The following is a 570,936-nucleotide window of genomic DNA, read 5'->3' on the forward strand; positions in this document are numbered from 1 at the left end:
AGAGTGAATGCAGCTTCCTTTCAATCCACTGTCAAGAAGCAGCTCGTCATTCTGTGAGAAGTAGTGACAGTCAGATGTGAATTCAGGTGACGGCCTTTCTGTCTGACTCGAGCGAATAAGATAACAGAAATGGAAATGATGGTATTTTTCCTTTTGAGTGTGCCTTAAAAAGCAGCCCTTCTCATGCATAGAATGTTGAAATTATGGAGATAAAGCACAAATCATCAACATCAATTTTCACCAGACAAAAAAGACTTCGAGCGTCTGGGGTCTAAAACAATTTATCCTTTGAGGACAAGACGGAGAAGCAACTCAGAGGTGTCTAAAATCTCTAATGAGCTGTGGTAATCAGCAGAGGTCCCGAGTTGTTTATCTGCAGCATCCAGTGCGTATCTTGTATCACTCATAAAAGAACTTCTGAAGTCTGTTGAGCTCTTGAATAAACAAAATTTGCATATTCGAACTTCATCCCAAATGTCTCATTAAAATACCAAAGAAAAGTGAAAATGTTTATGTATTTAGGTTCTTAATACCTTTTCATGCTAGAAATCATAATAATTTACATTCTTTAATAATCTTTTTTTTCTGTTATTAATCTTTCAGTTCACTACATGTATTAGAGATGATAAAACAGTATAATTGTTAAGCTTAACTGCAAGTCTTAAAATAGTGGAGCCATGTGACAATGAACAAATGAAGTAAATTTTCAAGTATAAAAGTACAATGAAAAGATGTTTCAGAGCTCCATAAGCAAAACTGGACATTACGTTAGAGGAGCATGTGTTTGGAATATTTATATGACAAGATTTCACACACAAATTCTCCCCAGATCATGACACTCCCATGACCATGTTTGCCAACAGAGATGGTATTCATTAAAGGATTGTTGATAACTTACTAATGCGATCTTCTATTTGCCCGAGCCTGGATAAATGCAAAGGGTTGCATCAGGAAGGGCATCCAGTGTAAAACGATAAAATTTAATTGCGAGTGAAGAACATGATCTCCATACTGGATCAGTCGAGGCCTGGGTTAACAATGACCGCCATTGATGCTGGTGACCGACAGGCTACCAGTGGAAATGGGTTACTGTTGGTCAGCAAAGAAAAAGAGGAAGAAGAGGAGAAAGATGTGTGTCTGTAGGCGGAGAGAGAAAAGGAAAGGCAGAGTCCCTACTCTCAGTCTGAACTGTGAGTAGGGACTTTGAATGTTGGGATTGTGACAGAAAAAGCAGAGTTGGCTGACATTACAGGTCCTTCTCAAAATATTAGCATATTGTGATAAAGTTCATTATTTTCCATAATGTCATGATGAAAATTTAACATTCATATATTTTAGATTCATTGCACACTAACTGAAATATTTCAGGTCTTGTATTGTCTTAATACGGATGATTTTGGCATACAGCTCATGAAAACCCAAAATTCCTATCTCACAAAATTAGCATATTTCATCCGACCAATAAAAGAAAAGTGTTTTTAATACAAAAAACGTCAACCTTCAAATAATCATGTACAGTTATGCACTCAATACTTGGTCGGGAATCCTTTTGCAGAAATGACTGCTTCAATGTGGTGTGGCATGGAGGCAATCAGCCTGTGGCACTGCTGAGGTCTTATGGAGGCCCAGGATGCTTCGATAGCGGCCTTTAGCTCATCCAGAGTGTTGGGTCTTGAGTCTCTCAACGTTCTCTTCGCAATATTACACAGATTCTCTATGGGGTTCAGGTCAGGAGAGTTGGCAGGCCAATGGAGCACAGTGATACCATGGTCAGTAAACCATTTACCAGTGGTTTTGGCACTGTGGGCAGGTGCCAGGTCGTGCTGAAAAATGAAATCTTCATCTCCATAAAGCTTTTCAGCAGATGGAAGCATAAAGTGCTCCAAAATCTCCTGATAGCTAGCTGCATTGACCCTGCCCTTGATAAAACACAGTGGACCAACACCAGCAGCTGACACGGCACCCCAGACCATCACTGACTGTGGGTACTTGACACTGGACTTCTGGCATTTTGGCATTTCCTTCTCCCCAGTCTTCCTCCAGACTCTGGCACCTTGATTTCCGAATGACATGCAGAATTTGCTTTCATCCGAAAAAAGTACTTTGGACCACTGAGCAACAGTCCAGTGCTGCTTCTCTGTAGCCCAGGTCAGGCGCTTCTGCCGCTGTTTCTGGTTCAAAAGTGGCTTGACCTGGGGAATGCGGCACCTGTACCCCATTTCCTGCACACGCCTGTGCACGGTGGCTCTGGATGTTTCTACTCCAGACTCAGTCCACTGCTTCCGCAGGTCCCCCAAGGTCTGGAATCGGCCCTTCTCCACAATCTTCCTCAGGGTCCGGTCACGTCTTCTCGTTGTGTAGGGTTTTCTGCCACACTTTTTCCTTCCCACAGACTTCCCACTGAGGTGCCTTGATACAGCACTCTGGGAACAGCCTATTCGTTCAGAAATTTCTTTCTGTGTCTTACCCTCTTGCTTGAGGGTGTCAATAGTGGCCTTCTGGACAGCAGTCAGGTCGGCAGTCTTACCCATGATTGGGGTTTTGAGTGATGAACCAGGCTGGGAGTCTTAAAGGCCTCAGGAATCTTTTGCAGGTGTTTAGAGTTAACTCGTTGATTCAGATGATTAGGTTCATAGCTCGTTTAGAGACCCTTTTAATGATATGCTAATTTTGTGAGATAGGAATTTTGGGTTTTCATGAGCTGTATGCCAAAATCATCCGTATTAAGACAATAAAAGACCTGAAATATTTCAGTTAGTGTGCAATGAATCTAAAATATATGAATGTTAAATTTTCATCATGACATTATGGGAAATAATGAACTTTATCACAATATGCTAATATTTTGAGAAGGACCTGTATACACAGGAGGAAGGTGTACATGTGTGTTCAGCAGACCAGGTGGAATGTAGTAAGGCTAGAAGCTTAGGAGCAGGGTTCAAGCTGTTCTACCATGATATGGATGGGAAGATAAATAGTGTATGAGGTATCTTGAAGGAGGAGTTTCTGAGGAATGTTCTGGATGTGAAAAGTGTGTCAAATAAGGTGATGGGTCTGAAACTAGAAATTGCTCAATGTTGTTAGTGGTTATGCCCCACAGCTGGAATGTCCGTTAGAGGAGAAGAATAATCTGTGGAGGAAGTTAGATAAAGTGATCCAGAATATCCCCAGAGGTGAGAGAATGGTGATTGGTGCAGATCTCAATGGACATGTTGGAGCAGGGAACAGAGGTGATGAGGAGGTGATGTGCAGCTTTGGTATCCAGAACAACAATGCAGAAGGACAGATGGTGGTAGACTTGGCAAATAGGATAGAAATGGCTGTAGTAAATACTTGTAAATACTTACACAATGTGACTTACAAGAGCAGAGGTAGGAGCACACAGATGAATTACATATTTTTAGCTGAAGGAATTCACTGACTGCAAGGTACTGGTAGATGAGAGTGTAGCCAGACAGCAATGGATGGTGGTGTGTAGAATGACTCTGAAAATGAGGAAGATAAAGAGGAAAAGGCAGAGCAGAAGGCAAAGTAGTGGAAGCTAAAAAAGGAAGAAAGTTGTGTAGCTTTTAGGGAGTAGATGAGACAGGCTCTGGGTGGCCAGTGGGTGCTACCAGATGACTGGACAATTACAGCTAATGGAGACAGGTAGGAGAGTACTTGGTATGTCATTTGAAATGAACGTTGATACGGAGACTTTGTGCTGGAATGAGGAAGTATAGGAGAAAGACATCTGCTAAGAAGACGTTGGACAATGTGAGAACTGAAGAGTCGCCTGGAGAACAGGCAGATTCAGCATAAAGTGAAGGTTAAGGTAGCTAAGGCCAAACAAGGGGCATGTAGCGACTTGAATGATAGGTTAAACAGTAAGGAGAGAAAGAAGAATTTATACAAGTTGGCAAGGCAGAGAGACCGATATGGGATAGAAGTTCAGCAGGTTAGGGTGATTAAGAAGCAAGATGGAAATGTACTGGCAGGTGCGACAAGTGTGATAGGAAGATGGAAGGAGTACATCAAAGAACTGATGAATGAGGAAAATGAAAGGGAATAAAGAGTAGAAGAAGCAACCATTGTGGATCAGGACAGTGCAAAGATCAGTAAGGATGAAGTAGGGAAGGCATTGAAAAGGATAGAGTGGAAAGGCAGTTAGTCCTGATGATATACCTGTGGAGTTACGGAAGTGTCTAGGGGAGCAGCAGTAAAGTTTTTGACTTGAGTGTTCAGTGAGATCTTAGAGAGTGAGAAAATGCCTAAGGAATTAATGAGAAGTTTGTTGGTACCAATTCAAGAAAAGAGAGATGTGCAGAGTTATGGCAACTACAGAAGAATTAAGTTAATGAGTCATACAATCAAGTCATGGAAAAGAGTAGTGGAAGCTAGACTGAGGTCAGAAGTGAGCATCTGTGAGTAGCAGTATGGTTTTATGCCAAGGAAAAGTACTACAGATGGCATATTTGCTTTGAAGCTGTTGATAGAGAAGCACGGGGAAGGTCAGAGGGAGCTACATTGTATTGCTGTAGATCTAGATCATGTATGAGAGCTGCAAGACAGTGCTGAGGTGTATTGTAGGTGTGACAGAAGAGTTCAAGGTGGAAGTGGGACTGCATCAAGGATAATCTCTGAGCCCCTTTTTGGCTGCTGTAGTGATGAACAGGCTGACAGATGAGGTTAAACAGGAATCTCCATGGACTATGATGTTTGCAGATGACATTTTGATATGTGGAGAGAGCAGGGAACAGGTGGAGGAAAATCTATATAGATTGAGGTTTGCCCTAGAAAGGAGAGGAATGAAGGTTAGCTGAAGCAAGACAGAATAGATAGGTGTGAATGAGAGGGACCCAAGTCAAGACGTGAGGTTACATGGAACAGAGATAAAGAAGGTGGAGAACTTTAGGTACTTAGGGTCAACAGTCCAGAGCAGCAGCGAGTGTGGAAAAGAGGTGAAGAAATGTGTCCAAGCAGATTGAAATATGTGGAGAAAAGTGTTATGTGTGTTGTGTATAAAAGGTATCAGCAAGAATGAAAGGAAAAGTGTTTAAGGCTGTGGTGAGACAGGTGTTGCATGGTTTGGAGACACTGGCACTAAGGGAGAGACAGGAGACAGAGCTGGAGGTAGCAGAGATGAAGATGTTTAGGTTCTCTTTTGGAGTTATGAGGATGGATAGGATCAGGAATGAGTACATCAGAGGGACAGCTCATGTTAGATGTGTTTAAGAGGCCAGAATGAAGTGGTTTGGACAAGTAAAGAGGAGGGATAGTGAGTACATCAGTATACTTAGTGCTAGAACTGCCAGGCACGAGGCCTAGAAGAAAACCAAAGATGAGATTTATGGATTGAGGCAGAGAGAACATGAAGGTAGTGGATGTGAGAGAAGAAGGGGCAGAAGACAGAATTAGATGGAGACAGATGACTTGCTGTGGTGACCCCTGAAAGGAAAAAGCTTAAAGAAACTGAAGAAGATTATTGGTATTTGATTACCTTCTCACATGCCTACTGGAATTGTGACTAAATAGTTTACTCAAATGTGTCAGATCAAAAGGTTGTCTTCATATCCTTAAGATGTAGGTGTTTTTCTTCCAATAATCAGCAGCTGAGCTGGTATTCTAGCTTGACCACTTGAGATGATTCACTTTGAAGTGACATTTGGGGTAAGACCAAGTCACTTTCATGATGCCTGGTTGGAGCATATTCAGCATGTGCACACTCTGGCTTATACTGCAACACCAAAATAAGATAAGGGTAAAAATTGTCTTTAGCCAACAAAGGAGATCATTTCAATGATTCTGCCCCCTTTTTTTTTTTTTTTGGATAATGTATTACTGTTTTTGATGTTGTTTAAAAATACATGTTTAGTTTTCTTCGGATAAACTTTATTGAAATTTACAAAGTTACAAGAAGACGGTTTAAGGGAGTCAAGTCAAAGATTTCAAATCAAAGAAGGCTGTGCCAGCTCTTAAGCATGGTGATGTTAACATCGTGCTAAGGGACTGTGTTTTGTCAAGGCTGTATGAGAGTAGCACAAATTGTGTGGAATAAAGAAGATAAAGGGAAGATCTCCGAATTCTTCAATGTTAGCCTAAATCAACATCTTAATGGCTGAAACGTAGGTGTTCCAACAGGACAATGATGCCAAACACTCATTAAACCGGAGTTTGAGTGAATAAAGCAGCTTAGATAAAGTTTCTACAGTGGTCCCAACTACAGCCCATTGAAAATGTGTGACTCATTTTAAAAGCCATGTCTGGGCCAGGGGGGCAACAAATTTAAATGAGCTCTACCATTGACAATTTGACAAGAAAAGGCAAGGTAAGTTTATTTGTAAAGCACATTTCAGCAACAAGACAATTCAATGTGCTTTACATGATGAAAACAATAGAAAAAAGGGTTCAAATATACAGACAGAAATGTTAGAAGCTTTCTGATGGATATAAATGCGAGTGTATAATGTTTAGCCAATGTGAATTAAATTCACAGTTCTTTATCATTCCACCCAGAAAAAATAATTTTTCAAGTAAATACTTGAAAGACCTAAATAATGACATATACCGATACCGATAATAAATGTATTTAAGCTTCTGATCAGTCTACATAAATAAGAATAGCCTACCATCATGTCGCATAATGTGCACAACAGCGCCTCCAGGTGTATTTGCTTCTCATGTCAGCTCAAATCTTAAAGGAAAATAGATTCTGAGTCAAATATCGCGTCTGTGCAATGATCGTTTTACTACTAAATTGTTCTCCTCATTCTAAAATTAGTTGAGATCGTGAGAACTTGTCATGTTGGTGCTGCTGTCAGTTTTCCTGGGTAGGAACTTTTGTTCTACCACGTGTTTCCGGTCGGCTTCACTTCACTTCCTCTCCACGCGACCTGCTTCATACATGTGAGTAGCTGTGCCATTCTGTATCGAGATATCCACGTTTTTGCAGAGCTGGGGACACATTTTTCATCTTATGGTTCTCTATAGGCCGACTATGGAGTCCGCAGAAGAGGAGTCGTTGCACGACCAGAGTTCAGAGGAAGAAGCCGGTGAACTGTCGGATGGAGAGGTACGTTTTATGTTAGCATCGAAGGGAAAAAGGAGCTGACTAGCTGAACAGCACCACAAACACGGCCATACATCCTGCTCTGAAACAAGCAAATATTCTTACTTTATGTGTCCGACCCCGCATGCAGTTTTGCAGACGAAAGAAACGCAGACTGATGTTTTTGTGGGTTTTTTTTTAAACGCTTTCCGTTGTGGGTTCCTAAGCATGGATCTAACATTTAACTGTGTCCAGGTCTGGGTAAGAATTATACAGAGAAAACTGAGTACAAACATTTACATTTGAAGGTTTTCTTCGTCACTCGTATTATTAATAAGAAAATTGAATTGAAAGTAAATGACGTTTACTTGATATCACCATTGAGTTCATTCAGAAAATCTGGGTTTTATCCATTAGAATCTTTGGTTTTGTTTCGCAAAATCTTCATACTTCTTGAACCGTTTTTTACAGCCACTAACTTAGTTATTGGATAGGCCAACACAGAATATCACATACTTGTGAAGTGGGAGGAAAAATGATACATGGTTTTATTTGTTTTTAAAATAAAAAAATCTAAATGTCTATGTATTCAACCTTTTTAATCTGAAACCCGTAATAACATCCAGTGTAAGCAGTTACCTTTTTTAAAGGTTTTTGGCTCAGAGGTTGGTTGGAGAACATTACAGAACAAACATCAACATGAAGACAAGGAACAGAGTCCCAGGGATAAAGTTATGGAGAAGCTTAACATCAAGTTTAGGTTTTATGACAATATACCAAGTTTTAATTTTATGATTATTTGGAGAAAATACTGATGCGAATATTGCTACTTTATTTTTTTCCCATGATCGACACGTGTTCTTAAGGTTTCTCAATTCAATTCAAAATTTATTTATGAATCCCAAAGGGAAATTAAATGTAATAGTAACTACAAGTTTCTCCAAGGAGTCAATTTCAGCATGGAATGTAAGTCTGAAGTTGGTGAACCAATATTACACCCTGTTCCACCTCCGATGGTGGTAACAATCTCGTGACCTCCGTGACCTAAAAGGGATTCTACAGGGTTGCGGAATGAGTGTGGCGCAGTGATACGATACAAATAAAAAAAAAAAAAAAGCATCAGACACAGAAGGAATTGTTGGTGCAGAGAGAGTGGAGCGCCTCATGATCCTCCAGTATCCGTCTGATCAGATGTTGATCAGCTGGTGCAAACTGAAGCAGATATTTTTGGGGATGGTGAACAACAACCTTGCTTTCATTTAAAGTATTGATGATTGCATTTGCACTGCCACACAGAGCACATCTCCACAGGGGCTTGGGTATCCCTCCACTTGTGTATATTGCTCAGGGTGATGCTGTTTTGTATGCCACACCCCTTGATTCTGCAACCACACCGCCCAACAAGTAAGTCACTGTTAAAAGAAGATCATAAGAACTCCACTTTGCCATAGGCCATGCCAGAGACACAAACATGTGGAAGATGATCTATTCAGACCAGAATTGTAATTTCTGGTCTTTATGCAAAACGCATCAAAATATATAAATGAGTTATAATGGTGAAGTCAAAGTACAGGCCTAAATATACCTCAAAATCTGTGGCAAGATCTAACCTGGTGTTCACAGACCCCCAATCCAATCTGACTCTGTATGCAGGTAAAACAGTACACCCTTCAAAGTCTGCAGCTGTAATGCAGTAAAAGTTGGCTTTCTGAATAGAGATGCATGCTATATTTTGTTGTTTTGTATTTATAAAAAAAAAATAATAGTGTGATTAATGTGAAAAAGGTTTGGGAATATTGATAAGTCTGCAAAGCTGTAAATATCTACAGTGATGTAGACACAGACAGAGTTTTATTTCCACAGTATTGAGGTTTTCATGGTCTTTGGAACAATGTAAAACATATACTACAGACACCTTTTACACATTTACTGTTCAGTTAAATCAACTCTTTGTGTTCATTTCCAAGCTTCAAGAAGCCTTCAGCAAAGGATTGTTGAAACCTGGGATGAACGTTCTGGCGGAGAAGAACAAGAAGTTTGTCAACAATGTGGTGAGTAGTTTATATCACAGCTATGTAAACGCTTCATTGTATTCTTTAGTTCAGATCTGCTGAAATCAGGCTAAAAAGGCTAACTTTCTAATGGACGTTTTAACAGCATATAATAATACTTGCATATGTCATATAACTTTGTGCAAGTTTTGTTATAACTCTTGAATCTGTGTTCTACATATTTGTTATGCAGGGGGGGTTGAAACAGTGCCTTGCTGACTTCCGCAAAGATCTACCTTGGGTAGAGAGGTTAGACATGACCAATCTGCCAGCTGAAGGCGTCCTCTCCAAACCTGAAGAGAAGGTCCCTGCTGGGATCAACAGTGAACTCGATGCTGATGACGATTTCCAAAGAGAAATGTTCTTGTAAGTGGCTCCCGGTTAAAACGCGGTGCGATAAATATGCTGAATTTAATTCCAACCGTAAATTAGGTTAACAAATCGAAACCAGTAATCTCCTCCTTTGCATCCATTTGTATTTATTTAACACAGACTCATTCCTTTTCCTCCCAGTGACGTATAACGGTTTATCCGATTCAGATTTCTCTTTTGGAACTAGGATATAAGATACAAGAACAGCTTTTAGAATGTATTTTCTTGTCTTCCCGTTGTAATCCGTCACAGAAGTGAAGTCAACCTCATGGTTTTAGAGTGAGTTTTAACTTTTAATTTAAAACAAAGAAACAGTGAGTTCACATTTTAAATTGTCTTTAGTTTGTTATATTTGCAAAACAGAACAATCCTCGTACGGATTTTAACAGCTCAAAAGGATAGAAACAGGCCTCTTCGCTGTACGCTGTTTAGCGTGGCTGAATTTTGCAGCTGTGCTTGCTGCCTGAATGACCTGCATAAAACTGTGTAAAAAATAGTTTCCTTTTTAAGTAGCTTCATTCAACTTCATTGTAAAACACCTTCCTGATACTGGAAAAAGCTAGCTTCACACAGTAACTGTGTCCAGACCGAAGAGTGTTGTCAGTGGGTAAGGCTTACTATGGTTTGTTGGGATTGGATGTTTGAGCTTCCCCCTGTGTTGATGATGAAAATCATTCGATTCTGGTCACCAGCTTATTTCTAGGTGTATATGTAATAGTGATTTATGTAAAAAATAAAAATAAAATCAGTTTGCGCCTCAGGACTGCTAACTGTTTTCGTTGTCCGATGAGCTAAACCACTCCATCCTACTTCCTAATACTTAGAGGATTGCTCAGACCAGCTCTCCATCTAACGGGTCTGGATCTTCCTAACCTGACGAGTATTACACTGAACAGGTTTACTGAAGAATCTATTTAAGCTGGTGTTGGGAAATGACACACCTATCAGCTTACTTCCAGAGGTCACATCCTTTTTCAACATATGGATTTTCTGGACTTAAGTAGCCCGTGTAGTCAGCCAATCAAAACCATTAACAGCTGCTCATTTCCCTAATTCAATTCAATTCAAAAATACTTTATTAATCCCAAAGTGAAATTAAATGTTGTTATAGCTCATATTATGAAGGTGTCCTCAAAGAGCCGTTGTAGATGCTGATGGCTGTGGGCAGGAAGGATCTCCTGTAGCGCTCCGTCTTACAGCAGATCTGAAGAAGCCTCTGACTGAAGGCACTCTGTTGTTGTAGGACAGTCTCATGAAGAGGATGATCAGGGTTCTCCATAATGTTCTTCATTTTATGAAGAATCCGTCTTTCCACAATGATCTCCAGAGGAGTCCCCAGAACAGAGCCAGCCTTCTTTATCAGCTTGTTAACCGGGCTACGTTAGTTTTAGTGACTCAGAATTGGGTTCCAATGATGTCGTTTTTACAAGTTTGGGCTTAAGACAACCCTTTAAAAACCTCCTATAACTATTTTTGAACTGTGCACTAAGATGTTTTTACTATCATTGAAGAAAAGTTATGAGGTGACAGAAATAATTGACTCTCCACAACTCCTCTAAAATTCCATATGCGTTAATTAGCATCACCGAATAATCAAATAATAACAATGAATCAACTTAACCTTTACTTTCTCTGATGCTGAGACTGAGGAGCCTCTACTAAAGTAGAGGCTTTGAGAGACGGAGGATCTTCCATCTTAAACAGCAACTTTTAATCTTACATCAGTGCTCCTCAAACTTCAGTTACAGTTAAAAACCATCATTTCAGCTTTACCCTTTTGATCTTACATATATAGTTAATTAACAAAGTCCAAAAGCGCTTACTACGAATATCAAACCTTATTGCATTTCCATTCATCAATCATCAGTGTAAAAATCATAATTCCGTCAACAATCATTGACACGTTTAACATTGTTTTCAAAGAAGTCATCTTTCATTCTCTTTTTCATGACCTTTTATCCATGTAGTGTGATTATTATTCATGTGATACTTTAAATATTAATCTCTCATTTCATCAGGTGTAGTTTTTTGTATTCTCAATCATAGTGATACACTTCTGCAAAGAGAATCAGTGACATGACTCCTAATGGGTCTCCCAAACGTTACAGCTTCAGAATGTGAATATTTACTGATTTATGTTTCATTGATTTTATTGTGAGGATTTAATTAATTTCTGCATGGATACATGGAAAGATCTCACCTCATTTTGATGTAGTTTATTGTATAGTTGCAGCTGTTAAGAACACAGTCTGAAACTGCTCCTTAAATATTTGGTGTTGGGTCTAGAAGAAAACATAATATACTGCTTGAGTTAATAAAAAAAATCTTGCTTGGATTTCTTGCCACAGACTTTATAGAGAACTAAATGGCCCTCCCTTTCTGGGTTAAATTACAGCTACCGGCAGGGTCAGGCTACAGTCCTGGAGGCCCTGCCTCTCCTGAAAGTGCACAACATAGCCACTAAGAGGCCTGATGATTACTTTGCAGAGATGGCCAAGTCAGATCAGCAAATGCAGAAGGTAAGCTGTTGATTCTTTGTAAGTATCTGTTCCCTTGCAAAACTGCATTATTTATACTAGTCATTTCTGTGCTCAATTACTTTTGTGGCTGTTTTATGTGAATATTGTTGGAGCGTTATTCTAGTTTACTCTCTTGTACCCAAAATACAAATATTTATGACAACGTGCAAAAGTTACTTTTTATCTTTCTTTTTTTTCTTTTTTTTTTACCGTGTCCAGTCTGGCAGAATATCGCTCAGAATTGTTGTCTGAGTGCCAAGAAATTGCCCAACAGATTTACTTTCACAAGCAGAGCATCACAGCTAAAGCTTTAAAGCTCTGCTTGATATTTAGAGAAGAAACGTTATTAGAAACTTCTTTGGGAATATTTCAATTGTTACGGACACGTAACAATTTCAAGGGAACACGACTTTCCTGTAGTCTTTTGAAGTGGTCTTAGGCCGCAGTCTCATTACCGGGCCGGTCCAGGAATTGGTAAAAGTGAGAAAATCCACACCTTCAGTTGGCGCGGTTTACTTTCACACAGATTTTTCAGACCAGACCAGACAAAGTCATGCAATTGCAACGTCTTTTTTTCAGGAGCAGTGTCCATGCCAGGGCACTGTTCTCTGGTCTGTTGGACCTGGACCCGAAACCAGACTCTGGCTTGGTAAAAAGCGTTCCACAGGTTTGGTGTGAAAGCACTGTTAGGACATTTTGAAGGTTTTTCTATTTGTTTGTTTGTTTTTTTTTTTGGTTAGTTTTAGGCGTTGGCACCAGTTTCTGTCGTCTACATGACTGTTGCTATAGGAATGTTTTCTCGACACCTTCAGGCAGATTTTAAACTCAAGGCATGACCCAGAGTTGTGTGACACAAAGGCTCAATTTCTTTTGCTCAATCTGTTAAAAAAACTGAGGGTAGCATTCTTTAGCTTGGAGAATATAGTATATTATCACCAAAATTATTTTTATTTTTCTCACTTTATTGTATTTATTTTTCCTAAATTCATGACTTTTAAATATCCTACCATTCATACTATAGTTTTTTGGTTCTAAAATGTATTTCTTTCTCTCTGTTTGGCATCAAACGATCATGACAAAAAATAATCATGAAAACAATTTTTCAGAACATATTCTGCTTTGCAAGTAATCTTATTTTAGCGAATGTTTCCCGGCCGATGCATTCTTCTGCCTGAGGGCTGAACCCACGTGCATCATGATGTCTTTTCCTGAAAATTCAGCAAGTAAAGATGGCAGAAAAAATAGAGAAGGAGCCACAAAACATGCTCCTGCTGGGTATGGATTCATGCATGGTCTGTTCAAAATCCCACACAAGACTGCAACATTTTGAACCCGGAAAAAGTTGGCCGTAAAATACCTCAAACTGCAAAAGTATGAAATGGAGAACGGTCAAAATGACCAGCAAACATGGCGAAAGCAGCAGTGTTGAGTAAATAAGATATGATGAGTCATTTGATTTGTGCAGTAACAGTTTGGATTCTAAGGTGCAAAACCACAACTACCAATCAAAGCACATTGTGTGTAGCTGCAATAAAATCAAAAATGTCCAGTAAAATAACTTTTCCTTTTGTTAAAGCTTTATTAGAAATATTTAAATGCACATGTATTTTTGTCTATAGATAAGGCAAAAGTTAATCACGAAGCAGATGATCCTGGAAAGGTCTGAAAAGGCCAAAAAGCTGCGTGAGCAGAGGAAGTTTGGGAAAAAGGTTGGTTTGTTACGTTTTTCCTTCACACAGTTTTAAAGGCAACTTTTTCAGTTTAACAAGACCAACTATCTGGAATCTGTTTGGATGCCAGGTCCAAATAGAGGTGATTCAGAAGAGACAGAAGGAGAAGAAGGCTATGATGTCTGCTGTAAAGAAGTACCAGAAAGGTGGGATTTTTTTATGGTGGTGTTCTTACCATGATAGTGACACATACTGTATGTCTAATGTATCAGTTTTTTTTTTTTTATGGGTTTCCTATTTCATCTTGTTCTCGCTTGTAGGAATGACTGACAAACTGGATTTCTTGGACGGAGACCAGAAAGCAGCAAAAAATTCTTCTGATGCGTCGAAGAAAGCTGTTGCCAAAAAGGGGTGATTGTTTTGTTCACCTTTGCCTATTTTTCAATAGCTGTGTATTCCATGTTATGTTTTTTTTTCCTTGTTCTATTAAAGCTTCAATGTGTTTTGTGTTTTGTGACAGCCCTAATGCAAAGCGAAAATACAAGGACCAAAGGTTTGGCTTTGGAGGTAAAAAGAGTGGAAAGAAGTGGAACACCAAGGAGAGCTTCAACGATGTTTCCGGTTTCCGCGCCAAAATGGCTCATGACAAGGGAGCGAGGAAAGGCAAAGGAGGGAACAAAAATGTGAGTCACATGCATATAAAAACACTGACTGACTGATTTAGTAGGGCAAACATTTTCTAAAAAGACACCTAAAATTTTCCATCTGGGTTTTCAGAAACGTCCGGGCAAGTCTGTGCGCAGGAAAATGAAGGGTCGCTCATAAAACTGACTGGACTCGGACCTCATTTCCTGGGCAGGATTAGGCATGACTCTCTGCAATCCGGACTGTGGTTACCTGTATATGTTTCATACAGTATTGTCAAATGTGGATTTGTGCATGGATGTAGAGCAACATAAATCCCTTTAAACACACAGTGAGGTGGATCCTATCGAGACAAAAGTGAACTGCATAGAGAGGTCTAAAATCCAAAGTTTTGCTTTTCTAGTTTGTCATCATAAGATGGTTTTAAAGCCATTTTTTGTAACCGTACTTCAGTATCTTCTCCATACCATGTATTCTGAGTTTGGGAATACTGTTTTAATGTTTTCCCTCATTCAGTTCTTTGACTTAATTGATTCCCCCGATCTGGCATGACATTTTCTGTTACCAAGCTGGTGTTCATTTTGCCCTTTCCTATTCATTAGTATGATACGTTTGTAATGTGCTTTATATTGACTTGTGGTTTATTTTGCAAAGACGCAGATGGAAAAGAAAAGGTTTTAATGATGAACACAATAAATCACTTCTCTTGGTTTATTTTAAGCCTCGTTGGAAAAAAACTGCATTTTTTGTGATATCTGTCTTGAATCGGCGGAAGTTAAATCTTGGGTCTTGATGGTTCTCTTGGATCTAGTGGGGAAAAGATGATGGCAGAATTAAGTTTTAGAATAAGATTTGGAGATTTGTTTTCTTTCAAGGTTAATTAAAAAATACATTAATATGATTAAATCAGCAGACAGTTTTTTTTTTTTATAAAAACATGAAGCATATCATTCAAAGTAAATTTAACTCCGTAGTTAAGTTCAGAATGTTATATACAAACAGAATATTACATAGAGTGAGATATGTCAATCATTGGTAATTTTGAAGTTTATGGCTCAACTAAGGAAAACCCAAAATTCATTTCTCAATATTACATAATTACTGACAGGATTTCAATACAAACATGTTATGTTTTGGCCACAACATAATGAAAAGTTGAGCGAAACAGAAACTTTAGGAAAATGGTATAAAAGCAACAGTGATGGTTGCAGCATTGAAGGGATTGTAGGATTCACGTGGTTGTCGACGTCTTCTGGAATCAGCGCTACAAGAGCCGCCACACACCGACAGCCGTATCCTGGAAATATTCCGCTTTGTGTCAAGCCACTTCTGAACCCCGAGACGTCAGAAGTCTCATACTCTTATACTCTGCTGAGTCTTCTACTGAGTGGTCCACAGTCCACTTTTCAGCTAAGCACATTTTGTATTTCTTTGGAAATCAATGTCCAGTGTGAAGTTTCCAATGTCGATGATTTGGGGAGTCATGTCATGGCCCACTGTGTTTAATCAAGTCCAAACTCAGCGCAGCAGCAATTCCCTCTGCTGACAAACTTTATGGAGATGCTGATTTCATTTTTCAGCAGGACTTGGCACCTGCCCATGCTGCCGAAAGTACCGTTATCTGGTTCAGTGACCGTGGTGGTACTTTGTTTGATTGTCCAGCGAACTGACCTGACCAGAACCCCATACAGAATCTACAGAGTATTGTTAAAAGGAAGTCGTCTTCATCTCTCGCTGCTTTGAAGCAGTAATTCAAGCAAAGAGAGTCCCGGCCAACATTTTTGAGTGTGGATACTGTGCAGCACATGGTTGGACATACTTTTCATTTGGCTGACATACGCGTTTAAAAAACATAATCTTCTTTTTCAGAGAAATAGAATTTTGGGTTTGTGGTCACTCAGCTATAATAATCAAAATTAAAAATGAACACTTGAAATATAAAACTGTAATGAATCATTGAATTGAATTGTTTAATGGCTTAAAAAAATCTAATGATATTTTAATTTATTGAGAAGAACAGGTATTTTTTTGCTCATGTATAGCACCTTTAACAGCTAACAGTTGCGAGTGACAGATGGATGTAAAACCTTATGACTGTGATGGATTTATGCTATCAGATGTGTCTCATTTGACTAAACCTTGCATAGTTCCAGGGCTATGCCATACAAAACTAAAACGGTATTGGGTTACTTCTAAAATGCCAATACTTTCATTATGTGGTGGTAATGTAGTGTTATTCCTCACCAGTGGACCGGCAATCCATCCAATCTCTTGACTTTCAGTGATGGGTGCCGGATATTTCTTTGCTGGTTCCATGTGGACCCTTCGGTAAGCCTCAATAAAGGTTGCTGCAAAAAAACATAATTTACATTCAGAGTTTTGAAATTTAGACGAAAATAATTTCTCTAGTATAAATAAACTTACTGTCCTCTAATAGTGCTTCTGGTGGTTTCCTGGACATGGGTTTGTCTGGGAGGACATGTACTACAATATACAAGCAACAAACCCATGAGAAAACGGGTATTGAATCAAATATTTAAACAGATTTAAATACAAATGCATTCAGTATACTAAAACAAAACAAAAAAACGAGTGCAAAAGTACCAGTGAGATCTGCTTGGCTTTCTTTGTTGTGAACTTTTTATTTTAGCAAATGATTTTCATTGTGTCAAACATTTTGGTCACAACAGGACAATTCCACATTATGTCATGCATTCAGGCTTATTTAAAACCTGGTATTTAACAGTATAATAATCTGCCTACTTAATACTTTTAATAGTCTTAATAATTATTTTATGGTCACACGTCTGAGTTGACATTTAACTACACTCCACAGGGCACATAAAATTTCTTAAGTAATAAAAATTGATATAGAACTAAGCAAGATCTTGTTCCTCCATCTTACCGTCTACATAGAATTTTATCAGCAAAGTGAGGAATTCTTTCCTGTTCAGTGCTTCTGAAAATTTGATTTTGATATTTGTTGACTCAAAATTCAAATTAATAGTAGTTCTTTACGTTCACAGTACAACAAACATAATCTTGGAAGTGTAAGGCTCGAAGATTTATCTCTTTACCAAGGGTCAAGCAGGTTTGGAGACTTATTTTATTTTGTTGGTAACTAAAAAGAAGAAAAACATAGGTGTAGCTTACATTTCCTGAAAGGGTTGATGCTGAACTCTGTGTGCAGTTTTTGATATCTTTGCTCCTTCTTTACGGTATCAGCGTGAATTAAGTTTTTACGAACATAATCCACTTCCTCCTTACCGGCGGCCATATTCGAAAACAGCGAATTCCTTGTTTTTTAGTTGTTGAGCTGTGTGTTGCCTGGCAACGGTACACTCTTATGTTAAGTTGCAGTTGCGAGGCTCGACCACACGATGGTGCCACGTGGCCAGATTTTGGGGAGCAGTGCGGGAGTTATTCATACATTCTACCGGTTAAAGAGATGTTTTCTACTGAAATTAATAAAAAATGGTGCCTAAGAGTATTGGGGGAAGCCTATTGTAAAGTTATGTCGGCACAAAAACTGGGAAATGTCACTGAAAAAAATTTCTCAAATTGTTAATGACTGTTTTATTTAGTGACGCCGCTGCATTGTAGGTCTCTTGTTTTTGCTTCATATTTGTTGTTTTTGCATGTTGTTACATTTTTGTTACAAGTTGTTTCAGATATGAATACCTCAGCTTTTTCTACTTGTATAGGGCTAGACTGACATCTATCAAGAAACTATTTCTTAGTATTCTGTGAACCACACACACTTTTAGTTTTTATCCTTCCACTCCGTCTTTATATGACACTATATTTACTTAGTTTTCAGCACATTATATATGTACAGTACAGACCAAAAGTTTGGACACACCTTCTCATTCAAAGACTTGTCCTTATTTTCATGACTATGAATATTGTAGCTTCACACTGAAGGCATCAAAACTATGAATTAACACATGTGGAATTATATACTGAACAAAAAAGTGTGAAACAACTGAAAATATGTCTTATATTCTAGGTTCTTCAAAGTAGCCACCTTTTGCTTTGATTACTACTACGCACACTCTTGGCATTCTGTTGATGAGCTTCAAGAGGTAGTCACCTGAAATGGTTTTCACTTCACAGGTGTGAAGTCAAATAGCCCTTACACAGCCTGGAGGTGTGTTTGGGGTCATTGTCCTGTTGAAAAATAAATGATGGTCCAACTAAACGCAAACCGGATGGAATAGCATGCCGCTGCAAGATTCTGTGGTAGCCATGCTGGTTCAGTATGCCTTCAATTTTGAATAAATCCCCAACAGTGTCACCAACAAAGCATCCCCACACCATCAAATCTCCTCCATGCTTCACGGTGGGAACCAGGCATGTAGAGTCCATCCGTTCACCTCTTCTGTGCCGCACAAAAACACGGTGGTTGGAACCAAAGATCTCACACTTGGACTCATCAGACCAAAGCACAGATTTCCACTGGTCTAATGTCCATTCCTTGTGTTCTTTAGCCCAAACAAGTCTCTTCTGCTTGTTGCCTGTCCTCAGCAGTGGTTTCCTAGCAGCTATTTTACCATGAAGGCCTGATTCACACAGTCTCCTCTTAACAGTTGATCTAGAGATGTATCTGCTGCTCGAACTCTGTGTGGCATTGACCTGTTCTCTAATCTGAGCTGCTGTTAACCTGCGATTTCTGAGGCTGGTGACTCTGATGAACTTATCGTCCGCAGCAGAGGTGACTATTGGTCTTCCTTTCATGTGAGCCAGTTTCTTTGTAGCGCTTGATGGTTTTTGCGTCTGCACTTGGGGACACTTTCGAAGTTTTCCCAATTGTTCGGACTGACTGACCATCATTTCTTAAAGTAATGATGGCCACTCGTTTTTCTTTACTTAGCTGCTTTTTTCTTGCCATAATACAAATTCTAACAGTCTATTCAGTAGGACTATCAGCTGTGTACTGTATCCACCTCCTGCACAACACAACTGATGGTCCCAACCCCATTTATAAGGCTTGAAATCCCACTTATTAAACCTGACAGGGCACACCTGTGAAGTGAAAACCATTTCAGGTGACTACCTCTTGAAGCTCATCAACAGAATGCCAAGAGTGTGTGGAGCAGTAATCAAAGCAAAAGGTGGCTACTTTGAAGAACCTAGAGTATATGACATATTTTCAGTTGTTTCACACTTTTTTATTCAGTATATAATTCCACATGTGTTAATTCATAGTTTTGATGCCTTCAGTGTGAAGCTACAATATTCATAGTCATGAAAATAAAGACAACTCTTTGAATGAGAAGGTGTGTCCAAACTTTTGGTCTGGACTGTATATGTGGCATAAGTGCATATTAATTTGTTTAACAGTCTAATCTTTATACATTTGTTTTAATGAGTTATTTTCACATATTTGCAAAAATTAGCAAATCTTGCAGATTACATCATTTCAATCTTATTGCATCAATTTCTTTTAAATTCTTTCCATTTTGACTATCAATTTTTAATTCAGTTTAACCTTTGTTTTTCGTGCAGTGTTTTTAAGGTCTCCTGTTTCTTTCTGTTAATCTTGGGAATTGTATGCTTATGTGTATACTTGTGCCTGCTACAGCTCACAGCAGCACACAGCTTAATAATGGCTGAGATGCACAGCTCCTGGTTTCTGTCTCATAACCTGATTCGAGCCTTATTGGCCCCATGTGAAAAATAGATTTGAAACAAGCAATAACTCAAACACTGGGAGGCCTTGGCAGAGAATTTCATTGTGGGTTTGGTGACATGTCCCATGTGGGGTTTGTGTATGTGTGTGAGAAGGACTGCGTAATACATGTAACGGGTGGATGGGAGAGCATGCGGAGTCGAGTGCGATCCCTGGCTGCTGTCACAGTGTCCGACCATGTTAACATCAAGGGAGCTTTTGAGCTTGGAGGCAGAGTGCAGTCAGAGGCCAGTTTGTGAGTTTGTTCGAACTCTACTTGCCAGAAGAGGCACTACAGATGGTGTTTGGTATGATCAAATATGACAAGGTTTCAGTAAACTGACCTCCCCCCTGACATGTAAAGGTTAAAAGGGATTTTTTTTCCCAGCCATTTAAAAGTATTTTAACAAATTAAAATCTAATCTCTTTTGTCCTTTGATTATTAGCATGTGAAAATATAATATTGTTTTGTTTTAATATGACTCAGATGACATAATATAATGAAGAAAAGATAAATGAAAGCACAATCTGTAAAAAAAAAAAAAAATTCCACTGCGTGATTAAATGGCTTGCCATTTTCAGTATTACGCCAATTTATCAAGATGTGTAATTAACAGGAGGAAAATCTAAAATATATTACTTCTCCATAACAATGCTTTTTGCACATTAGCTAAACAATTTTTTTTGTCTGCTGGAGTTTTTTTTAAAGTTTTATGTCAAATTAGAACACTTAAAATTAAAATAAGAAAGAGAAGTGTGTAATTCCAGACACAGGCAGAAAAAGTATCTTAAAAACAGGAAAAAAATATTCCTCAAAAACTGTGCGGGTAATTTACGAATTACTGGTATGAGTACAAGAGTGTCCTCCTCTGGTTATGATTGATTTTGTTTTTTGGGTTCAAATTTCGACACATTTAATTAGACTATACTAGTTTAATCTAACTCTCTTAACCGTGTAACCTCTGATTCAAATGCCTTTTGTACTGGCTGCAAAACAGTGGAACTAGTCTGATGTTCCGAAGGGAATCAACCTTTAGTTGTGGGAGGTGATGTGTAGTTACGTGGCCTAACGTGGCTGGAGAGGCTTTTAGACTGCTCCGTTCTGGCTGGGGGTTGCTATCTGCCTTGGGGATTCTAGATCTTGGTGTCTTGTTGATGAGTAATGGTTGGATGGAGCGGGAGATGGATGTGCTCATGGGGTAGACCCAGAACTTGCTGGACACATATTGCATCCGTTCTGGTTTGGAAACATTTTATTGTCCTTCAGAATAAGCTTTGATGTGTTGCTGGGGGATTAATGTCTGGGTTTCCCACCTGGACCTGTTACTCCTGTCGACTGATCTCTGATAAGCAGGGGATGGACGGACAGATGGATGATCTCAATATAAATCTGGTTCCTCTGTGATGGTCTTAGAGCTTGGCTGACATTAGTGAACAAACAGCACCATGAAGAACAATAATACAGCGGAGAGTTTTCTAGAGATTTACAGCAGGGTCAGGTTATTAAACAATATTCCAAGCTTTAAACCTATCATGGAGCACTTTTCAATCAATAATCTGATATATGGCACAGAATATCTGTTGATGGGACTACTGTAAGCTGTGAACTCCACAAATCAGATCTTCATGGAAAACTTGTCAGAAGAAAGCTTGTTTTTTTATTAATATTTTAAATATGGCAATTATAAGTCCAGTTTAAATGCTGCCACTAGTCATGTTGGGGACACAGCAAATATGTGGAGGAAGAGGCTTCAGTCTGACAATCCCAAATAAAAATTTTTGGCCTGCAGTCAAAATGCTATGGAGGACATCTAACACTGTACATGAATTAGAGTGGATACTAAAATTCTGGTTTTCTCATCTATGAATTCTCTCCTAAACCTTGTGGAAGATGTTAAGAATTGGATGACATACCTTAAAAAACGTGCAGCTGTAATTGCAGTGAAAGGTGGTTCTACAAAGTCTTGACTGTGAGGTGCTAAATAAATGCAGGGCACACTTGTAGGGCTTTTATAAGTAAAGCATCTTGAAAACTATCAATTTTCTTTCCACTTCACAGTGATAAGCTTCTTTGTGTTCTGTAAGATAATAAAAATAAAAAAAAATCTGTGAAGTCTGGTTGGATCGAGACAAAATGTGAAAATATTCAAGGGGGATGAATACTTTTACAAGGCATTATAAGCCTGATGGTTTCATTAGATTTTTAAAACATTTTTGTTCTCATTAAAGTATTCTGTGGTTGCTGTTGGAACTACAACAACAGCATTAAGCTAAAACTATTTTTTCAGAGAGCATAGCTCATCGTTACTCAGACTCCTAATACAAGATGAAATACTCACAGAATTAAACCTGCACTGATCTAAAGTGAGCTCAACCTCTCTCAGGATCCAGAGCTTACTCTGCAAATCACATCCTTTTACGCTGGCTTCATATCTAGGTACCAGCCTCTGACCTTTTCCAACATGACTCAGTTTTAATTATCAAGTGCCCTTTATAGCCTCTAATTAACACACCATGTCATGTATTATCCAACGTTTTTTCTCCACCATTGCTTTGACATGAAACAAATTAGAGGCGCACACTTTGTCTTGTCAAGCACTACCTGATTGTCTACATAATGGCCAATAAAGTTGTTCCGTTGATATTTTTGGAAGAAGAGGAAATATTGTTTGAGCTCCATAACCTTAATGAAATCCCCATTCAAGCTTGTCCATGCTAATGTTTGCTGACCTTTCTATGAAGTGTCAATTGCTAAGGCTCAGAGAAAGCTGTAACAATTTCTATCGAGCACCATTCAATAAATATGTTAATTCTCTGTTGCACAGAGTAGACTACAATGGGATTTCAAAGGGTGGATTTTATGATAAACATGCCAGTTTAACCAATTATAACTTAATGATCAGAGTATTTGTGTTACGCTGTGAATTTAGAGAGTTATAAAATGAAATGCTGATTTGTGCTTACTAATAAAAAGAGTTAAAGACCGCTTTAATCAGCTTAATAATTTCTGGTAGTTTGTCTGGGCAGACTAAGAGCTCAACCCTGATCTGTAGTGAACATCGTGAGAAAGTGGTTTCGTGCTTTGACTTTGGACCCCCGTGTCTGTTCTGTCTGTGGCTGCCAGTCAACCAGAACTCTTATCTAACAGCAGATAAAGCCCCATCCATCTCACCCTTTGTCTGCTCACGTACAATGATAATAATTTATCTCTGCTTTTTATCAGATTTTTTTTCCTCTCTTTTTGACTCTCAAACTGGGACTGTGGTCGTTTACTCATGTGATTATGTATTTCTACTTGAAACAAGTTAGCTTTAGAAAAGCATGACACTCTTGAACAGGATCAACTCTGCTGGTCACTGCTATCCAAACACCTTACCCTGAAAATGACAGGTGATTGCAGATATCATGTTCCATTACATGTACAAACACACACTTGTACCCTCTGCTGGGTTGTTTTGATAGTCATGTAGGTGTCTGGGGCTGACTGGAGACATGATGATCGTGGGAACCTGCCTTTCCATCAGAGGACAGCGCCATGTCACCATTGGTCTTGTCTGTAATCTCCTGTTTAGTCTCAAAAGAAACTTTCTCAGGTAAAAAACAGCGTGCAGAAGAAATTGCAGAACAGGATAATAAAAAAAAACAAGTAATCATTATCTCAAGTGGAAGAGCAGATAAAGAGGAAATTGATACACAGTCCTGATATTCATTAACTCTAGGGTTAGAAGTCTGCATATTTTTACTTTGCATCTAAATAATCTATACATTGAAAAACGCAGGTCTTCGAAATTAGGGTATATTTTAAATGTTGTAGTTTTTTGTATTTGTTGAACAACCGTACTCATACTCGTCGTCTTCCGCTTTATCCGGGACCGGGTCGCGGGGGCAGCAGACTCAGCAGACTCAGCGGAGATGCCCAGACGTCCCTCTCCCCAGACAACTCCTCCAGCTCCTCCGGGGGGAGCCCAAGGCGTTCCCAGGCCAGCCGAGAGACATAGTCCCTCCAGCGTGTCCTGGGCCGTCCCCTGGGCCTCCTCCCGTTGGGACGTGCCTGGAACACCTCCTGAGGAAGGCGTCCAGGAGTCATCCGGTATAGATGCCCGAGCCACCTCAACTGGCTCCTCTCGATGTGGAGGAGCAGCGGCTCTACTCCGAGCCCCTCCCAGATGGCCGAGCTCCTCACCCTATCTCTAAGGGAGTACCCGGCCACCCTACGGAGGAAGCTCATTTCAGCCGCTTGTATCCGGGATCTCGTTCTTTCGGTCATTACCCAAAGTTTATGGCCATAGGTGAGGGTAGGAACGTAGACCGACCGGTAAATAGAGAGCTTCGCTTTTCGGCTCAGCTCTCTCTTCACCACAACGAACCGGCACAGCGCCCCCATTACTGTGGCAGGCGCACCGATCCGTCTATCGATCTCCCGCTCTATTCTTCCCTCACTCGTGAACAAGACCCCGAGATACTTAAACTCCTCCACTTGAGGCAGGAACTCCCCTCCAACCTGAAGAGGACGAGCCACCCTTTTCCGGTCGAGAACCATGGCCTCGGACTTGGAGGAGCTGATCTTCATTCCAGCCGCTTCACACTCGGCTGCGAACCACCCCAGTGCATGATGTAGGTCTTGGCTAGAGGGGGCCAGCAGGACCACGTCATCTGCAAAAAGAAGAGACAAAATCCTCTGGTCCCCAAACCAGACCCTCTCTGGCCCTTGGCTGCGCCTAGAAATCCTGTCCATAAAAGTTATGAACAGGACCGGTGACAAAGGGCAGCCCTGCCGGAGTCCAACATGCACCGGGAACAGGTCCGACTTAGTGCGGGCAATGCGAACCAAACTCCTGCTCCACTTGTACAGAGACCGGATGGCCCCTAGTAAAGGGCCCCCGATTCCATACTCCTGGAGCACCCCCCACAGGGCATCACGAGGGACACAGTCGAATGCTTTCTCCAGGTCCACAAAACACATGTGGACCGGTTGGGCAAACTCCCATGAACCCTCGAGTACCCTGTAGAGGGTATAGAGCTGGTTCAGTGTTCCATGGCCGGGACGAAAACCACACTGCTCCTCCTGAAGCCGAGGTTCGACTATCGGCTGGACTCTCCTCTCCAATACCCTGGCGTAGGCCTTACCAGGGAGGCTGAGGAGTGTGATCCCCCTGTAGTTGGAACACACCCTCTGGTCACCCTTCTTATGTAGGGGGACCACCACCCCAGTCTGCCAATCCAAAGGCACTGTCCCCGACCGCCACGCAATGTTGAAGAGGCGTGTCAACCATGACAGCCCCACAACACCAATGACTTGAGGTACTCAGGGTGGATCTCATCAAACCCCGAAGCCCTGCCACCGCGGAGGTTTTTAACCACCTCGGTGACTTCAGCCCGGGTGATGAAAGAGTCCAACCCTGAGTCCCCAGCCTCTGTTTCCACCAGGGAATGCGTGATGGCAGGATTGAGGAGATCCTTGAAGTACTCCTTCCACCGCCCGATAATGTCCCAGTCGAGGTCAGCAGCTCCCCACCCTCACTGTAAACAGTCTTGGCGAAGCACTGCTTCCAACTCCTGAGGCGCCGGACGGTTTGCCAGAATCGCTTCGGGGCCAACCGGTAGTCCTTCTCCATGGCCTCACCGAACTCCTCCCAGGTCCGAGTTTTTGCCTCTGCCACCGCCCGAGCCGCGGCACGCTTGGACCCACGGTACCTGTCAGCCGCCTCAGGAGTCCCACAAGCCAACCACAGCCGATAGGACTTCAGCTTCAGCGTCCACCACCGGGTTCGGGGATTGCCGCCGCGACAGGCACCGCAGACCTTACGGCCGCAGCTACGGCAGGCAGCATCGACAATAGATGCGGAGAACATGGTCCACTCGGACTCTATATCTCCAACATCCCTCGGAATCTGGTCAAAGCTCTCCCGGAGGTGAGAGTTGAATAGATCCCTGCCCAAGGGGTCCGCCAGACGTTCCCAGCAGACCCTCACTATGCGCTTGGGCCTGCCAAGTCTGTCCGGCTTTCTCCTCACCCAGCGGATCCAACTCACCAGCAGGTGGTGATCAGTGGACAGCTAAGCCCCTCTCTTCACCCGAGGGTCCAAAACATGCAGCCGAAGGTCTGATGATACGACAACAAAGTCAATCATTGACCTCCTGCCTAGGGTATCCTGGTACCAAGTGCACTGATGGACACCCTTATGTTTGAACATGGTGTTCATTATGGACAATCTGTGACTAGCACAGAAGTCCAGTAACAAAACACCGCTTGGATTCAGATTGGGGAGGCCATTCCTCCCGATCACGCCTCTCCAGGTGTCACTGTCATTCCCCACGTGGGCGTTGAAGTCCCCCAGCAGAATAATGGAGTCCCCAGGAGGGGCACTATACAGCACCCCCGACAGGGACGCCAAGAAAGCCGGGTACTCCGCACTACCACTCGGCCCGTAGGCTGAAATGATAGTCAGAGACCTCTCCCCAACCCGAAGGCGCAGGGGTGTGACCCTCTCATCCACTGGGGTAAACCCCAACACGAGATGGCTGAGCTGGCGGGCGACAAGCAAGCCCACCCCATCCCGCCGCCTCTCCCCGTGGGCCACTCCAGAGTATAACAGAGTCCAGCCCATCTCGAGGAGATGGGTTCCAGAGCCCACGCTGTGCGTGGAGGCGAGCCCGACTATTTCTAGTCGATATCTCTCGACCTCCCGCTCAAGCTCAGGCTCCTTCCCCCCCAGCGAGGTGACATTCCACGTCCCTAGACAGCCTAAGCATCCGGGGATTGGGCCGCCGAGGTCTCCACCTTCGTCTGCCGCCCAATCCTCTTTGCACCGGTCGGTCCCTCACGGTTCCCCCTGCAGGTGGTGGGCTCTCGTTCTGGCTTGGCCCAGCCGGATCCCGCGAGGAGCAACCCAGCCACCAGGCGCTATCCGACGAGTCCCGACCCCAGGCCTGGCTCCAGGGTGGGACCCCAGCTCCGTCGTACCGGGCGACGTCACGTGCCTTGATTTTGTAGTCGTCATGAGGGGTTCTTGTACCGCTCTTTGTCTGACCCGTCACCTAGAGTCTGTTTGCCATGGGAGACCCTACCAGGGGCATTTAAGCCCCAGACAACATAGCCTCTAGGATCATTCGAGCACTCAAACCCCTCCACCACGTTAAGGTGGCGGTTCAAGGAGGAGTGTTGAACAACCGTCCATATAAAAATAAGTTAATAAATTCAGTCAAATGATACAACACAGAATGGATCAATGCTTTCATGTTGTAAAGCCTAATTCAGAGCCTTCTGAATGAATGCTGTAATTACAAATCCTTGGGCCATGCAATTGTTTCCAATACTATCCGATTTTGGTGAGCCATTTGAACTGTTTCCTCTCTGACCCTAGTGTTGTCTTCTGCTGCTGTAACCCAGGTATTTGCTTCATGGGTCAAGTGTTGTATGTTCAGAGATGTCATTCTCTGAGTAATTCTCTGGTAATGAGTTGTCATTTAAATTACTACTGCCTTTCTATCACTGGTCTTCCCATTCCCCCTGGAGCTTTGCCATCAGCATGGCATTTTTGTCCACAAAACTGATGCTCACAGGACATTTACTCTTTTGCAGACATTCCTTTGTAAACCTTAGAAAAGGTTGTGTGAATCTCCTAGTATATCAGAAATGTCTGAAACTCAGACAAGCCCATCTAGCACCAACAACTATGACACACTCCATGACACACTCCATGTCGCCTAAATCTTCTTTCCCATTCTGATTGTTGGTTTGAACTTCAGTAAATCATCTTATGTCGGCCACCTAAATGCAAAGAGTTGCTGCCATGTGCATGGTCGAGTTCCTTTGTGATAACAAGCAACTTTTAGGGTGTATCTAAAATAATAAATGTATGTTTTTGAACAGTAAAGAAAGCCACAGTTACCCAGAGAGAATCAATGCAAATGCAAATACCAATGCCAAACAAAAAAATCTTTCAAAATATTTGAAAGCTTCCTTTGGCATACTAAATATTCATAAACCTAGGCATTACACCGAGCCCAGCCTTGCTTGTCTCCTGCTACAGTTAAAGAATGCACAAGGGATGATAACCCTGTCTTGGTGTTCTGAAGTGAGTATAAGTTTACCCATTACCAGAACAATATGACTTGTCAGTTCTTCCCCTTCCTAGTTTTTAAAAGTCTGATATGACCAACTGGGGTTGAGAAAATGTCCATATTTTCTTACAGAATAATTATTACTATTTTTCTAGGCTCACTCTACTACTTCTGATTTTTCAGGTGTGGTTCCTTAGATGTTATTACAACTTGAGGTCCTTTTCTGACTTTACCTCTGCCTCAACTTGAGGCAGAATGGTAAAGGGACAGGAAACATGCCTATACTATCTGTATCTGGGTGCTCAGCTATTTTGATTTGAGTTTGAGGGAAGCTGGATCGGTCAGATAGTGTATTTTATCACAATTATAAATCAGTTACACATTTCTCCCATTAAAAAGAAGAAAAATACACATTGCACTTCAATAAATTTACTAAAAGGTATGAGGCAATAAACAAAACCTTAATTTCATGGCATCCTATGAAATGAAAGTCAAAGAGATGGTAGCAGTAATAGTAAAGATAAAAAGTAAACAGATCGATTATCTACGTCACACACAAATCTACCTATCGTTTCAATGGCGCAGGAAGGTAAGCTGCCTTAAGTAATTAATACTATGGTATCACCTTACTATACATTTAATACTGTAGCATACACAGTTTGATCAAAAGACACACATGTCCCATTGCTACAAAATTAGTGCAGCTATGACTCAAATATTGCATCAATGACCCAATCATAAAGTCACTTGATCTTTTGATGTGAGATGCAGTCTGCAGGACTTGATGTTCCACTAAATCCTCTTTATTTCATCATGCTTAGACACGTGTAACACAGGTTTTTGACTACTGCAGCACACGAGATCCCAGATACAAGCAGCTGAAATGAGCGGGTGAGGAGCTCAGCCATCCGGGAGGAGTTTGGGGTTGAGCCACTGCTCCTCCACATGGAGAGGAGTCAGCTGAGGCTACTCGGGCATCTGTTTTGGATGCTCCCTGGATGCCTCCCCCAGGGGGTGTTCCAGGCATGTCCCACCAGGTGAAGGCCCAGGGGATGGCCCAGGACATACTGGAGGAACTATATCTCTCGGCTGGCCTAGGAACACCGCAGGCTTCCCCCAGAGGAGCTGGCGGAGGTGTCTGGGGAGAGGGAAGTCTGGGCGTCTTTGCTGAGACCGCTGCCCCTGCAAAACGGTCCTGGATAAGCAGAAGAGGATGAGTACTAGACAAGTATGAGCATACATAGCAAAATACGAAACAGTGTGACAGCAGCTTTAGAAATGTTTTATTACTTACTGAATCATTGAATACCTCGGCGCATTGCACTCTGAAAGTTAAACCTATAAAATGGCAATGCAGACCTGTTGATAGAAATTTTATTAACTTTAGAATCACGCTATAAACATCTATTGATAAATCCATTCTGCCTCTGCTCTTATTGTATTTTGACTGTCTTCCATATTTTACCTAACAAGTCTCTGAATCATTTGACATTCAGTTGGTTGAGGTGTCTGTGTTTTCATTCTCTGCTGCAGTGCTGCTCTTATCTCTCTTCTTTCTGTGTGGTTATTTGGTCTTTTGGTGAGGACAGTCCCACCTAGAGTCGATGACACGTATACAGGGGTTGGACAATGAAACTGAAACACCTGTCATTTTAGTGTGGGAGGTTTCATGGCTAAATTGGACCAGCCTGGTAGCCAGTCTTCATTGATTGCACATTGGACCAGTAAGAGCAGAGTGTAAAGGTTCAATTAGCAGGGTAAGAGCACAGTTTTGCTCAAAATATTGAAATGCACACAACATTATGGGTAACATACCAGAGTTCAAAAGAGGAGAAATTGTTGGTGCACGTCTTGCTGGCGCATCTGTGACCAAGACAGCAAGTCTTTGTGATGTATCAAGAGCCACGGTATCCAGGGTAATGTCAGCATACCACCAAGAAGGACGAACCACATCCAACAAGATTAACTGTGGACGCAAGAGGAAGCTGAAAGGGATGTTCGGGTGCTAACCCGGATTGTATCCAAAAAACATAGAACCACGGCTGCCCAAATCACGGCAGAATTAAATGTGCACCTCAACTCTCCTGTTTCCACCAGAACTGTCCGTCGGGAGCTCCACAGGGTCAATATACACGGCCGGGCTGCTATAGCCAAACCTTTGGTCACTCATGCCAATGCCAAACGTCGGTTTCAATGGTGCAAGGAGCGCAAATCTTGGGCTGTGGACAATGTGAAACATGTATTGTTCTCTGATGAGTCCACCTTTACTGTTTTCCCCACATCCGGGAGAGTTACGGTGTGGAGAAGCCCCAAAGAAGCGTACCACCCAGACTGTTGCATGCCCAGAGTGAAGCATGGGGGTGGATCAGTGATGGTTTGGGCTGCCATATCATGGCATTCCCTTGGCCTAATACTTGTGCTAGATGGGCGACTTTGACTTGGCCATTCCAACACCTGGATACGTCTACACTGCCAAGGACTACCGAACCATTCTTGAAGACCATGTGCATCTAATGGTTCAAACATTGTATCCTGAAGGCGGTGCCTTGTATCAGGATGACAATGCACCAATACACACAGCAAGACTGGTGAAAGATTGGTTTGATGAACATGAAAGTGAAGTTGAACATCTCCCATGGCCTGCACAGTCACCAGATCTAAATATTATTGAGCCACTTTGGGGTGTTTTGGAGGAGCGAGTCAGGAAACATTTTCCTCCACCAGTATCACATAGTGACCTGGCCACTATCCTGCAAGCAGAATGGCTTAAAATCCCTCTGATCACTGTGCAGGACTTGTATATGTCGTTCCCAAGACGAATTGACGCTGTATTGGCCACAAAAGGAGGCCCTACACCATACTAATATATTATTGTGGTCTATAACCAGGTGTTTCAGTTTCATTGTCCAACCCCCGTAGTTACACTATTAGATACATACTAAGTCCACAACTGTCCGTTGGAAATCTCACAGCAGTTTATCTGTTTTATCGTACCTGACCTTTCCCAACAAGACTCCATTTTATCAGTTTTTACTGATAGTAGAAATGCTAAATCATATTAGGCAAATTGTTAGTCAATGACTAAGGAAAATGAATAAATGTACAGTATAAAACTGGTGTAATTATGGTAAATGCTAAATGGTCTATACATGTATAGCACTTTATCAAGTCCCTGAACACCCCAAAGGGCTTTACGCTACAATCAGTCATCCAGACATTCATACACTGACAGTGGTAAGCTACATTGTAGCCACAGCTGCCCTGGGGCAGACTGACAGAAGTGAGGAAATTATTAGTGAAGATTTAAGAAAATCAAATAAATTTTGGCTCAATGCGCTACAATGTTGGGACCATCTCTTTTAACTGTGCTCTGGGTCAGTGAAGGCAAATGTCTCTTTGATGTGTCTTCTTCTGATTGGTCCTTTAAATACCATGTGGCTTTTCAGTTTCTAGTCTGCAACTTACTGACAGCAGTCAGAAATGCCAGGGTTGGAGGGGTTTGATCACCTGATCCTGTAGGGCTGGTTTTGGAAAATTAATTTGTCAGTGTGTTTGTTTTCTGTGCAAAGCTACTAAAAAACTGTTGTTTTCCATTCAACTGTAAAGAAGTTTACTCTTTTTGTTGTGGTTATGCTGATAATTAGTCTCAGTATAACCCAAATGACCTGAACAGCCTGCCTGCCTATGCCAAAAGTTTAGCACCTACCTATTTTGGGTTTGACCCAAGACTGATTCAAAGAACTGTGTAGCTATTTCCCCATCCGCCCAGCAAAAACCATGAAGTGGAATTCAGAAAACTCCAATCTGGAGAGATGCTTAGTTCCGTAAGAGGCACATCTTTTGATTCAGGCCTGAAGGTGGAGCCCCCTTTTGGTTCAATTCAATTCAGTTTATTTATATAGCACCAATTCACAACACATGTCATCTCAAGGCACTTCACAAAGTCAGGTACATACATTCCAATTAATCCTAACCATTGAACAGTGCAGTCAGATTTAGGTATTTATTCAAATTGGGTAAAAAGTTTTTCTATCTAAGGAAACCCAGCAGATTGCATCGAGTCAGAGACTTGTAGCAGTCACACCTCCTGGATGAGCATGAAGCGACAGTCGAGAGTCACTGGTGTTGACTTTGCAGCAATCCCTCATACTGAGCATGCATGTAGCGACAGTGGAGAGGAAAAACTCATTTTTAACAGGAAGAAACCTCCAGCAGAACCAGGCTCAGTGTGAGCGGCCATCTGCCACGACCGACTGGGGGTTTGAGAGAACAGAGCAGAGACACACAAAGAGAACAAAGAAACACTGATCCAGGAGTACTTTCTATGGGACGGAAAAGTAAATCTTAGTGGATGTAGCTCCTTTACTCGTTTCATCTAGAAAGAAAGAACAAATAAACTTTGAGCCAGTTTTCAAGGATAGAGTCTGAAAGAGAGCACATATAATTATTTACAGTAAAAGATCAGTCAATTGCTATATCTAGGGGAGAGAAAGGGTTAAACACTGAAAGACAGGTCCATGTGGATCATCTGTAGAAGGTGAGCATTAAGTTGTTGCCAGCAGAAGCTTGGACAATGCCCCTCTCCAGAAAGGTGTCACAGGTAGACACAGAGTCAGGCCAGGTGTAGTTTCCAGGAAGAGAAAAGAGAGAGAACATAAAGTTAAAAACTGAAATAACAGCAAGTAATGCAAAATTGGACAGTAGTGTGAGAATGTAGCGAAGAGGGTGAAAGTGGTCATTATGTCCTCCAGCAGCCTAAGTCTATAGCACCATCACTACAGAGATAGCTCAGGATAACCTAAGCCACTCTACCTATAAGCTTTATCAAAAAGAAAAGTTTTAAGCCTAGCCTTAAAAGTACACAGTTTGTCCAACTAGAGCCCACTCATGGCAATTGTTATACTAAAAAACACAAAGATTGGGATACCTCTCTCTGTCAGATTGACCATAACCATTGGAAAAGAGAGGGGGTCATATAGGTAGTAAGGGGGAGTCAGGTTTAGCTTAAACCGGCTCAGTTATGGTTGAGGTGCAAACACACCTTCCATTTCTGCTACCTATATGACCCCTTCTCTTTTCCAATGGTTATAATCAGTCTGACAGAGAGAGGTATCCCAATCCTTGTGGTTTTTAGTATAACAATGACCATCAGTGGGACCCTTTGTGGGGTGCCTTGAGACGACATTGTTGTAAATAAGCGCCGTTTAACTAAATAATCTGAACTGAAACTATCTGTGTAGTTATGCTGCTATAGGCTTAGGCTGCTGGAGGAAATAATGACCACTTTCACCCTCTTCGCTACATTCTCACACTACTCTCCAATTTAGCATTATTTGCTGTTATTTCAGCTTTTAACCTTGTTCTCTTTATTCTCTTCCTAGAAGCTACACCTGGCCTGGCTCTGTGTCTACCTGTGACACCTTTCTGGAGAGGAGAATCGTCCAAGCTTCTGCTGGCAACAACTTAATGCTCACCCTCTACCGATGAGCCACATAGCCCTGTCTTTTAGTTTTTAACCCTTTCTCTCTCCTAGACATGGCGATTGACTGAGCTTTTACTGTGACTAACTCTATGTGCTCTCTTTCAGACTCTTACCTTGAAAACTGGAGTTTATCTGTTCTTTCTTTCTAGGTGAAACGACTAAAGGAGCTACATCCATTAACATTTACTTTTCCTTCCCATAGAAAGTACTTCTGGATCAGTGCTTCTGTGTTCTTTTTGTGTCTCTGCTCTGTTCTCTCAAACCCCCAGTCGGTCGTGGCAGATGGACGCTCACACTGAGCCTGGTTCTGCTGGAAGTTTCTTCCTGTTAAAAGGGAGTATGAGGGATTGCTGCAAAGTCAACGCCAGTGACTATCCACTGTCGCTACATGCTCATCCAGGAGGAGGGAATGCTGCAAGTTACTGACTGGATGCAATCTACTGGGTTTCCTTAAATAGAAAAACTTTTTTATCCAAGTTGAATATAAAGGTAACTCCGACTGCACTGTTCAATGGTTAGGATTAATTGGAATGTATGTACCTGACTGTTGTGAAGTGCCTTGAGACAACATGTGTTGTGAGTTGGCGCTATATAAATAAAACTGAATTGAAATGAATTTAATTAAAAAATAAGGAAGATAGGTCAGGATAACTTAAGCCACTCTTAACTATAAGCTTTATCAAAAAGGAAAGTTTTAAGCCTAGCCTTAAAGGTAGACAGGGTGTCTGCCTCACAGACAAAACCAGGAGCTGGTTCCACAGGAGAGGAGCCTGATAACTAAAAGATCTGCCTCCCTTCTACTTCTAGAGACTCTAGGAACCACCAGTAAACCTGCAGTCTGAGAACAAAGTGCTCTGTTAGGAACGTATGGAACAATCAGATCTTTCATGTATGATGGAGCTAAATCATTAAGGGGAGATATGTGAGGAGGAGAATTTTAAATTCTATTCTGGATTTAACAGGGAGCCAATGAAGGGAAGCTAAAATAAGAGAAATATGATCTCTCTTTTCAATTTTCATCAGAACTCTTGCTGCAGCATTTTGAATCCGCTGAAGGCTTTTAACTGCATTTTGTGGACATCCTGATAGTAAAGAATTACAATAGTCCAGCCTTGAAGTAACAAATGCATGGACTAGTTTTTCAGCATCACTTCTGGACAGGGTATTTCTAATTTTGGCAATGTTCCGGAGGTGAAAGAAGGAAATCCTAGAAACCTGATTAATATGGGATTTAAATGACATGTCCTGGTCAAAAATAACACCAAGGTTTTTTACTTTATTATCGGAGGTCAATTTAATGCCATCCAGGTTAAGTGATTGACTAAGCAGTTTCTTTTTTAAACACTCCGGTCCAAAAACGACAACTTCTGTGTTGTCTGAATATTGAAGCAGAAAATTTAAAGTCATCCAAGTTTTTATGTCTTCAAGACATGCTTGTACTCTATCTAACTGGTTGGGCTCATCAGGATTTATGGATAAGTAAAGCTGAGTATCATCAGCATAACAGTGAAAATGTATCTATGCTGCCTGATAATTTGACCTATTGGAAGCATATATATAGTAAAGAGAATTTCTTAAAAGCTTGTGGTACATATCCATTTACTAGGGATAAATTAATCATATCTAAAATGGGGCTGATAATCAGAGGGAACACTTCCTTAAATAATTTGGTTGGGATTGGGTCTAACATACAAGTTGAAGGTTTAGATGAAGCTAATATTTCTGATAACTCAGGAAGCTCCACAGGATCAAAAGTCCAAACACAGATCAGGTTCTACAGTTACTTCCAATGTAGTCTCACTTGCTGAGGATGAAGTAATCATCTTCGGGAGTATGTCAAAGATTTTATTTTTAATAGTATCAATTTTATTTAATAAGAATCCCATAAAGTCATGACTGCTAAGAGCTAAGGGAATGGATGGCTCAACAGAGCTATGACTCTGTGTAAGTTTAGCAAATGTACTAAAGAGAAACCTAGGATTATTCTTGATCTCTTCTATTAATGATGAGAAATAAGCTGTTCTGGCTTGGTGAAGTGTCTTTTTATACTGGTCCTTCTCAAAATATTAGCATATTGTGATAAAGTTCATTATTTTCCATAATGTCATGATGAAAATTTAACATTCATATATTTTAGATGCATTGCACACTAACTGAAATATTTCAGGTCTTTTATTGTCTTAATACGGATGATTTTGGCATACAGCTCATGAAAACCCAAAATTCCTATCTCACAAAATTAGCATATCATTAAAAGGGTCTCTAAACGAGCTATGAACCTAATCATCTGAATCAACGAGTTAACTCTAAACACCTGCAAAAGATTCCTGGGGCCTTTAAAACTCCCAGCCTGGTTCATCACTCAAAATCCTAATCATGGGTAAGACTGCCGACCTGACTGCTGTCTAGAAGGCCACTATTGACACCCTCAAGCAAGAGGGTAAGACACAGAAAGAAATTTCTGAACGAATAGGCTGTTCCCAGAGTGCTGTATCAAGGCACCTCAGTGGGAACTCTGTGGGAAGGAAAAAGTGTGGCAGAAAACGCTGCACAACGAGAAGAGGTGACCGGACCCTGAGGAAGATTGTGGAGAAGGGCCAATTCCAGACCTTGGGGGACCTGCGGAAGCAGTGGACTGAGTCTGGAGTAGAAACATCCAGAGCCACCGTGCACAGGTGTGTGCAGGAAATGGGCTACAGGTGCTGCATTCCCCAGACCTGGGCTACAGAGAAGCAGCACTGGACTGTTGCTCAGTGGTCCAAAGTACGTATTTCGGATGAAAACAAATTCTGCATGTCAATCAAGGTGCCAGAGTCTGGAGGAAGACTGGGGAGAAGGAAATGCCAAAATGCCAGAAGTCCAGTGTCAAGTACCCACAGTCAGTGATGGTCCTGGGTGCCGTGTCAGCTGCTGGTGTTGGTGCACTGTGTTTTATCAAGGGCAGGGTCAATGCAGCTAGCTATCAGGAGATTTTGGAGCACTTCATGCTGAAAAGCTTTATGGAGATGAAGATTTCATTTTTCAGCACGACCTGGCACCTGCTCACAGTGCCAAAACCACTGGTAAATGGTTTACTGACCATGGTATCACTGTGCTCAATTGGCCTGTCAACTCTCCTGACCTGAACCCCATAGAGAATCTGTGGGATATTGTGAAGAGAACGTTGAGAGACTCAAGACCCAACACTCTGGATGAGCTAAAGGCCGCTATCGAAGCATCCTGGGCCTCCATAAGACCTCAGCAGTGCCACAGGCTGATTGCCTCCATGCCACGCCGCATTGAAGCAGTCATTTCTGCAAAATGATTCCCGACCAAGTATTGAGTGCATAACTGTACATGATTATTTGAAGGTTGACGTTTTTTGTATTAAAAACACTTTTCTTTTATTGGTCGGATGAAATATGCTAATTTTGTGAGATAGGAATTTTGGGTTTTCATGAGCTGTATGCCAAAATTATCCATATTAAGACAATAAAAGACCTGAAATATTTCAGTTAGTGTGCAATGAATCTAAAATATATGAATGTTAAATTTTCATCATGACATTATGGAAAATAATGAACTTTATCACAATATGCTAATATTTTGAGAAGGACCTGTACAACAGTAGGCTATTTTTCCAGATAAAGTAGGAATCATCTAGGTGTGTTCATCTAGGTGTGTAGAGCGCCATTTTCTCTCCAATTTTCTAACATTGTGCTTTAAAGTACGCAGCTCTGAATTGAACCAGGGAGCCAGTCTCCTATGAATAATTACCTTCTTTTTCAAGGGGGCTGCATTGTCTAATGCACCACGCAATGAAGTAACACTATGAACAAGAGAATCAATTTGTGAAGGGTAAGAAACAAAATTATTGCCCTCCACTGTGTTTTTCCTGTGATAACGAGGAAATTAAAAGTGGAACAGATTCTTTAAAGGTTGTTACAATATTGTCTGATAATGATCTACTATAATGAAATTTTCTTTCAGGTGTGGAGTACTCGATTAAATTAAACTCAAAGGTTATTAAAAATGGTCAGACAGAACAGGGTTATGAGAAAATATTGTTATTTATTTACACTCAATGCCATATGTCAGCACAAGGTCCAGAGAATGAAGACAAAGGTGGGTAGGTTTGTTAATGTTTTGAGCAAAGCCAATTGAGTCTAAGATAGCATTAAAGGCTATATTTAGGCTATCACTTTCAGCATCAACATGAATGTTAAAATCCCCAACTATAATATCCTTATCTGTATTTAACACTAGATCCAATAAAAGGTCTGAAAACTGATTTAAAAATTGAGAGTAAGGACCTGGTGGAGGGTACAAAACAACAAACAGAAGTGGTTTAATACTTTGCAATGTGGATGAGGAAAACTAAGGATTAAATATTCAAAAGAGTTGTAGCTATTAAGTGGTCTGGGACTAATCAATAATTCATACTGGATTTGCTACTCCTCCTCGGCCAGTATTTCGAGGAATGTGAAAATTTAAATACCGTAAATTCCAGACTACAGAGTGCACCTGATTAAAAGCTGCATGTTCTAATTTTAGAAAGAAAATCAACTTTGTACTTGTACAGGCCGCATTGGATGTTAAGCTGCGGGTGTCCCACGTTGTAATATGATTTACACAGAAAGGTATTACAAGTGAGGAATTTTTACCTTTTAACTTAATCCATATGGTAATATGAACAAATGCATGTTGCAAATGCTTTTTTTCCAACAGTGGCTAACACGGCTACCTTTAAATACACATACATTATCAGTAACACACAAATTTCGTTGCTAATGCTTTTTTACTGAACAGTACACGAACAACATTCCAATATCTCCTAACTGATATACACTGCAGCCTACCAGGTCAAAAGTCATTGATCGCCTTCTTCATCTTCTTCCTGCGCACTGAAACCATCAAAGTTCTGTTCTTCAGTGTCCGAATTGAACAGCCTCAGGATCTCTTCACTCACTTCAGCCTCTTTGTTGACGCTCTCACTTGAGTGCACCGGTCCCCTTAATCACGCAGCAGTCCTGCCTTTCGAAACCCGTTGGTGAAGTTCATTGGACCTCTTTGAACTACTCATCAATATGATTGGTCTATTGTTACCAGGCAAAATGTTTTTGGCATCATGAAAAAAAACATGCATCAGACCATATGACCTTCTTCCATTGCTCCAGAATCCAATCTTTATGCTCCCTAGAAAACTGAAGCCTTTTTTCCAGTTAGCCTGACTGATTAGTGCTTTTCTTAAGACTACACAGCTGTTCAGTCCCAATCCCTTGAGTTCCCTTCGCATTGTGGGTGTGGAAATGCTCTTACTTTCACTATTAAACATAACCCCGAGTTCTACTGTTGTTTTTCTTCTATTTGATTTCACCAAACGCTTAAGTGATCACTGATCACGATCATTCAGGATTTTTTTCCGGCCACATTTCTTCCTCGAAGACGATGGGACCCCACTATCCTTCCCATTTTTAATAATGCGTTGGACAGTTCTTAACCCAATTTTTGTTGTTTCTGCAATCTCCTTAGATGTTTTCTCTGCTTGATGCATGCCAATGATTTGACCCTTCTGAAACAGACTGACATCTTTTCCTTGACCATGTGATGTGTCTTTCGACATGGTTGTTTAAGAAATGAGAAGCAACTCTTTGCACCAGTTGGGGTTAAATAACCTATTGCCAGCTGAAACATAGTTGCCCATGTAGTACTTACAGTGCCTTGCGAAAGTATTCGGCCCCCTTGAACTTTTCAACATTTTGTCACAGTTCAGACTTCAAGCATAAAATATAAAATTCAAATTTTTTAGTGAAAAATCAACAACAAGTGGGACACAATCGTGAAGTGGAATGAAATTTATTGGATGTGTCAAACCTTTTTAACAAATAAAAAATTGAAAAGTGGGGCGTGCAATATTATTTGGCTTCCTTGCATTAATACTTTGTAGCGCCACCCTTTGCTGCAATTACAGCTGCAAGCCGCTTGGGGTATGTCTCTATCAGTTTTGCACATCGAGAGACTGAAATTCTTGCCCATTCTTCCTTGCAAAACAGCTGGAGCTCAGTGAGGTTGGATGGAGAGCGTTCGTGAACAGCAGTCTTCAGCTCTTTCCACAGATTCTCGATTGGATTCAGGTCTGGACTTTGACTTGGCCATTCCAACACCCGGATATGTTTATTTGTGAACTATTCCATTGTATATTTGGCTTTATGTTTTGGATCATTGTCTTGTTGGAAGATAAATCTCCGTCCCAGTCTCAGGTCTCTTGCAGACTCCAACAGATTTTCTTCCACAAAGGTCCTGTATTTGGCCCCATCCATCTTCCCATCAATTTTGACCATCTTCTCTGTCCCTGCTGATGAAAAGCAGGCCCAAACCATGATACTGCCACCACCATGTTTGACAGTGGGGATGGTGTGTTCAGGGTGATGAGCTGTGTTGCTTTTACACCAAACATATCGTTTTGCATTGTGGCCATACAGTATAAGATCGATTATAGTATATACAGTATATCAGCAGATGTAATGTACAGTGACCCATATCACTTTGACGCCACACACACACCTCCATGTTTTCAGGATGTTGATGTTTCAGCCCCTGCTGACCTGGCACAGGTAGATGTACTGTAACAGCAGACATTCGCCTCGTTAATGTTGTTGTAGAAAGCCTCTGAAATCATAGCACTCATCATAGTTACTTGCTGTCAACATGTAGCGCTGATGTAAAAATTGGGCTGAGTAAATTATTTCACTGTAGAGGGTAAAGGCAATTTCTTAGTAAAAGGATAGGAGGCAATCCTGAAAAAAACAAAGTGCTTTTACCATTCTGTTGTTGGAAAATGAGATGGTCACATACACAGTCTTTAGCAACATTACACATAAAAGTAGGAGACCCAACACTTGAGCATTATTGCCACATGCTGTCATAAAATGCCACAATATGCCTAGAAACAAGAAGTAGTTTAGTGCCTCACGAAAGTATTACTAAGTTTTGAACATTTTCAAATGTTGTCACATTAAACTCAAGAACGTTTACGTATTTCTTGAGAATGCAAAAAGGAAAGAATCTGATACATGCTTTTCAAATTGGTTACAAATAAAAATCTGGAAAGTATGATATGCATACGCATATGCTCCGTTTAATCTGATAACCCAAAATCAAATTCAGTATAACAATTGCCTTCAAAAGGCACCTAATTTTAACCCCCCAGGTGTGATTTAATCTTAGTTAAAATACAACGGTTCTGTGGAGGATTCAGAGGTTTGCTAGAGAACACACAGCACCTGCACTGATTCATATAACCCTAACCTTTTGTCTCTTTTTTGTTTTTATTAAGCTCAATTACTGCATCATTGTACGTCTATGTACTTTTTTGTTTTGACTTATATAGAAAACAAGAGAAAGTCTGATTTTGACACCGATTCTGCTGTCTGGTCGATTGATTTGGTGCATTTCTAAAATATTTTATCACTGGCATTTTTTCATGCAACACTGAATACTCTGCTGACTCTGTCGTTTGTTTGCAACTTGAGAAAGATTTTAACCTTAACAGTCTCACCCCATGGCTGGTTGTGCTGTCCCAAAAGCATTTCAAATGTGTGTGGCAACAATATCATCATTAGCATGAAAAATAAATATGATGTGCTCCACTATTTCTCAATCATGTTACAGTGCAGAGAAGTCTCACCGATCCCTATGTCCTCATGAAAACCTTTTCTATGCTTAGCGATGATCCCAAAAAGACTGAACATTTTAAATATTCTGGTTACAGTGGATGTTTTAAGGATTGCCTAAGAGCTTATCAAGCACAGCAGCTAGCAAGCCAGTTGTTGGCAATATATGACAGGAGGTGTTAAGTTGAATATTACCCAATGGAAGTGTGTTTGACGTGTATTGTAGTTTCTGCTTGGCATAAAAAAGTAGTACACCGTCGTGAAATTCAAATGTTTTATTTAGACAAACACTTAACTGTCATAGAAATGATTTTAACCAGCTAAAATGAAAATAAATGAATCCTCCTGTTACAGTGGACAGAGGAGGAATATTAAATGTTTATAACAAAACTATTTTTAACCAATACGACTTGAATGGAAGAACAGATAAATATAAGTTGATTTCTGTTAATTTTATGGCTCATTAATAATAAAAGTCTAAACAAATGTCATTTCTAATGAGTATTAAATAAGGATAGTTCAGCAGCAATTTAGATTATTAATCAGCTGCTTTTGCAGGAAATAATAATAAATAGTTCAATTAAAGAAAAAATGTATGAAATAATGTGTGAAATCTAAAAAACAAATTAATAATGCAAACAAATGTACTTTTGTTACTCTTTAATGTTATGTAGCACTAAGAAGAAAATTTAGATAACTACTCCTTATCAAGTAATTTTATCATATAAATGCGAGAAAAGCTCCATCATGTCATATACCAGTGTTGGTGCATGTTATGCAACAATAGGTTTGGTTTGGCTATGAATAACTATCAATGCCAAGTGCCAAGAGCAATTAATAATAAAGTTGGTCATTTTATTCAAAATTAACCATCAGCACTGGCGCCCAAAGGGGTTGTGTTCTTTTCCCACTCTGCACCTAAGTGGAGATATCTGTGAAACTCCTGAAGTTTGCAAATGGCACCACTGTCATTGGTCTGATCCAGGACAGTCTGCATACAAACAGAAGGTGGATCAGCTGGTCCACTTGTATGGTCCGAACCACCAGGAGCTTAAACCACTCAGGACAGTAGACATAATGGTGGACTTCCAGAGAACAACCCCACACTGCCTCCCCTCACCATCCTCAACAACCCTTTGTCTGCTGTGGATCGCTTCAGGTTCCTTGGGACTACCTATTCTCAGGACCTAAGATGGTCCTTACACAGAGAGACTGTTTGGAAGAAGGCCCCGAACAGCATACAAATCAGATTGGCATACCTCACATTAATGCGCATGCACGCGCATGTGCATTAGCGCATGATTCCCCTCGTTACTTCGAGCCGTCAAGTCAGCATACAGACGAGAAAAAACGGTAAGCACATGATGTTTATGATTATTGTTTAATATAATTGTGGGTTTCGTTGTTTGAATTTTACATACTAGGGTCATGCTAAGATACATGCCTTGTGAACGTCGTCGGCCCCCTTAAACTGGTTAACCTCTTACCACATTTCAGGCCACATTTTAGGCTTCAAACATAAAGATTTAAAAATTCTAATTTTTGTGAAGAATCAACAACAAGTGGGACACAAGCGTGAAGGGGAATGAAATTTATTGGATGTGTAAACTGTTTTAAACAAATAAAAAACTGAAGATGAGGTGTGCAATATTATTCTGCCCCCTTTACTTTCAGTGCAGCAAACTCACTCCAGAAGTTCAGTGAGGATCTCTGAAGATCAATGTTGTCCCCAATGACTGATGATGATAAATAGAATCCACCTGTGTGTAATCAAGTCTCCGTATAAATGCGTAGAGAGCATCATGAAGACCAAGGAACACACCAGGCAGGTCCTGAGATACTGTTGTGGAGAAGTTTAAAGCCGGATTTGGATACAAAAAGATTTCCCAAGCTTTAAACATCCCAAGGAGCACTGTGCAAGCAATCATATTGAAATGGAAGGAGTATCAGACCACTGCAAATCTACCAAGACCCGGCCATCCCTCTAAACTTTCATCTTGAACAAGAAGAAGACTAATCAGAGATGCTGCCAAGAGGCCCATGATCACTCTGGATGAACTGCAGAGATCTACAGCTGATGTGGGAGAGTCTGTCCATAGAACAACAATCAGTCGTACACTGCACAAATCTGGCCTTTATGGAAGAGTGGCAAGAAGAAAACCATTTCTCAAAGATATCCATAAAAGGTCTCGTTTAAAGTTTGCCACAAGCCACCTGGGAGACACACCAAACATGTGGAAGAAAGTGCTCTGGTCAGATGAAACCAAAATCCAACTGTTTGGCCACAATGCAAAACGATATGTTTGGCGTAAAAGCAACACAGCTCATCACCCTGAACACACCATCCCCACTGTCAAACATGGTGGTGGCAGCATCATGGTTTGGGCCTGCTTTTCGTCAGCAGGGACAGGGAAGATGGTCAAAATTGATGGGAAGATGGATGGGGCCAAATACAGGACCATTCTGGAAGAAAACCTGTTGGAGTCTGCAAGAAACCTGAGACTGGGACAGAGATTTATCTTCCAACAAGACAATGATCCAAAACATAAAGCCAAATCTACAATGGAATGGTTCACAAATAAACATATCCAGGTGTTGGAATGGCCAAGTCAAAGTCCAGACCAGAATCCAATTGAGAATCTGTGGAAAGAGCTGAAGACTGCTGTTCACGAACGCTCTCCATCCAACCTCACTGAGCTCGAGCTGTTTTGCAAGGAAGAATGGGCAAGAATTTCAGTCTCTCGATGTGCAAAACTGATAGAGACATACCCCAAGCGACTTGCAGCTGTAATTGCAGCAAAGGGTGGAGCTACAAAGTATTAACGCAAGGGGGCCGAATAATATTGCACGCCCCACTTTTCAGTTTTTGTTAAAAAAGTTTGACACATCCAATAAATTTCATTCCAATTAACGATTGTGTCGCACTTGTTGTTGATTCTTCACAAAAAATTTGAATTTTATATCTTTATTTTCGAAGCCTGAAATGCAGCAAAAGGTTGAAAAGTTCAAGGGGGCCGATTACTTTCTCAAGGCACTGTATCCAATGGGAGGCTCATACCTATTTGCTTAGTTAAATTCAGCTGAGAACTTCTTTTTTTTTTTTTTTTGGCCAGGCCGTGTATATATGTCTCTGCCTACACACACGTTCAAACACACATATACATATCTACATATTTACACGTATACACACAATTGTACATGTAAATGTAATTGCACAATCTACATTTACAAGTTTGATTGGATAATGAACGTCGGCGCAATGTAACTTACCAATGTTACACATTAACACTGTTGAAATTTGGATCACAATTGATTTGGATTCAAATATTTTGAAGTTACACTAAATATATGTAGTACTGCATTCTAAGCCACTGCTTCACTGGCTTCACACTGTAGACAGTCATTGTTTATGTTGTCTGTCAGTTGTACAAAAGCAATCACTCTGGCAAACTGTGCCTGTTTTCTGCTTCTGATCAAGCTAAGTTTTACCAACTCCTTTTGCTTTGCTCACCCCTTTTCCTTTCTGACTCACACCATGTATTCAATGTCAGTTTGTACGTTTAAGTCCAGTCAACTGTTTTCTACTTCAACACACGTTCTCTGTCTGTCACACTCCCACTGGGGAGTTAACCTCTCAGTGTCGACGTTTTTCTCAGTTTTTCTTCTCAAGAAAACTGTTGAGACATTTTATTCCCCTGGTAGAGATCCAAGCAAGCATACATGACAGAAAAGGGCAAAAAAAAATCTTTATCTACAGAGTTTGGCTAGAAAGTAAGACATTATTGTAGACTACATAGTTGCTTCTGTGAAACTGACATTTGTATTTGTGTAACTTTTTACCACACAGCTTGAAGATAGAATAAATGTATTCAGGCACGTCTATTCAGGCAAACTGTAAAGAGTTTCAGAAGAATGAACTTCCTTAAGGTTTTACCTGTCTGTTTTGATTTAAGCTCTGATGTGTTTGAGGTCACAAGCTGAAAAGAATGAAATGACAGAAGATGAGGTTGCAGTCAGCCTAATATTTTGGCCAATCGACATTTTATTTCAGTGAGTTGAAATGCGGTTGAATTGTAGAGAAACACAAACTTTTAATTTGCTTGGAAAAGTCTTCCTTGAGAAATTTATGTCAAGATTCGCCTTAGGAAGATGATAAATAATTTCAATATTTGAGTGTTTTTGTTGGTTGCCTGTTGAAGCTAACTAACACCATAGGGCCAAATTAATACATTTTTTTCTTTTTATTGCTTCACATATTGTTTTTAATGTGCAGATTTGCATAACCTGTGTGAAATGTTAAGGTAGATCCTGAGTTAATGAGAGAATTCCCCAACATATTGTATTTCTAAGCATCTAATAATACTCTTAATTTGAATTCCATCACTATATTAGCAAGAGAAAAGGAAATGATTTATACATTGCTTTACATGCATTTGCTCAGGCATTATCACAGTCATATCTTGTTTTTTGCCTAGAGATCTGGCTATCCAGGTTTTTTTTTAACATCTTTATAGCCAAGATACATTATACAAAATATTTTTTAGGAAATTTCAGATTGCAGCATTGTCAAAAGAAAGAAGTGAGATTAGATGAGATGAGATAATGTTTTTTTTTGTTGCAATCTAAAAACAGATGGCAATAAAATCAGCCTGTAAGGAGACAATATTACTGCATACTAAATTTAATGTGACAAAAGTTTAACCCCCAAAAATATGTAGTGGGTTTATTTATTGACCAGAGAAAGGCGACTGATAAAATTAAACATCAAATCTTGCTGTCACGGTGGGGTTTGAGGGTGGACTGAAGCGTAGACAAGAACTTGGCAGCAGCATTTTTGAAAATGGTCTTCAGCTTTATTCAAAGGTTAAGACGAAGCGAACATAGTGAATCACTCAGCAGGTACAAGCTTGAGACAGTCCAAACTTACTTGAGTTGTACTGCAGGAACGTAGCAAACACTGAACTTAATCAGGCAATGTGATCGGAGTAACCAGCAAAGGACAATGAAACAAAACCAACTAATATACACAGCGAGAACAAAGGCCGGTAATCAAGGAACTAAGAACAGGTGTAACAAGAAGGCAGGAAGGCAGAGGGAGCAGGTGAAACTAATACACAGATTAAAACATGGCGAACGGACCAATAAACAATACCGAAACGAAGCTATAAACAAATAACCAAACGAAGCATGAGAGTTAAGAATACTCATGAACAGAGAAACTAGAGGGAACATAAGAAACACCATAACCTAAGAACAAACAAGGAACCCATAAAGCAAACCAGATTACAAAGTAAACAAACCTAAAACCACACTGACTGAACTGACTGGAAAAAGGCAGAAAACATGGGGACTAGAATAATTATGAACAAAATGTAAACACTACTAAACTAACCTCTCAGGAGGGACTGGAGAAACAAGATAAACTAGAGAACCAGACTTGGAGGACTAGGAAACAAAGACCGAATACAAAATAACTGAAGAGGAGTAACAGAAAAAGAAACTAATAAGCAGAAGAGTGCAAGGGGGAGAACAGATACCTAACCATAAATAAAATACACAGATACTAGATGGGAAACTAAACTAAAGAACCCAAGGAAAACAGACCACAATAATAATAATCATAATAAATATAGCAACAATGACAACAAAGAGAAAACCATACTAAATCATAAGAAAAACAACATTAACTAAAGGATCTATGAACGAGGAGGGAGAAACACAACCTAACACCGAAAATAACTGAGGAAAAAACAAAACACAAAACCAACACAGAGTCCAAAAAGTGACACACCCTGACAGTTGCTAAGAAAAATGAAAAGATTTGGTGTGAAAGGGGTAGCTTTAATTTGGTGAAAAATATATCTTAATATAAGAGAGCGATTGGTAAACACTGGCCAGTCAAAATCAGAATGTTTAAATCTTAACCGTGGTGTCACACAGTGGTCAGAATTGGGCCCCAAACTGATTATTGCGAATATCAGTGACATCTGTAGAGTGACAAATACGTTGAAATTTATTGTTTTTGAAAATGAAAAAATTATATTTGTTCTCAGGAGGATTAAAAACTGCTATTCAAAGCCAGATTTATGTTGTTTGGAAATAAAATATGAAATTTCAATGAAATATACAGCTATGAAGACTGGAAATTGATAATGTAGCAATTAAAATAATGTTTGAAAAAAACATTTCTGGGTGTTGTATTGGAGCACAAGCTCTGTTGGAAACCATTTATTAAACACACCTTTTCAAAGCTTAAGTACAAAGGATATTCTAGGTAGATAGCATATTCTGAACCATAAAACACATCGCAGTCTGTATTGTACACTGTTGCTGCCATAGGTAAACAACAATGGTGTTCAAAGCTAAATCAAATTGGGGAAAATGTCAGGCAACGGGCGCAAAATTATGTACTTTCAATGTCATGAATTTCATGAATTTTGTTGAATTTGAAAAAACATGGAGATGTCTAAAGTTAGAAAATATATACCCCGAAGCAATACTCAACACTTTCTCTCAAACCCCCAGTCGGTCGTGGCAGATGGCCGCTCACACTGAGCCTGGTTCTGCTGGAGGTTTCTTCCTGTTAAAAGGGAGTTTTTCCTCTCCACTGTCGCTACATGCATGCTCAGTCTGAGGGATTGCTGCAAAGTCAATGCCAGTGACTATCCACTGTCTCTACATGCTCATCCTGGAGGAGTGAATGCTGCAAGTCACTGACTGGATGCAATCTGCTGGGTTTCCTTAGACAGAAAATCTTTTTATCCAATTTGAATAAATAACTAACTCTGACTGCACTGTTCAATGGTTAGGATTAATTGGAATGTATGAACCTGACTGTTGTGAAGTGCCTTGAAAATCATAACTTTGACAGAGAAAAAACAAAACTGATCCATCAGGTTGAATATCAGGGAATATTATATTTTTCTTTAAATTTGGTAACTAAAGACAGATAATTTCTGATTACCAGGTGACATTCTCAACTTAAATCAGCTGCCAGAGTTGACCGGAGGCCATCTACATATGTTGGAATGACATTTCTGGAACCTTTTTCCTTTTATTATGAAAGAAGGAACACATAAATCCCTGGTATCAGGACATAACAAGCATTGTTTGATTTAACAAGGTAACTGACTTATAATGTCAAGATAAAATGAAGGTATAGTTCAGTATTTTTTGAAGTGAGGTTCTGTTAAAGGTTAAAAGCAGTTAATATCATACTTGCAGGATAAACCTGTCTTAGTGTCTTCATTTAGTAGAAATCAGTATTAATTGGTCCAGGTGGCAGAAACAATCATGATTACAGTAGTCCTACTGTTTTAAACATATCCAAGCTCAAAATGTAATGGTAGTTTATGCAAACTATTTTTATTTTTAAAAAATTTAAACCTGGATCATTTTCCTTTGATTTCACCATTATGCTCTATTTTGTGTTGGTCTACCAGCTAAAGTCTCAACAAAATACATTGAAGTTTATGGTCATAACATATCAAAATGTTAATGTTAAGGAAATAATGGGGTATTAATACTTCTGCAAGGCACTAAAGGAAGACATTAGGTAGGTAAGATGATAACTGCTTGTAACCTTTCAACCAACCAGGTTCATTAATGACACTAAACTACTTAGCAAGAGCAAATGAGAAAATGACGGTATAGTATGCTAGCAATTAAAAAAATACAAATAGCCCCAATATGTCATTTTGCTTGTGTTCCTGAATTGTTTTCAACACTGAGATAAGCACCTCTCTACCTCCATGATGTTTACAGCATCATTGGTTTGCATCATTAACCCTGTGTGGCTGAGGGGCTAATAACACAAACCCAATAGTTCACAGCTCAAATATCCTGAATAGGGAGGTTGTTTGGTGAGAGGAGTGGGGTTATCAGTCATGTCAAATTCCTGGCAAAAGTGGTCACTTTGTTTGGGAAAAAGATCTGGCTTTGACACGGCTTGGCAGTCATTTACCCTCCGCTTGAGTGAAAGGAGCTCAAGGTGTTGGAAGAAAATCTCAGGAGATAACATCTTTTCACAGTGCAAATCGTACAAGTCCTGGGAAACACATACTTCTTAAAAATGTAATATTACATAATTGATTCACTTGATTGATTCACTTAATCAGGTCTTTAAACACTTTTATAACATGAATAATCTACCACATGACATCTCCATCAGTTATTAGTTAATCAATTTCTTACAAGTCCTCTAACTCATCTGTGCCTATCAAGTACTGGGCTGAAAGACAACATGATGGACAAAGTAGCTATGCTAGCTAGCTGCAGGGAAAATAAATATTTTAAATTATCAATCAAGAAATCTAAAGCTTAGACAACTAACAAAAAACTTCATAAAAAGCCATAGGTATATATTGGTCACCTTGAAGAAGTACATAGTGATCACTTAGGGCATTTCAGTGTGTATATAACGTGTCGGTGTGAAGATGGCAATGGAAAAGCAATATTCAAAAACAACGGTCCCCATAAGTGATCATGGGAATCTAACTTGTTAGAAATAAGAGATGCCATTGATAGATCCTACAATACAAAACGTCTAATGTAAATTTGCAGCAAGTTAATGCTTTAGTGTTTAGAGGGGGTGGTGGCCTATTGGTTAGAACAGGAGGTTTGCGTTCCGGAGGGGACACAAGGGGCCAGGTTCCAATCCCACAGACCCTCTGGGTCCCCGAGCAAGACCCTTAGCCCCAGAATGCTTTCCAGGCACCGCACAATGGCAGCCCACTGCTCCCTATAAGGGATGGGTTAAATGAAGAGGACAAATTTTGTTGTAATGTACATGTGCAATGACCAATAAAGATGATTATTATTTTTATATTTCTCCTAAAAGGAAAGAAATCTTAATACCATATCATAAATCAAGTCACCAGGTTTAGTAGTTTTCTTTTTTTTTTTTTTTTTTTTTTTTTTTTGGAATTACTGCGGTTTTCTTCCATTTTCTTCTGCTATTTAGGTAAAGTGTCAAATCTGTCAACAACTACCACTTTACCCCAAGCAACAAAAGGGGGCTCAGGTTCCTGCCGTCGTTCAGTGTTTGCTTACATCCTGGTGAAGCTTAACACCTAAGAAGTTGGTTTCTAAATTTGAAGATACTTCACTCAAGTAGCAACATTTGCCATCAATCTTAACACACTCTTGTTTTAGTATTTAAACCCAAGTTAAACCAAATTTATTTCAAATTATCACGGTTCTGGCTAGATGGACAATAAAACAAAGAGAAACAAATCTAACTTGAATTAAGAACACCTTTCCAATTTGCTTTTAACCTTAACAAAGTTTTATTTTTTGTTCTACAGTCATGTGAAAACACATAGGGCACCATACAACAGCCTGTGTGTTTTGCAAACATACTTAGATAAGTGGATATTTTATATTAATTTGAACAATAATTAAAAAGGTAAGTAGTTTAAATAAACAATAAAAAATAAGAAAAGACGGTTTAAATTATTCAGTAAAATGAAATAAAAATGCAATTTCTGGTAAGAAGAAAATTAGAAAACCTCACCTTTATATCCTCTTAAAATGGTTATAACTAAACACAGGTTTATTACATCAGCTGCACATGATTACACCATGATGAGTCAGCTATTTTATAAGATATTTGTCCTGTTATAACCCCAGAAAGTTATTTTGACTGTTGTAATGAGAGTGAAAACCATGGTTAGATTATCCAAACCTTCAGAAAGAAGCTACTGGTAAGAGTCTGGTAATAAATTTAAAGCGCTCTGCAACTGGAGAACATTTAAAACAACTGCCAACAATCCCAGGTCTAGTTGACCGAGCAAGTTTAACCTGAAAGTAAACCGCAAAATGCTATAGAAAGCCTTTAAAAACCACACCATCATTGGATCTACAGCAGCCTCTTCCAACTGTTAATGTTAAAATCCACCCTTGTAAAATCAGAAAGAGAGACTGCATTAGTTTAACCTTCATAGGAGGTGTGCACTGAGGAAACCTTTGCTCTCTAAGAAAAACATGAAAGCTAGACTAAAGTTTTCCAAACAGATTCTAGACAAAGACCAGGACTTCTGAAAAATGTTCTTTAAACAAATGAGTCTAAAACTGAATTATTTGAACACCAAAACAGAAGAAATGTTTGGCAGCACCCAAACCCAACATTCCAGGAAAATAACCTCATACTAATAGTGAAGCATTCAGTTGTGTCATGGATTTTGGACGTTTTGTTGCAGCAGGATTTGGTCTATGTATCAGTAACTGAGGGAAATGTGGAAAATGTAGCACATATTTAATAATGTGTAATATTTTTCATATGGCTATAGAATGCAAGTATGTTGAATACATTTACCCTATAAGACAATTTTAGCAAATGAATTTTAAGGAATGTTTGTGGGTGTTAAGAGGGATAACACATTAATTGACAAAATAAACACTTGGTTCAGTCCATGCCTGAACAGCACATTTCAAGGAGCTACTTTGTGAAACTTTTTCAGCCAAACATTTATCTCTTGCTACATTTATTGGCAGCCCTGGTAATGATGTCTGAAGTGTTTCAAAATGAATTCGTATTTTTTTTCAGTAGCATAATGCCTTGCTGACATTTTTTCTTCAGTAAAATACTCCCTTTACTTTAAGCACATCTATCCTGTGGGGGAAAATTCCAACCTTCAGAAATGTTTGAAGAAGCTTGATATTGTTTCCGCTGATTTGGCCATATGTTGTAGATCATTATCTTGCTAAAAGATCCAGGGACAGCCCATTTCATAACAGAGGGCTTGAAATGCTTTTCCACATATTCATCTTTTTTTTATTGTCAGACCCTCCGGTTTGATGCTGAAAAACTCATCTGACCAGAGACCACAGATTTTTTATTAAATCCGAGCTGTTTAGATTTCACACGATGAGTCAGAAAAGGGACTGGCAACCTGTCCAGGGTGTACCCCGCCTCCCGCCCATAGACTGCTGGAGATGGGCACCAGCTTCCCAACGACCCACTAAGGAAGAAGCTGTAGAAAATGACTGACTGACTGACCGAGTCAGAAAAGTGTTTTTGATTCTAATGTATGCCCCAAACAATCAGCTGGGATAAATATTCTGTCTAATAAATGTTATTGAGACTTGGAGACCCAGAAAGGCTTCTCTTTGCTTCTAATGGCAAACTTCATTCACTTTGCCTTGTTGTGTGACGTAGGAAGATAGACTGGGGTCCTTGTCCAGCCTATTGGCCAGTGACTAAGAGAAATAGACCTTGGTGTCATATTATAATTATAGTACTTGGAAACTACGAGTCAAGATAAAATGAAGGTATAGTTCAAGACATTTTGCCCACTTGAATAAATATACTGAACTTAAAGGTTGGATTTAATGTGAGATTTTGTTACTGCAAGAAAAAATAAATTTTATTTTAAGACCAATGAATGTGAAGACATTGTAATAGGCTGAAAAGATGTTTGTGAAGCCAAATCAGAAAAGCTTGGAAAAAGATTTGATGGAGAAGACCATTTTAAAGGTTACTGTTGAAATACTGAAATACAGAATCTGTCTGACCCTGTTTGAATCATCGTTATATAGTGTTGAATAATACCTGAACAGATTTTTATTGAGTGACCAAGTGTTGTGCTTTCACCTCAGTCATTAGTCAGCCAGTGAAGACTATCGATTCCTCTGCTCGTTCTTTCTGATTATAACTCTTTATATTACCACTTTACCTTCCTATTTGATGGTCTGCCAGTCACACATTATCTTCTTCAAAAAGTTTCAGTCACAAAATCTTAAGATCAAAATAGAAAAAACAGTGAGAGAGAAATAAACAGTTTCATTCGTACTTTTGACTATTTATCAACAGAAGTGCCCAACTGTACAGTAAAAGATGTATTCATTCTTTCATCTGGTTGTGCTAGTAGGATAACAAATAGAGATTGATGAGCTTATTAAATTCAGTTTGAGCCAATGAAAGGCAATATTACAAGGTTTATGCCCGTTCACAGTAAAGGTCAGCTGTGCAGCTGCCTTTAAAAATCTATGTTGTCCTCTATTTATTTATTTATTTATCTGGGACCATAAACAGAAAACACTGAGCTCAAATATGTACAGCACCAGATTATAGCTTTTTCACCTTATTACCATCTGCTGTCCAGATCATCAAGGATGCTAATTAAAGAATTAAAGAAGACTTTAATGGAAGGATTTATCAAAAGTTTGAATATTATCATTTATTATTTAAGATAGAAATCTAAGAGTTCTCGCAAAACATTGCAAACAAATCAATGTTTACAAATCAGTGGACATTTTTTACATGGCCCCAGGTATTCGGGCTGGCCTAGTAATGATCTTCCTTATAGAGATGGAGCTTCCACTGGTGATAGATATTTCTGGACGTGAAAATGACACCCGGGATATACAAGCTTACTCCGTTTTGTTTTGGTTTTTTTTCAAAATTAGAAAACCATAGAAAGATATAAATTGTTTTTAAAAAAGGTAGTGTAATGGTGTTTTTCAGTCCTGGATTTGTTAGCTGTTATGAGGTTAGCAGCTGGAAAGATGAGCTCAGATCACAGACTTAAGGCTGGTTCACCCTGTGCATTCATTGGCTGTCTTAACCAAAATCTTTTGTCAAAAGACAATTATGAGAGAATGTTGTGAAGTTTCTCAGATTAACCTATGATGGTACAATGTTAATGTCCTTAGCAATGAAGGTCAGCTGTGATAGGTGATTTGTGATTGTTTAGTGTGACAAATTAAGCATTCAGTGTGACTGCTAATTAAAGATTCTCATTACCAAAGACAACCAATGATAAATATCCAGCACTGCCAGAACATTTTGGGGAAAATCGTGCAGTGTCACTGGTCCTGCAACAGACATCTCATCTATGTCCTGTGTCCTGAGCTGAAGGTACAGTTAAGCTCATGGGCGTTCTGGTCCAGGGAGAAATCTCTGGAAAGATGCATTAAACTGGAAAGTCTTTAAGACTCATGTTTTTTTAAATCAAGCTGCAAAAAAGACTAAAACACAGGAGATCCTCTAAAAACTATTGATCATATTGACACGTTTGGCATCATATGAACAGATTTATGACAAATAATCCATATAGAGAGAATAGATTTTTTTTTACATGAGCATCTTTGGCAAGTAAAACCTACTGTACTGCTGTTTTGTTTTAGTCATTTACTCTGTCTCACTGAACTGAGCTCCCCTTCCCAAAGCTTGTCGTTATATGGTTTTGAGTTGACTTTAAAATTCACTACTTTTCACTTGGGGTGAGTTATAACTGAATTGTGTGCTTTTGTGACATTTGTTTGAATTATGTGGTGTGTTTAGGTGTAATTGTGCTGTGATTATCGTTATGGAAAAGTCAGTTGGCTTGTGCTGTCAGTGTACCACAGATGTGTTACAAACTAAGTGGATGACTTAGCAAAGTTAGGTGTGCTGTTTTAATTAGAGCTTGGGGAGATTGGGTAAAAGCTAGAGGAGGTCTAACTGTGACATAGACAGCTCGCTGCTGTTTGCCACTTTTGTTCAATTCTTGTCTTGAAGGCTGGACGGTGTTAGCACCTCAGGGCCATGAGAGTGCAGAGATTTATGCTTGTATAAATTAGCTAATCTTTAGTCTCATAGGATGATCATTGCATTAATCTTTTATTTTCACACTACCGTTCACATTGATGCAGAACACCTTTTCAAAGATGAGCCCTGGCAGTCAAAAAACATTGACTTAATTGGAAGGCAATCCCAAAGTGTATCTTCCAGATCTGAATCCCACCATCCCAACACAAAAATAGTTAAACACACATGTTGAGCCTGTATAATTAAAAACATTGTTTAGAATGAGTGACATTCTTTTTAAGTGGAATAAGAGGAGGAGCAGTATGTTGGTCAAATGCTCCTTCTCAGCTTTCCCACAGCAGCTGAATTGCTGACTGGCATTTTTCACAGCAGAAATGGAGAACAGGTACAATGTATAGCTTCTTACATACGCCCAGGCAGTTTCGCTACACACACACACACACACACACACACACACCTGGAGAGCTTACAAGGCTTTGCATGAAGAGCTGGTACTTAGCCAGCAGCGGTTACCAAGAACCCATCATCACACTTTTTAGCTGGCAGTCACTCGACAGTCCATCCTTTTGCAGATCTCCTATTAAAATGTGTTTGTGTGTATGTGCATGGAGGTGTTAATGTGTGTTTCTCTAGAGCGGTAATGTGTCAGTGATGGCAAGTTCAGCTGCATGCACTGAAAGACAGAACAACAGTGAATGCTGTTAATATGCAGAGTGCTACTCTCCTGCCACATTATGTCTTCTAACAGGTCCCAATTTTAACTGATTACATTCAATCACACACCAGCAGCTGCTTGTACTGCATTGCTGCACTGTATGGGCTCATATCATGGAGAGGTTCAGAAAGTGATCAAATCAGTCAACTTTGGTTCACACAATTGTCAGATACCTACAAACATTATAAGAGTTCTCAGTCCTTTTCATCTTATCGTTTAGATGCTGTTTCAGTCCCATGCAACTTTGCATATTTTAGAGAGGAAAACCAAAGATCAAAATCAAATTTACCTTTAAAAAACCAGCATGTGGTGTTGTCAGTGATGGAAACTTTATTGCATAAGATAACGGAAATTAAAGTTAAAATTCCAAGAAACAAAATTTTGAAGACATTTTATTAGCAACTCAAGAAATATTTGCTGTAGTCATTAAGTAAAAAACAAGCCAAAATATACAGTAATCACGCATAACATTATGACCAACTGTTTAAAAGTGCGTTGGCCCCTTCTGCTGCCAAAACAGTCCTGATTCATTGAGGTATGGACTCTGTTAGGCCCCATTTGTGAGGTATCTTGCACCAAGATTTTAACATTAGATCCTCTAAGTCCTTAAGTCACAAAGTAGGGTCTAAAATGTTTAAACTTGATTGACTCACAGATAAGCAACTGCATTGAGAAGTGGGGAAGTTAAGTCAATGCCTCAAACTCATGCTCCAAACTATTACTGAACCATTTTTGCTTTTGGGGCAGCGCTCATTATTCTGCTGAAGGAGGCCACACCACAGGCATTATGCAGTTTTCATCAATCTAAGTAGGTTTGTGGTACATGTCAAAGTAATATGCACACTGACGTTTCAACTCCTCATGTCAGAGGTAGTGTTTGGGCAGAGTGTTTAGCTTTGAATGAAATAATCTAAACAATGTTCATTTTATGTCGTTTGGTTGTGTTGTGTTGAGAACTCAGCTATCTTAGTGCTAGCAGATTAGCTGCTCAGCACATATGCTCAGTTTATGTGTTCTGTGTTTGTGTTTTTAAAGTTAAGACAAACTTTTTTTAAGGGTGATTTTAAACACAGAAGGTCGGCCATAACGCGCTGTCCACGCTTTTGCATTTAACCCCTTTTATTAGTGGTATTTTAAAGGTATTTCTTTGATTCTGATGATAAGCTACAAGTTTCTTTTGTTAGCCCCTACCGCTAACAGCTAAGAACACATGCTTGCCCAGCTGAAGATCATTTGCCCAAAAAGGTTTAGTTTTAACCTAGGAAATAATATTTCCCTAAATGTTATTTTACTAAACTTGATAACTAATTAAACACCATTAAGATCCATTTATCCAGAAAGATTTGGTTCTTATTCGAAACAATATTTCCTTAAATATTATTTTACTATTTCCTTAATAATATTTCTTTAAAAATTATTTTAATAAATAAAGGCAGCTAATTAAACACCGTTGAGAATTGGTCATCCAGAAGGTTGTTTTTATTCAGCAGATCATTCTTTAAAACATTATTTTATTAAAATAATGTTTTATCAGATCTTGCATTGTGAAGGGTTGTTTAAGGTATACCAATTTTGCCTAAGTTGGTTCCAAGACTAATTTAACTTCATTTCCAGATTCTTCAAGATAATCCTTGGTTCTCTAACATGGTAATATTGCATCACTCTTTTGGTCATGGTTTTCAATCATCTTTGATCAACTTGTTTGTATTATTTTACATAGCCCATTAGTTTTCCTCATTCTTTCATTCTGCTTGGTAGTTTAGTTGGGTTGTTTTAGCATAGTAAAGAGTTTGTTGATTAAAATATGTTTGACTTTGAGTTGACTAATTTTTGTTAATAAATTCTTGTATTTTAAGAAATTATGTGAATTCATTCAATGTGTGTTCAGAGGTTTGCTGTTCAATAATGCCAGAGATTGGCTCATCCCTTTCAGTTTTGTCCTAATACCACCACCTTGTTGGGCTGGTATTCACAGGACAACTGACCAAAATATTATTTAATAAAATATTAAAGTATTAACATTAAACAATATATTCATATTCATAATCACAACACTACATACAGGAAGGAAGTGTCCAGATATGTTAAAACAATGTATTCCTACTTTGTCTACATAATAAATAGCTTCAATCAAAACAACATTTATGCTTCTTACACATTTTCATGTTAAAATTCAGGACTTTTCTAGACTCAAGTTTTCAGAGTTTTCAGTCTATAATGGTCATTTTAAAATATTAGATATTAATCTTAATCTCTATCTATGAGAAACATTTCTACATTGGGCAGGCTTTAAATACCGAAACTAGGAAAAAATTGAAACTCACAGAAAATAAATGCAATGACCAACATTCTGACTGCCAATTTCAAAACAAAGAGCAGGAAGATAACAGCTTATGTTATTCCAGCATTAATTGAACTTCCTATTAATACAGATAATATTTAGAAGAGAGTAAAAGATAAAACAGAGTACAAAACAACTATGCATGAAGCCAAAATTTGTCGGAGACTAATAAGAATAAATATAGAACACTGAACTAGCGCATTTAGCATAGCACATTGACTACTCAAGACGAAGTGGAGATTAAAACGTGACAGGAGATTGGCTTGAAAAAGATGTTAATGAAGTACCCCTCAACAGCTGAATGGTTGCTCTATAGTTGTGTTAAATGATAACTGATTTTGGATATATTGTTCAATGTTTATTTTTAATATCAATTTCTTTTCTTTTTACTAAAATAATAATTGCATTGAAAAGATCTGTGACAAGCACTCAGCGCTTGTTATCCTCTCTCTCCTCCCATCTTTCTTTCATGGGATGACTGGACATCTGGGTGTCTGTCACTCCTCAGCAGCCAAACACTAAGATCTAGTTACATCAGTGGTGATGACCTCCACTTGCTGCAATGCATTCAGCTGCAGAGGCCTTCTTTGTTCAGGCATGTCAGAATTTGGCCTAGAAGACTGCAAGGACAAACAGATCAAGACAACAGAGGACTTCAGAGCCAAAGAAACTGGTGTGAATCACTAAAAATATGTTTTTATTATCTAAAGAGAATAAATCATAGCTGTTCCAGACAGTTATTTGAATGATGAAATTCAATTGCTGACAGCTGTGAAAGAAGTCCAAACTTCCACAACAAAAGGGCCTAAGAATGATTGATTGACATGCTTCACAGATTAAATGCTGAGGAAAATATATTATTTCTTCTAAACAAATCTAAGCACCTACAGTTACAATGTATTTTACTATTATTTACACTCCTTTAACTTTTTCATTTGTGTCAGTTACTATTGCAGCTAAAATGTTGTTGGGATTTTATGTAACTGACCAGAGTATGATGTTATTGTGAAATAGAAAAAACAAAACTAGAATTGTTTGTACAAATGAAACCCCAAAGGTGTGGTTTGCATTTATGTTCAGCCCCTTTTAATCTGATACCCCTAAATAAAATTGAGTGCAATAAATTTACCTCACAAGTCACCCAATTTGTGAGTAAAATTCACCTGTGCATAATTTAATCCCAGTATAACTATCAGCTGTTTTATGAAGACCTCAGAGGTTTGTTTGGAAACATAAGTGCAAAAAAACAACATCTTGAAGACCAAGAAACACACCAAAGATTTCTGAAGATTTTATGTTGTTACAGAAAATCCCAATTTTTCATATCAACGGTATGACACAACTGCAAGCCTGCCTAGACCAAAGCTGTCCACCTAAACTGACAGGCTGGTCAAGAAAGGAGAAATAATGAGTAAAGCAGCCACGAGACCCATGGTAACTCAGGAGGAGCTGCAGAGATCCACAGCTCAGATGTGAAACTCTATTGACAAAACAACTATTAGTTGTGCACTGCACAAATCTTACCTGTATGGAAGAGTGGCACCCCCAGGGGTGTGTTCTATCCCCACTCCTCTTCTCTCTGTACACAAATGACTGCACCTCATCGGACTCGTCCATGAAACTCCTTAAGTTTGCAGACGACACCACTGTCATTGGACTGATCCAGGACAGTGATGAGTCTGCATACAGACAGCAGGTGGATCAGCTGGTACACTGGTGTTGTCAGAACTACCTTGAACTGAACCCACTCAAGACTGTGGAAATGGTGGTGGACTTTCGGAGAACACCACCCCCATACACCCCCCTCACCATCCTCAACAACACTGTATCGGCCGTGGACCACTTCAGGTTCTTAGGAACCACCATCTCTGAGGACCTGAGATGGTCTTCACACATAGACACTGTTCGAAAGAAGGCCCAGGAGAGACTACTTCCTGAGGCAACTCAAGAAGTTCAACCTTCCACATGAGCTGCTGGTCATCTTCTACACTGCCATCATTCAGTCTGTCCTGTCTTCATCCATCTCAGTGTGGTTTGGCTCATCCACAAAACTGGACAGGTCCAGACTGCAACGAATAATCAGGACTGCAGAGAGAATAATCAGGGCTGACCTTCCCTCCATCCAGGACTTGTACAGGTCTAGGGTCAAGAAAAGAGCTGCTAAAATCTCTGAAGACCCCACACACCCTGCACATAAACTGTTTAGAGTTTTACCTTCAGGCCGCCGCTACAGAGCATTGTTTACTAAAACCAGCCGCCACAGAGACAGTTTCTTCCCTCAGGCTGTTTCTCTGTTGAACATTCAATAAAGTACAAAACAACAGCATACAGATGTTGCAAATGCACCTTTTTTATTAGATATGTGTATATTGTACATTGTAAATTGTAAATTTGTATATTCTGTAATGCAAAAACAGAACAAAAGAGCAAAGTGTACCGGAGGCAAATTCCTTGTTTGTATGTACAAACTTGGCAATAAAGCTGATTCTGATTCTGATTCTGAAAGAAAGTCCTAAGAAATTCCTTTGCCATGTAGAAAACATTGCAAACGTGTGAGTGTTTTGGACTGATGAGACAAAACTTAACTAAGTATACATTTGTACCTAGCCATAGTATTCATAAAGTTTAACTTTTCCACTTTTTGTCACATAACAGCCTCAAAGTTTTAACCCAAAACTAGTACTGCACATCACCCTCAGATACCATCAGCAAGGTAAAACATGGTGACAGCATCACGCTGTGTAAATGCAAATAAATGCAATTTACTACAGTTGGAACACAGATGCTGATCAACGCTGATGGGGAGATGAAAAGAGCTAGTAAAGGTATTGATAATACAAGCGCACTGCATATTTTTTTTTTATCTATAAAATAATATTTAAAACCATGTGTCATTTTTCTGCTAATTTACAATTATGTCTTTTATGTTGGTCCTGACAAAATACTTTAAAACTTGTAGTTGTAATGTGATTAAATGTGAAGCATTGCTTGCAAAATAATTTATACTGATTTAAAAATTAAAAGCTGTTGAAACTTACAGATTATCACTAACATTACACAAATCCCGGTTTCCACAGTAACAGTCAAATCGTTCAGGTCTCATGAGGTATCCTGAAAATACTCTATTGTCCGACATGCTTTGTTATCCGAAGGTCATTTCTGTCGCTTTAGCTTGAATATTACAGAATCGGTCATTACTATTGTTTTTCAGTGGTAGATAGCCTGAGAAGATTTTTTACTCATGCCACATTCTGGTTTAAAAAAATTATTTCTTTTTCTAAGAGGTAAAACATTTTATTTAGTATTGTTATCTGCTTAAGATAGCAGGCGACTGTGGCTCAGTAGGAAGAATAGTTGTCTTGCGATCAGAAGGTTGTGGGCGTTAGTGAGTGAGCGTTGTGTGAGCGTTAGCGAGTGCGATTGGGTGAATGTGGCTCTAGTGTAAAGCGCTTTGAGTGGTCTGTATGACTGGAATAGCGCTATATAAGTTCACTCCATTTACCATTTAAGAAATGCTTGAAGCCAATAATATAGTCAGTTTGCTGGATGCTCAGTGAATCTATCTGTTTGAATCTTGTAGGAAAGAAAAAGACACATTCTTCACATATCTCCAGGTTCAGTCTGTGTGCGTGTGTGTGTATGTGTGTGTGTGTGTGTGTATGTGTGTGTGTGTACTTGCAGAGACAGAAAATGGAATCTATCAAGACTTCTGTCTTCGGGTTTAAAGAGTACATTTTATCAAAACAACAAGGCAGCCATTCATATTTAAACTAACAAGACATTGAATTTATGGTCTTTTTTTTATTTCAACTGTTAAACAAACTCATAAGGGAAATAAAATCACATTTCCCTTCAACTACAAAAAAACAATAATTTTATTGGTCCTTATGTGTCAACGCAAATAGCAACACGTCATCTGCTTAGAAAGATACTAATGTATTAAAACAAAACAAAAAATGTTTGATTAGGTTTCACAATTACAAACAAAACAGAACCAAAGAAAAACTCTTCAGCTTGAAACATAAATCACTGCAAAATAATTTACCCACAAAGACAGCTTGGCTCATAATCCAGAATTAGTGTCAAAGGTGACGTGTATAGCATTACATTTTCTTATTTACATAATGTGGAACTATTTGTGGCCCTGTTTATTTTAGTTTTCAGTAATGTGCCCTAAGAAAATTTCTTGCAAAGGGAAGGTGAAGATATATTTTCATAATTAAGTTCCAAAAAAAGAGAGAAAAATATAATATATATTTTTATTAGCACATTGCACTGACCCATTTCGACAAAATACTCCAAACAAGAAACAGTTTTCTTTATCCTCTTTTTCCTCTTGTTTCAGTAACCTGATTTCTTCACATGGATTTTTATTCCCTGCTGGCTGCTGTGATACACCTGAAAATCACAGATGTCAAGAACCTTGCGTCCTCCAATTTCACAAACATATTCAATATTACTGAAAGATTATCCGGTACCTCACAAAAGTATTGACTAGCCTTCGACTTTTTCAATTGTTTTATAGTATACTTGGAGTGGATTGGGTAGTGGGTGGGTGGGGGGTTTCTCCTCCCAAAAAATCACACCGTAGTGCAAAATTGTGACAAGGAAAAAAAATTATTTATGGTTTTAAAAATAAATTACAAATCAAATTCTGCCCTATTCACTGTGAAATAACAAACCAATTGCCTCCAGAAACACCTTAATTAACTGATTGATTGTCGGTAATTTAATCTCAGTATGAATGCAGCTGCTCTGTGAAGGCCTCACAGTTTTGTTAGAGTACATAAGTGAACATGCAGAATCATGAAAATCATCTAGCACAGCAGACAGGTCAGAGACAACGTTCTGGAGAGGTTTAAAGCAGGATTGGGTTATAAAAAACATCCCGAGCTTTAAACATCTCTCGGAGTGCTGTTTAATCCACTTTTTTAAAATAGGAAGACTATAGTACAACAGCAAACCTACCACATCATGAGCCTGGGCAACAAGCGCAATCTTCAGACAGGCAACAAATAGATATTTGGCTACATTGAACCGCACCTTATAAAGAAGATACTCTGGCTACCCTAAACACACCATCCTAACACAAAACATGGTGGTGGCAGCATTATGTACTGGGGTTGCTTTTTTGCAGTAGAAACAGGGAAGTTTGTCAAAGTTGATAGGGAGATAATTAAAGCTAAATTGCGATAATCCTGGAAGATAACCTTCTAGAACATGCAAAATAGTTGAGATTGGGACAGACATTTACCTTCAAGCAGGACAACAACCCTAAACATACAGCCAGAGCTTTAATGCAGTGGTTTTGATCAAATCATATTCATGAATTAGAATGCCCCAGTCAAAGTATTTATTTGATAATTTGTGGGATGACAACAAATTCTCTCCATCCTTTCCATCCAACCGACCTTGAGCTGTCTCTAAATGAGGAAAGCTGGTAGAGGTGTACCTCAAAAGAGGGGTTGGCGTGCAAAAACTCATAACAGTCTTCAGATATTTGCTCCTACAAAATTTGAAACCTAAATTTAATTTTCACAATCTTCACAATTATGTACGACTTTGACCTCTTCTGTCTCATAAAACATCAATCAAACACAATGCAGATTGAATTTGAAATGTTACAAAAAGTGAAAAACCTCAAGGAGTATTAATGCTTTTGCATACATACTTACATAAATGTAAAATACACATTACTGTTGGTGATTTCCCAAATGAAGTGATTAAGTTTATGGACTGTGTTTAGATTAAGTAGGAAATTGTGACAAAACCTGCCGCACTGCCGCAGAGGAGAATCATTAATTACAGTCATTACACCGGCCGTCCCAAAGGCAAGCATTTACACACAGATTTACACACAGGTGCGGTGTAACTGCTGCCACAAAGTCAAATACCAACACATGATTAAATAAATGCATACCTGTTGACACAGCTGGACAGACAGTGAGTGTGTGTTTGTGGTTGTGTGTGGAACACTAACTTCACTTTAAGAGATACAATGGTAAATTTGTTTTTGTGCATGAAAGTAAGAGGTTTAGTGTGCGGTGAATTCACGGCACATTTGCTCTGCAGATTCCTGCACAGGACATGTGACAAACAAACTCACCTTCATACATCGCTGCCGGGTAATAGCTGGTGGCTTCTCCTGCTTTTCCTCTGACAGACGTCTTTCTTTATTTTCCTCAAAAATGGTCCTCGCCTGCTACATCCAGGCCCTGATGCTTGCCGAGGAACAAAAACATGTTTCAAGTTGTAAGGTGAATCACATTTTCAGGTTTATTTTGAAGATTTCATCACTTTTTTTGTCCTCATCTTCATTACCATCAGTCCGAAGAGAGATATTATGCAAGCCGGAGCCACAAATCAAGATCGCATCAATTTCTTGTAAACCATGCTGTCTCCAGGCAACAAAACACACTTTTTGTTAAAATCTAGATATTTCAGATTATGTAATCTTGTTTATATTCTTTTTCTTTTGCACCAGACCAAAATTGGAAACAATCTTCTTTCAGAAACATATATTTTGGAGCTTTTGCTGTCTTCAAAATCCTAATTAGGTCACTCATTTCTAGACTCCAGTTTATCAGGTAATTCCAGATATCATTCTGAAAAACTAAATTTCAAAATTATAAATTATAAAATAGATTTTGTATTCACTTCTGACTGCTAAATTCTTATTGTAAAAATGTTGTCCTCATGCAAAAATGAGAATTGTGTTATCTGAAAAAAAAGAAGTGTGTTGCATGTCTACGATTAGGGAGTGATATGTGGGTTGTGGGATAATGGGAAGAAAAATAAGCGTCAGGTCCGACACTCAGTCTGACAATCAGCAGCCCTGCTGTCTACATTGTCTTTGTTTCCTTTTTCCATTATGTTGCTTTTTGTTTTAAAGGTGCCTGCTTTTAATATTACAAACAGGTCCTTTATTTTGAGTTAACCGATTGATTTTTAGGTGAAACATATTACTGTTTAAATTTGTAAATTTGCTAAATTTGCAAAACAATGTTGCCTTGCTGATGTGCGAACCTTCTGAAAGTTAAGCAGAGCAAGAAAACATCAAGGTGTTTTTGCACTAGTCTTCCACCCTCGAGTATATTGCTCTCTACTTTCCAAACAGGAAATTGACACATTTTTCAGCAATTTGACACTTTGCTATTTTCTCATTTGTCTGTCGGTTTTTCAGCTGAGTGAGTTTGTTCCTACCATTTACACACCATTTACGATCACCTTTATTTGGGTGTCAGCAAGTCGCCATAGGGTGGTAATTTAGTGCTTGGAAACATACCTTTTCTAAGTGGAAAATTTAAAGATGGAAGGAAGGGTTTTCCCTCCTATGAAGATTGATAAACGATAGTCACTTGGCCTCCAAACCTTCACAGCCTCCTGTGTAATAAGTGGTGACACAGAGAAGACAACCACAATACTAAATCTTTCCACAGTCGTGTCTCTCAGTCTCTCCATCTTTTTTTTCTTTTTCTTTGCCTCTGAATATACTGTTAATCTGTGATGAATTAAGTTTTTCTCTTAAACTTAAGAGATTAGTGACTGGCCAACACATCAGTTTGATGGATTCTTAGAAAACAGTAGTGACCATATAGTCAATTTCAAGCCAAATTAGGACAAGTTGATTTGACACCATTTTCAATTTTGTAACACATTGAATCCATTCCGAAATGGACTTCAAATGAAAAGATCTCTGCTCAAACATTTTTGTTGCTGAAATGCAGATTTCTAACCTAGGCTATTTGACAAGTTTGCTGATGCACTATTTTAGGTTTCCAAATACAATGTTACTTGACTGCATTTGTTAATTTAAAGTTTTTATTTTATCTTTAGATCTGTTCCATGAACTGCAAACCACCAAATCCACAATGCTTCTGACCTCTTTAGCAACAACATGATGGAAGCTAGCCTTTTCTGCTAGCTCATTTTAAGAATCAGGCAGGCAGCCATAATGAGACTCGGCTACTACTTCCTAGAGGCTTAACCTCAGCCAATAGGAGAGAAACAGATCAATTAATCGATTACTGAAAAAACATCTTCTTTTTATTATTTTGTTGCATTTAATTGCACTCTAATTTATGTGTCTAGCTACTTTTTGGCCCAGTAATTATTCCAATGAATTATTTATTTCTAAATGTATTCTTAATTATGGCAGGTTTGGTCCTCCGTAATAGAGAGCTTCATGGTGAGGATTTAAATGTTTAGCAACCAGCTTTCTTTTAGGATTGCCCAGTATTTTTAATCAGCTTTCCTGCCCCGCTAAATAAAAGCATCCTCACGGCATGATGCTGCCACTACCATGTTTCATGGCCACAGGATGCAGGGTATTAATTTCCCCCCACAGATTTTCACACCCAAAATCTGTGGGGGAAACCAAAATGTTTTTATTTATGTTCTCTGAATGTGGATCTTAGCAGCTTCTCTGGAGTTTCCATAGAACTCAAGGCTGCTTCTCTGATTAATAGCGTACTTACTTGGACTGTCAGTTTAAGTGTTCATAAATGTTCTTAGACAAACCTTCTTCTTTCTTCACAGAAAAACTGTAACCATAGCAAGATTATTTCACATACAGGTGAACTACTGTTACTATTAACTAATTAGATAACTTGAAACCAAATACTTTCTGTTGGCCTGTCACAAACAAAAAAACCTTCTAAAATACCATGAAGGTTGTGGACTTACTATGACAAAATGTGAAAAAGATCAATGCTATATTTTTGCAAGGTGCTTAATATATAATCATTGCCAGATTGTGTTTATTCATTAATCTGAACAGTAATTAACTACTTTAGCAAAATAGCAGTTTTGAGGCCCTGGAAACAAGAACATCTAGGCCGGAAAATACAATTCAATCGATTTCTTTTTTAGAATTTGCATTTGAAAAGTTTGACTGGTAGACTTTTTTTATTGTAATGTTTTACAAAGATTTTGAATAGTGATTTGGGAGAATTTTAATGAAACCTGCTTATATTATTTCTAACAGAGTCCATTTGTAACATGGTCTCTTTATTAACACAGATGGAACAAGCAGCTGCAGAAAATTTGTATGATTACACTGCATTTATTTATACAAGTTAACTTTTTAAAAACATTTCAACAGCTTTTTATGTGTAAATGTCCCAGAAAAAATATTTTCATTAGGATATTTTACTTTTTTCCTTACCTCTTGTGATGTTGGATCTAGTACATGCAGAAAACCTTTTGTGCAGGATGTGAACTAAACTGCCTGACTACATTCAAAAAGTAAAGCTGTTCATCTCTTAGAGTTGCAACAATAGTTGAGTGTTTTGTGTTTCTCTTCCCTCAGGGATTCCTTGTCTTCCTAAATACAGCAAGCAGATATAAAAGTCCTCAGTATGAGGTAAAGCTTTGTGTATGTGGCTTCACACAGGTTCAAACACATGTTTTTGCCCTTTTGTATTGTGCATCTTCATTGTCCTCCCTGTGGCTGTCTGCACATTTTCCCTCAGGCTAATGTTTTGTCATGTGACGCGGTAATATTAGGTGAATTAGCCTGCGGCGAAGATTACTATGTCGTAGTGATTCATTACCTGTTTTGCAGAGGTGACTGCATGAAGGACTGATTGAACAGTTACAGTGTGACATGGAGACCGAGCATCTGGTAGAGGAGGTTAATTGAGGGTGATTACTGTGATTGATAGCTTTGTTTGAAGTGAAAACACAAGATAGACTAGCTTATGTTCCAGAGCAACATTTTGGAGAGAAAAATCCATCAGTGGCAGGCATGGAGGATGGCTCATTGAGGTTAGGGTTGTTTATTCAGCCTTAAAAATTGGGTCTCAGAATCATGGTTGAAAGGGGGAAAAAAGAGTGCATTTGTGTGAGGATTATCTGTAGGTGGAAAAGAAGACTGACTGCTGGGATAACTGGAAAATGGGTCGTGTTGACATGGAACTTCAATTCAGTTTTCAATTCAGTTTATTTATTTAATTCACAACCTGTCGTCTCAAGGCACTTCACAAAGTCAGGTACATACATTCCAATTAATCCTAATCATTGAACAGTGCAGTCAGATTCAGTTATTTATTCAAATTGGATAAAACGTTTTTCTGTCTAAGGAAACCCAGCAGATTACATCCAGTCAGTGACTTGCAGCATTCACTCCTCCCACCTTGCAAACAAAAGAGATTTTCTGAGGTTTCGAATTGAGATGTCTTGATCCATGGGTATTGGCTAACCACAGCCCCTTTGAATGATCAGTAACAGGAGTAGCTGAAAGCATTTAGCTCCCTGTTGATGTCTTACTGTCTGTGGTTTTTATATTAGCTGCACCATAAAAGCCACCAGTTGCTGTTAAATGTTGGCTTTCAATGGAACTAGAGTTGCTAACCTGTTAAAGTGTTGAGAACTTTTTATTAGATGGAATTACAGACTTTAACAAAATGTGCTTGAAAAACAAATACATGAAAAAGTTAACTACATACAAAAAATAAAAAGACATTACTTCGCGTATCAACATTAATTCATAATGAAACATTATGATTGTTTTTTTGTGTGTTTTTTAGTGTCTACCATCAAAACTACGTCCATGTTCTTCCACGGATATCTGAAAAATACCGTGTTGCAACATGTCTAGAGTTTGGAACTGCTTTAAAACAGAAAAAGAAAAACTGTTTAGTTCACCAATTCAAACATTTTATATCTCTTTAGTTATCAGTTACCACCTATCACAGGGGTGGAAAATATAGGTTTTTTGTAGTTTTTGTGCTGCTGGAGGTACATGTATAGTATGTTTTCTGACATGACCAATTGCTATTGATTTAACTAAGGAGAGACATCTAAGGTTTGCTCAATGTCACTGCTATGCCCACAGGACACTGAAAAGATTCAGCTGTTTTCATCTTCACTGAAAAATCCAAAAAAACAAACGAAACACCCCAGCATCACAAAGAACGGATCATTAAAAATAAATTTTCTTTGTAACAAGAGTGGCTGCTGTACACTTGCACACAGCCAAGCTGCTAGAGAAAGTATAGATATAGCTAGAGAAACATTCAGTATAAATATTGATCAGATTTACGTTTTTCTTTAGCAGTCAGTTCTAACTTACAGTATAAACAAGACTAAATTAATCAATATCCAGCCTAAGAGGCACATTATATCCTATATTAAAATAGAGTAATTTATAGATGATGAACCAGGATTGGAAAAAACAGGGATTATCTTGATCTAAAGATTTTGGAAACTTATTTTAAAACAGAGCACAACGATTGACATAAAGTTAATTTTTCTCTCATGAAGTCACTAATCTAAAATCAATTTTATTTTTGACATTAATAGCTATAAAACATGCTCCACTTGAATTTAAGATGTAAAATAACCACTTTCACCTATTATGTTTATTTGGTAAATGTTATTGAATTACGTGTCATTAATGTGTAACTCTGTGATTCAAATCTCTTACGTTGTGGTGCATATGGGATTTAGTGGTTTGCCGCTGACTATAATCTAATGTGTCTGAGAGTAAAGCTAAAATCTTTAGAGCATATTGCTGGTCTTGGCAGGTTGAGCAAGACCCTGATGGCATCTTAACCCAACACATTTTCCTGAATTCCTGCTGCTCCCTCCCTGCAGTAAGGTTATTCTTAGGGGTCTGTGAACTTTGCACGAAAACTGCTTTATGGGAACCTAAACTCCTATATCATGTTCTAATAGGTCTCTAGGATAATCAATCACTTGTAAAACAGTGCCAATGTGTTAGCATACAGAGATTGTAGGAATCAACATAAATATCTTTAGGAGGGATTGGAGAACCGGGAGTCAGAATATGTGGTCAGTGGGACTGTTTAAATGTGGATTTGCTGAATTTTCTAAAGAATAAAGCCTGATCCGAGCTGGATAAATATTGCTTTAACAGTGTTGGCAGACAGAGCCCTTATTGCACTAGTATTGGTGCTACCATCTTCGGTCTGCAAAGTTACACTGATGGTATGCATTGGTTTATATCAGAAAATGTAAGACTCATAAAAGTTTTGCTAAAGGTGCATGGAGCTGCTGTAACAATTGAAAATGTAATTCAATTAAAAAACAACCATTGTAGATGATAATATGTACAGTCATGTAAAATGAAGAAACCTCAATTCTTTATTAAGAACTGAATATTCGTATTAAGCAAGTCCCCCTGGTAGTTGACCCCTGGGGAGACCCAAACCTTGCTGAGACTATTCTGGCTCCATGCTCTGTTTAGAAAAAAAAAATGTCTGTCCATTACTAAAATAGCCACGTTTGTATTCTTATTTTCCTGGCAGCTACAGGCCTACCACCAATTTGCCACATGAGATTCTTGAGAAGGCTGTAGCAGAACAACTGAACCGCTTTTTGGAGAAAAAAGACGTGGATACCTTTCAATCTGATTTTCACAAATTGCACTCCAAAGAGATGTTATTAAAAATTTCAAGGGACTGGCTGATGGCAGCTGCCTCTGGAAATTGTACTGTGCTGGTTTTGTTGGACTTAACATCACCCTTTAACACCGTCGATCACAACCTTCTTATCAATAGACTGAGAGACTTGTTTGGCATTTCTGGTGTTGTGTTAAATTTGTTTACTTCCTTCTTTTTGTTACACTAGAGGCCTTTATTTTTCATATTTTGATAGTAGGTAGACAGGAAAGAGGGGCAAAGAGAGGTGGAGACATTCGGCAAAGGTCGCCAGGTCTGGGACTCAAACACAGGACAGCCACACCGAGGACTATAGCCCCTGCATATGGTTGCGCCCATTCACTTCATTTTTTATTAGAAAGGTCTTTTACTGTTTTTATGAATCAGGTTCACTCTGACAGAGCACCAATGTCTTGTGGGGTACCTCAGTGTCAGGATATGACATTTTTGGACTTTGCTTGTGGCTTTGTGTTAACTTTTGTTTAGTTGTTTCCATTTTGGATTGGGCTTCATGTTTATTAGTTCCTTTTCCTCCCTCTATCATTTCCTAGTATGTATTGTATTCCTCTAACTCTTAGTTTCTTTTGTGGTTGCTTTCTTATTACTTTTTGTGGTATTATTATTATTATTATTATTTAACCCTTGGATTCTTATTTAGTATCTCTGTGTTTAGTTATGGATTGGTATTTGTTTCACCAGTTCCTTCTGCTTCCCTGCCTCCTTGTCGCACCTGTTCTCAGTTCCCTTGATTCCCTGCCTTTGTCTTTCCCCAGTATATTAGTTGGTTTGGTGTCTCTGTTCGTCGCTGGTTCCTTGTGTCTGTTACTACCCCATTCCCTACCACGTCTATGCTTTGTTTATGCTTCGCTTTGTAATACTATGCTTCGACTATGCTACGTTTTGTCTATGCTATGCCTTGCCATGAGTACCTGCAGGTTTGCGCAAGTTTTTGATCTTGTCTTTGTTTCATCCCTGCAGTGTTTTTGTTACGTTTTTGCATTTGAGGAATAAACTATGATGCGGCTACCGAGCTCTTGTCTGCACTTTGGTCCGACCCAAGATCCTCCTCCGACACTCAGTTTTGGGCTCAGTCCTCTTTTCAATTCAATTCACTTCATTACAATTTTATTTATTTATATAGCACCAATACACAACATATGCCATCTCAATGCACTTTATATATCTATATATATATATATCTATATATGTATATATATAGATATATATATATAGTACAGAGAATTGGCTCAATTAATGAACCCTGTGGTACTCTGCAAGTGACGTTGGAGTTTAAAGATGATTTATCATTTACATGAGCAAACTGGAATCTGTCAGACAGACAAGATTTAAACCAGCCTAGCGCTGTTCTCCTGATCCCTACAGCATATTCCAGCCTTTTTAAGAGAATATTGTGATTGACTGTATCAAATGCAGCACTGAGATCTAAGAGGACAAGTACAGACACAAGTCCATTATCTGAAGCCATGAGAATATCATTAGTGACTTTCAGCAGAGCTGTTTCAGTGCTATGATGAGATCTGAAGCCTGACTGAAACTCTTCAAACAGGTCATTGCTGTATAAATGCTCACACATTTGATTAGCAACTATTTTCTGAACGATTTTGGATAAGAACGGAAGATTCAATATAAGTCTGTAATTTAAAAGCCTTAAAATACTTAAATGGATAAGTACTTAATAGTACTTATCCATTTACTAAGCATAGATTAATCATATCTAGCATGGAGCTGGTAATCAGAGGGAACACTTCCTTAAATAATTTCGTTGGGATTGGGTCTAACATACAAGTTGAAGGTTTAGATGAAGCTAATATTTCTGATAACTCAGGAAGCTCCACAGGATCAAAACAGTCCAAACAGAGATCAGATTCCACAGTTACCTCCAACACTGTCTCACTTACTGAGGATGAAGAGATCATGTTCGGGAGTATACCAATGATTGTATTTTTTTAATAGAGTCAATTTTATATAACAAGAACCACATAAAGTCATGGCTGCTGAGAGCTAAGGGAATGGATGGCTTAACAGAGCTATGACTCTGTGTAAGTTTAGCAACTGTACTGAAAAGAAACCTACAATTGTTTTTATTCTCTTCTATTAATGATGAGAAATAAGCTGTTCTAGCTTGGCGAAGTGTCTTTTTATACAACAGATTACTTTTCCAGATTTAGTAGGAGTCCTATAGGAGTGTAGAGCACCATTTTCTCTAAAATGTTCGAACATTGTGCTTTAAAGTACGCAGCTCTGAATTAAACCAGGGAGCCAGTCTTTCTACCTTCTGGGGCTACATTGTCTAATGCACCACACAGTGAGGAAGTAACACTAGAGAATCAGTTTGTGAAAGGGAAGAAACAGAATTATTGCCCTCATCTGTGTTTTTCTGTGACAATGGGGAAATTAAAAATGTAACAGATTATTTAAAGGTTGTTACAGCATTGTCTGATAATGATCTACTATAATGAAATATTCTTTCAGGTGTGGGGTACTCAGTTATATTAAACTCAAAGGGTGTTAAAAAATGGTCAGACATGGCATGGCTATGAGGAAATATTGTTATTTCTTTACACTCAAGGTCCAGAGAATGAAGAGAAAGGTGGGTAGGTTTGTTAATGTTTTGAGCAAAGCCAATGGAGTCTAAGATAGCATTAAAGGCTATATTTAAGCTATCACTTTCAGTGTCAACATGAATGTTAAAATCCCCCTCTATAATGACCTTATCTGTATTTAACACTAAATCAGATAAGAAGTCTGCGAACTGATCTAAAAATTGAGAGTAAGGGCCTGGTGGATGGTACAAAACAACAAACAGAAGTCGTTTCAGTGCTTTGCAATTTGGATGAGGAAAACTAAGGATTAAATATTCAAAAGAGCTGTAGCTATTAAATGGTCTGAGACTAAACATTAAATCGAACTGAAAGATGGTTGCTACTCCTCCTCCTCGCCCAGTATTTCGAGGTATTTGAAAAATTAAATAATTAGGAGTTGACTCATTTATAGTAACATAATCCTCTGGCTGCAGCCAGGTTTCTGTAAGACAGCATAAATCAATCCGATTTTCATAAATCATGTCATTTTCTATATCTTTGAAGAGAGACATCGAATAGTCATTGTATGTTTTCCCTGGATGTTTTTATTGTATTCATATCCTTTAGGACATTGATTCCCAACCAGGGGTACTTTTACCTGTAATGGTACGTGAGGGCATAGCAGGGTTTATGTGGTAACATTTAATATTTTCTTTCCAAGATGAGGGGTAAATATCATCAGTTAGTAGGGATACGTCTTGGATGTGTGATGCTTTATTGGGACCCAGGTGCAAAATTTACCAAGCTTTTATCAACCAAAAGAGCAAAAAGGGTACAATAAAATAACTACAGGTGGGAAAGACTAGCACAAGGGATTGCTGGTCACCTGGACAACGCTCCGCTACCGGGAGAAAGAGAAAAGTAACAGCTGTTTCCACTCTGCCGATCTATAAAAGCTTACCAAGGACAAGCAATCTGAGGTGTCTCTTTAAAGCTCAGTTAAATTATGAAAACAAAGTTAAACTGATATAGTGAGCCTGAATATTATTTCTGTTGTTGATTTTTGTTTAAATGTCTCTTTATTGGGGTCTTATTCAAGAGATTACTTATTCACTTTCACAGCAACAGAGTTGTCTTTATGTTTAATTTGAGCTGAAAAGAACAAAATGCCTAAGAACTAAATGTTCAAGTTAAAGGGATTAAATAAAATAATTTTCATTTAATAATAATTTGTTGTACATTCTATTTTTGCTAACGCGTTTGGCTGAGGGCAGAGTTTCCCCACCATTATCCAAGGGGGCGGGGCGCCCTGCCCCGCCAACAAGGTAGTAATAGTACGTTTTCACAGTTGATGTCTGTGCTCTGTCAATTTTATTAGATCACGTCATGAGCGATTTCTGTCCCTGTGTTGTCGCTACTTTCTATGACCAAACTTGACTAAAGCTGGATGAAAACATACTCCTCATACTCGGTGTCACCCATGCTGACACTGACACGCTGAGTTATGTGCACTCAGGTGAACATCTGCTCCCGACAGTGAAAAACATGCTGCTTAAACCTGGAAAGCAGGCAAGGATATCTACGGTTTTTAAAAGCGCCGAATTGCGTTTCAATGGCAACACTTCCTCTCCTGGAAGTAGCAGCAGGTCTAACTCTCTGACTCCTGGTACATATGGCGAAGGTACAAGTGCACAAAATAGCCCAAGTGTTTCATGCCCTGCTCCTGACACGCAGCTAAAGTGCAGTCACCACCGAATAAAAGGTTCTGACCTGGCTGAGCTGTCGGAGGTAAAATAATCCCCCTGGTTCTATAAACTTGAGCTTGGTAATTAAATACATACATACAGATAAAGATTGAAAGATGGAAAGAGACAGAAACAGATAAAAGATGTGATAAAGAGAGACAGAAAGATGGAGAAATAAGAAAGATGGAGAGACAGTTAAAAAAGATAAAGAAAAAAGCTAAATAAATTACATATAAATACAGCAGGTGAACAAAGAACATTTGAGTTTTCTTTACCTTAGGAATGTTCTGTCGAATATGCAGCTCAAGCAGGCTGCAGTCATATAGATATCCTGTATATATATAGATATATATTTCTATATATATCTATATATAGATATATATAGATAGATAAAGAATATTTTGGCTTCTGTCAAACCCCCACCCTTGAGACCAAAGTCCTAGGGGAAATGCAAGAGGGGGTACAGCAAAATGGCTCAGGGGGTACACAAGTCAAAAAAGATTGGGAAGCACTGCTTTAGGAGACATCCTAAAGTGCTATAACAATGTGTCATATCTGTATGCTGATAATATAAAATTGTATTTTTACTTTAGAACCTCTGAGACCAACTGTCTGAACTCGGAACTGTCTGTCAGAAATCAACCTATAGCTTTGAATGCAAAGACTGAAACTCTTATTATTTCTGCTGATAAAAGAATTATTTTAATCAGGAAACATCTTGCTTCTTTAACTCCTACTGTGATACATTATCTTAGACATCTTGATGTCATCTTTGACAGTTCTTTGTCTTTTACAATCCTTGTAAAATGCTAGTCAGTTTGCTTCTTCCCAAAGCTGCATAATAAAGGCTGTTCTGCAGAAACATATGTTAAGAAAAAACATACAGTATGTTGTCAAATGTTGCATTTAGAATTTAATTGGTGAGAGATAATTAAAACACAATGACAAACCATGTAACGCTGATAATGTAAGGTGTTTTTCAACTGCATTTTAAAGCTATTGAGTCTTCAAAATCAATTTTATCAAGTTGAATTCAGTATTGTATTGTGACTCAGTATCACCAAATGCCGAATCTTTAAAGACTCAAATGGGTTTCAGGGTAAAAATAATCTTAGTCAACACATCCCAGTCTTGACTATTGAACTCTAGGAATAATTTTCTAGTTTTACAGATAGTTTTACAGATAGGGATAAAGAACCATACTGTCTTTGATTTAAAAAAAACGTGTATGTAGTAGGAGCATACTGCTGCATAAACATACTACCTGAAGAATCTAAGTTTTTTGCTTTTCTGCCAGTCACAACCTGTGCTCTCCCACACTGCTCCCATGTTTTGAATCCCTCCACCTATGACTGCATCCTTTTTTTGCTATGGATGATGGTTTTAACTTAAATGCTGAGGAGCTCACCACCATTTTTAACTCCACCTGTACAAACATTCTGGGCTCTGTTGCTTTAGTGACAGCCAAATGCTTTAAATCATGGCTGGAACCAATGCTGAATGAATCTACAGGCGTGAATATAAACATGCTGGGAAGAAAATGAAAAATCTAAACTGAAAGTCTTAGTAAATTTTAGATGACTTTTTATCTATGTTCCAAAAGGCTATGGAAAGTACTCAAAATATATTTCTAATTTTATCTTTATCAGCATAAGTCATGCACTTCAGTTTCCTTCTACTTTTATCAACTGTTCTTTTTAAAATCCTAACATTTCTGTTTCCATGACACCGGCTAGATTCTGTAAATGTTTTCTAAAAATAAAATATTGCATGGCAGAAACATATATAAATATATTAACATATTTTCTTTAAAATTGCCCAGTTCAAAGCATTCTGCTGCAAAGCATATCTATATTTTTATATCTTTATCCTAGTATTTATTTTGTTTAACTCTATCATCTACATTGTGACCAGTTTAAGGCTTAATAACTTTCCTTATTAACTTAATTGGTTTTGTTAATAGGTATATGTGTTGGGGTCATCCTTTTTGTGGGAATAGATCGGCTGGGCTGCGCAGTTCAACATGCGCAGCTCACCCGGGATTATAAAACTCACGGAAAATAAACTTTCGTTGACATTTCCAGTGTGGGACCACACAACAGAGGCGCATATCTGGAAAGACAAAAGCTCGCAGGCAAACTTTTCCTCCACATGGCCATTCCCGGAAGAGCTTGAAAGCTGGAAATCTGTCTGATACAAGAAGGTCAGAAGATTCATATTCCGATCAAAGACCATGCCAACACTCCAGCGTGGGTGAAAACCCACAGTGGTTTTATTTCCTAGGAGGCCCCTTGTTGATTCAGTCGACTGCAATGGTTCTTCATATTTTTCCCGTTTTGGACGGATGAGAAGTTTACCGTTTTAGAGTTGATCGTGGACTTGTGTCACTCTGGTCCTCCCTCACATTTTTCTTCTTCAGACCTATGACCCATCCTCAACTGGTGGAGAGAAGAAATCAATGTCAAAGTAATTTCGTTCTTTTTTTATATATTAAATTAGATAGGTGCATTTAGAGGTCTGGGCAGGATGAGGCATAGTTAAAGTGATTTAGAATCACCAGTAGTTCATCCAAGGCATCAAGTTGTTGCATGCAATACTGATTAAAGTGTTTTATGCTTAGTGTTTGATTTGCTGCCCTAGTGCTGCCAAGTCGAGCAGTGCGGATGCGACCAGCAAACTGCATGTGTTTTGGCCCAAATCAGCCAGGAGTTAGAAGTTGGACTTTTAAAGTTTTTCCATTCAAAGCACCTGGACCTCGTGGCCTGACCATTCTTTTGTTCCAGTTTTATTACTGGAGTTTTTCCACTGAGTTCCCGCCTCAGAGTTTTATGACTCTTTGTTCGAGATTTGGGGCAATCAGCTGCTAAGGGCATGGCCTCACTGTTCTACCAGCTGATCGCCGAAAATCGAGACATCAGCACACCAGGAGGGCATCTCTCTCTCGAAGTTGATCCAAATTGCACATTTTGTCCATAAAACTGCTGGTTTGATCTTCATAGACACTCAATGTGCCTATATTTTCTGTTATCATTGTTAGGCAGTCATTTTTATCCTCTTTGTGTAGAATAGTGCTTGTTCGTTAGGTGAAGGTTTTTGGACCACAATAGTAATATATATATATCAGGGCTATATGGTCAATAAATGTTCACATATATAACAGAAGTGTTTGTGTTTTTTTCGTGCACAGGTCTGCGGCTTTGGAGGTCTAGAACTGTGTTCTGTCTCTAGTACTCTAGCTTACTATCAGTTTAGGAATGCCCTGTTCTACAGCATTAGTAACTGACAGTAATTCATTGTTATAGGAGCTGAGAGCTGTGCAGAAAGAACTGAGAAGAAATACAGAAAGAAGATGGAGGATCAGCTGCAGCAGAACAACATCAGTTGGGTTTGGAAGAGCCTGAAGACAATTTCAGGTCACAAACCAAACTCCCAGGCTGTGGGGGGTGAATGATCTGAACCAGTTCTTTAACAGGTTTGAACAGACACCCACCCCTCCTCCAGGCCAGTCTTTCCTGCAACAAACCCCCTTATCATTGACTACTGCCTGTTTTTCTTCTCCAAACTTCACACCTCTCAGCTCTCAGCCACCACTCACCTGCTCCGCTTCAGAGGACTCCATCCCTGACCTACCACACCAGCACCAGTGAACATCCAGGGAACTAACATTGAGATAATGGACTCTTATACCTACCTGGGTGTTCACCTGAACAAGAAAACTGGACTACATTCACAACACTGATGGTTTTTACAGGGGGTGTCAGAGCAGACTCTAAATGCTAAGGAGATTACGATCTTTTGGAGTGAAGGGGGTGCCCCTGAAGAGCATTTTTGACTTTGTGGTGGCATCCACCATGTTCCATGGTGTGGTTTGATGGAGCAGCAGCTTAGAGAGAGGAAAAGGTTAGATAAGCTCATCAGGAAGGCCACCTCTGTCCTAGAATTTCCCCTTGACCCAGTGCAGGTTGTAGAAGACAGAAGAACTCTGAAAAAAATAACATCACTTTTGGACAAGATCTCCCACCCCATGCATGAAGCTGTTGCAGATCTAGAGAACTCCTTCAGTGAAAGACTGCTGCATCCTAAGTGCACAAAGAAGCGTCATCACAAGTCCTTCGTCCCAGCAGCTGTTAGACTATGACCATCACCGTTCCCAACAAACTTTAACACAATAGGCTGTTTACATACCTGATGTTGTTTGCAGTTTTTTCATTTCTTGTAAATGGCCTGTTGTTTTTTATAGACAAATACACATGAATATTTTGTATATTTTTAAGACCCTACACAGTTGCACATTTATTTTATTCTGAGTAATAACTGTACAGTATTACTATCTTATATTGTAAATTTGCTCCTACTGTACAGTGTCCTACTCCTATTTGTTTTGTTTTTATATTTATACCCTTGTGTGAATCTGCATGCTTCCGTTTGCCTTTCACGTATTTCCCCACTGTTGGGATAATAAAGGATATTTCTATTCTATTCTATTCTATTCTATTCTATTCTATTCTCTAAGGCTCAACATACCAGCTTATGTACTGTGGACAAGCGTAGCATAGCATATACTAAAACATTTATTTTTATAGTTTTAGAAATTATTATAACTCTAATTGTTACTAAAGAAAGTAACAGCCTTATAGTTCTATTACAGTATATGTATATGTATTCATTATATAATTTTCTTTAGAAGGAGAGACAGCTATTTAGAGATGTCGGTAAGAGAAAAGTGGGCTTTCGTGGTCTGCTATGGTTTCTAATATTGCAGAGGTAGTTCTTTAGCAGCCAAACAGCACCATGTGATGGTAACCGGATCACCACGCAGCTGCAACACCAGGCTCCCTCGGTCGTCCCCAAGGCCGCTGGAATAGCGACAGGGAAGGTCTACATACACACTCACACTTCAATGTGTGGAAAATCCCTAATACTACAGGATGAGGGTAAGTGGGGAGGTGCAGCAGAGAACTCTACACTGCCTGTTTCAAAGATGTTTTTAAAGCTGTGAAATTTCTTGTCCAACCACAGCAGGCTCGATTACACACAGTGCTGTTCTTTAAACTGAGAAGGCTGTATGTTTGTTCTCCTGTTAAATGAAGGGTGGCGGTGGTCAGATGGCAAGCCAACTACAGTCAATTCGGAATGTTTCTGTCAGAGGGCACACCAGATTCTTGTTCTCTATTAGAGCTACTATTACGTTTAGGTCTGATGCCCATCACTGTGACTTTATACTGTGGAACAACTCCAACAGAGAATTCATATCTATCCAGCTGGGAGGATTAGAAAGAGACAAAATCTTGCTAGGACAAGATTATCCAAAACTGTAAATCACATATTGTTTCAGAACAGTTGAAAAGTTGAATATTTTAAAAGAATCAGTTAAAAACATTTGACTGTTTAGAAAACCACCTTAAACCTTCATTTATGGGACATTTATAAAATTTTTGGAGAAAGATTACAAGCATTGGAAGGTTAGTGAAAGTTTGTACAACTTGTTGACATTTTTATGAGATACTTCTTGACTTATCTGTGCGATTTGACCAGTAATTCACAACAACGCCCTGTAATTTGTTGACAGACCTACCCTGATTGTCTGGTGAAAAGATCTATTGATTTTGTCTTGTTTATCTGGGTGTTAGACCATCCATTGCAGACATGACAAATGAAATACCCTAAGATATTGAAAAATTACAATGAGTTGATGTATATGGGTCAAGATGGATAACTTAAGAATCTGTCCAATACTGCAGTGAAATTTGAAAAAACATTTTTATAAAAACAGTGATGAACGACTCCTGGCAGTGATTTCTCGTGTCTAAATAAATCACTCCATGGTTGGAGGAGGTCACTATAGCTCAGCTTGTCAAGTCTGTAAACGGCTGTTCAACGCAAGGCTCGTTTTTTAGTAAGAGAGGAGAAGGCAATTTTCTGAACACTTCGGCCTTGCTGAGCCTCAGTCATACCTAATGGCATTTTCTGCTTTCATGAATTTGTCTGTTAATTCTTTTTAAAGATGAGTGCGTAGCATCAGCTGGATTATGCTTTTCTGGCCTGTGATCAAAAATAAGATCAAGATTGCCATACCAATGTTTCAAACACTAACAGGCAATTGCATAGGAACCCTACACCAGTATGTTTGAGTCAGACTTGGCTACAAGACACTATGGAGCAGGCAGGGCTGTTGCAGGGCAGGGTTAGAAAGCTGTTTCAAAGTGCACTGCAAGTTGGCAGATGGATCAAAAGCTCTGCTCTGAGCCATGCCAGTCAATGCTGTATGATACTTGGAAAAATAAATAGAGGGGAAATCAGCGAAGTGCAACCAACAGTCATCAGCGTAGCAATATAGTGTTCTTAAATGAAATAACACTGGTCCCAAGACACTGAAGAACTTTTTTATTACAGTGTCTGTAAGCAATGCTTCAAACTGAAAACGGCTGTAACTATTATAATATAAACACATGCTGTGACCTTTGAAAGACACCTTTTTAAGAAGCTGATAAAGCATCAGTTGTGGCAGGTTATTCTTACATAAACAGAGTGATATTTTCCTGGAGTTGGATTTTGCTATCTTCATATGTTGGGATCTCTCTTGGATTGAGTGTTGCATTTATCTAGAGTCTGCAATTAATCAGATAGATAGCCGGATACTAATAAGCATTAAAAGCTTTGATATGCCTCTGTTTGTGGTAAATACTCTTTTCTTTTAAAACACATCTTCACATTTTCTTTGGTAATCACAGAGTCTAATCTCTACTTCTTGTAGATGTGGTTCTGTTCGCATTTTCAAGTCTCCTTACATTCTGCCCCTCACCTATTTTTGGAGAAACATCTAACTAACTGATATATAGTTAGGATCAGAAAGTTCAATAGGATTTTTCTGATCCTTTGTTACTTCTCTGTAAATTATGGCTTTGGTTAAATTAGTTAAATTGGGATGCCAAGCTAGGGTAATTGATCAATTTCAGGTTCATCAAATTCAGTATAACGGATGGCAGATGTGAACCCAAGAAGACTGAATGCTGAAAATGAATCCAAAGGTGCTTCAAAAAAGTATTTGTGTGTAGCCAATAATGCAACCAGGTTATTGCAACTTCCTTCCCTAACGTTTTTAGCTGTACGGATCAAATTGTACATGATATGTCAAAAAGGTTTTTAAATAATTTATCATGGTCTTATGTTTTTGCGTCACATGTAACATTTTACCAGTGGTATGTACTGTTTTAAGTTCCACTGTAGCTCACAGAGGATTAGCTATGTGATACTGTAAAGTTTCAAATATTTGTGGGTTGTGAAAAGTTTAGTTCAAATTTATAATGAAATAAAGCACCTACACCTATAAACGTAGGAATGCTTCACACAAGATTGTAGAACAACATCCCACAATGTTATTCTGGCATGTCGGGGATAAAAATAGGAGATGTTGCTTTGTAAAACTATTCAGATGTCACAACAAACTTAAAACTCACTCCAAACTAGACAGTTATAGCAGCTAAGGGCATCAGAATCCACATCCAACTCAACATTCCAAAACAATCACCAGTATTAAATATCAAAACAGCCTTATATCATAATCTTCTTCATGTTCTGACAACAAAACACATCCATATCCCACGGAATTTAGCATTGAAGTACCAAAATGTGCAGATTAGTGATATCAAATTTTGCATCCTTACATTAGTAGTGACCTATGGGATGTGATATCAGTGAAATTTTACAGTTTATTTGCCAAAGTACTAAATCTGGAAGACAGAGAAACTTGAGAGTGTGCCTTTCTGCCTTTATGCTGTTGTGTTATTTTTAACTGAAATTATAAAAATAACCTTCTTTTGACCCAGAATGCTGTTTTTGTCTACACAGTCCCAGCATGTCAGTCTATTCAAACAGAAAGTTCCTCTTTCTGTTCAACAATCCCACACATACAAGCTTTTAAATCAGATTGTGTCTCCCTCAGAAGTGTCGAGGAGAATAACCTTGCCATGCCAAGATGTCCGCTTTTAGTCCACTTTCAGGCTTTAACAAGGGCGGAGCTGGCAGGACAATCAAAGGCTTTCCACTGAATCTTGATACTTAATATTGCTGATGATCTCTCTGAGAGGGGGTGGGGGCTTTCTGGTCTTACCCAACAAGCATAGAGACTGGGCAGTGTCAGTCAGGTCCTGGTCTGGGGCCAGTGCCTAGTGGAACACTCCTCTGAATGAGAATATGCCTTCCCTAAACAATTGGTTCAGCACACTGCAAGTTCAAACACTTATGGGTGACAATCTCTAAAAACACAAATATTTCTCTGAAATAGGACACTTCACCACATTAGTAAGTAGTAATGGAAAAACAGTAAAACTTAATAGGAAATATTCATAACTGTACAAGCAATGGCTTTTCATACAGTGGCTTTCGAAAGTCAAAACAGGCATGTTAAAGTCCTAGGCATTTGTGACATGAAAAGTAAAACCGTGAAAACTTATTTAAAACCTTTTCCACCTTTAATCTAACATATATGTATATGGACAGAGAGAGCTGTATATATATATATATATATTCCAACTGATAACATGTTTTCGGTCAAACTGTGAGGACAGCTCTCATCCACAGCCCTCCTCAAGTCACTCAGCAGTCAAACTGATTGGCATTTAAAACTTTTCATAATTTCTTCAACCTCAAAAAAAAAAAAAAAAAATCATCAAAGAAAGGCATTCCCAGATTCTCATGCTGCCATCGTCTTGTTTCACTGTGGGTGTTTTGTTCTTTAGGCTGTTTGTTGGTCCAGACATACCTTTTAGAATTATGATCCAGAAATATGAGTATTGTTTCAACAGAATACATTCTACCTCAAGCTTTTAGAGCATTTTGGCCTCTTGGCAGACTCTTTGTCCAACTTCTGTTCTAACTTGTCTGTTTAGGTAAACTTACAGTTTTTATAACATCACTCCTGTCCCAAATTTAATCAAATTATTGATGACTGTTTTCACTATGAAATGTTTTATGAATGCAATGAAATCTGTTGTATTCTTGTCCTGATTGATACTTTTAAACATTATGGTCCATTTTATCCTTGGTAACCTCTGTAAACTACATCTGTAAACTATGATTCAAATGAACAAATGTCAGGAAAGTCTTACTAGGACAACTGAAGTTTATTTCAAATTATTTGTATTTACTGATGACAAGAAGACTGAATGCTAAAACTGAATCAAAAGGTATATAAAAGAAACTGTTTGCCTAAGGGTATATGTTGCAAGGTTAATGCCACTTTTTTATCTTTTACATTTCCTCCCTAACAAGCTTTGTTTTTCAGTTGTTGTGAAAGGTATTAGTATTGTTAAGGATATATCTAATACTTCATGTAGAAAACAATTTGAAATTATTTATCAGGGTTTCATTTTTGTATCACCAAAAGCCTGGCAACATTTGTCAAGGTGTGCACAGTTTTGAGCTGCCTTCTATAAATAATGCACAAAACAAAATCATCCATCCTTACTATAGTGATTATAATTTTGGGGTATGGATGGTATAAAAGGAGATACCTAGTTTGAAATGACAAGTTGAGGTGAATTTAAGAAACCTATGGTGGATTTTGAGCCAGAGCAACATTTGGACAAGCCCTTTGACAAGCCCCCTGTATGATTTCCCTTGACCATAGAATTTTAAAACTATAAATAGAAATGTCAGAATTGCAGAGAAATCAAAGCATAGCTGACTAAACTGAATGTGCCTGAAATGGAAATGTTGCCCGATGAGTGGATGAACAGCAGGAATGCACAAAAGAGGGTGATGACAGGCAGGAACTGAGAGGAGGTTTTGGGTGCAAAAACAGGCTTTAGCTTGCTTGGTCAGCATCGTGTTGTTCTCCATTTCTATGTCACTAATCATTTTACCAATCACGCAACTATTGCAAATTTTATTCTGCCTTAGTAGTTGTGCTAATATTCTCAAAGTGACACAAATAGAAAAAAAAAATAATCACACAAAAAGATAAATTCACTGCTTCATTCCTGAAATCCTTGCTCTCCTTTGTGCCCTTTTAGTCTTACTTGTGTGCCTGTGAAAAGATGAGGAGAGAGGCGCCCCGATATGCTGGTAGACTTTCACAAACAAAGACTGTGCTATCGCCCTCAGTGTTGACGCCACAAGGTCCAGAGTTGTCAAAAGTATCTGACCTCCATCTCTGTAAGATAACGCAGCAGAACACACAGCTGGAGGAGAGAAAAGTAAGAAAAGTGGATATAGATCAAAAGCGTGCTCAAACAAACTCGACTGGCGTCAGCCGCGGTGCACAATAAAGAACAATGTCGCCCTGGCAACACTGGCTCATCTTCCCATCTTCTCTCAGTCCCTAGATTTGGTAAAATTATATGCCATGACACCCCAATCAATACATTGTATGATAGTTGACTTTTAGACAACCAGTCTTATTTTGAGAACAACAAAGTCTTATAAAACAGTAACTGGTAAAACAGTTGTAGAAATCTACCGGTATAATATTCATGCTTTTAAAATAATGTCACTCCTTGCTTCTCCTTTATAATCCCCCAGCACAAGGTTTCTTATGTATTTTTGCTGTATGAACAGATATAAGTAAAACAAAACTGGATTTAAAAGGTTTTTATTGCACTGAAAAGGAGGATAAAGAAACACATCTTATGCACTGCATCCAAAGCAGTCTTTTACATGAAAATAGAGTAATGAAAAATATTTATCTGTCAGTGTTAAGCTTTATGTAATATTTGAAAAATTACAAAAATATTTTTATGAAAATTTAAATAATGCAAGTGTGTTGCTGTTATTATATTTATAGCTTTAAATCTAAGTTGACATATAACTAAGTGCACTTTGCCTGTCAGGCTCTCAGCAGAGCTTCTACAGAAAAAGGCAACGGCCTCACGGTAGGAGTCCTCACCGAGTCATGATGAGAGCCCTCATAAAAGTCTGTAAGAGGACCTGCCTTGGTGGGACCAGTGTCTGCATTCCAGCCTCTTCCTGCTAAAAGTCTGGCATCAAAAGTCTTGCTGTGTGCCGGGACATCTCTCTCACTTAGAACAGGCAGATCTGATCCAAAAGTCGAGAGTCTGGCTGTTGAAAAGTCATCAAAGTCGGTTGTTTCTGTTTGTTTTAATGTAGGTTTGACAAAGCAAACACATGGCACAGTGTTAACATCAGTTTTGAGTCTTTTCTGTGATGGTGGGGGTGTTAGCTCTGGCTTGTTTCTCTTCCCACAGTCTCTCCAACCAATCTGCGCCTCCTTATCCTCTCCGGGCCGCACTGAGCTTGGACTTAACAAAAAGCCATTACAGTCACCTCCTGTGGAGCACCTACTCTTAAGGTGGAAGAAGTCATAAAACTGGAGGCCACAGTCACAGAGCTGCTTACATTTATATACAGGCACACAGCTGGATGTCCCTGCAGAGGAAGAGTCCTCGTTGGGGGAGCAGCAGCGGAGGTATGGGGAGACGGGAAGAGTTGGAGGATGAAGTATGGGTATGAGAGCGGACGGAGAGAAAGAAACTTCGCTCTGCAGCTCTCTCTGTCCAAACCCGCGCTGCAGCATCATGTTCTCCAGCTCTTTGTCTGCAAAGGCTCGTCTCTTCCTCATGCGGGCGGTGATGGAGGGGCAGTGAAAGTGAGTTTGGTGATGCTGCTTCAACCAACTGGACACACCGTCCTCTGGCGGCGTTAGAGGTTTTGACCCTGAACATGGGAGCAAAGCCACATCCTGTTGTTACAAATCCATTATGTAAATAAGCAAAATGTTCCATGTAATCAGTTTGTGTTTCAATACTTTATTCTTTGTTAGTTTAATCAGGCGGTTGGTTAGTGTTGTCATTTTTACTTGCAGAGAGTATAGGAAGAGCTGGAGCTTGCCTCCCGAATGCCCCTACTGTTGTTGATATTTGCTCACTTAACATATTTTAATGTCACAATAACCATTGTAGAGTGTAGTTTTAAGTATTCTGATATAATATGCTCTGCATCAGTATTAAGTATGTTTAATCAGTATAAAAATAAAGAAGTCAAAAGGTTTCTTAGTTTCAATTTTATTACATAGTAACCAATACAAAGTTTAGTATACATAAAATCAGCTATTTTGAAAAACTATTTCATAGACTGTATAGTAAAGTGTGCATATGTGTTCAGCCTTTCTGTGTCAATACTTTGTAGGATGATCTTTTACTGCAATTACAGCTGTGCACATCCACAAACTGAAATGTTTGCCTATTCTTCTTTGTGAAATAGCTTAAGTTCAGTTAGAATTAGTGGAGAAAGTCTGGGCTTCAGTTAAGCCTGGAAACAATTTAAAGTGGTCTGGTCTTTAACTGGGCCAGTCTAACACACGAGTATGCTTTGATCTATATCATGCCATAGTAACTCTTTCTGTATGTTTAGGTTCATTGTTCTACTGTAAACTGAAACTCTCCACCAGTCTCAAGTCTGTCTCAAGTCGCTACCAGGTTTTTTTTCTCTGCACTGTATTTAGCTCCATCTGATTGAACAGTGCTCTGTAATATGTTCAAAGCTCAGAAAATTGTTTTATAAGCTAACTTTGATTTAAACTTCTCTAAAGCTTTATCTCTGACCTGTCTGGTTAGTTCCTTGGTCTTCATGGTGCTGTTTGGTTACTAATGTTCTGTAGCAAACCTCTGAGGCCTTCAATAAACAACTGCATTGTTCCTGAGATTGATTTACACACTGATGGACTCCATTTACTTTTTAGGGGCCTTCTGACTATAATAGATTGGACTGCATTTTATATAGGGGTATCAGATTAAATGAGGCCAAATAAAAAGGTATCCATCACTTTTGAGAAATGTATTTGTAAAAAACATAAAACCTTTCGTTTTCCTTTCACTTTATGGTTATGCAGTACTTTGATTTTATCCATCTCATCAAATTACAATAAGGTGCATCAAAGTTTGTGGTTGGAACCTGAGAAATTGTCAAAACATTTAAGGGGCATTATAGAGTAGGAACAACCCTAGGAATTAAGACTCAGCCTGAAAGGGCTAGAAAAATGCAAACAAAGCCTCCAGCAGGCGTTGGCGGAAAACCACCAGGCATTGTTACACATTAAGAATTACTTTAATGGCCTCAATATAGTGTATAAACTATTCAATTGACAATCTTGGGTTTTGACCGCTGAAGTTAAAAAAAAGAACAAGAATTTTAATGCAGTTGAAATTACAGAACCTGATGATGTTGGGTTTGTGCTAGTGTTGTATCATACGTGTGTAATGAAGTATAGACAATTATTGATCCTGCTTTAACTTCTGTTTATGTAACCCACTGAAAGGAATGGCACATTTTTAAGATTTTACTCCAAACCACAAAAAAACAACAAAAAAAACAGCAACTTTCTAACAAAATCCATGAGAAAAGAAAAATGTGAATAAGTAATGGGATGTTAATTATACTTTACCCTGCGGGTGGCTCTTAGTCACAATGCATGAGTCAACTGCTCTGGTAAAACAATGATATGCTGTTCTCCTCAACGGAGCTGAGCACTTGACCCCCTTTTTACCCTAAGAGGAATGAACAAGAATCAGACATTTGGACATAATTATATTTTACAAAGACACCCTAATTGTCCACCCAGGGCCAATAAGGATGAGTAATTCATTATTTAAGACATTATTCATTATTTTGGATTTGATATATATATATATATATATATACATGTGTGTGTGTGTGTTAAAAATTGCATTTATAACATCGATCTATTGAATAAATTACAGTTGAATATATGTACACATACATACATATGTTTGGATATGTCTATGTGATTGCTTTGGATTGGATTAGATGATCTGATTATATACTTTTGGATTTGCATCAAACTTCTTTGTCCAGTAAAGTGTCTTGAAATGACATTTGTTCCGAATTGGCTTTATATTATTTTAGTTGAGATGTAGTTTATAAAAAGACCTTCATGCAAAAGATGTTTGAATAAAGGTGATTTCTAAGTGTAGTTCTTTCTAGTTATTAGCTTTACATTCTGCACTGTGAACAATTCGATACAAAAAGCTACATTTTATGAATTAAGATATAATTGTCTTACGCCTTTAAAAATGCAGTATTTGTCTCTTCAACATGCTTTGCCAAATGTCATGGCCACACTTGGAAAAGATTGTTGTTAGAAGTTCTCATTGTACAGATTTTCATCCTTTTGGTTTTCCATTACATTTTTATTTCGTTTTATTCCCTTCTTCACATATAATTTATATTGTGCTCACATAATAATTACAACTTTTACAATCCAACCGATTGTTTACCTTACTCTATTTTCTCTGTCATTTTACATTAACTGACCTGTCCATGCGATCTTCTGACCTCCGCAGCCTGCTGCCTTCTTAGCGCAACCTGCGCTGCCATGACGCGCTGCCGCTCCACCACCAGCAGGCAGCAGGAGCACCGGCAGTCCCTCCAGCGGCAGAAGCGTTTGTGGCCTTTCAAGCACGATACGACGCCGTGGTTGCGACAGCGGGCGCATTTGGGGCTGCGGGTCATCTTGCGCTGAGCTTTCTGCTCGCAGCCCGCCTGAGACTCTGGAGGAGCCACTGTTTTGGGCTCTCCTTCGTCCCCGGGGCTGCGGCGCTCACCGGCGCCTCCGTCAGAGGTGGTCACGTCAAAAACTTCCTCAGATTGTAGGGCTTCACTTTTTGCTGTTCTCCTCTGCTGCAGGGCTCCTTCCAGTTGTACGGACATCTGTGATAGTGGAATCCAACTCTTAAATCTAGTGTAATTTTTTGAGCATACTTTTACACAAGAGGCAACAACGTGATATTGATGCATCATAATCAGAAATATCATGCAGTGATAGATTTTAAAATAAATTGAGACATTGCAAGAAACGGATAAAACAGGGCAATTACATGCAAATAACATCCTAATTCTGTCATACAGAGGCTTGAACTAAAACGAATCCGCTTTCATCAGCAATAAAACTAATCGAAGAAAAATATAAACATTGCAGGCCTAATCCTGAATACTGATCATCTGTAGAATCCCAGTTCCCAAACTAACCTGGTTAAATGTGGAAAGATGTCCCGCACCAGCTCGTTGCAGCAGTTTCAGAGCGGAAACGTAGCAGTCAAATGTTGAGCCTGTCTCAGCTGCTCTTTGACGCCCTTTTCCAAGAAGAAGCTCGGCCGCAATGCCGAGCTCCTGGCGCGGAACCCACCTACAGAAAATTAGGGAATAACCACACTCACAGGAAGAACAAGTCTTATAAAAGCCCTCTACCTGCGCTGCCCTGCCCACCTTCAAAACTGTTCTCATCTTTCAAAGGGAACCTAGGATCTCTGCTAGCACATCTCAACTCAAGGCCACAATTAATACGAAGCCAATGTTTCACATAGGAGTTTATTTAAAGCAGGTAGACCGGAGTTGGTTGCACGTCTTTTTTTTTTCTTTTTTTTATCCACTTGCACATAGCTGGGCCAAGGCGTAAGCAAACTAAGCGGCCGCTAAGGGACCCCTGCTGCCTGGGTTCCCCCCAAACAAAGTTTACCTCTCCCACAAAATAACAATCTCAAAACATCAATTTTGTTATTACTTAAAAATGTTGAAGAATTCAAAGTCTTCAAAACATAAAATTTAGACTTAATCAGGAACTCAAAAAGCTTGCAAATAAGTAATAATAATTCCTGTACAATTTATTTGTTGCAGTTTATTAAATAACTTAAGTGAACTGGAACTGGGATCCTCTATCAAGTTCTGTTTAGGGCCCTTTGCTCTGTTCGTCACTGAAACATCCTTCATTAACTAATTATTCTACATGTGAGCAGTGAAATTAGAGAATTTACAGCACTCCTGGCTTTTGACAAAGCAACAAAGCAACTGAAAACTGATTCCTAATACATTGCCAGTGTTTTTACCTCAACTAAACCCAAGTAAGCTTTTAACAAACATTTAATGTACAATGAAGCCCAAAATTAATTATACCCACAGCATATTTAAATTTCACATTATTCTATGATCAACCCAGAAGTTTATATATATATATATATATATATATATATATATATATATATATATATATATAGTCATTGTCTGACTGACTGACTATATATATATATACACATATATATATATATACATATATATATATATATATATATATATATAAAATGAGATAGGCAACTCTTTGAATGAAAAGTATATGCAAACTAAATATGAATTTTGAGGGGAAAAAAAATCTAAATCTAAACCTTTCTGAGGTTTGAGGAATGTGATCTGGTTTAACCAAGCCTATTTTATTGTTGTAGCTTGCTAGTGAGAATCAGTTTCAAATTTAAGATATTACTTCAGCTTTGAATTTAGTTCCTCAAAATGACCCGACAGACTGTGACATCAGATGTGTAAGCATGTGCGGAATGTCACAACAATCTAAACATGGAGTAATTTACAATTGCTAGTAACCACTAGCATTATTATAATGCTGTCCAAATAATGACAAGAGAGAGGATTGGTGAGATTTCATGCACCCAATGGTGTTTTATGTGTGAGTTATAGACTAGGTTGATTTGCATAAATTGACTAATTATGCATGTGCCTCAGGAAAAGCAGACTGAAAGACTTAAGCGACTAGAATGACATCTTAATTTTACCTAGCAGTTTATCTTTATGCTCATATTTATTCATAATAACTTTAAAATGACTCTTGGTGTCTCATACTTGCAGTTTCTGGGCCTTAAACTCAGTAGTGTATACAATTTTAACATACAGTCGTGCAAGAGTGAATTATTTTACTTCTCTTATTTTTATGTGAATGCATAAAACTAAAACTAAATGTTCATATTATGATGTCTCTTATATAAACGGTGTTTACTGAAAGACCTCTTTACTCATTTTCCCCTGATGTAAACACCTCCAAAGCTGTTCCAGTGTTGGGTATGGAAACATTTATTTAGGATGGCAAGAAAGGTGTGCTCCCTGGTGGTCATATCCTGTAGCTACAAGTGGGGTAACTCCACAGCAGAGCAATTCAACTACTTGATTATCATTGTATTACCTCTAAACTACAAAAGAGCCACATTTCCACAGCTGCTATTTTGTAAGATAAGTCGCCTAAAATGTATTGTGATCTCTTCCACCTGGCCTTTTCAGCAAGTCTCTGTGGATTACAGTGATTCAAATGGTTCTCCAACACGACAGGAAAAAGTCATAGTTCATTTACATCTAGCTTATTGTTTAATTAACTGCAATCATCCGAAGACCTGTTTCTGCAAGTATATATTTTAAATGCTTGAAACCTATTGTAGAAAATACAAAACAGTCTGTAGCATGCAGAGCAAATATCAATTTTCTATACCAGTTTAATCTTGTATTGGGTTGTGTCTGTGATAGATAGGTCACTAGGGCAACACAGAGACAAACACTTATAACACTTTCACATCAAATGCGAATCTATAGCTGGTGGGAGGAAGCCAGGGACCTTCGAGAGAACATGCAAACTCCACACAGGGAGGATATGAATCCTGAGACCTTCTTACTTCAAGAAAACTGTGCACAATTGCAATTCATGCCAGTCATGGAACTGAATTCCTTAATATGTCAATTAAATTCATTTTTCCTACACATAAAGAAATGCAGTCTTCACAAAGACCAGAAAAAAGGTGTGTGGCAAAGAACAAAAATCTGTGAAGATTGCATTTATCACAGTTAAAAAAAAGAATCACAATCTCTGATCAGTTACAGGGACAACCTTTAATACTGATTTGAATTATTAAGAGCATTGTGTCAAATTTTAGTTCTGACATTTATATTTAGCTTAGCAGATTTTAGCTGTCCATATTTATTTATTTAACCTAAGAAACCTCTTTTTGAGAACAATATATAATGTGTATCTTTTGCTTCATTTTGTAGTATACTATTCTATGTTACATTTTTTATGAATATGATACCATATAGCATAATATTTGTTCAAAGTATAAAAAGCTCAAGGACCCAGGTGGCTAAGAGCAGGTCACTTTTGGTCTTGAGTCAAGACTTTGCCATAAACAGAGGTGTCCTCCCAGGACATTTCAGTTATTAGCTTGAAAAGGGATGAAAGATCTGATATCAAAGATGTTGGTGGAAGCCAGTGCCAGCTGAGCCTGTAGATACAGTATGATCTTATTGTGAGACAGCCAATTAAAACCAATATAGGTCTGCAGAGACAGATACAGAGAAGCCATTTTAGTGATCAGAAGCTGTGTCCTCTTATTATTCAGAAAGCGGATTGTCTGAAGCGGATATTGTGCTAAGATTTACCGGAGCAAGCAGAAGAAAAATGTTTTATTGTAATATGTGATGGGAACCTTTTTGAATACCTTATTGCAACACTGATGGTGCTCTTTCTGAAATATCATCATATCCTAAGACAAGATAAAGCTTTATCACAGTATTTATTAATATGGGTTTCAAATTATAAATGCTGTACATTTGAAAAACATTCTTTTAAGTTGCTGACCATTTAAACAGCAGTTACAGTACCAGTCACATTTGCCCAACAAATTCATGCTGAGCAGAGTAGGTCAGAGGCAACATGAGGTTCTGTGTGTTGCCCAATGACACTTTGACATGTGGTTGGGAACTGCCAGCCGTTGTCATGTAAATGCACATCCCCCATTTCCACAGTTTGGTTAGGGGTTAATATACACTCTTTAGTATGAATGTCATGACATTTTTGGAATTTTAATGATTAATTTCAGCTAAACAGTGCACTCAGATCAATGTTTTTCTTAAAAACAAGATCTGGGTGCCCGATTGGGTTTGAATCAATTAGGGAATTTATTTGATCCGTGTAGGTTCAAAGGGCTACATACAGACTCAAAAGCAAAAATATTGTTAAAAGTCTTATTTTTTCTTCTCTGAGAGCAGCAGTTAGGTTCAAATAGTTGATACTAGAACACAATTAAGTGCTCCAATTAGACAATGATCCCAAACACACATCAAGACTGGTTTGGGAATGGATAAGGTAGGCTAACAGTAAAGCCCTTAACCCTACTGAAAATGACTTGATTGGGATAAATGACTTCTAGCAATACTGCCAACAACCAAATATGCATCCAAATATTAGGTCAAAATTGCTAATAGCTACAAAACACTTTTGATTCCTCTCTATATTTGAGCATGTATGTAGTTTGGATTTTGTGTGGATTAAAGAAAGTCAACAATAAATTTAGGTTTCCGCTTCTATGTTTTGTTTTTAGGAATCATTAAAATTGTTAAATTGAAGTTGTTGTATACTCATTCCACCCTGAAAAAAAATAATGAAATAATTAAGATTAATTCAAACTAATCTTTAGAAGCCCACATTCATTTCAATATTCCTATGCTGATAATGAGTTTATATAAACTTCTCATTACAACTGTATAAAATGTGCCGCAGCAAGACAAAATCCAACAGCACTGCAATTCAACAAAACACAAGCCAGGCCAACAGTAAATACATTTCAATATTTTTAAAGCAATCTACACAAAAAGCAATGACAGAATGAATCAAGTTTGCAGTGACCTGCAGCTGACACTGCAAAAGTATTTCTTCAGAAGATAGTGACAGATAAACCCTGATTATCTGAGCACATCCCTTTCAGGTGAAATCCAGAGGCCACAGTCGCCCGTACGTATCAAAGGAGACACAAAAGTGATAGAAAGGAGCTGCTGTGCTCAGAGGAACTGCTGTAGAAAAAGGGAGAGAAAAATCAATATCATTTTTAAAAGCACACGGGGAGCACAGAATCCATTTAGTTTCCCTGTGACTCTACAATATGAATTCTACATATCTCTTCTATGTCATGTGTTATCTATGCCACTCACTATTTGGTATACAGGCAGGCAACAGTAAATAACAATGTATAACTGTGTATTGTCTTTCTTTTCACAAAATGTTCAGGGAACAAAATCTATAGATAATTACAATGTTTGTTATGAAACAATATCTGCTGGAGGAGAAATTGTTTGATCAATCAAATCAGAAACAGCAAAAACAGGAAAACGTGTCTCCAGCTGATCACCCAAGTTCCACTTCATAATGATTCTGCCCGTTCACTGTCTGTATTTGGCTCAAACATTACAATTTATCACATCAAACAAGCATAATTAAACAATAAATAATGTTTTGGTATATTGTTTTTGTGAAGTGTCCTAACAGCTGATACTTTAGTTGAAAGTGACTGGTGCAAAACTAGGACCACCATCAACATTTATTGGCACTCATAATGATGATGTAAAGAAAACTTTAAAACAAAAACTTTTATTGCTGTACAATAACCGCACTCTGACAGTAAAAAAATCAGAGCTTTATTCTGAGCAGATTTAATCTGTGTTGAGAAATCCCACATGATGAAATTAAGTTTTTAAGTTGATAGCAGTGAAACATGTATTTATTTAGTAACCCATGACTTCATGTTTGCCTGGGGACAAACAAACAGCCACTTTTCAACATCACTTTTGTTTTCTTTGCCAATTTTTAAAATGGGAAATGCAAGAGAACATTCAAGTAAGGCAAATGTCTGATGATCGATTAATCAGAAACAGGCCAATATCTACAAGTAAGAGCAATAACTAAAAAGTGTTAAAACATCTGGAACTGAAAAACAAGACTGCAGTAGCAAGCAAGTTAGTCTCCTTACATACAAAACGAGGAGAATAAAGAAGAGGTTGAAAATGTCTCCAAAGCTGTTAGAATACTTCATTACGAAAATAAAAAAAATCTATGTTTTTTTTCTACTTTTTATTTAAAAATGACGAGTTGAAAATATTTATACCCTTCTCAAAAATCTATGCAATAATCTTTATTGGCAATACAGCAATAAAACCCTTCTTATAACTGCTTACCAGTTTTGGTTTTTTTTTTTGGTTTTTTTGGCATGATTCCACTGGTTTGACAACTTGTCTTTGATGATGAACTCCAAGACTTTGAGGTTCAAAGATCTTCTTGCCATCACCTAAGTTTTAGCTACCACTGCATCAGATTCAAGTCAGGAATCAGAATGGGCTACTCTAAAACATTGTTATTACATCCAGACAGAAGAAACATGTTGGTACAATTCAAGATGAATAATTTTTTGGCTGACCTCTAACTCTTGAGTTATATTCTAGAACATTTATATTGTTTAAAAAATGACATTTTAATGTAATTTAGACATGAAACTTGCAGCTACATATAATGTAATTTTTAAGTAACAATAGTCTCATAGAAAATATGTTTTACACCATGAACATTATTTCAATATGAGACAGCAAAAAGGTCAAAAATCTAAAACTCTCTAAAACTCCTCCTGTGTACCAGCCGTCATATTTACTGTGAAGGACAACATCAGTCATGATTTTCTGATGTTTTTGATTAAGTTCAATTTGACAGTCCTGGTAAGTAAGTACAGCTTTTAAGAACCATTGATAAATTCTGTGAATTGTTCTTTGTTAATCTTTTTAACTAACATATTTGATCAAATTACTTGTTTATGATTTGAAATTCAAAGTTTAGGACTTAGAACTGGATTCAGGAACCTGCATGTCTTTAATTTGGAACTTGACTTGAGAAGTGATTGGAAAGATTATAGACTCACTTGTAAACCATGATTTGCTCCCACAGTTGCTCTTTACCAGGGGTAGCAATAATAGCGGAGGATGTTGTATGTAAAATCACGTAATATATCTTTTGTATGGGGAACAGGCAGTAAAAACACCTTCTGCGGCAACAGCTGCTTTAGCTTGCAGATGGTGATTTCTGTCAGTCCAGGAATGGATGTGAGGGTGAAAAGGCTACAGCTGCTTGGAGAGATGACATTTTAAACATGCATTGTGTAGTACAGTATGTCTGTGGAAGTTTATTATGTTATGTACAGCCCTTGTTGGTAGCATCAGCTCTGCTGCTGCCTGTGGTAGAGCGCACCCTTTCCAAGCCCATTGACTGTCAGACAAAATTGACTGTCAGGGACATATTCCTCTGGCATTCAAGTCACATGACCACCTCTTACCCGCACTTTCTTCAATTTCCTGTGGTTATACTGAGAGTCGTGCTCATCAACTAACAGGTTTTGTTGCAGATATGGAGTTTGACAGACTCTTTGGCTCATGCTGGCATGTCTGCCTCGATCATCCTCTCTCTCAATGTCAGAACAGAAGAGGCAGACAACCTGCCAGTGACTTTCAAGGACAAGAGGGCTGCTCCAACTTAAAATAATGCGCTGTAGGAGTATGAGAGGTTTCATACAAACTCCAGGGCTGAATGTCAATTTACTTCAAAGAGGAAAATATAAAGACACTGAACTATGTTTCGTAGTGCCTTTACACAAAGGTTTTAGAAGCTTCATCCACCTACTTTCAAAGAGCGGGAGACACCTTGGCACTTATCAGCACAACGCAGGGACTATTAAGCTGACAGTTCTTTTCCAAGGAGGTTTAACCTGCACCTTAGAGATTGTTTGAGTTGTGAGGCTTCTAAAGGTGGAACAAAAACCTGCTTAAATTAAAGTCAATAAATTAGATACAATTCTGCTCCTATGGGTACTCTCTTAATATGCTGTGCAAAGCCACAACACAAGAAGCCTGTGATGTGAACCAGAATGACAAATATTTGATGAAACTGTCAAAAAAACAGATGAAAAGAAATAATCAATTCCTCAAGGCCTCTGTTTGCAATACAGTGCCTTGCAAAAGTATCCCTTGCACCTTTCCACAATTCGTTAAATTATGACCACAAACTCTTGGCGTTTTTATGATATAAACACAAAGCATATACAGTAATTGTGAAATAAAAGGAAAATGATACATGGTTTTCAACTTTTTTTTTATTTTTACAAACCACACTAAAAATGTGGTGTGTGTATTTCTTTTAGCCCCCTTAATCTGATGCCCCTAAATATTATCCAATGCAATTAATTGCCTTTAGATTAAAACCTCAAAGGATTGTAGGAAAACATTAATGCACTAACAACATCATCAAGACCAAGGGACACACCAAACTGGTCATAGATAATGTTGCGGAGGAGTTTAAAGCATTGTTAGGTCAAAAAAAAGTTGGAACATCTAGGTCAGCACTTTCATCTGAAAATGAAAAGAATTTGGCATAACTGAAAACTTATCAAGACATGGCTGTCCACCTAAACTGACAGGCTTAACAGGGAGAGCATTAGTCAGAGAAGACGCCAAGTAGTGTATGGTCAATCTGAAGGAGCTGTACAGCTACACAAATCTGGGTCTTTATGGAAGAGTGATAAGAAAAGGACCATTATCAAGAGAAACTCAAAAGAAAATAAGCCCCATTTGTAGTTTGCCACAAGCCATGTAGGAGACACAGCAAACACATGGAAGAAGGTGCTCTAGTCACATTAGACCAAAACTTAATTTTTCCTTTACGTGCAAAACACTATGTATGCTGGAAAACTATCCATGCACATCACCATGAATGCACCATCGCAACCTTGAATTCTCCTGGTGCTAATATGCTGTGTGGTTGCTTTACTTCAGCATTGTACAAAAACCAGGTCAGAGTTGATAGAAAAAGTCATGGTGCTAAATAAAACAGAGCCAAAAGATTCTCAATTAAGATAAATGCACACACTACATTCACATATGCACACTAAGGATTCATAAAAACACAGACGTGGTTCATAAAACATACATAGGATTCAAAAATGCAGACACAAAATCACAAAAAGCACAGAAGATTGTGTTTATGAATTTTGCATTTCTGAATTTTGTGTGCATTTGTCAATCTTCTGTGCTTTTTTAATTGTGTGTCTGCATTTGTTAATGTTGTGTGCATTTGTGTTTCCTATGTGTGTATTTATAAATCGCGTGTGCTCTTTTACCAATCTTGAGTGTGCATATGTGAATGTAATGTGTGCATTTATCTTTATTAAGACTCTTTTAGCTCCGCAAAATTAAGGCCAATCTGGTAATAAAACCTACTATAGGCTGCAAAAGAAACCAATGTGAAGTTCTGCTTTTCAGCTGGACAACAACAATATATTTAGTCAAGATACAATGCAACGGTTTAGATAGAAGTTTATTCTTGTTTTAGAATGGCTCAGATGATGCCCTAGCTAAATCCAATAGAGAATCTTTGGCAAAGCTTGAAAATTGTTGTTCACAGTCATGCCCTATCCAATTAAACAGAGCTTTGTCAATTTCTTTAAAGAACCGTGTGTTAAAATTTCATTTCCTAGATATGCAAAACTGGTAGAGACGGATGAAACATAAAAAGGCCGCTCTATGAAAAACTGACTAATGGAGGCTGAATGCAAATGCATGCCACACTTGTCAGTCAGTCAGTCAGTCAGTCATTTTCTACCGCTTATTCCATAGTGGGTTGCGGGGGAGCTGGTGCCTATCTCCAGCAGTCTATGGGCGAGAGGCAGGGTACACCCTGGACAGGTCGCCAGCATGCCACACTTGTCCGATTTTTATTTATAAAAATATCATGTATCGTTTTCCTTTCACTTTACAATTACGCATTCCTTGGTGTTGGTCCATCAAAATGGTGCCATAAAAACATATTTAAGTTTGTAGGTATAACAGGGAACAATGTCAAACGTTCAAGACATATGGAAACTTAAGGCACTCTACATGAACAGGAATTGTGTAATTTTATTTGGACCAAATAGTTCACTTAAATTCAATCAGCATCTTTAACAAACATCAGCCAGTTAAAAAAACAAGTATTTTGTAAAAGGTTTTAGAACATTAACGTCTAAACTTCTAGTAAGCAAAATCGCAGTTTACGTGGAACCGGCAACAGAGCAGTGATGGTGCTTGATCTGGGCATGAACTTCAACTTATTTCTCTGTATAAGAAATGCTGATAATTTTGACACAGGTAGCAAGATATATATGACAACAGATGCTAGTCGCAATTAAAGAATAAAACAGAAAAACTATCAGCATCACAGAGATAAAGTATTTGATGGTGTAGACCGACATAATGCAATCTTTTGGATTAAGAAAATTCTACTCCTCAGGTTCTATTAGACCTGCTAATCAGTGTGATTTGGATGTTTTATAGTCATGTCAGTTGGTACAATCTCAGAAAGAAATAATAATAATAATTCAACTAAGGATGAGCACATACATTAGAAAACAGATTAGGATTAATGTATGTTAGAGAAAATGATCAGGATTTTTTGCTACAATCTTTTTGTTTTTGAACACAGGTATATTTGCATCTTGGTGATTTCATGCTTCATGATCTGAAGAAAATCCTCTAGGAGCCAGAAGTGGCCCCCTCTTGTTTCATTTAACACTGCATGTGCCGTTGGCATCAGCCCATCTGCTCCCCAGTCCTTTGTTCATCCTTTGACTGTTTCCACCTGCTTTTCGATTTCCACTTTTTCATTCCTTCCATCTATCTTTTGTTTATTTCCTATTTACATCAATACTTTTTCCAGTCTTATCCTTCTTTCATCTATCTCTTTGTTTTTGATTTCTTCGGTCCTTCTCAACTTCCTAAAATTCCACTTTCCACTGCCTCATTACGTCTTTTGTCCTTGTTCTTCCCATCTTGCTTCCATAAGTCCTTTTTCACAACTTCAATGTTATGTCTATCGCCACAGACTGGAGAAGATTTTTACAGCATGTTACAAGCTTGGTAAAAGGGCCGGGTGGAGATATGTTCTGCCTCTAGCAAAACACAATTGTTTGTTGGTAGTTGAGTTCAAGCGGTTGTTAGATGCTGTCTGAATGTCTCTATGGTAGAAAAGAAAACATATTCCTGAGAAGGTAAGACAGATGTTGTGTTGACCCCGAAGAGTCAGCCGGTTGCTCTTTATAAACTGACTGGTGATCTGAGGGAATAGACAAGTACTAAGTTTGCTACAGCAACAAGAGAACATTTCAAACCACTAATAAGATGCCATTTTTTTACTTTTTTCTTTTTCATCATGGATCTTTTTTTCTTTCAGCATAATTGATACATTTTAATGTTTGGTTTTTTTTGCAATTAGACAACCCATTGGAAAATTTCCTGTATAAAGGAGATACGTATGTGAAATAACCATCAACTTGAAATGCAATGTCTACTTTTTTTCTTTTGTTGTAGTTGCTTTTGTGGAGAGTCATAATGCATGTTAAAACTTCAACAAGGAATTATCTGGTTCTTTTTGTTAGTTTTTCACAGAACAAAACAGCACACACAGAACAAATATTCGGGTCCAATATGTGAAGCCGTAAGATTAAGTTATGACATAGGCACGATTGATAAAGACAAGTGGTGAGATTCGGCTTGAAGAATGAAGTACAATTTATAAGAATATCTTAAGAATACTCCACAAATTCTAGGAGATAGTTAACAATATGCCAATTTTTTTAAGGATCAGGTATGATTAAATTTGAAGTTGTTATTCTCTGTAATTTGTGGGATTTTCTATCAAGATATAATAAAAGTGATGAGGGACTACCTGGAATAAATGTTATTTGACTAATGACTGCTGATAGTTAGAAGTTAGAGTAATTTTGTTTTCCATTAAAATGTAATAAGAAACTAAATAAAAAATAGAATACTGCTTTGTTTTATATTTATATTCTATTTTGAAAATTTTAGTTGTTTGTTTTTTTGTTTTGGTTTACTTTATTTTTAATAATTATTTTCCTTGTTTTTTTTTTTTCAAGTGGAGAAGAGAGATTTTGGCAGTTTTAGAGGGTACAACAGCCCTGAGTAGTCAAGACAATGCTTCACGAAGTTTAGAACACATAGAAATCAATTAGGAATTGGTTACGATACCTAAGAATTAACTAGGAATTTAAGAATTAACTGAGATTTTTGGATTCAGGAGTTCTGCACCAGTATTTTGATCAGCTCAAAACGTTTGCCATGAATTCCAGATGGTTTAACAATTGCAAGAACTGACTAAGAATAAAATGCAAATCAGTTACTGTGGCAGATCGAGCAGTAAAGGACAGTCAGGCACAGGTTGAAGTGGAAAAAAATGGGGCTTTTATTTCCCCCTGAAAAACTGACTTGGATAAATTATACAAAAATCACGACATTGGGCCCATAAAAGAGGTCAAACTAACAAACTCTTGTAAAATAACTGGCAACAAACAACACTAACTCTAACAAATAGACCTCCTAACTGAAATAGAAAAAGAACTTAAATAGTGGCTGATCAGCACAGACACAAAAAAATGGGTCAAATACAAAAAAAGTAACTAAAACTAACACAAACAAGTTCCATTTCTCCCCCATGGTTCTAGTTATGGAGTTATGGCATTAACCAATTTGAAGATTACACACATAGCAGGACTAACTACAGTAACTAAAATGTGCACAGATTTTAGAATACAGTGCCATATTATTGTGTAAATAAACAAATTCTAAACCAAAGCCAATTCTTTGTTAATCTGTAAATTTACTCCTATATTTAAAGAAAGCAAAATATAAGTATAGTTAAGTGTGTAATCATTTACTGTAACAGTGTGATGTTGAATAGAAATTACCTAATTTGTGTTACTGTTCTTGGCAATTCGTGTTATTCGTATTATGTGTGGAATAGGGGCTGTAGGCCTAATCCATTAAAACCTGATTCCATATATGGTTATCTGATTTCTCTTGGTTTAAAGATCCCTTAGGTCAGAATGTTATTGAATCTGAAAAGAAAATGTAACCTCAGATCTCACATTCTTTGTCTTTTGCTTGTTTTGTTACTGTTAATTGCATGCAGGTATTTTCAGATCCCCAGTACAAGGCTTTGATTTCAGAATCAGAATCAGAATCAGCTTTATTGCCAAGTTCGTACATACAAACAAGGAATTTGACTCCGGTACACTTTGCTCTCTGGTTTTTGTTTTTGCATTACAGAATATACATATATACAATATACACATATATAAATAAAAAGGTGCATTTGCAACATCTGTATGCTGTTGTTTGGTAGTTGCTGTTGTTTGCTTTGATTCTTAGTTAAAGTGACCAGTAAAGCCTCCTGTAGAAATTTAGGACCCATGTATTGTGCACATCACAGACATTAATTGATCCTCTTTTAAAAGCATTTTGGTTTCAGGACACATCAATGCTAGATACATGATCCTTAACCTGGAGAGCAGTGTTTTATCTCCAGATGAGTTTAACCCCCCTCTACAATTATTTCTGATCATGATCTTGAAGTCTGCAAAGGGAGCAGTTATAGCCCCATAAAGAGCTTTGTGTCCTGCACTGAGTATTGATCTAGTCTGTGTCAGGCTCATGTTAATAAAAGGCATTAAATAAAGCAGGGGCAGCAGTGTTGCACACACATAAAACAACCAGTATTCAGCCCTAGATCTACCTTTTTAAAGTTTTTATACTTCCTTCACTCTGTCTTGTTATCGTTCTGTCAATTTATCTTTCCAGACTGGTATTCTTTAGATAAAGGTTGAGGCGGGGTACCCCCCGTTCCTTGCAGGCTCACCATCTCTGAGCCATTGTCTTTTTGGCTGCTGTGAAATTCAGACATCTTTTGCTCCCAGAGATGAGACACCCTTGCTGACATATCAACAGTGTGTCCCAATTTAGGATCCTCTTTCACCCTCTGTATCTGATTTCATGTTTCTTTTATCGGATGCTTTTGTCTTACTGATTGTGAAAGTGTATCTCAGTGAAGGTGTGAAAAGCAATATCTCCCCAGACACATTAAGCTAAGCACAATGTTGTGTAATTGTGGAAGCGTTATGAGACACAGAGTAAATAGAATTTGAATTAGGAGGCATTTCTGCAAGCACAGCTCTTCAAACATTCTTCCTTAAAACAACGTTCAAGTAAAAAAAAACAAAATGCAGATGAATGCTTTTCAGCTACTTTAAAATGGCATGTATCTAACCTCCTTTGGTTATTTTGCATGATCCCTGCAAGAGATTTAACCAGCTCTCCTATGCTGTATTGAAAATGCATGATGTAACATTGCAATAATGCATTAGATTTTATTTACTGTACAACCCTAGCTTCTAAGGTCATTTAATTAATTTGAAATCCACATAAAAGTCTTTCCATTTTCACAAATAATGAAAACTAGGTCTAAAAAATGAAAGTTCCATAACTTTATTTTCTATTTAAGCATTAAGGAACAGTTATCTGATGTCTAACTTTTACAAAGCTTTTAAAAAGAAACAGAAAACATACAAGAGTTTAAAAAGTAATTTCTAATTTATTTTGAATGTGGTGGGTAGGGTTTTCGCTGCATTGCTTAGTATCTAATGTTGCTTTAAATTTCAGTTTGTAAAGTACACCATGCTCCCCTCTCTGCTTGTGACAGCTGGGTAAAACATTTGGAGAACAGTCACTGGAAGCACAAGATGATCTCATGTTTTGCTGTATTTTGCATTGAACCCCATTACAACTATTTATGAATCAAAGTAGCTGTTGTTCCTAAACTGTCACTTGTTTCTTAAAGCCCACCAAAGGCACTATAACCCCATTTTGTGGCTGAAAATGCTGCAAATGAATAAATAATATAACAAGTTACCTTAATCTCACAAATACAAGAAGAATTAGAATTTGGTTCCTTTAATCGTGATCCCTAATCAGATTTTGCTGGTGTGTAAAACTCATTAGTATATAAAGATATGCTTTTCCACTTATTCTTGTCCAAATCATTGAGTTCAGTGACTGCTGCCTCCCTCTGGACAATGATGCCAACCCCCATATGGATAAAGTCAGCTAGAGATAAGAGGGGATAGAGAGGGGGGACACTGGAGGCTTTGGGCTAATAAAAACAACACCCAAGACCACTTTACACAGTACACCTGTTCAGTTGCTTGTCTACATAATAATAAACCAGCTAGTGCCAGCAACTCAATGCATTTAGCAATCTAGACGGGGTAAAGACAACTTGCCAAAGTTCAACCAGAGCACTGTGCCTTTGAATGTCGTATGGTTGTTGGTGCCAGGGAAGCTGGCCTGAATATTTCAGAAATTGCTGATCTACTGGGATTTTCACTTCATCTCTCAGGTTTACAGAGAATGGTTTGAAAAAGTCAAAAATTAACAGTGAGAAGTAGTTTTGTGGAGTAAAATACGTTGTTGATGTCAGAATTTAGTGTAAACTATGTAAAAGCATAAAACCGTACTCTGTTGTATCAGTGATTAAGGCTGGTGGTGGTAGTGCAAGGCTGTTAAGATATTGTGTGTACATTTTTGCCCCTTAGTATCAATTGAGAATCATGTAAACATCATTTAAACACCACAGCCTACTTGAGTATTGTTACTAACCATTTCTATCCCTTTGAGACCAATGTGTACCCATCTTCTGATGGTTAATCTCAGCAGGATAAGGTCACAGAGCTCCAGTCATCTTATACTGGACTGTTAAACATGACAATAAGCTCACAGTATTTCAAAGGCCTCTACAGTAGGTAGTGAAGAAAGTGAAACTGGAGATTTGGATTATAGATCTGCTTCTCACAAATTTGAAGCTACTGTGCCAATCTATGTATAATATCAGAGTATCCTGACTCCAGAATGTGAACCAGAGATGGCCAGGAAAATAAAAAATGGAATAAGTATGATGTAAGACTGGACATCAAACGTCTTGACTTTGATGAGAGCTACGAAGGAAACCCAAACCCAGAACTTTCAAATTTAGACAAAATTAAGTTTGTAATCTGCAATGTCTTAACTCCACTAAATATCACACTGTATGAAACCCTGAAGTGCAATAGAGGAGACAGAGCAAGACTTTCATGTATTTTTTATATGCCAAAGGAATGTTCCTCGCATTTTATCAGATGATTATTTCTTTGTGAAATTTTCTTACAAGTTATTTTTAATGTTCAACTCCACCTCATGAAACCGAGTGTTTTAGAACCTTTTTAAAGTCTGTAACAGAATTGAATCTGCAATTATTTGACTTATAACACATAAACATCTGATAAACACAACAAACTGGTGACTTTAATGGGGATTGTTGCAACAAATGCAAATAGACAGTCTGTCAAAGCCTGTGTAAATGATCTCCTTTAGTGTGCGTGCCTTGACTCATAGCCTTCATTAGCAGGCAGAGAGGCATCTGATATAGTTCTGCCTGAGCCATTGCTCTTTCTTCTCAAACGTTTGTACATTTTTGGGTCCATAGTTTCAACCTAATCCAGAGTGATTTTCTTTTATGTACTACTGGTGGTCTTCCATGAGTTCTGTTAACACATTAAATATCTGCCTCTCAGTGAAATAATATCAATGATTTAAGGTAAATGCTCATTACTTTTTCATCATCATTTCTTACCTGTTTTTTCTAAAAATATGTAAATATGTGGTGATGGAAAGAAGGCTCTGCTGCAATGTTTACTGATCCAGTAGGAGCAGTACAGGTTTCATCCTGGCTGTGGAATAATGAACCAGGGCCTGTATTTACAATGATTCTCAGGGTCCTCTCAGAGAGCTCCTATCTTAGCCTAGAAATTCATGGCAAGGACTCCTAGCTGAAGAGTGAGTAGCTTCGTTGCTCAGAGTGACTGAGCTAGCAGAGGAGAGAAATTTCTTATCTTAGTGAGGAGGTGTGGTTGAGTCCGTTGCTAGGGTGACGCTATCTTCTAAGAACTGTGATTGGTTGTTAAAAGAAACAACAACAACAACAATGTTGGGACCCATAGCCATGGATTTCAACATTAAACACCGGTACGGACTTTTCTGGAACTTTCTAAATAAATTGCATTAACCTACTTCCGGCACAACTTAAGAATCGGGGGTAACAGCGGACTTCCCATGATGCCACTGCCCGCATAAAACCCCACCTCTCCAACAAGCCAACCTCTTCCAAGCCAGTTTTTATCAGGATAGGAGGGGAACAAAGCGCGCTGATGTCTCTTTGCTGGCAAACAGACATAAACTCTTCAACTGGATCCAAGGATGTCATACAATCATCGATCATATGCAAAGATAAGCCTGCAGAAGCAAATTGTCCCAGAGAAGTTCCCCACAGAGAAGCGGTCTCTATGAAGCCGAGCGGAGCGGTCTCCCAGTCTGGAAGGAAGACAGCAGAGACTGCATCACTGTGTTAACGTGCAGTGTGGTTGGCGGACACAATGAGCCGTTTTTCATCCACAGCTGGAGGTTAAACCCTTTGTTCACAGAGCACCTTCAACCCCCAAAGCTAAGGAGGTTAGCTGTAGCTAACCATTGTTCACTGTGGATACCTTCTTCAAACTTTATCGTCGCTTGGACAACATTCCTCACCACAGATCATGAGGTTAAGTATTTTGGGCAGAACAATAATAGAAAACGTTTAGATTGAAATGATCTAAACGTTTTTCATTTTATGAAGTTTGGTTTGTGTTGAACTCAGCTATCTTGGTGCTAGCAGGCTATCTGCAGCACACATGTTCAGGTTGTGTTCTTTGTTTGTATGTTTTTAAAGTTAAGACAAACTTTACTTGAAGGGTGATTTTAAACAGAAGATTGATCATAACGTGCACTTATGCTTTTTAACCCTTATATTGACCCTGGTATTTTAAAGGCATGTGTTTGATTCTGGTGCTAAAGAATATTTAACAGAAAGGTTGTTAGTTTCAAGCTAGTGAATAATAGTCCCTAAACATTATTTCACTAAATCTGATAACTAAGTAAACATCATTAAGCCCCATTTGTCCAGAAAGATTTGGCTCTTTCCAAAATATTCCCTTAATAATAGTTCTTCAAATATTATTTCAATAAGTAAAGGCAGCTAATGAGAAACTGTTGAGAATTAGTCATCCTGAAGGTTGGTTTTATTCAGCAGATCATTACTTAAAACATTATTTTACTAAAATAATATTTTACCTGATCTTGCATTGTGAAGGGTTGTCTAAACGTTGCTGATTATTGCTTAAGTTGGTTCCAAGACTAACTTAACTTCACTTCCAGATTCTTCAAGATAATCCTTGGTTCTCAAACATAAACATTGCATGGAAATGTTGCATCACTCTTTTGGCCATGGTTTCCAATCATCTTTAATCAACTTGTTTATATTGTACATAGCCCATTAGTCTTCGTTATTCTTTAATTCTGCTTGGTAGTTAGTTGGATTATTTTAGCATAGTAAAGAGTTTGTTGATTGAAATATGTTTGACTTTGAGTTGACTTATTTTTGTTAATAAATTCTTGAGATTTAGAGAGCAGATAGCAGCACCCCAGGGAACTTCTCCACAGCCGGGGAGCGTAGATGACCATTTAGGTTTAGGCTGCTGACATCATCATGTACAATACAGCAAATACTTCTTCACTTCATTTATTTCTTCCTTCTGTGTATATAGTTCTTAGATTATTGTACTGCCTCTTGTCTAGAGTTTGTATTTATGTATATTTTTTCAAGTTTTTCAAATTTGTTTCCCAATTTATTAATTTTTTTCAGTGTGTAAATATTTAAATAATTCCGATCTATATTTTGTTTGTAATTTTGTTCACTTTTTATTCATAGTAATTTCTTACTGTTTCTCTTATTTATTTATCCTTTCTAATATTACCTAACTAGAGGTGCACCTTTTGTCAGGGTTTGGACATTTTGGACTTTGTTTGTGGTTTTGTGTTTTGTTTACTTTTAGCTAGATGTTTCTTGTTTGTGGTTTTGTATTCATGTTTATTGCTTTCTGTTTTCTGACAGTTCTGATTTTCCTCTTGCCCTTAGTTCCCTTGGTGTTGCTTTCCTATTTATTTACTTAGAATGGTTTCCTTATTATTATTATTATTACTATTAGAGTTCTCTGGTTCCCTAGCTTTGCTCTCATTTAGTGTCTCGTTGTGTGTTCATGTTTTAGTATTGGTTCCCTTGCACTCTCCTATTTATTAGTTTATTTTCTGTTACTCCTCTCGTCATTAGTTTTTCTCTTTTAGTTATTAATTACTCGGTTTTAGTTCCCTTTACATTCATTGTCCCTCTTAGCTTAGTTCCTCTAGTTTATCTTTATCCTCCAGTCCCTCCTTTATAGATTAGCTTTAGCTGTTGTTTACTTTTATTCTAGTCCTCGTTTCCTCTGCTTCATTCTCAGTTTGTTCTATCAGTGTTGGTTTGGTATGTTTACCTTTGTAGTCAGGGTTTTTTTATGGTTTCTATTTTGCTACGTTCTTAGATCTTAGGTTGTTGTGTTCCCTCCAGTTTCTCAGTTTCCTTTAGTTCATGTTTATTCTTGATTCTTATGCTTTATTTATCTTGGTCTATAGTTTCGTTTTGCTCTGCTCACAGTCTTGTTAATTAGTCCCTTTTCTCATGCTTTAGTGTTCGTATTAGGTTCACCTGCCCCTCTGTCTTCCTGCATGCCTGTTCAACACCTGTGTCAGTTTCCCCTGATGACCTGCCCTATGGTTCCATGTCTACCTTCATCTGTATTTAAGTTAGTCTTTGTCCTTTGTTCCACGCAGTGTCGTTAGTCTTCTTTAGTCTGTCAGTTCTTGCCACGTCTAGGTTTGTGCTGCGATCCAGTAACCAGGACTGTTTCATTCATGAACTCTGTTACCTGGATCTTCTGTTAAGCCTGCATTGGCATTTGTAAGTTGGCTCGCTTCATTAAACTGTGATATTCTCTTCAACTATCTCCACTCGTTCTGCATCCCTGGTCCACCACTCAAATTGAACTATGACACCTTTAATCTGTCCTGCCTCTTAAACTATTTAATTTCGCCCTAGGGGGATAATATAGTTTATAAAATCTCTATATTAATAATTGTATGATTGTTAGAGACGTTTACGTGTTCATTTATTCAACTGTTACAGGGGTGAATCCTTTCGCAATCGAGCCGGTAGGGTTTTATTAATTCACTGTTGTTCATTGTAGGAGAACATCTCTCCGTTCTCTTTGTCTGTCTGCCATCTTGCCTGCTTAAGACACTCTTAGGCTCACTAAAAGTCCCCCTCACTACTCTTTCAATACATGTCCTCACGTTAGAAGCTCTCTTAAGGCCTAAGATGCTTCATGAATAACTTTCGTCTTACCGAGGGGAAATTCTAAGACAAATCGTAGAATTCAAGAAATTCTACGATTTTTCTTAGAATGACGTAAGTGGGAGCTACTTTTAGTCTTAGGATTCTTTGTGATTATGGTCCCTGATCATCACTTCTAAGGAGTTGCTGAGGAATCATGGCAGATTGGTTGTCTAGCTCCGACAATGTTTCTACTTCTAGAGAAGCCTAAAACTATGTCCCTTGAGGCAAAACCTGGTGCAGGTATAACTACAATAAGAGCTTTGTTTTCTCAGCACACTCTCTGTTCTGGTGTTGAAGAAAGAGCTGAGCAAAAAGGAAAGCTCCAAATTTATCAGGCTTACTATCATGAAATATCAATCTTGACCATAAGAATAATATCCAGGACACAAATGCCTAAACTTAGCTTTTTCTGAATGGTGGCTGGGATCATTTAGAGATGAGGGTGAGCTTGGAGTAGAGCTGCTGCTCATCTGAATCAAAAGGAGTCGGTTGAGATGGTTCAGGCATCTGATGAAGTTGCATCCCGGGCAGCTACCTTTGGAGGTTTTCAGGCACAATCCTCTGGAAAAAGAACCTGCAGCAGACCCAGAACTCTCTGAACAGCCAAACAGACATCCCACCCTCCTTTGAACCACAGCTTTTCTGTCACACCTTAAATGTTTTATCTTCCACGTCAGCCATGTACCCTTCTGCTTCTACATGTTTGCCTTCAACCAAATCAGAAGATGCTAATGCTCTTTTTGCCTCCCCCTTCCACCTGTGTGTCTCAAGAAGTCAGGTGAAGATGCAACTGCAGGTCCAGATGGTGTCAGCCCTAGAGTCCTGAAGGTCTCTGCAGAGCAGCTCTGTGGGATTCCGCAGCACCTCTTCAACCTTAGTCTGGCCCAGAAGAAGGTTCCAGTGTTGTGGAAGACCTCCTGTCTTGTTCCGGTACCAAAGAAAACTCACCCATCAGTCCTCAATGACTATAGACCTGTTGCCCTGACATCTCACATCATGAAGGTCCTAGAGAGACTCTTGTTGGCCCACCTGAGTAAGCAAACAATGAACTATCAGGACCCCCTTCAGTTTGCTTTTTGCTGTGGAGTTAGAGTTGAAGATGCCATCATACACCTGCTTCAACAAATCCACTGTCATCTGGTTCATCATGGTGTCATCATGTTCTTTGATTTTTCCAGTGCATTTAATACAATTCAATCTGATTTGCTTTGTCAGAAACTCCAGAAGACTCAGGTGGAGGCCTTGACAATCTCCTGGATCAAAGACTACTTGACAAACTGACCACAGTTTGTGAGACTAAAGGGTTGTGAGTCTAACCAGGTAGTCAGCAGCACAGGAGCACCACAGGGGACTGTACTCTCACCATTCCTTTTCACTCTGTACACCTCAGACTTCCAGTACAAGACAGACTCCTGTCATCTGCAGAAATACTCTGATGATTCTGCAGTCGTGGGGTGGATCAGAGATGGACAAGAAGCTGAGTACAGGAAGGTGGTGGACCACTTTGTGGCATGGTGTGGAAACAATCATCTCATTTTGAACGTGACTAAAACAAAGGAGATGATTGTAGATTTTAAGAGAAACAGGAATAAGTCAAAAACTATTTCCATCATGAGAGAAGAAGTGGAGGTGGTGGAGGAGTATAAATACCTCGGTGTTCACCTGGACAACAGACTAGAGTGGAGATGCAGCTGTGAAGCCATCTACAAGAAAGGACAGGGCAGACTGTACTTCTTGAGGAAGCTTAGGTCCTTCGGTGTTTGCAGCAAGATGCTGCATATCTTCTATAAGTCTGTTGTGGAAAGTGTGATCTCTTCTGCCATCATCTGCTGGGGAAGCAGCATCAGAGTCAGGGACTTAAAAAAGCTCAACAAGCTGATAAAGAAGGCTGGCTCTGTTCTGAGGACTCCTCTGGAACCTCTGGAGATCATTGTGGAAAGAAGGATTCTTCATAAAATGAAGAACATTATGGAGAACCCTGAGCATCCTCTTCATGAGACTGTCCTACAACAACAGATTGATTATTTTATTCAACAGACTCATGGTCCACAAGAAAACAACAACACGACATATAAAAAGAGAAGAGAGAGAAAAAAAAAATGTTATAAAAGACTTGCATACCAATGTTTCCACAGAGCCAACTGGTATCTTAGCGCACTAAGAGATGTATGTGTAAACATTACAATAAGACTGTTCAATGAGCTGCACAAACGACACATAAACCTCTATATCAGATTTCTCACAAGTGCGTGGAATGTTACAGGCTACACCTGGCCTGGCTCTGTGTCTACCTGTGACACCTTTCTGGAGAGGGGAATCGTCCGAGCTTCTGCTGGCAACAACTTAATGCTCATCCTCTACCGATGATCCCCATAGCCCTGTCTTTTAGTGTTTAATCCTTTCTCTCTCCTAGACATGGCGATTGTCTGAGCTTAACTGTAACTAACTGTATGTGCTCTCTTTCAGACTAACCTTGAAAACTGGCTCAGAGTTTATCTGTTCTTTCTTTCTAGGTGAAACGACTAAAGGAGCTACATCCATTAACATTTACTTTTCCTTCTCATAGAAAGTACTCCCGGATCAGTGCTTCTGTGTTCTTTTTGTGTCTCTGCTCTGTTCTCTCAAACCCCCAGTTGGTCGTGGCAGATGGCCGCTCACACTGAGCCTAGTTCTGCTCGAGGTTTCTTCCTGTTAAAAGGGAGTTTTTCCTCTCCACTGTCGCTACATGCATGCTGAGTATGAGGGATTGCTGCAAAGTCAATGCCAGTGACTGTCCACTGTCTCTATATGCTCATCCGGGAGAAGGCACACCATTACTCACACCAAAGGAAGCAGAGATGTCATTGCCCCATTTTACATGCATTTTCTGGTTAGAGTACCAGTAAACTAAAATGCGTGTAATAATATCTGGAACACCTCTCTGTTTTAATTTGTCAAATAACTTAAAGTGGTTGACACGATCAAAGGCCTTAGAGGCATCAATAAACCCAATTAACACTGATGAATTCTTCCTTAGATATGCTCTTGAAATCAGTTCCCAACTTGGCTTTAAAACCAAATTGATTATCTGTTGTACTAATAAACTGATTGAGCCAACCAAGCAGGATTTTTTCTAATACTTTAGATATCACGCTAGCTAAAGCTATTGGTTTATAATTATTAAGGCTACCAACCTTACTAGCTTTGTCCTTAATTACCGGCACAAGGGTAACAGATGATAAGGAATCAGGCAACTGTCCATGGGTCATAAACCCAGAAAAACACATTGCAAGCAGCACAGCCACTTTTTGGCTAGCATATTTCAGATGTTCTGCTGTAATGCTATCAGAACCTGTTGCCTTATTCTCACACAAATACACTATAGCTTGCTGGACTTCACTAGGGGTTATTATAACCGCATCACTCTTAGCAATGTTTCCCACTCGATAGGGTTCACTTTTTATACAATTAAATAAGGCAGAATAGTGCTGTCTCCATAGATCTGCTATGTTATGAGCCCCAGGTATGCCCTCTATGGCAGTGGGGAGTAATGCAGCAGACCTGTTTAAGGCTCTGACATCTTTCCAGAAGCAAATGGCATTATTACAAAGCAGTTTTTACGCCATGGAGTCTGCTCTCATGTTCTGCTCACATTTAGAAATGTATCGAATGGCATATTTAAATTTTGCAATGGTGAGTTTTTTATAATCTAGGAGATTCCCTTCTCTTGGTCTACCTGCTTGTACCCACATCTTATATGCCTGTTTAGCTTCTGCAAACAGGCAGAAGCCTCTGACTGACTGTCTTCAGTCAGAGGCTTCTTCAGATGTGCTGTAAGACGGAGCGCTACAGGAGATCCTTCCTGCCCACAGCCATCAGCATCTACAACGGCTCTTTGAAGAAACCTGTATAATGAGCTAGAACAATATTTAATTTCCTTTTGGGATTAATAAAGTATATTTGAATTGAATTGAATTGAATTGAAGGAACTGCTGCATATCTCATTTGGCATGGAAACACTTTTAGATCCCCCAGAATGAGCTGGAGAGTGTCAGTAAACAAAGGGGTCTGTGGGTTGCCCTCCTAATATCCCCTGCAGTGTGATCTTAGACAAGTTGCAGACAATGGTTGGATAAATTAATGGATGGACAAATCAACATGGAGATCAAATGGATCTTCTTATTAGAAATTTATGTTCCAAACAAATTTCCCAACACATTGGATTATTAATGGGGCATACTTATGTTTTTCCAAAAGTTGCTTCAACCAGAGGAAACAGATGAATTACTTTCTTATAACATCATTAGACATAGATTTAGAATATTGAGCAGTTTGGTTCAACTCACACTTTAGGTTATAGTATCCCAGTGATGTTGCAGACATCCTGTGGCATTTATGTAGATAATAACTCAAATATCCACTGTAACCAGGTTGAGACAATGAACTCCTGGAATTATATTTAACCGAACCTGACCTGATTTGACCTCCTCAATGAAGCAGTAAAGATGTCGTCAGACACATTTAAATTTTCCTTTTTATAAAACCAGATAACTGAGCAACTGCTGCAGAGTGAATCTTTTTTTCTGTGAAATGTTCCTGCTGTGAATTGAGAAACCATGAAAAATATATGACACCTGTGAATGCTAATCTGCCTGATATTAGCATTTAAATAAAGTTTTATAGCTGTGTCCATCAGCTTTGAGGAAGACATTATGGTTGATAGATGTGACTTATTTTATCAGGAACACAGCCTGTTCCTCATCAGGAGAGACATGGCAGACATGGGGTAGCAGTTTAGAGCATGATTAGCAGGGTGGTGAGAAAATAAGCTTGCATGAAATGCAGACTAGCAGCTAAATCCAAACTTTATCAAATCAAGAGCATACTCATAGCAATGCTTATGAGAAGGAATTATAGCAGCTGGATTGGCTAAGGTGTGTGAACTGGGAATGTCCCGGTCTGATTGCAGGTATCGGCTCAGGGTCCCAATCAAGGCTTTTTTGTATGATCGCGAGTCACTGATGCAAATCAAGTCCTGATACCTTTTGTTAGTGTACTGTCTGTGATTTTATCAACTACAACCCAAGCGAAATGTGCAGCCAGTCACATATTACAAAGATAATTAAAAAAAATTATGGACTATTTTTATGTGCACAATATGCAAAAATGTAGAAGGCCATGCATATCTGTCCTATGGTCTAACAGAGCTCTGCTGGAGGTTGGATGGCCTGCAGCAGAGCATGTTGGCAAACCAAAAGATGAGACAAAAGCAGACCACCAAAATATCAGATGCAAAGAAGATATGCAATGAGTATGACAGTTTAACTGCCTTTAACAAATGCTATGCTTAAACTGTCACATTGAGGTTTTGGGGTGGACCAAAGCGCAGACAAGAGCTTGGCAGCAGCATTGTGAATAGATCTTCAGTTTTATTCAAAGTTCCCAGACATAACAAAAACACACTGCAGGTACTAACCAGAGTCGGGTCCAAAAACGTACATAAAGACACTGCAGGAACTCATGGCATGAACGAGGGTAGTGCAGAGAGTTGTGAACGAAGGAACCAGCAAAGAGCAATAAAACAAAACCAACTAATATACTGAAGGAGAACAAAGGCAGGTAATCAAAGGAACTGAGAACAGGTGAGACAAGGAGGCAGGGAGGCAGAGGGAACAGGTGACCCTAAAAACAAGACTAACACATGGCGAAGGAACTAACTAACAAATAAAGAGACACACAGACCAAACAAACTTGTTGTCAAAGATAAATAATCAAAAGAAGCATAGGAAAACTAGAATAACCATGAACTAAAGGAAACAGAAGAACAACAACAACCTAAGATTTGGCAACCTAAATATTAACAAAGAGCCTATAAGGAGACCCAGATTACAAACCTAAAACCACACTGACGGAAACAACTGGAAACAAGCAGAGAACATTTTGACTAGAATAAATACAAACAAAGTCTAAAATGTCACATAAACACTGTGAGAAAAGTTTGATAATTTCACACAGACATTATTTAAAAAAAACACATGGGTGTTATCAGGATCCATTGCTGTTTAATAAGCAGATGACAAGTTTAAACCAAGATATATGAAAAGAAAATGATAAAGAAAATCTTTTCTTTGTGTCTCCATGAGAATTGAGGGATTATTTAGAACACGTGTGAATCATTAGAGAAGAAAATGGCTCGAGGCAAAATTTAGAGAAGAAGGAAAGAAAATCAAGCATAAATTAGTTAACAATGAAGGCACATTAATTTTCCACTTTCATGGAGGGTCATGTTCAAGTGATCAACCCTAAAGTCATCATGTAAAAGACACACAACACACATGACAGTCACATTTAAATCTTACAGACTGAGAGGGGAGAGGAACGTTGAGTTACTGCGGATAAAAGAAAAATGAGTGGTTTTCAACAAGGCTATTATTTCGGGGCTCTGCATGAGATTGCTTCCAACTGTGATCTATGAGACAAAACCTTCCTCTCTTAGTTTGAGATGCGATATCCCCTGGGACATCAATTACCAGCCTCCTGTCGCTCTTACATTGGAAAAGTTGTTCCCCTTCAATAGCGGCTTGTTCACATACTTTTATGTCAGTCTTTATTTTGTATTATGATTGATATTATGTTTGGTCCTTCACAACCGCAAATCATGGCAAAAGGGTACTCTTTCCACAGTCAAAAAGAGTTTTAAAAACAAAAAGATAGAAACGTGCCATCCCAGATGCTTTGCAGTCTGTAAACTGTCCACCTGCTCCTTGTCTCTGTGTCCTGATCTTGCTTCTCTGATCACCTTTTGCTACATGTTATTTGACATTCTCACTTCCCTACTGAGTGAATAAATTCCTGGCTGAGGTCCGTCCTTTTTGTAGACATTCCTGCTTATACATTCTCACCATAGCTAACAGTTTATATAACTCCTTTTGTGTTTTTGTCAGTCTTAATTTTGCTTGCTGGCGATCTATTCCCATGAGATTCAGTGCTATTTTTCAAAATCTTGCTCTAAGTCACATCCTACCAAGACTTATGAACAATACTTCTTATTGGTGATAGGTGATAACCAGGGGTGAAAGTGAGCCGGTACGGTCCGGTACTGCGTAGTACCAAACGATTTTGCGCCGGTACGCAGTACCGGGAAGATGGAAGAACGGCTGTCTGCTATGAAGCCGTCATCCAGAACCAGTTACGGCTACATAACTCCCGAGCTCACAAAGATCAGATCCGCTACCAATTGTCAGTCTAAAACACAACTTAATCTGTTTATAAATATTGTTTTTTTCCCCTCATTCCAAATAGTTTCTGAACTGTTCTGCTATGCTGGAGCCTCAATGCTCTTGCTTTGCTTCTCTCCCCTCGGAGCTCGAGGTTTTTGTGAACGGCCAGCCTTTAAAATGAGCACCGCTACGTTTAATGTCTGTCTGCTCGCTGCTAAATACCCCAGTTAAAAACAAAAGGAGAGTAACATGCTGTGTTTCATGGTATTTTGCTGAATTACAACACAGTACAGCTCGAAAACACCGTTACGACCAGAGATTTCACATATACTACATGAGAGCGCATGCACGCTTACCTCCAAAACAGAACAGTTGCCAAGGAGATTGGTGCGTTCGATTTAATGGACTGGGAGATTTTACACAGGTGGTGCATAGACATAAAAAAACGCAGCTTGCATTAGGACAGGACGAACAATAAATCCCTTACCATCTACAGACATTTAAAAAAAAAACTCAAAAACAACCGAACTGTCAAATTTTTAATTTAAATGAAATCAAAACTTGACCACAATGCAGAGAACAATAACTTCTTTGTTCAAAAGAAAAGACGGAAACTGAAGAAAGGTTATGCATCAGAAAATAGTTTATCATTGTTTCATGCATGGAAGTTCTTTAACAATTGAATATATATATATATATATATATATATATATATATATATATATATATATATATATATATATCAGTGGCAAATGCTGGTCTTTCAAGGAGGGGAAGCTCAATTTCAAGATCGCTGATTCGCTCATTTCGCTGTCAATCAAAAAGGGGTTCAGCCTCAGACAGATCATCCAATCATCATGCAGAAGCTGAGCATCCAGGCCAGCCAAGGCCAGCCCACTGCCCCCACAGACCCCCAGAGACGCTGAGCGTCCGATGGGCGGGACAAAGCCCAGCATTTTTGCTTCGCTATTGAACTCACTGTTTAAAGCGCTGTGAAGCTGCGGGAATGAGTGAGAGGAAAGCTGCGTCGTTACCAGTGATAAGAAGCTGATTCTGAACAAAAGTTGAGCGCGTTGTAGCGCATATTTAGTCAATGACATGTACACACAACAGTATATATTTGATCACTTATTTTTTGACATTTTAGGGGAATATATATATATATATATAAATATGGATATATAATATGGATATATATATATATATATATATATATATTTATATGGATATATATGCATGCATATATGCCCCCAGTGCCTCCCCAGCCCGCCACCCCCACAACCCCCCACCCCATCCCCTCCCCCCCTAGCTCCGCCCCTAAGTACCAGCAAGAATTTAAAACTACTTTCACCCCAGGTGATAACCCATGGGTTATGAACAATGATGATTTTTTTGCTGTATAGACTGATTAGAAACATAGCAGACAGCTTGAGGGAGAGCTAGAAATTGTTCTTTAGGTCACTTACCCATATTGTCATTATCAATAAATTGATTTGCACAGCAGTTAGGGTAACTGGTAATGGATGTTATAGAAGGGAAGATCTTTTACGATGAGCGTCCACTTTAACATGTTTTGCGATAACGTACAAGTGCAGAGATCTAAACAACGATCTGTTGCTCGGGTTTATGGATATTCTACCTTTGAAGAAAGTAAAGTAGAAATAAAATCTCTACTTTAGTTACAGTTACAGTGCCATGCTTTTTGTCAATGAGCCAGTCCTGGTAGCTATGATGGGACACTTTTGGAGGAACTATAGAAGTGAAGATTGTTTAGCTTAATTTCAATAGTTAGTTGTGGTTTGACATAATAGGTACATAGTGTGATGTAGTATCAAGAGTCAATTCTCCATTAATAGTCCTGGTTCCTATTTTATAGTAAAGAGGAATGGCTTTTATGGTTTTTTGAAAACTTTAAAGGCCCCTCAGAAAGCTTGAAAGGATTGTTTGCCATAAATATAGCTGTCTGATATTAATGTTAAACTTAAACGGTATCCATCTACATAACTGTTTTGCTGATTTACAGGCACTGTCATTTAAATCCCTGCTACACAGTATAGACTATATTCCACTAGTTGCTAACATTAGCACAGCCCTGGCTCATTTATATGGTGTCAGTAAACACCAACAAGATCCCAGGGAAGGTGCGCATATCAGAGCAGGAGACTTCAAACTTGTATACTTACAAAGTATTCCCCCAAACTTCATCTCGTAAGCAGAAGAAGAAGTAACACACTTAACCTTGAGTATTTTCGTGAGAAGCATGCCTACAGAGTTGTCCTTTTCCCGCCTTTGGGTCTGTCAGATCAACTCCTACAGCTTCTCATTTCAGTACATACCTCCCTCAGGATGACTGCAAATCCTTTTACAGAGATCATCAAAACATGGCCTCTTGGAGTTCTCTCTCAGCAGGGGTGCAGCTTTACCCACACTATATACTGGTGACTTTAGGTATCAGCACTTGGATGTGCAAAGAAACACTTAGAAGGAAGTGCAGTATTGGAGTAAACATATTTAGGTTATATCTCTCACAAATCAAAAGTATTTCACCCCCTAAAATATTGTCTGTTTTTGCTCTATAACTTATCGATACTTATTAATGTCAATGTTAATCAGGGTCAGTGTTAATGCCAATTTGTTTATAGAGCACATTTAAAACCGTGCAAGTTGGGCCAAAGTGTTCTACAAGGTGAAACAAATCAAGACAGCAAACAATAATGCATAAAGGTAAAACAAATTAGAAATGAATAAAAATAACAAAAAAATAAGATAAATGGCATGGCGCTGGTGGCGCAGGGGAGTAAAGCGTGCGACCCATGTACGGCAGCCTTAGTCCTCGGTGTGGCTGTCTTGGGTTTGAGTCCAGACCCTGACGACAATGTCTTCCCCCTCTCTCCACCCCCATTTCCTGTCTGCCTACTTTCAGAAAAAAATACCAGGAAAAATAAAGGCCACTAGTGCCACAAAAAACAGGGCAACAGGGTAAAACACACTTAAATAATTTAGAATTTTTGTTTAAAACAGAGAATTACACAACAGGGTGAAGTATGATGTAAGTATAGCCCACTAGAAATAAAGACCCAAAATCAAATCCAAATCCATGGGTTTTCAGGAGTTTTTTTTTTCAGCTTTTCACAGTCTCTCCATTTTCTATCTGCGTTGGTAAGTAATGACACACAGCAGCATCTGGCTATTAGACTCGAGTGCATCCAGCAGTATGGTGGAGATATAGTATAAGTAGGGGCCAGCCCATGCAGGGATTTACAGACAAACAACAAAATCTTAAAATATGTCCTCTTGCAAATAGAACATAACTGAACAAGGTTAAAACTGGTGCTGTATCTTTATACTGTTTAGGTCAGCATGTTTGGACCAGCTGCAAACAATAGAGGGACGACTAATCTACAAAAGGAATTACTGTAGTGCAAGTGAGCAGAAATAAAATCATTTTTTAAATTATTTGTAGAAGAAAGATACCATTATCGTTTAGATATTGTTTTAAGTTGAAGCATCATGCTTTGATGTTGTCTAAGCAATTAAGAAAAGGCTGCAATGCGTCCTTAAATATCAATTTTGAAGAAAGATAAATCTATAATGTCATCTGCATCATCGGGGAACTTGGCCCTCCAGCCATCAAATTAAGATTAAGAATATTTATTTTCAAACTAGGCCTGTTTGTGAAACAAATGAAGGCCTAATATTTAAATGACATAAAACTGTTTCTTTACTCAGCCTCCACAGTCTGACTCAGAGTGGAAGGACAGCTTCAGGCTGTTTCACTGTCTCCACCTGGCTTGAGGTTAGCATTAAAATGAACACATTGTTCTACATTGAGGTTCAACATGCTAAGAATCTAAAATTCAAAGGCTTTTAATTGAAGTAACCTAAAATTTGAACTATGACCAGATGGTTGATTCAAATTCTAATTCGAGTTCCTTATCTAATAATAAGATTAAGAAGTTGAGGCCATTAAAGTACATAGATGTGTCTAATTATTTATCTGATATATCTATTTTGGGCTGCACAGTGGTGCAGTTGGTTGCTCTGTTGCCTTGCATTAAGAAGGTCCTGGGTTCAATTCCTCAACCTCTGTTTCCCACAGTCCAAAAACATGACTGTTAAGTTAATTGATCTTTCTCAATTGCCCTTAGGTGTGAATGGGTGTGTGCATGATTGTTTGTCCTGTGTGTCTTTGTGTTGCCCTGGGATGGACTGGCGACATGTCAAGGGTGTATCTCACCTGTAGACTGCTGGTCCTGTGTGACCCTATACATAGGAAGCAGGTGTAGAAAGTGGATGGATATATCTATTTCCGATTTTTTATTTATGTCACTTTTAGCTTTCGACAGCAGGAATATCCTCCAAAACCGGTTCTAAGGTTTGAAGAAGGGCAGAGGAGATCTTAAGAAAGAGGAGAGATTGAAAAAGGAGGAGACAGATTACAGTATCAAGTATGTCTTTAAATGGTGAATATTCAATAAGTTTATACAAGTATCGGAATGCTTTGGATGGGTACGAATCTTGTCCTGGCCCAGGAAAGTCTGTCATCTACCCTGCGTAATGCCTCATTTGTTATTTAAAAAATCAGATTTCTCTGTGAGTAACTTTTAAATGCAAGTTTGACAGCGATATTAAGATTCAAAGACTTTTTAAGAAACTGTTATGACATTTTCCATATTGAAGTTCTTTAAAGGGTGTTAGAAGTTTGTTTCCGTCTTCTGTCAGACTAGCGGTTAGCTGCAGGCTTAGGGAAAAAAAATTATTTGAATCTACACTAAATGCCGACACAATGAGAGTTTTCTACTTCAGATAAGATATTAACTGCTCATAAAAGTTTAAGGATGTGTGCATTCTGTCATGATGATTGCTTGTGACTCATCTCACAATCTGCTGGTAGGAATGTCTCACTTCATGGGCTTTTTATCACGTTAAATATACAAATAAAATAAGCCACAACCTGTTTCTGCATTCTCGTTTTCCTGACATAACAGTCATTCAAATGTTATTCTGTCTTGCTCTTCTTGCTCTGTGAAAAGGCACACAGGTTTCAGAAGCTAATTTGAGAAGGAAATCGTCTCATCTGAGACTACAAACAGCTTTGTCCCATGCCTTCACAGTGGGCCACTGTTGGATGTCTAAATTCGGATTTATTACCATCAGGGAGACGTGATGTAGCCGTTTGGGGTTCACTAATAAAAAATAAAGATGTGGCACTTTTTTAGAAAGTTATATTGACAGATGCTTTTTGTTGCAGTTGTCATATCAAGAGATTAGCATTAGCCAAATTTGCATTGGCAGACATCTGCCAGGCAACAACTGATTCATGAACCTATGGAAGTACACAGTCACACTCAGCAAGGAATGCACTATAAATATGCAGGCAACAACAGAAACCGTTTGTTCACTTAGTTTCTCACTTCTTGTTTCCTCCTGTCATCTTTCTCTCATCATGTTCCACAGCCACAGCCTAGATTAGTATGAGTGCAAGTGTATGTATGTTTTACCCTGTGTTTATCCAGTCTAACAAGCTACTGAAAATAGTGTATTTAGGCTTGTTTGACAGCATTTTATTGGCCTCTCTCCTTACCATCACCACCCACAAGCCAGTGGGGTGTATACACTTTAAAACTCACTGACAGAGACACACATATACACATTTACTCATGTGGAGAACAAATGCAAATGGGGCATGCAGATATGAGAAAAGAGGAATATCGCAGAGCAAATGGAAGAGAGATGTCTGTTCAAAGAAGTCAAATGTGACAACAGGAGGGTAGCCTATGACTTAGCCATTGAGTCTTCCAGTGCTGACTGGCAGGTTTCATTCCTGGAAATTATGCAAATAAGGTTCAGGCAGCATTTACATGACTGACAGTCTCCCTAACTGGCAGTTAGAATGGGATGGTTTCTCATTGGCTGGAACTGTGTTAGTGTGACATGTGGAATAGATATACTCTGCCTGCTCTAAGGCATTTTATCACAGCTCTCTATTTGTCTGTGTCCCTCTTTCTAAAACTGTTTGTCTGCTGTCTTTCTTTGTCAGTCTTTATCTGTGTTCCTTAGTCTGGTACCCCCAAGTTATTCTTTTCCCAATTCGCTTTAATTTAATATGATTCAGCCTGTTTATAAAGCAAGAACAATATCATCCCATGCAGCACAAGGATAATGTTAAAAAATCTAAATGAGTTGAGTCCAGTTTAATCCAATTATGGTATCTCAGTTTAATTTAGATTTATTTTGCTGGTATTTAATAGTGTCAATTTGTGACAACCTTTTAATAGGGCATGTGAATTGTACTGAATCTTCATTGTAATCCAATCTTTAGTCCACAGGAAGCACAATGTAGTGGTCGACAGTGAAGCAGGATCTTATCACAGTAAAAGACCATTGTAGGAAAACTGTTTTCTTCCTTTTATTCACTACAACCTTTGCCCACCTTCTCTAAGCTGCTGTAAGTATTATGATAATGGATTAGTTAATGTTTATCAAAATTATAATTAAAAATCATAATCCAGAAAAATAATTTCTTAACCTTACGAACTTACAAATAGAAGTCAGAGATGTCCTCTGGTGTTGTGATTATGGGCCCAAAGTCCTTAATAACTACAATTAGTAAATTCTCATTAACAATTGATAATTACTAACAAAAAACCATTTCACTGTTTAATCAAGCGCTTCACCGAAGGTGGGGGAACTTCGACCTTATTTTGACAGATAAATCACTCTTGCACAAAATAAACATAAAAACTTCTCTTAATTATATATATATATATATATATATATATATATATATATATATATATATGAAGATTTATTGAAGCCATATATTTCTAAATATACCACCATTCTAGTCCAAAAACCTTCACCTAACAAACAAGCACTATTCTACACAAAGGGGATAAAAATGACTACCTAACAATAATAATAATAAAAGAAAATATATGCACATTGAGTGTCTATGAAGATCAAACCAGCAGTTAATGGAAAAAAATTGCAATTTGGGTTAACTTGGAAAGAGAAGACCTCCTGGTGTTCTAATGTCTCGATTGCGGCGATCAGCTGATAGACGGTGGGCCGAGCCCTTAGCCACTAGCAGCTGATTGCCCCAAATCTCGAACAACGAGTCATAGAACTCTAAGGCGGGAACTCTGTGGAAAACTCCAGTTATAAAACTGGAACAAAGGAGTGGTCAGGTGAGGGCCAGACCGCTGTTGCTCCATTCAGGAATGGGCCATGTGGGTGCAGCATCATATTGTCAAGCCAGCCTGTCCCACTCTAATTCATGGTCCTCAGCAATGCCAAGAATGCATTGCCAGAAGTGGGATTGGGAGACTGATGAGACCGAACCTTCTGCAAGATATTACCAGCACAGGTAAGACTTGGAACTTAATCCTACTCCACAATAACTATAACATTTCTCCAACAAAACACTGGCATGACTTCTTTATTTTTGCTGTGATATATGCACAATTATATACCCATCGTAAACAGTGCTTTGTTAAAGTATTAATACTTCTTTAACTTTTTCATATTTTTGTAATATTACAACCACACAGTTTAGGCCAAAATTACTTATAACCCTGGCAGATTTAAATTTAAAAATGTCATTCAACTAAAAAGTTTGTTTCTGATCAAAATTGATAGGCATCTTTCAAAAAAAAAAAAAAATAACAATAAAGTTGTAATAATTTAGAAAAAATGTGTTTTATCGACATTTTAATTTTCAAAATGGGATGTGGAAAATTATTTATACCCACACATTTATGCCCGCAAAAAAGTTAAATTTTGGTTGTATCTGTATCCCATTGCAGTGTCACCAGTATTGCTTGTGGCAAAATATGACAGGATTTTTTGACTTTCTTCATCAATGGCTTTCTTGTTACCACTTCCAAAAAGGCCAGATCTGTGGCGTGCACAATTAATGGCTGTCTTGTAGGTCAATTCTCCCACCTGAGCTCTGGATCTCTGCTGCTCCTCCAGAGTAACCACATGTCTCTTAGTTGCTACTCTCATGATTGTTCTCCCTTGCCATGACTGCCGGTTTAGGTGGAAAACCATGTCTTGGTTCTGCAATGTTTATTCAATATTTCGACTGAACCACATTTTCCAACCTTAACCAAAAGGTTACACTTAACCACTTATGAGACCGACTAATTTTGGAATATGGAGGAATTTTAAAAGCAATGACTACATTTGATCCAAAAAATAAAACTTCTATGCTGTATTTAATACTATTAGAAGATTCTCAGGTACACTTGATGAAAAGAAATGAAAGAAATGGCAGAAGAGTAGAGACACTACTACTAAACGGTGTGTGTTTGTGTGTGTGTGTGTGCGTGAAGTTAATGGTCAATCTTCACCAACTCTGTTAAATGTCATTCCCTGACAAATGCTGCCGATGTGTCCTTTGCAGCTGTCACACAGGGTGGCATGCAAAGATCCCAATCTTGTTTATTCATTGACCCATACTTACTTGGAAGTGTGTGTGTATACGTGTGAGCAAATCCTTGCATGACAAAAGTAAACCCACCCCCAACCAAAGACACACACACTCACACACATCCCCACAAGCTGTGAAGCCATCAGAAAAAAAACCCAGTGAGAAACGATAAAAAATATTTTGTTTTGCAGATTCTGCTAGTTGTCAACCCATGCTGACGACATCCCTAAACATGTTGTTAAGCTGTTTCCAAAAGCTAAGAGAGAGAAATGGTATTCCCAGCTGTGCACAGAAGGAAACAGGGGCATTTTTTTGAACATGCAGACACTCACAAACAGCATGCTGCAGGGGACAACAAAGATGCAGGAAGTGACAAGGTCATAATGGGAACCTGAGGGCCTCACTGCATATGTCAGCCGCAGACATGCTGTCAAGATCAACAACATCATTTGCAAGGAACAGAGGCACAGGCAAATACAAGATGGAAATGGGTCACATTTGGTGTATATGTATAGTAAAAGCTAACCTCTAAATGTTCATTCAACAGAGAGTGTTGATGGGATATCTGATTAGTGCTCTATCTATTCCTTTCTTATTTTTGTCTTCTGGTAGAACCTTTTTTCAGATACCACTAGCCACTTAAAAGTTGAAAATCTTAGAGGCCTGAGTTGCAACACATTGAAAGCTTTAGCTTCTCTGTAAATATGCGTCTTTTGGGTTTTGAACAGTTAAAAGCCCAAAATGGCAAAGCAGACACTTCAAACCAGACAGCAAAAATAGAAAGTTCCTCACCTTTGGGGCATCAGAGTACGTTTGCATATATTTTGATGTGTGTAAATATATTTAGCTATTTATTCATATGTGCAGGGCATGTGTTGTTTTGCAGCAACTGATTTAAAACCCCAACTCTCTTGCAACCAAGATAAAGCAGTACAGATGACAGTGCTTGTGCAGCAATTCCAAAACATTTGAGTGTTTAAGAGGAGTGCTGGGAGTGCAACTGTATATAAAACATGAAGCCTCTGGAATGTTAATTGAATGGAAAAACCACAAAGTGCAATATGGGTTTGCTATAGCTCATTTAGAAAACATGACCTTACCTCAATCTTCACAGCAGCTAATGAACACAACACACAAACTGTCTTTCTGAATAAAAAAGAAACCGTAAACAGAAAAACATCAAATAAAATACAGAAACTGACATAAGGTTGTATTGCTTTCAAATGTTTGTATAGTATACATCTGAATGTTTTGAAATGACCTTTTTCGTGTTCTTATAAAACTACATTTGTAGGGATGCATTTAAAGAAAATAAATGCACACAAAAAAAGCAAGCTCTGCCAATCAGTAAGTGCATTATTCAGTGCAGTGACACTGGCAGCCACAAGGGGCTGACTCCCAAAAGTTCAGCCTCTTTAGACTTTGCAGTATGATGTCACAAGCCCCAGTAAGTTTTTTGTTTTGTTTATTTTCCAATGCCTCTGTCACAATGCAGTTATGTTCTGTTATATTAGTTACAGTTTTCAGGTGTTTACACAAAGTTTAGTTTTCAGTTTGAATTAACTGTTTGAATTAACAGCAACGTTCAAAGTCCAAACTAGTTCTTAACACAAACATATCACTCAGATTTTAACACAACTTTCTCATAGCTTCATCCAATTCAAATCTGTGGTTTATTGAGTTTGTTAGAAACACTCTCAGATGGTGTCTCTACCATTTTCCACCACTGATTGAGTTTTCTGAAACCTCAAGACACCTTCTAAAGGTGCACTATAACTGTCCACTTACTTGTCTATTTTCAGATTCTTCTGTATATAAAATCCTGGCTACCTGATAAAATACAATGTCCACATACAAAGCTTCTGTCCATGTTACAAGTTTTTAATCCATCTTGTATAAATTGATGTTTTCCCTCAAATAGGTAATTTGTCAGAATATCTTTAAAAAGCTGGGCTGCATTTTCCTATAGTTTCTCCTTAGTACAAATATCACAGACTTCAGCTATAGCCAACCAGTGCACATGTGCATATCTTACGAACATAAACAACACTGTAATTACATATTTGAGCCACTGAGGCAGTTAGGCTTCAGACAGACTTTATTTAGGCATAAACCAGTGTTATGTCTTTTTTAGTCTTACTTAATTACTGTTTATGTCTTACTTAGATCTAAAAGGGTTTGACTATTTTTATAACTTTTATCAATTTCCCAAATATGTTTCTCACAGTATAGTGAAAATGGCTTTTGGCTTTTACTTTGTGGATCTTAAAGAGTTGTTGGAGCACTTTTGATCTCTCCCTGGCACTGCATGCTGCTGGCCCGTGTGAGTTTTTCAGTTGCATCTTTCATGATTGTTGACTGTTTGTGTGGAGGCTGATTTAATATCCATGTGTTGTGTCAAGGAAGAGCTGTTCTAAGGAGGACCCAACTGTCCCCTTTGAAATGATAATGGGGCCATGTGGCATGACAGATGCAGGTGAAGAGGAAGGAATGGCTGAACAAATGGATGCTCCAATGCAGAAAGATATGGAGAAAGTGAATTCAACAAATTATAAATTGTGGGGTGTATGAACCGAAGAGACTTTTAGTCAATCTGTCATCACGGAATGAAAATTTAACAATTTTGAGCCTTTGTTTTTATTTGATCTGTCTCTTACAGAATAATAATAAACATCAATTTTAGATCATTGTGAGAAAACCAACGTTTAGGGATTTTAACTCGTAGATTAGAGCAACATTTGTAACTGGTAGATGTTGTCTTTAGCAGAACTGTTTAAAAGGTCAGGACAAATGAAAGGGGGAACATACAACCAGACTTTTACATTGACCATACTTTTAGTTTAGATGTTTCTGTTTTATAAACTATATTTAACAAACAAATCTGACAATTTCACACCATGGTAAAGGGATTGTGAAAGAATGGGCCTGCCCATGAGGTCTTCCAGATTTCTCCGACTGTTCAAAAACCATGTAATTAGCTCAAAAGAGGTTTTTGGAAAATATATGGATGGGCAGATAGTAAACAGTAAATTTCTCTCGAAAACCCCCAGTCAGTCGTGGCAGATAGCCACTAACACTGAGCTTGGTCCTGCTGAAGGTTTCCTCCTGTTACATTTTTATTATTTAAATTTCAGTCAATTTAAGATATTTTTTGCAAACTTGTTGTCAGTACTTTGTAGTGGTATGCAAAAGTATAAGTAACCATTAAAACCTTTTACATATTGATAAACTTCAATACATTTTGTGAACATTTTATGTGATAGGGCGAAACCAACTCTTGAAGTGGAAAGAAAATGATACATAGTTAAAAATGTTTTTGGTGCTTTGCGATTTTATTCAGAAGAGTAAGTGTCATTAAGAACGAAAAAGAGGTCTGCGAACAGCGGTGTTTAAATCTTACAACACGTTTTCTATTGGATTTTTTGAGGACCTAGACTGGGGTATTCTAAAGCTTGAATATGCAATGATCAAAACCATTCCATTGTAGCTGGGACTGGGTGTTTTCTTACATCCATCCATCCATGCTTTACTGTATGTTTCCATCATTTTACATGTCTAATTACTGTTGATCACCCCAACAGCAGACTAAAGGGTCAAATAAGCTTTTTGTTTATTTATTTTTTCTTTTTAAGTAAAGAGGTGGACTTCACTCAGTTCATTAAGCAGACATTTTATAATGTCTGTGTGAAGGAGGCTCTCAGGATCCCATACCTTACTTTACCTCAACATTTACACAAATACTTCTATGGCTAATTTGCATCAGCAGTATAATCGAGCTGATCTGAATCTATTTTCACCTTGGTCCCCTCAACCTCTTTTTGTGCATGTTGCAAAAAGGCTTTTTGCCCTCTAGTTCTGAGTCAGCTGTTGAAATGTGTCTGAGCCATGCAATCCTAATTATATCACATTAGCCGCCATGTCAGGCATAAAGGCACGAGTAAAAGGAGTCACTAAACACATTTGGCCTGCAGCGTTGGTCCTGTGGGCGTTCTGCATCTAGCCTTCATGCATGACTGTGTCAGTGAGTCAGTGTGTGACAACGTAGAGTTGCATGTGGACAGCAGGGAAAATTGCGCTGTGATTATATTTGTACGCACTATATACCTAATGCATGAAGCAACCTACAATGCCCTGCAAAAGAATTCATACCCTTTGAACTTTTCAACATTTTGTCATGTCACAACCACAAACTTCAACATAGTCTGTTCTGTTCCTAATAATTGGAGTCCACCTGTGTGTAAATAAATATAGTTCTGCAAAACCCTTAGTTTTAACTCATGAACATTTAATAATTATTTTTTAATTTTTCAACATTTAATTCAACATGCAAATAATTGTTGGGAGCTGCTTTAAATTGTTTTGAAAACTGATCAAACATAATATTTACCACATTTGAAATAGAATATAAGTTCAAAATCAGTAAATTAGAAAATGAGTTCTGATGAGGCTCGGTGGTCAGTTAAAAGTTAAACTTTACCTTTAGGTAAGTATTAAACTTACTTTAATTAAGCCAACATTTAACCAAAATTCTTGGTCTGATGTAATATGCCATCGTGAATGTCACATTGTCATTTGCTGTAAGCAGAACTTCATCATAATTAACAGAAATAATGGCGTAAAAATATAAATCTATATAATGTGTTACACTTAGTGACCAAAAGAGTCACCAAAACAAATAAATAAATATATATATATATAAATATATGTATATATACATACACATACATATATATACATACACACACACATACAGATTGTTGGAATTATGAATCTGAGAATATTATTTAATATTTAATATTAATATTTTATTAAATAATATTTCGGTCTGTTAAGGGTTATCCTGTGAATACCAGCCTAGTAAGGCGATGGTATTAGGACAAAATAGAAAGGTGTGAGACGAGCTCCGACATTATTGAACAGCATAAACTCTGCACATATATGTACCTGACTGTTGTGAATTGGCGCTATATAAATAAAACTGAATTGAATTGAATATGCAATGAATTCACACAATTTCTTAAAATACAAGAATTTATTAACAAAAATAAGTCAACTCAAAGTCAAACATATTTCAATCAACAAACTCTTTACTATGCTAAAACAATCCAACTAAACTACCAATCAGAATTAAAGAATAGGAAAGATTAATGGGCTATGTACAATATAAACACGTTGAATAAAGATTATTGAAAACCATGACCAAAAGAGTGATGCAACATTACCATGCAATGTTTATGTTTGAGAACCAAGGATTATCTTGAAGAATCTGGAAATGAAGTTAAGTTATTCTTGGAACTAACTTAGACAATAATCAGCAACATTTAGACAATCAATCACAATGCAAGATCAGATAAAATATTATTTTAATAAAATAATGTTTTAAATAATGATCTGCTGAATAAAACCACCCTTTTGGTTGACCATTTTTCAACGGTGTTTAATTAGCTGCCTTTATTTATTGAAATAATATTTAAAGAAATATTATTAAGGGAGTATTTTGGAAAAGAGCCAAATCTTTCTGGAGAAACGGGGCTTAATGGTGTTTACTTAGTTATCAAATTTAGTAAATAATATTTATGGACTATTATTCACTAGCTTGAAAACTAACAACCTTTCTGTTAAATACTCTTTAGTAGCAAGCACGTGTTCATACTGGTTAGCAGTTAAGCTAACAAAGAAGCTAATAGCTTATCACCAGAATCAACACATACCTTTAAAATACCAGGGTTAATATAAGGGTTAAAATGCATAAGCGCGGACGGCGCGTTATGAGCAATGTTCTGGTTAAAACCACCCTTTAAATAAAGTTTATCTTAACTTTAAAAACATACAAAGAACACAGAACCGGGGGTGGGGGTTGAAGGTGATCTGGGAACAAAGGGTTAGCTTCCCGCTAACCTCCAGCTGTGGATGAAGAACTGCTCGTTGTGTCCGCCAACCACACTGCACGTTACCGTTACCACGGTGATGGGGTCTCTGTTGTCTTCCTTCCAGACTGGGAGACCGCTCCGCTCGGCTTCATAGAGACCGCTTCTCTGTAGGGAACTTCTCTGGGACAATTTGCTTCTGCAAGTCTCAGAGGGAAAAGTAAGCAACTCTTACACCTTAATTTCCCCGTTCATGAATGAAAATACCGGATATACAGACAGTATTTCATTCGTACTTATCTTTGCATATGATCGATAATCGTATGGCTTCCTTGGATCCAGTTGAAGAGTTTATGTCTGTTTGCCAGCAAAGAGACATCAGCGCGCTGGGCCTACCCTGACCGGTCCCACTAGAGGCCTGTGGAAAGAGATCGGCTTGCTGGAGATGGGGTGCTCTTATTCAGACAGAAGCATCATGGGAAGTCTGCTGTTACCCCCGATTCGTAAGTTGTGCCGGAAGTAGGTTAATGCAATTTTTTTGAAAAGTTCCAGAAGAGTTTGTACCGGAGTTTAATGTTGATATAAAGTGTATGTATGTATATAAAACAAATAATTTTCGTAAAAGGCCAAAAAGCAGAATTTTACTTCTAAAATACAGCTCACTACTATAAGATACTGCCACTTTACAGCAGCTGCGAATATTTTACCAGAAGTTGCAAATACAATCAATCTTGTGTGATGCCCAGAGGCCTGTCTGCCTCTCAGTCTTTTTGCCGCTCTTCAGCTCTATCATTTGTGCACAGATGTAAACCAAACAGGTCATGTGAAATTAATTCTCTCTGTCCTTTGAGATTTAGCCAGCATTTGGCATTGCAAACTAAGACAGTTTATTTTAAAATGTAATCCCTGTCCTTTTAAAATGATCTTTTGAAACTGCTTTGTAATCTTCCAGGGGATTATTTGCAGTGTTTTTTAAAGCCTATTGAGAGGGAGAATTTATGCAAAGGAAAAAGCCTTTTAAGGCGGTGATATTTGACCTCTCACTACATTTCTTTTCTTAATGTGACATCACCCTGCACTATGTATGGGTTCAGACCCTTCACAAAATAAACTAACAAAAACCAACTCCAAAAGAGCTGTTTTAAATATGTTTTACAAACAAAAGCTTTTCAAATATATTATGTGAAAATCCAGAATAATCTTAGTTCAGCTACACAATTTATTCTTCTTCCTCCTTAATTACATTGATCTTCTTTGTAAACTAGTAATAGCAACTTATTATCTTGCAGTTCACGTCTTTGGTTTTCTTATAAAAGGGTGTATTCTGTTGAACATCATTGGATGCACTTTTGCAGCCTCAACCATACAGTTACCTAAGAATTGCACAATAAACGATGATGTTTGAAGTGTTGTTTGACGAAGTGATGCAACACAGCATCACTTCTTGCTTACCCCGGTGTGAATTGGACTGGTCTGACCTGATTCTGGGCTGAATTGGATTCTATATAATTGGACCTGTTTTTCTTGTAAATTTCCTTCAGGTTATATTTATTGTGAGCTGGTACTACACAAATAAACTAAATTCAATTGAACTGAACATTTTATAGTCACACTAAAGTGAGAACTTTACCTGACATTGGTCATATACTTATAACTAACTGGTTTAAATTAACAAAGGGCAGCAATAAATAAACGCATGCCATGACGAAAAAAAGAAACCATTTACAGACAATTTATTCAGGCTGTGCTGTTTAATGTAAATGTAAAACAAGCCCCTGGCATTTCAGCCCAACATGTGAAAGAACACTAGTCGATTTATAAAACTCTTATGTTGTCTGCTTTTCATGTGGCAAACTCCACTACAAAGTGACCCAGTCCTGGTCTTTTCAACCAGCCAGCTGTCCTTTAGGTCTTCAGGAGACATTTGTTAAAATCAAAATGGATGGCTTTTATGCAGTTTTTCTCCTAACAGTCACCTTTTGCGATTGGGTGACACATTTATGCAAAAGGCTGGGTAGAGGGTAGGGGACCATTAAATCGCTCACACGGCACAAAGAAAAATCACTCTTTGTATGTCTAACAGAGCTATTTTTCCTTGTCTGTTAAACAGGCTTTTTCCTGCTTCCTTCCACAAGCAATATGCCTAAAATACATCTTAACAATTTCTGTTTACAAAGTGAGTTTATGATTGAGAGACTTGTGAAACTGTATGCATTGCCATTCATGAATGCTTCCTCATTAGTAGAAAACCATGTACAGTTGTGAATAAGCAGTTTTAAATTTCAGGCATCTGTTTACTTGGATTTCTGCCATTTATGTTGATTAATCTCTACTGAAAGACACACAAAACAGTCTCGGGGATGTCAATTAATGTTTTTCCCCAACACAGACTTCTTAATTAGGCACCGTCAGCCTCTTCAGTGTCAGTTTGCTATAAGAAGAATAAAAATGTTTATTTCACAAATACAGGATGCCAGATTTAACTCCTAGGATGTCACGTGGAATGCCACCTGGTTCTCTCCTTGGCAAAATAAAGCTGTAATCAAAACCTCATTTTGGGTTTTCAAGTCCCTTAATGAAGGAGGTCGAGACCTCGATATTTTCACCCTGCACTAAATAATGTTGGCTGTTCAATTTAGGGGTTTAAAAGTCATATGCAAACATATTTTTAGCAGATTTTTTTGTATTTTGTGGGTAAGGTTGACAGGCATTGTCTACTACATCCCCATCCTTTTGGGCCATTTCTAAACAATAATACAGTCTACATAGTTCTTAAACGTTTTTTTACATTTTTTCATGTTACAACTAAAAAACCTTTATGTAATTTTTGTGAATTTTATGTGAGGGCCTACAATAAAATAATGCATAGTTGTGAAGTGGATAAAAAAGGAAACATAGTCTGAAAAGGGTGGCATGCATTTGTACTTAGTCTCCTTTACTCTAATACTCTTAAATATAATGTAGTGCAGCCAATTGCTATTCAGCTAACCAATAAAAGGTCTGCACTTGACAAATCTGGCCTGTAGAGGAGATAGACAGAACGGAAGCCAATGCTGAATCAGAACCACAAGAGGTGCAGTTTAAATTGTACCACAAGTCATGCAGGGCAGTATTTCTTAACTCTGATCCTCAGAACCAATACAAAAGCATACTTTTCAGATTTTTATTTGTGAAACATTCTAAAAACCATGTTTTTTGACATTTTTAACTACTTTGTGGGGGTTTGTTATATAACATTTCCAAAAAATACTTTGAGGCGTGTGGTTGTAATATAAAGAATGTGAAAAATTAATACTTTTGCAAAGTATGCACGTTGCTCTAATAACCAGCTGTGTCTATCTTTTCCTTTTACCTGTCTTTACTTTACGTCCCAAAGAGAGACGTTGTTTTGTCATTCATCTGTGAGGTGCATTAATTCAGGACCATCTGGGCATCAGCTGAGTGACTGAGGGGGGAGCATCCGTGACAGCAGATGAGTAAAGATCTGAGGTCCTCTTTATCTTTCTACTGTCATCCCCACCCTCCACATCTGGCCTTTCATGCTATAATCCCTTATTCTCCTCTCCTCTGTTTCCTCTCCCCTCCCGACTTGTTGGCTTTCAATGTGATATGGTGGGGTTAAAAGGTGACCGCTCAGCCCCCTCCATATTGTCTGCCAGTACAGTGAGACCAGCCATTGATCTGAATTTTTCAGTGACTCGCAGCCCACCCATGGGTCTGTGATGGTGACAATGAGGAGTCATAACAGGCTAAAAGATGTGGTCAGTGTCCACAAACTAATGGACTCTCTAAGTGCAATGTTATCACCTGTCTGCAGGGATTTTAGCTAATGTGTCACAATGATTTTGACTCAGACCTCTTCTAGTGTTCGGTTTCTATAATATTTTAGCTTTATTGTAGCAGCAATGACATCAAAATCGGTGACAATAAAATAAGAACAACCTATGTTCCAGTGAGGTTTTTTATTTGCATCAAAGCAGCCCCTCCTACCCAACTACCTCACCGTTAATCAGCAAACAAACACAACCACCCACCATAAAACCTGACCCGACCAGCCTTCCTTGACACATACTTATTAATGATGTCACTTTAGGACATCATCCCAGCATAAATTGGTTGGTGCTGATGATGGTGAGGTGTCTTTCCACAGCAGTGGTAAGCTAGACCTGAACCATAGGGGGAATGCAGATTAATTTATTTATTTTCTAAGCAATTTAGCAATGTAACAAAACAACTGACATGCAAATTTGCTATAGAGATCTAACTAACCATGTGGTTTCCACACTCCTGTTCGCTTGTTGGTCCTTAAAAGCCCCAGCAAACCATGGCATCCATTAAGGCTACCATTCATTAGTTCATTTTAGTTATTTTCTTACTAATTCAAGTTTTTTTTATACTGTTGGTTCTGGGGATTTTAGCAACAAAATTCTCCCATCTCTCCACACCTTGTTTCAACTCCACACAAAATGGCCCCTGAAATTTCTGGTGTGCCTTAAGGTTGTTGCTTCTTGGCAAGAAAAAAAAAGACACAAAAAAACATTCTAATGTAATATTTTCTATTTAAAGAAACTTTAAAGAAGTGTACTGAACTGGAGTTGGAGCTGAATGTATTTAAAATGTAATAACATTAATGATGAAAATATTTCTCGGGATTGCCTGCACACACCTTTAACGAAACAAAATGCTGATACATTTTTAGACTTCTGAAAAAATATTTTATCCCTCATATTTTTCAACATTTCTTGCTCATTAACAAAATCCAGCAAATCTTTCACATACTTTGAGTCATAAACACTTTTGTTTCAGTTTGATTTTTTTTTTTGGTGTGTGATGGAAAGTAAATCTCTTCATACTCTGCAACAATGGAACAGAAAATAATGACATACATTTTACAAACACAAGAGTTACTTCTATTGGAAAATGTAATTTCAAATCACATTTGGTTACTGTTAAGCATGGAGTTCCACAAGTATCTTTTTTAGACCCTGTATTATTTGTGCTTTAATTGCTTGGCTTATATTAACTTTTACAGTTGTTTAGTAAAATGTTCTGTGCAATTATGTAATTTATAGAATATTTCAAAACATTTAAACCCAAGTGTATGTTTCCTTCATGCAGAACCATTTGATATGTATACAATTCTGGTTTTCTGTTAATTATCTCCAGTTCAACAAGGAAGAACAGGTTTGGGTTTTTTTCTTTTTTTTTTGGCTCTGGTAGCTTAGTTACCTTGCTTAGTTACCATGGTTACTTTGCTTTCTTCATTTATTAAACCCACCCTTAAAAATTGGAGACTGACTATTACTGGTACTGTATTTTTTAAACCATATGTCAAAACTGCCATTCCTTTTTGTTTTGATCAGTTCAGAAATACTGGTAAACTGAATGCTACAATATCTAGTGCTGAGACGGGTATGGGTTATGCTTTGCAAAGTTTTCTCTTGCCTAGATTATGTTCATCTCTGTACAATTAATTCAGTTTTTACTTGGTTAAGTAAAATGTATTTGGATGCCAGCAGCTTTTCTAAAATGCAACTGCTAAACTTTTAACAAAATCCTCCAATATACAGAATACAGTTTGGGGTTCTAGTTTGTACTTTCAAGAGTGGATGCATATAGATGCATCATACATTTCTCTTCTTCTCTGTTTGTATGTCACCATCAGCATCCTCAGGTTAGTTGGTCTGTTCTTGCTGTCTTGTCAGAAATCAAATCTAAATCCTAAGGGTGACAGATATCCTTGGATGTTGTAGCCCTTACCCTTTTGCATCATTTTCTTATTCATCTACTGAAAGTTCTGTGGACTTTGAGGACATAAAGCAGTTGAAATATTACGTGTTAAGAATGGATTTGCAAATAAAACAGGTACATCAGTGTAAAACAATCAGTGTATTTTATTTTATATAAAGTTTACACTTTGTTTCTTTAATGTTACTTGTGATTTTTATCTCGAAAGGAGCTATATACATGGACTTTTCTTGCTTTGAAACGTGACTGATTTACACATAAGTTTTCTTTTGGTTTAAAGGTTCTTTGAAAGCCCTCTGGTACAACAGAGAGGAAGACTGCACAGTGTGTGTTATATTGCCTGTGGATTTTAAGATTTTCTTGTTTGTGTTCTTTTCTCTTTGGTCCTCTGTATATCTTCAGCCCAGTTTCCTTTGTTTAGTGCTAGACCTTTGTTGTTATCTCTTTTTTTCTTGTCTTTGTGCTCCCCAAGAACTACAGAGTTCCTTTTTTCCTGCTATTTAAACTTTGCAGTTGTATACTTTCCACTCACTGCTTCTGTGTTTTAGTCCACCGCCTTTACAATTTCTTGTGGCACTGAGACTGTGGTGGTACAGCACACTAACATCAGAAAGTATGTCTTATTCTGCAGTGAATCAGGTAAGGCAGAAATATCGAGGTGAGACAAGCAACATTGATGGATAATGAAATATTTCTATAAACTGTGTTATTTTAGTATCTGCCTCTACTTAGTTTCTACAACTACTTTTACCATCTATATTATAATTTAAGGACATTGGAGGAGGCAATCAAGCTGTTACACTGGTTAGGTCAACTGAGATATTATAAATTGGAGATCTGGGAGCTTTTTCTTGTCTTTATTTAAATTTTCTACCTATTCCCAGTTGCACCCAGTGGTGATATTTGTAGGGTGGGCTAACATATATATATGTTAGCCCACCCTGCGTCAACTGACTGTGGCCCTGCACAACACAACTGATGGTCCCAACCCCATTTATAAGGCTTGAAATACCACTTATTAAACCTGACAGGGCACACCTGTGAAGTGAAAACCATTTCAGGTGACTACCTCTTGAAGCTCATCAACAGAATGCCAAGAGTGTGTGAAGCAGTAATCAAAGCAAAAGGTGTCTACTTTGAAGAACCTAGAATATAAGACATATTTTTAGTTGTTTCACACTTTTTTGTTCAGTATATAATTCCACATGTGTTAATTCATAGTTTTGATGCCTTCAGTGTGAAGCTACAATATTCATAGTCAGGAAAATAAAGAAAACTCTTTGAATGAGAAGGTGTGTCCAAACTTTGGGTCTGTACTGTATTACAAAATGCTGCAGATTGGATTCCAATAACAGAAGCCACCGTTTGAAATAAAGAAAACCTGCTAGAATTGACATGTCCTTTTCCAGCTCAAAGACAACTGTTAAACAAACAACAACCAACACACACCAAAAACCAAGCTTAGCCAGAGTCTCTCTCTCAGTTGTCCAACTTAATTCCTCTACATTCAGGGTTTCAACTGTAATTATTTCAGATGATTTTGTCCCAGTCAAACAGCTTTGCATAATACTGCACCACACCCCTTTACACAATCACACTGATTAAATAAAATCAAACAAGACACATAATATTTTTGTTAAAATGAGGCCTACCTTATTCAAAGCTAACTTCAACGACTTTTCTTTGATGCAAAAAGGTTAGAAACAACCTCACTAAAGTCAGGTGATCTCTGGATGAACTCCTGTTCAATAGACAGTGTGGCCCGCGTGTTCACCCTTTCCTGTCCCATGTTACTGCGGAGAAACGACTTGACCCTCTTTAGTGAACTGAAATACCTTTCTGACTCTGCAGATGTCATTGGGGCTGTGATGGCTATTTGCGTTAACTTAAGGGTTTCCGAAAAAGTGCTCTGAAGATTGTTCTCTGTCGGCATCCTAAACAGGGCAGAAGTTAACCCTTCAAACTCTGCACTGCTGTACATCACCATCAGTTCACCTTTCAGTTTTTCTTTGCAGATCATTGGGAAATGTCCACATGCAGCGTTCAATTGCTTCTGTGGAAAACGTGTTAAAATTCGAGAACAGAACAGGGTAATAAGTTCAAATGAATTTAAATATCGGGCCTTCTCAAAGCGAGCCATTGACTGCTCAATCATTATTTTGCAGGACTGAGCCGCCGTGGAGGCACAATCTGAACTCTGCATCCGGTGTGGTGTCGGAGCGCCTGCATCTGATTTTGGTTGCTCTGTGGTCAGCGACTCATTCGGATCATTTATGGACTGGGTACAATTCTCCAAGGTCTGTTTTGTTTTTGTAGGACCCGTGGCATGTTTTTGGAGGATGCTACAGAAAATCTCCTCATGCATAAAGGCACTGTGAAAAAATGACAAAAATAAAATAAAAGTTTTGTTCTGGAGCAGTGTGTACAAACCATGAGCTTGTGGGATTGACACGCTGTCCCTAATCTGATCTTTGTAGATCTTTTCAAAGCATACCTTTAGGTTTTCTTCCTGTTCAAACACAGTGTGCACCGTGCAGCTCTCGTAGTTCCACCTTGTTTGGCCCGATGCTGGAATTCTCCTGCCGCACACTTCATCCATGTACAGCAGTTCTTTTGAACTGAATTTACTTTTTTTTTGGCACATCTTTACAAGGGGCACCAATAAGTGTAGAGGTGCTGTATTTTTATGTGATAGCTTTACTTTAAAGATCAATATAGAGATAGTTAAAAAATTGCATTAGATTCCAAATTTTCCAATGTTGTTTTAGCACTTAATTCAATTTCATTTAATGTTTTGCATAGCTGAACACTCAAGTCGTTTTTACTTCAGTAACTTTTGTGTATGTTTGACATAATATCCCAACACTAAAATGAAAACAATTATGCAGTTAGTAGTTTCCTAAACGCCAGACATAGCATAGCAATTGTTCTAAATCCTTAATGTGTGTGCAACAGTCATTCATGCTTCAGAGGACACCAGAGGTTTGACATTTTCTTCCTGTGCAATACACTGTGTGAAATATTGCAATAAAACTGATGTAAAAGGAAAGAAAAATAGGTTGGTTTTAGCTCGCTAACAGTGTTTGTGTTTTATTAAAAATTACTCACAGTCCAATGAATGAGAGAATGATTTATATTTTAAAACTTGTAAATAAAACTAAATAACATTCTTCATGGTGTTTAGGGTATGATGAATGCAGATTAGTGCTGAGCTGCTGTTTCTAGCTTGTGCATCTTATAATTCACATAAAATGGCCTACAGACAAGTCCATGGGATAATCTCTTCACAATATTCTGTGGCATAATTTTGGAATTTCATTGGGTCATCTCTGTGTGTGCACATGTGTCTGTGAGAAAGTCTCCACACCTGCTTGTCATTGTGTGGATGGTTCTTTCTGTTTGGCTTTCAGACCTGCACCTTGTCAAATTACAGTGTCTTAAAATGGCTTGGCACCTGTGTGCACTTCTTACACTTCCCTCAGGTGTATCAATTTTTCTTGTCTCTCGAGAGCCTCTTTTGTTCTAGATGGCGCTGACGATGGCAGCCTCGGAGCTTCGCTCTCTCCACTGTGGAAATGGTGGTGGACTTTCGGAGATCACCACCCCCATACACCCCCCTCACCATCCTCAACAACACTGTATCGGCCGTGGACCACTTCAGGTTCTTAGGAACCACCATCTCTGAGGACCTGAGATGGTCCTCGCACATAGACACTGTTCGAAAGAAGGCCCAGCAGAGACTGTACTTCCTGAGGCAACTCAAGAAGTTCAACCTTCCACAGGAGCTGCTGGTCGTCTTCTACACTGCCATCATTCAGTCTGTCCTGTCTTCATCCATCTCAGTGTGGTTTGGCTCATCCACAAAACAGGACAGGTGCAGACCGCAACAAATAATCAGGACTGCAGAGAGAATAATCAGGGCTGACCTTCCCTCCATCCAGGACTTATACAGGTCTAAGGTCAGGAAAAGAGCAGCCAAAATCTCTGCAGACCCCACACACCCTGCACATAAACTGTTTAGAGTTTTACCTTCAGGCCGCCGCTACAGAGCACTGTTTACTAAAACCAGCCGCCACATAGACCGTTTCTTCCCCCAGGCTGTTTCTCTGATGAACATTCAATAGAGTACAGAACAACAGCATACAGATGTTGCAAATGCACCTTTTCTATTAGATATGTGTATATTGTGCATTGTAAATTGTAAAATTGTATATTCTGTAATGCAGAATATTGCATTGTACATTGTATATTGTACATTGTAAATTGTAAATTTGTATATTCTGTAATGCACAAACAGAACAAAAGAGCAAAGTGTACCGGAGTCAAATTCCTTGTTTGTATGTACAAACTTGGCAATAAAGCTGATTCTGATTCTGATTTATTTTTGTAATAGGCTGTAAGACGCACTCTCAAAAAAGGTCACATTTGATTTCCCTTCTTTTTTTTCTCTGTCACTGTACTGCCTGTATGTTCATTATTTGAAAGTGGAGAATGTCTCATGCATTGCCAACAAAAAATGTGTTTATCCTTAGCAATGTTTTTAAACTGTATTTATTTGTTATTGTCTTTATGATTAATAAATTTACAATCAATAACAGTTTCTTTCAGTATACCAACATAAAAATTGGACAAGAATGGAACTAAACCAAAAGATGCTAAAATAGATAAAGAAATTAAGTTTAAATTAGTTAAATAAATTTTATTTTTGTAACTCCAGTTTACAACTCATAATCTCTTTGCACTTTACCTGACAAACGGATCCAATATTTAATAAATCTGCATCGACATCAATTTTGGATTTAATATATTCCAACTGTTGGAAAGATAAAAACTTAATCTTAAAGGTAGACAGGATTCACAGAGAGAACTTGCTGGTTCCATAAGAGAGAAGCTTGTAACGAAAAGGTCCAACTTGTGTTCCTCTTTTAGAAACTCTGGGAACTACCATAAAACCTGCTGTTTTGTGGTAGTTCCCAGAGAAAACTGTTCTGTTGGAATCATTAGGAAAATTATCATTTCAATTATTTAAGATGGATCCTGATTATTCAGGGCTTTATATGTCAAAAGGAGAATTTTAGTCTAAATTTAAGAGGGAGTCAGTGAAGAGAAGCTGAAACTGGAGAAAGATGATCTCTCCTTTAATTTTCTTCAGAACAGTTGCTGCATCATTTTGGATGATAAAAAGTAAGATAAAGTTTCAGTTTTAATTTTTTTCTTTTTTTGGTTTTATGATAAATACTTAAAAATTCCTAGCCCTGATGTAACAAAGAGCATAGACTAGTTTTTTTAACCACAGTGGGACAAGATATTTAAAAGTTTGTCAATATTGTTCAGATAAAAGAAGGATGTCCAAGGATTCTGTTTAAAATGGGTGATACCGAACATGTCCGGGTCAAGGATGACACCAAGGTTTTTAAAATTAATGCTGTAGGCCTAAAGAATGACATCCAGAGTAAGTGACTGGCTAAGCAGTTTGTTTTTTTGGATTTTCTGTCCACAGACAACAATTTTTGTTTTGTCTGCATTTAAAAGAAGAAAACTAAAGGATCAGGATGTCTTGTGACATTACTGTAGTCTAATTAACTCATTGGATTAATCAAGTGCTATGGATACATAACGCTTAGTATCATCAGTATAACAACAAACATTTATCTCATGCTATTTGATCATTTTGCCAGGTGGAATCATGTATAGATAGTAATGAGAATTTAGCCAAATACTAAATCCTGAGGTACTTCATAAGTTTCTCTGTGTAAGAAAGATTCATCTTTGACAAGAGCAAAATTAAATCTGTCGGACAAATATTATCTAAACCCCCCTAGTGCCGTTCCTCTGATACCTATAGCATGTTTAAGCCTTTGTAAGAAAATACTGTGAGAGACTATATCAAATACAGCACTGAGATTTAGAAGAACAAGGATAGACATATGTCCCTTGAGCAGGGCCATGAGGTCAGGAATTAGAATAGTGCTGATCTTTGAAGTGTTTCAAAGATTTTTTGAATTTGACCCAATTTGAATGTGACACATAGTAAGTTATAGTGTGACAGGGTGTGACTTCCTCAAATCTCATGCATGAAAATATTTTTTTGGCAATGTCTGTTACATGATATTACATGTTACCAGTTGATATATTTGTTACATTTGGTATTTTAATTGCTTGACTTACATTCTCTACCAAGATATTAAGATCAGCCTGCACAAGAACACATGGGAAGGAAGATAAGATATGGACAGATGGCAGGTGTTGGAAGGCAAAGATATGTTTGCAGTGTTTGAATTTAAAGTCACTTGCACACATGCACATGTGTTTGCAGCTCAAGTTCATCTTCCTTTTCTTCACACTAAAGTCTTCTTTCATCAGTGATCATAAGAGTTCTCATTAGAAAAAGGGGTACAAACATCCTCTATGTTAATCCTTTATTAACCAGGAATATTGATCTTAAAACAAGAAGAACTAGTTATGATCAAGCAGAATGAATTTTAACTATGCACTTTATATTTGCCTCTGCTGTCATATGATTTTTTTCTGCCATTAAGGAATGTTCTGAGATTAATGATAGTTGACAAACTTTACATGTGTAGACTTAATATAATAAAATTGAACCTAATGTTTTTTTCTTTCCTTATTATATATTTCATTGTTCTTATATTTCTGTATTGACAAAAAAATCTATTCTGACTTGCTTTTTTGCAGTTATATAATCATTGTCCATCACAGCTAAAAGAAATCAGGCCATTCATAGGTCTTGAAAAGTTTGCATTTGAATGTTTTGGCAGGGCATGCGTCAACTGACTGTGGCTGTGCTTCCATTTTCTCTCAGCCCTTATCTCCACATGAAGATTGGATATCATCAAACTCCATCGCCTTTGAGAAATTTCTTCTTGGCAGCTTCGCAGTTCATTTCTTTTCATCTTAGCATCAAATGGGATGAACAGAAACCAAGTAAAAATGGAGGAAAAGAGCTCATTTACACATCTATCTTGATTTCAGAAGGCAGGAAGAAGAAAGAATTCAATCCTTACGTGAAGATAACCTTTAAGACTGCAGCTATTTGGGTGTAGAGTAATTGTTTCCTTAAAAATGTGTTTCTCTGATGCAGCTTCTCCATTCTGGATTTTACAGAATGAAAACTTATCAGTTTTAGTTCTTTCTCTGAGCATCTGTTGAATTCACCAGTCCTTTGTTTTTCTCCATTCTGCCCCCCTGCTCCCACTTTTATAAATTTTAAAAAGTATTTTAAAAAGACAGAAGCCCTTCAGAGTGTTACCATGGGGAATAGGTAGATTGTCATCTTGCCACAAGTCAAATGTGATTTATTCAAGAGATTTTACATTCAAGGCTTGTTAGAGAACCAGAAATTTCTGTCATTGGAACATTTACTAATTTTGTAACTTTAATAATTTTCTTTTTTGCATTGCATATTTATTTTCCTTCAGCCGTCAGCAATGATCCATCCAAACTCTGAAAAAGGCTGAATGACCTCCCAAGCATTGTCAGGAGTTCTCAATTCTTATTTGGTTATTGTTATTTTGTTATGTACTTTGAGCCAACCTGTGCTACCCCTGTAGGATTTGGCCAAGCGTTGAGTGGAGGTAAAAAGTCTTTTTTCACACAAAGAAAGGTGTATTTTCAGACACTTTTACTTCTCTTTACAGGTTAAAGAGTGGAACTTCTTTTCCACTCTTTATATTGGAAGCTCCTTCTACAAGACAAATCACCATCACCATAGCAACATTACAGATGATCAAAATGCACAGAATATTAAGCAATACCCAAACCAATTAATACAACTATGATGGGATAAAATTGTTAAGTTGCATATACATGCATTTGTTCTTTTTAAAAAAAATGTTGTGTCATAAACAAAGACCCCTAGGCAGTGCATCAAAAATGGAACATCCAATAATTAGCCTGTCTATATAAGGCTTTGGAGGCCTTCTGCCTTGGAAAAGCAATTCAAGGTAAGATGTACATGAATACATAATACATGGTAATCCTTTATATTAACATCAAGTAACCAACTAGCCATCATTGCAATTTGGGTAGAGTACAACACAAACAAAGCTACACAATTCTGTAAGCCAGCCAGTTGTATCAAAATAAAAACAATTGTGTAATCATTGGTTATTTGTGTGCAAGATACTTATCTGAAAGCATGGGTTACCCTGTAACATTACTGCAGGGGAGGGCAATTTGTTTCCCAGAGGGCCACATGACTAGCTGTGATTGTTTCTGAAGAGCAGATCATTAACTGAATAATAAAAATATAATGTATTTATGGGCTGCTTGTAATGGTAGTCACTGCAACTGAGCAATAAAATTTGACATGCTATATAGAAAACTTTATAAAATCGAACTACCGGTATGTATATTTATCCTTGCTAAAATGAAAAAAAGTGCATGTTCTTTTATTTTACTATTTGTTTGGCCTGATGCACAAACTAAATATTTTCCCTAAACTACATCAATCATACTCTAAGTTCCTTTTGTTTAATGCAGTCCTATACAAAGTTCATTTAAAACATCTTAAACTATCATGTTTAACAGCACATTCAATTCATTCAGAGGCCTTTCTTTAAATCCTAAAACAAACTCTTGATGACCTGTTGGATAGTTAATTAATCTACAAAATAAACCAAAAATAATTCATGCTGGGTACAGCATGCTATGCTTGCAAGTCCATATTCCACCTCAGGCAAACTCAAGCATGGAACACAGTCCAAACATGGACAAAAATAGATTGAATCCTAATGTCACATTAAGCTTAATTCCAGAGCTGGTGTTCAGGTTGTTTAGGGGAGGGATTGCATCTGGTCCAGGGCATGATGCCTGGATCAGTGCACCGGCTAAGTGCTAAATCCACTAGCTCACTGCTATCAGCAAGCAGGAGATGAGAGCAGGGTTTTGGCAGTCACTCTGGAGAAACACTGGAGGTAAAGTGTGAATGAATTGTTTCCACCAAAACATGAACTATTAATGAACGACATACAATACAAGCTCCAGTACATTTTGTGTTGAGATTGTATTTGAACAAAGCGGCGGGCATCTGCAGTGGAGTAGCAGAGTTTTAAGCTGCAGGAGTGAATTTAAACACCAGCTTGGTCTCTGACTTCAATCCACACTTGGCATTTTTTTCCTGTGTCTGGAAGCTGTGAGCACCAGTGAAGCCAAACCTCCTAATGCTGCTCAGATTTAAAATTGACAGACCTGCTTGTCTGGAGTCCCTGGTACCTACCTCCCTTGATTCTCTCATTATTTCATTTTGTCTCTTTTTCAGCTGATGTGTCATTTTTTTCACAGTGCCTCCTTCTGATTGCCACCCTCTCCTTACTATCTCACTTTTTCCTCCCCTGAAATCTTTTTAGGCGACTGTGGCTCAGTAGGAAGAGCAGTCGTCTTCCAATCAGAAGGTTGTGAGTTTGATTCCAGCTTCCTCCTGCCATATGTTGATGTGCCCCTGGGCAAGGCACTTAACCTCAAGTATCCTACCAATCTGCGTATCGGTGTATGAATGTGTGAGCGTTAGTGAGTGCGATTGGGTGAATGTGGCTCTAGTGTAAAGAGTTTTGAGTGGTCTGTATGACTGGAAAGGCGCTATATAAGTTCAGTCCATTTACCATTTTAATTAGCAAATGTGCCTAGGTTGCTATTAGCAACCAGATGCCATCCTCCGATCATGTATCTAAGCAGCCCCGCTCACAAATATGTTGAAAGAATGAAAATAAAGAGGTTTTCAGGTGGCTACAGCTGCATAATGAAATTACCAAAGCCAGACATGCAGTAATGTGGATCTGGAACTATTTGGGCCACATTTCTGTTAAAGCAGATATTTGGCTCGGTTCATGCAAGTTGAGGCCAAAACGAAGTTTGACAGCAACAGATTATCTGCTACATTATGGTTCAAATGGAGCAAGAGATGATCAAAATCCTGCTAGGATATTCTGCGTAATTCCTCATATGATTTCTGTTTTTTTGATCGGTGGTGGAGTTATTTATTTTTTTTATTATTCCTAATGGTGAAGACACATGGGTGTAGAGACAAATATATTGGGAAAATTAAATTTTGAGACATCTTACTGAATGATATCTGTCTTTATCCTCAGTAGCATGTTATACGTTTTGCTTTTTGTTCCATTGTTTTTACGACAGTGCCTTGCAAAATTATAAACATCTCGTGACCTTTACCAAATTTTGTCACATTATAAAATCAAACCTGATTGCGTTTTATGTGGATTTTATTTAATGAAGTAATGCTTTATTGTGTACTAGAAGGAAAGTGATACATGATTTTCTAAGCTTCTTACAAATCTGAAAAGTGTGGCAAGCATTGTAAAATAATAATAATAATATTTTGCTGCAAGTGTATCTGAAAGTTTTTTGGAGTGAACCTCTGCCCCAGTGTCAAGTCCCCCACAGCTTTTATCATGTTGTCTTCCAGCATTTGTGTTTAATCGTATTTACCATTCCCTGACCTGTCTGGTCTATTCCTCAGTCTGTGTGATGCTGTTTGTTCCCTAACGTTCTCTAACGAACCTTTGAGGTCTTAACAGAACAGTTGGATTTTTACTGAAATACACACAGGTGAACTCTATTTATTTTCTATTAGGTGAAATCTGAAGATAATTAGATTAGTGGCTGTAATTTAACAAAGCACATCAAATAGTTCAAAGGGTATTGATACAAGATTAAATGCAACCTATACCTGTATTAGTTTTATTTGAGGCCTAACCTTAACCTATTTCTCGCATTATCTTGTTCCCATTGTTTTTGCCTTATATATTTTTGCGAATTTGTTTTCTTCTCAATCTGTGTTCTGGGTCTCTTATGCTTTCTGCTTTATTTTGAGCTATGACCTTGCATTTCTAGCCTTGTTTTATCTCCTGCCTTTGTGTTTTTCTTTTCTTTTTCAGTATCTTATTACTTTTCCTGTTTCTTTATTAGTTTGTGCCTCCTTCCAAACATTACTGTGTGATCAGGTAACAAGTAAAGAGTAGTTACTCTTTACTTGTTTTGCCACTTGTTTGCTTTTTAGTTCTAATGTTACTGTCAAGATTTCTTGTCCTTTTATCAGATATGCATGCAGAGATTATTTTATATCACTGTGCATTAAACTGTTTAACTGAACATAGCGAGATGCCAGTTATCATTGCATATGTCTGCTTCTTCTTCACCTATTCAGACCTACAGCTTGCAGTACACATATAATAAGCACAGTTGTCTGAGGAAGCAGAAATGCTGCCCTACTTGAGTCACTTGCATTATGTTCAGCTGAGATACAGTATCTGTCATTTGTACTGAAGGACAATTTCAGGAAACATTGCAACTTAAAAGCATGTATCCTCTCCTTCACAAGATTTTGGACTTCATAACCTGAATAATAAATGAAGTGTTGTTTCATGATATATCTGGAGCTTACGCTTCGTCATTCTCAGGGAATCTAACACCAACACAGCTGTTCTGTCAAACATTTGAGAAAAGCTATTATGTTCTCGCTCTGACGGCTTCACATAAATCTGTTTTGTTAAGAATCCTGGGGTCACAGATCATTAAGAACATCATTTTTATTATCAGTGTTCAATGCAGCGGCTAATGCAACCATTTATGTCCAATTTCTTCTGCAAGCAGGTTAGACTAATACTTAGAACACATTTTCAAATCTAAAATGGTGATTTTGTAAAACTAACAAGGTAGCTTGTGTTCTGACAGCACATTATATGTCATCAGTCATCATATGTCCCTGTAGATGCTGATCCAGTGTGTATGTAGAATATGTAACAAAATTATTGTATGCTTGATATTAATTTGCAAGTGACATAACTATTTCTTTAAAGTTTGTCAGTGTGTATGTCCTCTTAACTATGAGCATTATTGGGCCTTATGGCTGGCAAGCCAGTGAAATGTGTTGCAGCATATTTGTTTTGAAGATTATGATCAACATTAGTCTCAGATTCCCATCTGTGACTAATGCTGTTGTGCTGATTTTACCTTGGAAGCAGGTCTGCATCCTTTACAAAGTTAACAATTCTGCACTCTTTTCCTTTATTTTGTACCTTTTCCTTTCTGGTTTAGTTCACGCACTATAAAAGGTTAAATAAGGGTACAAAAACTATTTCAAACTAAATTGAGATCATTGTTAGATATTAAATAGACAAACTTTTAATGTCAACTGGATATATACTAAATTGTCCCAACTGTGTTAAAGACAGCTTTTTGTTGAACTATTTTCTATTTATCAGATATTTTGCTGGATCATGAGAATCAAAAACTTAAAGCTAATCATCTGTGCTTCATTGCTTTCCTTTTTGTACTAAAGTAGCATGGATCTGCCTACATTTTTGGTCACTTAAAAATAACAGTTTTAAAGAGTATGTTCTGTTTTACATATAAAGCATTTTATTTTTGTTTTAATTTTTCTAACAATAAAAAGATCAGCTAGCAATAAGATCTTTGAGTGTTTTTGAAGATAATTTGACGGAAGGCAAAATATAAATGTACTGATAAGAAATGATATATAGTTGTTGGCTTAGTTAAATACAAATATTTATACCCCTTTGCCTTTTTGTCATGCTACAACTACCAATGGTAATATTCGTCATTTGGATTTAATGTGAAAGTCCAATTCAAAGTAGCACTCAACTGGGGAGTAGAAGAAAAGTTATACATGGTTTTAAAAATATTTCTAAAATAAAAGGCATCAACTCCAGGATAAGTGGGTATTGACAGTGAATGAATGAACGGAATGGCCCAGTCAAAGTCAAGACTCGATATTCACAGAAGCTGTAAATCTAATCTGACTGAGTCTGAGCTAATTTATAAAGAAGAATGGGCATACAAATTAGCCTCTAGATGTGCTAAACTGGTAGAAGCACACCCAAAGAGACTTGTTATCTGGCCGTTTGTGACTGCAGCAAAAGCTGGTTCAACAAAGGTTTTACTCAGGAGGGCTGAAGACATTTGCATGCTACACCAATCTTGTTTGACAACCATGTGTCATTTTCTTCCATTTTACAATCATAGGGTGGTTGTATGTGGTGGTTCCACACATACCGATAAAACTGTCATGATCCTTAGGTGTTTGAGCTTTGGATTTCTATAGATGTGTGTTTTGCTCTCTGTTGTTTATATTTTCTAAGTGTTACTATTTTAGTTCATCCCAGTGTTTACTTATTTCTTAGTTCATTCTGTACCTTCAGATATGTCCGATTAAATTTCTTCCTTGTGTTTCTCTGTCTGGTACTGCTCATTTATTATTTTTCCTCATCTCTCTCTCTCCCCTCATTGGTCTCAGCTGCTCCTCATCTTCTCCTGATTACACATCTTCTCTCCAGTCTTCCCTCTGTATATATTGCTCTCCGGTTGTCTGTCTCTTCACTGGTTTCTTCCGTTCTCCTTCCGTGAGCTTTGTTCTCCTGAACCGAGCTTCATGTTCCTGCCCAGTTGTCCATTTGTGCTCTTCATTACATTTTGTACGTTTTTGTTATTCATTAAATATTGTTTCACGTTGTTCCTCGGCATTCCTTTTACGTGCACTTGGATCCCTCTGCAAACACAATATGTCAAAAATACATTGAAGTTTGTAGTTTAGGTATGACAAAATGTGAATAAATTTCAGGTTTATGAATCCTTGCAATGCTGTGTTTTTAAAAACGTCATTCATATATATAAAACCTCATCAGGAAACCATCTTGCATCACTAAGTAAACTCTTTCCAAGTTGCTCACTGTCTCAAACACAGTTGCCTCAGCTCCAAACTAAAGACAAAGCACCTGTCAAGGGAGGTTTAGCTCTAACATGGAGAGTGCTGGCTGGAACCTATTGTGACATCATTGGGCTGCAGTGCCTCTTTATGTTCACAAAGGTTATAAGATGAGCTGAAGGAGGAAAAGGAACAGTAAGATAGCAAGAAACTCTGTGTGTGTTTTCCTGTGTGTCTCTGTTTTGCACTGTGATTGTACTGGCGACTTGTTCAGAGTATACCCTGCATTTTGCCCCAATGGCTCCTGTTACCAGGCCCTGCAAACCCTGCAACCCTGCAAAGATATACGGTTATAAATAATGGATGGATGGATGTTTCATTGCTAACGATATTTTCTCTATTTCAACATTGTCTATAATACTATATATATCTGGTGTTACTTACTGTGAATAAGTTTATGTATTTTTGTGGTTGTGCAATGAATGCACACCAAGCCCAAAGGATTCCACCATGTGGGTTGCACCTACAGTGCAGACTTGGAGTTGGGAAGAGCTGACGGTTGGATATGAATTGGAGCAGAAGAGCAAGGCAAGAAAATTTTTCTGTCCAGATTCACAAAACAGCTGGCAGCAGCAAAGTCTGGAAAAAAAAGGAGAAAAAAATCAAATATATGTCAGTGAAGAAATGGAACAAATCCATAAAACATTTGATGTAGTAGCTATTTTGGGTGAGCAGCTGTTTCCTAGTTAAAAAGAGATCAAGACTAGATAGATTCTTTGGGAAAGGTGCAAAACTTTAAACGTACAGAGAAAACAGAGACAGAGAAAACAGAGACAGAGAAAACAGAGATGGCTCAAGGCTGTATGGGGCCCATGGCAGAATTTTATTTGGGGGTTTTCCAAAGTCCATCAGCATCTTCCATCAGCTGCCACTGCCCAACTAATATCACCTTTATACTATCCATGTTCAAATTTCTATGTATTATTTGTCTAACATAACTGTTCTTACAGTTTACAACAGAAACATTCTTAGTTGTACAATATAGAGACCAAATGTTTTCTGCTTGATTCACAATCACTTCACATGATTTGTATGTGTTTGTGAAGACATTTGCATATTTATTATTAATATTCACATTAAAGGATATTTTTTAGTTCTTTTAGAAAGTCTACTGTGGCTTTTAGGGGTCAAACGTTTTATGTTGGGTTGTTGTGGGGGAGCCAAGCACTGGCAAGTGGCGGGTAGGATCCTGTTATGGCAGATGTATAAAATAAAAAACAACAAAAACTTACAATGTGGAGAAAAACCAACGGGACACAAATCGGCATGGAGCATGATGGGAGTTTCTGATGATGGATTGGAGACAACCAGAATATAAATACAGATCTGATCATGAGTGGGGGAAAAAAAGAGTTATTACATTGGTGTGTGTTGGAATTATGAATCTGAGAATATTATTTAATATTTAATATTAATATTTTAATATTTTATTAAATAATATTTCGGTCTGTTAAGGGTTGTCCTGTGAATACCAGCCCATTAAGGCGATGGTATTAGGACAAAATAGAAAGGTGTGAGACATTATTGAACAGCAAAAACTCTGCACATATATGGAATGAATTCAAACAATTTCTTAAAATACAAGAATTTATTAACAAAACTAAGTCAACTCAAAGTCAAAAATATTTCAATTAACAAAGTATTTACTAAGCTAAAACAATCCAACTAAACTACCAAGCAGAATTAAAGAATAAGGAAGACTAATGGGCTATGTACAATATAAACAAGTTGATTAAAGATGATTGAAAATTATGACCAAAAGAGTGATGCAACATTACCATGTAATGTTTATGTTTGAGAACCAAGGATTATCTTGAAGAATCTGGAAGTGAAGTTAAGTTAGTCTTGGAACTAACTTAGACAACCATTCACAATGCAAGATCAGGTAAAATATTATTTTAATAAAATAATGTTTTAAATAACGATCTGCTAACGATCTGAAAATGTAATATTTTCTGCATCCTGTTTGGCCTCTAAAAATAATAAAACTCTGGTGCTTAATAAAAGGCTGAGACGTGCTAAATATGAAAGAAAATGTCTCAACTTTATGTCTGAAAACAACCTCTGTCTTTTTTTTGTAAATAACAACAAGCCATAATGCTGGTCCCCTTATTTTGAACATTTCTGACATTAAGCTTATTAAGTTTTTGTAATTATTTGCTAATTACATGCTGGTGTACTTTAAATTACTTTAAAGCTATTTTCATTATAATTGATGAAATTGTCACATTCAGTTTAGGTGACATCATCAGTATTAAACTTTACAGATAACCCCTAACTAGCTCAGCTTTTTTATTTACTACCTTAAAGCCATTCAGAATCTTAAAACATTTTTTCCAACTGCCACTCCCATCAACATCAATTTCAGATGTAGTAGCTAAATGTCTACATCAAAAAAGTCTCTTAACATCTGCTCTTAACATTTCCACCAAACAACAAAAACATACCTAATGACCAAAAGCAGTGGGACATTGAAACAAATTTAAGCACCTGTTTTGGTCTTTTACAGATTATATGCAACAATTGTATTCATCTAAGAGTATAATTGCTACAGAGTGTTAGGGATCATTAATAGAAACTTAAATAAATAGGTGGTTAAAAGAATAATTGACATACTCATCTGGTATAAAATGTAATAAATGGAGACTATCTGTCCTGTTAAATTTGTCATGCTTGTGTCAGATCCCTTTTTTTTTTTCATGGCGTACAGTTGGAGAAAACTTGTGACATATTTGTCAGCTAGGACACAATTTTTGCTGCAGTTTAACCAAAAACCTAAGACTGCAGGGAGTGCGCATTGCATAGCCTCTCCTTATATTGTCTAAAGAGGGACCAAACAGCAGGGTAGTTTTATTTCACTTCCATGCTCTCACTGTGTTTTTTTACACTCACATGCAACTACTTCATATTTTTAACCCTGGAGGTCAATGCTGAAATTGTGTTCATCTTTCATCTTTGCACGCACAGCAGGAGCTAACTCTTGCATTCATCTTTGCCGTAGGACAGTGAGTGAGTCTGACTGAGACCTTCAGACCTTTAAGATGATTACTTTCCTCATCTGTCGCTTTATCTTTCTCTCTGCCTCTCTTTGCTGCTGTCCACTCTAACCAGATTCCCCTTCTGTTTCGCTTTATTTTAATCCCAATATTTGCCCTTTCTTTCCTGTATTTCTTCTCTTTCTGCCTTCCTTTCCCCCATCTGTATGTTTCTACAACAACTCTTTAGCTTGAGACAGATTGTGCTGCTTCAGAAAGCCAATAAAGCTGTTGGTCAGTAAATCTACGGTCTTTCTCTCAGAGCATCACTCCTCTATGACACTGTGGATGTGAGACATGAGATTCATCTGCTGTTTTATAACTGCTTGTGACCACAAAAACTACAAGAGAGGACTGGTCGTTGTCAGGTGCGAGCTGCAGGGACAGAGGCTATGAAGAGATTTAAATACCATTGCATCATGAGCCAATTTGGCTGCAGAGAAAAGGGCAGGATTTGGGGAGCTGAATTTCAAATGGACATAAAATAGGATTTATCGCCTTTTACTGAACACTTACATTTAACACGTTTGTGGCATTCTGGTACTCTGACTTCAATATTAAAAGAAACTTAACAAGCCTATATAAATTGCGGTGACAACATATAGAACACTAATGTTCTCCTGTAATTATCTGGAAAAGATTGTGTGTAGCAACAATGCCACCAAACACAATTTCCAGGCAAGTTCTAATAGCATTTCTGAAGAAGATTTGATCCAGACAAAACCTGTGCCCAAACCTCTTACATGACCCAAATAGAGCCTGTTATAGGCATCCATTGCTAATGCAGTTTGAGGAAGATATGGCTACATGGGAGCTGATACTTCCCATGGCAGCAACAGCTGAACCACAAAGTGGACAGATATGATAAGTGGAGCTGTTTGCAGATGAAGAGCTTGATCAGCATCTGGGACCTCAGAGACAGGTAACAGGTGCTGGAAGACCAAGTGGAACCCAACTTTGGTTTTTGCAAAAGCCAATCCCCTAATGTAGGATGAATTCATCAAAAATATGGGATTTCATTTTAGATTACTGTTAAAACAATGCTGATAAACCACCAAATCATTTATGATGGGAAAATGGTGCTTAGCTAACACTATTTACAGAAGGAATTGAGTACTTTCAACCTCTGAGTAGAGCACAGCAGTGCAAAGAAAGCTTTACAAATATTTTCAACCCAACTCACGCACCTTAAGAGATGAAAGTATTTACTTTCCTGGTGCCTTCCAGGTGAGGTGTTTCGGGCATATTAACCTGCAGAAACTTGAGAACGACCCAAGAAGCTCTGCAGAAGATGTTGTGGTTCTCTGCTTTACCTCAGAGTAAATTGAGGAGGGGGGTGGCGGGTCAAGGAAGAAAGATCAAGGAATTTCTGTTTTCTTGCCACAACTCGGCGGATGGAAAGACAAACGAACGGACATTTTCTATGTTCAGAAGTTAGATGTGGGTTCCCTCTGTCATGACTAAACGCACTTCCATTTTAATCACACTGGACCTGTGACGGCAGGGCAGTGAAAAACTATGCATTGCTGCCAGGATGAATGTATGCTCTAAGCCAGGCCACTGCTGGAGCTGTCAGAGCTAGCATTTCAATTTAATGCTTCAGGGTTTTGCAGCTACATCTATGTACTGAAGAAAGAAAAGGGACAGTGAATTAAGCTTTAAACAAAAGTGAGGAAAAAACAGAAAATGCCACAGTAAGAGTGGTGCCAAATTTTAAAATAGCTGTCATAAAATCAAAAAAGGATTTTGCTGTTTGCTGTGCATCTTTGTGTTTAGAGAAGTTGTTCATTATATGAGGAAACAGAATACATTGTTTTTGTTGTGTTCATCTGAGCATAAAAACATTCATTTGGCAAGTAAATTCATTTGGCTTTAACCCATTCATGTCTATAAACCCTTAGTTGAAACAAGAGCTAAGCTGAGGAAAACTTCTTCATTTAATAGGAGAATCTGTTTTTCAATAAAAATTGCTAAGATATTTGATGATTCTAGTCCCAATAAGGTACTTGTGTAATCAGTTACAAAAGAATCCTTACCCCTTAAGCATTTTTTCATTTTGTGATGTTGCAACCAAAAACCTCATATTTGTATTCAGGCCCTTTTTACTCTCATAACCCTCAGTATAATCCTGTGCAACCATTCACCTAATTAGCAAATAGTCCAACTCAAGTGTCACTTGAGAACATTAGTAAAGAAACAGCTTTATGAAACCTAGTAACACACCATGGAGGTGGGAGAAATGATCTAGACATATTTAAAGCAGGGTTAGGTTATAACACAATATCTAAATCATTGAACATGCCATGAAGCAATATTCAATGTATCTTCCAAGAATAGAGAGAGTATGACACAACTGTAAACCTGACAAAACATAGTCATCTGCCTAAACTGACATGTCAGGCTAGGATATCATTAATCAGAGAAGCAGCCAAGAGGCCCATGGTAACTCTGGAGGAACTGCAGAAATCACCCAGGTGAGAAAATCTGTCAACAGGATACCTGTTTGTTGTACACTTCACAAACACGGCCTTCATGGAAATGTGGCAAGTAGTCCCATTTAAATTTGCTATAAATTATGTGGGCAGCAGCAAACATGTAGAAGAAGCCTGCTGGCTGCTTCTATGATCAGAGGAGACCAAAATGAAACTTTTTTGGCAAAACATTATAGTTGAGATAAAGCAATGGCACATAGTTGCAGCAACATCATAATGTGAGAATGTTTTTTTTCCAGCAGGGACACATAAACTGGGGAGATAGGTGGAGCTAAATAAAGAGCAATCTTGCAAGAGAACCTGTTAGAAACTGTATAAGACTTGAGGTTGGGGTGGAGACTCACCTTTCAGTAGGATTGTGACCCAAAACGTATAGCCAGAGATCTAATAGGGTTTCTGCATTAAAAGAATATGTATATGCTGGAATGGGCCAGTCAAAGTAGCGGTCCTAATACAGATGAGAATTTAGGACAAGACTTCGAAATTGTTGTTCACTCTCCATTCAATCAGACTGAGTTTGAGGTATTTTGCATATGAGAACAGGCAAAAACTTTACTTTCTAGATGTGCAAAGCTGCCAGATGCATACCCAAGAAGGCTGTAATTACATAGAAAAGTTGTTTTGAAAGATGTTGACCCTGGAGGCAGAATACAAATACACACCATTCTTATTAGAAAAAAACAGTGTATGTTTTTTTTTTTTTACACTGCTTTATGTTCATAACATTCAAATAAAAATACATTCAGATTTTTAGTAACATGACTACTTAAGCAAGGCACTGTAAGTTCGATTTTTTTTCTTTACCGTTTTTTTATTGTTTTTTTTTTGTTTATCAGGACTCAAAAAATAGGAGAAGCATGGATTGCAGAAGGAGTGCTTAAATTCACTCATTGTGTGTGAAAACATTACTTTACCAGGGTTGCGTGTTTGTTCTTTCATAATTTGCACTTACAGGCAAAATGAACCAAACCACACAAGAAATAATATTTAGATTCTTCAAAAGTGCTTTCTTTCCTTTCACCTGCATTTTGATCATTTTTGATAATCATAATCAGTGCATATTAGATACAAGCATGGCAGATGCACAATCCTCCTAATACATAATGTCATATCATAAACACATAAACTCAGCTATGCACAATTCAAAGGCTGAATTTTTCTCCTGCTCTAGTAATCTAGTTAAATAATTTGGGATTACATTGCCTCAGCAGTGCACCAATAAGGGGATCAGCTCTCAGCCCATGAAATGCCCTCTATTGTGTGGCACAAAGGGCATCTCAGTCGGTTGTGTATTTGCAGTTTAGATAATCTCCTCGTAGCTTTAGTACCAAACGCAGGCATGGTTTCATGTCTGGGAAGTGATGTTAACAGCTAATGGGGCTGTTTACCACCTCCACCTCCTGGACTGAGCTTTCACTTTGAGTTACAACATTTAATAAAAAACAATCACACTGATGCAAAGGTTGCTGGTAAAGGACAAAGGTGAAACGGGAACAAAAAAGAACAACAGAAAAAAGCTTCTAATTCTGTCCCCAGTCTTTGTGGCATCTAAGATGCCAATGTCACATAGAGGCTCTTAACTGTTTAAATTAAATGCAGACCGCTTTCCTTTCCCCTATTTTCTGCCTGCCAGATGCATCTGTGCGTCCTCCATCTGTATTCCTCCAACACAACCTGCAACAATGAGATTCCAACCTACACACCAGTGTTAAGAGTAAGAGCCATTACTATTCAGATTGGACTGTTTAGTAGATCGAGATAGATGCCTGAAAAATATAAGATGTAACCAAGTGATAGACAAGAAAGTAGGATGAGGTTAGGGGTGGTTGGGTCGGAGACAGCCAACAGAGGTGAAGGTAAAAGGAGACAAAGCAGCCAGAAAGTGTAGCCTCAGTCTGCCCTTTCCCCTCTGGGTCCTCACTCACACGTTCCCCTGAGAGACAACACAGAGGGCTGAAGAGAAGGTACACGTTGAGGTAAAAGGAGAGGTCAGACTATTAGGCAAGTGGAGGTGAAAGGCGGGGAAAATCTGTGAACCTGCAGAGGAGCTGAAAAGGAGGAGGGCAGTCGATGCAGGGGGACAGAATTTCTTGCAGTTTGAGCAGGATTAACAAATCTAGATTTGAACATCATCATCTCATGTCCAACAAGATTTTAAATTTCTAATCTGATCTGTGTGATTAAACATTCTCAGGAATAACTCGGAGAGGAATGAACATGGCTGCTTAGATTAGAAAATTCCAAAAGAAAACATCCCAAATATATTTTCCTTTCCCACTGTGATTTAAACTTTTTGAGTCTTGACTTAAAACATAAATATTGTTCTGACTTAAGCCACAATATGTTTAGAAGAATTGTTGTTCCTTGCCTTGTTCAGAAAAGACCTATCAGTATAGCATTTTTTTCAGAAATTTGGATGAAAATAATCTGCAATTGTTATTGTAAATTAGAAACAATTACTTCTTTAACAACTTCATTTGTGAGATTTGTAAAACAAATGATAATTTTGCTGCACTGTGTAATTGTTTTGCAGGACGTTTACAAAACTTTTTTCACATCTTGTCATTATACCACATGAAAATAGTGGCAAATATAGCTTCTTAATAATAGCAGTCATGTACAGGTGCATCTCAAAAGACTAGAATATAATTGAACAGTTATTTTATTTCTGTAGTATAGTTCAAAAAGTGAAAATTGTACATCATAAAGATTCAAAACATGCACGCAGAGTAATACACTTCAAATGTAACAACCTAACAAACTACTTCTGAAACCTGTTTTTTGAGGTTTTCATTTAGCCTCTGGTTATTGACAACAAAGCTACAAAACTGTCATGCTTTGTTGAGGTTTCATAGGACCAATGTACACTCTGGAGTGCTGGAGCCACGTGAAAAAGAATCTTTTAATAACAATAATCAGATAACTTACAGACGTCAGTGACATACAGGCAGATGACGGACATGTAGTAGTAGCCAGGTGGAACCCAAGATGAACAATGAAAACAGAATATAAATACTGAGGTGGGGAGGAGAATGGACCAATGAACAAAGGGAGCTAATCGGGAGAAAACTGGGAGCAGCTGGTGAGAGAATGCACAGCAACTGAAGGAGGGAGGCTAATCACTACAGATGAGCAGGGAGTCCAGGAAAGTAACAGAAACATCTATACACAAGAATAAATGATGAATCTAATCTACAATAAATCAACTAAAATAACAACAACTGTACACAGGGAAAACAACACAAACACTCAAAACACAGGCAGATTATGACAGAAACATACCAGAACTTGATTTAAAGGGGCATATCACTGAATGGTAATATAATTAAAATTCAAAACATTGATTCGAGTGATTCAGGTCAAAACGTTAAACACGTTCATTGTATTTAACACACAGTGGTAGATATTCCTTTTTTTTTATTTCTGTTTATTTGGATCATTATGAATTACAGCTAATGTTAACCCAAAGTTTAGTTTCTTAGAAAAAAAAAAAAGAATATTACATACGACTAATAAAAGAAAGGGTTTTAATACAATAATGTCAGCTTAATGAAAGTTCTTCCTGTCGTGCACAGAACTAGTACTCAGTACTTGCCACTGGCATTACTGATGTGTTAAGGAAGCCCAGGCTGCTTTCTGCATTGTTGGGTCTGGTGCCTCTTATCTTCCTCTTGACAACACTCCATAGATTCTGTATAGGATTTAGGTCAGGCCATTTTACTAGTCAATCAATCCATGTGATACCATGGGCATTAAATCAGGTATTGGTGGTTTTCTCCAGTGTGGCCAAGTAACCTAGTCCTGCGTGACAATGACATCAGAATCTCCATAACTGAAGAAAGGAAGCATGAAGTGCTTTAAAATTTCCTTGTAGATGGCTTCACTGGCTTTGGACTTGATAAAACAGTGAAAAAACACCAGTAGATGGCATGGCTCCCAGAATCACCACTGACTATAGACACTTCACACTGGACCTCAAGCAAAAAAAATTGAATGTCTCTCCACTCTCCTTCTAGACTCTTGGGCCTTGACTGCAACATTGCCTTTAATTTGAAACGAGGATTTTGACCATTAAGGACAGTTTAATACATTTCCTCTTTAGCCAAGGTGGGACACTTAACATCTCAGCTTCAGGAGTGACTTTGAAGGGACTTTGGTTCACAAACCCCTGAAGGCTGCATTTGTTTCTGTTGCTTGTACATCTTTCTACCACAGGTTTTCCTTCCAAATCTTTTTACATAAATACACTTGAACACAGCTCTCTGTACAGCCTATTTCTCTAGCGATGGCTCTATGTGTGTCTGCCAGACAACTCAACAGTCTTTCTCACGACTGTTAAGGCCGGAATGACCATGACATTTCTGAAATAAAAATCCTTTTTAAATATTTTTACGTAATATTCAAATTTTCTAAGAATTTGAATTTGTGGTTTTCATTAGCAGCAAGTTACAATCATCAAAATATCAGAGAACACTAGAAATACATTGCTCTATGTAATAGATATATGGTAAATATGAGTTTGACTGAATTACACAAATGAATAAACTGCATCTGAATAAGCTATGATGGCAAAGGATAAAGTAACAGAGATCTTATTTAGGTTGCATTGATGCTTGCTCAGTCAGCAACACTAAGTCTGTATCACCTTCAGCATTATTTCGCTCTGGGACAAGTAAGAAAAATCTCCATCTAAATGCAAATCATAATTGTCATTTCCAATTATTTTTTTAATGCGTTGTGCTTAATTTTCATGGACGCAGATCAAAGTGTTTCCATCTTAACAGGTTGGGTCTGTAATTTCACACTGAAACAGGTTTTACTTTTCCCTTACATTTCTCTGCTGCTGTTTACAATGTTCATATTGATATTGTGCTTGCTCATGACAGCTTATTAGTATTTTTCTCAAATAATGACATTTATGGGAGAACATGAACAAAACACACAAAAAAACGGATAAAATCTTTTTGGAATACTTAGTAAATTCTGTAATGCTGCAAAATAATGTAACCCTTATTTTTTTAAGTAATTTGGAAATACATCCCACAGGTTGATTTCTTCAAGTCAGAACCTTGTGGTCTTATTACACACAGATGCACTGGGTGAAATTGGACGTCAGAAGTCATGACTCTGCCCGTGTGCATTGTGTCTTCCCCACAACAACCAGGCACGTCCAATTATTTGCTCTGCAGCAGGGGTTTAACTCAAGAGCTCCGACAGTCTTAATGAACTGAGATGAAAAGCAGGCTACAGGAATGACCTGGCTTGTGTTCACAGAGGCATTTAAAGGGAATTAGGAACAAGGGGAGGAAGAAAGAAAATTGAGATCAGGCTTAATCCTCCTGTCCAAGCAGTAAACAATATCCAGAGGAGAGCACTGAGTAAGAAAGTCATATCCCTTTACACTCTGTAGTGCACACAGCTGGGACTAGACATGAACTCTTTACAATATTATGGTTATTGTATTTCTTCTATATGAGACTGATAGCTCAAAGTAATAACACTGAACTCTATGAATTTAAAAAAAGGTTTCTTTTCTAGCTCTGAGAGGTGGATCACCAAAAAACTCTGGTTAATTACACATTAAAAACTGTCGATTAATAAGCCCAGTATTATACTAAATCTAATGAGTGAGATAATATTAAATCTAAACATATCTCAAAATGCTTTTTGCATTGATTGACTTAGATGATGTTTGAGTGTTGATTTGCCATCATCTTCAGATGTACCACTTACTCTTGTAGCTGTATTTTTTTCTTGTAGCAGCAAGTCCACATCAAACCTCAAGTCTTTTCATCACAAGTACAAGTCAAATCCCAAGTCTTTAACAACTGAAATAATACGTTTCTCATAAATGCATGCCATCTAGTCTGCCTATAAGGATGCATTGCTGTGGGTTAGAAATTAAGTCCTTTACTGTTTATCCTTAGACCTAATTTAACATGTAAAGATTAACAGTTAAAATAGCAATGTGTTAATATTTGTCTGTGGTACTATTTTAATCTTTTGGAAAGAATATTTTAAGTTATTCAGAAAATTGATAAAGTGTGATTTACTATATATTAGAAAATATAAGTGTTTGTGCTCCAAGAAATAACAAAAAGAGATAGACACCTGTTAATGTTAAATTTCTGAATCAATTACACAAACAAAGCGCTTTTTAATATATTTTTTTATATATGTCTTTTATATATTTGTTTATATTGCAGTGTACAGTGAGTCCCTCACCCTACACTGCTTTCTTCTAACTGAAAATCCAATTTTTTTAAAATACTGGGCATTTGTTGTTGAGTCTAAATAGTAAAGATGCTGAAATGTCCGGAATAAATTACAACATAGATACAAACAAAATGATGATAGTGGTTTATGGAGGGCATCTGTGCGTATTTTCCGGTTTTGTACGTCTGATGTAACAATTGAGAAAAGTTTCAGAAAAAGAAGATTAGATTGTCGTCTCACTTCTCGCCTGGGAAAGAGGACCTGACTCTAGGACTCTAAGAAACAGGAGGAGGGAGAGTGAAGTAAGGCACTTGCAACTCTATGCACATGGGTTTCTCCACAGGGGTTTTTTGGTATACGCCTGTAGTGATATGGCTCACAAACAACCTCCTTGGGGGATTAAGTGTAAGGACTTAGATGAGGACAACAGGGATCAGATCTGTTCTTCTGCTGACTCCCTCCTGTGCTTTAAGATAGGGGTCACTTTAGACCACCACGTACTGGCAACATGGTGCCTAAGCCCAACAAGAAGAGATTAAAATAGGTCAGTTGAGGCTTTGTGGAGCAGCTCTTTGTCAATCTCTAAAGTCAAACTGAATATCTTAAATAAATAAATCCGGTTGGAATAGAATGTCCTCTTATTAACTATATTCAAGAGGTTTTTGTTAATTGTATGCTCAAATCAGGGATAAAATTTGACAAATGAAGATCTCATATAATCTATAAATATATCTTCTATTTGTTTCAGCAGAGAGGGGTTCTCCGTTAGGTGCTAAAATAAAGTAACGTGTACTGGTCTGGTGAGGCATTAAACATTATTTGAGATTTAAATATAAGAGAATCATAGAGTGATTTTCCATAGGGGGTTTATAGCTCCACGCTACCTATTACGAACTCACATCTGCCCCTATTCAAATTTATTTAACACAATTTCCACTTGTTCCCAGTACAAACATAACAACAGCACCATATGTTTTGATTTCTTCAGCCTAATGGTTCAGACCCAAAGAAATGGGTCAGGGGCATATTCCTTCTGGGCCATCTAAGTGACAGCAGACCTATTTGTTTCATTAGACTGGTTCCCAGGTTGACTGACTAAATTTCTTTTGGTGTGACAAAATGGTCAACATATGGTGTTTGCACGGCACAGTAACCCTGTGAACCCTTCATAAACAAGAGAAATATGTATGTCTTCATAAAAACAACATGCTTGTTTACTGTATCAGTGTTACATTTTCCACACATCTCAGTTCACTTTATTTATATAGTCATAGAACTTCAAATGCCATTTAAAGGCACTTCATGAAATAAAGAGGTCTGATTTATACCCAGTTATGCAGAATCCAATTCAGTCCAAATTCAATTACTAAACCAGTTCATTCCAATAAAAGATAAGTATAGTCAGACCCAGTTTAAATGACATACAGCTCAATTGAATTCGAATTGAATACGGTAGAGTCAAATTTACTTAATCATTCAATGCTAGTTTAGCTGTGTTGTAATTATGAATATGAATATATTACTTAATATTTCATATTAATACTTTAATATTTTATTAAATAATATTTCTGTCTGTTAAGGGTTGTCCTTTGAATACCAGCCCAATAAGGCGGTGGTATTAGGACAAAATTGAAAGGGATGAGCCAAGCTCTTACATTATTGAACAACAAAACTCCCCCCCAGGGAATGAATTCACATAATTTCTTAAAATACAAGAATTTATTAACAAAAATAAGTCAACTCAAGTCAAGCATATTTCAATCAAAAAACTCTTTACCATGCTAAAACAATCCAACTAAACTACCAAGCAGAATTAAAGAATAGGGAAGACTAATGGGCTATGTACAATATAAACAAGTTGATCAATGAAGGTTGAAAACCATGACCGAAAGAGTGATGCAACATTACCATGCAATGTTATTTATGTTTGAGAACCAAGAATTATCTTGAAGAATCTGGAAATTAAGTTAAGTTAGTCTTGGAACTAACTTAAACAATAATTGGCATACATTTAGACAACCATTCACAATGCAAGATCAGATAAAATATTATTTTAATAAAATAATATTTTAAAGAATGATTTGCTGAATAAAACCAACTTTCTGGATGATCAATTCTCAAGGTGTTTAATTAGCTGCCTTTATTTATTAAAATAATATTTAAAGAAATATTATTTTGAATAAGAACCAAATCTTTCTGGAGAAATGGGGCTTGATGGTGTTTAATTAGTTTTCAAGTTTAGTAAAATAACATTTAGGGAATAGTATCTAGATTGAAAACTAACAACCTTTTTGGCTAAATGATCAAGCACGTTTTCTTAGCTGTTAGCGGTTGAAGCTAACAAAAGAAGCTTATAGCTTATCTTCAGAATCAAACACATACCTTTAAAATACCATTAATAAAAGGGTTAAAATGTATAAGCGTGGACGGCACGTTATGGCCGATCTTCTGTGTTTAAAATCACCCTTCAAATAAAGTTTGTCTTAAATAAAAAAAAAAAAAACAGAACACACAAACTGAGCACATGTGCTGAGCAGATAATCTGCTAGCACGAAGATGGCTGAGTTTTCAACATAAACTATTCACAACCTCTTATGTGAACCGTGTTGAGGAAAAGTTGTCCGGGCGACGAAGTTGAAGGTTAACTTGCTAACCTCCGTAGCTGTAGGGTGGGGCGGCTCGTTCTGTTGGCCGGCTGAACTGCACGTTACTGCTGTACCCACTGTGATGCGGTCCCGTTGTCCTTCCTTCAGACTGGGAAAACTGGTCCACTTGGCGTCATAGTCAAGTCAAGTCAAGTCAAGTTTATTTATATAGCGCTTTTCAGCAACAAGGCACTCAAGGCGCTGTACATACGGAAAAACATTACAATGATACAGAAAATCAAACAACAGAGGTAATAAAAATAAATAAATAAATAAAATTAAAATAAATAGAATAGAATGATGGATAAGAAAGTGAAAGGAAAATTGGACTGAAAACATACCTAATAATGTTTAAATGGCATAGTCCAAGGCCGCTCTAAACAAATAGATTTTTAATCTTGATTTAAAGCAACTTAGGGTTTTGGCGCTTTTACAGTTTTCTGGGAGTTTATTCCAGATTAGTGGAGCATAAGAACTAAAAGCTGCTTCTCCATGTTTGGTTCTGGTTCTTCAGAGTAGATTTGAGACAGAAGACCTGAGAGGTGTGGGTGGTTGATACACTGACAACAAGTCTGTAATGTATTTTGGTGCTAAGCCATTCAGTGATTTATAGACTAACAGAAGTATTTTAAAGTCTATTCTCTGAGCTACAGGGAGCCAGTGTAAGGACTTTAGAACCGGGGTGATGTGCTCCACTTTCCAAGTTCTAGTGAGGACACGGGCAGCAGCGTTCTGGATCAATTGCAGCTGTCTGTTCAACTTTTTAGGCCGACCTGTGAAGACATCGTTGCAGTAATCAATACTACTAAAGATGAACGCATTAATTAGTTTTTCAAGGTCCTGCTGAGACATTAGTCCTTTAATCCTGGAGATGTTCTTTAGGTGATAGAAGGCTGACCTTGTTACTGTCTTTATGTGCCTCTGAAGGTTCATGTCTGAGTCCATCACTACACCCAGGTTTTGAGCCAGACTGGTGGTTTCTAGCTGTGTGCTAACTTTTAAACGCTCTTCCTTTTGTCCAAAGATTATTACTTCCGTTTTGTTTTGATTCAACTGAAGAAAATTTTGGCCCATCCAAGCATTGATTTCTTCTAAGCATTTACCCATCGCTTGAATGGGTTCATAGTCACCTGGTGGCACCGTAACGTATAGCTGTGTGTTGTCTGCATAGTTATGATAACTTACGTTGTTGTTTATTAAAATCTGAGTTAGGGGGAGCATGTAGATATTGAATAGAAGGGGCCCTAAGATGGATCCTTTGGGAATGCCACATGTGATTTTTGTGGTCTCTGATGTAAAGTTACCTACTGACACATAAAAGTCCCTGTCCTTCAAGTAGGATTTAAACCAATTGAGTGCTGTACCAGAAAGGCTGATCCAGTTTTCCAGGCGCTCTAATAAAATGGAGTGATCAACAGTGTCGAATGCTGCTCTAATGTCCAATAATACCAGCACTGTGGTTCGTCCACAGTCTGCATTTATACAGATGTTATTGAACACCTTGACAAGAGCAGTTTCTGTACTGTGGTGAGCAGGAAGCCTGACTGGAAGACATCGAAGCTGCTGGTCATTGTTAGGAAGTTGTTTAACTGCTGAAACACAGCTTTTTCAATAATCTTACTAATGAAGGGGAGGTTTGATATAGGCCTGTAATTCTGTAGTAGCAGCTTGTCCAAGTTGCTCTTTTTCAATAGAGGTTTGATCATTGCTATTTTCAGGGCCTGGGGGAAAACACCTGACAAAAGGGACGTGTTTATTATTTGTGTTAAATCAGATGTTATTACAGGCAAAGCTTTCTTAAGGAAAGCTGTGGGTAAAAGATCGAGACAGCAGGAAGAAGAGCTTAGTTGCTGTACAATTTCTTCTAAGTTTTTGTAGTTTATTTGGTGAAATTGGGAAATTTTGTCGAAATCAGTTCTAGTTGGACACAACATTGGTACTGGAGTTGATGTGGATGTGCTGACTGCCCCTCTGATCTTTTGGGTTTTTTCAGTAAAAAGTTTAGCAAATTCATTGCAGGCCCTGGTATAGTTGATTTCAGATGCTATAGTTACAGGAGGATTTGTTAACCTTTTGACCGTGGCAAATAATGCACGAGCATTGTTAATGTTTTTGCTAATGATTCAGCTTTTCGACACTCCTTTTTTTCACTTCTGACTGGTGGAGCACTTCTCCTCTGGGACATTTTCTTCCCAGAAATGACTTTCACTTTAATTGGAGCAATTGAATCAATGATTTTAGAATGAAAGTTTTCTACCAGCTTATCTACAGTTACAGGGCAAAGTGGAGGTAGAAGAGTAAATCTGGTTAAAGGTTTCAGCAGCACCGTCCTTAAAGATGCGTTTTCTTATCATATCTCTTTGGCAAACTGAGTCATTGCAGATGATGCTTTCAAAAATAACAGAAAAGTGGTCAGATAGAGCAACATCAGTTACAGACACCTTGGAAATGTTTAGACCCTTAGTGATGATCAAGTCCAAAATATGTCCCTGTTTGTGCGTTTGCTGTTTAACATGTTGAGTCAAACCAAAATTTCTAAGAGTGTCACATAGATCTATTGCACTTCTGTCTTCAGGATTGTCCATGTCAATGTTGAAGTCTCCCACAATAATTAAACAGTCATAATCAACACATATCACAGATAAAAGCTCATCAAAATCACTAAAAAAATTTGTTTTGGACTTAGGAGGCCTGGTAATATTCAAGAACATGGTTCGGACCGGGCTCTTTACCTGGAGAGCCAAATATTCAAAAGAGTCAAATTTGCCCAGAAATACTTTTTTACACTCTAATAAATCTTTAAACAAAGTGGCCACCCCTCCACCTTTTCTTTGCTGTCTGCTCTCACAAAGAAAATTGTAGTTTGGAGGCGTCGACTCTATCAGAATGAGAGCTTCAGGGTCTCTGCTGGGAACTCTCTGGAACACAGTTTCTTCAGTAGATCTCAGAGAGAAAAGTCAAGTCACGCTTGTACCTTAATTACCCCGTTCATGAATGAATTCCAGATACACAAACAACAATTAATTCCAACTTAACTTAGAGCATATGATCGCGTGATCGTATGACACTTTTGGATCCAGTTTGAAGAGTTATGTCTGTTTGCCCGCAAAGAAACATTAGCGCGCTGTGTCCCTCCGTCCAGTTCCTCCGGGGACCTGCGTGGAAGAGGTCAGTTTGTTGCAAAAGCGGGGTTTTTATTCGGACAGTGACGTCACGGGAAGTTCGCTGTTACCCCTTTTCCTGTCTGTGCTGGAAGTAGGTTGATGCAATTTATTTTGAAAGTTCCAGAAAAGTTCGTACTGGCCTTTCATTTTGTAACCATGGCTGGGTCCCAACAGCTGATTTCATTGAATTGTTGACTTTGCATTTATCCCTCATTCTTAGCAAGGATGCAGCAACAGCGGAAACCACAAACTTGCTGAACAAACAAAAACAAACACACAGTTAATGGTAACAACATCTCCATTAAAAGCTTTGTCCGGAATAGAGACACAGCTAAAGGCAGAAGCACTCTTTCTTTCTGTGGACAGAAATTGCATTGTCCAGGAAAGAGGCAAAGCTAAGCTTTAGATGGTACTTTTTCTTACAAAGAAGAGCGTAAAGAGTAGATCCTACATATAATCAGTAACAGCAATATTTCCATGAACGGCTTTGTTTAGAAAAGAACAAAGCAGGAAAAAGCTCGGAGTTTAGCGGTGTCTTTTTCCTGCTTTCTGATGTATCAAATACTTATGTCATGCAATAAAAGGCTAATTAATTACTTAAAAATCACACAATGTGATTTTCAGGATTTTTGTTTTAGATGCTGTCACTCACAGTTGAAGAGTACCTCAAAATTAAAGACTTCTACAAGCTTTGCAAGTGAGAAAACCTGCAAAATCTGCAATGTATCAAATACTTGTTCTCCCCACTGTACCTGTGCAGAAACGTGTGTGAACCTCAGTGAACTGAAGCAATGTTGGCAAGAATGTGTGCCAAAACCCCTCTTTCTCTCTCAGTTCTTTGTTGTCTTATTATCAATATTACTAATATTTGTTTTACTTGTTTGTTATCTTAGTATGATCATTTTTAATGTGTCTGTCTCTAGCGGTTTAAATAGGTTGATTGATGAATGGATGGATGGATGGATGGATGGATGGATTGATATTGCACCTAATTATTATTGCTGATTTCCTACTGGATGTCCCCATCTCATGTTTGTCTGCAAACACCAATCTGTCATATTGTTGATGGCCGACTTGACCCACATGCAGAAAAACACGATTAAACAGAGAAACGTTTAAGAAAACTTTATTTTCAGGCTCAGGTGCAGGAAACAGAAGTAGCAGAGAGACTGCAAGGGAAAACAGACGCAGGTAAGAGATCACAGCTGAAATTCTCAAATATACTCTATAGGGAAAGCTTACATTGGGTAGGGTTAAGTCCGCCAGGGAGAGAGGTTGTGATCCTGGTGAGCGGCGGGCTATGCAACACTGCCGTAACAGGAGAGTCCTGAGAGTTATGGTGGAGGGTGGATAGGGTTCGCTTGAAGTTGTGAGGACAAAGTCTGATCTGGCTGCCAGCGGAACAAAACAAGAATCCAGAGTCATTAAAAACTGTTGGTAAGTTCCTTCTGATATCTCTCATGAACGAGGCTTGGTCAACTTGAGACAAAAACAAACATTAGTCAAGGTACAAGAACAGAATCTTCTCAGAGAAACAGTTCCATGAATTGGCCAGGTTAAATACCACGAAGAGGCAAAACACTCAAGAGTCGAAGTACTGGCTTGCCTCCTTCTCATAGTCCTCCAGCTGATGACACTCATGCGAAACACCTGACCACCCAGAACTCAGCTCCTAACGCCCCTACTGGTGGAAGAGGGTTAGTAGCAGGCAAAAATGACCAGGATCTGACACAATCTCAGTATTCACTGTGATTATAAAAGCATTCCTAGGATATCGGTTCCTAAACACTCATTGACTTCCATTCATGTTCCATTATTTTCTGTGGCCTACCCCTAAACCTAAGCTAAACTTAATTCACACCTTAGTCCTTAACCTAGTCCCTAACCCCAAAACAGCACTGCTTCTTATGGGCCCTCACAGCCTAGTAAGTGTTGAAAAAATGGCCCTTACAATGTAACAAATGTTAAAACACACACACACACACACACACACACACACACACCTGAGGGCTATTCAGATAGCCAGTCATGTTTTTGGACTGTGGGAGCAACCTTGAGAACCCTGCGAGAACCCATGCATGCACTAGAACATTTAAACTCAATAATTAAAAAGGACCCCAGGCTGGGATTTAAACCCAGAACCTTCTTGCTTCAAGGCAACAGTGCTACCAACTGCATAATTTAAACCAAAATAGTATATTAAAAGTGTTCTGTAACTGTGGGTTTCCTTTTAAACATACTTCTCTTTGGATAAATGAAGACATTTTTATATTATCAACGTTTTACTGATTAAGAAAGTGAAGCAAAACTAGATTTTTACCACCTTTTACACCTGTCAATTTTTTTTGTCATAGAATAACATATCTAAGGTCCTGATTTGTGATTTCCCTGAATGTTTATACAGTAGTTTTATTCATAATTAATGTGCTGATTCATGTGTTAAAGTCAATTCATGCACATGAGGCATGGCTAACTGCAGCAAATCTAAACTAAACCATATATGCATAGTTTGGCAACACAGACCTGCAGGTTCCCTCTCATTAAACACTCTTATCTTTCAGTTTAAATGCTTTTCATTCCCTCCCCATCTTTATGTCTGGGCACTTCATTGGCCTTAGTGTTTGTCCACATATAACTGTGTGTTCTACCTCGGTTTAGTTGAATTATGGTCGTTAGGTTCCCCCACAATTATAATTATTCTAGTAGGGTGAAGAAATGTCAACCTCACCTTGCAAAGAACAAGGCAAATTTTCTGTGTATTCATACATTTACTCATGTTAATTACATACGGAGCAGATTGAGATAAATAGACTAAAATCTTTGAAAATAATATAATACTTCCTTTAATCTGAAAAGAGGACGTTGGGCCATAGAGAAATAGTCCAGTTTAATTTTGTACTTTCTCACATTCAACCATAGAAGATCCTACTGATGATGTGTTACAAGAAAAGTGACTCAGCATATTTTCCCCCTTCCTGGTTAACAACCCGACGACGTAGCCTTTTTTTCTTCCTAGTATTGTAACCGCAGACAACCATCACAAGCCCTCCCGCCCATAAGCGTCACTCACTATAGCGGAAAGCCGGGGCTAGTCGAGCTCACACGCTCCAGAGCAGAGCCACAGCGAGGAACGTTGAACCGCCGCCGACGGGCAGGAGCTGGAGATCCACCTCACTTTGCATGATCACGACCGCAGATCGCCCAGGATCTAACGATGTGGACCGGGGTCGGAAAGCTTGTGCTGCTACATTTGTTACTCGTGCAAATCGGCAGCCACGTTAAAGGTAAGCCACCTATTGGCTCGGAGATGGGTGCGATTGTGCATCATCACAGCGCTTCTTTTGGACACCGGTAACCGCTGTTAACCGAGGAAGTACTCGTCTGTCAGCGTGGACCGTCTGTTTATTAGAGCAGCATTAACGTATTTATAGACTTCCGCCTCTGCATGTATTCCGCAGATTAAAACCTTAGTTGCCACTTTTGTCAGGTTTAGGAGCGTTAAAACAGGTGACACGCGGTTACAATGAGCAGAAGAAATGGAAAGCACGTGCAAGACGGCTGCCTGGTGGGATGTGATCAGCAAAGTGCTGGCTGTAAATGCTTTGTTTTTCATGTTTACGCTGCAGTTGCTAAATTACTGCTAAATACATCAGCCTAAACAAACCCCGGGTGTTTCAGTGCCAGCACAGCGCTGGTGGTAGGCGCTCAGTGCCGCACTAAAGTCAACATATTGAAACAACAGGCTTCAATAGAAGAAGTCATACTTTTATTGGATTAGGATGTTATTCCAATGGCAGATAGGTCAACAGGATCATTTAGAGGAGGTACAGCGATTCTGTACTTGGGCAGTTTGTGCTCCTACCTGAAATAAGAGAAAACAAAACCAAACCAAAAGTGACCCCAAGCGCTTCCTAGTATCCGTTTCTAGGAAATTAGAATTATTATTATTTTTTTTAATGTTTTTCAGTCATAACTCTTAATGACCCCTCTTCTTAAAAACTCTCACTGACAGTTTTTGCTGTTTTCTGACACCACAGGAACTCATACCGAGTCAGAGTGTGAAATAGGGCAGTTTCAGTGCAAGAACGGAGTGTGCATCCCAAGCCTCTGGAGATGTGACGATGACAATGACTGTTCAGACAGCAGCGATGAGGAGAACTGTCGTAAGTAGCTCAGAGTCTCTACAATCCCACTGTCATTGTTACTTTATGGAACTTTGTACTTGGCCTATTCAGTATGAGTTTGCATTTGAATGCATATCCCATAGTCAACAGATCATGTTATCAGATTAACTTTTAATGAAAGAATTTGAACTGAGAATAAGCACCTTATCTCTTGGGGCCCTTTGGAGTTTCCCTTTCAGACGCCAGCGCACAAATCGCTCATCCCGGATCTAAAGTCACATGGCCGAAGGAATTTTTTTACTTCTTATTAATTCACATCCTCAGTAAACCTCTGACATAAAGCGGATTTGGGGCCATACCTAATGTTACATGTGGTTATTATGCTTGTTTTGTGTTATTAACCTTATGCTGTTGTTAAGTACTGTAGACAGGTGAAAACAGGCTTACAAATACTTTGCAAATAAACCATAACTGCTTTAGAGATTATGCCATGTCTGGCTCTGAGGGATCAGATTGGAGAGTTATTTGTCATAACAATTATGCGGGCTGCTTTTTGTGGTACCCTGTGGTTCTCTTTGGATAGGATAGGCATGGGCTGGTATTTGATTCTCATGGTATAACAGTTTCATGGTATTGTAGTGTTTACACCTTTAGCACAAAAATATTTAACCTGATCTTTCTGCTGAAGCAGAAAAACAGCATTTTTTTGACTGTTTCTAAAAAAACATTACATACTGGTTATTACTCTTTATTATTTTAAAATTTTAAGATTACTAATTCTATCTCTAATATTTGTATTATGTGGATTTTGATACACAGACTAATGTAATGTACATAGAATCAACACCCACTGAAATCAGGAGTAGTTTTCAAGTGCTTATTATATAAAATATAGTGCCTTTTTGCCATTCTGTTCCTAATATTGTAACACGTGTATAATAAGCTGATATCATCAGTCTTATGTACTCAGATTAGCCATCCTGCTGTCGACTTTTTAACAGACGTGGCTCTCGTGTATATAAAAATATTAGTTTTAAAGGAGCCTTTCCTTAATATGACTGATGGGTGGCGCTACTTTTAGTTTTCACATGATAACTGTCTGTGAATTGCCCCACAATGGTGGAGAACACTTTGGTCACTTCAGCACCTTCTCTAGCATCTCATTAAAACCACATATTTATAGGAGCTGTACCTTTTTATTTTAATCCGGTATAACTTGATACACGTAACAGACAAATAGCTTGACTGGAATTTAAAATATCTAATTAGATTCATGCTTAAACCACAAAATAAACAGATCAAAAAATTTAAAGGATAACTTTTTAATCAGAGTATAATATCGAGTCAGTTGCACCTCTGGAATATTGATTTGGTCAGTTAAGTAGTAGTGGGCGTTGTTAATCAGTGTCAGCTGTTTAGATGTTAATGAAATTTACAACAGGTGCACTAAAGAGGCAAAAACAAGACGACCCCCAAAAACAGGAATGGAATAGTTTTGCAGATGGAAGCCACAGACATTTTTCTCCCTCCTCATTGTTTTGGCAATTTTTTTTTTTGTAGTTTTGCATTTGACCAGGGTCATTGTTACTAGCATAAGGCAAAGTCTGCTCTTTCGTGCAAGGAGGAACAAGAGCACTGGACTAGGCCTGTCCTGAATGTCTCTGAATAAACCAATAAAAGAAACTTCACGAGGGTGGCCTAAGGACCCAGTGTTCTCTAGTAGGCCCTGTGCTCACTGCCCGGCACCATGGATCTTGACTGGCATTAGCAGGTTCAGCACTGACGCCCTGTTCTTTTCACAGGTGAGAGGAGGTTCACTCTGAGGTCATGTGACAGACGTGAAAGGGTCTGGAGAAGCTGCAGTCAATGCTATGCTACCTGCAACATTGTTCAGCATGCTGGGTTTGGTGGTGGGTCTATGTTGGTCTGTTTAGGCATATCCATGGAGGAATGCAGAGACCTTTACACGATAAACAATTGTACCCTGACTGTCGTTAGGCATTGGGATAAACATTTAGACCCACTGTCAGACCCTTTGCTGGTGCATTAGTGAGTGGTTCAAAGTCGACGCCAGTGACTGTCCACTGTCTCTACATGCTCATCCAGGAGGAGTGACTGCTACAAGTCTCTGACTGGATGCAATCTGCAGGGTTTCCTTAGATAGAAAAACTTTTTATCCAATTTGAATAAATAACTGAATCTGACTGCACTGTTCAATGGTTAGGATTAATTAGAATGTATGTACCTGACTTTGTGACGAGCCTTGAGACGACATGTTGTGAATTGGCGCTATATAAATAAACTGAATTGAATTGAATTGGATCCTGGATTCCTCTTGGTGCATGTCAATGCCATGACAATAGTATGCAGGGAGTTCGTGGAGGATGAAGTAATTGATATCATCAGTTTTTCAGTTGAAATAATTTTTATCAAATGATGTGACATCTTTTTGTTCCCAACACATTGCCCACTCCCTATCTGTGAATATCCAGCATGATTTTTTTCAGTTGAGATCTGATGTATTTTCAAAGTGTTTCTTTAATTTTTTGAGCAGTATATTTGATTGAAATTTATCAAGGAGTAGAAATGCAAACAATGCAAACCTTTGTTCGAGTTGCTTAAGTCGGGTTATGATCATTTTGTGATTGTGCCTCTGTGACTCCTGAGATTTATTGAGATTACTTGATAGTCAGTGGACAATGCAGGAGGAGCTCACCTTCAATCTAACAGGTGTGGTTTGTTTTGTTTGGTGTAAGTGTTGCTCAGAGATAATGTTAGAAATGTACCTTAAGCCACAAGGTCATCTTTACAGTGAACCGTTTAGTCTGTGGCAGGAATGAGGTCTGTGACTTTCATCTCTCCTCACTGTCTTTGCTACGTATCTTAAACGTCAGATGTGGGTATGCTTCTCTCTTGGGTTTGCTGTCCGTCCCTCGCTTCATCTCCTCAGACTCTACCTTCATGTTCTTTTCCCTTTTGTTTGCTTTCTCCCTTGCTACCTGGTATCATTCTTTTCTTTGAAAGCTCTAGCTCTTAGTCTGTGTTAAAAGTGACTCTTTCTAAAAAGCTGTCTCATTTCCTCTGCATTGTGGTGTCCATTAATTGACTCTCCTGTCCCATTTCTATATCATTTATTGCTGCACTTTGACAGTGCAAATGCCAAAAAGGTTGTGCCCACTCATCTTTGATCCACAAAGAGCATCAACTGACAGCTTGGTTGGAGATAAATCCAACAGCATGACTTTGGCTGCTGGAGTGATGCTCGGTGACTGGCAAGACGCCAGGCCTTCAAACAGATGCCAGCACTGCCACTGCGCCCCCGCCCTAAAACCAAATATCACCAGCAAGAGCTCCTCGGAGAGGGGGTGGGAATTGAGAAGGAGAGGGAGGCGGAGAAAAGATGGCATAAATTTGACTGAGAGAAACAAGATGGTGTAGAGCAGAAATGATGTGAGGAAAATGGGAACAAGTGTTTCTGGAGAATTTCCGAGACACAAAAAACAGGTAGGCCAAAATGAGCGGGGGCAGTTGCCATTGCTTTTATGCAGCAAGAATCCATCCAGCAATCCTTTTGCTGCTTGCTTTTTTCTTGCCATAATACAAATTCTAACAATCTATTCAGTAGGACTATCAGCTGTGTACTGTATCCACCTCCTGCACAACACAACTGATGGTCCCAACCCCATTTATAAGGCTTGAAATCCCACTTATTAAACCTGACAGGGCACACCTGTGAAGTGAAAACCATTTCAGGTGACTACCTCTTGAAGCTCATCAACAGAATGCCAAGAGTGTGTGAAGCAGTAAACAAAAGCAAAAGGTGGCTACTTTGAAGAACCTAGAGTATATGACATATTTTCAGTTGTTTCACACTTTTTTGTTCAGTGTATAATTCCACATGTGTTAATTTGTAGTTTTGATGCCTTCAGTGTGAAGCTACAATAGTCTTAGACAATTCTTTGAATGAGGTGTGTCCAAACCTTTGGACATATATACACCACATACATATATATATATATATATATATATATATATATATATATATATATATATATATATATATATATATATATATATATACTGCTCAAAAAAATAAAGGGAACACTCAAATAACACATCCTAGATCTGAATGGATGAAATATTCTCATTGAATACTTTGTTCTGTACAAAGTTGAATGTGCTGACAACAAAATCACACAAAAATCATCATAGGAAATCAAATTTATTAACCAATGGAGGCCTGGATTTGGAGTCACACACAAAATTAAAGTGGAAAAAACACACTACAGGCTGATCCAACTTTGATGTAATGTCCTTAAAACAAGTCAAAATGAGGCTCAGTATTGTGTGTGACCTCCACGTGCCTGTATGACCTCCATACAACACCTGGGCATGCTCCTGATGAGACGGCGGATGGTCTCCTGAGGGATCTCCTCCCAGACCTGGACTAAAGCATCTGCCATCTCCTGGACAGTCTGTTGGTGGATGGAGTGAGACATGATGTCCCAGATGGGCTCAATCGGATTCAGGTCTGGGGAACGGGCGGGCCAGTCCATAGCTTCAATGTCTTCATCTTGCAGGAACTGCTGACACACTCCAGCCACATGAGGTCTAGCATTGTCCTGCATTAGGAGGAACCCAGGGCCAACCGCACCAGCATATGGTCTCACAAGGGGTCTGAGGATCTACTCTCGGTACCTAATGGCAGTCAGGCTACCTCTGGCGAGCACATGGAGGGTCATGTGGCCCTCCAAAGAAATGCCACCCCACACCATTACTGACCCACTGCCAAACTGGTCATGCTGAAGGATGTTGCAGGCAGCAGATCGCTCTCCATGGTGTCTCCAGACTCTGTCACGTCTGTCACATGTGCTCAGTGTGAACCTGCTTTCATCTGTGAAGACCACAGGGCGCCAGTGGGGAATTTTCCAGTCCTGGTGTTCTCTGGCAAATGCCAAGCATCCTGCATGCTGCTGGGCTGTGAGCACAACCCCATCTGTGGACGTCGGGCCCTCGTACCATCCTCATGGAGTCGGTTTGTAACTGTTTGTGCAGACACATGCACATTTGTGGCCTGCTGGAGGTAATTTTCCAGGTCTCTGGCAGTGCTCCTCCTGTTCCTCCTTGCACAAAGGCGGAGGTAGCGGTCCTGCTGCTGGGTTGTTGTCCTCCTACGGCCTCCTCCAAGCCTCCTGGTGTACTGGCATGTCTCCTGGTAGCGCCTCCAGTCTCTGGACTCTACGCTGACAGACTCAGCAAACCTTCTTGCCACAGCTCGCATTGATGTGCCATCTTGGATGAGCTGCACTACCAGAGCCGCTTGTGTGGGTTGTAGAGTCCATCTCATGCTACCACGAGTGTGAAAGCACCACCAACATTCAAAAGTGACCAAAACATCAGCCAGAAAGCATAGGTACTGAGAAGTGGTCTGTGGTCCCCACCTGCAGAACCACTCCTTTATTGAGTGTGTCTTGCTAATCACCAAAGATTTCCCCCTGTTGTCTATTTCATTTGAACAACAGCAGTGAAATTGATTGTCAATCAGTGTTGCTTCCTAAGTGGACAGTTTGATTCCACAGACATTTGATTTACTTGGAGTTATATTGCGTTGTTTAAGTGTTCCCTTTATTTTTTTGAGCAGTGTGTGTGTGTATATATATATATATATATAGTCCTGTCACAATAAGCAATAAATCAAATTAATAGTGTAATGAATTAAAATGAGCTCGATAATCTCTCAGCTGACCCCTCCCCTTCTCATTTTGTTAGCGTAGGGAGGAGTGAACACTTGCATCAGGTATTTGCCATGTGCATGGTCTCGTGACGTACCTCAGAGTGTAGCATGAGAGCCCCTTGAGGAGTAGCAAGCCAGAGAAACACTAGTTGACATTTGAAAAACCAGAGATAGAATTGGTTTCAAAGCCGGGTGCGACAGCGGCAGTGTGAGAGTACTTTGGATTCAAACCCAATGACTATGGCAAACTTCTTAACTTAATGAGCATTTGTTGCATTTGTCTTAAAACGCAGTAATTACAAAAAACATGAATCTGTACCTAAAACATAATCATACAATGCAGTTTTCCTAGCTGGGAAAAAAACTACAACTGGGCGTCTTCGTCTTTCTGACAGTTCACAATCACTGGAGTGTTTAATCGTTTAATCTGCCGGACTAAAGTAGTTACAGATTCGAATATGGCCTGTTGAGGCATCCGCTCTTATTTAAATAAAGGGCTTTTGTTTGCACTTTTTGTTCATAAAACTGTCAGTTTTGCCTGCTTTCCCTATCTGCGCCTGATTATTAATATTTTTTGAAGAGCAACAGAGAATTTATATCCATTTTATTTACTTTTTTTGGTTGTTTATTTATTTTGGACATTTAAAATATCTTCCAGTTCCAGTGTTAAATGTTCTTTAGAAATGTAACTTGATCTTTGAGAGGATGTAGCTACTTGCAATATTATGCCATAATCGTTATATTAGTATAAAATGGTCTCCAAACGGCAATATTATTGTTTATTGCAATAATTTCGAGGACAATTTATCTCCCAGCAAAACAATACAGTAATAATACAGTAATGCAAAAATTATTTGTATTTTGTTTATGCTTTCTTCGTTTCATTTATTAACGAACTTATTATCATAATTTTTTTTGTGTGTGTTTCACGCAGTTACTTTAATGTGACAATGTAACAAAGTAATGTGAATAGTGGCACAGCGCACTACACTGACAGCTGGAGGTGGGGCTTTCAGCCATAGCTCCAGCTGTCAGTGGGTCAGTGGAAACACAGCAGGTTCTGTGCCGAGTAAAGAATGACCGAGTGGAGAGGAAACCTAAATAGAGCCAGTGGAAAAGGCACATATGTTGCCCTGTGATGGACGTCCAACCTGTCCAGGGTGTGCCCTGCCTCTTACCAACTCCTGCTGACACCAACTCCCCTACGTCCCTACACAGACAAGCAGGTATAGACGATGGATGTATGGATTTTAAACTAGAGATGATCAAATGCAAGTCAGATTAATTGAAAATAGGAAACTTTCTGATACAAATCCGACAAACAGATGGTTAGCAGCTAAGAGTTAGCTGATATTCTTGCTTAGTTTAGAAGGCATTCTTGTCTAGTCTTCCTAAAAAGCCTATTTCAAAATGGGTATATTTTTCAAGAGCAGTATTTGTGTTTGTGGCACTATGATTGCCGTGACATGCAGCTTAGGTTTCTCCTGAAGTATACTCCTACTGTCCTTGTATAGCAGAACAATTTAAGTCATTCTTTTGTGTTCATCTTTCTGCTATTTGAATCTTTCCTTTTCCTCCTTCAGCTCCTCCATTCTCCTCTACTTAATTTTTAACGTGCCTGTTGTTTCCCTGGGAGACAGTACAGTGGTGATGGTGGTCATGGTTTTTCATGCATTTGTGCTTTCTTTGTGGCAAAATACATTGCTCCTACTCACACGTACGCTTATACATCACAACTGTCCATTTTGTTTGGGTTCATTATGGCCTATATCTAGGACATGAACGGTGTGATCTTGCCTTTCCCAATCCATATCTTAGACTCTAAACTCCATCTCAATCTGCCTATCACTTGGTGAATGTATATCAGCTGCTAAATAAAACTTGTGGTGTTAAAGAGCTTATAGTGCTCAGCAAGTCTAGAAAAGAAGCATGTAAATGCAGCCGAACATAACAGGGCAAGTTAACAAAGGTCCCAGGCATCAGCATTGTGTAGAAGCCCTGAAGTTACCTCGTACAAAAGTGCAACAACAGTTTTTGCTTCATTATGTGTCTGAATATTAATTTGTGAAAGCTTTAGTTAGGGGCCAGCTAAACCTTCCCATTTTTAACCCTAAAACTTTGCACCATGTAAAAAAACACCAACTCCTTAAATCTTGAACCCATTATGAACCCGGAAAACCAAGCGAAGTAAAATGTCTAGAAGGAGGGGGACACAAACTCAACATCTAAGGGTGAGAACAAAATGTTGAACCCTATATGTGTTTGTGCTCATGTGGGTTTGTGTGTCTCAGCAAGACAATGGGTCAGTCTCAGCTCCAGTCTGAGACCAACTTCCCATGGAGAAGACATCACAACGCATTTCACGCTGCTGCCATGTTTTTTATGTGTCTGTGGGGGTTGTGTGTGTGGGGGGGTGAGAGAGAGAGAGATCAGCCTCTCTCTTACACACAAATACACACCATTCTCCTCACACAAAGAGCCACAGACACACACATGATAGCATTAAAAGAGACTGCAGAGAATCGTTTCAGAGTTTTTCTGGGGAATTAACACAGTTTTATCCTTTTTTAATATTAGAGATGGACAGAGAAAAGATCTGGTGACCTGACCCGGCTGATTTCTAGCTTGCTCAATGACCCATCAGATGGAAACTCGAAATTCCAAGTTTTGTTTTTTCAATCAGCAAATGCACACTACTAAGCACTTTCATGTCGCACTGAAAACAACACTCTTCTGTGTGGATACCACTACTGAGGGGGACAAGCTTCAAATGTTGGCCTTTTTCATTGTCAGTGAGACAATTAGAATGGAGCAAGATACAAAGATGGAAGATGCTAATTTAAAGGAACATGTATTTTCTATGACATGTTGAGACACACTAAATAATAGTAAAACCCTGTTTTACAGTGACAGCTCTCTCAGATAGTAATGAAAAGTCACCTTTGCTCTGAATAGAAATAATGAAACATCTCAAAAAGGCTAGAAGCAAAATAGTGTAAATGCTGTCCTTGTGTAGTCTTAAATTAAAGGTCTTAAAGAAAATTCAGGTTTAGCTAAAATTGGTACTTGTAGGTCAGGGGTTTACAAAAACTAGAAATTGGAGATCAGTCATAACTTTTTGAGCAGTGCATCTTATATCCTGGAAGAATGGCACCATGATGCCAAACGATACACACCAGTATACATTACAGTTTTGTGATGGTTCAGTATTTATATTTTAAGTAGTATAACACAGCATTTGTTTTTGTTAACACAGGCCAGTCTTTATACAGCGAAATGTATTAAACAATGTAACGGAAAATAAAAATGTTTGTCTTTGTGTCAGTTCATCACAAAATTGAGTTGCCTAATTACACACTCAGGTAAAGAAAGGCCCACAGAGTAGAGGGAAATTATGAAATGAGATTCAGCAAACCACTCTCCTGCTTCATTTCATGTTTTTGTAACATTTAATAGTTGTATTTTTGATCATCTGATCAGGAAACCTTTAATGTCTTTTGTACTGACTAAATTCACGCATACACGTTTAATTTGTCTGTGTAGAAACACAATGTTTCGACAGTAGGATTGCCGGTAAAGTTCATGGGTTTGTCTGTGCCTTTAGTAGCATACATCTGCAGTGCTGTAATCTCTAGAGAGGAGAAATGTCCCACTTCAGTGCTTGGTGATTTCTAAACCACAGTGGGATTCTCTTTGAGTTTATGTATCTGTGCACAAAGGGATTTTCCATTTGTTCAGAAATGAGGCATCTCACAGATATGGTTGTAGATCATGTTGCTCAAGAAATATGCTTTATTTACAGTTTTATCCTTAATCTTTTTTTTGTGCAATGTGTTTTTGTTACAGTTGGGCATTACAGTAGATAATTAATTGGGGTTTAAGAAACTTTTAAAGAACAAGATAATCATATTGTTGAAGACTGTTTGTAGTGACCTATGCTGACATTTAGAAATGATTTGATGAAGATGAACAAGAGGAGGCAAAGAAAATTAAAGTTGGTTGAATGTCAGTGAAAGATCAACAGATTTTATGGCAAGAGATGATTAGCAAATGTACTGTATATCTTCAGGTTGAAAAACGTCAGTCTTGAAATATTATATCCAATTAAATATTGCTTCCAAGCACGGCTTTGAAAAGCAATATTGCAAACATGTGTGTTGTGTTGGTGATTGTAAATCAATATATTGTGCAGTTCTGCCCTTTGCAGAACTTAAAAAATGGCTGTAAATTCCTCAATTTTTGTTTTATTTTCAGAACTACTGATAAAAAAACTGAATCAATGATAGTAATAAAATAAAATACTGATGGGAATAGTTATTTTTCTAATAACTGAATTCTACACATATACATTAATTAGATAGATAAAGACAAGTAGTTGCTGTACTGATGGATAACAGGTCTAAAATGTGCCAGGTTGCCACCTTTATCACATGGTGCACTATGCTCTACAAGCGAACATTACCCGGTGTGCTGAGTATGTGTTGGGTGCAGCGGAGCAAAACGACAGGGTAATTTTAGCTGAGGTCATTGATGGCCTGAGGCGTTTGCTCTGACTCTTTTTCCTCTATGTCTCCATCTGTTTGTCTTTCTTGCTCATTTATTGGCCAACGTCTCTCTTTCCTCCTATCTTCCCACTTCTCTGTGTCACATATGTCTCTTAAGCCAATTTGACACATGCACACCTTTCTAATATAAATGCAGCAGAACATGTCTCTGTTGTGTGTGAATTACCTCCCTGGTGCTTGTCTGAAGTGAATTGGTCAGACCTACGTACATACTGTATATATTTCACTTTCAGCACACATAGGTCTGAGCTCCGGCAGCTACTTAAACAAGCAGACAGACAGCAGCAGCAATTTTGATTCAGACAGATTACTATATGAATAAATAACAGCTGAGTTCAAACATTCCTCCTGCATGATTTTACCTTTGATAGTTAGCTGCACCTAGCCATTTTTAAAAGAGTCATCTGAGTCATCTGATCAAGAACAGTGACTCTACTGCAGTATATACAGCTGATATTGTAGACAGCCCAGATGCTTTATAAAGCATTGACTATTTTAATGTAGTCCTTGTCATTAATGTAGGGAGCCGTAAAAATGCTGAACACATCTGCCTCTGTTCTTTGAATGGCTATCAAAAACACAGAAAAGATGGCAGAGATTATTCAGTATGATTTAGAATAAATGGAGAAGTAATGGCAGGTGAGTTGGTGGAAGTTTGAAAGTGGCATTAACACAGAAAGGAAACTTTGCTAATAAACAGGAAGAGTAAAAGTTTCTTTGTTTCAAAAGTTATTCAATTTTTTACTATCTTCCTTCCTCCCTTTAGGCAGCACCCCTCTGTAAGAATTACCTGGTCCGTTCTTAAAATATCAGCAGGGATTGTTTGCCTCTGCTGCAAAGATACTCGTAGTTCAGAGTCAAACTTTGATAATACTACAATCCTCTTTCCCTAACTGTGCGCACATTAAGCTGAGCGTTGGCTGGGTGCTTGTGTTGCTTCGTTATCGAGACCCCTCCCCCAGTCTGCCGTGTGTGACGGGATATCATGAAACTAATCCCCAACTCAGATTAACCAAATATCTGCAGCGGCTTCCATTTTTATTATTTACTGTAGCTGTAATCCTGTTCTTCACCTTGTGCTCTGTTGCCTGCTGCATGTAGTTAGAGCGGCACATGAAATGACAAGAATGCCAATGAACAAAGCATAGTGCATCGTGTTAAAAAGTTTTATACAGAGTGAAGTTTCTTTCCTCCTTTCTCTGTTTATTAGTTTAACAATTTTTAATTTTTTTTATTTTGTGGTATTAGTGGCCTTTTTTTGAAGATGCATAGTCTCTTGTAATTGGGTAGAGAGAAGGGGGGGATCACATGCGGGAAAGGTCTTACCTGGTCGAACCCGGGACCCCTGGGTCGAGGACCGAGGCCTCCATACATAAGTCTCATGCTCTGCCGATGCGAGACAAACCGCAAACTGATTTAGCAATCAGTACATCAGTTTTAAGCAGTAAACACAAGTGTTCGTCCTTTTTAAAGTGCCTTTGACTATATTAAGTCGGTGATTTGTTTCTGTTTTTTTTTTTTTTTAATGAATGCAGATCTTCTGTTCTGTTCTGCTTAATTCATTACATCCACCAGTTTTTTTCCAGCTGTGTGCCACCCACTGTGAAAATAAAAGTGAAAGCAGCTGTAGTAGTACATTTTGTGCATCTGTCTGGGCATCATGGTTTGTTTTTCTAAAAAGAAACATTTTCTTTGCCAACACCTGCCAACAGAAACAGGATGATGGAACATTGTTGAAGTCAGAAAACCTCAAGCGTTCAGAAAGTCAATGTTAGAATAAGGTCTCGGGTTTCTATCTCTAGTATGTTTTATTTAATTGTTATAAATAATGTTTTCATTACAAAAAATAAAAAAGCAATTATGGTTTGCACTAATGTTGTTTCATCACAGAATCCCTTTATAAAGGTATCTTAGTATATAAAATAAAGAGGAGCAACTTGTAAAATGTATTTGTTCAAACTCTGTTCGCAATAAAATTAACTTAAATGATGAAAAAGTTTCACTTGTACCTTCAATAAGATCATTAGAATGATTTATGACATAAAAGGATAACACTTTATGATATGAGGTAGTTTACATTCAGACAAATGTAAATTTTTCATTTACTCTTTCTGAAAAGTTTGCTTCTTATGTTTGCATTTCTTTACCCCTTGCATTTAAAAAAAAAACCTTATGATTTCTTTAGCAATTATTTATTTATGGTAATAATGCCAGCCAATAGCACAATGGTAGCAACGGCCATCAAGCATCATAGTGAGAAAACACACCACCGCTAAAGATGTAAAATTGTCATCCAGAAATGTAAAGGTACACATGAGTCACAGTTTGGTATGTGGCTTTTTTTTGAGGTCATTTGCTGGGTTTCTTTTTTTTTTAAACTCTCATGAAGAGCCCTAAAAGATTAAACTTTATACAGTACCTCAAGGTAGATTTTTTTGTCTAGTTTGACCTAAACGGTATCCAGCAGGCCACATGTTAAACAAAACATTTTATTAACTGATAGGTATGTTAATGTTATGAAAATAATGGAAAAACATGGCAAAGGCTGTTTCAATTGAATTAGGAAGTAACTTCTTGTAAAATATAAGGCAATACAGAACTGAATAATGTCTCCCCAAACAAATAAAAGTTAATAGAGGTTTTTAGAAGAAGTGGGCAAATTTATTGGAATTTTCTTTGTAAAAAAGTGTTTTTGTGCAGACTTTTTTTCATTCTGCTGTTTATAGAGCTAGACTGTCAGTGTGAGAGTCTAAATTAGCTGGTTAGCTCAGGTACCTAGCCTGCCCTCTGCTTCTTAACACACCACCTGCTCTAGCCTATTTGCTATCCAACTGTATTTAGAAAAAAAAACATTATTGGGGAGCCGTTAGTTTTAATGCCATGACTTTAAGAGGTGTTGACTATCGATCCTGTAAACAAGACTCACGTGTGACTCACGTGCAGTGGTAGGGAGAGGCAGCACAGAGTGACTCGGCTCCAAACTGCTGGAATGTCCTCATACTTCTCTGGCATTTTATTGAAATGACTCTAAATCATTAGAATTGTACTCGTACTCGTCGTCTTCCGCTTATCCGGGACCGGGTCGCGGGGGCAGCAGACTCAGCAGAGACGCCCAGACGTCCCTCTCTCCAGACACCTCCTCCAGCTCCTCCAGGGGGAGCCCAAGGCGTTCCCAGGCCAGCCGAGAGACATAGTCCCTCCAGCGTGTCCTGGGCCGTCCCCTGGGCCTCCTCCCGGTGGGACATGCCTGGAACACCTCCCGAGGAAGGCGTCCAGGAGGCATCCGGTATAGATGCCCAAGCCACCTCAACTGGCTCCTCTCGATGTGGAGGAGCAGCGGCTCTACTCCGAGCCCCTCCCGGATGGCCGAGCTCCTCACCCTATCTCTAAGGGAGTGCCCGGCCACCCTACGGAGGAAGCTCATTTCAGCCGCTTGTATCTGGGATCTCGTTCTTTCGGTCATGACCCAAAGTTCATGGCCATAGGTGAGGGTAGGAATGTAGACCGACCGGTAACTTGAGAGCTTTGCTTTTCGGCTCAGCTCTCTCTTCACCACAACGGACCGGCACAGTGCCCCCATTGCTGTGGCAGCCGCACAGATCCGTCTGTCGATCTCCCGCTCCATTCTTCCCTCACTCGTGAACAAGACCCCGAGATACTTAAACTCCTCCACTTGAGGCAGGAACTCCCCTCCAACCTGAAGAGGACAAGCCACCCTTTTCCGGTCGAGTACCATGGCCTCAGACTTGGAGGAGATGATCCTCATCCCAGCCGCTTCACACTCGGCTGCGAACCGCCACAGCGCATGCTGTAGGTCTTGGCTAGAGGGGGCCAGCAGGACCACGTCATCCGCAAAAAGAAGAGACGAAATCCACTGGTCCTCAAACCAGACCCCCTCCGGCCCTTGGCTGCGTCTAGAAATCCTGTCCATAAAAGTTATGAACATGACCGGTGACAAAGAGCAGCCCTGCCGGAGTCCAACATGCACTGGGAACAGGTCCCACTTAGTGCGAACCAAACTCCTGCTCCGCTCGTACACGGACCGGATGGCCCCTAATAAAGGGCCCCCGATTCCATACTCCTGGAGCACCCCCCACAGGGCATCACGAGGGACACAGTCGAATGCCTTCTCCAGGTCCACAAAACACATGTGAACCGGTTGGGCAAACTCCCATGGACCCTCGAGCACCCTGTAGAGGGTATAGAGCTGGTCCAGATCATTTTTGTGGTTTTGAAACCATACGTTTTTAAAGCTGTTATGTATCTTATAACCATAAACTGGCCCTCACCTATAGTGGAAGGCTTGTGAAAATATCATCATCTGCTAATTTTTGCAAAGAAAGCACATGTGTACATCATCTCCTGAATGAGAACAGTGTTTACTTGAACCTGACGCATATCTCACTCGAAGGCATGTCACCGTTAGTGAGGTCTACAGACCTCACTAACGGTGACATGCCTTCATAGATATATGCATCAGCTACAAGTAACCATTAGTGATGTCTGTACCATAACAGTACAGTTACATCTGTATCGCCATGACAACATGACAGTTTACATGTAGCTAAATGAACAAAGAGGTCCCATGTCTTTTGTATCGAGGGGTGTTTAGACTGGTATCATTTTGACGTGACTTGAGTGTTTTTTTCTAAATTATTGCAGAACAATGTTTTTTTTCAAGGACATTTGACAACTAGTATGATCTGGACTTGCATACAGGTCCTTCTCAAAATATTAGCATATTGTGATAAAGTTAATTATTTTCCATAATGTCATGATGAAAATTTAACATTCATATATTTTAGATTCATTGCACACTAACTGAAATATTTCAGGTCTTTTATTGTCTTAATACGGATGATTTTGGCATACAGCTCATGAAAACCCAAAATTCCTATCTCACAAAATTAGCATATTTCATCCGACCAATAAAAGAAAAGTGTTTTTAATACAAAAAACGTCAACCTTCAAATAATCATGTACAGTTATGCACTCAATACTTGGTCGGGAATCCTTTTGCAGAAATGACTGCTTCAATGCGGCGTGGCATGGAGGCAATCAGCCTGTGGCACTGCTGAGGTCTTATGGAGGCCCAGGATGCTTCGATAGCGGCCTTTAGCTCATCCAGAGTGTTGGGTCTTGAGTCTCTCAACGTTCTCTTCACAATATCCCACAGATTCTCTAGGGGGTTCAGGTCAGGAGAGTTGGCAGGCCAATTGAGCACAGTGATACCATGGTCAGTAAACCATTTACCAGTGGTTTTGGCACTGTGAGCAGGTGCCAGGTCGTGCTGAAAAATGAAATCTTCATCTCCATAAAGCTTTTCAGCAGATGGAAGCATGAAGTGCTCCAAAATCTCCTGATAGCTAGCTGCATTGACCCTGCCCTTGATAAAACACAGTGGACCAACACCAGCAGCTGACACGGCACCCCAGACCATCACTGACTGTGGGTACTTGACACTGGACTTCTGGCATTTTGGCATTTCCTTCTCCCCAGTCTTCCTCCAGACTCTGGCACCTTGATTTCCGAATGACATGCAGAATTTGCTTTCATCCGAAAAAAGTACTTTGGACCACTGAGCAACAGTCCAGTGCTGCTTCTCTGTAGCTCAGGTCTGGGGAATGCGGCACCTGTAGCCCATTTCCTGCACACGCCTGTGCACGGTGGCTCTGGATGTTTCTACTCCAGACTCAGTCCACTGCTTCCGCAGGTCCCCCAAGGTCTGGAATCGGCCCTTCTCCACAATCTTCCTCAGGGTCCGGTCACCTCTTCTCGTTGTGCAGCGTTTTCTGCCACACATTTTCCTTCCCACAGACTTCCCACTGAGGTGCCTTGATACAGCACTCTGGGAACAGCCTATTCGTTTAGAAATTTCTTTCTGTTTCTTACCCTCTTGCTTGAGGGTGCCAATAGTGGCCTTCTGGACAGCAGTCAGGTCGGCAGTCTTACCCATGATTGAGGTTTTGAGTGATGAACCAGGCTGGGAGTTTTAAAGGCCTCAGGAATCTTTTGCAGGTGTTTAGAGTTAACTCGTTGATTCAGATGATTAGATTCATAGCTCGTTTAGAGACCCTTTTAATAATATGCTAATTTTGTGAGATAGGAATTTTGGGTTTTCATGAGCTGTATGCCAAAATCATCCGTATTAAGACAATAAAAGACCTGAAATATTTCAGTTAGTGTGCAATGAATCTAAAATATATGAATGTTACATTTTCATCATTACATAATGGAAAATAATGAACTTTATCACAATATGCAAATTTTTTGAGAAGGACCTGTATTTAGAGAATAAATGTTTGTCTCCTTAACAGATTCTTAACCCATCACTTGTACTTACCACATTCAAATCAGCTGGACTCACATAAAGAAAACATTAAAAACAGGACTTTGAAGACTTCTAAACTATGGAAGCAAATCGTTACCATATTTCAAATGAAAAAGCATTTTCAGAAATGCTTTTTCATTTTAAGAATGTGGCTGCATTGTTTGACTCATAAATGAAAGTAGTAATCAATAATCATATTTGCATTTTAATTTTCTTCTTCAAGACTGCTCATTCTTTCACTTAATTAAAATGAAAAAAAAAAAGACATTTGAGATTTATTTTTCAAAATGTACCCCAGCAAATAGATACCAAAATTCAATTTGAAATGTAAAATTTGAAAATGAAAAAGCATTTCCAGAAATGCTTTTTCATTTTAAGAATGTGGCTGCATTATTTGACCCATAAATAAAATTAGTAATCAATCATCCTATTTGCATTTGCATTTTCTTCTTCACGACTGAACATTTTATGCCATAATCAAAAAGAAAACAAAGCAGACATTGCTTTTTCGCTTTCGTGGTCTGCCCGCAAAGTACTGCCCAGAACTCGGAAACGAAAGCATTCCGAGCGGCGGGCGCAGCAGAGTGACGTCAGCAGCCGCTCTTCCTCAGCTCCCTGCTGACCGAGCTACCCATCTTGTTCGGTAGGGGGCGCTGTGCACGTCTGCATTGCATTACATTGCAAACGTGCCGAGAAATTGATTGAATTGCAGCAGGGCCGAGCTCAATTTGTGGCAGTGGCAGGCAGAACTGGTAGTTCCAGTGGTAGACTGTGGCAGTTCCGCCACAGCCTGCCACCGAAGCTCTGCCACCGGAACTACCACAGCCTGCCGCAGTGTGGCAGGGGATTCCGCAAGGATGCCAGAAGGTGCAGTACTTTGCGGGCAGACCACGAAAACGAAAAAGCAATGTCTGCTTTGTTTTCTTTTTGATTATGGCATAAAATGTGCAGTCGTGAAGAAGAAAATGCAAATAGGATGATTGATTACTAATTTTATATATGGGTCAAATAATGCAGCCACATTCTTAAAATGAAAAAGCATTTCTGGAGATGCTTTTTCATTTTCAAATTTTACATTTCAAATAGAATTTTGGTATCTATTTGCTGGGGTACATCTTGAAAAATAAATCTCAAATGTCTTTTTCATTTTAATTAAGTGAAAGAATGAGCAGTCTTGAAGAAGAAAATTAAAATGCAAATAGGATTATTTATTACTAATTTCATTTATGAGTCAAACAATGCAGCCACATTCTTAAAATGAAAAAGCATTTCTGAAAATGCTTTTTCATTTGAAATATGGTAACGATTTGCTTCCATACTAAACTACATTATGATTTGATTGAAAAGCAAAATGCGAAACTCTTTGTCTTTCATAGAGTATCTACTGTAAATTACCTTCCAACGATGTGTGAAATGATATTTAGATTTGGACCTTGGTCAGGGAATCTGCTCATGTTTGCCAGCCCAAATGAAGCCTAATGTGGAAGGCATTTGCTTTTCTATGTAGAGAGCGCAATTATCATTTGACCTTACCTGAGCGTTTTGGAGAATGTGTTTGAAAAATGTTTTTATGTCTCGCTATATTTCTTTGTCTGTGGTTTTTCCTCCAGCTTGCCTTTAAATGAAGCCGTTAATGTTGATTTCACACAACACATCACTTTCATACACAACCCTCGCCAGCTTCTAAGCCTACGAAGGGATCATTTTTACCTTAAGGGGATTTTGTTTGTCATTCAATGCAGGATGTTGGAACGAGGTGTTTTAAAGGTATCTCTCTTTGATGATGTTGCTCCTGCTCAGCAGCGCTGGTTATCAAAAGGAGACGGTTGTGACACTAAATTATGCACACTCACATGCAAACAGAGTCTATATTTTCAGCATTTTTACATTATCGGTGTTATATGTCCACCTGTACTGTGTGTGCTTCACTATGACTGTTCTGACACTGTCAAAATGAAGCAGCTGAGGGGAGATTTAAGAGTGAGGAAATGGTGGAGGAATGGAAATGACCACTATTTTTCTCTGTTGATCTGAAAGGAAAATGAGCAGTCCTTTTTCTGATTATCTGTTGCAAAGTGCTTTCTCTCTGAGTTATGAGAGGATTATCAGTGTGTTTGAAGTAAAAAAAATAACATTAATGTGCTGTAGTTGCTGGAGCAGCATCAGCAGCAGCAAGATGTATAGAGATGTAATCTATGTCAGATTTTGGTCCAGTTTGATTGACTTTGCAACGATTTGGACCACGTTCTAAAGATGTTGCTTAAAGGAGCCAAATATAGAGAGGAAAAGTGTTTAAAAGGAGAATGGATCGCTAACGTTTGCAGCATGCCCTTATTGCTTAAGGTCAGACCTCCCTTCTTTTCAGTCTTCTGTTTGGGCATGTGGTCACTGTGCGTGTGATCAGTGACAGCTTTCTCACTCTACACCCCCACCCCTTATGTATTGGACTCAGCGCTTGAATGTTTGGAAGCAGGGAGACACCTTCTCAAAAGCGCCTAAGAGGCCCTCTCCCTTTCTCAGATGCACAGACTTAAAAACCAAATGCATTGGTAGTTTTTTTTTTCATTGTGAACATAAAGAATAGTGCTGTGATGCTGCATGCATCTGCTTTATATTTTTGTTTGAAGTACCTATCCCAACCTTATAAAGTTTTTTTGGAATTTTTCTTAAACAAATCTTACAATTTTAAAATAATTTACAAATATGATAGCGCCAAATATTTTATGCCTTGTTATAGATAATCACTCATTACATCAGGGGTTTTCCAACATTATGCTCACAGGTGCAGATCTGAATTGTATAAAAGAGATATGATGAGCAAAACTCTTTTATTAAATTACTAGCAACATTCAGGCAAAAGAAAAGGCACTTTATGCCTACATTTATATGTTTGTGATGGTAAAGTAGCAGAACAAACCTGGTTAAAAACTATAATTTTAAGAGAAAATTTCACTCAATCAACTTAATTGCTTTTCATGACACACTAAATAAAGTATTTATTTATTTTCTAAATATTTTCTATTTTGATTTTTTTACAATCCTATATTTCTCAAAGCAGTATCATAGCGTATTCTTTAATGCAAAAAAAGTATCTAATCATGTGGTTAATGTATAAAATTTCAAAGGATTATGTTAAAAATAACCCATATTTATTTGAGGTAATGATGGGAAAACTGGAGAGCTTGGGATTTTTTAGTACAGATTTTACAACAATTCTGGCTGAAATATATTTTTTAAAATACTTCTTGGTTTATATTTGATTTCTGGAAATTGTCTGGCAATCCCTTGTCCCATGTCTTGTGACCCCCACAGGGGATCCTGACCCTGGGTTTAGAAAAGACTGTACTAAAACACAGTGGAGCAATCTAGAATACAGTACAGTGAAAACACTTTCAGTTAAAAAAAATTGCTGATGTGGAGACTCCATAGTTGCTGGTTTATCTTTGACTTTTCATTGCTTGATATGTGTGAATTTCTGCTCTTGCTGCACTCAGGTGCCACCAACAGTAAATCCCAACAGTAAATCCCATAACTACTTTTAAAGATGCTACATCTAATCCCTTAAAGTGGTCTCTCAAAAACAGATCACAATCAAAAGAATCAGGCTTGGGAAACTGATATTTTAAATGTATATTAGTGGATCCCCTTTAGTGTTATCAGGAAGATTTGACTTGCAGCACACTTAAAAATTGTTTGTATTTATTAATCTTATTTTTTATTACTACATAGAATATTTGACTATCCCCTTTTAGCGTGTGTCTTATGTATTTATTTAAATACGGTAGGTATAATTGATGTAATAGAATTTCATTATTCTAAAGGTTTCCTGTGCTTAAAACCTAAGTTTGCAAAGCACACATCTGCCTCCACAGTATGCATTTAAAAACATTACCTCTTGGGATATTGTGCTAAATACTCATACATGTGGAAACCAAACCACTCAGAACACACACATGCAGTTATTTAAAAGTACACTTTTTAAAAAGTGGAAAGACCCACTGACCCAGTTATGACAGAAGGCAGTAGTTAAACATAATTGGCCCATGTTGTGGTGACTGTGATGTTTTCTGCTTTTTGGATTTATTCCACCTCTTTTGGCACAGACAAGACTGTTTTGCTTCCATTTTTATCTACTGCCGCAGCTTTTATAAGTGATCAGACAGCTTAATTAAACCCTGACAGTAACTGGAAGGAGATCCCTTTATATTTGTACCTGTGCATTCTACTTTGAAGGTGAACATCACAACTGTTAGAGACTGCTGATTGTTCCCTTTTGTTCCCATTATCAAGTATAAAATTATGGTTGTCTGTTCCTTAAATACACAAAGGATTTGCAAATCTTAGCAAAAATATTTTTGTAACGCCTGATCCCTTTGATTTTGTAACTATCCCTGATCCCTAAAATACGGAGGTTAACACTAGAACTGCCATGATTGGAATACACCACTGTGCCTTGCAAAGGTTTTCATACACACTGAACATTTTATTTTGTTACAACAGCAAACATCAATTTATCTTTTGGGGATTTTATGTAATAGACCATGCTTCACATGCATGAAGTAGTTCATGCATGTGAAGCAGAAGGGACAAGAAACATTAATTCTTTTAAAACAAATCTGAAACGTGTGGCTTGGATATGTTTTTATTGCCTCTAGGTCAAATTATTTTAGAACCTTTTGCTACAATTAAAGTTTAGTTTTTGCCCATTTTTACCAAAATATCTCAAGCCCAGTCAGCCTTGATGGAGAATGTCTGAACAACAATTTTCTTGAAAAGACTGAAAAAAGAGCAAATTCTCAATTATGAACTTGAAGAGTTCTGATTTGTGTGGACAATGTTTTTACTGAAAATATTCTTGCTGATTCTGAGCTCACAGATGAAATGTTGGGTCATATAAGTCATCAAGATGCAGAAGAACCATACGTTTGTGATACAGTTTTACTGTTTCCAATACAAAACTAATGCTTGAACAGCTGTCTTCTGATTGCAGCCCTGCTGCAATATTTCTCTAGCATATTCTTAAATCCTGTTTTTATCTAATATTGATCACAGACCTTATTTTCTTTTGATTCCTCTGGTCAAAACAACCTTATTCTTCCGAATCCAAAATCATGCGTACTGATACTCTGGAAAATAAATTAAAAATGTGTTCTAAGGGTATTCCTTCAATGTAACTCATACTTACAGTATCTTTATCAAGCTGTAGCCAATAGTTTATAGTCAACTGCAGCATTTTTGGCTACTGTTTTGCGCTGAAAGATCATTTTCGAGGCAACTATAATAATTAATCACAATAAAGAATTATTGTAGTGTGTATTTTTTAAACAATCTATAATGCAGCCAATAAACCAAAACAGCAAAGACTTTCTTTTGTTTATTTTGTTGGTCTGTATTCCTTTTAGCTGTACTTCACTAGAACCTGGTTCCCAAAGCAACAGTAACGCCACAGCATTTTATATTGTTTCTATGGGCTGTTCCTTGGTGGATCTAGGTATACATACTACTAACGCCTCTGTTTTATGTTGCAAATTTTCCGTAACTACAACTAAAGACATGTTAAAAAATGCTGTTTTAGGCCAAGCCATAAAGTTTGAACCATAGAGGCTTAAATTAAGGTTAAGTAAAAAATTATCTGGTAGGTAAATTGACCCCGTTGCAGTTCTAGCGTTAAAAGGTGTGTTGGACTGAAGATGTTGGACTCTTTTGAAGTAAAGAGTATTGATCCAGGTAACTGAAAAGAAACACACATCCTCCTTTTACCACAGAGAGTAGAAGCTTTTTCCACACAGAAAAGCATTTAAAATTGTGGGAAACAACAGAGAACAGTTTTATTTTAACCAGTTTCAATCCTGAATGAAATATATCAGAAAAAGGGCCTCGGTTAAACATCTTCTTCCAGAGGGGGCGTCTGAAAACAAATGTGAGATGGATCCACTCTTCAAAAGTGAGTCTCATTGTAAGCCCCGAATGATTAGTCATTCATAACCATTTTACTTTTAGGTCTGCCAGTGTCAGATTTAAAAAAGACCAGACCATCTCAGGTCACCTTCTGTAATTAAGAACCCTCGCCGTTTCCTTCATTAATTCTATTCTTTTTTGTCTGTTCTGTAGGACTAGAGAAATATAGGAGCACAATGTCATCCTGACAATATGCCCAGGCCTCTTAACTTTAATTCATTTTGTCAGAAGCTGGAAATGTATGCTTTCACCCTTCAGGTCAGCTTTTGCAACATAAAGAAACATTGACATTTGTGTGTCTCTGTGTGTGTATATGCGCATGAGTGATACTCCCCAAACTTCAAAGAGCCTCAGAATATTTTCATCTGAGCAAACCTGAGTTGCATTGATCCATCTCTAATCACGCACTCACGCACCACACCTGGAAAAGAAACCAGAGGGAAGAAGGCATTTTTTCCCCCACTCTCCAGACTTAAAAGGCTGAGTTGAATTGTAAAGTTTGACAAGGAAGGTGTGACAGTTGTTGAAAATGTCGGTGCAAAGGTAAGAAACAGCAGGAGTTTAACAAGAGATAGAAGCGGCATGATTTTTTTAATGTGTGTTGAATAAGAGGAAAGAAAATTGCCCCTGGAACTTAGAGCTGTAGATTGGGAGATGTTTTGTTCTATATATGGATGAAAAAAGATGAGTAATTTTTCTAAATTATCAAAAGTTTAAGTTTAGGGATATTTAAAATTTAAAAAGGATTATCATTTTTCAAATTAGCTTGGTACTGAGGCCTGGTTCTGCTGGAGGTTTTTACCTGTTAAAAGAGGGTCTTTCCTCTCCACTGTCGCTACATGCATGCTCAGTATGAGGGATTGCTGCAAAGTCAACGCCAATGACTGTCCACTGTCTCTACATGCTCATCCAGGAGGAGGGAATGCTGCAAGTCACTGACTCGATGCAATCTGTCGGGTTTCCTTAGAAAAACATTTGAACCAATTTGAATAAATAACTGAATCTGACTGCACTGTTCGATAGTTAAGATTAATTGGAATATATGTACCTCGCTGGAAATCTGTATGATTCGAACGAACTGACTTTGAGAATTGCCTTGAGATGACGTGTTGTGGATTGGCGCTATATAAATAAAACTGAATTGAGTTGAATTGAATTAAATAGGGGCTGCACGGTGGCGCAGTTAATAGCACTGTTGCCTTGCAGCAAGAAGGTCCTGGGTTCAATTCCCAGCCAGGGGTCTTTCTGCATGGAGTTTGCATGTTCTCCCTGTGCATGCGTGGGTTCTCACTGGGTACTCTGGCTTCCTCCCACAGTCCAAAGACATGCCTGTTAGGTTAATTGGTCAATCTAAATTGTCCTTAGGTGTGTGCATGGTTGTTTGTGTGTTGCCCTGTGATGGACTGGCAATCTGTCCAGGCTGTACCCTGACTCTAGCCCATAGACTGCTGGAGATAGGCACCAGCTTCCCCGCGACCACTATGGAAGAAGCAGTAGAAAATGACTGACTGAATTAAATAGGCAACTTTATTGCTGTGTTTTTAGGTATATGTTAAAGAAAAACTACAGCATCCTCCACAGAAATTGGCAACCCTACTAAAGCTGTGTAAAAAAATTGTTGTTTTAAGTCTTTTACTTATTGCTCTGACTGTAAATATGAGCCAGTTTACATTAGTAGGTAGTTTTGTTGTCATCCCATGATTTATGTAGATCTACACACACCTCACTAACATAAATACCATGTTCTCTTGCCTTTTCGACTTCGAAGAGTGGATAAGAGACATTGGTGTTTGTGTTATGTAACATTTGCATCCTAGTCAACATGAAGCCCGTGGTGATTAATTTTAATTATTATCTTAGGTTCCTATGCAGTTTGGTTTACATGAGAGTAAAATATATAAACTAATAGAAAGAAATGCTTCGGTCACATTTATTTTACAGGGAATATGGTGCCTGCAATTGTGGCGCATGTGATTTTGTAAAGTAGGATTTATTTCCCAACTGAATAAATGGAAATAAACTCAAATTGAAGGTTTATTGTTTCAAAGGGTTTTTGAAAGTGTCTTGATTAAAATGTTTTTTACTTATCTTCATCAGGTGGGACATTAGGTGTGGAGAGTGTTGTAATTGAACTCATGTTTCTTGACACTATTGTTGCTCTGTGACAGTCTCATTCTCACAACTTTGTGTCGTGCCACGATTATCATGTACTGTTTATCAGCAGTCTGTTCTGTTCTTGGAGGATTTTAATGTGGAGTGTGTTATAAATGAGGAAAATTGAGGAGTTGACCTGCTGTGTAAGTTATTACCTCCAAAGAAGTGGCACAGATGTCACAGAGTGTGTGTCTACAGTCAAGTTAAAGTCTATGATGTTGACCTTAATTTATCACATTAGCACCAAATCTCCAGAGTCTATGGAAATGTGTCGGGAGTTACTAACCTCCAGCAGCTAACTAATTTAAATGAACGACACATTTCGCCTCACCTAGTAAATTATACCCGCACGCAAGTGTGTGTATTTGTTTGTGTGTGGGGAAGTGGGATGGGGGGGTGTTCGACAGCAATCTGTAAAGTCAGTTTTTTAATGAGATCAATGCTTTTCTTCCCACATCCCAGATGGTCACGGTACTAGATGCCCTGTGTGTGTGTGTGTGTGTGTGTGTGTGAGAGAGAGAGAGAGAGCGAGAGAGAGTGTGTGTACTTATTTCAGCGTGTATATAAAGGGAATGGGCTGCAGGTACCCTGGACAGATAAATCTTTAATCATGTGCTTCTCTCATGTTCCTTTTAATTGCTCCTTGGATCGATAAAAGGATGATTGCCTTGTTACTTGGACTAAAACTGTATAAACGTGTATTATAAGAACTACAGACAAAGTTTTATAAGCATAAATCTATACATGTACTTTGCACATTTTGCTTGTATTATTCTCATTCTAATTGTTAGTTACTGTTTAAATTTGAAAAACCTAAAGTGCTATAATGGGTCGCATGTTTTGTGCTGTTTGCATGAATATTCTTGACCAGTGAGGTCACAACCTTAAGAAAAAATCTTCATGTTGTTTTCTTCTGTGTTTGGTCTGCTTTTCTTGCATATACAATCTATTCATTTTCCATTGCAAGACCAAAATGTTTCCCAGTTCAAACAAAATAGGCCGTTGTAGTTTGTATTGATGTGCTATAGCGAGAGGGAGGATAAATACCTGACTGCAGTTGCTTTTCTGAGGCAGTTGTTTTCTCTTCTTCTCTCTCCCTTTTTCTTCGTCTTGCCTTGATTTTAAATCCAATCCTGTCTCATCCCTCTCCCCCTCATGTGTGCTTTTTAATCAGCAACAAGAACTCTGCTGAGGGGGCAAAGCTGTTTTATGTGTAGAAGCAATGTTATTGCATTGGTTTTCTTTTGGGTAAAGGGAATGAGTCAGAAATACAGATGCTGATAACACTTTTGGCTATAAGTGCACCTATTAGTGTCACCATGTGAGCCTGACTACATGTCTTTGCATCTAGAATTCACTCCATGACAGCTTAAAACAAGACCGGAGTTTGGCTTTGCTGGTTTTCCACCTAGAATCAGTCTAACGTTTGTTCCGTGACAGTGATACAGCCATTTATTGATTACGTTAATAAATAAGCTGTTTGGGATGACACAACTTTGGGTATATTGGAGAGTCACTCTGGTACTTTCTATCAGGCTTGCTTTGTGTATTTATGTTTAATAATTCTTAGTATCGGAGATATCTTAACTGCAGCTAAGTTTGAAACACAACATGGGAAGCAACGGTCATTATAAACTTGATAATTAGGATTCTTTGACTGGTTTAAACAAAAATATTTAAGATTATGCCAGTAAAAATTTATATTAGATCCATTTTGGCTGCAATAACACAGGTTTTCAAGTTAAATTAATATACATATGTCAGATCAACATTTAAGATGGTATCATGTAAAACTCAAAGCTTCTATTATAGAGATGTGATGTACCAGTGCAACTTACTGGAGAAACTTTAATTCAGGAGTAAATTTACCATCTTTGTTTGTAGTTCATTAAGGTTTTGTGATTGAAATCTATTAATTTCCTCTTGATTAGCTTTGACCGATTATCTGCATCTCAAAAATGTTGTTGCACACCAGAAATAAAAAGAGATCAGAATTTTGTGTCCTATTTCATACCTTAGAATCTATAGATACTGATTAAAACCAGTTGTGATTACACCTTAAGATCTATTATAGATATAAGGACTGCAATACAAATTGTTTTCTAAAAGGATGTCAACACTTTTAAATCCAACATGTCCCATAACAGATCAGTTAAAATCTCAAAAGGAAAAAAATGCCAACTTTGCTGTACCACGTTTAGACTTCATTAATTAGATCAATATCAGACTCAATAGATTAAAGTTTATTCTTCTAGTAGCCTGAATAATCTAGAAGCATATCCCTTCATTTAATAGAAAATACGGTTTCCTATCCACCTCACTGATACTGACAATAGCTAGGTTTGAATGTAGTAACAACGTCCACATTCAAGAGGGGTGTTGTTACCATGTATGGTGCATTCAGTGATTAGAAAAGATCGGATTTTGTAGTTCCTCACTGACAGGTCACTGGTCAAGGCCAATTAAGCTGAAAATCAACTAAATTTCTTGCAGCTCTAATCAGCACAGATTTGTCTTACTTGAGTTGCATGTATCAGTTTAAAAGTGTGTTGACAAATTATTTAATTTTAACAATTCTATCAGATAGATTTGTTAAAGAGTCATTATTTATGGTACTGCTAATTGTGGCTGCAATTATTTTGTTTTAAATAATTATTTCCTAATCTTTGTTTTGTAGGCTTTGATGCAGACAAAGCAACGCTATTACATATATTGAAGAACCTGCAGCACATTGATTTTTACTTTATTACCAGTGTTGTTACATTTAATTGTTGAAATACAATAAGGTTCACACAAAAAGCTGTCTTTATGTTATAGTCCTTAGTAAAGTGAGGTCAGCAGATCAGAAGGCAAAATAAAACAGGATATCTGTATGCGCCAGCAAAGTCCTGATCTATGCAATACGTGAGTTCTTTGTGACCTAAAAATAATTGTAGTTTTATGTGATATTTCCCATAAAAGTTAAAAGTTAGAAGAAAATGCTATAAACCTGCTTGGATAAAGCCCGAGAATAACCCCCTAAAGGTCCTGCCGCATCCTTATTTTCAGATTTAGTATTTGACTTTGGTATGAAGCATGGTCATGTGTAAGAGGAAGACTGCTTTCTACTGTTAGTGTTACGATGATGAAGGGACTATATGGATTTGTCAGTTAATGAGTCTTTTTGTGTGTGTGCCCGCATATGCTTCGCTGGTGTCCCAATGATAAAGAGTTTCCTGCCTTTTGTGGGTGTAGATATTTATAAATGTGTGTAGGGAATAAAGGCTAGAGATGGTCATTAGCTTTGAAGAATTGTAAAGCCAGTAGACTCAAAGCTGAAGATGGATGCTTGAATATTGCCTGTTCACAAACTCTTGACCTCTGCATTAATTGATTATAGCCTTCATTGATGAGAGAGGGGGAGACATGCCCGACTGTAGACATGTGCACAACCCTCTGTGGAGGAAATATTCCTTTGTTTCTGGCCAATAAGGAGTCCTGTCTATGACAATATTATTGTGACATTATGTTTTCTAGCTAATCATGATTAATACTAACGTATAAACACAAAATACACATGTTTTGCTGTACAATATGGCTAGATTCAGAATATTCTGTGCATCTATTTTAAAGAGTCTGAGGTTATAAAGAACAGATCTTACACATGCAGGTAGCATGAGGAGTAATCGTTCCAATGGGTGGTGCAAGCTCCGACGGAGTTTGACTTGAACATGAAGGGCGCAATTGAAGAACAGAATCTGCTTTTTCCAAATAAGCTCAACTAACTAAGGAAGCATAGTAATGAGAGAATGATTAAATGTTCTGTTCTTTTGATGCATGGCTGAGGGAGATTTCTTCATTTTGCTTTCTCCTCCTCCACAATCATGCTGACGTCCACAGTTGCTGTTGACTTGTTAAGAATTTTGCATTTGTTTCTTTGGTAAGTCTTTTGCTTAGCTAATTCTAACATTGTTGACCTATTTTATTCATTACTCCTAGCCCTGTTTATTCATCGATCTTGATTTAGACATTTCCGCACTGCTCCTGTCGCACCTGCTGCTGCACACTGCTGGTCAGCTAGCAGAAAGAAGTCTTTTGTTTCCTTCTCATAGATACAATGAAGAAAGAATCAGTTGTTTGGAAATATTTCTGGTGGCAAAAACATTGAAAGCATTGAATGAAAACTAATGGAGCGCCACGCATCACTCTTGCGAAGAAAATTCTCTGTAGTTCACAGGAACACCTGAGATTTGACCTTTCATCAACCTTCAGACCTTCAGAACTGTTTTTTTCCAGGCCTTCAAGATTTATTTGTCCAGCGTTGCCAGCGTCACCCTATAACAAGAACTAGGACTAAATTCACTTCAGACCAGTTAAAATGAATTAACTCATGTTCATATATATTAACTAATTTCATAGCTCCACTTTGAGCTCGTTCTTTTACCATATTTTGTCTGAGATAAAGTTTAAAAATAAGTAATAGCATAACTCCCAAATTAGGATATTGGTTGTATAAGTTCGTAGCATCCATTTTATTTTCTCCTGTTGTCTTTGTTCACATAAACTGTATTTTATAATGACTGTATCCCCAAAATAGCTCCACGCCTTCATAAATTTTAATACTTTAATCATTGGGAAAAAAAACTAAAACTTTACTTGAAAGTGTTTCATTAGACTGTGTTAGATTATGATCACTTTTACCTCTCTTATTACTCTTATTACAGCGCAGATGATGTTGGCAGAGTTCTTGTTTTTCTCTTTACAATGTTTTATTGTTTATGTTTTAGTTTTATTGCACGCTACAGTTGTCTTGGAGAAAGCAGCAGAAGCACTCTCACACTAAAGTTTTTTAAAATTCTGTAGCCATAAATCTAGAAGAAATTAATGTGGCCTACATATAATTTGGGTCATACAAGAGTTAAAACACCATATTCCTCTTTAAAAAAATCTAGATTCTGTTAAACCACTTTAGCTGACAAAATGTTCATGTGAATTAAAGCACCTGTGCTGCTTTTTCGGGTGCTTCCCCAGCCTTTTGGAGTGGCTAAACTAGAGTCCCTACTGGAGCCTGATGGAAAATCTGTGGAGGAAGCTAGAGATTAGGGTGAAGGCAAGGCGACCTTCCAAACTCAGAGACTTGGAGCACATCACAAAAGATATATTTTTGAAATAAAAATGGAAAGATGCAATGCTGGTCAGAAGTTATAACAAGGATTTGATTGCTAAAATGACAATACATATATTTCCATTGGTTTGTGAGAAGATTATAAATGAGCTCTGATGGAATGGTGACCTCTCCAGAGTGTACCCAGCCTCTGGCCCTATGCCTGCTGGAGATGGTCACCAGACCTCCGCAACGAAGGACAAGCTGGTATAGGCGATGGATGGATCGATGGTATAAATGATTTTTGGCATGTCATTTTCTAATAAAATGCAAAGAAAAATAGACAATGACTGATACACCTATTATATTTTTTTCCTATATTTTGAGAGATGCCTGTCTTTTTTCCAATCTAAATTCTTGGTTGCATGAAAATATTTGTACATCTAAATGTACATCTATGAGGAGTATAAAATAATTTTGTTCTCCTCATGCATTTGTGGGTTCTCTCCGGGTACTCCAGCTTCCTCCCGCAGTACAAAGACATGCCTGTTAGGTTGATTGGTTTCTCTAAATTACCCATAGGTGTGTGAATGAGTGTGTGCATGGTTGTTTGTGTGTTGCCCTGTGATGGACTGGTAGCCTGTCCAGGGTGTACCCCGCTTCCCGCCCATAGACTGCTGGAGATAGGCACCAACTTCCCCGCAACCCACTATGGAAGAAGCCATATAGAAACTGACTGACGGTATGTTTGTGCATCTCGGAAACATATGATGGATTTGAAATTAAATAGTGTTCTTGTTACACATATCTGTATTATTGGGTTTTGCTGCATATCAACACATGCATATTACGGTTGTAGAAAAAGATGAGGGGCAAGGTTGGAGACTAAGCAAGTAGTTCAGTTTTTTTTGTAAATTGCTTTCATGCAACTGTGTGGATTTGAAATGAGAAACACAATTACACAGTCACTCATAAACTTGTGCACACTGCAGGTTGGAAGTAGCGATGAGAACTGAGTAGAAAACAGGCCTGGTGTGTGTTTGTGTTGTGCTACTCTCACAGTATGAGTGCACCTGCTGCTTTGAAAAACAGATGATAGATCCAGGAGGCGGATGAACACTATTTCCATGGCCTGACTCAGCTGTATGTGTGCTTGTGTTTGTGCGTGCACCCAGACTGTGCTCTGGGAGTGGGAGAGCGCTGGCGAGCCACAGATCAATTTCCTTTTTATGGTGGAAGAGAGGAGACTTGAGATGCATGGCCTCCTGTGACCCAGATTCATTTCTCTTTTCTTTTCCTGCTCCTCCTCATTGGCAAAGTGGCTGAACAATAGAAAAAGGGAAAGATAGAAGTCAAGTCAAGTCAAGTTTATTTATATAGCGCTTTTCAGCAACAAGGCACTCAAGGCGGTGTACATAAGGAAAAACATTACAATGATACAGAAAATCAAACAACAGAGGTAATTAATAAAATAAAATAAAATAAAGAGAATAGAATGATGGACAAGAAAATTAAAGGAAAATTGGACTGAAAACATAACTAATAATGTTTAGATGGCACAGTCAAAGGCCACTCTAAACAAATAGATTTTTAATCTTGATTTAAAGCAACTTAGGATTTTGGCACTTTTACAGTTTTCTGGGAGTTTATTCCAGATTAGTGGAGCATAAGAACTAAAAGCTGCTTCTCCATGTTTGGTTCTGGTTCTGGGTATGCAGAGTAGATTTGAGCCAGAAGACCTGAGAGGTGTGGGTGGTTGATACACTGACAACAAGTCTGTAATGTATTTTGGTGCTAAGCCATTCAGTGATTTATAGACTAACAGAAGTATGTTAAAGTCTATTCTCTGAGCTACAGGGAGCCAGTGTAGGGACTTTAGAACCGGGGAGATGTGCTCCACTTTCTTAGTTCTAGTGAGGATGCGGGCAGCAGCGTTCTGGATCAATTGCAGCTGTCTGATCGTCTTTTTAGGCAGACCTGTGAAGACACCATTGCAGTAATCAATTCTACTAAAGATGAACGCATTAATTAGTTTTTCAAGGCCCTGCTGAGACATTAGTCCTTTAATCCTGGAGATGTTCTTTAGGTGATAGAAGGCTGACCTTGTTAGTGTCTTTATGTGCCTCTGAAGGTTCAGGTCTGAGTCCATCACTACACCCAGGTTTCAAGCCTGACTGGTGGTTTCTAGCTGTATTAACCGAAGCTGTGTGCTAACGTTTAAACGTTCTTCCTTTGGTCCAAAGATTATTACTTCAGTTTTGTTTTGATTCAGCTGAAGAAAATGTTGGCCCATCCATGCATTGATTTCTTCTAAGCATTTACCCAGCGCTTGAATGGGTTCATGGTCACCTGGTGACATCGTAACGTATAGCTGTGTGTCGTCTGCATAGTTATGATAACTTACGTTGTTGTTTATTAAAATCTGAGTTAGGGGGAGCATGTAGATATTGAATAGGAGGGGCCCTAAGATGGACCCTTGGGGAACGCCACATGTGATTTTTGTGGTCTCTGATGTAAAGTTACCTACTGACACAAAAAAGTCCCTGTCCTTCAAGTAGGATTTAAACCAATTGAGTGCTGTACCAGAAAGGCTGATCCAGTTTTCCTGGCGCCCTAATAAAATGGAGTGATCAACAGTGTCAAATGCTGCTCTAATGTCCAATAACACCAGCACTGTGGTTCTTCTACAGTCTGCATTTATACAGATGTTATTGAACACCTTGACAAGAGCAGTTTCTGTACTGTGGTGAGCACGGAAGCCTGACTGGAAGACATCGAAGCTGCTGGTCATTGTTAGGAAGTTGTTTAACTGTTGAAACACAACTTTTTCAATAATCTTACCGATGAAGGGGAGGTTTGATATAGGCCTGTAGTTCTGTAGTAGCAGCTTGTCCAAGTTGCTCTTTTTCAATAGAGGTTTGATAATTGCTGTTTTCAGGGCCTGGGGGAAAACACCTGACAAAAGGACGTGTTTATTATTTGTGTTAAATCAGATGTTATTACAGGCAAAGCTTTCTTAAGGAAAGCTGTGGGTAAAACATCGAGACAGCAGGAAGAAGAGCTTAGTTGCTGTACAATTTCTTCTAAGTTTTTGTAGTTTATTTGGTGAAATTGGGAAATTTTGTCGAAATCAGTTCTAGTTGGACACAACATTGGTACTGGAGTTTATGTGGATGTGCTGACTGCCCCTCTGATCTTTTGGGTTTTTTCAGTAAAGAATTTAGCAAATTCATTGCAGGCCCTGGTAGAGTGGAGTTCAGATGTTACAGTTACAGGAGGGTTTGTTAACCTGTCGACCGTGGCAAATAATGCACCAGCATTGTTTATGTTTTTGCTGATGATCTCAGAAAAGAAAGATTCCCTTGCATTTTTCAGTTGTAGGTTATATCTGTATAGTCTCGCTTTATAGATAATATAGTGAACCTGGAGTCCAGTCTTTCGCCACCTGCGTTCAGCTTTTCGACACTCCTTTTTTTCACTTCTGACTATTGGAGCACTTCTCCACGGAGACATTTTCTTCCCAGAAATGAGTTTCACTTTAATTGGAGCAATTGAATCAATGATGTCCGAGATTTTAGAATGAAAGTTTTCTACCAGCTTATCTAGTGTTGCAGGGCAAAGTGGAGGTAGAAGAGTAAATCTGGTTAAAGGTTTCAGCAGCACCGCCCTTAAAGATAAATTTTCTTATCATGTCTCTTTGGCAAACTGAGTCATTGCAGATGATGCTTTCAAAAATAACAGAAATGTGGTCAGATAGAGCAACATCAGTTACAGACACCTTGGAAATGTTTAGACCCTTAGTGATGATCAAGTCCAAAATATGTCCCTGCTTGTGCGTTTGCTGTTTAACATGTTGAGTCAAACCAAAATTTCTAAGAGTGTCACATACAGGTCCTTCTCAAAATATTAGCATATTGTGATAAAGTTCATTATTTTCCATAATGTCATGATGAAAATTTAACATTCATATATTTTAGATTCATTGCACACTAACTGAAATATTTCAGGTCTTTTATTGTCTTAATACGGATGATTTTGGCATACAGCTCATGAAAACCCAAAATTCCTATCTCACAAAATTAGCATATCATTAAAAGGGTCTCTAAACGAGCTATGAACCTAATCATCTGAATCAACGAGTTAACTCTAAACACCTGCAAAAGATTCCTGAGGCCTTTAAAACTCCCAGCCTGGTTCATCACTCAAAACCCCAATCATGGGTAAGACTGCCGACCTGACTGCTGTCCAGAAGGCGACTATTGACACCCTCAAGCAAGAGGGTAAGACACAGAAAGAAATTTCTGAACGAATAGGCTGTTCCCAGAGTGCTGTATCAAGGCACCTCAGTGGGAAGTCTGTGGGAAGGAAAAAGTGTGGCAGAAAACGCTGCACAACGAGAAGAGGTGACCGGACCCTGAGGAAGATTGTGGAGAAGGGCCGATTCCAGACCGTGGGGGACCAGCGGAAGCAGTGGACTGAGTCTGGACTAGAAACATCCAGAGCCACCGTGCATAGGCGTGTGCAGGAAATGGGCTACAGGTGCCGCATTCCCCAGGTCAAGCCACTTTTGAACCAGAAACAGCGGCAGAAGCGCCTGACCTAGGCTACAGAGAAGCAGCACTGGACTGTTGCTCAGTGGTCCAAAGTACTTTTTTCGGATGAAAGCAAATTCTGCATGTCATTCGGAAATCAAGGTGCCAGAGTCTGGAGGAAGACTGGGGAGAAGGAAATGCCAAAATGCCAGAAGTCCAGTGTCAAGTACCCACAGTCAGTGATGTCTCGGGTGCCGTGTCAGCTGCTGGTGTTGGTCCACTGTGTTTTATCAAGGGCAGGGTCAATGCAGCTAGCTATCAGGAGATTTTGGAGCACTTCATGCTTCCATCTGCTGAAAAGCTTTATGGAGATGAAGATTTCATTTTTCAGCACGACCTGGCACCTGCTCACAGTGCCAAAACCACTGGTAAATGGTTCACTGACCATGGTATCACTGTGCTCAATTGGCCTGCCAACTCTCCTGACCTGAACCCCATAGAGAATCTGTGGGATATTGTGAAGAGAACGTTGAGAGACTCAAGACCCAACACTCTGGATGAGCTAAAGGCCGCTATCTAAGCATCCTGGTCCTCCATAAGACCTCAGCAGTGCCACAGGCTGATTGCCTCCATGCCACGCCGCATTGAAGCAGTCATTTCTGCCAAAGGATTCCCAACCAAGTATTGAGTGCATAACTGTACATGATTATTTGAAGGTTGACGTTTTTTGTATTAAAAACACTTTTCTTTTATTGGTCGGATGAAATATGCTAATTTTGTGAGATAGGAATTTTGGGTTTTCATGAGCTGTATGCCAAAATCATCCGTATTAAGACAATAAAAGACCTGAAATATTTCAGTTAGTGTGCAATGAATCTAAAATATATGAATGTTAAATTTTCATCATGACATTATGGAAAATAATGAACTTTATCACAATATGCTAATATTTTGAGAAGGACCTGTAGATCTATTGCACTTCTGTCTTCAGGATTGTCCATGTCAATGTTGAAGTCTCCCAGAATAATTAAACAGTCATAATCAACACATATCACAGATAAAACCTCATCAAAATCACTGATAAAGTTTGTTTTGGACTTAGGGGTCCTGTAAATATTCAAGAACATGGTTCGGACAGGGCTCTTTACCTGGAGAGCCAGGTATTCAAAAGAGTCAAATTTGCCCAGAAATACTTTTTTACACTCTAATAAATCTTTAAACAAAGTGGCCACCCCTCCACCTTTTCTTTGCTGTCTGCTCTCACAAAGAAAATTGTAGTTCGGAGGCATCGCCTCTATCAGAATGGGAGCTTCATTAAATTCATGTAACCATGTTTCTGTTAAAAACAGAACATCAAGATCGTGGTCAGTAATAAAGTCATTGATTAAAAATGATTTTCCTGACAGAGATCTAATGTTTAATAAAGCCAGTTTATATGACTTAGTTGCTGATATTAACTCTGTGTCTGGTTGTACCTGACGGTTTATGGCTTTTGTTGATTGTTTATTACTGTCTCTTATCCTTTTGGCTTTGTTCTTTATGTCACGTATAAGCACAGAGATTTTACAGCTAACTCCCATCAGGGGCCCAAGTTTTTCCAGGACATGCTCATTTCTGATAGAGTTACCACTGGGGCCCAGACTGTATCACAGAGAAGTGATTTGAAGGTCCTGATTAGTAGGAGATAGATTAGGAGGTGGTGGAGGTCTGCGGCATTTGGAAGATGTTGGTTTAGTAGCAGAGCCTCGGCCACGGGGGTGTTCAATGGAGAAGATGTCAGAGCCATTTGGGTCCCGATCTTAAGAGCTCCTTTCATGTTATCAGAATCCAGTAAAGCAAAAAGAGGGCTCAGTGGGGAGATGGGAGAGTTCTGTGCGGTCTGGGTCAGGTCTGGAGTGAGGGGGGGTTTACCGGGGGTGTCGGTCTGGGTCTGGGTTTTGGGGGAGGGGGGTATAATGGGGCGGGGGGGGAGACCTTTTGTGATGACCTCTCTTACTCAGCCAACTGGTTGGTTGTTTCTGCTGGAGCTGTTGGAGGCAGCGTTATCATTGTTGTTGATACTCCATGTTCTCTGCTGAAGGTCGAAGCTGCTGGCAAATTATTTACTGAATAGAAGAGATTAGATGTGAGATGTCTGGCTCCGGGCTTGTTCAAACAGAAACCATCTTGCTTAAAGAGTTGTCTTTTTTCCCTAAAATATTAAAGTTGTCAATGAAGTTCACAGATGTGGTAGCACATGTTTTTTTCAACCATTTATTAATCATCAGAAGTCTCAAAAAAACCTCATCTCCACAGAAAATCGGTGCAAAGGGTCCGCTGAGGAACACCTTGATATTGAGACCTCCAACAATATTCGGCAAACGAATGAAATCCTCCTTCAGTCCTTCTGATTTTTTCTTAGCCACGTCATCCATGGCTCCACAGTGTATAATAAGGTTTTCTAGAGACGGGCGCTTTTCTGTGATTGCCAGAATATTCTCTGAGATATCGGACACCACGTTACTGATACCAATCATAACGTATGTGTTTTTCTTGTTGCAGAAGTTTTTTATCCCATCCACAGCTGTGTTGCCCACTATTAGGGTTTATGGTCCGGTGGGGCGCTTTTTCTCTGGCAATTTAGGAGAAGACTGTTTAGAGTGAAGGTTGTTCTCAAACCTTTTATTGTTCTCAGAAGATGGATAATTTTCCTGGTTTTCATTCTGTAGTGGTGCAAATCTGTTTTGGAGGGAACTCCATTATTTCCAGCTGTCTCACTCCTATCAGTTGTTGTGACAGCAGCTCGCTGTCGAAGTCTCCTTTTCCCAGGGGAAACGGGGGCATTTCTCTGTAATTCTGGCCATTCTAATTTATTTAATTGCTAAGATAGAAGAGGTTGGAGAATAAGTGGAGAAGGTAGGCAAGGGGTAAAACGGTTAAATTGTGGCTGATAATGGTGATAAAAAAGAGGATGCAGGATGGCAGGAGAGGGGCCATTGTAGGAAGACTTTAATGAATTATGCCTCAGTGCTTATAAGAGTATTACCGATGACATCTTACATATGTGGCATATAACATATATTAAAACTTTAGATAAATCTGAAATTGTTCAAGCATGAGTAACAATAAAAAAGTAAAGAATTAAACTAAAGCCAGCGGAGTGAAGAAGTAGGTGGTTTTATGTTCATTCTGTAATGACTAAGAAGGTATTGCTCAAGAGAGGTGAGGACTTATAGCAAACATGTTGGTACTTTTGGACATATTCAATTTCAAATTGGTGCCCATTTTATCTGCTTTGTTTTGGCTCTAAATCATAAATGAGAACAAAAATCTGTAAACGTTTGTTCACCACTGACTGACTTTCTAATGGTTCAAGAATCCAGAGAAAGGCAAGACAATATTGTAATTTAAAGCATTTTTGGTCATTATTTCTTTATATGCATTAAAGAATCCATCCGTCCGTCCGTCCATCATCAAAACTCTAAAATCTATGCTAAAAGCAAAAATCAACAGCCAGAGAGCACAATCAAATGCATTAAATCTCTGATTTACTTTCTTAAATGGTTTGTTAGAACAATTTATAAAATTAGTAATGTTGCAGAAGGTGTATAAGTGTGATTTAAAATGACTAGAAATAAATGAATGACCGAATGATTAGAATAGAATAGAATAGAATACTTATGAATAAATTTGACAAAAAATATTTCACAATCCAGAATTGTGCCGCATTTCAATGCATCATACAAACTTTGTGCCAACCACATCAGTGTACCAAACTGACTTTCCCAAAAACTGACAGAGCCAACCACCTAGTAGCAGAAGTGCAACTGCAAAGCAGCACTGAAGAGGGTGTCCGTTTTCACCGTCCTTTGCTTCTGCAGTTCCCATCTGTTTGTCTTTCTCTTCCATCTCATTTACAATTGATTTATAATTTACATTCATTGTTAGTTCTCCACTCTGTTTATCTGGATGCCTCAATAAGCCATATTTATCAGAGCAATTTGCATGTTATTTAAAACAAATTCCCTGTAGAGGCCATTTGTCTGAAGCTTTCATGCATGTTGGCTTGGTTTGGTCCTCTAACACTCAGACAGATCCTGCCAAAGCACAGATCTCGAGTCTGTCCTGTTTAGCAGGAGACTCTTCCAACCCTCCGCAAAAATTCTTGGGAGGTGTGAAGGTTATTCCTTCCAAAAGTGACTTTTGGCCACCCTCATGTGAACTACCATTGTGGGAGCCCATCTGTCACAAAGAATGGAGGTGCCATTTAAACAAGCAGGGTAAGATACACACACGCGAAGTGTCATGCTGAGGAAAGGGAAGTGGCTGATCATCCCTCCGTTTGAGTGCACATGCAGTGAAGCAATGCAAAGAGATAATATGCAGCCAAGATTCCAGCTTTGTCTGAATTCAAGACAAAGTATCATAGTAGCCACATTACACAAGCTTACAGTGTATTGTGTACATTGCAGTTTTTCCTGTTTTTTTGTTCTTTGATGTGTTGCATCTTTGCCCAGTTCTATGGCAATTTTAACCTTCATTTTGCTTTACTCAAATATCTTTCTATGAACTGTAATTCAGGATGTCAGAGATGCACGACCCAGAATTGTGTGGCTGATTTCCAATATCTGTTTTTTGTAATCCTTTAACATGCTGATACCAAGTCTGGCTGCTTATAACCAGAACAGAAGATATAGTAACAGAACTGAAAATGTTCATTTAGCCTTCTTGTTGGGAGCGGGAGGTGAAGTTCCATATTCAGCATGCTTCGTAACAAAAGTTGAAAGCTCAAAAGGATGAAACTGAGTTCCATTATTCTCATTATCTGCTGAAGTCTTGTTCTCTTTCATTCTCTCGCAGCCTGAGTAAACAGCAGAAATGTTTCAACATGCTATAAAAATGTTTTCTTTTTCAATGGCTTCTTGCATTTCCATGATTATGTCTCTGATCTAATTTTAAACATATCAATGATACTTAAAATAGCTTATGTCCACATGGAAAAGTTTATGGTCACGGCCAATCATGCTAACAATCATCCAGATGATGTCAACAGAGAATTGTCTTTGCATCTTTATACATTGCAATGAGATTTGTAATTTTTTTCAGGGTTCGTATGGGTGCTTGAAATCCTTGAAAATGCTTGAATTTTAAAAAGGTAGTTGATAGGATTCCCTTTCTATAGGGAGAGCTGTGGGTGCTGTGATTATAAAGCTCAATGAAGAAAAGGTGCACAGAGATAGATTACTCCGAGGTGTTTGAAAAGTTTGAAAATGTTACCTTCAAAATGCTTAAAGGTGCTTGAATTTTACTGTGGGAAAGTGTACGAGTCCTGTTTTATGAATTTAACTTGTCAGAAATACAAGAGATGTGTAGATGTAATACCATCACAAGCAGCAGCCTAAAATGGAACCTTAAAATTCAGTCCTTATTTTGAGGTTTTCATAGGATTGTTCTCGATATGAAACAAATTTCACATTAAGAAATGAGTTCTATTTATGTTTTTTTTTATTTTCTGGTGCCCTTTACAATTCCTGTAAAAAAAATGTAACATATAATTTTTTGTACTTCTAACTTTCCTTTTTAAAATCTAATAATCTAATAAGTTTCTCAACGATCTTGAATGTATCCCACATTGTACAGACGATGGAGAAAATAAATGATGATTAGAGTTTCTAGGAAGTTTTAATATGACCTGCTGTTTCTTTAAAATACTTAATTTTATAGTCACAACACCCACATTTAGGAGGATTGTACAGAGATAAAAAAAAAATGTTCATAGCTTCTGTTGGAGAACTGCATCAGAGCAAAGCGTCATGGCTTCACAAGTCTGAGTGTTTAGGAGGCATGGCAAGAAAAAACACTTTTCCTGTAACATTACTGACACAAATGTGTGGAGTTTGCTAAAGTCTGCTGGGACTTACACTGGAACCTGGTGCTTTGGTCCAATTAGACCAAAATTGAACTTTTTAGCAACAAGTGGTGCAGGTGTGTCTGATATGGAAAAAAAATCATAAATATTCTTTTTTGCACAATACATGACAGCAAGCACCTCATGCTTGCTGTCATGTATGGTGCAGGACCTTTGATGCTGTTGGCCCGTTTCTCATTCAAAGGCTCTTAAAACCTTGCCAGAGTGCCTGGTAGCATGGATTCTTCAAGTGGTTTAACAGATATGAAATAAGCTTTTGCGCATGGAGAAATGGTCAAAGATCCCTGTTTTTATAAGCTCCAAACTAGTAAGATTAAATAGTTTTTTTTAATCAAATTTTAAGTCTGTTACTGCAATAACATAATCACTTAAAGGCATTCAACCAATTTTTAATTGAAGTACTGATTAGTTTGAGGGGGACTTTATACAAATTATTGATGATTTAAACTGTCAAAGCAGCATGATGTCTCTGTCATATTCATGCTCAAACACAGAACACACACACACACACACACACACACACACACACACACACACACACACAGCTGTTGTCACTCCTCTCAGTGCATGCATGATTTGAACCCAGCAGACCATGTACTCTGTTATTAAAAGCTTAGTGACCTCCATCTAAACAAGCTCAAATCTGCATTATACTGCTGATGAGAAAACTCTCATCCTTCTCTGTGTGGCTGTCACCTCATTAAGAGGAAGAGAACCCAATCAGCTCCTCTTGTCATTTCTAAAACTCCATGTAGCTCTACTTGTCGAATATTCTGTTGTTAAATATCATGGGACTCTGGAAATGAATGCAGGTGGGGCTGATGTGAAAAAAAAGATCAGGAATGCAAAATACTAACATTAGTATTTATTATCAATTTTGAAAAGAAACATCTGATTTTATTTTGATAGATGACATTTTAAAAGTTATGTACATCATTGTAAATAATCAGTGGAAAAAACTTTCTTTGCGTTACAGTGATCAAACCTTTTTGCTGATGGGTTTTATTATTATTGGTATTTTTATAATTTATATTTGATAAGTTTCAAGTTTCTGAGATTGGAAGGCCTAGATGCCATCACCCTAATCTGTAGCTCCCTATACAGATTCTCCAGCAGATTCAAGTTGAGCTTCTTGTTGGGACTCTCCAAAATGGTAACATTGCTTCCAGTCAGAAGAAATATTGTGAAATTACAAGAAAACTGTCATAACCAAGTTTTTATGTCTGATTCTTGGTAAGAGTCTTCAAAACTATTCCCAACACAGTTCCTCTCTCCTGTTGTGTATTGTACACAACATCCACCAAGGTTCTTCTTTTTCTGGCAGCATGAAACCATCCCCTATGCAATTCATAGTGAAATGTAGGGTATCGTATTTTTGCTTCTAAAGATTCACCATGCTGTAAAATTGATTAAAAACAAAATCTAAAGAAAACTGTATTCTCTGCACTGTCATTATTTATGTAACAAGAACCAAGGCAAAACACAAAAGCAGTGTTCTTTTCTTCTAAGAGATACCTTTTTTGTTAAATGTCAAGCTATTTCTTTAGTGTATTGCTTTAAGGTTAACATCAGATTTGTAAAAGCCCCCATAGAAGGAAACAGGATTATATAGATTTCCACTCAACCTTTCGCAAACTCTGTCCTAAAGTAGATTCAGTCCTACTCACTAAACCGTTACTTCTAATCCACTTTGAGGTTTTTTTTTTTTTTTTTACATTTAACCCTTATTCATCTTATACAAGCAAACACATTCATAAAATTTGTCTTCTTAGCTCCCAAGATTCTACTTATCCCATCTAACTTTATCCTTGGTTCAGAAGGGACTTCTTGTCAGGCTGTCCTCTCTAACATGCTTCGGTTATCTCTTCTTCTTTCTGTCTCTCATCTCTCTCCATCGCTCTCCTTCATGTGATTTGGTTTTCATTAAGTCTTAATCTACGTTGGAGCTCCAGCATGTCATCTAGTGCTCATTGTGTTGGATCCATGTGTCGCTACTCTCCATCCCGGCTGGCCCTTATCAGCGCAGACAAACCACATGGCTCTAATGAAGGCTGTCTCTCCCTGCTAATTTTAAATCGTCTTTACCCTATTGGAATTTGACTCACTGCTGCCATCCAATGAGGAGGTCAGACCAGGGTATTGTAGGGTGGAAAGGTTGGGTGTCAAAACATTTAATTGGATCACGTTTCTAATAATATTATAAAATATTACTGGTGCAAATTTATCAAGCTTACACTAGTATTGCTGAAGCATCTTTCTGTGTAATAAAGGTGATCCAAACTGTATTTGGTTGCTTATAACTTTCTTGGTTCAGTTGTAAGGGGTAGATTGCTCTTTCTAAGTACTGCTGAATTGCAAAGCATGTGATTGCTCTGCAGAAATAATTTTGTTTGCTGATGGTCAGAGTAGCATCCAAGTGATTGCAGGATGCTTGCTGTTTCAACTGAACATTGACATTTAACAACATAAATCCCTTAGGAGTTGCTGGTCAGTGTACTGCATACAGTTGAAACCACATATTTATATATGCTGCATAAAAATACATTTTTGTTCTCTCTGTTTGACATTTAAACAAAAATAAACATTTCCTGTTTTAGGCCAATTAAGACAGTAAAGTTATTTCTATTACCCCAAAATAATGTAATCCTTTTTTCAGATTCAGAAATTACAATTTGGGAAAGCCAGAATGATGATGTCATGGATTTATTCTTCAATTTAATTTAATTTGAGGTTGAAATTGGAGGTAGCCTTGTGGATGTATTTCAGGACACACTTTACTGTTTGTCTGACATAGAGTCAACACAAATCAGGCATGATATCAGAAAAGGAATTGTAAACCTCTGCAAATATGGTTTATCCTTGAGTACAATTTTCGGACACATAAAGGTGCCACGATCATGTGTTCAAATAGTTATATACAAGAAATTATACCATGAATGTCTAAACATCATACTAGACAAGAAGGAGATGGGTGTCCAGGTCATTAACATATTTTGGTTCATTATGTGCATATCAAGCCCAGGACAAAAGTAAAAGACCTTGTGAAGATGCTGCCGAAGCCACTGAGTGTGATTATCCGCAGTAAAATGAGTCCTGTACAGACTGAAAGGCCACTCAGAAAGGAAGAAGTCATTACTTCCAAAGCAACCTGAAAGCCAGTTTACAGTTTAGAAACGCTCGCAGGGAAAAACACCCACTTTTTCACATGGGAATACCAACCCAATCTTGAGGAACAGGGGTGGCAGCGTCAGCATGCTGTGTAGGTGTTTTGCTACAGGAGGGACTGGTGCACTTTACAAGATAGATGTATAATGTGGAAATGTTACCTTAACACCCAGGAAGTTAAAGCCAGGGTGTCAATTGGTCTTTCAGTAAATGATTGAATAAGCCATGTGCAGCAAGTCTTTTTTGGAAGGTTTTATAGTCATAATTGTGCAACAGAAAGACTACTATAGAGCTTTTGCACGAACAAACAGCAGGGCCATTCAGTGCATTGAAAGCAGGCCTCACAATGCTGATTAATGGACATGTGCAGTGTTACAGTGATTGGTAACCTTCACCCTACTACTGACACATATGCACCCCGACATTTTATCCTGCCTTTTAGGTTTAATAATGCTGTTTTTAAATGCATGTGAAAAGCACACTTATGAATGGCTGTAAATGTTACAGGACATGTGGGGTTTACTTCTGTCACCCACTAATCCTAAAGTGGTTAATGCATAAGTGTAGGTTAGAAATACACAGGACTTCCACATAAACATGCTGATGATCAAGACAAGGCAAATTGATGCATTTATGAAACGGCTGTTTTTTGTATTTTTCTGAGTTGTCCAATATGGAACCTAGGTAAAAATATGTTTCCAATAGTTTTAAGCAGTTGTGCTCAAAATTCATTTGACTGATTCACATCCTCATCCTTTCGCGTTCCTTTTGATGAGCCTTTTGACAGTTCATTAAGCTGATGCATTAACTTGAAAGGTCTGACAGATCTCTTTGCAACTTCATTCATTTCTGGTGTAACTGGGAAATCTTGCTTTCCGCTTTTCTTCTTTCCTAAAAGAGGACGTACACCCTTCTGTTATCTTCTCATTAGCAGGACACACGTTGGCAATTTATGACGCTTCCAAATATAGTTTCTCCCTAGGCTCTACAGAAAGGTGGCAGATCTACATAATGCATTTTAAATGCAGTTGTTATGCATAAACTTGGGTCCTCATCCAGACAAGGTCAGCCAGGTTTTGGTGATTGGCTACTTTCTTGTTGCCTTGCTGTGACTCATGAAAATTAACACATATTTGTGTATTTTGAATGTCATGTTCTCTTATCTTTCCTTTTAAGAGTCACCATAAGATGTGGACCTCTGCGCCACAGCATATTTATTTTTATAACCTGGGACAGTAAGTTATCAATTACTGATTAAAACTCCCTTGACTCTATCAGTATAAAAAAGTATACTTAAAAATACTTCATAGTGTCAGGGTTTGGACTTTGTTTGTGTTTAGTCACTTATGTTTATATTTAGTATTTTGGTAGTCGTGTTGTTTTGGTTACTTCCTCTCACTCCTGATTGTTTGTTTCCCCCCTAGTGTTGTCACCCTCCTTGTTCATTGCTCCTTTGGTAATGGTTGCTTTCTTAGTTTTTTCTTAGTAATGTTTTCTCTGTCATTTTTGCTATTATTATTATTATGATTATTATTATTTGTGCTCTGTTTATCTTATTTCTCCCGCCCCTCTGGTTAGGTTGTGTTTACATATTGTTTACTTCTTGTTTGTTTACATCCTAGTCCTCATGTTCTCTGCTTCCCTTCCTCTCAGTTCAGTCTGTGTGGTGTTAGGTTTGCTTTATGGGTTCCTTCTTCGTTCTTAGGTTATGGTGTTTCTTATGTTCCCTCTAGTTTCTCGGTTCATGTTTATTCTTTACTCTCATGCTTCATTTGGTTATTTGTTTATAGCTTCGTTTCAGTATTGTTTATTCGTTCCTTCGTCATGTTTTAATCTATGTATTGTTTTCACCTGTTCCCTCTGCTTCCCTGCCTCCTTGTCTCACCTGTTCCTCTGATTACCTGCCCTATTGTTTCATGTCCACCTTTGTTTGTATTTAAGTTTGCCTTCGTTCTTTGTTCCACGCGGTGTCGTTGTGTCTCTTCCATGTCCTCGTGATATGTCGCTTTGATGTCTTCTTTGGGATTCTCGCCTAGTTTCGGATCCTGTTAGGTTTCAGTTTTGAGGTTGCCTTGTTCTCAGGATTATGCTGTTCACCTGAATCTCGCCTGCACTGTAAGTGACTCTCTGAACCTCGAGAATTAAAGAAGGAGTTTGATCCCACTCTGCTTCCTCCGTACTTGTCTGCCTCTGGTCCACCACAAGAATCTCTTTATGACACATAGTGCTTGGCAATAAAGCAATTACAGAATCAGGCAGTATGTGTGGGCCATTATTTCAACATTTTTACACAATGGAAAAGAGAATTCAACAAATTTGCACTCTCATACAGTACTACAAACATTGTTTGTAAAAAACAAAATTCAGTTTTTTTTGCAAACTATGAACTGTTAGAAGTGGCAGTAATTTCCGCTATTTATGGAGGAATTTTTTCCTACTAAATAAATTTACTTAATTTCATGGTTCGATTTTCCTAACTTTTTTAAGATTATGCCATTGCAATAGAAGATCATTTTGCTTTAAGACATTCTACAAATATTTAAATGTTCGTAATCTGTTAAATAAATTACTTTACTTTAAGGATGGAAATGATCTAGCTTAAAACAAAGTATAAAAAATGTTACAAGTTGATAAAAGGGATAGTTGCCTAATAAAAAAAGACAGTTTGCGTGTCTGCTATTTGAATGTCTACATTTCAAAGATTAGCTGCAGACCATCTTCTTACTGCTATGGTCGTGTCACATTTCAGTAACATTACCTTAATGAAATCCAAAATTGTTTTTATTTTACTGTTTTCTGCTAGTATGTAGTGCTATTTTGTTGGCAACAGCTACCATTTACAAATAAATCAATAACAGGTAGCTTAACAAAGCTGAGATAGCGGTTAAAAAGAATTAGATGAGAAGTTAATCTAAAGTTCCTTTGTGTCTGCTTTTAAGTCTTGTTCGTACATGGTTTTTATTGTGCTGACTACTGCAGAACCAACCTTTGTACCAACTCTGCTCTGAGGAGGTGATCAGTCAAGGTCAGCATGGTTGGTCCCCTACATCTGCTGCATGACTAAACACCTAGATGCTCCATGTTTGGCTCATATTTGTCCCCTGCCTCTTCAAAATCCAATTATTCTTACACTTGATGAATGAACAGATGACTTTAGGACTGCCACTCCAAATTCAAATTCAGTAACACTGACTCCATGTTCATGCATAACCTCACTCTTTTGTAAGAAAAGATTATAATACCTGAGTTTTTTATGGTTTACAGGACAGTCAAATGGTATTTATTATAAAATAAATTGTCAAAAGAGGAACGTTTTAATAAAGTTTTACCAATTATTTTTAAACACTTCATAACAGGAAGATGATGTTGCTCCCTTTTATTTTAAATTATAGCATGCATTTTTATATTTTAATAGAAAAGAGATTTTTCACCAGTTACTATCTATTGAAAGGCTCTCGGTGTAATTCTTGTGTGGTGTACAGGTGGTATAATTTTAAGAAGTGGTAAAATTAAAAAGATGGGCTGTTTATTGGAAATGTCATGTTGTTTGCTCCATTAACTAAATCAAAATGAACTCTGTGAGGATGTGTTGATCTCTAATCAATCAAGGATTCCTGTTTTAGAAAATGTCTGCAGAGCAAACTGCGAGAATGAAAATCAACCAGAAGAACTCCATGAAAGACAGGTGGTGATAGCTGCAGACATCTATAGGCTGCTCAGCCTTCTGTATATATTCAAAAGCTGTTTTTGACTCAGATACATTGAAATGACCTCTATAGGAACAGAGGTAATCATTGCAAATAAACTTTATGTGTGATAGAGAAAGATGTGATTTTATGTATTGGTAAAATCTTGCAGCTCTTCTCTGTAGTCAGTAGTTAGCTGTCAAATCAATTGAGTTCAGTTTAGTTTTATTATGCAAATTTGTAGCAAATGTATTTTAAAGCACTTACAATTGCAAATTCAATTCATATCTTGATATGAAGAATTCAGTTTAGTCCTAATGAAGTTTAAATGAATAATTCCAGTACAACCCATTCATAATTCAGAGTCTGATTCATAAGTCAGATTCAGATCCAATTATAGTGTCAAATTTAATTGATTATGCCAAACCAGCAGAGATAAATCTGCAAAATCAGATTAATATATTGTTTTTTTTCTCAAGAATTCAAAAGTGTAGAGTAAAGTAAAGGGAAAAATACCGCCACCCATGCAGAAGGCAGGTATGCATTTTGTTTCATTCATCGAACCTTTATCAATCTGGCTTAATGATCTAAAGAAAGTGGTTGAAATGACGATGCTTACTATTTAGCTGAAATGTTATTTTATTTTGCTGAGTTTGTTTACCCCAGTCAGCCACAGAATACCACTGTACATAAGGCATGAAAAAAGATCTGTCTTATATTCTTCTACGGAAGCAGAAACTAAATTATGTAGTCAGTGCTGTTTATCTGTCGACATAATTATGCAAATGTTGCCAGGCAATTTTCATAAAATCTGACTGACATTGGATGCATAGGAAAAGTAAAAACCTATTAAGTGTATCTGTTTGACCACTCTCTTACAGAATATTGAATATGCCCCAGTCAGCCATAACATTATGACCTCTGGCAGGTGAATAGGTGCAATCCACAGACCAAATTCCTACACATTTTTCATGTAAACATTCCAAACTTTTCTAGATGTGTCTAAAGCATCCCAGGTTCACAGTTCTTTTTACTTTAACATACAAAATGTATAGCAGATATTTTTACATTGAGCTGGCTTTCACTATGGAACCTGGGAATAAAAGAAACTGGAAAGTCAAGGAAAGAAGAAAGAAATGAAGATATGACAAGGAAGAAAGAACAGAATAAAGGAAGCCATAAAGGAAAAGAGAAAGGACACAAACAGGAAGAAAAAAGTACACAAGGAAAGAAAGGGAACAAGGAAGGAAAAAAGACACAAGGAGACGTAAGGAAGAAAATGAAGGACACAAACGAGCACAATAAATGTAGGTGCACGTAAGGCAGGGACAAAAGAAGGAGACAAAGAAGGAAGAATAGAACCACATGGAAAAAAGAAATGAAGGACGTGAGGGATGTAAAGAATGGCATCTGAAAGGAAGACAAGACACTAGAAAGTATAATGACAAAAAAGAAATGACTAGAATGTTTAGACGAAGGGATGCAGGATATAACTTAAAAAGACAAATAGTTTGCCATTCTCTTATTCTCCATACATTTTTCAGAGGTAGTCAATACAGAAATCAAATTCAATATTCCATTCCAGACTGTGTTGAAACTCTGCAAACAGATCCTTATCTACAGAACCTGAAAAGACGACTCACCCCCGTTCTGGTACCAGACAAACCCAGGATACGTGCTTTGGCCATTTCAAGACAGATGGTTTTGTACTTTGAAAGGACCCTATGATTTATTTTCTACTTTTGGATTGTAATGTTACAGCTCATTTGTGTACATAAATATGTTGCCAGCTGAAATTTTACCCAAGAGCTGCCGAAAACACATATGACTGCTGCTGTACAGACAGTGGGTGGGTAGATCTCTGAGGGTTCATCCATGAAAATATCACAGCAGCCTGTGCTACACATATAAAAGGTAGATTTTCCTGTTGTAAAGTGTTTAAAAAAACAATTGGCAAAGCATTATTAAAAAATGGTAATGCTTCCTTAGAATTTTTTAGAATTTCAAATGGTAATGCTTATTTATATAATTTATTATTATACATTATATGATTAAAAACCCCTGAGCAATACTTCATTCTTTGCGGGGGGGGGGGGGGGGAGTTCTCTGACAATCTCTTGTTTCCTATCATGATATTTCAAGTGTACCAGCCAAATGGCTGCTGTTGAGAATATTGATTTGAATGGGGACTGCCTATTTGAGCTTCTCTAAACCTGTGGGATCACTGTTCGTGGAGGGGAATAACACGTTTTTCTGTTGCTCGCTGTGAAAATGTCATTACACCAGCTGTCTCAGGCCCGATGCCCACCGCAGACTCTCATCTGGCTGCTGAAAGTCACAGTCACATATTACAGCACACACACACAGTCACACAAAGTGGCAAAAAATTTTGCATTGTGGGAGGATTCTTAATGAGATGGTATGCTGATATCACTGTAATCTACAGCAAGGGCAGTCATGATGATAAATGATAGATAAAAATGTAATATTATGTGTTTGTGTGTTGGTTTTAGTCAGGGAGCTTAACATCTGCTGGTTGTAGATAGAGAGGTACGGGCCATGTATTCTACCATATCTGCTTAATAAAACTAACGTATTAAATTAAGCTGGGATCATATGCATGCTCGGCATCTGTGTGTGTGTGTGTGTGTGTGTGTGTGTGTTCGTGTGTGTGTGTGTGTGTTGGGAGGGAATGGATGAGGTGGGGTAGAGTAAGAGGGTTGTTTGCAAGCATGTTTACTTTCCAAAGTGTGCATGAGTCAGATAATCTATACAGGTCCTTCTCAAAATATTAGCATATTGTGATAAAGTTCATTATTTTCCATAATGTCATGATGAAAATTTAACATTCATATATTTTAGATTCATTGCACACTAACTGAAATATTTCAAGTCTTTTATTGTCTTAATACGGATGATTTTGGCATACAGCTCATGAAAACCCAAAATTCCTATCTCACATAATTAGCATATCATTAAAAGGGTCTCTAAACGAGCTATGAACCTAATCATCTGAATCAACGAGTTAACTCTAAACACCTGCAAAAGATTCCTGAGGCCTTTAAAACTCCCAGCCTGGTTCATCACTCAAAACCCCAATCATGGGTAAGACTGCCGACCTGACTGCTGTCCAGAAGGCCACTATTGACACCCTCAAGCAAGAGGGTAAGACACAGAAAGAAATTTCTGAACGAATAGGCTGTTCCCAGAGTGCTGTATCAAGGCACCTCAGTGGGAAGTCTGTGGGAAGGAAAAAGTGTGGCAGAAAACGCTGCACAACGAGAAGAGGTGACCGGACCCTGAGGAAGATTGTGGAGAAGGGCCGATTCCAGACCTTGGGGGACCTGCGGAAGCAGTGGACTGAGTCTGGAGTAGAAACATCCAGAGCCACCGTGCACAGGGGTGTGCAGGAAATGGGCTACAGGTGCCGCATTCCCCAGGTCAAGCCACTTTTGAACCAGAAACAGCGGCAGAAGCGCCTGACCTGGGCTACAGAGAAGCAGCACTGGACTGTTGCTCAGTGGTCCAAATTACTTTTTACGGATGAAAGCAAATTCTGCATGTCATTCGGAAATCAAGGTGCCAGAGTCTGGAGGAAGACTGGGGAGAAGGAAATGCCAAAATGCCAGAAGTCCAGTGTCAAGTACCCACAGTCAGTGATGGTCTGGGGTGCCGTGTCAGCTGCTGGTGTTGGTCCACTGTGTTTTATCAAGGGCAGGGTCAATGCAGCTAGCTATCAGGAGATTTTGGAGCACTTCATGCTTCCATCTGCTGAAAAGCTTTATGGAGATGAAGATTTCATTTTTCAGCACGACCTGGCACCTGCTCACAGTGCCAAAACCACTGGTAAATGGTTTACTGACCATGGTATCACTGTGCTCAATTGGCCTGCCAACTCTCCTGACCTGAACCCCATAGAGAATCTGTGGGATATTGTGAAGAGAACGTTGAGAGACTCAAGACCCAACACTCTGGATGAGCTAAAGGCCGCTATCGAAGCATCCTGGGCCTCCATAAGACCTCAGCAGTGCCACAGGATGATTGCCTCCATGCCACGCCGCATTGAAGCAGTCATTTCTGCAAAAGGATTCCCGACCAAGTATTGAGTGCATAACTGTACATGATTATTTGAAGGTTGACGTTTTTTGTATTAAAAACACTTCTTTTATTGGTCGGATGAAATATGCTAATTTTGTGAGACAGGAATTTTGGGTTTTCATGAGCTGTATGCCAAAATCATCCGTATTAAGACAATAAAAGACCTGAAATATTTCAGTTAGTGTGCAATGAATCTAAAATATATGAATGTTAAATTTTCATCATTACATTATGGAAAATAATGAACTTTATCACAATATGCTAATATTTTGAGAAGGACCTGTATACATACTTATACAATAAATCTGCATAAATTAAATGGAAGAACAATATTAGTGTAGGGTTTTATGTGAAGATATGTGCTGAATAAATAATTTTGTGAAAAAAATTGTCAAATGTATGTTCTGGAACCTGTATCGATATATATATATATATATATATATATCGATACATATATTTATATATATATTTATATATTTATATATATATATATTTATAGATCATTAAAAAACAAACAAACTATTGCATGACTAAAAAAGCAGCATAGCAATTATTGTCATTTTAAAGGAAATCTGACCTCACAAGTTTAGATTTAAAACAATCCATCCATCCATCCATCCATCCATCCATCGCTTTGGACAATAAGACCATTAAGACCATATTCATATTGCACCTAATGTAAAGGTCAATGCCATTTGAAGCATCTTGCCCAATTTACTAATATTAACATTGTTAATTAAATTTGATCCACATTATGCTTAAGTTAAAAGGTAACTTGGTTTTAAGATATACAAGATCTATTTTGAGCATATTTCTGTGCCCTCAGATTATCTTGTTTCTCTACATGCTTCTGGGATGGACATGTTTACACTGAGGGACTGAAAAAAGTATTAAATAGAAGGCATATAGACCAGCTGCAGATGTAACTGTTGAGAGGAAAGACAAGACCCAAAAATGTCTTATTTCCATTTATGTTGTATTAAACTGGAAAATGAGTTTGCACCAACTCCCGGGGGCTATGTTACTAATCTGAAGATTAGATACGTTTTCAGTCATCTGATTTGCAGGATGTGTTATTTCAGGACAGCATAGCTGAAAATGTGTTGTAAAAAGAAATGGAATATAGATCATGACATAATGGGCCATGAACCAAACACTGAATGTTTTAAGGCTGCCTATATACGACCCTGTCTGTGGAATCACAGGTGTCCCTTTTGGCCTTTTTTTCCTTCTTTTCGGTTAAAGCAAAGATTTCTCAGGTAGTTGAAACATGACAGCATGAACAATCCTCAGATGGTGTGACCCATAGCACTGAGCAGGTCTTTATGATGGTAAAGCTTTTGTTAGCCACTGTTTCAGTAGATATGTTCGTCTGGGTGTAAAGATGATGTGACATGCTGTGGGGTTATCTATTTCAAGCCTCTTTCTTCTCATCATTTTATCCCTCTGCCCACCTGTGGTTTGTCTCTGTCACTATCTGGTAATCAGTGTCTTACACAAGACACATAATAAAGCTATAGATGTAGTGTAGTCAATTAAACATTCATCTTAATTTTTCTTTTATAATTTTAGCCATTGTCTGACATGATGTAGTGATTTTATTATAACGACTTTTTGCCTAAATTTATTTACAATTCAAAAAATTATAACTTTTGTGATTTTTTTTTTTGAGTCAAACTAATGCTAAATTAAGTAGAGGTTACTTTGACTATACCACATGCAACACACACAAAACCAGGTATTTGGTATGCAAATTAGCTAAACTGGGCAAAACGCCAACCACTGAGTGGCAGCAAAGTGCTTCCAAAATGATATTTGGTATGTGCTGAACATGCATCAAGGACATATATATATAAATATATATAGATATATCTATATATAAATATATATATAGATATATCTATATATATCTAGATAGAGAGAGAGAGAGAGAGACATATATATAGTACACCTTGGAAGTATGTTGGTTTGAAGCAAATTAGTGACAGTACTATACAAGAGGTTCAGATTATAGTACACATAAAAACATTAGGGTAGTTCAGTGGCTACAAGTTAGTTGGTGGCTAGGTAGGTAGGCTTCATAGATTGATAAATAGATAGATAGTGAGATGCACCAAAATCAAAAGCAGTAGGTAGAAGCATTACAAAAACCAAAGATAAGAAAACTGTCACAAAATTATGATTGCTATTGCTGTTGACAGATCTTTAAACAATGACCTAAGAACCTAATTTGCACATGCTTACTGCTTTGTTCAATGACCAAACCGCCAATGTTGCAGGTTTGGTTGTTTTGGAGATCTGGTAATATTTGCCTGAAGCTGTCAAACTTAGGCAGGGTGTAGAAAAGTTAATTAGTGAGACAAAAACAAAAATGCCAATGTCAAAAATAATAGAGCAATTGCAACTGTTTTTCTAAAATCTCCATTATTTTTTCAGTCTGCTTCCGATGCATTTGCTGAGCCATTAAGGTGGTCCTTGTCAGAGTTCAACTTAGTTCAACTTAGTCCGGCTACAGAGTTTTTTTAAGACAAACAAATAATTGGAAAAAAGGCACATTTCACATTTTGATACTAATAATCTTAACTTTAAAACATTTATTTGATAAATAGTTTCACACAAGTCATTTGGAATATTTTGAACCTGTGTTGCTTTACATGGAATGTCTAGAGACTGATTTGTCATCAAATTCAATGGGAAAAGAGATACAATGTATTTTGCATGTCTTTGCAAACCAGTTTTCCCAATGTATATTGATAAATGTAGGGAGCAAACTATTATAATTTTAAATGTTAGTCTGTTATGCCCTGGAGAATGCCTGAATTTATTTTCAATCCAGCAATTTACAGTGTTGCACTGAGAATATTCTGTATTGTTCAACATAGGCAGACAAATTAGAAATGATTCATTAAATCTGACAAATGAATCTGTTCCTTTGCTTTCTGAAAAAGAATTTAATCAACATGCTGGAAAACGTATGTGACAATATTTGTGAAATTTGTTGCTTGAATCCAACAGAAAACGTGTTTTTATGCAGTTTGTTTTGAGAATGCATTTCCACAAGGATGCATTGCTGGCAGAACAATAGTACTGTAATATTGGTATGAAATCTTTGCATTTGTAGAATCTACAAATACTTTGGCATTTCATACATTTCATGTCATACAGCTCGGTGGTAATACCTCACTGTGGCTAACTACAGGACTTAAAAGGCAGTACAGGTCATAGTCATCCCTTCCTTTGAGAAACTTCTCCTTTCCTCAACCCAGTTGTGCGAGTGCAGTCTGACATAATGACTTATCACCAATCATGTAGAGAGGGATGAGAATAGAGGGGGTGAGAGAGATTAGTTCTGTAAATGATCTCAATCTTATATCTAAGTTGCTTGTTTGCCTTTATTCCTCCCGCCCACAATATGCATACTTTGTGCATGCAGACGTGGGGGGTTTGGGGGAGTTTGCTTGTTTTTGCTTCATAAATGTAACACATCAATAAAGTAGGAATGAGTGGAATTAAAGAAGTTGTCTTTCCCTCTGATCCAATGTGAGAGCTCAGCTCCTGCTTTGGCTTTACCCTCCTGTGAATCTGTTTGCAGTTTCTGCCCTCCAGGCTTTGTGGGGCACATCGGAGTCTGCTCTTCTCCTTCTTCACCTTCATGGTTTTTCCACTTTCTTCTTAAACTAATCCAGTTATCTCCAATTATTTTCAACTGCCAAAACCTTGTGTGTATTCCAGTCATCCGATTGAAATGCTGGTGAAACCAGATGTTTACACACTGTAATAAATGTTTTTCTATTTTTTTTCGCTAACTTAGAAATTAAAGTTTAAAAGTTGTCTTAAAACTATGAGTAAAGTCAACTTTCATTCTCAACTCTGACAAGCTTAGGAATTGTTAGGACAATCACAACTTAAAGTTAAACATTGTATAAACTTACATTCTGTGTAAAACAATCATTATAATAAGTGGATTTAAAGAGATAAAATCAGTGCATTTAACTTAAGGGGTTGTTAGTTTCTACAATGGCCATTCTGGCCAAACACTTTTGGCCAATTTTAGTTTCAATAGTGTGATTGACATTGTAAACTGGAATTTTATTTAGCTTTTGGAGTAATGGAGGAGTTTGTCCTGTAACCGGTGGGTTGTGGCGGTGTATGAATCCCCGCTCTGTCTCAGTCCGTTTTAGTCGTTGTGTACTTGGGCAAGACACTTCACCGGACTTCCCTGCTGATGGTGGTCAGAGGGCTCAATGGTGCTTGTGTATGGCAGCCTCACTTCTGTAAGTGTGCCCCAGGGCAGTTGTGGCTAAAATGTAGCTTTCCACTGTCAGTGTGTGAATGAATGTGTGAATGACTGACTGTATTGTAAGGCGTTTGGGGTCTCTGGGGACTTGATAAAGCACTATACAAGTGCAAGCCATTTACCATTTTAATGGCCTCTTCCTTGCTGAGTGGCTTTTCAGACCATGTTGGGACAAGAATTCACTTTGGACAACAATACTGTTTCACAAACATCAGCTAGCATTTTCACAAGGTCTTTTGCTTTTGTTATGGGGTTGACTTGCACATCGCACATAGAATCATGTACATAAGATGTAACCGGAATGTTTGATGATTGGACTTTCCCATGCTGTTTAAACTTGTATATAATTGTTTGAACAGATGAAGACAGCACTTTCAAGGAACTGGATATTCTTTTTAAGGATGAACCAGACTTGTCTATAGTTCTCTCACTCATTTCTAGCCTGATATCTTTATATTTGTCTTAATGATGTCATGCAAAGAAACGCAGTATTTGAAGTATGCCTAAGAATACATCATTACCTTGGCTTTCTTAAATTGTTTAAAGGCATTCTGCCTTTTTATAAATTAAGTAAATATCTTTTTTTTAAAATTATTTTTATTGTTTTGGTTTTTTGCATGTCCAATGGACACGGAGACCAAAACGAAACGAGTAAAGAGAAGATAGGACGGGAGAGAGGTGGGGCAAATTGTCAAAAGGAGGAGGAGATAAGAATACAGTTGAGGAAGAGGGATACAGAGAATATAGGATAATACCCTAGAAGTCTGCTTCTACACCTGCACAAAAAGAAGGGGAAAACCACAGGGACAAACAAAAAACTTAGATATAACAACAACGTTGCTCAAAGTACACGGTACTAATTAATGAGAATATTCAATAGTGGGTGTGAGGAGCCACAGACCTGCTCCTAGGACCCGAGGAGGACATGGAGGAGATCGCAGCCACAGACATCCACAGTGCTGAAGCCCCAAGGAGCTGCATCGACAATACCGCAGGTCCCGCCATCAGCCAGCTTCAGGACAGATCCAGCCATGGACCCTGAGACCCGAGACCCAAGGGCACATCAACCCCCAGCAAAGGCCGGACAGGGCCAGGGGGCCCAAGCCCCGCTAAGCAGCCACCAGGAGGGAGTCGATACACACCCGAGAACCCAGCCTCGGACACCGAGAACCACCAAAACACCAGCTTGCAGAGACACCAGCAACTGACAGGGAGTAAATTAAAGGCTTTTAAAGCAATTTTTTTGAATGGCAAAAGTTAATATCACTGCAATAACTTGAAATGCACACAGTAAAACATTCTTTTTCCAAAAAGGAAAATCACCTTTGATTATCTCTGTGCTAAGACTGCAGGCAATCTGTAAAATACACAGTTAGGTGCAGACAATTTTTATCGATCCAAAATACATTATGACTTTAGGTTTAATAGCTACACAGGAGTACTTGTTCCATTCACTGTGATGTTGTTATATGAGAACCATTATACTACTGATACCTAATTTCAGGGGTTGTAAAGTGGAATTGTTAGCCAAGCCAGCCTCTACCAGCCCACTGGCAGTGTGTGAACACTTTGGGAAGAACATCAGTGTGTCTATAGATGTCACCAAAGTGCCCCTGGCCGCTTAATAGCAGCTCTTATTGGTTGCCGAACGTTACTACCTCTGAGAAATGGCTCCTTAGGAACGTGTTAAAGAGACCTGTCTGTCTAAGACAGCGCTGGGTGAGATGAAGCTGTAATAATGATGAACGATGCACCTTAAACTGGTCTTTCAGTCTCTATTATAGCACCCACCCAACAGCGTCTGGCCGTTTCAACATGAGAATGTCACTTTGCCCATGCAGCCTGATCTGATGATATTTAGGACGTCAGTTCGCACTCATCCGTGCATGAATTGATTTATTTGGAGCGGGTCTGTGTTAAAATATTAGCATAAATCTCTGCTGGTGTGTGGCGCTATAACAGGCCTTTGTCATATTTCTCAATCATGTCTGAAAGTATTGGTTTGGTTGATAGGAGAAAAGAAAACATCTAAATGATTTCACCATTTCTGATGGCTTGTTTTATTTCATTGTTTTAACTATAAACCATTGAATGTATTGCTTGTCACAATTTAAATTGCAAACCAAGATTCGTATCTTTAAGTATGAACTATTTGTATAGACTACTACCCCAGCATGAAAAAAATATAAATTGAAGCCCTTTTTATTAATATAATTACAAATTAAACACCTAAGAATTTAGAATCTCAAATATAATGAGATTGTTGTCAAAAAAACACAAAACATGTTCAGTCATTCAGGTAATATGTGGAGACTGTAACACTTCAATGTAATATCCAAATCACTTATAATTATAAACTTTGTTTTAGTTTGTTTGATTTCAATTATACATTTTTTGTTTAATTTATTTATTTTTTTGTTGCACTAGTGGCCTTTATTTTGTAAGTTGACAAGCAGGAAATGAGGTAGAGAAAGAGGGGAAGACATGCTGCAAAGGGGGACATGTCAGTACTGTGTGCACTGCTGAGAAAAAGACATGTTCCTTCTCCTGTCATGCCTTAGACTTAAAGACAATCTACAAAAGCTGCAGTATAATTAAAAACAGTAATTGTAAGTAATCACTGTATAGAATGCAAATTCAAGAACTATCTGATATATTTCTTTTAAGAATTGATTTTATTTCCTTCAGTAGGATGGTAGTTCTCTGCAGAGCTTTACATGTTTTTCGTTTAGTTTATTAAAAAAAGAACTCTGCAACATAACCCTAATAACTGAGACACATACCTTTTTTAAATTATTTCTCGTTTTTTGTCTTTTATCTAATTTTTGCTTTTGGAAACACAATTTCCTTTTGGTTCATACTCATTTTGAATGAATTGGAACAATCCCATTATTTTATTCGATATAAAATCAGTGTTAATATAATCTTTTGAAAGAATAGTTACTGCTAGGGTTCTTTGAAAAACAACAGCTGATGCAAAAGGTCTGCCTTACATAAATTATTTGGATAAAATCTGTTTATTTATTCTGTTTACTCAGCACAAGAATCTTTGTGAAACGCACCCTCAAGGATTAGATTATACTACTATTTTATGCAACTATTTTATCTCATCTCCCTCATCTAGTTGAAGAAATTTAACATACATTTAATATAAATTATGTCAGTTCTCAATTAACTATCAAAACACTTGTTATTCAACATAAAAGACTGAAACACTAATTCTGGTAGGTTAAGCTTGAGGTTTTTCCATTTCTGCCCTCTTGTATGTGCGGGAAACCATCTGACAGTGAAAACCCTGAACTGTCTGTACCATTTGGGCATGTGATGCACCTCTAACTTTCCTGAGAAATCTCAAGATTGCAGCGCTTGGACTGTGAGGCTCTTTTTCAGCTTGACGGCAGTTGATGAAATTATAATTGTGTCTCCCACCCACCCACGCACCTCAACCTGATCCTCTTTTCTGGCAGGAATGCTGACTCACAGCTTTCTGGTTTCATTACACATTATATTAGCAGTCTATTATTTCATTTTGGCATCTATTTCTTCCACTGATTGTGCTCCACATTTTTATTTCTATTTTAAGAATCCTAGGTAAAAAATGTACGTTTTAGTTTTTTTCTAGTTTCTTCTAATAAATGCGTTTAAGCACATGCTTTTTCCCAGGTCTTACAAGACACGATCTTTAAACAGCTTAAGTAGAGCTAAAGTAGAAGGGAGTCCTGCTGGCCAATAGAAAGACCACAATGGCACACAAGGTGTTGGAGGATCCCTCTCTCTGTGTCCTCCATTAATGTGTTGTTTGCTTCTTTGTCTCTCTCTGTCTCTGTCTCTCTGGGTCTCTTTTCTCTTCTCCATCCTCTACGTTTTTTTTCCTCACTGGAAAGGATTCTTATGAAGGCAATGAACCCAACACCAGTCCACTGAGGATGAAAAGACAAATGGCAGTAAATGCAGCACAAAGATGTCCCCATACTCTCCTGAAACCTCACACTGTATCTCACCGGATGAACATTCAGACAATTGCCCTTACATCTACCAGCACACCTGTGGTCATCTTTTGAAACGCGCTTGAGTTGTGTGCACCTTTGCTCCCCTTTCAACCTAGTTTTTGTATGTGTGTAAAAATGCAAACGGCTGCATGTGGGCAATTTTGTGTATATGAGTGGCTATTGCCTGTATCCACCTCTTGCACAGCGCTGTTGCTTTGAAGCGTGACATTTGGGAGCTTTTGAGTCTGCCGTAATCTGACAACTGCGAGCAAATAATGCACAACAAATTAATTAGTGTAGAAATTTAGTAAATCTCTTTTTGTATCTTCACCTAAAAAGAGAAAAAAATGCTGTCAGAATTGGCATCATCATAATGCAACTGAACAATGATAATTATACCAGCTGGCTGAATCTGTTTCATGTTCTACCTTGCGGAAAACCAGTTACCCAAAGCCCACAGTCCCACACGGTGGCTTTAATCTCACTCCTACTTGCACACTTTGAGAAGGAACGTGGGTGGTGGTGTGATTCCTGAATATATCAAAGTAGGTTAAGCAAGTTCTGGGAACACAGCAAGAAATGCACGACTAAATTTGGCTCGAAAAGGACAAAGACTACATGAAATGTCTCTTTTGACCTATAAGTTTCCAGTAGAGTAAGCAGCTTCTTATTTTAGAGATAGATAAAAGAGAAACAGAATTTGTGCGAAAACCTATGAGAAACTAAGAATAAAAATTGCTTTTATAAAAGATGTAGTTCTTTTTAAAGATGCATTATTTATTTTAATGTAGGTCTAGTGTTCAGACCATGATGACACAACACCTAACAACAAAATTGATTTCCAAAGAAGTAGTTGCGCTACATGTAGTCGGAGCTATTACATGCAATTATTAAAAATGTTTCATTCCTCAAACTCAATTAATGCATGTTTCCACATTAGAGCAAACATTGATCTCAGGTGTTTTCCTTAACTGGAGTTGCTTCTGTCTGCTTTTTGGCAGTAAAACAACTTAGATGTAGTTTTTTTATTGACTTGAGATCTGAGAGGTGAAAAGTTAAAGTACCAAAATCTAACGCTTTTCTACCGAAGCTGCTTTTTAGTTCAAGTGACCTACATTCTGTAGGACTAAAAAAGTTATGTTTTGCCTTATTTTATTTGTTTTTTCTGTGATTACTTTCTTGGCCAGGTTGGTATAGTAAAAAAGAAATCAGTATACACACACATGCACCCAGAGTAAGCCCCAGTAATAAAATGCTTTGCTGTCAGAAGGGCTTAGAACTTTTTTAGATGGTTTCCTCCTATATTCCCATCTAATAAAAACAGGATTACCACATTCCAGCCTCAACATAATCTATAATACAGAGGCATGACACTGACAGGTGGTTACACATGGAGCTGAGCCTTGAGATTCTCAGGACCAAGTCTCCAGAACAAGAGAAAATCTGCCTTGCATTGATTTGTCAATTTGGAGTCAGTCTTTCCGATGGCTGCCGTTAATTCTTTGCTTGTATTGTCTGGAAAAAGAAGCTTTTTAACATTAAGAGAAAGTAAACAAATTTAAATGAGCATTGCATATGCTTCCTAAAAAAGAGACAGTTTCTAATAAAATAAAAAGAACCAATTTTTGAACATATTTTACCACACATTTTTCGTATTAAGCACGTGATGCATGTGTATTGGCTAGAGCTGGGATTTGTATTCCTCTGCTACACAAGCTTTGCCTCTTCTATTTCTCAAATGTTTCTCATCACTCATTTGATGAATTTAAGATAAAGCTTGCCCACAGTCACAGTGTCTTCATCATGCACTCCTTATACCTTGTCAGCAGTTTTGTTTGGCACTTATATTTGTTCTTGTGAGTAATGGGTTGCATTTGTCTAAATTGGGATATTTTCAAATTCCTGAAATAAATGTTGATTATGCTAAGGTTGGGACAGGGCACTAATATCAGGGAATACTACTAACATGTTGGGGTGGACTTGGCCTGGGACTATGTTATCAATATATGTTATATCTTTATCATGGCTCCTGTTAGTGGGTAGAATATATTAGGCACCAAGTAAACATTTGTTTTTCTTACAAGCTTAAAGGGGAAAATGGTGGATTTCATTAGGTGTTTCCAGTCTGCAGTGATCAGTATCTATCAAAAGTGGTTCAAGGATGAAACTGAGGTAAACTGACAACAGGGTGATAGGTGGCCAAGACTCATTCATAACTTTGGAGAAGGGCTGGCGTGTGTGGTCTGATGAAACATACGAGATCCGTCGGTCAAAGTGCTGATCAAGAAATACTGATTCTGGTAAAAAAGTGCTTAAATGGGTGCAGCGCTGGTGACGTAGGGGTTAAGCGCGCGACCATGTGCAGAGGCTATAGTCCTCAATGCGGCTGTCCCGGATTCAAGTCCTGGACCCGGCGACCTTTGCTGAATGTCTCCCCCTCTCTTTGCCCTCTTTTCTGTGTTAAAAAAAAGTGTTGCATCACAGTTTGCTGCATATGGGGAAGCATTGCCATAATTCAGTCAGGATGGCCATGCTAACCCCTGTGCACAACAAAAACACACTTGAGTATCAGAACTGGACCACAGAGCATTGGAAGAAGGCGGGCTGGTCTGATAGCTCAGTTTAGATCATGTGTGTGTCTGGGTGTGCCAGTGTCACATACTTAGTGAACACATGGCACCAGGATGCTCTATGGGTAGAAGGTAACCCAGTGAAGGCAGTATGAGGCTTTGGGCATTGTTTTGCTGGGTAATCTTCAGCAGTTCAGTCGAATATGTGTGGTATGTCCAGGACAAATATGTCAGACCCTGGTGGCTGCACCTCCTAAATTAAGGATTTAAAGGACCAAAATACACCTTCAGGACTCTACTTGAGTTCAAGCCTTGACAAGTCAAAGCTGTTTCCACAGCAAAGGGAAGGACAGTTCTCTATTAGTGCAGTGTCATAGTGTAATAACAGTGGTATGTTCTTAACTAAAAGGCAAATGAATTCTAAGATTCGAGGCTGACTAGCATAACGTTGCTACTACATCATGTTTGCTATTTAATGTATTTGTTAAAGGTATTAATGGTTGTGGCTGAGTAGTTTAAATGTAAAAAGATAAATGTCCCATATATGATACACAAATATCCTTGTAACTCAGTTTACACAGCTATTTACCTTAAATCATCATGATATCACATTAAGATCATGGGTATAGAGGTTTGTACATTGTACAAAGGTTTTTTTTTTTTTAATTAGAAATCCAACCACTCAACACTCTCTGTCATTATTTATCTCAGCTACACACATCACTTATGGAATTCACTGTAAAACAAATTCCAGGTAAATGCATTATTGATGACATCTAATGATGCAGAATTAGCATACGGGAAAGACTTGTGCTGTGCCTCCAGCGCTCTCTCTTGTGTAACATTTGGATATTTTTTGCCAGGCTCTCCCTGTGTTGTAATGAGGAATGTGTTTATGCACTCTCATTTCCACTAAAGTAAAGTAAAGTGCCCTCAGGCAGAGTCAGAGCGTTGAGAACGTTCTCACTCAGATATGCGATGAGTGTGTGCATCATGAGAGGTTATGTATACCAGTTTTGGATTTTTTACATTTGTGTTCTTATAAGTTGATGTAGGTTAAGTTTTATTTTATTAGGTTTTTCAATGCACATCTGTATTTTTGACAGAAAAGGTGTTTATTACAGCATTGCAATTGACCGTGTTGACATTGTTCCTAGCATAATGAAGTTTCTTTGCAAAACGACCCTTTGACTGTTTATTTTTATTTATTTATTGCAGTATCATAGAAATATGTAATCCTCCAGTGACCTATTTTTAAAGTTTTATAGAAAAGAGATGTTTCTCTCGTTTGAAGGATATATTTTAACAGGATGATGCATGTTTGCGTTTTTCATTCTACTGCTACATCAACCTACTTTTATTTCTTCATGCTGGCATGTAATCTTGAATGTGTCCATCTTTCTTTGTGCTGTCATGCTTCCTACACTCTTTATGTAGAATATCTTTGGTTCGCCGCTTTTATTCCAACTCTTGCTGAAGCTTTTCTTGCCTTCCAAATTTGACACATTTTCCTGTTATTAGCTGCAACGATGCCAGAGAAATCAGAGGAGAGGAAATCAGAGCCATCTCCCTGTTTGCCTCTCTTCTCGTCTTTTGTTCTCTGCACCTGATATTGTAAAGGAGTAACTGAGACATTGAGGTGTGCAGTCCAAATCTGGCAGGAGAGGAAATGAGGAGACGTTATCGCTCCTGATACATTACAAATTGGTTTTGTAAGGTTACTTGCAATACATCACTCGTTTCTCGTCCCTCCTTCCCACACCACCTCACAGGCAGCCTTTTTTATGTTGCATCTATCACCCATTTCCTTCATTCCTTCTCCTTTCTTTCCCTTTAAGTTACCTTCTTTGTTTTTTTCTCACCTCCACAATGAGACGACCATAAACGGAGAACATATATCGCTGTCACTGCTAAATTCTCATGCCACCCGTAAAACTCACCAATGGCACATCCTGTGTTCTGCCAGATAACTTTGTGCATTTTCTTTTGCAGTAGAGATGTGCTTATTACAAGGCGCTTTTGTTTCTATGTTCGTTGACAAAATGCCAAATTAACCTGGTCAATGAGGTGAGAAACAAGAATCAAGCAAGAAAAGAACTATAACAGATGTTTTGTCTAGTTTCTGTCAGTGGATATTTAAACACTTCAGAAGACTCTATTAAAGTTGAGGAAACTAACATTATCAAAAATAAAAGCATAGAATCCATTAAGGTTATCTCATTTCTTTGTCAATTTGTGATGCAACATCCTAATAAAAGCAATGAAAGAGTCTCAGTACCGCAGCGCTAAATAAATAGTTTGATACCTGTTTATCCCTCCTCACATCTGTTCTCCTAACATATTTCTACAGATTGATTTTCAGGTTTAAATGCCATTACCAAAGGGAAAAACACAAAACTTTATGTGGCTATAAGTGAGGCAGGGCATTTTGTCCTCAACAATTACCATAAAACAAGGAAAAAATGGATTTTTGAGGTAAATGGACGGAGATGCATTTATTTTCAACACCTGTACAACTCTACAAGATAAAAAAATTCCAATCTTTATTTAACTAAAATATTACTTTTCTAAAAGCATGTTTCTCATCTCTTATGATGGATTTTTTTTCCCAGAGCAATAAAATCAAATGGAGATTGAAAGGACAAAGATCAGACGGTCGGAGTATTGCAGCTCAGGGTTCTGGTTATTATTTTTGGGGCAGAATATACTCTGATTCTGAACATCCACAAGCCATGATTGACACCAATCTTGGATTCTAAGGCTGAAGTGGTCGATACTGAGAGTATGGTGTTAATCTATATATATATATATATATATATATATATATATATATATATATATATATATATATATATATACCTCTTTAAAGCCTTATATTTTACTCTTTATTTTGTTGGGATTGCTTAAACTAATTAAGTGACATTCCTGTACAGCAGCCACAGAAATAACATGAACGTAGTTTAATACTATTTGTTTTTACCTTTGAATTTCTGAATCTACTGTTTATTCACTAGAACACACCTGGTCCTTTACGTAGTAATTAATAGTTAACCTCGGGTCATGTTACATGTGGAGTTAGGGTTAGAGGTCACATTCATGTTTTGCACTTCTGTTTAACTCTTTTAAATAAATTCTTACTAGTCATTACTTATGCCATCTACATCTAGTTAGACATTGATGATGGATTACTATGGATTATATAAATGCCTCTAAAAAGATAACAAATGTTTCTTTAACTTTTTATCTGAAGAAAAAAAAAACAACATAAATCTGAAGCCTTTTGAATAAAGGCTTGCAGTAATAATCAACTATTACATCTTGAGCTTTAGAAAGTTTGTGTGTGGTATCTTTCTGTGCAATTTCCAAATTATTCAGAAATAGAATAGGAACAGTTTGTGATTCAAATGCTTTCTTCTCCAGGACTCACTAGCTAGTTGTTTATTTCATCTACCTGTCATTTATTGCATAGCAGGTTGTATATAAACAGTCTATCAAAGCCTATATGCAACATTGTATATTGGTCACCATTACTTAATAGTTCAGTTTAAGGATACTCACATTAAATGTACAAGAGTGGACAGACAGTTCAGTCTGTTGCCGATGGTGTCAAGGTTGACAGACACACCTCACATTTATGCCTCAAGATCTCAGACTGTTAAAATGTCAGAATAATTCACAGTTAGAGTACCCCTGTCTGCCAAACTCTATGTAGTTGCAGTCAGCATGACTTTGTTTTATTTAATTCACACTAAAAAAGACCTCATCAATTTTAAATAATTTTGTTCCTCACTAGGAAAAAGTAAGTAGTCATAGGCAAGGAAACCTTTTGTAAGCATGCAAGAAAATATTGGCGTAGACTGCTGCTGGCTAACAACACTGAAGTTTGTGTCTGTTTTGTAGCTTCCCTAGAAGGATTGAACTGTTTTTGTTATTTGTTCTGAAATGCATTTGAAATTTGCCTCAACATTTTGAGAACCACAGAATAAACTGAAGTGGACAAAAGTAAGCAAAAAATGAGTGCAAGAGGCTATTTATATTGCATTTAAAATACTTCTGAAGATAGAACCTGTATCTGGGATTGACACTAAGTTCAATTTAACAATGTTCCAGCTGCAAGTTGAAAAACCAGTGGGATGTGGTAATATCGCTGTTGATGACAAACTTGATACTATTATCAATACAAGATACTAAGTGTACTTCAATGCATTTAATGCAATCAAACACTAAACTAAATGGAGATTGTATAGTACTATGTGTAAAAGATTTAATGAAACACAATATTGGAAGCTTGAAAAGTTTAAAACTGCAGTGTCCAAAACATTCTAAGCCGCCATATTGAACTTTGAAGTCAGGGTTGGTGAGAAACCTCTGACCTAACACTTCGCAGTGTTGATTTCAAAGGACTTTCTAGTTATTTTTCCAATTTGCACCTTGAAAATTTTGACTTCTGACTAAAGATGTTTTTCAAAATTAAACCCCCTTTTTCAGTTAAACATACAGTCATAAGTTCAATAAGAACTTTGGTTTTCCCCTCTTTTGTATTGTCTTTGTTATGTTTTGTGGTCTTAAAAATGTTGTTAATATGTCGCCTGGTTTTTGTGACTTCAGTAACATTTATGCTCTTGTCTTGTGAGCTTAATGCATATGCACTCCCCAACTCAATAATTAAAATAATAGTAGGATTCTTGAACTAGAAAACTGGCGGCAGAAAGTCCTGATTGGACATATTTAAATTTTTCTCACTCTACATAAACGGCAAATGCAGGAAATGGTGAAAAAGCTTCCAGACAGTAAAATGGATTATTTGCTAGTTGGAACTGTGCTGTATTTGCACACAATGTGCTAACGTTTCAGCGATAGCCAGTGGTTATCTTTCTGCAAAAAATATTGCTTGAACACACAAACACAATCACACACATCTATACACAAATAGATGGCGACACTGATCTCTGCTGGCGGGTACCACCATTCCAAGGCAAGGTCAGTGCTGCCCGCTGTCCTGCTGAGTTCAAAAGCTTCTCAGACTGTCTTTCATTTGTTCTCTTTCTAATGTATCTCGTTCTATTTTTGATAATTGTTTTATATCATATGCTACATAATTATATCAGTAGGTATAATATTTAAACAAAATGTTACTTAAACTCTGTTTGAACCCCAAATCAGGTTGCTGTAAACTGGTCTGTCTGGTTTTATTTCAAGCCATGTTTTTATTAAACGAGGAATGACTCCAACCAGACCGCAGGGACTTACTGGCCTACTAATTGCTGCCTACGCACACATACATTTAGATACTTGTTTATCCAAACACAGTCATACATTAAAAAATAGGGAAAACAAATCAGACTCGCACAATAATGTATCATACTGTTCTGACCTTAATCTGGGCTGCTGCTGGCTGCCTAATGTCAGAACACTTTGTTTGTGTACACAGCTATATGACAACTGTTTGAATGTGCCTGCAGTGATAAGCCCAGTGAGACTGCACCACTTTTCCAACATGGAAATGTGAAACATTACACATTACCTTGTGTTTCTCTTAATCAATGCCTGAGGGACCTAATGCACTTGGAGATAAACTATCCAGAACCCCAGAAATCATTATTTCTTTTTCACTCAAACAAATTCTGACAATGCAGTGGTCTTCAGAGTGCTCTCAGGTTCAAGGTCCATCTAAATGCCACATTAATTAGTATAACAAAAGATTTATTCATAATGAAGCCTGTCTAAAATAGATAAGGTTTTGCATAACATATTTAGTCTCTTCACATCCAAAATAACTGGAGGTCATTCCATCAGCGATGAAGGAAAATAGTTTGTTTGCCAACAAGAAAAACTGAACAATTATTTCCTTTCTGCAGTCAAGACATTTATTATTTTAACCCTTTAAATGATCTATTCATTGTTGTTGTCTTGTCTGAGATTGGGTCCCAGAGGTAGCAGGCCCTAGAGGGAAACCCTAATTACCCTCTCCCCAGCAACACCCTCCACCACATTCAGGGGGACCCTATGGATGTTCATAGACCAGAAAAGGATATGCAGTCCATCCAGCTAGTTCTGGGTGTGCCCTGAAATTCCTGCTCATGGTATGTGCTCAGTGAACCTTCAAAGGACGGTGTGCAGCAGGTACCCTGATCAGAAGTAAACGTGCTAAAGTGATCACAAATATAGTTGAGGTCTATATGATATCAGGGAGACATGTGATATGTAATAATGCTGGTGAGTGTTGCAATGACGATACGAATTGCATTGAGACAGTGTTATTGTCTCTGCTTTAAACTATGACCTTTAGATAGACTGCATGTTTCTGTATATTACATGATAGACAATAGGTACTGAGCCACAGAGGCAAAGATGAAGGCTCAATATACCTTCAAATCACTCTGCATACAGTGCAAATGAAGGAAAGGGTGGTATGGTGGGCTTCTATTCATTGCTGCCCAATGCTGGCATGAACAGAAGGTCCTGCACACTTGGACATCTCTCTCTCAACGACGCGCACAAACAAACACACACAAATCCAGGCATGCCCCTTAATAACCTCTCCATTCAGTGAATGTGCTCCCACGTCTGGGTTCTGGCTTCAGTCACAGTGAAAATTAAATCCTTTAGAAATCCTGTAGCTACTTGCCAAAAAAACACAAATGGCGCATGAATGTAAGTGTACCTACGTCTTGGAGACTATCCTGTTAAATATGTGTACTTTCGAATGCATGCATACATTTTGACTTTTACAACAAATTTCGACCTTCTGAGCATTTAGAACTTTTTGCTGCTCTCTTCATATCAACTCGGTTACTGTGCAGTCAACTTGCACTGTGTTGATTGCGTGCTGCTTTAAAAGGCAAAAATTATTAAAATGAATTGAGCAAGTTTTTATTAATCAGGCTTACCTCATGGGTACCATATACAGTGCACTTACCAGGGAATGCATATTACTACTGCCAATGTGTTCTAGTGAGTGACCAGGCACATGCTGTGTGTTTATTATAGCAAGAAGCTGAAGAAAAATTTGACTGAAGGGCTCAAGTAGAACAAAGCTTTCTTTAAACTTTTGTTTAAGCTGTTTTGTATTGCATTAGCATCTAAGGATTTTTTGTAAAGATTAAATGTAAAGACTTAATTTTAATTCCATTTTCCCTTATCTTTGATTAAAGGATAAATAAGGATTTAAAATAAAAGCTTTTTCAGCTTTTTGGGGGTTATCCCAACACAAAAGGGTTATCCAACATTCTATTGCGGTATATGTTTTTAAATCAAATCTAAGTAGCAGATTTGCCAAAAAACATTTAGTTACAGTTTTGTTTACAAAAAAGAGACCCAGAAGAGAATTTAAGAGGAAATCAAAGACAAACAAGGATAGTAGTTACCAAAGCTTTCTTGTTCCTTGTCCTTGCATACTAGAGTAGAAAGAGTGACTTCCTCATAGCCATGTGGTTGCAGGCGATTTTATAGTAGAAAAGCTGGTTGAATCGCCACTCTAATCAATAAGCCATTAGCAACCAAAGAAGCAGCTGTTGTCAACGTTTGTCCCGGAGACCTTGCTTTCACCCTGACTGGCGGAGTTTCCCTTTGCTAACTCACATCTGTAATGCAGTCGTGTCATCTTCTCAGACAGGTGGACTTTTGCACCCCAGCTTGCTTAGAGCTTTGTTCTGGTTGTTCCTTCTCAGATGCAGTTTTGCAAACATGGCAGTGAGTCGTGAAATGAGATTTCTCTGCTATCATTACTGGACCGAGCAAGAAAGTCACATCTCAGTCTGTGGAAATGCCTCACTGCTTCTCCCCTGTTTGCTGCTTCCCAGTGCAGGCATGTCTAACCATCACTAAGACAGATCGATAGGGCTGAGCTCTGTAAGCTGCCTGCCGCCACTACAGGAAATATTGTATGGTGTAATGAGATGGAGATATTAAGCGGTTAAAGAGGCTGGGTTTAAGATAAGCAGTACTAGGACGTGATTAGTGTAATAAAGAAAAGGCTTTGTTTGCATACATTTTACAGCTGGTTAAAAGGCTGCTAGACAGAATAAGGGCATCAGAGAGCACAATACTCTCTCCTGTAATTTTCTCTGAGCAGTGACTTTACCAGATTTCTGCTGATCTGTAATGACTGGCATATTGACCTGGACTGTATTTCAGTCTTTTTAACCTAAATAAAAAAAAAAAAAACATTTTTGGAGCAATACAATCTAATATAAAAAAGATGGAACATAAATAAATTACAGTCAGCCCTTGTATTGTCTTACAAAGTGGATAAGTAATTGTAAGCATTTGGAGCCACAACTCTCTGAAAAACAGGTAATGAGTGCCATATACAAATGATGACGTGTAATCTGGATCCACAGTGTCTGATGGACTGTCGCACATAGAACACAGACTGTTTCCTTGTTTAAACAAAAACATTTTAGTTGGAATAGGTCAAATATGGTAGATGTGTAGCCACTTATTGGCAAGGCTGAAAAAGTGATGGAGCAAACACATCTGCTACTGAGATCATCTTTGCAGAAAATGTGGTCAAGCTCCATTAAAGGGAACAGGTGCATATGGTGGGTTTCTCCTCACCCACCAGTGTTTCTCAGTTGTCAGCACCTTTTGCCCCAAAATTATCAAACCATTGGGATTTAGGATTTAGAGGAAGAAACAACCCAGATGTGGGTAAAGAGGACACAACACATTTCCTGCCGTGGCTACAACTAATTGCTCAAGCATGGAGTAAACAGCGGCACCACCGAGGCAACTGCGGATTTTGTTTGTGAGTATAAAGTTTATCTAGTCAGTAAATGCTATCTTTGAGAGTGTTTTTTACTACTTTTGCTACTACTTTTATTTTTTTCTTTATACATTACTGTAGCTGTTAAAAATAAATCATGGATTGATTTTGAGGAGAAAGGGCTTGTACAACCACTGCAAGACTCACTAACATCAGAGTAACAAAGCTGGTCAGACCCAGAGCAGAAATTACAACGCCTATCTGGATTCTGCCAGGCTTTCAGTGTTTTGAATTACAGTGGTTGTGACAAAATGCCATTTGCAACTGTGGTCATTTACAGGCAGACTGGGTTCTCCACAGTGTTTTTGTTCAGTTTGTTAGGTCTCCAAGCTGCTGTTCTGCAAGGACAGTTCTTCCTGATAAATTGGCAAATAAATCTTCACTTTATGAACCCAAATTTGTGATGGATACTTTGATATCACTACTTTTGCGCTGAGTGGATGTCGGTTATCCATCGATTCCTAAGTTTGGCATTCCAGATGTAATACCATCCCTTTTCAACATCTTTCATTTGCATTCTGGGGTTTTTTTTTTTTTTTGATCACACTTTTTAACGTGTCATCACTATAGCCATTGAGATGAATAAAACTATCGTAAGCCAAAGCCTGGTCCACAATTAAAACATAAAAACTTGAAAATGAAGATTTAAATGCTTAGAATAAAATCACAAAACTGCTATTGAGTCTGTATGTTTCACAAAAGTCACACATTATCTTTCTATTCCTTTTTATAGAAAGCTAAGTGATGAGCATTGTTAAGGGGGATGTTTGACATTCTGTAATGTAGTTTTCTGAAGGATTGTGTTGGGTCCCCCAAGGAACAGTAAAAATCACCATGTAGCCCTGAGTGGATTATTTTAAAGTCAAATTTAATCAGCCCGGAACGTCAGGAATAGATCGTTTGATCAGTCAAATCACACCTTTGTTGTCTCTTTTTGTGCAGGATGAAAGAAACAAAAACATTTTGGATAATTTAGCAGGATTCCCCGTATACACATCTATTTGCCAGGGGGCATGTTTTGACATCAAAGGCTCAGCTGCCAGCCTTGAAGGCTTTACAGTGATGGCAGATGATGATGGATTGAATGACTTCCAAAATCTGATCAAAGATCAAGCCTCACACTTGATGTTTTTTTTTTCAGTTTTCAAACTATTAAAAGTTTATAAAGGCTCACAGTTTGTTTGTTGGGACAGGGGTGGGTTTAATCAGTAAAACAATTGAGTCTTTTTGTTAAAAATCATGAGCCTGAATAATTCAGTTTTTATCGCCATCTACTTAAAGCTTCTCTTTAAGGCTTATTGTATCTTCAGTTTTAGTTATTAATATCACTGTTCTTTCTCAAAACCCTGTAGCTTTGAAAATATTCATTCTTATAGCAGTGCTACTGTATCGGCTGCAGAGGTCAGAAAAGGCATTGTCCAGGTGGTGCCAGTTGCTTCCTGTTGCTCCCTGCAGAATAACAGGATGTGGTGCCACGCCAGCCATGCTGTTTCTCCAGAACTGGTAAACTCTCCTATAAACCCCCAGTGTTTTTGCCTGAGGAAGACAATCTATACGGGATTGGTCTTTGTTTAGCCATAAGCAGATTTTGAGCTTTTAGGTGAGGCTTCAATTGTCCAAGTTAACTGATTAATTGATAGTTTTAATACAATAGTGCTTTACATTTATTTGGCAGATAGATTTTGTACATAGCTAGTTACTCAATCATGTTCTGATTTCTTTATAAAAGCCAAGGCATCCTCAGCTAACATAGGGCCCACATTTATTGCCAGAAAAGTTGCCTTGCTGGTGGTTAAATCATAAATGAACTAAGTTGTTCATACTTCTGTATCATCTAAAAATCATCAGTCTGATGTTTGACCTGTGGAAAAATCCTTCACAGTAATAGGTTACCTTGCGGCATAGGCTAAACACTTTATTTGTCACTGAATATATATATATATATATAGTGTAATGCAATAACAGTATAAAAATCCATACAGTACGCAATATTTTAGGAAGCTACTGTACTTATGGTTAACAGAATAATAAACCATCTTTTTTTGCTTGACTGGGGAAAATGTTTGATCCCAGCCCCATTCACACTGTTATAGCATGCACTTGATGGTGTCACAATTTTTAGGGCCCCTTAGCTGTGGAGACAGACCATCGAACAGGCTCTCATGGTCTCCAAAACAATTTTAACATGACTGGATAGCGGCAAATTTGGAACACCTTCTTTCAATGTCAATGCAAGCATGACCATACTACACTCCTGGTGCTCGCCCAATAGGTCATTCTTTGGCTTGGAAGCACCATCTGTGTTTTCATTAGGCATTGTAGTTTAATCTCTCTGTTATGATAACAGCCAAATGTGACAGGAGCTGAACTTGCATTACCCATTCCCAACTTTGCATCAAATAAAACAATATAATCAGAAATGTTCAAGCTATCATCCTTGCAATAATGATGACATAGTTCTATGTTTCTTCACTTTAAAGCAATAGGTTTAAAAGATGTGTAGTGCAACACATGTCTCTTATAAAAGGAAGTTGACTGTAAATTTGGTAGATGGATAATGCACATACATAATCATATCATTCATTATTTTAATCTTTGTGTCTACAATGCAGAGAAGGTGTTTATTCATTGTTTTTGTTTTTTTTACATTTCCCTACTGTGTTTTTGCCTATTTGTGTATTTTGTATTTTCTGTGTACAAAGTGCATGGGCATTTTATAAGTTATTCCGCATTCTACGTATGTTTGCTCCTTGATTGATTTAGAAAGCAAAACAAGGAACTCATGCAGTTGCTTCAAAGAAGTCACAGCCTACTTATGTTTAAAGAGCAGCATAACAGGAAATGGACGAGACATCGCAGCTTATCTCAGGTGTTAATAATTTGTTTCTCTAGATCTCAGTTTTTTAGACGTTTTTCTTCAGGTTTTTTTTAAGAAAACAGAGGGAGTTGTATTTATTTATTTATTTGTTACTTTATTTTAGGTTTTCGCTTTGTATATTCTTTAAACCGTATTTCTAGCTGGCTATTCCAAATAGCCAATTCCTTTATTTCAATCAGGAATAATGACTCAATTTGTCCCAAAGGGCCGAAAGAGCCAAGCTTATCTCTGTGTTTGCCATTAAAGGTGCTTATTACCCCAAGAGCAGCCAACTATCATTAATACCTGTCGCACAACTATATTACCCGTTCACCTCCTAACCTTTCTTTCACCTCCTTTTCCATACGGTTTTGCACAGAAAAGACTGATCGACAAGCAGGCTACCTTTTTTGCTCCTCATTTATATTTTTTCTGAATTTGCTTGGAGGGAGCTTGCAATAGTTAATAAAATACAGGACTTCAGATGATTATATTGGCAGTCCCTGAGGTGGTATTTGGGACTGATTTACTACAGTAACCTTCTTGGCTATTTCTTCCTCCTATCTTCCATCTTTCATCATGTTCCTTCTTGTCCAGTGGTTGATATCTGTGAAAAGAGAAGATAGGATGGGGATTCATTATCTTCTCCTCCCGCTGCCTAATCCTGACTGGCTGATAATTGTAGTTACTTAACTAAGGTACCTTCTAACTTTTTCACAAAAAACTCCGGGTTTGTTTTTTTCATTTTGCTGGGATCATCAGTTCTGCGAGTAGTTATTGTTCTTTCTCATCTGGTCCCTTACATGTGCAGTTGACAGTCAGAAACGTTTTTCTTCAATGCACAACATCATTACACTTCTATGTTTTGCTGCCTTCTTTTGCATTACTTTGGCCTTTTTAGTCCTTTCGTAGCTTGCGCCGCATCTGAAGCTACATTCCACACAAGTTGTTTGCGCTTGCCTGCCAAAGGGAGGCTGGGTGATGTGTATGTCCGAGTGTCTGGTCTAAATGATGGGGAGGAGGCCTTTATAAAGCTTTTGGCCCCTGTTGGGGACAGAAAGGGGTACAGAATGGAGGACAGCATTAATCTTAAGAGTTCAAGCCTATAGTTGTCACCCTGCGCAGGTTGGGAGGGGTTGAGGAGGGCTAAGACTCTGACTTATAGGCTTCCTCTTTGAACAAAGGCCACCCCTGTTTGCTGCTTCGCAGTGTTTGGGGAAAAAAGCAAGGAATCCACAATTCAGCCCTACACATTGATTTGTCTGTTGTTGCATGTAACAGAAATTATGATTTTAAAAATCACAGTCTGTACTAAATACTCATTTGAATAAGTGTTGGGCCATGGTATATTCCCCGTCAGAGAGGAGTTTGAGACAAAGACAGAGACACAATAAGATGTTTTTAGCATCAATGCAAAGTTTAATGTTTAGAATGTAGTAGCAATTTTCAGTTTAAAAGTCATGTTTGTATTGGCCGCCTCATCATGGGTGAGGATGATGATGACAATATTGGAGCATGTCTCAAACGGTGACACATAATTACCCAGGATTTCAGTTGAAATTTCTAAACGATTTAAACTGAATTTATTTTTTAGAAAAGAGTCAATCAATCAGTTAGAAATTAAACTTGGCATGTTTTTCCTCTGCTCTGATCAGTGATCAACAGGTCAAATACTAAAATGTTTTCGGTTTGTAAATGCAACAACCAACAGCATGTGCTATGAGGCACTATTTTTTGGGTTTCCTAAAATATCCCTGCAATATCTGTTAAATTCAAAACTACTATTCCTACCAAAGAACCTGCGCACAATTTGTTTTTCTAAATTATGTTTAGTTTTAATTTTGTCACTTTTTAAAAATGTGTCAATATATATTAATAAACATTAGCATGAAATTAGAGCCATGTGGTTAATTTCCATCATTGGCAAGTAGGTCTCAAGAGAGTTATGTTATGGCCCTTAGAAAAAAATTGAATTGTTCAAAGTCAGAATTGTTCAAATCAGGCAAATCACTTCCCATACCAAACCAGAAATCTTTATTGGCCAGAAAAGGTTAATTAGTGCATCTCTCATATTGTTTTGAACATTGTTATCTATACTGCAGCATTTTGCACAAAAATAAATAAGCTTTCTTTTTTATCTTAAACTGTTTTTTTGAAATTAGGTGCTTCATAAAAAATGGCTAAATCTGAAATTGGTTCCTGCTTATAGTTGTGGAAAAAGCCGGTCAGAGCTCTTTGTAAAATGACTGATGACCTAAAAGAAACTAAAGAATTTCACCAACTGAATGGTCTGTTTTGTTCAGGGATTTAATGCCATAATGTAGTGGCAATCTGGTAAATTAGTTATTGAATACATTTAAATGAATTTAATCTTAATGTTTGTATTAGCTAGAAGATTTTCCATTCCACAAAGCAAAAACATGCCTGTGAATCAGATTTTTTGTCTAACTGTCGTCGTTTGATGTCATTTAGACAACCAATACTGTCATTATTGGGCAGCTTTTGGGAAGAAAGATACAGTCGAGGAATACATTTTAGTGAATATGGGAATGAAAGAATGGAGGGATCAGCTCCAGTATGTCAGTGAAGGGATTATTCTCCTTTCCCTTAAATCAAATTCCATTTCTGTTCCGCCTTCATTGGGTTTGGACGCTCCCTATGGCCTCTCACACCTCCTACTAATGCAATTAAGATCTCTAAGCTTTTCCCAGGAATTTAAAGGGCTGAAGACGGATTCTTCCATGCTTCACTGAAGTTGGGGAGATCTCTGTGTGTTCTTGTTTGTGAGTGAAGATGGATTGATGGAGGGTGGAGCAAAGGAAGCTAATAACAGGCATCTCCCTGCCCCCTCTCCATTCAAACTATTTTTCACAACCCGACTGGAAGAAAGGGTTTGAGCTGTATTTTACCCCCTGATACACGTACACACTCGGTCATTTTGCTGCCACGGAAATGCCTTTGTTGAAGACACAGAATGGAGTCAGAGTGGTTTTTTGAACCAAATATCAGCTATTTAAGCTTTCTCTCTAAACCATTTCAAAGTCATCTGGCTGTCTTTGAAGCAGAATGGGTTTTATTTTTCTCAACTAAACCTTTTATTAGAGAACTAAAGCAAATCTGTCACATCTTTTGCATGGTGTTTTACTTAATTTTTTTCAGTTTAATTTTTATTCAAACTTAGCATTCTGCTGCAGGTTCTGATGACTGATGCTTCAGTAATTGAAAGTGAATAAAGAGGCAATGAGGTCTAACGAGCTACCTTCCCTCAGATCCAGAAGAGCAGAGAAATACGGTGGTGATGTATTAATTACATACTCACAACTGTTGATTTCCTGTACAGTGCGACAAAATGAAACAATGTTTAGCTTTTTATCATATTTTTTCCTCTTTGTTGTGTCTAAATTTGTACATTTCAATTTTTGAATATAATTAAGATTTTTGTAGTTGATGATATTTTAATCGCTTGATTGTATCTCAAAGTGATTGTATTGCTAAGGTACTGTTGTCATTTTTATTGATTCTATCTACATTATCTAGCTATCTATTTAGCCATGGAACTCCATAACTTTTACTTCACATTGTGCCCGGCTTATGGTCAGAGTCGCAGTCACATTTCATTTGTTGCTGTTTTTCCTGCTCAGTGATCTGACCCAGTTTTATTACAACCAGCGGTGTGGGTTGTGTTGTGTACTCAGCATTGGTGTGAGCATTGTCTGAGAATTGTGGTGGGCTGCAACTGGGAGAATAATTGACTTTTCACAGATGCAGTTTCATGCAGATACAACTGAACTACCGGCCATCATAAAGGTTGGGGTGATATTAGGTTCCAATCAAATGAGGACAGGACTGTATGAGCCACTTGTCAAAGTGAATATTATCCTTTAGCTAAAGGTGCAGCCAATTTGTGTCCTTGTGGCTTAGAGGTTTATGGTTCTCTACAGATATACAGGGGTTGGACAATGAAACTGAAACACCTGTCATTTTAGTGTGGGAGGTTTCATGGCTAAATTGGACCAGCCTGGTAGCCAGTCTTCATTGATTGCACATTGCACCAGTAAGAGCAGAGTGTGAAGGTTCAATTAGCAGGGTAAGAGCACAGTTTTGCTCAAAATATTGAAATGCACACAACATTATGGGTGACATACCAGAGTTCAAAAGAGGACAAATTGTTGGTGCACGTCTTGCTGGCGCATCTGTGACCAAGACAGCAAGTCTTTGTGATGTATCAAGAGCCACGGTATCCAGGGTAATGTCAGCATACCACCAAGAAGGACGAACCACATCCAACAGGATTAACTGTGGATGCAAGAGGAAGCTGTCTGAAAGGGATGTTCGGGTGCTAACCCGGATTGTATCCAAAAAACATAAAACCACGACTGCCCAAATCACAGCAGAATTAAATGTGCACCTCAACTCTCCTGTTTCCACCAGAACTGTCCATAGGGAGCTCCGCAGGGTCAATATACACGGCCAGGCTGCTATAGCCAAACCTTTGGTCACTCATGCCAATGCCAAACGTCGGTTTCAATGGTGCAAGGAGGACAAATCTTGGGCTGTGGACAATGTGAAACATGTATTGTACTCTGATGAGTCCACCTTTACTGTTTTCCCTACATCCGGGAGAGTTATGGTGTGGAGAAGCCCTAAAGAAGCATACCACCCAGACTGTTGCATGCCCAGAGTGAAGTATGGGGGTGGATCAGTGATGGTTTGGGCTACCATATCATGGCATTCCCTTGGCCCAATACTTGTGCTAGATGGGCGCGTCACTGCCAAGGACTACAGAACCATTCTTGAGGACCATGTGCATCCAATGGTTCAAACATTGCATCCTGAAGGTGGTGCCGTGTATCAGGATGACAATGCACCAATACACACAGCAAGACTGGTGAAAGATTGGTTTGATGAACATGAAAGTGAAATTGAACATCTCCCATGGCCTGCACAGTCACCAGATCTAAATATTATTGAGCCACTTTGGGGTGTTTTGGAGGAGCGAGTCAGGAAACATTTTCCTCCACCAGTATCACGTAGTGACCTGGCCACTATCCTGCAAGCAGAATGGCTTACAATCCCTCTGACCACTGTGCAGGACATGTATATGTCATTCCCAAGACGAATTGATGCTGTATTGGCCGCAAAAGGAGGCCCTACACCATACTAATAAATTATTGTGGTCTAAAACCAGGTGTTTCAGTTTCATTGTCCAACCCCTGTAAGTACAGCACTTAAAATATATTTTTCTAGCCTTGCTGCCATAAGCGGTCATTAGCTATTTCTATTAGAAGCAGATACGATGTCAAGCCAAGCGTGAGATAGCAGGGGTTGTAAAACACACTTTTACCCTTATTTTAAAGCAAATATGAAATTGTTAGTCTGCATATCAAACTACTTACTAGCTGTTGGTGCCACTAGCGTTACTAAAACAGCTGCCTCTGTGTGTATTCCCCAGAGAATGTAAATTTTCAAAAGTCTGTCATAGTTTCCAAATCCAGCATGTTTCATGATGCTGAAAACTCAAAACAACAAAACAGACCAACTTTGCTGTACGCCGTTTAGCCTTCCTGTTTTCTACTGAAAGTCTCACTCTCTCTCACCCTCTCTTTAAGCCTAAACCAACCGCAGACGTGTCTCAAATATATATTCTTTTTAAGTAGCATGTTACATGTCTACTCTGCAAGTGATTTCAGTTAAACACATTGCTGATAATGAGCCATGCTAACCCTGACTCTTCTAGCATTTGCAGCTTCCAAACTGGAAATTTATTGTAATGTAATTTGTTAGCACTTACATATTATGGGTTGACTTTTTCCGAAGTTTCTGAGGAGTTCGTTGCTGCTCAAGGCCATAGCTGAAAATTTCCGATTCCAGTCACCATTTCTCTGTGCATCTCTACTGACATTGATTGAAATAGGCTCCTCCAAAGTCTTTTTCTGCACATATGGTACCGTGTGATCAATATTTTTTTAATTAGGTTGTAGTTTAATTCAATCTGTATTTACTACGAAATGTTTTTAATTTAAGCTGTTTCTTTTGAGCTTTTGTATCAATGCCTAATTTTGAACCAGTTCTTTGCAGCTTAACAACAGAAGGAGCAACATATTTTTAATGACACCTTGGATGCAGGACTATTGTTACATACCATCTGAAACATTATGACCACCATTTTTAGAGCAAACAGGGTGCTGTCTGTTACCTCAAAATTCTTTTAAAATAGAGTTTCAACCTTGGATGTGAACACAAACGACTGTCTTGAAAAGAATCAGTCCTAAAGAGCTTCATTATAAGACATATGCTTCCACAAACCTCATTTCTCATTTAGTTTTTTCTTCCCTTTATGACAATCGTTCAATAATTCAAACCCCTGTCCCCCCTCTTCTCCACCCCTTGGCTTGTCTCTGTTTGATTTAAAGATGCTATGCTCAGTGCCCTGCTGGTGAGCTGCAGTTCCATAGCCTCTCTTAGAGTGCTTTTGGTAGTAGTGGGGGAAATCAACTGTGGAAGAGCTGTAAATTATTCCTCTGGAGGCCTAAAGGGGTGCAGCCTATACCTCGCCTACATTCACCACACCTTTATGAAGGCCCAGTCATCTCCTGTGGACCCCTTATCCGTCAGGCCTTAAATGCCCCGGTCAGGCAATAACAAAGACATAGACCACAAATTGACTTTTTAGTGTGCGGCGAACGAAAGAAGATGGACAGATGGGAAAAGGGGACAAGAAGACTGGAAGGGGCTTGCAAGACGAAGTGGAGGAATTAGAAAGTTCCAAGTTAACATTCAGAAACACACATCTCTATTATGTGTTAAATGCATTTAAGGATTCAGTAGCATTGTTTTCTGAGAAAAATATAACAATTTGGTCTTATTTCACTGTAATAAAGTCAAACTGGAACCCTTACTTATATTGCATTTTATTCCGTTAATAAGATCAGATTTATTCAAAAACATTTTAATAAGAATAACATTGGTCAGTATCAGAGCCTGTGGACTTAAAATAAAATCATTTACTTAAAATAACAGAAATAAAAAATACATTGGCATGATAATGCTATATAAATTGTTTTGACCAGCAATAATGAGACTTTATGGACAGCTACTAGACAGGAAATAGGCAGAGAGAGAAGGGGGAAGACATATAGCAAAGGTCTCAATGTTGGGAATTGAACCCAGCCGGCTGCATACCATGGCCTCTGTATAAGGGGCACCCGCTGTACCTCTACATCACGCAATGCCCCGTTCAACTGGTTTTAACACAAAAAATTAATCAGCCAATCAAATGGCATCATTTCTATAAATAAAGGCATGGTGAAGATGGCTGGCTCAAGTTTGAATTGAGTAAAAGAATGGGTAAGATGGTCAGAAAAAGATAAGATATCCAACTAGCGTCCGTTCAGGGGAAGGGAAAATTTATTTATTTCAAAGGTCATGTGAGAATTGGCAGGCTGGTTTGAGAGAGTAGACAAGCAACAATAGCTCACACAGCCACTGGTTACAACCAAGGAATACCATCTCTGAAAGCACAACATGGGAAACCTTAGAGCAGAGTTAGACAATATTAGACAATTAGACAAAGGTTCAATTATTCTTGATTTCAACTACCAGGGGGTCAGAATTTGGCATCAAACATGAAAGGGTGCACCCATCCTGCCTTGTTTCAACAATTCAGGCTGGTGGTGGTGGTATATAATGATGTGAGGGTTGTTTTCTTGGCATACTTTTGGCATATTAAGCATTGTTTAAGCACCACAGCCTACCTGAGTTTTGGTGGTGACCATGTCCATCCCTTTATGACCACTACATACCCATCTTCTTACTACTTTCAGCAAAATACTATTAGAGTGCATTCTAATGGTTTAATTATTGCCAATAGTTTATTGTCACAAAGTGTAAATAACCTCAAACTGGTCTCTTGAACACGTTTGAGAGAATGGATGAATCAGTGTATAGAATCTCACTAAAGTTTACACATATTGTATGGGTAGCATCAGCATGTATTAAAAATCACATTAGTCTCATTACATGAAATATTCTCATCTTTAACTATCTGTCTGTCTGAAGGGTAAATTATCTTTGTCAGGGAGCATAAATTACACACTTAATAAGGGAATGAGCAAAGTATGATACGAAAAAGTATTTATTCTCTGAATCATATTGAGTAATCACATCTGGTCACTGAACAGGCAGATAATGAAACCATTTGTAATCTCACAAATACGGATTAAATAAATAAATAAAAACAAGTGAAGATGCTACAATGATGAGTTCACTGTACTCCATTTGCCTCCAGAATCACTAGGTCTTAGTCCAGTTCTCTTTTGAATTTGGTGGAATAGGAGATTAGCATTGTTGATGTGCAGCCAGCAAATCTGCCATAAATGTGATGCTATCATGTCAGTAAGGATCCAAATATCTGAGGAAAGATTCCGACACCTTGTTCTATTAATTTCACGAAGAATACAAACAGTTATAAAAGCAATGGATGATCCAAACGGTAGAAGCAGGGTATACCTAATAAAGTGGCCAATGAAACATTGGAGTACTGTAGTGTTTTGCTCACTCATTTTCTTTTCTTGGAAAGAAACCATGTAAATCTAAGATCTAGCCAAGTTTTTGGGTGGTCAAATGGGCTCAAGCGACCCCTCTGGTGATTGGCACAAGCTGTACAGAACACAGATAGTCACTCCAGTCCATACTGAAGTAACAAAACCCCACGCAAAACCCCATAATCACTTTCTAAAGAGGTGCTTTTCAGACATTCTCATTTTGTGAGTTTTTACCAGTTTTTCTTTCAGACAGCACTTGAACCCATTGAATTCAGTAGATTACCGAATAACAGTACTTTTGTGAGCTTAAATTTGAGCATTTTAGACAATCTTCGTCCGAAGTCAAAAGTCAAGAGCAAAGAGCATATGGGAAAAAAGAGGAAAATAAAGACAGTGCTACCTAAAATATTAAAGGTATCTCTTGTAAATATACAGTATACAAAATAGGCTGTGCAACCACTTTCTCTTGTTATCTCCCTTTCCCACACAGACACACCGCTCTGCCTCACCTGTAGGAGCCTCTGGGATGAGACTGATGAGGTCTAAATACCCCTCTGGCAGGGATGTCTTCGATGGCTGTAGTCCAGCCTCCTTTATGCAGGGCTCATCGCAAGCTTCCCTCTGGGAGGCCGAAACCAAAAAACAGCTAGAGGAAAGAAAGCTGCACTCACAGTAGTGTTAGTGTATGAGTTTTTTGAATACTCAGTTTGTGTGTAAACCAACTGTGTAAGGTGTACATGTGTGCGTATGTGTGCTTACCTTGCTCTTTATCTAAAATGTGCCAATTTCTCTGGTGCAAGAGGACAGAGGATGTGAGTTTTGCTGACAGTTCTCGCCAAACAGGCAGGGCTTTCATTTTGTTCACTGGAAGCCTAGTGCGAAAGTTTGATGAAGAGCAATTTGCATCTCTGGATGACTATGAAGAGGTTGGCTTTGTTCTATGCCACCGAAAAAGCCAAGTCCACACGCTGCTGGCCCCAAAAACCTGCCCACCCCATCACCAAGTGGCACCCACGCTTTGCTCCTTCTTCTCTGCCCTCCTGGCACCACTCTATTTCCGCAGTCTGGTATTGTGCTGTGAGGCCAAGAGCACCTGCTAGAAGTTTTTTTTTTTTTTTTATCTAGCCTCAATTTGGTTTTGAAAGTGATCCAAAAGCAACCCAGAACCTCTGGATGCACGTGCCTAAAATTGGATATATAGGTGAAGAAAGAGACAACAGTGTTAAAGTATATCAAACCAGGTTGGTCTGTGGAGAACAAAATCATTCTTTCAACTGAATGGAGAAACTTGCATAATATGTATAATAAAGCTCGTAGAGACATTTGCTTACTCTGTTATCCTCAAACTGTTTTCTGTTACTAGCTTTAAAAAAAAAAAAAGTTATAAAACAGTTAATGAACGGGGAAGACATTAGATGCGGTGGCCCAGGGGAAAGACAGTGTGCTTTAGGATTTGAATGTGTGTGTGTGTGTGTGTGTGTGTGTGTGTTTGTGTGTTTGTGTGTGTGTGTGTGTGTGTGATAATAGGGATAAGAAGCAAGTGTCTGGTCTGTATTTGTATTCTGGTGGCCAGGGGTATCCGTGGATACACCTAGGTGACTGGGAAGCATGCAGAAGGAAGAAGCTTGAGAGCAGTTATTTTTTCACCGTGGCCCTGATACCCACGATGATTAAAAGAGCCTCTCAGTTCTAGGTAACTTTAGGTCATTTCTGTTGAAAGCATACTTGTTTATAGCTTTATCTTGAATGGTTTGTTGTGTGACTTATATGCAATTCTTAACTATGTTTCTGTAAAAAATCTTTTTGATGTATTTTTAATTTAAATAGATATAGTATGTGAAATCACAGACATAACAACTATGACATGCTTGCAAACTATGTGATGATGATTTTGTGTTAATTTTCATATTTAAATTTTTTAAAGATACAGCTTCTTTCAAACTATCTTAACTATGTGTTTATATCTTCATGAATATTCATAAGCAACTACATAACAAGCTAAACTTTTTGGAGCGACATCAAAGCATACTTATGGCATCTTAAAACTATTTTAATTTCTAAATATTGGGTCCAGCAAAAGATTTTTTATTCTTTATCATCACCTTGTTTTTAAGGTTCTAAAAAGAGCTGATCCAGCGTACATGATGCAAGCCTTTCTATTGGGCACCAACTTGAGGATTACTGCCTTAGATGATGTGTGTTTTTTTTTTGTTCACTGTCTTGCTCTTTATATTGAATTGAAGTTCTGCCTGATGAGCTATAAACATTACCCAAGCTAAATTTCTGATAGGTATCAACATCGTATCATGTGTCGATCTATTGATTTATCTGTAAATCTCTTCACATATGGTCATTTGACTAAACTAACCTAACATGACTCCGAGAATCCTCTCTGTTTAAAGTTGAGATGTCATCAGATTAAACCTGAAAGACAAGCTCCTTTAACCCACTCACAGAGTAAGATGATTCATTACTCAATGACTCCCACCACCTCTCCCTCTGTCCGTTCTCCTTATATTCTAAACTCAAGAGCTTAGTCATTGTTGAACTTCATTCATGTGGGTGATGATGACGGGATATGTTGGCCTTGAAGGGATTAGCAGGGAAAATATGATTACTCAGACAGTGTCAGCTGGCTTGAGACAGTGCTGGAGCACTAAAAGATGAAGCTCTGTCATTATTGGGCTACACTTGGAAATCTACCTATGGCCCTGTTGTGGTGTGATGCAAACTTCTTAAACATTCTTCAAAAGATAGCAGTGATGAAAAATAAAAAAATTGAGAGTTGATAACATTTACATATTGATAAAAGAATTTGTAATGTAGTTTCCCAGAAAACTACAGTTTCTCACAAGACCAATAATAAAAAAGTCATATTATGCCGTTTTCTAACAGGCAGTCAATGACTCCCTTGACAAAGGGTAAGCCACAAAAGGTCATTGCTAAAAGAGCTGATTGTTCTGTGTTGTATTCAATTATCTTAATGGGAAGTTATGGGGAAGAAAAAACTGTGAAAAAAAAAGGTCCAAACCTGGTCAGGCTAGCTAAGTAAGCACAGTGTTAACACCCTCATTAAATTAGATATTGGTGCTGTGTAGGCATGACACGGTCATAGCATAACATTTCTTTATTAAAAAATCTTTCTTTGTTCTTATGAAACTTGTAATTTTCTTAAAGTGAATTTTGGGTTTTCATCAGCTGTAAGCCATTTCTTATGCTTTATGTAATCATTGTAAATCAAGCTTAATTTTTTATTGAATTTCTAAACTAAATTAACTTTTCAATTAAATTCTAAATTATTGAGATGCACCATTTTTTTTTCAGATTTATTCCTTGCTCAAATATATGCAAATAATAATTCTGAGCAAACTGCGAAAAAGGTTTAATATATGGATCAACATTTATTCTTCCAGAAATGTTTCCTTTCTGTAAACATTCTAACATGTGCAACTGGCATAACAGAGTCCAGTTGCCTTTTGGTCCAGACTTTGTGCGTACAGCCTTGAAGGGGCAAAGAATAGGGCCAATTAATGCAATCATTGTTTCTTTCAAAGATAACACTCTTTTTAATAGTAACAGGCTCCTAACAAATGCTCCTAACTCATTCATTTGTTTAAAATGTCCACAAATAGTAGTTAAATACTAGTTTTCTGTTCCATGAAAAGGGAGATGCATTAACAAATATTTAAGCTTTAAATCTGTTGATAAACATAATATTAAACATACAATTAGCAGATGTTGTGTTAAAATGAGGACTATCCCACTGGGTATTTCCGCAATGTTGTTATTGACCATTCGGTCATTTATTTAAAAAAAATTTTTTTTTTTATCAGGTTAAAATAACAATGGAGACAAAAAGGGAGACCCGGCAATTTTCCAATGGAAAATAGAGAATAGGGACAAGGATGGTGGAAGGAGAAGAGCATAAATGTAACAGGAAATAATGAAGCGTGACCGGACAAACAAAGAAGAAGATGGTGTGTGCTGTCATGTGGTTTGTTTTGCAGAGAGAGAAACAGAACACAGAGAGGGGTGGGGTCAGCATCTGACAAAAAGTATGATAATCGCCTTCTGCCATCACTTCTGGGGGGCTCAAAGCAATTAAAAGCAGTATGATGGAACCTTCTTCTTCTTTTTTTCTGAGGCTAAAATAAACCTGTAAAAATACTAAAATTCTAAAATGTAAAACCTGTATTGTGATTTTCAAGTCACACAGACACAAAAAGATGCTCCTGTTGACCTTTGTGGGGCTCTTTGTTGCTTCCAAGCTCAAGGCATTTGGAATTTTAATTATTTTTCTTTTACAACATCAACAGTGGGAATTTGTCCCTCTCTTTTGTCCGTGGATGCTCGGCAGTTTTCATTAGAATCCCCTCTTCCTTCCTCCCCTACTTGTCCCCAGCCACTCCCTCTGGTGAGTGCTGATTTTTGATAATAAGCCCAGTAGTAACTGTCACGTGGCCGACCAGCGGCGCACGGCATGTGTGCTGGTTAGGGACTTGAATGGCAATGCAGGAAGTACAGGGCTGTACAAGAAGGGAATTAGAAGACCCACAGTGAGCGCTGATTCATACCGCCAGCGGGAATGTTCTTTGCTGGTACGAGGCTTTTCTTTTATGGTTTATGAAGGCGGCTCCTGAAACATTGCCTGTTTCCGCTTGTCATTCAGCCACTTATCTACTAACTAATGGTACAGATCAGATTTTATACATTTGAAGAGGTGCTGCTGCATGTACAGCAGTTACTTTGTAGCATGTGGGATTGCAACATGTTTGTATTTATGCATCTAATTACTTTAGGGATGAAGGTTGTTAATCAGATAGCATGTCTTCATTGATGTAAGCAATAAAAGATGAATAGTTTGTCTTTTAACATGTATATTGGTTACAGAAGCTGCAGGGTGTCTTTATGTTTTCATGTTGTGTTTTCCACTCTGTGTTGACATGCACACAGCAATGTACAATTTTGTTTGTAGAGATTGTGTGCATCTTTGTGCATGTGTGTCCATTAAGGTAGTCACAAAGCGGTTGGACAAACTGAGCTTTTATATGGCACCATCCATCCCCTCCCCCAGGTTTCACAAGGTTTTATAGACCCGATGGGACAGTTTGCATTCATGTACATATGGAAAATAGTCGATATTTGTGTGTACAGTGCTGTGGAAAAGTATTTCCCCCTTACAGATGTCTTCAGATATCCAATAAAAATACAGAATGCAGTTTCCAAAAAATGTGTTCATTTATTAAGAGACAAAAGCTACCCAAACCAACCTTGCCCTTTGTGAAACAAATAATGTATATTTCAGAATTGTACAATCAAAGAAGTTAAATAGAACCTTTCTGACAATATGAAGTAGACTAAAATATCTTTGTTTCTTATCTTCCAGAGATAAGAAACGAAGTCATTGACGTCTATCGGTCGGAAAGTGTTACAAAACTATTTAAAGGCTTTAAAACTCCGGCAAACCAATATCCACTCCCATTATTTTAGAGAGGCATAGTCAAAGTCTGCTCTTAACTCTGACCGAGATGCTGTCACATGACTTCAAACAGACAAACTATTCCTTTACTCCGATGTAAAAGGCCCGTTGCCGGCTATTGCCAATGCATGAGGGCATTTGTTGCCAACTACTGGTTATTAGGTTTAGTAGGCAATTACTTTTTCACATATGGCAAGTTGCTTTGGATAGCTTTTTTCCCTCAGTAAATGAAATAATTATGTGAAAATGGCACCTTTTTTTTACCCAGGTTGTCTTTGTCTGATATAACTTTTTTTTATTTAAAGCTCTTAAGTAGGACAAAAGCAAAAAGATTATGAAATCTTTAAAGCGTCAAATACTGTTCACAGTGATGTATGTCTGTTATTGTATAGATTCTTGGAGTGTTTTTGCAGTACAATTTTTTTTCCCATCACAGTGTTGGAATGCTATAGCCAGAACAATTTCAGCATTACAAATACCTTAAGAGACAAAGAAGAAACATTTACTGGTTTAATAGTCCACAGTCATCCAATCTTGTTTTCAATCAAGACAAAAAAGAGATTTCCGCCAGCTTGTCCGCAGAAAGCCATTCAGACAAATCTGCGGTAAATTTAAAGCCAATTCTGTAGATTTTATGTGCTGGAGTGTGGAATGGAAGCAGGCTGGGAGGATTCATAGCTGATATCATTAAACCGATGACCCTGTCTATGAAAGAGAGCGTCTGACACTGTATGCTACTGGACTCGTGGGGGAGGGGATTATGTGGGTGTGTGTTTGTGAGTGGGTATGGGGGTGAGTAACAGGGTGGCTATCGGTGTCTGGGTGTTTAATAAATCAATGCAGGTCGAGCTTGAGAGCGGCGTGTCGCCTAAGTGGTCTGTTGGTAGTGGGGTAGTGGGGATTTGTAGAGTGAGAGTGTTTTGGGTGTACTGGTTGAACACAGTACAGGAACAATGACATCAGACTGTGCATATGTCATTTCTAATAAGCCGTACAGAAGCTGAAATAAATGACTTCATCCCCAAATGCCTCTGAGTACAACACATACTAGCTTCTTTTACCTCTCCACCTTGTTGTGAGCTTGTGAGTTTGTATAATTTTAAATGTGGGTTCAACAGGGGTTGTGAGGTCCCGTCTGACAAAATCCTCTGAAGGACTGAGAACCTTAATGCCAAAAAAAAAAACTGGCTGTGCTTGTTTTTTTCCTCACCACGTGCTCCCTTGGTGGGCCCTTTTGTGCTGCGACTTAATTAGCAGTCTCTGAAGCTACACCAGTGCATCATACAGGGGCTCTGGTCTCAGATCTCTGCGGTTTGTCTCAAAGAGAAGTTAAGTGTGACATCCTAAGGAAATGACAAAATGAAGAGGGAAACCAAAAAAAGAGATAAAAGGAAAGGAGAGAAGTCTCTACTATAAAAAAAATAAATGTATTTATCTGGAGTTGCACTACTTACTGAACATATTAAATATGTGGGGTTCAGATATTTGTTGTACTGAATTACTTAAACTCGGGGAGTGTGAGGTGTCAGGGAGTGTGAGATTTTGCAAATAAACATACAGTTCCTTACAAACATATTCATAAACCTTGAACTTTTTCATATTCATCACGTTACAGCCCAAAACTTCAATAACATTTATTAGGATTTCATTTGATAGACCAACAGAATGTCAGACATAGATGCTAAAGTGCAAAGGAAAGGAAACAAGGATAGATCAGAAAAATTAACCTACAATACATTTATATTCACCCCCCTGTTTTGATATCTATGTAAAATCAAGTGCAACCAATCAGAAGTTGCATAAATTATAGAGTTCACCTGTGTGTGATTTAGTCTGACATATGTTAGATGTTTAGAGCAGGATTAGATCATAGAACAATAAGTTAAGTTTTAAACATTTGAAAGAGCGCTGTACAATTGATCATCTGAAAGTGGAAAGAGTATGGCACAACTGCACCCCTACTAGTTCTGCACAATATATCAAATCACAACCTTAAATGAAATATCAGTGGGTTTAATATCACATTAAAAAAGTACAGCTTAAATCCATATTTGGTTGTATATAACATCTGAAGTGCCGTGTGTTCATGGTCTGCATGTTTAAAACATATTTTGCCAGTCGCATTGACTTTAACCTCCCTTAATGTCGACACCAGGTTTATTTCCTTAGTGGCTGAGATGCTAATGGTTGTGGAGGGTGGCTGGGACATTATCTAATGGCACAGAAAGAAAAGTGTCCTGAAAAAAAAAGGTTAATTGCAACTGATTACAATTTTCAGCTGTGGAATATTTTCCTACACTCTTGCAGCCCTAAAACCTACTAAGTTATGGCCATCCACCCAAACTGGCAAGCCAGGTAAGGAACATGTCAATCAGCGAAGCAGCCAAAAGGCCCACGGTAACTCTGAGGGAGCCGCAGAGATCCACAGTTCTGGTGGTAGAATTCAACTATTACACCACAACTATTTAACCTGTACTCCACAAATATGCCCTCAATGGAAGATTAGAAAGTAGAAAACCTGACGAAACCCACCTTGTGGTTCATGTGAAGCCATAACAAATTTGAAAAAGAAGATGCTTGGGTCAGATATGACTGAAATCAAACTTTTTTGTCTAAAAATCACTATGTGTAGCTGTAAACAAAACTCTGCACATTACCTTGAACACACCACTCCACTATGGAACATAGTGGGTGCAGCATTATGCTGTGGGGATGCTTTTCTTCGGCAAGGCCCTTGAACTTGGCAGAGTTGAAAAGATTCTAGAAATCTTGGGAAATTCTGGAACAAAACCTGTTAAAGGCCACAATAGACTGTTGTGGAGGTTCACCTTCTAGCAAGACAGCAACCCCAAACATACAGCTAGATCTACAATGAAATGGTGTAGATCAAAGTTATTTATGTTTGAAAATGGCCCAGTCAAAGTTTGGAGCATTTTGGGCAAGGCTTGAAAATTGATGTTCACAGCTCTATTCAATCTGACTAAGCTTGAGCTATTTTGCAAAGAACAGACTAAATTTGTATTCTGCAGCTTTTCAAAGTTAGTAAAAGGTATTTATCGCCGTAATTGCACTGAAATGTGCATATGAAGACAAGACAATGTTTATTGTTTCTGTAATGTAACAAAACTTAGAATGTTAATGATGAATACCTTTCCAAGGTGGCATTTATACTTTACATTTAGAGCAGCCATGTTAATTCCACTATAACACGTTCTATCCTACTTTTGTCTTTGATCATCTCTGTTGCTTCAGATCTTGTTGTCTTCCTTCTCCTTCAAAGATCATTTGCAGAGATCTAATGTGTCAAGAAAGTAAGGAATAGCAATAACAAGGGGGTAAGCATTAACATCAACTTGGAGGGTCTTTGTTGATTTGGGCGTATGTGAGAGTCTGTGGATGTAGGAATGACAAACCTGCAACACAGACTGGTGAATAATTAGCTTTCTCTCATCTTAGCCAAGGTAATGGGATAATAAAACCAAACGGATCAAATTGTCTTTAAAAAAACGTTTTATTAGTTTATGATGTAAGTAATTAACTTCAACTTCTAATGAACTGATGGTTGAATAAAGGATCTAGGGCATCAGATAAGTGTTAAAGTTGTTTGCAGAAAGATGACTTCTGGCCTCCCTGCTGGAAACATTTGGCTTCTCAACCAAAAGACTTACTCAGGTTTAATTAAACAATTATGATTTTCATGCTTCTCTGGCTTTATTAAGACTTAAAGCCCCAGTATAGAAATTTTATGGTTTAAGGTAGGAATGGTTGAGTAAAAAGAAAAAGAATGTCAGGCTTCATTGTAAGTGTGGTTAGTGATACCTTCGGGCACCTCCTCTGTTTGTTTTTTCAGTTTAATAGAGATGTCAAACAGAAGCCATGGGAATATGCACAGACATCACACACCTGAGCATTCACACTGTTGCTTTGTGTTCATTGGGATCAATACATTTTTTATTTTTTATTTTAAATGAATCATCCAGACAACAAAATGTAGAGTATTAAGTAAATCTTGAAAAATACATTTTTAAAGTTTCACTATTTAGGTCAACTGTGCAGCGGAAGAAGGAAATATCTGGTCAAGTGCTGGGAAATTAGGCTGTCATTTTAAAGTGCTAATATTTGGTTAATATTTCTAGCAAACAGGTCTGACTTTCAGCCCATGCTCATAATTTTTATTTTTCCATTTGAACAGAGAGATCCAGCCACAAAGCAAACAAGATAATGTATATTTGTCTGGGAAGTAAGCATGTATTGTTTGCTATTAGGTTCCCATATGATAAAAATTGTATAAATATTCTGTTAAACAGCCTTTTTTATTAGCTTCCTCCAGATATCGTTCCACATCAGAGTGGACGAAGTCACATTGGGAATCTTTATCTGCCTGCGAAAGCTTGAAACACAGAGGATGTGTGGTGACTTTTTTTCTGAAATCAGTAAATAGAGATGTGGACTTAAACAGTAAACCGTTTTATCTATCCACACACATATACACACACACACACACACACACACACACACAAAGAGAGATTAACATCTGTGACTACAAAGGTCTTTCTTTCTCAAAGTCTCTTGATCAGTGTTTTATTAATTCATCCTGCTTTACAAGTAGTAAGTGTATGATTACCAAATGATGATTTTCATCAGCAATCTACATTGTGATTTGTTTAAAAACAAGTCTTTTATATTGTTTTTTAACTATCCGCTGTTAACATTTCATCCCAACCATACCTCCATTTCATCAACATAAACAAAGCATTGTACTTAACCTTGTTTATTTCCATGGTATTTAGGTATTTTGATGAAATATGGAGAGTATACCCATAAAATTCTCAAATGTTAGCTTATTTCAACTTCATTCTTTTGTGAAGTTTTTTATTGCACAGTTTTTTTTTTCAGTTTAATATTTGTTTGGGATGTTGACTGATATTGTAGATGAGAAATTATGAGAAACAGATCTAACTAAAATATGTAACCATGAGCAACATCTTCCTGGTACATAGTTTTTTATCAAAGTCTCAAACTCTGCATCATTGAACATTTATTTAAATCACTGGTAGTCTATAGTCATTCCTATATCATTTTTATTAGCAATTGCCCAATAAATTTATATTTGCACTTTTAAACTTCATCAGTTTATTGCTCAGTTCATGCAGGTCTCTCCAGCATTGAAAGCATTTATGGTGTGCTCCTCCCATCGTATTCTTGTGATGTTTCTCAACCATGTCATCTTGTTTTCAGCTATCTATATTTACTGTAACACTGTATTTATTCCCCATTTGGTGCAACAGCTCATGCTGTCAGCGGTACAGATGCTTTACAGCTGCCGTCAGATTTCTTGCTTCACAGTTCCACAGTTGTTGCCGCTGTATTTATTAGGTTTGTCCACAGATATGTAGGCTCAAACCTCCCCAGTTCTATCAAATCCACATTTGCTTATTTATTTGAGATGTTTCAACTACTTGCTCTAATTTTACCTGAATCTTATGAGTTTCAAATTTGTGTGCAAATTTCTCAGAAAAAAGTCATCTCACAACTTTATACAGAGATAAACTTAACAGTCAACTATTTAAATGTCAGTTCATGCAATAAATAAATGAGAAATTCAAGGTTATGAACTTTCTGAAAAAACCCAGATATGTAGCCTTCATGCAGTTTTGAAGTCGCAGTGTTTTTGAAGTTGGTTTCTAGCTTTTCTTCAGTTCTTTTTTATCTTACCCCCCACTGGTCTGAAGACTTATTTTTTACCTGATTATGTGATCCAACTGTCATCCAGGTGCTCAGGGTTATGCCCAGTTCTATTCACGTCTGGTGCACAACATAAATGATTCTCTTGTATTTTTGCTTCAAATAGTTCTTGTCCTATAGGCTTGGGTCTCTTGAGTCCAAAGCAGGGGATCAAGAAATGGTAACAAGCTTCTTTGAACCTGTAGGGGGTATCTGATGCTCAGAGAGCAGCATATTATATTGTGTGTTTGATCTGACCGCTGTCTGGATTGCAGGTCTGGGAGTTTGCAGCCTTTGTAGTGCTTGCATCATAGTCTATAAACAGACTCCTATATGTATGCTAATTCACTTTCTGGGATTATTAAACTTTATTTTATTCTGATGTCTTTTTTATGTCATTAAACTCAAATTGTGATGTTATGATGACTTAAAGCCATTTCCAAAGTTACATTTGTGAAAGATGAGCTTTGAAGAGTTTTAGAATCTCTTTGTTTCCATTTCTGTTGCTTTTTTATTTTTTTACCAGTTAGTGGGAGGATGAAACACATTTTATTTCCATTTCTTCTCTCTGTACGTGTATTCTTGCATTTTGTATTTGAATCAGTTACTCGGATGAAAAAATAGTAAACTTCAGACGTATTAAAGGAAAAATCTTCTTCCATTGCCTTCTTGTAGTCTGTCATTATATATTTCGTTCCCAAAGGAAATTGCTGTTTCGGCTCTTTACCCCACGTCTTTGTATCCAGCTGATTATTAGGAATTTCAACAAGCCTTTAATCTTCTCAAAAGACCAACATTATACTTGTCTACTTTACTCCATCACATTTTATGTTCTCCACTCCCCCACATTTGTAGTCTAACCTCTTCCTGCTGATTAACGGTCTCTTCCCCTCTCCTGACACGCTCCGTTCTTTAGCAGATCACAACAATGTGGAGGACCATATTTCCTCTCCTCTTTCTCCAACATTCACCACGCTCTCATTTCTTTCTTGCTCTCTATAGTTTTTCCTAATTTTTCTCCCTTTTCTCTCTGGACCTGCTTGCTCTTTGATGGTCCTGTTCCTCACAGTTGTTCACAAAGTAAAACAAAACCCCACTTTTCTTTTTGTGCTGGTCCTGCGTGCATTCTGTTACAGGACGTTTTTGTACTTGCTCTGCAAGGAATGCCGGTGGTGCTTTTCATATTTTCTCAAAGGAAGCATGAATAAATTCTTATAGAGTTAAGAGACCATATATTGTTGGGTTTTGCAAGGTTTTTGTATATAATTAAGGTCACTAAGTTAAAAATAACGCACTAAATCTAATTTAAACACTAGTCACTGTAGTTCACACTGTTTACCTAAGCTTTGTGCCCTTTTCTAATCTTTTGCAAAACAATTTTGCAACATATACACCTAAATATCACATAATCCACCACAATTTGTCCTATTTACTTATGTTTGGGTATGTATACTATATGTTTACACCCAGCCTAAAATATCTGTTCTATTGAAACAAAGTTATGGCAAGATTTTATGTCTAGCATCTGATCTGGCACCATATTACAATGAAGTTACCTTTTTAAGGACTCATAGCTAATGTAGTAAATAATTAGGCTACAAGCAGTTTTCAAATCATCAATTAGGACTTTTCTATGACACTACCTTTATTAAGGAATTGATTTTGTTAGTAGTCCAGTTAATATTTAGAAGGTTAACAGTTAATGGATCATCAATACACAATTATAAGGCAGCTGATAATGGGCTTTTCATACAAAATCTTTATATTGCAAGAGACTAATCACATTTTACTGCTAAGTAAATGCACTAAAACTGCCTATTTTTGGTTTATAAAGTCTATACAGTTTGAGTAATAGGTCTAATACTTTATTTCTTGGATAATTATTTAAGTTTAGTTGGTTACTAATATATTTACTTTTTAAAGGGGTTGCATGGTTTGAGTTCATTTTCTTTAAATAAAATCACAGTTATCCTCTGCTCTTGTTGATTTGTTCTTTGGTATGTGTCAATAACAGCAGGATATTTCAAAACAATAGTATTTATTGGCTGAAGCTTTGGAGATTGTAATGTACCGCTTATACCGTTCTCCTTACTGTGTCATGTCAAGATAAAAGTGAGTTTTTGTCTAGCCATTTCCCGACTTTATCAAATCAGACACACATCTGCCTTACTCGAGTGGCATCTTCTCTTGTCAATTCTATTTTGAGTCCAAGAGAAATTGACTACTAAGTTAGGTCACGCTTCACTTACATTTATTTCATGGAAATTGTTTACTTATTTTGTAAAAATCCACCTGAATCAGCTCTCAATAGTAATACAAGTGTTCATATAAAAAGTTGACCTTTGTTCAGATGTATTAAGTTAGCTGACTGCACATTAAAACCGGTTGCTGGCACTTATTTAAGAGTAAAATGAATCTAACTGCAGTAGCTTGGATCCATTTCTGGTCACTTACATTGGAGCAAATCCACATTTTGGGGAGTCAATAGATCCTGATTACAGGTGACACAGTGTACTCGGTTAGTTATTTATGTTCAGTGTTTTATTTCCATATACTTTTTAGTCTGTGTGTTTAGTGGAATGGAAAATTTATTGATTTCAAGGCAACAGGATGACCTTTACCTGTTCTCATCTTGAACGAGTGTTCCAAAACATGTTGGCAGTAATACGCAGAGGAGAATCCTAATAAGCTGCAAGTTGGTGCAGTTTGGATATATATACCGGTACTCTACATGGACATCAGTGGGTCAACTTAGTCACTCATTGATTCTCTGGGTTTTCAGATTGACAGTTGCTGAATGTCAGCAGATGTATTTAAATGGTGGACGGCTGAAGTGTGTCCTAAACATGCTAATCTACCCAATGCTTATCACTCTAATGCATCAGTAGGACTGCCAATACTTCAATGAATTGGCACTGTGTGACCTCTTAAAGTTGTAGCATTTGAGTATCAAGCTCAAACCAGGACTTATGATAACATTACAGTTAAAAATTGGTTTAAAAGCTATAAAAACGCCTCCAGCAAAACATTGTATCACATTTGTTTTTGGACAAAATAACAAAGCAATTTTAAAATTACACTGTGTCTTTAGGCACGGTGGTGGCGCAGGAAAAATATGCTTTAGTCCTCGACGCAGCCCGTCGCGGATTTGATTCCTGGCACAGGTGAACCTTGTTGCATGTCTTCCCCCTCCGTCCACCCATTCTCTGCCAGATTACTGTCTAAAAAGACACAAAAATAAAGGCTGCTAGTGCCGCAAGAAAACATAGTAAATAAATTACATTGTGTCCATGTAATTTCCTGACTCGATGCAATCTGCTGGGTTTCCTAGATAGAAAACCTTTTAACCAATTTGAATAATAAACTGAATCCGACTGCACTGTTTGATAGTTAGGATTAATTGGAATGTATGGACCCGACTTGAAATCTGTATGATTTGATTGAATTGACTCTGTAAAGTGCCTTGAGACGTCATGAATTGGCGCTATATAAATAAAACTGAACTGAACTGAACTGAACTGAATTGAATTGAATTGAAGTATAATTGTATAAGAGTCCTGAGCACTAAAACGTTTTTATAGGTTATACTGCAGAGTATAAAACGTAAAATAGAGTAAGTCCCAAAAGCTTTAATTGATAGAGCTATGAATAAGTGTGATCCCCCACTATACTATTTCCCACTAGGTCATCTACTAAGACTTTACAAGGAAACTACTAGATACATTTTGGGGTCTCTTACCATAGCACCTTCTTTTATAGTTTGCTGTGTCCCCTGCATGGCTAATGACAAATTTTACACTTGACTTGTTATGGCTTTACTTTAACAGGAGTTCTCTTTTTACCACTTTTCTATAAAGGACAGATTTGTGCAGTGTCCACAGATTCTCCCTCTTTACCTGTGGATCTCTGCAACTCTTCCAAGTGGACTCTGTTCACTAATTTAGGGATTTCTGAAGAATTGTTTGTGCACTGGATTTTACTTAGGTTTTTAAAGGAACTGGATAAATATACACTCCACACTTTTCAGATTTTTTGTTGTAAAAGTTAGTTGTCAGTAATCCTCTGCTTTTGTTGGTCCATAACATAAAATCCTCCAAACAATTATACAAGTTTGTGGTTGCAATATGACAAAATGTGCAAAAGTTAATGGGATATTCATATTTTTCCCAGGGACTGTAAGAGAACGCCATGTTGTGCCTCGAGGCTGTAGTTTGCAGAGTAAATTGTATCGGTTTTTGATGACGTTTTGTAATGTGATGTTACTAGTTTTACATATTTCTGGGAAAATCTGCTGCAACCTCTATCTCAGTGATCACTTGTAGTGGAATATCATGTATAGGTAATAACTGTTGTATGTACTGTGGTAGCAAGATAGATTGAGATTTATAAGCAAAACTAAGTTATGCTAAGCTTTATGCCCTGATTTAAACAGAGAGAGCCCTTAAAGGTACGTATGGTGTGAAGGCCAGGGCCACCCGACGCTCAGCAAAATCCACTTATGATAATGTATACCTGCAACAGCATAATCCTTCACTTGTCCTGAATAAATTATTTAATACCTGTGAATTAGCATTGACATTGTCAGAAAAACTACACAACAAAACAATTGTTAATAACTGTGAATGTCATTATGCAATAGTCATGAAATGAACAGGGCAATCGTCTGTAAAACATAAGTCTGAGAAATACCTGAGTGAATTGCAAGTGAAGTGGGATGATGGGGCAGAATTGATCATTTGATGGTACAATTTAAATGTGAACATAGTTACTGATGGCTCAATAATATCGATAAAATCTGCCAGGAGCTACAATGGTGTGTCTGTTTCTCACATAAATATTCATCATTTTTTCCATCAAGAGACGGGCGACTGAAATGAAACATTACGTCTCCACGCTAGGTGGAAGGGTGGATGGTAGGTAGGGTGTGTGTGTGTAGGGGTTGGTGTGTGTGTGTTTCTGTGTGTGTCTAAAGTGCTTATACACCTCTCTTTTTCCACATTCTCTCTCACACCTCATAAGATAGATTCAGACTGTTGCATATTGATGACGCCCGGATATCACAGTTCTCGGTCGATCAGAATTCAAATATAAGCAGCTGTTTGTAGATCAGCAACTCTTGAGAAGAGTGGCAAGATATTTATAGACTTTATACAAACTAGTCCAGCTATATTGTTTGATTCTACAATTAATAATCCTGTTGTGCATATATTTTCTGCGAACAAGTGTTTGATATACACCTCTGTTGCTAAATGAGTGAAATATATATATATATAGATATCTATATATGTATCTATATATATAAAGATATCTATCTATCTATCTATCTATCTATCTATCTATCTATCTATCTATCTATCTATCTATCTATCTATCTATCTATCTATCTATCTATCTATCTATCTATCTATCTATCTATCTATCTATCTATCTATCTATCTATCTATCTATCTATCTATCTATCTATCTATCTATCTATCTATCTATCTATCTATCTATCTTTCTATCTATCTATCTATCTATCTATCTATCTATCTATCTATCTATCTATCTATCTATCTATCTATCTATCTATCTATCTATCTATCTATCTATCTATCTATCTATCTATCTATCTATCTATCTATCTATCTATCTATCTATCTATCTATCTATCTATCTATCTATCTATCTATCTATCTATCTATCTATCTATCTATCTATCTATCTATCTATCTATCTATCTATCTATCTATCTATCTATCTATCTATCTAATACAGTAAACTATCCAGTACGAATCTGTAGGAGCTGCCACTAAAAAACAGGGTTTCTGTTAGTTTTATTGAGTTAAAATTTAGTCTTTTGAGAAAGTTTTCAGAAAAAAATTATTTAAATGTTAGATTTACAGGACTTGAAAATAACATGGATAATCTTATTTAAAACTTACTTATGTAAGCGTCACTAAATGCCTTCTTTTTACATTAGATACATCAACATTTCCTTGCTTCAGGACCTTTTTAAGGTGAATATACGTAAGAATAAGCATGATGCATCATTTGACACGTCAATTCTCACTATTAAGACGGGGGAAAGCGTGCTGATGAAAAGCACCCAGACTTTCCAGATCACTGGACTTCAGTCATACTTATTTTTTCTGAAAAATTGAAGTCTAGTAAAATAGAACATCACAGAGTTCTGCACCATGTAGTGGCAGATGTCAAGATGTCAATGATGTCAGTTATAATATTTTAAGTTAAAACAGGCAGCATTTTCAGCAGGTTACATGTACCCAGTGTGTTTTTCTCTACAACTATTGACAACTTTTTCCCAAATTTAAAATCCCTGTTTTTAAGTCAAACCTCTTTTAATGAATTGAAGTCATTTTCCACTTCACCAATTAGTCCTCCTGTTTTGTACCCATAAACAAACCAGTTCACATATGTTTTTACTTAAACAATGTGTATCAGTTTGATGCATGGTCATGGATGAAACCCTTACTGGGTAGGAGCACCACCTCCTACCTCTAAGATTAAGGTATGAAATAACCAAAGCTGCAAATGTACAAAATGGCATAATATAATCTATCCATGGCTGGTACCGAAAAATGTAACAGGAGTGTTTTGATATTAATTCTTTGAATACACTACAACATGGCACTTTCAGGTGAAGGATTCTTTCTGGTTTTATTACAGCACAATAACGTCCAGATTCCTCAAGCCAGAGATATCTGAGTTGTAGAAATAGACAGGAATCATAGTTTTAACTATAGTACTATTGATGTATGTTTATATTTTTTGTCTAAATGCATATTTTATTTGTTGACGGACATAAGCTTTTCAGTGCCTTTCACTCTCAAATTAAGGGGGAAGTTGAATTGAACTTTGTTTCATTATTTTTCTCAGGATAAGAGAAAATTAGAGTTAAAGAAAGAGTCTACATTTACAAGCTTATTTATTTTAATGGGTCTCTATAAACTGTATGTCGTAAGCTTGCTTTTTACTTTCACTACTTTAACAAGCTGCTTCTGAAGCTTAGGGTGACCTACAGCAGCTGGTATAATATGAATGTGAAGGAAAATCCTGATTTATGGATATCTGACTTGCAATGCCATTGTGCTTTTTTATTTCTGAGGGGAAATTTCATGTATTCTCCACAAATCCCTGCTATCAGGCTGTAAGCAGAGATTCAGTGAAAGATAAAAAAAAAAAGAAAAAGCAAACTGGAAGAGATACGATTTATGCTAACATCCTGGTAGGAATAAAGAGGACTTATGTGATTCTTTGTGATGACTGATGTCATTTCCTGAGACCCTGTATTGACAGGGAAATTCCTGCATCTTCTGTTTCTGTACCCCTGTTCTCTCCGTCCTGGTCTTTTTATTTACCTGTGGCTGTATCGCAGTCTACTTTGTAAATACCCTGGGAAAAGCTGCTGATTTATTCTGGCCTACACCTTCTTTAATTCTACCTCTCTAATGTCTTCAACCCCCAACACCCCTTCTTTTTTCCCTTCTAAAAATAAATTGTATGTTCTGGTAAGCGTGTGCTCATGTAATTTATTTCTGGCCTTACATTGCAAGTAAAACCTCTTATACACATAGAAAGCATCTGCCGCCACTGCTGCGATAGTGTCAGTTTTCATTGCTTGTACTTCATTATTATTGCTCCCAGTTGTATTGTCAGTCACACCAACACCACGGGACATCATGCGCTATACACATAAACTTCAAGCTAATAAGGGTCCCCTCTCCCAGCAAGCGGAAATACTGGCCGCCTGCAGCAAATCATTGTGTCGCTCTTTAGAATGAATCAGTGCTGGAATATACTGTAAACAGGTTTAACAAAAGATCCTACAGTATTCTAGTGTGTCTTTTGTTGAAATGAAATCTGTTTGCTAAATATGAAATTATTAAACACTTGTGCAGCTACAGCATTGTCAGAATTTTCCACCAGACTACTTGTTTATACTTCTGCTAATCTGTTTGCATCATATTATTGTACACTTTTACTTCTTTAAACGTTCACAACTCAATAAGTATTTTCCTCTGAGCTAAGTGTCTGTCCTTTTCAACCAAATTAAATGAAACAGCAGCAGTCATCTTTTTTGCTGGTCCTAAAAAAGGCCCTGACACCAGCACCGCACACACTCCTAGACACCCTGCTGCAATTTGTTAGTCTACTTTTTTATATATTTTATCATGAAGGTGCTACATGCTCACTGTCAACAAGAGAGATTTTTTTTGTTTTTTCCCCTCTTCCAACTATCTCAATTTTCCACTTGTTTAGAAAAAAATGACTAGCCAAAACCTCTGAAGACTATAGACCTTTGAAGACTTTAACATAGAGCCACAGATGCTTTTGTAAAGATTCAGGCTGGAAGAGGTTTCTACTCTAAGCCTGTCAGGCTGACAACTGAATGTGGGTTTTTGTTTTTTCTACATTCCTTTCACCCAATAGAAATACTGATCTGCCCACAAAAAATATTGATTTATATCCTGACTTCCTCAATTCGTATATATGTACTGAAATGCAAACATATTGTGTCGCCGATAGCAACCCGATGTCATTTGTGTACGGAGATGCACAGCCTTAGATACATAACACCCCATTATCACCTTCATAGACATCTTATATTGCAGCATACACAATTTGATAATAAGCTAGGCCAGGCTGCCACAGACTGTTTTAGACATGATAAAACATTCGGTGGCATAAGCAAATTTCAGAAACATTATGTAATAACAGTGGTTCCAAGTCACAACAATGTTTCAATAATAAAACCACAGTTTCTAGTGCAGATGCTCTATCTATGCTAATGAAAATGCTAGGATGGCGCAAGGAGCGACAAAGATTGTTTTCAAAGTTGAGCTTCCTTTCTTAGATGTTTAAGCATTTAATAAGTAAAACAAATAAAACATGGAGACGACCTCAAGACAAGAGTATTGTTGGCTGTCTTAACCCAGTTGCAGAATTTACATTTAGCACCTGTCATCCTAATACATACACTCCGATCAAGATGCACTATAGAAGTGAACTTTAAAGAAATGGCAGATCTTTCACTTGATTTATTTTGTGTAGATACTTGTTTGCGTGTTTTTAGATACACCAACACACGTGACTAGGTAACAAAAAGTGTCACAACAGCTCCGGCATAGCTATATTTCAAAGTAAAGCAGAATGTTTGTAAATGGGTGAAAGTGTAAGGCCAAATGCAGTCCACATAAATCCAGCACAACTTTATAAAAGTTACAAAGTCCAGCACAGATGCATATATCTGCATGCAAGTCTTCAGCAAGAATATTACCGACTTTTTCTTTCTTTCTTTCTTGAGTTGAAAATGGAATGGTTTAAAGGAGAAAGGAACAATGGGACAAGGATACATTGTGTTATGGTGCGCAGGTTGGTTTTTAGCTACATACTTTTTTACATGGGAGACATATACACATTATATTGCCAAAAGTATTATATATACAGTACAGAGCAAAAAGTCTTCAAGAAGGTTGAGGTCGGGATTCTGCAGGCCAGTCAATCTTGTCACCAAACTTAATATAACGGCAACCATGGAGCCAGGAGTTAATTTAGTTATAATTTATATATATATTATAACTAAATTAACTCCTGGGATCCAATCACTCCATGGTTGCAGTCATATTAAGTTTGGTGACAAGATTGACTGGCCTGCAGAATCCTGACCTCAACCTTCTTGAACGTAGAGCAGTGGCTGCAATTCTGGTTTTCTCATCTACCTATGAACACACTCCTAAACCTTGTAGATGTTTACAGAATACTTAAAGTTGCTATTTCTGGTAAGAAATTGGACCTCATTGATTATATACATGTCTGAGCTTATTGATTTAAATACATGTAGAAGTAGACAGACAAATGCTTTTGGCAAATAGTGTATAAGTTACATTTGGCCTTTGCCTAGAAAAAATCTCAGAATACAAGCATATTTTGGAAAGAATAAATAAATCTTTACATGGGATTTCACCTAGCGAATGTCCCAGAACCAAAAAGTCAGTTTGAAACATGAGTCTTTGTCAAACAACGGTTTATCAAAGGCCCCTCAACCTCTTGCGTTATAAGCTTCTTGTGAACACATCACCTGGAATGCAGCCTGCGATGGTTTCAACATTATGTGCTTATGGTTTAATTAACTTTTAACTGCAAAACTGGTTTGGAAATGGAGCTCAGGAATTACGCTTCACTGTAGATTAATTTGAATTAACTGGCCTTGTTGAATAGAAAATGAGACAAGTTTTATCTCCACTCACTTTTCCCATATGTGCTGTCTAGAAAGTCAGTCAGTGTGTGCATATGTAACTAATTAGACCTTAGCTGCTGTTTTAAAGAGCATTAATTCTGTTTAAAATCTTGTACATATGATCTATAATATTTCCCATTGTGTAGGTTTATCATAGTAAATATTTCTTCCCTTTCCACAGCAAAGAAGACGTGTGCGACCACGGACTTTGCCTGTATGAACGGACAATGCCTGCCTGCTAGATGGCGCTGCGACGGAGAATCGGAGTGTGCAGATGGTTCGGATGAGGCTGATGCAATCTGCAGTAAGTAGCAACGCAAACCCATTGCACATTAAACAGGCGAGCATAAGCAGACATATTGGTACGTGGTCCCACAAAAGCAAACACTGATGTAACAACAGATGGAACTGACAGTCAGGTAGGTCAACACCGTACTCTCATGCACAGTCTCACGTGTTAAAACAAGATGTGTGAGTTGGTGTGTATCCAGGAGTTAATCTTGAAGTCCACATGCAGTTTCTCAAATGCATATCCACATTACATCAGTGTTTTTTGGCTCTCATGCAATCATGCTGCATATATGGTAGTTGACCTCTGCACACATGCATTCACACACTTCAGTTAACACTTTCGTAACTCTCAAGGATATCCATTCTTTGTGATTGTTGCACTTTGCAACCTTGAATTTCCTGCACACTGCATCAGAAAATTGCTTTCAGTTCGACTGCCTACATAGTTTATTGAAGGCCACAGACATCAGAAGACTTAGCAATATTTCTGCTTTTTTTTTTACATCATTTCCACTCAGCAAAATTGAAAATGGGTAAGAAAGCCTTTCTAAGTATTTCCATTACCTTTCTCTCACTAAGCAGCTAATCACATCAGGAAAGATAAATACACTGCTCAAAAATATTAAAGGAACACTTTTTAATAAGAGTATAATATCAAGTCAGGTAAACTTCTAGAATACTGACCGGGTCAGTTTAGTAATAGAGGGGATTGTTAATATATCACTATTCTTGGCATGTCATTATAGACGATCCTCTCACTCCCCAGATAAAGATGACTGGTGAGGCACTGTTCTGCTCCTAAGTACAAATTAATGTGTAGCCATGCTTTTAATACATATTACGATTATGGCATTTGTTATTATTGCACTCAGTTTTAGCATTTAGCGTTTTCCTGCAAAGATATGTCCTAGACCAGAACTAGAAATCTCTCTTTCCTCTTCAGTCTTATTATTCAACTATCAAGCTACAACCTATCTCCTATTTGCCATTCCTTTCATCAATATGGGTCTTGAAGAGGTGATCAAAGGGGGCTTTGAAAATCCTGAATGATAAATCTGATTGGCAGAGGCCAAGAACGTGTGTGGGTTTGCATACGAGCACATGCCTTTTATAAATGCTTCGAGTGTGTGCACTAGTATAAGTATTTTGGTAAAACTGGAGTCAATGCTTGTATTTAGTATTCAGCCCAAGGTTAAAATCCAACTCATTTCATCAGATCAGTAGACATTTGGTTAAGTCTCATTATATGTAATCAAGGTCAGACACTGAGAGCTTCGCTTACTTTTTCCAGACACATTAATCATCACTGGATTAACATGGTGTTCTACATGCATTATTAGGTAAAGAGAAAACAAAATGTTATTAAAACAGAAATTTAAGTTGCATTTTACCAATCTAATTATAAATTTTTTTGACAAACAAGGTGCTTAGCTTTGTTTTTTAAGAAAACTGAATAGTTAATCTACTAAAAGAGATATTGATAGTGTTGAAAAATTCTGTGTAAAGCTGGATTTATGGTGAAATGTATATATTCATCTGTGCCACTTCCACCCTGGGCAAAGAAAAGGCTTATTGGTATTCAGGCAATACAGACAGATTTATATTCAGTCCCCCAAAATATAACGAGATGACAGAACTTGTGGGTTGAATGTTGAGGGGTTGAAAGTTTGCTTGAACTTGAACATGAAATAGTTTTAATGAAACACAAATCTATTTGTCCAATATGAAGTATACACTAAAATAAACCAAACTAGAGAACCAACATAAGTATCAGTAAAAAAAAACACAAAACAAAACTGGAACCTCAACAGCAGTTAGTGTTGCAGTGTTTATCTTGACACAGTTGTGGCGTATCCAAAACTGTTTTCTGTTTTACATGGATGAAAATGGGAAGAAATTAAGAAGATTTTTTGAAACATCAGGTCTTGTCACACCTATGAATTTTGTGTTGCGTATGATACACCCCCCAATTTTGTGGATTATATGTTCTTCTGACTTAAGTTTGTAAAAGCTATAGAGTGCTTTTGGGTCAGGATAAATTAATTTGCATGTGCCGAGACATGCTGTCTTTTTTTTTTTTTTTTTGGGCCCATACCTAATGACCTCCTGATCATCTTGGTTTCAAAGTTCAGCCCAGTGTAGGACTGCTCCAAAGTTTACTGAGCTCATCATAAAGATGTTTGGGTGTGCATGCAGTTGGAGCCACTCCAAGCATTTGGCATACCAAGGTGAGGGAATTTTTAATCAGTGCAAACAGAGCATCTGCATAATGTAGGATGAGATTAGGTGGCATTAATCAGGTCATTGCTGCAACATCTGACTGGCACTTGCATACATTCCGTTGTGGCATATGTGTGATATATATTATATATATTGCTCATTCTAGAGAAGTTTTCAACATGCCCAGACATTGCTGGCAATCTGATTAAGATGGTGAACAAATTTCATGTGTTAAGTTTATGTTTGATGCATTTGTGTATGTTTGAATGCCATGAAAACACAAGGCATATAGTCCCATGGGGTTGTAGATAACATATTTTTAGGACTGTCCCAAAAAAACTACACAAGGTAGACACAACTCAGAAAAGACACAAACACCCTTGGATCTTAACATGCCAACTCAAAATCTCCTATATTTAGTGAACAGCTCATTTAAATCAATCCTGTTTCCATCTGTGCTGTTTGAAGGTAAGATTTGAAGGTGACTGAGTTCATCTTGAAAGACATGGAGTACCAAATCCTTCAGGCTAACAAAATAAAGCTCCAACATTGATTTCTATGAGAAGTGATGTCATTTTATATAGGAAATTTTGGTTCCCACTCTGACTTTTTCTTTCAAATCTGTACCACAATTGCTAGATCTCGTAAGAACGAGACCTCGTGATATTAAAACATCACAATATTTCTTGTTCAGGTGACTGCTACTTCACAAGCACTACTCTTAAATCTTTTGTTGGCAGCATTTGGGAATCCAGTAGATTTTATGAAGAAGAAAAAAGATTGAGCACTTATCAGTGCATCATATCCCTGTGTGCAAAAGTATTTTTTATGTGCTTCATCTACATGCCATCATTTGACATTTCAATTGAGCTTAATATTCAATATTTTTCTAACAAGAAGAAATCTAAATTTCAACAACACCGTGCACTAGAAAGCATGCACACATTCTGTGTTTTATAATGTCCTAATTAAAGGGTTCAGAAATCTCTGATAAAGTGTACCACCCATCCTTGTTCAGCCATCTGCATTCATTGTTTCTGTAGGCCTACATGTTTTAATTTTTCCTTCTCCAGCCTTTTTTCTGTGTTACTTTCTGAGGACTTTTAAATATCCTGTCATTGTATGTGCTGTTTGTCATCCACTTTTAATCTAAGTTCAGTTTAAGTAATGCCTTTGATAGAATTGATTGCCCTGAGAGAAAATCGATCGGCTGATCCCAGAGACTTTAGCTTGACTGCTCGTTAACTATGGACCTCCAATGACGGCTCTGAAACTCACTAGCGAAGATGTACACACACCTAGACACAAACACTCAAGTAGTTGTGTGTAATTACACATTGAAAAAATGTGGGCCTGGAGGGAGTTCTGGAAATAATGCTCAATAAGGTACGCAAGTTCTGGTTGATGCATAAAAAGGAAGTGATTTTAAGACTTTGTTGCTTATAGTTATTGCAGTTTCATTGCTTATAGTCAAAAATAGATTATACATTTTGTGGGGCAGCTGTGTTTCAAAACCAAATGAGATTTTCTCTGTTTACCAATCACAAGATTCATTCAGCCTGATCAGTGCTGATAAAAAAAAAATGAAAATAAATATCAGACAAAAAACATCAGCTTGGAGACCAAACAAAACAGGCACCAGATGTTAGGATTTTAAACTGCTTTTTCGCAAGCCTGTCTACCTGGAATTTACCGCAGTGGCCATTGACAGCTTTTGACAAGAGCTTATTCGAAACATTAAAATTCTGAAAGCATTTCAATATAGATCAGCACGCCGGCCTAGCAATTTTACTCTGATGAGCACAGACGAGGCAGCAAAATAATGTGTCACCAGAATGCTTTATATTAGTAAGCCATGCAATGGTTGTGCATGTCTCACCTTTTTTCATATAATCTGTCCATGGTTTACTCATGAGGGTTTAACTAACTATAGGAATGTAGGTGTCAAAACATTTTTGCAAGGACACCATTAGTCATGGCACTGAAACTCTCAAAATCCTGCAGTCGTTTTGCTTTTATTGTCACTTAAAGCTCACGTGTGAATTGAGGTATTTGAAAGGCTAGTCAGAATGCTGATATAGAATCAGGAATTTTTTACTGTAGCTGTAGCTAATTATTTTGACTATACATGCAGGATTATCATTTTTGGGTCTGTTATCGATTTAAAAACGATCTAGCAAAGTTGCTCACTACATCTATTCTCTGTATTGTGACAGAAGTGTTCACAGATGTATTTGACATTTTATCGTTAAAAAGACATTTTTTATTTAAAGAGCCTGAATTTTTATGATAAATCCAATTACATTTATGGAAAGTAAACATTAATAAAATATTTCAAAAAGTTAATTCAGATATATGGACATAAATTTTCATAAAAAGGCACTTTCAGACTACTCCTTCGCTCTCTTTTAGGACGTAGAAGGGGAACCCCGGCACGTAAACTGACTACTGCTACAACGGCTGACAACACAGACAGTAGCATAGAATCTGATGTTTCTTTAGATATATTTCAGTTACTATCAGAGAGAGATGAAGCAGTCAGAAGAAGACAGTCAGCTGTCATCAGATGGCAGAGCACATATGCTGCGACGTGCAGACGGCCATCCAATTCTCTATTTTTGCCGGAGTCAGTCTGCATGAATTATACCACACCACCAGGAAACAGAAAGAGCACAACATCTGGATTTTCAAAAATAATTCACTAAAGACGGACTAGATCTTGCTATATCAATAAATACATGCATATAGTTATAAATACAGTCATTTTCTATTCCGCTTCTTCCATATTGGGTTGCAGGGAAGCTGGTGCCTATGTCCAGCAGTCTATGGGCAGGAGGTGGGGTACACCCTGGACAGGTTGCCAGTCCTTCGCAGGGCAACACACAAACAACCATGCACACACTCAAGGGCAATTTAGAGGGACCAATTGACCTAACAGGCATGTCTCTGTGTGTATATATTAGCAGTTGTCTACATTAGATCAATTAGTTCAGTTACTGGGCTATATACATTAACAAAGGTATACTGAACCAAAGAATTAAACATTAAATGCACCAAACTAAGCAACAAATATAGCTTCCCTGCACAGTTTACTCACCCATTGTACAACAAAACATAGGAAAACATCTGGATGCATAAAACGAAAAGTGAAGCAGTTTAACTGGTTTAACTTTCACAAAAATGAGTGGTTTTGGACTTGCTTCCTCATTTACCACTAGCTTTTATTGCGTGATCGCAGCAGACCGGAGCGATGCAGATGTAAATCAGAAGGGCAGAGAAGTTTGCGGCCAGATTGGAGCGCAGCGGACTAAACAGTCTAAACAGTTTGTGTACAGGATGTGTGTTGTCTGTAGAGATTTTAGTTGCCCTTTTTCCTGACCCTAGAACTGTACAAGTCCTGAATGGAGGGACGGTCAGCCCTTATGATCCTCTCTGCAGACCTAATTGTTGTATGGCTAGACAACAATCCCTAAACTTCTGTGAGCTGTGGAGGATATTTTATATTCATGACATATAAGCCTTGTATCATCTCAGTGAATAATCTATTCCAGGTCTACTCAAGCATTTCACACTTGGAGGCACGCTGATAAAGGCTGTCTTGAAAAGTCTCTGAGCCCATTATGATAGAGAATGGGAGGAAAGTATTCTAGCACAAATGAGAATTCTGATGAGTATAGAAGTCAAGTAATCTCAAGTCATTGTTCACGGTTGAGAAGCGTCATCAGATAAAACTAAGAGAACAACAGTGTATGCATCCCCGTCGGTTCTGCCATCATGATATCAAAGCAGCTGTGTTTTAATTGAGAAAACGGGGGATTTTAAAACATTTGGTTTTTTCATATGCTTCAAACTAAACTTGTAAGGCCTTAAACTTAACACATTTATGATGGAAATGTTGTATATGTACACTCAAACTTGTAATTAACTAGTGTGAAAATAATTTACATCTAAATGTGTCCTGATATGTTTTGCACATATTGATCATCTTATATTTTTTGTCTATTTTACGCAACACCTCAGGGTTTATTTCTTTCCAATCCAGCTGATGAAAGCCATTCATCTAAAGAAACAAACTGTCAAAGTGGCGCCTCTCATCACAGCAAGACTTCTCACCCACTTATGGTAGTTGTGATTTATAGAGCTCATATCCACTCATTTCCACTGCCTTCATGTTCTTTTCCATATGGTAATCATAGATTTGCTCAGCAAAAGAGTAAAGAAAAGCTTGTGGAGATTTTATAAGTGGCCAGTAGAAGTAGATTGATTTAAAGAAGTTTTGCAACTTGAATTTCTCTCAAGGTTCCTATGCTGTCCTGAAAAGTCTTCAACTTGATTTTATCATTTTCCAGGTCTAGAAAAGTATGGAAAAAAGACAATTGAGTATGGACAAAGGTTTGATTGTCAAAACTATGTCCTTTCTTTCATTTTCTAAAGGCAAAAAAAGATCAAGCTATTTGGATTGTAGCAACTTTAAATTCAGATTGAACTAGATCTTTGGTTCCTAAACTGTTATTTTAAAATGTCAAACAAAGCAGGTGCGCAGGGGTGAAGTGCACGACCCATTTATGGAGGCTACAGTCCTCGACCCAACTGTCACGGGTTTGAGTCCGGACAAACCCTTTGCTGCATGTCTTTCCCCCTCTCTCTTTGCCCCATTTCCTGTTGGTCAACTTACAAAATAAAGGCCACTAGTTCCACAAAAAAAATAGTCAAACAAAACTATAAAACAGTTTTTTAACAAATGGAACAAAAGTTTAAAAAAAATCACAAAACTGCTTTAAATAACACACATTTAGTGCTTGATACTCCTGTCCAGTAGTTAGATTTACTTTCAGAATCTTTATTCGCCAGGTTTCAAACAAGGAATTTGACTTCGGTTGCACTTTGCTTTCGATGAAGACATTTTGAATTTAAATACTTAAAAAATAAAATAGGAAATGTATTTTTTGTAAATATGTATCTATATAGTAGATTTACTCACTAGTACAGGTCCTTCTCAAAATATTAGCATATTGTGATAAAGTTCATTATTTTCCATAATGTCATGATGAAAATTTAACATTCATATATTTTAGATTCATTGCACACTAACTGAAATATTTCAGGTCTTTTATTGTCTTAATACGGATGATTTTGGCATACAGCTCATGAAAACCCAAAATTCCTATCTCACAAAATTAGCATATTTCATCCGACCAATAAAAGAAATGTGTTTTTAATACAAAAAACGTCAACCTTCAAATAATCATGTACAGTTATGCACTCAATACTTGGTCGGGAATCCTTTGGCAGAAATGACTGCTTCAATGCGGCGTGGCATGGAGGCAATCAGCCTGTGGCACTGATGAGGTCTTATGGAGGCCCAGGATGCTTCGATAGCGGCCTTTAGCTCATCCAGAGTGTTGGGTCTTGAGTTTCTCAACGTTCTTTTCACAATATCCCACAGATTCTCTATGGGGTTCAGGTCAGGAGAGTTGGCAGGCCAATTGAGCACAGTGATACCATGGTCAGTAAACCATTTACCAGTAGTTTTGGCACTGTGCGCAGGTGCCAGGTTGTGCTGAAAAATGAAATCTTCATCTCCATAAAGCTTTTCAGCAGATGGAAGCATGAAGTGCTCCAAAATCTCCTGATAGCTAGCTGCATTGACCCTGCCCTTGATAAAACACAGTGGACCAACACCAGCAGCTGACACGGCACCCCAGACCATCACTGACTGTGGGTACTTGACACTGGACTTCTGGAATTTTGGCATTTCCTTCTCCCCAGTCTTCCTCCAGACTCTGGCACCTTGATTTCCGAATGACATGCAGAATTTGCTTTCATCCGAAAAAAGTACTTTGGACCACTGAGCAACAGTCCAGTGCTGCTTCTCTGTAGCCCAGGTCAGGCGCTTCTGCCGCTGTTTCTGGTTCAAAGGTGGCTTGACCTGGGGAATGCGGCACACGCCTGTGCACCGTGGCTCTGAATGTTTTTACTCCAGACTCAGTCCACTGCTTCCGCAGGTCCCCCAAGCTCTGGAATCGGCCCTTCTCCACAATCTTCCTCAGGGTCCGGTCACCTCTTCTCGTTGTGCAGCGTTTTCTGCCACACTTTTTCCTTCCCACAGACTTCCCACTGAGGTGCCTTGATACAGCACTCTGGGAACAGCCTATTCGTTCAGAAATTTCTTTCTGTGTCTTACCCTCTTGCTTGAGGGTGTCAATAGTGGCCTTCTGGACAGCAGTCAGGTCGGCAGTCTTACCCATGATTGGGGTTTTGAGTGATGAACCAGGCTGGGAGTTTTAAAGGCCTCAGGAATCTTTTGCAGGTGTTTAGAGTTAACTCGTTGATTCAGATGATTAGGTTCATAGCTCGTTTAGAGACCCTTTTAATGATATGCTAATTTTGTGAGATAGGAATTTTGGGTTTTCATGAGCTGTATGCCACAATCATCCGTATTAAGACGATAAAAGACCTGAAATATTTCAGTTAGTGTGCAATGAATCCAAAATATATGAATGTTAAATTTTCATCATGTCATTATGGAAAATAATGAACTTTATCACAATATGCTAATATTTTGAGAAGGACCTGTATAAGAGCTGATCTAAGTTTGTTCAGATGGCATTATTCCAACGTTTTTGTGAGATAAAATAAGGAGAATATGATAAGGCTACTTTTAAAACATTTTTAACTATTAAACTGTCCACTTGCTAGTGGCACCAGGTGAAAGAACAAGCAGAAGCAGAGCTTGCTGGGTATTTTATAGAAACTTCCTCCTGTGGTGGAAACTTAGCAACCACAAAATTTTGGTTTGAGTAATCTGAATAAATTTGTCCATGAAATGAAGGTTAACATTTTTACAGCACTTAAAATGAACTGAAACTAAAAATAGTAATAAGGCAACATGACAAGCAATTACTTGACAGTCACTGCGTACCTCGTGTACTGAGATCCAATTTTATGAGGTTCAGTAAAATCAGAAATGCATACCATCCAGTGGCGATTGCTCTAAGACTGCAAGGGAAGCTTAGTGTCCACTAAAATGTCAAAAAATAAGTGATCAAATATATACTGTTGTGTGTACATGTCATTGACTAAATATGCGCTACAACGCGCTCAACTTTTGTTCAGAATCAGCTTCTTATCACTGGTAACGAGGCGGCTTTCCTCTCACTCATTCCCGCAGCTTCACAGTGCTGTAAACAGTGAGTTCAATAGCGAAGCAAAAATGCTGGACTTTGTCCCGCCCATCGGACGCTCAGCGTCTCTGGGGGTCTATGGGGCAGTGGGCTGGCCATGGCTGGCCCGGCCGCTCAGCTTCTGCATGATGATTGGATGATCTGTCTGAGGCTGAATCCCTTTTTGATTGACAGTGAAATGAGCGATCTTGAAATTGAGCTTCCCCTCCTTGAAAGACCAGCATCTACCATTGATATCATCTATTTATAATGACCACTTCTCACCAATTATGTACTGAATAGATTGCCAAGTAATTTAAGACAGAAATGTATGATTCCGTTTTTGTAAAGTATTATCTCAGTCACAGAGGAATATGGGGGAATCATTTTCAAATGTTTCCTGATGCTCAGCAGTTCAGTTTTGTCCAAGGTGGTAGTCTGTTACTACTGCGAAGACAGCTGTACCTTAAATGTTGAAACTTGAACTTCGATCCCTCCCACTTCATCTCCTCTATATCAGTTCCACCTGCTCCGGACTAGTGAAGTGGATGTGGATTTGCCTGGGTGTTCTGAGACTATAAGCAGGTCAGCGTATTGGAGTAGGGTGACAGGAGGTTGTGCTAGTTAATTATTCTGGAATACGATCGGAAAGGTTGCACTGAGTTGCATTGTCGGACGGCTTCAATTTCATGCTTGAGGCGGCCGCAGATCCGGCCATAATTTCCCACGTGGCCTGTCACTTGTTCTCTCTACCTGTTTACGTCTTCCTTGCAGTTGTATCCTGGAAGTAAGTCAGTGACCTTGGCATCAAAAGACGTGCTAATAAATACAAATAGACACATTTTAGAATTGTATACAATATTAATTTATGAAAGTTGGAAATGTTTAATAAGTCATTCTAGTTTTGCTTATCCACTTTAGTGACAGAGTCTGCAACCTCATGCTGTGGGCTCTGTTTCTTGGAATGTTTTACAGAGCTAATTGTCATGTAGGCCACACACTACGCTACTTGTAAAATTCTAATACATGCGCCTTACTTTGCTTGGTTATTCACATTTACCTAGATACTTTGCTTGTATTTAAAAGTAAAAACTGCTGTAAAAGACAGCATCTTCTTACCTGATCAATTTTATGCCTTAAAAAAAAATACAGATGGTTGCCTTGTGGTCTGGCTGTTAATTTACTGCTCGGGTTATCTATAGTAGCAGAGGTATAATTTTGTTGTGTCCTCTCTTCTGCACAGCCTAAATGCAAGATTCCATTTGTTTGATAATCATTTGGCAAAAGGGGTTTCCAACAGAGCTAAACTGCTTTCTATACCTTTTTTGTGTTGAAAACGAGTGGCCATACATGAAATAATCTTTTCAAAATGAGGTCTTTTTTCCTTAAGTAAAGGCCTGCTGTCCACAACCATAGAGAATTACAGGCTTAAAAACAGTTCTGGTATGGGCATGACATCATCTTTTATATATGGTTTTTTTGTGTTTTGGTGGGACTGCCTCAAAAGACTTTTTGTTTCAGAGAAGTTATTTTTAAAAATACTTTGAAAACAAAAAGAGTCTCATTTATAGTTTCAGGATTGTTTGATTTTCTGGTTCTAAAATATGATGATATATGCCCGTTAATTTTAAATAAATATGTATATATGCCCACAGAGTTATATAGCTACTACAGTGCTACAGAATTGCGGACCTCCACAAGTCTTGGTTTTTCCTTGGGTAAAATTTTCAAAGCTTGAAGGTCACATTTTAAACAACCATCTATTCAAACAGCACAGTTTCAAACCAGAAAATAGGTTCTGTGACCCAGAAATGAACGTGTTTTTCTGCCAAATGCGCGTACTGTATCTAGCTTAGTGCCAAAGCAAAAGACTATGTGAAGATGCTTACTAAAGCTAGTAAGAAAGTGTCATTGTCTGCAGTGAAACAAGTCGTGCACCAACAAGGGCTGAGAGACCACTGAGAGAGGATGAAGCCATCACTCCAAAAGCAACATGAAAAGCTAGATTACTCTGTGCAAATGCATTCAAGACCTTAGTTTTTACAGATATTTTCTGTGGTCCGATTAAACTAAAATTATAGTGGCCATAATGACCACCATTACATTTAGAAGTAAAAAGGGAAGGCTCAAGCCAGAGAGCAGTATCCTAACTTTGAAGTACGAGGGTCATAACATCATGTTGTGTGGGTGCTATGCTGCAAAAGGACTGATGGCATGAGGAAAGAACATGTAGAAATATTGTAGCAACATCCTAAGACATCAGACATGAAGTTGAAGCTTGTCAAGACTGTGTCTTTCAAAAGGATGAAAGCATACTGCTTTTAGTGTCAGAGTGGCGTCAGGACAACAAACTCATTGTTTTGGAGTACTCATCACAAAGCCCTGACCTCAGCTCCATCAAAATTTATCAAAACGTTGTAGGAGGAGCTAAAAAAGGATACCCACACATTTGACTCAAGTCATACAGTTTAAAGGGAATTCTACCAAATATGTAGAGATTGTATATAGACTTCTGAATTTGCAAAAAGTCAAACAGAAATCCTAAAAAAGTCTCTCGGTCAAACTGGCATTTAGCAAAATGATATAGTTTTGTTAATCCTGACTGACCTAAAAAAGTCAGATATTAGAATTTTTTTTCATACTTTTATACAGTGAATATAACTATCTGGTTTCAATTGTATTTTCCATTTTCCTCCCCTAGCACACATTAAAAATCAGAGAACCGAATATATCTTATTAGAACAGTAAATCTGATTTCAACTTGGCCATGGTTCAACATTATTGTACAGGCTTTTTGGTAGATATCACTATCTATAACATCAACCAAAACCTTTGCCTTTGAGTATATACTGGTGTAAAACAGAACAATATTGGAGGACATCATGTAGTAACAGGTAAAACATTGAATTTTATTTTCTTTGAACTCAAAAGGTATTTGTTTGCCTTTGTTATGCTCATACCAATACTCATTAGTTTCCTTGCAGCACATATTATTCCTGGTACTTTTGATGGCCAGTCTGTTTCCTACTAATCATCCATTTGCAATTGTATGGGGGGAAAAGCTAGAAATGTTCTATGGGAGTACTGGTGTCGCACTGTATTTGTTCCCCAGTGGCACTGCCAGACACAAAGTCTAGATATTGCTAATGGTTCCAAGCTCAATCTGTCTGCACACAATTTAGAGACTGGGGAAAATGGTGAAAAAGAGACAGAGGGAGACAATAGCATCCTCTTTCAACAGCATCTACTGAAAGAGGATGCTATTGCAACATTTTAAGATCCAGAATCAGTTTAATTCTGTCAGTCTGTTTTTTTAGGGCTTGATATTTTTGGTGCCTGTATCTTTTCTGTTCTTCTAAACAAAGTGTGCATGTCATGCTGCCACTAAGTGCTACATGCTTCCACACAGAACTCTCAAAAAATAACCTCTTGAAAGAAATTGTTACCATGCTCTGCTGGTTGTATATCCCACAGCAGCTTTTCAAAACTTCACTGGACTTTTTACGCTTTTGTTGTCACAGATGTGCAGTTAGTATTTCTTTTGAAGCAGCTTCCTAGGATTGTTTTTTTATTGCTTCTCTTTGTTACCATCACACGGGCTATTTTCAGTCTCTCCACTTGCTCTCCATTATCATTTTCCTCTCCCCTTTAACTCGACTTTGATGTTTCTCTCTTTAACACACGTTGCTTGTCCCTGCCACAGGGTTCCAATAATTGGAGATCAGCCTTCTAATCAAAGCCAATAATCAACTCTAACCTTCGTTTAAGTTGTGATTTGATATTAAGAACCAAGGCCCTCTCTGTAAATTAGATTTTGTATTTGAAGGACATGGCGTAGAGTTGGCGATATGGCTGCTTTCCAATCAAGACTGAGAGGAGTGGACTTTGTCCGATATAATGTCACCTTCATTTATGTTTAAAGCCAATGAGCTAACAAGTAAACCAAGGTTCAGTTTCAAAAGCCACTAATAAATTTAAAGTTTAAGTCTACTTCCTACGACTAACTTCTGTTTCAATGAAATGTTATGCTCCAGTTGGTGTGCACTAAGGGGATCTGTGAACTAATGTGTTCAAACATAAACGTGCCATTTTTTTTACAACTGCCCAAACGCACTTGCTCATGCATAGGAAATTGCATGTAACCATTGTAACACTTACAGTTCTTTGAACACATTTCAACCCATGCATAAACTAATTAAGCAACTGGATGTGTAAATCCACACGTGCTCACAGCTATTCTGTCACCAATTTATTCATGTGAAGAAATCATGTCAATGAAGTGTGGTTGGAAGAGCATGCTTCCCTCTTTTTAGGCTGATCTAACACAGTGAACTGCCACTGAACCTACAAGTGAGATGTTATTCGGGTAGATTAACTTGTTTTATTTATTTCACTGAGCCTAGTGATGTGGTGTTTTAGGATTAAAAGGAAAAACAGAACATCATAGAAACTTTTATGTGGAGAAAACAGGCTATTTGCATTTCACTGTCAAACTTTCATACATTTAAAATGTTATCCTGCCAAACTTTGACTAACCTGTTGTTTTTGATCTGTTGTGTGTACTAATTTACTTAACAAATTAGGATCAAAAAGGTTATTATTGAGTTAATACTTAAGTTTGAACATGTGAAGTAAATGTGTGTTTATATTCATATAATATAGAGCATATCAAAGAGAAGTTGATGGAAGTATAAAAATTTTTAATTCTATACACTCATAAATTGAATTTACATAAAATGGAAATTTCTCCTTAGCATCTAGCAAGAGAAGATCACAGATCATAAATAACTGAAAATAATACATAAGAAAACATATCCTTAAATGTATGTATGTGCATATGCATTAATACATAAAATATTCCATTCACATGTACAAAATCAACATTAAAATAGCACATTTCTGCTTGAGATTTGTGAAAAAAGGCATTATTTTAGAATCCCCTTTTCAACAGAGCTACAACTACACAAATAAAATGTCCTTTATGTGGGCAGGAATGGCAATAAACCAGATTATTTATTGACCTCTCAGTCTGGTCTGCACATTTCGACACAAATTTGGACAAATATTTCTGAAAATAAATTGCTTAGTTTAGGTCAAACGTTAAAAAATATGATTGCTTAATAGAGCGAGATACATGAGCATTACTATTGCCAACAGCATGAATTACTTTTGGCTTTTCAATTCAATTCAGTTTATTTATATAGCGCCAATTCACAACACATGTTGTCTCAAGGCACTTCACAACAGTCAGGTTCATACTTTCCAATTAATTCTAACCACTGAACAGTGCAGTCAGATTCAGTTATTTATTCAAATTGGATAAAAAGTTTTTCTGTCTAAGGAAACCCAGCAGATTGCATCGAGTCAGCATTCACTCCTCCTGGAGCATGTAGTGACAGTGGACAGTCACTGGCGTTGACTTTGCAGCAATCCCTCATACTGAGCATGCATGTAGCGACAGTGGAGAGGAAAAACTCCCTTTTAACAGGAAGAAACCTCCAGCAGAACCAGGCTCAGTGTGAGCGGCCATCTGCCACGACCGACTGGAGGTTTGAGAGAACAGAGCAGAGACACAAAGAGAACAAAGAAGCACTGATCCAGGAGTCCTTTCTATGGGAAGGAAAAGTAAATGTTAGTAGATGTAGCTCCTTTAGTCGTTTCATCTAGAAAGAAAGAACAGATAAACTATGAGCCAGTTTTCAAGGATAGAGTCTGAAAGAGAGCACATATAATTAGTTACAGTAAAAGCTCAGTCAATTGCTATGTCTAGGAGAGAGAAAGGGTTAAACACTAAAAGACAGGGCCATGTGGATCATCGGTAGAAGGTGAGCATTAAGTTGTTGCCAGCAGAAGCTTGGACAATTCCCCTCTCCAGAAAGGTGTCACAGGTAGACACAGAGTCAGGCCAGGTGTAGCTTCTAGAAAGAGAAAAGAGAGAGAACATAAAGTTAAAAACTGAAATAACAGCAAATAATGCAAAATTGGAGAGTAGTGTGAGAATGTAGCAAAGAGAGTGAAAGCGGTCATTATGTCCTCCAGCAGCCTAAGCCTATAGCAGCATAATTACAGAGATAGTTTCAGTTTCAGTTTAGTTATTTATATAACGCTTATTTACAACAATGTCGTCTCAAGGCACTCCACAAAGGGTCCGGAACGGCCCGGAGCCGCCGGGGAGGCCAGACCAAACCACCGAGTGCCAGAGCCCGGCCACCCCAGAACGGGACACGTGTAGGGACACTAAGTAAAATAATAAACTGATAAAGTTTGTCCATCTAGATCCCACTGATGGCCATTGTTATACTAAAAACCACAAGGATTGGGATACCTCTCTCTGTCAGACTGATTATAACCATTGGAAAAGAGAAGGGGTCATACAGGTAGCAGCAATGGAGGGTGTGTTTGCACCTCAACCATAACTGAGCCGGTTTAGGCTAAACCTGACTCCCCCTTACTCCATCCAACAGGGAGGGAGGAAGGTGGAGGTAAAAAATAAGGAAGATAGCCTAAGCCACTCTAACTATAAGCTTTATCAAAAAGGAAAGTTTTAAGCCTAGCCTTAAAAGTAGACCGGATGTCTGCCTCACGGACCAAAACTGGGAGCTGGTTCCACAGGAGAGGAGCCTGATAACTAAAAGATCTGCCTCCCATTCTACTTCTAGAGACTCTAGGAACCATCAGTAAACCTGCAGTCTGAGAACGAAGTGCTCTGTTAGGAATATATGGACCAATCAGATCTCTGATGTATGATGGAGCTAGATCATTAAGGTATTTATATGTGAGGAGGAGAATTTTAAATTCTATTCTGGATTTAACAGGGAGCCAATGAAGGGAAGCTAAAATAGGAGAAATATGATCTCTATTTTTAATTTTCATCAGAATTCTTGCTGCAACATTTTGAATCAGCTGAAGGCTTTTAACTGCATTTTGTGGACATCCTGATAGTAAAGAATTACAATAGTCCAGCCTTGAAGTAACAAATGCATGGACTAGTTTTTCAGCGTCACTCCTGGATAGGATATTTCTAATTTTGGCAATGTTCCGGAGGTGAAAGAAGGAAATCCGAAAAACCTGTTTAATATGGGATTTAAATTACATGTCTTGGTCAAAAAAAACACCAAGGTTTTTTTACTTTATTACTGGAGGTCAATTTAATGCCATCCAGGTTAAGTGATTGAATAAGCAGTTTCCAGTCCAAAGACGACAACTTCTATCTTGTCTGAATTTAGAAGCAGAAAATGTAAAGTCATCCAAGTTTTTATATCTTCAAGACATGCTTGTAGTCTATCTAACTGGTTGGGTTCATCAGAATTCATGGATAAGTAAAGCTGAGTATCATCAGCGTAACAGTGAAAATGTATCCTATGCTGCCTGATATTTTGACCTGTTGGAAGCATATATATATAGTAAAGATAATTGGCCCAAGTAGTGAACCCTGTGGTACTCCACAATCAACCCTGGAGTTTAAAGATGATTTATCATTTACATGAACAAACTGGAATCTGTCAAAGAAATAAGATTTAAACCAGCCTAGCGCTGTTCCCCTGATCCCTACAGTATATTCCAGCCTTTCTAAGAGAATATTATGGTCGACTGTGTCAAATGCAGCACAGATCTAACAGAACCACTACAGACACAAGTCCATTATCTGAGGCCATAAGAATATCATTAGTGACCACCAAAGTGGTTTTAGTGTTTAACCAGATCTGGTGCTAGAGCCTGGTACCAGTTAAGAACAGAAGCACGTCATCATAAAATTGCCACCAGTAAATGGTTAATCCAGTTTAACTACATAAAACATATTGTTTATGTCAGGATCCTAGCAACGAGATGCAGTAATGTCACCGAAAGAAATGAGTTAAATACAACATTTAGAGCAACATTTCTTGATACCACCTGGCTAAGAACTGAGTCGAAACGGCGTTCATCGATTCAGCAAAAAGCATCAGCTGCAAAAAATTTCTGTAAGTGAACCTTTATGTGGCACATAAATGTAGTCTGTGATGGGTGATACCAAAATGAAAAGCATGGAAAAAGAAAGACATTGAGTTGTGTTACTCTGTTAATCTGATTTTTTATTAATGCTGACATGTGGTGTTTCTACTGTGTTTTTTTCATTACCAAAACTTCTCAAAAACATCGCATTCACAATGTTCTGATTGGCTGCAGGTCCCCATGAGTCCGCTTCAAGACCAGTTCTTTCCTGGTCCTTGTCTTGTCAGGCTTTGTGAGGCTAGAGCCAGAGCTTGCGGCAAAGATTCTGGTACTAAGCAAGCATTAATACCACTTTAGAACCAGATTGTTGGAAAAGGGGCCGCATTAGCTAATGGACCCTTTCTGTGAAGAATAATGCAAGTGTAAATGTTGCTGATCGATGCATTTAAAGTTTTGTAGTAGTCATTTATTCGTAGGTAGGAATTAAATCTTGCATGGATCATGTTTGTTGTTGAATCCACACTTTGTCCATATTTCAAAAGGCCAGCCTTTAAAACACATACGATTCGTTTAATTCCTTTCAGCTAGTTGCGAAGGTCCCAATTAAAATCAATGCGAGAGTAAATACATGTTGTTGTTACATTTTAAAGACACAGAACTGCTCGATAAAACCTATTTATGAACTGACAACCGGAGATTTCACTTAGCAGTACGCAAGTACACATGCGAGTCTTCTTTAGAAAATTTGGGCTTTGCTTTTTTTTAAATGCATGAAGCGAGAGAGAGAACAACATGAACTACTGAAGATTGCTGTAATAGTACCGGCAAGAATTTAAAACTACTTTCACCCCTGCCCACATCCCACACAATAAGAAGTTCCTTCATGAATAATAGTTGATCCATTTCAGTGTGAATATAAGGGTGCTCCATTAATGAGGTCCTAAAAACTTTGTGTTTATGTTAAAAATGCTTGCAGCAGGAGTCGCAACTAAGACTAAGGACTAAGACCACTCCACAACAGGAATAGCAGAGGAATAACAGCCCTCTACAGGGCATCCTTCACAAATATAACTTTTGTCTTTCATCTGAATAGATCAGATTTTACAAAAAATGAAAAAAAAAGATACATTTCGATTTCATTCAAAAACCGCATCGGAACGAGGCTGATTTACTGATGCACTCACATAGTCCCCATGTTTTAAGTCTCATTACACTTATATCTTTCCACATCTTCTGTACTAGTTTCACATGCTTTTTCTGTGTCCAGGAATTTATACTAACTTAAGCTATGTTAATGTTACTAATGTAGCATAAATCTAATTAAAATAACATTTTATGTTCCCTTTTACTTACACCAGCCAATATGAAGGCCAAGTACATAGCTGCTCATAGAAGCCTCTGCCCTGTTTTTACTGCACAACAATAAAAGCTTATTGTTCTCAAGCAGCCACTTACCAATTTACAGAGCCACCTCTCAACTGAAAACTAAGCTTAATTATCCTATTTCACACACAGTCAGCTCTTATGAATCGCCTTTAAGTCAGATTTAATTGATGATCTGTCAAACTTGTGCAGGCGATAAAGGCATTTACTCTAACTTGAAACATTCTAAAAATAATGGTTATAACAGGCCCATTCTTGTGTTATTATATTTTTATTTAGATATTTCCAGATGTTTATTGTATAAAAATATTTCTGAATGTGTAACATACAAAAAAGTTTTTCTGTACTTTTTTTTTCTATAGACACTGTGGATGTGTCCCATATGACTCACATTCTTCTTTAAACTGTTTGCAGGGCCAATTGATATTCACAACATTGCAGAGTATTTGGGAATTCTTAATGTTCCGCCGACACAGTGAGAAAAAGAGAAGGTATTTTGCATAAAAAGACATTAAAGCGGGGAACCTCATCAATCAGGGTAGTGCTGCAAGGAATGCGGGGGGATATTCATTGTATCTTTAAACATAACGGTACAATGAATTCTCCACATTAAAATCATGCAACTGTAATCCTTATTGCCGGTTTAGGCTACACCGTCTGCAATTCCCATTCATCATCTGTCATATCATCACTTACCCTACCTTGTGTGTTTGTATGGACGTTGTGTTTCCTCATGACAAGGTGGTGACTTAAAGCTGATTTAGTCTCATAAACATACCTCATGATTAAAAAATTATCTTAGCATCAGCATCCAGGGCTTTGAACGTTCCTAATCAGTCACACGGCAGGACAACTAGATGCTAACCAAGCAGTTATAGAGAATGCAATTGTGTGCAACAATGCTTCAATCCCTCCCTCCTTTTAAAGAAAATTTAAGAAAGTTGTTAATCAAAAGTTCATTAGCATACAGCGCCTTGCTCAGTCCATCCTTATACCCTGCTCATAATAGACACTTAAGCAGTCTGCGTGAAGTGAATAACGAGTGTGCTCCCATTTCCGCTTGTGTTTATTGAACTGAATTAAAATCCTGCATCATATGTTGTCTATCTAATGTGTTTTAGTTTTTCTTTTGACCCTAAGCAGGCAAAATCAGTTTAGATTACAATTTGCACTTTAGAAATGACATAAAACAAGAATGTGACATAGGGGATATCGTAAATAGGAAGGATGTTTAATATTTATCTGTGCAGTTTTTAGTATTTCATAAAATCTTTTTGCTTCACTAGACACTAGATATATTCAGCTCTTGGGAGAAAAATATAAACCTGATTAGGTTCAAAAGAAATTTTGAAGAAAACTTAAAATCCCAGTTTTTTTGTTTTCACACATAGAGAAGATGCTCCAGTTTTAATTAATTTGTAATCCCTGTATAATATTCCCTCCAGGTTTAACTTCTCTGACTACTTCTGTTTTCAAGCTGTACACCATATACGGTGGTCTTCATACCAAATATAACTGAAATACCCATTTTTGTATTTTTATAAAGAGTATAGTTTTCACAGATCCCATCTGAGATTTGAGTCCTTTAAATGTTTTAGATTTTTAGTTAAACATGAACAAATCCAGTTTTTTAACAACTCTACAATATCCATTTACTGACACTTTGATTCTCTTCCAAAATTTACAATCTTGTCAACTGGAAAAAAAAAATCTTGCAAATCATCATTCAAAATCAAAATGAAATCAATTTTTGGTCATTTCACAGGACACTGTGAATTTACCATTTTATCCCAATATACACAGAAAGGGAACTATGCACCAATGAGCAAGAGCCCAGTTCCCTTTTTCTTCGAGATAAAATACTTCTGATACTATTCTTGCTGGTTCAGGAGTGGCTTGGCACAGAATATATGATAGTTCTAGCCCAATTCCTGGATACATTTGTGTGTCATGGCTCTTGAAGCAGAGACAGTGTGAATCTCACCCAAATTCTTCTATGGGGTTTGCTATACAGTCTCCTCAAGGCTGAATTAATTTATTTTGCTTGAGCACATTTATTTTGTCTGCTCAACTTTCTATCAATATGGTTGGATACAGCACTTTATGAACATCCAGCAGTGATCTTCTGTGGCTTACCTTCCTAGTTAAAGGTGCCAATGACTGTTTGCTGGACAAATGTGAAGTCATAAGTCTTCTTCGTGATTGTATCAGCCACAACATATGATTACTGCAATAAAAAGTGCTTTTGTATTGGTTTTGTGTAATTTAGTAAATTTGTTAAAAATTGCCTTTTAGATTTCTGTTAGCTATTAGCCATACTTTTCAAAATAAACAGAAAGAAAAATATTAACTTTTTCACACTGTGTAACTGGAAATTATATAGTTTATGATTGTCACTTTTCAAGTTAACTTAATTAAATGAACGCTTTACTGATATTCTAATTTATTGACATACTTTTGTTTTCAGGTTTTCTCATTTCACTGTGATTGAACGACAACTACAACAAGAAAAATAGTTTTACAAAAATATTGTATGCTGTCTAAATAGAAACATGCTGTGCAGCTGTAGGTGTAGGTGTGCAACACGAAGCACTCCTTAAACCACAGCAGTTACGCAGGATTCTAACGTATTCTAACATAACCCACTGAGTTTAAAAATAAGGTATCATTGTGACTGATGTTTTTCCAGATAATTCTTTTTATTCCTTGTGTTTTCTTGCAATACCAGGCCTCTAAAGGCAGTCTAATGCACAGAAAATAAGTTTGGATTCCAGTTGCAAACCTGCAAGAACTATAGAAAGCATTTACTGGATGAATGAGTTGAAATGTGAAAAAAAAAAAAGCCATGGGGTGAAATCAGTAAAACTTTACAACTTGTATGCGACTGAAATGGAACTGCAGGAAAAGGTTTGACTCAATCTATGTGATTTGTTTGCTTGCTTTGTGCTGATATATTCCATATATATTCACTGACTGCAAGTTGTTTTGACCCTGTTTTACACTCATTCGATAAAGCATACACCCACCTGGGAGTTTCTGTGTTAAACCAACACATTTTTACAGCTCACCACCAAGCTGTTTCACTGAAGCATGGCTGGTTTCAGTTCTGCTGTCATTTAGTCTAATCCTTGGTGGAACACAAACTAGGTGGCCTTTTACAGCCTAGTGTTTGTCTCAGTGCAACATATTGAGGAAGTTATATCCTGTTAAATGCCTGTGATTGGCAGCTAAGAGGATAATTTGTACCACACATTTTTTTGTGTGTCTGCTGCCTACGAACATGCTGTATATTTTGTGTGTAGATTTTTTACTGACTTTGTTTTACTCCAAGGTGGAAAGGTACTAGTCTTACTTAAGTATTTTTATTTATTATTTTTATTTTTATTTTCAGACCTTGCTAAATAATAAACACACTTTCTGTTCCACTTTCTGTTTTCTGTTTAAATAGGTGGTGTAAAATGCTAACTTTTTAGATAATGTGAATAATATTTTTTTGTCTATAAATTGTGTAATTTATGCATAAAGCTTCTATTGTCTGATTCAGTAGCAAATGGAGAGCAGCTGAAGAGACTTTCAAATATTTATAGATAATTGCCTAAGTGTACAATAGTAGGACATTTGAATTGTCTTTTTTAGTATTATTACCCTTGGGATGAAAATTGTTTAATTTATTTAGTCATAGTCAATGGCAGTGTTCTCAGTCATCTATATTCAGTTGTTTGATAGGCAGTTCTTTTACCACAGTCCCTTCCAGACACCCAGGGTCTGAAATGGGCAGTCAAACAAATTTGCTTCCTTTTAACTCAGCTGTCAGTCAGATATTTATTGGATCCCCCCCCAAAGGAAGTTTTTCTTTTTGAGGGCTTGAAAAAGACTGATTCCATATTGCACAGAAGGCCTTAGGCTACGCTGTCCTAAATAAGCAATCTGAAACAGATTCAGAACATGGTGATAAAAGTACTATCTGAACAAATATTTGTGCTATTAGAAACTAACTGAATCAATTGAGCCCAGTTTTCAGGGAATAAGTGTGTACATTTATTTGGCATTCTTTTGGCATAACAGGAAATTATATCCCTTCAGGCAGAGGTGTCTTTTATCAGAGTGGTGAGCAGAGCTGCAAGTCAGATGTAGATTGCATCTTTAGTCTTTTTGGGTGATTGTGTCTGACTTAAAACCAAGAAAAAAAGTTTTCTGAAATTGTTTTAGATTTTGCTACACTCATATTTCATGAATGCTCTTACATCATTAATCTCTATTTCTGGTTTTCCTTGTTTGAATCACTTAAAAATAATAGACAGGTATTTATTCTTTAAACCTTTGATTACATTTTGCCACTGCAACAAGGGATTTCTCTTAGAATCCAGATTTTTCCTTATCTATATCTTGAGTATAGAGCTGTGCAGTTTACTTACAGTGATGTTGAACACATTTGAACCACTCATTTCCAGCATGTCTGGAATGTATAATCAGTCCGGATGTACTTATCATGCAAGCATGTTTTCAACACAAGATTGAGTACACAGGTTTGAGCTTGTCGTGGATTTTCTCTAATCCATACACAGTCAAAATTATGCATACAGGTGCAAACATATACATACACACTTATATTTGGGTAAAAGGGCCTTTTGAAGTTGCAAGGAAACTTTGTGTTTTTGTAGTTGGGAACAAGGTCTTGTCATAATTGTGGCTACATTTCAGTGCACTTTCACTATTAGAATTGGTACTTTTATCATCAAAAGTGGTTTACCATTATCACAGTTCACAGTAAAGCCAACATAACATCAACGTAGACTTGTAGGATGCTAACCAAGAAATACGCATCTGCTTCAAATTAAGCACCTTGAATTTGAAAACCAGCATGATACTTGGTAGTGTAATGCTGTGGGTCTGTACATTGTAGAAAGTGAGAGGAATAATGATGGTTGAGACTTGGACACCTCTGTTTGTTCTGACAGGAACAGCAACATTAAAATGGCTTTTGTAATATAATATAATATAATATAATATATGTTTTTTCTATGTTGAGTAGGTTCTCACTGAAGGCATCAAAACTGAATAAATACATATGCAATTATGTAGCAAACAAAAAATTATAAAAGAAATGTATATCTGTTTTATATTTTAGATTCCTTAAAGCAGCCGCCCTAAGCTGTGATGACTGAAATATTAACCTTTGGCCATCTCTCAGTGCACCTCTGGGAAGTTCTTTCAAAACTCTTTGGAAAACCATTTCTGATGAATACTAAGGGAGCAAAGCAGTCATCAAAGCAAAGGGTGGCTTTTTTGAAGAAACTAAAATATACAAATGTTTAAAGTTGTTTCACACTTTTTTACCACATAATTCCATGAGTGTTCATTCATAGCTTTGTTGCCTTTGGTGAGAATCTAAGGGTCTAAAAGACCCATTAGGTGAGAAAGTGTTACAAGTGATTGTTACAAATTATGTTGTTTTTGTCTGAGTTATTTTTTTGTGTGAATGTGGTATTATTTTTAAGTAAATAGCTTGAAGATGGATCTTTTTTCTAAGTAGGATTTATCTTCGTTTTGCCAAAATCGTAAGGGCCAAATGCTAAACTCAAGGCGTCAAAACAGTAACAAACAATAAGTGATGTTTTTGTGGCTCTAAGCTCTTCACTTAGTCTCTGGCCTTCACACACATCATTATGTTCATACTCTTACCTTCACATTGGGCAGTCAAGCTGCTTTGAGCTGATAAGTATGTGAATGCACATTCAAATGCACACTGCTTTTACCATCACAGTAATAACCAGATAGTGCTGATATGGCACTTGTGCTTATACTTTTTTTTGGGCAGGGATTTTCAGAGGAATTTTACTCTTTAAAGGCCAATTAAAACTTTTTTCAAAGCGAGAAATGCACTGAAAGGATACTCACACAGGAGATCCTTATTTCTTATAAGCAAGAAAGAAAGGGGAGGTGGGAAACCCAAAAATAACATCAGCTCAATAGGAAAAGCAGAATAGAAGAGGCCCACCAAAACTAGAATTGTTAAAAATTAAACTGCACACAGGTTTATACATAGAATCTGTCAACTGATGCTACACAGCTAAAGAAAACACAACTAACACCATCAGGGCCCAAATTTCCTGGCTTCCTTTATGACAAGAAGCATTTCAATGGAGATGACAAAGTGCTGGTGAAAATCAAAATGAGAAAGAAGAAATATGAGGTGAATAAAAAAGAATGAGTCTGGAATGGGCAAATCCCAAAGGTACTATTGATCTGTGCAATACGCACAAACACAGCTGTGCTGCCAGGAAGCAAGCCGGTGGTCAGATATGTATAATTGATGAAGTTGGGTTTGACACATGTGTGTAATGTGATCTGGGGCTGGAGTCTCTTTGGTATTGGACTGTGTGTGTGTGTGTGTGTGTGTGTGTGTGTGTGTGTGTGTGTGTGTGTGTGTGTGTGTGTGTGTGTGTGTGTGTGTGTGTGTGTGTGTGTGCTGGTTTAAATGATGTATAAGAATGCTGTATTTTTCATTTTTACCAGCCCCCATGGAGGAACACATGGAGGAACAATGGCCTGTACTGTAATGGGGTTTTACCTTAAGGGACTTTGTTCTCACTCACCTGCACGGTGTTGCTTGAGAGTCTTGTTGACAATCTGTGAGACATACTTTCCCACTTCATTTAATTTTACTTGCTTTTACTAGAAACATGTGATAATGAACTCAGCATGGTATTTAATGCAAATTGTAAATAAAAATGCATAAATTGTTTATAGTACCATTTTTATTTTTGATCATTTTCAGTTTGCGTTAGAGCAGTTTATATAAGACATTAGTTAGGTTGTTGATTGTGAAGAAAACTGTAATATTTTCTTCACAGCTACATTTACACACACACAATAGTCATGTTCTTCTTCTATTTTACAATGCTTCTTTCTTATCCTTGTGTATTCGTGTATTTCCACAGCTTCTACCCTGACAGTGTTCTTCTTTGTTCCACTGTCACTGTGTGTCTAGTTAAATTGCGGGCCTTTGAGAAGAAATCGATTTGAGCAACAAGATAACTAAGTTATCAAACTGTTTCATTGACTGGCTGTCCCTTCTCTCTCCATTTCTCATCCCATTTTTACCTTCCCTGTCTTCTTTCTCTATTCCCATTTTCCCCTCCTTTTTTATGGTTCCCTTCTCTCCCATTTCCTCTTTGTTCTTTCATTTGCTTTCCCGCCCCCCTCTCGCAACAGGCCGACAGACTTGTCCACCCGAGAAGTTTGATTGTGGAGGGGTTGGCAGCAAATGTGTTTCGTTATCATGGCGATGTGACGGAGAGAGAGACTGTGAAAACGGAGCAGATGAGGAGGAGTGTGCTGCAGGTAAGTCCGTGATATAAGTATTTTCAATGAAGGGCGCATTACAATGACATAAAGCACATTTACATTCTTCTGTAGTTCCAAGTACATATAGAATAGGGGGAAATGTAGTTTCATTCATTAAATTCCTAACCATATCTGCATCTTTTAAATGTTTCTTCAGGACAGGCAAAACACATTAACAAAATATGCGTCAGTTAAATCACCCTGAGCATTCAAATCTATTATCCAGCATAAAGCAATACCCTCATGGGATTATGAGAAATTCAAAGAATATGATAACCTTGAATAAAAATATCACAATATTTACACATACGCTTTAGAAAAACCCTATTTTATCATGATTTATTACTTTTACTTAAAAAGAAAAACAACAATTATTCCAAGTGCTCCTAAAATAACATGTTATATAGTAATATTTTAATAATGTTATCTATAACTTTTAATTATTTGGACTTTGATACTAAATTTAGTAGTAAGTTTGTTATTATTCCACAGAATATTATACATTTTAGTTGTTTTTTATTTGGTAGAGTAACACCGTGAGTATAATAAGCTGCTGTTAGCTGGTTAATTAGTCGAGATATTTGCTTGGATATCCAGCCTGCAGCCAGCTGCTATAGAGATAAGCCATTCATAGTTTGCCAACTGGACTGTTAAACAGTTATACTAATAGAAGGGATAGGCAACACTCATTTAGACGCCATGTTTTTTGTGGCTAGTAATATTTCCAACAATATTAGTCTTTCTTGTAAGCAAGAGAAAAGCATAGGAGCCCACCTTCACCCTTCTCCATTTGTGATTTATGGATGTTCAGAGGCAGGTCAGAGGTGGCTCTTATTTGTAGGTTTATCTTTTGTGAAACAGGCTCTGTTAATTGCACTAGCAAACATACAGTTCCAACACATATTTTCTTTGTTTGTAGGGTGTTAAGAAATTGCATTGTAACAGATTTTATTTTTCAGAAATTTGTCTTTTAAAAAACTGCCTACAAAGGTTTTAGAGTTGTAGTTTCAGCCGTCTGCAGACATTCAAAACTTTGTCACATAGCTAAGCTTTCCTCCTTACAGCGGGTATCAAAGATGTAAACGAGATATTGATTTCTGTTTATGTTAACATCTGACATAGAGTTTTATCGATTTCCAAGCCTGAAACAAACAGAAACATGCATATATATATATTCATAATATGGGTACAGACATCTCCACAAGATGCTTTCTTATAGATCCCTCTGTTCATTTTACACTAAACAGATGTCACACTGTTTGTGAAGAACAGCTATCTGTGTTATTTACATCTAATACTTACCCAATCATACACGCTCAAACATCTAAATTAATTGGAATTTTAAAAACTAATATCTAAAATGTGTACTCCAGGTGTTGACAAACCTAGTAGCTTTAATAATTAGACGTAAAAGTAAAAAATAATATATACATTTTTAAAAAGGAATAAGGAATTATTCTAATAATATTACCTAACAGATGTATGTAAAAAAATATATATATATAACATTTGGTTAAATATTTGTTGCCATGATGGCTTTTTATCTTTTTTTTTTTGTGGTCTTAAAATAAAAAAAGTGCAACGACTTTGGGCTCCTTCTATGCACATTAATAATTTAGATCCCCCCTGGCTAGTACCATAGCAGTTAAATGTGCTCTGTTTCTTTAATCTTCTGCCTCTCAAAACACTTGCTTGTTGAATTGAGGTGCTTTTGGGAATGTAAAGCTTTTTGTACGGCGACTTGCGGGAGATCATATGCAGTTAACCATCAGTTTAAATCACTTACACTACCGGTCAAATGTTTTAGATACACATTCTTACTTAATGGGTCTCTTTATTTTTAGGACTACTTAAATTGTAGATTCTCACCAAAGGCAAAACAAACTGTGAATGAACACACATGGAATTATCTAGTAAACAGTGTAAAATTACAAATTCTCCAAAATAGCCACCCTTTGCTCTGACAACTGCTTTGTACCCTTAGCATTCGCTCCATAAACTTAATGAGGTGGTCACCTGAAATAGTTTTCCAAGGAGTCTTGAAAAGACTTCCCAGAGGTTCATTTAGAGACGGCCAAAGGTTAATATTTCAGTCATCACAGAAAAGGGTGGCTACTTTAAGGAATCTAAAATATAAAACATATTTAAAGTTCTTTTACAGTTTTTTGCTTGCTGCATAATTCCATATGTGTTCATTCACAGATTTGATGCCTTCAGTGAGAATCTATGTACAATGTAAATCGTCATAAACATAAAGAAAACCATTAAATGAGAAAGGCGTTCTAAAACTTTTGACCGGTAGTGTAGCTGCATGTATCAGGTATATGATGTATCGTCAGGGCAGCTATGTCTGTTCATGATCATTCCACCAGACAACTACCAGCTTTTTAAGCATGCTAGTTGTCTAATTCTGTTTACTTATATAGAGACATTGCAGTCAAGCAGACTAAAATGCACACATTCCAATTTCAAATATGGTGTTAAAATATTCAACTGGACAGATGTTAGACCCAAACATAAGTTAATTTTCAATCTCTGCATCTCTGCTGCTTCGTTAATCTCCATTCTGTGTATGAATTGTAGATTGCTGCTACAAAAAGAGATTACACTATAGAGTTGGTGGCCAGAGTCAGCTCACAACATCCACTACTGAAATATGGACATGTAACCCAAGTTGATGGTGCTTTTGTTTCCCTCATTTTCAATTTATAAAAAAAAAACACGTCTTCGTTGTTGCCTGTACTTTCTTTGCACCAGCACATTAATGTGCAATCTGACATGGAGGCCAGACATAGATCATATATTCCTTCTAATGTCTTTCATCTCTCTGACCTTTGTTAGCTTCAGTCCATTATTGGTGGCTGGTTGATAAAGCTGTTTAAAATTTCATAAGTTTCTCAATGATAATTGATTTCGTGCCTCATGTGGTTTGACTATATATGAGGTGTTATGGCAGTCCTGCTGGAATAATAACCTGCCGATATCATCTTTTGATCTATCATTTAGAGATGTAGGAATTAATATTAATATTAATGTGACATGCATAGAATGGCTTGTGTTAGCAGAGTTCTCTCATAAAGGTTAACTGCAGAGGCCGCACAGAGCCAAATGGGGCTGTTGAATGTTAGTTCTTCAGCTGAAATGTTGTACTAAGGTCCTCAGGCCACTCTCCGAATCTGACAATGCCCCTAACAAGCCTATCCATGTTTGTATACAGTCTTATTAAAAAGAAAGAGCATTCTTTAAATTCTGGTATTATGAGTAGGGCTGCACAATATATTGCAAATGTATCATTATCGGAATATCCCTGTGGAATAAGCATCACACGGAGAACTTCCTTGTCTGCTACAAATATTAGGTAATTATTTTATTTTCATGCATTAAGGCTCTCTGTTTCTTAAATATGTTTGGTAAGACTTGTTAGTCAATGCAATATAAAAATGTCTTAGACGGTATAGAGGTGATAAGGTGTAAAAGTCTTTAAGAAATTACAACTAACCTGCTTCATTCATAAACAGCAGATGATGGCCAGAAGAAACTTTTTCAATAAAACTTTTTTGTTGTAAATATGTAAATAATAAGTAGATTTTTTTTTCCCAATAGCTTTATAGACTGCTCATTATCTGGGTTCTATTTTTGGTATGTACCTAAAACAGAAAGACATCAACAATGTTTAGTTTATTTATCATGTCTAATATCGATATTACATTTACCAACATTATCGCATGGTTACTTAATATTATGCAGCACCAGTGTGATTATTTTAGGGTTTACTTGTACTTAAATTTTCATAAGCATTTAAGATTAGATGTTAATAGTTTAATTAATTTAACAGAGGGTGTTTCTTCTTTTACCATGACTGTAGGGGAATCAGAATCTGAGCAGGTAGTAAAGAGGTTTCTTAATATTTAAATATCAATTTTTTTACATACTAATTAGTACAGGTAACTGCACAATAATCTTCTAAGGTCTCAAAACCTTTCAAATGGCCAGTGATCTGCATAAGTTTTGTTTAGTTGTTGTCTTTGCTAAAACAGTTGGCACCTTAAAATTAATTTCATGTTTTCAAGACTTTAGAAGTTTAGTGCTCACTATACTTAAGCTAGGTTCTGAACAAGGCAAAAGCATAAATTCATTCATTCATTCGATGTTGATGCAAAGGTGTGTTTATTAAAACAGATTTTCAAAGCTTCCACGTAACGGCTAATCTGTACAACCTCCTCCTCCACCTATGATCTGCTCTCTTTCGCTCCATCCTTTAGCAGCCATAGTTGGAGGACAGCTAATGTTAATTAGGGGCTCCTAATTGAGCATATCCAAATGTTGAATAAAACATAAATCCAGGAGGAGAGGTTCTTTATTACATTTAGTTAGAGGAGGCCTCTTAAGAAAGTTTATGTGCCTTAATTTATGTTAATTTGAAAATTTTTTAGGGACACAGTAGAGATCTGTGTTTCTTTGCTTCGGGGTGTGTGTGTGTCGGGGGGGTGGGGGGGGGGATTATTCATTTATATATAGGAACAGAGCCTGTTTTCTATAAAAACTGTTTATTTGTTTTTACTTTTTCTTGTTAAGCAAAGTGCTAGCTAAACAAGGTTTTGTAAAAAATTAATTGTGACTAAAGAGATTCAATGTAAAGAAGGCTAAAGTTTCAGCTGTGAATTACATAATTATTCATTCTTAACCATTAGCGTTTTTCTTACATGTCCACTTTGTTTTTGCCCATCTATTAATTTCATCTATTTTATCCTTGAGGATTTAATAAATGAAAATCAATGTGCACTTTAGTTTTTAAATTGTTTCGTGTTTTTCTGAACTTTAAATTAGTAAAGAATGGTTTTGTTTCATGGTGGCGCAGTTGATAGCACTGTTGCCTTGCAGCAAGAAGGTCCTGTGTTCGACTACTGGTCAGGGGTCTTTCTGCATGGAGAAATGTTCTCCCCGTGCATGCATGGGTTCTCTCCGGGTACTCCGGCTCCCTCCCACAGTCCAAGACATGACTGTTAGGTTAATTGGTTTCTCTAAATTGGTGTGAATGAGTGTGTGGATGGTTGTTTGTCCTGTCTGTGGTGCCCTGCGATGGACTGGTGACCTGTCCAGGGTGTACCCTGCCTCCCGCCCATAGACAGCTGGTGATAGGCACCAGCTCCCCCTCAACCCACTATGGAAGAAGCGATAGAAAATTACTGACTGACTGGTTTTGTTCCTCTCCAAAGTATAACTTATAACAACGTAACGTAAATGACAGTTTTTTTTTACAACTCTTTACAATGGGAGAGGCAAGAGAACATGCCAGTTAAGATAGCAACACGTGTATTAATCCTAAAGTTGGTGATGTCTCCAGAACAATCCTCGAAAGGTTTGAAGCAACCGGAACTGGGACAAATATGGCTGGATCAGGATGAAGGAACGTTCTCTTTATTCACTCTGCACAGTGAGCAGGTAGAAGGTGAAAAGACAGAAATGGTAAAAAGAGGTGAGAAACATTTGAGGTCTATTGTTAGAGAACTTGAGCAAAATGGTCTGTGTGATAAATGAATGTATTTTATTGTTGTTTAGTGATCCTAGCAATGGTGCCAATAAATCTTGAAGACGCTGTGACATTCATCATCGATTATCCTGTACAGTTGCTGAAGCAATGCCCATCGTTTGCAAACTGCTTGAGATTTATTTACCGTATTTAAACATTAACTAAACCTGATGTAAAACTATAAGCGGAGGAGGTTATTGGGGGGTGTGGTCAGGAGAACGAGAGAAAATGGCAGCTAGCTTAATTTGGCATATTAAAACATAGGTAGTGAGCAGAGCAACGCCGGTAGTTTCTGCCACAGTTTGAGCCGGTGGCTCAAGGGCTCAGCGATGCCCAAATCTGACAGAACGGGGGCGTGTGTGAGATGGTTTTATACTTGAATGCGGGGCTGTGACATAGACATGTACCAAGCTGTACCGTTTGAACCAACAAGAAAATTCAACTGCAGTAGCCACCATTCAACCCAAAGAGGGCAGCACTAAGAAGGTTTTAGGACAAATTTATCAGAATTAAACAAGTTTACATGAAAATGTAAGATTGCACAGTAACATAACAATAGCACCAGTATATCTGCGGAAAAAAAAGTTGATTTTGGGTTTCATTACTCTTTAAACCTGCCATCTCTTTATTTGCATGTATTCTTAGATGTTATTTTAGCAATGTGGGAACAAAGAGGTGCCCCTCCGAGGCCACCTCCTGTCAAAAGCGACTGATTTTACGTTACAGTATTTACTCTGAAGTCTTATTTTCATATGCTTTATGAAGGCATAATTTACATTTAGATTCAAAATCTTAAACCGCTGTACCCACTACGAATGCATTAACGTAACTGTATTTCTTTCCTTAGAAATTATTTAAGTGCACAAATTTGTGATTTGTATCCTTTTTTAATTTCTCAGTAAATCTTTATATTTTAATTTCCATTCTTTTTTCATTGCTAGAATGTATTAAGCAATGCAACATATTAACTGTTTTGAGTCCCTTCAAAAAATGTTCTGGAAACCTGAATATGCTGTACATCTGCTAAAGATGCATAAAAAGCCTAAAAATAAGTTATTATTTTATTATAGTGGCATTGTTTTAAATAAATATTTTGGGAGGTCTGTAACCGTTCGGTTTGGAACAATTTTACCTTTCTTACTGTCGTCCTCACTGTGCATAGTGACAAGGTAAACTTGGGTCTTCATCCGGTCTGATTCTTCACAGTTTAAGTTTTAATCATTGCTTTGAATGCATATATGAGCATGGTTAGGCAAGTAGCTGGTTGCCTTTAGCATTTTCTGACTTATTAAGACCAACAAACATCAGACTTACTTTATTGGTATGTCTTTCCCACTTATAAGAAAAATTAGACTCTGTAATGACATATTTGAACCCAATTTGCTTAGATTCAGTGTGTTCTTTATACAAAAGTCACTGCTGGCTTCACATTTAATGCACTCTGTTGACTGGTACTAAAAGGGTCAACACAAACAAAGAAAGCTTCATCCAGGCCCTAGGGAACCTTTTGATCTTTTCGCATCACCCTGTGCAGCTGAGTTACATTAGGGCAAACTGTTGCTGAATCGATGCCCACGAGGGATGTATTAGCTGGGGTTTTATTGCAGGATATAGAAGGGTCGAAGAAAGAGATTACATTATATGTAAGCTTTGTGTGTGTGTGTGTGTGTGTGTGTGTGTGTGTGTGTGTGTGTGTGTGTGTGTGTGTGTGTGTGCGTGTGTGTGTGTGTGTTGCTCTGGTGTAAAATGAGGAAAAACTAAACACAAAATGCAGTGAACTCGATGTGTGGAAGTGTTCGTCTGTCTATAACACATGAGCAGTACCGCACTATCTAATGAAATTTGCCTGATTAAACTTTGATTCTATTTTCTGATAACAAATCAAAAACAACAGAGAAAAGAAAGAAAGAAAATTTCTGTTTCTTTTCTCCTGGTTCACTCACATTTCTATTATAAGATGTAACTACAAAGAAGTACAATTCCTGGCTTTTTTTTTGCTGAGTTTTCTTCCCACCACTCCCTCTTTCATTTATAATTCTGTGAATGCTCTCTCTGTGTGCGTAGGTGTAACGTAATGGAGCGCCAGCACACAAACAGGCTCACTGGGAACCCAGAGGCGGCTGCACTTTAGATGCAAGCAGGCTGGTTTCTCAAAAAGATGCATTTAATAACATTACCCTTCTCTCTTTCAGGTGCATTGCATCTACTCCCATAAACATCAATACACTGGACACACTCTCGAGATCATAACAAATACTTATTGTATTAAACAAATAACCAAGGTTAAACGCAGTTTGGCTCCAGCCTAACAGGTAGCAATATACTGTGATGTATGAATCAGAGAAGTTTCAAGAAGTTTTCTTAGCCAATAACCCAGTAAGATACAGGATCTGATGCCCCATTATCTCCTTATTGCCCCTCAGTAAAACTTTAACTAAGAATTCATGATATAAAGTTGATAACTACATCAGTATCCTCATAAGGTTCATATTATCACAGTTGCACAAGATGTTTTTGTCTATCCTGAACCAAATGTCTGTGCAATCTGAATTTCAACTGTTTCTGTTTGATATGGTTTTGTTAGCATTTGCATTGTAATGTCCAAAATAGGGCAATTGATGCTCTATGGGGTAAGATCGCTGTCAAAAACAATGTGTATGTAAAGACGGAAATGTATGCATATTACGATAGTCAATAGTTTTGCATAAGTAAAATCCAAAAGAGGTATTGTATATTTTCTCTATAATAATACAAAATAAAACGTTACAGCTTCAAGAAATTACAAAAACAAAGTTCAAGTTTACAGTTGTGTTTTATTCTTTATGAATACAATATGCTATAACAGTTTGTGAATACGATTTCTTTTCTATGAGAATACAAATTTACATCAGCGACTTGGTGTCACGTGATCTCAGGCTGGTTAGTAGAGCACAGAGTTAGTCGATTCCCGTCCTCACCGCCAGTAAACGTAGTGCCAGAATGGGAGATAATTCAGTCTAAAAGGAATATTAGGAACAGAGGGGAGATAGGGGGGAATCAAGAGTATTATAAATAAAGCATTGTTCTTATTTTTATGAAATACAAAACTAAAACATAGAATATAGTGGGTGGTGTTATACAATGATGTACATTAGGTGGCAGTATGCACCTCTGAATTTGTTGCGAACCGCCAGCAGAAGAAGAGAAGAAGAAGCAGCAGCACTAGCGCCAAAAGAACGGACCAAGAAACTACGGTACAAAGCCAGGTAATATTAAAAAGTTTATATATGTCTTAATGTCGTTAATATATGCTCTTGGTCCGTCATCTTGGCGGTACTGCTGCTGCTTCTTCTGCTGGCGGTTCGCAACAAATTCAGAGGTGCATACCGCCACCTACTGTACATCATTGTATAACTCCACCCACTATATTCTATGTTTTAGTTTTGTATTTCATAAAAATAAGAACAATGCTTTATTTATAATACTCTTGATTCCCCCCTATCTCCCCTCTGTTCCTAATATTCCTTTAAGACTGAATTACCTCCCATTCTGGCACTACGTTTACTGGCGGTGAGGACGGGAATCGACTAACTCTGTGCTCTACTAACCAGCCTGAGATCACGTGACGCCAAGTCGCTGATGTAAATTTGTATTCTCATAGAAAAAAAATTATATTCACAAACTGTTATAGCATATTGTATTCATAAAGAATAAAACACAACTGTAAACAGGAACTTTGTTTTTGTAATTTCTTGAAGCTGTAACATTTTATTTTGTATTCTTATAGAGAAAATATACAATACCTCTTTTGGATTTTACTTATGCACAACTATTGACTAATATGCACACATTTCCGTCTTTACATACACATTGTTTTTGACAGCGTTCTTACCCCATATGCTCCTCCCACTGCAATATTGCCATCTGTCTGTGTAGTCAGAAAGCTTGCAAGCATGTATATAAATGCAACAAACAAAGCAATATCAACGGTAATCAAATGGGCAGTGTGGTGCTGTACAGTTCATGTACCATCAGTGAAAAGAATGAGGATGAGGATCCACATAGATGTACAGGTCCTTCTCAAAATATTAGCATATTGTGATAAAGTTCATTATTTTCCATAATGTCATGATGAAAATTTAACATTCATATATTTTAGATTCATTGCACACTAACTGAAATATTTCAGGTCTTTTATTGTCTTAATACGGATGATTTTGGCATACAGCTCATGAAAACCCAAAATTCCTATCTCACAAAATTAGCATATTTCATCCGACCAATAAAAGAAAAGTGTTTTTAATACAAAAAACGTCAACCTTCAAATAATCATGTACAGTTATGCACTCAATACTTGGTCAGGAATCCTTTTGCAGAAATGACTGCTTCAATGCGGCGTGGCATGGAGGCAATCAGCCTGTGGCACTGCTGAGGTCTTATGGAGGCCCAGGATGCTTCGATAGCGGCCTTTAGCTCATACAGAGTGTTGGGTCTTGAGTCTCTCAACGTTCTCTTCACAATATCCCACAGATTCTCTATGGGGTTCAGGTCAGGAGAGTTGACAGGCCAATTGAGCACAGTGATACCATGGTCAGTAAACCATTTACCAGTGGTTTTGGCACTGTGAGCAGGTGCCAGGTCGTGCTGAAAAATGAAATCTTCATCTCCATAAAGCTTTTCAGCAGATGGAAGCATGAAGTGCTCCAAAATCTCCTGATAGCTAGCTGCATTGACCCTGCCCTTGATAAAACACAGTGTACCAACACCAGCAGCTGACACGGCACCCCAAACCATCACTGACTGTGGGTACTTGACACTGGACCTCTGGCATTTCCTTCTCCCCAGTCTTCCTCCAGACTCTGGCACCTTGATTTCCGAATGACATGCAGAATTTGCTTTCATCCGAAAAAAGTACTTTGGACCACTGAGCAACAGTCCAGTGCTGCTTCTCTGTAGCCCAGGTCAGGCGCTTCTGCCGCTGTTTCTGGTTCAAAAGTGGCTTGACCTGGGGAATGCGGCACCTGTAGCCCATTTCCTGCACACGCCTGTGCACGGTGGCTCTGGATGTTTCTACTCCAGACTCAGTCCACTGCTTCCGCAGGTCCCCCATGGTCTGGAATTGGCCCTTCTCCACAATCTTCCTCAGGGTCCGGTCACCTCTTCTCGTTGTGCAGCGTTTTCTGCCACACATTTTCCTTCCCACAGACTTCCCACTGAGGTGCCTTGATACAGCACTCTGGGAACAGCCTATTCGTTCAGAAATGTCTTTCTGTGTCTTACCCTCTTGCTTGAGGGTGTCAATAGTGGCCTTCTGGACAGCAGTCAGGTCGGTAGTCTTACCCATGATTGGGGTTTTGAGTGATGAACCAGGCTGGGAGTTTTAAAGGCCTCAGGAATCTTTTGCAGGTGTTTAGAGTTAACCCGTTGATTCAGATGATTAGGTTCATAGCTCGTTTAGAGACCCTTTTAATGATATGCTAATTTTGTGAGATAGGAATTTTGGGTTTTCATGAGCTGTATGCCAAAATCATCCGTATTAAGACAATAAAAGACCTGAAATATTTCAGTTAGTGTGCAATGAATCTAAAATATATGAATGTTAAATTTTCATCATGACATTATGGAAAATAATGAACTTTTTCACAATATGCTAATATTTTGAGAAGGACCTGTATTTAATGGCTGCACAGGCCACCTCCACCTACTGCCGGTGTTCCTTTCTGAGAATGTATCACCATGATTTCCTCCATTGTCACCATTTTGGCTGTTGCCTAAAATGTCCTCTTGTGTTCTAGAAAGGCTGCTAGTACCCTGGTTCGAATCCCACAGACTTCCACACTGGGTCCCTGAGCAAGACCATTAGCCCCAAGTTGCTCGCTACACAGCCACCCACTGCTCCCTAAAGAATGGGTTAAATGGGTTAAATAAAGTAAAACAAAATGATGACACTGATGATAATTATTGGTGATTTATTAATGGCTAGAGTCAGTATAAAAAAGTGGCTTATTCATGCAGCTAAATGACTGTTTTTGTGGCTTTTGTCCTACTTTGACGATTTGAACTGTTTCTTACAGTATGGATTTTCAGGCTTGGTAAGGATCAGGATTTTTCTTTGTAATAAATGACATGAAATCCCTTCTGTCCTGCTCATTTTCTTTCTTTTACGATTAACAGACAATACAACATTTAACAATTATTATTCTTTTGTTATTTCAGCTGCAACATGAAAGTCTCAGTTTGAGATTAAGTCCGTCTTTAATTATTTCCTTTGGTTTTTTAAACCTGTCCTTTGAGAACAACAGCAGATGAAAAAGTTGTTTCAAACATGTTTCAAAACCATTGAGCTAAACTACAACCATCCCTAACCCTCCGATCCAAAAAATAATAATTTTAGGTTAATCCCTTTCATTTTTCCTTTTTTGTCGTCTTTGGAATATCATACAATCAAAACACAATACACTGGCGCTGGTCTGGTAACTAACTCTATATGAGATTTTAAAGTTTTATACTCTTTTCATTCTGTATGTAGAAACTTGTTTTTTTCAGCTGTGTAAAGATGAAATATTATAACATGAAAATCATTAAGTAGCCAAAATGGATAAATGCATGGACATATACAGTATATGATTTTTGGACTGCAGATTATAGGGAATGTGGTGGTGTTCCTTTCAACCTGCAAACAGACTCTTAAAGCTGCATCTGTTTAGCAGGGGATGTAATTACTGATAAGAACCCCAGAAGCCAAAACAAAGTAGTGATGGCCTAGTCACGTTTTACATTTACTGGACTAAATCATTGGAATTTTGACATTTCTTGACAAATGGTGCCCACAGTACTGATTATGTTCCACCTACGTCCATATCCTTACAAGGACATTCATTACAATCCACCTGCACAAACACGCACACAATCATAGCAGTGGGATAGCTTGTAAGGCATTTAATATTCAGGTCTAAACTGCTGTCAGATGGCATTGTGATTGAGATATCGAAACATGCATGGGCACAGTCCCCACAGTACCCTCTTGTCATGCATGTGGTTAAAAAGCTATTTTCCCACCGGTACCCAGTCAGGTAACATAAAGAGTTTCAATTTTGTTCTGTTTTTCTCTTCATCTAAGCTGCCATTTCTCTTGGAGTCCCCTGGCTCTGTTGCCACACTACATCAAGGCATTTTCATTCATGGCTTTTTACTCTAAATTTGACATACGTATAGCAAAGTCAATCTAACCACTCTAGGTAAACAAAGGATCTCGATTTGAAATTGTGTTATGGAAATGGTAGAAGGATTATTTTATGTGATCGGTCAACAATAAGTTATAGATGCTTTATTTGTGGTTTTAAAAACTAGTTGCACCTATTTTTAATGTGCTTATATTTCTATGTTTCTATATGTTCCTGTTAGAAGTTTGAATGTATGCATTTTGGGCATGAATCTCTTTTTACTGTTGTGTTTTTAATAAATTATTTGAACTGTTCTTTTTTCTGGTTGAAATAATATAAAACAAACAACTAAACTGGATTTAGATGCAGAAGATTAAAAATATTGTGGATTTTCTCTGAGCCACACAGAAGCAAAGTTATTAATGTAGACTTAAACGCTGTATATACCTACACTACTAAGAAAATTTGGATAAATGTCTTCAACAAGCTCATCACGTAATTCTGGCTGAATATTTGATCTATTTTATTCAAAGAATTGCTAGACTTGATTTACAGTAATTTGTTTGTTGTTTGGCAAGGTCATGGCTTTTGATCAAATACATTTTCAACGAGACTGAGAACTTTAGGAAGACGATTACAGAAGCTTAATGTTAGCCTGCTTGATTTAATCCATATCTCATTGTGGTATGCATTTATCCTTTTTATCTGGTTCCAGCTCCCAGTTGTATTCTTGCTCAGATGAAAAGACACTAGTTAAAATATTAAGGAACCACTGAGGCTTAAGCCCGCTATGAACTAGAAGCTGGTGGAACACCATTGTCAATGTCTGCAGTGAAGCGAGTTTTACATTGGCACAGAGTGAGAGGCTGCAGATGAAGAAATGAACTGAGGGGAAAGAAGCCCCTTCTCCAAAACCCATACATTCAAAAGCTCAACAGAAATGTACAGCTCATGTGGACATACTAAACACCTACTGGGAAATTACTACATTTGATAAAGATTCTGATATGTTTTAAGGAGTCTAGGTGAAGCTGTCAAGCATGGAAATGGCAGCATCATGCTGTGGGTCTTTTTAACTGCCAGTTTTCCTGAGGCAGAACAAACGGTTGATAGGGGACTTCCAAATTCTTCTTCTCCAACTCAAATCTCCTAATCTAACATAGCAGTGATCCCAAAACCATTAAAACTGGTTTTGGAATAGGTAAAGCAGACTGAGGCTTCTAGAAAGCCCTAAACTATCATGAGAATGTATTGGCTATGTTTGAAAACTAAGTCTGTCAATTGAACTGTGGCCTGGCAGTTCTGCCAAGACGAGTGGTGAGATAACCATTCAGAACAGTTGCATCAAAAAAACATAATGCTTGAGAGGATTTTTTATCTGGATGGTTTTGGGGGATTACATTTGACCTTATGTAGATAAAATCCACAATTAAAATCACACATTTGATTCTTGGTTTTAAAATTCATGTAAGTTGTTTCCTGCCAATGATGGGTGCATTTAAATGTCTGGCCAAAACGAAAGTGTAAAATATAAATATAAACTAGTTAGATTTACATCAACATAACATTTAGGAACACCAGTAATAATAGTAGCAATGATGGTTTCATCAACTTTAATTCCCAGAGAAATATGAGTGGAAAGCTCCTGTTGCTCCTACGTCTCCTCTTTTATTTTCTTTATTTCATTTTATCTTTAAACCAAAGCCTGTGCTTCACAACATGTAGTGTCAGCAATTGGCTGACACCGCATATATATATATGTGTTTGTCATGAGGGAAACAGGAACACTTTTATGTTACGTTAAGTTGAAGATCTGAAGGATGGGAGACCCCCGTCTGGTGGTTTACGTGTGTTTGTTTGTTTCTGCCTTTCTTCTGTGCTGATGCCTCCAATATCTAATGCTGCTAAAACACAGATAAACGCATTGTGAGAACTCTAGAAAGAGACTGCATGTCAGAATGACTAAATACACATACACACAGGCATGAAGAGACTTGTAAACTACAGTATGTTGCATCGGCATTATAATCAATTTCTGTCTCTTCTCTCCTATTGCCTTCTTTCCTTTTTATCTTTACTCCTTGGTGTTCTGACCTGCAATAATTATATGGTTAACATTTCTAAGTTTGCACAACACACAGCTATCTTCCTCCTGATAATGGAGGAAAGCGAGTGCCTCTGGCACACTTCATCCTCTGGCAATTTACTGTTTTAATACTTTCATGGACACTGACTAATGGTGCCAGATATTCGATGAATACACTTTTCATACCTATCCAGGTTGTCATTGTAGGAACATATCTCTTAAATGCTTTTGGGGGCATCTCTTAAATTTTTTTCTTCCACTAATTTTTGCTCAGTATTTCCTTGATATGTAAAAATTGCCACGTTGTAATAGTGTTATCTTAATTCACCACAATAAAAAGCAATGTTCCCATATAACTACACTGAAACAGAATCATTGAAATTTGTACCACTTTGTCAGAAACCCTTTGGTTTTAATAACTGGCCTTCCTTCAGTTAATATGTTACCAACTGCATGAGCAGCACTCTCCTGAATCGGTGTTTGGCCTCAGGGGTTGAGCTTCAAATAAGGCCTTAAGTAACCTGTTTTTCACTTGCATGAGTAATAAACTCTGTTTTTAACACTTGAACGTGTATTATGCATTTGACTGGAAGATACTAATATTCAGGGTACCACCAAACTCAGACTGTAGAAAAATCTGGATATGAAGAAAGTAAACATGCTGAGGGTGAAGGTAGATTATTTGCTTGATTTTATCTTCTTGACATCTTCTCTCCGTTGTCTTGAAGCTTATGTAAGTAGAAATCAATTGTAAAAAAAACACTTTAAATGTTACCACAAAACATAATGAAAGGACACCGTAAATTAAGGTTTATGTTGTCACCTCTTCTTGTTTCTCCTCTCCGCTTTTCTTTGCCGCCATGTTTCCCAACTTTTGTGAAAGGCAAATACAGAATGTTCAGTTTGTGGGCATTGTTTGGTGTAGATGGGTGCATACCAGGGTTTGAATCCTGAGCTTGGAGTCTTGGCTGCATGTCCTCTCTCTGCCTGTTTTCTGTCAAATTAATGTCAATAAAGGCCACTAGCACCACAAAATATCCTTAAATTGCTCACAGTATATAGCAGATTGTACAACTAGTGCCAATCCATGGCTATTAAGTATTTGTTTTATTTCTGGTTCTGGTTTACCTATACTTACTTGTGATGCTCAGCGTGTATTTCTGGCAGGACACCTGGGGGAACTCTGGTTTGTAGATACGTACATGTTGGTGAGCCCACGCATGCTCACATGTACTTCGTGACTCTGCCTGACATGTTAGACCATGTCTGATTGGTCTGATTGGATTTCTTGCTGCAGAAACATTAAAGCCATGGACTCGTAGTGGAATGTACATTTGTGAGTGTTGTTGACATTGGTTTGGATTTTGTAGAGCCCATATTTGTGTGCTTCTGTATACAGACGCATTCAATAAATTAGGGAAATGTAATTTATTTTAGTAACTTTATTCACAAATTGAAACACACCATAAAGATTAATTACTAACAGACAGATGATTTCAAGCCTTTATTTCTGTTAATTATGATGATTTTGCATTTATAGCTAATGAAAACTCCACATTTAAGATTAGAATATTACATCAGACCAATAAAAAACGTTTTTAACACAGAAATTTGGACTTAATGAAAATGATGTTTGAAGGTTGTTATTTTCAAAATGTACTTCTGACAGAGGAGCCTCATCAGAACACATATTCGAATTTGTTGAACATGACTGTAGAGGCTACATCTTTTATCCTAATGCATGTACTCATAGCGGCCTTCTGTGTGATGGTTCTTACTGGACACAAGTTAAATTAATTGTACTTCAGAAGGTGAATGAGCAGTGCCCTATCACACTTTTCCATCTATTATATATCGAGAGGTGTGTCGGGGCAAAAATGGATAAAAAACTATGACCCCAGGTTAAACCAATGTGCCAATGGGGAAAGTTTACAGTCCAGATGTAATCAGGTACAGACTATCTATTTGAAATTGGAATTACTTAAATTATCCATTGGAAAGATGTGCTTTATTATGAGTCAGGGGTTCAGCTACAAAGCAAAGTGTGAGTCCTCTGACTCTTTTTGCATTTCTAATTTCAGAAAAAATTTTGCTTTTAATGATTATTCTCAGAATTTTTAGACATGCCCAAACTAACTATGACTAATTTAAATAGGTATTTAAAATGTATTTATTTTTGAATTTTTCTGTAATCTGTAATAACCACATTCTCTCCATGGTTGAATTGTATTTCTTTTTCGGTTTTCTGCACTGCCCGTCTTGTCTGTATCAAGTCAGCTTACTGATCTGCGGATTAGGTCTCTTGTAATAGGAAAACACATCTGTACATCTGCTGATGAATCTACCACCAGTAAGACCCTTTGGGTACCTGCAGGCAAAGCTGATTCATTGACCCAAAACAAGATTAAAGGATTTAAGTAACACTGGGTTATTGACGTTTCCTTTGGTCTTTGTAGCTCTGCTGTAGAAAATTGCCAAATGAAAACATGTTGCACACTACAGAATATTTGGTTCTCAAGGCTTAAAACTGGCCTGTTGGCATTTTCTTTTAATTAGTTAAACCCTAACCGTTTCCAGGTGCTAGAAACAAATGTCAGTTGAGAGGTAATTTCAAACTTGTCATGGTTCATCTTCGGATTTAAGATGCTTAGGTATTTTTTGTTGTTGTATGAATTTTTTAGAATAACTTTATGAAGTTGCCATCTGGGTTCTGATTGTATGCTACTATTGTGTTAGAAAATGTCTAATATAAACGGTCCTGTCAGAGAATGTTAGAATATTGTTCAAAATATATAAATCTGAATAATGAAAAACAGTTTTGCATCAATTTTCTCAGTCTCATGTCATACAAAAGTGTGTGAAACTTAAAGTAAACTTAAACTTTATATTTGAGATTCATGATAGGTTAGAATTATTTCATGGGACAAAGTAATGCTGGCAGCAAGTAGTTATAACGGAAATAATTACACCCTTAACAGAAACATAGACTTTTTTGCATATCACACGAATCTCTGTTGAACATTTGTGATTCATTCCTGCTTGTACGGCTATCTGATGGCCATCCAATCCTATCTGTTTCAAAGTTCAACTTCTCAATCAACTTAGGGTTTGAATGCATATCATTTTCATTTAAGTGTCTGTTCACAATAAAAGCTGTAGTGATGATAAATAGTGCAAACGTAAAATTTTAAGGTTTTACAAATTCTATATAATGGAAATCACCTTGTTTCTCTGAGCATTAGTAAGTAGAAACATCCTCAGATGAACAACATATAACACTCTGCAGTGACCATTGATAAAAACAAATACATATTTTATGACTGAACATGTTTTTGTCATATTTTGGTAGATGAGAACCCAAAAGCATAGTGGAGAAATGAAGATATTTAATATAGAAAACTCGGAGATCTGGATGCGGAAGACATGCAGAGAAACAGACATGCAGCCAGGTAGATAACAGAAGGAACCAGTAGAGAACAATGAAAACTGGAGAGTATAAGTACGGATGTAGGTTGGAGAATGGACTGATGAACAATCAGAGCTAATCAGGGGGAAAAAGAAGCAGATAGTGAGAGAGCAAATGCAGGCACCTGAAGAAGGGAGGCTAATTAACACAGATGAGCAGAGATTCTAAACAGAACTCAAAATGTACAGGAATCTAAGAATAAGTAAACAAAGGTATAAGATAATGAACATAAATATCTAAACACAAGAATAAGTCATTAACTTGGTCTAATATGAATAAACTGAAAATAACAGCAACTGAAGAACATAAACAGGGAAGTGCCGAGAAACCAATGAGAAACTTAGACTCAAAGCCTAACACAGGAGGATCATGACAGTTTTGTTATAATCTATCTGAATATTCATGTCAGTTTGACAAAAATGTTATTAAACCACCTCAAACTTCCCCCTATTCGTTGAAGACTTATAAACAAACTGGGAATTTCAAACTGTCACAATGGTTTTTGATTAAAAAGAAAACTGAATGAATGAATGAATGAAATCCCTGCAAGCTGATTGTTTCTACAGTGAAAATAGAGAGTTTCAAAACAGATTTTAGTCTCCTGTAATTCAGTGTCCCAGTGGGAAAAATACTGTTGAGTTTCTTGTCCATGCTTCACTGTTTTATTGCCAACACTTGAACAAACAATCTGCTGTAATGAAAAACTCTTTGAAGCATGAAAAACAAATGGATTTAACCCAAGTTCTGGTACACTGTCACTGGCTGGCATGAATTATATATGTCTATATTTTTCATACACAAAAAAACATTTGATATTTAAGGTTTGTCTTTGCACAGACTCCTCAAACGAGCATGCTCATCTCAATTACATAATTAAATTACATGGATTTGAGTGGGGGTGATTAGCATGCTAGCTCTAATAGCTACCATGGAATCCAATTGCCTGTTATCATGATGAGTCTCCCAGTGTGGGCAGGTACAGGATGGATAGTGTGAGGTAGCTATTATAAAAGGGCTTTTTGTGTAACCTGGTCTTGAAAATGTCACTATTTTCATGTGGCAAATGGGGAAAAAGAGTTTTCCTGTAAAAGATGAACACAACACAACTCCTCAAACCAAGCATAAAGAGCTCTATCAGACAAGGTTGAATAAGCGTTCTTCACCAATGTTTCTGTGCAAACATGCCAAAGCGCTACTGCAGAATGTCATGCACTACAGCTAGCCCTTGCTGCTGTGTCCCAGATTAGGCTCATTATATTCTAATTTTTTTAGACTAGACTTTTTCTATGCAAATGCTCTTTACCTGGTGCTAAATATAGTCAGCAGTATGTTTCTGAGACTGTAGAGTATTGTTTGTTCAGTAATACAGAGATAGAGATTTCCAGTTTTTGGGATCAGTTTTTTATCAGTCATAACAGATGATCTTTCATTGTGCCATTGTTGTTTTTTATGGCTATTCAGTCGCTGAGCTTCATGCTTTGTGGATATCTCCTTTGTTTTTTTCACCTGCTACCATTTGTTCTGTCAGATTTCAAGTGCCACATGTTTTTGCTTTCAACCAAACTCCTCCTTTTACTTATATGACTCAACAGTTCAAAAGCTAAAAAGAAAGTCGTCTAATTGTACTCATCTCATTAAAGATACATTTTAACGCCAGCACTCGCTTTTATGCTATCTCCAGAGAAGCAGGGAAAGATGGTGCTGCATGCATAGCATTTCTGTGCTTCGAAGGAATTTGAATAAATGCAATCCGTTTTGAATGTCTGTCTCCTTTATTATACAAAATTTATGTTTTTTGTAAAATATAAAGTGACTTCTTTTATGAAAACCGTTTTTTTATTACAAACCCAAATTTCAACGTATTTTATCAGAATGTTATGTGATGGCTCAACACAAAGTGACACATAATTGTGATGTAGAAATAAAATTATACATGGTTCTCAAAACAAAATTAATAATTAAAAGCCTGAAAAGTGTGGCATACATTTGTATTCAGCCCCTTTAAATACCCCTAAATAGTATTTTTAGGTGTGAAGAGGTTTAATGCGTGCCTAAAACAATATCCCTGTCTTTGAACATCTCACAAGGCACAGTTTAATACGTGAGTCAAACTCCAGTCCTCAAATTCCTGTGTCCTGCAACCTTTACCTGTATCTCTACTTCAATACACCTGCTAACAACGTAATTATTTTATTCAGGTGTGTTAGAGCTGAGTCACAAAAAGAATTTAGTGGACACTGTCCATCAAGGACTGAAGTTCAATACCCCTGGTTTAATCCATTATAGCAAGAGTAAGAATATTGCACAATTGCAAACCAACCAAGCCATGGCCATCCACCTAAATTGACAGGCCAACAAGTACAGCATTAAGATCTATAGATACTTGTGAGGAGCTGCAGAGATTCACAGCTCAGGTGGGAGAATCTGTTGACAGGACAGCTGTTAGTTGTGCACCCCACAAACGTAGCCTTTATAAACAGCGGCAAGAAGCAAAGATGCTGAGAAAACTGCTCTGGTTAGATGTAACTAAAGTTGAACTTTTTGGCAAACACCACACATTAACCTGAACTCACCATTTCTATGGTGACACAATGTAGTGGCAGCATCGTGCTGTGAGGATGCTTTCAACAGGGTAAAAAGTGTGAGTTTAGTGGAGGTTCATGGGAAGATTGATATAACAAATATAGGGCAATTCTGAAAGAAAACCTTTTAGAGGTTGCAAAAGATCTGAGACTTGGGTTCACCTTCTCGCCAGACAATGACCTTAAACATACAGCCGCAGCTACAAAGGATTGTTTTAAACCAAAGCACATTTGTTTTGTAGAATGGTCCTGTCAAAGTCCTGACCTAAATCAAATTAGAAATTTCTGCAAAACTTAAAAATAATGCTCACAGAGATTATTTATCCAATCTCTTGAGCTATTTTGAAAAGAAAATATTGCAACAAATCACTTATTATTTATGCTTTAAGTTAAAAATGACATGAGTCTCTTTTAGTAAGATATGTTTACTAAAGACAATCAGCAAGTTTAAAATATGACTAAATTAGATTATACTTTAAAAGTATGCATAAATGAGGGTTCTTCTATAAATACTTAAGGGATAAACCTGGACTTCTTCAATGTTTACGTGAGAAATATAGTACAATCACATGGATGCCAAGTGTTCTCATAAGAAAATTGCTTGGTTATGAGAATATTTACAATATTTTATTTGTACTTATGAGTGTTGAGTACTGGTAATGTTGTGGCTGATAGTTGAATATGCAATAAATAAATAAAAACTACTTCATTATTTTAAAGGAAATGTTGTTAACCTTTGTCATCTCCTGTCCCATCCTTTTTTCAGATGAAAAGGCCTGCTCCTCAAAAGATTTTAAGTGCCGTAACGAAAAGTGTATAGCACCCATCTTCGTCTGCGACGGCGATGACGACTGTGGGGACGCCAGCGATGAGGCCAAGTGCTCCGCTCCCACCTGTGGCCAGCACGAGTTCCGCTGTAATGACTCTGAATGCATCCCTGACCTTTGGAGCTGCGATGGTGACCCAGACTGTAAAGACAAGTCAGACGAGTCCATGGAGCGGTGTAGCCGCAGGACCGAGGCCCAGAAACCTCGCTGTCCAGTCGGCGACTTCCAGTGCGGCAGTGGAGAGTGCATGCACATGCACTGGAAGTGTGATGGCGACGCAGACTGCAAAGATAAATCAGATGAAGCAAACTGTCGTAAGTCAGCTGTGGCTGTATCAGCGTTTGTGTAGTTGGACTGATGTGTGGGTTGATAAATGAGTGCTGAACACAGCCGCATGATAAAAGGATGCTGATGTTGTCGTTATAATTGCGACCAAACAATCTCTCACAGACCAAATTTATTCTGCTAACAACAATTGCCTGTGTTGCCAGAGGATGATATAGTATTCCCCCAGGCACATCAGCAGACAGGCCTGCTCTGAGTGATTAGAAACATGAATGAAATAATCAAACCACTAAAGCCTGACTTTATTAAAACAAAGCTCATAAAGTTTATTTAAAACTGCACGTACATCACTGCTGTATTGTCAGAAAGAGATGCTTGGTCCGTGCACATTTTAAAGCATTTCAAATAAAGTTACGTACGTCTTCATGATATTTTTCTAATAGCAGATTAGGTTATCCAAATGTAATGCTATGTTTAATTCATGTAGTTTGTTTGCTCTGTGCACAGCCTCTCTTTGAAGGTTAAATCCATTGTTATAGATGTGAAATCAGTAGCAACATAATATGTTAGGGAAAAGTGCATGTGTGTCGCTTTCCTTCACTGGATGGTTACACGTGAAAGACTTACCTGCTATTTATTGTAAACGAAGACTTTGTGACAAATGGGACTGAAGGAAGATCACTGCTAACCATACAGCCATGATCCCTGAGTGTGTTGCTATGCAACCATGTGATCTTCACAAGCTGAAGAAGAATGTCACGTTTCACAGTATGTGTGTGCGCGTGTGTGTGAGTGGGATGTGAGGGTCCTTCATCCAGCTAGACCCCCATCTGGTCTCCTCTTCACACTCCCACACACCACTCAGTGAGATCACAGCAGCTTCGCATGTAAGACATGATACAAGCACAGCAACACTGTGATGAATGCTTCCACACAACTCAGACCGATCAGGAGTGCAGAAAGGAGCACTGCAGCAAGAACATATCTGCTCTCACATTTAGAGACGCAGGTTTGGACACGGTTACTGACTGCAGAAGACCCAAATCTTTTCAGTAAGGTATTTGAAAATGAAGTCAGATAAAATACAGATTTAAAAAACCTGTTTAAAAGGTAACAGCATTTTCAACTACATGTAGAGACACGTCTACTTCTCATTCAGCTGTGAGAGACTGAGAAAGAGCAAGTTTAATCCTATAGGAAGGCTTCATGGAGAACAGCAAAGGTTTTTTGTTTTTATTCTCTACTGTTTTCAACTTCTGTCTCAATATGAAAATAATAGTAGCCTTTTAGAAATCTGTGAGTTAAGGTAATGGTCTACATTTTATATAAGAAATGCGCTTAGATAAAGCTGCGCTAGGAGGCTAAAGAGAGTTAGATGTCAAAATGTAAACTTTATAATCATTTTGTGTGAAATGTGCCACAACATTCTGACCTTTGCATCTCATTTGCCATTAGCTGATGAAAGACTATTTTGTCCCACATCTTTCAGTCTAAATTCCACTTAAACATAATTGACTTCTAGCATGACTACAAATGTAAACCAGACACTTCCAAATTCTGGATTTTTTAAATTTACATACTGATACATTTTTTGAGAATTAATTACAATTTCAATTGCAAAGGCATCAGACAACTTTGTCCTCTATTAAAACATGTGGTTTAAAAGTAAAAAGGTGAAGAGAAGTTAACATCGGATGTCTAAATTTGGTGAAAAAGTTGTTAGGGTTAATTAAATGTGCTAACCATGTCTGATTTTATCGCTTTGCTTAATTTGAACAGAACATAAGGCTAATCCGGTCTAACTTTCATACTTATCTATCTAATGTGTTGTTTTACAAAATCCTTATATATTTGTTATTTAATTAAACCAGATTAGACTGCCTCTGTATTTAACTGATGACTCTGTTTTGCTAATTTATAATTAGCCATTTAACTCTCCTATGACTTTTAATTAAGCAACATAGACCTTCATTGATAGACTTCAACATAGACTCTCAAACTCTGTTTAAATCTGTAAGGAAAATGTCCTAAAGCTGCAGTAAAGTTTAAAATTTTTGAGTGCCATATATGAGTAATAGCTTTAAAATCAAAAATTTAACTAATTGGACTGGACTTAATTTAATTGATTAAAAGAAATCACTGAAAGTATTTAACAACAGAATCTAAATGCTGAACTAGCTTTGCATAATTGTGAAGTTTACTTATATTAATTAAGAGGGTTTTAACAACCTTGCTTAGATGGTGATGGATGAGGTCTGGTCGTGTTGTATGCATTGAAATCTGTTTGGCTGCTCATTATGTAGAGAATAAATTTGGGTGGTTGGAGCTTTATGTAAAACAAGATGGAATGGTTTGGGGTGTCTGTGTAATGTAAATGAGACTATAGAGACGTTTAGGGAGGTGCAGCATTTCAATGTAAATCAGAGATGTGAGAATGTGTAATCCAGATTGGCCGCTCCATCTCTCTGGGAATTCCAACCCCCATTTTATTTGTATCTCCTGTTTTATTTGAACCACTGCTCGATATTTTTAGGGGTGACTTCAGACGTCTTGAGACAAGTCACAGTCAGAAGGGTGAGAGGAGGTTAATGTAAATGAGAAACGGTCACAGGTTGATATTCTGTGCTGCCAGCACTTCCACAGATGGCAATCCGTTATCATTACTATTCATCCCTAGGAATTATCATAATTAGCTGAGCGCAGATCTTAATGATTTGGCTGAGAGAATCAGCACATTTTGTGATGGAGCAGGATTATCTCTTGCACTCTGTGCTTGTTTAGGATTAACATTTGGGTTCATCTTGAATTTTTATTTAAGCAGTTTGAGTCAGTGTGCCCTTTCTATTAACATAACTGCGCACACACCTTTCTATGATACTAAACATAGTTTACTCGCTTTATCTGTCTATGTGCACACTTAAAGACCGGCTTTTTTGTGTGAAAGCTATGTGTGGCCGCATTTTATGCCATCTTTGCAATTAGTCATTGCAGGTTGCTAATTTCTGTAGGCTCCACAGTTATTGATCATGTCTGCCTCCATGCTTCAGCAGACCTGGTTCAAAACACAGCACATGAATAACTAAAGAGCCAGTTAAAAAGATGAATGAGTGGAATAAACCTTTCTGTTGTTAGAGCAAGCCTGAACAAATATCTTTATTCAGACTTTGAAACACTGGATGTGCGCACACATGGCATAATTAACTGCCTTCTTTCTTTATGTGTTGTGAGGATATCTGTGTGCCGGTAAGAGCTGGAAGATTATCGATTCATTTTAGATTGGAAAACCCTATAAGTTGACATTTAAAAGAAATTAAATGTGTCACAAAATTACACAATTTCAACAAGCTGTCCATGTTTGAGACTATTTTTGCAGTAAAAAATGTTAAGGCTCAGCTAATTGCTCCTTGCGTCCATATGTTGTGCTTGTGCCCCTCAGCCCTGCTTACGTGTCGACCTGATGAGTTCCAGTGTGGCGACGGTTCCTGCATTCACGGAACCAAACAGTGCAATAAAGTTCACGACTGCCCAGACTACAGTGACGAGGCTGGTTGTGTCAACGGTAACTTATCACCTGCATACAGTCTTCTCAGTCGGATAGCTCCCATGATTTATTCAGTTGTTTGATATAATTTATTTAATCTAAACATTGGTCCATTTACTGCTTTAATACTTTTAATGAGCTCCATCGGGATACCCAGCAAAAGCATTTCAGATGGCTTTGTTGGTTGATTCTGCTCCTTGATAGTCTATAAGAAAGAGCATTTAGGAGTATGGAAACTATTGATATTTTGTAATTGCTCACTAACTACTCAGAATATATGAAACAATGTGTAAAACAGACAAGTTTCTTACTAATCTACTTGTATCAGTTTAGATGTTTATGGATAACAACAAGTTAATGGGTATGTAATATGATCTTCTCTAATTCGAGGATTTAAAATGTATGAAATCTTTATTGCTTTGCAAAAGTCTTTATACCCAATTTTGTCACAATAAAACCACAAACTGGGTTTAATTTGATAGACTCAAACCAATGCATAAATGTCACGTGGAAGAATAGTGATACATGATTGTCAAAGTTTTTACATATTAAAATCTGAAAAGTGTGAGATACATCTGTATTTAGCTCCTTTCAATATGATACCCCTAAATAAAATCCAATGCAGCCAATTGCTTTCAGAAGTCAAGCAATTAGCAAATAGTCGAACTGTTGATGTACTCAATCTCACTCTAGTTGTTCTGTCAAGACATTAGAGAACAAACAGCATCATGGAGACCTAGCATCACATTCTCATGTAAAACTAGAACATCAAGAATCAGAAAATGTCAAGATTCCAGGTAATGGGGACTGTTTGAATCTAGCCATGTAGGGAACTCAGGAAACATGTAAAAGAATGTGCTCTAATACAATGGGCCACAACTAAATGTGCAACTTTCTTGCAATCAGAAAGTTGTAGATTCAGTTCCAGCTTTATTTGCTGTCACATTGAAATGTGACCCTGGGCATGACAGCCAACCCCAAGTTGCCTACTGCTGTACATATGGATATGTGCAGCTGTGCACATTTCTGAGTCTGGCTGGGTGACTCTATTGTAAAAGCACTTTAAGTGGTCGCTATGACTACAAACCCCTATTTAAGTTCAGTCCATTTAACTTTTTGTCTACACGTAAAATACGGCGGTGGCCTGAACACATCTCCACCAAGAAACGTTGGTGGGAGTTGCCTAACATGGAGAGCATTAATCCGAGCAGAAATCAGCAGATCAAATGGGAGAATCTGTCAACAAGTCAGCTATTAGTCCTGCACTCCATAAATCTGGCCTTAATGGAAAAGTAGCTAAAAGAAAGTCGTTGCTGAAAAAAGCCATGTAAGGAGGCACAGCAAGCATGTGGAGGAAAAAAGGCTCTGATTAGATTTTATAGTTTATATTTTTCTGACCAGGAAAATAAAATATATTTTGGCCTTAATGCACAACATTATGTGTGGGGTAAAACTCACACAGAATCATACTGTGGAGAAAGTTTTTTTCAGCAGAGACAGAGAAACGTTTCAGAACTGATGGGAAGAATGGATGGAGTTAAGAAAATTTCCAACTGGATAACTGGGGAGGAGGTCCACCTTCCTGCAGGACAATAACAATAAATATACAGCCAGAGCTTCAATGGCATAAATAAAGAATAATCACGTTAAAATGACCTAGTCAAAGTCTAGACTTAAATCTAATCTGTTGGCAAGATATTGATAATACAAAATTGAAATGATTGATACAGATGCAATCTGTTAAGGCTTGCGAGATATAGGACCCCAGAATGCAGACGAGCAGGCAGCGTGATGGTAAGTGAAAAAAAGGTTTAATAACAAAAACTCACTCACAGCTGGAGGCAGGAACAAAACAACAAAAGGGCAGGCGAGACAGGCATGGCATGATCAAAAATCAACAAGACTTGGTTTGAGAAATGTTTCCGCCCCGAATGACAGAACAGGTGTGTATTTTATGGAGTGTAAACCAGGTGGAGCTAGGAGACAGATTAGTTTGGAGCAGGTGAACCGGATAAAGATAATTAACAGAGAGCACAACGTGAGAGGAGCAAAACATGGCTTGAACAGAACACAAATCCAAGGAAACAAACTAACAGAAATATAACTAGAAAAACATGAAACAAAAGCATAAACAGGAAAATAATAAACAGAAGCATGATTCAAAACTTGAGCAGTGAAAAAACATACAAAGAAAAAACCCGAAACCAAACAACCCCAAATCATAACAGCAATCTATACAATCTGCTTAAGAGGTATGAATACTGTTGAAAGGCACTTTCAAACTAAAGATAATGTAAATTTTTAAAGATATTTTGTCCAGCACTACAGGCCTTTATTTTTCATTTTTTGACTGTAGGCAGACAGGAAAGAGGGGCAGACATTCAGCAGAAGGTCGCCAGGCCTGGGTCTCGAACCAGGGATGGCCGTATTGAGGACTATAGCCTTTATAAATGGTCCCGCGCTTAACCCCTACACCACCAGCGCATTTTTATATTTTCTCATTTCTTTCTTAGTTTAAATTAAACAGGCTAATGAGAAGAAAAGAAAAAAAAACGGAAGAACAAATGTTTTGATCACTGTCTGCAGTATCCGAATATTGGCTAACTATTTGAAAAAGAATCCCACACATTTACACATTTGTATATTTCACAAAGAAATGGCATTTAATTAATCTAAGGGAGATAGAATACACAGAAATATATGCATATAAAATTAGCTATAGTTTTATAGGTAGTGCTGGCCTGACAATTCAAAACATTTAGTAACCTGCATCTTCAGGCAATCAAAACTTTTGTTCTTAGACACTTTTGACTTCTGATGTGTTTGAACTAAAATTAACTAAAAACGTCAGGTAGTACAGGTCCTTCTCAAAAAATTAGCATATTGTGATAAAGTTCATTATTTTCCATAATGTAATGATGAAAATGTAACATTCATATATTTTAGATTCATTGCACACTAACTGAAATATTTCAGGTCTTTTATTGTCTTAATACGGATGATTTTGGCATACAGCTCATGAAAACCCAAAATTCCTATCTCACAAAATTAGCATATTATTAAAAGGGTCTCTAAACGAGCTATGAACCAAATCATCCGAATCAACGAGTTAACTCTAAACACCTGCAAAAGATTCCTGAGGCCTTTAAAACTCCCAGCCTGGTTCATCACTCAAAACCCCAATCATGGGTAAGACTGCCGACCTGACTGCTGTCCAGAAGGCCACTATTGACACCCTCAAGCAAGAGGGTAAGACACAGAAAGACATTTCTGAACAAATAGGCTGTTCCCAGAGTGCTGTATCAAGGCACCTCAGTGGGAAGTCTGTGGGAAGGAAAATGTGTGGCAGAAAACGCTGCACAACAAGAAGAGGTGACCGGACCCTGAGGAAGATTGTGGAGAAGGGCCGATTCCAGACCTTGGGGGACCTGCGGAAGCAGTGGACTGAGTCTGGAGTAGAAACATCCAGAGCCAGCGTGCACAGGCGTGTGCAGGAAATGGGCTACAGGTGCCGCATTCCCCAGACCTGGGCTACAGAGAAGCAGCACTGGACTGTTGCTCAGTGGTCCAAAGTACTTTTTTCGGATGAAAGCAAATTCTGCATGTCATTCGGAAATCAAGGTGCCAGAGTCTGGAGGAAGACTGGGGAGAAGGAAATGCCAAAATGCCAGAAGTCCAGTGTCAAGTACCCACAGTCAGTGATGGTCTGGGGTGCCGTGTCAGCTGCTGGTGTTGGTCCACTGTGTTTTATCAAGGGCAGGGTCAATGCAGCTAGCTATCAGGAGATTTTGGAGCACTTCATGCTTCCATCTGCTGAAAAGCTTTATGGAGATGAAGATTTCATTTTTCAGCACGACCTGGCACCTGCTCACAGTGCCAAAACCACTGGTAAATGGTTTACTGACCATGGTATCACTGTGCTCAATTGGCCTGCCAACTCTCCTGACCTGAACCCCATAGAGAATCTGTGGGATATTGTGAAGAGAACGTTGAGAGACTCAAGACCCAACACTCTGGATGAGCTAAAGGCCGCTATCGAAGCATCCTGGGCCTCCATAAGACCTCAGCAGTGCCACAGGCTGATTGCCTCCATGCCACGCCGCATTGAAGCAGTCATTTCTGCAAAAGGATTCCCGACCAAGTATTGAGTGCATAACTGTACATGATTATTTGAAGGTTGACATTTTTTGTATTAAAAACACTTTTCTTTTATTGGTCGGATGAAATATGCTAATTTTGTGAGATAGGAATTTTGGGTTTTCATGAGCTGTATGCCACAATCCTCCATATTAAGACAATAAAAGACCTGAAATATTTCAGTTAGTGTGCAATGAATCTAAAATATATGAATGTTAAATTTTCATCATGACATTATGGAAAATAATGAACTTTACCACAATATGCTAATATTTTGAGAAGGACCTGTACAAGAAGTACAAAGAAAAAAAAAACGTTTTCTCTTATTTTCCCTCAAGTTACAAAGTGTGACGGACCAAAGAAGTTCCGCTGTAAGAACGGGGAGTGCATCAACAGCAGCAAGGTGTGCGACAATGTGAAGGACTGCAAAGACTGGTCAGATGAGCCAGTGAAGGAGTGTGGTAAGATCATTTTACTTCAAGCAGCCTCAAACCCAAATGTTCTGAGAGTTATCAGTCTTCAGATGTGCCAGAGTGATTTACCTGCAAATGTATAAGCCGTATAAATTGTGTGGGTGGTCGTTTCTCATGGAAACGGGAGATTCATTTGATCAAGGCAGGGTAAATTAGGACACTTCTCAGCTGTGTCATGATCAAAGAACTGAGCGACCCTGCTCTCTCTTACTGCAATCTTAGCCAGGAAAACGTGACTGCACTACATTATTTGTTAGGAGTCACACACATTACGATTTTCAATCACATCTCCCAAAATGATGCAAAGCAAACAGAGAAGGACAGATGAGAAAATCCCTCATAATATAGCAGTTTTTAATCTTAAAAGAATTTGGCGTTAAGGAACTTCCTGTAATTTCAGCTCAAGTTACTTTTGTCACATCAGTAAGAGTTGTCTCAAGCTCATCAAAAAGTGTCCAAGGTTTCTCAAGTAAGCTGCCCTTCACTGGCAGAATGTTTTCTCTGAAGTGGAGTGTAACATCATTTTCCTGTATGTGGGTAGAAAATTATATGTTAGCAGATTGTCCATTAAGGTCGCTCTGATCTGAAAGGAGAAGTATATATCCTGTTATTATATTACCCATCAAATCATTGATATTACATACAGTCCGATGAAGTGAATATAACCGTTGATACATGGCGAAAATAATTTGAGTAATCTCAAGTCTCTACTGCAGTTGTTTTTTAATTCTGAACTTAGTTTAAAATGTGCCTCTAGAACTAAGTCTTAAAAATCAGTGTCAGCGGATTTTATCTTAAAAAACCGATAGTGATTATAGTTTGCATAAAATTAGAGCTAAACATTTTTTTTACTTTTATTTACCTATAGCCTTCTATCTCTGAAATGCATTTTGAAATTGGAAGTTATTTAAGCTTGAATTAAAGTCTACTTTAGTACATTTTGCTACATTTAGCTTTGGATATGTAAAGGTCACATTGTACACACTGTATTTTAATGTTAAACTATTCATTAGGAAACCATACATCTAGATTTTTTTTATCAGTAAAAAAGACTGATGCTTGTTTTCAGTTGGGAAGTGGCAAGTGTCGGATTGGAGTCCTGATCTCAGCCTTTTCAACTGATTGATGCTAGAGGCTTTGACAAGCTCAACTCTCGATGTGCTGGGATTATATTTGTGGCCCATAATTTGGTTAATTGACTAAATTCGCTGTTAGTCAATTAGCCATGCTTCAGTATAAGCAGGTTATTTTTCTGATTTAACAAATCTGTGTTTTCCTTAAAAATCTAAGTGATTTCCAACATCTAAATTGTTCTTTGTAGTTAAAAAGAGACTATATTGGCTCCTGCAACCTTCTGTCTGTTGGTGCCAAGTGACCTACTTGCGCTTCGTGGTCAAATATCCCAAAAAGGTTGTTGCCAACTGACACAATAAGCAACAAATCTTGCAACTTTTTCTGGTGTTCTTTGAGACTAACAAGAAAGTATGTAATGTTTCCACTCCTCTCATCAAGTCCTTCGCTGCTGCGGTCAGAGTCGCTCCCTCTGCATTCACATATTTAATGGTTTACAAATACTCAGTCACCACAGGCTAATCACATGGATATAAACAGACTGCTATGCTTTAGGGTGGCGTGCCCCCATGCCAAGATGGTAGCTAACCCATTTAACCCAGTGCTGAAGTACCAAATGAAGGCTCTCATGCAAAAAGTCCTGTTAAAACAAAATAGTTGTCGCCATCAAGAGAAACAGACGGAGACTGGAATGCCGGAATATCCTTTCCTAGTAAGCTAAGGGACAATCACAATACTAATGTATACCATGCAATATTCCTGTAGTGATTAATGTATGTTACTGCACTTTTAAGCTAATTAGCTTTAATGTACCAAACATTGTTCCAATTAACTTAATGTGGAATTGGATCGGGAAATTCTAACAGTAAATCCCAAATCTGGAATTACTCAGACTGGTTTGAGGCAACATTCTTGAATAATAAAGATTACGTACATATGCACATAGAAAGAAACATATTTAAATACTGCAAAATACTCTCCTCCTTGGTTGTGTCAATAATTATTTACTGGACAACTATAAAATCAGAAGTCGTCTCCATAATTGTGCAGGCCATAACATGCCCAACTTTTTATTGGTATTGTTTTTGGGTTTCATTGCCTGCAATACATAAATATTATAAATAATTGTAATATACTTTGTGTGTAATGAATTGAAATATGTTTCACTTTTTGAATTAAAATGCTAAAATTTATTGAGGTGCACCTTTATAGATGAAACAAGCATAAATTGCAAAACTGAGAGTGATTTAATGTGTGGGTTAACGGCAGAGTGAATGTTGGCTTTAATTTCAGTTTAATACTATGTTAAATACTAAGTTTTGTGTCATTCTTGACTTTGTCTCATTGTCTGTCTCTGTTCCACAGCTGTACAAGTAGCCTTAAGCCTAAATCTTTAATGTAATTCTATAATGAAGTACCCGCCACAGCTCTCTGCAGTGATCTCTCTTGACTCCCTGGAGGGTGATTGAAAGACAGAGGGATATAAGCGGTGGTGCAGAAACAGATATAAAACAGATTGGAAGAAAAACAGCAAGGATCCAGTCAATTCTTTTCATGTGCAGAAAAGGAAGGAAATGGACAGATAGAGATGAAAAGATGAAGAAGAAAAGATGCTTGTGTAACACTTGGCCAATAAAGTGAAGTGGTACCTGGTGAAGAATGGGTTTCTTAATCGTAGAAACTGTTCTTGTAAGCTATTAACAAGCTAATAATTGTAGCACAAACACGTTTTTCTGTCTCTTTTGTAACGTTTTTAAGCTTACTGCCTACTTGAATGGAAATTGGATGTATACAGCCAGACTTGACAGGATAAAATTATCTTGACTGGCAGGTTGATTAAAACTATCCACACACACCATCTGGGGCATTTTGTCTTTCTGTCCAGCTCTTTCTTTGTGTGCTTTGCAGGCTAAATTATTCTGACCAAAAAATCTGCTGGAGTTATTTCATCAATATTCAGCTCCTATTCGCTTTCGTCTATTCCTCCACTCACATCTCTGTCCCTTGCTCCATCCTTCCCTCCCCACCGCTCCTCTCTCTCTCCCCAGGCCTGGACGAGTGTGCAGACAACAACGGTGGCTGCTCCCACATCTGCAGGGACCGGAGAATTGGTTATGAGTGTGACTGCCCCTCCGGATACAAACTCCTGGACAAAAAGACTTGTGGAGGTAAAGAAAATACTAGTGCTTTTATTGAGAAAACCTGGTGACATGCCTGAACTCATCTAGCCAAAATATCATCAAACTGAACTTTTTTTGTTTAAAAAAGCCTCTCGTTATTTCAATGACTCGGGCTATTATGACCCTGTGCTGATTCTCTTTCTAGAAATTCATGCCTGATTCATACCCTTGCTCTTTTAGTGAAATAAAAAATGCATAATCTGAAGAGCAGATTCACTAATCTTCTGTTTCACCTCAACCAGTTGCACGTAAAATTATTAACCACCACAGCATGCTTGCTGGCAAAATATTCAAACTAGCGGCTGGAACAAATCAAATTAAACATTTTAAATAGCTCAACACATCAAATGTTACAGGTGTTTTTTCTAAATTAAGACACAAAATTTTGCTTTTAATGCTCGAAATTATTCGACCTCTTCATGACACGCATCTTCAATTCTTAGAGTCCACCTTTCATGGAATGACCTGCTGCAAATGTGATTCACACCAGCTTCTGGCAGTATCCCTAAGGAATCTTAGTCCTCTCCTCACTCCACTTCATTAATATTCTTGGTTTGTTGGCTGCAAACATGTTTTTCAAATCCCACCAGAGATTAAGTTTTAAATCTGATTTAAAAGAAATATGTTTTAAATCTGCTGACTGTGATGGCCCTTCTGGTATCTTCTAGTTCTTCTTAAACCAAGCCTTGGTGCACTTTGCGATCATTATTCTGTTTAAGGCCCAGCTTCTGCTTCCTTAGTCAGCATTTTCTTTAAGAATTTTGACTTAATCCAATTTACCCTCAAAGGGCAGCAGGTTTTTTAGTGCCAGGTGAAACAAAGCAGCCCCAGAGCATTACTGAGTCACCACCATGCTTCACTGTAATCATGTCTTTTTCATCTTCATTCCTCCTCCTATATCCAGAAATTTTGTCTGGGTAAGAAATATATAAAGTGTAAATATTACATAATATAACTTTCTGTTCAGCAAAAGACATAAATTAAACAAAGATAAATAATTTCTTGATAGTAAAGACTAGTATTGTCAGAAACAATTTGTTTTTTTCTTTGCTGATGTAACTGATTGATACGATTTGCCAGATTATCTAGTGCACCTACAGTACATATAAAGAAAGCAAACATGAAAGCCAAACTAAAAACTTCTGTTGTAAGAGCTTAGATGCTTTCAACCAGATGATTTCGTGTAACCATGTCTTTGAGCAGATAAAGTGGTGCATGGTGAGAGATGGAGCAAAGCATCAGGATCAAGCATCAGGAGCACATATAGGCAAGACTTTGAGCTCTGGGAGTTCTCCTGTACAAGCAGAGATGCAACTGATTTATTTCCTTTTTTCTCTGGCTCAATTAAATGAGTCTGGTCTTATGAGAATCTTTGCTGCTGCTCACAACAGATGACAGAAATGACTCTTGTTTTCAGTCTGTTGTTTCCTTTTGCAACCAAATATTTGTCTTCAGCTTGCTTCCTACAGAATCAGCTTTATTGCCAAGTTCATACATACAAACAAGGAATTGGACTCCGGTACACTTTGCTCTTTGGTTTTGTTTTTGCATTACAGAATATACATATTTACTATGTACAATATATACATATATAATAAAAAGGTGCATTTGCAACATCTGTATGCTGTTGTTCTATACTCTATTGAATGTTCAACAGAGAAACAGCCTGGGGGAAGAAACTGTCTCTGTGGCGGCTGGTTTTAGCAAACAATGCTCTGTAGCGGCGGCCTGAAGGTAATCTCTGAACAGTTTATGTGCAGGGTGTGTGGGGTCTGCAGAGATTTTAGCAGCTCTTTTCCTGCCCCTAGACCTGTATAAGTCCTGGATGGAGGAAAGGTCAGCCCTGATTATTCGTTGCGGTCTGCACCTGTCCAGTTTTGTGGATGAGCCAAACCACACTGAGATGGATGAAGACAGGACAGACTGAATGATGGCAGTGTAGAAGATGACCAGCAGCTCCTGTGGAAGGTTGAACTTCTTGAGTTGCCTCAGGAAGTACAGTCTCTGCTGGGCCTTCCTACAAACAGTGTCTATGTGCGAGGACCATCTCAGGTCCTCAGAGATGGTGGTTCCTAAGAACCTGAAGTGGTCCACGGCCGATACAGTGTTGTTGAGGATGGTGAGGGGGTGTATGGGGGTGGTGATCTCCGAAAGTCCACCACCATTTCCACAGTCTTGAGTGGGTTGAGTTCAAGGTAGTTCTGACTGCACCAGTGGACCAGCCGATCCACCTGCTGTCTGTATACAGACTCATCACCGTCCTGGATCAGTCCAATGACAGTGGTGTCGTCTGCAAACTTCAGGAGTTCCACGGACGAGTCCGATGAGGTGCAGTCATCTGTGTACAGAGAGAAGAGGAGTGGGGATAGAACACACCCCTGGGGGGCACCAGTATTTATTGATCTGGTTCGGGAGAAGATGCTCCCCAGTCTCACCTGCTGCTGTCGGTCCGTCAGGAAGCTGTTGATCCACTGACAAGTGGATGCTGGGACGTTGAGCTGGGTGAGCTTCTGGTGGAGGATGTCTGGTATGATGGTGTTGAAGGCCGAGCTGAAGTCTACAAACAGGATCCTGGCGTACGTCCCTGGGTGGTCGAGGTGTTGCAGGATGAAGTGTAGACTTAAGTTAACCGCATCATCTGCCGACCTGTTTGCTCGGTAAGCAAATTGCAGGGGGTCCAGCAGGGGGCCTGTGATGTCTTTCAGGTGCTTCAACACCAGCCGCTCAAAGGATTTCATGACCAGAGACGTCAGGGCTACAGGCCTGTAGTCATTTAATCCTAGGATGGCGGTTTTTTGGGCACCGGGATGATAGTGGATTGTCTGAGGCAGGAGGGGACCTCACACTTCTCCAGTGACTTGTTGAAGATCCTTGTGAAGATCAGAGCGAGTTGATTTGCACAGGCTTTCAGGCATGATGGGGAGACGTTATCAGGTCCTCCAGCTTTCTTTGTTTTCATGCGGTGAAAGAGCCTGTTTACCTCTTCCTCGGAGATCTTTAGTGCAGGCAGGGGATCTGAAGGTAGGGGGTTGGTTGTTTTACGGGTCAAATTTGTTCCTGAATGGGATGTGGAGGAGATGGTTTGAGGTGTGAATGGCTTCTTGTCATGTCTGCAGTAGAAGCCATTCAGACGGTTGGCCAGGAGATGACTCTGTTCAGGACGGGTGGGGGGGGCTCCTATAGGCAGTCAGGTTTCTCAGACCGGTCCATACAGCTGAAGTGTCACCAGTAGAAAAGTTGTTCTTAAGCTTATTACTGTAGCTTCTCTTAGCTGCTTTGATCTCCTTTGTTAGTTTGTTCCTGGCCTGCCTGTACCGCGCCCAATCTCCACTGCTGTGAGCTTCTTCCTTTTCCCTGCGCAGATTCCTGAGATGTTGAGTAAACCATGGCTTGTTATTCCCAAAGGTGCAAAAGATCTTGGTCTGCACACACATGTCCTCACAGAAATTGATGTATGATGTCACCACATCAGTTAGTTGATTTAAGTCAGTGGCTGAGGTTTCAAAAACAGTCCAGTCTGTGCATTCAAAGCAGGCCTGTAGCATCTGCTTTGATTCCTCAGTCCACTTCTTAACATTGTGAACCTTGGGTTTGGAAGCTCTTAGTTTCTGTCTGTAGGTTGGGATGAGGTGGATTAGATAATGATCTGAAAAACCCAGAGCAGCCCTGGTAACAGCATGATATGAGTCCTTTAAAGCTGTGTAACAATGGTCCAGTGTGTTTTTGTCTCTGGTGGGACACTTAATATGCTGTCTGTATTTGGGGAGTTCATTTGAGAGGTTTGCGCTGTTAAAATCTCCCAGTATTATGATGTAAGAGTCCGTGTATTTTTTCTCCAGGTCTGTAATCAGCTCAGCAAGATGTTTTTCCGCGGCAGAAGTGCAGCCATGCGGTGGAAAATATGAGCCAATTATTATAAACGAGGAAAACTCTCTTGGTGAATAAAACGGTTTACAGATTATGGAAAATGACCCCAGATCCGGACTACATGTTTTCCCCAGCCCTTTTATGTCTCTGCACCAACCTTCATTTATATAAAAGCAGATTCCGCCTCCTCGCCTCTTCCCCGATAGCTCCGCGCTGCGATCCGCTCTGAGCAGCTGGAAGTCCGGCATCAGCAGTGCGCGGTCCGGGATGTTTTCACTCAGCCATGTCTCGGTGAAGCAGAGAACCGCTGATCCGCGGAGGTCCGTGTTTTTACCGGTGAGGAGAAGCAGCTCGTCCATCTTGTTGTTTAGAGAGCGGACATTTGCCAGGTGGATTGAAGGCAGTGGTGTGCGAAGTCCTCTTTTGCGGAGCTTTACCAGCGCGCCAGCACGCTTTCCCCTCCGCCGCTTTCGGCGCAGTGTCCCGTATAGCGCCGCAGCTCCGCTTGCTAGGAGCTCAGTGAACCTCGGATCAATGAAAGATGGTGAAAAAAATCCCAAGAGAGGACTCTCTGATGTTGAGAGGTTCCTCTCTACTGAATGACACCACAGTACTGTGGCTCGAAAAACATAAAAACACACAAAATACAAAAACACAGAGAGAGCGAAGCTCCGAGGCTGCCATCGTCGGCGCCATCTTGGTTATACAGGCCATATTTTGAAAATGTTACAAGAACATTTAACAAAACCTGTCCTTGATTGTCTCTAACTGGTGATCAGCAGGTCAAATACAGATTTCAGTCTATAAATGTATCAACAAAAAGCATGCACTTTGATGCACTACTTTGAGTAAGATATAAATGAGATAAAGGTAAGGGAGGTATGCTTTAATGCATCAATAGGTATAATCTTGTTATCCCTGCAGGTTCCTATAAATTCTAAACTACTGCAGCTTTCAAGGAACCTGAAGCTTTTTTTTCCCTTTCTTTTACCTGTTTAAGTCTTTACAAAAAAGATCTGAATTTGTCAAAATCAGAATTGGCAAAGTCAGATCTGAAACGACATCTAAAATTGGTGTTGGCCAGGAAAAGCCTAATCAGTGAATCTCTTATACTTCCTTTACTCATTCTAAAATAGTGGTATCATGATCACTTAATCCATTGTCTATAGTTAGTTCACACCTTTATATTACTTATCAAGTTGGTGTTAAGGTTTGCGAGATATAGGACCCCAGAATGCAGATGAGCAGGCAGCGTGATGGTAAGTGAAAAAGGGTTTAATAACAAAAAAACTCACTCACTAGGAGGCAGAAACCAAAACAATAAACGCACAGGCAAAACTGACATGGGCAGGCTGGCAAGACAGCCTTGACATGAACAGGAGGACATGAGCTTGAATTGAAAACAAGACGTGAGCATGAAAATGTTTCCGCGACAACTAACTGAACAGGTGTGTATATATGGAGTGAAAACCAGGTGGAGCAAGGAGACAGATTAACTTTGAGCAGGTGAACCAAATAAACTTAATTGACAGACAGAACAAAAACGGGGCTGCGGCAAAAACAGAAACTCTTGAACACAAACTAACAGAAACTAGAAAAAACATGAAGTAAAAGCATAACCAGATCCGAAAACCAAACTTGACAAAACATGAACAAGACGACAAAACTAAAGCATGACCAGGAAAATAACAGAAGCATGATTCAAAGTCTAAAAAGGAGAATAATAATAATAAACAAAAGAACGAGTCAAAACCTTAACTGTGAAAAACAAGAAAAAACCAAACAACCCCAAATCATAACAGTTGGACAAAGAACAGATTTATTCCCTAAATAATCATAGAAGTAAAGATTTTCTTTAAAAAATGAATTTTCTCATCATAGAGAGCATGCTTTAATCAGATAAAATATCTTTTGTGTGGAATATTTTACATCGGTTTTACATTCTCTCAATGTTTTCCTTTCCATAGACATAGACGAGTGTGAGAACCCAGATGCCTGCAGTCAGATTTGCATCAATTACAAAGGAGATTATAAATGTGAGTGCTATGAAGGCTACGAGATGGACCCTGCCTCAAAGACCTGCAAAGCTGTGGGTAAGCCATTTGTCACATGCACGCATTCTTACACTCATTCACTAAGGAGCAGACATACACACTGCCACAGATAGATATTCTCACCAAAATCCATTCACGATCCCATATATACTTGAGCAAATTCACACATCGAGACTCGGTCTTGTATAAACACCAATTACTCATCCATTCCTGCACCCCTAACTACAATGTGACATCGTATACTATTCTCACTCAGTGGGACTCTGAAAAGAGAGGGTTGTTTCGTATGCAGGGCCTGCAAACCAATCTGTTCAAAGATAAATATTTGCCATCTTTTTCTTTAGTCCACAATAATGGCAAGTTTGCAGCCAGCTGCCTCTGCTTCCCCTGGGGTATCAGTAGAAGGATGTTATGTGGGTAAGGGGTCTGCGCTCACTGCAGGACACAGGCAGGGTCTGTAACCCTTATTTGCTGGCAAGAGCCTTCTGAGCAGTGTTATGAATAAAAAATATATTCATGAGCTGGACTGAATAATGAAACAGATATGTTTCTTTATCATGAAGTAAAGATTCAAATGGGGTTGCTCCGTATAGTTGCAAGCAGGACCAGTTTTGCATCAGGTGAAACGGTATAAAGAAATCGCTTTACCATTTGCTTGGAATGTTCACTGTATAATAGGCAAATACAGAACCTTTGGGGGTATATTTCACTGTTATGATAATTAAAACTATCAGGTCATTTGTGCTGCTTGTACCACCTAAACAAGAGCATTACCTGCAACATTTTAGATAACAACTTAAGAAACACCACATTTTCTAGATTTTACCTTCATGGTTTTGCCATGTGGTCAGCTACAAACATTGTTTAGGCATTAGGATGTTAATATTGGACCTTCTTTCAAAGTTGTAACTTCCTGAAACATAAATTCCTATAGTATACACTTAGTGTCCAATCTTTAATAGGGCATGCCTAACATAGGAACTCAAGTCAGACATCTAGACTCAAGTTGCACAAAAATAGACTCAAAATCTGACTTGGACTCACGCAGAAAAGGAAAAAGAACACAGAAGCACTGATTCAGGAGTACTTTCTATGGGAAGGAAAAGTAAATGTTAATGGATGTAGCTCCTTTAGTCGTTTCATCTAGAAAGAAAGAACAGATAAACTCTGAGCCAGTTTTCAAGGTTAGAGTATGAAAGAGAGCACATACAGTTAGTCACAGTAAAAGCTCAGTCAGTAGGAGAGAGACAGGGTTAAACACTGAAAGACGTGGCCAAGTGTATCATCAGTAGAAGGTGAGCATTACGTTGTTGCCAGCAGAAGCTTGGACAGTGCCCCCCTCCATGAAGGTGTCACAGGTAGACACAGAGTCAGGGCAGGTGCAGATCTAGGAAGAGAAAAGAGAGAGAACATAAAGTTAAAAGCTGAAATAACAGCAAATAATGCAAAATTGGAGAGTAGTATGAGAATGTAGCAAAGAGAGTGAAAGTGGTCATCATGTTCTCCAGCAGCCTAAGCCTATAGCAGCATAACTACAGAGATAGCTCAGGATAAACTAAGCCACTCTAACTATAAGCTTTATCAAAAAGGAAAGTTTTAAGCCTAGCCTTAAAAGTAGACAGGGTGTCTGCCTCACGGACTAAAGCTGGGAGATGGTTCCACAGGAGAGGAGCCTGATAACTAAAGGATCTGCCTCCCATTCTACTTCTAGAGACTCTAGGAACCACCAGTAAACCTGCAGTCTGAGAACGAAGTTCTCTGTTAGGAACATATAGAACAATCAGATCTCTGATGTATGATGGAGCTAGATCATTAAGGGCTTTATATGTGAGGAGGAGAATTTTAAATTCTATTCTGGATTTAACAGGGAGCCAATGAAGGGAAGCTAAGATAGGAGAAATATGATCTCTGTTTTTAATTTTCTTCAGAACTGTTGCTGCAGCATTTTGAATCGGCTGAAGGCTTTTAACTGTATTTTGTGGACATCCTGATAGTTAAGAATTACAATAGTCCTGCCTTGAAGTAACAAATGCATGGACTAGTTTTTCACTCCTGGATAGGATAATTCTAATTTTGGCAATGTCCCGGAAATGAAAGAAGGAAATCCTAGAAACCTGTTTAATATGGGATTTAAATGACATGTCTTAGTCAAAAATAACACCAAGGTTTTTTACATTATTACCGGAGGTCAATTTAATGCCATCCAGGTTAAGTGATTGACTAAGCAGTTTCTTTTTTAAAGACTCCGGTCCAAAGAGGACAACTTTTGTCTTGTCTGAATTTAGAAGCAGAAAATTTAAAGTCATCCAAGTTTTTATATCTTCAAGACATACTTGTAGTCTATCTAACTGGTTGGCCCCATCAGGATTTATGGATAAGTAAAGCTGAGTGTCATCAGTGTAACAGTGAAAATTTATCCCATGCTGCCTGATAATTTGACCTATTGGAAGCATATATACAGTAAAGAGAATTGGCCCAAGTACTAAACCTTGTGGTACTCCACAATCAACCCTGGAGTTTAAAGATCAGTCAGTCAGTCATTTTGTACCGCTTATTCCATAGTGGGTCACGGGGGAGCTGGTGCCTATCTCCAGCAGTCTATGGGCCAGAGGCAGGGTACACCCTGGACAGGTCGCCAGTCCATCGCAGGGCAACACACAGACAACCATGCACACACTCATACACCTAAGGGCAATTTAGAGTGACCAATTAACCTAACAGGCATGTCTTTGGACTGTGGGAGGAAGCCGGAGTACCCAGTGAGAACCCACGCATGCACGGGGATAACAACAAACTCCATGCAGAAAGACCCCCAGATGGGAATCGAACCAAGGACCTTCTTGCTGCAAGGCAACAGCACCGTGCAGCATCGTGCAGAGTTTAAAGATGATTTATCATTTACATGAACAAACTGGAATCTGTCAGACAAATAAGATTTAAACCAGCCTAGCGCTGTTCCCCTGATCCCTACAGCATATTCCAGACTTTCTAAAAGAATATTATGATCGACTGTATCAAATGCAGCACTGAGATCTAACAGGACCAGTACAGACACAAGTCCATTATCTGAGGCCATAAGAATATCATTAGTGACTTTCAGCAGAGCTGTTTCAGTGCTATGATGAGATCTGAAGCCTGACTGAAACTCTTCAAACAGGTCATTGCTGTGTAAATGCTCACACATTTGATTGGCAACTATTTTCTCAAGAATTTTAGATAAGAATGGAAGATTGGATATAGGTCTCTAATTTTTCAAGTCATCTCGATCAAGTGAAGGTTTCTTAAGCAAAGGTTTAATTACAGCTACCTTAAAAGCCTGTGGTACATATCCATTTACTAAAGATAGATTAATCATATCTAAAATGGGGCTGGTAATCAGAGGGAACACTTCCTTAAATAATTTGGTTGGGATTGGGTCTAACATACAAGTTGAAGGTTTAGATTAAGCTAATATTTCTGATAACTCAGGAAGCTCCACAGGATCAAAACAGTCCAAACACAAATCAGGTTTTACAGTTATTTCCAATGTTGTCTTACTTGCTGAGGAAGTAATCATCTTCAGGAGTATGTCAAAGATTTTATTTTTAATAGAATCAATTTTATTTAAGAAGAATCCCATAAAGTCATGACTGCTGAGAGCTAAAGGAATGGATGGCTCAACAGAGCTATGACTCTGTGTAAGTTTAGCAACTGTACTAAAGAGAAACCTAGGATTATTCTTGTTCTCTTCTATTAATGATGAGAAATAAGCTGTTCTGGCTTGGTGAAGTGTCTTTTTATACAACAGTAGGCTATTTTTCCAGATTAAGTAGGAATCCTCTAGGTGTGTAGAGCGCCATTTTCTCTCCAATTTTCTAACATTGTGTTTTAAAGTACGCAGCTCTGAATTAAACCAGGGAGCTAGCCTCCTATGAATAATTACCTTCTTTTTCAAGGGGGCTGCATTGTCTAATGCATCATGCAGTGCATCCAATTAGAGAATGTTAATTACAGTTATGCTTGACTTGGAGCAAGTGACTTGTCAATAATGATGCATTGATCAGATTTACGGCTGATTTGTAAACGGCTGATTTAAATTTTGGTCAATTCCATTTTTTCAAGAACTAAAAATAATAGCGTTACTGCCGAGCAAACTCTTTAATTGTTTATATTAGTAGCACAGATGACATGCTGCTGTGAGAGGAGTCATTATAAAACTGGGTTTTACTAATATTTTAAAACAGAGAAAATGATTACAGAGCTAATATTGTAAATTATTTTAATTTTTTAATATTAGACAGGATGAAAGCTCTAAAGAATAAAACAGAACAACTTTACTCAGTTAAAGCCTTCCTGTTATCTGCTGAAAGTCTCACTCTCCCTAACTCTCCCAAACCCTTACAGTGCTTTAAATCACCCCAATGTGAACCATACCCTGACACGGTTACAACTGCTGGTCTCAGTACAGTTTATCCTGACCAGCAGTGTGAATCCACCCTTAATTCCACCCTTAATGGTTAATGGCTTTCATTCCTTTAATTATATAAAGTCTGTTCTGCAACAGGAAAAATATTTAACTGTCTGTCCTCTTTATAGAGCAGATCTGCACCGACACAGCAAAGACAACCCCACCTACCATACTGTTTACCTACCCTCTCAGGAAAGGACACGTTAAAAAAGAGAAAACATCTCACTGAACATGACACTGAAAATAGCTATTTCAGTCCTTCCCTCATTAACAACATCAACAACAAAGTGTCAGAGTGACATGTTAGTGATTACATATAGTGCATTCACTGATTAGAAAAATAAGAGATTTTTCAGTTTTAATACTTTTGGCAATATAGTGTATGTTTTGTACAGTCATGCCTCAAGAAAAATAAAGAAAGTCATTAAATCATTAGTATATTCCTGATCAATACCTTTTAAAAGACACAACACATCAACTTTTCAACATGAAATGAGAGAGAGTTGTTAGTAATTATCGTTTTAGGTTAAGTCATTATTGGGTGAGGTGGTCTGGTAATGAGAGTGCTCAAAGCAGAAAATATATCTTCAATCTGAGTCTAAGTGGCATAAAACCCCCACTGATTGCTCAGTGTCCCTCTGTGTGAATCTTTATTACCGTTAGGCAGAGCAAACAGCTCTTGTTAGAGTCAAAGTATAGACAAGCAGAGACAGGGACGAAAAGATAGACGGATGAACAAATGATTTCTATGAATATTTCTGTGCTCATTGCTCAATAGACATGTGAAAGGAGACGAAAAGAGGAACAGTCTAAAATATGACTGAATTAATGTTGATTGTTGTTCACGTTAATTCTTGTTCAAAGGAAAGCACAGAGGCGTGGCAGTAAATAGAGAAATGCCTGCTTTGTGAAGCTGATGTAATGAGGGTTTAATGAAGCTCTACTTGTCCATCAAATCATTCCTAGATGCTCTTCCTCGGAAATCAGCATATATATAGCCTTGAGTTTTTTCACACACTGTCATATTAGGAAGACATATCCTAATTCGTACACAGACTCAGGTCCCTTGTGATGGAGCAGTATTACATTCTGTGATTTGATACGACATGGGCCAAGTTCCAGAATATTTGAATTTGGAATGCATAAATTATTTTTTAAATAGTTTCACAAATCCAAATAAATCTCCAACTCTGTGTGTGTTCTATGTACATTTTTATATTTCTAGGATATAGTTTATGACTCCCCAGATTAATTTCACAGTAATTGTTAGTCTAGCAATACTAATTAAAAGCAAAGTCTCAGGTCAGAGTCATTATGTGGTTTCTTCTCCTAGCTTGTATTTTTGTGCGTATGGTTGGGAGCATTAATTTTTGTACGTAGCAGCGACCGTGAAGTCCCCTGAGCAAAGTTTTATTTCACACTTATTGCATTCAGTGTTTCTTCATAAAATTTGAGTACCAACTCGCTGAACGACTCGTCAACTTGGATTTGTGGTTTTTGTGTGTGTGTTTTTGTGTGTGTAAACAACAGAATGAGAAAGGAGAACTAAACAGAAATCTATTTTCTTGTTTGATTAACTGTTGAAAATTCATACTCACATGAATGAAAAAAATACATCAAGGGGAAAATTTGGATTTAATTCTTTCTTTTACCCTTTAATGAGTATTTATACATCAGAATCAGCTTTATTGCCAAGTTTGTACAGACAAACAAGTATGTATTGTATGTATGTATACATACATACAATACACACAGACACACACAAAATTGTTGGTACCCCTCGATTAATAAAAAAAAACCCACAATGGTCACAGAAATAACGTGAATCTGACAAAGGTAATAATGAATAGAAATTCTATAAAAATGAACAAATGAAAGTCAGACATTGCTTTTCAAACATGTTTCAACAGAATTATTAAAAAAAATAAACTCATGAAACACACCTGGACAAAAATGATGGTACCCTTAACTTGATGTTTTGTTGCACAACCTTTTGAGGCAATCACTGCAATCAAACGATTCCTATAACTGTCAATGAGACTTCTTCACCTCTCAGCAGGTATTTTGGGCCACTCCTCATGAGCAAACTGCTCCAGTTGTCTCAGGTTTGAAGGGTACCTTTTCCAGATGGCATGTTTCAGCTCCTTCCAAAGATGCTCAATAAGATTTATATCAAGGCTCATAGAAGGTCACTTCAGAATAGTCCAATATTTTCCTCTTAGTCATTCTTGGGTGTTTTTAGCTGTGTGTTTTGGGTCATTATCCTGTTGCAAGTCCCATGACCTGCGACTGAGACCAAGCTTTCTGACACTGGGCAGCACATTTCTCTCTAGAATCCCTTGATAGTCTTGGGATTTTATTATACCTGCACAGATACAAGACACCCTGTGCCAAATGCAGCAAGGCAGCCCCAGAACATAACAGAGCCCCCTCCATGTTTCACAGTAGGGACAGTGTTCTTTTCTTCATATGCTTAATTTTTCCGTCTGTGAACATAGAGCTGATGTGCCTTGCCAAAAAGTTCAATTGTTGTCTCATCTGTCCATTGGACATTCTCCCAGACGCTTTCTGGCTCGTCAACATGTAGTTTGGCAAATTCCAGGCTGGCTTTTTTATGATTTGTTTTCAACAATCCTTGGTTGTCTCCCATTAAGTCCACTTTGCCTCAAACAACGTCGGATGGTGCGATCTGACACTGATGTTACTTGAGCTTGAAGTTCACCTTTAACCTCTTTAGAAGTTTTTCCGGGCTCTTTTCTTACCATTCATATTATTTGTCTCTTTGTTTTGTCATCAATTTTCCTCCTGCGGCCACATCCAGGGAGGTTGACTACAGTCCCATGGATCTTAAATTTCTGAATAATATGTGCAACTGTAGTCACAAGAACATGAAGCTGCTAAGAGATGGTCTTATAACCTTTACCTTTTAACCTGCTTGTCTATAATTTTCTTTCTAATCTTCTGAGACAACTCTTTCCTTCGATTCCTCTGCTCCATGTTGAGTGTGGTACACACCATGTCACCAAACAGCACAGTGACTACCTGTAGCCCTATATATAGACTGATAACAAGAATGTAGACACCTGTGATGCTAATTAATGGACACACCTTGATTCAACATGTCCCTTTGGTCACATTATTTTCAGGGTTACCATCATTTTTGTCCAGGCCTGTTTCATGAGTTTATTTTTTTAAATAATTCTGTTGAAGCATGTTTGAAAAGCAATGTCTGACTTTCATTTTCATAGAATTTTTATTCATTATTACCTTTGTCAGATTCAAGTTATTTCTGTCACCATTGTGAATTTTTTCGTTTATTAACCGAGGGGTACCAACAATTTTGTCAAAGTGTATATATATATATATATATATATATATATATATATATATATATATATTTATATCTATAGATATAGATATATAATGGAAATAGAAAATATCATTTTAAATGTACATATATACACAATTTACACAAGTAAAGAGGGTCTGATGGAGCAGAGGAATGACATTACAAAAGCTTCACCAACGGCACAATAAAAAGCGGAAAAAGTTGTTGCAACGTTGCAGAAAACAATCTGTAAACTGTCTGCGAACCAAACAGGCCTACTTTTTTTTATCTTTTATCTGAGGTGTTCAGGGAGATTTACCACAGAGCCAGGAGCATCGTGAGTCACACTTGACAGTTTGAGAACACACTTTTCAAATTAGGTTCAAAGCTGTGGTCAGGTTATCCCCGTGGTGTGTCATGGGACCAAAGATACAATGCAGTGTTGTCAAACAAACCTCACAATTTTTTAAGCAGTTCTAGGCTTTTAGTGATCTTAAAGATAGGATTTTATTCTTGTATGTCTGCAAAACATTATAGATTTTTAATTTAGAAAAACGTTTTATATTCATACTAGCCCTCAACATTTAATGCTTTGTACTTTTTAAGAGGTTTAACTGTCCAAGGTTTAAATGATGTAAATGGACTTTTAAGACTTTACTGTCATCATGTTTTCTGTTTTTGGTGCAAGATTATGGCGTTTATTAATCTCAGATAAGGTGTGTGCGCAAACCGAGTGCCTGCATGAACACAAAGGTCGCATACGGCAAACAGTGAGCGCATTAACATGATACAAGCCAGGAAAATAGAGCTCGCAAGTGAAATTGTACATTGTGAGGAGGCATTTTTGCACAGTTAGCAAACAAAGCAGTAACAAGCACCCCACAGTGGCCAGTGTGCGCTTGACTCTCAAAGTGTGCTCAGCTGTGCCATTGCAGAATTTTGAAATTCTGGGTTCGGGAACTGTGGCTTATGTTTAGTGTCCTCTGATTGGCTGATGTGTCCTGTGATTGGTCATTTTTCTGTTCTTTTGCAGTTTTGTAATAGTCATCGATCAGTTGCTTGAAAATTGTTCAACACTGTAATATACATTAAGATCAGGTTTGCTACACAGCAAGGTTATTATTGTTAACGAAATAACGAAAACTAGAAGTAAAAAACATTTTCGTCAACTGAAGTAAAAATAAAAACGAGACTTTGCAAAAAAACGAAAACTAACTCAATGTGTAATGAGTCTTCACAAAACTAACAAAAATTAACTGAATTTATAGAGATATTGTGCTTAGTTTTAGTTTGTCTCATGCATAAGTATGAAGGCTCAGGTTGTTGTGCCGCATTCCGCCAGTAGATGGCGGGTACGTCATTTGAGTCATCTGAGCGGTCCGTCCACACATGGCATCAAGTCAGCAAAATTTGGGACAAAGCGCCAGAGTCCAGATTGGGATTACTTTGAATATGACTAGGTTTTAGATAAAACCAAGTGTCTGGTAGTGTGGGGTGGCCAGACGTCCCCAATTTAGACGACCTGTCCCCGGCTAAAGCTGTCCCCGGAAATGTCCTCGATTTTGGCGTTTTGTGAATGAGAAATGTTGTGTGTAGACTTACTACGGTAGCCGGGAGAGAAAGCCCAAGTGAGCATGTTGCACGCAACAACAGCTGTTACGGTAGCTTGTCGCGCTGCTGTTAACGTTACAGACAGAGTAGAAGAAGAAGAGCTCAGTGCGCTGCCTTGGACTGGGCTGATCTTGGCCGTGATGAAAGCTAGTTTCGCGATAGGAAACGTTACTAGTGTTGTCAACATTTTAAAAAAAAACAATTAAAAAAACAAATGGTTTAAATGTGTTTTGTTTTACTAAAGGTGAGGACACAAATGCTAATAAACCACGTTTTTATGAACGAACAGAACAGCAAATAGGAAGACAAGAGCACAACTCCCTGATTTGGGAAATTGGAGCTACAGTGTCAACAAGGATTCCTCCAAAGTAAGATATTTTTGAATTGATTGGTGACCTTTAGTTTATATTTCCATAGTTAATTATGAATTGTTTTGCTAGGTTACTATAGTGATTTGTGAGCTCAGGCTGAGGGGGGTTTTCCACTCAGTTTGGACATATGAAAGTTACTGAAAGGACTCAGTAACGGAAAGTGAATGAGGCAAGAACTGCATGAACTGAGAATGATGAAAACGGAGAGAGAATCACCTGGTCAAATTATCTGTTGTATGAGCCTGTAGCTCCAAGTAAAAATAGTTGTTTTTTTCTTTTAGCTAAATATGGCAATTTTGGTATTTCATCAACTGAGGAAAAGAGTTAAATAATTAAAAAAATTATTTTACTATCCTAGTTTCTAAAAATATCCAACTACTACAGGGTGTCTGAAACAAAAATCCTATTTTATTTGTTAAATTAAAATTTTTCAGTATGTTATACGCTCTAATATTTTGGGAGAGGGTTGTGGTTATATTATGTCTCTTAGAATATTGAACGTCTGATAGAAGAGGAGAGAGGAGGAAAATAAAAAAGACTAATAGAAAGAAGAGTAAAGCTAAGCAGCCAAAGAGCAGATGAGTGTTAGAAAAATGAGGAGAGTAAAGAAGACAGACATTACTAATGCTATTTGTTTGTTTTATTACTCTTAGGAAATGCTAACAACAGTGTGGATAGACTTTCCTGCTATTACACTTGATTTGTATAGTTTAATAATGAATAAATATTTTAAAATAAATGAAACTGTACCAATGTCTCATTATATCTTGTGATAACATTTATTTCTTTTAATCTCTAAGCTGGAAATGTCCCTGGATTTGATTTCAGAAAAAAGAGTAAAACTATAAATGAAACTAAACTAAACGGAAACTAAGCATTTTCAAAAAATAAAACGTAAACTAAACTAGCAAACAAATGCTAAAAACTAATTAAAACTAAAATAGAACTGAAAATGTAAAGTCAAAACTAAATAATAATGAAATCTAATGAAAAGTGGCACAGTTGTTAGCACTGTTGCTTTGCAGCAAGAAGGTACTGGGTTCGACTCCCAGCCGGGGGTCTTTCTGCATGGAATTTGCATGTTGTCCCTGTGCATGCATGGGTTCTCTGGCTTCCTCCCAGAGTCCAAAGACATGCCTGTTAGGCAATTGATCTCTCTAAATTGCCCTTAGGTGTTTGAATGAGTGTGTGCATGGTTGTTTGTGTGTTGCCCTGCGATGGACTGGCGACCTGTCCAAGGTGAACACCGCCTCCCGCCCATAGACTGTTGGAGATAGCCACCAGCTTCGCTGCGACCCAGTATGGAAGAAGCGCTATAGAAAATGACTGACTGACTGACTAATGAAAATTGCAAAACTATTAAAACCTGGCTACACAGTGTTCGTAAGCTTGGAAATATATCACAAATACTTTCCATGTCAGGAAAAAATCTAGACTGCATTATCTTACGTTAAATACCGCATCTGCTTTAAACATCTCACAGAACAGCATTTAACTGTTTGCGTATAATGAACTCAGGTTGTTAAGTGACAGCTTCTGCAACGACATAATAGTCCTAATTACATTGTAAATTCAAAAACAACAGACTCAGCACCATTGTTCTAAGATTTTGTCATAACAATTAAAACAACCTAAAAATAAATACAAATCTCTGGACAGGGGACAATTTTATATTATTTAAAATAAAATAATATCATCTATTATTTTGGAATTTTTAGAAAAGTACTGCCCTCATTTAACCTGTGGCTCAATAATTTTTTTAATATTTATTTGAGACATACATACAAATCATATTCATACCTCTGCTACATTTGGTGTAAAGTAATTTTTATTTACCAACATGTTTATTCTGACTGATGGTAATCTTAACGTTTTAAACTGACCCAGCCAGTCTCGGCTTGAATCTAACAGATAATCTGTAAAGGGAGCTAAAAATTAGGATTATAGAAAGGAGGCCTTCCAACATCAAAGATATGTAATCAAAATACCCGTTGAACATGTGAAAAGATTTAGACGAGCAATATTTTTTGTTGATTTCTCTCTCAACTCATCAACTTCCACCTCCACTCTCCCAATTACATCCTCTTACTCCTCAAACCTCTATGACAACAGATCCATCCATCACTTTTACTTGTTCCTGTCCGTCATTTGCTTTGTGTCTCTCTGCCCATCTTTCTCAGCGGGTGAAATTGATGGTTACCAACCCAGTTGTCAGAGGAAAATGATTGCATCCAAACAGTAGTAGAGATGTAATATGTTCTCCCAGTGAAGTAGCTTGTGCAAAACAAAAATAAAGCAAGGTTCACTGTGGGTGTTTGTGCGTGAAGATGCCTGTCAAACAATTTTTAAAGGCTTTAAGTGGCACTTCTGCTCCTTTAGATAGTGGGTAGCTTAAAGTGAGGTGACAAATAGGAGATTGGGTTTTATGTGTTGGTAAATTAGGTCAATAAGGTAAGTTTAAAAATCAAAGATAGAACAACGCAATTTAATCAAATAAAAAGTATATGGAGTGTACATGTATTGGTAAAAGCTTTAGGCACACAGTTTATAATAAATACAATCTGCAAGTTTGGAAATCTACCCATGGTGGGTTTTACAAAAACTAAATATTTCAGAAGTTTTGTATCGACCTGGTGGACTCCTTGAGAATTGTTTTTATCCTTTTGTTATGCTGACTTTCAGTCTGCTGAAAAATGTGCCTTAGGGGAACTGAAGCACCAGCTAACAACTTGCTTTATGTCAACCTGCAGAAGAGGGCCTACTAACACACTTTGACACATGGTCTTAACAAAACTAAAATAATGTGTCATATCTGTGTTGTTGGTCTACTGTAGTCTCAGGCACATTTTGCCTCGTTGTTTCATGTAGCAGCAGATTACCTGCATTTAAGCCGGACAACAGCCCAGGAACTTATTCTCTGCTTTGCATGTGGAAACATTATTACTATGTTGAGAACTAGAAATATTTTAATTAATTGATTTGTTCAGATTATTTCTTTATGGATACATCATAAAAATATAATTTATGGATAAAAATAGTGAACAAATGTAAAACGTGACTGTAGGTACTTAGTTCTAATAAGTTTGTCAAAATGAAGTGTAACACTTGGGCCAGCACAATGACATCTTAAAACCTAGTGGTTTCTCTGTACAGAGCCAGAAGAGTTTTAGTACTGGCACAAAATGCCAGCCTAGTATCCAGCATATCACACAAGTGAGTACACCCACCACTTGTACTCGTCGTCTTCCGCTTCATCCGGGGCCGTCTCACGGGGGCAGCAGACTCAGTAGACACCCAAACGTCCCTCTTCCCAGACACCTCCTCCAGCTCCTCCGGGGGGAGCCCAAGGCGTTCCCAGGCCAGCCGAGAGACATAGTCCCTCCGGCGTGTCCTGGGACGGCCCCTAGGCCTCCTCCTGGTGGGACGTGCCTGGAACACCTCCAGAGGAAGGTCTCCAGGAGGCATCCGGTATAGATGCCCGAGCCACCTCAACTTGCTCCTCTCGATGTGGAGGAGCAGCGGCTCTACTTCGAGCTACTCCACGATGGCCGAGCTCCTCACCCTATCTCTAAGGGAGTGCCCGGCCACCCTACGGAAGAAGCTCATTTCAGCCGCTTGTATCCGGGATCTCGTTCTTTCGGTCATGACCCAAAGTTCATGGCCAAAGGTGAGGGTAGGAACGTAGACCGACCGGTAAATAGAGAGCTTCGCTTTTTGGCTCAGCTCTCTCTTCACTACTACGGACCAGCACAGCGTCCCCATTACTGCGGCAGCTGCACCGATCCGTCTGTCTATCTCCTGCTCCATTCTCCCCTCACTCGTGAACAAGACCCCAAGACACTTAAGTTATGAACAGGACCGGTGACAAAGGGCAGCCCTGGGCGGATCTAATTCACCCCCGAAGCCCTGCCACCGTGGAGCTTCTTAACCACCTCTGTGACTTCAGCCTGGGTGTTGAAAGAGTCCAACCCCGAGTCCCCAGCCTCTGCTTCCACCAGAGAATGCGTGACGGCAGGATTGAGGAGATCCTCGAAGTATGTCCCCAGTGGAGGTCAGCAGCTGCCCACCCCCACTGTAAACCATGTTGGCGAAGCACTGCTTCCCCCTCCTGAGGCGCCGGATGGTTTGCCAGAATCGCTTCGAGGCCAACCGGCAGTCCTTCTCCATGGCCTCACCGAACTCCTCCCCAGCCTGTGTCTTTGCCTCTGCCACAGCCCGGGCCACAGCACGCTTGGCCTCACGGTACCCGTCAGCCAACTCAGAAGTCCCACAAGCCAACCACAGCCGATAGGACTCCTTCTTCAGCTTGACAGCATCACTTACTGGCAGTGCCCACCGCCGGGTTCGGGGATTGCCACCACGACAACCACCACAGACCTTACGGTCACAGCTACGGGCAGCAGCATCGACAATAGATACGGAGATCATGGTCCACTCGGACTCTATGTCTCCACCATCCCTCGGAATCTGGTCAAAGCTCTCCCGGAGGTGGGAGTTGAATACCTCCCTGTCCGAGGGCTCTGCCAGACGTTCCCAGCTGACCCTCACTATGCACTTGGTCCTGCTAAATCTGTCCGGCTATCTCCTCTTCCAGCGGATCCAACTCACCACTAGATGGTGATCAGTGGAGAGCTCAGCCTTTCTCTACACCCAAGTGTCCAAAACATGCGGCCGAAGGTCTGACGACACGACCACGAAGTTGATCATTGACCTCCTCCCTAGGGTGTCCTGGTGCCAAGTGCACTGATGAACACCCTTATGCTTGAACAAGGTGTTCATTATGGACAATCCGTGACGAGCACAGAAGTCCGATAACGAAACACCACTCGGATTGAGATTGGGGAGGCTATTCCTCCCGATCACGAGATGGCTGAGCTGGGGGGCAACAAGCAAACCCACCCCAGCCACTCCAGAGTAGAAGAGAGTCCAGCCCCTCTCGAGCAGAAGGGTTCCAGAGCCCACGCTGTGTGTGGAGGTGAGTCTGACTATTTCTAGTCAATATTTCTCCACCTCCCGCACAAGCTCAGGCGCCTTCCCTCCAAGTGAGGTGACATTCCATGTCCCTAGAGCCAGCCTAAGCATCTGGAGATCGGGCCGCCATGGTCTGCCCAATCCTCTTTGCACTGGTCCCTCATGGTTCCCCCTGCAGGTGGTGGGCCCAACGAGTCCCGACCCCAAGCCTGGCTCCAGGGTGGGACCCCGACTTCCCCATACCGGGCGACGTGACGTGCCTCGATTTTGTGGTCCTCATGAAGGTGTCTTGATCTGCTCTTTGTTTGACCTGTCACCTAGAGCCTGTTTGCCATTGGAGACCGTACCAGGGGCATTTAAGCCCCAGACAACATAGCCTCTAGGATCATTCGAGCACCCAAACCCCTCCACCACGTTAAGGTGGCGGTTCAAGGAGGGGAGTATACCCAACGTATTTAAATTTATTTATTAAAAAAAAAAGAAGTACACCCACCATATTTTTGTAAGTATTTTATTATAGCTTTTCATGGGACAACACTGAAGATATTACACTTTGATGCAATGTAAAGTAGTCAGTGTACAACTTCTACAACAATATAAATTTACTGTCCCCTTAAAATAACTCAACACACAGACATTGTCTAAACTGCAAGTTGAATTTACTCTGGAAAACAGAGAGTAAACAAAATTAATGGCGGCAAAATCATAGTTAATGAATAGTTTTTAAACAATATCTCAAACCTATTGTAAAATTATCAAGAAAAATACACTACTAAACACAGAGTCACTGACCCTTTCTATTGAAAGGAAAAAGAAGAGTACACATAGTTAATGACAGCAACAGCTCAGTCTCTGGCTAAAAATGCATTATTTTACACAATCAGTGGCCGGGAAAAATAGAAGATTCTGGGAAATTAAGTTTGGGGAGAAAAACATTCCAGTTCTCACTGTCAAAATGTGCCTTATGTCTAGGAAAAACACGTCTAAACACAGACGTGCTAAGTCAGGGGTCCTTTCAATGTAAAGGAAAACAAAGAGAGTGCACAAAGTTTTGATTATGGTTCCTGAACAGTTAACTCAACTATATCTCAAATCATATGTAAAAATCTATTTCAGTATGTCAACAAAGAAGTCAATATCTTACACAAAATAAACCCAAACGTCTCTTTATTTATGTGAAAATATATTAAACCAATAATCTCTCTTACACTCAACTATTCTGGTCAACAACTTCTCTCCTAATTAAGCATGCACTTTTCTACAAAAGGCATACAGTAATAACCAAAACTAAGGATGCTTTCTGAGTGTAGATGGACATCAAACCATCAGTTTATGGACTGAGAGGGAACAAAAGGAACATTTGGATTATCTCGGAAAGTGGAGCAAAATTAGTAAACGGTGAAGCCTTCTTTGGCCCGTTGATCCGTCTCGATAGCGGCTGTCAGCTGGTATACGTTAGAGCCAGGCCAGCTCAGATGCGGTAAAGCACCTAGCAGCCAGCCCCTTAGCCACTAACAGCTGATAGTGGGCTAGTCTTGAAACAAAGGGTCATAAAACTCTGAGGCGGGAACTAGTGGAAAAACACAAGGGCCATAAACGGTGGAAAAATGAGATGAACACGAGGCTCAGTTCGCACCCTCAGTTTGCTTTATAGTCTACTTTAACTCCAACTGAGTCAGTGCTTAGTTGATCAAAACACAGTACACACACACCAACGTTCAAACTTTGCTGCGCAGCCGCGCTTCAGAGTCCAACAGTATTCAAACAGCAGCCAAAACAGTTCAGCATAAACTTCAATCAGTATTGCATGCAACAAGTTAATACCTTGGATTAACTAATGATGATCCTAGATCACCTTAACTATGCCTCACCCTGGCCAGAATAGAAAACAAAGGTAGAAAACAAAGCGATTTTACTCTGGGGCGAATTCTCTGAGAAATGGGTGCAGGCGAGTGGGCTTCCATCAAGGAAGGGGTGAAGTTATAAGTGGCAAGTGTCGCACGTCCACAAATACTCTCGGTCACCTTTTCCTCCTTTGTCCAAAACAGGGAAAATATGATGAAACGTTGCAGTTGACTGAAACAAGCAAGGAGGAAATCCGTCTCCTTGGGTAACCCTCTGTGGGTTTTCATCCTGCCGTGGTATTGGCTGATGGTCTTCGATTGGGATATGGATCTTTTGATATTCTTATATCAGACAGATTTCCAGCTTTTCAAGCTCTTCCGGGAATAGCCAGTGTGGAGGAAAAGTAAACCCGCCTACGAGCTTCTATTACTCCAGAGATCGCCTCCTAACGTAGTATTGGCACACTACGGCTGGAAATGTCAGCTCAGTGTTCATTTCAGTGGGTTTTTATAAACTCTGGTGACGTCAGAGCTGCGTTACCTGTTGAGCTTCGACGCCTGTTGAGCTGCGTAGTAACAGTCGCTTACCTCACCAAAATGGTGGTGAACCAACAATGACTTATAATCAAAGTATATTTAAAAGTTTAAATCACTGAAAAATATGGCAGTTAGTTGGGCAAATAAACGAGGTCTTGGGAACAGTGTGTTGTAAATGATATGGGATTTTTGTTTTTTGCATGACAGTCTTGGAGTTCTTCTGTTTAAACCAGGCTGCCTGAGGCTTTCATGCCCAGACATGCCAATGTTTAGCAGTGACTAAATTAGGAAGAAAATTCTTGTTGGTAATGACGTGAACATCTTTTCCTTACTTTAGGAAAGAGTCCCTACCTGATGTTTACAAATCGTCATGAAATCCGTCGTATCGACCTGCTGAAAAGTGAATACACGCAGGTGGTTCCCACCCTGAAGAATGCTGTGGCCCTGGATGTGGACGTGTCCACTAACAAGATGTTCTGGTGTGATCTCTATCATCGCAAAATATACAGGTACATGCACACACATACACTCACACTCACTGGTGGTTTTTAATATGGGCCCCATGCAGTTGCCTAGGAAGGCATTTGAAGGGGAAACATGGCCCAGCTTGTCTGTTGTAAAGTGGTATATTACAATTTGAAGACAAAAGGAACAGTAAATGATGTTTTGGTTCTACATGTGGTTCTGTTAGAGAACAGAAAGTGGGGGTCACAGAAGGAGGTGCGCCATTGAACCGACACTGGTCACAGGGACAAATCACAGCGTGTCTTGGTTATATCTCAACCTCAACAACCAATGTTGCACACAGCTAACCTGCTTTTTTAATTCAGAATCCTGTCAGAAAAACTATTTTCTTGTTGGTTGTTTCACCATATTCTTTTAGGGCTTTCTAATAGCAATCTCCATGGTTTGTTTCATAGGACAGCAGCTTATGTAAAAGATTAATATTGCACAAATTACACCATCCAAGACCTTTTACATTTGTATAACTTCTCTCTCCATACTTCACAATTTCTGTCATACCATACCCCATCACCTATCCATCTTGTCTGTTTCAACCTGTCACACCTTCTGGTGTTGAAGCAGACACACCTGGAGGGTTATGTCATCTGTCAGATAGTGGAAGGTGGAGCTGTTTGTCCTTCCTCACACACATGCACAAACATTCCCAAACAGCTACACATTCTTTGTGTACACAGTTGCTTTTTATGCTGTTGTGTTAGTTGGATGGTTGGCAGGTAGATGGAGGGGTCTTCTATCATCTCAGTTGAGCCATATGCTTCCTTTAATTTCACTGCCTTAATAATCACCATCATTACTCATCTGCATACACACATACACATTCTCCCTCATCAACTCAGTGATACACTCAAGGGCTTGTGACAGAGGAAGGACAAATGAACTCATTCTTTACAGCGGAGTCTATTTTCAAAGCACTAAATAAACCCATGCATCGTAGCGTCTCTGAAAGGTTTTCAGCTAATGAAGTTGTGCACTTTAACTTTGCTTTGTTCTAGTTTTATTTTTAATTTATCATAGGAAGGTGCGAACATCTTCTCTAATACTGAGTTTGCATCCTGAGAAACCCTTCTTGATTTTCTAATTAATCTGGATCGATGTCACAGAGAACTTCCTAATTTTATGACAGCTGTGTTGTAGTACAAATTAATTTCTGGAAAATAATACTAGTTCACAGTTAGTTGTTAGGTCTGCAGTTGAAGCATTTTAGAATGTGGTATTGAGAGGGTTCCTATGGAGTCTGGAATTCGATTGAAGTATTTTCTAGGTTTGCAAAAGAATGAAAAGTATGGGAAAATATTTTTATTTACTGAGTTTGTGTCCTAGTCCATTGTCTGAAGGTTTATCCATCTATTCATCCATCTGTCTGTCTATGCGCCTGTCCGATCCAATATCCAACAGTTTGTCCTTCCTTCCTCCCTTTGGTATTTGCAGGGTCCACATTTTAAGCCTCCAGGTTTTAAAAATATTTGGCAAAAAGATATCCGTTGGTATTCATACTCTTTACTTTTGGAATTTCGTTCGTTCGTCGTCTTCCGCTTATCCAGGACCGGGTCGCGGGGGCAGCAGACTCAGCAGAGACGCCCAGACGTCCCTCTCTCCAGACACCTCCTCCAGCTCCTCCAGGGGGAGCCCAAGGCGTTCCCAGGCCAGCTGAGAGACATAGTCCCTCCAGCGTGTCATGGGCCGTCCCCTGGGCCTCCTCCCGGTGGGACGTGCCTGGAACACCTCCCGAGGAAGGCGTCCAGGAGGCATCCGATATAGATGCCCGAGCCACCTCAACTGGCTCCTCTCAATGTGGAGGAGCAGCGGCTCTACTCCGAGCTCCTCCCGGATGGCCGAGCTCCTCACCCTATCTCTAAGGGAGTGCCCGGCCACCCTACGGAGGAAGCTCATTTCAGACGCTTGTATCCGTGATCTCGTTCTTTCGGTCATGACCCAAAGTTCATGGCCATAGGTGAGGGTAGGAACGTAGACCGACCAGTAAATTGAGAGCTTTGCTTTTCGGCTCAGCTCTCTCTTCACCACAATGGACCGGCACAGCGCCCCCATTACTGTGGCAGCTGCACCGATCTGTCTGTCGATCTCCCGCTCCATTCTTCCCTCACTCGTGAACAAGACCCCGAGATACTTAAACTCCTCCACTTGAGGCAGGAACTCCCCTCCAACCTGAAGAGGACAAGCCACCATTTTCCGGTCAAGTACCATGGCCTCGGACTTGGAGGAGCTGATCCTCATCCCAGCCGCTTCACACTCGGCTGCGAACCGCCACAGTGCATGCTGTAGGTCTTAGCTAGAGGGGGCCAGCAGGACCACGTCATCCGCAAAAAGAAGAGACGAAATCCACTGGTCCCCAAACCAGACCCCCTCCGGCCCTTGGCTGCGTCTAGAAATCCTGTCCATAAAAGTTATGAACAGGACCGGCGACAAAGGGCAGCCCTGCCGGAGTCCAACATGCACTGGGAACAGGTCCGACTTAGTGCCGGCAATGCGGACCAAACTCCTGCTCTGCTCGTACAGGGACCGGATGGCCCCTAATAAAGGGCCCCCGATTCCATACTCCTGGAGCACCCCCCACAGGGCATCACGAGGGACACAGTCGAATGCCTTCTCCAGGTCCACAAAACACATGTGAACCGGTTGGGCAAACTCCCATGAACCCTCGAGCACCCTGTGGAGGGTATAGAGCTGGTCCAGTGTTCCACGGCTGGGACGAAAACCACACTGTTCCTCCTGAAGCCGAGGTTCGACTATCGGTCGGACTCTCCTCTCCAATACCCTGGCGTAAGCCTTACCAGGGAGGCTGAGGAGTGTGATCCCCCTGTAGTTGGAACACACCCTCCGGTCCCCCTTCTTATAAAGGGGGACCACCACCCCAGTCTGCCAGTCCAGAGGCACTGTCCCCGACCGCCACGCAATGTTGAAGAGGCGTGTCAACCATGGCAGCCCCACAACATCCAGACACTTGAGGTACTCAGGGCGGATCTCATCCACCCCCGAAGCCTTGCCACCGCGGAGCTTTTTAACCACCTCGGTGACTTCAGCCTGGGTGATGAAAGAGTCCAACCCCGAGTCCCCAGCCTCTGTTTCCACCACGGAATGCGTGATGGCAGGATTGAGGAGATCCTCGAAGTACTCCTTCCACCGCCCGATAATGTCCTCAGTCGAGGTCAGCAGTCTCCCGCCCCCACTATAAACAGTGTTGGCAAAACACTGCTTCCCCCTCCTGAGGCGCCGGACGGTTTGCCAGAATCGCTTTGAGGCCAACCGGTAGTCCTTCTCCATGGCCTCACCAAACTCTTCCCAGGCCCGAGTTTTTGCCTCTGCCACAGCCCGGGCCGCAGCACGCTTGGCCTCACGGTACCCGTCAGCCGCCTCAGGAGTCCCACAAGCCAACCACAGCCGATAGGACTCCTTCTTCAGCTTAACTGCATCCCTTACTGCCGGTGTCCACCACCGGGTTCTGGGATTGCCGCCACGACAGGCACCGCAGACCTTACGGCCGCAGCTATGGGCAGCAGCATCGACAATAGATGCAGAGAACATGGTCCACTCGGACTCTATGTCTCCAACATCCCCCGGGATCTGGTCGAAGCTCTCCCGGAGGTGGGAGTTGAATACATCCCTGGCCGAGGGCTCCGCCAGGCGTTCCCAGCAGACCCTCACTATGCGCTTGGGCCTGCCGAGTCTGTCCGGCTTTCTCCTCCTCCAGCGGATCCAACTCACCACCAGGTGATGATCAGTGGACAGCTCAGCCCCTCTCTTCACCCAAGTATCCAAAACATGCGGCCGAAGGTCTGATGATACGACAACAAAGTCGATCATTGACCTCCTGCCTAGGGTGTCCTGGTGCCAAGTGCACTGGTGGACACCCTTATGTTTGAACATGGTGTTCGTTATGGACAATCCGTGACTAGCACAGAAGTCCAATAACAAAACACCACTCGGATTCAGATCGGGGAGGCCATTCCTCCCGATCACGCCTCTCCAGGTGTCACTGTCGTTCCCCACGTGGGCGTTGAAGTCCCCCAGCAAAATAATGGAGTCCCCGGGAGGGGATTTTGGAATTTGAGTCTTGAAAAATTGAAAGAAACCATCCATTGACATAACTTCATCTGTTATCACCTGTTCAATCAGAGACCTAAACAATTTTGCTTAATGTAGCATAATGACTTATCTAATTGGATTTTGCATCTGTTGAAAAAACACATGCTTAAAGAATTTAAAGAGAACAAATAGTTTTTAGCAATAGCGTTTAGACCAAAGATAGCTCCTATTTTTCTGGCTTTTGGGATCCATCAGAGACATTGTAAATCCTAATGGATTGACAAATCTAACATGGCATTATTGTAAATGTACAAAAGGTTTCCTGTAATTAAAAAAATATGTAATCCTTTTTAAACACAGTTATTTTTGCTCAGGATGTTTACAGTTCCAGTGTGTGCCCAGATTTAGTACTTAACCGTACACTAGAATAATATACAATTTGATGTAAAGCATGCAGCACTGGATTGTAGTGCACACGATCATATGAAGCAGGCAATAAGAGAGTTGCAAATATATATATATATATAAATAAACAAACAGTTTATCTACCTTGCCGTGCATAATAATATAAGAAACAGTGGTGGATTATATTCGGCTTGAAAACAAAGATTGCATGTGCTACTTCAGGTGCTAATATTAAAATAAGATAAGTCAGAAATAATCGGAAGCTTCATGGTTTCTATGTTATTATCTTATTTAAAGAAGCTGCTTTTTTATCATATATTAAATTATATTTATCCGGTGGTTTTATTTAGTTTTTCTGTTTTTTATCTTTTTCTTGTCATAATTCAGGTAGGAAGGTTGAAAAGTAAGAAAACACATTTGTTAATTTGGTAAAAAACAAAAAAATTCTGACACATTTTTTTTCATTTTCCAATAAACTTTTCAACAATACTTTTTTATGTTAATTTTGCAAACAAGCTGCTGTCAAGCTGCTCCTTGTGTTTGTTAAACCTGCTTGATTCATGCAGGGTCACAGACATTTGATGTCTGTCTCTTGCAGCAGTCATTTGGCAGGAGACAGACACACTCTGGACAGGCTGCCAGGCTATTACAGGGCAGCACCGAAACACACAAGACAAACAGCCATGCATCACAAACTCAGACCTAATTTAGGTCATGGAAAGAACATGCATGCTCCATGCAGAAAGACCCCGGGGATGGGATTTGAACCCAGGACCGTTTTGTTGCAAAGCAACAGTGCCTATATCTGCCCTTTACCTGTGGATTTATGTATTTATATGTTTAGCTGCTTGTTTTAAAAAGTTCTTATAGGATGTTTTTGATTATCTTAAATATGTCTTTAATTTGTCAAGTAACAAAGAAATGGTAGACATCTGTACGAGGCATAAAGTTGTATTTCCAATACTTTTTCATCTAAATGCCAGTTTTGAGCATTGTTTGTTTTTGGTTTGGATCAAGCCTAAAGTTTTGGTCGAACAATTTAACGAGTGTCAAGATTTGTTTTCTTCCGCTGCACTCATGTTGTTACTATAGCAATTTTAACAATTACCCAAATTCACTTTAGTTTATTTATACAGCGCCAATTCACAACATGTGCTGTCTCAAGACACTTTACAAACTTCAATCAAATCATACAGATTCCAAGTCCAGTACATACATTCCAACTGATCCTAGTTATCAAACAATGCAGTCAAATTCGGTTTGATTTTTTTAATTGGTTAAAACGTTTTCTATCTAACTTCTATCAAGAAAAATCTTTCTTCATCACTTATAATCTCCTAGCTTTCAGCAAAACTTTTCTGTTCTTATTCAAGTGTTTTTACTTAAATGTAAAGTCTATGTATTCTGAAGCATGTGCTAATTCGCCGTCATAGGGACGTGGTTTTCCAGTTGGTTTTCATAGTGATTAGTATTCTGTGGGTCAATGTCTTGTTAACTTCTCCCAATAATAGAGATGTTGCAAACAATTGTATGGCCAATTAAAGATCCAATCTGCTCTGAGTTATTTGCGTAATTTATTGCCAGCTTATTCTGCACCGCAGTGTGTATTGACTCTTTATGCCCTTGCCCTGTTTTTATACAGTGGTGAAGCTCAAATGTAAATGTCCAAATGGGTTCTATTAGGTTCAGATCTAAAATAGGCCTCCATTGCTTCAATAATTGAAAGGATTTCATCCTTATCGATATTGATTCTGACTTTACTTTCATTTTAACCCCCGAGGAAGAGACTCTGTTTGGATTTATGTTTAACATACTTTAGCATAAAAGAAAAAAAGTGAAACATTAGATAATCCATCGCAGTAACACAGGAGCAGCCAAGAAGCCCCACCACCCGTATACAGAAATGAGTTGGCAAACAGTAATACAGTCAATTAACTAGACAATCTGCTTTCAGATCCTAGTCTCATCCATCTCCGCCTGATCTTTCGCTCCAATTATCCCACCAGCTTTCTTTTATGGTTAAGATCCCATCCAAAAGTCTCATCCTGGTGCCTCTTTTGTAATGTTCCCTTGCAGAAACTGAATTTAAATGTGGGCTTTCACAGCTTTTTCATAAGACTGATTTAGACCTGAAAATGTGATGACATCTTACCATGTGTCCCAGGTGAAGTAGGTAAACAGTTTTTTTTTGTTTTTTTTCTACTAATAGATGAAGACAAATCTAATCTTCATGTTTGGAGAAGAGCTCACACTGAGTTGCTCCTTAATACAGGAGTTTTCTAGGGCACGTTTGTCCAAAGTCCAAAAGTAACAGGCATACAGTGCTTTGTTAAGGCCATAGCCATTGTATTTTTAGGGTATGTCTCTACCAGCTTTGAACATATAGAGAAAGAAATAATAGCACATCACTCCTGTCCTATCCGTTTTAGAATAGATTTTAAACTTCTACTGTATGTTTTTATAGATCTTAATAGTCTGGCCTCATCTTACTTATCTAATATATTGAGTTTTTTTGTGTATGGTAGATCCGTGAGGTCTTCATCCTAGTTTTTACTGAACGTTCCAAGGACCAAGTATAAACATTGGGGTGACCAGACGTTCTCTGTAGCGGAACCAGCTCCCTCTGGACCTACGCTCTATCACTCACCTGGGCCATTTTAAATTCAAACTTAAAACTGTTTTTTTACTCTAAATGGCTTTTAATATCCAGTAGCATGGTGGCATTTTATTCCAGTTTCCTTAAACTTTGTCACAACTTTTCCTTGGACTCTCTGCTGTGTTTCTTGTTCTTCATAAAGCTCTTTGTTTACTAATGTTTTATAACAAACCTCCAAGGCCTTCACAGAATAGCTTTATTCGTACAGACATTAAATTACAGAGGACTGTATTTATCTATTAGTTGACTTTTTAAAGGCACATTGGATTTTATTCAGCTTTATCAGAGTACAGGGGGCTGAGTTTAGGGGCATGAATACTTTTACAGGGCTCTGTATATACTATAAATATGACTTACTCTGTTTTTGTCTTCTGTCCAACAGTGCATACATCAACAAGGCCAGTGACTCTTCACAGCAGGTGACGTTGGTTGACTCGCTCCATTCGCCGGAAGGCCTGGCTGTGGATTGGGTCCACAAAAACATCTACTGGACAGACTCGGGCAACAAGAGCATCTCTGTTGCAACGGGAGATGGCAGGAAGAGGAAAGTTCTAATAGCCACTGAGCTCAGTGAGCCACGGGCTATTGCGGTGGATCCACACCAAGGGTGAGAGAAAAGTTTTAGTGTTCAGGGAGTTTTGGACAGGAGTTAAGTGGAATAGCCTGAAGGAAAGAGCTTTACTAAACGTCCATAGCTCTGATTATTCTCTGCTGAGTGTGAACACCAGTTTCATTATGACACCAAAATAAACTTTTTTCATGATGGCTTGAAAAATTTTAACACAACAAAGCAATTCTATTTTGAAAGATGAGCCATATGGTGCATTATGCAATGTTGTAATTCTCTGGAACGAGACACTGACCTTTTTCCTTCCTTTTCTACCACTTTCAATTCATGTCTGATATATTGAGCTTCTGAAATGAATATTTTCACAGCTCTACAAATTTTGGCAAGCATGAATAAAAGCAAATGGAGCCAGTTTATCAGTAACCATTTTAAACACACTTGTTTAAAATTGTTCAAACTTCTGCACCTATACTTTATACTTGTCACTGCAGCCTTTAAGCTCAATTTCTAGCATTAAAAGGGAAATTTTAATAAATGTTGGATGGATAAGACAGATATATAGTGGATATTAAAGGTCTACATGTGTCTGTTAAAATGCCAGGTTTTTGTGTTTGAAAAAATTTAGACCATGATAAATTATTTCAGATTTGTTTTCCATGTTTAATGTGGTATATACCCTGTATTACCCAACTGGAAAGAGGGGTCAGTGTTAGAGGCAAAGTTATTAGCTAATTTCCCCATATTATTATAATAGGAAGATTAGGGCTGAAACAATTAATCAGATTAATTGTGATCAATAATCAATTAATCGTGATTAATCGATTATTGAAATAATCGTCAACTAATTTAATAATCGAATAATCATTAACTGAAATATGGAGACTCTAAAACTTGCCATTTGCTGATAGAACAACCCACTCAGAGCAGTAATTAAGCCAAAACTGAACAAAAAATCTATTCTTTTTGCGTTTAGGACAAAAAACCTTCTTCTGTTAATATGCTCGGTCCAGAACTCTTCAAGTGGCATAGTTAGCTTGAAATCCAGAAAACAAATCTCCCATGAAGCACCTTTTGCTATCTGATAATTATTCAGTTAATCGAGAAAATGGTGAACAGTTTAATCGTTTAGCAAAATAATCGTTAGTTTCAGCCCTAAGGAAGATTCTATTCTTCGAATAGGTGGCCTACAATCTTAGAGAAAATTTGCATTTGATGAAGCAGTTTAGATCTTTCAGCAATGGAGAGACGTTTATACCATGTGGTATTATAGTACTGCAAAACACTTCATTATCACTGAGACACAAAACAAAATTACTTCTTTACTCGCTCCTAAAGGAACTCAATTATCAAAAGAAATATATCTTTTTTTGTCTTTTTGACAGACCAGTTCAATGTGGTTTTTCCAAGACAGCAGGAGGTCAATCAATTTCTTGTAATTGAGACACCTTTATTATAGAGACAACCCATTTATAGAACAGAACCTAAAGGATTTCTGCATTATGAATGGTAATGGGAACTTTATGGCAATCGGGTAGTGAACCATAAAAAGTTGAAATAACCTGGATCCACAAGTGTTCACGATTAATTCTTATTTAATAACCCTTTGGATTCAGTTTGACACATATGACATTAGGTATACAAAATCAGATGAATCTGAAATAAAGTTGAACCTGTCTTAGCTGGATTTTCCTGACGTCTGCTCAAATGAATCATTTAACTAAAGACGCAGTTCTCTGCCAGGTTACAAGGGATCAAAATGATCTCATTGTACAAAGGTGTTAGTCAAAAGAAGGGTACAACAAATCCACAGTAATAAATGGTATAGTAGAGATACTCATCCATAACTTGAGAATATGAAGAACCATAGTGAAATTATGAAAACTGGGAGTTTTCCATAACGGATAAAAAAACACAGAAACTGCTCAGGCTGTCAAGAGCCTAACAGCAAGACTGAAGGAACTGCAGAAACATATGATTGGTTTTGGTTGTGGTGTACCTGTGACAACAATCTCCTATAGTCTCCATATTTCTGGGAAAAAAAATGTTTTTCTTCCAATGAAAACAGAGGACCAGCTTAAATCTCCTAAGATTTTGTGGGACAATGTCTTTGGTCTGATACAATTAAACTTTGGTAATTTTGGCCACAATTCCAAAAGGTACATTTTGCACAAAAGTAACACAGCAAATTGCCAAAGGAACACTGTACCCTCAGTGAAATGTGTCTGTAGTAGCAACGTGGTCTGGGGTTACTTTAATTCAGATGTTATTGCGGTCCTAGTTAAGGTAGATGAAATCATGAACTATATTTCTGATCCAAGACATTCAGGTGTTTTCTACAAATCTAAAGATAAGGAAGGATATTACTTTGCATCCAAGTACACATCTAAATCAACAAAAGAATGACTTCAACAGAACAAAATTAAAGTTTTGAATGGCCTAGCCAGACTCCAGAGTTATTATCAAAATATCTGCTGATTTACATTAAGAGGGCAGTGGACAATAGATCTTTAAACAATCCAATAGATTTTGAGAACGTTTGCAAATATTACCAAAACAGGATCTCATATACTGCCAGACCAAAGAAGATAAAGTTGAAATTTAAAAGGTGTTCCAACTGGATGTTACTTTAACAGAGTACACATTATAAAACCAAGTTGTAGGTCCTTTTTATGTTTTATATTTTTCCCTCCAAATGACTTTACCAGCGATGTATAGCATAATTGGGATGGATGGATGGATTGATGGATGGATTGATGGATTGATGGATGGATGGATGGAAATACAGACAGATAGACATATAACATACATTGATATAAAAGACAAGTTTAGGAAATGTAGGCGTACTGTTGCTTGTAAGATGTACACTCACTATACCATAAAAATACTAATAAAAACCAGAAAAAGAAAAAAGAAATACATATGAAATAAAGAATTTACAAACTCCTCCTATTTTTATTACAATAACATATGACCTGAGAATTGTGCATTAATTGTTGCTATAACAAAATCAACAAGATACAAGACCTCCCTCTTTAATTTGACTCTGACATTACACATTTAGAACGATCCCCAGCTTGTTTCATTTTGCTTGTTTAATTTTTAGTCATTGCATTTGCATCATTTATATTTACCTTGGCAACGTATTTTGTCACAGTTTCATGTACTGGTCCGACTGGGGAGATCAGGCCAAAATAGAGAAAGCTGGGATGAATGGAGTGGACCGTCAAATTCTGGTGTCTGACCACATTGAGTGGCCCAATGGAATCACTCTGGGTAAGAAAACAGGCTCATTCTTTCCTTTCAGATAAACCAAGGAGCCCTGAAAACACAAACACAACAGTCGGCTGAATGCAGAGAAACAAGCATGTAGACTTCAGATAGGTGAATAGTGTAAAAGGTGCTCTGACCCAAATAGCTCCCGTAGTTATTTCTCAGTCTCTATCTTTCTCTCATCAATCAAGCCAGAGAGCGGTCTCTGATTTAATAAGCCCGACACTCTGAGCTGTCAGCACCTACCATCATCCTTTACAACTCCCTTGGCAGCAACAGCAAATTTCTCTCAGCTGCCCTTGCCTGAGGAGAAATAAAAGCACGCACTCACCTCGATCAGTGGAATTGTGATGCTGCTGGTACATTCATGAAAAAAAAATTATTTTTAGATGAAGGCAAATGAGAGAGCCGACCCAGGCTGCATTAGTTTCCCGGGGGGAATAGGCGGATTATTTCACCTTGGTCATTTATTCCAAGTGACTGAGTCAGAAAAACTCAATTTTTGTTGTTACTGCTTAGCAGTAAAAAAGGTGAAATTTCTCTTCAGTTTTTGACTTTCTCTGACAGCCTCTTCAGGCATGTGACCCTTGCTTTTATTGAAAGTATATTTCAGATTTATATAGTCTGTGAACTGTCAAATTAACCACAGCATCACTTTAATGCCAATAGTGAAGCAAAGGAGGCCTTCTGTGATTGTGTTCAGGATCGTTACTTGGAGAATAACTGAAACCTAGAAGACCAAAGTGTTCTTTTAAAAAAGGTTCACCTGGACTAATGAATTTGCTCAAGGGCATGGCCCTTCCCCAGCTGTGATATTACAATCACATCTTTGTTTTCTCAGCACCGTGCCTCAGCTGTCATGTCAGAGAAGATTGATGGTGTAGCTACTGGGCCATTACATTTATATACCTCTCACCCTGCACCTTTCTCTGCTGAGTGACCTTTTTCTCCCTCTTTCTCCATTCACCTTCTACTTTTCTTCCTCTCCAATTTGGTTTTGCTCTTTTTTTCATCTCTTGTCTACATCTTGTCAGATTTGTCCAACAGACGTCTCTACTGGGTGGACTCCAAGCTGCACCTGCTGTCAAGTGTGGATCTGAACGGAGACAACCGCAAAGTGCTGCTGTCGTCCCATCACCACCTTGGACACCCATTCGCCCTTACTGTGTTTGAGGTACAAGAACAAGTTGATCTTATAATGTACTCAATCCAGACAGTGGGAATGCTTTGGTTTGATTTCTTCAGCCACATGTTTTTTACATGATTTTGTGTGTAAAATAGCTATTGGTGACCCTGTTCTTATTTAAAAGCCTTGCAAATAGAACATCACTAAATTTTACCAGACTGAAGCATACAGAACCATCACTCTTTGTGCGATCTTCCCAGATCCTCCAGAATTCTGGGTCTTCTCTTGGGCAGTCTCCTCTAAAACTCACCTCACTGGTTTGCCATAGCATAGCAGTTTTCTGGCCGAGGGTTTCTGATTTTTCTCCTGGTGTTTGAAAGAGTCCAAGATGCCTTGCACTCTAGCTAGTTTCCCAGGACATTTGGGAGAGAAACAGCCCCACACACACATCACAGATCATCCGCTATATTTAACAGTTGGCATGAGATGTCTTTCCACATATCCTTCCTTGTTTTTATGCTAGACCAACCTGGGGTGTTTGTTGCTGAAAAGCTGAATCTGTGTCTTATCAGACTAAAACTTACAGTTCTAGTTAAAGTCTCTACAGTGTTTAGGGAACATCCCCCCTATTTTGATAGTAAGATTAGAAAAAGGCTTCTTCCTGGCATGCCTTCCAAAAAACCAGTAACTATCTAGGTTTTATCTTACAGTTGTTATGTAGACTTGGTAAACCTAAGATACTGACTTGGATGTGAGCCTTTGAGATGTTCTTACGTCCCTTACCATCCTCCTGCGCAGTGCCAAGATAAACCTTTGATAAACCTTCCCATTTTAAGAATAGCTAAGCACAGCGGGCCTCTATTCCCTATATGATGCTGAGAAAAGTATTATTAATTGAAATAATTTGAAAACGTCCTGTTTTTATTTAATTCAGTTTCTCTTTTTTTGGTATTAAAATTAGTTTGATAATCTGAAACATTTAACTGTGACAGAAAAACTAGTTTTTCTACTGCAGTAAAATATAGATTTATTTTGTAGGCTCTTTAATTATCTTTATAAGGAACAGCAATAACAGTGGTGGATGTTGTATATTTACCATCCAAGTTTATACATAACAAAATGCAAAGAAAATGTACCATGTAGTCAACATTAAATTTGATCAAAATAAGACATAAGCATTTTATTATATCACATTATATATATATATACTCGTACTCGTCGTCTTCCGCTTATCCGGGATCGGGTCGCGGGGGCAGCAGACTCAGCAGAGACACCCAGACGTCCCTCTCCCTAGAAACCTCTTCCAGCTCCTCCAGGGGGCAGCACAAGGCGTTCCCAGGCCAGCTGAGAGACATAGTCCCTCCAGCGTGTCCTGGGCCGTCCCCTGGGCCTCCTCCCGGTGGGACGTGCCTGGAACACCTCCCGAGGAAGGCGTCCAGGACGCATCCGGTCTAGATGCCCGAGCCACCTCAACTGGATCCTCTCGATGTGGAGGAGCAGCGGCTCTACTCGGAGCCCGTCCCGGATGGCCGAGCTCCTCACCCTATCTCTAAGTGAGTGCCCGGCCACCCTACGGAGGAAGCTCATTTCAGCCGCTTGTATCCGGGATCTTGTTCTTTCGGTCATGACCCAAAGTTCATGGCCAGAGGTGAGGGTAGGAACGTAGACCGACCGGTAAATCGAGAGCTTCGCTTTTCGGCTCAGCTCTCTCTTCACCACAACGGACCGGCACAGCGCCCCCATTACTGCGGCAGCCGCACCGATCTGTCTGTCGATCTGCCGCTCCATTCTTCCCTCACTCGTGAACAAGACCCCGAGATACTTGAACTTCTCCACTTGAGGCAGGAACTCCGCTCCAACCTGAAGACCCGGGGACTCCATTATTCTGCTGGGGGACTTCAACGCCCATGTGGGAAACGACAGTGACACCTGGAGAGGCGTGATCGGGAGGAATGGCCTCCCCGATCTGAATCCGAGTGGTGCTTTGTTATTGGACTTCTGTTCTAGTCACGGATTGTCCATAATGAACACCATGTTCAAACATAAGGGTGTCCATCAGTGCACTTGGCACCAGGACACCCTAGGCAGGAGGTCAATGATCGACTTTGTTGTTGTATCATCAGACCTTCGGCCGCATGTTTTGGACACTCAGGTGAAGAGAGGGGCTGAGCTGTCCACTGATCACCATCTGGTGGTGAGTTGGATCCGCTGGAGGAGGAGAAAGGCGGACAGACTTGGCAGGCCTAAGCGCATAGTGAGGGTCTGCTGGGAACGTCTGGCGGAGCCCTCGGCCAGGGATGTATTCAACTCCAACCTCCGGGAGAGCTTTGACCAGATTCCGGGGGATGTTGGAGACATAGAGTCCGAGTGGATCATGTTCTCTGCATCTATTGTCGATGCTGCTGCCTGTAGCTGCGGCCGTAACGTCTGCGGTGCCTGTCGCAGCAGGAATCCCAGAACCCGGTGGTGGACACCGGCAGTAAGGGACGCTGTCAAGCTGAAGAAGGAGTCCTATCGGCTGTGGTTGGCTTGTGGGACTCCTGAGGCGGCTGACGGGTACCGTGGGGCCAAGCGTGCCGCGGCCCTGGCTGTGGAAGAGGCAAAAACACGGGCCTGGGAGGAGTTCGGTGAGGCCATGGAGAAGGACTTCCGGTTGGCCTCGAATCGATTCTGGCAAACCGTCCAGCACCTCAGGAGGGGGAAGCAGTGCTTCGCCAACACTGTTTACAGTGGGGGTGGGAGACTGCTGACCTCGAATGAGGACATTATCGGGAGGTGGAAGGAGTACTTCGAGGATCTCCTCAATCCTGCCATCATGCATCCCATGGTGGAAACAAAGGCTGGGGACTCGGGGTTGGATTCTTTCATCACCCAGGTTGAAGTCACCGAGGTGGTTAAAAAGCTCCGCTGTGGCAGGGCTTCGGGGGTGGATGAGATCCGCCCTGGGTACCTCAAATCTCTGGATGTTGTGGGGCTGTCATGGTTGACACGCCTCTTCAACATTGCGTGGCGGTGGGGGACAGTGCCTCTGGACTGGCAGACTGGGGTGGTGGTCCCCCTTCATAAGAAGGGTGACCGGAGGGTGTGTTCCAACTACAGGGGGATCACACTCCTCAGCCTCCCTGGTAAAGCCTACGCCAGGGTATTGGAAAGGAGAGTCCGGCTGATAGTCGAACCTCGGCTTCAGGAGGAGCAGTGTGGTTTTCGTCCCGGCCGTGGAACACTGGACCAGCTCTATACCCTCTACAGGGTACTCAAGGGTTCATGGGAATTTGCCCAACCGGTCCACATGTGTTTTGTGGACCTGGAGAAAGCATTCGACTGTGTCCCTCGTGATGCCCTGTTGGGGGTGCTCCAGGAGTATGGAATCGGGGGCCCTTTACTAGGGGCCATCCGGTCCCTGTACAATCGGAGCAGGAGTTTGGTCCGCATTGCTGGCACTAAGTCGGACCTGTTCCCGGTGCATGTTGGACTCCGGCAGTGCTGCCCTTTGTCACCGGTCCTGTTCATAACTTTTATGAACAGAATTTCTAGGCGCAACCAAGGGCCGGAGGGGGTCTGGTTTGGGGACCAGAGGATTTCGTCTCTTCTTTTTGCAGATGACGTGGTCTTGCTGGCCCCCTCTAGTCAAGACCTACAGAATGCGCTGGGGCGGTTCGCAGCCGAGTGTGAAGCGGCTGGGATGAAGATCAGCTCCTCTAAGTCCGAGGCCATGGTTCTCGACCAGAAAAGGGTGGCTTGTCCTCTTCTATATATATATATATATATATATATATATATATATATATATATATATATATAAATATATATATATATATATATATATATATATATATATAATATTTCTATTTTGTGTGTCTTACCTAATAGACAAATTTTATATAAATATATCAAGAATGAGCCACATCCTCATGTCTTGTTTGTAAATTTATATGTTGGACTTGTGGAGCCAAATCTAGGCCCTAGAGAAAGTTTTTATTGTACTTTAAAATAAACAAAATTTACTTTGTTCTTATCATTAATGCATGAATTAACCTACAAAAAAGATCATGCAAATTATTGAAGAATGCTAAATGTGATTCATTTTCTGTAACCACCTGGGTCTTTCAGAACAGACAACAGAGCTGTAGGAGACGTGTGAGGTCACTCCAAGTTTGGGAAGAGATTTATTTGAACTATGGAGTGATTCACATTGACTGGAGAAACTGAACAGTTTAATGAGAATGGACCTGGAATAAGCACAAAATAAATTTGTTAAATCACTCCATGGAGAACGTAGTCAAAGTGATGTTCAGGAATCTCTGAAACTAATACAGTGTATTTATTATAATGGATGTGAGTGACTTTGATTACTTTCAGAGTAGATGGGTGTGAGGTAGAACAGCACAAAGACAGAATTGTGAGGATGAAGGTGAATAAAGAAAGAGACAAAATGTTATAAGTCAGAAGTTTTTTCTCCATTCTTCTCTTTACTGCACATGCTGTGATGATGAGAAGCTGAAGAAAAAGGAGGACATCCATCATGCCTGACTCAGAGGATCTGTATGAATGTTGTGCAATGTGTGTGTGTGGGTGTGAGGAGAACCTTTGTTTCAGATTGCAGTGAAAGTTCACCCTCTGAGATTAATAGCCCTCAGTTGTTCTGCTCCGTGTTCTATACGGGTTATGATACAGAACAAATTAAAAATCCTTTAGCTGTAAAGGCGGTTGTTCTGCTCCCAGTAACTCGATTATGGGACATTTGTTTCTTTAGAGAGGTCTGGATAAAGCTGTGAACTGAAAAACGGAACTATTTTATTCAGTTAATTTGACTCTGGTCATTTCATGGTATAGATCTTCCTGAACAAACAAGATATTAGAGTAATCACAAAGTTGGGAGACAAAGAAGAGCACCTGGGCCCAATTGAACATACATCATATTCGAGTGTAGTGGGGTGGTTCTGTGCTAGGAGCAGTGAAGTGAGGAAAATATGTTGCTTGTCTTTGACAAATTTCCTCATTAAATGGAGAAACAGTCTTTTCTGTGGAAATATGAGTTTACTCAAAATACTAAAACAAACCTGGACATTTGTTTAGCATGTTAAATGTGGAATTTTCTACAACTGCTCTGGTGATGGTGCTTCAGAGTGTGTTAAAAAAAACTTGTTGGAGTAGTGGCCTGACAAGTGTTTACTCCAAGCATTGGATGAACCAATGACTTCCAGGATCATTGTTGTTCGGTGAACAAACAACAATATACAAGTGATCCCAAAGAAACTGCAACAAACCACTCTGATAAACCACTGATAAAATAAGGAAATATAAAGTACATCCACTCAATGCAATACGAAACAGAGTTGTATGAGCACAACTGCTCTCCAGCAGCATGAATCATATATTGCAGCAATGACCAATTAATAACATTACATGGTACATAATGCTAGGCAGACACGTCACTCACCTCATCATTCTGGGTGTTTAAAACAGATTCTGAAAACTGATAATAATTATCTGAACACTTGGGGGCACCCGTAGTGCACTGAAATCTGATTCTCAATCAGTTGATCCTTTATCCAAAACATGTAAAACAAGATGGTAACAGAACAGCATAGTTCTGATGCAGTACAACAGCCTGGATTCCACATCCTTGATCCCAAACACACACACACACACACACACACGCTAACCATGAGAGCATCAAAAGGCATACACTTATTTCAAAGACATGACTGCACATGAACCTCTTATTGTTTTTCATGTTTAGACCCATGTAGTATGTGTTTTTCAGTATGCCAGCATACATGGGGTGGTAGGAAGCTGTGTGAAAGCAGCTTAAGTCTTTTCTAGTTTTGTAAAGTTTTAGCACAAGAGCTTGTGATATTTAAATTTCACACTATTTCATGAATTGAGTCTTTCTCATCATTACCTCAGTAAATCAACCCAAAGTTAAACTTTGAAACCCAAAGTGAAATATTCTAAACTCAGGTTGATTGAAACACTGTTTTAATATGTGAAACCTTTAATCTATTTTTAAAGAAAAGAATAAGAATCAAAGTTTCTGAAAGTAAAAAGTATCAAATGTCATCTCATTTGATGAACTGAATGTATAATTACATGCTTAGTCTAATAAAAAATAAAACACATATAACAACATAACATGATAAAATAATATAACCGTACTATTTTTTTATGATAGTTCATCTTGTAATCTGGTTAAAAACGGCTCAAATAAAATCAACAAATTTCTCTGCAGCATGGTTAGGATTAACACAAAAGCTATATATGTAGCCTGTGTATTAATTTATAGAGATATACTACAAAATGGATAGTTGACATTAAAATCTGGACTGTCTTTGAATCTAAATACAAAGATTTTTTAGGGCTGCTAAAAATATCCCCATTTTTAACTCATATGAACTTCCCTCAACTGTACAAAAGAATGATCTTAAAAATTTATTTAAAATCTGTATTCATAAACAAGAAAGTATAACGTTAAGACTGTCACAATGATCTAAATTTTGCCAAAAACAAATGTTCCTGCAGCAGGGATGTGGCATTTGACTGGTTAAATTTATGACATTTGGGTCAAAGATCTTCATTGGAATGCAAACGGTGTAGTTGGTATTTTGGTTTGTGCTTAGTTAATCAGTTGCTGGGTAATAAAATAAACAGTGACATTTAGGAAGAGGTGAATGAAATCTGCAATCATTTAAATATTTCCTGAAATAGTAATGAAAATATCTCTTTCTTTCTTTTTTTTTGTTTTTGTTTTACTATTCAAGTGCAAATTATTTTAAATTGTAAAATGGTTTAACATTCAATAATTTCAACAAATTAACCATAGCATTATTGAAATCTACATAAACCATTAATGCAGTAGTTCTTTTTTTTTTTTGGATGTGGGCAAGTAAAAGAAGGTGTAATTGTAATTATAGGCTATTGTTTATGACTTTTTACATTTACTAGTATAGAGCCAGGTAGTGTTAAGCCTTTCATAAGCAGGCTTACCACCAATCATTGAAAAAGGAAGACAAAGAATTGTTCTATGAAAGTCCTGATACACCATCCCAGACACAGTGAAAGACACACCTACCCTCCCAGTCAGTGTCCACCCCCTGCCCTTACACCAGGTCCTGAGGAAATGTAGCTTATAAAAGTTTCTTGTGAGTAATGTTGTCTATTCTTCTTGCTCCAGTATTATTGTATTACTTTCTCCTCCATTTCTGTTTTGCTAGTGGGCACAGAAGAAGGAGAGAATGAAATGGCTTATTAAAATAAAGAGATGTTGAAAATTGATATGTTAGGCAAGACAGAGCATGAGGCCAGAGCTTTAGACAGGAAGAAAGTTAGGATTTTATACAGGCTTTAACAGAACACATTTGGCATGGCACAGCTAAGGTGTACTGCAATCCTTGGGTTTAACATCCTTATAATGAGATGCCAGCATTGTTGCTGGCTGCAAGAAGCTTAGAGTAAAGCAGTTCTCACTTCCCCCACCTGTTGCTGTGCAATGCTGGTCAGATTGCTGAAGGAAGCCTTCTTCACAAGCAAAATACGGGTTGTAACGGAGCACAGAGCCCAATGTAACCAGCTAATTTCAACTTGTTATACGTGTGTTAATCTATAAAGAGCAGCAGATTTAATAAAAGGTACAACTGTGCTCAAAAAGCACTTAACACCGCTTCTACATTTAGTCAGTGTTCTATGTTTTTTGTAAGCATCTGTATCAGACTTCAATTAGATAATCAATACAGATAACATTATTATTAATAATATTTTTTTGTTGAAACGTATCTCTGGTAACGGGGTAAGACTAGCTGAAAACACATTTTAAGCTCGTTGACTAAAGGCCTGCATGGTGTCGCAGTTGGTAGTACTGTTGCCTTGCAGCAAGAAGGTCCTGGGTTTGACTCCCAGCCAGGGGTCTTTCTGCATGGAGTTCGCATGTTCTCGCCATGTATGCGTGGGTTCACTCCGGCTTCCTCCCACAGTCCAAAAACATGACTGTTAAGTTAATTGGTCTCTAAATTCCCCTTAGGTGTGAATGTCCTGTGTGTGTCTGTATTGCCCTGTGATGGACTGGCGACCTGTCCAGGGTGTACTCCGCATCCTCCCCATAGACTGCTGGAGATAGGCACCAGCTTCCCCGCGACCCACTATGGAAGAAGCGGTAGAAAATTACTTACTGACTATAGGCCCACTTTTTTTTTGTTTTTTCTGAGGCAGAATCATTGCAAAATCATCAAAGTCTGTTTTCCTCTTGACTCTTTTGTAATTCAAATCCACTCAGCTGTGTTTTCGTACCACAAAGAGCTAAGACTTTGACTGATGTGCTGCAATGACATTTGCTCATGAGAGCTGCCTGTGCACGCTCAGGAATAAGTTCTGCAAATAAGAGATTCAGCTTGATCATACCGTAGGGAACAATGCTCCTCAGGTTTGAAGTCCTCATGGTCAAAAAAATGACATTTGAAAAGAGTGATGGCAGAGAATCTCATGAACAATAAAAGATAAAGAAAGGTTGAGACTGACAGTTTGTGAAAGACATCCATAGGGAATGGGAAAGATGAAATAAAATTTCAGAGAATGGTTATATCAGCATTGCTGATATTTATCTTTCATTGTTTCAGCATTACTGTCATAAGAGTAAAGGTTATCTCACTCTGAGTACAGAGGGTTGAGCCATGCAGAGTTTATGGAAAGATGGAAAAGGGAATACTGGAGAAAGGTTAAGTCCGCTGATAATCCAACATAAACAGAAAGAAAAGAAAACCGCTGTGCTTGAAACACAAACAGGGATATACTTTGACACACCTCACAAATCTTTGATGAACCCCTGCAGCTCCTCTCTTCAGCTATCATATCATAGAAGAAACTGAAAACTTATTTTTACAACCTGTTTTATCTCTGTCCCACATTTCACTTTTAAAATGACTCAACATTCTGTTCACAACCTTGCTTTTTCTTCTTGACGTTGGTGATCTGTTCTTGCAGCCTGTGTCGTTTTTCAAAATGATGGCAGAAAAGTCTACATATTTAATCTTCCAGTATGTCCTGGCTTTAGTGTCATTCTAGATCTCTGCTAGATGATTAAAGGTTAAATCTGGCAGACACTGTATTTTTGCAGCAATCACAAGAAATCCTTTTTTGGGGGTTTTGCGTAATATTCAAATCTTCTAACAGTTATCTCTTTAAACATAGGATCACATATACTGGACGGACCTAGAGGATGAAGCCATTTACAGCACGAACCGGCTGACGGGGCACGATGTGGCAAAAGTAGCAGAGAATCTAAACAACCCGCTGGACCTTGTTGTGTTTCATGAACAGAGACAGCCCAAAGGTAACCCAAAAAGAAAGAATCCAAATATCTTGTGAATTTGACATGAAACTGTAAAAGAAAAAGTACCCCCAGCTCAATCCATTGAAGATGAGAAGCTATGTGTGTGAGTGTTAACTCAGTGTTTGTCTGCATAACAAGTCTGTTGGTCAAATGACAAGACTGTTTGATCTCAGCACAACAAATGGAAGATTAACTTATTAAAACTCTGGGAAAGACGGAACAAAAAACGTACGATTAGATTCATGGCTGTGTTTAAAATATCAAATCTTGTGTTAATATTTCGCATTATTGTAATTTGCCAAATATTTGTTAATGAGTCTGTTTTCATTATTTGTTTTTTTCTCATCATTAAGCCCTCAAAGCAGCATGTGTGCCAATTGGGAACTAATTGCATTCTTTCATTAATAAATCAAACGATTCCCTAGAATTAAACATAGTAGCTTTCCGATTGCCATCAAAAACAACATATAAAACAGAACTCAGCAAAGCTGAATAAAGTTAGATTAAATGAACACTGGTTGCTATGATGGTAATTTATCCTTTAAAATTTTAAATTGACTGAAGCAACTGCTCTTATTGTATATACTGGTCCTTCTCAAAATATTAGCATATTGTGATAAAGTTCATTATTTTCCATGATGTCATGATGAAAATTTAACATTCATATATTTTAGATTTATTGCACACTAACTGAAATATTTCAGGTCTTTTATTGTCTTAATACGAATGATTTTGGCATACAGCTCATGAAAACCCAAAATTCCTATCTCACAAAATTAGCATATTATTAAAAGGGTCTCTAAACGAGCTATGAACCTAATCATCTGAATCAACGAGTTAACTCTAAACACCTGCAAAAGATTCCTGAGGCCTTTAAAACTCCCAGCCTGGTTCATCACTCAAAACCCCAATCATGGGTAAGACTGCCGACCTGACTGCTGTCCAGAAGGCCACTATTGACACCCTCAAGCAAGAGGGTCAGACACAGAAAGAAATTTCTGTACGAATAGGCTGTTCCCATAGTGCTGTATCAAGGCACCTCAGTGGGAAGTCTGTGGGAAGGAAAAAGTGTGGCAGAAAACGCTGCACAACGAGAAGAGGTGACCGGACCCTGAGGAAGATTGTGGAGAAGGGCCGATTCCAGACCTTGGGGGACCTGCGGAAGCAGTGGACTGAGTCTGGAGTAGAAACATCCAGAGCCACCGTGCACAGGTGTGTGCAGGAAATGGGCTACAGGTGCCACATTCCCCAGACCTGGGCTACAGAGAAGCAGCACTGGACTGTTGCTCAGTGGTCCAAAGTACTTTTTTCGGATGAAAGCAAATTCTGCATGTCATTCAGAAATCAAGGTGCCAGAGTCTGGAGGAAGACTGGGGAGAAGGAAATGCCAACATGCCAGAAGTCCAGTGTCAAGTACCCACAGTCAGTGATGGTCTGGGGTGCCGTGTCAGCTGCTGGTGTTGGTCCACTGTGTTTTATCAAGGGGAGGGTCAATGCAGCTAGGTATCAGGAGATTTTGGAGCACTTCATGCTTCCATCTGCTGAAAAGCTTTATGGAGATGAAGATTTCATTTTTCAGCACGACCTGGCACCTGCTCACAGTGCCAAAACCACTGGTAAATGGTTTACTGACCATGGTATCACTGTACTCAATTGGCCTGCCAACTCTCCTGACCTGAACCCCATAGAGAATCTGTGGGATATTGTGAAGAGAACGTTGAGAGACTCAAGACCCAACACTCTGGATGAGCTAAAGGTCGCTATCGAAGCATCCTGGGCCTCCATAAGACCTCAGCAGTGCCACAGGCTGATTGCCTCCATGCCACGCCGCATTGAAGCAGTCATTTCTGCAAAAGGATTCCCGACCAAGTATTGAGTGCATAACTGTACATGATTATTTGAAGGTTGACGTTTTTTGTATTAAAAACACTTTTCTTTTATTGGTCGGATGAAATATGCTAATTTTGTGAGATAGGAATTTTGGGTTTTCATGAGCTGTATGCCAAAATCATCCGTATTAAGACAATAAAAGACCTGAAATATTTCAGTTAGTGTGCAATGAATCTAAAATATATGAATGTTAAATTTTCATCATTACATTATGGAAAATAATGAACTTTATCACAATATGCTAATATTTTGAGAAGGACCTGTAGATGTATCCCGTACCCTCTATCTCTATGTTTATACACCGGTTCATAACTGCTGCTTGAGTCATGCTGTTTCTAATACCTTTTTAATTCATAAATGGCATTTCTCTTGAAACTCTGTCGGTAATTTACTGAAATGCAGCTGGACTCCAAAGGACATAATTGGTCAAAGGTTATGATTTTTTTCCTGTTCTATTCTAGTGAACGTTATTTACTAGGAGCATCTGAGATGAGCATCTGATCTGATCTGAAAAAAACTAAATAAAAGGAAATGTGAAGCACACCATCATGTTACTAATTCAGTTTGGTTCCTTTATTTTAAGAGACTTCACAACAAACGTCGTCTCAGTGCACTGTCAAATTCAAAGTGAAATTCTATGAAAAACTTTAATCCAATTAATTCATTCTAATTCAGTATCTTCCACCTTACCAAATGACCCAAATTAATTGTAAATCACGCTGAAAGGGTTGATGGAGACCTTATGATAACAGCTTTGTTTGTTCTTCTCTTTGTCTAACTCAACCCAGGTACAGCATTTTTATTTTTATTTCGCTGTAGGTTAAATTAACTTTTAAGTGGAAAGATACTTTTGTACTGACATGGAAAGCAAGATGAGAAAGTGCAGTGTTCTCCATATTAATGGCATCTCTGGTAACGATATATAAAAAGCCTTAACAACACTTCAGCTTTTATCACAGAAGCATAATCTGACATTCACTCACATGTTATGTGAGTAAATTTGTATAAAAAAAAACAGAAAAAAAACGCTGCTGCGGTATTTTTATTACCACCTTTATGAGGGCTTCTAATATTTGTGGAGAGTGCTGTAACTTGTACCCTTCTTTCAGCATGGATACTGTAGATTAAGCAGACAGTAAATGTGCTCCTCACCTATTAAAACATGTGCAATGAGTGACATACATTCTGGTGATTCCTAAGAAGTCCTGATCTATAAAGCAAGAAAACACTTCAGAGGGTCGAAACAACTACGCCTGACCTACTTCAGGTGCTTTACCACACGACGAGCAGATCAAAAAAAAAAATTTTCACGAGTCTGCATCCGGGGCTAAGAGACTTCATTTAAATTTTTTATCTATGTGGAGAATATTTAAAAAGTCAGCCCTTGCACCTTTGGCTGCATGTGAGCACTTTTCACAGTACCTTGTAAAAGTAATATGAATATTTGAAGTTTTCCACATTTTGTTACTTTTCAGCCATAGTTACCATAGTGTATTTTGTTAAGATTTTATGTGATAGATTAATGCAAAGTAGCACAGAATTGTACAGATGGTTTTCAAGTTTTTAGCAAATAAAAATCTGGAAAGTGTGTTTGCATTTGTATTCAGCCCCCTGTACTCTGGTACCCCAAAGTAAAATCATATGCAACCAGCTAGCCAGCAACATTAGAGAACAAACAGCATCATGAAGACCAAGGAACACATGTTTTACTATAAAGTTATGAAGACGTTTTTAGGAGGATTAGGTTATAAAACTGTATCCCATACTTTGAACTAGGCATAAAGTAGCAGGAGAGCTAAGCAGTTTTTTCATACTATTGCCATGAAATTCTCTTAAGACAGAACACAGGGGACATAACTCTGTTCATAGGAGATCAAAATTTGTCTTTCTGGTCTGCATGCAAAAAGCTATGTCTTTAGGAAGACTAAAACTGTACAACACTCTGAATGCACCTTCCCCTTGGTAAGATATAGTGGTGTCAGTGAAGATGGTGAAAGATTGTTGGAGCTGCAGGGCATTCATGGAACAAACCCCTTTAGTGGCTGTAAAAGACTTCATACTAGGATGGAGGCAAGACAGTATCCCTAAAATTACTAGAACTACAGTGGAATGGTTTGGATCATAGTGTATTCATGCTTTAGAAAGGCCTAGTCAAAGTTCACACCTGAAATGAATTATGAATCTATGGCAAGATTTGAACAAAACTATTCACAGATGCTCTATATCCAAGTTGAGATGTTGCTATTTTGCAAAGAAGAACAGGTAAATAAATCTTACTTTAGATGCACAAACCTGGTGGAGCCAACGCCAAAGAATTTGCAGTTATATAGAAGCAGAAAGGGTTTTACAACTATTGACTCAGGAGGGCAAGAATATGAATGCACTACAGACTTTTTAGATTTTTATTTGAAAACAAAAAAAAACTATAATCTCAACTTCCCAAGTATGCTCTTTGTGGCTCTATCACATTGAATGCCAATAAAGTTTGTGTTTGTATCAAACATGTTGAAATATTGTAATGTTTAGATTTTCCTAAACTCTTGGGATATACGGTAACTGAGATTTCAGACCTTCTACTCATTTAAACAGCTTAACAAGATTTTATAGGTGTTGTAACTTCTATAAAAGAACCTGACTCTGGTTATCATAGCTTTTAATGCTTCTCTTTGTTCTTTTGTTCCCTAAGCCCCCGACACCTGCAATCTGGGCAGTCTACCAAACGGTGGCTGCGAGTATCTGTGTCTAAAGGCTCCCCAGATCACAGACCACTCTCCAAAGTACACCTGCGCCTGTCCTGATGGTATGGAGCTCGGACCAGACATGAGGCGCTGTGCTGTAGGTATGTCGCCTCAAACTGATAAATCACACTACCCAGAGGCCCACCTAATGGAAGGAACTGTACGAGATAATGTCACAGGAGATCACCACTGCTGTAATTAAAGTCACATGATGATGGAGTGTCTGGCCAAACAGTTATTACGCTGGTGATGGAGCTTCTCCTAACCCACAATGCTCACTTTAAAGTTAAATTTTCATGTTTTCTATAAATACATCTTCATCTTTTGAGTCTTGTGTATTTAGAGGGTTTCCTTTTCTCATTCGAATGATAACAGGAAATTCTTCCAAAGCTGTTAGATAGCAGCTGGATGTCCATTTAAGCTTCTGTGTTTTTCTCACATAACAAAATCCTAATGACTATGTATCCAGACCCAGTATGCTTTAGCGTTGGCTCTGAGCAATGTTAATGCATGCAGGTAATTGCACTGATTGTGATAAATTTAAAAAACAGACTCTTTCAAAGAATAAGAAACTATCTCAGTAAACGGGTCAGGGATTCTTTCTGCGTGTCCCCAACACACCTCCATTAATTCACTGACCCTATTTCACAGCTCAGTTCGTCCACTGACTCGATAGAGCCGCAACATTTGTGGGGTTGTTATCCTTAATGGAGCCGCTCTGTTTTCACACACATTTTAACAGGTGAGCCGCAGGGAGCTGACTCAGGTAAAAGGGAGAAAGAGATGATTATGATGTATGTGGGCCATCACTCAGAGTTGCTTTAGGAGGGGGGAAGCTGTGCACTTAGTGCACACACACTGGAAGCCTCAGGTTTCTTTTTGAAATACAGGTATTGCTGCTGAGCTCTTACTTATTATAGAGAAAATAAAAACTGCAACACTTTCCTCTTGCTTGTTGCTTTAAATGTCTGTGCTGCTTTAAAACAGTAGATTCAACTAAAAACATAAACACACTGTATCGACTGAAATAATACACAGGGCAACAAAAATGATCAGATAAAGGGATTGTAACTGCAGAATAATGTAACTTTTGGTTTTTTATCATGTTTTTTTAATCTTTCAATTTTTTTAAAACCCTGACCTGCAAATTGGGTCCATGCATCTCTAAAGGGGAAGATTTACCAGATACAAAAGAAATATTTTAAAAATTTTCCTTTGTAAAATGTCAAAGAATTGTCAAAGAACCTCCTTTTTTTGGTGCTGCCTTTGTGTAGTGTAGATAGCTGGATTTCACACCTATTCTATAGCCAACTAATACATCCCTACATTGCTCATTACTTCATGTAACTCAAAACATACCTGTGGAAAAAGAGCTTTGGTTTTGCAACAAATCTAAATGTAAAACAATGAGCCGCAGTGAACGTAGCTGAAAGCAAAAAAAACCTGAAGAAAATGAAAGAACAAATTATTTTTAAGAGAAACTATCTCCGACCCAGTGTGAGATATGTTTAACTATTCATTCAATACGACAGTAATAAGTAGTAGGCAGTAAGGAAAAAATATCTGGGTTCAACTGTACCTTTTACATAACCTACTTTGTTAGGTGACAAAAATGTCTTACCTGATTAAGCAACAGCTTACTGAACAAAGGAAAAACATTACCTCCAAAGATAATTATTTTTTTTCATTTACAGTTCAGTTCAGTACCCTACATCTGTTTATATTCCGTTCATTTTTGTTGTAACCACCTGCAAATATTTTAATGTCTTAATTATGGTATTTTTATTTAGTTAAAAAAAATCTGCACCTTAGATTCATTGTTACCGAACAACTTGCTGGATTCAAAATGTCAAGAAGTCAGTTAGAAGAAGCTCAATATCATGCAATTTCTTGCTTTATGAGCAATCAGTTTACAAATAAATAACCTTAGAACCATGGCTTTTTGGGCCTTTTTATAGGTTCCTTACTATTTGAATATAACTAAAAATGGGAAATTGGGAATCTTGTCCTTAGTTTGCTTTTCTCTAAAGTAAAAAGTACTCATTAATATATATATATATTTTTTCTCATGTCTAGTTCGAGTCAGGACAACCACCACGGCTGCCCCAACCACCACAAGCGCCACCACAACAACCACCACAACAACTCCCACAACCATAAGCACTCCCACCTCTGCTGCTACCCCACAGTGGTCCACAGGCAGGCACCATATGACATCGCAGCCTCTTCAGAACTCCAGAAGCAGCAGGACTACAGAGCCACCAGGGTCACAAGCCGCCACGAGCACAGAAACAACCAGTTTGAGCAGCACCAGTCAGACGTCCACACAAACCCCCTTACTGGGACCAGTGACCCCAGACAGCATTCAAAGAGAAACCAATGCTAACCTCTCCCACAGAGGTATGTATAATGGTTTGCAGGGTTGTGTTTGAAGTGAAAGCACAGTATGTCGGTGAAGCCACACTATCATTACCACCTGCCATTACAGCAGCAGAAAGCTAAAAACCAATATTTCCATATGCCACTTTCTCTTCTCTGGGCTCCCTTCTCCTTCATCTCTCCTTCTGACCATATGGCTATCCACTGTGTGACCTCTTCTTGTCCTCTTTTCCTCACTCATTCACAGCAAATCACTCCCCAGTAAATCTGTCTGCCTTCTAAATTCTAGTCCCTTGTCATCAGTCTCTAACAGAGGAGTCAGAGCTAAGAAACAATAATTTGCTGAATTTTCTAGAACCACTGCTCATCACTCTTCCGCACTTTGTGACAGCTTGTCTTCGTCTCTTCCTCTCTTTCTCTACCCCTCACTCTCCCCCTTTCTGTCCACAACTTTCATACAGACACAAGTCAGCCTTAACTGGATTGACAGAAAACTGACAAAAACACCAATGAAGCAGAAACCAAACATTGTTAGAGCAAAGTTAAATAAAGGTTCAACTGTGCTGCAGATCATGTATGATTTTTTGTTGAAAAGTCTGATAGAGATTGAGTTGGGTTTGAGATGTCAGTGTAATGTCTCAATTGTCAAGCTGCTAAAGGATTCATTGCTTGTGCTCATGTTCCGTCTTCTTCCATGTTTCGTCTTTCATTTGAAGATACCATCTTAAAATAAATGTGAGCATTGTTCAAATGCCACATTTGTTTTCCATTTTTAATTGGCAAGCTAATATTTACCTCAATGACCATGGTAATTGGTTTGTACTTTTTCTTATTAGACCAATTAATAATTCATTATATGAAAGTATAAACTCTATATTTCTTTTATCTTTACAGCTTTGTGTTTCCCACAACACTTGCTGACATTGATCTAGTTATTAAGCAAACATCTTAAAAGAACAACAAAAAATGTAAATGTGCTGACTTAAATTTTTTCAGAGCTTTATCTCCCATTTAAGTGGTAAATGTGGCTGTAGAGTGAATTTTACTCATCCACATCAGGTCCCGGAGCTAAATCCCATATTCTTCTTTCCTAAATCTACTTGGCTGTAATAAAATGCTAACTGGCTCCCTGATTTCTGAAGATAAGCGCTAGACATTGGAAACGTCTAACTGCTTCAATGTTTTACATACTGTGTTTTAATAATCCTAGCACACATTTACACATATCTAGATTTTAATTCTAGAGTCCATGAAGATATGCAGCAGAAATAAAATTTGTCTGTGCCTCTTTACATATGTAGCGCTCTGTTCCACTTCATTGTAGTGTTATCTCCAGCAGCACCAGGCTGCTGCTGATTTATTGGTCACGTCAGAAGTACCCCTGATAGGTTTAGCTTTAAAGTAATCTTTTCCTTTTACTGACATGTTTCTTCTGACTGGAAGTAATATTAACGTATTGATTTGGCCCAGCCAGAGTGGGAAGATGAATCTGTTAAAGAAGCTGAGGAGGGAGTTAAAGAATAGAGCGATTTCAATGAGTCTTTCACAGCTTAAAGCCCTGGAGCCCGTTTGAAACATGTATGACATGTCATTATTTTAAAAGAATGCAAGTAAAACATTGTTTTATTAATACTTGGTTCACATTGTTTTATTATTTATGAGAGATGTTTGGCTGAATGAAAATTTTGAATCTCAGTCTTAACTGTATTTGCCACCAATACAAAGGTTAACAGCAACGCAAGATGTTGCAGCTGTCACACTGTTTCCTATTTGGCCATATTTATTACCATATCTAAAAACACCTTATGTGGGCCCAAACATCAAGGAATAAAGCAGATTTTGTAAAACGCCTGATCTTTTAAACTCAAAGTTCATGGGCTTAGCTGGAGGTCAAATCATGTATGTTACAATATTTAATGTGCAAAAAGGCATTACCAATGCCTTACAGCTTTATTATGCGACAGAGTTGTATTTTTGCACTACACCATCTCATGCTATGCTTTGCAAACGCTCTGTCTGAAGTGATGAAGTTTAATTCCTAGCCATCTGTTAAACCTTTAAGTTGGCTGACACTGTAGGGGACCTGGTTGGTATGCAGAAGGGTTAATTCTATAAAACGCTGTACATTGTCTACCCCTTAACTGAAATAACCTGCACTATACAAGTCACAGGAAATGTATATTGGCAGTCTTCACAAAAAGCATGACACATTTACATCACACTGGAATCTCTTGAATATTGTGTGCTTGCAAGTCTAATGCTCTGTTTTTTATGTGTAGCTTTTTCACCCATTTTACTGCTTTTACTTATGCTTTAAGTGAGATATTGGTTCACTTTTAAAACCCTGCCGAGTTCATCAATGTCACTTTTATTGCTCTGATTCAAATACAAAAACTGAATGTGACTTGTACACACTTTTAGCTGTGGCCAAGGAGAAACGGAGCTTGGCTTCGACTGAAAGGAAGTTGAGCACTTGGGAAAAGGGCACTAAAAATAATGTCATGAGCACATTCAATGCAATAACAGCTGCCTGTGGACTTTATCCAGAGAGTAAAACAGAAAGGGTACAAGGATGCCAATGGCATTTATTAAAGTCTGGTTTCTGTATCACGTGTGAACTGTTGATTATTTGATTTCACAGTCATTTTCTTTTTTTTTTTTTTTTTAAGATTGACTTTTGAAGTAAAACAGGATAGCAAAAATGAATTTTCAACAAACAGGATTAACAGAGACATGCTGAGCTGTGTATTAGACTGAAAACAGAGATAAGACATAAATCACAGTAACTAATGAAAATAAAATGTAAAGCGAAGGGGCATTAAAGTGACCAAAAGAGAAAAAAGTGACACTGTTACAGAGATAAGAATTGATGGGATAGAAACAAGACAAGAGTGGAAGTGATTTTTCAGGAACTTGAAAGTAAGCCAGCTGCATCACTTTTGGGGCCTTGGTTTTCCAGAGCCCCAAAGATGCAAGACAGTGTTTGTCTCGAAGTCTCTGAAGCTGCCAGCTTTCTCACTGCACCGCAAATGCTCATCACAAGAGACACACATTAAAAAAATGGGGCATGAACAAGATGTGTCTGCAAACCCACGAGCCATAAGTTATAATTTTCAACTCGGTGAGCACTGTCAAGTTGCCAGCATCAGCTGTTATACATGTGCTGCTCTGGGGCAGACATCATCAGGTGTGGAGGAGCCAGTAGTTTAGGAAAAGGCAGCCAACAAATAAAAAAAGCTGGAAACCAAAGTCTACAACATTTTGGGTCTCATAGATCTTTACTTTTTTCCTTTATCTTGAAATAGGGAATTAAATAGTCAGCGTTGTTACCGTAATGGAGATTTGCTTGTTGTATTCAGTCCGGTCCTTAAGAAATCTCATATTAAGGCTTATTTCAAGGAATCTAAAAGTCTGTTATAGTGGTTCTCCTCCACAAATTCTTAGAAATCTGTATTCAAACAGACTTTTAACCAAACAGATATGTGTATTATGGATATATTTCCATATATGGCCTTATTACTAGAAGGTGGTTTTGTGTTTTACAGTCTTATTGAAATTAAGAAAATCCTTCCAGCAATTAGAGTTTGAATGAGAGTAAAGCATTTCTCACTGTCCTCTTACTGCCTTACTGCTCACCAGGATTCCTCTTTTCTTTAATAAGATTTTATTAATCTGCCTTTTAGAGTTTTAGAGACTCGTTGGATGTCAGTCATACTTTAAAAAAAGCCTAAATCATATCCGCTGACTCAGGACTCACTGGCTTTGGTGTCCGGTCTAGAGTGGTGTATGTATGTGTGTACATGTGTAGGTGTTTTTTTTTTCTCTATTTGATTGAATTCATAAAAAATAATGGGTCTTTCATCAGTAACATGCCATCTGGGCTTTTTTTTGCTATGCATAGAATTTATACGGCCTCTTTCTAGAAGGAGCCAATCAGTATGCAAAGCAAGCGCTGTGATCTCTTCTGCTAATCTTCCTCACTTGACTTTACTCTAGCCATCTGATCACACTTTGGCAAACCGTGAGCCTGCTGCTAATAGACAGATTGAGAGAGGGGTTAGCACCAAAGCTCAGTACCTACCTGTTGGGTTAAGAGCTGAAGGTAAGTGGAGATTCAAAAGTATGTTTGGAGTTAGGTATGGGCTAATTACATGTATTAGAGTGCACCAAAATGTTTAAAAGCTGCAGTTTCAAAACCACTGTTTTAACGTTAGACTGATCCTACGTGTTAAAGTCCTTTTAATGAGATGCCAGAGAACATGCCGGATTTACCAGACTTTTCTGGGCTGTGCAGCGCGAGGCCTGCCTTACTTTAACTGCTTTTGTTCAGGTCCCTTTAAATTGTCCTCGCAGAACCATGGGTCTAGTCAAAACAACTTTGTTATAATAAAATATGAGATGCACATGACCTTACTAGGTTGTTATGGTCAGGTTGGCAGTTGCTGTTAAGGTTCCAATAAAGTTGATAATTTTATTGTATCATGTAGGAAATTCTAAAACCTTTGACTTGGTTATTGTAATGACAGGGTCCAACTTTAAAAGAACTTCACATTTAAGTGAATCTGTCTTTTATTTAATGCATTTAGAGCAGCCTTAGTTGTGAGATGATTATGACTTCAGCAATAGATTGTTTTCATTTCTGAAACATGGAGATGTCTCTGTGAAGTCAAAAGATCTGGGATTCATTTTTCCAATGGCAGTATGACATGACCTAGCTTTCACGTTACCCCAAGTCTGCTTCTAATTGGTTGATTAGTCCCTTGTGACAACTCATCCCGCAGAAGCTCATGTTATACCAAGCAGCTGAGCATAGAAGTTCAGAACAAACCCTAAAGAAAATCCATCAAGAAGACTTGCTTGCCCGGGTCACAGAGGATGGGTCAGCCTTACAAGATCTGGTTGCATTAAATGCTTTATTTGTTATCATCTGCTAAACGTTCATACATCAAAATTAGACATTAGACATTAACCACTGCCTGCATTCCTCTTGGAGACTTATAAACTATAGATTTTAGGCCTTCGGATATAAACAGTCATATCCAAAGTATAGTAGTTTGTTGTTTGTAAAAGAATTAGTTGAGGGTTTGTTAGTCACTTTTTGTTTTAGTTTATTTTTGCTTAATTAATCATTACTGAATGAATTTATAATACAGTTCATTCTTGATGGTATTAATAATTTGATCTCGTTGGTTTTCATCATTTATTTTTGATTCTATATCTAATATGTTAGTGCTTCTTTTCATGTCTAACAGGTTCCTCTAGGTAGGAGGTAGGATTCATCCTTTTCATTCATTTTGATTGTGAGACTTATAATTTAACATAGCTTAATATCAGTACAGCTTGCATAATATATAAATCAACTTGCTATACTGAGCGACATGGTGAAAAAAAGATAATATTCTGTACAGTAACAAAGCTTTAAGCAGGTCACAAAATAACAGTCCTATTATAAATATCCTATATTTTCCCGCTTTAGATATAATTGAGTAGTTTTTTTGTTTTAAAAAAAATAAATTTGATTATCCTATAAGTTTTTGTTTATGAGGGTTTGTTTAAACACCGTGAAGTCATTGTGTTTTTATTCAAATTTATCATACTGAGAACATTTTGATACCAGTCCACAACTCTCTAGAATACAATAATATTGTTTTGCATCAATATTCTAAACGAAAACAGTAAAAAAGCAAATAATGACTTTATGCATATATGCTCAAGGTCGTTCGGAAGCTCTCATCATGGTTTGAATCTTGCTTCCTGAATCCAGATTTATTTTGGAGCTGCATTCATACACTTTCTGATGCATTGCTTTCTCATATTGCTTTTATCTTGTATAAAAAACACTCATTGCATTTTTATTGCATCTTGGTATGATTCATCCACACTTCATTCACACATGCTGTAAAAAAAACAAAACCAAAAACAGGCCCCAGATGGTCTTCCATCTTTTTATCATGCAAATATGCTTTTCTACAGGGATGCCCTTCTGTCCAAACAAACCTCTAATTCATTTTAAGAGGTGGTATGGCGTGTGATATTGAGCAGAACTTCTTGCTGATTTTATTTTTATTTTTGTATCTTTCTCTTCATCCTAGCTGCAAGTGATCACTACCTCATAGGCAATAACATCACAGTTGCTGTTTTGGGAATAGTCATTCCGATTGGTGAGTATACTTTACCTTTCCCCTTTGGTTTTGGTCTCTGCCTGCCTGCTTCTCGCTCCTCGCTCCTACTCCTCTGCTTATATCAAAAGTTCTGCAAATTGTTTGTGCCTGTGGTATTTTGTGTTTCTGGCTGCATGTGCATGAACATGTATGTTTATGCATTATCGACAGGAATATTTGTCCTAGAATCTATCAAAACTATGCAGAAATATTGGACATTTACATCTTTTTCACACCTATTAAGCTCAATGGTTTCCTCTGATAATAAATAATATTTTTACAGCAACCAAAATGAGCTTTAATGTTATCCAACAACAGTCTCCCGACTTGGACAATCCCTTGTAGGGTGGTAAGCTCATCACTCAATGTGTGGCTAGGCCTTTATAATTGCCATTATTAATGAGAAATGGAGAACCAACTTATGTTTAGTCATTAGACTGGTTCCGCTGTTAGAACGTTAGATTCATGTTCCCTCTGTGATCAAATTGTTTCATGGGTCTATAACAATCAAGAACTCTGACAAATTATATACAGTTGCTTCGATCTGATTATAAATGATAATAATTGCTTAACTTAAAAATTATTACATATTAAACATTAGAAACTTGGTGTTTTAGACATTACTCTGATCATAAATATTGGCAAATATTGGTGGGTGAAAATTTTCTTGGAGCCATTTGCTGACTTGAAGATCACCACAGATGTTGTACTTTAGTACAATGTTTTCTTTTTTCCCATTTTAGAGTAGAAGAGTAGAATAGAAATGGAAAAAGGCATATTTTATTTATACCCCATTGAAATTGAGGTATAAATAAAAATTTCTTTAAAATTTTTGTTATCTGAGAAGAATTGAGAAGGGTCCAATAATTGTCTCAAGGACAAGCTAAAAGCAATTAGTTCCTAAAATGGGATTTTGTTTTCATTGAATAATTGTACTCTAATTAGGCATGAAACTTTGCTACATTAATTAGTGTGGGACTGGCAGTATAAGAGAGATATTTTCTTTTCTGTTAAGACTTTTTCCTTCATCTTTATCATCTTCACCAGAGGAGCCAGTAAATGTGAGCTGTGCTGTATATGGTGAAACCACCATTTGACCAGACATTACATTATGTTTTATATTAAAATTAAACCAGGTTTTTAAAGTTATTCTATTCTTTTAAGTCTCATTAAAATGAAAATCCTGTTTTCTGGTAATGTTTAATAATTTCATGCTAAAACCTTACTGAGAATAGAGCTGAATTTGCAAATAATGACCTTTCACTGCCAGAACATACTGCTAATTGACATCGCTTTCATTTGTAATTTTGAATTGTTCCCTAAATCACGGAAGCTCTAAGATTTTCTATGCAATTTTTTATCCTCGTTTTATCTTCAACCGTAGAGATGTGAGCTCATTAAAAAATAACCCCTCCGAGACTGTTAACCCTTTCAACCTCATCCTTTATTCTGACCCTCTGCCAGTTGTCGCTGCTACAAATCCCTCAAAATAAATTTTTGGCATCTCTGAAACATTAATTATTGTTGGAAGTCCACGAGGGCTGGGATTTCTGCAGCCTCAACTCTGCACTCTTCTCCAGTAATGCACCACCCACTGTTCTGTAAGAGGGAAGCGTCCCAGCCCTGATTAACAGTATTTAGCGTAAGTCAGGCTGTTACAATGCTCTCTAATTGGAATGAAATTTTCTAAAAAAAAAATCAAATCTGATGTTTTTTTTAACTAATAAGCATTTAGGCCAGAACAAAGATGGATTTAGTAACACTGGGATCTCAAGTGTCTTGTGTACTACAAAAGTGCAATTAGATGAGGCTTCCATAAGGGATAAAAGCACATCTAACGGTTTGAGCACACATAATATCATGCGCAAACATAACTATTTTTCTCACACTAACTTGTCTGTTAGTTTCTCATACATACTTTGTTCACACACACACTGGTTCTGGAGGGCAGTTGAGCATTAATGCCAATATGATAATGAGTGGAGAGAGACAGTCCTTATCTCAAATCCTCCCAAAGCCCTCCATTCCCTTCGTCTCTTCCCCTCTCCATTCTCCTCTAATAACCCTGTCCAAAAAACACCAAAGCCAGACTGTCTGCAGATACTCTTCATTTTTCAGTCAAGGCGAGCACAAAATTATAAATCATATCCCAAATGGAGCACCAGGATAATGTGCTGATGACAGTTAAGCAACCGTGCGGCACTTTTATAAAAAAAAAACAAGAGCTAAATCAATTGCCTCAGGTCCTGAATGCTACATGCTTTTATATTGCAACCTTTATGCTTGCCCCTATTAATGTGCATACTGAGAATGGGGTTTTATAGTATGCATATGATGGTGAATGAAGCCAGTCATTGAGGTAAATTGTGCATGCTGATTTATGTGTATGTGTTTTTGATCATTCTGTGAGATGAAGAGAAACTTACAGTACTGGATCCATAGCTTATTTCTTTATAATTTGCTTTTAAATCATCTTGATCCAAGCTTTTAAAGTTCTTTCCATTTTCTTCTTTGGATGTTTGTTGTTTTTTCACTCATTTTTTGTCTTTGTAATTGACAATTTTTAGAAGAAGGTTCTTTGTTTGGTAATCTGTTTAACTCTAATAACATACAAAAGATGTATAAAAAACATAAAAAAAATCACCACTATTGTCTTGAAACATATTGTCCATGGTCAAATGTTTCACACTCCTTCAACTTATGCACATTTTTTCAGTGCAACCATAAACTTCAGTGCATTTCATCCAGGTTTTGTGTAATAGACACAAAGAAGTGTATAAATGTGAAGTGAATGGCAGATGACACATAGTGTTAAAAAACTTCAAAACAATTTTACATATACAAATCTAAAAAGTGGTGCATGCATTTGTATGAAGTCTCCTTTACTCTGATACCAACAAATAAAATCCAAAGCCACAAATTCAGAAATTACTTAATTTGTAAAGTGGCTCCATCTGTGTCAAATTGAATCTCATTATCACAGAACATTATTGAACAAACAGCATCATGGAGAACAAGGAAAAAACCAGACAGGTCAGGGTTAAGGTTGTGGAGAAGCTTAAAGCAGAGTTAGGGGATTACACAATATCAATTTATGATCCGAAAATAGAAGTTATGGCTTAACTGCAAACTTGAGCTGCATTATATTAAAAAATAAAATCATGTGATGGCCATATTATTTGTGTTCTTTGCATTGACTCCCGTCTTTGGGACTGTGGGACTTTTAACATCTTGAGCATTGTAAACTGTGCCAGGTGTGGTCATCTACTGCAGCAAGACTCCATCCTGCAGTCTGAATACTACATTGGCAGGCCTCATCACTCTTGAAATACAGCATCCTACAATTATTTTAGTCCAAACAGCTCTTTGCAATATTGTTAATTGCGCACATTGATATTGCCATGACAATTCATTTGTGATACAGGGGTTGGACAATGAAGCTGAAACACCTGGTTTTAGACCACAATAATTTATTAGTTTGGTGTAGGGCCTCCTTTTGCGGCCAATACAGCGTCAATTCATCTTGGGAATGACATATACAAGTCCTGCACAGTGATCAGAGGGATTTTAAGCCATTCTTGCAGAATAGTGGCCAGGTCACTACGTGATACTGGTGGAGGAAAACGTTTCCTGACTCGCTCCTCCAAAACACCCCAAAGTGGCTCAATAATATTTAGATCTGGTGACTGTGCAGGCCATGGGAGATGTTCAACTTCACTTTCATGTTCATCAAACCAATATTTTACCAGTCTTGCTGTGTGTATTGGTGCATTGTCATCCTGATACACGGTGCCTTCAGGATACAATGTTTGAACCATTGGATGCACATGGTCCTCAAGAATGGTTTGGTAGTCCTTGGCAGTGACGCGCCCATCTAGCACAAGTATTGGGCCAAGGGAATGCCATGATATGGCAGCCCAAACCATCACTGATCCACCCCCATGCTTCACTCTGGGTGGTACGCTTCTTTGGGGCTTCTCCACTCCATAACTCTCCCGGATGTGGGGAAAACAGTAAAGGTGGAGTCATCAGAGAACAATACATGTTTCACATTGTCCACAGCCCAAGATTTGCGCTCCTTGCACCATTAAAACCAACGTTTGGCATTGGCATGAGTGACCAAAGGTTTGGCTATAGCAGCCCAGCCGTGTATATTGACCCTGTGGAGCTCCTGACGGACAGTTCTGGTGGAAACAGGAGAGTTGAGGTGCACATTTAATTCTGCCGTGATTTGGGCAGCCGTGGTTTTATGTTTTTTGGATACAATCCGGGTTAGCACCCGAACATCCCTTTCAGACAGCTTCCTCTTGCGTCCACAGTTAATCCTGTTGGATGTGGTTCGTCCTTCTTGGTGGTATGCTGACATTACCCTGGATACCGTGGCTCTTGATACATCAAAAAGACTTGCTGTCTTGGTCACAGATGCGCCAGCAAGACGTGCACCAACAATTTGTCCTCTTTTGAACTCTGGTATGTCACCCATAATGTTGTGTGCATTTCAATATTTTGAGCAAAACTGTGCTCTTACCCTGCTAATTGAACCTTCACACTCTGCTCTTACTGGTGCAATGTGCAATCATTGAAGACTGGCTACCAGGCTGGTCCAATTTAGTCATGAAACCTCCCTCATTAAAATGACAGGTGTTTGAGTTTCATTGTCCAAGTCCTGTATCTCTCCACTGTAAAAAAAAAAGAAAGTAGCACATTGCTTCAGCAGCAGCATTAAAGCTGGTGACATAAATATGCACACCACATCTATTTAGATTTATGTGTCATTTTCCTTCCAATTCACAAAAAAGGCAAAACTGTGTTGGTATAGAGCATAAAATGCCAACAGGCTACACTATAGTTTTTGGTTTTGTGATGTGAGGAAAGGTTTAATGGTATAAACATATTTGCAAGGCACTCCAATATTTTAACGGATACTTCACCAGGTGTTTCACAAACATATCAGCTGTAAATGTTACACACAATACTTTATCAACTGAAGAATAATCTCACTCATGTCCTGTCAGGTCTTCACTGCTTTTTATTTACTACTTCTGATATGGATTAAGACTTTTATCATTATTTTCTTATAGTATTTTAGCTCTTACACTTCTTCTTCAGTCCTCCATGTGTCCATTTTCAACTAAACACTGCATAAAATCCTGCCTTGGTCAATATTGGACAGAAAATGTATGAAAAAGCAGCCAAAGTCCAAATGTCTCTTGATGCAAAATATAAAGAAATTAGGGGGGGTTTTAAAATGTCTGCACTTTACTGTAGTAAAATGAGTATGAAGGCTCATAGTTTTAAATTTAATTTCTTTTAAACATTTTTGTATTAATTTACTTTGGGAATGAGCATACCCAGGTCTGTTTTTCTATTGGTGCAATGTTTGTGCTATATTAGAAAATATTTATTCTTTAAAATTTTTCCCAGCTTTTACCACAACCCTCATTTAATTACAATTTTTAATTTAATGTTTATTAAAGAGCAAAAAAAAAAAAATGAATTGATGCTTAGTTTTTGGGAAAACTTCACCTTTTTCAAGAGAGAAAACAGTGAGCCTTCAGCTGATAAAAGAAAATGCAAGCTGTGTTTATGTTTGTGTTGTGCTTAAAGCGCCGCTCCGTGTCCCCTGGGCTGTGTTAACGCTCCCGCCGTGTGTTGTTGTTGTGTGTGTGTTAAACACATGCAGTCCCTATCCTTGCCACAGTGGTCATCGGATTGCTCTGCACCGGCGGCTACCTGGTTTGGCGCAACTGGCGACGCAAGAACACCAAGAGCATGAACTTCGACAACCCCGTGTACCGCAAGACCACGGAGGATGACGACGATGAGATCCACATCGGGCGGCACAGCGACTCTATCGGCCACGTCTACCCGCCAGTGAGTGGTAGCCAAAGCCAGCCGTTCATAGCGCTTCCACTGGGGGGCAGCGTCACAGACGGCAACTCCCACTGGTACTCGGGGGCACCAATGCTTTCCAGTGGCAAATGAGGGCAAAACAGCTGGAAAAAGGGGGTCTTTTGAAATTTTCGAGAATTGGGAGGATGCACATGGGTTCCTAGTGGGAAGAGAGTGCAGGCTTGCACATGCACACTTCCAGATTTTCACATATCTTTTTTACATCACTGAGAGCACCAATTACACATATCTAAGCCATTCATGGGGCATTTTCCTTCACATTAAGCAACAATTACACAACATTCCCAATAACATCCCTTATCTCATTTGTTTTTACATTGTGGTTGATGCACCTGGTTGTCATTGTGTTTCCTGTCAAAACTCATCTTCTTTTCAAAGAAGGAGCTCTCACCTGCAGGGGTTTTGTTGTTTTTATTTTTATAGATTAATTAGATGTTAGTCACTTCATAAAGCCAATGAACAAGTAATTTAAAGTAATTACAACCAAAAAATACATTATTCAAACAGTGGGAGACCAAAGCTTAAACATTTTATCATTCTGCAAAATATTAATCCTATTTGGACATTATTGTGGGGATAACATAGATCAGCTCTGCAGATGCTTTGAAAGCTGGACAAAGTAGCTCAAGGCTTTTTCAATTCTTCATGTCTTATTTGTAATGACTAAGAAAATAATACTCAAGACATATAAAGGAAGCTCAAATCAGGGAAAAGACAGCTTTAGCTAAATTGATTCTACTTTCCCAGCTGGAGTCTAGGAGCTATTATTCTTCCCATCCCACAAGCTAGCCTGTTGATTTCCTGCTGATGTGGATGCATTTCTTATTATTTCAGCTAACAATTTACAGTCACACATCTCAATAAATTTGGTTGTTATTGAAAAATTATTTCCTTGATTAAATTGAAAAAGTATAGCTCATATATAGATTCATTACACACAGAGTAATATAAATTTAATGTGTTTATTTGTGGGACTTTTAGTAATTATGGCCAAAATTCAGTTTATCAGAAAATTTGACAAATAAAAGGCTTTTTAACCCAGAAATGTTGCCTTGATTTGGTAGTTGTCCAGTGGACATTTAATGACAGCCTCCATAAGAAGAGTGGGTTACAAAAGATTATTGCTAAAGAATCTGGCTGACTGTGCAGAGCAGTGCATGCAAGTAATTTAATTGAAAATTGACTGAAAAACGTTTTTTGGTTGAAGTGCACAATCAACAGCGATAACCGTGGCCTTGAGAGGGTTTTGAAGCAAGCTTATTCAGCAGTTTGTGGGAGATCCACTGGGCTCAGTGCTTTGAGAGCCACAACACACAGATGTATCCAGGACGTGGGTTCCACCTGTCCCATTCCTCCGGGTCCCAGAGTCTGTGGGAAAAGTAGAGAGGCACAGAATCCAAGGTAATTTAGGTCCAGCATGAGATTTCTGCAGTCTGGTACTGGTCCACTGTGTTTTATCAAGTCTAAAGTGAACGCAGCCATCTAATCTTAGAGCACCTCATGCTTCCCTCTGCTGACAAGCTTAATGGAGATGGTTATTTCATTTTCCAGCAGGCGGGACTTGGCACCATCTCAATTTCTAAAAGTACCAGTACCTGCTTTAGAAGATTTAATGACATGATATAGGTGGACTTGTTTGGCCAGCAAACTAGCTTGACATAAACCCCATATCGAATATATGGAGCATACATTATTATTGTCAGGAGAACAAACCTCAGCAGTGGCACATGCTGATCTCCTCCATGCCATGGTGCATTCATGCAGTCATGTATCCAAAAGCAGCCTTGAGCAAGTGTCGAGTGGATATGGATACAACATGTTTTTATTATTCTTATGTTATATTCTAATGTTCCGAAAAAAATTGGGGGGTTTTCATTAATTGCATGCCATGGTCTCCAAAATTAACCAACTTAGACATTAAAAACATGTCACTCTGTGTGTAATGAATCTATATAATGCAAGATTATCTTATTGAACTGAATTACTAAAATTAATCAACCTCCCAATTATCATTTCTAATTTATTGAGATGCACCTGTGGAAGACTGCACAGAAATACAGAAAAAAATGCAGAACACTAAGGATGTTTATTTTATATAGTATGTTTAGGTTGATAGAGAGACAGTTGTCACGGGTGGCCAAAACGAAATTATTGAGGGGAGAGGAAGTGGTGTGCTTTGATCGGTTGGCATGGTAACACTGATTTCTTTGTGGTGCTCCGAAAGCGGAGGAAAAAAGAGAAATCGTGGGTATCCCTGGCACGATGACACGCTAGAAGCACACACACACACAGACATGAAACAGGTGCACAATTAATATTCAAGGTCGAAAGAAGAGCAGTGTTCAGTGAAGAGAAGGAGAGAGGCGATGATTTTCCTTGTCCTCCCAGTGTTTTGATCAATATTTATAACCATAAACATCTCTTTCGTTGTGTTTGATTCTTACACTTGATCGTTCTCTCTTTGTCTCTCCTTAACTTCTCCTGGCTCTTGTGTCAGTGGCAGGTCAGGCAGCCCAAGAAATCTGGCTGGTAAAATATGGGCCAGACATTTGCAGCCGTAAGCAAGAACTCTGCATTCCTCATCTACTGTACGAGCAGCCAGGGAAGGAGGGAAAGTGGATATACATGAGGGGGGGAATTGGAGAAAAGACAATTAGGGGAGGTCAGGGAAGGGAGGAATGAAAGACCAGAAGAAAGATAAAGATTGCATTTTTCTCCTGGTTTTCTTGTAGACACTATTGTGTCGCTCTGTTTGTCCTCTCCTTAAGCCTGCTGTGGTAACCATCTTTTTATCTGCTGTTTGCAGCGCGTGGCACTCAGTGTGGAGGATGATGGCTATCCCTGATGAGGGGGGATTCGGTCTGCTTACCCCCCACCCCCTTCAGTCTCTTCCTGTCCCTTCTCTCAGCACAGCCTCCACATCACTACAATGAGGCCAGTACAACACAAAGGAGAATGAGATGGAGTCCCCATTTTGCCTCCCTGTTTTCTAGTAGCAGGGATGACCTATACATCTCTTCTCCTTCTTCTTACTACCATTTCTAGCTGCTACGACTTTCATTAATGTCAGTTTAGTAGCTGCACTTCTCTCTTCCCTCTTCTGCTGCTTCCTAACAGTAGTCCCGAGTGAAAATGCTGCTAGATTATATCCTTCACACTAACCTCATTTGAAAATCGTGCAGAAAGATGGCTAAGGCTGGCCACCACAGAATTGGGGGCAAAAAAAAGGCCTCATGTTTCGACTGTTTTATTTATTTAAACATTTTAAATATGTATCCGCATCTGTCAGTGCATAGTCCTAAAGGCGAGATTGCTTGATCAAGTTTGCAAGTATACTCCGCACAGTGCAGCAGAAGGCAAAGATTTTATGTTTTCTCTGGTTTCCTTAACATTACAAGTTGACAAGCCTTTTTTTTACATTTTGAAGGGAGAATGTGATCCATTATTTGTTACTGACATACTGTAATGCTGAATATAGTCAAGAGGACAGGAATAAGAACAACGGATGGGGTTGTCTGGATGCTTAGAGGTGATTTTGGGGTGATAGAGTGGCGGAGACTGTTTTTTTAGCAATTGGCTGATTTGTGTCTCCCGAGGGTTGTGCCTCAAGGTAAAAAGCAGCAGGGCAGAAAGGGCAATGGATTGTGGGTAATCCTGTCTTTATATCAGAGATATGCACATAGTCAATAATGAGCGTGGCTTGTTTGATTAAGTCCGATTGGTAAAGTTCACACATTTCTTACATTTTTCTATTTGTGCTGGAATTAATATTTTACCTCATATGACTGCTTTAGATATGAATATGGAGCTGTTAAAGCATTTATGCACAAAAGACATCATCAGTATTTTAGGATTTTAAAAGAATGTTCTCCTTTTGATTTTTTTATGATTTCGTTGCGATATAATTGTACAGGCAAAATAATTTAGTGTGAAGGAAACATGACTGGAGTTAGTTTTTTATTGTCTTTTCTGTATTTATTCTCAATTCAGCCCTCAATCAATCGCTTTTCCCTTGATTAACTTGACCCATCTTGAAGTCGATGCATGATGCCAGTTAATGCTGAACTTCATTGACCCTGTTTCTTTGACTTCACAGCATTGGTTTTCCCAGTGCTATTCCTGGTGTAGCTACCTTCCTGTAAATGCAGCTGGACGAGATGTTGCAGAAAAACAGCCCGCATTTGAAAGACATCTCTCGCTGCTGTCACCGAGCGTATGCTCTGGTTTTGTGTGAGCAGATCAGTGGAATATCAGGCTTAGCTAGGAAAGAAATGTGTGAGCCAGTGTAAAGAGTCGATCTTCCAATGGCTTGTCTCAAATGTGCTTCCAGCCCATTGAATCAGATGGAGTTTATGCCCACTGAAAACAGTAATAATTGCTCATCTTATGTTCCAGTTGTAAATAACTTCTGTCTATTATGATAGACATGGCAAAATAGGCGTGGCACTGATGGTGTAGGGGTTAAGCGCGCGACCATGTAGAGAGGCTACAGTCCTCGAAGCAGCTGTCCCGGGTTCATTTCATTTACGTTTCATTTGCATTTACCGTAAGTAAAAAAAAAAAAAAAAAGAAAGGGCAAAATAGCCGTAACAAAACAAAACTCACCTATTCTGGACATCATTCAATCATTTGACTGTCTAAGCATCAAAGATTTGTCTTCCACACTAATTGTTAGTTAAAAAAACAATATCATGTTTCAAATATGCAGGACCAAAATGCTTAAAACTAAATAATGCTTAAATAATGCTTAAATCCTTAAAAATACTTTTTTGAATTGAAAAACCTGCAAAAAATGATACACAGTCTCCTTGTGCTTACTTAACACAATATAGACTGATATAATGAACTTGTTGAACGGTTAATAATTTAGCTTAATATTCAGGGATTTCAATGTTTTTCTCTTTTTTTTCTTGAAATGTTTGAGTTTGGAATCGCTGACAACCCCTTTGGAAGGAGTCATGAGATAAAAAAAAACAACATATTGAGCGCTTTCTTGAACTTACTAGATAATTTATTTACCTGAATTTCCAGCAGTGTTATGTTGTGACATTCTGACATTCACTTCCTTAGAATGGCCATGCTCATTCCTGTCCAGTTTTTTTACATGCTTCTGTATTGGCCACTCTTATGAACAGAACAGGTGGAGTTTATTTAAATTGGTTGGATTTCTGGCACAGACTTGACTTTTCGCATTGTTCATAAATTTACAGCATTGTCAGGACTTTAAGGGGGCTGTTCCAGAAGTTCAATGGTAGTTTGCTTTATACATTTTTTTAAATACTTTTGATGTGTGTATTTGATTTTTGCCCTGATAGAAGACCAAACAGTGTCTACGTTTCAGTTATTCCACCCTCAAATGAAGTGAAATTGGTTGTTCAGGATGTTCAAGAACAACAAAGGAACCACCAAGACTAAAGCAAAGTGATGTCATCAGGGAGCAGAACAAGAAACTAAAAATGTATACCTTTAGACTCATCTGAAAATGTGCAGCCGTCAACAAGGATACATGCTTCCCAGAGGCCAAATGCCTTCATGGGATACGTTTTATGATCTGCTTTAATACAGATTGAGTCACACTGATGAGAAGCATGCATGGATGAGCCACTGTGAAGCTTTCAGACCTAAGAATACTTTAGCAACTGTCAAGCATGGTGGTGGTAGCATTATGCTGAGAGTTTGTTTCACTTTCACTGGTACTGGTGCAGAGTAGTTGGAAAGACAACTCCTAAATGGTTGAAATTTGGAAACAGCTGGTTGTTCTAACATGACAATCTTCTCAACTACACATCAAAAAGGGTTTGGGGTGGATAAAGCAAGGTTGCATTTGTGAAATAGCCTTTCCAAAACCCTAATCTAGTTCTGTCATGAAAAGTGATCTAATTTTCAACCATAATTATTATTGTTGATTGCTACCAAAACGTATGTGCTTATCCATGATGACTATAAGGAAACTTCTAACTGAAACTGCGTATTAATAGGAATGGTGTTATTATGAACAGTACATGATCCTATTCTCCCAGTGCCTGAAGAGAAACGTGACTAACAGGACAGAAGCCACAGGTCAGAGATCTCTGTAATTTCTAAGACTGAATTAGTCTCAGACTCTGTTGACTGAACCCTAAGCTGAGTCAGCTCTGCAGCCCAGTTCTTTCCTTCCTGTCCATGTTCGCCTCAGGACTAATGCAGTTCCATGCTGAGAATTTGCAGTTAGGAGGATAAATTGCTTATTTATTTAGCTGCCTGAGCGTGACATTGTGGGAAAGTTATTATTGCTACAGTGTAAAAGACAGATTGGCTGGGCCACTTTGTGGTCACCTCCAGTCGAGCCGTCTACACTGAAGGACACGGTGAAAGTCCAAACTTTGGCTTCGGCTGTTCATTTTATCAGTGGAAGAACAGGACAAGAAGTGACCTTATGACAAAAAAAACAATACATAAATACATACAGGGACCATTAAGACAATTCAGTGCTCAAATGGCACTATTGGTCATAATTTAACTGTGTAAGCTCATAAACAGCAGGCTATGGTCATAAGGATAAATCCTGCCCTGTGTTTATGTGCTGTGAGAGTTCATTCAGTTACTGTAATCTATGTTTTGTGGGTACTTTAGGTTTGGTTTGCAGTTTCTTTGTGGTTTTTTTTTTGTGTAACCACATTTTAGCTGATTTGAAAACCAGAACTTTATTCATATCTTTTATTCAGTTAAGAAACTTGAAATATACAGCACAAGTAGTTTTTTGTGCAACCCAGGTTGGTTTTGTTTATTTGTATTCATGTCAGAAGAACGTCTTGTTTTACTTTGTGAATGATTCAATCTAGACTCGGAATAGCAAATGCCTATTTGCTCCTGCAAGTAGTTTCTAGGTGACAGGGTATCCAAGAATAAATACCAGGTTTTGCCATATGGAATAAATATTGTATATACCTTCTTTGTAAAGACTACTAATATTAATATTTAACTGTTAATTTAATCTCATAAATTAATAATTTATTTTGAACAGTTTGTAATGCATTCACATTCCTGGTTCTTTTTTAAAACATAGGTCACCTGAAATTCCATCTACAACATCTGGTGGTTTGATTTTGCCTGTTGTTAGCTCATCACACTAACTACTAACTGTCCTGGTGACTTATATTAGAAGTGTGCCACAGAGTCAACAGCTATCTGGATTTGTCCTCCTACCTTAAACTTGATTTTCTGAGGTATCTAACACACAATGCTTTGAATAGAGTGCTTTTTACCATCGCTCCTCTTCTTCACCTCTTCATGCTGTATTACATCTCATGCAATGGCAACAATCTTCCTTTCCTTACCATACTGCTGAATTAAAGCTTTCAGAAAATAAAGGATGCATTGTTCCACCCATCTTCATCTCAGACATCTTCTCTCCTACAAGGGCTCTCAGTCTTTTTTTTAATAGAATACACTGGAAGATTAAAAAGCACTAGAGAAACAACCCAGAACCCCACAAATAACTTGGAAAGGCCTCAGAGCTGAAAATAAAACTTCTTCCCAGAATATGAACCTGCACATCATCAAACAATCACCGAGAAGAAGAAGCAGCCTCCGCCTCCAGCTACAATTTAGAACTGTGGAAGAAAACTGACTCCACTTGGCTGGCGTTTAGCTCTCATTGACCCTGTTGTTGACTTTTCCTTAATCCACCGCTTCCTCTTTTTATTATGTGGGGTTTTTTTGAACTGTGAATCCTCAAAGTTTCCCAATTTATTCCCACTTTTCATATTTGATCTACTTGATGTTTGATTACTTGAAGGAAAGCGTTCTGTCGACTTTTTTCTGCCAGTCAGTATTAAATGAAGGTTTGTAAGAAAGAAGGTTGTGATATCTGTTTTGTTTTGATATAAAACATTTTAGACAAGTTGTTGTCTGGAGAGTCTATGTGGTAAAAGATATTCTCCAGCTTTTGTAAGAACCACCCAACTGTATTCTTTTCTGAAACTTGTCATTGCCTGTGAAGACATTTAAAAGGAAATTCAGCATCCATTCCACACGACAGGCATTTTTTAAACACTGTTTGTTGCACAAAACTTTTCAAGAAGCCTTCTGCACTGTGTAAAGAGGTTACATTCTTAGTAGTGGGGGAGGAAATACAGGGATTGGGGGTCAGGCAGTTACAGACCAATGGTTTTGAGTCATGAAGTGTAAATAATGTTTTCATAAAGCAAAAAAAAAACAAAAAACCTTTTTGATAATGTTTTAAATGTATCTGTAAAAAAGGTGTACATAAACGTCTGGGGTTACAAAAGGAGTGTAGACTATATATAAATTTATTTGTACACATAAGCACTGGGTTTCTTTAATATTTGATTGTAATTTGTAACTAAAAATTAATAATCTGCCAAAGTGTTTTTACTTTTTCTCCTGTCTGTTCCATTGGTTTTACTTTAGCTTTTAACAGAGCAGCGGACTGTAGTATTTAATTCTCTGTAATTTAATTTTGTGTGTTTTTTTTAAATGAGAGGGGGTTATTTTAATTTATTGGTGCCTTGTTTTGTGCTCCTGTATACTTTCACCCTTTCCGTTTCTCCATGTTGTGTGTCTGAGGGAGTTCCAGGGGGGGATTAACTTGCAGGTTGGGGGGACCAGGGGGTGGGTGGTTTAAATCTTTAGCAACTTCTGTACTTACATGGAATACCTGTACTTTATGCCAAAATGGTCTCACTCACGTTTCTATGAAATCAAGCTGTTGATAAATCACTATATATTGATATATTAAATTTATAAAAACTGTCTAAACTTTCAGAGTTGATCATTTATTTTTCTGATTTTTTACCCAACAGGCTTCAGCTTTAAACCAGTTAAATGTAACACGTCTTCCCGATATTAAAGGAATACTGAAAATATGATCTGGTGTCGGAACTGATATTAATAATTGACCATTAGTGTACCTGACTTACAGAACATAATTTTCAATGCCCCTTAGAATGATAGACTCCTTACTTTAAGACATGAATGTAGAAATGAAACATGTTGTAAGTAATCTCAGGTTACCAGATTCTTTTTCTGATTTCCTGTTTGTTTCTGCTGTAAATCTTAATCACACTGCAGGTCTTAATTATCAATTCGGATTTTTTTTTAGGAGTATCACTTTTTTCGTGCATGGATGTTCTCAACCCATCAGACTTGAATGTGAACCGCCTGCACAGAAGATGTGATGTCACATGTTAACAGAAATAAATATCCAATGCAATGTCGGTTCTTGCATGAACAGCACTCTGGAGAAGCATCTCCGTCTGCTTTTTTAAGAGTTTCTAAAGCTGTAAACCATTATATGAGATGTCCTGATGGTGAGATTGAGTAATAGTGCTCGAAGCCTCATGTCTCCACATATATTGTCTAATTTGGAGGATTTTTCAATAAGGTACAACTTCAAATGAACAAGGACATGGCTGGCCGTCTAACTGAAAGGCCTGATATAAAGAGCGTTAATTACACTAGCAGCCATGAGGTAACTATGGAGGAACTGCAGAGATGCACAGCTCAGGTGGAGAAATTTGTTTATTGGACAACTATTAGTTATGCACTTCACAAATCTGGATTTGCAAGTCATGTTGGGGAAGGGAGCGACGATGTGAAACAATGTGCTCTAGTCTGATGGGACCAAGACTTTGGCCCTGAAGCAAAAATTTTACTGCAAAATCCAGTCTGACAGAGCTTGAGCTATTTTGCAAAGAAGAATGGGCAATATCTTCTGTCTCTAGATGTGGAAAGCTGGTGCACAGTCCAAATGATTTGAAGCTGCAAGTGCAGCATCATAATTAATTTAACCATTATATATGAATATACCCAAGAAGTGCAGAAGAATCAAATGGTGTCATGGGATTTTTGCAGGTAAGTTGTATAATGTGATATTAGCAAGTTTTAATTCTTTTCAAATTCAAAATTTAATTAAAAATGGGCCAAGTCTATCACATTAACAGATAAAAGGGTGTTTTATTTTATTAAACAAAACACCTTTTATTTGTACATCATTTAAAAACAGCCGTGATTAGTGATGATCTGTGAGCCAGATTCACCACCAACCCATCACTCCCTCACTTATTCTGCATTTATTAGTCTCTGCATTAATGGTGGTTGTGACAACTTAGAAATTGAATTTTACTTCAGCTAACTTTATTTGATAATATGTCTTGGACCTGATATAAATCACATTACCACATGTACTATACACTGTATATCTTTTAACAAACCTGCTCACTCCTAGATGCATTTCACATCATCTTTAAAGTGGTTTCAAGACATTTTACTGAAATTGATTTCCACGTCGTTCTCAGAAGGATGCAGTGAGTTTAGGAGGCACAAATATATTTATATTTTTAGTGCTTTACAAGAACACCTGACACAAGGTAAAAAGGTAACCTTTTATCTTTCATACTAAATACTTCACTAAGCTTTGGATCCTAAAAAGTAATTTTTGAAATGATGTATTGGTACACTGCTCAAAACAATAAAGGGAACACTCAAATAACACATCCTAGATCTGAATGGATGAAATATTCTCATTGAATACTTTGTTCTGTACAAAGCTGAATTTGCTGACAACAAAATCACACAAAAATCTTCAATGGAAATCAAATGTATTAACCAATGGAGGCCTGGATTTGGAGTCACACACAAAATTCAAGTGGAAAAACACACTACAGGCTGATCCAATGTTGATGTAATGTCCTTAAAACAAGTCAAAATGAGGCTCAGTATTGTGTGTGGCCTCCACGTGCCTGTATGACCTCCCTACAACGCCTGGGCATGCTCCTGATGAGACGGCAGATGGTCTCCTGAGAGATCTCCTCCCAGACCTCGACTAAAGCATCTGCCATCTCCTGGACAGTCTGTGGTGCAACGTGACGTTGGTGGATGGAGCGAGACATGATGTCCCAGATGTGCTCAATCGGATTCAGGTCTGGGGAACGGGCGGGCCAGTCCATAGCTTCAATGTCTTCATCTTGCAGAAACTGCTGACATACTCCAGCCCCATGAGGTCTAGCATTGTCCTGTATTAGGAGGAACCCAGGGCCAACCGCACCAGCATATGGTCTCCCAAGGGGTCTGTGGATCTCATCTCGGTACCTAATGGCAGTCAGGCTACCTCTGGCGAGCCCATGGAGGGTCATACAGCCCTCCAAAGAAATGCCACCCCACACCATTACTGACCCACTGCCAAACCGGTCATGCTGAAGGATGTTTCAGGCAGCAGATCACTCTCCACGGTGTCTCCAGACTCTGTCACGTCTGTCACATGTGCTCAGTGTGAACCTGCCTTCATTTGTGAAGACCACAGGGCGCTAGTGGGGAATTTTCCAGTCCTGGTGTTCTCTGGCAAATGCCAAGCATCCTGCATGCTGCTGGGCTGTGAGCACAACCCCATTTGTGGACGTCGGGCCCTCGTACCATCCTCATGGAGTCAGTTTCTAACCATTTGTGCAGACACATGCACATTTGTGGCCTTCTGGAGGTCATTTTGCAGGGCTCTGGCAGTGCTCCTCCTGTTCCTCCTTGCACAAAGACGGAGGTAGCGGTCCTGCTGCTGGGTTGTTGCCCTCCTACGGCCTCCTCCATGTCTCCTGGTGTACTGGCCTGTCTCCTGGTAGCACCTCCAGGCTCTGGACACTACGCTGACAGACTCAGCAAACCTTCTTGTCACAGCTCGCATTGATGTGCCATCCTGGATGAGCTGCACTACCTGAGCCACTTGTGTGGGTTGTAGAGTCCGTCTCATGCTACCACGAGTGTGAAAGCACCACCAACATTCAAAAGTGACCAGAAAGCATAGGTACTGAGAAGTGGTCTGTGGTCCCCATCTGCAGAACCACTCCTTTATTGAGTGAGTCTTGCTAATCGCCAAAGATTTCCCCCTGTTGTCTATTCCATTTGCACAACAGCTGTGAAATTGATTGTCAATCAGTGTTGCTTCCTAAATGGACAGTTTGATTTCACTGATGTTTGATTTACTTGGAGTTATATTGTGTTGTTTAAGTGTTCCCTTTTTGAGCAGTGTATTTCTGATCTGTCGATTGGTTTTAAAAACAATTTTATCTTGGGTCTAAGTTGCATTAGTAAATTTCACCTGTAAAGGTTACAGTGAAGGATTTCAAAGTAACAATGCTAATTTTGGTAGCTCTGTCCTCCATTAATATTTCATTTTCTTTCATGTTGAATAAAGATCACATGTAAACAACCCAGGTTTTTTCACCCTCTGTCTAAGTTGCTTGACCTCTTCCAGAAAAAGACAACTGAAGCTAACACAAAGGTTAGCAGAAGCACAGCGACACTGACTGGCTAGGGTTAAGGAGAGGAGTACCAGGTGAGCGCTGAGGAGGGACTGTTCTCTGTTGGTTTGATGAATGAGGCACCATGCAGAGTAAGAGCAGTACAGCTACATTAGATTGTTGAAAAGGTCAATATTTTTTATCACTTGTTTCAGAAAGTAAAACTTATACATTATATACAGGTCCTTCTCAAAATATTAGCATATTGTGATAAAGTTCATTATTTTCCATAATGTAATGATGAAAATTTAACATTCATATATTTTAGATTCATTGCACACTAACTGAAATATTTCAGGTCTTTTATTGTCTTAATACGGATGATTTTGGCATACAGCTCATGAAAACCCAAAATTCCTATCTCACAAAATTAGCATATCATTAAAAGGGTCTCTAAACGAGCTATGAACCTAATCATCTGAATCAACGAGTTAACTCTAAACACCTGCAAAAGATTCCTGAGGCCTTTAAAACTCCCAGCCTGGTTCATCACTCAAAACCCCAATCATGGGTAAGACTGCCGACCTGACTGCTGTCCAGAAGGCCACTATTGACACCCTCAAGCAAGAGGGTAAGACACAGAAAGAAATTTCTGAACGAATAGGCTGTTCCCAGAGTGCTGTATCAAGGCACCTCAGTGGGAAGTCTGTGGGAAGGAAAAAGTGTGGCAGAAAACGCTGCACAACGAGAAGAGGTGACCAGACCCTGAGGAAGATTGTGGAGAAGGGCCGATTCCAGACCTTGGGGGACCTGCGGAAGCAGTGGACTGAGTCTGGAGTAGAAACATCCAGAGCCACCGTGCACAGGCGTGTGTAGGAAATGGGCTACAGGTGCCGCATTCCCCAGGTCAAGCCACTTTTGAACCAGAAACAGCGGCAGAAGCGCCTGACCTGGGCTACAGAGAAGCAGCACTGGACTGTTGCTCAGTGGTCCAAAGTACTTTTTTCGGATGAAAGCAAATTCTGCATGTCATTCGGAAATCAAGGTGCCAGAGTCTGGAGGAAGACTGGGGAGAAGGAAATGCCAAAATGCCAGAAGTCCAGTGTCAAGTACCCACAGTCAGTGATGGTCTGGGGTGCCGTGTCAGCTGCTGGTGTTGGTCCACTGTGTTTTATCAAGGGCAGGGTCAATGCAGCTAGCTATCAGGAGATTTTGGAGCACTTCATGCTTCCATCTGCTGAAAAGCTTTATGGAGATGAAGATTTCATTTTTTAGCACGACCTGGCACCTGCTCACAGTGCCAAACCCACTGGTAAATGGTTTACTGACCATGGTATCACTGTGCTCAATTGGCCTGCCAACTCTCCTGACCTGAACCCCATAGAGAATCTGTGGGATATTGTGAAGAGAACGTTGAGAGACTCAAGACCCAACACTCTGGATGAGCTAAAGGCCGCTATCGAAGCATCCTGGGCCTCCATAAGACCTCAGCAGTGCCACAGGCTGATTGCCTCCATGCCACGCTGCATTGAAGCAGTCATTTCTGCAAAAGGATTCCCGACCAAGTATTGAGTGCATAACTGTACATGATTATTTGAAGGTTGACGTTTTTTGTATTAAAAACACTTTTCTTTTATTGGTCGGATGAAATATGCTAATTTTGTGAGATAGGAATTTTGGGTTTTCATGAGCTGTATGCCAAAATCATCCGTATTAAGACAATAAAAGACCTGAAATATTTCAGTTAGTGTGCAATGAATCTAAAATATATGAATATTAAATTTTCATCATTACATTATAGAAAATAATGAACTTTATCACAATATGCTAATTTTTTGAGAAGGACCTGTATATCGCCAATTCACAACACATGTTGTCTCAAGGCACTTCACAACAGTCAGGTACATACATTCCAATTAATCCTAACCATTGAACAGTGCTGTCAGAGTTAGTTATTTATTCAAATTGGATAAAACAATTTTCTATGTAAGGAAAACCAGCAGATTGCATCAAGTCAGAGACTTGCAGCATTCACTCCTCCTGGATGAGCATGTAGAGACAGTGGACAGTCACTGGCGTTGACTTTGAGCAATCCCTCATACTGAGCATGCATGTAGCGACAGTGAAGAGGAAAACTCCCTTTTAACAGGAAGAAACCTCCAGCAGAACCAGGCTCAGTGTGAGCGGCCATCTGTCACGACTGACTGGGGGTTTGAGAGAACAGTGCAGAGACACAAAGAGAACAAAGAAGCACTGATCCAGGAGTACTTTATATGGGAAGGAAAAGTAAATGTTAATGGATGTAGCTCCTTTAGTCATTTCATCTAGAAAGAAAGAACTGATAAACTCTGAGCCAGTTTTCAAGGTTAGCGTCTGAAAATGAGCACATATAATTAGTTACAGTAAAAGCTCAATCAATCGCCATGTCTAGGAGAGAGAAAAGGTTAAACACTGAAAGACAGACTACAGAGATAGCTCAGGATAACCTACGCCACTCTAACTATAAGCTTTATCAAAAAGGAAAGTTTTAAGCCTAGCCTTAAAAGTAGACAGGATGTCTGCCTCACGGACTAAAACTGGGAGTTGGTTCCACAGGAGAGGAGTCTGATAACTAAAGGATCTGCTTCTAGAGACTCTATGAACCACTAGTAAACCTGCAGTCTGAGAACGAAGTGCTCTGTTAGGAACATATGGAACAATCAGATCTCTGATGTATGATGGAGCTAGATCATTAAGGGCTTTATATGTGAGGAGGAGAATTTTATATTCTATTCTGGATTTAACAGGGAGCCAATGAAGGGAAGCTAAAATAGGAGAAATATGATCTCTCTTTTTAATTTTCATCAGAGCTCTTGCTGCAGCATTTTGAATCAGCTGAAGGCTTTTAACTGCATTTTGTGGACATCCTGATAGTAAAGAATTACAATAGTCCAGCCTTGAAGTAACAAATGCATGGACTAGTTTTTCAGCGTCACTCCTGGACAGGATATTTCTAATTTTGTCAATGTTCCGGAGATGAAAGAAGGAAATGCTAGAAACCTGTTTGATAGGGGATTTAAATGACATGTCCTGGTCAAAAATAACACCAAGGTTTTTTACTTCATTATCGGAGGTCAATTTAATGCCATCCAGGTTAAGTGATTGACTAAGCAGTTTCTTTTTTAAAGACTCCGGTCCAAAGACGACAACTTCTGTCTTGTCTGAATTTAGAAGCAAAAAATTTAAAGTCATCCATGTTTTTATATCTTCAAGACATGCTTGTAGTCTATCTAACTGGTTGGGCTCATCAGGATTTATGGATAAGTAAAGCTGAGTATCATCATCGTAAGAGTGAAACTTTATCCTATGCTGCCTGATAATTTTACCTATTGGAAGCATATATATAGTAAAAGGAATTGGCCCAAGTCCTGAACCCTGTGGTACTCCACAATTAACCCTGGAGTTTAAATATGATTTATCATTTACATGAACAAACTGGAATCTGTCAGACAGATAAGATTTAAACCAGCCTAGCGCTGTTCCCCTGATCCCTACAGCATATTCCAGCCTTTTTAAGAGAATATTATGGTCGACTGTATCAAATGCAGCACTGAGATCTAACAGAACCAGTACAGACACAAGTCCATTATCTGAGGCCATAAGAATATCATTAGTGACTTTCAGCAGAGCTGTTTCAGTGCTATGATGAGCTCTGAAGCCTGACTGAAACTCTTCAAACAGGTCATTGCTGTGTAAATGCTCACACATTTGATTGGCAACTATTTTCTCAAGAATGTTAGATAAGAATGGAAGATTGGATATAGGTCTGTAATTTTTCAAGTCAAGCGAAGGTTTCTTAAGTAAATGTTTAATTACAGCTACCTTAAAAGCTTGTGGTACATATTCATTTACTAAAGATAGATTAATCATATCTAAAATGGGGATGACAAAGATTGGGTCTAACATACAAGTCTTTCCCCTCAACATGCTATGAATATACTTGGATACAGCACTTTGTCAACAACCAGCTCATTTAGTAATGTCTTTTGTGGCTTACTCTCCTCGTGGAGACTGTCAGTGACCGTCTTCTGGACATATTTGCAGTCAGCAGCCCTCCCCATGATTGTGTAGCCTACTGACCCAGACTGAGAGACCATTTAGAGTAGGGGTGTCCTGGGGCCATTTACAGTTCTCTAAAGGATATTTTTCAGCCACAGATCACATTTCAGGAACAGAGAAAAATCTGGCCTGCAAATACATGGTGGATGGATGCAGATAGACACTTTTTTGATTTTTAGTTTGAGATTTTTACAGACAAATAATATCTTCTTAAAATAAAAAATGGTTTAGTACAGCACAAAGTATTTTAGTTTAGTATTTTGGTTTTATTAACTATGTTTGTGCTTTCATTGTAATCTTAGTAAATTGAATCCCAATCCCAACCATTTTTGCAGGTGTTTTTAAGTTAAATGTAGTTCAGACGAAAATTCAACTTGGAAGACTCACCTCTACTTCCGGTTCCATCTAACTACTCCACTACGTTCTCCGCAAACAAATCAGCTTCTGGTCCGCATTCCTCTTCAGCCAATCCTCTCAAGAATTCGGTTTAAAAGGCCTTCAAAAGCAGAATCTCCTACTCTTCAGCTGAGCTTCGACCCTCCTCCACCCCATCCCCACCATCAAGGTTCAAGCTCCTTTATCTCCCTTATCTCCTCAGACCTCCTCTGCACCACCAGTATTGGGATCCCAGGGGAAATACTTCTCCAATTCTAACCCTCAGATGTTTATTCAAGCTCATGTCATTATCAGCATCCATGTCTTCCACCGGGGTCCGAGCGCCAAAAGAAAACAAGCACCTGCTAATAAACTTCTCTAACTGCCATCTCTGTGTTTCTCTCATTTGTGAGTCTTTTCAGATTGAATTAGCTGATTAGGGTGTGACGCCATAGGTTTTCAGCTTTTGACTTTTACACAATATTCTAATTTTCTAAAACACGAAATTTTGGTTTAAACTAAAATCTTAAAATTACAAGAAATACAGGCTTGAAATATTTCAGTCTATGTGCAGTGAATCTGTATAATGTATGAGTTTCACTTTCTGAAATAAGTGACCAGAGGTATTGAACGTTTTACAATATTCAAATTTTTTTTTTTAGATGTACATGTATATGTGGTCTAAAAGTCATTTCTGGGCAGATGTTGCTCTGTACTGATAGTTTAACAGTAACTTTATCTTGCACTCTCAAGTACAAAGCATTAAAAAAGTCCAGGCAGTTCAATTAATATTGACCATTCACATTTTCAAATACGTAAAAAAAAAACAGAACGAGGCGTAGCGGGTTAAGTCCGCGAAACTGCTGGTTTGGACAACCAAGTAGTCCATAGCAGTCATCCAACACTCAACAGTAAGTTCTGTTAACAACTGCTCATTCACTAATTTTACAACTTGCACTTGGTATGTGGGTTAGGTTAATTTTATTGTGTTAGGGCTTGCGAGATAGGACCCCAGAATGCAGATGAGCAGGCAGCGTGATGGTAAGTGAAAAAAGATTTAATCAACTAAAATTCACTCAGATGAGGCAGGAAAAAAAAAATAGAAACAATAAACGGGCAGGCAAGACAGGCAAAAGCAAACATGGGCAGAGTGGCAAGATAGGCTTGGCATGAAACACATGAGCGTGATCCAGAAGACAAGACATGGTTTGAAAAATGTTTCCGCGCTGAATATATGGAGAGTAAACCAGGTGGAGCAAGGAGACAGATTAGCTTGGAGCAGGTGACCCGGATAAAGATAATTAACAGACAGAACACAACATGACAGAGGCAAAACAGAACTTCAAGGATACAAACAAACAGAAATCTAACTAGAAAAACATGAAACCAAAGCATAACCAGAAGCTCAATCCAAATACACAACTAAGCAAAACATGAATACAAAAACTAAAGCATGACCAGGAAAACAAACAGAAGACCGATTCAAAACCTTAACTGTGAATAAAACCAACAAAAACACCCACAAATCATAACATATTGACTTTGCATGAGCCCGAAAGGCGTTGTTTTAGCAAGTCTGGCTTAAGGCAACCTATAAAAACCTCCTAAAATCATTTAGAACCAGGCAACAAGGCTTTTTACCACCAACGAAAAACCAAAACTAAGGTGACTCAAATAATTGACTATGCACATTTTATCTAGAATTTTATATGCTTTCTTTAATTAGTAACGCTTTTGCAGGGGTTGGTAACAGCATAAGATCGAGCAACTCATAATGATTGAATAATAGAAACGAATCAATCAACCTATCATTCCCTGATGCTGAAACTGATGATTTTGAAGAGGAGTTTTTGCCCATTTTATAGAGCATTTTCGCCAAACTCTTTGTGCTTCTTGGCCAGTGGTTGTTGCCATGGCGGTTAACCGTCACTTAAGGTGATTTTTGTCCTTGAAATTCCCTAAGTCATGTGCTTTACATCAGACATGAGCCATTATCACCTCAGTCCAGAGCCTTCTGCTGACATCTCCTCTGACCTGCCCCCCTCGTCACAGTCATCAGCCTTGTACTGTAAGCTACGGCTCTCACATCCCCAATTCCTCAGCATCTGCTTTAATCATGTCTCACTCAGAATCACGCTTTCTCGTAAACAGTGGCTATAATTCGTACATCGTTGCTGCTCAAACTTTTAGCTACAGCATTACAGTTTAAAACCATTACCTCAACTTCATCCTTTCTTATTCATACATTATGAAAAATCAAACCTTATCGCATTTCTTTTCATCAATCATACATTTAAAAATCATAATTCCATCCACAATTATTGATATATGGTTGACATGATTTTCAATCATTTATTCTCTTTTTCATGACCTCTTATCCGTCTAGTATGATCATTATTCATTTGATTCTCTAAAGATTAATCTCTCATTTCACTGTAATTTTTTTAGTCTCTGTCATAGTAATACACTTCTGCAAAAGAAAAGAGAACTAATAGCATGTCTCCAAATGGACCTCCCAGACTTCACAGCTTCAGTATGTGAATATTTGCTGATTTATGTTTCATTGGTTTGATTGTGAGGGTTTAATTCATTTCTGCATGGATACATGGAAGGATCGCACCTCATTTTGACAGCTGTCATAGGATGTCTGGAATTTTATCTGGGATGGGAAGAATTTTATGTCAGCTGTATGTTTGTCTCTGCGTAGCACCTTACCACCAAAGCAAATTCGTCGTACATGTAAAACACTACTTGGCAATAAAGGTTTTCTGATTCTGATTATGATTCTGAAGAACACTCTATTCTTTATTTTAGTGCAATATTTTGTGTGTCTTAATTAAAGGAAAAACGATTTGTGTGTCGGTGCCCCCTGGCAGTGTATTTATTTTAACACACTATATTTGTCTGTCTGTCTGTCTGTCTTAGAAAACTGAAAGACAGATCACAAAATCCTATACTTTTCCTCAGGCTTTATCAAGCATTTAGGCTCACTGTTTGATTTATTATAAACATAACATCATGTCTTTTATTGTGAAAAACCAGCCACCAACCACCAGTCTTAGTTCATGTCCAAGCAGCATTTATCACCCTTATAAAATAAGCAATCTCAAAGCAACAGCAATGTTGAAATGTATGTAACATTTTATATACAAAAATATATCTAAAATAGATATAATCTTTGGAGTGAAGAGTGTACATTTTCCAGTCAGTCAGTAATTTTCTACCACTTATTCCATAGTGGGTCACAGGGAAGCTGGTGCCTATCTCCAGCAGTCTATGGGCAAGAGGCAGGGTACACCCTGGACTGGTCGCCAGTCCATCACACAGACAACCATGCACACACTCATTCATACACCTAAGGGCAATTTAGATTGACCAATTAACTTAACAGGCATGTCTTTGGACTGTGGGAGGAAGCCGGAGTACCCGGTGAGAACCCACGCATGCACGGGGAGAACATGCAAACTCCATGCAGAAAGACCCCAGGCTGGGAATTGAACCCAGGAGCTTCTTGCTGCAAGGCAACAGTGCTACCAACTGTGCCACCGTGCAGCCCGTACATTTTTCATTTAAGAGAAATTCTTAGATCACACAGGTATAAGTAGAGGCACTAGGAAAGGTTGATTGCTTTAGTGTTTCAGGCTCCTGGAGTGAGACAGTAGATGTAATGTCCAAAATTCTATTAGAGATGGATGCTGACTGCCCACTGAAGATAGATGTACTGAAGGTAGGTGATGACTGAACTGTTTGCAGCATTACTCAGAAGATTATAGACCCTTTTGGACCTTTAACCAGATTTAAATTAATGGCTGAACATGATGAAACTGTGATTCATTTCAGATACATTTATTTCAGTTTGTCAGGTCCAATGCAGTGCAGATTTTCTAGTTTATACTCTGAAGGCACAACAAAGAACTCTTAGTTAGAGACAGTGCTGCCTGTGAATTGTCACCTTTTTATGCTGGTTTCATGCTCTACTGCTCCTGCTGGTTGCACCTCTCTTGACCCAAGACAAATTAAACTGCCATTTCATGTTTTTGTCACCACGTTTTCCGTTGAACATATGAGCTTCTTGTTTTTCCATTGGGACAAAACGTAGAATGGTTCTCCTGTGTTGGAGCAGTTTTACAAAATGAACTGAGATGTCCCTTAATTACAATAGGTCTTTGCTCTTTCAGCTTGTTCAGCTCTTTCCATCAACCACATCTTTTCCTATGCAGTCTAAATGTTTCAGCTCCTGCTCGCTCTCCCTCTCCTTGTTCTCTTTTGTTCCATTTTATTATATCTCTCTCAGCCTTTTTTTTGCTCCTCTAATTGTAGCACTTTGCTTTTACCAGACCATTTGTTGCAGTGGTCAGTGTTTTGACTTTGTCAAAGCTGCATCTAACAAGCCACATCTGTTCTCATAAAGTTATCGCTATAAAGTCTCTCCCTGTTTAAAAATTCAGCAAGCACACGGTCACCCCTCCGCACCTCACGCCTTCCTCTCACGGATGACAGTTCCTATTATCTCCTGGATAATAAGTTGCACAGATTAGCCATGGGGCCAGACAGGGGAGCAGCAATAGAGCGCTGAGTTTGTGTGTTTGCATGTGCATATTTGCTGCAGTTTGGGTGTTTCTGCTTGGATTCATGGATTCCTTTGTAACTGTGTGTGTAGCTTTTCATGTTTGCTTGTCTATGTTTGCCGTCAATAATGGATTTCTCCCCAGCTGTATGTGCAAATGTGTCTGTCTGTCTACCCACTTGCCAGCACATGTGTTTGTGTCTAAATGACAGCAAGAGACTGTGTGCCTGCAGTGGGACTCGCAAGAGGAGGAGTTGATGGGATAAGTGCCATTAACAGATAATTACAGCTAAAAAGTCTCTATGCTAATTGGGAATCTCATCATCACGATGCTGCCAGATCGAGAGGGCACAAAGAAACATATGCAGGTCAAACCACTCTTGTGTTTACTCCATGTGTGTTTATGGTTTTAAATTCTTTTAGTGCATTTGTTTCTCCCTTAACCTGCACGTTGCACCAACGGTTGTATTTAATATGTGTGCGCATGAAAATTACAACAACTCACGTTCATATTTGAAAAAATAAACCTTCTTTTCAGATTGCATTTGCTAGGGTGCAGCCACAGGAGTAGAAACAATATATCAGTTTAATTGTCCGGTGGAGGCTCAGTGTGAGTGGAGTTCAAGGGCATGCGCTTCTGCACACAGGGATGCCTCTAATGGGTTTATCTCTAATCTAAGTCAACATGAAAGTCTGTGAAAAATGTTACCCTTTTGTCTTGCACATGTTATATCCACATATTTGGGTGAAATTAATTAAATTCAGGTACCTGTTGGAACCAGTGAGGTTGTTTGAGCAGGATACTCAACAAATTTGATTTGCAATCTGTGTGTTGAGCCTCATTTTGCAGTCCCCCAGCTTTCAAACAGGAGCTGATGAGGATGGAGCATCATCTTTACTCATTATCCTCTCGCCTACCATGTTGTCCATGGGGGGAGGGGGCTTTCTCACAAAGGGCTGCTTTGTTTGGATATTTAATTTTTTTCTTTTAATCAATCAAAATGATCCCTGCCAATGAGCCTTTTAAATTACTGTGGAGGAATATTTGCCAACCGGGCTTTGCAAAATTCTGTTTTTTTGGTCACATTGGACGATTTTTACGTATGAATGTTGTGTTTGAGGACGGGACATTGACAAGTCAGCTCCAGTACATTCTTTTGGCTTCTTGGAGCCATTCATATGTGGACTTGCTGGTGTGCTTTTGATCAATCTCCTTCCATATAACCAACGTGAGTTTAAGGTCACAAAACTGATGACATGTCAGATTTTCTGGTAGAGAGCAGAAATCATTGTTCCATTTATTACATCAAGTCATCCAGGTACTGAAGCAGCAAAGCAGCCCCAAACCCTCACACTACCATCACCACCATATTTGACTGTCGGGATGATGTTCTGTTTCCAAAACTGCCATTAGCTTTAGGTCAGGTGTAACATGACACAGACATTCCATAAAGTTCCAGTTATGTCTGGTCAGTCCACAGAATATTTTACCATAATTCAAGGAGATCATCAAGAATCGTTGCTGTGCTCTTGTAGTAGTTTTGGGGGATATGTACCTCTGCTGCGTGTTTTCCCCAGTTGTGAATTATAGCTTACCATATGAATTATGGCTCTGGTTTTGTCCCAAAGTATTAGAGATGGCTTTGTAACCCTTTTCAAACCAATTGATGTCAATGATTTTGATTTTCTACGGGTTTTTTTTTTTTTAATGATGTTTTGCTATTTGCAATCTTTCAGCTCTCGGAGAGTCAGTCAGTCATTTTCTATACCGCTTCTTCCATAGTGGGTTGCGGCGAAGCTGGTGCCTATCTCCAGCAGTTTATTGGCGGGAGGCGGGGTACCCACTGGACAGGTCGCCAGTCCATCACAGGGCAACATAGACAGGACAGACAACCATCCACACACTCATTCAGTTCACTATTAACCTAACACTCATGTTTTGGACTGTGGGAGGAAGCCGGAGTACCCAGAGAGAACCCACACATGCACGGGGAGAACATGCAAACTCCATGCAGAAAGACCCCCGGCTCGGAGTCGAACCCAGGACTTTCTTGCTGCAAGGCAACAGTGCTACCAACTGAGGTTATATTTATATTATTTATTATATCTGCAGGTAATAAATCAGGACTGGGTTTGGCTTCTGAAACAGAGCTCACCTTTTCTAAATAAATTTAGTTTATTCACTGTCAATTAATAATTTAACCATGGGGGCAACTACATTTTCCCAGAAGGGCAGGTTGGTTTGAATAGTTTATTTTCCCTTAATAAATTAATTAATATAATAGGTGAAACCTAAGCTCAGTGTACAGCCTGATTAAAACAACATTTCTCTTAATTATTCTCAGGGTATTTTCAGTTTTTTGGCCCTCAAAAAGAAACAAACCCTGTGAAAGTGGTGAGGCACCAGACCAACGCTGAAAAGACATTCAGAAAGTGTTAATAGGACATTGCTTTAAGTCATTTTAAACATGAATACAAAGCCTGGCTCAACGTTGGTTAATGACTGAGTCGCTAAAATGTACTGTCCATTAGGTCTATGATGGAAATTATATGTAAAAGTACAGAACTAAGAGCTGATGAATAAGGTTTGAGTATTGTTTCATTGAAATTATCAGCTTATCAAAGGATAGGAACTGAGTAACGCTGAATCTACACAATATTTCCAATTTTGCTGGTTTTAATGAGAATATTGCTGTTCCTTCTGTAAAATCTAGGTACCAGTCAGATTACAAGTAAGAGCTCATAAACATGTCTTTACTTCAGGTCTTACCTTTATTACCTTTGTTGTGAAGGCATCTCACTTGATTGTTACTGTTTTGTTTTTTTGTCCGTATTTAATCCCTGTATTGAACTCTGAGCTGTTATGGATTGGTGCGTTATAATTATGTAATCATTGTCACATAATGAAATCCGGTTTTTATGCAACCTACAAGTAGAGAAATAAAATGGAAATACTCCAAAACCTGAGCACTTAGTGATAATTAAGTGGTAAAGAGTTTTGTACTGTTTATTTGTTGGTTTGGGATTTTATCAGGTAGTTAATCAGGCCTTTATCCATGAATGTTAATATGTTCGAGCTTCTTCCATTATAGAATACTGTTATCTTCTCTATACAGCACTACTCCTTAATGGAGGACTTAATCACAAATTAAATTGGAAAGTGCTTTCCCCTATATTTTCTTAATCAGCTAACCACGAATACTTTGTAACTTGATTTATTTAACAATAAGCATTTATTTTATTATTAACTAATTTTCAATATGGACCTTCATTATTTTGTGTTAATTACATAATTTTACATCTATTTCTTTAAGTCTTCCCTTTATTGTGGTTATTTATTTTTTTTATTTCCGTTTGCGGTTATGTTTTATTATAATCCTCCTCCATATGCACTTCCAGTTTGGAAAGCATCATAAATTTTCTGGTCACTGTTAACTCAGTAAACTCTTAAAAAAAAGTTTCCCCGGATGTTTTTGGGACTGCATAAAAGTTTAAATAAATAACATAAATAATAATTGGAAAAGTGTATGTATGCTGTGAATCTTACAAAAATAGATATTGTGTGCACTGTCACTGCCTGTTTATTTGTCTGAATACTAATGTTTGTTCATAGTGGGGCTCACATATCTTTTTTATTTTGTAGGTTGGAAGTTCAAAGGTTAAGTAATCACAACGGTCGGTTCCCACCTGATCTTATTCCTTGTAGTAGGTTTTAACAACTGACACATGACCTTAACAGTCCCCACTTTTCAGGACTCCTATTAACCCTCTGTTTGTACGCCACAGTAATACACCACCATCTGCTGGTCAACTACTTTCATTACACCTTGAAACGATGACGGTTGTTGGAGTTATTCACTTGAGTTTTTTTTCAGTATTTTTGGAAGAATCAAGAGAAATTTGGACAAACTTTATTGTTAGAACATCTTAGGAGATTCTAGAAACGACCAAAATGGGGTTAAGAACTGTCCAACACATTACTGAAAACTGGAAGGATAGTGGGGACCCATCGTCTTCGAGGAAGAAATGTGGCCGGAAAAAAATCCTGAATGATCGTGATAGGTGATCTCTTAAACGTTTGGTGAAATCAAATCGAAGAAAAACAACAGTAGAACTCCAGGCTATGTTTAATAGTGAAAGTAAGAGCATTTCCACACGCAAAATGTAAAGGTCATAAAGATTGGACTCTGGAAGAATTGAAGAAGGTCATATGGTCTGATGGGTCCAGATTTACCCTGTTCCAGAGTGATGGGCGCATCAGGGCAAGAGAGGCAGGTGAAGTGATGCACCCATCATGCCTAGTGCCTACTGTACAAGCCTGTGGGGGCAGTGCTATGATCTGGGGTTGCTGCAGTTGGTCAGGTCTGGGTTCAGTAACAGTATGTGTTCAAAGAATGAGGTCAGCCGACTACCTGAATATACTGAATGACCAGATTATTCCATCAATGGATTTTTTCTTCCCTGATGGTACAGGCATATTCCAAGATGACAATGCCAGGATTCATCGGGCTCGAATTGTGAAAGAGTGGTTCAGGGAGCATGAGACATCATTCTCACGCATCGATTGGCCACCACAGAGTCCAGACCTTAACCCCAAAGAGGATCTTCGGGATGTGCTGGAGAAGGCTTTGTGCAGCGGTCAAACTCTACCATCATCAATGCAAGATCTTGGTGAAAGATTAATGCAACACTGGGTGGAAATAAATCTTGTGACATTGCAGAAGCTTATCAAAACAATGCCACAGCGAATGCCTGCCGTAATCAAAGCTAAAGGCGGTCCAACGAAATATTAGAGTGTGTGACCTTTTTATTTTGGTGGCGAGTTTTTTTTTGGCCAGGCAGTGTATAACATTTACCTAACTACAATGCAGTGTTTAGCCTGAAAAATTATTGGGGATTTGTTAGCCTGTATTCTATTTTAACAATTCCTCATTTTCTACGTGTAAAGTCAGTGTTAAAAGGTTTACTTGGAAAAAAATGTGTTTGAGTGAGTCTGAACAGAGTGATAAATGTTGACATTTTCTTTTGGCATTTGCAAATATCAGATCACCTGAGAGAAAGAAAAAAGCCTAATTCAAAATAATGATTTTTTTTTTTTATCAACACAGATAATAGAAATTAACTTCATCAATCATTTATTAAATATAAATGAAATTCTATATTTTCATTTTGTCACTCTTGAGAAAAAATATTGCTCGCAGACCAGCCTCATGGTTGTCTGGGGGCCCCAAGCAGGATTTAATTTTGGACCGACCTCAAGTTAAGCCTACCACTAACTACAACACCACTGATCTTCACTTATTATTCTCCCCAATTAATCAATTTGGCATATGACAATGACTATATCACAGATTGTAATTTGCCTGAGAAATTACATTATCTAATAAACAGCAATACCAGGGTGTATCCTTGTCTATAGAGAGCATGTCTCCTTAGAGAGTATCTCCTATCCTAGACCTTACCCTCTACTTTCCTACCCCCTCTACTGCATCTGTCTGTACCTTCCTCATTGCCTGCACTCTACTTCTACATTGTTAGTCCTCTCATCTCTAAAAAGCCTCTAAGTGCATTCAGATCTTATAACATTAGATTGTTCATTTAAACTATTTCCACAATATAAAGCCTATTCAACAAAAAGTTATTTAACTGCAAAGAAATATACTGAGACATTATAAAAATAAAATCTTCCTTCTTAAAATTAAATTCAAGCATGACATCAGAGCCAGGGACTTAAAAAGCTCAACAAGCTGATAAAGAAGGCTGGCTCTGTTCTGGGGACTCCTCTGGAACCTCTGGAGATCATTGTGGAAAGACGGATTCTTCATAAAATGAAGAACATTATGGAGAACACTGAACATCCTCTTCATGAGACTGTTGTACAACAACACAGTGTCTTCAGTCAGAGGCTTCTTCAGATCTGCTGTAAGACGGAGCGCTACAGGAGATCCTTCCTGCCCACAGCCATCAGCATCTACAACGGCTCTTTGAGGAAACCTTCATAATATGAGCTATAACAACATTTAATTTCCCTTTGGGATTAATAAAGTATTTTTGAATTGAATTGAATTGAATTGACAATAACATTCTGTTTACCAGGAATTAAAATAGAACTAATTCTTATAAAGGATTCAGAGATGTAAGTGTAGCACTGGCTGCAGCACATTTCCGCTCTCAGACAATAAAACCTGACATCATAAAACACATTAAGGTTCCACAATACTTTTCCTCCAAACTGACACTTTAGATGCAGTTTGTGCCCTGTTAATAGAAATCCTGTAAATTCATTCTAAATTCAGTTCAATTCAATGTATTTATTTAGTGCCAATTCACAACACATGTCGTCTCAAGGCACTTCACAAAGTCAGGTACATACATTCCAATTAACCCTAATCATTGAACAGTGCAGTCAGATTCAGTTATTTATTCAAATTGGATAAAAAGTTTTTCTGTCTAAGGAAACCCAGCAGATTGCATCCAGTCAGTGACTTGTAGCATTCACTCCTCCTGGATGCTTTTTCTTTCTGCTCTCGGTGGAGGAGGACGCTTTTCTCTGTCTCCCGCACCCCTCCCATATCAGAACAGCCGGTTGATGAACATTCCAACGTACCATCAAGGACAATGGCCACGGTGACAGTGCTTCATGGACTTACATGCACACACACACATGCTCAAGATAAACATATGCACCCCTCACACCACCTTCACCGTTCCCGGCATGATGTTGTTTTGTAAACTTGTTGCTTCTTTGTGCTGAGGTTTTTTGCAATCTCAAACTGTATCCTGCTAAGGATAAAGTGTGAAATATTATGTTTTTCCCTCTACTTACCTAATGTGGCCTCTTTTCTCATCTAGCAAGGGCAGCGCCTGTGAGTGGGCAGCAAAGCCTCGGTGGCCCGTCCCCCCCTTGTCTTGTGTCATGTATGTTTGGATGGGTTGTACTGGACTTCTAATTTTCCCTTGGGGATCAATTAAGTATCTTTGAATTGAATTTTGAATTGAATGAGCATGCAGACAGTGGACAGTTACTGGCGTTGACTTTGCAGCAATCCCTCATACTGAGCATGCATGTAGTGGCAGTGGAGAGGACAAACTCCCTTTTAACAGGAAGAAACCTCCAGCAGAACCAGGCTCAGTGTGAGTGGCCAGCTGCCACGAGCGACTGGGGGTTTGAGAGAACAGAACAGAGACACAAAAAGAACACAGAAGCACTGATCCAGGAGTCCTTTCTATAGGAAGGAAAAGTAAATGTTAATGGATGTAGCCCCTTTAGTTGTTTCACCCAGAAAGAAAGAACAGATAAACTCTGAGCCAGTTTTCAAGGTTAGAGTCTGAAAGAGAGCACATACAGTTAGTCACAGTAGAAGCTCAGTCAATTGCCATGTCTAGGAGAGAGAAAGGATTAAATACTGAAAGACAGGGCCGTGTGGATCATTGGTAGAGGGTGAGCATTAAGTTGTTGGCAGCAGAAGCTTGGACGATTCCCCTCTCCAGAAAAGTGTCACAGGTAGACACAGAGTCAGACCAGGTGTAGCTTCTAGGAACAGAAAAGAGAGAGAACATAAAGTTAAAAACTGAAATAACAACAAATAATGTAAAATTGGAGAGTAGTGTGAGAATGTAGCGAAGAGGGTGAAAGTGGTCATTATGTCCCCCAGCAGCCTATGCCTATAGCAGCATAACTACAGAGATAGCTCAGTATAACCTAAGCCACTCTAACTATAAGCTTTATCAAAAAGGAAAGTTTTAAGCCTAGCCTTAAAAGTAGACAGGGTGTCTGCCTCACGGACTAAAACTGGGAGCTGGGTCCACAGGAGAGGAGCCTGATAAAATGGATATGTACCACAAGCTTTTAAGTTAGCTGTAATTAAAACTTTACTTAAGAAACTTTCGCTTGATCAAGATGACTTGAAAAATTACAGACCTATATCCAATCTTCCATTCTTATCTAAATTTCTTGAGAAAATAGTTGCTAATCAAATGTGTGAGCATTTACGCAGCAATGATCTGTTTGAAGAGTTTCAGTCAGGCTTCAGAGCTCATCACAGCACTGAAACAGCTCTGCTGAAAGTCACTAATGATATTCTTATGGCCTCAGATAATGGACTTGTGTCTGTACTTGTCCTCTTAGATCTCAGTGCTGCATTTGATACAATCGACCATAATATTCTCTTAAAAAGGCTGGAATATGCTGTAGGGATCAGGGGAACAGCGCTAGGCTGGTTTAAATCTTATCTGTCTGACAGATTCCAGTTTGTTCATGTAAATGATAAATCATCTTTAAACTCCAGGGTTAATTGTGGAGTACCACAGGGTTCAGGACTTGGGCCAATTCTCTTTACTATATATATGCTTCCAATAGGTCAAATTATCCGGCAGCATAGGATAAATTTTCACTCTTACGATGATGATACTCAGCTTTACTTATCCATACATCCTGATGATCCCAACCAGTTAGATAGACTACAAGCATGTCTTGAAGATATAAAAACATGGATGACTTTACATTTTCTGCTTCTAAATTCAGACAAGACAGAAGTTGTCGTCTTTGGACCGGAGTCTTTAAAAAAGAAACTGCTTAGTCAATCACTTAACCTGGATAGCATTAAATTGACCTCCGGTAATAATGTAAAAAACCTTGGTGTTATTTTTGACCAGGACATGTCATTTAAATCCCATATTAAACAGGTTTCTAGGATTTCCTTCTTTCATCTCCGGAACATTGCCAAAATTAGAATTATCCTATCCAGGAGAGTTCTGATGAAAATTAAAAAGAGAGATCATATTTCTCCTATTTTAGCTTCCCTTCATTGACTCCCTGTTAAATCCAGAATAGAATTTAAAATTCTCCTCCTCACATATAAATCCCTTAATGATCTAGCTCCATCATACATCAGAGATCTGATTGTTCTATATGTTCCTAACCGAGCACTTCGTTCTCAGACTGCAGGTTTACTGGTGGTTCCTAGAGTCTCTAGAAGTAGAATGGGAGGCAGATCTTTTAGTTATCGAGCTCCTCTCCTGTGGAACCAGCTCTCAGTTTTAGTCCGTGAGGCAGACACCCTGTCTACTTTTAAGGCTGGGCTTAAAACTTTCCTTTTTGATAAAGCTTATAGTTAGAGTAGCTTAGGTTATCAGGGAGGGAGACTTCCTCCCTCCCTGTTGGTTGGAGTAAGGGGGAGTCAGGTTTAGCCTAAACTGGCTCAGTTATGGTTGAGGTGCAAACACACCTTCCATTTCTGCTACCTGTATGACACCTTCTGTTTTCCAATGGTTATAATCAGTCTGACAGAGAGAGGTATCCCAATCCTTGTGGTTTTTAGTATAACAATGACCATCAGTGGGACCCTTTGTGAGGTGCCTTGAGACGACATTGTTGTAAATAAGCGCCGTTTAACTAAATAATCTGAACTGAAACTATCTCTGTAGTTATGCTGCTATGGGCTTAGGCTGTTGGAGGACATAATGACCACTTTCACCCTCTTCGCTACATTCTCACACTAATCTCCAATTTTGCATTATTTGCTGTTATTTCAGCTTTTAACTTTATGTTCTCTCTATTCTCTTCCTAGAAGCTACACCTGGCCTGGCTCTGTGTCTACCTGTGACACCTTTCTGGAGAGGGGAATCGTCCAAGCTTCTGCTGGCAACAACTTAATTCTCACCCTCTACCGATGATCCACATAGCCCTGTCTTTTAGTGTTTAACCCTTTTTCTCTCCTAGACACGGCGATTGACTGAGCTTTTACTGTGACTAACTCTATGTCCTCTCTTTCAGACTCTAACCTTGAAAACTGGCTCAGAGTTTATCAGTTCTTTCTTTCTAGGTGAAACGACTAAAGGAGCTACATCCATTAACATTTACCTTTCCTTCCTATAGAAAGGACTCCTGGATCAGTGGTTCTGTGTTCTCTTTGTGTCTCTGCTCTGATCTCTCAAACCCCCAGTTGGTCGTGGCAGATGGCCGCTCACACTGAGCCTGGTTCGGCTGGAGGTTTCGTCCTGTTAAAAGGGAGTTTTCCTCTCCGCTGTCGCTACATGCATGCTCAGTATGAGGGATTGCTGCAAAGTCAACGCCAGTGACTGTCCACTGTCACTACATGCTCATCCGGGAGGAGGGAATGCTGCAAGTCACTGACTGGATGCAATCTGCTGGGTTTCCTTAGACAGAAAAACTTTTTATCTAATTTGAATAAATAACTAACTCTGACTGCACTGTTCAATTGTTAGGATTAATTGGAATGTATGTACCTGACTTTGTGAAGTGCCATGAGACGATGTGTTGTGAATTGGTGCTATATAAATAAAACTGAATTGAACCATCCTCAACAACACTGTATCGGCCGTGGATCACTTCAGGTTCTTAGGAACCACCAACTCTGAGGACCTGAGATGGTCTTCACACATAGACACTGTTTGAAAGAAGGCCCAGCAGAGACTGTACTTCCTGAGGCAACTCAAGAACTTCAACCTTCCACAGGAGCTGTTGGTCATCTTCTACACTGCCATCATTCAGTCTGTCCTGTCTTCATCCATCTCAATGTGGTGTTGGAATTATGAATCTGAGAATATTATTTAATATTTAATTTTAATATTTTAATATTTTATCAAATAATATTTCGGTCTGTTAAGGGTTGTCCTGTGAATACCAGCCCAGTAAGGCGATGGTATTAGGACAAAATAGAAAGGTGTGCGACGAGCTCTGACATTATTGAACAGGAAAACTCCGCACATATATGGAATGAATTCACACAATTTCTTAAAATACAAGAATTTATTAACAAAAATAAGTCAACTCAAAGTCAAACATATTTCAATCAACAAACTCTTTACTATGCTAAAACAATCCAACTAAACTACCAAGCAGAATTAAAGAATAACGAAGACTAATGGGCTATGCACAATATAAACACGTTGATTAAAGATGATTGAAAACCATGACCAAAAGAGTGATGCAACATTACCATGCAATGTTTATGTTTGAGAACCAAGGATTATCTTGAAGAATCTGGAAGTGAAGTTAAGTTAGTCTTGGAACCAACTTAAGCAATAATCAGCAAACGTTTAGACAACCACTCACAATGCAAGATCAGATAAAATATTATTTTAATAAAATCATGTTTTAAATAATGATATACTGAATAAAACCAACATTCTGGATGACCATTTCTCAACAGTGTCTAATTAGCTGCTTTTATTTATTGAAATAATATTTGAATAAATATTATTAAGGGAGTATTTTGGAAAAGAGCCAAATCCTTCTGGAGAAATGGGGCTTAATGGTGTTTATTTAGTCATCAAATCTAGTATGATGTTCAGGGACTATTATTCACTAGCTTGAAAACTAACAACCTTTCTGTTAAATACTCTTTAGTAGCAAGCACGTGTTCTTACCGGTTAGCAGTTGAGCTAACAAAGAAGCTAATAGCTTAGCACCAGAATCAACACATACCTTTAAAATACCAGGGTTAATATAAGGGTTAAAATGCATAAGCGCGGACGGCGCGTTATGATCAATGTTCTGTTTAAAATCACACTTTAAATAAAGTTTGTCTTAACTTTAAAAACATACAAAGAACACAAACCGGCACGTGTGCTGCAGATAGCCTGCTAGCACTAAAATAGCCGAGTTTCACACAAACCAAACCTCATAAAATGAAAAACGTTTAGACCATTTCATCCTAACTGTTAATCTGCCCAAAACACTTGAACCGTGGTGAGGAAACGTTGTCCAAGGGCGAAGTTTGAAGAAAGTATCCACAGTCAACAAGCGGTTAGCTCAGTAGCTTCGCGGGAGGTTGAATGTGCGTTCGCTCTGAACAAAAGGGTTAGCTCCGGAGCTGTACCAGGGCGGCCCGTCCTGTCCACTCCTACTGGCTCGGAGAGAAAGTCAAGCAATGCTTGTACCTTAATTACCCCCGTTCATGAATGAAAATACCGGATACACAGACAGTATTTCATTCGTACTTATCTTTGCATATGATCGATGATCATATGACACTCTTGGATCCAGTTTGAAGAGTTTATGTCTTTTTGCCAGCAAAAGACATTAGCGCGCTGGGCCTCTCCTGACCAGTCCCTCTCGAAGGCCATGTGGAAAGAGGTCGGCTTGTTGGAGAGGGGGTGCTCTTATTCAGACAGTGGCATCATGGGAAGTCTGCTGCTACCCCCCTTTCCTCAGTTGCTGGAAGTCAGTTAAATGCAATTTATTTTGAAAGTTCCAGAAGAGTCCGTACCAGAGTTTAATGTTGAAATCCATGGCTGTGGGTCCCAACAGTGGTTTGGCTCATCCACAAAACAGGACAGGTGCAGACTGCAACGAATAATGGACTTATAATCTGTATAAGTCCATCCAGGACTTGTACAGGTCTAGGGTCAGGAAAAGAGCTGCTAAAATCTCTGCAGACCCCACACACCCTGCACATAAACTGTTCAGAGCTTTACCTTCAGGCCGCCGCTACAGAGCACTGTTCACTAAAACCAGCCGTCACAGAGACAGTTTCTTCCCCCAGGCTGTTTCTCTGTTGAACATTCAATAGAGTACCAAACAACAGCATACAGATGTTGCAAATGCACTTTTTTATTTATTTATATATGTGTATATTCTACATTGTAAATATTTATATTCTGGAATGCAAAAACAAAACCAAAGAGCAAAGTGTTCCGGAGTCAAATTCCTTGTTTGTATGTACGAACTTGGCAATAAAGCTGATTCTGATTCTGATTTACTAAGGATAAATTAATCATATCTAAAATGAGGCTGGTAATCAGAGGGAAAACTTCCTTAAATAATTTGGATGGGATTGGATCTAACATACAAGTTGAAGGTTTAGATGAAGCTAATATTTCTGATAACTCAGGAAGCTCCACAAGATCAAAGCAGTCCAAACACAAATCAGGTTCTACAGTTACTTCCAGTGTTGTCTCACTTGCTGAGGATGAAGTAATCATCTTCGGGAGTATGTCAAAGATTTTATTTTTAATAGAATCAATTTTATTTTGGAAGAATCCCATAAAGTCATGGCTGCTGAGAGCTAAGGGAATGGATGGCTCAACAGAGCTATGACTGTGTAAGTTTAGCAACTGTACTAAAGAGAAACCTAGGATTATTCTTGTTCTCTTCTATTAAAGAGAAATAAGCTGTTCTAGCTTGGTGAAGTGTCTTTTTATACAACAGTAGGCTATTTTTCCAGATTAAGTAGGAATCCTCTAGGTGTGTAGAGCGCCATTTTCTCTCCAATTTTCTAACATTGTGCTTTAAAGTACGCAGCTCTGAATTAAACCAGGGTGCCAGCCTCCTATGAATAATTACCTTCTTTTTCAAGGGAGCTGCATTGTCTAATGCACCACGCTATGATGAAGTAACACTATGAACAAAAGAATCAATTTGTGAAGGGGAAGAAACAAAATTATTAACCTCCACTCTGTTTTTCTGTGAAAATGAGGAAATCAAAAGTGGAACAGATTCTTTAAAGATTGTTACAGCATTATCTGATAATGATCTAGTATAATAAAATTTTCTTTCAAGTGTGGAGTACTCGGTTAAATTAAACTTAAAGGTTATTAAAAAATGGTCAGACAGGACAGGGTTATGAGAAAATATTGTTATGTCTCTACACTCAATGCCATATGTCAGCACAAGGTCCAGAGAATGAAGACAAAGGTGGGTAGGTTTGTTAATGTTTTGAGCAAAGCCAATTGAGTCTAAGATAGCATTAAACGCTGTATTTAGGCTACCACTTTCAGCATCAACATGAATGTTAAAATCCCCCACTATAATAACTTTATCTGTATTTAACACAAAAGGTCTGAAAACTGATCTAAAAATTGAGAGGAAGGGCCTGGTGGAAGGTACAAAACAACAAACAGAAGAGGTTTTAGTGCTTTGCAATTTGGATGAGGAAAACTAAGGATTAAATATTCAAAAGAGTTGTAGCTATTGATTGGTCTGGGACTAGTCAATAAATCGGACTGAAAGATGGTTGCTACTCCTCCTCCTCGCCCAGTATTTCGAGGAATGTGAAAATTTAAATAATTAGTAGGAGTTGACTCTTTTATAGTAACATAATCCTCTTGCTGCAGCCAGGTTTCTGTGAGGCAAAATAAATCAATCTGATTGTCACAAATCAGGTCACTAACTAGTAAAGTCTTTGAAGAGAGAGATCTTATGTTCCACTGTTTTTGTCTAGCAAATGGAGACAATTACAATAGAAACTATTTGTGATGTTTGTATATTAATCATATTTCACAATATAATTAAAATAAATGTCATAATTTGTTGTCATGATTTTCCCAAACATCTTATCATCCCTTTTCTAATTCCTACACAGGAAATATGTCCCCACAGCAGCTTTGTAAACCATAAAATGTACATTAAAAATTGGAAAACATTTACAACAACCTAATCTATGCTGCTCAGGGTACACTAGCCCAACTGAATAAACACATTTACTGTCACATCATTATAATGAAAACTCCCAATCTAATCTAGATTTCTTGAGCTGTTTGTCAAAGTGTCTCTAAAACCTTTTTATTAATTTTTGAACTTACAGATAAGGGAAATTCTGAATTAGCCTGCTTATTATTTTTACATTTCCCTACTGAACTGCTTGGTAAAATTAGTAAAAAAAAGCTTAGATAAAAGCTTAGAAAAAGTTTTTGTGTGAAGACGTTTGTATTTGTTTAGAAAAGTGATCCTACAGAATAAATAGAGGGTTATTTAGTAATTTACTCTGTAGCAGCTACATCACAGGTCAGAAGGCAGCATCTGTCTGGGGAGGGCAAGTTTAATGTTGCATTTGAAGCAAACACAGAAATCAAAGCTATTATTCTCTGATATACAGTATTTAAACCTAGTTACCAAATAATTTAGATGAAATTCTTGAAGAATTACCACCAGACATCTGTTTTTAATGTTAAGCTCAAACACATTTAGGATTTGGCAGCAGAACTTTGATCTGAAGCACACCCACAAGTCCACCTCCGGATAAAAAAAAAAAAAGTTTTGGAGAGGCCTAGTCAAAGACCAGAATTAAAACCAATTCAGGTGCTGTGAAGTGAACCTAATCAGGCAATTTATGCTCAAACACCCTATGATGTGGTGGAATTAAACCACTTTGGCAATGCAAACTGGGCCAAAATTCCTCCACTGCAATGTAAAACACACAAACCCTTGATGGCAGTTGTTGTCCCCAATTATTTTTTCACATAGGATGAGGTTTTGCGTTAGAATTGAAATAATGATCTGCAAACTGTTTTTTTTTTCTTTTGCATTTACACATAATATTGTGTGATATTAAAGTGTATTGAATGATCTGAAGCATTTAAGTGTGACAAAAATAAAAACAGGATAAATGGCGGAGGGAAGTACGTTTTCACAGCACTCTAAAACAGGAACTTGAATTAATGGAATCAGCCATGCCTTAAGAATAATGGCTTCAATAAAGACAGACAAAACATTAGATAACTTTTGAAATGTTTATTTATTTAGAAGTAGTTCTCTGGTCTGTTAGATACAAGCTTGTTCCACATTGAATATTACAGAAAAGTAAATATTTTTGACATTTGAATCTTGTCATATTTATGGACTCTCAGATTAATATTCAAACAAGGGAGACATTGCCCTCATAGCTCAAGTCTGCAGGAGATCACTTTTTGCTGTTTCCCTGCACATTTCCAAATTAGCATGATGAGCACACGGTAATCCACAACCTTACCAAGTCACACATGTTATCACAAACATTCAATCAGTAAACGTTAGGTGAAATAATCACAACCAAGTTTGCCTCAAGCACTATTACTTGAGTTTTTGTCTCCATGCATATATAATTTTGTTATATATGTATATATATATGGTAAAAATATAGCATTTAGAATAAATACCTCATATATTTGTAAGACTGTCAGACAATACTTGTTATATACTTTTCACAATACTTTATGTACATGTATTTGGCTGGATTAACAGAAGAAAACACACATGTTTATCCCCATGTGGAACAAATTTCAGGTCTTTGGTGATCAACCAGATGTGAAATTTTACAATATCTGGGTCACACTGGATTAAACATAAATTTCCATAAAGATGTGTAGGCACGGAAGACCAGACACTTCTCCCAGCACAGGTTAGACCATCCCTCAGCTGTGTAAAAGGAACTCATGTCTATATCTCTTGTTTTAACATGTAACTGTAGCACAGAGATTAATTAATGCTACATCAAAATGTGTGCTATTATTTAAACCATCTGTAAAAAGTTAAGTTTTATGTCTGAGTTTTATATATCGTCTTATAAATAGCATCTTCTATATTATAGTTAGATTCCCAGTTATGTGCCAAATCCTGATTTAGTTTATGTGGGATCGATGGGGTGAACACACTGCAAAAGAAAATTAGAATAGAAAAGAATATACTTTGGTAAAGTGTCAGGAAAGCAAATAAATTCATTAAAAAGGAAAATTAATAAAACTGGAATCAAATTTTAGAGATAAGTAGAGCCTAAATGTTGTTAACAGTTATGATAAAATTGTGCAAGAAATCCTCCGGTTTGATTAATTTCCTGAAGTCTTCCCTCAACACAAAGAAATGGATTTTATCATGCAGATTAGATTGTTACTCACAGGTATTACATTTTTTAACTTGAATGACAATCAATATTCTTTGACTTGTACTTCTATTGACACTTGCAAATGGATTTACCCCAAAATAAATCAGATTTAACCAGGTCCCAAATATAGATCAATCCACGTTTATTGGCACTGGTTTTAGGGAAAAATGGTTTATGAAAAAATAGTTGGTGCCCTGTGATGGACCTCTCCAAAATGTACACACCTTTCCAGCATTGACTGCTGGTGATAGGCACAAGCTCCATCTCGACAAGGAAGAATTAAGCAGTTCTAGAAAATTGATGTATGGATAAAAATTATTGGTGCCACAATTATGTGCAGTTTGCTATATTCTACTGTGACCTTAACGGAAACCAAATGCTTTATTCAGATCAGAATGATATTGATATTTTTGGCAACATACGCTCCATGTGGATGCAGCAAGAAACAAAAGATGAATATGTGGAAAAGCACTACATGCCCACTGCTAAGTATAGTAGAGTATTTATGATGCTGTGGGCATGAACTCTTTGGAATACCAGGACATTAACTGTAAACATTTGGTGACCTCTACCAGAACACTGAAAATGGGCCAGTATCAGGTCTTTCATCGGGGCAATGATTTAGAAGATATAGCAGATTCAAGACAGACATTGTTAATCAGGTAGTAAATTAACCTTCTTTCATCACCATCTCCATCTTGTATAGATTATTAGTCAAAGATTCCTCTCCCTGTGTGCTCCAATCTTGTGAATTGTTATAGGAAATGGCTAAGTGCTATCTAGGTGGACAAAGGGGACTGTAGAAAGTATTACCAGCAAAAGTTCCAGAATTTATTTTATAGCTTTGCGCACATTTTTATCAGGAAGGGGACTGGTGTGTTGTTTAAATATTTGCTGAATTATTTTATCTTATCCCCTTTGATCGTGTAAACATCCTTTAATGTTTGACATTTGTTGTGGTCTTTGTGGAAGTAATGTTTCATTGAAAACATTTCTTTAGACCACACTCCTGCAATGAACTCCATTAGAAAAGACTCCTCAGAGGAACATCTGTTATCCTGGAAAATAAAACCTCAGCTCTAAAATAATAACAGTTATCCAATTAAGGCTAGACCATTGTTCCACCACCTGCATGATTTATGACTGACAATGTAATATTTTTTATTGCTTCTTATTGCAAACAAAACTCCCTGCTGAGGATTTTAATTTGTCAGGTGTGTTTTTCTAAGTCTTGGATACGAGAACCTGATGAACAAAGTTGCACAATTTATAGACTCCTTCATCACCTGCGTTAATTAAAAGTCTCTAGATATAGATATATTTGGAATAAAGTCCCTATCTAGAATGATGCAAAGTCTTTTGCTGACAGTTCAGGTTAATCTTGTCATCCATGCAGGGTTAGTTAAACTTGCTACACTTTCCTTTCTCTTGGAATGTGTCACAGCCAGCCCAACATTCATTGTGCATTCTGCATGTGTTGCATACATGATTCGATTCCAAACAAATACTTTTTTTTTTTTTTTCATGGATGACAACAGAGAGCTCATGATCACAAACAGTATTACAACATACTGGTGTGTGGTACTATATTTAAAACAGCCGGTAGGGAGAGTAACTGAATTAGCATGCAGCTCAGTACAATCTCTTGACTTGACTTTTTCCAGCCTCAATATATTGTTAGAAAAAATACTGAAATTCATTTAGACTAAACCATTTGTTTTTCAATAACTCACAAATGATGATCACTCAGGAACCACGTGAAAAACATGACCACTGTGGAGAAATGATTCATTATTTGACGTCTTCTTTTATAATTCCTGGATATATAGATTCCTCTGGAGTTGAGTAGATGCATATTTACTGTACACATAGATAATAAAAAAGGTGCAGTAGAAAATACAGTCTCTGTATGATCATAATCTATTAGAATAACATTCTATATATATTACACTCTTAATAATGGCTTATGTCCAAATATGAAAAACAAACAATGTCAATGTCATTAAAGAAAATAGAAATAACGTTATACTTTATATATTTAAAAGGTAGATCATGTGCTTAGTATTTTGCTTTAAGAGTTAGTTTATATTAAGATGCAGCAGTTTAGAGGTTTCCTCCATTTTTTTCCATTCTTACCCTGTGCCCTGCTTAATCTGCTGTTGGTTGCAATTTGTTGCTACAGCAATGTCTGATTTTCAATTTGATGAACCCTCATTAATCATTTCATCAGCATAAACCCCACAGGACATTATAGCCGAGGCATAAAAGAAACGCTCCATTTCCAGAGGTCCAAAAGGCAGATCCATGCTTATCTTATATGGCGTCATATACAGTATTTAGTTTAGCCTTTTTTCCCTTCAGTTTGTAGGAAGAGGATCATGGAAATAGAGGCAGTTGTTGACCTGGAATGGTTTGGAAAACTGTGTAGAACTCAGAGGAAGTCTGCAGCAGATGTAGGCTCCGATGCATGGGATTTTAGAAGATCAATGATGTCTTGTTGAGCAGCTGCTTCTGCCACCGACAGGGCTGTTTGACCATTCTGGGGAAAAAAATGAAGATGCAATGTGGGCTTAATATGACATGTTGCAGTGGCCTGTGTAATCCTTACAGTGGCAGTGTTGTGCTAGTTTATGCACAGCAGCTCCAGGAATAATTCCCCTGCCCAGATTAGAACATGAGAGCAGTCTCTTATAAAGCCTTTACAATTCTAGTCTATTTTAATGCTTAATACCAGCCAAGATTTACAGAAACAGAATGAATCATAGTCTCATAAACTAACCTATGAAAAAGAATGCTGACTGTATATTAAACATTTTCAACAAAAATTAAAGAGATTGGAATATACTGAAATTGTTATTCGCCTAAAAGATTCTGAGCAAAAACTTACAAAAAGTGGTTTAAAAATAAATACCTTTTTGACCGTTTTTCTTTTCATGTTTACATAAAGATCAGATACTGACATAATCTGCAAACTAAATTGACAATAAATTATGACGCACATTTTTAAAGCACAATCTATTCAGACATTGTGGTAAACAAGGTAACGCACTCTCTAATATAAAAACTGCAACATTAAAACCAAATATTTTATTTAAATTCATACTAAAATGTTAAATACATCTCAGATTTAGGATATGATTCTGTCCATCACAAGAAAACAATTAAATAAATAAAGCAGCTGTTGTGCTAATAATGCAGATACAAAACAAACGTCTGTATATTCAGTCAAACAGCTTTCGGAAATGGAGGGTGGGGTGACGAAAAGCAATAGTGACTATATTCAAGAGAATCAAATCCAAACAATATTGCATTTTTTAATAAGCAGCAATCCTACTAAAAGTGTATTTGACTGTATTTTGTATGTTATATAAAAATAACTGCGTAAATCAGATTGCCAGTTATTCCTGTTTACATTCAAGCTATCATTAGCAATGCAGCACAGCTAACTGCAGCAGAAGGCTAGAAAAGTAGCATCGTAAAACTCACATAACCCAATCCTGTAATAGTAGTGTAATACATTTTTTACATTTTTAACACTTTGCACCCATTTCAGCAGATATTTACTACTTAGTTGACCTCTAATACCCAATTTTCATGGGCTCTGCTCCACTCCACTCGGCTTGTTTTGCGACCATGGCTTTACCAGCCCAGTATTGGCTTTCTTGGTACCTGCTTGTCAGCAGGTCCCATTGGGGCTGAAATGTGCTGTTCATTGATTGGCCATGTCAGTGGCATGGGAAAGTGTTCACCAAGGTAGCAGAGAGAATAACAACCTACAGATTTTACCGCACACAGCAGTGCCAGGGAAAGCTCAAATAACCCACAAGCGACTACAAAAATATGAAGAACCACAATGGCCGGAGTGGGTCAAACCGAAAGCCTTGGTGGTGGTTGGAAATAACCGCTGGAGGACATGGTGTGCGGCACAGAGTGTTTATTTGTCTTCGCATGTTTGTACTTGAAACGTAGCTCATGTTTGGTAGGCTCACACCGAAGCCATAACTCCAGTCGTCAGTGAATCAATGGAAACACAACAGCTTTCGTGCGGATTGGAGCTGTATGGTGGTGGAGCCATGAATGGAAAACAGGCATAGGTAGATACAGAGCAAACATCTGCATCAAATATCTGTCCAAAGTGGGGCTCTGGTGAAAGTAGCTCCAGACCCCCCCCCCCCCATTAAAAACAAAGCAACTTTGAAGAAATCTTAGTTTAAATATTTTTAGCTTATTAATTGGCAATTAGTAACCACTAAGTTGCTGTTGTACTCTTTATATAGAAATATTGCAAACATCGGCATCACCAATTAAATCTGTGGGAAATGGGAGGTGGGGTTTCACATTCCCCAGGACTTCACTTAACAAAAAGTTACACCTAAAACTAGAGCAACAGCAAAATCATTTAGAATGTTTTAATTAGTGGACATCCTGCTACAAATATCTGTGGCACTGTTTAAATAAAATGTCCAATACTTTCTGTTTTGCTAAAATGTACCCATTGCATTGCAGCACACCTAGTTGCTGCAAGAACTTAGACATGCTGTAGTTTAAAACTCTAATGAGACAATGTTTCAGTTGTAGCTGAAACAATTATAAACCGTTTATTTATTTTTGCCATTTTGCTATAGAATTGAGCGCAATAAATATTGTAGTATTGTACAGTTTCTGCAGTAGTTTTCAACATTGCTATTATTGAGTAAGTTGCATTATTATAGGCAATTACTAACCACCAACTATCACTGTGAAGTATTTATTTAGATACAGGGCAAACATTTGTATGTTCTTGGTGGGAAAGGTAAGTTGACAAGGTTTCCAACCCACCTTGTGGTAGCTGAAAATAATAGCAATTTTACTCAACTAATAAAATAAAACAATAATATTCTAAACAATGTATTTTTTCATAGATCCTACTACTTACTGTGTAAAAAACATCAGAGACCAAATCTCTACTTTTTTCTGCTTATGCGAAAGCTTCCATTAGCACTACATTAGCTAGCTGCTATAAGAAGTACAAAAAGTAGATGTTTAAGACTCCCATAAGCTGTTGCTTCAAATGTAGCCAACTTGTTTATGATTCATTTATTGCTTTTTGACATATAGCAGCCTTTTAGGCAGATAACTATTACGGCATGCACAATATTATTAAGGATATTGCTTTACAACTGGCAGTTAATAGACACTATGATAAAGGTTGCCCTCACAATGACTCATGGTCTGCCAGCATTCATGGCATGTGTACGTTTCTAAAATGTAAAACCATAGAAATTAGAGTTGCCTGCTGCTAGGATTAGTTTTGTAGATTGTGTATGCAAAATCTGCCAAAATCCCGCTGTAAAAAAAAAAAGAAAAGTACTATTTTTGTGGGCATGTTGTCAAGAATTCACATCATGTTCCACTTGCAATTTAGAACAAATGAGAAAGCTTATTATGAGTCCATGACCTTGTGGTTAATGGTCTCCATAACCTGCCACTAAGAGAACAAACCTCTCCAAACACAAGTACTTGGAAACCCATCTTTTTATACTAGGAGAGGTGTTGTGTACTTGACACCGAGACATCAATCAAAACTAATAGAGTAGTAAATTTCCACAGATGACACCACAGACAGTGTTTTGTGATAATATGTGTATCTTTCTCGATCTATCAGGCAGCGAGTCATGGCAAGTTATTCCTCTAATCAAAGGCTAGATATTAGTTGATATAACAAATGAGAGCAGACGAAACTGTATGCTGAGAAAAAAGTCAACCATAGGGGAAATAGTTGCCTCATTCCAGGGCAAATATTCTCTATTTCACATTGTGTTGGGCTATGAAACTGATTTAAATTCATGTAGTGTAATTCAAAATGATTAGACCAGCTTGACCAGAGTGGAGTGGAGGACACTTCATGTTTGTTTCAACTACCACAAAATACAATTTGTGCTCCCATGATGTTATGCAGCAAAAACTTTAAAGGTGGTACATATTTGGATTGTAGGAGGACGTAAAGGTAGAACTTCATGTATTTTTGATTTTCTAAAGTATACAGTTTATTTTATTATTTCTTATGAGGTTCCAGCCTACAACAAAATTAATCTCAGGATGCTCGAGAGAAACAAATGACTTAGAAAAAACTCTGAACTTGGCACCAAACACAGAGAAGTCCAATACCCAATAAGAAACCTGGATGTGTGTGAGTCAAACAGAAGGACTGGTGTGATCAGTAATTTAATAAAAAATGAAAATAATTAATGTTGAAGTCAAGGAGTGAACTAAATTATACTAAAAGCTAATTCATGCTTCATGTATAAGTACATCATGGTGGAAAATACAAGTGAATTAATTTTGAGACCACCGCCTAGTCTGTCGCTGCACTGTATTTTATAAGTGAAACATTTCATGTCCCTGAGCTATGTTGCTCTCCATTTCCTTTCTGTACCAAGTATGACACGCGTCACTGCACCCACACTGGCCTTACAGTGGCGGTGTAGGAATCTTTGGGTGGTACATAGGCTTATTTTGTCTTTAATTTCTGCATATGTAAAGAACTGCATTTGTAAAGACGGACAACCTTATTCATGCAGCAATCTACTGATGCATGAATACCTTTACATTTTACATTTAAATACTTTTTTGACAATATAAAACTACATTCTTTTTTCTAGATTCAGTTGTTAGACTTTATTTATGGTAGTCACTGTTTACAATATTGGGCTAAAACCTAATTCTAACTTAGCAGCCTACTCTAAAAATGCACTGTCTTTACATTTGCAATAAAATGCTCTAAAATGCACTATGGAAATTAGTGTCACTGGGTATTATAAAGCTTTAAAGTCCCAATTGATGATTCAGATTTCTTTTTAAAAATGATCCTATAAAAATACATACAAACTTATTTCTAGCCTTTCTGCAATAAGGGGCCGTTAATTCTATATATTAGGAGCTGAGATGTCACTCTAAAACAGTGTTTCACAATGATTTTAAATCAAAGTCAAAAAGACGAGATTTTTTTTCCAACAAATTATATTAGAGGTTAGTGCCTAGCTAGTGCCTAGCTTTACTAACATATGCACATTTTTTATTAGTACCTACTCTACTCAACACATTTCAGGTCAGGTCTGGTCGGGTCGGCTCAAGACAGTTTGGTTCGTTTTTCATTACAACTGAGAACCATACTCAATGTGGCTGGGATCGTCAATGGCAAGGCGGCCCCACTGTCCGAAAAAGTAACGTGATGTGATTTGTAGTGACACAAACACAACAACAGCCTTAACTGCTGCCCAGTCTATGGCTGTTGTCAGATCCGGAGTGAAAGAAGAGAGCCAGAGAATGCTGCGGGACGCAAGACGAAACACAACAAGACGAATACGTACAGGAGAAGAGGGAAGTTATTTTTAGAGTGGACTGCTAAGTTAGAAATAGGTTTTAGCCCACAGTGGTTATATACACAATACGTCCAGTGTACAACAATTTAATGGTTGAAGATATTAGTTATAATAATAGTTATTAAAATATACTGTGACTAGTGACGCCACCCCCTACCTAATTAGTGCCCGACAGTCTTCTGAGTTTGCGTTTTCAGCACAGGTCGGCTTGCAAGGAAGCGCAAGGAGGCAGGGACCAGTTTCACGTAACTGTTACTTATGGAAAAGCCGAAAAAGCATGTAGAGCCATTCTGAACAGTGCTAAGTAGGCACTAGTGGAAAAGGGGTTATACAGGTTATTCCCTTGAGAATGTAGACCCTTATGTTAGCACTGAAATTTCCTTAAGGCTTCCAACGTTCCCAAATCCAGCATGTTCTATAACAAACAGATTTTGAAAGCTCAAAAGGATAAAACTGATCAAATTTGGTGTTAATTTTAATCTTCTGCTCAAAGTCTTGCTCCCACCCAGCCTACAGGAACACGTCTCAACAGGTCATAGAGAAGACTTTTTCCTGTTAAAATGATTCTTACATATCCTTGCTTCCCCTGACTTGATATTTTAAACCCCTCACTAATACTGAAATTAGTTAATTCTGAGTCTTCTTTCACACCAAGTGTCCACACCAAAGACTGCTGTTAGTGAAACCTGGTAGTGCTTATGTGTGGTGAGTTCACTGATTGAAAAAAAATCAGATTTTTACATTTCTGACCTGCTGGTCACCAGTCAGGACCAGCCAGATAGAAAACTGGCCAATTCTGTCACTCAGCAAATGTCTAGGTGCATCTTTAGTTAGCCTTGGTTATGTTCAGACAATAAACAGGTCATGAGACATTCAAGGAGTTAGTGATTGTTACAAGATAAAAAAAATAGCAAGTTGATTGTATTGTTATTGTGGATTTGTTCAACTACCTTATTAGAAATCATGACATGTTAGCTGTGGTCATAAATCTGTTATTCTGGTATTTTGTTGTTCAGAAGCAAAAGTGTTTTGAATCCACTACTCTAAACTGTCTCACAATGGTCCTGTTTACAGCATATTTTAGACTTACAACATGACAGGGTACCTTATCTGTGAGCCCTATATCACAGCGACCTGTCTCCAGCAGCAAACTAGCAATGTGCGTGTGTCCGTGCTCGGAAGCACACATCAGGGCACTAGATCCCTCGCTGTCCTGGGCATTCACATCCGCACCGCAGCTCAGGAGCAGCTTCACCATGGCAACGCGGCCATGGCTCACTGCGAGCATTAGAGCAGTCTGGCCAGCCTGAAGAAAGACAAGAATAGAGAAAAAGCGGCAGATTAGAATTAGAAGTTAACAGAGGGCAGATACAAAAGTAAGACATGGAGATGGGTATGGAGTCTGCAAAGCTGAGTAAACATGAAGAAGGGAATACAATGAGAAGTACAAGAGAGCAATTAATAGCCACATTTCTTTTTGAGAATTCAGTTCAACAGATGAGAACATTGCAAATAAAAAAGCAAAAAAATATATCAATTATTTATCCATTGTATATACAAGCTTATCCTTGCAGTCTCAGAAGAGATAGTGCCTACCTCCAGGAGTCACTGGGCCGGAGACATGGTACATGTCCTGGAAGGTTGCCAGTCTGTCCCAAGGCAACACAAAGACACACAGGACAAACAACAATACATACATGCACTGACTTCTAGGAGCAGTTTAGAGAGACTAATTAAATCATTGATCATGTTTTTGACGTGTGGAAGGAAGTCGGAGCACCCAGAGAGAACCCAGGAGTACATGCACACCCCTTGCAGAAAGGATTTGAAGTAAGGACCTTCCTGCTGCAAGGCAATTCAAGTCAAGTCAAAAGTACTAATTAATCCCAAAGGGAAATTAAATGTTGTTGTAGCTCATTTATGCCTTGTAGATGCTGAAGGATCTCCTGTAGTGGTCTGTCTTACAGCAGACACTCTGTTGTTGTACAACAGTCTCATTAAGAGGATGGTCGGGGTTCTCCATAATGTTAATTTTAAGAAGAGTCCTTCTTCGCACAATGACCTCCAGAGGTTCCAGAGGAATCCCTAGAACAGAGCCAGCCTTTTTTATAAGCTTGCTGACCTGTTTTAAGTCCCTGGCTCTGATGCTGCTACCCCTAGAGAGGAAGGCAGAAGAGATCACACTCTCCACAACAGACTTATAGAAGATATGCAGCATCTTGTTGCAAACACCGAAGGTCCTAAGCTTCCGCAAGAAGTACAGCCTGATCTGTCCCTTCCTGTAGACAGATTCACAATTGCATCTCCACTGCAGTCTGTTGTCCAGGTGAAGACCAAGGTATTTGGAAATGGTTTAATCCCTGTTTCTCTTGAAATCTACTATCATATTCTTTGTTTTATTCATGTTCAAGATTAGATGATTGTTCTACACTATGCCAGAAAGTGGTCCACCAGCTTCCACCAGCTTCTTGTCCATCTCTGATGCATTCTACGACTGCCAAATCATCAGGGTATTTCTGCAGATGTCAGGAGTCTGTTTGTTCTGGAAGTCTGAGATGTAGAGAGTGAAAAGGAATGGTGAAAGCACAGTCTCCTGATGTACTCATGTGGTGCAGACTACCTGGTTAGACACACAACCCTTCAGTCTCTCAAACTGTGGTCTGTTTGTCAGATAATCTTTGATCCAGATGATTATTGAGGCCTCCACCTGAGTCTTGTGGAGATTTTGACAAAGTAGATCAGGCTGTATTGTGTTAAATGCACTGGTTAAGTAAAATAGCATGATCCTCATAGTGCTGCCTGCTTTGTCTAGATGACAGTGGATTTGTTGAAGAAGGTATATGATGCCATCTTCAACTCCAACTCCAGGGCGATAAGCAAACTGAAGAGGGTCCTGATGGGTCCTCATTGTTTGCTTACTCAGGTGGGCCAACAGGAGTCTCTCTAGGACCTTCATGATGGGGGATGTCAGGGCAACAGGTCTATAGTCACTGATGGGTGAGTTTTCTTTGATACCGAAACAAAACATGAGGTCTTCCGCAACACCGGAACCCTCTACTGGCCCAGGCAAAAGTTGAAGAGGTGCTGCAGAATCTCACAGAGTTGCTCTGCACAGACTTTCAGGACACCATTTGGACCTGCAGCTGTATTCAGGTTCAATCTCTCCAGCAGCCACTTCACCTGACTTCTTGAGACACACTGGTGGAAGGGGGAGGCAAAGGGAGCATCAGCATCTTCTGATCTGGTTGAAGGAAAACATGTAAAAGCAGAATGGTCCATGTCTGAGGCGGAAGATAAAACTTTTGAGGTGTGACAGTAAAGCTGTAAGTCAAAGGAGGGTAGGATGTCTGATTGGCTGTGGGAAGGAAAGCATGATGCTGAGCTTGTTTCTGAACTAAACCTATTGAAATGATGTGTTTAGTTCATTGACTCTGTCCAGACATCCATCTGTCCGATCTTCCTCTTGCTTGAAGCCTGTGATCTTCTTTATCCCTGTCCACACATCTCTGATATTGTTTTGCTGGAGCTTGCTCTCCAGCTTCTTCTTGTACACCTCCTTGCTGTCTCTTATCTTGACTTTAAGTTGCTTCTGTATACTCCTCATTAATTCCCTGTCTCCCTCTCTGAAGGCTCTTATTTTCTTGTTAAGCAGGTCCTTCAGGTCACTGGTGATCCAGGGTTTGTTACTGGGGAAGCATCAAACCTTTCTGGTGGGGATGGTGTTATCCACACAGAAGGCCATATACAGTACTGTGAGAAAATGGTCACAGGAAGCTGAAGAAGCTCTGCGAGGTTGCTATGAGGCTACAGACTGGGACGCCCTGTGCCAACATGGAGAGGACATCAATGTCATGACTGAGTGTAGAACCAACTATAGTACACACCAAAAGTTTGGACACACCTTCTCATTCAAAGAGTTGTCTTTGTTTTCATGACTATGAATATTGTAGCTTCACACTGAAGGCATCAAAACTATGAATTAACACATGTGGAATTATATACTGAACAAAAAAGTGTGAAACAACTGGAAATATGTCTTATATTCTAGGTTCTTCAAAGTAGCCACCTTTTGCTTTGATTACTGCTACACACACTCTTGGCATTCTGTTGATGAGCTTCAAGAGGTAGTCACCTGAAATGGTTTTCACTTCACAGGTGTGCCCTGTCAGGTTTAATAAGTGGGATTTCAAGCCTTATAAATGGGGTTGGGACCATCAGTTGTGTTGTGCAGGAGGTGGATACAGTACACAGCTGATAGTCCTACTGAATAGACTGTTAGAATTTGTATTATGGCAAGAAAAAAGGAGCTATGTCAGGATCTGGGTTTGTGTTTTTGTGCTTGCTACATGTGCTCATTCTCAGGTGGTGCTGGAGCTCTCAGGTGTGCTGGGTGACAGGTGCGACTTATTCCACTGATTGCCAGGAGGAGTACTTAAGCAGGAGGCTGCCAGCACTTCAATGCGAGAGTGTTTTTGCCACAGTGGTACAAACTCTAGCACCACTCCAAGTTATGCTTCATACTTCGACCTCGTTTAACTCTCAGTGACATAGATCCAAAGCCTAAGCTTTGTCTATAGTTTTCTGGACTACGTTTCTGAAAGTTACTCTGGACGATCAAGCCTGTCTTCGTTCTAAGGATTCCTACCCTGTGATCTACCTTCGTTTGGATTCGCATCAAGCTGGCAGCTTCCTGTCCTCTTCGTCTCCTGAGCCAAGCCACAAGCGTACCCTGTCCACCCGCCAACGTAAGCCACCGCACATCGAACTTGTTTACTGTAACTTGAGCTCCACAGAACAGCACCAAGTGAACTCTCTATGGGTATACCTGCTTAAGACCTGGATCCTGAATCTCATTCCCCCTGGCGACCTGACCACCATAACTCAGTAAGCCGATTTCAGTATCAAAATAACTATTAGCTCTTAGTTTCGTTTTTCCCTCCATTATCCGTACTCATCCATTCTCTTCACTTCTCTCCTTGCAGTGAGATATTTCGTCCGTTTTGTTGCTGACTATATCTTCAATAAGCAATCTTTATTTTACTTCCTCCTCCTGAGTGTTCTCTGTATGTGGGTCCGAGCTATTTCGAACATAATGACAAGCTAAGTAAAGAAAAACGAGTAGCCATCATTACTTTAAGAAATGAAGGTCAGTCAGTCCGAACAATTGGGAAAACTTTGAAAGTGTCCCCAAGTGCAGTCGCAAAAACCATCAAGCGCTACAAAGAAACTGGCTCACATGAGGACCGCCCCAGGAAAGGAAGACCAAGAGTCACCTCTGCTGCGGACGATAAGTTCATCCGAGTCACCAGCCTCAGAAATTGCAGGTTAACAGCAGCTCAGATTAGAGAACAGGTCAATGCCACACAGAGTTCTAGCAACAGACACATCTCTAGAACAACTGTTAAGAGGAGACTGTGTGAATCAGGCCTTCATGGTAAAATACCTACTAGGAAACCACTGCTGAGGACAGGCAACAAGCAGAAGAGACTTGTTTGGGCTAAAGAACACAAGGAATGGACATTAGACCAGTGGAAATCTGTGCTTTGGTCTGATGAGTCCAAGTTTGAGATCTTTGGTTCCAACCACCGTGTCTTTGTGCGGCGCAGAAGATGTGAACGGATGGACTACATGCCTGGTTCCCACCGTGAAGCATGGAGGAGGAGGTGTGATGATGTGCGGGTGCTTTGTTGGTGACACTGTTGGGGATTTATTCAAAATTGAAGGCATACTGAACCAGCATGGCTACCACAGCATCTTGCAGCAGCATGCTATTCCATCCGGTTTGCATTTAGTTGGACCATCATTTATTTTTCAACAGGACAATGACCCCAAACACACCTCCAGGCTGTGTAAGGGCTATTTGACCAAGAAGGAGGGTGATGGGGTGCTGCGCCAGATGACCTGGCCTCCACAGTCACCGGACCTGAACCCAATCGAGATAGTTTGGGGTGAGCTGGACCGCAGAGTGAAGGCAAAAGGGCCAACAAGTGCTAAGCATCTCTGGGAACTCCTTCAAGACTGTTGGAAAACCATTTCAGGTGACTACCTCTTGAAGCTCACCAACAGAATGCCAAGAGTGTGCGGAGCAGTAATCAAAGCAAAAGGTGGCTACTTTGAAGAACCTAGAATATAAGACATATTTTCAGTTGTTTCACACTTTTTTGTTCAGTATATAATTCCACATGTGTTAATTCATAGTTTTGATGCCTTCAGTGTGAAGCTACAATATTCATAGTCATGAAAACAAAGACAACTTTTTGAATGAGAAGGTGTGTCCAAACCTTTGGTGTGTACTGTAGTTGGTTCTACACTCAGTCATGACATTGATGTCCTCTCCATGTTGGCACAGGGCGTCCCAATCTGTAGCCTCAAAGCAACCTCGCAGAGCTTCTTCAGCTTCCTGTGACCATTTTCTCACAGTTCTCTTTATTACAGGTTGCCCCTAAACAAGAGGGTTATATTTGCTGCAGAGAAACACAAGACTGTGATCTGAGTTTCCAAGAGGAGGTGTTTCTTTAGATATGTACAAATTCTTGACATTTGCACATTTGCACAAAATAACCCTGGCAAACTCTCTCGGTCAATAATATAGACAAAAACGTACTGCTAACAGTTTAATATCTGGGCTGCAGGGACGAAACTTCACTGTAACATGTCCTGAAATATACCATGTGTTGTTCGAAAGTACTGCAAGTCCATCTCCTCTTTAAATCTCTGTCTGCTTCTAAGGTCAGAAAGCCTGGCAGAGAGACACAGGAGTCAGGGATATGATGCTGCAGCCATGTCTCAGTGAAACACATAATACTCCATTCTCAGTACAATGGGTTCTTGGAGGGGCTTGAAGTTCATCCACCTTGTTTCGCATTGATCTCACATTGCCCATCCTAATCAAAGGAAGAGATTGTTTGAACTTCCGTCTTCTCTCTCTTCTCTTTGCTCCTGCTTAGCATCCATGGCACCTCCTCTTCAACTCATTGTGGATTTGGGGTCATAGTTGAGGTATTATTTGAGCTTATGAGATGTAAATCAGCTGCCCCCAGTTGCCATGGTTAAATTTAATAAAAGTCCAATAGTAAAAATGTATTAGCAAAAAAACCTTCAGCTGCACAACATCTAACACCAGAGGGAACAACTGTCCAAAAAACTAACCAACCTTCTCCACCAAGGGAGGAACTCGAGTTTTAAAAATAATACATGAGAATAAACAACAGAGCTACTCCAACATGCTGCCATGCTGAACAGTGCGATTCTAGACAGTGCTAACAAATACACCACCATGTAGCCCTATGTATGACTTATTTTATCTGAAAATGTTTGAGAAACCTTTAACCTTAGGCCTTCTTGTGCAGCAATAACTTAAGTCACATGTTTTTAATACATGTCTATTATTCCTGCAAAGTAGGCTCTTGTATTTTTACTTTACAGGTGATCATTTGCATTTGCATTACACCTTTATACAAAGGGCTCTGACCTGTAGAAACCTTCCATTTTCTTTTAGGATACACAAAAAAAACTGGAAGAAAACCCAAAACAACTTAACTTAACGTATTCCTAGAAAGCCACCAACTTACAAAACAAATGTTTGATAAAAACTCCTAATACGTTTGAAGGATTTAGCTCAATACCTATACAAGTTCTTAAAAAACAACAGTTTTAGATAATGGAAACTTCTAGATAACAATATATATATTTTTTTATTTTTTGACAGACCACGCATCCCTTAAAGCATATGCTGCACTCTGTTACCTGTCTGGAGCGTGCATTGACATCGCCAAGTTTTAGCAGCTGCTCGGCCACCTCTAGATCATCAGGGCTTTCAGCAGCCGTCAGGGCAGCCAGCATCACTGGAGTATAGCCCGCCTTATTCACATTGTCTGTTTCACAAAGACCTAAAAGAATGCATTGACACTTAATTACAAGCCAGTCTATTTTGAATTCCGCTGTCAGCGCAGGCAGGTGTGTAGGGCTCAACTCACCGGTGTCCAGCAGCAGCTTGACCACAGAGAAGTTAGAATGCGACACACTGTAGTGGAGAGCCATATTTCCATTGCCGTCAGTCAAGTTAACAACATATGGCAGCAGAGTGGGGGTGGTCAGTCCCACTTGTCTCAGGTATAATCTGACTGTATCTGCCTGGGAGTCTTTCTGACTGGAGACCCTGAACCACTCCTGATAGAGCACCACTAACACCTGACGCTGCGGAGAGATATTTAAAAATCACCTGTGTATAAATGCTTTATAATCTGATATAAAGAACAAAATACATACCAAACTCTGTAAGTATAGCAAAAGAATACCCTACCATTTCTTTATCTGGAGATGAAACCTCTTCCATGCGATCCTTTACATACATGCAGGCATCAATGAATCCTTTGTCAACTTTCTCCCTATAAAACACATTACACATTGAAGAATACCTCTGAAAAAAACTGTTCTTTCCTGCTGTTTTCTAATGAGCATATTTCCATGGTGTCCAACATGGCTACTGCCTGTTAAAGTTTCATTGTTTTTTATTGAGTAATTTCAGTTGGAAATAAAATTTGAAAATAAAAGAAAGCTGATACTCAGCTACAGTACCTGGAAAAAGTCCTTATACACCTTGCACTTCTCCTCATTTTGTCACATCACAAACTTAATAATACTAATGCATTTAATTTAAATTGAAATACTAAGAATCAGAAAATAAAAAAAATTAAAATGTACATTAAAATTGGAGACTTCAAAGAAAGTTAACACAATGAAAAGATATTTGTCAGAATGAGAAATATCAGTTTAAAATATAAGTATGGAGGGGAGATTTAAACATGTCCAGCAAGTCAATGTTATGGATGTCAGGTTGGAGGGAGTTCCAGAGTCAGGGGGCAGAGAGGCTGAAGGTTCTGTACCCCATGGTGAACATGCGAGCTAGAGGAACACTGAAGCTGATGGTTGATGAAGATCTGAGAGTCTGGCTGGGTCTGTGACTGTCAGGGAGGTCAGTGACATATATCATATCTCACTGACCTCCATATATCATCTAGAACCAGTCTGACTATTCTCTTCTGACCTGACGGCAACAAAGCATTTTTCCACACAACTGTCTCGGACTGGGTAGAGTTGGCTGTGGGAAGATCGTCAGCTCAGTCTCTTTACTCTTATCAGCTAAAATTAAAAATCAGTGATGAGTCTTTTGAGTTATTTATCATCATTCATCAGTTGTTCATTCATCATTCATAATTTTCTGCAAGAAAAACTTCTTTCCCGTTATTTTTGTGGATGTTTGATAAATAGCTTCTTCAGTGCTGATGATTACCAGGCGCTCATCACCATGAGCTCCCATTGCTGGTTTGGTTCCAGAAGTGTGCCCTGGTCTTCGCTTGTTGTTGTGGTCTGTCTCTCATCAAGAGCCTTAACCATCAGTGGAGGCAGTTTGGGCATCTGCTTAGGGTACTGTTTGGGGTTTTCCTGTTACGTCCTGCTTGGGGACTTTGCGGCACACCCTGATTCTGCTGGAGAGACCATATATTCTTCTGGCCTGGGGATGCTTTGGGATTCACCACAATGAGCTAACGAGGGATGTCTGGCTTTTCCTCCCAGACCTGTTTCTCCCTCAACAAAATCTCGGATAAGTGAAATGCACAGATGAATTAAATTTCCTGGTATTTAGCTCCCGGTATCAATCTTCCTATCAACTTTGACCAGCTAACCTGTCCCTGCTGACTTAATGCATTTCCCAAGCATTATGCTGCAACATTAATGTTTTACTGTAGTCATGATATGCTCAGGGAGATGTGCACCCTAAACAGTGTTTTCCATGTAAGCCATAAAAAGCTTGATTTTGGTCTAATCTCCCCAGACCACCCTCCTTCACATGTTTGCTGTGTTCCCTACAAGACTTGTGGCAAACTTTAAACTGTGTTATGGCTTTATTTTAACAGTAGATATTGTAAAAAAACCAAAAAACAAATGTATAACTTTCTTTCCAATTAACTATTATACACTATACCTTTGGCCTGACACAAAATCCCAACAAAATGCATTAAAATTTACAGATACAACATTATAAAATGTGAAAAAGTTTAAGGGGTGTGAATACTTTAAACTCACCGTACATTAATGTCTGTGTTGTTTATCTCTGTTATTATACTTGTGAAAAAAAGCATTCAGTAAAACTTTGCTTAACAGGTAGAAAGATCTAGAGCTCATGTTTGTCTCACCTCTCTGCCTCTTCCTCCTGCAGGAGCTCGTGGCCAGTTTCTAAATCCAATAGGCCCCTCTCAACCTCTTTCTCTTCACCCACAGCACCTCCCTCTTCAGCAACAGCAGCACCAGGAGCAACAGCAGCCTCAGCATCTGCCCTCTGGATCTCTGCGGCTTCCTCTGACTCCTTGTCTGTTTCTTTCTCTACCACGACTTCAGATGTGTCTTCATCCTCCACTTCTACTCTTGACTTTTCATCTCCACTGGAGTCCTCGCTGGATGTAGTCTCGTAGCTAAAAGAGGAAACATGAAAGGTTACTAATGCTGAAAGAGGTTTGATCAAGTTTTACTTCAAAAGTGAGAAAATTGTGAATCCATATATAAATACATAGAAATCTACTTCAGACTTTATATCAGTAACAGGATGTGTGGCGTTTCGATAAATATGAAGGCAGCCACATCAAAAGTACTGCTAAATTAGATTAAGCCTAAAGACTAACCAATTATCCATAATCAGAAGAATGTTTACCTTTGTAGCCTTGGCCCCAACATCATACAACATCCCTGATATAATTAACTATATACATAATTATCCATAGAAATGTTTGTGTGAACTCATATGCAACCTCAAACAAACACCTCCTTGTTCCATGAGGCAAGGCTCCCCATTTAAAGCTCAGGTGGACACTGGTGGGTGTGTGTGAGTGTGATCACTGGCATGTTTCATGAAGGCACCACTGTGAGGGCAGTGATCAGATAAGTCTTACGATGAATGCCAATGATTCATGCTTATTTGAACACACATACACAGCAATAAGAGGCGTTCGTGGGACCACAGCATTCCCTGGATTCCTAAGGAGCGCAAGACAGAGCAAAGATTGTCCAGATGATCCCAGGAGATGGAATACAAACAGCAGCCCACCTCCTGGTGTGGGGAGAAGTCTCAAGATTGTCTGACCTGTTTGTCTCATTATCAGCAACATCTGCTCAACTTTATTTGTAGCTGAACTGTAATGTTTAGATATACATGCACTGTAAAGAATAAGGATGGGCTCATTCAAAGCTCATTAAAGTTATCTGTGATTGTTTTGTTATGAGTTGTTCTTTGCACTTACCATGAAAATGCATTATTCATGAGAGCAACTAACACCTGGAGTATGTCTGCCGACCAGTTTGGAAGGAACTGAACTTACATAAAAACAATCTAAAACAACATGGCAGAGGAGAGCAGGTCATAAAACGTAGAAGCTCAGGAATGTAAGAGCAGGAATGCAGGAGTTAAATAAATTTAGTCACAGCAGCTATTTCCTTAACATGCAAGACATAATACCTCTCAGGAATTTCAGACATAAAAGAAAGCCCTGAGAAGTGCACTTATCTGGGATTAGATGTCAGTGCAAAGCATGGATAGTGCACAGATGTATTTTCCTATTAAGAGTGGATATCAGTTTGATATAGGTGTACAAGTGAGAAAGGATAAGAGGTCTAAAAAAAATAACATTTTGTTCAGAATAATTATTTTATCTTTTTTTACTTTTGAATGTGTTAAACACTTTATAAAGTAACACATGGGGGTATATTGACGTATTCCATTAGGAAACTTAATATACACTCACAAGCCACTTTATTATGTACTCAATTGCTTGATAACACAAATAGCAACTTAACCATTCACATGGCACAAACTAGATGTGGTCAAAATGCATTGCTAAAGTTCAAACCAAACATAAGAATGGAGAAGAAAGAGGATTTCAGTGACTCTGAATGTGGCATGATTGTTGGTTTCGGAAATCCTGGTCTGAGTATTTCAGAAACTCCTGATTTGCTGATATTAACAGACACAAACATCTCCCGGGTTTACAGAGAACAGACCGAAACAAATAAAACATCCAATGAGTGGCAGGTGTGTGACTGAAAATGCCTTGTTGGTGTCAGAGGTCAACGGAGAATGGCAGGCTGGTCCAAGATGATAGAAAGACCGCAGTTGTTCAAATATACACTTGTTACAACCAAGGAAGGCAGAATACTATCTCTGAATGTACAACACATTGAACCTTGAGGAAGACAGCAAATCATCTGAAACTGGTTTGTTCAACAAATGTTTACTGCACTCCAATGGTCTCCCTACACAGATCTCAAACCGAGAGGGCGTCTTTGTGATATTGTGGTGAAATGATTCACATATGCAGCTGACAAATCTGCTGCAGCCACAGGATGCATAATATAGACAAAAACTAAGTGTGTGTGACACCTTGTTGAATGTATGCTGCAAATAATTAGTGCAGTTGTAAAGACAAATGGGGGTTCACTCCTAGTACTGTCAAGGTATACCTAATAAAGTGGCCAATGAGTGTATATTCCAAGCACGTCCAGAGTCTTTCCTATAGCCTTTATCCAGCAAGATATATCCACCTGATCTCTCTGGAAAGATATCTGGAGGGCACACAGCCACTTTAAAAGCCTTCTTTGAATGCAATAAGGAAGTGACTCTTCTTGAAACACCCATAGGTACCTGCCCTCCTCACACTATCCCTAAGAGGGAGCTCACCCACCATCCATTGACTCATACTGATCATTTATATGAAAGAGTCAATTAATTTATTCAGTACCCATAGCTCAGGACCATATCTGAAGGTTTGAATGTTAAATCAGACTTTTGACTCAACTATGTCTCCAACTAGACATAGCAGAAAGCATCTCCATCACTGCTACCCCCTTCAGCCAACAAATCTCCTCAGCAACTCTTTGTAATCTCACCCTGCTGGTAATGTCTTACCAGGGCATGAGATATCACTCCACTTAAGACAGCAACTCCTTCTCAAATAGGAATCTCCAATCTGTTCTTCCCGGTTGAAGACCCTGGGCATATATTTAAGACAGCCAGTCTTTCATCATCACTGTTTCACCCTAAACTAAATACTGTCTTTTTACTATCTGGGAGTCCTGGTTTAATAAAGCTAATAAGACAACTAAATCTGCAAAAACTTTAAAGAGGCGATTCAAAGTTGCCTACATTGGAAATCTCTTGACTGTGCCTTTGACTGTGGGACTGTGTATTTGGGACTCAATCCATTTGTGCAATGTCCCAAAGACCCAAAAATAAAACTGTACACAAGACCTCACTGCAGCATGCAGAAACATATGCATCGCAAGTTGGATGCTGATGAAGCAAAAGATTTTTACCCTCCGTTCACCCCAACAAACTTAAGGTTTTTCTTGGCTCCCTTGCTTCCCTGCTTGTCTGCAATGCCATTTTTCTTCATAATAGATTTGAGACCTGGTGAAGAGGAGAGAAAAAGAAAGACAGAAAAAGTGGTGAGAAAAGTATGTTTCATGAAACTTAACTTCTGACTGTCTTCAAACACTGAATCACAGAGAATGTTTGTGTAAACAAGGGAGTGCTGTTTTTCAGTGAGCGGTGGTGTTGATAGTATATTTAAACCTGGAACCCGTAGTGTCTTTTTTTTTGTGTCCCATTACACCCACCAACTTATTTTACTGGCATTGTAGGATATAGACCAACACAAAGTAATGTGTAATTCTAAAGTGTAAGGAAGAAAATTAATAGTTTAGCATTTGTTGAACAAAGAAAACAAACACAATTCTGAAAAGTTTGTGAATTTGCTTTACACCCCTTTTTTTTTAGGTTACCTCTAAATCCAGAACAACCAGTTACCTTAAGAAGTCATCTAATCAGAGTTACTTTAGTCTTAGTATTAATACAGCTACTGTGTGCAGGCCTCAAAGGCAGACCATGAAGCTTCATAAAAACCAGGAGAGCATTAATTGACACCTTAACAAATCCTGCATTTATGCAACATTGTCTAGAAGAAAGCCATTGTTGAAAGAAAGCCATAAAAAGTCCTGTTGGCTGTTTGCCACGAGCCATGTAGGGAACACAGCAAAAAAAAGATGCTCTGGTCAGATGAGAAGACAAGTGAACTTCTTGGACTACGTACAGAATGCTATGATGATGGGAAACAAACTCTGCACTTCATCCTGAACACTCCATCTCTACCGTGATACATGGTGGTGGGAGAATCATGCTGGAGATGCTTTGTTTCAGCAGGAATAAGGAAGCTGGTCAAAATTAAAGTGAAGACGGGTTAAGCTAAATACCGGGCAATGTAGGATAAAACAACACCTGTTACAAGCTGCAAAAGACTTGTGACTGGAGAAGAGGTTCACCTTCAGCAGGATAATGGCCCTACACTTAAAGCAGAGTGACAATGCAATTATTTAAATTAGATAAAAACTCTTGGGTTAAAATGTCCCAGTGGCAGCACAGACCTAAGTGCAACTGACATTCACGGATGTTATCCATGTAATCCAAATGAGCTTGGTCAATCTTGCAAATAAGAATGTGCAAAAATCTGAATCTGTAGATTTGCTACAATGTATTGACAAACTGCTTGTGAAAAAATGTACCCCACACTTGAGTTTTTTATTTGTAAAACAAACCAAGTTCTTTCACTTTACCACTATACAATGCTGTTTGTTGGTCTATGTACCAAAATGTGGGAAAAAAATGAAGTGGTGTGAATACTGTTGCAAGGCACTGTATTTGTGAATCCAACCGGCTGTAATTGCAAGTGATCAACTAGTGTGGAAACAATTTGACAGCACAGAAAAGTAAAGCTAGAGTCCTGTTAATGCAGACATTTAAGCTAATGAAACCAGAACACTAGGTAATTTTCATTATATTGTAACATAAGAGATTACTTGCACGATGACAGACACAAAAGATTACTCTGCTGAATGAAATTGAGTCATTTAATAAAAACACACAACAGCATGCTGTACAAATATTTCCCAAGGCAATTTGCACAAGTCAGCAGTATTCACCTCACTGACAACATACAACCTTGACATTGTCAGGCCTACTTATGTATGTAACTGTGGAATAATTGATTCTGCATTGGCTCTTTTGCTGACTCCTCTAGGCTTTGCGCCTAGTATGGATGTCTTAGTTGTTTCTGATAGAAGATGTAGTGCAGTGGATCCATAACGTTTTATCCAAGTACAAGGATGTGGCTTTCTGCCAAAAACTACCAACTAAAAAGACCCAAGAAGAATGTTGCTTTTAGATCGAGTATCTGTCAGGAAACACCAACATAGAGTTGGAAGCTTGCATATTTGAAATTTGAGTACATTACCATGTTAACATCTAATAAATGCAAGCTTAAATTTAATAAACACGATAATTTTTACTTTTGCCTAAATTTGGCTTAAATGAACTTGATTAAGTAACACACATTTGTGGAAATTCCTAAAACTTAATTTGAGTTTCCGATGAATTCAAAAGGTGAAGCAATGTTATTAGAGAGATTCAAGATGTAGACAAACACACAGAGAAACACTGTAAATACTGAAACAGCACATATAAATCCAGGCATGTGCACTTTGTTTGAACACAGTGCTGTGTGGAGTCCTCCCAGCAAAGAACTGCATGTCAATTGTTATAAAACGTGGTTCTGAGCTGCAGCTCCTGGCTCCATCCCCAACAGTTGAGACATCAAGGGAAGAAAGAGAGACACCATCTGTTTGATGTATGTGTGAGGACCTCTACTCGAGAGTCCACTTAACTGTTGATAAGCATGGGCCCAATTTCCTGCGTGAATGGTTGTTTGTACATTAAGTCTGGAATAAGAAATATTTGATGTGCTCTAGGGGGTCAATGAACCATGCTTCTTAAGAAGTGCTTGGTAACTAATTTTTTCCTTCCTAGTAATGACAACTATTGGTTACTATATTTAAGGAAAACAATATGTACTGCACATAGATATAAAAACAGCTATAAATATCATCATACTGTAAGGTACTGTACTTATGATAAAGATTAGGTTATGTCAAGTGTTCAAGACATACAGTGCCTTGCAAAAGTATTCATACCCCTTGAATGTTTTCACATTGCTTGATATTCCATTAAAAATACATTTTATTGAGATTTTATGGGATGGACCAACAGAAAGTAATGAAAATTGTGAAGTGAATTCATGCCCCCTGACTCCATACATTACGCATCATGCATGTTTATTGGGATCTCTCTACCAGTAAATTTGTGCTAAATCTCTGAAAGATTTTCCATGCCCAATTAGGTTGGTTTCTCAATTTGATTGAAGTCTAGGCTTTTACTGGACCATTCTAGCTCATTAATTTACTTTCATTTAAACCATTGCATTATCATTCTATTGCTAATTTTATTATTATTATTCATTTTATTACTTATTTCATTTTTACCTATTTCAATCAGTGATGCAGTCACTATTGTGCAGCTGAGGTTGTTTTCAATGTGCTATATAAATACATTTTGAATGCAATTTAATTGAATCACTCTGGCTGTATGCTTAGGGTCATTTTCCTGCTGGAAAGTGGACCTCTGCCCAGTCTAAAGCCTTTTGTTACAGGCTACAAAAGGCTTTAGACTGTAACAGGTTTTCTGCCCTGTGTTTACCTTCATCCATTTTACCATCAAATCTGAGCAGCTTCCTTGTTCCTGCTGAAGAAAATCATCCTGACAGCATAATATTGCCATCGACATGTGGGGGATGGTGTGTAAAGAATTATACAAATTTTGTTTCTACCACATATAGAGCGGAAATGTTGGAAATTCTGACCATCTGACCAAAGCGCCTTCTTCCACATGTTTGCTGTGTCCCCTGCAAGGCTTGTAGCAGACTATCAACAGGGCTTCTTATAGCTTTCTTTCAACAATGGTTTTCTCCTTACCTTTCTTTCATTAGTCTTTGGCTAATAGCAGCCCGCTCTACAGATTCTGTAGCTGAGTTGTGGATTTATGCACCCTCTCCAGAGTAACCGTGAGCTTACTGGCTGTTTTAAATAATTCACATCAATAACATAGCTACAACATATTTGAAACATTACATCTGTTATGTTTTATTTTTCAGTTTGTTTGGCTGTTTAAGCCATCAAGCCCTGATAAACAATCAGGAAACAATAGAATACACAGATATATGAATGTAAGCTGGCATTTTCGCTGTGAAACATGTAAAGTTCCAGAGATCCTATAAACGTCAAACAATAATTATACCTGCTACCCAAACTTAGGAATTAAAATCTGATGAATATGATGCACCATTATCACTGTTGATAGTTGATCAAGACTTGAGTTGACAGCCTCTCTCCGGAGTGGAGTGAATAGGCCGGTGGGGTCTCCAGTTACTTGGGAAATGAGCATGTCATGAAAACTCACTCCTGTAGTCAGTTTGATGATCAAAGTCTAGCGTCAGCTGACAAATCTGTTTTTCATACAGGGTGAGAGGTTACCAATACCACAGATTGGCACAACAGAACTCTAAAAAGCATCCAAAGCATTCTAACAACGTTCAGCTGCTCGTTCAGCCTTCACCAGAATGAAATGAAACTCTGTGTACATATTAACACCCCTCCTTGATAGGAGATTATAAGGGATGTGTTGCGATTAAGCAGCACGGCTAATGGAACTACAAGGCTTTGTAAATGGGTAATATGTGGAATTTGAGAGGAAAATATTCAGCTCATTGTCAGACAGATAAGCAGCTTTGTACTTTCTGATACACTGCATGCCTACCTTGGTCTTGCTGTTTGCTGGTGGCAGCTGTTTTCTGACCTGGAGAGTAGAAGGCAGAGAGGACACTGAGGGAGCTGACCAGTTGGCTCTGAATAGAACTCATTTTGGAAGCACCAGACTTTCCCGCTGCTTTCCCAGTTGCTGCAGGAGGGATGCCTTTGCCTGCAGCCTTTGCTGGGGTTCCCTTTCCTGATTCTGCCCTTTTGGTTGCAGTCTGTTTTGGTGCATTGGGGCTCTCCTGTTGGCTGGTCGTCTGTGGTGCTCCTGAGCTGCTTCCCAGCTGTGCCCACTGCTCCCCAAGAAGACCTGTTATTCGAGTTACAACTTGTCCCAAAGCCGCAGGGGATGTCGGTGATTCAGAACCTCTGCGAGCTGACTGAGACTCACCGGATTCTCGCCGCAAGGCCTTTGCCTCACTTGAACCACGACGCTGAGCTGCTTCACTTGAGCCTCTTCGAAGCAATTGTGTCTCACTGGTGTCTTTTTGAGATGACTGAGTCTCAGTGGAGCTTCTACGCAAGCTCTGAGAGTGAGACTGGGTATAACCAGACGCCTGGCGGATTTGACGGCTCTTGGTTTCTCCTGATTCACGACTCGGAGGGTGCGATACACTGGATCCCCTCTGCGGTGCTTTCTGCTCCTTTGAGTACCGACGCGATGCAGTTTGAGACTTGGTGTGGGACTGAATGGATTTGGACTTTATTTGGATTTCACAAGAGCTTGAAGAAGCTTCTTGAGATTCCCCCTGAGTTTGTGCATTCGACTGCTTTTCGGTTAACTCATCAGGCAGATTCTTTGCTTGACTACTGTCTTGAACTTGAGGCACAGATGGTGTGTGATCATGTTCCTGTAGTTCAGAGGGTTGTGCTGATAACTCGGTTTCCAATTGGGGTGAAGTCTGGACTTTTGTTGTGGTCTTCTCAGCTTCAGATTCACTGGACCCTCTACAGGGGAGCATGGGTACAAGCTGAGGTTGAGGAGGTGATGGCTGTGTTTGCTCTGCTGAGGGCTTGCGACCTCTCTGTGGTCTAACAGGAGCTACTGTCTTCACAGCTGAATGTTCAGCTACTACTACAGTATAAGGGACCACATTTTCTTTGACTGATGCACACACAATTTCTTTTTCTTCATTTTCTTTTTTTGTTGTCTCCATCTCAGTCTTTTTAAGTGCTTTTATTTCTACACTATCTAAGAGTTCATTGTCTTTAGTTTTTGAGTCATCTTCTGCAGAGCTTACTTCAGGCTTAGCATCATCTTGTACAGAGACTGGGCTGGGACACACTTTAATCTTTTTTTCAGCCTCTGAATCTAAAGTTTGCAGAACCATGCCTTCATAATCTGTAACAAATGTCTTTGTAGGAACCTCCACAGCAACATGTTCACCTTCTATTGGAACTCCTTCATTTGATTTTTCACTTTCTGGTATGCTACTAACAGGATGACCGACAGCTCCACTTTCACCCACTTGAACCTCTGCTTCTGCATTTCGGGACAGGTTGTTGTCCTGCTGTCTTTCTGTCTCAGTTTGCTGGTCGCTCCTCTGTGCAGCCTCGGTCTCTGTGACTCTGTCCACAGTGTCCACCCTTTCAGTCTCTGTCCCTTGATCTACGCTACTGGCCCTTGGCCTCTGTGGATGGTCTGTCAAAGTTTCTCCCTCTGTCTCCGTGACTTGGTTTACCCTTTCAGCTGCAGGTGTCTTGGTCGTCTGATCTTGAGTGACAATGCTCTCAGTTATTGTACTCCGTTCCATGCTGTTGGCTCTGGGTCGAGGTTGTATCGCCGCTGCTACCTCATCCTTCATTTCTGTTTGCAGGTCATGTGAGTCAAGTTTACTAGTCACTGTTCCTTGATCTATACTTCTAGCCCTTGGCTTGGGTACAGCAACTTCAACCCAGATTTTATCTGTATCTGTCCCCTGATCTATTGTAACAGGATTTTCTGTCTCTGTTTCTTGGTGGCTGAGATCTATTCGCTCTGTAACTGTTCCCATATCTATGCTGTCTCTTCTTGGTTGATCAGGTGCTTGGGTGGTACAAATTTCCACTCTCATTCCCTCACTCAGTTGCAATATTCTCTCCTCTTTTGCTTTGTTCTCTTCCATTTGTTCTTTCAAAAGATCATTAGTTCTCTCTAGCTCCTGGCTAGCCTGAGTAAGTTTTACCTCCAGTATCATTAGCTTCTCCTCCAGCTTTAGCATTCCAGTTTGGTCGATTTTTGATGCATCACTATCTCTGAAAATCTTACTTTCTTTTGCAACAACTTCAGTGTCCTGTGATAAATTTTCCACTGCATGATCCAGCAGGCTCTCTGATGTCTCTTTTTGTTTGTCTACTTTCTCTGATGGTAGACTTTGTTTTTGTTTTGTGGAATCATCCTTCTGTTTTGCTAGCTCTTTAGTTGTTTTTGTCTCCCTGTGTATCTTTTCCACATTTACTGGCACATGCTCAGGAGCTCCACCTGTAGTTGGTTGAATTGCCAAAGATAAATTGAGACCTCCTGAAGGTCTTTGTCTTCGGGTTTGACTGTTTCCCCCTATCTCACAAGTTGTTGCTAGTGCAGAGGATGTGGAAAGCTCAACTTGGGACTGTGTTTGTATTTGGCGCAGCAGCTGCTCCCGCTCCTCCCTCAGGGAGCAGATCTGAGCCTTTAGTTCTGGAATAGTTTTGACCTGTTCTTCCAGCTCTCTGACTCGCTTTAATGCTACTGTGATCTGCTGGTGAAGACCTGTTCGATCCTGTGGAAGGCATCGTCTTTCCAGTACGTCTGGGGAGGCACGGAACATGTTCTCTGTTGATCCATTTTCTGGCGTTCGCATCATGCAATCAGGGCTGCTCGAATCTGAACCTTTCCTCTGCTGGAGGGTGATGGGCATTGATGATGCTCTGAGGAGGTTCGGTCGACTTTGACTCACAGCAGTTTTCTCTTCAGTACCTTGGAAGCTTGTGCCTGCTTCATCTCTGGATTTTTTTGAAATATATTCAGTTCCTTGACTGGTTGTCCCTCTGCTGCTATGGCTGGATGTTGCCCCTTCACTTGGCCTAAAGTCAAATATTTGTTGGACCTCTGTCACACGTGATTTAGGCTTTGGCCCCAAGGTAGATGTCCCAGACCATGCCCCTTCCTTAGGCAGAGGCCTGACGCCATGACCCGGGAGGCTGAAATTTCTTGGCAGAGTACTGAATTTAGGTGGGCCCTTTACCCTCCGCTGGATGTGGACCCTTTTGATGGTGTTGCCTTTCTCAATATCATCTACATACTTGAGGAAGTCAAGATCCAGGTGAAAGCCATAGGGAGTCTCCACTGAATAGGGCAGCTGTTTCCTCTGTACGCCGCCCTCGCTGGCCTTGGTCTGAAAGCCGTTGGCTGTAAGGAATTAAAAAGAATATTAATTAATTTAGTAATAATGAATCTGATAAATAAATGAACATAAATTAAATCTAAGATTACTATCAGCATCATGATTCTTTATCACCCTCTTGCAAAGACAAGCTGTACTGTGTTGTACACATGACTCTGTAAAGCAATATCACTTACTGGGAAGTAATTAACATGCAGTGAAAATGCCAAAACAACAAACCCAGCATAAAAAAATGCTGTTCATGTTGTGCCATCTTATGAATACAGTATGAGACATGGGGCATTTATGACCTCAAGAAAATAAGCCTTTAGGTCAAATACCCAATAATCAGCCAAATTGTCTTACCTTTTATTTCCTATAATGAATAAAAATAGAATCATACAAGACAAATTACTAGTGTTACAGTTGTGGAAATAGGATGTGAACTATGAGAAGTGTTAGAAGCAGGCACATTGTTTGTTTAACTACAGTCTAATTGGCACTCACCACTTTTCTTGTCCATCATGAGATGCAGAGTTCTCAGTCATCAACTTGTGTTTGGTACAATTGGAGCTGGCAGCCTGGATAAGGCAGAACAAATGTCATGTGAGAAATTGAGCAAATGGTCAGAATCATTTTATGAATAGAACAACAAACGAGAGTTATATTTTTGATGACTACATCCACATGTTTACCTAGACGAGAAAGATTACAGCTCTGTGGAAATGGATTTTTCAAACATTGTTGACAAGTTTTACAGATTTGCTGCCATAACAATAAAACGATAAAAAAAATTTTTTAAAGCAATGTTTGGTTGGTTTGCGCAATGGAATTCTTTTACCATCTCCATAAATTTCAGCCAAAACTTGAATATCCCTAAGTTTTTTAAATAGTATAAATATGGATCAGTACTGGCAGAAATTTACATTTAATGCATCTATAGTATTTCAGTAAAATTGGAGCAGGGGAATGTGGTTTGCTTAGTAGCCCCCTTTTGGAGCAGTTTTTCCTTTGTGTGCGATATGAGGGATAAACAGATGAAAACTCTTGTTTGCAAACATTTAGTGCACATAAATAGCTTTGTGGATTTGCAACACAGCAAAGAGTGGTATTGTTAAAGCCAGAAGATGACTGAATTGAAATGAGAACTCAAGTAAAACATAAATTTCCACATAACTTATAAGAAACTGCAGAAAGTTTGAGCATTAACTGGCATACTAAAAAACAAAGTAAGATAAAAATCTTTCCCCAACTTGACCCAGGCACAGAAGTACGTTACTTAGGTGAGCCTAGCATTTTACAGAAAAAACAGAGCATTTTTCTGTCCCAACTGCATTATAGTAATTTGCTTTGCTGCTGTCTAGTAATTATACTAATCCAGGTGGTTATACTGAGGTAATGGCAATTCAATTAGCTTTTCCTCTTTTAAGAATATATCATCCAACTATCACATTTACAGATTAATAGGGAGTTAGGTTAGATGCTTTCTTAGCTATCTACTGAAGGCACAATTGATTGTTTTTAATTCTAAGAAAAAGTTTCTAATACCAGCATAACAAAATAAAACACAGAGCCATTTGGTTCATTAGTGTAATTCAATTTAATGAGACCAACCCTTGGCAGGCTCACTCAGTGGACCATTTGGTGTTACTTTATACCATTTGTTCCAAATGGAAGAGCCAAGAAACCAAGCTGTAAACCGATAAGCAGACGAGCAATGGAGAGAAATTCAGAAAGTGTAGTCTAAATCTTTAATTGGCTAACTATACAGCTCTCTGGTAAAAAATATTTTTATTACTAATTTGGATGAGCTGAATACTTTAAATCTACTTTAAATAAACAAGAAAGCTCGTAAGTAAAAGAACAAACTCTATATGTCTCAGATTCACGTCAAATCAACAGCTAAATAGTTGAAACGTGGACACAAATGGCTGTTGGATAAAGCAATATTAAGCTCCTACATTGGCATTGACCTAAATCCTATTGCAAATTTCTAGTATATACTAAAAAGCTGGGTCTGTGCCAAGGACCAAAATACAATATTCACATGAGGTCTGCTTTTTCTCATAAGAAGAGATCAGAATTATGACAGACGCTTGGCTTCTGTGAAGCTTTTTTCCCATTTAAATTACAATATTGCATACACTGTTGAACATTTTTGCATGTTGGAACAACACATTACAAAGATGATATACAGTTGTTTGAAGTCAGTGCACAGTCCATGTCACAAAGAAATCTGTGTTGTGCAATGCCAAGTGGGGACACACTGCAAGGCAAGCATTCTGTGAGGTGGCAATGTAATCAATCAAAATGACAGTCACTACACCCCGGGACCTTAACAGGAAATGTGACAAGCACTATTTGGCCCCGGTCCAATCTTCACAGATTGAGCCTTATTAATGAAAAAAGCAGGTGACCTGAGGCAGAACTGTTTGTTACAGATGAGCAGATAAACACACGCACACAAGGAGAAACACACAGATCAAGTGACTGACAGGATGAGACATCCTCTGATTGCTGCCATGGCAACCGTTCTGTAATCCGCTTCTCAGCTCTTCTCCCGGGAGGGAAAAGAGCACAGGTATTCCCTGCTCCTGGTGATGTTTAATGCAACTACGATCAAATTGCTCTCCATAAGGCTTAATTAAGGAGCCAAAGAATGCTGTGGTAAGTAATTGTTGAGTGAAGTACAGGGTGACCCTAGCAATAATTATACACAGAAGGCAGGCAGTGAAACTTTCTTTAATTAGATCATTACTTAAAAAAAGATACCTAGTCAGAGGGAGAGAAATGATGAGACTTAAAGAGAGATAAAAGCTGAAGGGAGAAAAAAAGGATTCAAATGACAGGCATGACAAAATGGAAATAACAAAAAAAAAAAAGCCAAATCACAATCAGGAACTCGCTTTTTAAAAACTTTCTCTAATCAAGCATGAAGGAGTTAAGTTTAGCTATGTACTCAATTGTTTAAATCTGTTGCAGGTAATGGATACTTGCAGATCTTTTACATTGTTTCTGGCGTACAAGGAATGAACAAAGAAATGAAGCCAAAGTCCTCATTGACCTCATTGGTTTTGAATATTTAAGTAAACAGAAACTTTTTCTGAACGTCTTAAAACACAAAATCTCTACTAGAAACTTCAATTAAGAACATTTGCATGATGTAAAAATATGTCAAGTTTGGAACAACTAAAAAAAAATTTAAGTTAATTTAAATTGTTTTGGCATTTACACAAAGTCAACAAACTGTAAGGGTTGATGTCATGGCCATTCTTGAAGCTTATTGTTAAGGCCCGTTTATGATCGACGTTAATATGAATAAGAATACAAATGGAGCCTTTTGTCCATATTCTGTGTTCTTTTGGTTATTTTAGTATGTCATCAGGTGTTTTCAAATGCAACAAACATTACACTACTAGCAGTAATCGTGGGGGCAACATGATGCTGTATAGCAAACATGCGATCACCAAAAGAAACAAAGAAGATGACAGAGATGCACCTCATCGGACTCGTCCATGAAACTCCTGCAGTTTGCAGATGACACCACTGTCATTGGTCTGATCCAGGACGGTGATGAGTCTGCATACAGACAGCAGGTGGATTGGCTGGTATACTGGTGTTGTCAGAACTACCTTGAACTCAACCCACTCAAGACTGTGGAAATGGTGGTGGACTTTCAGAGAACACCACCCCCATACACCCCCCTCACCATCCTCAACAACACCATGTCAGCTGTGGACCACTTCAGGTTCCTAGGAATCACCGTCTCTGAGGACCTGAGATGGTCTTCACACATAAACACTGTTCAGAAGAAGGCCCAGGAGAGACTGTACTTCCTGAGGCAACTCAAGAAGTACAACCTTCCACAGGAGCTGCTGGTCATCTTCTACACTGCCATCATTCAGTCTGTCCTGTCTTCATCCATCTCAGTGTGGTTTGGCTCATCCACAAAACAGGACAGGTGCAGACCGCAACGAATAATCAGGACTGCAGAGAGAATAATCAGGGCTGACCTTCCCTCCATCCGGGACTTATACAGGTCTAGGGTAAAAAAAAGAGCTGCTAAAATCTCTGCAGACCCCATACACCCTGCACATAAACTATTTAGAGTTTTACCTTCAGGCCGCCGCTACAGAGCACTGTTCACTAAAACCAGAGACAGTTACTTCCCCCAGGCTGTTTCTCTGTTGAACATTTAATAGAGTACTAAACAATTGCATACGGAAGTTGCAAATGCACCTTTTATTTATATATGTATATTTAAGGACATACAGATATATGTATAAATATATCTTATAACACATTAAACAAAAAAACCCAGAGAGCAAAGTGTACCGGAGTCAAATTCCTTGTTTGTATGTACGAACTTGGCAATAAAGCTGATTCTGATTCTGAGATGGATGAAGTTTTCCATCAGTAGTGTACTGCAGAGTATCTGTACAATATCAAGATTTCCCTCTATGTTATTGTTTCAAACTTTCCACATTATTCGGAAATTAACTCAGAACTGCCTTTTAGAGGAAACAGTGTCTAGTAGCCATGCCACATTAATAAATACAGTGAAGGCAAGAGGGCAGTGATGCATGACAAGGTTAGAAATTGATTTACCTATTTATGTTTGTAAAGGGAGCATACATGGGCCTTAAGTGTTTAAATCCATATCTAATGTGTGTTCGGTGATCACTGTCTTTTTTAAACACTCAATGACTCTGCCACCAGCATGCTTCTCATGTCACTGTGACAGCGTAGCAATTTTTGTGTTAACCCGCCATAAAAGTTTTCTCCAGCAGCCACCTGTCTTGTTCATATGGGCAGCTGCAAATTTTATCAAGCTTGTACAAGTCAAATGGGAACAGTGGCGTCTTTTTGTGTCCATGCCAATGTAAAACTGGCTTTACTGTGGACATATCATATATACAAGAGTTAGCCATGATGGTTTCTGGGTTTTCTGTAAACATCCTAATGAACTTCTTTCGTCTGAGCGTGAGAGTTTTGTTCAGATGGTTGAAATTTGATCAGGCAGACTGACATTAAGTTTAATCCTAATTGTGGTCCAGGTGCAAGTTGCTAAGAGGCCAAATATTAGTGGTGTTGTGGGTACATATTTGAGCATGTATGGATCATTTTGAGGCTTTGGAATTGAGTGAATCTACTTCTACAAAACTAGTATATTCCAAATTGTCCAACGTTGTTTGCATATGGCTATGAAAACAAAATAACAAAATACTGAAAAGCAAAAAACTAACATCTTCCCAATGAGTGTGTGGAAATCTGTGTTCAGAATAAAGCCTCAGGTTAATCATCTTGCATTTAGCGAGCCTGGTAGAGTAATATGGAGGAATACTATAGAGTGATGATTGATACAGTGATAATTCTCTAACTAGTCAACCAACAAGGTTGCGCTCCTAATTAAATTTTTAAAGTCCTTCTGTTGACACTGATGGTGCAGAATCCACAGAGGATTACAGTCATAATGACTACGAGCTGAAAGCTCATAAAAAGCATGCTAATCCAAATTAAAAATATTTGCAGCAGGCTACACAACGCTATAATGAAGCCACGGTTATTTGTGTCCAAAAGTGTGTGTGTGTGTGTGTGTGTGTGTGTGTCAGCACCCATGCAATCACTCTCTTTGTTGGTACTTGTTTGGTTTGTATATGCTCTAGCATTAGCTGCAGTACACATTTAGCATTCCATGTCTCACTCCTGCACAAAACCTCCCAGAGGATGCGCTGCAGTCTGTCAGCACCAATCCAATAACTGTGACAGCTGGAGGAGAGGCGCCGACATCGGTAATGTAAGGCCCAGAAGACAAGAGTAATGATGGTAGTGTAAATAAGTTCTCAATGACAGCTAGGCACCTTTATACAGGGGTTGGACAATGAAACTGAAACACCTGGTTTTAGACCACAATAATTCATTAGTATGTTGTAGGGCCTCCTTTTGCAGCCAATACAGCATCATTTCGTCTTGGGAATGACATATACAAGTCCTGCACAGTGGTCAGAGGGATTTTAAGCCATTCTTCTTGCAGGATAGTGGCCAGGTCACTACGTGATACTGGTGGAGGAAAACGTTTCCTGACTCGCTCCTCCAAAACACCCCAAAGTGGCTCAATAATATTTAGATCTGGTGACTGTGCAGGCCATGGGAGATGTTCAACTTCACTTTCATGTTCATCAAACCAATCTTTCACCAGTCTTGCTGTGTGTATTGGTGCATTGTCATCCCGATACATGGCACCGCCTTCAGGATACAATGTTTGAACCATTGGATGCACATGGTCCTCAAGAATGGTTCGGTAGTCCTTGGCAGTGACGCGCCCATCTAGCACAAGTATTGGGCCAAGGGAATGCCATGATATGGCAGCCCAAACCATCACTGATCCACCCCCATGCTTCACTCTGGGCATGCAACAGTCTGGGTGGTACGCTTCTTTGGGGCTTCTCCACACCCCATAACTCTCCCGGATGTGGGGAAAACAGTAAAGGTGGACTCATCAGAGAACAATACATGTTTCACATTGTCCACAGCCCAAGATTTGAGCTCCTTGCACCATTGAAACCGACGTTTGGCATTGGCATGAGTGACCAAAGGTTTGGCTATAGCAGCCCGGCCGTGTATATTGACCCTGTGGAGCTCCTCTCTTGCGTCCACAGTTAATCCTGTTGGATGTGGTTCGTCCTTCTTGGTGGTATGCTGACATTACCCTGGATACCGTGGCTCTTGATACATCACAAAGACTTGCTGTCTTGGTCACAGATGCGCCAGCAACACGTGCACCAACAATTTGTCCTCTTTGGAACTCTGGTATGTCACCCATAATGTTGTGTGCATTTCAATATTTTGAGCAAAACTGTGCTCTTACCCTACTAATTGAACCTTCACACTCTGCTCTTACTGGTGCAATGTGCAATCAATGAAGACTGGCTACCAGGCTGGTCCAATTTAGCCATGAAACCTCCCACACTAAAATGACAGGTGTTTCAGTTTCATTGTCCAACCCCTGTATATAAATATATATCACCAAAGTGAAACCTCAAACATGCTAATATAGTTGGCATTTACACATATTTTAAAGAAAACGTTTTCAAAACCTCATAGTGCGCATATCTTATTTTATAGGCAGAAAAACAAACAATCTTGCTTATGTGAAACAGAAATTTTAGTGGTATTCAAAGCAGACAAGTAATTGCAAAATGCACATTTCTGAAACAAAAACTTTTAGTTCATCCCCACTGAAACATTAAGCCACTACCATATGGATGGCAATCTCTCCTGGTAATCACAGAGCATAATATTTATTGGACTAAAAAGACCTTTCTAACTGAAATATGGTGATTGGATATGTGACCACCTATTGGTAAAAAAGAGAATTGATGTAGTGAGCACTCTAACAATCATCTACACAGGAAACATGAGTGAGCTCCATGAAATTAAACACAGGTAGGAAGGACAGACCGGTACTCACCCATTTTGGTTCATAATCCTGAAACAACTGGAATCTTATATTCAAGCAAAGAAACAACCCAAAGATGATGGAAGGGGACACGACAAAGTTCATGCCATGGATTCAACCAATAAGGTCAAGCAGCAGGGAGTTAACAGCCAGCCCACTGAGAGAACTTGAGCTTTTGTTTGTGTGAAGTTTATAAGGTAAGAAAATGCCTTCTTTTACTGATATATGATATACTGATATATGATTAAAGCACAATTTGTTTTCTATGTCTGAGCCTAATAAAGGAGACAAGTTCTAACTGCAGATGTCAAAGGCTTTGCTGTGAAGGTAAACTCTGACAAGTAAAACAGATCAGAATATGTAGAGAAATCTAAGGCTTACAGAATCGCTGAATAGCTTGCTAATATAAAGCAGGATGTTCTGGGGACAGTTATTTGGAGTAATGGGAAGGTTGATGCCCTAGCAATCAGAATAACAATGATAGTAGGAACCTGAACAGAACCTGTTTCACCTAAAAGCCACCAGAATTCCACTGTTTTAAATTATTACTTTATGTGGTGAACTGCAGGCAGACTGGGCTGCCACAGAGCACTTTAAAATCCAAGGGTGGAGTGCCAGTTTGTTAAGCTCATACAACAGTTGTCCTGACTTCTCTTTAAAGAATGCATCACCACTTAAATCTTCACCTAATGAACTCAAGTTTGAAGTGGAGACTTTGCTATAACTATTTATGTCTTAGGTGGTTATTGTGTTATGCATTAATGCCTGATGTTTGCATTCCAGATGAAGTCTTCCCTGTTTGATTACTTTCGGATGCATCCGCAACTGTATTGTGATTGCCTTTTTAATTTAAGCTTTTTTTCATTTTTCTTGATTCATCCAAAATGGAAAAGATATGAACTATTATGAGCTACAAGCTCATAAAAGTTTTAAAGAAAAAGTTGTAAAAATGATCATATGTGCCACCTAAAAACAGTCAAAACAAAAATTTTGACTGTGGGCAAAACCAGATTTTTAGGATTTGAAGGATGTTATTTAGATTCTTGACAAATGACACATTCAAAGCCTCCTCAGAGATTCACAAAAGGGCATCCAACAAGCACACATTTACACACATGAAATTACTGCTGACCTAACCCAGCAAGCAGCATTAATTGACTGTCAAAGGTCATTACATTGGAGTGCTGTGTACTGGAGATTGAATTAGCCCAATACACTAGCACACAGTGCAGGATAGGAGAGAAGACAGACTGGCAGGAAATAAGATTGGAGAGAGCAAGCAGGGGACAGGAGGTGGGCGAATGGATGGGAGAAAAAAGTAGTGAAAAAGAGGAGTGCAGGGAGTGGCCGCTGTGGTCGTATCGCATGCATCCAGAGCTCCTCCAGATGTCCTCCCTATTATCTGACACTTTCTGCAACATTCTTGAAATTGCACATCAATGCACTGCACACATGCTGCATCTGCAGCCTGCCATAAACCTGAGTTTTCATTGGCTGTGTGAAAAAAGGCAGACAGGAGCTACAAGCAGCTGCACATAAAACAGTAACAAGCAAACCAAGCAACTGTCACAGGTTTAAGGCCGTTATCGCTACCCTGACATTGGACTAGATATCTCTGTTTACATTTGTAAAGCCATGAGAAAGTAAGCAGGACTGTCCAGCCTAGTACGCCATCACTAACCAAACAATTTCTAGCCATATGCAGATGCAAATGCACTCTTACTGATAAAAAGGTGCATTCATGTAAGGTACCAAATACATCTGGTAAATGTCTGTTAGATGCATGCTTGCCAGAGTTTAATTTTAAGGCTGTAAGTAAAATAATAAAACAAATGCAGCTGATTTATATAGTTTTTCTTTAATTACTTCACAAAGCAGATTTTCCTTACCTAATTCACGAGAGCTATTTTCTACATTAAAGCATTCTCATCTAACTTTGGAAATTAAGTGATTTTCTCCAACAAACTTTTAGCCATCAGCATTTATAATAACAGTATATTCTACAATCCAGAAGAAATATTGTATTTCTTTTTTTTGCCATGTGGAAACAAATTACATATGAAGCGTTCGTTGCAAACGGCCTCGTTCCTTCAACTTTATAAAGAAAGGCAACCATTTCTTTTAAGGCTCCAGGTTAATTTGCTTACCAGACGAAATAATATACAATACTGAGAACAAGACAGGATATTTGCAAATACCATTTTTTAAATTTCACAAATAATGTAAAGGTTTCAGAAATCATTAAGTGTTTTAAGAGTTCTGTGATCAGTGTAGAACATTTCCGTCCAGATTGAAGCACTCCATATGCTGTGGCTGTTACATTTTTGAGGTGATCTTAATGCCAAAAAAGCAGTGAAAAGGCTCTATTTATGTATTTTCACAATAGACAAATAAAAACTTTATTGATTTAAAACTACGTTTTAAAGAATTTCTGCTTCATCAAAACATCCTGCCTTGATCAGTCTAAATGATTTACCTTTTTACTAGAGGTGGCCAAAACATTTTAAACTCATATAGCAGCTGCAAAACACATGTCAACTTTAGCATCGGTAGCAGCATGATTTAAAAGTGGTGAAGGGTTATTTGATTTTTTTGCGAACGAATGTTATTAGCCAGCTCGATCATAATTCCTTCTTGGCTGACTTTGTCAAACACAACAAGGCAATTTAAGAACTGTTTCCTTTTACACTTCAAAATAAACTTTTTAACTATTGTTACAACGGAGTTCAGCTTAGAGCGCACCTCTTTATGTCTGCAGCTCATCAGCTACACCATAAGAGGAAGTCACATACTGACACGCACTTATAGTACTTTGCAGGAAAGACCTGATGACAAATCACATTTTAATTTCACAAGATCTTGTGATTGTTATTTATCTACCCCTGGAGATAAATAATCTTAAAAATTCTGAAAGTCTCACTTTTGTTTTATTTTGATTGTACTCCTGATCAAACCAAAATAATTACCATTAACTTGTTGCAATTAGATTTTATTTTTTGGAGTCATGTGTTGTCAAGCAGACCATGGTCGTATTAAATCATTGGTTATAAATTCAAATGGCTATACAAATCCGCATGGTAGGTAAATGTTAATCTTTGGCTTTCCCATGACATATGTCTGAAAAAGTTGGGTGCGAAATGAAAACATTTGTAAAAACTTAAACCATATCAAATCAGGATAATGACCAGCACCGTCTTTTTACACTGTATTTAATCTTATGCTGGATTTCAGACTTCGATATGCTGCATGATTATACTGCATTAAAGCATCAAAATAAACAACAAGGAATGTTTAGGAAACCAGAAACTACCAACTGTTTGATACTTCCTTCATGTTTGTTTAGAAATAAGAACAACGGTGTGCTGGATAACCAACTCCAACTCAAAACCACAGCATTTACTTGATGTCAGTCTATATGAGCAATATTACTACCATGACAATTTGCTCATTTGCTTTGGGATCTGTACAAGTAACAGCTGGTGATAGCAAAGTTGATGGTTCACCTAATTGAAAATGAAGAGGTGGCATTGTAGATAACTATTTTGCATAACGAACAGCCACCTAAATGAAATCCTCCTATACAACAACTTGAGAAAACTGAGAAAATTCACTGACGTTACCAGTAAAACAAGAGAAGTATATGATTGCTTATCTGGATCGAATGGTGCAAACACAAATACAGAACATGGGGACATTATCTCATATCATATAGCTTACAGTGTGTGTCTCTGCAGTACCCGATCAATCTCCCTGCTCTATGAGAGCTATTTGAGAACAGTCTGATTCATCCGACTCCAGTCCAAGATTAGCTCTTGTCTATGTATAGCCCATATGCAAATCTGTCCTACAAAAAATTGTTTTTTCTTAGACAATTTTCCTTAATGCTCCAAACTCCAAGGCAGTTACATTGTCCAGGTATGGTTGTGTATCTCAGCTTTAAGCCAGGATTCTTTATTCATGTCCAGTCTGACAGAGGCTGAATTCACTAGAGGGTAGATTGTTCCCTTTGTGCCAAAAAACATCTGTTCCTGAACTCCACAGGGACAATGACAGAGGGATATTCTGTCCATACGCTTCATTAAACAACTTCAATATTATCCCTCAGGATGATAAATGGACTACTTTTTTATTATAGGACAAATGGGATCTGGGTCTTCCTAGATAGTTTAATTAACTATAGTTTGAAATATTAGAAATGGAACAAAAATTTGCACATTTTATCCTGTATGGAAAGGTATGACTTTAAAAGATTATTAAATCCTATTTTTTCCTAGTTATCAGTCATTTGCATAAAATGAAAAAATATCTGTCTGGTATTATTTATTTATCTGAATATTCAGACTGCTGTCATTACTGTATGCCTTATATTATTTGTTAAACCACACATTCAAACCATTCTAGTCGAAACTATGTGCATATTATGGCTGCTTCCTTTTAAAATGTTAAAAAGGGTGATGAAGTTAATTAACACTGAGCCATCTGACTACATCAACAACTGCAGACGTTAAAAGGAGCTGAAAATTAGGTGAAAGAAAAAATAATGCCAAACAATTACAGAGTTGAGAGCGAATCAACACATAAATTTACATTCTTTTGATCCTTACCCTGAAGCTTTTTTTCTTGCTGGCACACACAGGCAAACAGACATGTAGAATAACACAAATCATGCACGCTGCTAATAAAAACAACTGACCAATTGCCACTTTTAGCAGCTTAATGTTCATATCACTGCATTGGGTGTGAAAACAGTGCTGTGTGTCGTTGGCAAAGCGAGTTTTCCCGCGCTATGTCAGCTGCCAAAGCTGTGTGGGGAGCGTTAACTTTGCAACCACAAAAACAAAAAACACCACACATGCATACAGACAAACACACACTGCCTATTCCTCAGTTTTACACATCCCAGACAAACACAAGTGACCCATGTTATACCCTTAAGAAACAGACTGGGAACCAGTAAGAGAAAAGCAGTGAACAGTAAACGGATTAAATGAGCATTGTGCGGTAAACAAAATAAAGTTCTGCTAGATAACCTAGAAAGGGAGAGGAGTAATTAATCATGAAGGAAAACAAACATTAGGTGCAAAAACGAAGCATTAGTAAAAAAAGAAAAGAGAAAATTGAAAAAGGAAGATAATTTATAGAGCCTAAATTGCTTCTCACCTGCCATGGAGTTCTTATCACCTTCTGCTCTGTTTGAATGAAAGCTACTGGCCCTGTCTGCAAAGAAAGGAAGAAAAAAACAAGGGGGGTGAAAGGGTGGAGAAGGGATGACGTGTTAGCAGATGATATAGACAAGAGAAGGAGGTCAAGGAGTTGGTAAGACAATCAGTTTTCTCACTACAATAGGTTTACCAGCAACAGCACACCTGCTGCAAACAATAAGACACAAACACTTGCAAACCTGGTAAACAGATACCACTTCTTAATGCTGCAGCCACTGTAGGACTGAGTAAAGTTATGATAGGAATTTCCTTAAGTGCGCATGATCACAAGGGAAACAATACAGAACATACTGAAATGGTTCTATCTCCAGCCACTGCAACATCTTTCCATGCTGCCCTGTGTTCACTGTGGTTGAGTACTTTCTCTTTCTTCAGAGCCTGACTGTGGGTATCGGTTTTACACCTCAATCAACCCCGGCCATGCATCATGTTGTGTCATCAGCTTGGACTGCCCTCTATGTTGGATTTAAAAAAAACACTTCAAAATGATCAGTTTTCAAGTCCTTGTTCATACTTTGCTATGGAATCTAAGAGGTGAAAACATAAGACACATCCAACCAACTCAATAACAGTAAGCAGTCTAATGAGTAACTAGCTCAAGAGGCTCTGTAGTGTAAATAAGGTAAAAGGTGAATTATTAAGTACCTTTAAACAGGCTAACTGCCCAGGCAGTCAAGGACTCACTGCACCTTCAGTCCAGTACAAGAGCAGTCAAGGAACAGCAGGTGTCAATTAGCTAAAAGCTATAGTCTGGTGAAATTTATATTTAAGTTGGACATCGTCCCTTTTGAAATAAAATCAAATAATATTGTACTGCTTGTGTTAAGTCACTCCTGAACCACAGACAATGTCAGAAGCACTTCGCATAAACTAATGAGAAAAACTATTAATTATTCGAGATTTAAGATACGTTATCTTAAAAATCAATGAACTGCTGTTGGTCCAAAATCTTAGTAAATTTTGCATTTAATTTGGAAACAAAGGTTTCAGAATCTGGAGGGAGAGTGGTCAGGCACAGAATCCTGGTGCTTGAGGTATAGTGTAAAATGTCCACAGTGAGTGCTGGTTGGGGGAGTCTTATTCGCTGGTAACAAGCATTCTGGAGATGCTGATTACATTTTCCAACAGAACTTGAGACATGCATATAATGCCAATAGCATCAATTTTTGCTTTAACGACTACTGTACAGTTATGCAAAAAATATAACTATTTTACAGATGTCACAGGAAATGAAGGTAGATTGCAAGAAAAGAAATAATCAACCACCACCAACACAAGCAAGAAAGTTTCATTTATAAACAACTTTCATGTGCATTTGTTGCAAAATTATCCAGAAACCCATGCAACTTGCTTAGGAGCAGCTTAGGGGTATTCCTGCAGTGGGACAGAACACATGTAAACTACACTGAAGATCAAATGTGAGCAAAAATACACAAAAAAAACCCCTTCAATAATCAGACTTTAAGTGCTCAAAGTGTACTTAACCATGTAGCATTCCAATAACTGCAACATCTCCAGGTGGAACAGACAGAATGTGGTAGTAGGTTTGTAGTAAGGGTATATTTTATCTAGCTGATATTAAAGCATAGTCTGGTCTATAAGTTTTAGCAAACCAGATCATTTTGTACATTTAAGATTACATTTGCTGTGAATCAACGCTATGTAAATAAACTGAATTGAACCTTCTAGAGTGCACAACTCATTGTTTTTTTATATTATGGATATTCTTTCTAAAGGGATTTTATTCGCAAAGATAAATCCAAATCCAAACAATGATCTGAGACAATGTTGACACATTCTGTGGCTGAATCCTCTTGTCTGCGTAAATCTCCAACACTGCATAAAATCAGCCGATATCCTTTCATCTAAACCAGTGGGTTGAAAGAGGGTGTCATGCAGCCTTGGGGGTTTAAGCTTCTCTTTAGCAGATCACATGAGCCTTCTCTTGTCAGGTGGGATCAGATCCCACCTCAGACCCACAGGACCGCTACAATTCTGCTGATGTTTGGTCTTTTATGTAAATGTCAAAGACTGTTTGTCAATCTCACATGTTTGTGCTTTAAATAAAATAAATAAATGATTAATTGAATAAATAAAGGGCTGCACGGTGGCACAGTTGGTAGCACTGTTGCCTTGCAGCAAGAAGGTCCTGGGTTCGATTCCTGGCCGGGGGTCTTTCTGCATGGAGTTTGCATGTTCTCCCTGTGCATGCGTGGGTTCTCACCGGGTACTCCGGCTTCCTCCCACAGTCCAAAGACATGCCTGTTAGGTTAATTGGTAACTCTAAATTGCCCTTAGGTGTATGAATGAGTGTGTGTATGGTTGTATGTGTGTTGCCCTGCGATGGACTGGCGACCTGTCCAGGGTGTACCCTGCCTCTCGCCCGTAGACTGCTGGAGATAGGCACCAGCTCCCTGTGACCCACTATGGAATAAGCGGTAGAAAATGACTGACTGACTGAATAAATAAACTGCAATGAAACGGACAATCGTTAGGTCATGTTTTTATACTAATTGCAGGGACTGAAGGTTAGTGGAGGTCGTTCACACTGACACCTAACCAAAAATTGCTTAATTCTAACTTTTCCTCCATAAAATAAATTCCGTTCAGCTTTTCAAAACATCGCCATAAATAAAATGAGCATGCAGCACCCTTACATTAAGAAAAAGAGAGAATTCATAAATTACAATGATGCAATATTTAGTCTTTCATGGCAGAAACAGCTAAATATTCATATGATTGTTCATGTAAGTAAAATAATTTTTATTAAACATAAGAACAAAAGTTTATTTTCTACCAACCCAGATAAATTATTTAGCAAAAACGTTTGGAATATAATAAGATAATAAAAACAGTGTTGCATGCTTATGTATTAAGTCAATAGTCAGTAGAACCACCTTTTCCTGCAAAATAGCTCAAAATCAGTCAAACTTAATTAAAAGTATCCATGCACATACATTTCCAAGTCCTGCAACAGACGCTTAATTAGATTTAGGTCTGGACCTTAACCGAATCATTTTAACACATGAATTTGCTTTAATATAAACCACCACTCTACAGCACGATGCCCCAATATTTCTCCAACCTGAGCAGTGCATCTCTTTTCCAAATTACCATGGGCCTGTTGATTTCACTTCTGATTAATGTTCTCCTTGTCCTCCCTTTCAGATTAGGTTTTGCAGTTGTGACATTCTGACTGGCTTGCACGATGGCACAGTTGGTAGCTCTGTAGCCTTGTAGCAAGAAAGTCCCTGGTTCTGTCTACTAATTAATATTCTACTAAAACAAATAATAAAAAATAAACTGAGCTCTGAAGACCATTTGTTGCACTGGATTTCCTTTAAAGGTATCAGAGAAAAGGCGGCTGAATACACATCCACTTCTAAGATTTTTAACTCTTTTAATCTGATAAATCATTTTGAAAACACGATTTATTTTTCTTCGATTTCACAAATATGCACTACTTTGTAAACCATGGAAATGTCAGTCAGTCATTTTCTACCGCTCATTCCATAGTGGGTCATGGGGTAGCTGGTGCCTATCTCCAGCAGTCTATGGGCGAGAGGCAGGGTACACCCTGGACAGGTCGCCAGTCCATCGCAGGGCAACAAACAAGTTTCCCGACTGGGAATTGAACCCAGGACCTTCTTGCTGCAAGGCAACCTTGCAGCCCACCATGGACATGTCAATTACGAATACAATTCCCTTAAAATGCATGTGCAAGAGAAAATCCATGCATGCAAGAGGAGACCTTGTAAACTCCAGATAGATAAGTCATGCTTTGAGGTATTAGTTCTGCTACTGTGCTGACATGCATTTACATACAGGACATTTGCATTTGATTCAGTTACTTAAAAAAAAAAGAAGCATTTTTGGATTAATTTGGACCATCCAGAGTTGTACAATATTTGCGATATTTAAATTTGCAACAGCCATCTGTTTTGAACAACATGGCTATCTGAGACTAATTAAAGTCAGTCTTTTGACTGAATGTTCACCATTATTTGTTACTACAATCATTGTGCTACTAACCCTAACACTAACGTCTAAAAAGCAGCTGTAATCAAAAGACTGTGTTTAAAGTCCCATTTGTGATGTAAAAAAATCTTATGCCATGCCATCATTAAGAAAAGTGGGTTTACGGCAAGGCTTGTAACATGAGCAAGACCAAGAGCAAGATATACTGTAAGAAACAAAGTGTACTTTACATCATCAGTATGTCTTCCTGCTTTGGCATAAACACAATTCTGTAATGTTAAAATATCAAGCTGTGTTGTGCAAAGTCTGGCACCCCAAACCTATATGTTGATGTGAAAGGCTGTGTATAAGCGTGAAAACAAAATTGCAGGAGTCCCACATAGGCAGTCATCACTGTAGTTTTTCTTTAGGCATGAGGTTGACCTGAAATTTAAGCTAATTTTCATCAAATTGTCAGCTGTAGCTAATCCTATATGCTAAATTTTTTTTGTTCTTACTGCATGTTTACAAGACATTTAAAAAAAATAAAAATAAAACAAATATTTACCCTTGTGGTGTTGGCGGGCAGTGTGCATGTTTTGATGAAGGAAAGTGAATTTGTTTGCATTAAGGTGAACTAAGCTGGTTTCTGGTATAGTGTCAAGCAATTCAAAGGAAAATATCATGATATCACTAAAATGTAAAGTGAGATGATTTTTCTCATAATCATAAAAGCATTAAAGACGTCATATCATTAATAACAATTCAAGTAAATGTAAGAGACGTTTCTTTTGGCAACGGTTTATATTTTAATACAAAGATGGTATTATTCAAAAGACCACATTTGGGGTTAGACATAAATCATATTTTACACCAAAGATTAGTGTTTAGACATACCATTCTTCCCACAAAGTTACAATGGACTTATTAATCAAAGCAAAGATATACACTATTACTCAAGCATGTTGTCTCAAGAGATCTTGCAAAGTAGTTGTAATGTAAAACCAGCCAAATGTTTTTCATGTTTGTAATGTAGGTTGAATGTATGTTTAATTACAGCCATGCATCACTGCTCAAGTACACACAGTGTGAAGCTCAAGACCATATATAGTCTCAACCTGACCCTGCACCACCAGCCGACAATATCATACCCCATGAACCCAAACAAAAAGAATGTGAGCTGCATTTTTTCCCCTTGCTTTCTGTGCTCTGGTCTTTTAGTTTTTCCAGGAAAGCACATACATAGAAAACAAGATAAGAATAACTTTTACCATCCACCATTTTGACAAAGTGTTGCTGGCAGATGCTAACCAGTTGAATGTTTTTACTTTGTGTACCACAAAAGTCAAAGAGCCAGTCAATCTACACACTTTTCAAAAGCTTGTGAAAAATAATTTAGGCCTCACATGACACACCAACTCCTGACATTTTGACAGTTAACTGAGCTCAGAATCAGACATTTTTCAGTGCATGAGAAACTGAAACACAGTACCAAATAAAAAGCTGTTATACAGGCTGGGATGCACCATGGAGAAAGAAACATTTACATATTCCTCTTGTAACTAATACACTTCAGTAAATTGTATTGTGATTTTATTTGATAGATCAACAAAAGGTAATGCGTAACTTTGAAGATAAAGGAAAAAGATACCTGGTTTTCAACATTTAAAAAAAATGTGTAAAAATCCGAAAAGTGTGGCATCCATATATATTCTGCTCCTCTACTCTTCATACCTCTAATTAAAATCCAGGATAATCAACTGACTTTTGACTGCATCTAATTAGTAAATAGAGCCAATGAAGCCCAGAAAACACACCACACGATCAGGAATACAGTTGGGGAGAAGTTTAAAGCAAGGTTGTGCTTTGAAACAATATCCCAAACTTTGAACATCATGGGGAACTTTACAATCCATCACAACTCCAACACTGCCAAGACATGGTCAACCAACTAAAGTGACAGGCTAGAAAGGAAGGGCATGAATCAAAGAAGCTGCCAAGAGGGCCATGGTAACTCTGGAGGAACTGCAGAGAGCTCAGGTGGAAAAATCTCCTAACATGACAACTATAAATAGTTCACTGCACAGATCTGATGTTTATAGAGGAATGGTTAGATGAAAGTTAAAATAAAGCAATAGGAATTTCTGTTTACAGTTTGGAACAAAATGTAGAAGAAGCTGCTCTATTCAGATGAGGCCCAAAGTGAACTTCTTAGCCTGCAAAAAATGCCTTCTGTGGTGGAAAACTAACACTGCTATTTAATTTAAAGAGTGTTTTTAGAGTGTTTGCTTGTTCAAGGGTTTTGAGAGAATTTAAAAAGCACCGTGTTTTCAGTATGAACATTGACACAAATCTGTACTTAAATTCGTAATGTTCAACTGTAGCAAGCAATATCGATGAAAGCATCTAACTTAGAACAAACATATTTGCAATGGTACATATCAAGTCACAAGCAGGAATTTCCACGGTGTGTTTGTATTGCTGGTCTGTGACTGGCAGACATCCTGAGGAAGGCCAGTTACTGATAAGGCTTTCAGGCAGGGAAACGACTGTTTATTCGTTGAAACAGACGCTCTCAGGGCTAACCGCAGCACACACCTCACTGCACAAGTGAAAATGAACTAATGTATTTCAAACAGTGTGACTTCATGGGCAAAAAGAAAAAAGAGAACAAACAAGCAATGCTCCAAACACACAGCAACTGCAAACTGGCATTCATTGCCAGCACCCTATTTCAGAGGTTCACTAAAAAGCCAGTTAAAGATGATGGGCAATGAAAACTAAAAAAATTAAGAGCATCACATTGCAACTCTGCCCTGCGATGGACTGGCGACCTGTCCAGGGTGTACCCCGCCTCTCACCCGTAGACTGCTGGAGATAAGCACCAGCTTTCCCGTGACCCACTATGGAATAAGAGGTAGAAAATGACTGACTGACTCTGCAACTCTTACATAGTGAAATGTGTCAGCTGAAATATATCTCACCACTAAATACTGTGAGAGTTATGGCAAGGGATGTGGAAAAATCTGTGAAGATCAGCTGCATCTGGAGCAAATGTTTCAATGTAGAGTTTGCTAATGCAAAAAAAAGATTTTATTTTAAGGCTTTAGTAATTGTGGAGGGCATTATATTTAGTAAACATGATCGCATAGTTGGTCCTGCCTTATAAGATATCCTGGAGGAGTCATCACAACCCACACCATACATAATTAGTGTCACCGCAGCACTCAGACAGCCTAGTTGTGAAAGAGAAGTGCTGTGACATGGCATTTGGATAAGACAATTATGCACATAACAGTTTTAGCACTTTTTACAGTCGCAAAATGGTAAACAACTGAGCTAATATGGTTGATATTGCAATTATGATGCATGAACACTTGCCTTTTGGCACCTATTATTGTTAATTCAAGAATACAACAGTAAAACCACTGTAAGATCTTATTTTATCTACAGCTCCGTGCAGACGTATCTTTTTACATTTGGTCACATTACAGCCACATTGTGAAGTGAAAGAAACTGATAAAACAAATTTTTCTAATGAGACTCTCTTTACTCTGATAACCCTAAATAAAATACGGCTATAAAACAATATCTCAAACTTTTGAACAGCTCACTACACAGTTCAGTCAAATAATGGAAAAAGTGCAGTACAACTGCTCTCTTACTTAGACATGCCTGTCCACGTAAAATGACAATTATGGCAATAATAAGAGAAAGAGCCAACAGTCCTGTGGTAAATCTGCAGACAACCCAGGAGGGAGAGTCTATTGACAAGACAACTATTGGTCACACACTCAACAAATCTGGCATTTATAAAACAGTGCCCTTGTTGAAAAAAGTCATGAAAACTCTGGTTTACAGTTTACCACAAGCAATGTCAAAGACGGTGCAATGATGAGATGAGACAAAAATTGTATTCTTTGGCCTACATGCAAAATGCTCTGTGTGGCTGAAAACTAATACTGCACATCACTTTGAACAAACCATCCCCACAGTGACACACGGTAGTGGCAGCATTATGCTTGGGGGACCTTTTCCTTCAGCAGGGACAAGGAAGCTGGTCAAAGTTAATGCAAAGTTTAACTGAGTTAAATACTGCAAGTAAAATACTTTATTCTGGGGCAAAGGTTCACCTCCAGCAAAACAAAAAACCTTAACACACAGCCTGAGCTACAGGTGAATGGATTAGATCGAAGCATTTTCATGGATCCGATGAACAATGTGTAATTTCTTTCTTGGTCTTGGTCTGTTACGTAAAAAACTCACTGTAATACAGACGTTTGTGTTTGTAACAGAACAAAATGGGAAAACATTAAATACTTTTGCAAAGCACTGTTTATCAGGTTAGATTAGCATGATAGTAGTCCATTTATTTAGTTTCTTTTCTTGTCAAAGAACTGTGATAAGAATGTCTTCTCTGCTACACTGCTGAAAGAGGAAGATGTGGATATTCAGGTTTAATACAGTATTACAAGAGAATATTACAACAGGATCAAGTTTTATTATTTTCGGATGGTAGGTATAGGATTGTAGCAGTAAATTTATTCTGTCTGCTTCTATTTGTAAAGAAAACATGCACTTTGTTTTAAACATGCTCTGTCTTCTAAAGATGGCGATCTAATTTATAGTGTACAGAAAAACAGCCGTACACCAAAACAGAAAAAGTAATTAGAATACATGGAGAAACAGATAAAATAAGTTTCATCATTAAGTTTGGGTATAATCTGGTCCTCCTCTTCCTACAGACAGTTTGCGCCTGCAGGGCTGATCTGTTCTAAACTATGTGACGGACCACATGCAGACCTTGATCTCACTCACAATCACCACAAATAAAGAATCTAGGGGTTAGTATAGAGCCTTTTTTAAATATATTGTATTGGCCTTGTGAAGGTACAATACCATTTTATGTATTTCTGTCTCTCTGTTTGCATTTTACTGTGGGCTTTTATTTCAGACAATGATTAAATACCAAATCCAGTGAAGCCTAAGCTCTGATCTCAAGTCCAATTAAAAAATGGGCTCTATGGCATACAACATTAGTAAGACAGCAGTGCAACAGCAGTCTGCTTACAAAATGACTAAATTAGATGTAATGTGGTGAATTTCACTCACTAGTTTAATTCTTATTTTTGGAGGAGTAAATAACTATAGCAAATGTAGGAGTAGCAAACATCTGTTACCAGGGCCTTAAATAAAACCAAGGTTGTATATCTGAAGATACCCTGAGGAAATATATTCATTTAAAAAAACATTGCATAGGGCCAAAAACCTTATTTTGTTTTATTCAGTTTTTTACAACTTTTTACTAATGGCTAGAGGCTAAATGGGTAATATCCCAATAATCTGAACCATTAACCTGTCAGATGAAAATTATGTGGCTAAATTTGTAAGATAGACATTAGTTCTTACATTAATTAAAATGTCTATAAGTGCCTAATGTTGGACTAAAAAAGCAAACAAAAATTAACCTGTTAAATACCACAGCCCTAAAAATCTATAATTTATCTTATTATGTGTGTCTTTTGTCACTGTAGTTTATTGTTTTTATTCATTATGTACAATGCCAGGGACAAGGAAGCTGGTTAGAGTTGATGGGAAAATGTATGGAACCAAATACCAGGCAATTCAGGAAGAAAATCTGTTAAGAGGCTGAGGGACGTTAGACTAGGGTGAAGGATCATGTTTTAGCAGGTCAAAAATCTGATATGCACAGCTAGAGCTATGATGCAGTAGTTTTAATCAAATCATATTCATGTGTTAGAATGGCATAAAGGCTTCAAAAATGAAAAATGCTGTTCACAGATGCTCTGCATCCAACCTGACTGAGCTTTAGCTACTTTGCAATGGCAGTGACATACTCCAACAGACTGGCAGTTGTAACTGTTGGGAAAGATGGTTCTACAAAGAATTGACTCAGGGAGACTGGATACAAATGCATGCCACACCTTTCAGACTTTTACTTGTAAAAAAACAATGTTTCATTTTCCCTTAACTTCCCAATTATGCACTACTCTGTGTTGCTCTATCTCATAAAATCCCAACAAAATTAAAAGTTTAAGGGTTATGAATACTTTTGCAAGACACCAAGTCATCTCCCAGTTATTTTAACGATAAAGTGCCACATACTTTCAGTTATTTCTTGGTGTCAATGTGCAAACCTATTTTCTCTCAATCTGTCACTCCTGGCAGTAAAGCCCGGTTTTCCCAATTCTTCTTCAGAGTGTTTTTAAAACCTCCTCTTTGGTCTCTGCAGCGCTGCTGATGTTTTGATATTATTAAGATTCATTATGTTTTCTTTAGGAATGCCGAGTCCCGATTACTCATGTAAATGCCTGCTGTCTGTTTTATTCTATATTATTGTGTTGTTCTATATCAGCCAACAAGCTCATGAAGACGACAAAAGATGGGATTGCAGATTTTGATGTTTTAAAATGTTACAGGGTTCACTACTTTTAAAAAGGGGAGAAATGTATATTTGAGCTCACTCTGTAATAGTAAAGAACAGCAGTAATAACCAGAAGGCTACCTCAACTATATCAGCAAATGCAGTATGTTGATCCTCACAGGAAGCTACAAGGGGTCACAGCCTTGTCTGAACAATTCCCAGTGATCTTCCCTTATGCAATGTACCTAAAATGGGAGGCGCCATGCATGCTGGGTCGTAGGTGTTTGATGCTAAATTGGTTACATTTTTGGTTGTTGCTCATGCTGTAAGAGAAAATATTTGATATGATAACACATCGAATTAATTGCCATCAAAAACGCTAAAACAAAGCAGACTTAAGGCTTAAAAGATATGAAGACAAACGTTGGTTCAGGCAAAGTTAATTGTATTTTAAAACCTACAAGGCTGCTAGATCCAGCTTTATCGGCCCTACGGAGACCCTTGTGGTATTTCATATATTTTCCTTTGAGTTAAAAATGGAAAACCAAATAAAACTGTGTAAATCTTTATTATTCAAACAAAATGCTCCTAAATTTGGAAAATTGGGACCGCATGTTGAGAATGAATGTGTAACACCAATAGAAAAAACTCCTTTAGATAAATAAACTGCCTTGTGTGGGAATTTGTTCTTGGTCTGGATCCAGTTACAAGCAAATAAGAAGAATATTAACTCAGACGTCAGAATAAGTAAAGAGGGGAACATGGAAAAAGAAGGGATTTACTCCTGAGCATACTGAGTTTTCTACAATGTGATGCAAAGGTTGAGATATGTCCAACAGCTCTCTCTGCATGTAACACATACTCTCTTCTCTTGACACTCTCAGTGGTTCCCTATCTTAAAAAAAATGCTCAGAGTCAAACTAATCTGGAAGATGAAGTGCAACTAAAGAGGAGGCATTGTAGAGCAACAGCTGCCCGAGGCTAAAAAGCAATAGGTCAGGGCTAAAACTTTTTACCTGTATTTTCTTCTGATGATTTTTTCTTTCCTTTAGAAGTCGAACCACACAGAAATGGACACTAAATACTGCATCATGTTCCAGGCAGAAGGACTGAATGGTGAACATAAGCAGCAAGGTGGCTGTAAGAAATGAGGCCTTCCTGTGATTAATGAGGTAACAATGACTGGCTGTGCTTTTTCTACTGCAATATTCTAAAGATGCAGAAAGAACTCAGTATGGTCCTTTATAAGGAAAGTGGTGAATAGAATGAGCATTTAGGAACGCTTGAGGTAAACAACAGATGATTTGTGCGAACCTGTGTGAAGTCATTATTCATACCTAAATTAAGTAAATTTTTCTACCTAGAGCAAAACACAGTCAGAGAATTGAACAAAAGCAGGATAAGACAGAACAGTATCTGTCTAGTCTTTCTGATTTGCTTGCTGACTCATAGGAGAAGTAACTGGGCATATTGTCTGTTTGCAAGAGCATCTTGGGACCTGTGACTTATTTAGTCATGCTGTTGCTATGGTTACAGGCTAGATAAATTGACAGAGTTAACAATGTTTTCTCCTGCTTTATGGAGTAAAGACCAGAATCACTGTCCCCGTCCCACTTGTTTCTGGACACAAATTTGGCTGTTTGGAAATATGTCCACTCTCAAAATACAAAGAGTCAAGGTGTGAAACTAAAGGATAGATGTCTGTGAAGCAGCCAACTGCAGGATACCAAGCAGATTGCCCAAGTAATTAAAAAAATATCTAAAATATCAGATTGTTATCATTGTGTTGCTGTATAGGTGTTATATTCTGTAAAATAATCTAATTTCATTGAAATATACTACTCAATTTAGCAGTCTTTTATTTGATATTTTTTGCTTTTTATCCAAATCAGACTGATAAATAAATGTTTTTAAAATTTTGTTGAATTGTAAAAAGTTTGATTATTGTAGTAGCAGAAGGAATAATTGTTGGTTTTCTTTAAATGAGATCATGTTGTGTTATGTTACTGTATGTCTATTTTTGTTTTAAACCTTTGTCCAAACACCATAAAACTGTGACATTTTTGTTCAAGGCTATCATATCTTGAGAATCTCATACTGGTCTAGCTAGAACCTGAAGAACAGAAGAACAAGGTGACAATGACCCTTGAGGAACAAAGTGAACCCGACAGAGCTTCAATTAAAGAAATCAGCTACTGCTTTAAGAGGAAAGGAATCAACATACTGAACTGGGCAGCATGAGGAAATAGCTTGGCAAAAATGCGTAAATGGTTATTACTGAACACTTAGATTGACAGCAGAGCCATCCTCCCCATCTCACTGACAGCTGAGATATATCATTAGCTTAGATGTCACCCTGTAATTTTTTTCTAAGGATTTCAAAAGGGCTTTTGAACGTGTGTTCTTTATCAGTTTCTTTGAGAAGTGTGCTGCCTTTCACTGTTTTTCTTTCTGATCAAGCTTTGCAATCATTTTAATTAAGCAAAGATTATGTGTTTTTAAACAACTTTAGCCACTAGAATTAAGACAAACCTAACATTTCAAGAGCTATTTCAACACTAAAGAATGTACTCAACTTTTGATCCTACAGTTAAAAACATTGTGATTTAATACATATATTTTTGTTGCACAAACCGTTTCGAAACCCTTTTGTTTTTTTTTCAAATTTTAGTTCTGGTCTATAAGTGGAAAATTTAAGAGAATTACCAGAAATCTGGTATGACTTTATCTTAACTGAATTAACTTAAAGTTTTATATCTTTAACTATTACTGGTTCTTATTAAACAGCTCATATGCTGGGACAAACAACACTAATGTAAAGAAAGATGTCACATGGTAAAATTGTGATTTATGATTAAAATATTTGAGCTAAGCCAATGTTTAATACAAAGTTCTTTATTTAAAATTATCACTGTGGATTTTTCTGGGCAACTGAAAGCGATGCCCTTTTGTTTAATAAATGTGTCCATGTTTGGTTGAGCCAGCAAACTAGTATTCTCTATGAATGTTGCAGCCCAAATAAAAAATGAGAGCATATTTTGTATGCTATGACAACAGTAAGATATTTTTAATCATTTATTATATTTAAGCAGTTTGAGTGCTTCATGTGCGAAAGCATGAATTTCACCTCTAAAAACTGTCAAATACAATTTAGAAATAAAAATTTGACCAAGTTTCAAGACGGTCTGTATGCTCACTACTTTGACGTTTACAGAATCGACAAGTTTACTGGGACCCAAGATTGTTTGAATGTTGAGTACAACTGAGGTTCGTTAAAAAAAAAAAAAGACTGGAGAGTATGAAGCTAAAGAAAATAATGAAGAAGCTTTAAAACTGTTTTTAACAAAGTAGACAAAGAGCTGGGCTTTGTGTTGTAAAACAGTGTGGCAAAGTGCTTGTTTACAGTGGGCACAAATCCAGCACCTTGGGGTTGAGACAACATATCTGCCCCAACCTTCTCTGTCTGAGGACGATGTTTCTTCAGAGACAAAACCACAGTCCTTCCTACACTCATCAAACAGGAGACCACAGAGAAATGTGTAGAACCGTGCTGTAAAGATATCCGTCCTTATGATTTGGTTGCCATAGATGGTTTGTTGACATGCTTCAGCATGTTGTTAACATCACTGTGAAATACATTTTACTTCATCCTTTATCAAGGCAGAGAAACATTTCTTTTTAAAAGAAGCACAAACAGTAAATGCATTTGTGGCAGCAGAGATAAAACCCATCATTGAAAATTATTGATGAGCTATTACAGTAAATATAAATGGACAAAAGATAACCGTAAAACATCAATTTTTAGCACAATCCACTGCACAAATGATGACTTCAACCTGCTCTCGAGAGTGCTGTTTTCTGCTCCTTCTAAAGGAGGTGCCAAAAGACGGCTGAAAACATACAGAGCCTGTTGTTTTAAAAACTCTACACATTTAAAATAAATTCCCCGTTGCTGGACAGTCGTGTTGTGTTTGTCACGGACTGTGGAGCAGAAATTGTAGCTGCTCTGCGTGGACACACAAGGCTAAACTGCAATGCTCATATCCTAAATGTTGTGCTGTCAAGTGCATTTTCTTCCACCAAGTTAGCGAAGACCCCGGAGCTGTCTGAATTATTGACCACTGGAAAAGAATTGGTCAAAAAGTTGAAACATTCTGGTCTGCAGAACAGCTTGAAAAAAACTCTCAAGTAATCGATTGAGACTCAATGGAATTCAAATTATGATATGCTGAGTTACTGGAACAGTATGCCGAGATCTCCTGCTTACTGATGGACAATAATCAATATGAAAGAATTGGACAAATCAGCATGAAAACAGTCACTGCTTCCCTAAAGTTATACAAGGAAGCCACAAATGACCTCGAGTCCAACAAACAAAATGACCTCGAGTCCAACAAAAAAAAAGTCCTCGCCCAGCACATCTTTTGCTGTGCCATGATCCATCAGGTTAACTGAACACTGCCAGGCAGCATGGCTCGAGCCCTTGGACTCGGATGTCGTCAACGTTTGTCTCGCATCTGAAAGAACAGATGGGGACAAGTGTTACATGTCTGTCAGACTGTCTTTCCCGCCCCTCTTTGTGTTATTTCTTCACAGGTTCAGAGAGCAGGCTGGTGCCAATCTACCCTGATTGGCTTGTCAGCTTGAGGGAACCAATCAGGACTCAAGAAAGCGCTATATAAGCTGCTCATCTGCAGGACTAAGGACGGCTCCTCTCAGCTGGCTAATTGACACCTGCTTTACACTTTGGTTCTTGTTTGAAGGTTTGTGGTGGGAGTTTGTGGGCTAGGTAAGTTTGGGGTACCCTGTACATTTCCATCATGTAGGTTTTGTTTTCTGTTATGCACACTAGGTAAGTAGGTTGGTGCCACCCATGTAATGTTTTGGTGAGTTTCTTCATTAGAGTAAAGTAGCAGGGCTTTACTTTCCATTTTATTTTTGCCTAGTTTAGGTGATAGGCCCTGTTTTGTTTTGTGTATTTCTTTGATTTGGCACCACCTAAAAGCCTCTTTCTCCCTCACAGCTTGTTTATCCGTGTGGTATTTTCTCAAAGAGAAAAGAGGAAAATAAACCCAATTTTGTCCTTTACAAAGATTTTATTGTGGTTGTCTTGTGTTTTCACCCTCCTTCAACTGGGGGGTGGCTATAACAGAAGTGGGGGCTTGTCTGGGATCTCTCTAAGTTCTTGAGCTGAAGACAACCATAGTAATTGAAAGATCTTTGTAAATTGTTTGAAAATGAGCTTTGACTTAAATGAGTTAATTCAGGCTCCTAGTTATGAGAAGGTGGAGTGGTGTCGTAAAGATGACTTGCTATGCATTGCTTAACATTTTGATATCCCTGTGAAGAAGCATGTTGCTAAACAGGAAATTAAGAATGTTGTTTTGCAGAAACTAGTCCAGATGAAAGTCTTGGGGGACTCGAATAGAACTGATCTAGATGTGTGTGATAATGAGCTACAACAACATTTAATTTCCCTTTGGGATTAATAAAGTATTTTTGAATTTAATTGAATTTAATTATGTTTCTTCTGTTGAAGCAGGGATTTCCCCTTTGAAAGAGGAAGGAGCTGCTGCCATGGCAACTCCCCCAAAAGAGTTGGCAGAACCTCATGTGCCTCCTGGGACTTTACCTCGTTTTGATCCAGTGTCACCAGACCTCAGTGGGACCAGTGGTAATGTCAGGCTTAATGTTCGGCTAGCTCGCCTTCAGCTAGAAGCCCATGAAACGGAAATGGTGCACATAGCTGAGTTTGATCTCAAACTTGAGATTCGAAAGCTGGAAATTGAAGCTGAGAAGGAGATCAAATTAAAACAGCTAGAAGTGGAAGCCATGAGGCTTTCGCAAAACAAGTCATTAGCAGGTTCATCTGTTCCTTCTGAATCTCTGGCGATCCTGCCAGGTAAAAGCAAGTTTGATGTCAGCAAAAATATTGCTTTGGTGCCACCATTTAGAGAGTCAGACGTTGATTCCTTCTTCAATGCCTTTGAAAGGATTGCAACAGCACTAGAATGACCAAAGGAGTTGTGGGCGGTGCTACTGCAGTGCAAGCTAATGGGTAAAGCACAAGAGGCTGTATCATCTCTGTCGACATGGATTATGATGTACTGAAACAGTCCATATTGCATGCTTATAAGCTTGTGCCGGAGGCCTACAGGCAAAAGTTTAGGAATCATAAGAAGTCTAGTGGTCAAACTTGTGTAGAGTTTTAATTGATAAATGGTGTGCTGCTAATGAAGTCAAAGGAAACTTTGAATCCCTTCGCCAGTTAATCTTACTGGAAGATTTTAAGAATACATTGCCTGAGAAATTGGTAGTTTTCTTGAATGAGCAAAAGGTGGATTCATTGTCAAAAGCAGCAATTTTGGCTGAGGAGTTTATGTTGACACATAAAAATGTGTTTATATGTGTTTATATCTACATTTAGCCAGAGGCTAGAACTAAGCAGCCACTTCCTTCACGTGAGGTATGGGAGAGCTTTTACTGCCATAAAAAAGGTAATGTCATTGCTGACTGCCTTTCATTGAAGAATAAAGCTTCGTCGACCCAAACAAAGGGGATGGGTTTGCTTAAAAATGCATCACATCCCAGTTCCCAGATGTCTGAGAATGAACTAGATCCCTGTTTCAAGCCCTTTGTTACTCAGGGTTTTGTTTCTTTAACCGGTGATCCAAAGGATAACCAACCAGTCACAATACTGAGGGACACAAGTGGTTCTCAATCTATTATCCGAGAGGGTATTTTGCCTTTATCTGTCATTTCATCTCAGTCAAGTGTTTTAGTCCATGGTATTGGAATGTCTTTTGTGTCTGCACCTTTGTATAATATTCATATTAATTCAAATATTGTGAGTGGTTTTTGCAGAGTTGCTGTTCTTCCCACTTTGCCCATAAGGGCGATTGACCTCATTTTGGGGAACGACTTGGCTGGTGGAAAGGTGTTACCTGTGCCTGAGGTTTTGGATACTCCTGATACAAGCCTGGAGTTTGAACAGCCAACCTCTCCTGATTTTTTCCCTGCTTTTGTGGTAACAAGGGCCCAATCACTGAAATATGGTCCTGATATGTCTGACTCTTTTCTTGCTACAGAAACATCTCCTGAAACTGTCAGTCTGGGAGTAATCGTAACAACAAATCTGAAAATGTGTTCTCTCTTCCAAATCCAGACAGCCAATTTACCAGCTTCTAGAGAGGAGTTTATTGCTGCGCAGAAACAAGATTTGACCCTAGTAAAATGTTGTTCTTCTATTCTTACCCAGGAGGAAGCACAAGGAAAGAAGGTGGCATATATGGTGGATAAGGGTCTCCTGTTGTGTCGCTGGGCTGGTGGTAACTTGCAAGACTGGAACGCTATTTATTCTATAACAGAATTCTAAACACTATTTTTGGCCTCAAGTCAGACGTTTCGCATTTTTGTCGTACCTGTCATTTTTGCCAAGTTGTGGGCAAGCCAAATCAGGTCATTCCTCCAGCTCCCTTATACCCAATTCCAGTAATGGATTAACCATTTGGGAGGGTGCTAGTTGACTGCGTAGATCCCTTACTAAGGTCTAAGAGTGGAAACCAGTTAATCTTAAGCATAATGTGTGCTTCCACCAGGTTTCCTGAGGCCGTGCCCCTGCGGAGGATCACTGCTCCGGTTATAACAAAAGCACTGGTGAAGTTCTTTTCAGTGTTTGATCTTCCCAAGGTTGTCCAAACTGACCAAGGCACCAACTTTAAATCTAGGGCCTTTGCACAAGTGTTGAAGGAGTTGGGTGTAGAGCATGTTACATCAAGCTCCTATCATCCTGAAAGTCTGGGCGCACTTGAAAGATTTCACCAGACCTTAAAATCTATGCAACGCAAATACTGTATGGATACGGGGAGGGACTGGCATGAAGGTCTCCCATTTATGTTATTTTCTGTACATGAAGCAGTGCAAGAATCTTTAGGTTTTAGCCCTGCTCAGCTTGTGTTTGGCCATGAGGTTAGGGGGCCTCTGAATGTCCTTAAAAACAAGCTTGTTTCCCCTTCTAAGACAGTTAAAAGTATCCCAGAATACGTAGCAAAAATGAGAAAGCGACTTCAAGAAGCTTGTTCTCTTGCTCGGGATGCCTTGACCTCAAAACAGGTTAAGATGAAAAAGCATTTTGACCAAAAAGCAGTGATTCGTAAGTTTCACCCAGGCGATAAGGTTTTAGTCTTGCTGCCCATCCTTGGTTCTTCTCTGGAAACTATGTTTTCGGGACCATATGTGGTGGATAAGAAGGTTAGTGAGACAAATTATGTTGTCCAGACTCCTGACCGTCGCTGCAAGACTAGACTCTGTCATATTAACATGATGAAACTTCATCACTCAAAGGAAGATGCCCAGGTCCCTAAAGGTCAGGGTGACTCAGTTTCCTCTACAGCCTGTGTGGCTTTGTTTTCTACTGATGAGGAGTGGGTCATGCGCAAAGATGCATCCTGGGTTGCTAGGCTTAGTAATAGTGAGGTTCTTTCTAACCTACCTCACTATTTGTCACATTTGTCAGGTGACCAGGCTCAGGACATTGAGAAACTCATACTAGACTTCCAATGTCTGTTTGGAGATGTTCCTACCCAGGCAAATGTGTTGTCTCATGATATAATTCTTACCAAGCCTGTACCTATAAAACAACGAGCATACCATGTCAGTCCTACAAAAAGGGAAGTTATGAAACAGGAAGTGAAGGATCTGATTAAAAATGGATTTGCTATTCCAAGTTGTAGTCCGTGGAGTTCTCCATGTTTACTGGACATAAAAGCTGATGTAAACCCAAATGTTCTGTACGGAATTTCGAATGGTGAATGCTGTAACAGTCCTTGATGCCCATAACTTACCCCTCATCGATGACTGTATCGATGAAATTGGGCCAGCCACCTATGTCACCAAACTTGCCATGCTAAAAAGGTACTGGCAAGTTCCATTAACTAAAAGAGCTTCCAACATTTCAGCTTTTGTAACTCCGGACAGTTTTCTACAGTACACAGTGATGCCATTTGGGTTAATTAATGCCCCTACTACATTTCAAAGGCTTGTAAATAAAGTACTGGGAGGTGTGCCGAACTGCCGAGTATACCTAAATGACATTGTAGTATATGTAACAGGGTTTTATTTTAACATTACTATTGATGTGAAGTTTGTCAAAATTGGTTTATTTATTCTTCAAATTCATTTTATTTAATCAACAAGTAATTTTTTTCCTGACTTTTATTGCTATATAAGTTTTGTTTATGTTACCCTTGTCAGTTGGTGATTACCATATCAACCAGTAACAGTCACCTCTTCCTCTTTTTCTGTTGCTGTCTGTTACTGTGGTATGTATTAGGATCAGCTCTGTTTTCGTAACAAATATCATTCTTTAACATATATTTTAGGTTAATTTAATTATAAACATTGTTTCATATTCGATTTTGCCATATTTTGTATGTTTTAAACTGTTATTGTAATTCATGTTGTCTATTTCAGCTGTGTTTAATGTTACAACTGCTAACTGTTTTATCAACTGTTCATTTGATTACTCTGTAGTTTGTTTAGAGTTATTCATTGTATTTTATTTAATGTATAGGGGCAGAAGCTGCTGGAGCTGCTAAACACCAACTTGTTTATTTGTCTCTTGTTAGGTATGTTTTACTTTTTGATACAAAGTAACCCTGTTACAAAGTAACAATTCAGTTGCCAATTGTACGATAGTCTTTGAATATTAAATATTTCTGTGTACTCTCTTTCCTTTACCACAATATATGTATTCATTGCTAACTGTGTTAGCAAAACACCATCACCTCTGCATATACAGTACAGTATTACAACCTTCCTAACTGAAAAGAATTGCTTTCTATGGATACTGAGCCTAGATGCAAGAGACATTATGGTCAAAGGTGTGCATAAAGAAAGCTTTGATTAGGAAATCTAATAAAATAAAACAGAAAAGAAAATAATAACAACACTGACACAAAAAACAGTAATATGCTTTTTAATATGCTTGGACTCGATTTTTGGATTTAATTATTGAAGTTGTTTTTTATGACATTCTAATGTGTTGAGAAATGTTATATCCTGTTAGACAAGTTTTATTTATTTCCAGTGTGTTCAACAAAATTTACTCAGTGTTACTACAGTTATTTACAGTTGTTGTGTTAATAAATAAAAAAGTTATTACCCTAAAGACTAAATCAGTAAATTCTCTTATTACATATTTAGGGATCCAGTTTAAAGCATCCCTAAAAGTCAAGGGTGAACCAAAGAAGGCTGATTTTGTTCCTTCCACATCAAGAATATGCAGGTATTATCCTTACATGTTGTTCTGTTGTCTAAACCAGTCCAGCAGTGCCAAAGAATAGAACAAACCAACAAAAATACCACACCTGAACTTTTAACAGGTAAGCAGTTGTGACCAAAATAAAAGTAAATCAAACGTATCCCACTGTAGTAAACTCCAGGTAGCCAGGAGGAGAGGCTGGTAGCTTGTCATCATCCATCCAATCTCTGAGACCACCGCATCCAGTTTAAGGTTCTGTTGGTGTTCAACAAGGATTGAGTATGCACTCAGAGCATCTTTAACATTGCCGTCACAAGGGACCTGGCAAAATTAGACATTAGGCAAACCAGACGCGACAAGCAGAGCAGCTGGAAACAGTCAAAAAAGGGATCATCACTGTTCATTCAAGACTTCATTACTTTTACATTTGTAACTATTCCTTTTACTAAACAAATGGTAACAGTTTGATTTTAAAAACTAGGTCAATTCTAGAATTATTTAAAGGCCTGTGAAACGTTCCTAATTTTACTGTCCACAATTTGACTTTTGATCTTGTACACCATCAGCATCATTTTATGACAAAAAATAAAAAAATATACTTTCTTTAGCTCTTTTACTGACTTTGGTGCAAATTTCATGTCAGCCTGAGTGTTATCTGAACACTTTACACAGTCAAACTAAACTAAACAAACAGGGTCTCTTAAGGATTAAAATGTCCTGTGTTTTCTATCTTTAAAGGGAGATGGGGACAGGATTTTCTGCATGCCTGAGCCAAGAACCAGACTGAACCTTAGGAGGAAAAGAGGAACACAATCTGCCAAAAAACGATGCTTTGCTTTGTATATTCCACCAATACCAAGGGTCATATCTGTTTCTTACTGAGGTATTAATAGTTAGAAATAAGCCAATATGTAAATCAGAGATCCTTTACAAACGATCTTTCTGAGGTGTCACTTATTTTTGGATTTGGCATAAATCCACGCAAAGCAAATAGAGACAGTAAGCTAATTTTCTGTAACGAATTAGTTTTCTAAATCTGTCTTATATTGTTTGAAAAGCTAATAGAAAAACTGGCTTATTTTGTGAGCTGCTCTACTTTTAAATACCAATTAAACATCTTCCAGGATTTTCTCTATGTTTGGAAATAAATTGTAAAATTTGTTAGGGCATAACTTTAGAAGATGACTACAGGTTTCCTTAAAAAACACATTCTTCCATTTAAAACTCACGTAGAAAGCTGAACCCTGACTGTGAGTTATTTAAGCTTTGCTTCTTTTTTGCTCTGTCCTAATGAGCAGAACAGAACTGTACAATCTTACTGTACAAATGTTTTTAAAGTTTCATTCCTCTCAGCTGCAGCTCTGAAGTAATATTTTTCCTTACCTTATTAACCAATTCTTTTTTAATCAATAGGCAACTTCTGCATAGGCAGAGCATCTGAAGCATATTACATCTTAATCTGTTTCAGGCATGTTTTCTCAGATTTTCTGCTCTGCTGCGGCTGTATTGTGATCCAGCATGATTGCACTATGGACAAAGTTACAACTGCAACAATTAAATGCGCAGTGCAACACATTATTTTAAAACTTGAGAATTTTAGTAGGGCTACAGAAATTAAACAATTAAAATTTGTCATAGTAGTAGTGGATATCTAACACCTGCCTGGTTCGTCTGAGTGCACATTTATTCATTTGGATTTTAACGCAAAAGTGCCTCTATTTCACATAGCAAGAGTATTCTTAGAAACATTAATGTAAAAACTGTTTCTTTTCATTGCATTGTTCAGGTCACACATATGTATTGAAGTGACAGAGAAATGTAGGCAGATTCAATGTTTGTCTTTAAATCTCTAATCCAGATTCCTAAAAACCTAAACCAATAAATAAACCTGGAACTAATTTTTCAAACTGCTCTTTAATACTTTTAAACTGTATTGCTGATCTGCTTTATATCCTATGGCTTTTACCTCCACCCCTTTTGAATGTTAGTGTAACTACAGAGCATAAATATTTATACATTATTACAGCATAAAAATAGATTTGCAATGTTGAATCTTTATTATTTTTATTTATCCAGTTATTAAATTAACACAACCTTTTGCTGAATTATTTTCTTTTTCTGGACTGGAGGTTTAATCAGCTTTGACAAATAAAAAGTTCTTTGAGGGTTTTCAGAATTTATATGGATCAAGCCAGTGGTAAAATGGGGTTCTTGTTCATATATATATATATATATATATATATTATGAGCGACAAGATTGGATTGGAAGGACTGTTGGACAGGTTTAAAAAAAGCTCTCTTGATAGTCACACAAAGCAAGAAATATCTGCCATGAGCCATAATTTACCTGCTCTAAGCCTACTTCACACTGCTAGTCCAATACTGTTGTCTTTTCTGTGACTAACAGAGCATCTGTCTATGCCTTCTATGCTCCTCATTGTACCCCCTATTTATTTTATTTTTGTTTCCCTGTTGTTCCTCTAGTTCTTTCAAATCAAAAATCCCTGGTGGAAAATCTGTTTTTTTGTGTGTTTTAACAGGAAAGTAAGTTCAACTTATACCCCACCAACGTTAACTAATGGGGCTGATGCTGCATACTCTGGTTGGAATGTGATACCCATAATGGGTCCTAGACATGTTACATAACTTTGAATAATTTTCGTAATACCTGTTTGAGATATTAATAAACTTAAACAGAGTGCACCACTGCATTTGCTGATATACAATGCCCTGAAATGTTTTTATTTTGCTTTTCTGTCTCTCTAAATGTTTGAGATCATCAAAAAGATTTCAATAACGTAGAATTTGACTTACCCACTTAATGAACCTGTAGCCATACTGCCCTAAAGGTGCAGGTACAGGACCATGAGGTGCAGGGGGCCGCTTTAGAAGAAGCCTGATCGCCTTAGTCAATAAATTCCCCAACAACAAACCCCGCTGAGTGTGATTAGAACTTTCTCATGGGTTAGGAGCAAAAGGTGCGGTGGTTAACTTTGTGTAGAGTATTTTGTTTTGTACTGTCAAATCTGTTGCTTTTACGTACATTGTATTGTCTGTCTATGTTGACCTTGGGGGAATAGTTCAATTAAAAATGTGCAATAGAAAGAAAAACTGAGTGAATAGAACATAAAGGGCCTGATCTTCAAAATCCCAAATAGCGGTTGCTAATTTGCGTGTACTATAAATAAATTGCACGTGCAATAAATAGGCGTGTTGCTTGTGATTTTCAAAGATTGCGTGTGCAATGGATAGCTGGTGCAAAACAGGTGCAGACCGCCTTATTTAAATGAGGAAATTGCGTGTGCTAATGACTGGAACAAGAGGAAAAGAAAACAGATCCTCTGCTGTGTTGCTAGAAATATGCAGGGATTGTTACGCTACATCATTATAAATGATCCAGTTGCTAATTTTTTCCTTCTGTTCCGTTAGGCACTTGCTATTCTGAACAGTTAGTTAGTTAACATTTGTTGCGCTACTCACAGCAGGTTTGTCACCTGCCCTGACGAGATTATTTCTCTAATCTTGCTCGGTGTAACTCGCAACAAATTGGCCAATAAATATTAACAATATAAAAGACAAATATGTCTGTTAATTAATTTGTCTCCCTTGATCTTTTAATTCTTTTCAGAGACTCACTGGATTCTATTGTTTTTTTTTGAGAGTATGTGTTTGAAGAGTTCGGAGTTTATCATAAACAGCCACAATATTTAAGCCTGAACGTAATATTAGCAACATAAAAATAGATGATTGAATGAGTTGGCAATCTGTATGCTATACCTTTGCTAATTTTAAAACATAGCGTCACATAACTGTCCTGCAAAAAAGTTAAATTGAACATTTATGTATGTAAGAATAAATTATTTTCCAAAGATTTTACTAAATTCGTTTTATTTGTTTTGCCAATATTTTAACGATATACTACGTGTTTGATTGTTTAAATAGTTTTTTGGTGACACAAAATAATTTTTTACTGCATAAACAAAACCCTCCCCTGGCATGTGTTCACATGTAAAAAACGTAATCAAACTGATCCAGCTCCGTTTGCCTTACATTGACATAACATTACTGTCAATAATGCAATGTGTTTTGTTTAGTGACAAGGTTAAAGCATACACAGTCTTTGTCACCACATGGAAAAGCTGCCTTAAAATGGTGATTTTTCACCTGCTAAGAAGTGATTTTAGCATTCAGTTTCCAAATGAAGGATTTAGTCTGCCTTATAATGTCTTTAGTTCTTTCCTATTAATCATATTATCAACATCAAAGCACAGTGGGTCTTTTGCATGATGTGCGATTAGAGGCTGTGCGCGTTTGATCAGTTATGTGCAGTTATTTTGCCATGATCAGGTTTGTGTGTGTTTAGCAGATGATCACAAACAGCGATTTTATGCTGGAATGATGTTGAATGAAGTGTTGCAAGGAGTTTTATCATAAGAAAAATATCATAGCTTTTGTTTGTGATTGGCTGCAAATCAGAGCTTAGATAATCCTACATAGAATCCTCTATTCTCTCCTATTTTTAATATTTAGATTTTTGACAACCCAAATCAGTTGGCACATGTACAGAAGCTTCTCTCTCCCTGTCATCTGTCATTCTATCTATGCCTTCTTCTGGCCAAAGTGACAGAAGATATTTTTGCGTCCCAGTTAGCACCTGAATTTCAAACGTGCTAAATCCACATGCAAAACCATTTTCAGGCTTTGAAAATCGCATTGCAGATAAGGGGTGACATTTGCATATCCGCCTGTCATGAATTTGCACATTTGGATCATTATCATATGTTTTGCATATTCGTGAAGGCTGACACGCTAAAACGATTGCGCCTGCAGTTCTGCTGATTTTGCACATGCAATCCAAATACCACCTCGTTTGTAGATCAACTTTGCTGACGCAAACAGGTTTGCGTGCTGTTTTGTACACGCAAATTTTGAAGATCAGGCCTCAAGTTTTCAAACAAATATTTTATTTATTAAGGGAAAACATTAATTAATTAATTCATCTTCTATACCGATTATTCAATAGTGGGTCACGGGAAGCTGGTGCCTATCTCCAGCAGTCTACGGGCGAGAGGCAGGGTACACCCTGGACAGGTTGCCAATCCATCGCAGGACAACACAGAGACATACAACCACGCACACATTCACACCTAAGGGCAATTTAGAGAGACCAATTAACCTAACAATCATGTTTTTGGACTGTGGGAGGAAGCATGCACTGGGAGAACATGCAAACTCCATACAGAAAGACACCCAGGCAGGAATCAACCCAGGACCTTCTTGCTGCAAGGCAACAGTGCTACCAACTGCGCCACCGTGCAGCCCTAAGGGGAAATGAGCAATTCATAATAACCTGGCCTTGTGTGAAGAAGTGAACGTCCACTAAACCTTTCATTTTGCAGATATGTTTTATTTCAATCACACTGGAGAGTTTTTGAGAATAAACAGCCTGTTTAAGGTCTTGCCACAGCATCTAAAGTCCAGACTTTGACTACACCCCTCCAAAACTATTTCAAGTGTCTCCACCTTTGGATAATGCGTCTCACTGTGGTTTTCTGGAGTCCCAAAGCCTTATAAATTTCTTTTTTGTCCTTTTTAGACTGATGAATGTCAGTGCCTTCTTTCTTGTGTATTGGTCTGGACATGATATGTTGCTTTATGAGATCTTATAGCCTACTTCATGTTCTCAGACAAGTACTATTTAAGTACGGTGGCCCACAGGTGTCAGGTCAAATCCAAAATCTGCAACAAAATACAAAAGCCACAACACGAATACAAAAGCCACAACACAAATATAAAAGCCACAACACGAATATAAAAGCCACAACACAAATATAAAAGCCACAACATGAATACAAGGGCGGTCATGGTTCTGCTGGAGGTTTCTTCCTGTTAAAAGGGAGTTTTTCCTCTCCACTGTCGCTACATGCATGCTCAGTATGAGGGATTGCTGCAAAGTCAACGCCAGTGACTGTCGCTACGTGATCATCCAGGAGGAGTGACTGCTACAAATCTCTGACTCGATGCAATCTGCTGGGTTTCCTTAGATAGAAAAACTTTTTATCCAATTTGAATAAATAACTGAATCTGACTGCACTGTTCAATGGTTAGAATTAATTGGAATGTATGAACCTGACTGTTGTGAAGTGCCTTGAGACGACATGTGTTGTGAATTGGCGCTATATAAATAAACTGAATTGAATTGAATTGAAAAGCCACAGCACAAATACAAAAGTCACAACACAAATACAAAAGCCACAACACAAATATAAAAGCCACAACACGAATACAAAAGTCACAACACAAATACAAAAGTCACAAGACAAATACAAAAGCCACAACACAAATACAAAAGCCACAACGGAAATACAAAAGCCACAACACAAATACAAAAGCCACAACATGAATACAAAAGTCACAAGACAAATACAAAAGCCACAACACGAATACAAAAGTTACAACACAAATACAAAAGTCACAACACAAATACAAAAGCCACAACATGAATACAAATGTCACCAGACAAATACAAAAGCCACAACACAAATACAAAAGTCACAACACAAATACAAAAGTCACAACACAAATACAAAAGCCACAACATGAATACAAATGTCACCAGACAAATACAAAAGCCACAACACAAATACAAAAGTCACAACACAAATACAAAAGTCACAACACAAATACAAAAGCCACAACATGAATACAAAAGTCACAACACAAATACAAAAGCCACAACATGAATACAAAAGCCACAACACAAATACAAAAGTCACAACACAAATACAAAAGTCACAACACAAATACAAAAGCCACAACACAAATACAAAAGCCACAACACAAATACAAAAGTCACAACACAAATACAAAAGTCACAACACAAATACAAAAGCCACAACATGAATACAAAAGTCACAACACAAATACAAAAGCCACAACACGAATACAAAAGCCACAACACAAATACAAAAGTCACAACACAAATACAAAAGCCACAACATGAATACAAAAGTCACAACACAAATACAAAAGCCACAACATGAATACAAAAGTCACAACACAAATACAAAAGTCACAACACAAATACAAAAGTCACAACACAAATACAAAAGTCACAACACAAATACAAAAGCCACAACATGAATACAAAAGTCACAACACAAATACAAAAGCCACAACATGAATACAAAAGCCACAACACAAATACAAAAGTCACAACACAAATACAAAAGCCACAACATGAATACAAATGTCACCAGACAAATACAAAAGCCACAACACAAATACAAAAGCCACAACACAAATACAAAAGTCACAACACAAATACAAAAGCCACAACATGAATACAAAAGTCACAACACAAATACAAAAGCCACAACATGAATACAAAAGCCACAACACAAATATAAAAGCCACAACCCGAATACAAAAGTCACAACACAAATACAAAAGCCACAACATGAATACAAAAGTCACAACACAAATACAAAAGCCACAACATGAATACAAAAGCCACAACACAAATATAAAAGCCACAACCCGAATACAAAAGCCACAACACAAATACAAAAGTCACAACACAAATACAAAAGCCACAACACAAATACAAAAGCCACAACATGAATACAAAAGCCACAACACAAATATAAAAGCCACAACACAAATACAAAAGTCACAAGACAAATACAAAAGCCACAACACGAATACAAAAGCCACAACACAAATATAAAAGCCACAACACAAATACAAAAGCCACAACATGAATACAAAAGTCACAAGACAAATACAAAAGCCACAACACAAAATAAAACCCACAACACAAATACAAAAGCCACAACGGAAATACAAAAGCCACAACACAAATACAAAAGCCACAACATGAATACAAAAGTCACAACACAAATACAAAAGCCACAACACGAATACAAAAGCCACAACACAAATATAAAAGCCACAACACAAATACAAAAGCCACAACACAAATATAAAACCCACAACACAAATACAAAAGCCACAACGGAAATACAAAAGCCACAACACAAATACAAAAGCCACAACATGAATACAAAAGCCACAACGGAAATACAAAAGCCACAATACGAATACAAAAGTCACAACACAAATACAAAAGTCACAACACCAATACAAAAGCAACAACATGAATACAAAAGTCACAACGGAAATACAAAAGCCACAATACGAATACAAAAGTCACAACACAAATACAAAAGTCACAACACAAATACAAAAGCCACAACATGAATACAAAAGCCACAACATGAATACAAAAGCCACAACACAAACACAAAAGCCACAACACAAATATAAAACCCACAACACAAACACAAAAGCCACAACGGAAATACAAAGGCCAAAACACAAATACAAAAGTCACAACACAAATACAAAAGCCACAACATGAATACAAAAGCCACAACACAAATACAAAAGCCACAACACAAATATAAAACCCACAACACAAACACAAAAGCCACAACACCAATACAAAAGCCACAACACCAATACAAAAGTCACAACACCAATACAAAAGTCACAACACCAATACAAAAGCCACAACACCAATACAAAAGCCACAACACAAAACAAAAGTCACAACACAAATACAAAAGTCACAACACAAATACAAAACCCACAACACAAATACAAAAGCCACAACGGAAATACAAAAGCCACAACACTAATACAAAAGCCACAACACAAATATAAAAGTCACAACACAAACACAAAAGCCACAACGGAAATACAAAAGCCACAACACTAATACAAAAGCCACAACACAAATATAAAACCCACAACACAAATACAAAAGCCACAACACTAATACAAAAGTCACAACACAAATACAAAACCCACAACACGAATACAAAAGTCACAACACAAATACAAAAGCCACAACATGAATACAAAAGCCACAACACAAATACAAAAGCCACAACACAAAACAAAAGTCACAACACAAACACAAAAGCCACAACACCAATACAAAACCCACAACACGAATACAAAAGCCACAACACAAATACAAAAGCCACAACACAAATATAAAACCCACAACACAAATACAAAACCCACAACAAAATACAAAAGCCACAACGGAAATACAAAAGCCGCAACACAAATACAAAAGCCACAACACAAATATAAAACCCACAACACAAACACAAAAGCCACAACACCAATACAAAAGCCACAACACAAATATAAAACCCACAACACAAACACAAAAGCCACAACACCAATACAAAAGCCACAACACAAATATAAAACCCACAACACAAACACAAAAGCCACAACGGAAATACAAAAGCCACAACACAAATACAAAAGTCACAACACAAATACAAAAGTCACAACACAAATACAAAAGCCACAACACAAATACAAAAGCCACAACACAAATACAAAAGCCACAACACAAATACAAAAGCCACAACACAAATACAAAAGTCACAACACAAATACAAAAGCCACAACACAAATACAAAAGCCACAATATGAATACAAAAGTCACAACACAAATACAAAAGTCACAACACAAATACAAAAGTCACAACACCAATACAAAAGCCACAACACCAATACAAAAGCCACAATGGAAATACAAAAGCCACAATACGAATACAAAAGCCACAATACGAATACAAAAGTCACAACACAAATACAAAAGTCACAACACAAATACAAAAGTCACAACACGAATACAAAAGCCACAACACGAATACAAAAGCCCCCACACGAATATAAAACCCACAACACAAACACAAAAGCCACAATGGAAATACAAAAGCCACAATATGAATACAAAAGTCACAACACAAATACAAAAGTCACAACACAAATACAAAAGCCACAACATGAATACAAAAGCCACAACACGAATACAAAAGCCACAACACAAAACAAAAGTCACAACACAAACACAAAAGCCACAACACAAGTATAAAACCCACAACACAAATATAAAACCCACAACACAAATACAAAACCCACAACAAAATACAAAAGCCACAACGGAAATACAAAAGCCGCAACACAAATACAAAAGCCACAACACAAATATAAAACCCACAACACAAACACAAAAGCCACAACACCAATACAAAACCCACAACACAAATATAAAACCCACAACACAAACACAAAAGCCACAACACCAATACAAAAGCCACAACACAAATATAAAACCCACAACACAAACACAAAAGCCACAACGGAAATACAAAAGCCACAACACAAATATAAAAGTCACAACACAAATACAAAAGTCACAACACGAATACAAAAGCCACAACACAAATACAAAAGTCACAACACAAATACAAAAGCCACAACACAAATACAAAAGCTACAACACGAATATAAAACCCACAACACAAATACAAAAGCCACAACACAAATACAAAAGTCACAACACAAATACAAAACCCACAACACAAATACAAAAGCCACAATATGAATACAAAAGTCACAACACAAATACAAAAGTCACAACACAAATACAAAAGTCACAACACAAATACAAAAGTCACAACACCAATACAAAAGCCACAATGGAAATACAAAAGCCACAATACGAATACAAAAGCCACAATACGAATACAAAAGTCACAACACAAATACAAAAGTCACAACACAAATACAAAAGTCACAACACGAATACAAAAGCCACAACACGAATACAAAAGCCCCCACACGAATATAAAACCCACAACACAAACACAAAAGCCACAATGGAAATACAAAAGCCACAATATGAATACAAAAGTCACAACACAAATACAAAAGTCACAACACAAATACAAAAGTCACAACACAAATACAAAAGTCACAACACCAATACAAAAGCCACAACACCAATACAAAAGCCACAACACAAATATAAAACCCACAACACAAACACAAAAGCCACAACGGAAATACAAAAGCCACAATACGAATACAAAAGCCAACACCAATACAAAAGCCACAACACCAATACAAAAGTCACAACACAAATACAAAGGTCACAACACAAATATAAAAGCCACAACGGAAATACAAAGGCCACAACACAAATACAAAAGCCACAACACAAATATAAAACCCACAACACAAACACAAAAGCCACAACACGAATACAAAAGCCATAACACAAATATAAAAGCCACAACACAAATATAAAACCCACAACACAAATACAAAAGCCACAACGGAAATACAAAGGCCACAATACGAATACAAAAGCCACAACACGAATACAAAAGCTACAACATGAATACAAAAGCCACAACATGAATACAAATGTCCCAACACGAATACAAAAGCTACAACATGAATACAAAAGCCACAACACGAATACCTTCGCGGCCTCACTGTGATGTAATCGGCCTACAAATCCAGCATTTGAAGGAGACAGCCCCTGAATTTGGACACAACAATGGGTTACAGATTTTGGTGTACCATCGTACCTTCACTTCCGCTGCAAGTCATTTCCGTTGTCGCTTTTGTATTCGTGTTGTGACTTTTGTATGTGGCCTGAGACCTCAGTAATTTAAGTGATTATTTAAAATTCTACAGATCTTTTAGCAATCATGCCTGGACATGGATAGTGAAACTGAATTAAAAACATGTGGATAATTATAGTTATTTGAAGATTTAACAAAAGGAGGCATTTGCTTATTCACAGTTGGTTTGAATAGCTTTTTGCCTATAAAATATTTTTGTATTTACTCAGATTTTCTCTGTGTGATATCAAAATTAGTCTGATGATCTGAAATATTTACGTGTGACAAAAAAGAAAACACGGATTTCTTATGGGGGGGATACATTTCAAGGGAGCTGTAGTCAACCCAAACTGTTAAAATTCAAGAAGGTCATTTTGAGCTCAGACTCAGTTAGTAACCATTTGGTCGTTGCAAAACTCATTTAGGGCCCACATGAACATGCTGGCTTTGCAACATTTATTCGGTATTACAATTGTTGTTTAGGTTTTTGCTCTGATACAGTGGAGTATTTCATTCTGGAGGAGTTATGATAGGAATGTTTCATGATGGTACATTTTTCAACAGCCATGAATTAGTCACATCTTGCTTTGTTAAACCTAGCAGAGATTGGAAAGATGTTCAAAATCTTTCATCTTGAACATGAAGGGCAGCACTTAACAAGTAGGAAACAATGCAACCACTGAACGCACTCTGTGAACTAATCTCCGCTTGAGTCTACTTAGACTCATTTTCTACAGTGAAATTCAACGATGAGTCTTACAGATCTAAGTAAATGCATGTTACTGAAAACAAAAATGCAAGCCATTAATTCCAAGAGCAGCTTTTATCCAGCTCTGACCCAAAAAGACACAGAGATAGCTGGACTGAAAGAGGAATGAGGGAGTATTCCCTGAGTACAGGAAGGATATCAAATAAAATCCTTCCCCCACTCCTTGTTCACTCGTTGCTCCACAAAGGAAATAAGACGGGGAGGAAGAAAGGTTTTCCAAGGTCACTTTTGTTCTCTCTTTACCCTACTTTCTTACGTATATAATCAATTTCACACACATTGATGTACAGTCTTAGAGGTCTTGTAATGTTTCAGCCGAATGTGGGGGATGTGCTTAAAAAAACCTACTGCAAAGAAAATGTGACTCATACATAAGTAACAAACTGGTCATAGGATATTTTTCAAATAGAAATGAAAAATTTCAAACATCAATCATGCTAGCAAAAATTTCATAGACATACACCGTAACTAAATGCCCATTGGAATGTAGCCTGAAATCAATATTTAATACCACATAATAGACGGAAGAGGCAAAAAAATCACTGCAGCAAGAGGTTTAAATATCAATCTTCCCACTATGCTTGCTTTGTGACACAAGGACTTACATTTAAAACCAGATATTAACATACTGTATAAAAAACAATATAGGCTTTTCTTTCTCGCTCTCTCACCTTATAACAGACAAAATATTCCTATTTTTAGGTCTGTTAGAATGATTAAAATTAATTATACTTCCTAAATACCCGAAAATAGAGAAATCTTTTTTAAATAACTGTTAGATGACTTTCTTGAAAATCTAAATTTTATTTAAATTACGATTATATGCATTTAAACAACTAAAAAGACAAGATGATGATGTCATGGATTCGTAAGTTTCAGATAGGTTACTTCACAACATCTGAGTTACTTTGACGTTCACCTGTGGATGTCATTTAGGTAAACTCTTCAAACACATTTTTTCATTGTGTGATATAATGAAATGAAAATAAATCTGCCAAGAGAAACAAAATAATTGCTAAACTCCACAAGTCTGAGTCACCCTTTGCCTGAAGGTGCTGTGTTCATCTTTTCAAACAACTACATGCCAGTATAAACAACATGGGAATGTCCAACCTCCCCACAGTTCAGTAGGGAGATGTGTTCTGTGTCCCAGAGATGAGCATGTTTTGTGCAAAATGTGCACAGCTGAACCTGGATAGAGTGTCATTATCCAAAGTGAAATGAGTGTTGTACAGACATGGACTAAAAGGCCTCTCAGAAAGAAAGAAGCACTAGCCACAAAATAAAAAAAAAAAAAAAAAATTATAGTTTGTAAATCAACAGGAGCAAAGACCTTAATTCTGGAAACATGTCTTGTAGTTTGATAACCCTTAACTTGAAGTGTTTTGCCAGAAGGACCACTGTTACATTTGGATGAAAAAGGGGGAAACTATTAATCCTTAAAACAACACCTCAACTGTAAAGTACTGGGGTGGCAACATCCTGTGTGGGTGTTTTGTTGCAGGAAGGACTGGGGCACTGGAAAAAATAGATGGCATGATGAGGAAAGTTTAGGCACAAAAGGGTTGTTAGATTGGACCCAGGTCAGACAGTTTGAAAAGGAATTAAATTAAATACCAAGGAAATGTATGTTAGTGTGTAAATTTGAATAAAGACCTAAAATAATTCTCCCTTTACTCAGATTAATGCCTGGCAGAAAGAAAACAAAGGTTTTTTTTTATTTATGACGTGTATGTGAATATCTGAATTTAACAATGGGCAGTAATTGAAAGCAGGTGTTTTGACCACATTTGAATCAGATTCCCAATGTAATGATGTTATTTACTTATAGATGCAAAGTTGGCTGATCCCAACCTGAGGGGCCCATTAGTTTACAAGAATTAGCAATCAAATTGCTAGTGAAAAAAAATTTTAAATTAGCTCTGAACATTTTAAATTTAAGTCATTTCTACAACACTACAAACAGTGTGAATATAACAAGAAAAAAATTCAGGGAAGCTTAATTGATTTGATTTGACACTGAAGAACTGACTGGTGGAACAGAACAAAAAACAGTGAACAACTAAACTATGAGTGAGGTTTTTTTCTCTCTTTCTGAGCCACTGCTACCTTAAATTTATGAGAGTAAATCAAGACTGAGCAGTCAAGCTGACTGAAAAACACTACTCTTAAAGTCTGTTTTGCTACCAAAGCTTCCAAAATTACCATCTTCCTGAAATAGACTGCTCTCTGGAAAGATTTGTTTATTTAGGTTCACTGCAAGACAAATGAGAGAGCATAAAAAGCAATTCAAACGCATATCAGGGGCCAGACAAAATTCTTAACAGGGTATGAAATTTTCATCTATTTTTCTGTTGTTCCCATGTCCCTACAGTGCTGGTGATTGTAGTATTTATATTGCTAGAGAAGTTTAAAAAACACACTCTGACCAGTTACCCTTTTTTTTTTCATCTTTCATTGTTTTCTGAATAGTTATATGTACCCTAGGGTTGACTGTGTTACTATATGTCATCCTGTCTGTTGTTTGGAGACAAACACAATTTGGGCAAACAGGGAGCAGCTTCCCTGAGGTGAAGGTGTGCTTGACAGGATGCGACATCTGTAAATCAAGCAGAAATGGCCCCGTGTCTCAGGGAAAATATATATTGGCTTGGTTGTTCTGCAGAACAAAAGCTCTCTACTCAGTAAAGTTATTCTGGCTTCACAATGACAATGTAGCATGTTCACTTTCATTTCATTTACTTTGGTAAATTGTGGCTGACTGTATGTGTGTCTGTGTGTGTTCACACCACCGGATGCTGCACAGCTGCTTCGTAGCTACTGGCTAAACGGTGCCGTTGCCAAACAATATGCTAACTACAGTGAAAGTAATGACAGTAATGTCTATACAGTAAACGCATGTTTTAGTTTTGTTGAGAACTGCTTCCACGATGATGCAAGCATTTGCATTTGTCACCACTGTGTGGTAGCTGTTGAGGTACTGACTCCAGCTGCAGTTGTCTTTTTTTTCCCCCACAGTTTTACCTTCGGCTCAACTTTCCATTAATATGCTTGGGTACAGCACTCTGTAAACAGCCAGCTTCTTTGGCAAGTGTCTTTAGTGGCTTACCCTCAATGTGACAGGTGTCAGTATAACTGCCTGCTGGATAAGCAGTCTTCCCCAAGATTGTGTAGAGTATAACATGACCTTAATATAACATTTCTGAATCTCAAATTTGAAGTTTCCGCTGTAATCCATAATCATTAAAAGTAACAAACAAACATGCTTACATTATATCACTCTGTGTGCAATTAACCTATATATGAGTTTCACTTTTAAACTAGAAATAAATAAATAACATTTTTCACTAAGATTCACCTGTATCATAGTGAGGACATGGACACTTATTAAAGCATTCAAAAACCCTGAACCCTGAGTGGCTTGAGCTGAAGGGAACTCATATTAAAACAGTGGCGTTGGTTAGGCAGTATAAAGCAGAAACTTGTTTTCAGACATGAGGCAGATACACCCCTTTAGAGGCAGCTTAGATGTTTCTAAAGGATGTGCATGACAGACGAGGGTATGTGAATAAACGACTAATTAATAAAATACTACAAAATTAAGGCTGGATGAGGGTACATTGTACATTTAGTCAATGGTTTATAGAATTGCAAATGTTAGCAAAGGGATGGTTACAGACAGAGGCACAAAGCACCTGCTTCAGCCTAGCTACTGCCTGATGAAAAAAAGATTTCCCTATATAAGGAAAGGGCAATTTCTACAATTTAAATTAGGGAGTCCTGGCACCTCGGAAGAAAACAAATTGCTTCCCAAGAAGAGACAGTAAAAGGTGGCTCCAAAATGGGAAAAGAACAGGCTGTAATCTGAGGAAATCTGGCTGCATTTAGGCAACCCTCTGAGCTGGCAGGAAGAATATTTCTTCTAGTATATAGGCTTTTTGATTTAGGTGAAAAAAACATCATTGGCTTGTTTTGTCTTTAAAAGGTAAAGATACAGCAAGCTTACAAGATGACACACAATATTAGCTACACGAGAATGAGAGCAGATTGTATGTACATTCAGGGGAACCTAAGAATCCTTGTTATTTTTCTTTTTAGTTTTTTATGCTCTGTATAATGTTTACAGGTCATGCATAATTAATCTGTAATAAGTGTAGAAAATTTCTGTTCATAATTGACTACTGGTTATACTGATGTTTTTATGTGTGTCTTGCTCTATGGTAGGCTTAATAAAAAAAAAAGTCATTTAAAATGTTACATTTTTGAGTTTTAAAAACAGCATACAGGTTTTATAACTTGTAAACTGTGTTTTAATGAATATATGTTCACTGAAGAATTAGCAACGTCTGGTTTGATCAGTTTAATATATGCAGTCCAGACTCATAAAAATAGTGAAATCACATGCAGATGCCAACTTTAGGGTGGTTAGCGGGTAACGGGGAGGCAGTCATGGTACTCTTGTGATGGTTAAAAATTTGTTTGTTACTTGGATGACACTCTGTCACCATCTCTTTTTTCTACTAATTACCCAAAATGCTCCCAGGTAAATGATTCAAGGGTGATGAAAAGCTTCTTCAACGCTATTGTAACCAATTGTTGTCACCCAGCCAAGAGAGCAGTTGATGAGCAGATTCCTTGCACACTTCCTTGCTTTTTGGTTAAAAATGCACATGGCTCAACTCTGCAAGCATTGTTTCTTGTAAGATTTAAGAATTGCAAAGTCACAATCATAAGGATAAAATGTATTTTCCCAGGCTTTGAGTTTCTGTTCCTATATACAACCATGTTTTAGACACAGCGGCTGCCAACGGTAGATCAACAGTGGTTTGAGCGACTGACTGTCCCTGCCGGCTGTACGTTGTTGATCCAGCAGCTCAGAGCTGGCTTCAGAGAGATGGAAAGAGATACTTTATCCACTCACCTGTCCTTGTCCAAATAGCTCACTTCAATTTTTCTGAACAAATTGCAAAGCCAGCTATATGTCTGCAACATTTGTGTTTTTTGTAACACCCTGCAGGGCTGGCCCAAGGCCAGAGGGGCCTTCCTGTTAGGTACATCACAACCACTAACAGATTTAGTGGAATCTGGGAGAAGGGGCCATGGTTGATTGGGTGAGCATAAAAGCAATCATGGATAATTGGTTATTATTTGCTGAGATGTATCTGTGAACAAGCCAAGCTCAAACACAAAGGCAATAGTAAACTCTTAGCATCAGATTGTAAATGTTAATACAACAATCAAACAAATATTGTTTGTAATTTTACTAAGTAAACTTTTCAGTTCCTTTAAATCTTAAATTTAAAACAATTTATAATTTTTAAATTTATCTACGCTGAAACCGTCCAATCAGATTTAATAGTATTCTCATTCTCAATAAAACAAAGCCTGGCGGGTGACGATCATTGCTCCCATTGGACAGAAACGACCAGGGTTCGCTTGAGTGTATTCACAACTGCACAAAAGGTCTGGACCAAGGAAACAAATTCTGGTCCATTTAAGGCGGATCAAAAGTGGCAAGTCTTAATACACCCATAAACATTTTAAATGTGAAAATTCAAGCATTTATGTGAGGGCCCTGAGCAGCAGCTTAGTTCCCTTTTGCCTTGGGCCTGCTCTGATATCCTGCTTACACCTGAATACAGTGTCTTAGGCTCCAATTACTTTCTTAAACAAAATAAAAACTAGGAGAGAATAGCCAATAACAGAGAAAATATCTTGTTCTTTGTAACCTAAGTTAAAAAAAAACATTTGCAAAAATATAACAAACTTTGGTCAGAATTTCTCTACCTTTAGATAAACCATTGTTTTGTGTTGTATGCTTTCATTTTTTATAAAACCGTGCCAACATCTTTGCTATGAATCAGAAAAAAGGCGGACCCAAGATTCAGCCAGACACAGTACTGAAAGTTTAAAAGGTTTATTCAGCCACAGGAAAACGTCACACAGGTAACACTCCTCACAGCTTCCAGGAATCACTGCTTTTGTCTTGAGTGGAACTTGAAACCCAGAGGGGAAACCTCAGTGGGCGGCAGGCGGTGATCTCCACAGCACAGGTAAGAAGTGACTCCAGGCTGAATAATCCGAGGGCTAGGCTGGCTCAATAATCCAAGGACAGAAACAGGGTCAACGATCGGAACAAGAGGCGTCAGGCAAGGGGCAGGCAGAGGCATAAACCAGATGCAGGAAACAAGGTCGACAACCAAAATCCAAATAGTCCGACAGGGAGCAGGCAGAGGCATAAATCCAAAAGGCAAGGCAAGGTCAAGAACAATGATCAGACAGGAAGGAACGCTGGATATCTACTCACACGATGGCTTTCAAAAATCTGGCACCGTCTGCTTGTCAGAGTCGGTATATATCAGGGAAGACACAGGTGTATGGCATTCCACAGATTGCACTGCACAGCAGCAGCCACCAGGTGCATCTAATCTGCTGATTGCAACCAGGGAGACAGGGTAGAGCAGACGTGCCAGAATCGTAACAATCTTTGCTAACAGAGTGGATTGTTTCCTATTGTTGGATTTCATCTTTACTCTGAATAACTTCTCTCAGCAGTCAAGGAAAATCATAATAACACACCCTAACCAGATAATAAGCAAGAGTCAGGTCCCATGTCACTAGAGATGCTCTTTGTTTGCGATTATGCTTCCACAGCAGAAATACAGGGTGTTGCATGAGGATGATGACCACACATGTCACATCAGGAGGCATGATTATCCACCAGGATTACACTTTAATCAATCTAAAGCACTAGTCCCTGTCTGCCACTGTACTAATCACATCAAAGAAAGGCTCTTGCTGCCCGACAGCTTATCCCCTTCCCATTCATCACAACGTTAAACACCACAGAAAGCTTCGTGTCAAGTGTCAACTGGGCTTCAGAGACGTCAGGCACCCACTCAGCAGCTCTGCCTCGCGTTTACCAACAATTCAAGATGCTGTAGGATGGGTTTTTCTCATCGACAAGACAAATTAGAGATGGCAATACATTTAAATGCAATCAGGATAAAAAGGGTATTTATGTTGTTGGCCACTGATGATGCCTGCTGCAGTGATTAGCTTTTTCCATTAGGCTAAAAGGATGGTGGCGTAGTTCTAAATAATACTCAGTTGATCAATTAGTCATTAAACAGAATAAGACAAGGCTGATATAATGTAAAAGGTCTCAAGTATTCATTGATTTTAACTATTTAACTTTTGTTATTCTTCTTTTGTGATTTATGAAGTTATTTGGATATGATCAGTTTTGCATTTTGTTTGGATTACATGTGAAACACAGAATGAGCAGATCGCACAGCCTTGAAAATACAATAAGAGCATGCAAAATGTGTACCCATTATTCACATCCAACATTATGCATGCAACTGCATGCCCACTCAGACGCAGAAACAACCATATACTTTCAATCAATGCAGTGATTCAAGAAAGTATTCGTAATTTTTTAGAATGCAGCCACAAATTTCCGTGTGCTTTATTGGGATTTTCTGTAATTAACCAACACAAAGTGGAGCATAATTGTGACGTGGAAGAAAAAATATTTAAATTTGTATACGTACAATGCATTCGAATTCAGTTTATAATGCAAATCTGAGGAAGTTACCTATCTAAGTCCAGGAATTGACTTTGCAGCAATCCCTCCTTCTGAGCGAAAAGTGTGGCATGCATTTGTATTCAGCACCACTGAGTCAGTACTTTGTAGAACCCATCACCTTCTTTGCAAAGGTAGTTTAAGCTCAGCCCAACCGCAAAGAAAGCATCTTTGAACATAAATTTCAGATCTTACCACAAATTATTTATTGGATTTTCTCTGGACCATGAGCACATGAACATCATTTGATCTAAACCATTCCACAGTAGCTTTGGCTGTGTGTTAAAAGTTGTTGTCCTACTGGGAGGTATGACTCCATCCCAGTCTGAAGTCTGCACCAGCTGCTAACAAGTTTTCTTCCAGAACTGCTGTGTGTTTAGCTTCATCTATCATCCCGTCAACTCTGACCAGTGTTTTTACCCTACAGAAGAAAAACATGTCCACAACATGATGTTGCCACCAACATAAAAATGCATTGCACATTTTATTTTCTTCGTAAAGATTTTGGAAAACCGTTTATTCTTTGTTTTCATCATCAGAAATACCATTTTATATTAGTCAATCACATAAAATCCTATCAAAATAAACAATGTCTTCAGTCGTACAATGAAAATTTAAGGGGTATCAATACATTTCAAGGCATTGTACATCTAGTGCTTGGGAAAATGGTGTGTCTGCCTATTTGTATGTACTGGGAAAAAAAACACTTTAGGGTCTTTCATCTTCTCCCTCAGATTCACTCTCTCACTATTCTAAGTAGGTGGGGAGTGGGGGAGGATGTGAAAGGAGGATAAAAGTCACTAAGGGACAAAGATACACAAAAAAGAAGACCCACAAGCTTAGCAGCATTCAAGTTAAAAATAACATAGGAACCAGGAAGAGACAGAAAGCCATGTTTATATTTTAGCTAGACTCTCTGTTTACTTGTGTGTAGTCTATGCATGAGATATTTGTGAGTCTGGTTGAACAGAGGGAGGCTAAGGGAGAGAATCACGTTTGTTATCAATCAAGAAGATGAATGAATGCAAACAGACTCACTGTAAGTATTCTGTTGTCCTTTGCAAAAGACATAAGTTCACCATAAATCTGCTGGCAGATAAAAGACAGACAAAGCCAAGATAGCCTACATGTTTTCACAATAAACAAACTGCCAATGACAAGAACTGGTCAGATAAGCTCATAAAACAATACAAATTCTTAGATGAAGACATATCAGGGGTGTCATAAACAGATCGACTGTCCATTTGCTTCCTCCTGGTGACAAATTGGGTTTGTCATGGAGGCTGGTCATTTTCTGTCCTATATTAGGACACAGTCGGTGTGACTCTCCTAACTCCAATGGTTAGAAATAAATCTGGGGCTCTGGGTTGTGGCCAAACTGCCTCATTGGATTGGGAGATTTGAAGAGGCTTAGTCAGAAGCAGACAATGCACAATGCTCCCGTCGTGACACAGAAAGACAAAGTGACTGTGGGTCACTACTGGCTTGTGTTTCTACAATTTGTGCAGGCTGGCAAACCATGTGTTGACTGTAGATATCTGCTGGGAAACAGCACGACCACACAGCAGGGTAAAACTGTAACGTATTGAGGCCTAATAGTGGCAACGGTAGTCATTTTTAGCAATTTCTACAGTTTCTATTTTTCCTCTTATTAGATAAAATGAAAAAGATTCTGTGTTACCATTGTCCTCTCTGAATCCCACTGGATTTACAGAGGATAGTCAATGATTAGCGCCCTAAAGTATCTTTGCAAAAAGCACCTGCCGGCCATGGGGCACCATTTCAATTTAAAGCTGAAAGCCGTCTTTTTGACCTTTTGATTTTTTAATAATATTAAATGTACTAGAGTTACAGTCAACATAACTAAAAGGCATTTATTACTGACCAAATAATTCAGATGCTCATAGAAAACAAAAAATGTTAGATGCTTGGTGAATCTGTATTTAAACCCAGACTGAAATCTGTGCAAATATAAGTTAAATGATAAAAATCTAATGGAAAAGCTAAGGCATTCTCTCTGTTCTCAAAAGTTGGATTTTCGAAACCTCCAGATAGGACAAAAATGACCTCTGAGATTGGATTTTCAACAAGGAAAATCAGAGGTTTCCAAGCAGACCTGAAGTCAGTATCATTGAAAGTTGGAGATATAAACTATTTACTAGCACTTCCTAATGTTTGTATCTTATTTCACCAGAGGCATACATAGTATAATGTCAACATGTTCCTTTAGAGTTTAAAGGATAAAATTAAGAGACATACTGTTATTGTTAACAGTAGCAAATCCCATTGGTTTTCCAGTTTGCAACTACAGAGACTTTAACTTCTACTACAATCAGGCATAAACCCATTCATTCACTGACAGTGCTAGACTACCACCAAGCCCTCTGACCACCATCACCAGGCAAGCCGGGTGAAATGTCTTGCCCAAGGACAAAATGACTGAGACAGACAGAGCGAAGGTACAAACCGGCAACCCATTGGTTACATGACGAACCCCTACCACTGTCACTGCAGTGCCAGAGGGTTATCAGTCTTGAGTGATATATGTTCAAAACCCAAGTAGTATCTTAGTCCTTGTTGAGATACAACTTCTGTGTAATAGTTATTTTGTAACTGTATCATCTTGAAATCCTCATGGTGAAACTGATATAGTACTTTACTCCTTACTATGCCTGGTTTCTCCATTATTCGTCAATATTGTACACTACTTAGTAATATGAAGGGAGGCAGGCAGTAGAAACGCAACTAAACTTTTCAGTTTTCACTAAAAATTGTTGTGTAAACAGGGCCTTAATTAAACACTTCTGTAGACGTCCCACTGTTAATGGTTTACCTAATTTCTACTGACAGACAAAGCTGGCTAATTTAAACTGAAAGGTTCTTGGTGTCTATTGTAAATGTACCGTATAACTACTGATCATAACAATGAAAAACCAAATCCATTTTGAGGCTTGGGTGGGGGTCTGAGTATCTTATTAGTTTTGGCCAAGAAATGATTGAAATGGTTTAAAAAAGACAAAGTTGAGTCAGTGTGCTGGTGCTACCCAAACCCTCATTTAAGATGCCAAAAATATCTGCTGATACGGCTTTCTCACTTCTCTTTCAGCCATCACTGCCACCACCTCATCTTTCACACTCTTACAACCTTCTCCTTTATAACTCTCTGCCTGTGAGCGGTTGTACAAAAAAAACTGGATGCCAGGATTTTCAAGAACCCCTTGCTGATTGACAGAAATATCTGATTGGAGACACAAATACAAAGAGGGACACTTTTGGAAATACATTCTAGAATCCTTCACTGACATTCTGTCTTTTTCTTCACTAATAATGTCTCTTCTCACAGGTGCCATGAGAGATTTATAGTATTTATAATATTTATAGTGTAAAAGCAGAACTGCACACAGTAAACGAGCAATGTGTTCCTATCTTTACTGCAAAATGCTTTCTAGCAGCAGGATGAAAGGCATGAAGTGCTGATTTGAAATCAGGGACTACCTCTAATCTGATTGGCTGACATGGAGAGCTGTCTGTGGAATTTTGTTACCAGGGAGACTAGAAAGATAATGGTACCTTGTCAGCAACTTTTGTAGCTAAATGGGTCGAAAGAAAATGAACGGAAAATGTTTTTTATCTAAGCTTTGATTGTGTATATGCATACAGGAAACTTAATAAAAACAAATTATATCTAGGCTCAAGAAAAATCACTTTGATATGACAATAAAAATGATTGTAAAATACTTAATAACCTTGAATAATTAAAAGGCACAATTCTATTTTTGTCAAGACTAAATAACGAGTGAACAAGCACACATTGTCAATGTTTTATAGTTTTACAAATTATGACAAAGTTTAAAGAAAAATCATCCAGTAGTGGCAATGTTCTACAATTACATAAACCTAGCCTTGCTTTGAATGTCTTGTTACTGAAAAGCGCTATATAAATAAACTTACCTTACCTTGCCTTAGATGAACAGCGACATATAAAATATTACACTTTGGCATTGCTTCAAAAACACTAAACCAATAAGCAGAACAGTCTGTCCAAGGTTTATGGGTCATCATATAAAAGCTTGGAGAACCAATTTTTACCCATGTAGGGAATATGATTATTGATTAATTAATATTCATCAAGAATCATAATTTAAAATAATAATTTGAAAAATATTAATTTCTTAACCAAAAATCATCACTTACGAATAGAAATCAGAGATATCCTCTGGTGTTGTGATTATGGGCTCAAAGCTAATTAATAATTACAAATTATTAACCAAAACCACAAACTGTCACTGTTTATTCAACCGCTTCACCGAAGGTGGGGGAACGTCGACCTTGTTTTGACAGATAAATCTCTCTTGCACGAAATAAACACAGACGCTTCTCTTAATTATATATATGAAGATTTATTGAAGACAAATAATCCTGATATACCATTATTCTGGTCCAAAACCATCACCTAACTAACAAGCACTGTTCTACACAAAGGGAATAAAAATGACTACCTAACAATAATAATAAAAGAAAAATATATATATGCATTTAGTGTCTATGAAGATCAAACCAGCAGTTTATGGACAAAATGTGTAATTTGGGTTAAATGGGAAGAAGTCCTCCTGTCGTGTTGATGTCTCGATCGCAGCGATCAGCTGATGAAACGGTGGGGCCATGCCCCTTTAGCCACTATCAGCTGAACGCCCCAAATCTTGACAAAGGGTCATAAAACCCTTGAGCAATAAAACTGGAACAAAGAGTGGTCGGCGAGGCCCAGACCACAGCTGCCTTGAATGAAAACTTTTAAAAGTCCAACTTCTAACTCCTGGCTGATTTGGGATCAGCCGGATAAACATTAACCACGGTTCCGCAGCAAATCAAATCAAAACACAGCTCAGCATAACATAATTTAATCAGTATTGCTTGCAACAAGTTAATACCTTAGATTAACTACTGGTGATCCTACATCACCTTAACTGCCTCATCCTGCCCAGACCTCTAAATGCACTTATCCGGTTTACTATGAAAAGAACGAAATTACTTTGAAGTTGATTTTTTTTCTCCACAAGTTGAGGATGGGATCAGGTCTGAAGAAAAACGGAAAAACGGTAACTTCTCATCCGTCCAGGAGGGGAAAAGATGAAGAACCTTTACTCGACTGCATACACAAGGAGGAAACTCATCTCCTTGGAAATAGAACCTCTGTAGGTTTTTTTTCTTTACCTGCGCCGGTTGTGGCACGGTCTTCGATCGGCAAATAAATCCTCTGATCTTCTCGTATCAGACAGATTTCCAGCATTCAAGCTCTTCCGGGAATGGCCTTGTGGAGCAAATGTTCGCCTGCGAGCTCTTGTCTCTCCAGAAATGCACCTCCTATACGCTGTCCTGCGACAGGCGGAAATGGCCCCGAGACTCTGCATCTCAGCCAGTTTATACTTCCAGTGACGTCAGAGCTGCGACGTCTGTTGAGCTGTGCGTCAAAATGTGCGACCAAATGGATGGCCCCAACACCCACATCCACTTGAACTACTGTTACAGTCTCAAACCCTGCTGTGGAACCATTCTGGCCCATTCAATAGTACAGATCATCAGTACCTACAGGGATTCCTTAAAAAAAATGTGGGTCATTGTCAAATTTGTCAAATTCTGCTACCAACCTATAAAGCTCTAAATGGTCTTGGACAGAAATACATCTCTGAGTAGTTTGTAAAGTATGCACCATGTAGATCCCTAAGGTCTTCAGAGACCTGTTTATTTAGTGTTCCCGGGACCAAAACTTCAACAGGTGAGGCAGTAGTTCACATGCTCCTCAGCCCTGGAGCAAACAACTTTTAGTTTCCTGCAGCTTTTGATCGGACAATCAGACTAATTAATCTTATGCCTTTTTGAAGCCTGAGATTGATGATTAGATTTGGAGTTAAATTTAAAATTAAACTTTTATTTAAATGTGGATTTAAATATGCCTTTTAAAACTGTAGTTTAACATTGTTTTTTATGTAGTGCTTGTAAATGTTTGACATCTGTGTTTGAATGTTGCTAAATAAATAAACGTGCCTTGCCTCGTGTCATTTCCTATCAGAAACAAACCTCCTTGCTGACTGAAAAAAAAGTTTAATCTAAGTCTGCCGTCAATATGAATAATTTTGGGTTTAACTATAATATACAAAAATAGGTGGGCTGTAAGTATTATGGCAAAGAGGGTACAAGACAGTTGCTAGGGATCTTTATCTTTGAGCAAACTACTAACATTGTCTGAAGAATCTTCCAGTGTTTGCCTTCATTATTTTTATCCACCAAACTGAACATGAAGTATAACAGCAAGTTGATGAACTCAACCTTTTCTATGATGTTTCCCACTTATTTCAAACATACTGTTGTTCTGCTTGACTGTAGCAGTCTAAGCTCTTGCTTAAAAGGTATTCAGGTTTTGACTCTAGCCACTTTAGTGGATGATTGAGCGCTACAATGGATATTTCTAAATGTGCTGTAATTGTTTGAGCCATAATCACAGCAGCAGGTCATCTCAGTCTCAGTGGAAGTTGACAAGAAAGCACTTTGAACCGTTGCTGCCTGGTTATTTTTACACTGCCACTGAACTGTCAGTGCAGTCAAAGCTGAAGCAGTAATGACTCTCACTTAAGCACCAGAGATCCCCATTAAGATTGAAAAAAAAAAGGTAATTTACAAAACTATTCAATAGTTCCCATCCATTTGCATCATATGACGTTTAATTTAGTCATTTTTAAATGTGCCTCCCTGGTTTTTAATAATGTTTTTATTAGAGGTTTTCCACTGCAAAATCGTTGTAAACATATATTTATTGAGTCAGTTTTACTGCTATGATATTTGGATAAGCTAACTTGAAACACACTGAATACTTGGCCCAGACTGACAATCACAAGAAGCCCCCTGATGATAAACTCCTCCTGATTAGAGTCATTCATCATGGGTGTGGGAGTTCAAGTGCTGCAATCTGTCTATCTTGATTGTATCACAGCGACACCTGCGCTTTCCCACTTTCCCACTTATGACTGCTGAGTCACTTTTCTGAGTCTGTAGCAGTTCCCTAAACAGAGCGTATTTAAAGAAATGGTAAATAATGTAACACTTTTGTGAAAATGTTGCAGAAGAGCAAGCTGTTTCAGACTGTTATAATGTATGCGCTGTTGAACGGCACACTTCAGGAGGTCTTGCTTTAACTGCACATCTCTTTAACTAATTTCTACTACAGGTCCTTCTCAAAATATTAGCATATTGTGATAAAGTTCATTATTTTCCATAATGTCATGATGAAAATTTAACATTCATATATTTTAGATTCATTGCACACTAACTGAAATATTTCAGGTCTTTTATTGTTTTAATACGGATGATTTTGGCATATAGCTCATGAAAACCCAAAATTCCTATCTCACAAAATTAGCATATCATTAAAAGGGTCTCTAAACGAGCTATGAACCTAATCATCTGAATCAACGAGTTAACTCTAAACACCTGCAAACGATTCCTGAGGCCTTTAAAACTCCCAGCCTGGTTCATCACTCAAAACCCCAATCATGGGTAAGACTGCCGACCTGACTGCTGTCCAGAAGGCCACTATTGACACCCTCAAGTAAGAGGGTAAGACAGAAAGAAATTTCTGAACGAATAGGCTGTTCCCAGAGTGCTGTATCAAGGCACCTCAATGGGAAGTCTGTGGGAAGGAAAAAGTGTGGCAGAAAACGCTGCACAATGAGAAGAGGTGACTGGACCCTGAGGAAGATTGTGGAGAAGGGCCGATTCCAGACCTTGGGGGACCTGCGGAAGCAGTGGATTGAGTCTGGAGTAGAAACATCCAGAGCCACCGTGCACAGGCATGTGCAGGAAATGGGCTACAGGTGCCGCATTCCCCAGGTCAAGCCACTTTTGAACCAGAAACAGCGGCAGAAGCGCCTGACCTGGGCTACAGAGAAGCAGCACTGGACTGTTGCGCAGTGGTCCAAAGTACTTTTTTCGGATGAAAGCAAATTCTGCATGTCATTCGGAAATCAAGGTGCCAGAGTCTGGAGGAAGACTGGGGAGAAGGAAATGCCAAAATGCCAGAAGTCCAGTGTCAAGTACCCACAGTCAGTGATGGTCTGGGTTGCCGTGTCAGCTGCTGGTGTTGGTCCACTGTGTTTTATCAAGGGCAGGGTCAATGCATCTAGCTATCAGGAGATTTTGGAGCACTTCATGCTTCCATCTGCTGAAAAGCTTTATGGAGATGAAGATTTCATTTTTCAGCACGACCTGGCACCTGCTCACAGTGCCAAAACCACTGGTAAATGGTTTACTGACCATGGTATCACTGTGCTCAATTGGCCTGCCAACTCTCCTGACCTGAACCCCATAGAGAATCTGTGGGATATTGTGAAGAGAACGTTGAGAGACTCAAGACCCAACACTCTGGATGAGCTAAATGCCGCTATCGAAGCATCCTGGGCCTCCATAAGACCTCAGCAGTGCCACAGGCTGATTGCCTCCATGCCACGCCACATTGAAGCAGTCATTTCTGCCAAAGGATTCCCGACCAAGTATTGAGTGCATAACTGTACATGATTATTTGAAGGTTGACGTTTTTTGTATTAAAAACACTTTTCTTTTTTTGGTCGGATGAAATATGCTAATTTTGTGAGATAGGAATTTTTGGTTTTCATGAGCTGTATGCCACAATCATCCGTATTAAGACAATAAAAGACCTGAAATATTTCAGTTAGTGTGCAATGAATCTAAAATATATGAATGTTAAATTTTCATCATGACATTATGGAAAATAATGAACTTTATCACAATATGCTAATATTTTGAGAAGGACCTGTATATGCCTACCTCCTTTCTGCTGCCTCACTCTTCTGGTTGGTCTGGTAGGTGGGATCAGGTCCTACACCTGACCACACCTGCGTATGACTTAGTAAATGTGTAAGACACCTTGAATTCTTTTATGCACAAACCTGTTGTTCCTTCCAGCAAATCTAGCTCTGAGGCACACATTTTTATTTATTCTATACAGACACCTAATGGGAGTTAACACATGTTTTTAATGTAAAAATATTTGTCTAAACAATATTAGATCATATTTTACTCACAGAGTAACATTTGATGGTTTAAATATGGCTTACTATACATTTAAATGAGCTTTTTGGAAATGTTGAACACGAAGTAGAACACTGGCTAAACATAGATGTGTCTGCTTGGTCCCAGGTGGGAAACAAGTGTTTTAGCTGCTCCAATGGGAAGTGGTGAGGTGCTGATATGCACAATCACAGTTACTCGCAGGTGGAGCAGCAGCAAGAGTTCAGGGCTCATTAAATCCAGGTCAGGATCTGTCCCACTGAGGCCTAACCTGGAGCAACTCACACAAGAAACACTTCAATGAGTGTCTACACTCAAACACACCTCACTGAAAGCTCACGGTAGCCTAGAAACATCTGTGTGTGTTTGTGCCTTCATACACAAAACACATACAAATAACGCTTCTATTCTGTTCATCTACATAACTGAGATTTGTGCAACCCATTAGTGCATTACAGTTTTTTGAAGCATGAGAGGAACATCAAATAACGAAAATGCACACACAGATGAAAATGTTCTTTGCATATTTCTGCACTCTGTTATCTCTTCCCTTGTTTTCTGCCTCCCGTCTTAGTTTCAGCTGTGCCTTTCTGTCTGACTTCCATCAAATGTGTGTGTTTTTGCCCTTTGGTAGAATAAAATGCATCACAGAAACTACACAACCCTGTTTAAATCCTATGTATATGTCACGTAAAAAAAAGAGACTGATAAATAATCTCAAAGCCGTTACCACCTTTAATTTGTTTAGGAGACAAATGTAAACCTCCCCAGAAAAGGTGCCTTAACCTGGTTGAAAAAATTTTAACATCTTTTCAAAACCAATTCTGATTTCATTACAGCATTCATCGACCAGCGTACCGCATTTGACTTGATTATATTTGTTCACTCCATCTTGCGAGATTTTAGAGATCAGATTGTGAGCACATCTCTTGTTAACAGGCCTCTTAAGGGGATCTTATAGATTATTTGAGGGGGGATTTAGTTGAGAACTCTGGCTAGGACACTGCAAAGCTTTATTCAGAGCTCACTGTAATGCTTAAAAGTAAGACCCATGTTTGTATTATTTATTCTAGCATCCACAGTATTTAGGACAAAATTCACTCGTATTTACATAATTTCTTACAATGTGAAAAAAATCCAGTTCAATCTGAACAAATGTAATCCCAAAAAATGATGCTTCCATCACCGTTTTACTTTGTGTATCGTTTTCTTTTAGTTTTAGTTTTCAGTGGTGTTTTTGTACCAAACATAATTTTTTGATTTGAAGCCCAAACTTCCAGTTTTTTAGCCAAGCCTAAATGGGCGTTTTCACTTTCGACAGCCACTGTTGGTAGACATCTGTCTTATTTTTATGTGGTAAAAATAAAAATAAAATGAAAGGAGAAATCAAATCTTCCTTTAGAAAAGAACACTAAAACATGTGGTTAAGATGTCTTCATAATAACGTTTCAGTGGCTTACTCAACAAAACCAAGGGCAAAATGAAGAAAAACCTTCAAAAAAAAAAATCAATAACCCATATAAGTACATAGACAACACAGGTAGAAATAGCAGAACATATCAGCTCACACAATCATAAATAACCTTTAAATAAATGCCAACCCATACAGTACTCTGAGAGAATGAAACAAGAGGTTGTAAAGAGAGGGTCCTGAAGAAACTAACTTGGACTCTGTCAAAAGCTCTCAGGTCAAAAATATGAAAAAATAGAATACTCATAAAAAAGGCAGAATTTGACACTCTTACCTCTGACGCAGCTGCGGCATTATTATTAAAAACCCCTTATAGTTAGTATGAGTTCGGTGTGTTGTGGAAAATTCTTTTTAATGCTCTGACCTTCTTTTTACCCCTCTCACCTATGACCTCTGTGTTTGGTTACTTAGAGGAGATGGGCTCTACATTCATTATCAGGAGACTTCTTGAAGTGTTGTATCTTCTCTCCCGCTTTGATTAGAAAATCGGCAACAGGTGACAAGCCCAACAAAATTCTTGCTCATCAGATTCAGCAGAGAGCTTCAACCCAGCTCATTGCTGAAGTTAACTTATCCAATAGGACTTCCATTAATCCACAAGCTATCAACAATCAGTTTAGAGACTTCTATTTTACTTTATACACCTCAGAGTGTTCACCCAATCAAGCTCATTATGAAAGTTTCTTTGATAGTTTTACTATCCCTAAAATTTACCTGGAAATGGTCTCTGAATTAGATAAACCTTTTACACTTGGTGAGGTCAAGAGTGCTATATTATCAATGCAGAGTGGCTAGTGCCCTGGACCGGATGTCTTTCCATCAGAATTGTATGTCTTTTCAGACAAACTATCTCCCCTTCTGCTTGACATGTTTAAAGAGGCATATGAATCTGATGTTCTCCCACTCACAATGAGACAGGCTGCTATCTCCCTTATCTTAAAGAATAAGGAAGAATAAGAAGGATAAGGATCCACGAGTCTGCAATAATTACCGCCCGATTTCATTGCTTTGTACAGATGTCAAGATTTTGGCAAAGATATAGGCAAAATGCCTGGAAGTAATCATAACAAAAATCATCAACCCAGACCAAACAGGTTTCATTAAAAACAGACACTTCTTTCATAATATTAGGTGGTTGCTAAATATAATATACTCGCCTACATCAGTTGATACCCCGGAGGTTATCATCTCGATGGATGCTGAAAAGGCTTTTGATCGGGTGGAGTGGTCCTATTTGTTTTACACTTTGAGATGTTTTGGTTTTGGCTGCTCCTTTATTTCTTGGATCAAATTGATATATACTTCTCTGTTAGCCAGTGTTCGTACAAACAATGACCATTCAGAGTACTTTCACCTGGGCCGTGGAACCCATGAGGGCTGTCCACTCTGCCCTCTTTTGTTTGCTATTGCTGTGGAACCTTTAGCTGCAACCCTTAGATCCAGTCCCATGCATGGCATCACAAGAGGTGGTCTAGACCATAGAGTCTCCTTATATGCCGACGACCTGTTGCTTTTTCTTTCAGACCCAGCTGACTCAGGACTTACAGCACTGGTCCATGCTGCCACTTTCTGAGGGTGCATTCACACCAGGAAAGTCATTTGGTCCGCTTGTTTGGTCCGGACCAAAAGCGAACTTTGTTTTTTTCATTTGGTGCGGTTTGTTTTCACATTGTACTTTTTGCAAGTGAACTATTACTTGTAAACAAAGCGACGTGGGTGACAATCATTGTTCCCATTGGACAGAAATGACGGGGGCAGGACAGAGCACAAACCCGGAAATTTAGGAAAACAGCTGTAGACGTGCTGCGTAGCACCTCTGTTCTGCATAATTGTGCCATTATTACTGCTGCAATATTATTGTGAGGGTGAAGAGCAGCTCAATCAACACAGACTTTGAGACGTTCTATTTATAGTTTTGGAACGCCGACGTTCTCTACGTGCCTTCTCCCACAGCAAGCCAGTAGCGTTGCTAAGCAACACACCTTATCAGGTATGATTACCTTACAACACACACCTTTGCTACCGGCTACGGTGGCTTTTTATGTCCAAAGAAACGTATGCTTTTTGTAGTTGGTTCGGATCGGGGCCGGTTTGTATTCAGACCATAAGCGAATTGCACCCGAGTACGTTTGGAAGCGGACCACAACCACCTCAAAAAGTGGGTCTCGGTCCGGTTGTTTGGTCCGGACCAGGGTTCGCTTGAGTGTATTCACACCTGCACAAACGGTCTGGACCAAGGAGGGAACCGAACTCTGGTCCCTTTAAAGTGGACCAAAAGTGGTAAGTGTGAATACACCCTTAGCTGGCAGGATCAGCTGTATCAAGATGAATGTGTTGCCAAAATTCTTGTAACTTTTTCAGTGCATACCAGTATTTATCCCAAAACTGTTTTTAGGACACTTGATGCTTCAGTTTCTCAGTTCCTATGGAACAAGAAACCTCCTAGAATGCGAAAGAGTATCCTACAAAAAAAGAAAGAAATGGGAGGGCTTGCCGCACCAAATTTCATATGTTATTATTGGTCTGTTAATATTCGCACAATGTTATTTTGGTGCTGTGCCAACTGTGAGATGCCCAAATGGTTACTAATAGAGGAGGCCTCATGTGGCTGTGTTTCTTTGTACTCTCTTTTATGTCTTCCCCCAGCAACATCTCCTGTACTCTTACACTATCAATATAATTGTTAAGAACTGCCTTAGAATATGGGCTCAGATTATGCAACATTTGGGATCCAAAGAGGACTTTACTTGTCAACGTTTCCCTGGTTTTCCGATAATTCCTGCTTCCACTATGGCTGATAGACTGCTAGAAATTAGTCCCATGCCAAAGGGTACGTTATCAAAAATACATAACCTTTTAATGTCCAGTTTGACTCCTTGGCCTAGTCATCTTCACACTACTTGGTCTGATGATCTTAATATGGAGATTGATGATGAAAGGTGGCAAACTATTGTAAAACGCATTCACAGTTCATCAATCTGTGCCTGGCACAGAATTAGTCAGTATAAAGTGGTCCATAGAGTACACTGGTCCAAAAGTAAACTGGCTCGAATCTTTCCGGACATGGATTCAAGCTATGTGAAGTGTGGTTTGGGCCCAGCCACTCTCAATCAAATGTTTTGGACCTGTCCTTCCTATGCCAATTTTGGGAATCGTTTTTTTGACTCAATTTCTGTAATCACCTCAACCACCATACAGTCTTCTCCACTCACTGCTTTATTTGGGGTCCTTCCTGAAAACAAATTACTTTCACCCAATCATGCTGACTTTGTGGCTTTCCTCACACTACTGGCTAGACGTATTATACTGATGCATTGGAAGAATCCTCTCCCACACACACACATTCTCACTGAATAAAAGATGCCCTTTCTTTCATGAAATTGGAAGAAATTTGGTATTCTCTTAAAGGCTCTGAAATCACATTTTCAATAATCTGGTCACCGCTCTTGGATCATGCTGTGTCCCTGACACTTGATGTGACCCTATGAGTGGTGCGCCTCCTCACTCACTAGTTGTAACGGCGTACACCCTTTATCTAACCTATAACACATATAGTAGTACAGAGTATATTAAGCCCTTTAGATGCCCCGTTTTATTTGATTTTTGTTTAAATAATTTATTTATTTTTTATTTTCTGTAACCTCTGTTTGTTCTTCTCTGTTAATTCTTTAGTTATATACTTTCTATCCACTTATTTATGGACATATTTGCTGGTCTTTTTGTGTCCTTTGTTTTATCAGTGGTTTTTGTTTTGTCTTTTATTGGTGCGTGCTTATTATTCAACTTACTATTTCATGTTATAACATGAATGTCTATATATTGTGTTCATTGTTTTGTTGAAATCAGAAATAAATCATAATTTTAAAAAAAATACTCTCTCTCACACTCACAGACAGACACACATAACTACACTGCAGAAAAGATGACAAATTGACAGGTCTCTGTCTCATTTTCCACATAGCCACCGCCGCTGCTGTTTTTGCTTTTGCCAACAGAAGGCACAGATCTGTTGTCAGTCAAATTCTGCTCAGGTTTAAGGTATTCAATTTACATCCAATTCTTCATTTAGCAGTGATAAAATTCTATTTCACTGATTATTTCAGATGCTTAAAAGTGTTGGGGAAACAGTGTTTTTATTGTAACTGTATTATGTAAAACTGTGGAGAGCCATTAAAGGTCCATAAATAATAACATACAATCTCTTTTGTTGACTAACTGTTCAAAATACTAAGGCATTCAGTTTACAAAATTGTAAAGTCAACAGAGACATGAACCAGACCTTTACTTATGTAAATGGACTGAACTTATATAGCACCTTTCCACTCAAAGTGCTTTACAGTAGAGCCACATTCACCCAATCGCACTCACAAATGTTCATACACCAATACGCAGATCGGTAGGCAACTTGAGGTTAAGTGCACATCGACATGTGGCAGGAGGAAGCTGGAATCGAACCCACAGCTTTCGTATTACGACTACTCTTACCACTGAGCCCCAGTCACCATTTAGATTACGAAAAGGTTAAAAGCAAATCTTTTATTTTAAATAAATTTGAATTTGAATGAAATAAAGTACTTTTTTTCACAAGTAAATATTTTTTTATGTTTTGCTGTCCTTAAGAGGGTTAGGGTTAGGTTGTGTTGTTAGGTTGTGTTGTGAAAATTGGAAAAACCACAAAAAAACTAAAGGCTGAATATGACACTTTATTCTGGACAGCTGAGACATTCCAACAGTTCAACAGCTTCACCAACTCTCTAAATGCTCACATACTTGGGGTTTACCCGCAGTCTCTCCTTGTCATTCATGCCGGTCTGCAAGTGCAGTTTGAGACACTGCAAACAGTAAACCACAAACACTGAGTTTGGGCCTTTGTGCAATTCAGTCAGGACGTTTATGGAACAGAGTTGTGAATGTGTGCACAGAGTAGATAACTCTGGGCTTAGCACCTCATAACCCCCTGTAAGCATAGAATATGTCCAGCACAGTGGAGGCCAGGCAGTGAATGTAATGACCTTTAATCTGAGGACAATGTCTAATCAAAGGCTGAGGAAGGTGGTGTGAAGTGACATACTGTAAAGTTGAAGGCTCTACTTTAGTTTTTAAGTGTATGGAAACAACAATAAATGTTTTACCTGTGTTTCCTAAGGTTTTGAGAACATGGTGGTTCAATACCTGATGAAAAATGTAATGTCTAAATCCCTTAAAGTTTGATGTTTGTCATTATTATACAGGGACTGATAGTTGTTTCCTTATTGAATAGGTCAAAGTATCATTTAATCAGGGTAAAATAAAGTGAGTGGTAATAAGGATCTAAAAAAGTCAATCAGAAATTAACAAAAACTTTTAAAGAAGTCATATCTGTGTGCTACACGGTTGCCCTGTGTGTCACTGGGTTTCCCTGTAATGCATTGCCAGCCCATCCAGAGTGCATTACACGTCTCGTAAATTGACTACTGGAGATAGACACCAGAATCCCTGAGACCGCAAAGCAGCTATAGAAAAGTGAAGTATGGGTGCCTTTATAAGTGCCTGATCAATAGACCGAGTGGAGCACATCCTACCCCTAATTTGGAAATAAAAGTCCCTTCATCTTAACTTGCTCTTAACAATTACAAGAGCCACGTTTCTATTTAGGTATTTTTCAAACCTTGCTTCCCATTTCAAAACATTATCAAACATTCATGGAAGATCTATGCTGATAATGTTTTACATGTACTTGGAAAAAGCTCTGGTTACAGTTGAAACCATGCTAACAGTTTTATAGAAATGGTTTAACACAAATAAATTAAAACTAAAGTATGTCAACAGATTTATTGAGTATTATATCAGGGAAATAAAATGACATCAGTCACGTGATAAATGATATTCAGTTCAAACAGTGTAAGAAACCAGATTTCTGGGAGTAATAAATCGATCATAAATTTAGCTGGAACAGTTAAAAAGTAAAATGTCCAAAGGTATTGCAATATTATATAAAATTAAAGACTTTGTAGAACAAGGCAAATAATTATCTCCTTCCTAACTGTATTCAGACGTTGCTTGATATTAAAGAAACAAAGTATGGATTTAAAGAAAAATATCTGTTCAGAAATGGGATAAATGTGGGGAATGCCTGTGCCTCCAAAACACCCCAAAGTGGCTCAATAATATTTAGATCTGGTGACTGTGCAGGCCATGGGAGATGCTCAACTTCACTTTCATGTTCATCAAACCAATCTTTCACCAGTCTTGCTGTGTGTATTGGTGCATTGTCATCCTGGTACACGGCACCACCTTCAGGATACAATGTTTGAACCATTGGATGCACATGGTCCTCAAGAATGGTTTGGTAGTCCTTGGTAGTGACGCGCCCATCTAGCACAAGAATTGGGCCAAGGGAATGCCATGATATGGCAGCCCAAACCATCACTGATCCACCCCCATGCTTCACTCTGGGCATGCAACAGTCTGGGTGGTACGCTTCTTTGGGGCTTCTCCACACCGTAACTCTCCCGGATGTGGGGAAAACACTAAAGGTGGACTCATCAGAGAACAATACATGTTTCACATTTTCCACAGCCCAAGATTTGCCCTCCTTGCACCATTGAAACCGACGTTTGGCATTGGCATGAGTGACCAAAGGTTTTGTTATAGCAGCCCGGCCGTGTATATTGACCCTGTGGAGCTCCCGACGGACAGTTCTGGTGGAAACAGGATAGGTGAGGTGCATATTTAATTCTGCCGTGATTTGGGCAGCCGTGGTTTTATGTTTTTTGGATATAATCCGGGTTAGCACCCGAACATCCCTTTCAGACAGCTTCCTCTTGCGTCCACAGTTAATCCTGTTGGATGTGGTTCATCCTTCTTGGTGGTGTGCTGACATTACCCTGGATACCGTGGCTCTTGATACATCACAGAGACTTGCTGTCTTGGTCACAGATGCGCCAGCAAGACGTGCACCAACAATTTGTCCTCTTTTGAACTCTGGTATGTCACCCATAATGTTGTGTGCATTTCAATATTTTGAGCAAAACTATGCTATTACCCTGCTAATTGTACCTTCACACTCTGTTCTTACTGGTGCAATGTGCAATCAATGAAGACTGGCTGCCTCAGGAGGGGGAAGCAGTGCTTTGCCAACACTGTTTATAGTGGGGGTGGGGAGCTGCTGACCTCGACTGGGGACATTATCAGGTGGTGTAAGGAGTACTTCAAGGATCTCCGCAATCCTGCAATCACGCATTCCATGGTGGAAACAGAGGCTGGGGACTCGGGGTTGGACTCTTTCATCACTCAGGCTGAAGTCACCAAGGTGGTTAAAAAGCTTCGCGGTGGCAGGGCTTCGGGGGTGGATGAGATCCGTCCTGAGTACCTCAAGTCTCTGGATGTTGTGGGGCTGTTATCGTTGACACGTCTCTTCAACATTGCGTGGCGGTTGGGGACGGTGCCTCTGGACTGGGGGTGGTGGTCCCCCTTCATAATAAGGGTGACCGGAAGGTGTCTTCCAACTACAGGGGATCACACTTCTCAGCCTCCCTGGTATGGCCTACACCAGGTTATTGAATAGGAGAGTCCGGCCGATAGTCGAACCTCAGCTTCAGGGCAGCCAAGGGCCGGAGGAGGTCTGGTGTGGTGACCAGAGGATTTTATCTCTTCTTTTTGCAGATGACGTGGTCCTGCTGGCCCCCTCTAGCCAAGACCTACAGCATGCGCTGTGGCGGTTCGCAGCCGAGTGTGAAGCGGCTGGGATGAGGATCAGCTCCTCCAAGTCCGAGGCCATGGTACTCGACCGGAAAAGGGTGGCTTGTCCTCTTCAGGTTGGAGGGGAGTTCCTGCCTCAAGTGGAGGAATTTAAGTATCTCGGAGTCTAGTTCACGAGTGGGGGAACAATGGAGCGGGAGATCGACAGACGGATCGGTGCGGCTGGCGCAGTAATGGCGGCGCTGTGCCGGTCCATTGTGGTGAAGAGAGAGCTGAGCCGAAAAGCGAAGCTCTCAATTTACCGGTCGGTCTACGTTCCTACCCTCACCTATGGCCATGAACTTTGGGTCATGATCGAAAGAACGAAATCCCGGATACAAGCAGCTGAAATTAGTTTCCTCCGTAGGGTGGCCGGGCACTCCCTTAGAGATAGGGTGAGGAGCTCGGCCATCCGGGAGGGGCTCGGAGTAGACAACTCTCCACATCGAGAGGAGCCAGTTGAGGTGGCTCGGGCATCTATACCGGATGCCTCCTGGACACCTTCCTCGGGAGGTGTTCCAGGCACGTCCCACCGGGAGGAGGCCCAGGGGACGGCCCAGGACACCTTGGAGGGACTATGTCTCTCGGCTAGCCTGGGAACGCCTTGGGCTCCCTCCGGTTGAGCTGGAGGAGGTGTCTGGGGACAGGGACGTCTGGGCGTCTCTGCTGAGTCTGCTGCCCCCGGATAAAGCGGAAGACGACGAGTATGAGTACGAGATTAATCACAATTGATCCAATTAATTGTTTCAGCCATACATCTGACACAGATGACAATAAATAAGGAAAATGTGAATATATTGCAACTACTATTGCCATCACAATTTTTACCATTGATGTTGCCATTGACTGATTTTTTTTAAATCATGCAGCCCTACTTTTCTGACTTTAATGCCTGCTTGTTAATATAGATCTGTTAGTAGCCCTCAACCTGGTAAACCTCCCAGGGGTACATCTTCATCTGGATTCTGAACTACTGCAAGAAGCGTCATTGTGGAGGTGCAGCATGTTTCTTCTCAACCTCCTTGGGATTTTCAAATGTCCTATTTAAACTACACAGTACCAGAAAATTAATTGTGTCCATCCAAAGATTATAGCCATAGGTTTGTGCAGGAATATAGGATATCTGAAAGATTAGGCCGTTTATGTTTCTTCTTAACCGCAACAATATGGTAAAGTGGAGAAACTGGAGAAACAATAATACATCAAAACAGTAAGCTGATCTATGTTAGTCACTCAAACTTCACCTGAGACAGACTATCTTTATGTAAGAGCAACATAACATTCTCCCTTTCTTGGAGAGAACCACAGTCTAAGCTTCTGAGCTGCTAATTTGCATTCAAGAAGCATCAGATTTGACTGAAAACAACTCAGCTGCGCTCTGGAGCCTGTTACTCTGACTGCATCTGAACTGCATGTCATCCACATGAACAAAGATATAACATCCTGATCCTCACACTGAATGTCTTCCTCATAACTGCAATGCAATGCCTTTCTGCAATTTTTAACCCCAATGACAAACAGCTTACTAAGATGCATACAATGTAACTTCGTACTATTAATGACATGGACCCAAACACTTTAAGTACATGCTGCAGAATCTAAAAACAAGTCTGGTCCAGACCTCTCTGCAACTCTTAACTTTTGGGTGACACTGTGACTGAGCTTTGATGCAATATTGAAATGCAGAATGATCAACAAGCATTCAGGCTCCTTTTTGTCTGCACTCCACTTCACACACCTCCCAAAAAGCATCATCAATGATACAAGCATCAATCACCAGCCTTATAGGGGTGTAATGGTGCACAAAAATCATGGTTTGGTCTGTACAAAGAACAAAGAATGTTTCTGTTTTTATTAATATCTTGTTGAATTTGGTTTGATTTTATAAATTGAGGAAATTCTTAAACAACAAAACAATTGTCAGTGCTGTTTATCATTTTTAAATAAGACTTTGCACATTTGACAATTAATGAAATGTTTAAATTTCTTTGGAGTTATTTTGATATTTAGACAAATCTTTCATCTGTGGGGGATAACAGATAACAGATGGTCTCCTCTCCCCATAATACCAGGGTGGTTACATGACATTTGGGTCTGGTTGAGTGCTACAGTTGGAGTGTAATGTGCTTTTCTCCATACCAGGGATATTTACATTTGACCTGACTTGGTTTTAGGTGAGTAATTAAGTTAAATGCAGAGCAAGCTCTTTTCCTTATTGCTGACATTAAGCATTGGTCCAGTCCATCTTTGCTATACACCAAAAACCACAACCTGCCTCTGACCCCATCCATGTCGCTGTAGACTTTACCATCTAAAATGCTAAAAGGTATATCCTGAAGACTTTTTAGAACAAACTCCATGCGTGCTCAACAGGTCTCTTTGCAGGGAGTGGTTATTTCCAACAACATTGAAACAGGAAGTTCCTGCCTCCTGCATCCAGCAAATTAGAACAGAGTATTTGATGACAAAGGTTCCATTAAGGAAGTCCCTCAGCACTCTAGGCTTCTCTCACGACAGACTCTGTTTTTTCCTGCCTGTCAATGCCAGGAACCCATTAAGGAGCAACGCTGGGGAAACAATACAGGGATGGACCTATGCTATTGTTTCTCATTGCTGCTCCTTAAGAAGTCTCTGACCTTTAAAACAAAGCTTGGAGTTTAACCAGGAATGATTTTTGTATAAATAAAATTCTGGATAAGCCAAAGTATTTTATCATTTTTATCCTTGAATGCTACACCGGTGTCTGATCCCTAGCTTCTCACAATGCTTATTCAGTTTTGTAAGAAAATGCAGTATCTCCTCTATTGTTGATGCAATTAGGGAAACTACAAGTTGCCGGCTTAGGTGATTCAGATTCTTGGAGGGTGATAAACTGCATTTTTTTTTGAGGTGCTGCAAATATAATTTAACTGACTGAATCATGTGTGTTAAGCACAGAAACATCTAAAAAGTGCCGGACACTGGCCCCAAAGACAAGAGTCGTCACCTATGGGTGGAAGACAGGAAACATCATATCACAATGTTTTTACGGTAAAATCCGTCAGAATTCTCTCACAATTTTCTTATATAAAGACGCTACTACTATTAGTAGTAGTAGTAGTAATAATAACATTTCAGTAATATTTCATTATTTAATTTATTTAATTTGAACACACAAAGCACCCAGCATTCAGATTAGTGTTTGGAAAGGATGAGATGTTTTTATTTGTCTTTTCAAAAAAATTGTTATAGGAATAATTGTTTTTATTTCTAACATAAAAGCAACAACAAATCTTGTAGGCTATCTTAACATATCGTATTGATTGTTACATTTATAATAATATCTCTAATATTAATTAAATGTTTGTATTTTTTGGACCAGTAACATTTTCAAATAGCTGATTCTTTCTTGGAGTAGCCCTTTTTCATCTAGCTGACCAGCAGTGACCAGCAACTGATTCTGAAAACATCTGTAAAAAAATGGGTCCCTCTGAGGAGCTCAGTGAATTCCAGTGTGGTACTGTGATAGGATGCCACCTCTTTCATGAATTTCTCGTTGTACTAACCATCACACAGTCAACTGTTAGTGGTTTCCTAACAGTTTACAAGCAAATCAAACACAGAAATTCACAGAGAGGGCAATAGCACACGCTGAGGTGCACATTGTGCATAGATTACCAACTTTTTGAAGAATAAACAGCTACAAGCCTCTAAACTGCATGTAGTCTTTAGATTGGAACTGCATCAAATCATTGCAAGTGCAATGTAAAGGGTTGGATGTAGTGATGTTAAGCACTGTGCAACTGGACTCTGAGGCAGTACAGACATTATCTCACGAATCTGGCTTCCCTATCCAGTAATCCAATTGCCAAGAGGATGGTTCTTTTCTGACTGCATTTATGTTTTTTTGGTTGTCCAGTGCAAAAAGCATGGTCCATAAGGACATGAATGAGCAAGTTTAGTGTGGAGAAACTTGAGTAGCTCCTGACCTCCACCTGATAGAATCCCTTGGGAAATGGATAAGAGCTGAGATTGCGAGCCAGGACATCTTATCCAAAATCAGTGCCTGGCCTCACAACTGCTCTCATCTAGGAATGGTTAGATAGTCCTATAAACACACTTCTACACCTTGTAGACAGCCTTCCCAGAAATGGTGAAGCTGTTATAGTTGTAAATGGTGGGCCAAATTAAAGCCTTTATATTAGAAATGGGATGTCATTAAAGTAAATGTTTGTTGAAAGGCAAGTGACCTAATAAGTTTGGCAATATAGTGTATGTGTAAGCTCTCGTCGTGAAGGCTTAAAGGAAGTTGTGTCTCAGTACATCCACTGTCTTAAAATCATAAATTGACAGTTGAATAATTGATTCAGGCAAAAGGCCTTGTATAATTATTTTATTTTTGCTGACTGCAGTTAAGTTAATTGCAGAAGCCGGTCACATGATAAACAGACAAACTAGACCATTTTGACCACCTACAACCAATTAAAAGGTAACATACGTAGCATTAGCTGCTAGATTTGGAAGCAGAGGGCCACTCATCCCATTTCCTTACACATAGAGGGAGGACAAAGACAACATTAAGTTGCTTTCCACACAGCTACATGTAACAGTCGGTTCTCTTTAGGGGTTGAAATTTCCAAGCCATCTGATTGTGTCTGCAGTAACAAGTCTGAAATTCTGAGTTTTTAATTGTGCAACTGAATCTGGTTTAAAAAGCTAACTGTATTTTAAAACAATAACACTAACTAAATAATTGTATTAACTTTTACCATAAGCAATAATCAGAAGCACCAACCACTTCCTTCCTACTAAAGGCTAGTTTGAGGAGCTGAAGAAAAAAGAGACTGAAAACAAGACTAATATCTCTGAGCAAGCGCATAGAACAGTACTGCATAGAATGTAACTGATGATACTTCAAACTCTGATTTTGCACATCAACACGTTCTAATCCTTCACAATCTAATATCGTTCTATTACCCACCCCTACTTTTGTTTTATTTTTAACCTTTTATCAAAAATACATTCTCAACAGTCCATTTCATCACTTGCCCAGTAAACAAATAAATATCTGTTTTGACAAATTAAAGAAGTTGTCATTTTTGTTTTATGTATGTGTGATATGAATGGCTGGTTTTATTTGAAAAGAAACCAAGCAACTGTCCTCCACCCATCGTGAAAACAAAGAACAAGGGACAGTCTTACAGTATTGTTCTTCTGATCTCCATTTCTCCCCGCCCAACTCACTGACCCTTGTCCAGCCAACGTCACCCACTCAAACATCCACAAAGGAAGCTTCACCAGAACACAAATCCCATGTTTTAACACAGCAACAAGGCAGATATATCCTTTCACGTTAACACAAAAACATTACTCCTTCTCAGAGACATGAGTCAAAGAAACTATGAATTTATATTAAGGTTCATGATATAAAATGGGTCAAATAAGCAGTACGTTATATCACAAAAAGAGAATAAGGAACATAAGTGCAACCAGATAGCATAAAATAGGAAAAGGCCAAGTGATACGGCAAATAATAATCACTGTTTTCCACTTATATGATTGTGTGGCGTTTAAAAATAGTAATTTTCATCAGTGCAGTAAAGTTTGAGCAATTTGTGCACAATCTAATCCATCTCAGGTGGAAATAATTACCCACTAATAACCTCCAAATACACAATCTCCTCATCAGCACACATCAGCCGCAGTTTTGAATCTTCAAGATCAACAACTCCATTTACTGGCATGTCTCAATTTATGTGATGATATGAATAACGCTGAGCCACAACAACTTCATCTAATCAGCCCGCAAATCACAGACTGAATTGGTTCGAAGCATGCTGTGCAGATGTAAGACATTCCTGAAATGTGCTTTCAATGCAAAGGCAGATATCTGCCCATGCTGGCAATGATTTCAGTGCAGACTGGTTTATGTCCAAACGTGGACAACTGCAACCACAACAAACTCACGGATTGTCTGGGACCAAAGTGCTGAGCCCACAACCAAAGCTAAATAAAAATGCAGTTTATTCTGGGTCCTTTTAGCTCACATTTAAGTCCAGAAGTATTCATACCCCTGGCAGATTTAGCTTTAATGTAATCTATTAAAGAAAAATCAAAGTGATAACCAGTGAAAACGTGCAGAAAGCTGGTCAGCAATAACAGGATTGCTGTAATGCTAATACAGATTTTTCCACTGATTATTGTAAAGATAAATCCTTTTCAAAATGCAATTTTTTTGTAAAATGTAAATAAAAACTAATGGATTTTTTTTTCAAATTTGATAATCCTTTAACAGTGGTTCATTGTTTTTTTATAGACTAAATTGTCATTTTGGTATCGGAAACAAACTTCTTCTGAATGGAAACAGTCTTAAATCTCTAACTGTTAGGGTAAGGAATCATTTTGGACTGTACACATGCCGTCTATTTATTCAAATGTCCACATAGATTTTCTTTTGGATTTTTCAGCTAAGAGCAACAGTTTATGATCAATGCTTTTATTTCTTCCTACCCTGCAAAAAGCCATGCAAGAACGGCTGTGCTACACCAACTAATTTGTAGCAAAGTGTTGCAGGTAGCGGGATACTGTGGTTAGAAGCTTAGAATACCAGAATTGTAAGAGAAAGAGCTGCAAAAGCATGTACAGATGATCACTGGAGTGTCAGCAGAGAATGAGATTAGTAGTACCCTCCCCAGGCGTTTTCTCAGCTGGCGGGTGTGTGTGCTCCGTCTCCTGGCTCTCATGTGTCTGTGTGTTCTCAGCGAGGGGTTTTGGCTTCTTTGACTGACACATACAGAGAGTTTAGGGAGACCCATCTCTCCCACAGCTGAGCTATAAAAGCCTTAAGGCTCCTTATCCCATAACTTTGCCATTTGTTTGATGAAAGCACATCTTTTTAAAACCACGAATACCATGAAAATAAAACAATTAAAAGTCCAACTTTAACCGGGCCAGCATGTCGAGAACTTACACACTTATCTGAAAGTTGTCATAAATTCTTAATCCTCGACACAAAATCAAACACACGCTGCTTCTCGCTCTGTTTTCGTCTGCCTTTTCTTTTTTATTGCAGCAAGACATTAAACTAATTTATCCCCTGGGGTAATCAACTTAGCACACATTTGCAGATAAACACACTCAGGCTGTGTGTGCTAAAAGAGGAATTTACAGGTTCAGTGAAGCTTTAGAAGAAGTCAGTCAATGTGGAGGTTTGTGGAATATGAAGCACATGTGGAGTACTGGGCATCCAGCCAGATGAAACGCGGAGCACAGCCTAGCATCCACTGGCACAGACCAACTTTAAATACTCATCTGGGAAAATGATTTGCCTTCTCAACCATTGACTTGTAGTTCTTGACGCAGCAGACATTTACAATGCTAGTGGGTAGAGATTCCGTCATATGCCAAATTGTATGTAATGACGTGTCTTTGCCTGCATCTATGTTTAGGGAGGAGGGATGGAATAATTAGTATTTTGAAAGTCATAAAACCAAACCAAAAAACACATGCAGTGGGAGGGTTCAGGGCTTGCATGGCCAGTTGTGCAGTATAGAAGCAGCCATCCTAAGATGCTCACTGGCGTGGCTACATATTCTGAGAATGTGTTTGCATGTGCAACTGCTCCAGTACTTCAATACACTTTCCATCAGATTAAGCTGCTGAGCCTTTTCTATAGCACAACTCTACCTAAGGCTTAGGTCCTTAATGGCCTAGTTTCCATAGCAGAACCAAAGTATGATCATTTATTATTCACATGATTTAGTTTACCCAAGAAATTGTAAAGGGGTCTCAGTGTATACTCCTGGTAAAATGCCAGGTGTTTTAATGCTACATTTTAATGTGACAAACATCATGTTTAGCCAAAGCCATTACTGAGAGGTTACAAAGGACCAGAAAGATTTCGTGTAATGACCTGAAGAGGGTTGTGAACAAGAGAGTTTCTCACATTCTGATAAATTTGAAGAGCATTTGCAAGACAGAGATCCAAGTATTGCCAAGTCCAGGTATAGTATGCAAACAGACCAACAAACAATACTGAATGCTTTGACTGAATCAAAAGCTGCTTCAACAAAATATTAGTTTAAGGATATGCACACTTATTCATCAGCTCTAAACCTAAAGATGCTGTCCCATTGTATAAAGTGTTACAGTTTAAAAAGTCAAAACATAATCAATACAGACACACTGATCCAAATTGTGTGACTGATTTTCAAAATTCTAGTAAATCTCGTCAATGTGATATGTTTTACCTGACTTTAATTACTGCTAGCTGAACCAGCTGAATCAAGGCCAAGCGAAGCACTGAAGATGCTTCCTCCCAAATCTACTGGGACAACACAACTTCGCCCTAACTGGCTTTAAGGTCCAATGAGAATCATGATGTGGAATACATTAGATCTCTTATATTTTGGGTCAAGGTTATCTTAGCCAAACGTGGTGTCATAATCTTTGTTACTTTGGTTTTGTGTTCAGCTTTATTTTGGTATTTCCTTCTGCTCCCTTGTTCCTTGTGTGCTCCATTAGCTATTTCTCCAATTTCCTCAGTTTAACTTCAGTTACTTACCATCCCTCACAGCTGCACTCTGTTTCTAATCAACCACCTGCTCCTTGTTCAGTAATCAACTCTCCAGCTTAAATGTCTCTCAGTTGTTCAGATCATCCTGTTATGCTCACCAGCCTGTGTCCTTGTGGTCCCCCTCTGACATTTTAGTTTGGATTCCCCACAGACCTTAGTTTTTGTAAGTTTTTTTGAATCTCCCTTTTTAAGAAAAACTGTTAATTTTCACCGGCCTGCCTCCTGCCTGCATTTGGGTCCTGCTCTACACCATTACATGACAAGTGGTGTTAATACTTAATACTTTTGGCAAGGCAAAGTATAAATTCCATGTGCTGGAAGTGTGCAACTTTTTGTATTTTTATTATTCTGACTGAAAAGAGCGCAAACTTGTATGGCAGTGTAGAAAAATACTTCCTGAAATCTTCAAATCACATTGCATTGTTGTAAAAGAAACACAAAGTAGTAAACACTTCAAAAAAAGGGAGATTTGCTTGTTTTTATTTTCTGAAAGGTTGACATTTCACAGATATACGGCTTCATCAGACACTGTTGATTTGCAAGTCACACATCATGCCGTGGTTACACTGAACGCCGGTGGCAGCCACCGGCGTGTAAGTCGGTATGACTCACCTCTCTGCACCTCCAGGAAAAACGCACTGACACAAACATAAAATAAACTCAGAGAGGGGGAGGTACACTCATGTGGGTCAACCACGTTTAACATGTTCCTTAACGTGAGCATTGAAGTAAAACTGCAAGAGTAACATATAAGACAAGTGCACAGTATGGCACCTAGAGAACACCCAACATGTAATGTTGAAGTCTGCCAATCAACCAGAGCCAATAGTTTATGGCAACCAAGCAGAGCGGTGACTGAGACTAACTGTGAATACACAGGATGGAGAGGCAAGGAGGGGTTAGACGGAGGAGAGAGAGCAAACCAATCGAAGACATCCCCACTGAGAGTTCACAGAAGCTGTCAGCTGAAAATATGATTGTTCTAAACATATCACAATACACCATCCCCTGAATGGTTACTTTTTAAAGAATGCCTATTGCAACTCTAATTACATGTGCAGGGTCAGGCTCTGACTTAAAACACTGGTCAGGACAGAATGGAATTTCTCTTAAAACCAAGTTTGAATAAATGATCCTGAACTTGAAGAAGCCTGCCAAAGTAAAAGTAAAAAGTGCAAATGCGACCAATGAGAAACCTACACAGAGAATTTCAAAAAATTAGGAGTGGAGTAATAAATTGCAACAAAAATAGTGTATTTCTCTTACCTCTGTAGGTCAGTGTGCTATCCTTTCTAATAAAAACTGCAATTTAGTAGAAGCTTCAGTCTTTCCAGGATAATTTACATGTCTATGTATGTTTCTCTTATCTGAACACAAACTCTTTGGTCCTCTTTCCCAGCGCTTTTGGTCCACCTTAGTAAGTTTGTGAACATATACGCTAGACTGTAATGAATAGTAGTAAGTAAAAGGACAGCACTATGCTGGAAGGCAGGCGGTCTGCATGAAACAGGAGCACTGGGAGAGTAGAGAGCAGACTGAGTAGGATGCAAGAGCTATTCTTCGCTACATCAGAGTGGCCGGGCTGGACACACCCACCTCCTCAGCATGCATCAAACAGGGAGCCCTCTAAAAGTATGCAGACATGGAGGACCCCTGTGTGCAGCAAGACAGCCAATCATACCTGATGTACAGGGGCCCCTGAAAAAATTCTGGATTTCTTTCTATGTGAAAAAGAGAGACTCCGATGGATCATTTCCAAATGTTCACTCCTTTAATGAATTAACAAATACATAAAATAAAAAATATAGAAAGCTGCAATAACCTGTTTGCGTAAATGTGCACATGCTTAAACCTAAACATTATCTGGGGCTACTTTAATCCAGATGGAACTGGGTTTATTGTGAAGATGGTCAAAATTATAAACAGCTCCAAATACCAGTTAGTTTTGACCCAAAGGCTTCTGGGCCCATATTCTCAGAGAGCTCCTATCTTAGCCTCAAAGTTCTTGGCAAGGACTCCTAGCTTAAGAGTGACTCAGTTCCCTGCTGAGAGTGACTCCAAGCAAGGACAAGACAGAAATTTGTATCTTAGAGAGGAGTTGTGGTTGACCACGTTGTTGTGTGACGCTGTCTTCTAAGAGCTGTGATTGGTTGTTCCAAAAGACAAAAAAAAACAAAAAAACAAATGCACTCCTACTAATCAATGGAGATAAATTATCCGATGATAGAATTTACACTGGATTCAAAAATGTGCAAATCATGATAAAACTTAGCGAAATTAAATTAAGTCACACAGCATGAAAATGTTTGAACGTAGCGTATTTACATGCTCGTCATTATTTTGATTTGCTTATTAATATGTTTACCCGCCATGCTGGTCTTTTTCATACTGCATCTATTTCATATCAATTTAATACTAATATCACATATAAAGCCCTTAATAATTTAGCTCCATCATACATCAGAGATCTGATTGTTCCATATGTTCCTAACAGAGCACTTCGTTCTCAGACTGCAGGTTTACTGGTGGTTCCTAGAGTCTCTAGAAGTAGAATGGGAGGCAGATCCTTTAGTTATCAGGCTCCTCTCCTGTGGAACCAGCTCCCAGTCTGTCCACTGTCGCTACATGCTCATCCAGGAGGAGGGAATGCTGCAAGTCACTGACTGGATGCAATCTGCTGGGTTTCCTTAGATAGAAAAACTTTTTATCCAATCTGACAGCACTGTTCAATAGTTAGGATTAATTGGAATGTATATACCTGACTTTGTGAAGTGCCTTGAGATGACATGTGTTGTGAATTGGGGCTATATAAATAAAACTGAATTAAAATTCAGCATTTTACTGCCATTGCCTTCTTATATAATGAGGTTTAGTTTTGTAAAATGACTAAAACAATCATGGTGCAGCAAACAAGCATTCCCAACAGATCAATGCGTCATTCCATCTGCTTCCAGCACTAGCCTGGACTGTGACCAGCTTTGGTTCCTGCTGCATTCAGAAGCTAGAGAGCAGATAGCAGCACCAGAGAACTTCTCCACAGCTGGGAAGCATAGATGACCATTTAGGTTTAGGCTGCTGACATCATCATGTACAGTACAGCAAATACTTCTTCACCTCATTTATTTCTTCCTTCTATGTAGGCAGTTCTTAGATTATTGTACTTTATCTTTTCTAGAGTTTATATTTATTTAAATGTTTTGAGTTTTTCAAATTGTTTCTTTTTTGAAAGCATTTTACAGTCAGTAAATATTTAAATAATTCTATACTACATTGTTTGTAATTTTATACTATTTTAATTTATGGTTATTTATTGTTTCTCTTATTTATTTATCCTTTTTAATATTACCTTACTATAGGTGCACCTTTAATCTGTCCTGCTGCTTATGCTATTTCATTTCGACCTAGGGGGATTATAAGGTTAATCTTATCTCTATATTAATAATTGTATGATTGTTATAGAAGTTTATGCGCTCATTTATTCGACTGTTTAGGGGATGGATCTCTGCGCGATCGAGCCGGTAGTGTTTTATTAATTCATTGTTCATTATAAGAGAATATCTCCCCGTTCTCTGTTTTTCTGCCATCCTTCCATTCCATTCTTCCTCCTCCTTCTCTGCTTAAGACACTCTTAGGCTCACTAAAAGTCTTCCTCACCACTACTCTTTCATTACATTTCCTCACGTTAGGAGCTCTCTTAAGGCCAAAGATGCTTCGTGAATAACTTTTATCTTACTGAGGGGAAATTCTAAGAAAAATCTTAGAATTCAAGAAATTCTAAGATTTTTCTTGAATGACGTCAGTAGGAGCTACTTTTAGTCGTAGGATTCTTTGTGAATACAGGCCCTAGCGTCTGTTGAGCATAAAAGCTGAGGATGAAGGGGGATTTATTTTTCCCCATTATAGTGAATCCAAGCATACATTTAAATCAATAAAAAAGCTAATTCACCAGCAGACATTTTATGTTTTTAAATGGTCTAGCCAGAGTTCAAATCTGAACCTGATAGAACAACAGTGGAGTTTTCTGAAGAGCCCTGTGGACACTAGATGTCCTCACAATGTAATAGATTTAGAGAAATTCTGTAAAGTAGAGTGGCTATTAGGTCTACAACCAAGTCAAGATATGGATACTGATAAACTCCTACCAAATAAGACTGAATGTTGAATCAGAAGCTACTTCAGCAAAGTATTAAAGTGTAAATGTTTATGTAGCCAGATTATTGCAGCATTTTTATTTCTTTACAACTTATTCCTTTACAGATTTATTTTTTTAGTTGAATTGTTTAAAGATATATGTTGCATTAAAGGTGGAAAAAGGTTTAAAATGATTTATTTTTGGTCTCATAATATAATTTCACAAAAGCCTTGGCATATTTCCAGGGGTGTGTACACTCTTAGAATGCACACATAAGGCTGTGAGCGCTGGTTAACTTACGTTTAATGACACATTAAGCTTTCCCCTCGGCCAGGCGCAGCCTGTGAGATTTGTCTGCCGGGGCTTTTTTCCAGTGGAAAGAAATAAACCGCTTCATGCCTTAAACGGCTGCTAATGAGTTAAATTCTGGGCTTATGGTGTCTGTTCTTATAAAAACACTGCAATGATGCGTTAAACCAGCTGTTCCCAACCTTGAAGGATACCCTGCAGGTCAAAGGAGAGAATGCAATTCTCAAACACAAAAGTCTTTTTAATTTGCGTTTTTGTGTCATGTTTGCAGTGACTTCTCCAAATAAAACCAGAATGAGGGAAAACACGGCATCAATATATTTTCAGGTTTTTTTTTTTTTTTTTTTAAAGGTGTTACAGTATTGTAATACATTATATGATGCAAATAGATGTGCAGCTGCAACAAAAGTATTCGCTTTGAAAGCTAAAATCATTTGAAGACATGCTCTTCATTCATAGCCTGTCACTCAACTTCCCTTCATTTTCCCATCAGTTATCTCCTCCTGACAGAGATGGAGCATGAGATAAGGGAGATTTTTTTCTCCATGGGATTTAAAGCCTCCACACCACCTACCTCTCCCAGTCCGTGCTGTTAGGGTTCCACGCCTCCTGGGACAAAGCCTGCTTTAATAAAGGCCAGTAGCAATGCACGGTGCATGCAGAGATCCTCGTTAACACAAGTTTAATTGGGTAAAATATCTAAAACTGTGGTATCATCAAGTGAAAAGAAACTATACAAATTCTTGCCTCAAGAAAAATATTTCCAACATTTCCAACATCAAACCTGCCAAGTGATGTAGTGTGTTTGAAAGTCTTGTCAACTACGGTTTTAAGAAACAGCCAATCCAAACATTTTACCACATTTATTGAAAAACATTGATATGAGGAAGTTTTAACAAAAGGCAACACAATGATTCTTTATTAAGCAGCCCTACGTTAGGATTTAAATGGACTCTTAAGACGGGATGTGGAAAATAATTGTCCATCAGTTCTGTTTGTCGGATCCAGCGCCAGTCCAAGGCTTAAGAAAGCTACGGAGCAGTTTGCCCCTCCTCCCTCCCCAACCAGTAGTTGGCCCGCAAAACCACCACAATCATGTTGTTTTTGCTTGCATCATTAGTAATCGCGCAAAACAAAGCTAGTGATCCCTGATAAGTAAAATGTTATTTTATTCTGAAAACCATAATTTATTGAAGAACAGAAATACCCCCTTCCATCTTTTCTAACAGTTAAACTACATAAAACTATTTCCAAATTTTTATTTGTTTATTTGCTTTCTTCAAAATAGTCTGTATAAATATTTTGAGAGGCTAAAATAATATTCAACATGAACATGCCTACCAAGTTCATAGATTAAATAACAGTAGTGCACACTGAAGCAGAAAGGAAATGATACATGGTTTTCTTGTTTTGTTTTTTTCTCTAACTGATTTACAGATCTGCAGACTGACTTTTTCCTAATTGTTTTTTGCAAAAAGGCTTAAGGTCTGACAGATTTTATAGACTGCGTCTATGAACAGTATTTTTTAAGTCTTGTCACAGATTCTTAATTGGATTTAGGTCTGGACTTTGACCTGGGCTTTCTAACACATGAATATTCTTTGATCAAAACCATTCCACTGCAGTCTTGGACCCTATCTTTACTGTGGTTGTCCCACTCAAAGGTAAACCTCCACCCAAGTCTCAAGTCTTTTGCAGCCTGTAACAGCTTTTCTTCAATTATTGCCTTGCATACATCTCCATCCATCTCTCCATTAACTCTGTTCAAGTGTCCCTTCCCTGTTGAAACAAAGCATCCTTACAGGATGATGCAGCCAACACCATGTTTTGCGTTGGTTTGTTCAAACGAAAGTGCAGTATTAGTTTTCTGCAAGAAATACCGTTTTACACGTAGGTCAAAAAGTTTCATTTTTGGTCTCATCTGAACAGAGCTCCTCTCACCAAATTTGATCTGTTCCCTACATGGCTTGTAGCAAACTTCAAACAGGGCGTTGCATGGGTTTGTTTCAACAATGCCTTTCTTCTTGACAATTTTCCATAAAGGCAGTTTAAAAGGTGTACTAGTAAAAAAGTAAAATAAAAACCATTTATGCTTTTCTTTCCACTTTACAATTATGCACATTTGAGTTGTACCATCACACAAAATCCCTATAAAATACATTAAAGTCTGAGGTTGTAATGCCACAAAGGTAAGGGTAGGAATACTTTTGCAAGGCACTGCATGTCTCATGTAAACTGAATGTAATTTAGGCAACAAACTAGGGCTGAAACAATCAATCAAATCAATTAAGATTAATTGATAATTGCAAAATTGTCAAATAATTTCGTAATTGAATAATCGTTGACTTGAGTATACAGACTCTAAATCATGCAATTTGCTCAAAGAACAACCCACTCAGAGCAGTAATTATGTCAAAATTGTACAATAAAATATATATATTTTGCATTTAACAGGAATATCCTTCTTTGTCGGTAAATATGCTCTATACAGAACTCCTCAAGTGGCATAGCTTTAGCTTCTCTGGTTTAAAATCTGTAAAAACAAATCTCCTGTTAAGCACATTTTCCTATCCAGTTATTAATTGATTAATCAAAAAAACAGATTAATCGATTAGCAAAATAATCTTTACTTAGTAAACATTTGGTTATTGTGTGACAGATAACAATTTTAAGTTCTAAATTGTAAAAATGGTTATGTTTGATGTAAAATGCATAATCATTTGATTCATTTTGTTTAATCAAGTTAATAATGAACAAAGTGTAGTAATGTTATTTAGGATGAATTGGGCTGAAATTATTCCAGTTAAAAAGATTTTTGCACACTGAATCAGTCAAGAAATTTATAATAGACTCACTCCAAAGCCCGAAATTGAGGAGATATCCTATTCTGGTCAATTAAACTGAGGATACCTTTGGGAATACCAGCCAGTCCCACAGGAAGTCATACACTGCGAAACTACTCCCGTCCATTACTGTATATGCTTCCTAGCTGCAACAACACCCGACAACCAAGGGGTTTATTAAGTAGCGCAGTAGCTCAGATCCATTGATGCATATTTGCTGCTGACCAAGCATCCACTCTTCTGCAGCAGCAGCAGCAGCAGCAGAGACGGACCGTCCAGCTCATGTACCACCGTGTGAAAAAATGCCCATGCAGTTTGAATCCCACCGTGCAACGTCGCACCTGTCGTTTCGCATTTTTTTGTGCAACATTCAGGTGCTACGACACTCCCCTCATCGTACAAACGCACGCCAGTACCAACAGTACGTAGCTCCATATACCATCACAGTGCAACTGATACTATTAAGGTGAAACGAGCTTAAAAATACCGCTCTGTGCTACAATCACAGTATATTTATGTTTTGCCCCAAAACGCAATGCACAAACAAACTGTACCTTACCGTTAAAACCATGAAGGAGTAGCCTGGTAACTGTCAGATGAGGAAATGTTCCAGTGAAGAGGGGTAATGATGCTGCTGGACAGTTTGGTGTTACGTTCCCTAGATATTGTCGCCTCCTGTTGGTCAAAACTATGTACAACTGTTGTTAATTATTCCCAGTGACGGGACAGTTTTTTTTAATTTAGGAAATGCAAACCTTAGGTATGAAACAATTTATAGTCGCAACTGATACAAACACATAACACCTATTTTATTATTATTATTAGAATTATTTGACCATACAGCTTCATGAAGCAATGATAATGCTGGCAAGTTGGAAAAATAGACTTATGATTTATGTCTTCAAAATAAAAGCCCTAGCCATTGAGCTATTATTATCAGAATCAGAATCAGAATCAGCTTTATTGCCAAGTTCGTGCATACAAACAAGAAATTTGACTCCGGTACACTTTGCTCTTTTGTTCTGTTTTTGCATTACAGAATATACAATTTTACAATTTACAATGTACAATATACACATATTTAATAGAAAAGGTGCATTTGCAACATCTGTATGCTGTTGTTTTGTACTCTATTGAATGTTCATCAGAGAAACAGCCTGGGGGAAGAAACTGTCTCTGTAGCGGCGGCCTGAAGGTAAAACTCTAAACAGTTTATGTCCAGGGTGTGTTGGGTCTGCAGAGATTTTAGCAGCTATTCTATCTATCTATCTATCTATCTATCTATCTATCTATCTATCTATCTATCTATCTATCTATCTATCTATCTATCTATCTATCTATCTATCTATCTATCTATCTATCTATCTATCTATCTATCTATCTATCTATCTATCTTCACTTTTCACTTCCTCACAGTAGGATCCAGCCACAGGACATTGTGTGATGATGATCTAAACAGGGGTGTCAAACTCCATTCCTCGAGGGACTGTTCAACGAACATTTTTGTTGACCGATTTAAACTCTCCCTCTCACAGCAAAGTTTGTTGTTAACCGGCTTTTATTTTGACGGGAAAAACCAACTCTTTCCTTTTGGCTCTCCTTGACAAAACACTACAAAAATGGCGTCGACATGGTGGATGGACTTCGTGTATTTAGTTGTCTTCAGATAGGCCCGCGTTTTAGACTGTAAATGTTCCATGTTGTCTTATTTTCCAAAAACATGTGCATATTTATACGATTTATTCGCTTGTATGGTTTACTTTTCTTGTGGTCTACAACCGTTATTTGATATTTTTATCGGATATTTTCAAACAGTGTCGATTCTCCACCGGCGGAGCAACGGCCAGCGTGTCTTCGAGCAGGAAAAAGCGCCAACTTCTTTTTGCACCGTCTGAATAGTGAAACAGCGGAGTAAATTATTTGAATGACTGTACATTCGTGAAGATATATTAAACCTGAAGCTGGAATGACTCATTTAGGTAAGACTTAAACAAGTCTTCTCATTGTTTTAATAGATCGTTGTGTTGAATCCAACAGTAGAAGGCAGCGTGCTGCCTGTTTACTCTCTCCGCTGCTTCACAACACCGCTCCATGTCGACCCAGTTTTGGTTCTATTTTGTGTTCAAATTGTTTAAAAAGCATTTTTTAATGCGCACTGCTTTGTTGTTGTTACCATTTTGTACAATTAAATACGCCAAGGTCCGGTTGTTGTGGGGGCGTAGTTATATAGGCATCATTAACTTAGCTTTAGCTTGCTAATATGTTATATAATACCGAACTAAACATGTAACTGTAAACTACACTTTAGTCCAGGACCGTCTGAACCGATCAACTCGAACAAGTTGGCTCAGAGTTACATTATAACAGCACAAACTTAAGTGCGTAGTTAACGTTCGTTCATGCTGACCTCTGATGGCGCCGCCTAAAATTATATTCTGTAATTCCATTTTTCGCCAGTGAGCTGCGCTGTTTGGTCTCAGTAAGATATTAAGGAGAAAGATGTCAGGACCGCTGGCTGAGAATGCTGGAGCAGGTCAGGGGAGTCCGGTGAAAAGGAACAAACTCTCCTTAAAGTTCTTCCAGAAGAAGGACACGAAACGAGCTCTGGATTTCTCCGAACCTCAGGCAGCAGAAGCCAAAACGCCAGAAGCGGAGGATTCTGCGGCGAGGTGGGTCTGCGAGGCCAATGTTCAGATTATTATTGACACAAAAATACCTGTGCGGTTATTTTGTTTTGCCATAGTATTCCAGATTGTCATGCTCTGGACAACACTCAGTTAATCTGTGAGGCAGATACAGATGTTGATGTCTAAAACTTAATGCAAGTTAACATTTTGCCAGCTGTTCGTAAAATAAACGTCTTATTTTATAAACAGTTGACGAATGTTTATTAATGTAGAATGGGTCATAAATCACAGGGACAACAACTGTTGGTTGTTATCAGGAATTGTACCAATTTAAAGAAAGCGAGGGTTCAGCATTCCTACTTTTGGCACATAAAGAGAGTTCCTATTACAGTCTGGAAACATCAAGAAAAGTATGTCATTTTCTTTTATCATTTTTGATTATATGTCTTTAAAAAACGGATATTGAGTATCAGAAATATTTAGTTTCCAGACTTTTTATTGCATATTCTGTTAGAGCAGGGCACTTCAGTTTAGTTAGATTTCTAACAAGATCTGCTCAAATATTTATTTTTTCAACCTAGGTTCAGTATATGAACACTAAGGTTTGTATAAATAATTGAAAAGTGAATTGGTTTTAGGCATTTAAAAATGGAAGTTTAGCATTTAAAGTAAAAAATTGATATTTTAAGATAAGTATCAACATTTGTCTGCTTGTAGGAGGTAAATAATACCCTAAATGTGTTGTTGCCCATGTTTTTCTGTTTGTTTTCTATCTGTAGATTATCTCAACAAGTACAGAGATCCGGCAGTCTCATGCTCTTTAACACCCACAGAGTTTGCTCATTTGTATACAGACTCAAATTCCAGCATGCTGTTAAGAGGTTAATGACTGTCATTATCCTGCAGGATCTGTCAAGCTGGGTTTCAAATAATATTTGTGCTTTTAAGTTTAGAATCTTCAAATAATTTCTATTTGATTTCACAATAACTCTTTCCTTTGCTGATTTTAATACTCTTCACCAGAGGTTGTGCTAGGCTTTTTCGTTGTCCGTCGTTTTGACAGACTGGGTAAAAAATATCCGGTCATAATCTATTTTTATCCGTCACTTTATGTTTTTTTTTTTTTGGTGATGATAATTAAACAATCAATAACATTTATTTTACTATGATTGCAGTTTGATATATTGTGTAGCTTTATTCTGTTTTTACCCTTTTATTTCTTCACCTTTTAGAGACAGACATGGATAGTTTCTCCCTTAACCTACAGAATTTTCCCGGGGTTACCTATCTGCTTCTCTTTATAGAGCGACTCAAGCCCCAAAGGCTCGTGTGTACTTTAAAGTTTACAACAGCTGCACAAAATATGTTGCCCTAAATGCAGTAAAATATGTGCCGTTATAAAATATTCAATCACATTCAAATGAATGAGGCTTCATTTTGGGTCTGGATCTAGATTTTTTATTTTTTTTTATTTTGGTACCTCTGGTCTAGAGGATAAAAATCAAAAGGGTTATATTTAGACAACATCTCAATATTTGATTCACCCCCTAACAACCTCAACGTTTGTCAAACTGAATGTTTGAATTTTCACATTATTTACTAAAAAGCCACCGCTCGAAGTGGCTCTAGTTGAGATGCCAAACACAGCATTGAACTGGTTTCAAAAGTTACGGGCTGTAGTGTTAAAAAAGTAGTTTAGTAGTAAATAATGAAGTCCAGTGATCCCCAGGCCCACTGTCCTGCATGTTTTAGATGTGTCTCTGCTCCAGCATAAGTGATTCAAATAACTGATGATGCAGTCCACATTTGACAAACCCTAATGTTAAACGTTTTGAAATGAACTCAGGCACTGTTTTGTGTCATTATTTGTGTAACATACACATAATAAGGCACAACCAGGCTAGTGTTTTGTCCCTAAATGTCAGAAATTTCGTTGGGGGGGGGGGGAAATAAAATTTGAATCTGGAGAAGTTTGGAATGTTAAAAATGTTCAGGAAAACTGCATAAACTTCTTAAAGATTAATATTTTATTAACCCACATAACAGCGTTTTACCGTCTTATATTCTGTTTGTAAATAAAAGACAGTTAAAACATGGATCTATCATCTTTTACTAATCCAAGATCAGTTTGTAGGGGCAACAGGTTCAGGAGGTAGACCCAGGCATCCAGCTACACTCTCCAGCTCATTCTGGAGAATCCCAAGGCTTCCCCAGACCAAAGGTCATATATATTTTCTGTAGTTTTTTTGGTTTCCTCCCAGTGGGATGTACCTGCAAAACCTCCAAAGTGAGGCTCCCATGATGCATATTGAACCACCTGAACCGATTCCTCCTAACGGGAGGAGCAGCCACTGTCTTCCAAGCTTGCCGCTGATGAGGGAGCTTCTCACCCTATCTCTAAGGCTGAGTCTGGCCACCCTAGGGAGGACACTCTGCTCCATCCTTTCATCGTCGTTAAACAGGACACCAAGATACTTGAACTCCTTCACTTGAGGCAATATTTAGAATAAAAGGTATTTGAAGAAAAACGTACTGAAATAATCAAGTCTTTAGATCCTGTTTCCATTGAAGTACCAGATACTTATGACACTTTTGGCCCGGTGATATTTAAACACTGGTGGTAAAATTGTAGGTAAGGAATATGTTTAGTAATAATATAGAGATTATGCTAAAAACGTTATATTTTATGGAATAAATAAAATAGTGTTAAAAAACAAAACTAAAGACTGACTGTTAAATAAGCCTGTTTTTGTTTTTTCTCCTGTTCTGCAGCTGTGAGCATGCGGTCTATGGTCCCGCCCCCTGTCCAGCCTCACCTGGCCTTCCAGTCACATGTGAGAAGAAAGAAAACTTGGTGCCTTTTGTGGGTCTCAACAATCTTGGCAACACCTGTTACCTAAATAGCATCTTGCAGGTGGGGTTACTAAGTGAAATATGATTTTTTTTTTTTTTTTACTTTAAACTTTCCAGTTAAAGATCTTTAAATCAGAAAATCATCTTCTGATATTTGTTTTTATATCTCGGTCCATCTTCTTTCCTTTCAAATCACGTGTAGGTCAGATATTGTTGCTGAAACTTACTGTATAATTTGACGAGTACCTTAAAAGTTGGTTTTGCTTTACTAGTTTTTAAAAGTCACTGGGGTTACGGCCAAGTGGCTAGATGAAAGTTATTGCTGCTAAATACTTTTCGGTTTGTAATCTTTGAGCTAGATTTGCACATGGATGCACAAAGCAACCTATCAAGAGGCAAAGAGATGAAATTGCTTTCCATTCACTAAAAAAAGAGAAGCTTGTTTATAACTGAAGAGCAAACAGTGTTTTCTGATAGCAGAGCTTAAGGCTGGTGATAAGTGGCTGCTTTACAATGCGTTGTCCTTCTGAATGGTGCAGTGTGTGCTCAGATTGCTCCATTGTGGCTTATCTGTAGAGGCGATGCTTGGACGTGAAGAGACAACAAGCAGTGGAGGGTTTATCACCCAGTTGGACACTTGTGCGATCTCCTCAGTAACACCTGTTCACACAGTGAGCCTGTTGCTGTGGTGTCATATTTTACCTGTTGCTTTGAATAGGTGAGATGTGTCTCTATTCATAAGAGAACAATGTTAAGAACTGTGTGCCTTCTGCACAGTAAAACGATGTCTCATGCAAAGAGAAAAGCAGTAAAAGGTTTGATCCCTTTCCAACTTACATTTTCTGGTGATTTTATAAAGTATTTGACCTAAATTGCAGTATTCTGTCTGTATTATCTCCATTTCTCTGCGAGGGATACAGAGAGCACAACATTGTAGAGGCAGCAATGACAGTGTTGTGCCAATAAGATGTTTTTAGGGTATGTTATGTGTCTAAACATTGTCCTATAACATAAAAGGACAATGTTTAGACTTGTTTTATATAGGACAGGTAACCTATATATATATATATATATATATATATATCTCTGACACTGTAAGGTGTTATAAGGTAACAATACACCTTCAAAGTTCCAATTTTATTCAAAAACATTGAACAATACAAAGTTGTGGTTTGCATGAGGAACAGAGGAATTGGGGGAGAAACGCCTTCCATTCTGACTTTAGAGAAGACATGGGGTTTTCTCCCTTCTAGGGCATTTTGCGCTGGGATACCCAACACTCACATATTAGCAGTTCTAGATGCACTTGTTACACCTCCAAGCTTAAAATGAAGAAGAAATCCTGCACCTAAATGACAGAAAAAAACGCACCATGCTGTTCTTGCACAGGTCATGGTTGCGTGAGACGGCTTTGTTTCAGTGAAGCCTTTCACACCTCTTTGACCATTCGAGACGTGGGGATCTCTCAACCACTGTCGGCTTCTTTGCTGACGTTGTGGAAGGCTCTCTAGAAACAGAAAACCAAGACTGGAGCTGCAGCAACATGCGGAGCCTCCTGGCAAAACAAAGCCAGGCTTTGTTTCAAGAGGCGTGCAGCTGGCTGGTTCTCTTGCTAAAGCCAACCTACACCTACGTTCATGTCTGTGATGTTCCTCCACTAGTGTGTTTTCATTTAGAGGATCCTCTGTAGATGCATCTTTGTAAAAACAAGTGCAGCTAAAATATAACAAATCTTGAACTGCTCCCTCTCCTGGATCAGCTTCCTCTCCGCCACACCGCCTGTGGTGGTTGGAGTCTCTGCCCGCTGGTGTACTTGTGGTTCTCAGTGTCCGCGGCCGGGTGCTTTGGTGTGGGCTGGCTCACTCCCGGTGGCTGCTTGCCGGGGCCTGACTCCCTGGGCTCTGTCGGGCCTCTGCTTGGGGGGTAGTGTGTCCCGGGGTCTTGGGCCTCTGGGTCCATGGCTGGATCTGCTCGGGCGTGGACAGCTGCCGGCGGGGCCTGTGGACTCGTCGCTGCTGGGTGGTTCCCCTGGGACTCTCCACTGCTCTTCTCTGGGGGGGTTGCGGTAGTCCCGGCGGTGGTTCTCCTGGGGTTTCTGTGCTTTGGGGGGCCTTTAGATGTCTGTGGCTCGGATCTCCTCAGTGTCCGTCCAGAGACCATGGGGCAGGTCTGTGGGTCCTCACACTCGCTATTGCATATTTTTGTGGAGAAACCTTATATACAAAAGCGCGTCCACACCCAGACTCACAGGTGTTAATCTTCAGGTGTTGACAGATACACAGATGTTCTATATTGGGCTGCACCTCTCCCTAAGTACATTTTACATTCATAATTACCGTGTACTATTTTGTTAAAAAAAAAAAAACAGCTGCAGGTGTATAAGCAAGCAGGGTGTAATCTTGTATTCTCTTCATCTTTCTTTCTCTCCCGCGCTCTTTCCTCCTTTTCTCCCCTTTTTCCCCATCTCTTTCTTTTTCGAGCTTCTTTTTTCCTTTTCATTTCAGTCTCCGTGTAACAATTGAAATATTCCCAAAGACGTTTATAATAAAGTTTCTTTTATAAATATCAAGCAGAGCTTTAAAGCATTAGCTGTGATGCTCTGCTTGTGAAAGTGAATCTGTTGGGCAATTTCTTGGCACTCAGACAACAATTCTGAGCAATATTCTGCCGGACAGGACACGGTAAAAAAAAAAAATATATATATATATATATATATATATATATATAACAACTTGTGTTCTTTATCTTTAGGTTCTGTATCACTGCCCTGGGTTCAGACAAGGTGTTAAGAAGCTGTACGACCTTTCCAAAAGAAGGAAAAAACTAGCGGATGAAACTGATAAAAACGAAGAGGTTGGTTCAAAGCAAATTGTTTTAAAGAATTGTCCTCAGGGTATAAAACCATTGCTCTGGGTTTGAATATATTAAAACTGTTTCAGCCCAAATAAAGAAACAAATATGTCTTAGAATTAAAGCTTTTATTTAATAAACCTTTTGGATTTTATTTCTTCAGTCTCAAAGTCAGCAGTCGAAGTGTGCGTCTGAGACTCTGCCAGCTCACATCGAGCTCCTTGGGAGCTTCAACAGCCTGATAACCTCAGTGGAGCAGCTGCAGTCCAGCTACCTGCTCAACCCTGACGGCTTCGGTGAAGGAGAACTGGCCACACCACCTCGCAAAATACTTCACACCATCAGGTAATTTAAATCTGCTGCTATTTAAAGGCTGGTTCAATAACCAAAACCTTTTTTTAAAGGGTTTTCAATATATCGTCCAAAATGACTTCACACACGTTTTATCGCTGGAGTAGTAATAAACTTTCTGTAATTTATGTATCTGATCTGTTTTTTGCATTGCAGGCAGCTGAACCCTATGTACGAAGGCTATCTCCAGCATGATGCTCAGGAGGTTCTGCAGTGCATCCTGGGATATATTAAGGAGGCCTGTGACACCATCAGAAAGGAGCAGGAGCTAGAAAGAAAGGACGATGATGGTGATGATAGAGATGTTAAAACAGAGAATGACATTCCCTCAGATTCTAGTTGCTCTGGGCCTGAATCCAAAGCTTCTGCGGACGAGGACGGACACATCCGTGGCAAGAGGAAGAGCGACACCGAGGTGGGAAATGCCAAGAAGAAGCCAAAGTCTGGCAAGTCTAAGAAGTCAGAGTCTGCAGAGGGAAGCATCTGTAGAAACAAACCCTTCACTCGCTCTAAAAGAAAGTCCTCCAGTGACATCACCGTGGACGCTGCTCAGAGTAAAGACGGAGAGGAGGAGAAGATGAAGGACCTGAACAGGGAGGAAAGGAACGAAGGAAGAAAAGATGAAAAAGCATCTACTAAAGAAATGGGTGGGAAAAGGAAGAAGAGAACGACGCTAGGTTGGCTGAGATCATCAGGGAAACAGCCGAGTATATTCTCTAAGTTCTGCAGCGTTGGGAAGATCAGCTCCACAACTCTGAAAAATCCGTGCAAATCAGAGCAGGAAAACGGACCATCGGAGGAGCCAAAGGAGAGGACTGATCAACAATCCGCACCTCAGAAGTCCGCTGAAGGCGAAACAGAGAAACCCCGAGGTATGAGATGACCACTGACATGTAGATGGAGTAATGGGTGAAAATCTAAATAATAATTCCTTTGAGACGATAATTTGTTTGTTGCCAAATCTGACTCCAGATTTTTTTTAAAATGCAGCAATAGATTCAACTTCTGCCCTAATTAACATGTTTATTAGATTTATGATCATTTAACCACAATTTCCTGGTTGCTTCAGACGTCCTGGGCTTGATGGAGAAGTTGTTCCAGGGCCGACTGGTGCTGAGGACTCGCTGTCTGGAGTGTGAGAGCTTCACGGAGCGGAGAGAGGACTTCCAGGACATCAGTGTGCCAGTGCTCAATGACCAGCCCAGCAGCCCAGAGGACCTCTCTGAAGGTGAGGAGCTTTACAGCCAAGTAAGAGCTGAACAAAGGCCTTTAGAACGTTGTGGGGAAGGAATCGTCTCATTTTATCAGAGCGAAGATTCTCCTTCAGGATTTTCTGGCAGAGATAGAATTCATGGTTCTGTCCGTCCAGGTCCTGAAGCAGCAAAGCAGCCTCAGCCTTCATGTATGACTGTTAGTAAGATGTTGCTGTTAGTTTTACACTTTCCTAAAGGTTCCACTTTTGTCTAATCAATCAGAATATTTTCCCAAGGGTCTGGATAATCAAGATGATTGGCCTTACGGAAGCGAGACCTGCAGTGCTCTAGATGTTTTCTGGTGACCTGTAAAGGTCATTGATGCACTCTAGGAGTAATTGGGATTCTGGGAAGTAGTACTGGACAAAGTTGGGTAACAAGTTGGATGAACTCCAAGCCCTACAAAGGACCCAGCCAGAGTACCGGGCATGCAGTATCATGTGTTTTACTGAGACATGGCTGCAGAATCATATCCCCGACTCCAGCGTCTCTCTGCCGGGCTTTTTAACCATACGAGCAGACAGAGATTTAAAGAGGAGTGGCAAATGTAAAGGAGGTGGACTGGCAGTACTTGTGAACAACAGATGGTGTAATCCAGGACATGTAACTGTGAAGTGTCATCTCTGCAGTCCAGATATTGAACTGTTGGCAGTAAGTTTTCGTCCATATTATTTACCCATAGAGTTCACCAGTGTTATTTTGGCAACAGTTTACGTTCCACCTTCCGCTGTTGCTGACACTGCATGTGATGCCACCAGCTCAGTTGTTGCTAAGCTACAGACACAAAACCCCAATGCTTTTGTGGCAATTTCTGGTGATTTTAACCATGCTTCACTCTCTGCTATACTTCCAACGTTTCAACAATTTGTCAGCTGCTCTACCAGAGAAAACAAAACATTGGATTTATTTTATGCAAATGTCAAGGACTCATACATCTCTACAGCAAGACCTCCTCTAGGCAAATCAGATCACAATCTTGTTTTTCTCTGCTCAAAATATAAGCCCCTTGTTCAGAGGCAACCTGTAATAAAGAGGACTGTGAGAAAATGGTCACAGGAAGCTGAAGAAGCTCTGCAAGGTTGCTTTGAGGCTACAGACTGGGACCCACTGTGCCAGCCACATGGAGAGGACATCAATGCCATGACTGAGTGTGTAACCGACTATATAATCTTCTGTGTGGATAACATCATCCCTACCAGAACCGTGAGATGCTTCCCCAATAACAAACCTTGGATCACCAGTGACCTGAAGGATCTGCTTAACAAGAAAAAAGAGCCTTCAGAGAGGGAGACAGAGAATTATTGAGGATTATACAGAAGCAACTTAAAGTCAAGATAAGAGACAGCAAGGAGGTGTACAAGAAGAAGCTGGAGAGCAAGCTCCAGCAAAACAATATCAGAGATGTGTGGACAGGGATGAAGAAGATCACAGGCTTCAAGCAGAAAGAAGATCAGACCAATGGAGGTCTGGACAGAGCCAATAAACTGAACATATTCTTCAATAGGTTCAGTTCAGAAACAAGCTTCGCATCCTCCTCTCCTGCTCACAGCCAAACAGACATTCCACCCTCCTTTGACCCACAGCTGTCCAGTAACACCTCACATTTTTTATCTTCCACCTCAGCCCTAGACCCTTCTGCTTCTACATGTTTGTCTTCAACCATATCAGAAGATGGTGATGCTTCCCCCTTCCACCTGTGTGTCTCAAGAAGTCAAGTGAAGATGCAACTGGTGAGACTGAATCGGAATAAGGCTGCAGGTCCAGATCATGCCAACCCTAGAGTCCTGAAGGCCTGTGCAGAGCAGCTCTGTGGGATTCTGCAGCATCTCTTCAACCTTAGCCTGGCCCAGAAGAAGGTTCCGGTGTTGTGGAAGACCTCCTGTCTTGTTCCGGTACCAAAGAAAACTCACTCACCCATCTGTCCTCAATGACTATAGACCTGTTGCCCTGATATCCCACATCATGAAGGTCCTAGAGAGACTCCTGTTGGCCCACCTGAGTAAGCAAACAGTAAACCATCAGGACCCCCTTCAGTTTGCTTATCGCTGTGGAGTTGGAGTTGAAGATGCCATCATACACCTGCTTCAACAAACCCACTGTCATCTGGACAAAGTCAGTAGCACTGTGAGGATCATGTTCTTTGATTTCTCCAGTGCATTTAATACATTCCAACCTGATTTGCTTTGTCAGAAACTCCAGAAGACTCAGGTGGAGGCCTCAACAATCTCCTGGATCAAAGACTACCTGACAAACAGACCACAGTTTGTGAGACTGAAGAGTTGTGAGTCTAACCAGGTAGTCAGCAGCACAGGAGCACCACAGGGGACTGTACTCTCACCATTTCTCTTCACTCTGTACACCTCAGACTTCCAGTACAAGACAGACAGACTCCTGTCATCTGCAGAAATACTCAGATGATTCTGCAGTCGTGGGGTGGATCAGAGATGGACAAGAAGCTGAGTACAGGAAGGTGGTGGACCACTTTGTGGCATGGTGTGGAAACAATCATCTCATTTTGAACGTGACTAAAACAAAGGAGATGATTGTAGATTTTAAGAGAAACAGGAATAAGTCAAAAACTATTTCTATCATGGGAGAAGAAGTGGAGGTGGTGGAGGAGTATAAATACCTCGGTGTTCACCTGGACAACAGACTAGAGTGGAGATGCAGCTGTGAAGCTGAAGGGACAGAGCAGACTGTACTTCTTGAGGAAGCTTAGGTCCTTTGGTGTTTGCAGCAAGATGCTGCATATCTTCTATAAGTCTGTTGTGGAAAGTGTGATCTCTTCTGCCATCATCTGCTGGGGAAGCAGCATCAGAGTCAGGGACTTAAAAAAGCTCAACAAGTTGATAAAAAATGCTGGTTCTGTTCTGGGGACTTCTCTGGAACCTCTGGAGATTATTGTGGAAAGAAGGATTCTTCATAAAATGAAGAACATTATGGAGAACCCTGAGCATCCTCTTCATGAGACTGTCCTACAACAACAGAGTGTCTTCAGTCAGAGGCTTCTTCAGATCTGCTGTAAGACGGAGCGCTACAGGAGATCCTTCCTGCCCACAGCCATCAGCATCTACAACGGCTCTTTGAAGAAACCTTCATAATATGAGCTACAACAACATTTAATTTCCCTTTGGGATTAATAAAGTATTTTTGAATTGAATTGAATGTCACTTCAACACATAAATTGAAGCGAATATTGCTGAAGGATTAATTTATGTTTTTTTCTGATTCTTCTCCTTCATCACAATGTCTCCACCACTCTCAGCTGCTGATCATTTAGATCCACTGAGGGCTTTGAGCGCAGTGGTTTTGCATGTAAGGCTGGTAATATAGTATCCAACCACACTGCGATTGTGAAATTGCACACATTGATTTTGCAATGATTGTGCTGCTACATGTGGTGCAGCTCTAACTATCTGTAACTTTCTGTATTATCTGTTAGTTTCTTTGAATTAGGGCATGATGTGTCGCTTTTAAAGCCTGTTTATCCTTCATGTCGTAAGAAAGGTTCTGTTCAGGTGAACGCGTTGTTCTACAGGTTCGGCTGTAATCAGTGCTGTGTAAAATCTAACTTGGCTACCAGTTCATTTCTGTTATCAGGGCCTGATTGATTTGATGGGATTACATTTTTGCCTTAATATGAAATGATCTTAAAACTGCTTTTTGTATTTATTCAGCTTATCTTAATCTGATGTTCAAACTTGTTTGATCTAAAACATTGAAGTGTGATAGAAAAGCAAAAACAGGAAATCTGTAACGTTTCCTAATGAATTAACAAAAACAACATTGGACTGTCAACAGCTGCATCAAAGATTAGACTTTATCCCTTCTCCTTCGAATGTGTTTTCCACAGAAATAACTCTTCCATTGCTTCGTGAGAACTAGGATCATGGTTATGTGGGGGCGTTTTTCCATATCATTAATGCACTTGTGTTAGTGAATTTAAAATGATTAACAAGTAAAATTGTTTATCTTCCCAGTTTCTCCTGACCCTAAGCCTGAGATGAAGACTCTGACCTGGGCCATTTCTCAGTTTGCCTCTGTGGAGCGCATCGTTGGGGAAGATAAATACTTCTGTGAAACCTGCCGTCATTACACAGAGGCTGAAAGAAGTCTGCTGTTTGACAAAACTCCTGAACTCATCACCATTCACCTGAAGCGCTTCTCTGCCAGCAGCTTAGAGTGAGTTCACAAACTGATAAAAAATAAAAACCATAATTCTTTAGTTCGAATGTTTTAGTTTGGTTTTCCTTGCAGGGTGGACCCGTATGCCGGCCTTTCCAAGGTGAACACCCCCTTACAGACGCCACTGACCCTGTCGCTAACAGAGTGGTGTACAAACCCCTCTGCTGCTACAGGGCAGCAGTACGAACTGTTTGCTGTGGTCATGCACAGCGGTGTCACCATCAGCAGCGGCCACTACACCACCTACATCCGCATGTCCGACCTGAAAGATGCCAAGGTCTGGCTGCAGGACGAAAAAGAGAGTGAAATGGAAGATGTGAAGGAGAATAAAGATGGTGCACATAAAGACGAAGGTCCGGCCTTCGATGACGGCGAGGTGTCAGTCAGCCTGAGCACAAGGGGGCAGAGGCGAGCAGGTTTGGCTAACACTAAATCGGGAAGCAAAAAGCTTTTGGAGGGTGGCGTTGGGCTCTTGGGAGGACAGAGAAATGTGTCCAATTGCGAGCTGGGAAGCACAAGCAAAGCAGGCGATTGTGGAGCAGCAGAGGGATCCAAACGTAAAAAGACGTTAAACAACTCCAGCAAGAACACGGACGGACTCAAAAAGGAGCCAGAGGAGGCAGCCGCGGCTCAATCTGGGGGGATGGAGACAACAGAGCAGCAGGCTTTAACCAGGCTGCTGGAGTATGATGGAAAATGGCTACTGTTTGATGACTCTGAGGTTCGTTTATTTGAGGAGGAGGACTTTCTACGAGCCTGCTCCCCCGAGACGTGCTCTTCATCCACACCGTACCTGCTGTTCTACAGAAGGATGCCTGAGCCCAGACGCTAAAATAAACACGAGATACATGTAGACACAAGTATATCTGTAATTGGTGGTGCCAAAAACATTTATTGCCATTTTAACATGTTATCATGTTTGTTTCCACTGTAGAAAGCAGTACCTGCAACAGTCTCCTCCTTTAGGACCAAGGCCAGTTTAATGCACACTTAAGCAGGGGCACACTTTATAAAAACCAGCTGATTTTAAAGTCTGATTGCCCTTTTTTTTGTACACATCAGGGATGACTAAGCCTTTTTTTCTACAGTCTTAGTTGTTTGTAGTGGTATATTTTTGACACTGGTTTTTAATACATGTCATGCCTTTCTTCTTTTGTTCTTGTCTGTAAGGGTTATTTCTAGTGTGGTAAAAGCACTTTCCTTTAGATCGAAGGCAAGAGGTCTCGGATTTATTTTCTCCGTGTGACAGAATTTGCAAAAATGTTTTTTATGCATTATTTTCTCAAGTAGTGCCATCGTGTTTTTTTTTTTTTGTTTTTTTTTGCATAATCTCCAGCTTGTATAGCTTGATTTTTTTGTTTGTTATTTACTCTGCTTTGGCCTTCAATCGGTGAAATTCATTTTATAAGACTGAAACGAGAACGGCAGCAGATTTGAACATATTTGCTGTTAGGCTTTCAAAAGTGATTCGCCTGTGTGCAGTTTGTTTAGAAAACCAGGTTTTTGTATCACATTTTATATGGTTAAGGGCAACTCTTAAATTAAAATCATATCATTAGTTATTAAAAAGATCTGCAATATATTTCCAGGAAGAAAGGTGTTAAAGCTGCTCACCTAAAACCTTTATTATTTTTTTTGTTTTTCTTGTCTTGGCGTTAAAGCTTTTGCTTTTAATGAAGGGCATAGGGATGTTTTACTGATCACAGATCTACTTTCTGCTGCTGAAGGCCTGCACATATTCTGCAGACAAACTAAAACAATATCAAAGTTCTTTCTGGAGATGATTTTTGATGCTTAACAAGAAATCAAGTGCAGAACATCAGGGAAGTCCTCATAGGTCCATCCCACTGCAGCGGCTCACCAGCGTAATAACCACGCCCACTTAACATTTCCATCCAATCACAAAGTTCTGTCCAGAAAATGTTTAACAAAACAAGTTGCAAGAGATCCAAGTCTAGACTGAATTATATATATTTTTTTCCTGCAGCCTTGGGTGAGCGAACAATGAATTATAATCAACAGATTAAGGATTTGAGTCCAGAAAAATGTCCCAGTTAATTGTCAAAAAAATGAAGATTAAGTATTGTGCTCTGTTGACTTTTTCAACAAGGGTATCCGTCTTAGCCAGAATGAAATGTTTTCCTCTACATCCTGAGGTATAGTTTTTGTTTTGCTTGAGGATTTTCTTCAGAGCATAAAAAGCAACCCTGATGAGTGCATCAAACTGCACTCCATACCAGCTGTAATTACCTTTAGGTTAGCAATAAAGTTTTTACCTTCACTTTCTCTTTACCGATGTTTTCCTTTACCGATACGTTAGAATATCAGGGAAAAGGTCATTTATATCAGTTAACACCTAAAAGTGAAAGGGGTTCATTGTATGATATATTTTAAGGATTTGTTTTGCTATTTTTGCTTGAAACTAATCTGTTTCTCAGAAAATTTAAATATGACACAAACCAAGTCAAAGTGATTTTTATAGGACCTACAAAATCATGGGGAAGACTGCCGACTTGAAACATCCATCAAACATCCTATGCAAGTTTTAGGTACACAAAAAGGTTCATTGCTAAAGAAGCTGGCTGTTCAGAGCGCTGTAACCAAGTGTAAAAATGGAAAATTGAATGGAAGGAAAAACTGGTAGGAAAAAGGACCACAAGGGATAACTCCAGCCTTACTATAACTAAAGTGAAACAAATTTAAAAAGTATTTGTGGGAGATTCACAAGACCTGGAATGTGGATGGAGTTGGTGCTTCAAGAGCTACCATACAGATGTATCCAGGAGATGGCGCTGCAAATGTCACTGTCTTACCAGGGCTAAAGAGAAAAAGGACTGGACTTGCTCAGTGGTCCAAAGTCTTTTTTTTTTTCTTTTTTTTTAACAAAGTCGTTTTAGTTATTAATCCAAAAGTTGGCCAGACCAACCACTGGTCATTTGTTTTTAATTTTCATTAGCTGTAAGCCATGATTAAATGACCAGAAATAAATTCTAGACATATATCATTGTGTGTGATGAATATGTACAGGGGTTGGACAATGAAACTGAAACACCTGGTTTTAGACCACAATAATTTATTAGTATGGTGTAGGGCCTCCTTTTGCGTCCAATACGGCGTCAATTCGTCTTGGGAATGACATATACAAGTCCTGCACAGTGGTCAGAGGGATTTTAAGCCTTTCTTCTTGCAGGATAGTGGCCAGGTCACTACGTGATACTGGTGGAGGAAAATGTTTCCTGACTCGCTCCTCCAAAACACCCCAAAGTGGCTCAATAATATTTAGATCTGGTGACTGTGCAGGCCATGGGAGATGTTCAACTTCACTTTCATGTTCATCAAACCAATCTTTCACCAGTCTTGCTGTGTGTATCGGTGCATTGTCATCCTGATATACGGCACCACCTTCAGGATACAATGTTTGAACCATTGGATGCACATGGTCCTCAAGAATGGTTCGGTAGTCCTTGGCAGTGATGCGCCCATCTAGCACAAGTATTGGGCCAAGGGAATGCCATGATATGGCAGCCCAAACCATCACTAATCCACCCCCATGCTTCACTCTGGGCATGCAACAGTCTGGGTGGTACACTTCTTTGGGGCTTCTCCACACCGTAACTCTCCCGGATGTGAGGAAAACAGTAAAGGTGGACTCATCACAGAACAATACATGTTTCACATTGTCCACAGCCCAAGATTTGCGCTCCTTGCACCATTGAAACCGACGTTTGGCATTGGCATGAGTGACCAAAGGTTTGGCTATAGCAGCCCGGCCGTGTATATTGACCCTGTGGAGCTTCTGACGGACAGTTCTGGTGGAAACAGGAGAGTTAAGGTGCACATTTAATTCTGATGTGATTTGGGCAGCCGTGGTTTTATGTTTTTTGGATACAATCCGGGTTAGCACCCAAACATCCCTTTCAAACAGCTTCCTCTTGCATCCACAGT

General features: G+C 38.6%; 6 protein-coding genes and 2 long non-coding RNA genes across 16 annotated transcripts; 4 read left to right on the forward strand and 4 right to left on the reverse strand.

Annotated features, from left to right (window-relative positions):
• Nucleotides 1–6,766: 6,766 nt before the first annotated feature.
• Nucleotides 6,767–15,004, forward strand: ebna1bp2 (EBNA1 binding protein 2). Its single transcript, XM_047373902.1, has 10 exons — nucleotides 6,767–6,885; nucleotides 6,970–7,051; nucleotides 8,995–9,078; nucleotides 9,272–9,444; nucleotides 11,846–11,969; nucleotides 13,589–13,678; nucleotides 13,770–13,845; nucleotides 13,960–14,050; nucleotides 14,160–14,322; nucleotides 14,417–15,004. The coding sequence occupies exons 1-10, from the start codon at nucleotides 6,782–6,784 to the stop codon at nucleotides 14,462–14,464; spliced, it is 1,035 nt and encodes a 344-aa protein (XP_047229858.1). The 5' UTR covers nucleotides 6,767–6,781; the 3' UTR covers nucleotides 14,465–15,004.
• fam183a (family with sequence similarity 183 member A) lies at nucleotides 14,982–17,609 on the reverse strand. Of its 2 annotated transcripts, XM_047373903.1 has the most exons (4): nucleotides 17,438–17,599; nucleotides 16,709–16,768; nucleotides 16,529–16,632; nucleotides 14,982–15,091 (listed from the first exon to the last, which is right to left on the reverse strand). In XM_047373903.1, exons 1-4 carry the CDS (start codon nucleotides 17,559–17,561, stop codon nucleotides 14,996–14,998), a joined length of 384 nt encoding a protein of 127 aa, XP_047229859.1. In that variant the 5' UTR covers nucleotides 17,562–17,599; the 3' UTR covers nucleotides 14,982–14,995. The 2 variants fall into 2 exon arrangements, with proteins under 2 accessions (XP_047229859.1, XP_047229860.1); XM_047373904.1 differs by lacking the exon at nucleotides 16,709–16,768 and having other exon boundaries at nucleotides 17,438–17,609.
• A 67,398-nt stretch (nucleotides 17,610–85,007) lies between these two features.
• dmrt2b (doublesex and mab-3 related transcription factor 2b) lies at nucleotides 85,008–89,891 on the reverse strand. Its single transcript, XM_047375478.1, has 4 exons — nucleotides 89,436–89,891; nucleotides 88,722–89,117; nucleotides 87,832–87,934; nucleotides 85,008–86,105 (listed from the first exon to the last, which is right to left on the reverse strand). The coding sequence occupies exons 1-4, from the start codon at nucleotides 89,688–89,690 to the stop codon at nucleotides 85,258–85,260; spliced, it is 1,602 nt and encodes a 533-aa protein (XP_047231434.1). The 5' UTR covers nucleotides 89,691–89,891; the 3' UTR covers nucleotides 85,008–85,257.
• A 79,038-nt stretch (nucleotides 89,892–168,929) lies between these two features.
• On the reverse strand, nucleotides 168,930–170,997 carry LOC124873967. The gene is made up of 3 exons (XR_007039676.1): nucleotides 170,890–170,997; nucleotides 169,062–169,503; nucleotides 168,930–168,988 (listed from the first exon to the last, which is right to left on the reverse strand). It is a non-coding gene; the product is annotated as an uncharacterized LOC124873967 (long non-coding RNA).
• lrp8 (low density lipoprotein receptor-related protein 8, apolipoprotein e receptor) lies at nucleotides 169,895–408,059 on the forward strand. 5 transcript variants are annotated; one of them, XM_047375060.1, is made up of 19 exons: nucleotides 169,895–171,103; nucleotides 171,857–171,982; nucleotides 275,805–275,927; nucleotides 301,828–301,956; nucleotides 323,532–323,906; nucleotides 327,314–327,436; nucleotides 331,894–332,016; nucleotides 335,148–335,267; nucleotides 341,114–341,239; nucleotides 358,647–358,818; nucleotides 366,319–366,543; nucleotides 369,659–369,777; nucleotides 370,809–370,948; nucleotides 380,081–380,222; nucleotides 384,799–384,951; nucleotides 386,927–387,250; nucleotides 393,322–393,390; nucleotides 399,074–399,264; nucleotides 401,801–408,059. In XM_047375060.1, the coding sequence occupies exons 1-19, from the start codon at nucleotides 171,034–171,036 to the stop codon at nucleotides 401,834–401,836; spliced, it is 2,886 nt and encodes a 961-aa protein (XP_047231016.1). In that variant the 5' UTR covers nucleotides 169,895–171,033; the 3' UTR covers nucleotides 401,837–408,059. The 5 variants fall into 5 exon arrangements, with proteins under 5 accessions (XP_047231016.1, XP_047231015.1, XP_047231017.1 ...); XM_047375059.1 differs by having other exon boundaries at nucleotides 402,110–408,059; XM_047375061.1 differs by having other exon boundaries at nucleotides 399,092–399,264; nucleotides 402,110–408,059.
• Nucleotides 408,060–436,033: 27,974 nt separating this feature from the next.
• kank4 (KN motif and ankyrin repeat domains 4) lies at nucleotides 436,034–553,531 on the reverse strand. Of its 3 annotated transcripts, XM_047375054.1 has the most exons (11): nucleotides 553,432–553,520; nucleotides 478,241–478,297; nucleotides 466,129–466,202; nucleotides 462,285–465,647; nucleotides 457,898–457,991; nucleotides 454,732–455,007; nucleotides 452,838–452,922; nucleotides 452,512–452,731; nucleotides 452,282–452,424; nucleotides 445,641–445,841; nucleotides 436,034–439,713 (listed from the first exon to the last, which is right to left on the reverse strand). In XM_047375054.1, exons 3-11 carry the CDS (start codon nucleotides 466,145–466,147, stop codon nucleotides 439,606–439,608), a joined length of 4,509 nt encoding a protein of 1,502 aa, XP_047231010.1. In that variant the 5' UTR covers nucleotides 466,148–466,202; nucleotides 478,241–478,297; nucleotides 553,432–553,520; the 3' UTR covers nucleotides 436,034–439,605. The 3 variants fall into 3 exon arrangements, with proteins under 3 accessions (XP_047231010.1, XP_047231011.1, XP_047231012.1); XM_047375055.1 differs by lacking the exon at nucleotides 478,241–478,297 and having other exon boundaries at nucleotides 553,432–553,531; XM_047375056.1 differs by lacking the exons at nucleotides 478,241–478,297; nucleotides 553,432–553,520 and adding an exon at nucleotides 546,855–547,040.
• On the forward strand, nucleotides 493,366–494,921 carry LOC124873968. Its single transcript, XR_007039677.1, has 2 exons — nucleotides 493,366–493,433; nucleotides 494,187–494,921. It is a non-coding gene; the product is annotated as an uncharacterized LOC124873968 (long non-coding RNA).
• Nucleotides 553,532–554,441: 910 nt separating the features above from the next.
• On the forward strand, nucleotides 554,442–569,272 carry usp1 (ubiquitin specific peptidase 1). 2 transcript variants are annotated; one of them, XM_047375842.1, is made up of 10 exons: nucleotides 554,442–554,558; nucleotides 554,688–554,851; nucleotides 555,330–555,541; nucleotides 558,272–558,413; nucleotides 561,104–561,205; nucleotides 561,366–561,547; nucleotides 561,710–562,425; nucleotides 562,623–562,781; nucleotides 566,787–566,988; nucleotides 567,064–569,272. In XM_047375842.1, exons 3-10 carry the CDS (start codon nucleotides 555,372–555,374, stop codon nucleotides 567,821–567,823), a joined length of 2,433 nt encoding a protein of 810 aa, XP_047231798.1. In that variant the 5' UTR covers nucleotides 554,442–554,558; nucleotides 554,688–554,851; nucleotides 555,330–555,371; the 3' UTR covers nucleotides 567,824–569,272. The 2 variants fall into 2 exon arrangements, with proteins under 2 accessions (XP_047231798.1, XP_047231797.1); XM_047375841.1 differs by having other exon boundaries at nucleotides 554,503–554,851.
• Nucleotides 569,273–570,936: the final 1,664 nt, after the last annotated feature.

The sequence above is a fragment of the Girardinichthys multiradiatus genome, chromosome 9, assembly GCF_021462225.1.
Source record: "Girardinichthys multiradiatus isolate DD_20200921_A chromosome 9, DD_fGirMul_XY1, whole genome shotgun sequence".
Lineage (NCBI taxonomy): Eukaryota > Metazoa > Chordata > Actinopteri > Cyprinodontiformes > Goodeidae > Girardinichthys > Girardinichthys multiradiatus.

Bases quoted from the DNA above. Each gene is read 5' to 3' on its own strand.
- dmrt2b (XM_047375478.1), bottom strand. From the start codon at position 89,690: ATGAGAACAGTTTTGAAGGTGGGCAGGGCAGCGCAGGTAGAGGGCTTT. The intron at 89,118-89,435 runs GTTAGTTTGGGA...CCACTATCACAG, and splicing joins ATCTTTCCACATTTAACCAG to ATGTCCGTACAACTGGAAGG. The intron at 86,106-87,831 runs GTAAAGTATAAT...TCCCATGTTCAG, and splicing joins GACTAAGAGCCACCCGCAGG to GGTCAAAACCTCTAACGCCG.
- ebna1bp2 (XM_047373902.1), top strand. From the start codon at position 6,782: ATGTTGGTGCTGCTGTCAGTTTTCCTGGGTAGGAACTTTTGTTCTACC. The intron at 11,970-13,588 runs GTAAGCTGTTGA...TTTTGTCTATAG, and splicing joins CAGATCAGCAAATGCAGAAG to ATAAGGCAAAAGTTAATCAC. The intron at 13,846-13,959 runs GTGGGATTTTTT...TCTCGCTTGTAG, and splicing joins TGTAAAGAAGTACCAGAAAG to GAATGACTGACAAACTGGAT.
- fam183a (XM_047373903.1), bottom strand. From the start codon at position 17,561: ATGGCCGCCGGTAAGGAGGAAGTGGATTATGTTCGTAAAAACTTAATT. The intron at 16,769-17,437 runs GTAAGCTACACC...TGTATATTGTAG, and splicing joins CATCAACCCTTTCAGGAAAT to TACATGTCCTCCCAGACAAA. The intron at 15,092-16,528 runs GTGAGGAATAAC...TTTCCCCACTAG, and splicing joins GATGGATTGCCGGTCCACTG to ATCCAAGAGAACCATCAAGA.
- lrp8 (XM_047375057.1), top strand. From the start codon at position 171,034: ATGTGGACCGGGGTCGGAAAGCTTGTGCTGCTACATTTGTTACTCGTG. The intron at 384,952-386,926 runs GTATGTCGCCTC...TCTCATGTCTAG, and splicing joins CATGAGGCGCTGTGCTGTAG to TTCGAGTCAGGACAACCACC. The intron at 387,251-393,321 runs GTATGTATAATG...TCTTCATCCTAG, and splicing joins TGCTAACCTCTCCCACAGAG to CTGCAAGTGATCACTACCTC.
- usp1 (XM_047375842.1), top strand. From the start codon at position 555,372: ATGTCAGGACCGCTGGCTGAGAATGCTGGAGCAGGTCAGGGGAGTCCG. The intron at 561,206-561,365 runs GTTGGTTCAAAG...TTATTTCTTCAG, and splicing joins AAACTGATAAAAACGAAGAG to TCTCAAAGTCAGCAGTCGAA. The intron at 566,989-567,063 runs GTGAGTTCACAA...TTTTCCTTGCAG, and splicing joins TTCTCTGCCAGCAGCTTAGA to GGTGGACCCGTATGCCGGCC.
- kank4 (XM_047375055.1), bottom strand. The intron at 452,425-452,511 runs GTGAGTTGAGCC...GCATTCTTTTAG, and splicing joins CAAGCTGCTGCTGGACACCG to GTCTTTGTGAAACAGACAAT. The intron at 445,842-452,281 runs GTAACAGAGTGC...GTCTTTCTTCAG, and splicing joins TCAATGCACGCTCCAGACAG to GCTGGCCAGACTGCTCTAAT.